The sequence below is a fragment of the Pseudoliparis swirei genome, chromosome 13 (genome assembly GCF_029220125.1).
Source record: "Pseudoliparis swirei isolate HS2019 ecotype Mariana Trench chromosome 13, NWPU_hadal_v1, whole genome shotgun sequence".
Lineage (NCBI taxonomy): Eukaryota > Metazoa > Chordata > Actinopteri > Perciformes > Liparidae > Pseudoliparis > Pseudoliparis swirei.
Genome location: NC_079400.1, coordinates 12,320,266 through 12,896,981, shown reverse-complemented (window position 1 = coordinate 12,896,981; position 576,716 = coordinate 12,320,266). Strand labels below are relative to the sequence as shown.

The 576,716-nt window shown below is 43.9% G+C and overlaps 5 protein-coding genes, 4 long non-coding RNA genes and 1 pseudogene across 16 annotated transcripts; 4 read left to right on the top strand and 6 right to left on the bottom strand.

Annotated features, from left to right (window-relative positions):
* The first annotated feature begins 146,717 nt into the window (after nucleotides 1-146,717).
* LOC130203412 (high choriolytic enzyme 1-like) lies at nucleotides 146,718-147,547 on the top strand (annotated as a pseudogene).
* A 1,705-nt stretch (nucleotides 147,548-149,252) lies between these two features.
* Nucleotides 149,253-150,488, bottom strand: LOC130203413 (uncharacterized). The gene is made up of 3 exons (XR_008833499.1): nucleotides 150,430-150,488; nucleotides 149,766-149,844; nucleotides 149,253-149,447 (listed from the first exon to the last, which is right to left on the bottom strand). It is a non-coding gene; the product is annotated as an uncharacterized LOC130203413 (long non-coding RNA).
* Nucleotides 150,489-150,718: 230 nt separating this feature from the next.
* LOC130204146 (uncharacterized) lies at nucleotides 150,719-151,721 on the bottom strand. The gene is made up of 3 exons (XR_008833560.1): nucleotides 151,688-151,721; nucleotides 151,048-151,072; nucleotides 150,719-150,807 (listed from the first exon to the last, which is right to left on the bottom strand). It is a non-coding gene; the product is annotated as an uncharacterized LOC130204146 (long non-coding RNA).
* A 104,403-nt stretch (nucleotides 151,722-256,124) lies between these two features.
* Nucleotides 256,125-465,852, top strand: ca10a (carbonic anhydrase Xa). 3 transcript variants are annotated; one of them, XM_056429097.1, is made up of 10 exons: nucleotides 256,125-256,142; nucleotides 261,151-261,714; nucleotides 283,614-283,688; nucleotides 351,233-351,375; nucleotides 437,644-437,829; nucleotides 452,943-453,038; nucleotides 459,286-459,358; nucleotides 462,089-462,243; nucleotides 462,451-462,625; nucleotides 464,750-465,852. In XM_056429097.1, the coding sequence occupies exons 2-10, from the start codon at nucleotides 261,654-261,656 to the stop codon at nucleotides 464,770-464,772; spliced, it is 987 nt and encodes a 328-aa protein (XP_056285072.1). In that variant the 5' UTR covers nucleotides 256,125-256,142; nucleotides 261,151-261,653; the 3' UTR covers nucleotides 464,773-465,852. The 3 variants fall into 3 exon arrangements, with proteins under 3 accessions (XP_056285072.1, XP_056285071.1, XP_056285070.1); XM_056429096.1 differs by lacking the exon at nucleotides 256,125-256,142 and adding an exon at nucleotides 260,220-260,501; XM_056429095.1 differs by lacking the exon at nucleotides 256,125-256,142 and adding an exon at nucleotides 261,027-261,056.
* LOC130203175 (uncharacterized) lies at nucleotides 263,021-304,957 on the bottom strand. 2 transcript variants are annotated; one of them, XR_008833455.1, is made up of 4 exons: nucleotides 304,451-304,957; nucleotides 269,410-269,476; nucleotides 268,167-269,151; nucleotides 263,021-267,983 (listed from the first exon to the last, which is right to left on the bottom strand). It is a non-coding gene; the product is annotated as an uncharacterized LOC130203175 (long non-coding RNA). The 2 variants fall into 2 exon arrangements; XR_008833454.1 differs by lacking the exon at nucleotides 304,451-304,957 and having other exon boundaries at nucleotides 269,410-271,416.
* LOC130203173 (uncharacterized) lies at nucleotides 309,739-311,273 on the bottom strand. Of its 2 annotated transcripts, XR_008833452.1 has the most exons (3): nucleotides 310,359-311,273; nucleotides 310,015-310,089; nucleotides 309,739-309,896 (listed from the first exon to the last, which is right to left on the bottom strand). XR_008833452.1 is itself a non-coding variant. In XM_056429098.1 (2 exons), exons 1-2 carry the CDS (start codon nucleotides 311,153-311,155, stop codon nucleotides 310,017-310,019), a joined length of 870 nt encoding a protein of 289 aa, XP_056285073.1. In that variant the 5' UTR covers nucleotides 311,156-311,273; the 3' UTR covers nucleotides 309,739-310,016. The 2 variants fall into 2 exon arrangements, 1 of the variants encoding a protein (XP_056285073.1); XM_056429098.1 differs by having other exon boundaries at nucleotides 309,739-310,089.
* LOC130203174 (uncharacterized) lies at nucleotides 363,773-365,513 on the bottom strand. The gene is made up of 5 exons (XR_008833453.1): nucleotides 365,268-365,513; nucleotides 364,619-364,651; nucleotides 364,384-364,515; nucleotides 364,217-364,277; nucleotides 363,773-364,047 (listed from the first exon to the last, which is right to left on the bottom strand). It is a non-coding gene; the product is annotated as an uncharacterized LOC130203174 (long non-coding RNA).
* A 77,460-nt stretch (nucleotides 465,853-543,312) lies between the features above and the next one.
* eme1 (essential meiotic structure-specific endonuclease 1) lies at nucleotides 543,313-549,411 on the bottom strand. 3 transcript variants are annotated; one of them, XM_056430286.1, is made up of 9 exons: nucleotides 549,333-549,411; nucleotides 547,860-548,443; nucleotides 547,631-547,758; nucleotides 547,127-547,219; nucleotides 546,824-546,945; nucleotides 546,598-546,739; nucleotides 546,155-546,270; nucleotides 545,868-546,057; nucleotides 543,313-544,296 (listed from the first exon to the last, which is right to left on the bottom strand). In XM_056430286.1, exons 2-9 carry the CDS (start codon nucleotides 548,410-548,412, stop codon nucleotides 544,120-544,122), a joined length of 1,521 nt encoding a protein of 506 aa, XP_056286261.1. In that variant the 5' UTR covers nucleotides 548,413-548,443; nucleotides 549,333-549,411; the 3' UTR covers nucleotides 543,313-544,119. The 3 variants fall into 3 exon arrangements, with proteins under 3 accessions (XP_056286261.1, XP_056286259.1, XP_056286260.1); XM_056430284.1 differs by lacking the exon at nucleotides 549,333-549,411 and adding an exon at nucleotides 548,902-549,143; XM_056430285.1 differs by lacking the exon at nucleotides 549,333-549,411 and adding an exon at nucleotides 548,902-549,143 and having other exon boundaries at nucleotides 547,860-548,438.
* On the top strand, nucleotides 549,396-552,181 carry mrpl27 (mitochondrial ribosomal protein L27). The gene is made up of 4 exons (XM_056430288.1): nucleotides 549,396-549,487; nucleotides 550,546-550,674; nucleotides 551,381-551,448; nucleotides 551,526-552,181. Exons 1-4 carry the CDS (start codon nucleotides 549,448-549,450, stop codon nucleotides 551,730-551,732), a joined length of 444 nt encoding a protein of 147 aa, XP_056286263.1. The 5' UTR covers nucleotides 549,396-549,447; the 3' UTR covers nucleotides 551,733-552,181.
* Nucleotides 552,182-556,639: 4,458 nt separating this feature from the next.
* LOC130204126 (ras-related protein Rab-37-like) lies at nucleotides 556,640-573,671 on the top strand. 2 transcript variants are annotated; one of them, XM_056430664.1, is made up of 9 exons: nucleotides 556,640-556,833; nucleotides 566,805-566,915; nucleotides 568,947-568,988; nucleotides 569,138-569,204; nucleotides 569,997-570,049; nucleotides 571,177-571,242; nucleotides 572,109-572,165; nucleotides 572,253-572,329; nucleotides 573,085-573,671. In XM_056430664.1, exons 1-9 carry the CDS (start codon nucleotides 556,663-556,665, stop codon nucleotides 573,188-573,190), a joined length of 750 nt encoding a protein of 249 aa, XP_056286639.1. In that variant the 5' UTR covers nucleotides 556,640-556,662; the 3' UTR covers nucleotides 573,191-573,671. The 2 variants fall into 2 exon arrangements, with proteins under 2 accessions (XP_056286639.1, XP_056286640.1); XM_056430665.1 differs by lacking the exon at nucleotides 556,640-556,833 and adding an exon at nucleotides 566,201-566,385 and having other exon boundaries at nucleotides 573,085-573,670.
* The last annotated feature ends 3,045 nt before the right edge of the window (nucleotides 573,672-576,716 follow it).

Genomic DNA, 576,716 nt, shown 5'->3' with positions numbered 1-576,716 from the left:
GCTGCCTACTCAGCTAACGTGTGTGTTACTATAGCGTATGTAGCCATGGGGTATGTTGCGCCCGTAGTCTAAACACTGGATTACTTCCACATTTGTCCACAGCAGCACATAACAGCAACATCCCTTGTGTTCTAACCTTTCACGATAAAAGACCTAGAAGTATACACCGCGTCAAGAGGAAACTGAATGTAGCCTGTAGTCACGGAGCTTACGTAAAGACATTGACGAGTTTTCACATCTTGTCTCTGCACATGTTGTTTCAGAGGTACGGAGGTCCCCGTGGACCGCCAGTAGACAGTAAACCTGTGTTATTAGGACAAATGTCCCTTTACAAAGATGTAGGATATTACACCTGCTGCCTCCCGACGGTTAAAATTGGTTCAAGGCATTTGCTCTTTGCAAACAGAAAGAATTTTACGTATTTATTTGCATATTGAGCTGGGAAGTGAGAGACGATCTCAAGTGCTCACCCGAGATGCATCGAGTTCTGTTCATCACATGATGAAGATCTCACGGAACCCTGGTGTTTATCTGGAAGACTTTGCACTTTTCCCTTCTCCCAAAGGTCGTTAATTTTAATTTCCACAGTCTTTTCTTCCTTCGTCTTCTGGTGTGTAGTCAGTCGGATAGTTTCTGCTTTCATTTGTCTGGCTTTTGAGATATCTCCCTGAGATTTCTGCCTCCAACCCGGTACAATGGAGAGGAATAGACTTGTTTTTGTCGAGCTCGCAGCATAAAATAACTCAGGGGAAAGAATCGTTCTTGTGGAGTTGCTTTGTATTATCAGCAGTCTCAGTCTGAATTGTTTGAATAGTTCCACTAAACAATTTGAAATATTTGAGTTGACAAAAATAGCAAGTTACATCTATTTTGTTGTTGTTCAAACTATTAAACGAGCAAATCAGTAGATCGGTATGTTAAATCGACTGCATTAGCACATTTAATTGGGTTTTTCAAAAGGAAACGTTAGCAACACGCAGTGACTCAGGCTCCCAAAGTAAGCTAAACAATGACTAATGTTGATACTAGCTAAGTCTACGTTAGCTGGGCTAAGTTTAAGCAATGACTTCAAGGGGTTGTTTGTATCCTCCCGGTGTTCTGGATGCTCTGTTTTGTTCAATGGGGCAATTTGGGGAAAAGCTTTCTGACAGCGAGGTAGGAAATATACTAAATACAGCGTACATTTACAAGGTGGCTGAAATGACCTTTTCTTTTTTGCCGCTCCCGTCCACAAATGCTTTATCTCGCCGCCAAGACAGCCGGTGGAGCTGCAGCTTCATGCGGCTTACTTTAAAGCACCAGACTCCTTTCACATGGAAACTGGTTCATCCCCAAAAACTGAGCTCCCACCACAATTAAAGTTTCATTCATTCACACATGGAGATAAAGGATGCACATACATGTCAATATAATCGGAAAGAGTGTCTATAGTAAATGCATGTTAAGCACATAATCAAATTAGTGCATTTCATGTAAAAAAAATAAAATAAATAGTACTGTTGTTTCCATACAACAAGTCCAGTCCAGTTCCTTCAGTTTAAAAAATCCCATAATGAAAGAGCTGTTTATCGTTGTGCATCATGTGTGTTGCACACAGCTGACGCAGCGAGAGCAGCGTGAGTGTGTTTGGCCACTCGGGGAGGCGTCTGTGGCTGGATCGTGCTTCCTCCTCTTCACTCTTTATTTAGTCGAGATGCCTGACTGAGTACACCTGCATGTCTGCCGAGCTGCACTGCTGAGAGCTGTGTTGGTCCTGTGTGTGTGTGTCCTGACTCTGCACATGCAGACAGCAGCTGCAGCGTCTCTGTCCTCGTACCGGCCCCCCTTCTTCACCATCATGACTCAAAGGGGCGCATCACAGTAGCCGACGAACAGACTTTTGACTTCGGTACGGCGTCTTTTCACTCCGGAGGGTTTCTGTTGGGGTTTTTCTTTTGGCCGCTTTGCCTGCTGCGGGAGATTTCGTAGGAAAGTTCAAATAAAGCAATAAAAAAACCTCACAAATAACTTCACCGGTTTGCCCCCCCAAAAAAATAATGGAAAAGCGTGATCTTGTCAGAGCTATTAGAGATTCATCATAGTTGGCTGAGCGTGAAATAGTTGGTGTGTCTGTGTGTTCTGGATCAGTACCAAACACAGCCTCCCAGTTGACCTTCAGGGTAATCTATGCCAGTTAACCGCACAAATAGCATAGCAACCGCTTCATTTTTAATGAGCCCCCGCACCCCTCCCTGGAGAACATATCAGCTCCGGCACCAGATGGCATTGTAAGCTGCTGAGACATCGCTTGACCACAATAGTAAATAAGCAAAGTATTCCTCCGTGTTTCTCAAAGTCCTCTCTGATCTACTGGGAGGTGGACAGGTACCCTCACGAGGGCCTGAGAGTTTCTATTTTAACACATTGTTTAACATCAAAATATATAAAATTAGGCAAAAAGCTGCACTAAACTATTTGTACATCAATAGGTCCAGATAATATGTGTGGCTCCGAAGATGCTCAGTCTCCATGCCTGCAAATAGAAGCACGTGGCGAATTATTCAGTGTTTGTACAGCGTGAAACAGAATAAACACCTACGAGGAAACTGAAAAACATTTCTTGCGCCGAAATTGTTAAATACCCAAATGCATCGACAATAAAAATAAAGCGTGTGCATTAGGAGTTAACTTAAGTTTGTGGCATGTCGATTTAAATTACGTGAATTACTTTGATGAGTGAAACCAATGCGGAAGTGAACTGGCAATCTCACTACCGACCACCAGAGGGCGACTCCTCTGGCTGTATAGAAGTCTATGCTTCATGTATTTAAGCTGCATCATCTCTCCTGACCACCAGGGGGCGACTCTTCTGGTTGTATATATGCCTATGCTTCATGTTTTTATGCTGCATTCTCTCTTCTGACCACCAGGGGGTGACTCCTCTGGTTGTATAGAAGCCTCTGCTTCATGTATTTAAGCTGCATTCTCTCTACTGACCCCCAGGGAGTGACTCCTCTGGTTGTATAGAAGTATATGCTTCATATATTTAAGCTGCTTTCTATTTCCTGCCCCCCCGCCCCCCCCTCTCTAAAAGTGATCTGTATTGCAGTTGGGGGGGAGAGTTTCTTTGTAAGTTAGATAAATAACCATAAAAATGTTTAATTGCCACGGGCAGATATTTTAGGAGACATTTCCGCCGTCACGTTCAGTAAGAACCTTTCAAACTTTGAAGACTTTCTCTAAAAATGGTGATTAAACAAACGATGGAGTTAGGTTCCTATGGACACGGCGGCTCATGCAAATGAGTGTTATACATCATGTACCGTGTGTACGCGCATGTAACGGGTGATTTATTACTTACTTTTTGGGTACGTGCACCCAGCTTTCCATGAAATGGAAATCTCTTAATGTTCCTCTGAATCCGCAGCCGTCCATGAAATAGTACTCTCAGATGTTCTGTGCGTCTTATTTGCGTCTGAGTCGGCGGTCTGGGCCCGCCCACCAACCCCCACATCCATCACGCTCGCCATGTGTCCTCTCAACCCGCTCACCATCGACAGCGTATCCCTCGCAGAGCGCCAAGCGGGACTGTCGATTGGGTGCACAGGACGCTGCTGACGCCACACACACACACACACACACACACATATGAATGCGCCCCTCCTTCCTCCATATTAGCATTGATTCGGTATGTCTTCAGGTCACATATATCAGGAAAGATGGCACCGGACCCACTTTCGGTCACCTCGCGTGTGGAACCTATTTCCAGTAAGACCCATTTAAGAGAGCCTGGAGCCTGGAGCCTCCAGAGGAATGATCACACTTGTGCTGGGTAACTGTGGTAACATGTGACTTCTGGCTCTGTCTTGGCACCGCGGCGCTATTCATACGCTTTTTCTTTCCGTCTGTAATGAAAAAGGAGACGCGTTTGTTTTTGTTTTTTTAAAGGATATTCTACCCAGCGGCATGAATCCTCAGATGTGCAGGTGGCCTCTTACTGGAAGTCATGGGGGATAAATGGTGGTGTGGAATCAACACGAATGATGTCATCATTTGATAGTCGTTGCTTAAAACGTGCATATTTACGAGATGTGATGTCACAGAAAAGAAGTCGTCCAATGGTTCATGCCGTTAAGGATTCGATGTTAAAAACTAGATTATATAGAAGTTTATATGAATAAAGAGTAATTATCAAATGAAAAGAAAACATTTGTCCCTTTAAAAAAAAAAATTTAAAAAAACATCCGAAAATTAAAAAAACGGAAACAGGCTGTAAATAGAAATGATAAGGGAGGGAGGGAGGGAGGGATGTGGGGGGAATGGACTGCGGCAAATCTTTCTTCATCCTTTATACTCTGCCGGTGTTTTCCCGGCGTGCGCCGTCGACATATTGTCTCATTGCATTGACACAGCCTTTTTGGAGTTTTCCTGAGAGGTTAACAGGGAGAGGTCAGGTGAGGTCACGCCTGTCTGTGTTTACGGTGAAGTCGGACTACGAAGCCAATCGGCCTTTAGAAAGCTGCAGTTGGGCGTTATAAAACGTGCCTATGTGTTTCCTAGTGTTAAATAACGAAGAATCCAAGAGTCCAAATCGATGGCCGGAGAGAGACGCCTCCCGTTACTTTTTGTCTTGCAGAATGCTCTGTGTTGGGGTTTTTTCACACTAAAAATGAAGTAAAAATTAACCATGCATCTGGCCACAAGGAAACACAAAAATATAAATGTTGAAGCAGGAAAATAATATAATATATATATTATAAGGATGTTCTGAAACTGGGCACTTCGCAAATGATGGAAAACAGGCTTCCGGACGTGCGTGAATTAAGTTATCAACATTTAATGACAGGAAGTGTAAAACAAACATTCAAGGTCTTTATTCCTCCGTAATTATATTCGGTAACACCGGGTATACAGCCAGGACCGCTGGACATCAACACATCTGCTAACAGACTGTCACGCTCGTGCTTCGTAGCTGAAGCGCTAGCTATGAGCTAACAAACATGTAGTTATAATGGCTAATTTATTATTTTTTGGCCTACTTTTATGAATGCAAGACTTGCAATAAACTTTACGGTACTAATCTGCTCGTCATCATCGGTCTCCACGTGTTCAGGGGGACCGGTGACGGTCTCCCCGTCGCGCCCAGCCTGATGCTCGTGTGCTCGACACGGGTTCACGCCGTCACACCCGGCGCATGCCTCCGCTGTCAAAGTTAAATGAGAGGCTCGTAACCTGCTGACAGGGCAGAGTCACCAGAGAAGTTCACAACAATAGTTTTTTTCAATTTCAATCGGCTCAGGCACCGGAAGGAAGCACTGGAATGTACGTTGCGTTAAAAATGTACATTCAAACCTGAAATCTGTGCATCCCCTGAACACCCCCAGGCTCATCCAGGATAGAGAATCCGATAGCCCCTCCTTCCTGACGTGATAGCGTCCGCCCGGCCGGGACGGCGGCGCTGACAAATGACTGGGCCAAAGTGACCCGGCGGCCTCAGATCAACGGAGATCCCAATCTCCAGCTCGACACGCTGACAAGAGCAATAAGCGCCATCTTTAAAGCACAACCTACCGTCTCCCTGGACCCGCAACATGAAAATTGATAAGGCCCCGCAGGTGGCTTCCCCTTGAATAAACCCTGCGGTTGATAAAATGACACAGAGCTCTTAAAAGGATAAATCTCCAAGCTTTCCCTCACTATGACACGTCTAAAGTGAGACGAACATCTTTCCCTTTTTTTACCTCTCCGCAGTTCAGAGAGTAATCGCTCTCTTGGAACAAAAAACCCCAAAAGCGTACAGATCTGTTTCCTGTGGCTGTCGCCGCCGTGATCGCCATGTGCGTTGTTGACAGCCAGATGATTAGACGGTTTCAGAGGAGCTCTCATTTTCAAAACCGGGGGGCCTACCGCTTTCGTAAATATTCTTGAGCCCACAGGAGGTCTTTCTTGTTCTGTCTTTGGAGATTCTGAATGTTGTCAATAAAGCGAGGGTGTGGTTTTTACGGTACAGACTTGTTCAATTCCATTATATATTCCGAGAGAGCAACGTTTTCATAGAGCCGTTGGTTTATCTTGAGAAGATAAAAAAGAACACTCGAAAACCTCGCTGCATTGTGATCCATTCTATTTTTGGGTTTTTTGAACTGTCACCTAAATTAATTGTGTTCCTTTCACCATAAAGGGATGCAGGAGAATTCAATAGAATGTGGGACATCAAGTGATTGATGCTCAGACCGTCCTCTTGACCTGCCCCTCCCTCCCCCCCCCCCCCCCACATCCCTCCTGATGATGCTCTAGAGGTAGCCTGGGGGTGACTCATTGTTTTTCTGTGTTTTATATTAACAATTATTTGTGTCATTATGTCCTTTTGAATCTTGTATGATTTTACTCCAAAATAAAGACCCAGTGAAATGAAAAGTGCACTTTTAATCCTGTGTTGCCGTGTTAAGTGTTCATTTATCTCTTGCTATATGTGAAATATATGTTAAAATAATATGTAGTTTTTCTTATTTTCTCTTCAGTTTCAAATGTGTGATGCCTCATCCTGAACTCAGGGGGGTTAACCAAAAAGAATCCAATCAAATGAGACTTTTGGGCGACTCGTCATATTAGACCATACTTCAGTGTTCCTGGATCAGAGCTGACACAGCAGGATAAACCGATAGGACGAGATGTGTGTTTTAATATCTGAGACTGAGGTCCGACTCAGAAAATAACTAGGGAAATACTCCCCGGTACACAAGACAATCACACCCATGTCAGAACCATCAGTGAGGTCCAGTCTGGTTCACGGGGGAAACAGACAAGCTTCATAGCAATTTAAATTCTGCTTCATAGTTTGATTTGGTACATTTTAATTGTTCTTTTTTTCATGCTGACAGACGCCGACAGCAGAAACAATCGATTGAAAAGTTGTTCAGAGAACATTTTCCAACCACCATTTCGAGCATGGACTCTTTATTTTGATTGAGGTAACAAACAAAAAAATCCCTCAGAAGTTTTGCCAATCGGCAGTATTTGGCAGTTCTCGGCTCAGTTGTTCAGCGTAATGACATAATTATGGTCCCAGAGGCCTCCAGGAAACAAGCGAAAACAAAGCCGGTCAATTAAAGCTTAAATAATGCAGAAGCGTTAAATGCAGCGTTGGTAATATCCTCCATCTTGTGTGTTAGTCATCCACTGGCTGCTAGCTTAGCAGTACTCAAACAACAACTATGTTTTTGTTTATGTTTGTTATGATCATGTGTTGGGGAGTGGCTTTGTCAGGAGACCTGAAGGTCAAAATCTGTGTTTCTCGACTTCTGGATCGAGTTCGTGCTGCTAGCTACTTTCATTGGAACCGAACCGGGCCGGGTTTGTTTCCCGGGACACTTTTTTTATTTTTTATCTCGGGTTTTCTTGATCGCTTTTCGAGATTTCCAAACCACCAGCTTAAAAGCCAAAGTGACTCCTCCAAGGGGGTGTTCTGCATTTCATAACTATAATAAGCGGGACCACAATCAAATCAAATAGCATTAAAAACCAGATATGATCACCTATCATGAAAAGCTAATATTCAGTCTGCATATCTGAGCGGTACCCTCATCTTACAATGGGTCTGCTGGTCTTCATGAAAAGTACTGATGGTGCTGGCCGTGGTAAATTAATTAATTCAATCACCTGCAAATTTCATAATAATAATAATAAGTGGCTTGCTCAAGGACACATAGACAAGGACACATAAACTAGGGCGGGGATTGACCCTGATTGAAAGCGGACTGCTGACCACTGACTTTTCCTCTCATTTCATTTTCTCAACCACACATACTCTAATAATTCTGCACTTTACATTCACACTCAAGTTCTTAGAGCATTTAACTGTTTTCCTGTCACAGTAGAAACTCTGGCATTAAATAAAAAAGTACCCTTGTTGCCTAATCCACTGTGGGGCAGATGGCGAGTGATATACAATTTGCACCATGTGAGGACGACAAGGTAGGAGAAACAGAAGGACGCAAGGAGTCTACTGAGGTTTGAGGAATAAAAGCGTTCTTATGCCGCTTCAGAAAGTCAAACAAAAGTTAAAGTAGTAGCGATGGGGAGTTAAAGAAATAGACATGTGTGAGGACATGCAGAGGTTGGTGAAAGGGAAGTTGAGGAGAAGGTGAAAGCAAAGCTTGAAAGAATGGAAAATAAGGGAAGAGATGGAGGTGGCGTAGCATGGCGGCGGATGACAGGATGAATTAGGTGCGGAGAGAATAGCAAGAGGTCACGTTTCAAACCTATTCACCCGCGAGACATGCGACACATGGCTGTGTCAAACTGCCTCGGCTTCCTCGCGCTAATTGCCCACTCGACTAGCTGCCGGCAAATTCGCCGGAGACTTCCTGGAGCAGGACAGAAAGAACATTCTCGATTCGCCCGGATTGGATTGGAGGTAGCATTGTGTAGGAGTCGTTGGGCATGTGACACGCGACTCGGGTGATCTAATCACAAGTTGACAGATGATTGGTAAACGGACTTATACTTGTTGAGCACTTTTCTCTCATTCTCCTTTTCACACCCATTCATACGCTGATGGAAGGGGCTCCCATGTGAGGCGCCACCTGCCCAGCAGGACTGTCTAAAAAACAGTGTGTGTGTGTGTGAGAGTATGTGTGAGTGTGTGTGTTTCAACCATAGACATAGAAGTGGATGTCATCATTTACTAAATGAACATCATTGTGCATTGAAGAAGACTTTAACCTAGAGATTCAGACTATACACCTATGTTTACAATGTTTACTGAAGGAATAAATCAAGAGGAGTCGCCCCCTGCTGGTCTGTAGAGAGAATGAAAATGTTAAGACACTTCTGCATTGGATTCAATTCAATTTTACAGCCCATTTTCACAAATTCCAAATTTGTCTCAGAGGGCTTTACAATCTATAAATATAAACATCCCTGTCCCAGAACCTCACATCGGATCAGGAAAACCTCCCAAACCACCCTTAACGGGGAAAAAAGGGAAGAAACCTTCAGGAGAGCAACAGAGGAGGATCCCTCTCCCGGATGGACAGGTGTAATAGATGTAATGTGTACAGAAGGAATCATTTTATGCAAATTAAAACACAGTAACAACACAATCAATGAATATGACAGTGTATGAGTAGTTGGTAGAAGGCCTATTCCACGATCCAGACCTCGATGATCCATCAGGCAGATAGGATCTATGACGTCATAGGGTCGCCGGTCCATCGGAGTCAAAAGGATGCCGGGGAGGAAGCAGAGTTAATAATGTGCAATAGAGAGATGAAAATACATTCATAAGGAGAGAGAGAAGAGGAGAGAGGTGCTCAGTGCATCCTAAAACGTCCCCCAGCCGCTATAAGCCTATAGCAGCATATCAAGGGGCTGGACCAGGTGAACCAGATTCAGCTCTAACTATAAGCTCTGTCAAAGAGGAAAGTCTTGAGTCTATACTCTTAAATGAGGTGACTGTCTGCCTCCCGGACTGAAAGTGAAAACTGGTTCCATAAAAGAGGAGCTTGATAACTGAAGGCTCTGGCTCCCATCCTGCTTTTAGGACTCTAGGAACCACAGTAGTCCCGCATTTAGTGGCGTAGCTCTCTGGGAACAATATGGTACTACAAGCTCCTTAAGATATGATGGTGCATCACCAATCAAGGCTTTGTAGGTTAAGAGAAGAATTTAAAAGTGATTCTTGATTTCTGAGGGAGCAGAGCAGAGCAGCTAGTGCAGGAGTGATGTGATCTCTTTTCTTAGTTTTAGTGAGAACACGAGCTGCAGCATTCTGGATCAACTGGAGGTGCTCACACTACTTTATTGCGACCAAGTCATTATGATTATGTGACAAGGCGATCAATTGACGGGGTGCTAGTGAGAGTCGTGCGAGCCGAGCGGGATTGGAAACGGGGTGCTAGTGACTTTTTTTTGTTCGCCCCAATGCGCCGCAACCGGTGTCGGGCGCCTGCAGCGCACGACGAAGCGAACGCGGACTGAGACAGCGACACGATGCTGCTGCTGTAATGTGCGCTATAGAGAGAAAGTGACAGGGCGGCCAATTTTTTTATGTCATCGATCTACCATACAACGCCGCGATCGACTGGCAGGTCGCCGCGATCGACCGGTCGATCGCGATCGACGTATTGAGCACCCCTGAACTGGAGGGACCAAAGAGATTTATTAGAGCAGCCTGATAATAAGGAGTTGCAGTAATCCAGTCTCGAAGTAACGAACGCGTGAACCGATTTCTCTGCATCTTTTCGAGACAAGATGTGCCTGATTTTTGAAATATTACGTAGATGAAAGAATGCAGTCCTTGAGATTTGCTTTACGTGGGAGTTAAAGGACAAGTCCCGATCAAAAATAATGCCGAGATTCTTTACAGTGGTGTTGGTTGCCAGGGCAATGCCGTCTACAGAAACCACATCACCAGATAATTGATCTCTGAGGTGCTCAGGGCCGAGTAAAATTACTTCGGTTTTGTCTGAGTTTAACATCAAGAAGTTGCAGGTCATCCATGTGTTTATGTCTTTAAGATAACTCAGAAGAACCGGAGGTTGTCGCCTGGTGTGAATGCACCTCGGACGCTTTGAGATCTGATAGCGCAGACCACATTCTGAAGTGGTCACATTATTTTAGCAAGGTGTAAGCTGCCTACTCAGCTAACGTGTGTGTTACTATAGCGTATGTAGCCATGGGGTATGTTGCGCCCGTAGTCTAAACACTGGATTACTTCCACATTTGTCCAGCAGCAGCACATGCAACATAACAGCAACATCCTTGTGTTCTAACCTTTCACGATAAAAGACCTAGAAGTATACAGCGTCAAGAGAAACTGAATGTAGCCTGTAGTCACGAGCTTACGTAAAGACATTGACGAGTTTTTCTTGTCTCTCTGCACATGTTGTTTCAGAGATGCGGAGGTCCCGTGGACCGCCAGTGAACAGTAAACCTGTGTTATTAGGACAAATGTCCCTTTACAAATATGTAGGATATTACACCTGCTGCCTCCCGACGGTTAAAATTGGTTCAAGGCATTTGCTCTTTGCAAACAGAAAGAATTTTACGTGTTGTTGCATATTGAGCTGGGAAGTGAGAGCGATCTCAAGTGCTCACCGAGATGCATCGAGTTCTGTTCATCACATGATGAAGATCTCACGGAACCCTGGTGTTTATCTGGAAGACTTTGCACTTTTCCCTTCTCCCAAAGGTCGTTAATTTTAATTTCCACAGTCTTTTCTTCCTTCGTCTTCTGGTGTGTAGTCAGTCGGATAGTTTCTGCTTTCATTTGTCTGGCTTTTGAGATATCTCCCTGAGATTTCTGCCTCCAACCCGGTACAATGGAGAGGAATAGACTTGTTTTTGTCGAGCTCGCAGCATAAAATAACTCTCAGGGGAAAGAATCGTTCTTGTGGAGTTGCTTTGTATTATCAGCAGTCTCAGTCTGAATTGTTTGAATAGTTCCACTAAACAATTTGAAATATTTGAGTTGACAAAAATAGCAAGTTACATCTATTTTGTTGTTGTTCAAACTATTAAACGAGCAAATCAGTAGATCGGTATGTTAAATCGACTGCATTAGCACATTTAATTGGGTTTTTCAAAAGGAAACGTTAGCAACACGCAGTGACTCAGGCTCCCAAAGTAAGCTAAACAATGACTAATGTTGATACTAGCTAAGTCTACGTTAGCTGGGCTAAGTTTAAGCAATGACTTCAAGGGGTTGTTTGTATCCTCCCAGTGTTCTGGATGCTCTGTTTTGTTCAATGGGGCAATTTGGGGAAAAGCTTTCTGACGGCGAGGTAGAAAATATACTAAATACAGCGTACATTTACAAGGTGGCTGAAATGACCTTTTCTTTTTTGCCGCTCCCGTCCACAAATGCTTTATCTCGCCGCCAAGACAGCCGGTGGAGCTGCAGCTTCATGCGGCTTACTTTAAAGCACCAGACTCCTTTCACATGGAAACTGGTTCATCCCCAAAAACTGAGCTCCCACCACAATTAAAGTTTCATTCATTCACACATGGAGATAAAGGATAAAGCACATACATGTCAATATAATCGGAAAGAGTGTCTATAGTAAATGCATGTTAAGCACATAATCAAATTAGTGCATTTCATGTAAAAAAAATAAAATAAATAGTACTGTTGTTTCCATACAACAAGTCCAGTCCAGTTCCTTCAGTTTAAAAAATCCCATAATGAAAGAGCTGTTTATCGTTGTGCATCATGTGTGTTGCACACAGCTGGCATAGCGAGAGCAATGTGAGTGTGTTTAGCCACCGGGAGGCGTCTGTGGCTGGATCGTGCTTCTCCTTCACTCTTTATTTAGTCGAGATGCCTGACTGAGTACACCTGCATGTCTGCCGAGCTGCACTGCTGAGAGCTGTGTTGGTCCTGTGTGTGTGTGTCCTGACTCTGCACATGCAGACAGCAGCTGCAGCGTCTCTGTCCTCGTACCGGCCCCCCTTCTTCACCATCATGACTCAAAGGGGCGCATCACAGTAGCCGACGAACAGACTTTTGACTTCGGTACGGCGTCTTTTCACTCCGGAGGGTTTCTGTTGGGGTTTTTCTTTTGGCCGCTCTGCCTGCTGCGGGAGATTTCGTAGGAAAGTTCAAATAAAGCAATAAAAAAACCTCACAAATAACTTCACCGGTTTGCCCCCCAAAAAAAATAATGGAAAAGCGTGATCTTGTCAGAGCTATTAGAGATTCATCATAGTTGGCTGAGCGTGAAATAGTTGGTGTGTCTGTGTGTTCTGGATCAGTACCAAACACAGCCTCCCAGTTGACCTTCAGGGTAATCTATGCCAGTTAACCGCACAAATAGCATAGCAACCGCTTCATTTTTAATGAGCCCCCGCACCCCTCCCTGGAGAACATATCAGCTCCGGCACCAGATGGCATTGTAAGCTGCTGAGACATCGCTTGACCACAATAGTAAATAAGCAAAGTATTCCTCCGTGTTTCTCAAAGTCCTCTCTGATCTACTGGGAGGTGGACAGGTACCCTCACGAGGGCCTGAGAGTTTCTATTTTAACACATTGTTTAACATCAAAATATATAAAATTAGGCAAAAAGCTGCACTAAACTATTTGTACATCAATAGGTCCAGATAATATGTGTGGCTCCGAAGATGCTCAGTCTCCATGCCTGCAAATAGAAGCACGTGGCGAATTATTCAGTGTTTGTACAGCGTGAAACAGAATAAACACCTACGAGGAAACTGAAAAACATTTCTTGCGCCGAAATTGTTAAATACCCAAATGCATCGACAATAAAAATAAAGCGTGTGCATTAGGAGGAGTTAACTTAAGTTTGTGGCATGTCGATTTAAATTACGTGAATTACTTTGATGAGTGAAACCAATGCGGAAGTGAACTGGCAATCTCACTACCGACCACCAGAGGGCGACTCCTCTGGCTGTATAGAAGTCTATGCTTCATGTATTTAAGCTGCATCATCTCTCCTGACCACCAGGGGGCGACTCTTCTGGTTGTATATATGCCTATGCTTCATGTTTTTATGCTGCATTCTCTCTTCTGACCACCAGGGGGTGACTCCTCTGGTTGTATAGAAGCCTCTGCTTCATGTATTTAAGCTGCATTCTCTCTACTGACCCCCAGGGGGTGACTCCTCTGGTTGTATAGAAGTATATGCTTCATATATTTAAGCTGCTTTCTATTTCCTGCCCCCCCGCCCCCCCCTCTCTAAAAGTGATCTGTATTGCAGTTGGGGGGGAGAGTTTCTCTTTTGTAAGTTAGATAAATAACCATAAAAATGTTTAATTGCCACGGGCAGATATTTTAGGAGACATTTCCGCCGTCACGTTCAGTAAGAACCTTTCAAACTTTGAAGACTTTCTCTAAAAATGGTGATTAAACAAACGATGGAGTTAGGTTCCTATGGACACGGCGGCTCATGCAAATGAGTGTTATACATCATGTACCGTGTGTACGCGCATGTAACGGGTGATTTATTACTTACTTTTTGGGTACGTGCACCCAGCTTTCCATGAAATGGAAATCTCTTAATGTTCCTCTGAATCCGCAGCCGTCCATGAAATAGTACTCTCAGATGTTCTGTGCGTCTTATTTGCGTCTGAGTCGGCGGTCTGGGCCCGCCCACCAACCCCCACATCCATCACGCTCGCCATGTGTCCTCTCAACCCGCTCACCATCGACAGCGTATCCCTCGCCGAGCGCCAAGCGGGACTGTCGATTGGGTGCACAGGACGCTGGCCACACACACACACACACACACACACACACATATGAATGCGCCCCTCCTTCCTCCATATTAGCATTGATTCGGTATGTCTTCAGGTCACATATATCAGGAAAGATGGCACCGGACCCACTTTCGGTCACCTCGCGTGTGGAACCTATTTCCAGTAAGACCCATTTAAGAGAGCCTGGAGCCTGGAGCCCCCCCCCCCCCAGAGGGAATGATCACACTTGTGCTGACACTGTGGTAACATGTGACTTCTGGCTCTGTCTTGGCACCGCGGCGCTATTCATACGCTTTTTCTTTCCGTCTGTAATGAAAAAGGAGACGCGTTTGTTTTTGTTTTTTTAAAGGATATTCTACCCAGCGGCATGAATCCTCAGATGTGCAGGTGGCCTCTTACTGGAAGTCATGGGGGATAAATGGTGGTGTGGAATCAACACGAATGATGTCATCATTTGATAGTCGTTGCTTAAAACGTGCATATTTACGAGATGTGATGTCACAGAAAAGAAGTCGTCCAATGGTTCATGCCGTTAAGGATTCGATGTTAAAAACTAGATTATATAGAAGTTTATATGAATAAAGAGTAATTATCAAATGAAAAGAAAACATTTGTCCCTTTAAAAAAAAAAATTTAAAAAAACATCCGAAAATTAAAAACGAAACAGGCTGTAAATAGAAATGATAAGGAGGGAGGGAGGGAGGGATGTGGGGGGAATGGACTGCGGCAAATCTTTCTTCATCCTTTATACTCTGCCGGTGTTTTCCCGGCGTGCGCCGTCGACATATTGTCTCATTGCATTGACACAGCCTTTTTGGAGTTTTCCTGAGAGGTTAACAGGGAGAGGTCAGGTGAGGTCACGCCTGTCTGTGTTTACGGTGAAGTCGGACTACGAAGCCAATCGGCCTTTAGAAAGCTGCAGTTGGGCGTTATAAAACGTGCCTATGTGTTTCCTAGTGTTAAATAACGAAGAATCCAAGAGTCCAAATCGATGGCCGGAGAGAGACGCCTCCCGTTACTTTTTGTCTTGCAGAATGCTCTGTGTTGGGGTTTTTTCACACTAAAAATGAAGTAAAAATTAACCATGCATCTGGCCACAAGGAAACACAAAAATATAAATGTTGAAGCAGGAAAATAATATAATATATATATTATAAGGATGTTCTGAAACTGGGCACTTCGCAAATGATGGAAAACAGGCTTCCGGACGTGCGTGAATTAAGTTATCAACATTTAATGACAGGAAGTGTAAAACAAACATTCAAGGCCTCACGAACGTGATCTTCATCATCCTCGGTCCTCCGCCCTCGAGGTCCCAGTGGAAGAAGTGCGCTATCTCTAATCCACAGAGTCTTAGACTCAAAATCAGCCAATCCTCACTCTCAAAGGGGAGTCCAGCCTTTAACACCTAGTGATTGGTTCAAAGTCCCGCTAGAACAATGAGGGGTCGAATGTCACTGAACCCCGGGTCAAACGTCACTTCCGGTCAAGTCGCTAAACAAGTATTTTCACAATAAAAGTCCCGTCTATTATTGTAAGTCACTTCACGGATTTTAACCGGCCTCGTCAATCTATAATACTAACATACAGTCACTCTCATGCAACATACATTAATTCTTGCCATTTACATTTACTTTGAGTAAACATTACCCCTATGCTTCATAATACATTAATAACAATATCAATATTCTCCCTAATATTTCCTATTATAATATCTTTCTATATGTATTAATTTAAAACATAAGACCTCTGCAGATGTTATTAAAATAAACTATTACAACCTAACAATATAAAGAAACAAAAAAAATCTAAACTACCATGCAACACTTCACCAACGTCGTCAGTAGATCATAAATTCGGTCCAACAAACAGATCTCTAGTAATGTATTCAAAGAGTTCTATTCACAGGGTATCTTTACCTTAGTTTTAAACTTATACATATGGGTTGCATCTTGGTGAAACAGAGCTTTTCTTTTTAAGAGATACTGAAACTCTGGGGCTCGCAAAGTCCCAAATCCTGTGAGGTTAGGGGGCGTGTCACTTGCCAACTTCCTTATTTTGACATACAGTATATTGTGTCCACAGAATGCTCTATGTCAAGGATACTTAATACTTAATACAGAAAGGAGGTTTTCTCCCCATTTCTCCTGGATCATTAACCAGTTAAGTTTTAACACATTGTATGGCGTCCATGACGTCGCCCCACATGACCAAGGTAAACATCCATCCATCCATTTTCATCCGCTTATTCCAGGTCGGGTCGCGGGGGCAGAAGACCCAGCAGGCTGACCCAGACTTCCCTCTCACCCGCAACATTTTGCAGCTCATTCTGGGGGATCCTGAGGCGTTCACAGGCCAGCCGGGAGATGTAATCCCCCTGGAAGGCCTGGAAAACCTGAGGCGTCCAGGAGGCGTCCGATCAGATGCCCGAACCACCTCAGCTGACGAGAAGGAGTAGCGGCTCGACTCCAAGCTCCCTTCTGAAGTCCGAGCTCCTTACCCTATCTCGAAGGCTGAGCCCTACGGAGGAAACTCATCTCCTTACCCTATCTCGAAGGCTGAGCCCTACGGAGGAAACTCATCTCCTTACCCTATCTCGAAGGCTGAGCCCTACAGAGGAAACTCATCTCCTTACCCTATCTCGAAGGCTGAGCCCTACGGAGGAAACTCATCTCCTTACCCTATCTCTAAGGCTGAGCCCTATAGAGGAAACTCATCTCCTTACTCTATCTCTAAGGCTGAGCCCTACAGAGGAAACTCATCTCCTTACCCTATCTCTAAGGCTGAGCCCTATAGAGGAAACTCATCTCCTTACTCTATCTCTAAGGCTGAGCCCTACAGAGGAAACTCATCTCCTTACTCTATCTCTAAGGCTGAGCCCTACAGAGGAAACTCATCTCCTTACCCTATCTCTAAGGCTGAGCCCTACAGAGGAAACTCATCTCCTTACTCTATATCTAAGGCTGAGCCCTACAGAGGAAACTCATCTCCTTACCTTATCTCTAATGGTGTGTTCGAAATTTCGACGCGCGTCGAGATTACATGCAAAGTCAATGCACAGCTGCGTCGAAGCTGCGTAGCTGCGTATTTTCCAGCGAGCAGCGCGTCAGACGCGTTTGAAGCAGCACGAACAGAGCGTTTGCCGCGGGGCGAACAGAGCGAACAGACGCAGCTCGTCGACGCGCGAGTTGAAATTTCTCAACTCCGGCAGCAAAAACGCGTGAGTCATAGTTGCGTCAGCCAATCAGCGTTGAGCAGCTCCGCTCGTCATCGTCCTGCCGGTTTAAAAAATGGAGGAAACATTATTGTCGCCGTTTGTGGGCACCCCGAACTTTATGACACGACTCTTTTTACTTACCGAAACCGTAGCTATAAAGATGAAGCGTGGAAGAAGGTCGGAGAAGCCGTTGGACTACCTGGTAAGTTTTGAATGTATGTATTTGCTTTTATTCTCGCTATTTGTTGTACTTTACTATGAACCAACCGCCGGCATATGTGTTTCATGGCAGAGGAGATCTGCCGCCGTAGGTGGAAAAGTCTCAGAGACACGTATCAAAGAGAGAAGAAGAGAGAGAGCAGCGAGAAGCGCAGTGGGAGAGCAGCTCAGTCCACTAAAAAGTGGAAGTACTCTGCGGTCCTGTCGTTCCTCGACCCATTTAGTACTCCGCCCCCGACGCGTCGCGACGCGTCTGGTCTGAACACACTTTTTTCCGACGCGCGTCGAGACTGCTGCGTCAGACGCGTCGAGAATTTTTTCAACGCGTCCGGTGTGAACGCACCATAAGGCTGAGCCCTACATAGAAACTCATCTCCTTACCTTATCTCTAAGGCTGAGCCCTACATAGAAACTCATCTCCTTACCTTATCTCTAAGGCTGAGCCCTACATAGAAACTCATCTCCTTACCTTATCTCTAAGGCTGAGCCCTACATAGAAACTCATCTCCTTACCTTATCTCTAAGGCTGAGCCCTACATAGAAACTCATCTCCTTACCTTATCTCTAAGGCTGAGCCCTACATAGAAACTCATCTCCTTTCTCTATCTCTAAGGCTGAGCCCTACGGAGGAAACTCATCTCGGCCTCTTGTATTCGCGACCTTGTTCTTTCAGTCACGACCCAAAGCTGGTGACCATCGGTGAGGGTTGGAACGTAGACCGACCAGTAAATGGTGAGCTTTGCCTTTTGGCTCCTCTTCACCAAGACGGTAAACAGTACAACGTTAATTTTCCAATGAGATGAACTTTACTGAACCCATATTTGGAGACGATGGAGTGTTTGTTCAGGTTACGGCTGTTGTTGTGTTGTTTTTGACCTCGGTGGACGTCTTGTGGCTGATACGGTCGTCTCTGGCTCCCATGGGTAAAGCTCCGCCTCCTTCCAGACTCCAGACTGGAGAGGCTCTGAGTGGAGAGTCTGGACCGTCTTCATCAAGAACACTCAATGTGAGTCCCCTATCCACAGAGTTGGAAGGTGAAATTGCACACACACACACACACACAGACACTCACACATTAAGCCGAGACTCTCCAACGCTGTCGACGGCTGAAACCTGCCAGGCCGAGCAAGCCCTGCCTGGTGCTTCACACACACTCGCTCACACACACACACACACCAGGGCGCCCGGCCATGCAGGGCTAATGCGGTCCTGCAGAGACGCCGTAATCGACGCCGTGGAGCATGTCGAAATACACCGAGGAGTGAAATCTCAATCGCAGGATGAAGACCCGGTTGCGGGGGGGGGGGGGGGGGCGGGGGGGAGAGAGAGACACAATTACAAAAGGCTGAAGCAGAGTGTGAGATTTAACTTGTTACAGCTGGGTGAAAGGGGTTCAGCCATGATATTGAACAGCAGCACCTCTTGGGACGAGAAAAGTCCTCTCTTTGGACATAAACAACAACAAAAGGAGGAGGAGGAGGAAATAGCAGCATTTACTTCAGTGACCTGGAGCCATTGTCCTGCCGTGTGCAGCCCTCCGGTCTTTGAGCATTATGTCTCCGTTTGTTTCATGTTCCACCAAACCCAGCTTGGACCGTCCTGCGGCCACCGGCTGCTATGTGTGAGGTGGGTGTCGCCCTGACCTTGATTGACCTTTGGTTGTTTTAGTCCTGGAGAGAGATCCTCCTCTGTTGCTCTCCTGAAGGGTTCTCCCCTTTTTTACCTCCTGCTTTTTTTTCTTGGGAGTTATTCCTGATCCGATGTGAGGTCAAAGATCAGCGATGTCGTATGTCTACAGACTGTAAAGCCAACTGAGGGAAGTTTGTAATTTGTGATATTTGGTATTATAAAATAAACTGAACTGTGGATTTTTGAAGCGGACCTCGCTCTGCTACAATGCTTTTCCATTGATAGGCTGATGCTGATCGGTGGTTTTCATCACAGAATGTTGAATCGATGTTATCAGGTTCTCTGAGGGCCGCATTCACGTGAGCTCATCATTGTGTCTTTAAAATCTGCATTCTCTCTCCCGACCACCAGGGGGAGAATCCTCTGGTTGTATAGAAGTCTATATAGTGACTCTACTTCTCTCTTGATGTATCCTCTCAGTAAATATTGTCAACATGAGTTTATGTCTGTCTCTAGTTTCAAGTCTTCTTCTATACAGCATGATGTCATCATTTAGTACATGATGGTCACTTAGAGTCACACAGACCATAAAGCAGGGCACTCTTTAGGGGCGGGGCTTACTGTGATTGACAGGTTGTTGTGCTACCAAAGCCATTGTCGAGGCTTCATATCAGTCCACAAACGGGCGATGTCACCATGACTACGTCCACTTCTTGTATACAGTTGGTAATTAGAGGTAAAACAAAATACACACCCGGGGCGGATGGGGATGATGAGGTGTTAGGTATCGGAACCAACTTAAATTGGACCTCATGAAAAGTTGATTACGTTTTCCAACTAATAAATACAGAGGCATCCCGAGATCTCTTTCTGTGCATTGTATGCGTGGTGTTGAGACGTCAGCGAGAATCCAATATCCGATATGTCGAAGCCTGCAGGGCCAAATATCTAATCATGCAATATCTGACATCACTGAGCCCTCAGTCTCGGTTTCCATGCGGCCGCGCATGTGCTTCGAGGACCTCAGAGGGACTCGAGCCCATTTCATTTGGCAGGAAGCAGCAGCAGCCTCCAGAGCGCGGTGGGAGGAGCTCCTCCACCCTCGCTCACCAATCAGCTGCCGGCTCATGGGCTCACGGGCTCACGGGCTCAGCTCATACGCCTGTTTCAAACGGGGTGATGGTGATATTTCCCGGGCTGGATAATATTTCTGGTCAGAGGCTTCTTGCCCTTTTGATTTTCTTGAAATAATGTATCATTTATTGTCGGTGTGCTTTTTTTTGGGGCCCGTAAAAGGAATCGGACCGGAGGCTGAACATGTTGCTGTGCGGGTAGCGGTACCGGTCGTGTTCAGGCCGGATGGGATTTAGGAATTCCAAAAGAGAGAAAAATCAAGAAATAAACTTTGGTTTCTGTGACTCCACAGAACACTGGGAAGACATCCCCCCCCCCCCTCCTTCTTCAGTTCCCTCCTTTGAATGCAGCTGTGCACCTTTGCAGGGCCCCACGTGGGCGGAGCTTCCATTTGGCCCCACCTCCTGAGAAGGAGCTTGTGTGTGTTTACAAGACATTCTGATATCAGTGTTCAATTCAATTCAATTCAATTCAGTTTATTTGTATAGTCCAATTTCACAAATTACAAATTTGTCTCGGAGTGCTTAACAATCTGTACACATAGACATCCCTGCCCCAAAACCTCACATCGGACCAGGAAAAACTCCCAAATAACCCTTCAGGGGGGAAAAAAAGGGAAGAAACCTGTAGGAGAGCAACAGAGGAGGATCCCTCTCCTAGGATGGACAGATGCAATAGATGTAATGTGTACAGAAGGACAGATTTAGAGTTAAAATACATTCAATGAATATGACAGAGTGTATGAATAGTTCATAGTAGGCATATTCCACGATGGAGACCTCCACGATCCATCAGGCAGATGGCGGTGGGGAGGAGGAGTGGGCGGAGTCTCAACAGGACAGTGGCGTAGTCATGAGCAGGAATTCCACGACCCAGACGATCCATCAGGCAGATAGGATCTATGCCGTCTCATAGGGTCCGATGACCCCATGAGACGTAAAGTCAAAAGGACTTCCGGGGAGAAAGCTGAGTGGGCACGGTGACATTCAGCGAAGGGACCGCCGCCGCCACCCGGTCCACTCCGACTGAGCGACATGTTTTCTATTTGAAGATAGAAGTTTTTTATCAGCGTAATAAACCGCAAAATGGGGACGCTGACCTTCTGACATTCATGTATTATTGGCTCAAGAAGAAAAGTAGCACATGATGGTTTTGGGGTTATTTTAGTTCTTGGAAAAAATGGCAAACATTTTGCAGCACTGTAGTTAGTCGTTAAGTTTCCATCAATATGTTTATATCCACTTCTGGTATGTTTACACGAGTGTAACGCAGAACTGATCCCACAGTGTTGATGCCAGAATAAATTACAGTGGGGTTTTTTCGTAGGGAATTTATTTGTCGAGCTGTGTTAATTTTTTCCGTCTGAATCACACATTTTTAAATCAAAGTTTTAGTCAACAAACTTATTTTGTTTGTTGTGTTGCCGATGTCCAGAAACAAACACTGAATACGATCTTCTTCTTCTCTCTCTCACTGTGGTCTGAGAGGAGACGGTTCTGCGTAGAACTATTCAGAACCCAAATGTTACATTTTACATGTCCAGCCCCTATCGCTCCGTTGGCGTGTAAAAGTCTCACGCTTCACGAACGCTCCTCATTGATTTGCAGATGCTGCGTTCAAACACCGGTGGCAACCTCGTGTTTTTGAATGCTAAATACCCGCGGTCGGGTCTCCGCCCACACGCGGGGCCCGAAGGCTCTTTGCCGACGTGAAGAAGAGACAACATGTAGGCCAAGTTTTCTGTAAATACACTTGAAGTGGGTCGAGAGGGATTATTTTTGGATCGGTCTATATCTCGCTGATTATGAAATGAACGCATGTTACGCCTCATACTCGTGTTTGATTGTGCGAAGGACGGATTAAAACCCAAATGTTCAACATGCTCACGAGGGAGACGTCATGAGTTTATTTAAAGCTTAGGAGAAGAGAGGGATGAGTTGAAAGAAATCCTTTAGATTCATCATGGAAATAACATTTAATCAATTGTTAATTAACACATTTAGGGTTCATACACATGTTGACCAATGGGTTTCCAGGACTTTAAAAAAAAATTCCATGACCAAACATTTTGTGAAATCATACATGAAAAAGTGATCAAATGTATATTATGTTAGAATCTTTTAATTTTTTATGTATAATACATTTGTATTTGAAAAAATATATATAATGGTCTTTTTTTTAAATCTGCACACACCCCGTGAAGCTTTATCTGCAGTACGAAGTCATTTCTCAGTCCCATTTTTATCATTTTTGGTTAATGATGTGACAGACCACGTCATTTCTACTCAAAAAAAGATAATAAAAAATTTGATTTCAGACATATATTTACATGTATCTAGCAATTTATTCCGATATTTCACTGCTTTTGTGAACATAGGACCTCATGGTAAACCAATTTCAAACATCAACACAGTTCGTCCACATGAGTAAAGGTGTGTTTTCACAAGAGATGAAGAATAAAAAAAAATCGAACTTACATTTTCAGCTTTAGGGACACATTATCTCTTGTGCCTGAGGACAATTGTGCCTCATTATATAGAGAGATGAGATTGTTCTGCAATTTTTGATGTAAAATACATGAGTATTTGTCATATGCAAAGTGCCTTTCTAGAAGGTGAATTTAAGAAATTGTGTAAAATCAAGAAAATGACATGTAATGTAAAAAATGACCCCGGGGGGTTAAACTCACAATGAGAATTTAAAGCATACAGTATAAACCGTGTAAATGAACATATGAATATAAGAAATTTCCATTACTTTTTCCAAAACTTTTGGGATTACATTTTTTACAATGACTTTTCCAGGCCTGGAAATAAACATTTTAAATGTCGATGACTTTTCCAGATTTTCCATGACCGTATGAACCGTGACATTACATTTAAAGATATGTCACAGACAAATTTAGCAGCTCATAAAAAGAGGCCTATTTGGGAAATAAAACAATTGTCACAATAAAGTTATGTTCTGAGTTAAAAATCTTTATTTTGTTATTTTTCTCTAAACAAATATTGGTTATTTGCCCACAAAAAAACCATTTGTGCCATTTCTGAGCATCAGTGACACCAGGAGGAAAATCTTGAAGCTAACAGTTCTTTACCAAATACTATTTTCTTGCGAGAGTTGAAATATTTAAACTTGCCTGAAGACTTTCTATAGGATTGCGCCACATTGATTTCCTATGTAATGCCACCACATGGACTTTTTAAATTAAAAAATACCCCATTTCCCCCGATGATATGTTTTCAATATTAATCTTTCTTTCAATTATTTTATTTTACGTTTTTTAAGTTACACCAGACAACAAAAAACAACAAATAAATAAAAATTACATTACAGCATAACAATACGAGCAATCAGACAAAATAAATAAATAACTCAAACATAAATCAAACATTAATTATCATCATCCTCCATATTGAACCTACCTTTGACCCCCCCCCCCCCCCCATGTTTGGATTGACGTCTGGCGGGGCTGCAGTTACTTCCCATATCTCAACAATTGTGTTATTGCTGTGGTCAACATAAAAACTCTCAGACCTTCCAAAGTGTTGTTTTCTTCCACTAAAGGTAAAGTTCTATTGATATGAATCACCAGCATCTGCACCCTTTAGCTCTCCCTCCACTCCATTACTTTCAAATTGACCTGTGACATTTTATTCGAGCGGGAGATGGATGCCTCGCGTCATTCTGTAGTACAACCGCCTTCCTCACAGCGCAGCCGGAGATGATCGGCCGTGAAGCGAGACGGCGGGGGATGGAAACCGGATCAGCCGAGGTGCACATGACAGACTGACCACTCTGACTCCGCAGCATGGTGGCTCTGCTGCTTTGTTTTGAAGCAGCCGAGCAGATCCTACATGCAGAGACTGGGATGTTGACCGTTAGGGATGCTGGGGAATTACAACAGTGCTTTTATATCCTTCCCAGATAATTAAATATACTGTATTTATATATATATATTTATATATATAAATATTCATATAAATATATGTGTATATATGTATATATATACATATTATATGTTGAGACAAAATGGTCAAATTTGATCAGCTTACTTGACTTTGGCTTCAAGACTTCAACTGCCATAATGCACCACCAGAAGGCCGGTGCAGGCTGCTAATTACTTTAAGTTGGAACACCTGCAAATGGAGGGTCTCTATCAGTGATTCTCTCATGAAACATTTCAGAGAGAGAGAGAGGATTCAACTCATGGGACAAGCAAAGAAGCCACTTGTACTGTAACAACACTTTTGTTGTGATGTGCTTTCGCGTTTGATTACACTTTTTAAAGTTTATTTGAATTTTTGTATTTTGAAGCTTTTCAACCTGATGAACCAACCAGCCCAACAACTAACACATCAATATTGAGCTGTGTTGGAAAGAGTTGTCCCGTGCGTCCTTTGGGGTTCATATACCAGGCCATTTCACGTTGGGCAGGAGTTGAAGAAAAAGCACATAGGAACTTGGCAATATACAAACATAAATACATACACACATTTGTTTTAGTAGTTTTTCACTATTTGTGGTTTGGTAAGTTAGGACTGGAGTGCATCGCTCTAGTGGCTGTACTGTGACAGAGAGACTGTACATTGAGATACATGCTAACTCCGTTACCTGACCGACAATGCTAATGTCAAAGGCTAGTGGCTGTACCGTGACAGAGCAGTACATTGAGATAAATGCTAACTATATTAGCCTACAATGACAATGCTAATGTCAAAGGAAAGACACCTATTTCCTTTCTGGCGAAAATATAGATGTGAAAATGTATCACAATCTAGTTTCTACGCTAAATATTAAGCCGGGAGACAGTGAGCTCAACTCAGAGTGGATACGGGGAAACATCTAGCCTCTGTTAAAAAACAACAACATGACTGTGGCAGCTGTCTCCAATTTGGCCTCGGCTGCTGGCTGGTTGGTAATCAGTCAGCTGCTCTGACCGATTGGCAATCAGTCAGCAGCCGATGCTGCTCATATAAAAGGGCAGCAGAGCTGGAGGTTGGGAGGCAAGTGAGCAGACCCGTTGCGGTCTGCTGTGTATTGCGTGTGGAGCACAATAAATATGTTACCGAACGGAACCTCGTTGTGGATGGCTTTTCTCCCATCAACCGTGACCAATTATCTTCAACGGTTTCTACTTCTAACACGTCTACCTGTCTCTTGGACCCCATCCCGACGAGGCTGGTTAAAGATGTTTTGCCTTTAATTGGCAGCTCTCTATTAGATATTATCAATGTGTCTCTGCTAACAGGCCACGTACCACATTCCTTTAATGTAGCTGTAATTAAACCTCTCCTGAAGAAGCCCACTCTGGATCCAGAGGTGTTGGCTAACTACAGACCGATCTCTAACCTCCCCTTCCTCTCCAAAATCCTTGAGAAAGTGGTCGCAAATCAGTTGTGTGACTTTCTACATCATAATTGTTTATTTGAGGAGTTTCAATCAGGATTTAGAAAACACCACAGCACTGAGACAGCACTGGTGAAAATTACAAATGACCTCTTAATGGCAGCAGATAAAGGACTCATCTCTGTGCTGGTCTTGTTAGACCTTAGAGCTGCATTCAACACCATTGACCATGACATCCTATGACAGAGACTGGAGCAGTCGATTGGCATTTCAGGCACAGCACTAAGTTGGTTTAAATCCTATTTATCAGATCGATCTCAGTTTGTATTTGTAAACGATGACGCCTCGATAACCACCAACGTTAGTCACGGAGTTCCACAAGGTTCTGTGCTTGGACGAATTTTATTTACCTTATACTGCCTTTGGGCAATATTATCAGGAAACACTCCATAAACTTTCATTGCTATGCAGATGATACTCAACTATATCTATCGATAAAACCAGAGGAAACCAATCAACTAAGTAAAATTCAAGCATGTCTTAAAGACATAAAAACATGGATGACCTGCAACTTCTTGATGTTAAACTCAGACAAAACCGAAGTAATTTCAATCGGCCCTGAGCACCTCAGAGATCAATTATCTGGTGATGTGGTTTCTGTAGACGGCATTACCCTGGCATCCAACACCACTGTAAAGAATCTTGGCGTTATCTTTGATCGGGACTTGTCCTTTAACTCCCACGTAAAGCAAATCTCAAGGACTGCAGTCTTTCATTTACGTAATATTTCAAAAATCAGGCACATCTTGTCTCAAAAAGATGCAGAAAAATTGGTTCACGCGTTCGTTACTTCTCGACTGGATTACTGCAACTCCTTATTATCAGGCTGCTCTAATAAGTCTCTTAGGTCCCTCCAGTTGATCAAGAATACTGCAGCTCGTATTCTCACTAAAACTAAGAAAAGAGATCACATCACTCCTGCACTAGCTGCTCTGCACTGGCTCCCAGTAAAATCAAGAATCACTTTTAAAATTCTTCTTAACGTACAAAGCCTTGATTGGTGATGCACCATCATATCTTAAGGAGCTTGTAGTACCATATTGCCCCACTAGAGAGCTACGCTCACTAAATGCGGGACTACTTGTAGTTCCTAGAGTCTTAAAAAGTAGAATGGGAGCCAGAGCCTTCAGTTATCAAGCTCCTCTTTTATGGAACCAGCTTCCAATTTCAGTCCGGGAGGCAGACACAGTCACCTTGTTTAAGAGTAGACTGAAGACTTTCCTCTTTGACAGAACTTATAGTTAGGGCTGAATCAGGTTCACCAGGTCCAGCCTTTTGATATGCTGCTATAGGCTTATAGCTGCCGGGGGACGTTTTAGGATGCACTGAGCACCTATCTCCTCTTTTCTCTCCTTAGGGATGAATTTTCATCTCTCAATCACACGTTACTAACTCTGCTTTCTCCCCGGAGTCCTTTTGACTTCACGTCTCATGGGGTCATCGGACCCTATGAGACGACATAGATCCTATCTGCCTGATGGATCATCGAGGTCTGGGTCGTGGAATTCCTGCTACTGACGACGCAACTATACTGTTGAGACTCCGCCCACTGTTGAGACTCCGCCCACTCCTCCTCCCCACCGCCATCTGCCTGATGGATCGTGGAGGTCTCCATCGTGGAATATGCCTACTATGAACTATTTATACACTCTGTCATATTCATTGAATGTATTTTAACTCTAAATCTGTCCTTCTGTACACATTACATCTATTGCACCTGTCCATCCTGGAGAGGGATCCTCCTCTGTTTGCTCTCGTAACATTAGCGAAATTACAACGAATTATGATAACAGCGTTGTTCATGGGAGCCACTGGTTGCTCATGGTGACCATGGCAAAGCCAAAGCCAAACCCAAACTGTGATGATCAAACAGATAAACTGAGTTCATGAGCGTTACACTTCTAAGAAATAATACCCGGAGGATAATACATTACATTTAGCTGACGCTTTCATCCAAAGCCACTTACAATCATGTTACATACATACAGGGAGCCATTCAGGTTAAGTGTCTTGCTCAAGGACACATCATCTAGGGCGGGGATTGGACCTCCAACCCCCTAATTGAAAGACGGACCTCCAGACATTTTTTCACACATATTTTGTCACTTGAAGGAAAGACGTGAGTTTTGAACAAAAAAAAGGACATATCATCACTTTTTATGTCTAAATGAGGAACTTGTTGGCCGACAGTTTACATATTTACACCTCCATCCGTAACAGATTCATTTGCGATGGTATTTGTGTCTACCGAGCCAAATTACCACTTATTTTGTAACCAAAACAGTCGAACAGCTAAACAATGACCTGAAAGTCACTATGAGGCTCCGTAAAGCTGCACTTTCAGGTGCTAACACTCTGAAGTTAAGCTCGAAAGTTCGTCATTGTATGCAAGCCACCTCTCAGTGTTGTATTATTTTCAAAGACACATGCAAAATGATTGATTGCAGTGTCTTATTTGGTCAGAGTTGCGAGACAAACTTTAAACTCTAAATCCCATTCCATGGTTCACATTGTAGGGACCGATATGTTTGGTTCCCAAATGTAAGGCCCCCACATTTCATTGCTGTCTGTGGTCACAAATCTATGTGGCAACATCTGTGACACTTCTTGGTTAATAAGTTAACCATGTATTTCACAAGAAAGCACAATGTAGGGCAATGAGACCTCCTCTCTGAGCAAAACTCTCTCAATATAGCCACACAATATGTTACACTCCAATATGGACTCTTCTAAATGGCCTTCTTACCCCAGTGTGAAGGAATGCATCTCCACAGCCAATAACCATGCTCACAGAGGGCCTATCGCTCAAAGCCATCTTCAAAGAGTGACAATATGAACATGCCTGGTGGATGACACAGTTTATAAAGGCTCGTTTAGCTCCATCCCCCCGTGTTGTGCTGGTATCCATATGTAAATGCCTCGCACTCCGCTTCCTCTCCATGGAAGTAAAGCTGATTAAAGTTCTTTACCAGGCTCTGGACTGAGGGATTTCCCCGGTTCAGTGCAATTTGACATGGCAGCAGACAAACGATCTCGCTCACTGCCGGAGCTCCACCGCTCTGGTTGAATTCATCACGCAGGCTGAATACAGACATGCATACCAGAAAGAGGGAGCGGCGAGGTTTACAGTTGCCGACGCACTCGATCACGTCTACTGGCGGTGCTTTCTCTTAATCACTCAGATGCAAATTAAAAGACATCCATCACGTGTGCCACCGCCCTCGCCTGGTAACTAACTGATAGCGTGAGCTTCGACACGCCAACTGCTGATTAGCCAGTTGGTCACCTCTTGCATGTTAGTGTGTACTTTATGTGTTGACCTTGTACACTTTTATTTTTCTATGTTTTTCATCAAACCTTGTTGGATTTTAGCAAAACAGGTCCCAGTGCTTAACAAGCACTTGCATTTAAACTGGTTGTTTCGGGTCATGACTTAGAAAAGGGTCCAGGGGTCTGGAAAACATATTCCAGTTCATTCGCTGCAATACATAAGTTATTAGTCATTAGTCTTTAATGGGCAAGAAATTGTCCCAGTTGAATTACTTGCAGTAAATTATATAGAATTCTCAAGACCATTTTGTGGACCAGGGGCATAAAGTGGGGTGGGCTAATCGATTCCCCACTACCTCTTCCCCCCCCCCCCCCTTACTTTAGGCCCCCTCATTTGATCTCAACTACACACGGTTTCATTTTATGCAAATACAACGACGACAATAAACCACATGTTTGTTTCTTTAAGGATTGCCACGTGTCAGACATTCACTGGAGAAAAAAGTATCAGGTCAAATTAGAGAATCAATGGAGAATCTGAAAACATCAGCACTGATATGCTCAAGAATTTTCTTTTTTAGTGATGCAAAATCTGTCCACAGGCTACTCTGAGAAAAAACCTCCTGTGTGGTAGTTATGACTGACAGTTATGGGCTGGTTAGCTAACGTTGCCAGTGCAGTCAACCCCAATCGACACTCAAAGAACTGGAAACCACCAACTAGACGTTCTTCTTTTTTACTTAAGAAAATAGATGCCCTAGATAAACAAAGAAAGTAGAGGTTGTAAAAATGCAAATGGTTATATAGCAGCGTCTCATTAGCAGCGTCTCGTTCGCAGCTTCTCGTTAGCAGCTTCTCGTTAGCAGCGTCTCGTTAGCAGCGTCCCGTTAGCACGACGCATGGAGCCATATTGGAGCTGTTTCCATGGATCTGCATAACTTACTGTGCTGTGTAGAGTGGAGTGAACAACAAGGCCATGCTGAGTGAAATGTGACATGAGCGAACGGCCCGGGGTTTCACAGAGTTCCCGTTGGTGAGTTTACACTTACAGGGACGAGTAGAGCTGCTTCTCCGTGCTCTCCATCTCCTCGGCAAACCTCCGAGGGACCAATCAGTGGATCAGTAGTCCTGCCGTCTACTGTTGGCTCCCGTCTTCTCGTAGCCATGGCATGATTCCAACTCTTCCACAAAAAATGGAAAAAAACAAACATTCAGAAGCAGATTCATGAAGCTGCTTTCCTTTTTTTCTTCACCACATTTCAAATGCTTTTTTTTTTTTTAAACGGCTGCCTGGCTCAAACAAGTAAACATTTGTTTGTTACACAACAAAGGCAATTCCAGGTGAACCAGTGAACTGAAATTACCTTCTTTGAAATGTGGAGGAGTGACGTAGAGACGCCATATACAAATCTGGTAGCAACATGTCAATCACCTTGTAACCCCGCCACTAAAGCATCCCCTGCTTCACTCTAAATGACCATCATGTACTAAATGATGACATCATGCTGTATAGAAGAAGACTTGAAACTAGAGACTGAGACATAAACAAATGTTTAAAATGTTTACTGAGGGAATACATCAAGAGAGAAGTCGAGTCATTATATAGACTTCTATAAAACCAGAGGAGTCGCTGAATGCAAGTTTGAAGACACTTCCGCATTTGCTTTTCACTTGTCCTGGATCAACCCAATAAGTATTAATTATAGTGGTAGTTTGGAGAATAGATTTAAATGCAAACAAACCAGCGTCAAAGAAACACAAGTTGGTAAAAAATCTTCCATTAAATCATAAATTCTGATTCTGACGATAAAAGTGCGCTCGTGGCGCTGTCCATCTTGCAGCAACCCAGTTTGCTAATAAACCCATCGGTGCGTGAAGCTCCAAAATTGAAAGAAGTGCTGAAACACATGCAGCGGCGGTTAAATAAGGGCGGCTAAACTTCACACAGGAGCGCCGGCGAGGCTCAGAGACCTTGGTCTGAACCCCGCAAAACGAATGTAAACAGTAACTGAAACGCACAAGCGTGCAATTGAGAAGTTTGTATCACTGCATTAGGGGCCCGCCTGGCTCCCAGCTTCTCGGGCGAGTCTATTATCCTTCGCGGGGGCCAAAGTAGATTGGAGGTTGCAGCTGGCGCAACAAAATGAGATTTATCTCTTTCGAATAGAAAAAGACAGTAATCCTTTTCCTGGGACTCAAGGGTGGGGGGGGGGGGGGGGAAGGTTACTCCGAGAGAATTTGGAGTTGTGCTGTGGACCGGAAAATAGATGAAAAAGAGAGTATTTCTCCTAATTGTGAGTCAAGACCATGTTGAACCTGTCCTTAACAGAAAGAAAAGGCCCCGGATGAACCGGAGAGGAGAGAGAACGTCTTCATGGACAGAAGACGCCGGAAAGAGAACTGGACAAACACACACAAGCTGCTGCCGGAGAGCCGCCCGGTGAAGTGAAATGATGGGCCGACTGCAGCGGTCGTCTGAGGACCACGAGAGATATTCATTTTGAGGGGAACCTCAAAGGGAATACTGGAGCTTTAGCGGGAACAAATTCACAAGGACTTAAGGTGCGTTCACACTAAAAGCAAAACTATTTTTTCGCGCGACCAAATCCCATGAAAAGTCAACGTACAGATGCCTGTGGCTGCGATAGACGCGATATTTTCCCGGGCGACGCGATGTGGCCGACGTGTTGACAGTGCCGCGTTTTCAGCGGCGCAATTTTCGCCCCTAGTTGAAATATTTCAACTTTGAGGCGGTCATCTCGCAACTCGGGGCCAATCGGCTCTTGTGTTCCGACGAGACACGTAGATAAGCCCCGCCCCTCACGGAGCGTCTCGACGCTCATGGTGAGAACACGGTGAATGGTCGAGCGAGTAAACTCACGCGTTTTGGGTGACGCGAAAAATAGTTTTGCTTTTGTTGTGAACGCACCTTTAGAATGGGAGGATAACGGGATAATTGTAAAAACCTCTTGTGATGTGATTTCAACATAGTCCTCTCCAATAAAACCCATAACTGGGTTCAGAAGTCTCCTTGGAGAACACGTGATGGCAGCTGGGGAACATCATGAACTTCAGATCAACGCTGTGAGACAGTAACCACAGAATAAGACTCTCTATTATATCTGTTTGATACTTCAGTACAGGCGGGGCGGCGTGGAGACATCAGAGAGGTTGAGCTGAATAGAAAATTGAATGATGGAAGATATTTTGTTGTCAATCTAAGAATTTCCTAAAAGAGCCACATTAAATGCTCATATATGGTGCCGACATGCTCAGCACACTTTACACCAGGGGTCGGGAACCTATGGCTCGCGAGCCATATATGGCTCTTCCGGTGACGGCATATGGCTCCCAGACAATTTTGAGTAAAAAAAAAAGAAATATCCGCCCGCCCCCCTGTAATTTTCTCTATCGCGCCAGATTACAGCAGAAGTAATTTAAGGTCATATTCTTAAAGAGCACGTCTTTGTTCTTTTATTAAGCTAAACGTCTGTTATTGATCGTATCTACACAGCTGCATGTCATTCTGTCTCTACGTGTCGCGTTAACACTTCTCGGCTCTCCGTCTCACGCACCGCAGACCTCCGGTCACCTGCACGCTGCTAACGAGACGCTGCTAACGAGACGCTGCTAACGGGTCGTGCTAATGAGACGCTGTTAACGGGTCGTGCTAATGAGACGCTGCTAACGAGACGCCAACGGGTCGTGCTAATGAGACGCTTCTAACGAGATTCTGCTAACGGGTCGTGCTAACGGGTCGTTGCTAAGGGGACTATATATTTTCTTTTCAACAATTTTGACAGTAGTTTTAATTCAGTAACTGAGCCAGTGTTAGCAAGTTAAACAGGTCATAGTTCAAAATTAATCAGAATCAGAAACTTTTTATTCCCATGAATATTTTCACATTCAAGGAATGTGTCATTCAATTCAATTCAGTTTATTTGTATAGCCCAATTTCACAAATTACAAATTTGTCTCGGAGTGCTTTACAATCTGTACACATAGACATCCCTGCCCCAAAACCTCACATCGGACCAGGAAAAACTCCCAAATAACCCTTCAGGGGGAAGAAACCTGGAGGAGAGCAACAGAGGAGGATCCCTCTCCTAGGATGGACAGATGCAATAGATGTAATGTGTACAGAAGGACAGATTTAGAGTTAAAATACATTCAATGAATATGACAGTGTATGAATAGTTCATAGTAGGCATATTCCACGATGGAGACCTCCACGATCCATCAGGCAGATGGCGGTGGGAGGAGGAGGGCGGAGTCTCAACAGGACAGTGGCGAGTCATGAGCAGGAATTCCACGACCCAGACGATCCATCAGGCAGATAGATCTATGTCTCATAGGGTCCGATGACCCCATGAGACGAAAGTCAAAAGGACTTCCGGGAGAAAGCAGAGTTAGTAACGTGATTGTGAGATGAAAATTCATCCTTAAGGAGAGAAAAAAGAGGAGATAGGTACTCAGTGCATCCTAAATCGTCCCCCGGCAGCTATAAGCCTATAGCAGCATATCAAGGGGCTGGACCAGGGCAAACCTGATTCAGCCCTAACTATAAGCTCTGTCAAAGAGGAAGGTCTTAAGTCTACTCTTAAACGAGGTGACTGTGTCTGCCTCCCGGACTGAAATTGGAAGCTGGTTCCATAAAAGAGGAGCTTGGCGAGTGGTGCAACAATAGATAATGACAATAACAAAAATAAACTGCGATAATTCAAAATATAAACATAAGTATGAGAGTGCACAGACAGGCAGGTTTCAGAAAGTGTCAGTGTATTTAAGGTGAAGAGTCATGTGCATTTAAGTATATTTAAGTGTGTTTAATTGTATTTAAATGAAGAATTAAGTGATGTGCAGGGGGGTGACTGGAAGGAAATGTTAATATTAAGAATAATATGCAAAAACATGTCCTTCAAACAAGCTTCTCCCCAAAAAACACACGTCATATTCAATTAATCATCAACCTGAGGTAGTAAAACAGACCTTGAAAGCATCACAATCACCACAACAGCGTTTCATTATCAGCGCGATGGAATGGAGTAATATAACGAGATTATTCATCATCATGAACCAACTGGAGGAAGAAGTCGTTGTGCTATTCTGTGGGCAGTTATCGTTGAGTGATGATAACGATGATGACGACATCGCCAGTTGTTGAGGACAATCTTAACAACGGTGATGAAGTCCAAGCTGCTGCTGATGAAGATCCCCCCTCTGGAGGAGTAGAGGAGGAAGAAGAGGGTGACGGCGAGCGGTTCGGGGTCATCGTCTGATGCCGTCTCTCGACGCTGAGGAGGAAGAGCTGGGGGGCGCCGGCAGCGCCCTGGGGGGAATCCAGGAAGTGGTCATGAAGGAGATTGGAGAGGCAGCAACTGAGTTCACTGACAGACATTTTGCAGGAATCTACAGTGACTACTTACAACCAATCGCTGGAGAGACGTTGTTTGAATGAGTTTGATTGGAGCAGTGTACCTACTGTGGCCTCAGGTTCTTTTAGAGTGAGCTAAATGTTACATGAAACGTGGTCTTGAGGACGTATTCGGGTCCTTTAGGAAACAAATCTTACTATGGCAATGTTATTATTTATTTTCCTGGACCCTTTAACCTGCTGAAAATGCACTTTAGTCACTGCCTTGTGTATGTACTTTGTGTATATATTTTGTTTCCACTGTATATTTAGTGTTAGTATTTAGTATTGTTATTGGGTTTTTATTTTCATCTTTTATTTTTATTAATGCTCTAATGTGCACCCGCTGCTGTGATCCTGAAATGTCCCCACTGTGGGACTAATAAAGGATTATCTTATCTTATCATATCTTATCTTAAAAGTGGTATTTTTTATTGGAAAAGTTACTTAATTAGGATAAAAATTATGAAGAAAAATAAGTAAAGTTCTCTGTGCAAATATTTCCCTTTAAAATGTTGTAGGATAGAAGTAGGATGTGGCATGAAAATAAAAGACTCCAGAATTGCACTTAGTTACGGTCCTTGAGTAAATGTCCTTAACATCGGAGCAACAATCCTACCTGTGTTCATGATACAATACTTTTATTTATTTTTTATTTAGCTCCCCTGTAAATTGATCGCCGGAGCAAACTCGTTTGAAAACGCACAACTTTTATTTTGAAGGCAAGCTTTTCTCTGTTACCCGCCTCTCACCTCTTCATCACTGAAGTCTGAGATTGGAACACAGGGATGTTTTGATGATTTGATGTGTTGAGTGCATGGTCATTCACGGGACGATACCCCCCTCAGAGTGTGAAGGCTTTGCGGCAGCAGGAAGAACAAACACACACGACCAGCGTCATTTACCTGAGCCGGTGGAATTATTCACATTATTGCTTCTTAAGATCCCCTCGGTCTCTGAACACGAGACACTGTGTTTGACCTTCGTCTGAGAGACGGACAACAGGAGGGTGTCCATTCTGTAAGGCATGGGAAATATGCTCTCTCTCTTCCTCTCTCTCCCTCTCTCTCTTCCACTCTCTCCCTCTCTCTTTCCCTCTCTCCCTCCCTATCTCTCTCTCCCTTCCTATCTCTCACACACGTGTGTTTATCTGACTCGAGTCGAGGGCGGAATGCTCATATTTGATTGGTCGAGTAGCATCACATGAGGGGATTTACAACGCGTGTAATTGGTCGCTGTGTTTCGTGGACCGCTGATCGAGTCCCGTAAAGCTTCACCGGAGTCAGAACTTTATTATTTATTTATTTATTTTCAATTATCTATTGATTTTAACGCAACGTATTAGATACAACGGCACCTGGGTCCTTGGCCTTCGCACGATGCGCGACAGCATGTTATACGTGTTTCATCCCAAAGTGAGCAAAATACTTGACTTTATAAAATGTATAAATTAAGTTCATTGTTTTTACTATGTATTATTTTTTAAATATTTAGCACTCAGTAAAAATGTATCGCCGATTGAAAACGCACAACTCTTACTTTGAAGGCGCGCTTTTCTCTCGCCTTCCTTGAATACATCGTTTCATTATTGGGGTCTGAGAATGGGCGTGTTCCTTCAATGTGACATCAACACAGTCAACGTTTGGTCCGCCCTTCTTTTTGTCAGTTACGTTAAAAAAATACATTATTATAACTATATCACTATCTACGTCGATGTGGTTGCCGTGGAAAGCAAAGCAATGTTCAAAAAGATATCATGAAGTACTTATGACTTATTTCATGGATTTGCATTTCCCAAGGATAGGTATAGAAGCCGATGAGAAAATTTCAAAATGAACTCGAGGCTTCAAAACGGCGGTCCACAAACCCCATGAGTGACATCACAACGACACCCAGAGGAGCCTGTGGAGCACCCTCAGGCCTCCAGCTTAGTCTCCATTTCATACCAGCAGACTGACTTTATTCACTAACGCTAAATTCATCATATTTGAACAATTCATCATTCAGTCAGCACTTATGCGCGATGTATGATATCACATTTCCAATAACGAGGTTCTTATATAGCAGAGCCGATCGATATATATGTCACGTGACACGCCTCAAAAGAGTCCGGTTCTGCACAGCCTGCATTGGATATGCTTTGCTACTGCAGCCGGGGGGGGGGGTTTGGGCACCGGCTTTGAAGCAACCTGTGAGGGTCTGACCACTGCGGCTGTGTGTGTGTGTGTGGGTGTCCATGTGTGTGAGTGTGTGTGTGTGAAGGCGGCTGAAAGACTTGACGTACAGATTCTAAATGGATGTCGAGTGTCCTTTTCTTTCGCCTTTTCCAAAACAGCGTGTGCGTCACATGTTCTCATCTCATGGTTTATTCTCCCCGCGAACCAAGCCACACATCTAGGCGTAGTTATGGATCCCGAGGACCTGAAATCAGCCTACGCTCTCCTGAAGAACACATCAAGGATGAGAGGACTTGAGTCTCAACAGGACTTGGAGGAACCTGTCCATGCGTTTCTCTTCAGCCGACTCGACTACTGTGACGATGCGTTCACACGTCTCTGTAAAAAGCCAATCAGAAAGCTGCAGTCCTCACTAAGTCCAGGAAAGTGGATCACATGACTCCAGTTCGGAGGTCTTTGCGCTGGCTTCCTAAAAATCCTGCTGCTGGTTCATAAAGCACTGAATGGTTCAGGGCCTAAATACATTTATGACCTGCTGCTACCTTATGAACCATCCAGACCCCCCAAGGTGGTCGGGACTAGTCTACTTCCTGGTCCAGGAGTCAGAACTAAACATGGAGAAGCAGCGTTCAGGTCTTCTGGAGCAAGGTCCCTGAAAGCAGCAGGTCTGCTGAGACCCTCAGAGACCCTCAGTTCCTTTAATTCCAGATTGAAGACTTATCTGTTTGCCGTTGACTTTAATTGAACCGGATTCAAGGGCATAAACCTCACTGCTGCATTTTATTTCTCTCACTGCACTGCAACTTCTATTCTGATTCATGCTTTTTAATGTTTTAATGAATGTTATTACGTGTTTATTAAATCTTGTGTCTTGCATTATGTTTTGATGCTTTTAACGGTTTCATGTCAAGCACTTTGAATTACCTTGTTGTTGAAATGTGCTGTACAAATACACTTGCCTTGTGAGGATGGAGGGGGGGGGGGATCTCCAGCGAGCTCAATTCTCCAGATATTGATGCTGAAGTAGCCGATGACGGTCGCCATCTTGGTCAACTTTGACCCGGAGGACACGATGTTGTCTCGTTTCTTTCATCCGTTTTTTTTTAAACCCATTTGTTTCCCCGTGATTTACTGTGATTGGCTCACGGGTGAATGGACTTGATTTGTATTGATTCACGGTGACCAGCGGGCATCCATCTCTTGTTCTGCGCTGTGCATTTCATTTAGTCAAGGAGAAAAAACAAAAGTGAATAACAGCTGGGCTAACGGGGTGGGATCCTTGGCTCTCTCCGACTGTAGACGAGATAATAAACTGAGTTCTTCTCTCCTGCAGGACATCGTGTGCTGTACCTCGTGCATCATTAATAACACTCCCGCAAACTTCCTGCTCACTGCCGAGCTTTTTGTGCTTGAACAGGAGGAATACTTTCCCTTGACTAATCGCAGTTTTTAATTGGACTATTTTGTTATGGCCCCAAACAAAAAGATCTTCTGAAAGTGCGTTCACACATCTCCTTCATCCACCAGAATAACTAACCACTAGTTCTGCTTTATATTTGTTGTGGACGTCTCACACACTAACGCCCTCGTGTTTGGGTCGATGACATCACCCGTAGGCTCACTCAGCTCGGTCACTTTCACCGATGAAGTTACTGTTACGTCTGAAAGACTTCCGCTTCCAGCGCTACGAGAGCGAAACTCAAGAGCCGATTGGCCCGAGTTGCGAGATGACCGCCTCAAAGTTGAAATATTTCAACTCGGGGCGAAAATTGTGCCGCTGGAAACGCGCCGCTGGAAACGCGTCGGCCACATCGCGTCGCCCCAAACGCGCCGCCTGGGATAATATCGTGTCTATCGCAGCCACACGCATCTGTACGTTGACTTTTCATGGGATTCGGTCGCGCGAAAAAATAGTTTCGCTTTTGGTGTGAACGCACCTTAACGATTAGGTCAAGTTTAATATCTCTCGAGACATTAAATGTCATTAATTATCACACACACACACAAAGGTTTCCACGGCAACTGGCTTAGTAGCCCATCCTTTGCTGAAACAGAGTGTTGGATTTAACCTATATTCTAGCCACTCAACTGCTTTCACACACACACACACACACTTCACAATAAATTATGACACGGGGAAGCTCTTTCCTGCAGAATTATAATTTTCGAGAAATTGAGAGTTCAAAGTGGTATAACTAGACTTCGGGGCTCTTTCCTTGCGATCTTTGCAAGAATCCATCCATCGCGGGTGAAACCTCGGGGTTAATTAGGCGATCCCTCGTCGTCTCCCGCGACCGCTTTTTAACGCCGGCTTCAAACCGCCCGCTCCATCACGAACCGCCGCTCCAAAAGGCTTTTCATATCACACGTCAACCCCGCTGTGCAGGAAATGCAAAGGAAATATAAAAAAATAGCCAAATAAAGCCATTCATAATCTCCGCGCTGGATGGCCTCGTGTTTCACGCCGCACGGCTGAATTATTAATAAGCTGCATTATTCAACAAAGCGTTATTTATCCTTTTAACTTGTTTTTTTTCTTCAAATTCTTTGCCAGCAATGACTTTGTTCCAATATTAATGAAACCTGCCCTTTAACAAAGACATCGTCTCTGTTGGGGGAATCTGGGGAATCGGGCAAACACAAGCAGAATGAGCAATGGCCGTGTCACTGTGCTGACCTGTCTGCAGGCCTCGGGGGACACGCAGGACACGTCCTACTTATTAGTGGACTGCCGCTGTCTTTCACTCATGTATTTTTGATGCCGTTTCTCTCGAATGTTGATGTTGAATAATAAATCGTCCTCTAATATAAAGTTGCATGGTTTTTTTGTGTGGTGGTTTGGGTTTCGGGTCCTGCATGTCTTTGTTCCGTCCCTGAACGCCTCCTGTCAGTTTCTGTCTGCAGCTGCAAAGAATAAACTTTACTTAAGAGGCCATGGGGGTACTCAGCTGAAAAGCTCTTATTTGTGTTGGTTTCCCCAAAAACGACTTTTCTTTGGTAATCTGACAAATAGGTGGCAGAATCACAGATTATTTGTGTGACGTTGGGCTCCTCCTTCCCCTCTTCATTCTCCTCTTTTTCCTGCTCTCTTTTCTCCTTAGACCAGGGGTGCTCACACTTTTTCAGCACGCAAGCTACTTATGAAATGATATACCTACGGGGGGGGGGGGGGGGGGCAAGTGAAATTTTTTTTGCTCCGTCCCGAGCCGAGAAGTGTTAACGCGACACGTAGAGACAGAAATGACATGCTGTTGTGTAGATACGATCAACAACAGACGTTTAGTTTAATAAAAGAACAAAGACGTGCTATAGAGAAAATTGCTGGGGGGCGGGACATTTTTTTTATTCAATTCAATTCAATTCAATTCAGTTTATTTGTATAGCCCAATTTCACAAATTACAAATTTGTCTCGGAGTGCTTTACAATCTGTACACATAGACATCCCTGCCCCAAAACCTCACATCGGACCAGGAAAAACTCCCAAATAACCCTTCAGGGGGAAAAAAAGGGAAGAAACCTGGAGGAGAGCAACAGAGGAGGATCCCTCTCCTAGGATGGACAGATGCAATAGATGTAATGTGTACAGAAGGACAGATTTAGAGTTAAAATACATTCAATGAATATGACAGAGTGTATGAATAGTTCATAGTAGGCATATTCCACGATGGAGACCTCCACGATCCATCAGGCAGATGGCGGTGGGGAGGAGGAGTGGGCGGAGTCTCAACAGGACAGTGGCGTAGTCATGAGCAGGAATTCCACGACCCAGATGATCCATCAGGCAGATAGGATCTATGCTGTCTCATAGGGTCAGATGACCCCATGAGACGAAGTCAAAAGGACTTCCGGGAGAAAGCAGAGTTAGTAACGTGATTGAGAGAGATGAAAATTCATCCTTAAGGAGAGAAAAAAGAGGAGGTACTCAGTGCATCCTAAAACCCCCGGCAGCTATAAGCCTATAGCAGCATATCAAGGGCTGGACCAGGGCAAACCTGATTCAGCCCTAACTATAAGCTCTGTCAAAGAGGAAGGTCTTAAGTCTACTCTTAAACGAGGTGACTGTGTCTGCCTCCGACTGAAATTGGAAGCTGGTTCCATAAAAGAGGAGCTTGATAACCTAAAGGCTCTGGCTCCCATTCTACTTTTAAGACTCTAGGAACTACAAGTAGTCCCGCATTTAGTGAGCGTAGCTCTAGTGGGGCAATATGCGACAAGCTCCTTAAGATATGATGGAGCATCACCAATCAAGGCTTTGTAGGTTAAGAGAAGAATTTTAAAAGTGATTCTTGATTTTACTGGGAGCCAGTGCAGAGCAGCTAGTGCAGGAGTGATGTGATCTCTTTTCTTAGTTTTAGTGAGAACACGAGCTGCAGCATTCTGGATCAACTGGAGGGACCTAAGAGATTTATTAGAGCAGCCTGCTAATAAGGAGTTGCAGTAATCCAGTCTCAAGTAACGAACGTGAACCAATTTTCTGCATCTTTTGAGACAAGATGTGCCTGATTTTTGAAATATTACGTAGATGAAAGAATGCAGTCCTTGAGATTTGCTTTACGTGGGAGTTAAAGGACAAGTCGATCAAAGATAACGCCAAGATTCTTTACAGTGGTGTTGGATGCCAGGGAATCCACATCACCAGATAATTGATCTCTGAGGTGCTCAGGGCGAAAATTACTTCGGTTTTGTCTGAGTTTAACATCAAGAAGTTGCCATCCATGTTTATGTCTTTAAGACATGCTTGAATTTTACAGAGTTGGTTGCTCTCTGTTTTATCGATAAATATAGTTGAGTGTCATCTGCAAAACAATGAAAGTTTATGGAGTGTTTCCTGACAATATTGCCCAAAGGAAGCATGTATAAGGTCAATAAAATTGGTCCAAGCACAGAACCTTGTGGAACTCCGTGATTAACGTTGGGTGGTTAGGCGTCATGCTTACAATAAATACAAACTGAGATCGATCTGATAAATAGGATTTAAACCAAATTAGCGTGCCTGAAATGCCAATACTGCTCCAGTCTCTGTAACAGGATGTCATGGTCATGGTGTCGAATGCAGCACTAAGTCTAACAAGACCAGCACAGAGGAGTCCTTTATCTGCTGCCATTAAGAGGTCATTTGTAATTTTCACCAGTGCCGCTCGGTGCTGTGGTGTTTTCTAAATCCTGATTGAAATTTCTCAAATAAACTATTATGATGTAGAAAGTCGACAACTGACCACTTTCTCAAGGATCTTGGAGAGGAAGGGAGGTTAGAGATCGGTAGTTAGCCAATACCTCTGGATCCAGAGGCTTCTTCAGGAGAGGTTTAATAACAGCCACCTTGAAGGAGTGTGGTACGTGGCCTGTTAGCAGAGACACATTGATAATATCTAATAGAGAGCCGCCAATTAAAGGCAAAACGCTTTAAGCAGCCTCGGGATGGGGTCCAAGAGACAGGTAGACGTGTTCAAGTACCGCTTGAAAATAATTGGTCACGTTGATAGGAGAAAATCCCACTTGAGAACAAATTGGCATTGAGGGCAAGAGATTATTAATCTTGTCCCTAATAGTTAAAATCTTTCATTAAAGAGTTCATAAAGTCATTACCACTAAGGTTTATAAGAGAAACCTGGGGTTGTATTTTTTCTATTGATGAGTAATAGGCTGCTCTGGCACACGGAGGGCGTTCCAAACTAAGCGGGATTCGAGATTAGTTGAACGCCATGCTTTGGACGCTTAAAGATGTCATGCGATCTACCAATACTATGCCACGATCGACTGGTAGGTCGCCGCGATCGACTGGTAGATCGCGATCGACGTATTGAGCACCCCCTGCCTTAGACTATATTTTCTGTTTCATGGATTGTGGAGGTCTGGATAGTGTCATTCTCAAGAGCCTATGGCACTGTCAACAAGATGATCAATCTCGGTTTTAAGAACCAAACTTGATATAAATTCTGAGAATTCAGATATAAACTCTGAATATGGAGAACAAGGCTTTCAAATGAGGTGTAGTGTAATTTTGGTTGAGGATTAATTAATGACTGGTAGGTCGCCGCGATCGACTGGTAGGTCGCGATCGACGTATTGAGCACCCCTGCCTTAGACTATATTTTCTGTTTCATGGATTGTGGAGGTCTGGATCGTGGTCCATGCCTACTACTCATTATTATTCATACATTCTGTCATTCATTGAATCTTTATGCAACTCTGTCCATCTGGTCACATGACATCTATTCCTCTGTCCATCCTGGAGAGGGATCCTCCTCGTTAAACTGAAACAGGTGCAATGTCGCAAGTCAACCTTCGCTTCTGAAGAGTGAAGATGATGTTGAGCTGAATAATGTTAAATAAAAACACTGATGTTGATCATATCCTGATATGATAGGCATAGGCTGCGTGCTAGCGGACAGTTCAGTGTATGCTAGCACCCATTCCAGAAGGCTCCACCTCTTCCAGAAGGCTCCACCCATTCCAGAATGCAGCGTGGAGCCCTCGGAGCTCAAGGGGGGAGAACTTGGTGCCGGTAAATCGGCGAGATGAAGAAAGCTGAGCTCCAGTTTGGTGAGAGATCATGGAGGAGCTGGTTCTTCTGTTTGGTTTGTTGAAGTTATTTTTTATTAAATATCGTTGAAAACCTGCAAACTGACCTCTGACTGCTGCCCTGCTTTTCATATTGGGGTCCTCCGTGTAGTCCCGTCACACCAGAAACACGATTTATTTGAGGCCACCGTGACCTCTGACCGCCACATTTCATCCTCCACCCTGAGTGGGTTGATTAGGAGGAAGTGAGGTCAAAGGTCAGGGATGTCGCTAGTGTACAGATTGTAAAGCCCACTGAGGCAAATGTGTAATTTTGGGCTCAACAAAATAAACTGAACTGAATGAGATGAATCCATCGGATCTCAGTTCTGATCCAGGAAGTTAACTCATGAAATGATCTTGTTGGTGTGAATAATAATAGCCGTTATGTAAGACTTTTTTATTATACAATTGACCTGTCACTACCTTGATTTATGTGTAACTAACAATAACAACATGTCATCGCTGTTAATACAACTGAGAAATGTTAAGTAGCAGGAAATGTCACATTAGTTAGCCCAACTTAAATAAATGTGTATACCCACAAAGTATATTTCACTTGACATCATTCAGTTGTTTGAATGGTGAGACCAAGTCAATAGTACATATTATGTTGTTTATATTCACATCATAGTCCAGGCTGAGAGGACCTGAGGCCTTCGCTGGTATTTGTCTCCACTTGAAGTGATGCCCTCTGTCAAAGAGCCACTCTGGACATCAGAGCTACTGCATGCACTGCTATTAAATATGCCGACTCATTATTTTTGTTTTGTATATTTTGTATTAGAAAGCCACTGAAGTGAGCTGGGCTGTTAGCGGTGCAGGTAGCTGATGGGTGAGTGTACATCACGTTGGTTATACCATGAATAATACAACACGGCTCCTGCTGCGCTCATGACACCCAGGAACAATTACTGTTTCTTCACATGAGGAATTTATCATAACAGATGAGAAGTGCTGTGGCGGTACGCTACAGTTCACCTTAAAACTCTGGAGGATATACATGTTCCTGTGGGGGGAAACCTTGTGGTCCAGAATGGATGCTACAAACCTTGTGTGTATACGTGTGTATATATATGTGTGTGTATATTGTGTGTAAATGTGTGTGTGTATATATATACAAACTTAGTCTGTATCTGGCCTTATCTTAATTTATTGTATTATTATTGTGGTCCTTTGAGCGTCGTCATTATCTTCCAAATGATTTCTTGACAGTGTTTCCAGTAACTGGTTGCGTATGACAGGAAGCTGTTGCTGTGTCGCAAGTGAAGTAAAGAAGAAGTCCCCAAAAAAGTTTCCACAACGTACAAGGCGGTCGCTGCACTTTCATGTCATCCAATTCAATGAAACAGCGCCAAGTCCACACCGTGTGCCGCTCACAACTCTGTGTTGATGTGGCTCTTTGAATGCAACATGGAGAGTAAGAAATAGGGGTCATTTCATGGCTGCCACCGAACGCATCAGAGTACAAGAGAAACTGAATTTGCTCTCATCTGAGAGCAGCACAACTCGAGCCTCTGAATACAGATTGAGAGGGAGGGCTGAGGAGAACACCGCTCCGGCTGCTCTGATTCCACCGCGATTGGATGTGCCGTATTTCCAAGTGAAGTGCTCGCCGCTGCCATTGTCTGCCCTTCCGTCCCTCTCCTGCTATCTCGCTTTCAATTATTAGTTTTTCTTCCTCTTTCCGTCCGTGTGCAGTGCGGGGGGGGGGGGGGGGGTGTAGAGGTGCCGTGACCCGATATGTATCAAATCAGCCAAACAGAGGACGGCTCATCGTAAAAGATTTCCTTTCGGATGAGAGGGGAGCGTCGCAGGGCGGCCTGATGACAGCCAATCAGCGATAGCCACAGGTCAGCGGGCACACGGGGGTAAGACGCTCACACCCAGAACTATATTGTAAAAATCAGGACAATATTTTCCGGTAATTAGATTTTGTATTCCCTGACGTTGAATCAGAAATGGGGGGAAAGACGGATATCACTCCCTCCAGGGGATAGACTACGTTACACTGCATGTTCTTTGGCTGACGCTGATATCCAAAGAGATTTACACTCATGTGACATTTACACAGTGTAGACAGCTACAGGGAGCAACTCAGGGTTAAGTGTCTTGCTCAAGGACACATCGACTAGGGCGGGGGTTGAACCGCCAACCCCCTGCCCTCAGCCACTCCTCTGTCTCCCTTGATTGGTTCATTTCCCCCTATATATTGTGCCAGTCTTTCTCTTGTCGGTTTGTTGTCTTTATCTCTGTCTCGTAGCTTCTCTGTTCTGATGATCAGTTCCCAGTCTTTGTTCGCGTTGTTGATTCCTAGTATTTTTGTAGTCGCTTGTCAGTTTTTATGTTGTGGCTTTTCCTGAAGTGTTTTTGTTTAGCTTTAAACCTGGAGTATTGCCTGTTTCTCTGCACCTGAGACTCACCCCGTGACACCAACACATTGTCACTTAAACTTCTTTAACTGGAATCTTTTAGCGGAGAACAAAACTTCAACCACTGCGCATGTCTTTAGGAGATGGTCGCAACTAAACAACCATAAGACGTAAAAAAAATTCCCATACAAACAGAATCAATATTCATGAATCTTGTACAAATAATATGTAAACAAGCCTATTAAATAATGACATAAATAATATTTATGGCAGTTAAAACTAGGGATGGGTATCGTTTGGGTTTTTTCCGATACCGGTGCTAAACCGGTACTTTTAAAACGATACCGGTGCCTTAACGGTGCCTGAACCGATATATTTTTTTTTAAACGCACAATGAGGACATTAAAAACCTCTTCGGCCATATTCCCTGTAGAAGCCGTTCTCATGGAGCACTGACAAACAACGGATATCAGACTGTTAACATACACAATATATGTTCTCCATTATCAGAATCAGAATCAGAAACAGGTTTATTGCCAAGAATGTTTTCACAAACGAGGAATTTTCTTTGGCGGAAGGTGCAAGATTCGCGCACCAAGACACCGAAGCGCCGTCCGCGGCGCCATCTTGGAAAGGGTGGATGAAAGATTACAGCATAACATGAGGGAAGAGAGGCGAGAAAAAGAAAAAGCAACCCCCCGACTACGCCCCTAGAGGGGTACAGTGTGGGAGCAGGAGAAAAAAAAAAACACCATTGCACATAAGCACATACATCTTAGACATGACTTGCAACGAGTAGGAAGGGGGGGAGGGGAGGTAAGCCAAAGACTGGGCGATAGCCCCGCCATTGGGGGCAGAAGGTAACCAGCACCGACAAGCAGCCAGCCCGGTCCGTCAGCCGTCACGGCGCCGGACACAGACCCCGTCCTGTCACCCTGGGGGGGCAAAGCAGGCGAAGGCGTGGGACGGGGGGGTGGGGTAGTGATTGCATATCAGTGTGTTGATGTTCGTGTGTGAGTGGCCTGGTGTGTCGTCCTCCCCCAGTCCACAACAGACAAAGTTCCCAGACCGCAAGATGGTCGTTGCCATGGAGATATCCTTGAAGGGTCCTGGGGAGAAAACAACCACAGGTGTCTGTGGATAGGGGGAAGGGAATGAGAGAGTCTCGCTTCAGTGATCTTGGGGGGAGTTGTTGTTCCAGTCACGGCCTTGGCCAAGGCCCGTCCTGGTAGAGGGAGCCGAAAGCAGATAAGATTGGGATTGTTTGGTCTTCCAGTAGCTGCATTTCAATTTTGCACCTACTATTCCTCCATTTTCCTCCCATTTCCCAATAGGATTTCAAATCGATCCAATTTCATTTGCAGAGCCATCAGCTTCTCCACGATGTTGTCATTCTGACGGTTTAATGCCACAGTCTGAGTGCCAACAACTCTGCCCAACGCGTCAATCATGTCGGGCAGCCTTAGGGGGCTTTTAACGGCTGTCACCGTTTCCTTAATTTTCCGATAAGCCAGGGCAGCACCAACTCCAATCAGCAGAAATCCTGTAATCAAAGTTCCGAATAGGTAGATGTCTTCTATGTCCTCCACGGAAAGGGCTGCTAGGCACAAGACACGCCACTTCCCCCACGCGTCCATCGTGTAGCCAGCAACACTCGTCCCAGCAGGACAGGCAGGTTCCCCCGAATGTGATATGTATTGTCATGTGCAGACCTTATAGGGTTAATCCTGTCACTGTGTTGATGGGCAAAGAGAACAACCAATCAGAGGTACTGAAGATGACACGTGACAAATAAAGTTTTGCTTCTGACAGCGAGAGGTCCACTGAAACAAAGTGATGCCCCACGGTCTTTATTCCTCCGTCATTATATTCCCGGTAACACCGGGTATACAGCCGGGACCGCTGGACATCAACACATCTGCTAGCAGACTGTCAGGCTACAAGTTACGAGCTAGCTTAAACATGGTTATAATGGCTAATTTATTATTTATTGGCCTATTTTTATGAATGCAAGACTTGCAATCAACGATATGGTACTAATCTGAGTTAAGGCTGCTCGTCATCATCGGTCTCCACATGTTCAGGGGACCGGTGACGGTCTCCCCGTCGCGCCCAGCCTGACGCTGGTGTGCTCCACACGGTTCACGCCGTCACACACGGCGCAGCCTCCGCTGTCAAAGTTAAATATGAGAGGCTCGTAACCTGCTGACAGGGCGGAGTCACCAGAGAAGTTCACAACAATAGTTTTTTTCAATTTCAATCGGCTCAGGCACCGGAAAGAAGCACCGAAATGTGCGTTGCGTTTCGGTCCGGGTAATACCGGTTGTATTGGAACCGGTACCACATTGGCACCGGTTTCCGGTACCCAACCCTAGTTAAAACCCATATAGTAGCCGTCTGGGGACGCCATCCACTCTTGATGTGGTTCATATTTATCCAGAGACTGGAGGAAACTACGTGCTTCAAATGTAATGTTATTTCAACTCCCTTTATTGTTTCCCCCCTCCACCATTTCTATTGTGTTTGTTGAATGGATTTGCATTTATATAGAACCTGTCCAGTCCTCTGACCACTCAAAGCACTTTACACTATGTGTCAACGTTCACCCATTCACGCATACATTCCTACACCATGCAAGGAGGCAACCTGCCTGGACGTCAATGAATACCGACTCTCGTACACACCGATGACTCTGCCTTTTTTCGGGAATAATTATCTTGCCCGAGTGGTTCTTCGACAGAGCCGAGGGATCCAACGACCCGAAGGACAGCCGAGTCACAACTCTGGTTGGGTACCGAAAATACGACTGGACCGAAACGCAACGCACATTTCGGTGCTTCCTTTCGGTGCCTGAGCCGATTGAAATTGAATTTGTTTTACTTCTCTGGTGACTCTGCCCTGTCAGCAGGTTACAATAGCCTATCATTTATATAGCTATAGTAACTAGCTAGAAACATAAACTGTCACAATTGTGGCTGTATTTCTCAAAAAAAGATTTTTACAATGTGACATGCAGCGAATGCAAACAGAATAATTGCGTGTAGAGGGAGGAACACGTCAAATTGTATTTAGCATCTGGCAACGCATGCCATCCATTTGAAAGCGGAGCCATGCACCGTGCTTGACTGCCGAGCACATCAGTGTCAGGCTGGGAGCGATGTGGAGACGGTCCCCCTGAACACGTGGAGACTGATGGTTACAAGAGCAGCCTTAACTCACATTAGTACCCTGACGTTGATTGCAAGTCTTGCAATTAGAAAAGTAGGCCAACAAATAATAAATGAGGCATTATAACTATGTTTAAGCTAGCTACGACCGCGACAGTCTGATATCCGTCTTTCAGGACGGCCATGAGAACGACCTTTACAGGGAATATGGCCGAAGAGGTTTATAATGTCGTCCCTGTCAATCAGCGTTTTGTGCTTCTTTTTTTTAAAGTATCGGTTCTGGCGCCGTTTCGGCACCGGTAACGTTTTAAAATTACCGGTTTGGCACCGGTATCGGGAAGAAAAACAAAACAATACCCATCCCTAGTCACAATCAGAAGACAGACAGGGGTTGAACCCAGGCCACTGTGGTGCAGACTCCGCCTTCACGTATACGCCTTACCCAGCGAGCGACCAGAGATGAACCGGGGCGATGTGTGGCTTGCTAGATTCATTATGGTATTTGGTTTCTCCAACAACTCCGTGACGCAAACAAAGCAGCAATCGTTATTTGGGCCATGGTGTCTCGGAATAAAACCAAGAATGTGTCGCGATTACCATGAAAGCTAAAGGTTGCAAAGTTTCATTGGCATTTTGTTCTGTACTTTGACATGAGTACCCCCCCCCCCCCCCCCCTTCCAATCTGCCACCGAGCCCCTTGAGCAATGTTGAGCAGAGATGGTTAATGCAGCCTGTGGCCTTACAAAAGTAACTCGGCTCCTTTCACACTTTCCATTCAGGATTCCGTTGAGCGACAGAAAAAAAATATCTGAGAATTACCTGTCACATATGCCTTGCAAATCTAGGTCTTCTTGAATTTTGTATTGCAGCGGGATAGCAAAAATCCTTTCCTGAGGCTTTTTAATGTTTCACACTCTACTAGGTCACCCCTGTCTCTGCCTCACAGTGAGCATCAAAGAGTTTACTATTCAAAAGCGTCAATATACTGTATATTTTGAATCTCCTCCAGTTTTAGAGCCTCCGCAGATATTGAAATAGTGGATTTCACATTTGTGAATTCAAGTGGGCATGATGATCATGTTATGCAGATCTGCTTATTTTAAGGTGGCTGGAGATGTCCTGATGTCACAGCAGTAATTTCTAAATTAGATTTTCTAATCTAAAATCTAATCTAATCTAATCACCTTTTATTGCTGACCGCTGCGCATCATCTGGGGTTCGACCACAAACCTCTACCCCGCGTTCAAGCTGCCTGTGGAGCATTCAACTAAAATAAATATGAACTACTGTACATGTAAATAGTTGGGTTGTATCAGTCTGGATCAACATGCATGACTACCAGCATTGTGGCTCAGTGGTAAAGCAGGGTCGTCCTTCAATCAGAGGATCGGCTGTTCGATCCCCTGCTTCGCTAATCCAAGTACGGTTTCTTAACCAGGCCTACAACACTAAAAGTGAAGGTTTCAATGTGCTAACGTAAAGTCATTGAGTATGCTTTTAGGGTTGCAACAACGAATCGATATAATACACATGTTGACCAATGGGTGTCCATGACCTTTCCATGACTTTAATCCAAATTTCCATGACCAAACATTTTGTGAAAACTCGGTGCATACATGACAAACTGAGAAGATGTAGTGTTTAAACTAACAAATGAGAAGTCCAAAGCATAGAGTATATACAGCATAAATGAACATATGAACACAGGGCTCTCAAGTTTTGAAGACAGGCAAGGGTGACATTTCCATCAGCACCCCCCCCCCCCGCAGAACGAAGTTTTCGGATATCATTTCATAGGTTGCTGGATTAAATCTTACCCAGATACAACAGATACAGTTTTTTTAATGATTGGCTATTGTGTAGCCCATTTCTTTTTTTTGATTGGCTGATAAGTGGCTCCTCACAGCAAAACTCCAGGGGAGCGCTTGATTCCTCCACGGTGAGGGCAGCGCGGCCAGCTCATGTTTGCGCGCTGCGGCACATTAAAACATTAAATAGCCGAGAGTTTTTTTCAGCGTGAGAAATACGATGTGTGGCGTGAGTGCGTGACGTAAGACCGAAATGCGTGAGTCTCACGCTCAATGCGTGACACTTGAGAGCCCTGTGAATATAACTGATTTTCATAACTTTTCCAAAACTTTGGTGATTTAAATTTTTTTCAATGACTTTTCCGGGCTTGGAAATAACCATTTAAAAATTCCTTGACTTTTCCAGGTTTTCCATGACCGTATGAACCCTGTTGTGAATAAAGGGTTGACAATTACAGTTTTTTGTTTTTATACCCGATTAATCGATTAATCGAATAAATAGGCAACAGATTAATCGATTATCAAAAAATAATCGTTAGTTGCAGCCCTAGATGCTTTGTCATGGTGGACAAACGAATTAAACAGTCATGTGACTATGTAACACGAGCTAGTGGCGTCTTATGAACAAATGTAAGACTTTCATTCTGGAGACCAGAGTTTGTCTTCTGTGCGTTGAGTTATTGTAAACCAGGCTAAGTGTTACGAAGTTGTGTCGCGAATTTTGTCGCGGCAGCCTTTAATTTCAAAGAGTTTGTGGTTATTTAATTTATTTCTCCCTTTTTTTGCTCATCCAGGGTACCCAAGCAAACATTTTGTGTCGATAATTATAATATGTTCTACAGCCTTTATCTGAACTGGCAGCAATTACAAAGTGTTTTACAAGGCTGAAGGGAAATAATTGTGTTTTCGCTCCTTGTGAGAAAACTAGGTTTATTGGCGCTCCTATAGCTTGTATTACAATGAGTTTACAAGTTGGAGGGTCAAGACAAATAAAAAACTCTGTATGGATTATGTGATAACAAATGAATGACACTGTGTTTCATAATTAAATGTTTCAATTAGAATTATGGGATCTATTAAGTGATTGTGGAAGGAATCCAGGAAATATCAAGCCCCCACCAAATCAGATAACGTAAGCAAGGACACAGCGTGGAACGCATTGAGGCCTTGTACTTGGCAATACATCCAATTCAGGGATGTCGTTGCAAAACGTGTTTGTTGAACACAACCTCTTTATGTAGTCTCTAATAACTTGTCGGTGGTGTTTAGATCCTGACTGGCTGTGTTTTTAGGATCTGAAAGCATTGATTTTGATCACAGATGCAATCAGACAGTTGTCAAAAGTGTCAGATGTTTAGCAAATACGGTTTAGAATATTTGAATTTGTGCCTTCAATTCTAAGAAAATGGTGGAAGGTGTCAGAAGATGTTTTATGAGCAATAGACCCTTTCAGTTTGGACACAACAACGTACAAAAGCAGGCATCTAATCAAAGTACAGCAATAGCTGAGATATGGATGATGGGAAACAAGCTACTGTGCATCTATGTTCATTCTGCTGGCCTCATTAATTATGGTGTAAATTCCTGTCTGAAAGCAGATTTGGTTGTAGTTGCACATTCATTATTTAAGTCAAGATTAGATGAGAAAATGTTATTAAATCCCCAATGGGAAACTTAATTTGTCACCAAATCAACTCAAACAATGAACCTACACACACTTGCAATGAAAACTAAAGACAATGAATGCAACCTAAAAAAAAAAAAAGGAGGCTTTCCAGAGTGCTGCTAGCTAGTGGGTAGAATACATTAGCAAATGGCCAATTTAGCATATTTAGTGGCCAAACATGGACGTGCATTTGGTGGCGAGACATAGTGTGAAACATGACAGCAGCTAGTCACCAAATGCATCCAATTGTTTTTTCTGTGGTCATGCTACAGAAAGTCAAGTGCAATGACAGAGACTCTGATGTTTGGACTTTAATGGAGTTTTAAAGTGGTTGTTACAAACTGTCCAGTGGCAATAAACATGTTTAAAAGCTCACCGCCATAGATGCTGCAGTAAATTGGTTTAACGAGTGAGTGTGTTAACTGGCGTACCCATAAAAGCCTTGAATAAAACTTTAAATACATACTAATCTGTGTTTATTATCTACGCTAGCTATTTACGCGCTTGACTATGAATGACCACGGTCAATTGTTGAACTAAAACACCTCCGACACTGTCTGGATTCCGCAGGAGTTCTGTAGAACCTGAGTCCGCTGTTGGAAAATACCAAATCTTCCAATGGAACACGCAACAAGCAGATATTTTGATGCTGGAAGCAGTTCTAATTCAGCATTTCAAGCCTGCTGGGCCCAACATGCATACGTTTGTTTTTGTAAAAATATAATCGGAATACTAATAATAATTTATAGAAAGTACTTTTCTCTTGTGTCCTTTGCAACCGACCCAGTATTATTCACCACCAGCACCCCAATGGAAAAGGTGTTGGAAAAGAGAAATGCATCGGCCGTGTTACATATAGCTAAAGATGTCTAAATTCATTACTGTGTGTGTGTGTGTGCGCTCTCTCTAAGGTGATCAGCTGGCTGATGTGATTGAGCGGGATAATTGTTCTGCCAATATGATTGATTTGGAACCGCTCCAGAGGGACTTCAATATTGGACATGTGCAGCGGTGGGATATGGATGATGGGAAACAAGCTACTGTGCATCTATGTTCATTCTGCTGGCCTCATTAATTATAGTGTAACTTCCTGTCTGAAAGCAGATTTAGTTGTCGTTGCACATTAATAATTTTTTTCTGAGACAAGTAAAGATTAGATAAACAAATTGTACTAAATCCCCATTGGGAAACTTAATTTGCCACCAAATCAACTCAGACAATGAGCCTACACACATTAAATGCAGTGCACAATAAATACAAATACAACGTACAACAAATAAATGATAGCACACAGACCTGTTTGAGACATAAGCTGGAAGAAGCGTGTTTTCTTTTGATTGGGCGGCTGCTAGAATAAAGTCCTCAGTCGCTCACTGCATAATGGATGGGGTTTGAAACAGAAGGGTTTTGTATTAGGCCTTTTTTCTACCGTGACCTCAAGTCAGCCTGGAGTAAGAAACAGAAGGACATGCCGAATATAATGCCCAATGGCTTCATCAGACCGAAAGATTTGCCCCCCTGTGGCAAAAGGCATAACCTGAGCGACTCTACCTCTGGTAGAAAATCTTACCCGAAACCGAAAAAATCTCGGCTTTCTTGCGTCAACCAAACCAACCCAGCCCACGAGCGACAAGACAGACTGTTAATTAACTGTCCAGGTGGACACAAAGATATTTGAAGGACTGGACAATTTCCCTCTGCTGACCCTGAACCCCCCTTGTGTACCTTTCTTGAGTTAATGCCATACTCCAACACCTTTTTTCCCACAAACTGACATCTCAGTCACATTACATTACATTACATGTCATTTAGCAGACGCTTTTATCCAAAGCGACTTACAATAAGTGCATTCAACCTAGAGTACAAACTAAGAACAACAAGAATACAGGAAGTAACATTTCCTCAACATAGTCGAACTACTAAAGTACCACAATAAGAGCTATTTAAGTGCTACTGAAGTGCAAATCTGTGTTTTAATCCAGATAGTCGGAAAAGGTGTGTTTTCAGTCTCCGGGGTGTACGGTGTGACCATATCCCGGATGTAGACGCGGCCTGATCCGTTTAGAGCACGGTACGCCAGAACCAGTGTTTTGAAGCGGATGCGAGCAGCCACCGGTAACCAGTGGAGAGCGCGGAGGAGCGGAGTGGTGTGGGTGAATTTCGGGAGGCTGAAGACCAGTCGAGCTGCTGCATTCTGGATGAGCTGCAGAGGTCGGATGGCCTTAGCGGGTAGACCAGCCAGGAGGGAGTTGCAGTAGTCAAGGCGCGAAATGACCAGAGCCTGGACCAGAACCTGTGCCGCCTTCTGAGTAAGAAGAGGCCGTATTCTCCTGATGTTGTGCAGCATGTACCTACAGGAACGTGTCGTCGCAGTGATGTTGGCTGTCAGGGAGAGTTGACTATCAAGTGTCACCCCGAGGTTCCTGGCAGTCAGGGTATGGGCCAACACAGAGCTGTTGAAGGTGGTAATCAGGTCATGGGTGGGGGAGCCTTTCCCTGGAAGGAATAGTAGCTGGGTCTTGTCAGGGTTGATTTTCAGGTGGTGATCAGACATCCACTGAGAGATGTCAGTCAGACAGGCAGAGATTCGCGCCGCCACCTGTGTTTCGGACGGTGGAAATGAGAAGATCAGTTGGGTGTCATCAGCATAGCTATGGTAGGAGAAGCCATGCGAACGAATGACAGAGCCGAGAGAATTTGTGTACAGAGAGAAGAGGAGGGGACCCAGGACGGAGCCTTGAGGAACCCCAGTAGTGAGAGGACAAGGATCAGACACAGATCCTCTCCAAGTTACCCGGTAAGTGCGGTCGTTAAGGTAGGAAGAGAAAAGAGTGAGTGCAGTGCCTGAGATCCCCAGGTCCTGAAGAGAAGAGATAAGGATTTGGTGGTTCACGGTGTCAAATGCTGCAGAAAGGTCTAGAAGGACAAGGACAGAGGAGAGAGAGAGGCTGCTCTAGTAGTGTGAAGCTGCTCAGAGACAGCAAGGAGGGCAGTCTCTGTCGAGTGGCCGGCCTTGAATCCAGACTGGTGAGGGTCAAGAAGGCTGTTACTGTGGAGATAGGAGGACACTTGGTTAAAGATAGCTCGCTCCAGAGTTTTGGAGAGAAAAGGAAGAAGAGAGACCGGTCTGTAGTTGCTGACTTCAGACGGGTCAAGCGTGGGTTTCTTCAGGAGAGGGTTGACTCTTGCCTCCTTCAGAGAGTTGGGGAAACAGCCAGTTGAGAGGGAGCTGTTAATAAGATGGGTGAGAAAGGTCAGAAGGTCAGGAGCAATAGCCTGGAGAATGGGAGATGGGACGGGGTCAAGGGCGCAGGTGGTCGGTCGAGCGGAGGTCACCAAGCTAAGAACTTGATTGGGAGACAAGGGGGTGAAAGAGGAAAGAGAGGGGGGTGAAGAGGTTAGTGTTGGTGAGGTGATAGAAGATGGATTAGTAAAGGAGGAGCGTATGTCGTCTATCTTGTTTGTAAAGTAGTCGACAAAGTGGCTCGGCAAAAGGGTGGAAGGAGGAGGGGGACAGGGGGGATCAAGGAGGTTGGAAAAGATAGAGACATTTTTTTGGGGTTAGAGAAGGAAGACTGCATTTTGGTCAGGTAGAAAGAGCTTTTGGCTGCAGAGATAGAGGTAGAGAATGAGGAGAGGAGAGATTGATAGAAGAGCAGGTCTTCCATTAGAAACTGTTCATTATTCATCTTACATGTTGCAAACTGTTGACCACCGCTGTAGCTCCCGAGGGCCTGTTATATTGTGTTGGCCAGTCACCCAATAAAGCTTTAAGATTGAATCGCACCGACCACCCGGGGAAATGAATCATGTCCCCATCCAGCTGACCAAGCGACGATGGCTTCCGTGTCACGGTTTTAAGTTTTTCTCCGTACTGACGTATTTATCGCTCTCACCTGCCGGTAATCCATTGATATTATTTAAATGTTATCATTAAAGTAAGAATCCTTCAAAATGTTCACGAAAACCCTGTTTTAAAGAGAGCAAAAGGGGACTTGGTCATTTTGTGACTGAAATAATGTAAACGCATGTGTGATTTACGAGCAGTGATGCGAGTATGGGGTGTGTTTAAGTATATATAAAATATGGATGTAAAAGAGAGCGAAGGACGGGAAGCGCCACAGCGAGTTTAGAGTTTACACATGTTGATGTGGGAAACTGATCAAAGATGGCCGCCTCCACTTGGAAAAATGATGGTAGGACTCGCCCAAAGTTGTCTTGCAGAATGTGAATACATTCTAGGAAGTGACTGCAAAATGAGAACTGACTTTCCAGTAAACCTGAGTGGCAATTCCACATCCAGTCAATAGGTTAGCCTGACAATAAATGATTATTTTTCTAGTATTTATTTATTTCTTGCAATCGCGATCGTCAGTGGCATTTTAATTCCAACCGTGTGAATAAATAGTTAAACTTAAGAATGAACGCATATCTTTTCAAAGACCAACTCTGACTTCAAGGTGATGACTCAAAACAAGTCAACGTGTTCACGTCACTTTACTATAACTATAACTAGACCACCGCGCTGGTAATGACCACACACATTACAGGAGTACCAGAAGACTCGTCTCCTTTAGTGCGACAGCGAGACGATGGCCGACACGTACACACCGCCGCGGTGTGATTTAGACCTGAGACCTATCCAGTGTTTCTCTGTCTGCTTCATGTCGGAGAGACTTAGGGTCCTTGGTATAGAATGAAGACAAATGTGTCAGGCTTCAGTGGCTTCTGCCGGCAGGCAGTGTGGCAGAGGGGAGGGGGGGGGGGGGAAGCATATTCGGCAACAACCTTCATTCAACACACACGCACACACACAAACACACCCTTTTGAAGGCAGTATGGAGGCAAATGAAGACATCTGTGTGTGTGTGTGTGACAGAGTGTGTTTATGCATGAAGCTTTGAAGGAGTTTGACAAACGAGCAACAGATATAAAAAAATGAAATGACATTAAGACGGAGAAATGTGCCTGCTCTCGGTTTCCAGATGTTTCGTTCAGAATAGAAGCCCCCCCCCCCCCCCCCCGCCCCGACATACACACAAACACACACTCTCCCCCAACCTCATCTCTCTCCCTCAAGCACTACAATTTAAGATGAATCGGGTCAAGGAGATAGCGGGCTATTGCTCAGCTACAATGACTAACAGCCCATCAACATCATCCACCTTGCAACACAACACCTCCTGTTAATAAAAATAAATGCTGTCCTCTTCCACATCTCTCCCTGGGCACCGCTGATAAGGGGTAATTGCCTCTTTGCTTATCTGAGGACTAAGATTAGCAGGATGGCGTGGTCCTGAGTCCGTTTCCGCCAGACTAACAGTGAAACCAGATAACGTTGCCTCAGGGACAGAAGAGACGGCGTGAGCAAATAGTCATGGAGGGCTACCATCAGATAGGACGTTTACGCTTAAGTACACAACCCAAGGAGCGGCATGTTATTGTGAGTTAATTTTTTTCGATATTGCAAATACCCATTTTTTTTTATGGGCTTAAGGTTTCAGATTTTGTATACATTGTTTCTGTAATATTACCAGTGTAATATGAGAGCTACAAATGATGGTGTGAAAAGTGTATTAACCTAAAAAGAAAAAGTTTGGTGTCTTTGTTTTGTAGTCTCTCCACACGCACACATTTCCTGAGCTGCTGTTTTTAGCGCACATGCAACACAGAGACAGCCTTTTTTATATTAAAAACTAAAATTATTTGAATTAAAATGAGGCATCTCCATACACAAATCGCTCAGAGCCTTAGGGCACAATGACACCAGACACGACTTGTAAAAGCAGCCTCTTCAAAAACGCCTTGGCAAAAACGCGCCCGGGGCACCCATGGCGCCCGTGGAGCGCCTGCGTTCGCAAGCGGGCGATAAAACTTCATTTACAAAATGGATTCAAGCAGACGTCGGGCTCTTACCCTTGCTGTGTTGTGGGATGAGGAGGAAGAAAACAGAGGTTTTGGGTTCACGATATAAAAAAAGAAGGAAAGAGTACGGCGAATACCACACAAACAGGAAGGAAGTGATAAAGTAATAAAGCCCGCCACTTGCTTGATCCGATTGGCTGCCTTGGGCCTCTTGCTTGATCCGATTGGCTGCCTTGACCTAGTGTGACATTGATGAGCTGTGCGACTCCGCGCCTCGCGCATAAAGTTGAGGATATTTTAACTTTTATGCGCGCCTAAAAAATGCTAGAAAAACGCGCCGCGCAGCATTTAAAAGGCGAGCCATAGGAAAACAATGGTTTTGCTAGCGTTGCGTCTTTGAGAGTCGCGTCTGGTGTGATGGAGCCCTTAGGCAGTATTCACATATTGACTGGTTTTACAATTTGGTCTCTCACTGCCATAGGTTGAGGTTTGGACAAATGCAATGAAGGCACAGGACCACACTCGGGCAAAGGAGTGACTTGTTGGAACAATCTCAATTTGAGTCAGATGCTGAGGGGTTTGTTAGTCGGCAGGGTTGGGAGGGGGTTATGAAGCAGAAAAGGACAAAGAGCCGCCTACAAGCAGGCCTTGTAAGACTTCATTGGTATGCAGCCGCTGGTAGCGAACCAAATTAAAAAGGAATGTATTACACAGGATTTTACACTTGGCCAACCAGGCTGAAGAAAACTCATCAATCCACAGAGTAAGAGATAGGGGAGGGCGGTGGTGTGTCAGGGTACTTGCTTTTACTTGTTTTCTGACCTTCTGAAAAACATGAAAATAAATCCAACTAAATGCAAATATTTCCCATTTCCCTTTCTCTCTGCATCGGTGTGACCCTGAAATGCCTATTATCAGGCCACACACTCCGTGTATGAGTGAACATATCAGTACTGCAGCTTTTGCAAAGTTCTCAGCCTGGTTAAAATGCTTTGTTTTGTTGGTCTTGGTCTCGATTTGGGACTTGATTTGAGACTTGTTGGTCTCAATTTAACTTGGAACTTGGGCCATAAGAATAGTATGAACTTAGTGGTTGTGACTTTGGACTGGACTAGGGATATGTTATTGAGTTTGGACTGTTGGGGAAAATCATATAACCTAGGTTGAACTCCTTAGAGTTAGTCAACATAAACAATTATGTACTTTGCTATGATACTTGGTTGTCTAACAGATGTTTCCTGAAAGCGGACTATGATCCCTGGTTGTCTAGTGCAGTTGGGACACAGTCACCTTGAGTCAACCAGAGTAAATTGTGTGCCATGTTCTCCAACAATTGATCTGATTGGTTAAAGGTCTGATGGGAGGGCTACAATTACACTATAAGGGACTTGGGACTGGACGAGGGATATGTTCTTGAGTTTGGACTGCGTTCTGGACTTGATGGTCTTGATATGGAAGTGGACTTGAGATATGTTGGTCTTGACTTGGGAATTGTTCTTGATTTAGGATTAGACTTTAACTTTTTGGTCTTGACTTGGGATTTTTCTTTCCTGACTTGGGACTTGACTCAGGACTTGTTGTTCTTGATTTATGACTATACTTGGGACCTGTTGGTGTTGACTGGAAATACATTTGGTATGTTTTGGCCTTGACTTGAGATTCGACTTTTGAACTTGTCATTCTATACGTAAGACCAGAGATTGGACTAGATTGAGTCTTGACTAAGCTCTGGACTTGTTGGTCTAGACTAGGGATCAGATGTATTGACCGTAACTTACTATTCGGTTTTCCATAATTGTATTGAAATCAGAATTGTATGTATTTTCTGTTGTAGAACAAGCACGTCCTCATGCTGCTCCATATTAAAAACGTTCAATTGGCTAATCATTGTTTCACTTTTGTTGTGAAACTGCCAGAAGGAAAGAGACTAATCACAAAAGTGTTGGCCATTGATGCTACTTTGCTTTTCACAAACAGGATACATGGAAATGTTTTCCAGTTTAGTCAGCAGTTCAGCTCACACCCAAAAAAAAAGTTAAGTGTTATTCAAGATGTTCTAGATGGAGGCAGTATAGTAGCTCGCCAGCACGATTTTGGCCAAGGCCTCTCGAGTAAAATAGTTCAATCATGGGTTGCTATCGGATCGATTGACAGACTAGAGGACGTAATTTAAAGTTAGGCTGTAACTCTCGTGGCTTGAGGTTAAATACTTGGTCTTGTAACTGCTGTAAATCAATTTCCTTCATGGGCCCTGAATTCCGCTTCCCATTAATTTAAAAGGATTTGTGAGAATTAATTGGTGTGCCTTGTAAGCCACCTTATCAAATGTAAATTGCTTATTGAGGCAAAGTAATTAAAAGGAAACTCACACCCCAAGAGCTCCATCTGTTGTGTTAAGGACCTCTACACACTCATGGGCAATGCACAATGCAAGATTTCTGATATGTTGTCGACTCAATACAGTCGGCTCACACAAATGGAAGGAGATCAGGGGGTGAAAACCCGTCTCTTTGTTGCTTCAGAGTTGTTTGTTGTTTAATTAGTTGAAGAAATCTTGTTGAGTCAATCAACCCAGAGGGACCAATGAACAAACTACTGCACACAAGCAAAACATAATTACATCACTTACTATTATTATAAAGAATACAGTTGGATATAAAAGTTACTCTATGATGGTGCAAATATACGACACATCCTCACATGATACCGCACACAGTCCCCATCTCTGCAAATGAACCCAGTCCTCAGACCCAAAGTCACAACTGACAACATGTTTTTATGGAAGAAAATATATGTTGCTTGAATTCATATATGTATATTTAAGAAAACATTTTCACTGCGGTCCAAACAGTTCACTCTGTAGCCTAGGCCTACTAACTATCTGGACAATAAAGCAAGAGTGGCATGCAGTGTTCTGGCTGGCTCAGATATTCACTTTGTTACATTTTGAACCAGCAAGCAAGTATCTAGTAAGTAAGGCTATCTACAAGTAAGCTAGCTAGTAAGTAAAGTAGCTAGTAAATAAAGTAGCAAGTAGCCTAAGTAAGGTAGCTAGTAAGTAAGGCTAGCTGGTAAGTAAGGCTAGCTAGTAAGTAAGCTAGCTAAGATATTTTCCAGTTATCGTGACTGCAGGAGCTAGATGTTCTGTTTCGTTTGAAAGACTTTGGGTTCGGGTAAATTAAAAACACTTGTCATATAGGCTAGCTGTGTCTTTGATTGCTGTGCTTGCCAGTCAGTCTTCACTCAATTTGACCAAATGTGCCATTGCTGCGTTTTGTCTTTGCTGGACATGCACTCGTCTCAGAAAATGACGCATCGTGTAAGTTCTGGCACAGCACTTAATTAGCTGTCATTACTAGATTCTCCTGATCATTACATCGCTGCCGCTGGTTGTATTTGCTTGTTCTTGCCTCACACTGCTGTTACCAGCTGTGCCGATTGATTTCCCCCTCCATCATCCCCCCACCCCTCTGGTTAGTGATGGCATCACTTACCTTCTGCATGGGGGACTTCTTCCCTTGAATGAAGTTTGCTTTCAGAAACGGAACTACATTATTTCATGGTGGCATTGTTTAATCTTTTTCTTTTGTAAAACAACTCTTGGATTTTATTTAATGAACATTTCTGATTCATCCACTGATTCAGCAGTGATATCTGTGCTGGTGCTAGTGAGCGATAACTATTCCAGAAGCACCACTTCAGAAGTGAAAGACTACAGGACATCTTTCAACGATTTCATCAGTGTCGTCTCGGAGCAGATGCCTGAACTACCAACGATCGGTGGTCGCTTCTCAAAAGCAACGCAGCTGATGTAATTATTGTTATTATTTTATCCGTAGAAAAACCAAGTTGACATCAAACAGCATTAAAGAATTTGAGACCGTCCGTCGATAGTTATAAATGACAGGCTCGTTCAAGATGAGCCAGCTCTGCCAGAAACGATCCCGATGTGTGTCCGACTTGATCTGACGTCATGTACTAATGTCTAATAATCTCACAAGATCGTGGCGGCCTGCAGTGTTAAGAAATTGTCATCATTAGCGCTTTAATTATTGTATTATGCCTAACGTATTAATTTTTTCAAGTCACAGTGACCTTTGGACTACCAACACTCTAATCAGGTCCTCAGGTGATAGTTTGTGCCAAATGTTAAGGAAATTCTCAGAGATACGGTGTTCCTGAGAAATGGATGGAAACCATAATGTCATTAAAACATTAAACAGTAAAGAAATGAGAGACACATGCTCGACCGGATCTGTGTCAAAACATCAGAGACTCCCATTGGCAGCCAAGTGCTATGTGACTAGATTAGAACAGTGGAGTATAATTTACTAGAGTAGCTTGAATATGAAATATGTCACAAATGTCATCCAAAGTAAGTGTGTGTGGGGGGGGAGCACATGAGAGATGAGATCCAGAGTGTATTTTGAAACACTGTACATGGATGGCAGCAACTGTTTGCCAATTCCATTCCAAATTGATGGTGCATCTTACATGTATATGATATGCAACATCAGATATGCAGAAACACTTACCATACCATACAGATATTGCATTTGAAGCAGTAGTTTCATAAAAGGCAGGGAGGAGTTCTTCCTATACGTTGAATGTTATGTGCATAATTAACTCCAAAGAAGCGATTACTCACCTATTTTATGATTTCCAATAATTAATACTGTAAGATTAAGAGAACGTTAAGGTCGGAGAGATGTCGTGGAATATATACGAGCACCTCCTCCACGGAATTATTCACCTATTCAAATTACTAATATCTTCCTATATTCCTTAATGTTGCAGTCTTCTATCCGTGGGGTGCGACAGAGGATATAATTTTTTTATCGTAAACAAAAAGTAGTCGGCTGCCCCCCCCCCCCAATCCCCCTCCCCCTCAGCATGTGTTAAAGAGAAGTGACCGTTTGTTTTTAACGGTGTCCACCCCACCTTGAGAAAAATAAATAAAAAATCAAACAAGATTAATGACTGCTCAAATTAAAAAGTAATTAAGCAAAGGGCACGGTGGAGGAAAGCATTAACTCTCAAGGCTAAAATGTCCCGCTGAAGGCAATATTGGAGCTGCGGAAATGTTCCCGATTCAAACCACTGAGCCGAGGATTCTCAGTAGACCCCCCCCCAGTACTAGCACAGCTCATCATGGGGGCCGTTCCCAGGGGCCAAGGGTCATTAGTTAAATTAGCTGCTGGCAACTCTGTTCCCCATCCCATGTCATGCTCCACTACCATCCACTCACTATAACAGTCTGTTTTTTTAAATTTTTTAATTCTGATTATGCAAGATGCGTGGATATTCAGAATAATATTTTATTCATAATATGTTATTTTATGTTTTTATGCTCATGTAAAACAAATGAGATGGTGATCTGTAACATTAGGTTATAATAATCATCCACTTAAAGTAGTCAATTTGATCCATGGAGTCGTGAGCACTATAATCTGTTTCCAAAGTATATCTATACTTTGTATATATGTATTTGTCTTTAACAAGAATGAATACATAATAAATCAAGAGAGAAGTAGGGTCATTTTCTCATAGTCTTCTATGCAATCTGACTTCTTTATGCAACCAAAGGAATCGCCCCCTGCTGGTCGGTGGAGAGAATGCAAGTGTTAAGTGTTGGCCTGCAGCTGGCCAATGAAGTGGAGTTTTGGGAACGGGGAAGCATGAGGTCAGGTGACTGCAGGGCTAACGAGGGCCAGGTGAAACCAATCATGGTGGGGCACACAATCCAAAAGCAGGAAGTGATGTAACCTGAAACTAAGAAAAGAAGTGAGCAACAAAAAAACAGCAGGAATAAAAAGACAGGAAGTAAAAGACAAACGTAACCTGGGAGCTGAAGGAGATTTTGAAAATAAGTGACTTTTGTACAGACGTCCTTGGCCGGGGGATTCTGTTTGATCGGCTATCCTGTCGGGAGGAAACTTCTCTTTCAGTCGCCTCGTGATGAATGAGTCAATTACCACATTTCTTTGACAGGATTCCCATTTTCGGCGAGTGGATGGCCATTTATCATCAAAGATTTTTGGAGGCACAGCTTGCTGACCTAAGAAATCAAAAATCGTTTCCGACTTTTGGCGCTTAACCCACAAAGCGTGTATATATCTGTTCATAAGAGAGTGCGAGGCGTTGCTTCCAGGAAAGTGTCGGGTTCGAAGGCCATTAATAAAACGAGCCCTTTCTCCATCGGCGTATGAATACGTCCTGCTGACTTCCCCGCTTCATCAGTCAGACTGCACTCCGCCCCCCAGCGTGACCTTCTCTCAAATATACTCCAGACTCCTTTGAGATCAAATATTATGAGCAGGTGAAGCACTGCACGACATTTTTAATTCTGACTCTTTGGTAGTCACTTTACAACTTTCATATTTGAAATCAAAAATGGTATAATTTCGCTTTGGAATAATCTTCTTCATATTGAAAAAAGAGGGCATGATTTTTAATTTCAGAACAAAAGAACATTTGTTCGTACTGCGTATGGCTTATTTTCGAGGAATGTTGTCAGGATGACTGGCAAAGTTAGGAAGTTTAATTATCTCAAAGATTTTGGTGAAGGCACAACAACATCTTTGATTGTATTAAGGATAATCATGGTTCTGGTTCAAGTCAGTACTTCATTAAGTTTTGGATTGTTTACTGTTATGGTATACATAGTTCATTGTTATGGTATACATATGTGGCAGCTGTCCCCAATCTGGCCTCGGCTGCTGGCTGGTTAACAGTCAGCTGCTCTGACTGATTGGCAATTAGTCAGCAGCCGATGCTGCTGATATAAACGGGCAGCAGAGCTGGAGGTAGAGAGGCAAGTGAGCAGAGGCGCAGTCTTGTGGTCTGCTGAGTGTGTTTGTGTATCTGAATAAATATGTCGTCTGATGAAACCTCATGGTGCCTGGCTGATCCTTGGAGCTTTTGGGGGAAACCCACGGGTAGCGGCAATAGAGCTGCTACAACATAGTTCATGGGGAAGGTGAGCCGATCACGGCACACTTTTAGGAACAGTCACAGACTTCATAGGATTGTTTCCAACTCGTGTGATCCAAACATTTATATATACTCTGTGTAAATATATATACACTATTCTATTGCTAAATTATATATATATATACACTATTCTATTGCTAAATATATATATAAATATAATGGACAGCTGTGGAGACACTGGTACAGCTGTCTTTTTATAAAGCATGTGTAGTAGTTCTTTGTTTGTGGTTTTTAAAATGTATTTTATTTGAATGTTTTGTACTATCTGGACCTTGAGTCTGTAATAAAAGTTTGATATATATAGTCCTTTAGCAATAGTATAGTCCTTTAGCAATAGTATAGTCATGGTACTAGCAGAGTGCTATATTACATTTCTTCATTGATCCTCTCAGTAAGCCGAGCGACATTCACACGGTGCTCTGGCGACATGTTGTTTTCTCTATAAATACATGAAGCCTGAATAGAAGGGGGCAAAACATGTCAAATATCTAATTATTCCATTCAGAATGTTCTTCAGAGAGACACATGTGATGCTCACACACTGTTCCCTCATCAACCCTAATCGCTCGCTTACTCTCGTTGTCCAAAGAGTTTGCCATGGGGAGAAAAAAAATCAATGTTTCCCTGGACCTGATTAAAAGCATTGATTCTATAAAGTGTATGCCTGAATGTCTTGGTGCACTGTACCTACTGGATGTCAGCATATACACACACACACCTGTAGTTTGGCACTCCAGCCTCAAAAGCCGTCCATATCTAAATTAACTGGGTACCGAGAGTTTTAAAGCCACAGTTTTAAACTGGAACCCTGTAACACATCAGAATGAACTGGCCAATGAGCGTTCTAAAGCCACAGCTGAACAGCCTAAAAAAAGCCAACCATATCTAAATAAACTGCCAACTAAGAGTTCAAAAGCCACAGCTTTAGAACTGCAATACTGGAACCTATCAGAGTGATATGGCCTCTGGGTTCTAAAGCCACAGCTTTAGAACTACAATCATGGAACCTATCGAAATAAACTGGTCACAAAGTTCTAAAGCCACAGCTTTAGAACTCTTATAAAAGCTTTAGTGTGTGTTGAATCTCATCTAGTAAAGAGGGAATACGTATTAGTACCTGGAGTGACAAGAGAAACAAATGCAAACTGTGATACAAGTAGTATGCACTCAGAGCACATATCCAAACCAAGTCTGTCGAATCCTCAACATTGGATCTTGTAATTACAGATACTAAATCTGTAGTATCTGCATTTTTGACGTATTTTCCCTAATTTCTATCAATCAGTTCCTCAGAAATTAGTCAGAACGTTCAAACGTGCCCTGTTTTGCAACGTAAGACCGGCATGAATCAACGATGAAGGGTTCCGCGCACATCCTCCAGCAGTCTGCAGCTGAATCTTGTCAGCCGATAAAAGGGGAAAGGATGTGCCAGTGTGACTTTACTGCTTCACTTTATTCTTTTGTATGACTTTGAAAACCACGCTCAGCTATCAAGTCTTTTTTTAACATCTTTGCACAAGTGTGGCAACCCCTGGGAGCCAGGGAGGTGCCTTATATTATATCTAATGGCCACCAGGGGGCAACTCCTCTGTTTGCAAGAATTAAGTCAAATTACATAGAAGTCTATGAGAAAATTACTCGACTTTTCAATTGATTTAAGACCTCAGTCTCAAATGCTAGTTTCAAGTCTTCAATACAGCATCGTGTGCATTTAGTAAATTATCAATTTCTCAATTTCTTAGCAAATTATCAATTTGAGTTAAAGACACCATATAACAGGGTATATCACACCTCTGTCAACATGTTAGTCTTCAAACTTGAACGCTTAGTGTTTTTTCAGTTTTCCAAAGCTTATTGTAACTTTTTTGGTCCCCCACAAATCTCTGTGGTTGCTTAGCCAAAATTTAAACCTCAAGGCTTCAGAACGGCCGTCCACAAACCACTGGGTGACGTCCCTTCTTCTACGCTGAGACTGAAATTTCATAATGTCTCACAGTGGTGCAGTTGATTTGGTTCTGATGCCACTATAACTACATAGTTGCATGCTGTCAAAAATGCTGAAGCTTAACCAACATAAATATAATCATCTTAAAACTGACATTTGAAGGAAACGCTTGATGCACCCATAGGCTTCTGAGTGAATACAAAATATTATCTTTATTTGTATACATACAGGTTAATACAAGACAGTTGACCTCTGCATGTAATCTATCCAATGTTTCTCAGTTCAACTGCTTTTTAAAAGTTAGGTGTGGTTTCTCAACCCTGTTGGTATCGCAGATTTTTGGCCTTTTTACATTGTTTCCTCTAAAGGAGGCATCTTCACTCAATAAAAAGTCAAAGCAGAGCGATGAATTGTTTTCCCTTCCTGTGCTGGCAGGTCTTAATTACGAGTTTGGGTACGCAGACAAATCATTTCTGGCCACCTGATTAATTTAAATCCAATATTCCTTCTCTTTATCTCTGTGTTTGGTCCCTACCAAGTCTTTTGACATGTATTTGGCTTGTTAGCAGCTAAATGTTCCCCTCTGATCACCAGTTATTCTTATATACGTCTGCTGTTTTGCTGCAGTGCAGGTAGTGCACACTGGGTTCATTGAACTGAGTTTTTTGGATGAAAACAATTTTATGACAGCAGGGGTTGTAGGGTAAAAAGGGACCGTGATCCAAAAGAGGTTTAAATCGTGGCTGCAGAGCAACGGATGTAGTCAAATCAGTGAGGAATGGCTCTAGAGGGGAGACGGGACCGGTCGAACAAAGACTTCCACCCATGAATCAACTGTTTGTGTCCCGTGTGACACTAAAAGTCAACGTTGATGTATTTTACAGGTTTCTATGGGACTTCTTCACTAACCCCAGTTGAATTGCAAGCATACTTCAATGCAAACCTTTACCTAAACATAACTTAAGTAATGTTGCTGCCTACACCTAATCAAGTAGTTGTGTTGCGTAAGTAAACCGAAAAACAAAGTAGTGCCCCAATGGATTTTTATTTAGAAAAGAGACTGGACGCATGTGCCGAGTGGCCACTGGCAGGTCTGAAACTGATGCTAGAGGGATACCATCTACGAACTGGAGTTCCACTTACCAACCGGCTGGGTTGTGAGGTATTGCGAGAGTAATTGTATGGCCCCAACGTTTTGGGGTGAACCCTCTGACCATTTTTATTTATTATAATGACCCATTAAGACTTTCCCATTGGTTGAGCCGACAGTCTATCAGCTCTTCAGTCTATCAGCCCTTCTGGTCAAATTATTATCTCTACACAAGATCCTAAGAACTAAGTTCTCGATTTTAAACGTTTCACCTGAAGCCGCCCCAGGACAAACTTTCCATTTTTTCGCCTGAATTTCTCCTAAGGCCAGTGAGAATAATCAGCACGGTGTGTTTTCTTTCCTCTCATCTCGGGACACGAACACAGTATAAATCAGGGGAAAGCATTTACTTCATGCATGTGCACCAAATGAAAGAAATAGTGTGTTAACGCCGCTTCAGCAGAGTGGTATGCAGATTTTCAGGTCCGTGCTGTCGGTTCATTAGTCTTAATACTATTCTCAGTTGTATCTATCTGCTCCTCGGACTGTGACAGTAGGACTGAGTTTGCTCCAGCGTGATCCAATTCAAAGACGTGTTGCTGAGAAAAGCAACCTCCACCGCCCCACCAGAGCCTTTAGATGGGATGGGTAACCGATAAATAATTGATCATTATTACATTTTCGATGGAGTGCTTTTATTTATTTATATCCTTTACAGCACTCTTTCAGCGGTCAAGGAAACACACCAACCAATGACATGTGTTGTAAGTCAACTCAGGTGATGCTAGTTTTTGGCTTTTTGGGGAGACACATACATGTCACCAACATTATAATAATATATGGCAACGGTATTCATTCTCTCTACTGACTCCTCTGGTTGTATAGAAGTCTATGCTTCATGTGTTAAAGCTGCATTCGCTCTCCTGACCACCAGGGGGAGACTCCTCTGGTTGTATATAAGTCTATAATGACAACTTCTCTCTTGATGTATTCCCTCAGTAAACATTGTAAACATGAGTTTGTCTCAATCTCTAGTTTCAAGTATTCTATACAGCATGATGTCATCATTTAGTACATTATGGTCATTTAGAGTCAAACAGACCAGAACGGTATAAAGTATTTGAATACTAGGTTGAAATGCACTAAATGACATGTAATGTAATGAATATCACGACTCCACATTCCAAAAATGGTCCCTTCTAGTCACAAGATGACGACTACGTCCACTTTCTACACATTTTAGAAGCCAAGTATGAATATGAATATGTTTAGATGACTTGTCTAGTGGGGCCACATCTCTTCAATAGTCTTCATGGAGTGTGACTTCTATTTGTCTTTTCTCAGTGGGGCCGTTTACTCTTTTACTCCCCAACCCATCTGTGCTAGCCCTAATTACTGTAATAAAATATTAATCTAATAATCTGAGTTAGTGAGTCTTGCAGCTTGTAGTGCCGTGATGAATCGCTGCCTGTACATTAAAGGCCTACCATCATAAATCATCATTAGCCAGTATCAACAAAGAGAAAGTGTTTGACTAAATCTGTCGGCATCGTTTATAATTCGGGTAATTATTCCACGAGCCCAGACGTCTTCAGAGCGGCCAGAGTGGCTCGGCCGGCTCTTCTGCTTTTTATGCCGAGCAAGCGTCTGCACTGGTTGGTCATGTGTTGTGTTCGATAGAGCCTGAGGAATGTGGCTTTGAACTGCTCCCACCGCGGTGCTGAAGGGTCAGCCGTGTGCAAGAGAGTCTGAGGGGGGGGGGGGCATGGAAGCTGAGGGCCACTGAGACCTGTGATTGAAAGTGCTCGTTCTTTGTAGTGCTCAGGTAAGGAGGGGGCTCAGGGTGGGAGGAACCCGACTTTGCAGTTGATATGCACCCATAGAGAATACTTCACCCCCGCCCCCCCACCACCCCTAACTGAAGTTTGAGGGCTTGTGGTTTTTTCCTGAAACTTTGTTGAGTAACGCTTTACTCAACACTGTTTGATATCGTCCATGTTTAACGTTAAGTTTGGCTGTTCTGAACAGTTCTACCTTCCGAAGACATACGTTGCATTTCTTCGGGCTGTAATCGGACGCAAACTTTCAGAAATATTATAGGTCACAATCTCTATTTTAGGACGTTAGTTCAAAGCTTCATTCAGAAAGAGAATACAGATCAATGTGATCTATTCCAGAATCCACAAGTCATGTTTATATATATAAATATGTGTGTATATAAATATATATATAAAATGTGTATTAATATATATAAGTATATATATGTCCCTTTTGTCCAATCATGTAACTTGGAGGGACGTGACTCGTGGCTTTATATTCAATTAAATGTATTTTCCAAAGCCCAAAATCATACATTATCCTCAGAGCTTTTCAATCTGTAGACATATGACACCTTCTGACCTCACAGATAGAAATCTGTAAACAGCAGTTCTTTTTTGTCTTTCTACCAAACAAGCTGCACTGTAGCATGAATAACCCCCGGATACAGAGATGTCACCACTCCAGCGTGGCAGGGTGTGTTCATGCGGCCTGTAGGAGCGACATTAAACCGTCCTGAACGAGCCACTAATCCCCCAACAGAGTTGTGTAAGTGTGGCTTTTAATGCTTAGTGTCAAATCATGATGTACTTATTAGGGTTCGGTGGGATTTTTTTTTTAAACATGAAATTATTGAGGATTTTCTTGTTGAAATTTACATTTTAGTAAACTGAAAATCTGTAGTATTGTAACATGACTAGGGATGGGTATAATTTGTTTTCTTTTTCCGATACCGGTGCTGAACCGGTACTTTAAAAACGATACCGGAGCCTGAACCGATACTTTAAACAAAAAGAGCACAAACCGACGATTGACAATGACGACATTAAAAACCTCTTCGGCCATGTTCCCTGTGAAAGCCGTTCTCATGGAGCACTGAAAGAAAACATATCAGACTGTCGTGCTCGTAGCTCGTAGCTAGCATGCGCTACCGCAAGCTAAAGGCTAGCTTAAACATGGTTATAATGGCTAATTTATTATTTGTTGGCCTACTTTTATGAATACAAGACTTTCAATCAACGTTACGGTACTAATCTGAGTTCAGGCTGCTCTTGTCAGCATCGGTCTCCACGTTTTCAGGGCCACAGTCTCCACATAGCGCCCAGCCTGACCGCTGATTTGCTCGGGGCTGATGAGAGGCTATCGTAACCTGCTGACAGGGCGGAGTCACCAGAAAAGTTCAAAATAATAGTTTTTTTTCAATTTCAATCGGCTCAGGCACCGAAAGGAAGCACCGAAATGTGCGTTGCGTTTCAGTCCGGTCGGCACCGGTCGTTAAGGAACCATATTGCCACCGTTCTTTGGTACCTGTGGCAGCTGTCTCCAATTTGGCCTCGGCTGCTGGCTGGTTGGTAATTCAATCAGTCAGCAGCCGATGCTGCTCATGTAAAAGGGCAGCAGAGCTGGAGGTGGAGAGGCAAGTGAGCAGACGCGTCGTTGTGCCGTCTGCTGTGTTGCAAATAAAATATGTTACCGAACGGAACCTCTTCGTTGGTGTCGGCTGATCCTTGGTGCTTTTGGGGGAAACCCACGGGTAGCGGCGCGAGAGCTGCTACAGTACCCAACCCTAAACATGGCACACATTCATTTTGAGTGATACTAAAAACATGTCGCTACGGTGCCCATTCAATAAATCTCTTTTCCATGTAAGTCAACGCACACGTGATTACAGACCTGAGATGACAGCCCATAATACAGCCGCCACTGGACGATGCTGGAAAGCTAATACAAAGAAAAAACGACATTTATTTATCAGAGCGATAGTCCAGCGAGTCAAATGCTGAATAAAAACGATGTTGTGATCCACGCGAAATATGTTTACCTTTTTTTATTTATTTATTGGAGTGCAGGTTTTGCAGTTGAAGAAATTCTAAGCACGAATGAAATGTGGCAGAAATAATTCAATACTCTTTGGGTCACGTATGACCCTGAACGACCCCGTGTCCTTTAAGCTCTCCTGCGCGGTCATACACGCTCTGGTTTCTAGCGTTGAGCGAACAGGAAAAGGAAATGTGCTCTTGAAAAAAAGCTGCTCATGTAGAGGGAAACAGGCTCAATATTCCCACAGCTCCCTTAATGTACTGGTTCTGCTCCGACACATGAATAGGCGTCTTCCTCTTAGTGTGTGTGTGTTTCATGTTAGCTTTGAGTGCTTTAAATATGAAGGTAAATAATGGATGAATAATTGTAATAGCTTGTGATGTAACCTTCATCCATGTGAAGAGCAGGTGTGGGGGAGGGGAGAGAAGATGTGACCATAAGGTCCTGGTTGAGAAGTACCCCAAAAAAGTCCTGTTCACTGAACAAAGCCAACATGGCCACATTCATCACTCGGATCCCCAGGAAACCAGCCAATAATCTCCTTTTCTGTTCCTTATTTAGCAAATATAGCAGAAGTCAGAATGAAAAGACACGGGTTTTAAAATGTGATTGTGAACCTAAAACATCAAAGACACTCAGTGGGCGCTGGACTTTTGGTGCCACTGGTGTTCACGCCACGTCACAAGTGTGTGACTGACCTTCCTCTAACTCTATGCTAAATTAAATTTAAAGGAATAAAATGTGCCCTTTTTAGAACTTGTGCCTGGGACGTTGCAACAGTCACTGTTGCTGTTGGTTCTGGAAGCCTCCATTGTTGCATCACATGCAGCGCTGCAATCTAAATTCATCGTGTGTGTGATGAGAAACACATGTACACAACAAATGGTACCCAGCCAATACGAGGATCACCGATATGGAGCTACATCACAGACTGAGGAGGCCTTTTTAAAATCAAATCTGAATTGAAATGTGAGCTCTAAAATGCTCTGAATGGGGAGATTGAGGGAGATCAGACAGGCTGGGTCAGTTCCCTGGATCCTGTTTCCATCAGTGAAGCGGTGCCAACTGGGCAACGCTCCAAAGCCGAAGCAGCGAAAGAAACTTTGAGGCGATCAGCTGGGATCTAACCCCTCTTCTGAGGTTCCTTCAGTGGAAGAAAGTTGCTCTATATACACAAGATGGATCTCCAGGGCGTTAACTCTCACTCTGAAGATGACAGAGTATTAGACTGCTAAGGAGTACATGGCCTTCACATTTCTTTTGTATTGTTGAGACATGTTGAAACATGTCTAGAATATTTTTCTGATATTCCTCAAAATGCAATGCAGTATCACACATTCTTGTAATCAGATAATCTGAAGAGTGAATATGCCAATACACTTCTATACAAAAACCAACAATTCCTCCAAATTAAATGAACATATATATATATATATATTTCGAAATATATTATATTTCAAAATATCTAAAAATATCTGTATTTAAATATATGTTTATACATATAATATATATGTATATGTTTATAATATACATAAATATATATATCCATATAAATATAAACTTATATAGAGCAAGTTACTTTTAAAGATTTAAATAAAAAGCTGTATATATTCGTAAAAAATTAAAAAATTAAATAATTACTAATTAATTTGAATTAATTATTATTATTAATTATCATTAAAATTAAAAAAAAGTTAAAAGTTCATTTTTTAAAGACAAAACTTCACACAGAGCTGTGTTTTCAAAGAGATATTTAATACACAGTATTTAAAAAGTATTTATAATAATGGATGAATTGATGAAAAATCAGATTATCAAAAAAAAAAAAAAAATTGATATATCATTGGCATTGGTCATCTTAATCTTAACATTGAACAGCAGAAGACAGTGGCCCACTAATGGACTGACATTACATATGCAGTCACCTAACCCTCTGAGAGGAGGCATTTTTATTTATTTTTTAAAATAAAAATAATTCACATTTGTTTTTTTTTTATGACACACCCCATACATCAAACATCATCAAACACATTCATCTCAGCTCTGCCTGAAAATGCCTCCCATTGTCTGTTGTCCTCTGGTTGTCTGACTGACTGACTGACAAATGAGCCTTGAGCCTTACCTGAGAGGAGAGGATTTTGGATTAGTGTTCACTGAGTTTTGTTTGGTTGCTGAAGGCTTTCCGTGGTGTCGCGTCGCGCCCTTTCTTACGCGACCGTCGCCGCCCTTCGTTCCTCTGTGTAAGAGAGGGGGAAGGAGGAGCAGGGAGGAGGAGGAGGATTCATCCACTGATTTTCTGATCTGATTTCTCTCGCTGAGTGTTTTGTTTTAAAAACGGAAACAGTGTCAACGTGCCACTCCGTTTTAAAAAAAAAAAAAGAAAAAAAAAAAAGTTAGTGCGTTTAAATTTTTTTAGTTGCGTTAGGCCAAATTAATCGCATAGATTAACGCGTTAACGCTGACAGCCCTAGTATAAATAAAAAAATGGACCAGTGTTTTCATAGTCCGTATCAAATGGGTTCAGATAATGTCGTTGTCTCATGTAGTTGATTTGGCCGATTTCCAGGTAGCCTTTATTTTAACCGTATGTTGAATGATCTCTTGTTGTAGCTGTGGAACATCAGCAATGCTATTAAATTACTAGTATTAGCCCAAAATCATGCATCACCAAAAGTAAACTGAGGAACATTGATAGTTGGGGCTCCCGGGGGCTCTTGAACATAAGGGGCTAGCTCTGTGATTTCTGAATCAATATCAAGCTGTCCAATCTCACACAGTGATTGGAGGAGCCACTACAGATGACTTGACGGGGAACACCGGAGATACAAATCAAGACGTGAATGGCGACCAGTCGGAGACAGCAGCGGGAGAGGAAGTTCAGAAACAATCAGACGCAACGCGATAATGGTGCCCTCGGCAGAGCACTTCACCGCAGATAAACGCTTCCCCTCTCTCCGCGGTGATGACATGTCGCCGGGTTGCCAGTGACTCGCGGCGAAGATCCCCATCTGCGCTCTTAGCACTCTAATGAAGAGAGTGACGAGACGCGGTCGAGATGACGGCTGTTTTTGAGTTTAATGAGCGACCCCTCCTTCCCTCTTGGTCTTTACGAGAGAGAAGAGACTCTCATCCACCAGACGCCGCCATACAGCTGCTTCCTAGTTAGCTCACTCGTGTCGACACAAGTTATCAATCGATTGGATCCAGTTCATTTGTGATAGTGTAACCCACTGATTGGCTCATGGAGGCAACACATTTAATTGGCCAATCCAGGATCAGAGTCCTGATAAATATCCGGGTTAAGGAAGGGCACATCCTGTTTTGATTGGCGTACCTTTACATGTTATATCCCTTGCAGACAGCGGTGAGTGCAGCCAGATTGCAACTTGCATTACTTTTAAGTGAATCTTTTGTTGTGCATGATGCAATCTGCTAGCTTAGCATACTTTGTTTGAATGCTAGACCCCCATTTTGTTTTGGCATGGGTTTTATCTTGTCCTTTGTTTTTCCCTGAGTTTGTCAGCGCTTTTGGTTGCTGCTGTAAACATTTCTTTGTGTTGAATTAACTGTTTTTTGTGACCTTCTGTATAAGTCAGGTTTTTGAGGAGGTCAGGCGCAGATGACCACCACTTTGTATCAGATGGCGAGAAGTTGGATCAACATGGATGACTGCCCACTTTGCCCAAGTTTATTTTTCATTATCAATATATGTGTGTGTTTCTTGATTTATGTTGACATTTCAGTAAAAAAAACTAAAACTGAACTATTTGATTTGGTGTTTTTTCCCACATGAATCGAGCTCCGTAGCCGAACCTGGTGACAAATCCATAGACTTTGGTTAACATTATTAAAATAGAGCCACAGGTTACAAGAGCAATGATATTTCTCTGCAATAAAAAGGGGAGGAAGTGGTTCTGTTGGGACCACAATGGATGAGCAGCGAAGTCGCTTAACCCTCCAAACAAAGACGACATCCACACTTAAAGCCTCGGTGGGGTTCTTTCAGGTAGCAGCAGGTTCGGGCTTATTTTTTCGCTCCATACACATTTTTTTGGTATTATCTCTGTAAGAATTACATCGTAAGAATTTCAAGTTCAACATTTTCTTGATCAGATATCATAAATGTAGGCTCAGTTTGCTCTTTCTGACGTATGCGTTCGATGATGTGTTCAAGGACTATCAGAAAGATGAAATTAAGTTTTCCGATTTCAAATAAAACTTTTCTTCAACTGCCGGCTATGATAAACGGTGTAGTTTTGGCGATTTTAGATTAGATTATTAATTGGACAATATCCTTTTCCATTCCTTGGGCAGTTCTCAGAGTTCAGAAAGTTAATGGAGAAACAAAAAAAATCTGTCAATCGATGAACCCAAACTATGCAAAAAGGCCAAGAAGTAGTTAGGTTTCCCTTCTGCCACATCTCACTTTGTTCACCGTAAAATGTCATCAAGTAGAGACTAATGGAAATAACATTACAAGGGGAGGCGGGGACTGGGATAACCTGCCTTGGGTGTGTTTCCTGTTTAATTTTGATCGTCTGTATCGTAAAGTGCCTTTGGCTTTCTGCTGCCTTGTTTTCTATCTCACCTGTGTTATCAGTGGATGTGTCCCTTGTGTATTTCATTATGTGTGTTTTCCTCCCGTCAGTTGTCAGGTCATCGCCTTCATTCCTACCATCTGGCTGATCCAGCGTACTTGCCCTAGTTTCCAGTGTTCAGTATTCAGAGTATCGTTTTGAGTCGTATCTTTCTGTCACATCTCACCATCTGTGTTTGGTTCTAGATCTGCTATTCTCATAACTGTCATGTAAAAACTCAAAATACCCATAACCCCAAAGTCCTCTTCAGGGTAGTTAGCTCTCTTCTTACGGTTCTTTCATTGGGATGATGGAGAGTGTTCCGTCTCAAATGTCTCCAGATCCAATACTATCTACCCTCCTTCACCAACAGTCTTGATTACCCAGTTTCAAACAATGAATGTCTCAGCAGTCAATACATTAGTTTCTCAAATCATAGCATGGACGAGTGTAATGCACTTCATGCACTAATTCCTAAGGCCATAAATACGGTACTTCACCTCCCTCAGCATCTCATTACCCGACTCATTCACACTCTCATGTTTCACCCAAACCACGATACTCTCCTCAAACCAACAGAGTGGTTTTTGGTTGAATTCACAGCTTTAACCATATATTGTTGTGGCACCGTAGTCGAGTGTCCTAGTTGGAAGTGCTGGTCTACCTAGTGTGTTACAAAGTGATGTCATGGGGTCCTGATGAAGCTCAGTTGACGCTGCTGCCCAAATTGTATCAGGTACCAAGAAATATCTTTCTCGAGTCCTGTGCGAGCTAACTCACACAGGTTGCCTGTTATGTTCAATATTAAATCAATGATGTATTGACCTCCTAAGTACATTCCCATAGATTAATGCAACTCAGCTGTTTTTCTTTTTTAGATCCTGACCAGAGGTGACCTTTACCGTTTCAGACTGTGGAACTCGCTGCCTCCTTTAATGTGTTTACATCATTAGCATCTAATGAAAACATTATGTTATAGGTTGGTGTTCATGAATATGGAATATGTTGCTAGGTTTTGGATCCCTCTCTTGCCTTTCTATTTATATGCGTTTGTCTATTTTCTGCATTATATTTTATTGTTATCCTTGTTTTTCATCAACTCTTTCTTTCTATAAAGCACTTTGTAACCTTGTTAAGAAAAATGCTCCACATAAAAATAAACATTACATCATCGCTTTCATCACCAGCGAGACACAAGTCTCATCTGCAAACGCTTCCATCCATCGACACACAAATAATGTTACTCGTACTGCCTGTAAACCACAATGTGGGAGACAGATGTTGTCCTGCAAATTGGGGCCTCAAATCAGAACTCGGTCCTAATTTGTAAGTTCAATATGAAGGACTTGTTGGTCACAGCAAAGTACACAGCATAAACATTAACAGTATGATGTTTATAACTAGGATATGTCACAGGCATAAAAAATATATATATTTTTAACTCGCTACTTCGTGTATCCATAAAAGACAGAATATCTTCATTTATTTAAGCAATGCTTTTATTCCAAAATATTTGCAGCAGTGTGTTTTTCCCTAACCCGGTTTACTTATACTAATTTCATGCTTATAGCGCCAACTTCCCACCGACCATTACCGTAGCAGAGTCTATTCGCTCCAAACCGGTTCATGGGAATGCGTCTAATTCCAACAGTGTGCTTGAAATTGGTTTGAAGATTGAATGGAAACAGGTGCTAGAGAAGGAGGAAGAATCTGAACCAACCGCAAAAGATCAGAGCAATGTTGAAAAGATATAACGAGACGCTTTCATTCTGGTGTTGATAGTGGCGTAATTAAAGCGGCAGCGGAACCCCACAGGCTGTGACAAGGTGGCCAATGAGGACGAGGCCTATAAGACGACTGAACAGGCAGAAAGCAGACGATCAATAGACGTTATTCTGGGAAGATACCAAAACAGGGTGTGGCAAACACAGAGGAGCATTTTTCTTTTTCTTGGCTCTTGGATTCTTTACCTTTGAGAAGCTTCCAGAGTAGCGGGTAGGATTAGGCCCCCATCCGGCAGTGTGTCAAGTTCCGAAGGCCGTCGGCGATCCTCATCCGGACTGAACATTTCCGATGGCTGGACATTACCCAACAGTCGCAGAGGTCACTGATGGTTGTATTTTATTGTCATCTTCACACCTGATATGTGCTCTGCATCCGCTTCACACTTTGTTTAAACATTCCCACTTCAAGAACAAATGCCGTTTCCACGTGATTTGAGTTCATGCTGTTTTCAGGAATGCTGGCGAGGGTATTTCTTCAAATCTGGATTCAAGAATGACCAAATTAGATTTTTTTTGGAAGTCGGAAGGTCATGGTCACTGTGACCTCACCTTCATCCCACGCAATAATTATGCTAGGCTGAACTAATCGTAATTTTTTGCGGCGAAGACCTCAACAAACACGTTGTCGGAATCCGTACGCTAATTATGACCCTTTCACACAAAGATCTAATACGATAAAAAATTATGAACAGATGACTTTTCGGATCGACGCGGATGTAAACTGCAACACAAATGGTGGGGGAAGGCATCCAACCTCGCAGACGGTAATTTGTGTTTAAATGTCGCACTTGAAGCTAGGGCAGGAAACTGTGGAGAAGCTAGCAGTAGTCAGATACATTTAGAAACTAGAATGGGCACTCGGTAGAGCGCATACCTTCGCATATCACAAGATTGGGCATTGAATTATGAACATGTTGGCATTAGTTGCATGCCAATTGGATAGAAATTGACCGTGCTATGGTAAAAAGAAGATTTTGACCTATCCACGACCTTGACCGTTGACCCGATTGATCCCAAAATCTAATCAAATGGTCCCCGTATAATAACCAATCATCCCACCAAATTTCATGCGATTCAAGAGGATGTTGACCTTTTCATGACTTTGACCCGATCGATCCCAAAATCGAATCAAATGCTCGCCGGATAATAACCAATCATCCCACCAAATTTCATGCGATTCGGTTTAAAACTTTTTTTGTTATGCGAATAACACGCATACAAATAAATAAATAAACTAGAACGGGCACTCGGTAGAGCGCATTCCTTCGCCGCAGGCACTTTTTTGGTACCTTTTCATGACCTTGACCGTGACCTTTGACCCGATCGATCCCAAAATCTAATCAAATGGTCCCCGGATAATAACCAATCATACAACCAAATTTCATGCGATTCGGTTTAATACTTTTTGAGTTATGCGAATAACACGCATACAAATAAATACACAGCGATCAAAACATAACCTTCCGCATTTTCAATGCGAAGGTAATGAACCAAATGGAAAAGCCAGCCCATTGTCGCCAACTCTTCCAACGAAAGTAGCACACAGCTCTAGCTAGCCAAGGGTTGCGCCTCCCTACGAAGACACTCCCCCAACATTAGAATAACCAATGTAATCAACAAATGCGGCTGTTAGCATTTCCAGCTGTCAAGCTAGCAACACATTTATTTATTTTGTGGAAAACTTTTTAAAATAACGTACTTGTTGGGCTTTTTCATACACCGTAGACACAGCTACGGGGAGCAATTCGGGGTGAAGTGTCTTGCTCGAGGACACATCGACTAGGGCGGAGATTGAACCACCGATCGTCTGATTTGAAATGAATTGATACCCCTTAAGTAAAGTTGCAAGTTTATCATCATCGAATGTGTGATGTCTTGTGAAGTCATCGGAATGGACTCCAAGCTTTAGGTCAAAAGCGGTCAAACAACTTTGCGAACTCTACTCTAATTTTTGAATGGCACAGTTAGATATGTATGTGAAGACATGTAATATAGATTTACTATAATATAGCAAGCCACACTAGCTAGCCAAAGGTTGACTCAAGAAATTAAGTGAAAGCTCATCCCTTTAGGCCTCCCTACAAAGACAATCCCACAACATTAGAATAATCCATGTAATCAACTAGAATGGGCACTCGGTAGAGCGCATACCTTCGCATATCACAAGATTGGGCATTGAATTATTAACATTTTGGCATTAGTTGCATGCCAATTGGACAAAAATTTATCGTGCTATGGTAAAAAAAGAGTTTGACCTTTCCATGACCTTGACCTTTGACCCGATTGATCCCAAAATCTCATCAACTGGTCCCCGGATAATAAACAATCATCCCACCAAATTTCATGCGATTCGGTTCAATACTTTTTGAGTTCTGCCAAAGATTTTGACCTGTTCATGACCTTTGACCTTTGACCCGATCGATCCCAAAATCTCAACTGGTCCCCGGATTATAAACAATCATCCCACCAAATTTCATGCGATTCGGTTCAATACTTTTTGAGTTTTGCGAATAACACGCATACAAATAAATAAATAAATGCACGGCGATCAAAACATAACCTTCCGGCATTTTCAATGCGAAGGTAATGAACACGGTTGTTGTTGGAGAAAATCATATAACCTAGGTTGAACTCCTTAGAGTTAGCCAGCATAAACAATGATGTACCTTGCTATTGGTATGATTACCATGGCTTGGTTATCGAACAGATGTTTCCTGGAAGCAGACAGTGATCCTTGGGTATTTAGTGCGGTTGGGTCACGGTCACCTTGATCCAACCGGAGTAAATCGTGTGCCAGATTCTCCAACAATTGATCTGATTGGTTAAAAGTTCTGACGGGAGGGGCTAAATGTACACTCCAAATATGTGCTAAATATTCTAGAAAAACAGATTTGTTGAACTCGGTGAATGTTGCCTTGTGTGTTATGGTTTTTCTTCGACCCCAAGTGCAGGAAAACAGACAGTGTTCACGTTTAGCCGAAAAAACACGGCGTAGTTTATTTAAACAACAAATGGAGCGTAAAGTTCCAAGAAACGAAAGAAAACTGCCTCCTTAAATGGCAGAGGAAAAACGCAAACAAAAAGTCACTCTCGAATAATCCACGGGAAAGAGTTCATCACCGGTAATCCACACGAACCAAAAAGCTCCGACACAAAAAACTCCAGGGGACGAGCGATCCCTCTCCTTGAGATTCTGGCACGAACTCTCAGCGAGCTACCGGCAGTCCTGCTACTTAACTCCCCGTGGAACGAGCTACGAGGCGCAGCTGTGACGTGAGCAGAGTGGCTTCAGGTGTGCGCCGGAGCGCGCCCGGCTCATCCTCGTCGCCAGGTACGCAACTCTCTGGCAGGTACCCGGTGTCTCAGTGCGATCGGGCTGGTGGGACCCCGAATGGCTGAGTCCTAACATTGTGCTCATTAAAACACTTCCCACTGGGTAGCTTTGCCAAATCAATGTCTCTCTGCTCTTCATTTTGCCACAACACTGTTAGCACTCCCAGCGTTCACGCTAGGAACACATTTATTTATTTCAAGGCCAACGTTTTAAATAACGTACTTGTTGGGCCTTTTGATTTGAACATAATCTATACCTGCCCCTTAAGTAAAGTTACAAGTCTAATGTCATCGAATGTGTGATGTCTAGCGAAGTCATTGGACTCGACTCCAAACTTTTGGTCAAACAACTTTGTGAACTCAACTCTGAACTTCAAATCACACAGTAAGATATGTATGTCGAGACATGTAATATAGACTTTCACAGAATGGGATTTTCTAGGCATGGGGCACCTGTCTGTCATCTCGTGGAAAATATAGTAATAACCAAAGTTATTTTTTGATCGGCCACATTTTATTACTAAGGTGTCAATCATTGTGTTAGCGGATATTTAGTGTGACTCAGAAATAACAGTATGTTCTGTGCCTCGTGTTCCAGGATTACAGTCGTTATTATTATCAATTCAGGGAAACTGCCTGGGCAGTCGCTGGTCAAGGACCTCGTTCTTTCAAAGCCTTTATAAAGTGAGAGAGCAGAAAAAGGAGAAACGTCCATTAGCAGACCTCAGCGGGGTAATGGGACGTTGCTCTCGCCCATTTGAAGCGCTGTGTAAGGATAACGTCCGGACTTTGCTCGTGCCGCATGCTATGAGTGAACAAATGCTACTTTAATGTTTGTGAATAGCAGTATCAAACACACTACTTCGTCACTGCCTATGTCACCCTGCTGTCTCATGGTGGTTACTCATTCGTTAAAATATCGGCCTGGTCTAATTAGTGGGCTCATCACAGTCTATTGATCTATGGATTAGTGTCTGATAAGAGCAGCGAGAGCAACAATGATGCAACGCGGGGCAACGTGAAAGCAGCCCGACCTCTATAATATACCAATCGTGGCCTGCAGGAAAAAACATTTTAATCAACAGATGTTTGTTTCCAAAGGTCGTCCTTATCTGTAAGTGTAATGTAAAAGCAGAAATCCTTACTTGATGTACTTTTCTTCACGGATGATGCCGGGTTGCATATAATTATTCATTGAAAATCACTGATAGGTCGGTGTAAGGGTGAGTTTGGATTTCCCCCCGGTAAAGGTGAACGCATATATTTATGAATATCTGGCTGCCGCATCAGCAAATAAGCATGCCTCTTTTGCATAATGAGGTCACGTATAGTCGTGTATGTGCTGCACCCTTAAAATGAACTGTTCAGGAACACGTCGTTCTTCTGTTCTGCAACTTTTATGTAAAACATTCCCGCTTAAAACAAGCATACGTTGTGTTGTTCTCAGCCTGCTTAATGCACCTTCACACACACCCCTCTCTTAAAGAGACAGTGCTCCTCTCTAAAATAAATAGCTCCCCTTTCTTAAAGAGACAGCGCCCCTCTCTCAAAGACACAGTGTTCTCTTAAAGAGACAGTGCCCCTCAATTATAGAGACAACAACCCTCTCTTAAAGAGACTGTGCCCCTCTCTTAAAGAAACAGAGCTCTGTTAAAGAAACAGTGCTCTCTTAAAGTGACAGCGCCCCTGTTAAAGAGACGGTGCCCCTATCATAAAGAGACAGCGCTCTCTTCCAAAGGGACAAGAAGCACTTTCCTCCCTTCACAGATAGTATGTGCACAGGTGATCAACACTCTCAAATATAGGAACAACTCATGAATCAACCATAAACACACATTTAAAGTAAATTATAAGAAATGGACACAGCTGTATTAAATCAGTAAGTTATATGACATAAAAAATTTCAGGGTGCTACACACGTCAGCAGAGGGGAGAAGGTTTCTTTTCTAAATGACTGATGCCTGAGCAGCTGTCATTCAGTCGGGAGGCTGAGCGGTAACGAGTAACGGATCAGCACTGAGACGAGATGACAGGCGGAGCTTATGTCACGATCATGTCCAGTTTGAGAAAGAAAGGCTCAGCCCCAACGCGCGTGGTGAGGATAACGGTGGAATAGGTTTCTAAGCTTAGTGCGCGCACTAGATTCTTTAATGGGGAAAGCTCCAAAGGGACCTCTCGGGGTAATTAATGATCCCTGCTATTGCAACACCAACACAGATGAACATTACCCATCTGCTACAGGGAGGCTGTCCAGAAAAGAAGAAATACATCTTTCTGCTGGGATCCTCTATGCATCGCTACACAGGGGATGTGGCATATTTTATCAATCGGATGAAAATGCCCAGTTTTCATCCTCGATTGCTTGACGGACACCTTTGATATTCAATCGACTGGACAAACAGAGATGGTGGTTTGTGTGACTGTGAAGGCGTCAGTCTCGGTATCCACTGATCCACACATTGACGTAGGAGCCAGAAGAGGGAACCTTCTGTTATCTGAGGGGAAAACATGAAGTCTCAGTAACTCCTTCTCTGCTGCTCCACTGACGTCATAATACTAATAATTTATGTAGTGCTTTTTAAAGGTACTCAGAGACATGTTACATTGATACACCGTAGACATGCAGCTACGGGGAGCAATTCAGGGTGAAGTGTCTTGCTCAAGGACACATCGACTTTGGCGGGGATTGAATCGCCAACCCCCTGATTGATACAGTGGGTACGGAAAGTGTTCAGACCCCTTTAAAATGTTTGCTCTTTGTTTCATTGCAGCCATTTGCTAAAATCAAAAAAGTTCATTAATGTCACTCAGCACCCCATCTTGACAGAAAAAAACAGAAATGTGGAAATGTTTGGCAAAAAAAAAAAAAAAATATCACCTGGTCAGAAGTATTCAGACCCTATTCAGAGTGAACATTTTAAAAGGGTCTGAATACTTTTCATATCCACTGTTTATATATTAAAATACTTTTGGGATGAATCAAAGAATGAATATAGAAATATTACACTTGATGCCTTTTATTATAACAGCATTTTCGCATTTGATCTATTAAGCCAACGATAAGATTTACATGAAATAATGTTGAATTACCAGCTATTATGTGATGTAATATGTATTCACTCTGATTCCATCAGCATTCAAACTTAACTCAGTCTCTGATGATCTGTTCCTTAACTTAAATTGGTTTTGTTTAACCTTTTAAAAACCATCCTATTTTTTTTCTGCTCGATATGAAATACCCAAACTAATGAGGGCGTATCTCTGCAACCACAACGGCTATTTTGAACAGTGTTGGTGTGATAATAGAGGATGTGAGCTTTACTATTAACTTGAAGAAATACTGAAATATTAAGTAATTCGTCCGCCTAACTCATTTAGAATATTTTTCTAAATCTGACAACGTATATTATTAATATTTTCCTAAACATTTATTTATTTAAATATTTATATTATATTATAAGATTATTATATTTATTATATTATATTTATTTAAATATTGTAAAAATATTTTCCGAAGTATTTGTGTTTCCTAAACCTAACTGGGTAGTTTCCTGTGAAGACAGAGGTTTACTGTGACAATACTGTATATGCCTGAAATAAGCAAATTGACAAGTGCAACTGTTTTTTTGTTGAAAAAGGAAAACAAAATAAAAATCAGGAGTTTTGGTAAAATGCATGATGAGATGTATATTTAAGGAGCTGGGAGCGAGGACTGTGTTGGCTCATCGGGCTGATGAGTCAGCATATGTTGCACGTGGCCTCGTCGCTGCTGTATTTCTTTATTCTTGCACCTTTTATGAAGTTTGACAAATTGTTTTGACAACAGTTATTTTACTGTTATAAAATATGGAACAGCTGCCCTTTAACTTCACAACCACACGTCTAGTCACCATCATGTTTCATGAATCATTGACTGAACTCGTCTCCAACCAACCACAGTTTAACTTTCAGTCAATCTTTATTATATTTCATGCAAATCCATTCATAGTGACCAAACAGCTGAAATGAGTGAAATGTGTACGTCTTAAAGTATATTGTATGCTAGAGAATACATCAAACTAACATACTGTATCCGTGGGAAACCTAAACTTGATGTTTGTTGACAGAAAAACAACAAAATGCAACACTAAAGCCCCCACAACCATGACTTTGCAAATGTTTATGACCATAAAGCGTACAGGTCTCCATTTTTGCCGAAATGAGGCCAGCTCTACTTTTTAATAACAGTCGGTGTCTTCCTTGATCCTCCCGCTCCCGGTGGACTGAGCAAAATTGGAAATTGGATTTTACTCTTGTTTTTAAAGAGTCTGATATTATCTCTTTCCGGGCGTAAAATCACGATTTAATAATTAAAATGATTTTGAAGATGACTAATTATGCTTCTTTTCAGCAGTAAATTAACGGCTGCTGCCTCCTTGGAGAGTTTAGCCTCTTAGCCATTGAAGGAAGCCCCCCTCCCGTCTCCATTCCTCTTGTCTCTCTGCACCGTTTGTCTCTGTTAAGCCGCTGAAATTATGAAGCTGTCCATTTTTTTTTGCGAGGATGAAAAGATGCTTGACTTCATTTTATGGTCCATGCACACATAAATCTAGTAGGAGCGAGGTTTCACTGCTCAGTGAACAGATCTGATGCTTTGTTGATGCATTGCTGCTGAATTGCTGTATTTTTAGACACTTTCTTGAATAATCTATTTTTATGATGCAACCCACAAGTATCTTTGGTACAATAATGTCTAACGTACTGTTGAAGTGATTTGAAAATCAACATTTAAGTGTATTTAAGCAACATATTTCTGTAGCTCTGATCAGAATGGAATTTATTTGTTTAAGACTAAAATGAAGATTATAGTTGGAACATTCTTTAATGTGCTTCCAGATCTAAGAAGATCTGGAACCGAGACATTCTCGCTCTCTAGGCCTACGTTTAACACGATGATGCAACTTTGAAGCACCAGTTACGGACGTGGCGAAAGTACAGTTTACGCTCGGTACATGCTTACAGACTCTTTTTACAATAAACCTCCAATGATTACTTGTTTTTTTGGGAGAGAAATATTGTGGTTTGGGTTACAACTTAGTTATGTGGGATTGCCTGCTGGCTTAACTTTGAGGTTTGGCGCCCCATGTACCGAGGCGGAGTCCTTACTGCAGCCTTCAGATCTGACCCAAAGCCATCAGACACTAACTATCAGGGGCACTAACCAAGCATTAGTATCTTCACGAGTTGGGAGTGAAACACATGAAGCATATACTTCTATACAACCAGAGGAGTCGTCCCCTGGTGGTCAGGAGAGAGAATGCAGCGTTAACACATGAATCATCGACTTATATACAACCAGATGAGTTGCCCCCTGGTGGTCAGGAGATAGAATTCAGCACTAACACATGATGCATAGACTTCTGTACAACCAGAGGAGTCGCCCCCAGGTGGTCAGCAGACACAATGCCAACCCACTATATGTTTCTACAAAAAGAGAACAGCAAACGTATACGTATCCTGAGCTGTTATGTGACATGGACCATGGACTCCTCTAGGTAACCTATCTTGTATGGACCTGTGTGTGTATGACTGACTATTACAGTAAAGTTTAAGTTGTGAGTATTGAAAATGTGTCTCATGTACTCTCGTGTGCAGCAAGACTATGTATACCCGGACCAACAGACGTCTTGTTGTTTTATATTGTCTATATGACAAATAAAGATCATTCATTCATTCATTTGTTTTATTGCGTGACCACCACAAAAAGGCTGTCTCGAAGATCCCACTCTATTTAAAATGAATTACATTTTCATTTGCCAATGTGGTGTACTGGAATTATATTTCTATCTGTCGCATATCCCCATCCTCCACTCGAGAATTATTACATAAGGGTATGCATATTTAAAAAGGAAAAAGTACCATGGGCTAAGGGAATATGTGAGGCAAGCTTGGCACTCTTGAGCCATTTCGGTGATGTGCTTTTCTTGTCTCTGATGGGAAGGGTTGGATGCTTGCTGTTCTGTTTATAAAGAATGAGAGCAAACAGATGGCATTTCCCCTGCCAAACCAAGTCCTAACTTGCCAGTGGTGGTGTGGTATTTGTCTGGAAGATCCACGATTGTGGCGTTGTCAGATTTGTTCCCCGTGGCTAAACCCCAAAAAGATCTGACAGCCAAAGTAACTGACAACCGTCGACCGGCTCACCAGCTCACACCGCTCCAGACTCTCATATCTCATGAACCATTGGGTGGCTTGGTATTACAGTTGGTACAGATGTTCAGGTCGCCCCGATCACCTGATCACCGGACACTTCCTCTTGTAACACCAGCAGCTCAAAGTCTTTACTGAATCCTGCTGCTGGTTCATAAAACACTGAATGGTTCAGGGCCTAAATACATTTATAATCTACCGTATGAACCATCCAGACCCCTCAGGTCCTCTGGGACTAGTCTACTAGTCAGAAGAGTCAGAACTAAACATGGAGAAGCAGCGTTCAGTTTTTCTGGAGCAAGGTCCCTGAAAGCTGTAGGTCTGCTGAGACCCTCAGCTCCTTTAAATCCAGATTGAAGACTTTTCTGTCTGCTGTGGCCTTTAATTGAACCATATTCAAGGATATCAATCGATGTCACCATCTCACTACTGTATTTTATTTCTCTAACTGCCTTGCTTTGCCTTAACCTGTGCCAAAACATCAGATCAGGATGGGTTGCCATGACGTTTGGTACAGATGTTCGTGGACCCCAGAGGAAGAACCAGTTTTATGACCCCCAGACTTTTCCTCTAGTTCCATCATATGATTGGTTTGTGGTTTTGGTCAAAATGTCGTCACTGACGGGATTTCAGTTTGTCACTTTTATGATCAAAGATCAACAAAACTAATGAAATTCCCATCAATCCCATGTTGAGTGCTAATTAGCAAGGGTTAGCATGCCAAGGTGCTAAGATTGGGAATGTTTGTCATTGTTTATATTCTTCTGTTATCCTACCATTCAATGAAGGCCATATCTACTTGGCATTGTAGGGGAACCTTAATTTCCAGTTAGAGCTGCAGAGATCATTTTGGGCATTTTGATTGAAATGCAGCAGATTTATGATCCAAACATTCCTTCTGTGAACTCTACTCCAGCATAGAATAACAAAACAATGCTTCCATATCAGTAATTCTGTTTATGCCAAATACATTTTGTACCTATATTTTTTATTTAACTTTATACAAAGCAATTTGTTGCCTCTTTTTAGGTGGCAGGAGGGAACTATAGCCATCCTCAATATGTGTTGTGTTATTAACAATTGGATGTAAAACAGGATGGAGGATCAACAGGATGATTTATTTCCTCCTATCATGTTTTGTCCTAAAGGATTTACAGATTGTGGCTCCGCCCCTGATCTGAGATGACTTTGAATCAAAAGACAGAAGCTCTGGATATTCAAATAAAAATGTTAGAAAATATGTTTTTCTCAATCCATCAATGGACGGTATGAACTTGTGAATGTGATTTAACTTTATATTCCATTGTGCCAGTATTGGCCATACAGTCACAATTAGCAGACAGCTCCACGGTCTCATATTCATAAATGTGTTTTTATTATTTATTACAATCATATTTGACAAGAACTCTGTTGTTCCTCAATTGCTTATTTATAATACTGCTTCACAGAATATAATGTTCAGTTTTGGAAATGAGATCCAGTTTTTTCAGATTTTTCTGCACATTAAGGAATAGGCCTACTGTGGTTTGTACTGCCAACGCACATTGTGTAATGAGTCTGTGCACAGGGCCCGTCCCTCTGTTTTATTAATGTGCAATGCAAAAAAAATGTCCTTAAACAAATTATGTGTGCTGGTGTGATGAATTATGAGGTTGTGTGGTTTTATTTAAAGATGCGGTCTGAGTAAATAAACACAAAGTAGCTGCTCTTTGGAGTGAATCGTGGGCTTTGAATAATAGTTGCTGCTATACCATGTTATTCATCACCTTCCTGCTCAAACTACACTCTATTTGGTAAGTCAGTTGGGTTAATTTGGTTCAAATGTTAAAAAACGTTGGTCCCTTTTTCTTTTTTGTTCACAAACAAACAAACAGGAGCAAACAGGAAGTTCTAAAAAACTCCTTGATTTGACAGTTTTGGCGAACGACCCACCGTGGGGGGAAATCACATTTTTTAAAACACCTAATGTGTACATATCAATACAGACAACACTGATTATAAGATATGTTGTTCCAATGAGACAAATCGGGCGCATGTTATGATGGAGGAAGAGACAGGACTGTACTCACTAACACACGTTTTGAGAGTCTGATGAAGTGACAGCTGTTGACGTACTAATGAGGCCAAATAGCAGGGCTGACCATACATGTTACCGTGTCTACAAAATGATTTGCCTATATATGGGAGTCATTGAGATCAATTACTAGATTGTGAAATCTACCCAGGAAGCAATCAGCAGATAGATTTATTTGTGGTTTAGCTTCTGAATTGAAGTTATAATTACTTCTCTCGTAAAGTTGGTTGGTTGGTTGAGTTGGTTTGGGTTGGTTGGTTGGGTTGGTTAGGGTTGGTTGTTTGGTTGGTTGGTTGAATTGATTGGGTTGGTTGGTTGGTTGGTTGGTTGGGTTGGTTGATTGGTTCCAGCTCACTAACGAAAAGCTCCAGATTACGCTTGTAAGAGGGCCGAGACCCACCATAGGCCTCAGGTATGTTGTTAGGTCTGTACCAGTGTTTGGGTGACAGCTTTCCTGAACCCATATGAGCGTGACTAACTGGGCAAACAGATGCTGTGTTCCTTAAACCGGTTGTGAAAGTGGCCAAAATAAGCATTTGGACTCGCGTGAAACACAAAGTGATGTCTGCGCTGTCGGAGGGCTGCGTGGGGTTAAAGGAGTCACAAGGTCTCACTCATCACCATGGAGACGAATGCGGTCTCTCAACCTCATGATAGATCCAGATTCTGGTGCAGTGGTCCCCAAACTACGGCCCTCCACATTTGGACCGGCCCCCTGAACAATACCAGAGACTCGTTCCGATTTATTATTTTTTTCACCTGGCCCGCTGCCGTTGAGATTGCAGTGAGACTTGGAAAAAATGTGAAGTGGTGCTCTTCGCAATAAAACATCTTTGATGGGACGTGTCGCGTCTCGGCCAATCAGCGTTCAGATGTCCACAGCGTTTGGGGGTTTAGGTTAGCTTGAATGTTAGTCCGCTACATCTACTGCTGTCACGCTGCAGCGATACTAACAAAGTACCCGTACGTTAAAAACGATGTGATTTAGCATATTTTTAGTATCGATACTTCATTAAAAGAGCGCACCGTTAAATGTTGTCTGCACGCGCTCACAGGCAAGCACACTCTCACCTCTCACTAGCACCCCCCGGCTGGCCCTCCAGCAGACAAGGGAAACGTTATGTGGCCCTCTCAGGAAAAAGTTTGGGGACCGCTGGTCTGGTGCTTTACGTCATGGAAACACTGCAACTTACATGTTGAAGAGCTTTTTGGGTCCCGTGTCTCATATCCGAGAGCAGAACAATCATCTCATTTAGGTCCTGAATAATGTGAATGGGAACTGTCAGTTTACGAGACTTTACACTTAAATGCTAAAAGGGGAAATTGATGTTGCACTTCACAGCAAGCAATTAGCCTCATGAATCTTTTCAGCAGGATAAAGGACATATACATTAACTGGAAAGTTTCTCTTTCCTAAACTTCCTGGCCTGGACTGGCCTCTTTCCCATTGGCCCTTCCTTACCATTGGCCCCGCCTCCTTCTTTGTGCCTCCTGTCTTAAAGGCCGACCTCATTTGCCACGCCTCTTTCGTATATGTACAGATTGTAAAGCCCTCTGGGGTAAATTTGTAATTTGTGATTTGGGGCTTCATACAAAATGAACTGAATGTAATTGATAACACAACATGAGCTTCATGAGTGCTTTTACTTTGAAAACTATGAGGTGAATCTGGGGATATTATGTGTACGTATTTGTGCTTGTGCAACACCGCCCACGCTACTGATCAATACTAATTCAGGCCGCATGATTGTAACAGGTGTGTGTGTGTGTGTGTGTTTGTGACAAGAAAACAGAACCGATTGTTGGTGTTTCCTGTATGTAGGACACGCTACATGATTTCCCCATAGATACCAGGTACTATTGACATGATGGTTTAGCTGGATCACATGACTCAGTATCCATGATACTTTTTCTTTAACACATGTTTTTGACCACATCTAAAGGTTTGGCTGATATCATTTATACATTTGCACTTGTATTTTTCCCCAGTGAAAACAGCTGGAAGTTGTAGTGCTATTACGATGAGATACAAAACATCACCAATATAACAATTAGCAGTTGATTACGACATTAAGACCATTTTTATTTTGAATGAATTGACAGTTATCAAAAACCATGGTAATCTATTTTTCGTCCTTTTGTTATAAAAAAATTTATTAATCGGAAATTAGTTCACTGCCAGTGCCTTGCTCAAGGACACTTCGACTTGCAGCTAATGGGGGTTGAGGCCTCTTACCCCACTGAGCTAAAGCCACCCCAAAACATTTTGTATGAAATGAAAGCTTTGATCACGAACGTCCCTCTGTGAACATCTTCAGACTAGAGAGAGGAATGTAAGCGATGCTCTGAAGGGAAGACTTCTGCCTCAGTCTAAGAATAAACATAAACATTATTGATAAGGATGAAGTTATTACAGGTAAGAAAGGGAGGAAAAAAATAAGATTTCCCAATAATACAAATAAACAGTAGTTTTGACATGAATGTGTTTTTTGGATATTTTCTTTCCACTTGACATGAAATTATAACTGACAATATGTTGTTGCGTGTCGTCTCGTCTTAAAGGACACGGCTTCTTTCCTGTTGTTAACGACACAATGAAGATCTATTGTTGTCCACAATAACAACATTCAACAATGAGCCACACTGCTGCACGCATTGTGTTTCCATCACCGTGAACAAACACGCACACACACACCAATGCACACACACACCCCGGCACACTGACACCTACCTACACACACACGCACCCACACACAGACACCCACACCCGTTTCCTCTGCTATATAAATATTTCTGATACTATTACAGTTTTTTTCGATTGCTAAACGACAGTGGGCACAACTGGAGTCACATGTGCAAAACTCTAACCACAGTCTGCACTACCAACAGTCACCTGAGCTAAACAGTTCACATCACCTGCAAAACTCATTCCAAGCAACACAACTCTTAACACATGATTCAAAACACGCTCAGTGCAGCCAAACAACATGCACAACCCTCACTGAGATAACACACACTGAGGTAACACACACTGAGGTAACACACACTGAGGTAACACACACTGTCACTCAGAACACACTGAGAGTAAAAACACGAGCATCAAACACCAATACAGAAAATACTAACTTTTCATCTTTACAGTTTGAACAATTTCAGTGACTTCAAACAAAGTAATATTTTCTTCAAAGAAAAGAGTGACATTCTTTCACATGATTTATTAATTTTTTAGAACATAACAATTCTTTAAGGTAAATGAAAATTAGCAGCTTGCTTCAATAGTCTGTAGTAATTTACGGAATTACAGAAATGAGCAAAAAAGGTAGAAACTAAAAGTACATAATTCAATCAAATAATTGAGGGTCTAATCCTGCCTCTAGCATTAGGCCACATGTTGTCATCAACATCACATCTAATGTTCTCTCTTGCCACCTGGGGAAGAACCTTCTGGAGGGCCTTATCCATCCCTGGCAGTCCTCTGGACTCGTGTCCTCACATCCGGCACGCATGGCTTCCAAAAGAGACATTTGGTCATGTGGGTGGTGACCAAACACTTGGTTCACGACATTACATTACATGGTCTATAAGTGTAGCCCTTATTTCATCTGGAATAACAGCTCTTTGTCTTCCTCCACGCATCCCCCTCTCCCTGCCACCTTCTCCCTCCACGAACCCGTCTTCCTTGTTCCATTTCCAAAATGAGTCTTTCTGAGCTCTACCTATATATACTGTAATATATATATATATATATGTGTGTGTGTTCACTAACAAGTCTAAAACAAGACACCTGCTTAGCCTTTCAGCTGAAATTGCAATCAGCAGTGTTTGAATGGCACAAGGCTGAAATATATTCCGTTTTGAATGTGTGTTTCACAGTTTTGACAGCAGTGTGTTAGCGTTTGAACAAAGTGCTGTAAATCCACAGTGTTGTGCAGGTTGTGGTTAAAGTCATGGGATAAGTGTTAGAGTTTTGAAAACTGTGTTCAAGCAATGAAAAACAAACTAGAGTTTGGTCCACATGAACTGCTGCTGTGCAGACTGTAGTTAGAGTTTTGCACATGTGACTCCAGTTGTGCCCGCTGTCGCTTAGCAAACGAAAAAAACTGTAATAACCGCTGACTTTAGTGAACGTTAAATATATGTGATCTGATTTGAAAGTCTTCTTTAGAGATTAATGGTGTTTGTGCATTCTCTTGTTGAACCATGTCTTACTCTATTGTTGTTTGTCCACACCTCTCTCATTCTATTGTAACTTGTGTTATTTTCTATTATATTGATTTATAAATTATTTTGCACTCTGTCGCGATGCCTTCAATGTCTTCTGTAAAGCGCTTTGAATTGCCGTGTTGCTGTATATACACTTGCCTTGCTGAACCTGTCATATACTGTAAGAGCCTCTATCCGTGCCCACAGGGGGTCCTAATGGACTTCCCCCAGCAGGTGGTCCTTACCTCACTGTTACATCAGTCTTTGGAGCTGGGTGACTGGACTTGGAGTGTATCAGGCTGCTCAAGCGGGAATATAATGTACGCCGGGTTTATTTTCCAGTGACAATTTTCAATATTTGGAGGATATTTTATGTGAGCCAAAGGAAACCGTAGGACATGCATAACAAACTCGTCACGCACCCTGCGAGTCAATTAAGTCCACAAAAAGCCTCAGGCGTGTTTAATCAATGTGTCCGGATAACGGCGTGCTACGAGCTGCCGGGTGCAACGGACAGAACCGAAGACCCTTTCATGAACTCATGGAGACGTTATCTACAGGAGCTCGACGTGGGAGCGCACATATCTGCAGAGCATCTACAAAACGTGTGTTATGTGTGAACAGAGCCGCTCATTGTCCAGAGAATCCACAGCGCGCCGGTACAAACACATCTGAGGGTGACGGAAGGGTCCATTTACATTAGTGGTTCTCAAACTCTAGTGGTGCGCCACGGTATTACAGGTGGGGTGCAAGGGGAACGATATTCAGGGCAAAACAGGTTAATTGCTGCCACAATAAGCAGCAACGAACATCTCCTTACCCTATCTCTAAGGCTGAGTCCTATAGAGGAAACTCATCTCCTTACCCTATCTCTAAGGCTGAGTCCTATAGAGGAAACTCATCTCCGTACCCTATCTCTAAGGCTGAGTCCTACAGAGGAACCTCATCTCCTTACCCTATCTCTAAGGCTGAGTCCTATAGAGGAAACTCATCTCCTTACCCTGTCTCTAAGGCTGAGTCCTACAGAGGAACCTCATCTCCTTACTCTATCTTTAAGGCTGAGCCCTACAGAGGAAACTCATCTCCTTACTCTATCTCTAAGGCTGAGTCCTACAGAGGAACCTCATCTCCTTACTCTATCTTTAAGGCTGAGCCCTACAGAGGAAACTCATCTCCTTACTCTATCTCTAAGGCTGAGTCCTATAGAGGAAACTCATCTCCTTACCCTATCTCTAAGGCTGAGCTCGGCCACCCTACAGAGGAACCTCATCTCCTTACTCTATCTCTAAGGCTGAGCTCGGCCACCCTACAGAGGAAACTCATTTCGGCCGAAATGATTGCAAAGTAATTCTATTATTTGAAAAAGCACAGATGGAGGAGTCACCAAAAGTGGTCATTTCAATAAAAATTCAGCGTGGCCCATCTTGTTAAAATTTTGTTGGGGCGGACATCTTTCTTCTTTCGAAGTGGGGCGTGACAGAAAAAGTTTGAGAACCACTGATTTACATGAAGGAGGCAACAAAAATGTCAAACGACGAGATTCGGGAACGTCCGCTCGTGAAGGCCGACAGAGAAATCGTCACGAAGATTCAAGGAATGGAGAGAGAATCAAACAGCAAACAGACAAACAGAGAATCACCTGCCGTGTGCCACATGTGTGAAAGAGGAACTCATTTGAGAAGTCGGTTAAAGATGCAGGAGAGACCCTTCAGTTGTCTCCTGGGTTTGGTCCATGTTTCATATTTCCTTCTCTTTAAAAAAGTGTCTTCATAAACTTCAGGCTGCAATCAGTTCAGGGGCAGAGGAAGTTTATTCCAGTCTTCTCTTGGCTTTTATCATGTTCTTTTGAAGTCTAGTTTGGGATCTAAGGTGACCTTATTTTATTCTGTTTTGAGACATGAATAAACCATATCATTCAATCAACCCAACTTGTATTTCAGACTCAAGGTCCAGATAGTACAAAACATAAAATAAAATAAACACAAAATCACGAGTAAAATACATAGAACTAGGAATGCTTTATAAATAGATGTACCAATTTCTCCACAGCTGGGGCTGGTAGCGTGGAGTACACAGGCACAGATAGACCCCTCGTGGTGGTCTTTTTTTCAGTATTTAAGAATAAAAACGACTCTTTGTCATCAATTCCCCCCAAATGTGTTTTGATATCCGAGGGAGCATTTATTTTAGTTCTTGTGAGAAATTCGCCCCGACATGCTCCGCGGCGCTCACAAGCGCTCCCATTGCACCAAAAATACGAAGCCCACGGCTAATTCTAACGGAGGAAGACGTCATTGACTTGTAGCACGAATGGACGCAAATCCGTATCGTCCGTCTGATGCAGAACGCAAATATGAACGACAGCCTTCAGCACTGAAATTCTCCTCCTGTCGCCACTGATGCTGTTGAATCATAAACTGAGGTCGTCTATAGTGGAAGATTTTCTCTGTAAGAGAAGGAATGAAGTCTCTGAATCAAAATGGCCTCCATCTTTTTTATTCCTTTCATTGAGGAAAAGTCCGTCACAGCTCTCAGGGAAACTCCGTGACACAAGATTCAACGAACAACAGTCACAGCGTCTTTATACAGATTCAGGTTACACCTCCTAGCCCCGGTCTAATAAACACAAGGGTTGATTCTTAAAAACATGACAACTTCAAAGAAGTCCTCTCTTCTACATCCTGAAAGGTCAGCTCCTCATCTTGATCAGGCCCCAGATAACTTGTCTCTGCTCCCCCTAACACTCTGGTTCCTATATGACGCATGTTTTGCCTGTAAAATCATGATCTGGCGCTCAGAGCCAGAGCGTTCACATGTAGTTCAGTAACAAGTGCTGAAATGAAGCAGAATGAGGCATAACAGAGTAAAACAATTATCTAAAGAGTTGTCCTGCTCTCCCTAGACATGGACTAATGAAAACATTGTGAATCAAGTGGTGTTTCCTGAGTAAAAGGCGACATAGATCTGAGTTCTTCTGGTCCGAATTGATCACCGAGTCCAAACCTTCTGGACGGCAGTCTACGATTTAGTTTGTTCAGCATCCCCATCTATTATGAACCATTGACGGACTTCTCCAATAGCCTCCTCAGCCAATAGCCTCGCCAGCCATCCTCCCGATGTCCTCCGTCTGGGACGATTCTAATGTGTTCATCAATTCCCCAATAAATACTGGTGGATAGATTATTCAACACAAGACAACCGTGAAGAATATTTGAAAACTGCTGACTGTGTTAACCTCTTAGCCTATTCATCTGCCCACTAAACTAATAAACACCATTAATCAGATTAATCTGTAGAGTCTCATTTCAAATTGCATTGGTAAAAACTCTATAATTTATGACTTCCAAGAGTTCTCTCCATCGTCCCATTTCTCCACAGAACACATTAATTTATTGGCACTTGCCGTGTGGGTCCCTGGTTTTAAAGGAAGTTTCGTCTTAGATGCAAAAGTAGATCACATTTTTGAGTTTAGGTCAGCATGAGATATTGCAAGGCATACGCTCAGAAGAGACACGCGCTCCATCAGGATGCTATCACACCTTTTCTGCTCATTGATTTATGGAGGGAGAACTGTTTGTAGACTGGGAGGAACAGTGCCGATCAGAGGTGTGTTGGTCTCGTCTTTGCTGTGTTTATTGATGAGTACAGTTGGACACACTTGTTTTTGGTAATGTTCGCTCCAGGAAAAAGGAAACAGACAACTCCCCCAGTGGTACACAACCACATCACTTAGTCCAGGCAGTGAGAGATAAACTCAACGACATCATCACCTTTACAATCAAGATTAATTATTAATTACGGTACAAGCGACTGGCGAAGTACAACAACAAATCTTGTGCGATTGAACTCTGATCCAAACTTGCTGTGTTCTGTGGGTGTTTGAATCCTGAGGTCCAGTGGGTGAGTATCCAGCAGTCAGATAGGAGAGATACAAGTTTATATGCATCAGGGTAAGAGATTCGTCCGAATGGACCAAAAAGGAAGAAATCCAGTCACAACAGTTGTTTGGGAGTTTTTCCTGATCCAATGTGAGGTTCTAGGACAGGGATGTCTATATGTACAGATTGTAAAACAGTCAGAGACAAATTTGTAATTTGTGAAAATGGGCTATACAAATAAACTGAATTGAAATTGAATTGAATCCGATCAACTAAAATCTTTTCAAAGATGATCTAAAGACCTTAAAGATGAATAATGAAAAAATATTCTCAATAAAGCGTATACACTTCAACAGAAATTGCTGTTGTTACAATCATGCTTTTTGTTTTAGTTAGTTTCCTGTTATATTTTGAAGTGTCCGGCCTCTTGTGTGACCTCCCCCATTTCTAGCCCTTTTTTAATTTAAATTTGTTCTTTTTTTCCCACTAAAATCCCGTTCATCGTAAATTAATTGGGGAGCATCAATCGCTCTTTACGATTTTCTTTGCAATTCAGCTGAGAACATTACTCAATTGATTTACTATATGTTTTCTACTTATGTCTGTCTTTTCTTTATTTATTTTTGTATTATTCTTTTTTTTCTTTTCTTTTTGTCATTTACAATGTTTTGTCGCATTCATTTTTCTTCAGTGAAACTGAAAAAAATCTATAAATAAAAAGTAAAAAATATTTGTTTTCCTCCCAGTCATCATCCTGCGACTGGGTCCTCCTCTCAGACCTCCTCCTCTTCAGGTCAATCTCCCACTGTGGACAAGGACCTCATACGACCAACCCAGCATCCAAAACCACCCGCGCTGTCCCTTTAAGACGATACGAAGGCCGACGCTCCGAGGTGCATTACGTCCACCGCTGCTGAACCAAGAGGTTTATCCATCTTGCTTGTGAGCCCCTCATCCCATCCAACTTCCTGTCAGAGGCGCTCTGAGCTGCCAGAGAAGCAACCAGCGCTGTCATGCTCTTTTTGAGCTCGACAAATTGACAAAGATTTGTGAACAACCCCAGCTGTCACATCTCACCACCAATTTGACTCCCGCTTGAATAAAACATCGGACCGCACACAAACTCCCCCTTTTTCTTCTTCCTTTTGTTTTCTCTGCATACACTTCTCTGCACCCACAGCCATTTTTTTTAGTTCACGGTCCAACTTTTGTAGTCCAGTGGAGTGTGGCCAGAGAGTGGACCCACATCAAGTCCAGATTGTGGAACGCGTAACCGGCTTTGCTGCAGTTCAGAGACGTTTGTACAGATATGCGAGGTGTAGGAAACCGAGAGGAGGAAGAGCCTCCGGGGCTCCAGGGATGCATGCTGGGAAATGGAGCGTGATGTATGTTTTTATGGTTTCATTAACCTTTTTCTCCCCCTTTGTTTGCCGTTCACCACACACAACAATTCAAAGGCAACGTTGTATTTGACCCCATGACCTTACAGCGGTGAGTGAGAACCAGCAGACCTGCTGAGTGTTCTGCTCGTTCCTTTGGTTCTATGAACATTCATGAATTGGCCAAAAAAATACAAGCGATGTGGCAAAGTGTCTCAAGGGGACAGATTCAACTCAATTACCTTAAATACAGTTAAATTACAATCTGTACACATACGACATCCCTGACTTTTGACCTCACGTCGTATCAGAAAAAAATCCCCAAAAAACATTAAAAAACCTTTCTGGGGGTAAAAAGGGAAGAACCCTTCAGGAGTGCAACAGCAGCTTCTTTCTGTTGTCGGTAAAAAATCATATCTAAAGCAAGATGAACGTTTAATTCCACTTTGTTATCTTGCCATGTTTTATGTATGTATTTTGCTTCACCTTTTTTTTTTTTTTTGCTTCTATCAAAGCTTTTATCTCAACAATGGATCCAATGATATACATGTGTATTCTGTGGATGGAGACACTCCCCCTGATGGAGCCTTTGGCCTCTTTTTTTATTCCTTTTTCTTTTCAGCCTGCAAACTGCCCTCACACAACCCGATGAATAGGGTCCATTGGACCCGGCTGGGTCTGATGTCATGCCCCGCCCACTCCTCCTCTCTACCTCCTAGGGATGAGAATTGATAAGATTTTAACGATTCCGATACCTTATCGATTCCTGCTTATCGATTCGATTCCTTATCGATTCTCTTATCGATTCTTTTGGGCAAGGGGTGAAAAAAAGAGCACAAACGGGTTTATTCACATTAATTTTCTTTTATATAATGCTGCACACACACAGTATGTATACATACACATTTACTTTTTTTAAATAAGCAAAAACATTTATACGATATTACTCTTGAACTTAAAATAAAACTTACATAACTTATATAAAATGTATTCTGTTTAATTTAAACATGTTCCTAGAAATTACAGTGCTCCTTCCTTTTTTTTAAAGGGTATATGAACTGAGCTGCCAAAAATGAAACTAGCAGTGGCAAATACCAAGTGTGCGCCATCAATTGTATGGATCATCAACAATTCTTGTGCAGAAAAATAAGCATATCTGCTTTCTCCGGGAGGATACGCGATCTCTCAGGACTTATTGTGTCTCCAGCCGTGGAGAACACTCTCTCAGATGGGCTAGAGGATGCCTGAACACAAAGATATGAGGAGGTGTACAAGACGTGCTAGCTGTAGCCTGTGACCCAGGCAGACGACCAGCCTCTGAACCGGTCTGACTCTGAACCTCATCAGCTACATTGGATGGCAATGGAGATTATTTATATAGTGAAAGCTGGTTTACACAATGAAACAAATGGCACTAACAAAATCGCTGAATTTGCTGAGCTGACATAAAGCCACATTAAGAGGGGAGGCAAACACGACCTCTGCCTCAATGTAGGGTGACAATGGAAGATTCTGTAGCTAAGCTAGCGTAGCTATATGCTAAGTTTAATAATGGATTAAAAATCGATATGCTCAGTTTAATAATGGGTTAACACGATAACGCGAACGTTTGCTGATAACACACGCCCTCCGATAATTAACACCGTTACGATCAAACATTTCTCAAAACTGGACTTCCAATCCAAACGTGAAGTGATCAATAACGGGACCAATGCCGGAGCTCAAATGTGTGCTTCAAACGACGGGACAGAAGATAACTTGATCGACTCCACACAATAAAGGCAAATGGCTTCACACAGTGAGTGGTTGTGATCACTTCTGAGGAGTTTACCTTGGACAGAAAGAGATGAAGCGCCGACGTTAGCTGAGCTGCTGCATCGAACACATGACATTCCTGTCATTTAATTCCATGCGTGTTCAAATGCTTATTCATATTAGTTGTATTTCCTCCCTTCGACGAAATAGATTTTTGACACACGTTACAAGTGGCGTAGTTGTCATTTTGTCGTGTGAAATAGAGCCAAACTTTAGAGCGCTTCTGCCTCGTTGCCATGTTTGCTGCAGTCTGAAGAAACTAAAAAAGTTTGCGCATGCGCAACGCCACAGAGGACCGTTAGCAGAACCGTTAAAGAATTTGGCTAACGATCCCAAACAATCGGTTCACTGAGAACCGGTTCTAAAACAGAACCGGTTCTCGATGCCCATCCCTACTACCTCCATCTGCCTAATGGATCATGGAGGTCTGGATCGTGGTCCATGCCGACTACCAACTATTCATACACTCTGTCATATTCATTGAATGTGTTGTAACTCTGTAATGATTCCTTCTGGTCACATGACATCTATTGTTCTGTCCATCCTGGAGAGGGATCCTCCTCTGTTGCTCTCCTGAAAGTTTTTTTTCTATTTCTTGGTCAAAGGTCAGGGATATCTGTGTACAGATTGTAAAGCCCTCTGAGGCAAATTTGTAATTAGTGATAATAGGCTATACAAAATAAACTAAATTGGATTGAATTGAATATGTTAGGATCTGTGTGTTTCCTGTTTTATGTTGAAGTCCCTGTCTCGTTTCCTGTTTCCCTGCTCTTCCCTCCCTGTGCTTGTCTGTTTCTTTCCTGATTGTTTCCAGCCACGCCTTGCTTGTTTCCACCTGTGTCTCGTTCCCCTGTATATTTAATCTGTGTCCTTCTGTTTGTCTGGTGTCGGATTGTCCTTTTTGTTCCTGTGTGGTGTTCGCCCGTGTTCCTGTCCTGGAAATAAAGCTGATTTCTCGTGAAACTCCGGCTGCGTTTGGGTCCTCCACACCGCACCATAACAGAATAGCTCCTATAAACCCGGTGTACATACACCACCTGCCCAGCACCCAGCAGCAGACCAACCCACCTCCCCATTCATCTGATACCAAGGTACGGAGGCACCGAGTGTCTGTGTGTCCATCGGGATGGGAGGATGGACTGGTTTACTATAACCGTAGTTATGTTACAGAACTTATCTTATGGGAACATGTACTCCTGATAACCCAAAACCACCATCCTGCTCACCAGGTGCTCCTGTTGAGTGGATAAGCCCACCGTCCATGAGGCGTCCAGAACCGACTCTCAGGCGGTACCGTGAGCTTCCTGGTTTAAAGCGTTGAGAACCATCAGGCGTGAGAATGTGTTACAGACACAGCTGGAGATCAGCTGGTGGACATAATGAAGCGTTTAGCAGCTCAAGACGGGTTGTTTGTTCTTCTCAAGAGCCAACACATAAAAATAAGAAAAAACATAATCAAAAATGTTAAATTAAATGGAAAAATAACCGCTGAAAGCTGGGAACACCGTTCATCCAGTAATGTGCTCACACATGTCGCAATTCCTCCAGTTATCACAGCTTTCTTTATACATTCAGCCCGTAGCATGAAGAGATCGTAATAGCCAATCATTAAAATGATTTAGACCACATGATTATTGCATTGGTGAGCAATTTAACAATTACACGTTTGATAAGAAGATAAAGGTGTGTGCACTGTGCCGCTCTTTATTAGACAGCCAGTTCTCAAATTAGTATGTTTTATTGACTTTATATGCACACACACACACACACACACACACCCATACACACACACACACACACATGCTGCACAGTTCCTCCAACTATTATTCATATTCAGTGAATGTTTAAGTAACTCTGTAATTCTTCCTTCTGGTCACATGACATCTATTTCCTGGAGAGGGATCCTCCTATGTTGCTGTCCTGAAGGGTTCTTCGCCTTTTTTCCCCCTAAAAGGGTTTTTTTCTTTTTCTTTGGGGAGTTTTTTTCCTGATCCGATGTGAGGTCAAAGGTCAGGGATGTCGTATGTGTGTAGATTGTAAAGCCCTCGGAGGGGAGTTTGTAATTTGTGATATTGGCTTCAACGAAAAAAAGTGAATTGAAATTAATGGAATAAGTGAGATAAAGAATGGGACACATTCTCACAAAGTATTCAGCATAATAGAGTTCAATGAAATATACTTTCCAGACCAGGGAGAACCCTGTTAGTGTGTGTGATGTAGGGTTTGGCGTTTCTCCCCTGCAGTGATCACAGCGGTTACATTGTAGCGGTTACATTGCAGCGGTTACGTTGCAGCGGTTACATTGCAGCGGTTACATTGCAGCGGTTACATTGTAGCGGTTACATTGCAGCGGTTACGTTGCAGCGGTTACATTGTAGCGGTTACATTGCAGCAGTTCCGTTGCAGCGGTTACGTTGTAGCGGTTACATTGCAGCGGTTACATTGCAGCGGTTACATTGTAGCGGTTACATTGCAGCGGTTACATTGTAGCGGTTACATTGCAGCGGTTACATTGTAGCGGTTACATTGTAGCGGTTACATTGCAGCGGTTCCGTTGCAGCAGTTACATTGCAGCGGTTACATTGCAGCGGTTACATTGTAGCGGTTACATTGCAGCGGTTACATTGTAGCGGTTACATTGTAGCGTTTACATTGCAGCGGTTACATTGTAGCGGTAACGTTGCAGCGGTTACATTGCAGCGGTTACATTGCAGCGGTTACATTGCCCAACAGTGTGTAGTTATTACTGTTTTTGTGTAGAAAACAGAAACCGGTGTGATCAATGTGCTGCATTTACTTATTGGAACTTTATTCTCTATTTGGCGTGCTGCTTTTGGATGAATTTATTTTCTATGACATTCCTCCAACGAGCGTGAGAGCGTGGCTTTAGTCAACGGAGACTCAACAGCACTTTGAAAAGCTGTGCGATTTGCTGTCGTGTAATAAATGCAACGTGTAGCAGTTTACAGGCGATTTCCCCTCAACCCCTCAACCCCCCAACCACCAACCCCTCAACCCCCCAACCACCAACCCCTCAACCAGTCAACACCTCAACACCCCAACCATCAACCCCTCAACCCCCCAACCAGTCAACCCCTCAACACCCCAGCCCCCAACCACCAACCCTCAACCAGTCAACCCCTCAACACCCCAACCCTCAAGCCCCCAACCACCAACCCCTCAACCAGTCAACCCCTCAACACCCCAACCATCAACCCCTCAAGCCCCCAACCACCAACTCCTCAACCAGTCAACCCCTCAACTCCTCAACCCCTCAACCTTTCAACCCCTCATCCCCTCAATCCCTCAACCTTCTCATAGACTTCTATACAACCAGACTTCTTTTTGAAAACAGAGGAGTCACACCCCCTGGTGGTCAGGAGAGAGAATGCAGGTTTAAGGCACATTGCTGCCGCTTGCCTCCTGGCTGTGGCTCCCAGTAGACTCTCGACAGTGCTGGAGATCTGGAACATGTCCGTGATGCATCAGCGAGCCTCTCGACACGTCTTTGAACAGTTCACACAAGGCGCTCAAGGTGGCGCTATTAGCCTGTGATCTGGGAGGGAAATCAGGGAAAGAAGTCATAATAAAGTTCTGATGGGGGAGGAGCTTTCTTTCCTTCAAGGTCAACTGGCTCATATTAAGGTTGTATTAAGGATGCATGAAGGTTATATTAAGGATGCATTAAGTAAGTATTACGATTGTATTAAGGATCTATTGAGGATGTATTAAGGTTGTCTTAAGGATTCATTAAGTTTGTATTAAGGATGTATTAACGATATATTATGGACACATTAAGGAAGTATTACGGATGTATTAAGGAAGTATTACGATTGTATTACGGATGTATTAAGGTTGTATTAAGGATGTATTAAGGATGTATTAAGGTTGTATTAAGAATGTATTAAGTTTGTATTAAGGATGTATTAAATTTGTATTAATTATGTATTACGTTTGTATTAAGGTTGTATTTTGGATGCATTAAGGATGTATTAAAGTTGTATTAAGGTTGTATTAAACATGTATTAAGGATGTATTAATGATGTATACAGTTTGTATTACGGATGTATTAAGGTTGTATTCAGGATGTATTAATGATGTATTACGTTTGTATTATGGTTGTATTAATGATGTATTAAGGATATATTAAGGATGTATTAATGATGTATTAAGAATATATTAAGGTTGGATTAAGGATGTATTAAAGATGTAGTTACGACATTACATATGTTAGAAGGCGACCTTTCATTCTTCCGCTGACTCGGTACAATCTGAAATTCTCGTCAACGTGAGCAATTAGCAAAGTCGATGGACCGATGCTTTTACTACGGTCTTAATCTCTCACCACGCCGAGGTTTGTGTGCGAGGGAATCAACGCAGGAACAATCAAATGGAAAAATATAAAATGCAAAGGGAAAAGAGCCAGGTGTTAATTATACGGGGGAACAAACGACACCGGTCAGCATCTTCGTCTTTAGGGATTTAAAACATTTGAATTGGGTTACACACATTTTTTAAATTGTCCACACTGCGATTTACGGTTGAACCTCGATGAGGAAAAGGATGTAGATGGTGGCATCAGCCACTCTCACACGGCTCATGGACATTCAGAGCCGGATGCACTTCTTTTGTTTTACTTCTTGCAGAAACAACAGCAACAATGCGTCTCCAGCCTCCAAACAACAAATGAATCATTCAGACGTCTACATCTGCGGCTCTGGATCTCAGAGCTGAGGAGCTTACATAATGAAGCCTCCGATTTATCTTCTCTAAACTCGGGCCTGGGTCCCTGCATCTGCTGTTTATCACACCAATGCTCACAGATCAACAACTTTCTAGAGCTGGGGCAACACGGCGTGGAGGAGTAGGGTAAGCAACCAATGAGGATGACCTCCTGCTGCAAGTACGATTCATATCAACATCATAATGCCTCAGTGGAACAGAGCCGTGCAGGAAACTGGAGAGATTTTTTTTCTTAACATTTTTGTTCTCTTTCCAATTAAATTGTTATGATTTGAAACTTCTACAGTGTGTTTTCTTAGGCTACATGCAAGTCTTGCTAAAATGGCGTCAGCATTTATTTTCCCTTTTAGACCTAAAGGCTGCAGATAAAAACATGTCCAGTACAGGCATACTGCATTTAAAGGGTGAGGCTCGTTTCTCACCCCAGAACGCTCTGCACATGTAGAAACATACATTATTATGGAAATGAAATCCAGTTTTTTTACCACTAATTCCTTCAATAACACCCCCGCGGTGAACGCACGCCGCTCTGGGCTTTGGTGTTGGGCACATGGTGTGATGTTTGTTGGGTTTTTCCTCCATCTGCACAGTCTTTGATTTCAATTGAATGAAGGAATCTTTTTGCTACGTTGTTCTTTTCAGCTCACTGCGAGGCTCCTCCCAAATGTAGTCATGGGTTTGGTCAAATGTCTCATTTAAGTCAATTAAAATGGAGCAAGTGCTTTAGAATGATGGGTGACTGACTGCGGGTCAGTGGTCAGCAGGTCTGCCTTCCAATCAGGAGGTTGGCGGTTCGATCCCCACCCTAGTCGATGTGCCCTTGAGCAAGACACTTAACCCTGAGTTGCTCCCTGTAGCCGTGTCTACGCTGTATGAATGTTACATGATTGTAAGCCACTTTGGATAAAAGTGTCACCTAAATGTCATGTAATAGGCCACAAAGATAATTAATGTATGTTTTATCAGTAGCAGCAAAACTTCCTTTTAATTTTTTTTTTATTAATACATCTTCTGAGGACGCAGTTAAAAGTTCTCGTGGTCAAATCTTTACATTTTAATCATTACTGCAGGCATTTTAAGACAATTGCTATTAATAAATGGGGCCAAGGAAATAATCAAAGGTTATTAGACATCAAAACTGGTTTCAGATGACGAACGACTCGGGAACTTGCGCACCATCATTGCCCCCGTGAGTGGATCTAAAAGGTCGTTTTACATTTACAATAAACCTGTTTGTAGCATCTTAAAGATGTCAAAAACGCAGAGACATACCCTTAAAGTAAAACATGTGTGAAATCTTCGTTTTCTGTGAAATAATAATAATCTACTTTTTACTTGGACTAGTTAAGGCTTTATGTCATGCTCCCATTGTGTTTTCCATCTTCAGCTATACTCATCTGCAGCCATAAAACACAAACACATTCAGGCGGAAATAGAAAACCTGATATTACTCAATGTCAGCAGCACTTAAAGTGATTCTGACTGTTGGAGGGGGGGGGGGGGGCGGGCGGGGGCCTTCCGAGTGTTACCTTTCAAAAGAGACCAGAACCATTTACTCCAAATGTTTTACTACAGCTTTCCATGTACTTTGGGTTTGCCTGGATCGTTGTGTTTCATACATTTTCCACGACCTCTAAGAGGGTGTGGCAGCTGTCTCCAATCTGGCCTCGGCTGCTGGCTGGTTGTCAATCAGTCAGCTGCTCTGACTGATTGACAATCAGTCAGCAGCCGATGCTGCTCATGTAAAAAGGGCAGCAGAGCTGGAGGTAGAGAGGGGAGTGAGCAGACGCGTTGTCCAACGGTCTGCTGTGTGTTGTGTGCTGACAAATAAATATGTTATCCAACGGAACCTCGCTGTTATCTGGTTATCCTTGGAGCTTTTGGGGGAAACCCACGGGTACCGGTGTTGAGACCTGCTACAGTGGAGCCCAACATGGGGCCCCTTGGAATAAAGCGCCTGGAAGGGATGCAGCCAGATCCGGCAGAGGAGCTGTCGAGCAGCTTGGGGCAGATGCTGGCCCGAATGGAGGAGATGCGGCGGGCACAGGTGGAGGAGAACCGCCTGTTCCTCAAGGCCCTCCAAAACAGCTGCCACAGAGGGTTAACCACCAGGTCGATTTATACGGGGTCAACCATGTCGCTCATGCAAAGCGACCACATAACAGTAAAAACGGTCCACGTGAGCGTTGTTTGATCTGCCGTCTCAATAGTCAAGGTTTGGTTATTTTGAATCAGAAGGCCGGTGAGGTAACGGTCGGGAACTGGTAGAACACAGGAAACGGGAAACCATCAGTTCCACATTCTCCTGTGTCCTCTTCATACACAATGCGGTATCTTGTTTACATAAACACACCATGCCATCTGGTTAACACCGGTTCAGGCAACGCACCATCATTGGTAAGGTTAGAAAATGTACCTACATGTCATAACTTTACCTGACGCTTTTTTTACCAAAGCAACTTACAATTCATACATTCATACCCTGTAGACACAGCTACAGGTTTAAGTGTCGTGCTCAAGGACACATTCTGCTTTTCTCAATATGCGTACTTGTGCGTACTTTCCTCTACTTGTGTCCTCGTGACTCGTGAAACGTCATCAGTCGCAGCCCGAGTACATGTTCGCTTCTCGCAAAGCACGGTCAAAATACCCGGATGTGACTTGATCCTCCCACTTTCTGGAGGATGCATCAGAGGAGACTTGTGCGTACTCTGGCCAGCAGATATCCCAGAATGCATTTCACCAGCAACCGGAAACAATAGCGGAGGACAAAATAAACTACTGACAGTTGACTTTTTATAAATACTACTGTTGTTGAGTCACGGAATGTCATTTTAGGATGTTTTGTTTATTTGACTGTAAAAAATAATTTACAGTGAATAATTAGAGTAAACCCAGGAGCGAGAACAGCTGATGTGGTGACGTCATCAAGTCAGCTGCTGTTCCAATCGCAGAAAGACCGTCCTCCCGTGCTCCCGTCCTCCGGAGTCTGGACTCCCAAGACCAGACTCCCAAGTCCAGACTCCAAAAGAACACAAGTCTGTAGTCGTGTACTTTGAATTGAGAAACGCCGATAGACTAGGGATTGAACCACCAACCCCCTGATTGAAATACAGACCCACTAACCTCTGACCCACAGTCGTTAGAGCGTAACATCATAAAATCGAACAACCTCTCTTACCAACAGTAAAGCATTCTGGACTTTTCCTTTCACATGAGACATGGACAGCCGTCTCCTGGGTGAAGTCCTGTGTTTGTTTTGTGCTAAAATTATAACGTAGCGTTCCATTCCATTATCCATACCGCTTCATCCTCATTAGGGTCTGGAGCACTGGAGCCGATCCCAGCTGACATAGGGCGAAGGCAGGGGACACCCTGGTAGCGTTGTGTTAAAAAAAACTAACTTTGTAAGTGTAAAACTGCTACGCAACAAGCTTGAAGTCAGCTTTGAATGTTGGTTTCTTATTGGACATTAAACTGCACTCTTTGTACTCGTTATTCTACCGCGGGACTTTCAACAACGCTCACGCTACTTCCTGTGTGTGTTGCTCGGTGTACTACGTCACTTGCTCTTGTACAGTATGTCCATTTCTTGCTGGGGTCTGTGCCCCACGAAAAAATACTAATATAGAAATGTTTAATATGAGCATTGAATATCTCTCTGCCACTGTTGGTAAAGCTTGTGAAACCAATGAGAAAAACAGAGTATAGTCAGTGTCCAGGTCACATGCTTTGTTGACTCGGCCGTCCATCGCGCCCCCCAAGAGTCTTTGAAGCTAAATGCAATGTCAGGAAAGATGCCTGGTCACATATGCACAGCCATATTAATGATACAAAACTACACAATGCTACTTATTGGCAGTGGTGTATAGTAACGAAGTAGAAGTACTTCGTTACTTTACTTAAGTCGTCTTTTTGGGTATCTGTACTTTATTTTACTACTTATATTTCTGTTTACTTTTACTTTTACTTCACTACATTTTGCAATGAAAACTTGTACTTTTACTCCGATACATTTCCCCTGAAACAGTATCGTTACTCGTTACTACGGAAAAAAATAATCATGAGAAACATCGGGGACTGTGGTGGAACACACCGCAGCGCACCTGAACGCAGCACGAACACCAGGTTGGGGGTCAGTGGTCCTTGCCGCGTGTTTTCTCTTCCCAGTGATGCCCAGGATGCTAGCGAGCGGCTACAGATACGACTCATTTCATGTGGAGCAGCAATGGAAGCTACTCGAACAACCATGAGGACCAAGATCAACGTCCGTGGCCATATTTGGGCGAACTCTTTTCTTTTGTCAGAGTGAAAGTTTCTTCCAACCGGATGAAGTGCCTCTTATGCCGACCGAAAGCTACGGAGATACTGGCCTTCAACAACTCACCAACCTCAGGAAACACATTGAGGTAAATTAAGAGTAATCCCATGAGCCGCAACGTTAATGTTTAGTTATCATAATTATCATAAACCTGTTAAGATATCTAGCAGTGTTGTCCTCAGGATTGTAGTAAGTTATATCTTTGGCAGGAGGGGGGGAGACAGGTGTCTGATTGTCCTCTGCATGTTGTATGTTAGGCTACCGTTCGCTAGCTATCGTCAATTAAATGAGACAATTAGCGTGAGTGGAGTAGACGGATCTCTGGTGAGTTAATGAGCTGAAGGAAGTGTTGTGTTGAGAAAATTGTTGATTTGAGTCGTCTTAGCTATAATATAATGCTAATCATTACAGCATAACTAAATGTATAAACCTCAAATTAAAACAAACTATTTTGTACAAAACTTTAGGTTGGGGTCATGACATGTTAGGAAGTGTTATTAATTCTATCATGTCTGTAATACTCTCACTTTATTTCAGGAATGGACTACATCAAGCAGCACATGGAAGAACCCTCCCTGCAGCTATGTGATGCCACCAGGTCCAGTTCATCTGATGAAGAGGACTTCTTCTTCGTCATCTCAAGCGCATGACAGCAGCAAACAGCTGGATGGAGACGTGGATCACGTTGACTTGCTGAAATGCTTCCCAACTGTGTGCTGCTGTCTGTGAAGCTAGACACTCTACCTGCACCAGGGCCTGTGAAGCTAGACACACTCTACCTGCATCAGGGCCTGTGAAGCTAGACACACTCTACCTGCATCAGGGCCTGTGAAGCTAGACACACTCTACCTGCATCAGGGCCTGTGAAGCTAGACACACTCTACCTGTATCAGGGGCTGTGAAGCTAGACACACTCTATCTGCATCAGGGCCTGTGAAGCTAGACACACTCTACCTGTATCAGGGGCTGTGAAGCTAGACACACTCTATCTGCATCAGGGCCTGTGAAGCTAGACACACTCTACCTGCATCAGGGCCTGTGAAGCTAGACACACTCTACCTGCATCAGGGCCTGTGAAGCTAGACACACTCTACCTGCATCAGGGGCTGTGAAGCTAGACACACTCTATCTGCATCAGGGCCTGTGAAGCTAGACACACTCTACCTGCATCAGGGGCTGTGAAGCTAGACACACTCTATCTGCATCAGGGCCTGTGAAGCTAGACACACTCTACCTGCACCAGGGCCTGTGAAGCTAGACACACTCTATCTGCATCAGGGCCTGTGAAGCTAGACACACTCTACCTGCATCAGGGCCTGTGAAGCTAGACACACTCTACCTGCATCAGAGCCTGTGAAGCTAGACACACTCTATCTGCATCAGGGCCTGTGAAGCTAGACACACTCTACCTGCACCAGGTGAACGGCTCTTCAGCATCCCAGGACTCGTCTTCAGTCCAAGAAGAGCGACACTGAAATCTGTCCATTTTGAAAATCAAACTTCTTTTGAAGATGAACAATACATTTTTCACTTTAAAGTGATGATTTTGGTTGTTACTTTTGGTTCTGCTTTTTTCTTTGTTAATCGTGTTTTTATATTTTAGTAATTTCATAGTATTCATATATTGCTAAGTTCATCCGAGCTCATACTCCTTGTTCATGGCGGCCACAGCACCCAAACAAATAAACTTCATAATTCTCAAAATTCTGACCCTTTGTTTTTTTTATTAACAGCATTTACTTTTACTTGCAATACTTAAGTACATTTAATATCAGAAAATTACTTTTGATACTTAAGCACACAAAAAAATCAGATACTTTAATACTTTTACTCAAGTAGTATTCTCATAGGTGACTTTTACTTTTACTTGAGTAATTTTCCAGTCAAGTATCTTTACTTTTACTCAAGTATGACTTTTGGGTACTTTATACACCACTGCTTATTGGTAAGCTCCACATGTCCGGCATTGATGTTATGCATGCTCGGGGAACCTGGTCTTCATTTAGAGGAACACTGGGATTAACACTACCACTGGTGTCACATACCAAGTACCACACACATCACTTATTTATTGACAGAAGGTTACTTTAAAGAAGTTTTTACACTCTGGACAAAGATCTAGATTCTTATCTTGCCAACTGGTGCCGTCTCATTCATACAGATATTCTTTTAAACTATGAGGAAAGGATCAATGCAATCCTTTCAGGGAGAGCCATAACGAGCTGGAGCCCGCAGGTGGGTACTGGTCTTCAGCTGTGGGGTCGGCGCCATAGACAGGCAGCCGTAAGCTCATTGGCTGCCTGTGTAATGTTAAACGACTACAGTACACGGTGTATTCCTGTATCTTATTGTTATATCTGTACGGCCAGTAAAGCGTTACGGCCATGCAGAGGACTTTTGAGCTTTATGTTGCGTTGTAAAAACCCTTTTAAAAAATCTGCTAACGGCGACAAATGGGTCTCTTTCCCATCCCCCCATCCCCCTCTTCTCCTCCGGAAGCCCGGATGCCGTAAAACCCATTAGCTACCGCTTTGTTTCAGATCTGAAGCGGACTTCCCCCCCGCCCTCCAGCTCCCAGCAGCCATCTCTCATGAATGATTTAGGAGCCTTTCCCCGTGAACATGTGGACTGTAACTCCGTGATGTAGCAACACGGCGTTGAAGGTGAAGACTTGACTCCATGAGTCCGACCCGTCTGCTCAGCAATCAGCTTTCCATCTTCTCGGGGGGCTTGGAACAGTTGGTGGGCAAACATCCCCGAGACCGGTTCGGCTCCTGAAGAGGGTGATGGGATGGTCCACATGCTGGAGATCTGCTGGCAGGCCGGGGGGCCACTGGGGCCACTGGGGCCAGTGCATCTGTCAGTGTTTCTGTTAAATGATGTTTGTATTGGAAGGAGAGCAGAAGGAAAGGCCTTGTGGGGCCGGTGTTTAAACACCAGCATCTAGTCCAGAGAGGCGGTAAACAGACTGAGTGTTATTCAATTCAATTTCATTCAGTTCATTTTGTATATCCCAACATCACAAATTACACACTCCCCTCAGAGGGCTTTACAATCTGTACACATAGACGCCTGGGGAGTTTATAATTTGTGATATGGAGCTACACAAAATCAAATTAATTGAAAGTGAATTTAATAAGAGTTGAAATGCCAAGAAAAACATTAGTTTTGTTGTTGTCAAAACGTATTTTTTTCATTTGCACTGTATTTAGCATATCAAATATTTTGTACACAAGTAACTATATCTGCAATGTATTATTTAGCACTTCTAATCTAATTATTGATTGATATGCAGGGGTGCACATAACTTTTTCAGTGAGTTACTCAGGTGAGTACCGGGAGATGGTGTTTGGTACTCACTCCATATGTAGCGTCAGCTTTTGTGACGGCCACCTACGGGAGGGGGGGGGGTGCTAGTGAGTGCTCAACTGTGTGCGCGCATCACGGCTGAATGATGCGCGCCGGCATCGGAGCGCTGCCGCGCGCGAGACGGAGAGCCGAGAAGTGTTAACGCGACATGTAGAGACAGAATGACATGCTGCTGTTGAGACGATCAACATCAGGTACGCAAAGGCGCGAAGAAACACAAGTGGCATTACGCATTGTTGATTATTTTTGCCCATGCGTACCTGCGTACCAGTTATGTGCACCCCTGGATATATGATGTCTATATGTACAGATTGTAAAGCCCTTTGAGGAAAGTTCGTAATTTATGTTATTGGGATGTACGAAATGAACTGAATTGAATTGATTGAATTCAGATTTTTTTATTTGCTCATCTTGTCAGGATTTTGTATATTTGTTTTGCCACTACTTGATTTTGTCATGTGTGCCCTTGCATGAGGACCCCACCCCTTCACCACCATGGAAAAAGGAAGAGGAAGAAGAAGAAAGTTTAAGACGAGACAAGAAAAATACAGCTCAGTCCATTAATATCCGGCGGTGGAATTTGTTTTCCCTCCCGTCGGGCGGGCGAGGCTGTCACTGTGACGAGTGGCATCCCGAGTGCCGAGCGCCTGTATCACTGTGACGGGAAACACCAGCGATAGAAGAGCGAGAGAGAGGAAGAGCGACGAGGAGGAGGAGGAGAGGAGAAGTGGGCCCGAGGAGAAGGGGGGAAGATGAACGACTACAAGGCCGAGAAGAGAGAGAGAGGAAGAGTGACAGCAGCTGGAGACGGAGGAGCAGGTTGCCTCTCAGCGTGAGTCAGAGTGTGTAAACACACACACACACACACACACACACACACACACACTGACAATAGGAAGTGCTCCTCACGCCGAACGCTTCTCGCTAAGGAGACACGGAGCGGCGGCGAGTCGGGCCTCTAAAGTTCTGGAAGGCGCTGCTGGTTTGGACCGTTTGTTTTCACCACGAGGACGATGATGTCATCGAGATTTGTTGTTGTCGTTTACAAGGACAACATGTCAGATGTTTATCCCACGGTGAACACAAGAGAGACGCAACAAACCAAAAGATACCGTGAAGCATATCAGGAGAGGAAGATGGCCGACTGTGATCAGTGGAGGAGGATGATGATGATGACGATGATGGTGATAATGATGGCGATGGTAAAAATGATGATGACGATGATGATGTTGATGGTGATAATGATGACGATGAAGATGATGACGACGATGATAATGATGGCGTTAATGATGGTGATAATGATGGTGATGGTGGTGATAATGCTGATGATGACGACGATGATGATAATGATGGCGTTAATGATGATGATGATGATGATGGTTATAATGATGATGACTACGATGATGATGACAACGACGATGATAATGATAATGATGATGATAATGATGGCGTTAATTATGATGATGACTACGATGATGATGATGATGATCATGACGATGATAATGATGGTGATGATGATAATGATGACGTTGATGATGGTGATGATAATGATGACGATGATGATGATGATGACTGATGTTTATTCAGTAGTTCAACAAGGACATGTGCTAGGTTTCTCATGGACTTGGTCCACATACAAATGTTTTCACTCATAACTTTTAAACTTTGAGAATTTCAAGCAACAACAAAAAATTATGATGATCATAATTTTCTTTTCTTTCTTCTGTGTGACGACCTCTGCCTCACTGTCTCTGCTGGGGTGTGGGTGGGTGTGTGTGTGCTTCTCTCTCCCTGATTGTCTCCAGGTGCAGCCTCTCCCCAAGTGCTCTCAATCCAATCAGGATCTCCATAAAGGACCTGAGGAGGGCTGCAGTCTTTCTCTCTCTGGCCGGAGGACGTAGGACGAGGAGCAGCCCGGAACAGCTGGCCTCCGGCCTATGAATTGTGTTTCCGCCGGTGTTGTTATCCTGTAGCGGTGGAATAAAACTTCTCTTTTTCCTACTCGCGCCACCGTCTCCATCGTGCGTTTGTTGTGGCTGAGAGCCAAGCCATGACAGCTGGGGGCTCGTCCGAACTGGTAAAGATAAGGTTGTGTGTTTGAGTTAGTTCGTTATTTTATACGGAGTTTCTCCTGATAGGTGGTAGCGACGGTTCCCTTGGGGTCGTTGTGCGGGGTGTAATGTTGTGGTGAAAGTGGCTGAAACTTCGGTTTGGGGGCATGGCCGTGGTCGCAGTATTTTTGCTAGCTTGCTAGTCGCTTTGCTCGGCCAGCGGTCTGTAGTGCATAAGTACCCGCCGCAAGTAACCAAATGAAGACTAGGGAGGTGATTAGTTAGCGGGGGTCGTAGTGAGTGGGGAAACTCCAATCAGTTTTTTTTCTTCTCTCAGTGTAAGCTCCTGTGTTGCGTGGTAGTATGGCGGATATAGACGTGTTTATCAGGGCTCCGTCTCAGGAAGCCCGTGGAAATTTCACAATGGAGCAGCTGCTCATTATTGCGGAACATTTCTCGGTGAAAGTCGTTGGCGATAAGTGGCTAAAAAGCACTATAAAAGCCTCTATTGTGTCGGCATTATGTGAAACGGGAGTGTTGCCGGCAGAGAAAGAGGGGGTGGTAAAACCTCTGTTGCAAGCTAGTTCACTGTCCTTTGAGCAGCAGAAGGAGATGTTATTGTTGCAGCTGAGTCATTACAAAAGGAGGTATGAGATGGAGTTTGAAAAGGAGATTGCAGTGGAGAGGATGCGGCAGGAGACTGAGAAAGCCAAAATTGATATGGAAGGACAGCGTCTTTCCATGGGTGAGTGGCACGGTGTACAGGGGCCCAAGTCGCCTCCGCGGTTCGATGCTAACAACTTGCGCTTGTTACCGCAATTTAATGAAAGTGATCCTGACACTTTTTTTTTGCTTTTTGAACGGGTGGCTAAAGCTAGGGAATGGCCGGATGCAGACTGTGCCCTGATGCTTCAGTGTGTACTCACAGGAAAAGCACAGTCCGCATATTCTGCGCTATGTTCGGAGGATAGCTCTAGTTATGTAAAAATAAAGTTGGCGGTGCTTAGAGCGTATGAACTTGTTCCTGAGGCTTATCGACAGCGGTTTAGGTCCTTGGAGAAAAAACAGGGGCAGACTTATGTGGAAATGGCGAGGGATTTGTCGGTTCATTTTAAACGTTGGTTAGCTGCTCTGGACATCACTTCTTTTGACAAATTGGGTGAACTCATGATTTTGGAACAGTTCAAAAACATCCTTCCTGACAACATTGCAACCTATATAACAGAACACAGGGTAACTTCGGCATCCGAGGCTGCAGGGGCAGCGGATGAGTTTGTGTTACTGCATAAGGGCAAGTTCGGAGGGCGCGCTGGAGATCTGCCTGGGTTTGGGGGAAGTGGAAGGGCTGTTGATGTTGGGTCATTGGGGATGGATCCAAAGAAAGTGGCTTGGGGGAAATCGGAGGATACTTGTAACTATTGTCGTGAGAAAGGCCATTGGAAACCAGATTGTCCGGTGCTTAGAGCAAAATCCAAGGGAGGAAGGTTTGTGGGTAAACCAGTTGCGTTCGCTGCTCCTGTGAGTAGCTGCTGTGTTGACAAGGTGCTTACGGACCACTTATGTGGACCTGAGGTTCTGGCATCCTATGCTCCTTTTATAAGAGAGGGGTTGGTGTCATTAGTAGGTGGCCAGGTCAAAATTCCAATTAAAATTTTGAGGGATACAGGGGCATTTGACTCCTTTATTATTGACTCTGTTCTGCCTTTGTCTGAGGAAAGTGACACTGGTGACACGGTTCGGACTCGGGGGATGGGATTAACGGTTTTTCCTGTTCATAGGATGTATCTTGACTGTGATCTTGTTAAAGGGGATGTAGCTATTGGGGTACGTCCGGCTTTTCCAATCGAGGGGATACATTTCATTCTGGGTAACGAGTTGGCAGGTGGTAGAGTCTGGGCTGATGGTTCTTCTGTGGTAGTCACTGGTGGTCTGATTGAGGCAGGAGCTGAGAGGCGCTCTACAGTGGTGCCAGACGTTACGGCCTCGTGTGTGATCACACGGGCTAGGGCCAAAAGGGATCATGACTTGCTATCAGATGGAAAGTCAACTGACACAGTGGAGGTTTCATCTTTGTCTGAGTTTTCGGTGTTACTTACACACCATGAGGTGGGAAAGGAGCAACGTCAGGATTCTTCATTGAAGGGTCTTTTTGACTGTGCTGCACCGGTGGCAGAAAGGGAAAACGCTTCAAGTGGATACATGTTGCGTAATGACTTGTTGTTTAGAAGATGGATGGCTGTGGATGGTAGGGAAACTGAGGTTTTCCAGCTGGTGGTGCCAACTAAGCTTCGTCCTCTTGTCCTGAAAGTCGCACACGATGAGTGTGGACACTTTGGGGTTCGGAAAACATATTTGAACATCCTGAGACACTACTTTTGGCCACGTCTAAAGACAGATGTGTCGCAGTATATCAGAACATGTCATGTGTGTCAGCTGACAGGGAAACCGAACCAGAAGATCAAACCAGCACCACTACAGCCGATACAAGTGGTAAGTGAACCATTTACACATCTCATTGTGGATTGTGTGGGTCCTTTACCATGTTCAAAGTCTGGTTGCAAATATCTGCTGACTGTGATGTGTCAAACCACTAGGTATCCAGCGGCTTATCCTTTGAGGTCGATTATAACTAAGGCTGTGGTTAGGGCTTTGTCGCAGTTTATTTCAATATTTGGTATTCCTAAGGTCGTTCAGAGTGATCAAGGCTCCAATTTTTCATCTCACAAATTTGCTCAGGTGTTGAAACTTTTGAAGATTAAGAAGAACCAGTCAACAGCTTACCACGCCCAAAGTCAGGGTGCTTTGGAAAGGTTTCACCAGACATTGAAATCCTTGTTACGTGCTTACTGTACTGAGCTAGATGGAGACTGGGAGGAAGGTCTTCCTTGGTTGATGTTGGCTGCAAGGGAGGCGGTACATGAAGGTACCGGGTTTAGCCCTAATGAGTTAGTTTTCGGACATGCGGTACGGGGTCCCTTGGCAGTGCTGAAAGAGGGTTGTGTGGACACTGAGCCACCACGGAGCTTGGTGGATTATGTGAATGGCTTCAGACGTCGGTTGGTTGTTGCTTTGAGTATGGCACAGGAAAAGCTGTCAGTGTCTCAAAGTAAAATGAAAAAGTTGTATGACCGTCGTTCGGCACGACAGGAGTTTAATCCAGGTGACCAGGTTCTATCACTTATGCCTATTGTTGGTTCCCCATTTCAGGCGAAGTATTCAGGTCAATACACTATCATTGAGAAAACTTCTGATTTAAATTATGTTGTGGCAACACCAGAACGAAGGAAGACTAAACGCCTCTGTCATGTAAATCTTCTGAAACCCTACCACAAGCGGGAGGTTAACACAAACACAGGGGTGGAGAAGGAGGAAGGCCAGTCGGCTGTTGCGGTGACACATGGTTTGACGCATGAGGGGGATATAGTGCCTGAACCAGATGATAGTTTGCTCTGTGGTCGTTTGAGAAATTCGGAATCGCTAGATAATTTAGACGAGTTGTTGTCTCATTTGGCAGAATCAAGACGTGAGGAACTCTCAGCAGTGGTACACAAATATCTGTGTCTGTTTGGAGACACTCCTTCGCAAACTGACTGGGCTGAGCATGATATTGATGTTGGGGATGCTCAGCCGATTAAGCAACATTTTTATCGCATGCCACCAGTCAAGCGCAATCGGCTGGATGCAGAGATTAATTACATGTTGGAGAATAAAATTGCTGTCCCATCAGCATCTAGTTGGGCGTCTCCATGTATTTTGGTGCCGAAGCAGGATGGGACACCTAGATTCTGTACTGATCTAAGAAAAGTGAATGCGGTGACAAAATCTGACTCTTTTCCTTTGCCGCGGATGGATGACTGTATAGATCAGGTGGGGTCTGCAAAGTATGTTAGCATATTTGATTTGCTTAAAGGGTATTGGCAGGTCCCCTTGTCCAAGCGAGCACAGGAAATAGCGGCATTTATCACACCATCGGGACTTTATTCATATAAGGTAATGCCGTTTGGGTTAAAAAATGCCCCTGCTACATTCCAACGTTTGATGAATCGCGTAGTGTCGGGTTTAGAGGGCTGTACGGTGTATCTGGACGATTTGGTAATTTGCAGTGATACTTGGACGGCGCATGTTCAGCGCATCGAGAGGTTGTTTGAACGGTTGGCGGAGGCACATCTGACTATTAATTTGGCCAAATGTGTCTGCAAAGGCAACAGTGACATATCTAGGCCATGTGGTAGGTCAGGGTTGTGTGGCTCCAGTTCTGGCCAAGGTCAGAGCAATATCTGAATACCCACAGCCCACAACCAAAAAGGAACTCCAGAGATTTTTGGGTATGGTGGGTTACTACAGGAGGTTCTGTGAACATTTTTCCAGTACAGTGTTTCCTTTGACTGAACTTCTTAGGGCTAAGGAAAAATATACTTGTTCGGTTGACTGTCAGAGAGCGTTTGATAGGGTTAAGGCTCTGTTGTGCTCCTCTCAGGCGTTAGCGGCTCCATGTTTTGATCGTCCTATTAGTCTCCAAGTAGATGCAAGCCAAGTGGGAGTCGGTGCGGTTCTGCTCCAGCTTGACAAGGGGGGGGGGTGGAGAGACCCGTCAGTTTCTTTTCAAAGAAACTTAACAGCTACCAAAGGAATTATTCGGTTATTGAGAAGGAAGCGTTAGCACTCATTTGCGCGTTGCAGCATTTCACTGTATATGTGGGAGCAGGAGGACCAATTTTGGTTTACACAGATCACAATCCCCTGACCTTTTTACATTCAATGAAGTGTCCCAACCAAAGACTGACGAGGTGGTCTTTGTTTCTTCAGGCTTACAACCTTGATATTAGGCACATGGCACTAAGTATTGCTTTTTGGTTTGGGATAGGGTTGGTTGCAGGTGCCGGTGGTCCTGGGGACACCGACTTTAAGGGGGGGGGGTGTGACGACCTCTGCCTCACTGTCTCTGCTGGGGTGTGGGTGGGTGTGTGTGTGCTTCTCTCTCCCTGATTGTCTCCAGGTGCAGCCTCTCCCCAGGTGCTCTCAATCCAATCAGGATCTCCATAAAGGACCTGAGGAGGGCTGCAGTCTGGCTCTCTCTGGCCGGAGGATGTAGGACGAGGAGCAGCCAGGAACAGCTGACCTCCGGCCTATGAATTGTGTTTCCGCCGGTGTTGTTATCCTGTAGCGGTGGAATAAAACTTCTCTTTTTCCTACTCGCGCCACCGTCTCCATCGTGCGTTTGTTGTGGCTGAGAGCCAAGCCATGACATCTGTGCAACAGTCAACTCTCCCTATAGCAGTAGTTTCAAAACCTTTTCTATCATGTCCCCCTATGGAGGCTGATATACATTCATCTCATTTAGTGATATAACATTAAGCACATTTATGAACATTAATAACCTTGATTAGAGACGTGTGTGTCTGTGTCTCTGTGGCTCATCTCCCATACTGCTACATCCATCCGACTTCTATTTGTTGGTGGACTGTGTCATGGGTGCCATTCAGAGACTGTGTACAAGAAGTGGGCGTAGTCACGGTGACGTCCCCCATTGGTTTGTGGACTAATTTTACGAAGCCTAGAGTTTGCCGATTTCGCCGTCGCCATCTTGGAATACGTCCGTCTGCGTTTAGTTCTTTTCGCAACCGATAAACCGAAGCCTTATTTAGAATAGGAGTGACGTAAAGACGTCACATTGGCAGCAGCAGCAGCGACCTGTCAATCACAGTAGCCCCGCCCTGAAGCATACTCCGCTTCACGGCCTATGTGACTCTAAACCAGAGGTAGCCAACACGGTCAACATTGAGCTCCGTCAAAAAACTAAATCTAAAAAAAGTTTTGAAAAAGCTGTTCAGGAACAAGCTGGTAAAAAAGAAACCCACAGATGATTTATGTATTTCTATTATAGATAAATATACCAGTATCGTATTCATGGTATTGAATTCTGGTATCGGCTATCATGATATTTATGGCAGGTGTCATATCGACGTTATGTTGGTACCATGACAACCCGCTGGAGGAAGAGCACTCAAGGAAAAGACTCAAGGCTAAGCAGCTCAGACAAGTCCTTCAAGGACTTTGTAATATACCGTGGGTCTCCGGGGCACAAAGTGGACACGCACCAGCGGGTTTGACAGGAAGAACAACGTTTTATTGAGTCTTCGGCTCCCAGGACGCTGCTGCTCTGCTGACAGGTCCTTCTCTCCCACTCCCTCGCTAGCTCTGTACATATATTGGACAGAAAACACACCTAATTTGGTGCAGCTGAGGCCACTTTGCCACTCCGGCACCGTTCCTCGAGCCACACCCCCGCTCTGCAGCTGTGCTTCCGCACCCCCCGCTGCCACATACCTCCACCGCCCGACTTAGGCCGGGGCAACATCCGGCCTAACCTACTCCCCCTCCCCCCCATGAGAGCGGGAGAGGAAGTCGGCCACAACCATCTGCGTCCCCGGCCTATGGATCACCTTGAAATTAAAAGGCTGTAAAGCCAGATACCACCGAGTGATTCGGGCGTTGGTATCTTTCATGCGGTGGAGCCATTGGAGCGGGGCGTGGTCCGACCAGAGGGTGAATGAGCGTCCCAGGAGGTAGCAGCGCAGGGAGTCGACCGCCCACCGGATGGCGAGGCACTCCTTCTCCACCGTGCTGTACCTGCCCTCCCTCTCCGACAGCTTGCGGCTGATGTACAGCATGGGGCGGTCAAACCCCTCTACCTGCTGGGACAAAACGGCCCCCAGCCCTCTGTTCGACGCATCCGTCTGCAGAGTAAAAGGGAGAGAGAAGTTAGGTGTATGGAGGAGTGGCTCCCCACAGAGAGCTTGCTTTACCTCCTCAAACACCAACTGGCACCGCCCCGTCCACTGGACCGGATCTAAGGCACCTTTCCGGGTCAGGTCAGTCAAGGGGCTGGTCAGCTCTGCGAAGTTTGGGATGAACCGCCTGTAATAGCCCGCCAGCCCCAAGAACTGCCTCACCTCTTTTTTAGTCTTGGGCCGCGGGCAGGCTGCGATGGCGGCGGTCTTGTCCACCTGAGGGCGCACCTGCCCGGCGCCCAAGTGGTACCCCAGATACCGTACCTCCCTCCGTCCAACTGCACACTTCCCCGGGTTGGCCGTAAGCCCCGCCTGCCTCAGGGACTCCAGCACCGCGCCAACCCGCTGCACATGCTCCGCCCAGGTGGTGCTGTGTATGATCACATCATCCAGGTAGGCGGCAGCATATGCAGCGTGCGGCCGCAGCACCCGGTCCATGAGGCGTTGAAAGGTGGCTGGGGCCCCGAACAACCCAAAGGGAAGCGTGGTGAATTGGTATAACCCAAACGGAGTGGAGAAGGCCGTTTTTTCCTTGGACTCTGGCGACAGAGGAATCTGCCAGTAGCCCTTGGTTAAATCCAGTGTCGTAAAGAAACACGCAGTGCCCAGTCGGTCCAGGAGTTCGTCGACCCGGGGAATTGGGTAAGCATCGAACCGTGACACATCGTTCACCCTGCGATAGTCCACGCAGAACCGAATAGACCCATCCTTCTTGACCACAAGAACAATGGGACTACACCAGGCACTGTGGGACTCTTCTATTACCCCCATCTCCAGCATGGCCGCTAATTCCCGCTGAACCACCTTTTTCTTGTGTTCAGGTAACCTGTAGGGTCGTAACCGCACTGTCACGCCTGGAGGCGTCTCAATCTGGTGCTCTATGAGGTTTGTGCGTCCTGGAAGGAGAGAGAACACATCAGCAAACTGCTTTTGCAACCGGGCAATGTCTGTTTTCTGGGTCCTGGACAGACGGTCTTCACAAAGGAGCGAGGCCGGATTAGTGGATTTTGGGACCTCAGGCCCCAGCTCCTCTCTCAGATACTGAGGACACCAGAGAAACAGACTCCGCCTCCCTCCATGCTTTTAGGAGGTTGAGGTGGTAAATCTGTGTAGCTCCGCCCCTGTCAGAACGCACCACCTCATAGTCGACATCCCCCACTCGTCGTGTGACCACGAAGGGCCCTTGCCACTTGGCGAGGAGTTTAGAGCTGGAAGAAGGAAGCAATACAAGTACCTTCTCTCCCAGTGTGAATTGTCTCAGCCTGGCACCTCTGTTGTACAGCCGCTGCTGACGCTCCTGGGCCTGGAGCAAATTCTCACGTGACAGCTGACCCAGTGTGTGGAGCTTTGCTCGCAGGTCCAGGACGTGTTGGATCTCGTTTTTACTGGTGCTCGGCCCCTCCTCCCAGTTTTCCTTAATGAGGTCGAGCACCCCCCGCGGAGTCCTACCGAACAACAGTTCAAAGGGAGAAAATCCCGTGGAGGCCTGGGGAACCTCCCGAACTGCAAACAGAGCGTCAAGCCATTTATCCCAATTACGTTCATCATCATTAATACATTTACGGATCATGGACTTCAAAGTTTTATTCAGACGCTCCACCAGACCGTCGGTCTGTGGGTGGTACACACTGGTCCGAATAGACTTGATGCCCAGTAACCCGTAAAGTTCTCTCAGTGTTCTTGACATGAACTGGGTGCCCTGGTCCGTCAGAATCTCTTTCGGGATTCCGACTCGGGAGATGACCTGAAACAGCGCCTGCGCGACACTCTTTGCGGAGATGTTGCGCAATGGCACCGCCTCCGGATAACGTGTTGCGTAATCCACGAAGACTAACACAAAGCGATATCCGCGTGCACTCCGGTGAAATGGCCCGATGAGGTCCATAGCGATATGCTCGAATGGAACCTCCATTAATGGCAGCGGCCGTAACGGTGCCCTCGGAATGGCCGGAGGGTTTACCAATTGACACTCCGTGCAGGACGCACAACCGCCCGGATGCCCGGCCAAAAAAATCGGGCCATTATCCGGTCCAGAGTTTTATCATATCCCATGTGACCAGCCATCGGGTTATAGTGAGCCGCCTGGAAAATAATTTCCCGGCGGCTTTTCGGCACCAGCAACTGGGTGCTTTCCTGCCCTGTGTGAGTGTCACGGCTCACTCTGTACAGTCTGTCCCTGATCAATGTGAAGTGCGGATATGTCTGCGCTGCGTCAGGGTGCACCAGCTGACCATCAATTTGTATCACTTGGTCAAAGGCTGAGCGTAGAGTATCGTCCCGAGACTGCTCGAGTGGAAAATCTTCCATGGAGTGAAACTCGGGAGCCGGCGGAGTCTCCAGCGGAGGCTCCGCTGGTTCCCCCTCCCCGTCTGCAGTGTCGGACAACCTCGCGTCACCGCTGAGTACGGCGCACACATCGCATGACCCTGTCTGCCGTGAACGCACCCCCGCAGCCTTCCCCATTAATTTATTAAACCCCAGCCAATCGATTCCCAAGATTAAGGGGTGCGTAAGGCGGGAGCTAACCGCGACCTTCACATTATGTTTTTTCCCCCCGTATCTAATTTACACTGCCACCATAGGATACTCGTGAATGTCCCCATGCACACACCGTATTTTCACCCACAACGCCTCCACCAATGCCCCCGGTCGAACCAGGCTTTGGTGGATCATAGACTGCGTACAGCCCGAATCCACCATTGCCTGGTGTGTACCCCCCTGGATTCTTACCGGAACGCGGTACGTCGGTCCCGGACCGGGGGAGGAGGCTGGAGAGCCGGCCACCCGGATCACCTGGCCCACCTCCATCAATGGACACTCCCTCCGGAAGTGCCCGGGCTGCCCGCATCTCCAGCACTCCTGCCCTGGCGCTTGAAAGACCCCCTGTGGGCCAGGAAGAGTACCGGGGCCGGTCGAGGACACTGGCTCGGGGACCCGAGGGAGGGTTGTCGGCCACGGCGCCGGCCGTGACGGTTGCTGCGGAGGCAGCCTCCTTCGTTGGCCGGGCACCGGCCGATCGCCATCTCCCTTCCCTGGGCCATGGACCGCCAGGTGGTCCTCCGCCAGGTTGATGGCGACCTCCATCTCCATCGGCCGATGGCAGCGGACCCAAGCCGATGTGCAGGCCGGGAGCCCGCCGACAAACTGCTCCAGGACGATCCGCTCCACCACCGCCTGTGCCGCTGCGGAGTCCCCAGGTTGCAGCCACCTGTTTGCGGCATCCATTAGCTGTTGGGCGAACGTGAACGGCCGGTCCTCGGGCCCCAGCTTGGCCTCCCGGAACCTCCGTCGGTGGTCCTCCGGGGACAGGCCGAGCCTGTCCACGACCGCCTTGCGGATATCCGCGTACGCCCGCCTGGCTGCCGGGGGTAGCCCTAGTGCCGCTGTCTGCGCCTCTCCGGTCAGCAGAGGCAAGAGACGGACCGCCCACTCGTCCGCCGGCCAGCCGCACGCCTCCGCTGTAGCCTCGAAGGTTTCGAGGTACGACTGTACGTCGTCATCTACTGTCATCTTTTGCAGGACCACCCCTGCCAGCCTCGAAGGTCCCGTCGGTACCGGAGCTGCCGATGATCGGCCGGCCAGCAACCGCTCCAGGGCCGCCGAGTGCATCTGGGCTTGGTCGTGCAGCGCCCCCAGAAATTGCCTGGTTGTCACCGCCTCCTCGCGCTGCATAGCCGTGATCCTCTCCAGCATCTGCCCTAAGGCCACGAGCGGCTGGGCCGGTGCCCCCGCCTGCTGAGCCTGCGTATCCATGCTGCCCTCCTTTGTTGGGCTCCACTGTAATAGACCGTGGGTCTCCGGGGCACAAAGTGGACACGCACCAGCGGGTTTGACAGGAAGAACAACGTTTTATTGAGTCTTCGGCTCCCAGGACGCTGCTGCTCTGCTGACAGGTCCTTCTCTCCCGCTCCCTCGCTATCTCTGTACATATATTGGACAGAAAACACACCTAATTTGGTGCAGCTGAGGCCACTTTGCCACTCCGGCACCGTTCCTCGAGCCACACCCCCGCTTCCCCCGCTCTGCAGCTGTGCTTCCGCACCCCCCGCTGCCACAGACTTGTTCATAGTTTATATCAAATTGTAGCCCTACGGATTATTTCATAGCCTTGAAGTAGCTCTCAGATAAATGACCATCATGGCCTAAACGATGACATCATGTTGTATTGAAGAAGACTTGAAACTAGAGATTGAGACATAAACTCATGTTTACATGGTAAATGGGCCTGTACTTGTAGAGCCCTGTTCTAGTCTTTAACACTACATGACATCATTCACACATTCACACACTGATGGGAGGAGCTAAGCTTCCACCTGACCATCAGCATATCTAACCTTCATACACCGTATGAACGGCTACAGGAGATATTTTGGGGTTAAGTGTCTTGTCCAAGGACATATGGACAGGGACTAGCGGAGCCGGGGATCGAACCGCCGATCCTCTGTGTCACAAGTTCACCATCATATAAGTAGTGTTCAATCTGTTTGCTGATTTAATTAACTCTAATGTCATTTGAGACCCGGCCATTCACACCTGATCATCATTCATCCCCTTCACCTGGTTCTCACGCCCGTCTCGCCTGCAGCCCATCCCTTCGTTAGTGGGTCAGAATTTAGGTCCCCTCACTTGCCCTCTGCCAGATTGTCTTGTGTGTTATTGGCAAGCTCTCCAGTGTATTCTAATATTGATTTTGATCTGCCTGTTCTGACCCGGATTGCCTGGTTACCCGACCTAAGAGTTTTGCCTGCCCCCTTTGGGATTTATTGCCCTATTGGACTGACCGCCCGGTTTTGACCCTGCCTGAAAAGACAAGTAAAGATCCTCTTCTTGCATTCCTGTTTCCGAGTTGTGCTTTTGAGTTCAAGTACCTGTAATGCTCACTCTGGTTGACGGTCAGGAGTGAGAATGCTTCGGCATCACAGGCTGCCGCCTGGTGCAGACAGCTTAAAGATGCAGATGGATTAAGACCAGCACATCTAATGACAAGCGGAAAAACAGGTTTTTGGAAAAATACGCTTACTTGCATCGACATGGGCCTTTATGGTTTGAACACATTCAATCACACATAACCAAAATGTTCATTGCAGACACACCCGGCATAGATCTGAACTCTACCGAGCTCCAGCTTCTAGTCAGTAGTAACTGGTCAACAATATACATAATAAGCATCAAATACCATAAATAGAAAATAATCTATAAAATCTGGGTGAAAAGCTACATTTTCTTGCATCAGATGAAACCAATCTGTTTGGCTCTCTGATTTACATTACGCAACATACCAAAACAAATTCTCACTCGACCTTTTTCTCCCACTTTTCACAGAGTAAACGTGTGACAAAAAACAACCCTCATTGCACATTTATTTACAGTCGGCCGTGCTGTGCGGTCGGCCATCTTTATTTACGGCTGCCTTCACGTCTGAGCGCCCGGCGCCGCACGCGGCGGGAGGCGAGCGCCGTGTTTTATTTACTGGACCGGGGCCACCTGGCTCAAAGCATGTGTTCCTTAGAAAGCCGGCTCTGCGTGAGAGGAACTGGCCGCTTGTTGCCAGGAAGATGCAAGCTGTGAAAATTGAAATGTGAGAGGAATTTACATTAAAAAAGGTGCGAGAGGATTATTTCTGTTAAGAGGGCCGAAATACTTCCTCCTTGTTTTCATTGGGTATGCTGCTAGGGACACTTCTTCTATAGATACTTTTTTTTTTAGCTTGGTGACATCTGTTGAGACCCCCGATGGATGGATGACATCCATTGTTGAGCTTGTAAAGGACGTGTTCCATTGCATAACAACATGTTGCAAGCCACAACATTCTTGTTTGTTTGTTGCTTTGCAAGATGCATCCTTGCAGAAAGCCTGAGAGCCCGTCCACTGTTGTGGCCCCGCTGCAGTCAATAAAGAGATGCTCGGTCCGGCAGCTCTCAGACACTTCCTTCACCAGTGAAAACAGTCATTTAAAAATAAATAAATCCCCCCTTTTCTCCCCCCCACCCACCCTCCCTCCCCAAACCAGAAAGTCTCTAGCCAGCGGGGGCACAGGGATGGTATTGTGCCCCCCCCTCACTTGCCAGGAGTCAGGAGGTCATAGGTAGTTGGCATGGACCATGAATGGGTCCCTGAACCCCCCCACCCCGCCATCATCGTAGACTTCAAACTCAAATGGGGCACAACACTAAAGTGCAAAGATGGAAATTGTCCAGAAGATGCAAAATGCCTGCAGAGACGTGTAAGAGCAGCACAGACACACAGATCGACTAGAATGAGACTTAAAACAACTACGAAACGTAAACGTCCGGGACAGATATTGACCGAAAAGACGAGTTGAGAAAGAAAGAAAAAAGAGCAGAAAAACCCAAACAGAGACCCTGAAACCAAAATAGACGTGAAATGACCAGAAAGAAATGCAAAAATAACACATACCCCCCCCCCCCCAAAAAAAATATGTGTTTGTGTCTCCTGTTATTCATCAGATGGACCTGTACACACCATGAAGGATAATGAATAACTACATTAAAAGCACTCTTATTGAAACATACGCTTCCAATTTCAAAATAAAATGAAAAGATCATTAATACGGTGAAACGATGGCTCAACTGTAAAAGAATAAAAAAATCAAATCACACACAGAGACACAAAGACACACAAAGAAACGCAAAGACACACAAAGACACACAAAGAGACACAAAGAAACACAAAGACATACAAAGACACACAAAGACATACAAAGAGACACAAAGAGTGCCAGAAGAGCAGAGAGGTTCTACAGACCCAGATCCTCCTCAGCGGGATTCCCTGTCTCTCTGATCCGAGACACACCACCATTGATGCCCTTGACAGTGTCCCCCCCCCTACCCCCTCTAGCCCCTGTCTCCATTGGTGTCTCTCTTACTCTACAGGAAGGGGGGTTGAGTTTGGCCCCAACACTGTGGTCCACACAGGAGGCTGGCCCACTTCCAATTCAGTCATCATTTCCTTCTCATTAGTCTCTTATCATGGCATCAAAAACACTTCCCTCCACTCTGAGTGGCCAGAGGCCACTTCTACCTCGATGGGTGGTGCTCAGGGGGGGGGGGGGAAGAAGAAAGGAAAATGTGTAGCCTTTTACTCCTCGTTTGCTTTTAATTCAACTCCCATCGAGACAAACGTTGCTTCGCCATGTTCCTCATGAATAAAAAGACTGAAATTATGATACCAAATAAAGTTGCAAATAATGATAAAACGCATGAACCTGATGGCAGTGATCCTACCAAGTAAACCTGCCTCACCTGCTCACCTGGCCAGTGGCAGACTGAAGGGACAGAACAGCAACAAGCGCTCAGGATCAGAGGCTCACAGTAGTTATGAGACAGAGATATATATATATGTATATATATATATATATATACCCTAGAGTAGGGGTGCGCAATACTCTGCCGCGATCTACCAGTCAATCGCGGCAGAGTATTGGTAGATCGCGTGACATAAAAAAGAATTGGCCCGCCCCCCTGAAATCTCCGCCCGCCCCCCTGTAATTTTCTCTATAGCGCCAAATTACAGCAGAAGTAAGGTCCTTTTCTTAAAGACGTCTTTGTTCTTTTATTAAACTAAACATCTGTTATTGATCGTATCTACACAACAGCATGTCATTTCTGTCTCTACGTGTCGCGTTAACACTTCTCGGCTCTCCGTCTCGCGCGCCGCAGAGCTTCGATGCCGGCGTGTCTGCGCGCATCGGGACGGAGCAAAAAAAAGTGTGAGCACCCCTGCCCTAGAGGTTCAATAACTTCTCAACGATGGGTTTCTTTTTTCTTTATTTCCCTTTTGGATACGCCTCATTCTTGAAGTCATGGGAAGCTATAAGCACAGTTAACTACGTTATGCAGATAGGAGCAATAACTCTCTGGCCTCCGTGCTTTATGTAACTGAGCGCCATGACACCGCTTATGAGCAAACAAATGGTACCAAATTTTCTCTGTGAATACGAATTGTAAATATTCTACAGAATATATCAAACATACTTTTTAAAGGCCAATTATTGCACAATATGATACCTGGTAGTATTTGTGTCTCCCATAGGTCAATGTTGAGTTGGTTGATTATATATTTTTATTTCATATATATTTGTATTATTATTTACATATATATGTGTTTATATGTGTGTGTGTGTATATATATATACGCACATATATATATATATACATGCATGTGTATATATCCTTCCACCATCGAAGGCGGAGCCGAGTGCTGGTTTGCAGATGGCGTCTTGTCTCCTCTGCTCGTATTAGCATCTTGTGTAATGTGCCGCTTTCATGGCCTCCGACCACCTTATTATTAATCAGCAGCTTGCGCAGTATATCAGGAGAGGCGCCGCCATATGTTGTCCCTGTGCCCCGAACGAGGGCAGTGTGCAGAATGTGTGAGTGCGTCTCAACGCTGACCTCTTAAATTGCCCCCGTCCTTCTCCGCCTACGTGACCATGAAACACCAGGACGTTCAAGCTGTAGCAATTCCCACCCTGTACGGAGCAGTCATGTGAAAGAGCCTCGGTCTGGCCTTGCAGTCCTGCACTTAAGCGTTCATGTTCCTTCACACTGAAGAGAGGAAGGTAAGTGTTGTGTGTGTGTGTGTGTGTGGGGGGGGTACTTCTGGCACATTGTTTCTCAGTGAAACAAAAAGCAAAGGGCCGCCACACGTACTGTACAGTTTTTGCTCGTAACATCCATACAGGCTTTCCAGAATACACTTCCGTCTTCACAGCAAGCTAGTGGTTTGGGAATCAAAACGTAGTTAGGTTTGAGCAACAAGCCTTGTGTGTTTTTGTAGTCTCTATACACCCTCGTTTATACCCTCACACCTTCGATTATACCCTTACACCCTCGATTATACCCTCTATTATATCCTTACATCCTCATATATACCCTCTCACCCTCGATTTTAGCCTTACACCCTTGATTATACCCTCACACCCTCGGTTATACCCTTACACCCTTATACCCTCACACCCTCGTTTATACCCTCACACCCTCGATTATACCCTTATACCCTCGATTATACCCTCGCACCCTTGATTATACCCTCACACCCTCGATTATACCCTTATACCCTCGTTTATACCCTCACACCCTTGATTATACCCTCACACCCTCGATTATACCCTCACACCCTCATTAATACTCTTACACTTTGGGTTCTCCCCTCACACCCTCATGTTTACACTAACAGTGCATAATGTTTTGTAGGTATAGTTATGACAACAGCGCTGTACAATACTACTTATGGAAATATGGAACATCTGAGTTCCCCACTGAAGTCACATTGCGACAAATCTCCATGACAACCATTCAAGCAAGCCTTGTGATGTGGTTGAAAGCTCATTAAAAAGTTTTGTAAGTGAACCTTGAGTACATTTTAAAAACAAGGTTGATTTAATTTCATAAGCAATATAAATGGTCACCAATAAGTGTAATCATAGATCTAGCAAGGTCGTGTTTTTCTTCTTTTGTGACCATGAATCATTATTATGTTCTCAGTTCATGCAGTATGAGATTGAAGGGAGACATCAGACACTTCACAAACATCAGGACATTCAAATTAAAGGAACTAAAATGTACCTTTGAGTGTTTTTGTTTTTCTCCTCATCAAATGGAAGCTTCTTTGAAGAAACATAATAAGAAGTGGTTGTATGTAGGAAGTTAACATTGGTTTCTGTTTAGCCTCTCTTTTCCAGAGAGCTGGTGCTTATGATTTCACATTTCAACCATGTGTGAATGGTAATACTTAATTTAACTGAATCTAGAAAATACTTAATAAATTCCACCTATTTGTTTCTAGGTGTTGGTTTTATTCTCTCCAGAGGAACGTATGAGAAGTTCGAGAAAGGACCTGAAATCATGTCACTTCAGTCAGCGTCGGCTGGGGCCTGAAGACTTCAGGTTCAGAGAACCTTTGAGAGCCAATCAGCTCCAAAATTACTCAGGAACTATTGAACCATCGCAGAAGTATTGTGTGGAACGAGATGACGCCTTTAAAGTAGCACCAGTTCAACCTCAAACATGATGTAAATATGACAAATGTTGTATTCATTTGAGGACGTTCTCAGCCTCCTTACTGCTACACACAGATGTTTTACTTCTGCCACTATTATTCGTCTCATCAGTTGAAGCTCAGATTGGCTAATTAGGTATGTGCCTCATCATCATCATCGCACCGTAGCTAAAACTGTTTGCATTGCACTTAATCACATCTTGTTGTTATTGACATTACAAACTTGATATGTCATGCAGTACAGTGAACTTTGTGATCCATCAAAACTTCTACCGTTGACCTCTTTCCTGTAGAGGGCATACTCAAGCTCTTCATTAACCTTCACTCTAACCAGTAAGTCCCCTACATTAGCACCTCACTACTTGACTTTGAATAAGATCTCAATTCAAACACTATTCACATAATGTTCTCATTTCAATAAGCCAATGCAGACTTGTGCAAAGACTAAAACAAAGAATAAAAGACTAAGAGACCAACCGAGTAACAGACTGTCGAATGGACAACGTGTACTAATTTCTAAATGAAAAGATTCGACATCGTTGTCAAATTAAATCTCACGGTTCCCAAAAAGAGCTCTCAACTAAATACTTTTTGCAGAGCTAAAGACGGGAAATAAGGGAGAAAATGAACAATACGATTGGATAGACGAGTGACTTTTCCATATTGTTGTTGTTTCTCATTCATGTCAAGCCCTTGAACCACAGTGCCACGGTACACCTGTGAATGATCATATTATCTTTTGGAGTCGGTGGAGCTCTGACATGTCATATCTGCTCAGTGTCAGGGTGCCACGCCGTGCCGAGATGCACCCTCAGAACTCACAGCGGGAACTTCCTGCACAGGAAATGTCAAGGGTAAGCACTGGAAATGTCTTCTGAAGAGCTTTAGGGCCCAAGGAACGGGGGGGGGGGGCTAGAATACAGAAACTGTATTTAAATTCGAGGTAATTAGTGTTTACCACCTCTAATTTGAAGTTTTCTAAAGGATAGGCTCCAATTAAGATCAGATGTACCTTAACACCTTAACACTTGTTTCCTTGCATTCCGAAGGCTGACTTTTCTAAAAGGAACCACCATAATGAGGAGGACGTTGGTGTTTTTATTAGATATGTGACACCCCTCCCATTGTCTCGGAGGCGGTCTCTCTGTCGGGGTTGATAAGCTGGCCCTTTAAAAGCTACCCTATGTATTCACCCTGCATCCACATTGATCTCACATCTATGCACTGATTTCATCGTTGTTCCACAAGCTCTAATCTTGGTTGTAAATAATTACATTGAAGGTTTATTGTTTTGTTTTAATTGCATGTTTTGTATTTAACTTATTGATTTTGATGATACCTTTTGATATTGTATTGTTTTAATACTTTAGATAGGTTTTAAGGGGCCTGGTAGTCCCATTCAGTAGTCCATCCATTCTCAAATTGATTGATCATGGGACGGCTGTAACTCAGTGGGGTAAGGGGGTCGTCCTGCAACCCCAAGGTCGTCAGTTCGATCCCAAGGTCGTCAGTTTGATCCCCGCTCTCCCCATTAGTTGCGAGTCGAAGTGTCCATGAGCAAGGCACTCAACCCCCAGTTGCTCCCTGGGAACATCACTGCAGCCCACTGCTCCTTAATAACTATGGATGGGTTAAATGCAGAGAATTCATTTAGTTGCCTGTGTACCTGTACTCTGTGCAATGACAATTGATTGAATCCAATCCCAATCCAATCATTCAGGTCTTCACTCTTTACTTCACACTAGATTTACTGAGCATTTATTTATTGTGTGTGGCACTGATTATTACAATTCATATGTTGACATTTTCCAGAGGAGTTGTTCAGGGTGGGTTGAGTTGTTCAGGGGGGGTTCAGTTGTTCAGGGTGAGTTGAGTCGTTCAGGGTGGGTTGAGTTGTTCAGGGGGGGTTGAGTTGTTCAGGGTGGGTTGAGTTGTTCAGGGGGGGGCTTCAGTTGTTCAGGGTGAGTTGAGTTATTCAGGGTGGGTTGAGTTGTTCAGGGGGGGTTCAGTTGTTCAGGGTGGGTTGAGTTGTTCAAGGTGGGTTGAGTTGTTCAGGGTGGGTTGAGTTGTTCAGGGTGGGTTGAGTTGTTCAAGGTGGGTTGAGTTGTTCAGGGTGGGTTGAGTTGTTCAGGGTGGGGTTCAGTTGTTCAGGGCGGGTTGAGTTGTTCAAGGTGGGTTGAGTTGTTCAGGGTGGGTTGAGTTGTTCAGGGTGGGCTTCAGTTGTTCAGGGTGGGGTTCAGTTGTTCAGGGGGGGGGGTTGAGTTGTTCAGGGTGGGTTGAGTTGTTAAGGGGGGGGGGTTGAGTTGTTCAGGGTGGGTTGAGTTGTTCAAGGTGGGTTGAGTTGTTCAGGGTGGGTTGAGTTGTTCAGGGTGGGTTGAGTTAAAACACACATTTGATATACGACTGCTTATCCATCTACATAAACTATTCTAACAGGTGTGTGTGTGATTGCATTGTTATGTAGCGATGAGCATCAGACGCCAACAAACAATACAATAATGCTTAATTTGATGAGGTTATTTACTGCCAATAATTCAATATTCATTGAAGCCTCGGTCTGGGTTTGAAATGAAAATTCAAATGAGGGGCGGAGACTGTATTGTTCATACAGCTCCAGAGAATATTGTCTTTCCGCTGTCAATACCACGCGCTCTGCACACGCTCTGCGTTATTGCCCTCAGGACGCCAGCCTCTACCAGCCTCTGGTCAATACGTTTTGAATACGGTAACTAAATCTGACTATTGACCTAAATATAATTTTTTTAACATTCACCATGTGTGTGAAGCCCTTTGAATTAATCTCTCTCTCTTCTCTCTCTCTCTCTGCTTCATTAACATTCCACACATGTCTCTGTTGTGCTCTCTGCAGTTTTCACCCCAAAATACCAGGGTGCTGGTTACCTTCTGCCCCCAATGGCGGGGCTATCGCCCAGTCTTTGGATTACCTCCCCTCCCCACCTTCCTACTCGTTGCAAGTCATGTCTAAGATGTATGTGCTTATGTGCAATGGTGTTTTTTGTTTCTCCTGCTCCCACACTGTACCCCTCTAGGGGCATAGTCGGGGGGTGGCTTTTTCTTTTTCTCGCCTCTCTTCCCTCATGTTATGCTGTAATCTTTCATCCACCCTTTCCAAGATGGCGCCGCGGACGGCGCCTCGGTGTCTTGGTATGCGAATCTTGCACCTTCCGCCAAAAAAAGTTCCTCGTTTGTTTGTGAAAACATTCTTGGCAATAAACCTGTTTCTGATTCTGATTCTGATTCTGAAAGGCATCCAGTCTCGGGGGGGGGGTTTAGTTCCTGCACACACCGCCGCCTCATCCTCGTTGTCACCTCGGCGAACAGAGACAACGGGTGGCTCAGGTAGAGGAGCTCCGGTTGTGTTTGTCGTGCAAAGCATTTGAATTGACAGTAAAGCGCTACTGCTGGTAGCTCCTCACACACTGGAGGTCTTTACTAAAATAATTGGTGTGTGTGGGAAGGGTGGTGGTGGGGGTGTCAAGAAGCAAGAGCCCTGCCCAGATTTCGGTATGTGTCTTTTATTCCCCTTTGATTTTAAGAACGGATCTCAGAATAATTGAACAATATGAAATTAATAAATTGTATTTCGCCATTCATAATTTCCACATAACATAAGTTGATAGTCAAATGAGCAAAATAGTGGCAAAAAGCGGTCTTATTCGATGGCCCATTGTTCTGAAAATATCATGAACTGTGTATATGAAGTGTAATTTATTCACCGTGACATCGCTTAGTGGTTTGAGGACCTGATGAATGGAAGTGACCATATTTGGAATGCAGAGGAGTGACGTAGTGATGCCGTCAATCACAGTAAGCCCCGCCCCTAAAGCATCCTCCACTTTGTGGTCTGTTTGACTCCAAATGACCATAATGCACTAAATGATGACATCATGCTGTATAGAAGACGACTTTAAACTAGAGATATAGATATGAATTCATGTTTACAATGTTTACTGAGGGAATACATCAAGAGAGAAGTAGAGTATATAGAGTGTATAGACTTCTATACAACCAGAGGAGTCGCCTCCTGCTGGTCAGCAGAAAGAATACACATGTTAAGACACTTCCACATTAGCTTCACTTGGCAGAACCGGAGGTTGCCGGCCTTCTTTCAACTGTTTTTCTCAAGAACATCGTTGCATTATGATGTATTAATCCTTTCATTACTATTCCTGATGTAACATTGGCTCATTGTCTGACGGGGCTTAAGTTCAGACATGAGGAGTGACATTGGTGAGTTTCAGAGTAACAACGTCACGGTAGCAACATAAAGTGCTGTGTATATTGTTAGGTTGTAATAGTTTATTATAATTCGGAAGTCTTGTGCTTTAAATTAATACATATAGAAAGATATAATAGGAAATATTAGGGAGAATATTATTATGAATGTATTTTGAAGCATAAGGGAAAGACTGATTTCTCTATGCAAATAACAAATGTAAATGGCAAGAGTAAATGTCGCATGGGGATGAATGTTAGTTAGTATTTCAGAAATGTCGAAGCCGGTTGAAGCCCGTGAGGTTACTCTAATCCATAAAGTGACCTACGAGACTTTTATTGTGAAGGAACTGTTTAGTTAGCTGACTGGAAGTGCCTGTGGGGTATCAGGTTGGACGCACCCGCAATCGCGAGCCTTGATTGTCTGTTTAAACTTGTTGCCATTAAATATTGTTAAACGTAATTCACCGCATCTGGAGCCTGACTTTCATCATCTGCGAAGTGCCCAGTACCAGAACCTTAATATGTATCAGCCTTGTATGTGTGGCAGACGCTCTGACGCTATTGGCTGAGGTCCGGTTTTGCACACGGCCCATTTTGGTTGTCGGCACGAGGCGATGTGTACCGAAGGAGCTCCAAATGTCACGGCGAAAGTGCGACAGACGATGAATTCCATTTAGCTTCAGCATTAATGAACCGATGGCGTCCCCAGGATGAAGCTCTCAGTCCTGTTCTCATCTATTCAGTCGAGTTTACCGACCCGGCTACGCTGTGGCAGGATGAGGTGGCAGCACTCGGATTATCTTCTCGTGTAGAATCACTGCTGCTGTGGAACTGGAACACTCTCAGTTTCCTCCCTTGATCTACCCGAGTCACCCAATGAATGAGTATGTGATCTCTCTCTATAAGTGTAACTCTGCCCACAGAGAGACCCCGAGGCTCCTCGCTGTCCTCTGCTCCGCTCAGAGCTTCTCTCTCTCCTGGCCTCCTCTCTTTGTACTCTTCTTTAAATATACAAGCCCCAAACTCAGGCAGGGGCTTTGCTCTTTGTATTTTTTATGTACTGCATGCACACTTCTCACTGAAAACTCGTCCTGAAGCCTCGTTCACACAAAAAAGCGTTGAGAATTTTTCACCAGGTAGATCCCATGCAGTCATTGAGCTGTGTGAGCCTACGGGTGATGTCATGTATAAATATAAATATATGTGATATTGTTATGAAACACAAGGGCGTTAGATATTCAGACGTGTGTGGGATGTCCTCAACAAGTATGAAGCAGAACGAGTGGTTAGTGATAACTGTTTCCACGGAGTAAAGCCACAGAGATAAGCCCCGCCCCCTCTAGGTTGCGATGGAAGTGAACATAAGAGTTCGTGCTCAGCATTCACAGATGAACTCTGATCTTTTCTGCTGCCAACTGATCCCAAAACCCTCTGGTACCATTTTAGGAATGTTAAACTTACTCGCAATTCAAAAACTGGGAGGAGAAAGAAAGCAACTTAGTTTATTTTACTTTTACTTTGGGCGAGGCTTTTGGGTTTCATTTAGAAACGTGCTTTAAAGGCAGAAGTGTCTCCAGTGTGCAAGGTGTCAACCTTTTATACGCTGACACCCTGCACCCCGGAGAGAGCCCGGTTCCACCGGGAACCGGCGTGGCTAGCTTGTGGCTCTCAGAGGTATAACGGCCAGTTCCACCAGTAGCCTACCGATGCCCGGTCTCTAACGGTCCCTCATACCCGGGCCGCTCGGTGTCCCTTTTCACTCTAACCTGGAGTCCAGCCTGTTTCTCTGCACCTGAGCTTCACCCATGACAACCCATGTTACAAATAAGGTGTACACCGGTGTCTATATATCTATAGCATATAGAGGTATAAGGTTTGGATAGTTGTCGGTTTAAAACACTCAGACTTAATAATTTAAGCCCTGCGAGAAGGTTCAACAGCTATGAATCTCTCCCCCAGGCTGAAGACCAACAGGAGTCCGGCCAGGAGCCGGGGGTCTGCCAGTAGTTTTTCTCTCCTTCTACAAAGCCAATGTGGAGTGTCAATATCAATTTGTGTAGCCGCGGGGACGTAGCTCATCTCACCTCAGGGGCTGGACGATGACCTCTCAGTCAGCAGGTGGCGTCTCGATGGAGGAGCTGATTAAGTGATGGCTTGGGAAAGGCTCGACAACGGCTTATTTAGTAAAACTGCAATGCAGTGGATATTTATTTCACACGAGAGTAGGAAAGGTTTAACGGCTAAATAGTTCGCAACACCCGTCAATGAAGTAAAACTCAAGCTGATGAGCAAAGTGTCGTGCCAAAGTGCGGTCATTTGAAAAATCGATATCGAGCTCAAAACGAAGACCCTGATCCTTGTTTTTCTGGACCTGTTATTCCGGTTGTTCACCACTGTTCTCCCCCCAGGACACTCGTGACTGTCCAGGAGAGAAGCTTATGTGCTTATGTGTTTGGGGTCATCGAGAGGACAACGTCGTAAAACACCCGACCAACAGGATCTTGTTTCTCTGGTTATAATGTACAGAACCCTCCCTTACATTGAGACCCAAAACCCTGTTTACGTTGATTTGTTTTATAGCCCTTTGGCCCTGTTAACACACAACTACATATGTGCTTGTTAATGGTCTGTTCATTCAGAGCTCTCCATCTCATGATCTACGCCAGGAGAAGTGTTCATGCTGGCCTTTGTTTTAGGATGAATTCACATTAAATTGCTAGCCTTCCAACAATACCACGTCTCAAACATCTCCTTTAGTTTTACAGGAGGCGTTTATTGTCACAAGCCTCCCACACGGCCACATTGTTACATCGTAGTAATGAAAAGTTTCGTTAAGAAATAATATTGCGACAATATTCTTGTGAAACACAGTTGAAAGAAGGCCGGCAACCTGCGGTTCTGCCAAGAGAAGCCAATGGGGAAGTGTCTTAATATGTGGATTATCTCTCCTGACCAGCAGGGGGTGACTCCTCTGGTTGTATAGAAGTCTATGCTTCATGTGTTGTAGCTGCATTCTCTCTCCTAACCAGCAGGGGCGACTCCTCTGGTTGTATAGAAGTCCATATAATGACTCTACTTCTCTCTTGATGTATTCCCTCAGTAAACATTGCAAACATGAGTTTATGTCTCAATCTCTAGTTTAAAGTCTTCTTCTAGACAGCGTGATGTATTAAACATGTGCATTCTCTCTCCTGACCAGCAGGGGCGACTCCTCCAGTTGCATAGAAGTCTATGAGAAGATGCCTATGGATGTATTCCCTCAGTAAACATTGTAAACCATTAAGTGGAATATGCTTCATGGCTTGCCGTGACTGAGCATCGCTTCATTACAACAACAAAATTACCGAACTCGAGGCTTCAAAACGTCGGTCCCCAAATCCCAACAACTACGTCCACTTATTTTATACAGTACAGTCTATGGTTGAAACCCAATCACACACCTAGTAGGTAAATAAGGTTTATTGATATTGCACTTATCACAGACTAAGGGTTACCAAGTGCAATACAAGAGGTCAATTAAAACAAATTCACAATAAGACCTTTTTCTCTGCATGGTATTTGATTAGCTCCGTCAGTTATGAGGGCGGGTGGTGCTCCTGACTGGTTTGATATAGCACCTGCTGAACATCCTCCCATTGTTGCACTGTCATTGTCTATTCCGTGGATCTTTGTCAACCGATCATGCCAGAACAAAGTCTATGCTCACTAATATCAGATTTAGCTCAGACAGACTTCGTGCCAAAGTGGACCGGCGCGCCACGAGTTTGGATCTCAGATGTGTGGGCAGCACAATCTGGACGATTCATTAAACGTAGGTCTTTATCACCCCGCCCCCCTCCCCAAACATGGGAGTTCCTCCCCCGAGGAGAGCAATGGAGCACAGCTGATACCGGCTGTATCTGAAGCCTGTTGACTTACTGCTGGATGAATACGCAACTTCTCCTGATTTTGCACTTTGCTTTTTTGAAAACGATGTGAACAAAAACACCACATCCATGTTGTTGTGCTGCTTGCTCACAAAAATGTTCACCTGTGCCAGGTGCAGCAAAGTCATTATAAAAATCTATGAAATAGGTCAAAGGTCAAGTCTCAGATCATCACTTAAATGCTCAATGCTTCCGGGCTTTGGTCTCCAATTAGGACTCGCTGAGTGAGGACTACTAGTGCATCATCATAACTTGATCTCTTGTATAGCACAATGGAGATTTCATCCAGTTTGTTTCACGTCACAATTGCCAACACCTCGTGGTCGTCATGCCAACAGCACTTGTCAAGGCCAATGAGACGGTGCGCTGAGCCGTGGGAGCCGGAGCAGACACTAGCTGCAGGGCTTATGATTAATTCACACCGATGGACACTTGAATCCCCTCCCTCTCCTCTCCTTTCACTTCTCAGCCTCCATGACCACTGATGGTTTCATCAGAACATTACCAGACTAAAGCTCCCTCTCAAACAGCCGTCTGAATCGCCACGGTCAGTTAGAAAGGGAAAAAAAGAATTGGCACAACCACCCGGAAGCAGAATTAACTAGATTCATGAACAAAGACCAAAACCCTAAAACATCCCATTTTGTACTAAAGTATTTAAGCAACGTGATTCGTCCACTTCACCTTTGACTCTGTTTTCACATCATCACTTCGTCCAAAAGCCTTTCCTTCTTTTGTTCTCTCTGCTTTCTCTTTTGTTTGAGTATTGGAACCATTGAGGGTCCTGATGAGTAGACACATCCCCCCCACGCCAACTCTCAGTGTAGATTCCCCCGGTTCCCTCGCGTCTTCCCACCTTTGATTGACACCTGGCTATCATCGCTCTCCTTTCCATCCGTCCATCCAAAACCCAGATTCAAACCTTTATCCATTCATCCCTGGAGCCTCATCCCTTTGTCACTCATCCTTCAATCCCCCCCCCCCCCCCCCACATCCTTCCTCCATCATCCAACCCCTTGCTTACTTCCATCGATCCTCATCTCTTTGCACCTCATCCCTTCATTCCTCGACGCTCATCCCTTTTACCGAGGGACATAGGCAGAAGGGCTTTTCCTCCATCTTCCATATTCAACGTATTGTAAACCCATACCTTTATTGACATTGTCTGTTTGTTCAAGATAGGTTTGAAACGGCGAGAAAGTTCTTAATGCCCCACAACACGCGCCGGTTTTCTGATCTGATAATTCCTCCTTCCCTGCTGCTCAATCCTCACATGACCTGGAGATTGATCTGCTGTGCCATCGTGGAGAATGTTCCAGTGGTCGTAATTCAGGATCCAAAAGGGAGTTGGCTTCCCGGAGGAGGCTTGAGAGAGGAAAAGCCAGACTACTACCGAAGCTTGAGCAACGAGTTGCTGGGGCCTAAAACCCAAACCTCACAACAGTTTTATTCTTCCATGGACAGATGTGTATAGCCAACTCTGATATTATTTTTCCCTGATTTACTGCGTTGGCTGTATGACCCGTCGCTACGCCAGAAGAGAAACACTCCCATATATCAAATCAACCATTGCTGCTCTTCTTACTGGACTTTGCATGTGCCCCCATGTTACCATAGGTTTTCTCACAAACCTCCAGCTTCCTCCAACAGTCTAAAGCACAGGTGTCAAACCCAAGGCTGGCGGAATCCGGTCTGCCACGTTATTTCATGTGGCCCGTGATGGCTTGAAAGACATGTGATAACCTTTTCTTAAAAGGGAATTTTTTCACTTGCTCACCAAAAGAGAAACGAACTCTCGCATTGCTGTTTAACATTGCTTTACTTGCTTGAGTTTACTATTTGTCATCATATTTTGGTTTTTAGTTAACTATAAAAGGGAATATTAATAACTACTTTTTTCATGTTGGCGTGCTGTGATATTTAAGTTCAAACTGCACCATTTTTTCATGAAATAAATTTGAGAGAAAATGTTCCTTGCGTCTTGTCATTCAGTGGTGATGGTGGGTCCCGCAGCCAGACCAGTGGAGAACCACTTCCCCAGACCAGTGGAGAATCACCGCCCCAGACCAGTGGAGAACCTTCTCCGGCGGACCCGTTCTGTTCCCTAGTTTTTCACCGTGGGTCCTTGTTCCAGAGATGCCTTGGTCTTTAGAGCAGAACACATATATACATACGGATTGAATGTTTATGTAACTCTGTTCATCTGGTCACATGACATCTATTGTTCTGTCCATCCTGGAGAGGGATCCTTCTCTGTTGCTCTTAAGGTTTCTTCTCTTTTTTTCCCTGAAAAGGTTTTTTCTATTTCTTGGGAGTTTTTCCTGATCCAATGTGAGGTCAAAGTTCAGGGATGTCTATGTGTACAAATTGTAAAGCCCTCTGAGGGGAGTTTGTAATTTGTAAAATTGGGCTACACAAAATAAACTGAATTGAATTGAAAATGGACGCTATTGGTTTTTCTTGGACGAGCATTTATTAATTTTTTTGCTTCGAATTGAAACGGCCATAACGGAAATCTAAGAAGCCACTCACGCAGTCTGTGTCAAATGACTGCCGGGGCACACAAACAGCTAAGATTTGAAGATTGAATGGAAGTCGTGCAGCAATAGGAGGTCCCACTCGTATGTCTGCTTTGTGCCACAGCGAGTGGGACTACAGTACATGTTCCTTTCTATTCACAATCACTGAGAATGTTGGTACAGCTGAGTGGAAGGATTGCTAAAGACACACCCTGCTCATGGTAGGGGACTGGGAAAACCTTGTGTTTTTTCATACTCACAGCTAGATGTCCGCCTCCACTATTCATTATACTGCCTCAGGAGAACCCACCCCAGCCCCTCCTCCAGGCTCCTTCTTTCTCCACAGTCCTTTACAATGACACAGAAGACGAAAATAAGGAAACATCTGTTAATTGAAAGCACTTGGTTACATCAAGGTGGAGAAGAAGAATTTGTTCGCTCAATAAACTGGATTTCCGAAACCTTTAGTGTGATACACTAAATTGAATACCTACCGAATAGATTTGTCATGCCATCCCAGCTTTAAAAAGTATCTTTTTAGTTGTTACAGTTGCCCGTCACACTGAGGTATGTTTGCCCCGCATGGGTTTGACCTTGGGCTGACAGAGCTTCTCTTAACAGCACTTCATTGCCAGCAGCTGGTAGGGATGGATGTCTCAGATGTCTGTGCTGACTGATGGGCAGCTCTTAGCCAAACCTCACGAGGCTCCTCAGTGCTACTCGTGGCCTGAGAGACACAGACGGGGGGTGGGGGGGTTTCTGAGGTTTGCCGATCGGCCAGTCTGCCATCGACACCCTGCAGCCCCTCCCTCTGCTCCGGCCTCAACTAGAGAGCATTTAGTGAGCTCAACTCTCTACTGGAGCAATATGGTACTACAAGCTCCTTAAAATATGATGGCGCATCACCAATCAAGGCGTTGTAGGTTAAGAGAAGAATTTTAAAAGTGAGTCTTGATTTTACGGGGAGCCAGCAGCTAATACAGGAGTAATGTGATCTCTTTTCTTAGTTTTAGTGAGAACACGAGCTGCAGCATTCTGGATCAACTGGAGGGACCTAAGAGATTTATTAGAGCAGCCTGCTAATAAGGTGTTGCAGTAATCTAGTCTAGAAGAAACAAACGCCTGAACCAGATTTTCAGCATCCATAACAGCCATTTGTGATGAAACACACATTTTTGGATGCAAGCTTTCTCTTTTTTTCCCCACTTTTTGTGATTTTAGGAGCCAATTGAATGCAGCGATGGAAAGTAACTAAGTACATTTTCCCAAGTGCTCTACTAAAATTGGCTATACTCAATGTTTTTATCATTACAATGTGAAGACAATCTCAGAGGTGTTTCCCTCAAGAGTTGGTGGGGACCAAAACCAGAGCTAAATGGTGCTAACAGCAATAACAGTGTATGCCTGTGTCAGCAAAATAGGGACAAGCTCTGATAGCACAAAGTTGTTTGCTGCTCCATTCATGCTATGGATGAATTGCACGTTGAAATGTCAAATGGAATCGACTGAAATGGAATTTCTTTGAAATTTCCTTCAGATCTTGTCCAAAAAGTGAATTGTAATAATGTTGGGGATGTTTGTATTTGTATCAAGCCCCATCATCAGGTTTATATCAAAAGGAAATATTTCAGTTTATAACCAAATACCTGCAAAATTATGAGTTCCACATCGACCATCCATAACAGAACATATGAAAGAAGAAAACTCCTTAAAAAGGGCCATTCAGTAGAATCAGTATGATTACCTATGATAGTTCAGCCCGGTATCATTCCCAGGGCGTCAGCGAGAAGGCTTTAATTATTCTAAATGCTTGCCATTAATTATGTGTGAAATCAGACAAAATCATGCAGGGTCAACAGATTCCAGTGGGGGCCTCACGACCGGCAGTCAGAGCTCCGACGTGAGCTGGAAAGCAGATTCACCTCGCAGCCCAAACAACTAAATAATGTGTGGACTGTTGAGAGGAGGACCAGGATTGAAAACATTTGTTGGTAGAAGTACATTTTTCAGCAGGTATAGTTTTCCTCAAGTTTTTCGTGGCGATGTCGGTGAATCTTTAGTTTGGCGAAAACTGACATCGCCACTGAAAACTCCTGTAAAATGTTATAATAATATGATCCAATATTCTGCTTCATCGATTCAATTCAGTTTATTTTGTACAGCCCACAATCACAAATTACAAATTTGCCTCAGTGAGCTTTACAACCTGTACACATACGACATCCCTGACCTTTGACCTCACATCGGATCAGGAAAAACAACCCCCAAAACCTTTCTGGGAAAAAAAGGAAAGAACCCTTCAGGAGAGCAACAAAGGAGGATCCCTCTCCAGGATGGACAGAAGCAATAGATGTCATGTGTACAGATAAACAGAGTTACCTAAGATGTTCCCCGGCAGTCTAGGCCTATAGCAGCATATCTATATATAGTATTACAAGCTCCTTAAGATATGATGGTGCATCACCAATCAAGGCTTTGTAGGTGAGGAGAAGAATTTTAAAAGTGATTCTTGTTTTTACAAGGAGCCAGTGCAGAGCAGCTAATACAGGAGTAATGTGATCTCTTTTCTTGGTTTTAGTGTGTACACGAGCTGCAGCATTCTGGATCAACTGGAGGGACCTAAGAGACTTATTAGAGCAGCCTGATAATAAGGAGTTGCAGTAATCCAGTCTAGAAGTAACAAACGCGTGAACCAGCTTTTCAGCATCTTTTTGAGACCAGATGTGTCTGATTTTTTTAAATATTACAAAGGTGTCTGACTAATATTGCAAATATAAACAAGATACAGAGTTTTTAACTAAATACATTCTCAAGGTTTTGTAAAGGATAAATATACCTACAATCAGATTAAATGATGCAGTTGCTTGTTGTTGAGTCAAAAATCCAGCTTTTACTTTAGTGGTCTTACCATCAGTCAATAGTATTAAAATATGATCTTGACAACTGAAGGCTGATATTTACTCAAGAGCAACATATTTGGCAAGTCATGGCAATACTTATTAACTGCAAGTGGGGTGTGTCAAAACTGTTTCTGAGAGAATAAGACATCACAAATTATATTTTTTTGTCATTTAACCGTCTCACCATAACACCATTAAGCTACAGTTGAACAGTTTGCAGACACTACAAACAATTTGGACATACGTCCATGAATTGTTCATTCTTGTTTAACTCACTTTGAGAAATAAAAAAAAGCGAATGGTCTCACAAAGTAAATTGTGAAGTCATCCTGTTTAAAGGTAATTCAAGATGTCTCGTTAAACAAGACCCACCCAGTAACCCCTCTGTGTTCATCCATCTTATCTCCAGAGATGACAGACCATGTTTGAACAGTAGGTGTTTCTGTGGAGTCCTCCCTGGAGAGGTTTATTTAGGCTGAGCAGTCTGGACCCCTACCCATAATCCTCCTGCAGACACACCTGTATAGGAGCGTATAAAGAGCCTGGAAAGAACTGAGTCAAACATCAAGCTTCAAGGAGTCTCTCCACACCAGCTCCACAGCACCAGACTCACCCTGAAGATGACTCCCTCTGCCGGCCTGCTGCTGCTGCTCGGCCTCTCTCGGGCCTCCCCTCGAGGAAGGGAGCGAAGCAGAGCCCCAAATGGAGGAAGATGACAGCGTCGACATCGGCACCAGGATTCTGACATCCAACAGGGCCTCTAATGAGATGCTGTTGGAAGGAGACCTGTTAGCTCCCAAGACCAGAAACGCCATGAAGTGCTGGTCAGAGCAGTGCCTGTGGAAGAAAGGCTCCAACGGCCTGGTCACGATTCCCTTCACCATCAGCAATCAGTTCCCCAGGGGCGAGAAGCAGAAGATTGACAACGCCATGAAGTCCTTCTCCCAAAGCACCTGCATCCGCTTTGTCCCCCGTCAGAACCAGAACGACTACATCAGCATCGAGAACAAAGGCGGATGCTACTCAGCTCTCGGCAGAACGGGAGGAAGGCAGGAGCTCTCTCTCAGCAGGCAGGGCTGCCTCTACCACGGCATCATCCAGCACGAGATCATCCACGCTCTGGCCTTCCACCACGAGCAGACCAGGAGCGACCGCGACTCCTACGTCCGGATCAACTGGGACAACATCGACCGAAAGATGGCCTACAACTTCGACAAGCGGGACACCAACAACCAGAACACTCCCTACGACTACACCTCCATCATGCACTATGGAAGAACAGCCTTCTCCATCAAGCGAGGGCGGGACTCCATCACTCCCATCCCCAACGCCAACGCCCAGATTGGCCAGAGGCAGGGCATGTCCAGCTGGGACATCAAGAGGATCAACATGCTTTATAAGTGCTAACAACAAAGCTTCCAATCCCTTCTGATCCAAAGTTATCATTCAGCAAAACAAGATAAAAGTGTTTTAGTTACATCTGTACTATAACAACAACAACCTAACAGTATTATGTCCCTTGTGTCTATAATAGTTGTAATAAAGTGAACACAAACTAAGTAAAAATAAAATTGATTAGCAGCAATTGTGTGTCTACATTCCTCTTTTGTTTCCTCCTTATCATCTGACATGCGTCCATCTGCCTTTCCCTCCAAACCTTTCGATTGATTATGACGTTATGATGTCCCACTCAGGCCCCCCTATATTATGCTTCCCCTGCCAGATGGCTGCCTGTTCCTCAATGGACTATGTACAATAAAAGGCCCTGATTGAAATGGTTATCCCTGCATGTTATGGGGCAGGCGCCTGCCTCCTGCTCTTCTATTGGTCGGAACAATCCTATCTTGGCTCACTCATTGGCTCACTTGATGCTCTGCTTCCCATACACCTTAATGCTTAATGTGAAGACAATTCTAATTAAGTGGCATTAACTTCAACATGTTCAAACAAACACCATCATTGGCTTTTCACATGAGTTGCAGGTCTGAAGTCAGTTTTTCTAGTTAATGTTGTTATAGCTAACAGTTGTTATAGCTAACATTGGTATAGCTAACAGTTATTATCGCAAACAGTTGTTATAGCGAACAGTTGTTAGAGCTAACGTTAGAAAATTCACATGTGTTTACACATCCAGTCGACACTTAGCAACGTAAACATTCATTTGGTGTCATGCTGCTGTCCACCTAACCTATTGAAGTCCACACTGTAAAATGTAATAAGTTAACTTTACTTGAAAAAGGTGAGGAAACCGATTGCCTCAAATTTTCTAAGTAAAGTAGCTCAATAATTTTAAGTTCTTAAAACTAAAAATAAATGAGTTTCGACAACTGATGTAATTGGAGTAAACATAAGTTAAGTCAACTCATAATATGTCAGTTCAGACAACTTAAAAGATACGAGTGAAGGTAACTTAAAAATCTTTAAGTATGTAATAAGTTGACTTTACTTGAAAAAGGTGAGGAAACCGATTGCCTCAACATTTCTAAGTAAAGTAGCTCAATAATTTTAAGTTCTTGAAGCTAAAAAAAACTAAGTTTAGGCAACTCATGCGATTGCAGTAAACATTAGTATAGTTAACTTAAAAATTATTAGTTACTAGGTTAACTTAAAAAAGACAACTTAAAAGATCCAACTTATATTACGTAAACAGTACTAATAAGAACTAGTTAACTTTACTAGTCAATGAGATCCCATTACTTAGAAATAGTGAGGAAACCGATTGCCTTAAAATGATCAAGTAAGCTGAACTAAAAACTGTAAGTTGTTGAAACAAAAGAAGGAGAACAGTTACAATGGAAGACAACGTTTATTTAGAAGAAAAACACGTTTTAAAACTCAAACAACGTGCTTAAAACACTGAACATGTTGCCTGATTAGGTTTTGTAACGCAGAAATATGATGAACACAGCGTTTTCGGCATTTGCTAAATTTCACGACAGAAAAACAACAAAAACAGACATTTTCTAAAAAAGAGTTCTATTGGAGATAGAAGGGTGAAGTTCTCGGGCCTGACTGCACATCGTGAACACATTCCCTTATGGCATCAGTAGATTTTTGAGTGATTGCATTTTAGGGTTTTTGGTCCAAGTGAGAAGCACTCTATGAATAAATTCAGAAGGTGTTCCTCACTCGTTGAGGGTTCTCCAAATTCAGGGGTAAATAAGTCCGAAGAGTAGCCACACGGCACGGGGAAGATTATCACGGTCACCCATCACGACTGTTCCTCCCAAAACGATGGCAGTAGTTGTAGACTCCAGGTCCAGCGAGTGAGGAGGCCACAATGTCTTCAGCACCGTCAGGGTCCCAATGGAGGTCTGGGACACGTCCAGAAGGTCATCAGAGTCCTAATAACAAGAGCAGCATAAAAAACACAATTACATGTCAAATTTCACATTGCATTTCTATGGTAGAACACACAATGGTTACTTGGATTCTGATATTATTAGATAATCAAGTGAAAGATGCTCAGGAGTGAGTGCGATGATTAATTCATTGATCATGTGATTCACTGAATGATTGCAAAAGCTAATAATAAAGAATATGAATTATCATATTTACAAATAGGGATGATATTTGAATGGAACAACAATAATAGAGCAAATGTAAACAACAGAATGTAGAAGGGCCTGAGAACAGGTTGATACAGTTGCATCACAACACACCCCGATCAGGACCCTTTGGTGGCATCTGCTGTGTTTCCATAGGGTCAAGTCGAAGCTTCACGCCATCCTAAACTCACACCTTCAATAAAGAAAGACCAACGTATAATACGTGGGCAACCAACTATATTCATGGTAAACATCCACATTTCTTTGTCACTGCTGCTTCTGGGAAATGTGCTCCTACCACAGGAGGCTGAACAGGTACCTACCATCTTCAGCCGTCACACCTGCATCATATTGGCTGCTCCTGAACCTCCTGTGGCAGTAGAGCGAGCATATTGCCCAAAAGCAACAAAGAAATAGCGATAATGTTACAAGTGAAAACCCTTTTTGGTAACAGGAGATATTAGTAGAACCCCTCTACCATCATGCAGACATGTGAAGGTGTACAGATACCCATTTAGGTGTGATATGATTTGTAATTTTTTATTTTGAAGGCCTTTGGGTTTTGAATGGGGCGACTAGAGAGCTGCAACTGGGCCTGACTGGAAAGACGGGAGATCCCACTAAAAGGGCCCCAATCAGGGATAAGTGAATCAAAAAGTATAGAAGCACTGATTGGAAGAGAAGTAGCCAATACCAAAAGATTAACAGGCAGAACACATGAGATTTATTGGGCATCCTGTGGTGTGGAATTAAATAATTTTGACTAAAGTCCACTTACAAATTCTTAAAGAAGTCTGCGTTGTCATCTCCAAGGATGACGGGAGAGCCACGGAGGACTGGTGTTCACCTTCCAGTCACATCTGTACTCTAAAAAAATATTTTAAACACACACAATTCACAAGTGTTAAAGGACAATCATTTGACAGCTCTGCATGCAATGCTGTGACACTACTTTATTAACCACATAAAGAAAAATGACTGCTTGAGAAACTTACCCCAGGTGTGACTCATTGCAGATATTCAAGTTTCTCTCCGACACTTCCCCCTTGGGCCTTGAAAATCTCCAGGAAGCGAGGAGTGTATTTGTCGAGATCTTTGAAGAACTCTGATTGCAACTCAGATTTTTGCTTGATAAGCGACAGAACTCAGCCAGAATCTAACGGAAAGAGAAATAAATTAAGATTTAGTCATATTAGACCTACAGTAAACACATTACAACATACAACATCACACTGGGCAGAAAACTAGTGGCTTCTAGATTGAACAGATTTCATCAGCTCCCCTCATCGGCCCTTCATGGTCGTCACAGGAGACACTGTGTGAAGACATGGACTCAATCTGGCAACGCTTCCATGTGTTATGCAGTAGTGTGTAGAAGAAAATAAGCAATACTTACAATTCATTGCCAGGTTTTTCAAAGCCTACAAAAGAAACAACAAAAGCAATTAGTCAAACTGCAAATATCTCCTCGTCAAGATGCATTTAAAAAGCCATCAGTTTAATGGAAGATTTCACAGACAAATATGATTAGAAATGCTTATCCTAGATATAGATAGATAGATAGATTGAAGTCATAAATAGTCTGTAGGGAGGTTGGCAGGGAGCTTAGTTTCAAACTTGCTATTGGTTATAATGGATGTCATTTCCATTAAATATCACAAAATAAGAAATGATGTATAAGTAAAAAAAAAAACATTGTACCACATTCGCTGTGGCCGAGAAGTTCTCCATCATACGGTTGTGGTTGAATTATTCCTCGTTACATTCAACCTAACATTGCATTCACTCTTAACTCAGTGACAGTAGCGTTGTGTGACTCCCGTAGTGCTGCGTTAATGCACACGAGTGAGACAGCCACGACGATGTCCGCCATTACCATTGTGACTCGTTTGTTTTGACGGTCTAGCTATCTTACATTAAACGCTTCGTAAAGTTAACATTCAACTACGAATATACTTATGAACAATATGGCGAAGATACGACGATGTTTACTAAGGACATGAACGGCAAAACGTTATTGAGATGCTGAAACTTACCTTAAAGTAACTTGCACAGTGCACTGCCTTCTCGCTGCCGACAATCCGTCTCGGGCAAAGAACGTCTTCAGTGGTCGACTGCGCATGCGTATTCGAGCCGAGTGCTGCCGAGTGCGCCCGAGTTTCTTCCGAGTCCGCCTCACTCTTTTTTTTAAAAGTAAAGCTTACTTGAGATAATAAGTTTAATAACTTTACTCACCAAAAAGTGTTCTTTACTAAGTTTCTTAAAGTAAGGTCAACAAAGTAAGCAGAAATGAGTAAAGCTCACTAATTTTTTTAACTAAACTTTACTATTACATTTTACAGTGCATGTTTCACTCGTAATAATTCCCTGTAGGTCTGTCTGGCTCTGCTGGTCGCTCAGCCACAGTGGCCTCGATGACCAGCTCACGCAGTATCTGCTGGTTTTGTAGTTCAACAGGCAGAATACAAACAACAAGATTTAATTTAGAAAGGAAATAAATCTTGCAGACAGCGTGGTGTTCTCTTAGCCACATGCTGCTCAATGTCAATAAAAACTAAGGAGCTGATTGATGATTCGGGGGGAAAAGGAGGCGAAGACTAACGCCCCTGTTTACATCAATGGAGCTAAGGGGGAGCAACTTAACAGCTTTAAGTGAATGCAAATCAGAATCACAAACAACCTGGCAGCCATCACACACCTCCACCCTGGTGAGGAGAGCTTATAAAACTGAAGGAGGTAAAATGCCTGGGCCAAATTCTTGTTAAATTTGACAAAAGGTGCAATCGAAAGCATCCTGGCTGGAAACGATACTGCTCTACAGCGTGTGATTTAATACCGCCCAGAACATCATCTACCGAACACCAGTGATATTAATAACAAGAGGTGTCTCCGAAGATCTGGAAGGATATTAAAAGACAATACCAACCCAGCCACAGCCGATTCACCCTGCTGCCATCTGGAAAGAGATTCAGAAGTATCAGCTGCCGTCCCACTGGACTTCAGGGAAGTTTCATTCTTCAGGCTGTAAGACTCTTTAATTCATCCTCCTTCATCTATCTATGAAATACTGTTTTTTAAGGGTGTTTTTTTTATGGAGCAAATTGGGAATACAAACCGCATGTTGTTGCACAACCCAGTTGTACAATGAATAACCTTGTAATCAAGTGAAACATTCCATATAACCAGTGGTGGGTTTAACTTCTAATCTACCAGGAACTGCTGGAAAGTGGGTCTATTTATGATGATAGTTTGAAGACAGTTGCGCGGGGTTCTGGCTGCCATCCCGCCACCACAGCTGATCGCAGCCACTCGTGTCTCAGCCCTGTCCCAGAATCGTCTAAGAAGTGGCGTTCCGCTCTGCCCCACAAAGACTCCATGCCGAGTCTATTTTTGATGGACTCGCAGGTCATTGCAGAGTGTCTACGTCGTCGGTTTGACTGGATGGCCTGAAAGCCCCTTCCCCAACATTGACAACACTAAAAGACAGGTAGCTTCAAACCATGAAAGTCTAGGCCTGTTTCTCACTCTCAGTGAAAAGGTTAGAATGCCCTGTGACAGCAGTCCCTACATATTCTTAAAGTATTTGTTAACAACCTGTTTGATCCTCTCACTACTCGCTGCTCGCATCCACCGGGTTTCATGACAATCAGGCCAGAAGTATTTTTTTGCCATAATCCTGCTGACAATCACCAAACACACAAACCAAAACCATAACCTCTTGGTGGAGTACAATAGAATCAATTGATGTCCCTGTTCTCATGAGAAGAAAGAGTTTATCGTCTGACATTTTCTACTGGTCCCCAGAGGCGATCAGTGTCCAGCATCTGTCGGCAGAAAGATAACACTGAGTGGCTGTCTTGATTTGGTTGAAGCCTGATGCATCGACTCATATCTTCTACTTGTCTATGAATCATACATTAATGGATGAGACGGCCCTTATCTCCATGCATGTCTGCTCTCACCCACTTCAACAGGGAAAATATGAATGTGACTATGTAATGTAATGATCTGCCTGTATCACACGCATATACCTCCAGACCTCACCAAACTCCAAACTCCTTATTTTCTTTTTCCCGCGAAATTTCTCTTACGTTGTCAGATTAATAAAGTCATGTGCAGGCATGGGGTCATGACTAGTAGGCCTGAGTTTTAATACTCAATACCTTTTTCCTATTGATCAAAATAACCGTGTACAAAGTGAATCTGAAACTTATTTCTTTATTTTTTACTTAAAGCAATTACTAATTGTGTGGATTTTCTCGTAACCATTTACTGCAAGCCTTTTTCAATTCAATATAACATGTGATTATTCCACTTCAGTGGCAGTTATAACCCATACAGCCAGAAGATAACACACACGTTTTCAAACTCTTGTGAGATGATTGAAGTTAGGCATTGACCTCAAATGGCTCAATTTGGGCAATGAACTCAAATATTTAGGGTTAGGCAATTACTTCAAATATTTAAGGTCAGGCAATGACCTCAAATATTTAGGGTTAGGCAATTACTTCAAATATTTAAGGTCAGGCAATGACCTCAAATGGTTCAGGTTGGGCAATGACCTCAAATATTAAGGGTTAGGCATTGACCTAAAATGGTTCAGGCTAGGCAATTACCTTTAATGGTTTAGGTTGGGCAATGACCTCACATGTTTAGGGTAAGGCATTAACCTCAATTGTTTAGGCTTAGGCAATTACCTCAAATATTTAGGGTTAGGCATAGACTCAGAATCAGAATAGTATTTGTCAGAATAGAACTCAAATGGTTCAGGCTAGACTTTAATTCAGCATACCTTTAATAGTTTAAGTTTGGCAATGACCTCAAATGGTTCAGGTTGGGCAATAAACTCACGTGTTTATGTTTTGGCATTGACCTCAAATGGTTCAGCTTTGGTATTGACCTACTCATTCTGCTGACCTTTTAACTGGATGTTGTTGAGTCCATGGACGTCAACAGTGAAGCGAGTTCAATATTCCTTTGGACAGATACTAAACCTCAAAATTGTCCTGAACTAAAATTAACAACCAATAATTAAACCGCGCCGCTCTCACTTTCAAGGGTGACTACGTTAACAATAATTGGATTTGAGGGTGCAAAAATGTGACTTGTGATCGGCTCCTAAAATAACTAGTGTCTAGTGTGTATGTGTGTGTGTGTGTGCATGTAGCCTTGCCATTCAGGATATCTCTTTTATAAGTGAGAAAGAAAGGATGAATTGGCCTTAACAGACGTCGATTACCCTCTGTAACCTGCCAGCTGAACGGCAGAGCAAAAAAAGACACACTAACAGACCCTGACGACATGTGATGTCAGCATATTAACTAACGAGAATTGCCATTTTCTTTTTGACATGGTCAAAAGTCCAAGTCTTCATTTCTATGGTTGCAAAGATTGATTAATTGCCCCAAGGATCATCAATCTGACTTTGGATGGACTTCTGCCATGTGTATGAATATTTTCATTTGAAGTTTTACTTCCCGGCGGTGTGGGGCCTCGATCACACTTAGCCGCTCAAAAAACGCTGCTTGGCGAAGCAAATAAATGTAAAATGGGGGAAAGAGGATCCATACAGGCAGCTCTTGCCGCTCTACTGAAAAATTCTATTGTTAATCGTTTAATATAAGCAGCTTATATTGACAGCAGATCACTTTTAAAGGTAAAAACTGATTCTGACAGAAAGGAAGGGTATAAAGCACTGGAATTGGGTTTAAGGAAGCTAGAGACAATTTGTATGCTGTAAAGTATGAATTTCTTGCATTAAAGTGTTGGCCAAGATGCCTATGGAAGCCGATATCTGTGGCTTATGATAAACTATTGGCAAGCTTACATGAAACACACTTCCATCTACTTTCTAGCTGTTGAGGTTCAAGGTCCCTGAGGATGCTTTTCTGTGGGTTCCTTTTAGCGACAACACATTGTTAAAGGAATAGAACGTCTAACACTGAAATGATAAAGTATGCGAAGGATTTGTTCATTCATCACGTCGGAGTTTTAAAAGACGACCACTTTGAAAGAAAGCTCAAGTGTCTGGTTCTGAGGTTCATTGGGGGAGGATGCTCTGGTAGTCCCATAGTGACAAGATCACGCAAAATAAAAGCACGGCTTCCTTCCTCTCACATCCGTAACCACTGGACACAAAACCTCTTCTACTTCACTGAAAAGTGACCTGGAGGTTTAATTTCCTGTCCCACCAGACTGAATATAAACTATCAACCTATGTTGTGGCTCAGTCATGGTTTGTAGCTTTGCTCATCCGATCTCAACACTTACATCCAAACCTACAAACGGCTCCTTAAAAGAGCTAAAGAACCAGAGAGGTGGAGCTGCTGAAGAACCAAAGTGGGCCCTGACTAGAAGGCTTTTTTAAACAGTTCTACTAAGGATCTTGATGAGAGGGCGGAGGTGATCTATTCTTTATCTAATAACCATAATCATCCAAAACTAAACGTGTACCGGAGTTTCCAAAGTTCAGAGCCATGGGATAATAATAGCGGTGAAGAAGGCCCTGTACAGGAAACTGAAAAAGAGACCGTATATGAAATTAAGAGGGCTAAACTCCTTTTTGACCGCATATGCTTTTCCCAGGGACTTTGAATATTTGGGGGAACTCATTTTCTTTCGACCGCAGGGGACCACAGTCTAAATTAACTTTTCGCAAAAATGCCTTGGTTAGAGGTCGTACTCTCTGAATGCTCAGGAACTTTTCATTGTGGGGTTTGATTGATTGAACATACACAGCACCGCTGCTTCTTCAACGTGTGTAATGCTTGAATCTTGCATTTCTGTACGACAGTACAGAAGAGTGAGGCGGTGCTGCGAATGAGAGAATAAAATGTATTTCTTGAATGTTTCACAGTGGTTTTGTTCTAAAGCACAGATCAATAACCATCCAAAACCCAACAGAAGAGTTGCCGTGGAGACAGACAATCTCAGTTTAATCTTCCTCCTCTGAATTTCTTTCATGACAACGTGCATCAGCAGATGCTACTCAGCAGTAAATGTCTAACTAATTTTCTAATTATAATTGGCCTAATCTTTGCAGGTCTTCAGACAGCAATAGAAACACCTACTACAATTGCCAGACAGAACATTTCCATTCATTGAAAAGTAGTCCAGGAACTAAACTGACCAGGTACCTCTTAGTGGAACATGACCTTAATAAATCCAGGAGAATAATTATCAATAATAAGAATAATCAGCCAATGGTACAAATTAATGGTTTAGATTCAAATTCACAGCTTGGAAATGCACTTCATATTTATTTTTATTTCAACCCTATAACCAATACTGGATTCATGGGGTCAATACTGATATAAGAGAGTTCAGAAATTAGAGTGAATCTACTGGTTCTTCACATGAGCTGATAAGAGTACACAAGAACATTGGATTTGGTTCCATCAAAAATTATAACAATGCCATATCTATACTTAATCTTTGACACTATTCACTTGGGTGGAACTCTACATATTATCCACTCCTTTGCACTGCAGCCTTGGCCTGTACACCTAAATGTAAATCTATGGATGGTAGATGAAACCCCCTCAGAATCAGAATCAGAATCAGAAACCGTTTATTGCCAGGAATGTTTACACAAACGAGGAATTTTTTTTGGCGGAAGGTGCAACATTAGACATGACAAACAACAATCAACGCGACAGCAACAGTGCAATGTGTGTATTAACTTAAGTATAAGATAAGATAAAGTGCTCGGACAACAAATAACGCAAAGTGTTTAGGTGTGTGTTTCAAGAGACATGTGTGTTTAAGTTAAAGTGTATGTTACATGTGACTAATTAGATTAATTCCTCCCGTCATCAAAGGAATTACCTTTTGATTAATGTCGCTGTCCATCTCTTGACCTCAGTGACCAGTTAGCACAGCCATGACAAATGGAGTGGAGCTTTCTATTTCTGTGGACTCTCCAGCGTCCCCCTGCCTCCATTACTGTCACAGTCTACTTCCTCTGCTCTGACGACGCCCATCTTTATCTTTTTCTAGGAGTTGGAGAAACGAGGGAAAGGTGGGGATAAGATAGGAGACGGTTTCCCGCCTAAAAGACAGCTTACGCTGTAATTCACTAAAGATAGCGATCTGGAGGTGTTTTCTCAGACCCTCCTTTTTTTCGGCGCGGGCTCTCATCCTCCAGCCGCTGACAGTGTTTATCTAAAATGCAATGTTTCTGAACTGTAAAGCACTACCTTTGTTGCCCCCGACTCGATGAGCAGGGCACCGTGGGTCCAAATCAATAACGACTTACAAGTTAGAGTTGGGTGGCTGAGCCTTGCGGGGACAGCTGTGGAAGTGGAAAGTCTCAGAGTGTCCACCGGTGCATGGAAAGCCGGCCCTTATCTTGTTGCTGCCGGACCCTGAAACAAAAAGATTGCGTGTCAAAAAAACTCCTCGAGTAACGTTTACGGAGCTCTATCCTTTTGTTTTCATCCATTGGCTGGACCACTTCCCACAGACCTGCCAGTGCTTTCTGCTTTTTGTACATTTTATTATTGTAACTAAAAATGAAATGCCGAAATATGCTTCTAACAAAGGGCTTCACCAGTCCTCTTGACATCTTATGAAACCCCTTTCGGACACCATGGTGACACCGTTGCAAACAGCACTTAGCACACCTACCGAGAGCACTTTTAGCACAATGGAAAGCAGACTCTCCAAAAATCAGCAAAACAAAAGAGATTATTCAAAAACTCTATAATAATCAAAGTAAAGAGCAAACACAAGGATGACATATTTATTTATCTGGAGATCTTAATATGATCTTTAATATCGACATTTCCACAAAGAATGTAGAGATGTACTATTGCCGTGTGCGCAGAAGGCAGCAATTAATTTGCCTTAACTTAACGAAATAAGGAGTCACCATCATTGACACCATTGTATTTTCTATATTCCAGCACCCGGGTCACGTTTTTCTGCCACTTTTTAGACATGCTTAAAAATTACGTTTCTCGAGCCTGTTATCAGTTATCATACAGGAAGAAGTATGCTAGCCTGTGAACAAATTCTGAAAAAAGCATGTTATGTTGGTCTGGAAGCCCATGACTCCAGACTAATAAACTCTGAGCACAGTTCCATTGTTTTCACAAATAGAAATTCTCAACCAACCAGGACTGAAATCTTAAGGGTTGCCCTCTACAGATCTTCAGATTTGTTTCTGTATATTGGGTTCAAACCGGGAGATGTAAGCGTTTTACTGATATTTCCAAACACCTAGTTGGAAACCCAACAGTTCAGGTCACTTGCTGCTTTTGACGTAAACCTGTCCTGAAGTAAGCGGACTTCAAGCTCGACAAGAAAAAGAAAACACAATTTATGTTAATCCGGTCTTTGTAACGCAACAGCCCGTCAAAAAATCCACGTCCCAGCGTCCGAAATACACCAGGGCAAAGGGAAAAACTGCCCCGAAGAAATATAAATATATATTGTGCCCCTGATATCACCAGTAGGGGGGCAAAAAATGCCCCCATAATTTCTTCTAATAATTCTGATAATTTAATGAACTTGTCAAAAACATCGTAGCCTCTACGACCCGGTCCATAAAAAAACCTAATCAATGTTAGGAAAGCAACTGCAGATTAGTTGTTTAAAAAAATGCAATAACAACAAATAAATAAGGATAACATTTAATATGATTGTCTGATTTATGTTGTCTGTGTTTTTTTGTTTAAAAATCTAAGAAAACCCTTTGAATCTACTGCCTAATAGTCTTATTACTGCCTAATAGTCTTAATATTGCCTAATAATGGGGGCGGCTGTAGCTCAGTGGGGTAAGGGGGTCGTCCTGCAACCCCAAGGTTGTCGGTTCGATCCCCGCTCTCCCCATTAGTTACAAGTCGAAGTGTCCTTGAGCAAGGCACTGAACCCCCTGTTGCTACCCAGGCGCATCACTGCAGCCCACTGCTCCTTAATAACTAAGGATGGGTTAAATGCAGAGAATACATTTCGTTGCATGTGTACCTGTACTCTGTGCAATGACAATAGATTGAATCCAATCCAATAATCTTATTACTGCCTAATAGTGTTATTATTGCCTAATCTTATTATTGTCATTTGATGACAATTGCTCATATCCTGTAAGCCTAAATAAGTATATTTATTATTTTTGAATAAAGGTTCAATGTTATTTCACAAGTTTTAAAAAGTGCCCCCAATTTATTTTAAAATCCCTCTGGGTTTCAGTCAGTGGGGGCAAAAATTACCCCCCAAAAAATATGTAAATGTCCAACCCTGGTGTGTGGCGGAGTTCCGGAGTATCAAAAGAGTGATGAATTTCAACTGGATCCAAACTTCTCTCGCTCTTTGTGTGAAAACCAGCGTAAACCAAACGAATGCCCGCGTGCTCTCTACGGCGTAGACGGACTCGACACGACACGACCTCCATCGCTCGCCGTATATATATTAAACCTTTGAGAAGAGCGATGACTTGTAAGCAACCCGGGGACAAGACAAAGACAAAGGAGAGTTTACTCGTGAACAAAGACAAATAAACGGCGCTCTTAATTCGAGCCCCTGTGGGAGCGCAGTTGGACGCACTGGCTAATGGCCTCTTCGCTCTTGTATGTCAAGTGATCCGTCAAGAATACCCGTGGGCATGTTGCCTTTTTAATCAGGAACCATCATCTCATAAATTAAGACTGATGAAGTGATCAATTTACCTTTTGTCATAGTTCTGTCATTGCCAGTTAATCGCCGACTTGGGGGAATAGATGAGGAGATAAGTGGAACTGAAAGCTGCTGGGCTCGTACCCTGTGGAATGATGGCTGCTCCTCCAGGATGATCGCCGCCTCTGATATCAAATGTGTATTGTCGCGTCTCGGCTCTTCATCGTTACAACGTGAACCAACTTTGACGGAAGCTCCGGTGACAATTTCTTTTCTAAATGGTGGCTTACCGCATTTCTACACACTAGGCGGCTTTTATCAGGGATCTGCTTTGATTTCCCGAGGCCTGCAGCGGGTACCTGCTGCTCGTACGTCTGGCTGATGCTCTCCTGAAACTGAAAGGAGTATTAATAAGAAGGAATACAATCTGTCTTAGAAAACTGGCGAAGCATTGATAAATGAAATGATTGCGCAACGGGAAAAAGGAAACTCAAGGTGAAAAAACCGACAGATAATTATGACCGAACTCTGCAGCTCTACTGATCTCTACGGGGCCTTTAACCTTTAACCCTTGTGTTGCCTTAGGGTCATTTTGACCCGAATCAATATTACACCCTCCCCCCGCCTTTGGGTCATTTTGACCCGATTCAATGTTTCACCCTCCTGTTACCTTTATATTTACTAACATATTTTACCCTTTGGGTTCAATTTGACGCCAGCAATTAAAACCTCCAGAAAATTATTAGAATTAATATTGTTTTCCAAGTTTAAGTGTGAGGCACTTTATGTTTGTTTGTTGACTACCGAAAGAACACCGACATTAAACATTGAATGGGGTCAAATTAATCCTAAGGCGGGGGGAGGGTGTAATATTGATTCGGGTCAAAATGACCCTAAGGCAACACAAGGGTTAAGCACCAAGCTTTTTTTTTGGCCGCTGCTCCGAAAATGGCATACCCAAACTAAAAAGTATTTATCTCTGCAACCACTAGGGTTATTTTAATCAGTTTTACATTTTTACCTTTTTAAACATTTTGTTCTTTTTTTCAGATGTGTAGATATCAGTCTATATGTTACTGGGTAAGAGTAAATGAAGATGGCACACAGAAAAAATATAAACATTTCAGGTCAGAATTGAAAAAAAAGCACTTCCAGGATGATTATATGTTTGGAATGAGGCAGTTGAAAGGTTTAAAACTGTCACAAATCATATTAAAATATGTTAACATTCTCCCTGTAAAGTTTGACTCTGAAAAAGTGAAGCAGAACAAAGTTAGAGAGATTTTAGTACATAAACCTCTCTAAAATGTGCCAAAATGGAATTTTTAATATATATTTGTTTATTATAGCAATAAAGACCACACTACGGTCAACAAAAGGTTAAGGCTTTGTGTGGTATCGACGGGAATGGGAGCGAGTAACTGTTTTTTTGGGGCATATTTAGCTAACATTAGGAGCATGCTATTCGTGTAACATTTAGAGTGTATTCAAAACTCTTCAAAGTGGATATATCTTTTAAAACATGTTTTTTAAAACAATATGCTATCAAATGTTTAACTGAAAATAAATTATATATAGAGCTATGTTCAATTCAATTAGTTCTGTATTTGGGTCAGTGGTTAGCAAGTACTTGTCATGATCCGGAGTTTCTGTGTCTTGTTTTGTGTCTTATTTTGAAGTCCCCGTCTCTCGCGTCCTCTGGTTCCTGCACTTCCTGTCCCTGTTATTCTCTGCCCTGGTCCTGATTGTTTCCTTCTGTGTGATTGCTAGCCCCGCCTTCATTGTGTCCACCTGTGTCTCGTTCCCCTGTGTCCAATCACCTTCCCTGTGTATTTAGACCCTGTTTGTCTAATACCCTGGTGTGGCTTTGTACTGTTTAGTTCATGTCTGACCTGTTTTCTGAAAAGGATCAAATCTTCTGTGGCAACGTTGTTGGTATTTGGGTCCAATCTCTCTCTGGCTACGACACACTGACAGTACGTCTTTCAATCAGATTGTTGGCGGTTCATTCCCCGCCCTAGTCGATGTGTCCTTGAGCAAGGCACTTAACCCTGAATAGCTTTTGTATGAATGTATCATGTAAAGTGTCTCTGAGTACCTATATAAATTAAATTGACTATTATTATTATTACAGTGCGGTCTGTCCAAAATCTGCCAGAAAATGTTTTCAATGTCCACGAGGCACATTCCGGACATCATCAGGTTTCCACTGTTGTGGCTGGTTTTCTTCCTTTTTGGTCCATTCTAACTAATCTCTTAACCTGATTCATATAAACTCGTTTCTCTCTCCTATCTGACTGCTGGTGAGACGCCACAGAACACTCACCCTCTGGACCTCAGTAATCAAACACCCACAGGACACAGAGAGTTTGGATCAGAGTTCAATTCACGAAGATGTATTTGTAACCAACAGTTTCACAAATAAACCTGGGCTGGGTCCGGTATTAAAGACAACGACCTCCCTCCACATCTGTCTTTACCAACTGCCGAACAAACATATTGACATATTATTTATATATCACACTCAATGCAGGTGCCGCCTCCGTCCACTCCCTCATTACATATTAGTTCTCGTCACTCAGTGTGACCCCTGTCCCAGTCCAAGCCGGTTACTTTAAGGAAGGTGGAGGTTTCTTGCTGACGTCTCTCCCCTCGTCTCGTCTCTTATCGTTATTGTGTCTGAGCCTCCTGGTCCTCGCTCTGCAGTCTCCTCTCTACCGGTGAAGACTGGAGCAGCACAAGGCCGCTGGGTCTATCTCTGTCTGGCGTTGTTGACCCTTGTCTGAGGGAGGGAGCTGTGTGGGCCCTCTCAGTCATCTTTGTAGATGTAATTTAAGCCTAATATAACACAATGGAACACTTTAATACACCCTATGTATATATGTTGAGGAAGCACCCAATTTGAAACATTTTAACCACCACACCAGCGAGGTAAGAACAAGGCATAAGTCTCTCTGACCTCATTATCTTGTGTTTGTCCGCCTGCTTCCTGCTCCGGTGAATCTCATTCCCAGTCACAGAGCCATTGTCAGTGAGTCAGCACCGATACACACTTACTGAACTCTAGCTACCCAGCACATCATGACAGAAACACAAGTAGCAGCTACAAAGAAAATAAATCTAATTACATACTCGTCTACACATGGGGGCCTTTTATAATATGTTTCGATATGTCTTACCATGGAAAATCATGATGGTATGACAATTGATTGATGAAAATATGTATTTATAAAGGCGTTAAAGAAAGTACCAATGATATTTCTCTGATCCATATAGCTCTTCCCCCCCACACCGTTCCCCTTTCTTTTGATAATAAGGCTGACATCTTGCTGTCAGCCCTGTGGGCTTAGGGACATCCTTTATAATGGAGGAGTCATGTTAGTGATTGTCTGGGATTAACCCTAATAATAGAGGTAAAGTCACAGGGGTTCCCACTTAACATAGAACATCGGCTCAAGAAAGGGAATCAATAAAAACCAAAGAGTAGAGGGAAGGGAGATTTGTGTCCTGCTTACCGACGTGGTGGAAAGCTATGTGCACAGAGTGAAATTAACCTTCTCCCCTTACAGGTAAGCCCCATGTTAAACTCTCTGATGGGCACTCAGGAATTCTGGGAGTCGCTTGTCTGATGAATGAAAAGGATTGGAGGATAGATATTCTGCATTACAGCTAATACCTCTGAAATGAAAATACTGTTCCCTTTTAGAAACGTAAAGGCTCTTCAAGGCTGCTGGTTAACGGAGTGAACATTTATTTTGAAGTAGGTCTCATCAAAACAGAAATATGGTTATAAATTGGCATCTGAGCAGCATTTTAGATATCAGAGGAGTAAAAAAGAAAGACGCTTTGGTTCCTTAATTAGAACGATTGTTGAGTAACCTCCCAGGGGGCACCAACAAGCCAGCCCCGAGTGACGAGCAGATGTCACCATGGCAACCCTTAGTCACAATGTTGAACCTGCAATCTGGACAAAAAAACCTTGTGAAAAGGAAATCTAATAAAAACAAATTAAAAGACAGAAAAATGTGGAAATACTGCATTGTTTGTTGCTTTAAGTTATGTGAATAAAAAAGTATCAAGAAATTATTTGAACAAAAATAGATGGTTAAGAGAACTGAAAAAGGTATTTTTTATTAACCTTTTACAAATGTTATTCAAGACTGTTCAACATCAAATTATTCTCTTCAACTTCTATTAAGTTAAGAAATATCAGTTTAGGAGTTTATAGAGGTTTCCTAAACTTACCAGCACAAGCAAACTAATACCTACAAAGCTACATGAGAACTAGTTGAGTCCAACCTCAACATTAACACTTGAAAGAATTGCTGAAACATCATTATATTCCAGACACATATCATATTCCAGAAACATCATATCATATTCCAGAAACATCATATCATATTCCTGAAACATATCATATTCCAATCAGGACTCAAAACTGTCTTCAACTCCATTACAGATGCAATCAGTGATGCTTTTAGAGTCCGAAAACCTTCCTTTGGGTCAAAAAAGGCCTTCGCTCCCTCTCGCACAGCCTTGCTCTGGTTCAGGGACATTTGGAAAAGAGTGGGAGGGGTTCGGAAACTCAAACTCAGTAATTTGTTCAGCAGATGAGAAACCTGCTTATGTCTGTCAGAGCTTCTCAATGAGCAAGTTATTCCCCAGAGAGTGGGGAACCGCACAAGGCCAACCCAACTCCAACGATCAAGTGCTGAATCACCACAAAGGTGTATAGCCGCACTGTGTGCCACTTGAAATGTTTTTGTTTTTTAAAGAAATGTCCTTGTTGAACTTTGATACAAAGTAGTCTGTGAAGGAGGAAATAGTTCAACTGAGTATTTCTTAGTCAGAAAAAAACTCCAATGACGCTGCATTATCTGTAAGGAAACGGGTCAGGATGTTGGTATCTAAAGCGTTCTGGTTCCAGTTGGTCGTCTTGATTTGTCTTGACCAATCACGTTCGAGTAGGCTGTGGTTGAATGAACGCATTTCAGCCAAAGCATTTTGCCTTTTTTCTCACCACATGGATCTGTGGAGAGAAAAAGAGAGAGAGGCAAAACGCTTTGGCTGAAATGCGATCTGACGATGATTTGGTAATGCGTTGCTTGTGTCCCAATTCTGTCGTACACATCACTTCACACATCCAGGTTCACCTGGTCCAGCTCCTAGAGATGCTGCTATAGGCTTATAGCTGCTGGGGGACGTTTTAGAATACACTGAGCACCTCTCCTCTTCTCTCTCTTATGGATGAATTTGTATATGTCCATCACACATTACTAACTCTGCTTTTTCCCCGGAGTCCTTGTGACTTCACGTCTCATAGGGTCCATTGGACCTGACTCGATCTGGTGCCATGGTGCTGCTGATGACCTGCCCACACCTCCTCTCTACCTCCATCTGTCTGATGGATCATGGAGGTCTGGGTCGTGGTCCATGCCTACTACCAACTATTCATACACTCTGTCATATTCATTGAATGTGTTGTAACTCTGTAATATTTCCTTCTGGTCACATGACATCTATTGTTCTGTCCATTCTGGAGAGGGATCCTCCTCTGTTGCTCTCCTGAAGGGTTCTTCCCTTTTTTTCCCCGTGAAAGGTTTATTTTTTATTTTTTGGGAGTTGTTCCTGATCTGATGTCAGGTCAAAGGTCAGGGTTGTCGTATGTGTACACATTATAAAGCCCACTGAGGCAAATTTGTAATTTGTGATATTTGGCTATACAAAATAAACTGAATTGAATTGATCAGATTGTAAACAATTAGCAACGCACAGAAAAGAATGTTTTGCTCGGATATCACCTGGTCACACTGGAACCACGGAAGTAAAGCCCCCTAAGGCCAGAGGCTTACCGGTAGCCATACCGACTGCAAACCTGATAGAGACAGACAACCATTCAAGCCCACATTCACACCTATTGGCAATGTAATGTCATCAATTAACTTAAGATGAACTGTGGGAGGAAGCCGGAGACGGCACATGCTGCCAGGGGGAGAACATGCAAACTCCAGAAGACAAGGGAGGAAATGTCAAACCCAGAGTCAAAGGTCCGGTCAATGCCTGAAGTTGCCGTGATTGCCGAACTAGCTGCTGGCCGACTGTTGGCCGATAGAACAACCTCTTTGCTTTGAAGCCTTAACCACCTCATCCCTTTGTCTGTCACTAGCATTGGGCTATGACATTGTGGTGATTTCCCCTGACCTTAAATGCAATTCCTTGAAGGTTTATCCACTTTAAAAACAATCTCCTTCATGATTACCGCTTGGACAAATCAATGGTATTTTTTACAAACGACGGCCGCGGCGCCCACTCAGATCCTCGGGACACGTTTCTCAGTGCTCGGTACTCTTCAATGACATTCAGCCCCGTTGTCTGAAACCATCTGTTGGGCTCTCCACTGCGGTTAATAGGTAATCAATCCGACATGTCTTTAAATGTTCAGTGGCAATGGCTAGTTGAAGACTAACTGCACACTTATTTGAACGCTGGAAACTAAAGGATATGATTATAGTGTTTTGAAACCGATCTGTTCTGGTGTCGGTCTTGACATTTATAATAAACAGAATTTCATGGTTAAAAAAAGGCTCAAAACATATCTTGAAGACCAATTCCAAGGATGAGTCAACCATTTGGGATGATTCTATGTAATGAAATAAAAGAATGTTATTGGCATCTAGCTGTTTATGTCTATCATTAGAATCGCAGCACAGCGAAAACCTGTTCTCTCCTTTCAATACAAAAAATCCACAGCAAAACACAAAAGAATAAGACAATAGAAATAAAAAAACAAATAAACAAAAAGACTATACAACAAGACAGTATATAAGAAAAAATAATATAAAAATATAATAATATATAATATATATATATATATATATAAAATAAAATAAATATATATATATATATATATATATATAAATATATATATACAAAATATATATATATATAACAATATAATAAAATATACATACAATATATATAAATATATATATATTCCAGTGTATATAATATATATATATACAGAATATATATCTCAGTACAATCAGATAATATATATAAGATGTGCAGCTCTCAGTTTGTTCTGACTAGCGTGTATCTGTTCGTGCGGTGTTTGTCCCAACGCAGCACGTGCGCCTGACTGGTAGAAGGGTATATTGTTCATCACGCCGCGCACTGCTTTATATTCATCCGCTGTATATGACAGTACCGTGAAGACGCATACTCCCAGGCTGTGCCAGGGCCTGCCACCTCCAGGCTGCCCTCGCACCTCTGGTGTGTATGTTCCCGATCTGGAGGGCCTCCCGTTCCCAACCTGGTCGCCGATGGGAATTCCCTGAGGAACACGGGGAAGTGTTGAAGAAGGCTTGTCAGTTATGTAAATGGCCAAAGGACTCGCAGGGCCAGAGGTCTTTTCTGGTGCCGTAGTGGCCACGTGGTCCATGTCGTCCTTTGCGAGATGACGAGGTGTGCAATCTGTCTCTGCTCCCTCTTGCAACCCGCAGTGGGGGTGTGCTCTCTCTCTCCTCCGCTTGAGGACGCTGTGCTCTCCTCCTTCCCAGCCTTGCCGTGACCTGCCTTGGTCTTGAGGACGGTCTGTGTGTGTGAGATCCCCCTGGCCTGTTGTGTACTTGTCTCTTCCAACCTGATCGGCTCAACCTGGGTGATCAGCCCCAACACTGCTCTCCTCTGATGACACTTGAATGTCGAGCTCCGGTGATGCAACCGTGCTGAGGTCGGAGTAAAGGAGGGGGTGACGGATCCCAGTACTGGCCGAGAGGCGCTCCTCAGAGCCCCTGAGTGGCAGTTGCACATGGTATCGGCACTCGCAGACCTCTGAGCCCAGGCTCGGAGTGCAGCGCTGAGCATCCAGGCGCCAGACCTAGCTTGGCCAGAACCAGCATTGAGAGCGGGTTCACTGAGAGTTGAGGACCAGGCCAAGTGCCAAGTTCAGCATTCGAGTGGGAAATCCTCACCTCCAAGTGGGAAGAGTCAAAGTCCAGGTCGGTGGTGTGGTTGGTGCGTCTCATATGCATTGGGTCCCAGCGTGGGCGGAGCAAGGCAATTGCTGTGAAATGAGGGCCCGTAGCAACATGGAACAAAAAAGCATATGAGGCAACCTTGGGGACAGTCATTCAGGCAGAGTCATTCAGGCAGGTTACCAGACGAGCTGGGACAGGGACATCAATGCTCATCATCACAGCCCTCAGGAGGAACAGCCTGGGACAGGAGATTGGAAGATGTGGACAGGGAGGACCTCCTGGTCTGAGGCGCCCTGGGATGCTGAGGCCGGGCCTGGCTCCCGGCCCTTCGATGTCCGGATGTCCACCGCCGGGGCGCCACCCGCTGATGATCCTGCCAGATCCAGCCTCTGAGGGTCTGCTCGGGCGGGCGCTCACGCTCGAACCGCGCAAAGAAATGAGCTTCGCTCTGAAATGTATTGGGCTCCCCTGGGAGCTGGTTCTCCCTCTGTAGAGGTCTCTTGTCTGTAGCCCTTCCACACACCTCTCAAGTGGTGGCTGACACCTCTCTCTTCTTGCCGCCCTTTCGGCCTCACTCCCGCTGCTGGACTCTTGGTCTTAGAGGAGGGTCTTTTGGTCGGACCGTGGTGCGGTATTTCGGCCATATTTCCGCGGAGTGCGGCGCCAGGGGCTACCAGGGATTCTGTCATTCGGCCCACGTGTGGGCCGAACCGACTTGGTAGGAACAACGAAATCACCCGATGGGTGAAAAATAACGTGACTGAGGCCGTTTGATGATGGACGTGCACTGATGACGCAGTCTGGTGACGTTGTCTTGTCATATGAACCCTGAACAGCTCCCAGTCTCCTGTAGCATAAACAGTCTTCAGTGGACCTGATTTTGGTCTACTTAAGCCTGCTAAGGTTGAGAGGTTAGTCGGTAGTTGGATGGAGTTGGTGCCGAGGCGGGCCGGCGGTGGGGTCCGGGAGGCCGGTATCCATCCCGATTGGAGTGTAGAGGGAAGGTCCATCCTCGGTGGTTGAGCTTTTGGGTGAAACTTGGAGTGCTTTTTTTATTCTTCAGGTTCGAGAAGTCTTCCCGCCACAATTCCTCTCGCCCTGTGTGTGCTGCTCCTGCTCGCCTCGGGCCCGCTGAGTTCCGCGCGCCGCTCGCCTGCAGAGTTCCAGCGGATGTGTCACAGAGTTGTTAGCTTGAGGATGCTGCAAACTCCCGCCGTGATCAGAATGGTTATGAGCATTAGGTACTCAGGTCCGGGGAACAGGGAATGTGGTGAGAGGATGGTATATCCTTGACTTTGAGAGTACTTTATCATATTTACTACACCACCCTCCCTCTTACTTCTTTACCAGAGAGATCTTGTTCTGTCGGTTGGTTCTGTCCGCCCCTCCGCCCCGATGGCTCCTCTCCTCCTAACTCCTGAGTCCAATCTCTCAAGGCAGATGATGCAGTTGTGGTTAGTTTGGTGGTGGAAATGAACACGAGCCTGTAGCTCGCAGCGCTTATAGCTTATTGTCCAAATACATTTGCCAGCAAATGGTGGTGGTTGGGGTTGGCTGGCGTCTCAGCCTAAAGCCAGCACGCTTGTCTACGCTTTCCTCCGTGCGGGCTCGCTTAGGGAGAGATCGCTTGAAATGGACGGAGATAGTTCCGCCTGTTCGCGGACGTCCGAGTAAAGTTGAAAAAGAGTTGTAAAAACTGGCAGCAACTGCCCATCCTCCATCCCCAAGTGTGCATCTCTCGTGACGTTAACTGGCTAACAACGCGCAAAAAAAAATAGTCGCAAGAAGAAGAATAAATAACAAAAAACTACTACAAAATCCGGGAGCTCGCAACACAGCAGCCATCACAGCAGCCATCCTTTCTGTGGGCTGGAAATTAATCGATCAAAACATCATCAGCATCTGGTGAATCAGTGCCAATGATTATCTGGGGATGGCAATGTGCTTTCTCACGCTGTGACAAAAGCCTGTAGATGAAGCATTAAGTTCTTTTACTTGTGTCGTTCAGCGACTGGCTAGTTATTGGGCTAGTCGACTAGCTAACGCAGGCTTGAAATGTCTTCTAAATATAACTGTTACTGAACCCAGAGAGCAGAGTTCAGCTCATCTTGCGAGGGACAATAACAGATCTTATTAATGTATGGCAGAGTGCTTGCTTGTCTTTCTCTTTCTCTATCACCTCGTAGGGAGGCAGCACAACATGGGCGACTGTGGGTCAGTGGGTAGCAGGTCCGTCTTTCAATCAGGGGTTGGAGGTTCAATCCCTGCCCTAGTTAATGTGTCCTTGAGCAAGACACTTAACTCTGAGTTGTTCCCTGTAGCTGCGTCTACGGTGTATGAATGTAACAGGATTGTAAGTCGCTTTGGTTAAAAGCATCAGCTAAAAGACATGTAATGTAACACCATCTGGGAACGCAGACAGAACCTGCTCCCATGGACGCTGAGGGAAGGAGGAGGAAGAAGCAACAGAATACTTATTAATTATGACTTTAAGACTATCTTTTGTGGGGTGGATCTCTGGTCGTTCAATTGAATTATTCCAAGTTTCTGTTTAATAAATATTAATGACAATTAAGTGTTTTCGACATTGAACTTTTTTTCTCTAAGGGACATTGAAAAGGTTCATTTCCATCTCAGCTAACAATACAGCGGTTACAGAACACACACAAAGCCCTGGGTCCCGTGGTACCTGGGGTCCCGGGGTACCTGGGTACCCGGGTACCTGGCTCTCTGCTTCCTGCTGACGACAGCCGGCAGAACATGGCCGATCCAGAGACGCTAGGGTTTGTGCTGGCGGCATTTGAGTTGCTACAGCCGCAACGATCCATTTTTAAAGACGATGCCCTCTCAAAGAAGTCTCCCAGCGACGGGCAGGGAATTGTGGGGAATTCAGCAAAGACAATATGTTGGATTATCTGATTTCTGACGCTAATATTTTAGCAAGCAATTCAGAAAGGTGTTTTAAGGTTTCCCATCAAGTGATTCTGTGTGGATGGCTGTCCGAACATGGTGAAAAGTTTAGTGTGGCTGCACTGGGACGTCTCTATGCTGTGCAGCAACAATAAGCACGGTCCCATCATGCACAGCAGTAAAGATCATAATCGACTAGTGTCATCGTGATTAATAGCTTTTATTAAGGCAATCGAATCTCGCACCTGCTCAGATGATTTCTGCATTGCTGGATTCATTTGATGGGTTTTTGATCCGACGCTGCATCTCTGCTGTCTTGTTATCAGAAACTCTCCAGCAGCCTCCGCCGTCACGACGAGGGTTCTCTCGCGTCGCCAACCCCCGGTCTCTTCAGAGATGAGCAAACGCATCAATCAATACTTCTCTATCACATCATCAGCTCATTTAATGCACTTTAAAAAGGTGGGCACTGTGCACGGAGGTGACGTCTTCAAGCAAGCAAAATACCACAACAAATTCAGATCTGATTTCAGTGGCACTTAAACATATTTTACAACGAGTCCAAGTTGCAGGTTCAATGCAGATATCGTCTCTGGTCCGAGTGTACTGTGATTGACAGTTAACTGCCTCTAGTCCAAACTCAATGCTTCAAGATGACAGTCCAAAAACCAATGGGTGATGCTACGAGGTCTACGCTCACTTCTTATACACAGCCTATGGTTTAATGTCATTATTTCTTAAGGACTCCAAGTTAACGCCGATCAACCTCTCTAGTAAAGACATGGGTTAAATAAAAGGTCTTCTTCCAAGAGCATGGAAAGAAGTGAACAGAAGTTTGAGGAAGGATTAATATGTCATTCATGTACCGTCACGGTGGAAAGATTAATGAGGGCTGTATAAGATCTGCTGTAGTAAATACTAATTTACCTTTGATGGATAGCAAAGCCTAGGAATATGTCTCACTCACAGAAGAAGATCTTAACAAGAGGTTGCATTGAATAAGCTGGTGGAAGAATTCTCTATGGGTGACAACTTCTGGTGTCCGAAAGAATTACGTAATTCTCGGACTCTATACCACACCGTTCATGTCCAGTCCCGTCACGCGGATATTGTAGAAAGTGGGAGCTGTAACAGTATTGCCATTGGATGTAGGGATGGGGTGATATGTCCTAAAATTAATATTATAGTATTGAAAAAGATGTAAAGGAATCCTCAACACAAAACATGATTCCACCAAGTTTGACTCTGTTGGCATGTAAAAGAACATTTGTAAGATGAGAAAATAATATTTTAAAAAACATGGACAAAAAATGTCACACCTGTACCCAAATATGGACCTTCAGTAAAAAAAAAAAGGTTGACATTTTAGTTACTTCAAACCTTTTGTGAAATTATGGACTTTTTATTGAATGAAATTGGGATCTTTTGGGCTCTGAATACTAATCAGAATGAGGTATAAACCTACGTATGTTTTGGGTGGCGGAGCCTAACCACAAATGTAAATGTTTTGTGATTTATTCAGAGTTAGCAGCCTTGGAACAGCCATGTTGTTTTGGGTTGTGATACTGAGATATTTTTATTTCTCTGTACAACCTGGATATCAGCAATGTTTCACATATCTGCTGTTTATTTATTCTTCTTTCATTTCATTAATTTCTCATCACCTCTTTACACCGTAGCAAAAAAAACAGGAATAACTATGAAGGTAGATTTGTGTCTTTATTATGCAAACAAAAACACAGTTTTGAGAGCAAATTTCTCATTTGTAAGTAAATTAATTGTTAGTTTTGCTTATGAAACTAGAATGTGTTGTTGCAAATGAAAAACTTTTGCTCTCAAATTATTTATTTTTTTAATAGTGAAGTTCTTTTTTGGGAGCGAATGTTTTATTTATTTTTGAGAGCAAATGTTATTATGAGAGCAAAGGTTTTTAGTTTTAGAGCAAAGATTTTTCATTTGCAGCAACAGATTTTCGTGTCATAAGCAAAACTAACAAATCATTTACTTAAAAACAAGAAATTTGCTCTCAAAACTTAGTTTTTGTTTGAGTAATAAAGACACAAATCTACCTTCATAAATTACATTGCACCTCAATATCCGACATAACCCTCGCGAAGAACTAGTTTGAGAATCTGCTGCGTAGGACCGTCACACTCCAGTGGACACATGAACTCATCTCGAGGTTCAGCGTGATTCTCCCGTTTCCCTTTTTCTCAGCGAAATGAATTTGTGGTGACGCATAATCATCCAGTATTGACATCCTTGTCTGATGGGACCTACGTTTTTTGTAAATCTTGCATACTCCTGCTGTTTTTCCAAGACTACTGACCCATCCATCTTTTCAGCCATGTGACAAAAAGTCCAGTAATCTAATCCCTGAGGCATTAGTAATCAATCAATCAACTCAAATTTCTTGAGGAATCGTTCTTGAGGCACCGAGTCACATGCATAAAGACAGACCTCCACCTCCTTCAGACATCTCATGTGCTTTCCTTCCAGCCCTCCCTTTAAAATGTCGCCTCTGCACACAGGACATCTCGTCACCTAATGGGCCGATTACTTTGAAACTTGCTAATGCACGCCCATGTTTTCAAGGGGTTTCACGTTAAATGAGGTCACATTTCTTTCAACCCGGAGAGACTAATTCCGAATTCAACATTAATCGGTGTAACATAAATGGAATCGTGCATCGTCTTTGGCGATTGAACTCTATCCTGAACCAGGAGACGGTGAAACTGAGTCCTGATCCGACAGAACGCCCTGGAGTCCAGACACTGCTGGCTGGAGGGTACCGGAGGGGAGGGGGAGGAGGAGGGTCGCCTTCAGGTTCAAGCTGAAACGACAACTGAAAGCAGAGTAGAACAATCCTTTAAAGTTTGACAGCAACGATCTGATTGGCTTAGAGACATCATACCACATCTAATTGGTCGCTTAAAGTTGGACGCCCCCCCAGATCAGCTGATAGCGTAATCACTGGGAGTGATAAACTGAGACACTGATGCATGATCCGCCGTGTAAAGAGTCTTCCTTCCTGAACGAGCACTTAAGCTCCATTTGTGATCCGGCCAACTCTTCTGAACGGCCCCGTGTAGTTCAAGTTCAAGCCTCCTGGGGGTAAGTTTTCTATTGTACGCCAGCACTTGAATGAGCTCCACAGCTGTGCACAAGCCACCGAGCAGGCAGCACACATATAAACGTGTTGTTTCACATCACAGTCGAGTCTTGGGAGAACATCCGGACCACTTTTATCCGCCAACGTTCAGAGGCGCCACTGTCACGAAGAGGCGGCGGCAGCAGATGGCGCCGGCTAATGCCCGTGACTCTCTCCTCCGCTCCCATTCCATTTATTTGCTCTGCGCGGTAAACAATGATTGGTGTCTCTGGCCGTCGCTGTGTGAGGCAAATCGTCTCTCATCTGCCGCGATGAAAAGTGACGTGAATAGATTTGGTCTGAAAGGTTTCCTTTAACCCGTGATTACGAGCCTCACAGGATGCGGCCAGATTCCTGATTTCCAACACATTTTGCTTTTCCATAATGCAAACCAGTCGCGAAACAAAACTCATCAATATCGCATCAGCTTTCATTTCACTTAATGGGCGGCCATTAATGAAACCAATCGTCTCTCTCCTGGCTCTCCCTCGCCCGTGTTCTTTTTTTCAGTTATCAGAGCACATGGAATCATATTGCGCGGGCAAACGTGACGACTCGACTCTACCAAGCATCTTTGTATTTGTTGAGGCACCAGATGGCGGAGATTGTTAGCAGCACTTCCTCCGGGGCGAGAATCCCGAGGAGTCTGGTTCTGTACATCTCGATGCATTTTCAATAACGTCGCGTCTCGGATATTGTGCAGCCGCCGTGAACAAATGCATGTTTTAACGCGATCTTAAAAACATGGCACTTAAGGATTGCTCTGTTCTCAATGTGCTCCTCCCTTCGCTCTCTCTAGTGTTGCGATAAAGGAAAGGGAGATTGCTGTGGATGAAGAGTAGCCGATTGCTTTATTAGTAAAAGTTGTCGGCGTTTTTTTTTTCCTTTACTAAACATTTAACGGTATGAGTGACAGGAAAATATCCACGGCACAAAGCATCCTGTCCGTCCACAAAGCAGAGGACGAGCTACAGCGGCTGAGCGTCACATGCATCTGGAAGACCCACAACCATAACTCAGGGGGGGGGAGACACATTTTAAATCCCTTTTTGCAAATGAAAAATGAAACTGTAGGAAAGCAAACAAGATAGTGAGTTGTATATTACTTCATCCAATTGTGCCACTGTCATTTGGGTCCTCTTGGTGTACAGTAAACAGCCTGTCTCTTTGAAATCACATTCATTTTTCAGCTAATATGCCAAACCAAATATGCAACAAAAATCAAATAAACAAGTGAACAGCTATAAAGAAGATGTTGACTGAAGTATGTTTGCAATGAAGCAACTGGCCAACACGTAAATGAACTGCCCGTGTATCCTGTTGGTGATGAGTCATGAGATCGAATTTTTAGAATCATGAAATATCCCTCAAATTAGGGCTGAAACATCATGCCTCCAGGCTTAGATTGGATTTTTTTTGTCACATGGCTTACAGACCTAAAGGACGGGTCTGGTCAGCAAGAATAACCAACATGAGTAGGAAAGATTTCCAAAAATTATCCAACGGGAAAAAAAACGAGCCCAGTGTCTTTTCCGATAAAAGCAGCGAGCAGCGCTATCTGGAAACGTTGTTAAAAGAAGCTAGCAGCTTGTGGAAGACCATATACTACAACACTTTCAGTTTCGCAATTTTGGTGTCGCCATCTTGAATTACGGCAGTCGCCATGTTGTGTTTTTTTGCCGCCAATAAACAGAAGTTATCATATTTTGCATGGGTAGGAGTGGCGTAGAGACGCTGAATACGACTCCTGTAGCACCATGTGCAAACGCATACCATATTTTTATTTTAAATTGACCATAATTTACTTAACGAACATCACGCTGTGTTGAAGAAGATGTTTACAATGTTCTCTGAGGGAATAAATCAAGTGAAAAGTAGAGGCATTTTCTTATAGACTTATATACAAACACTTCTTTTTGCAACCAGAGGAGTCGCCCCCTGCTGGTCAGTGGAGAAAAGGCAAGTTTTAAGACACTTCCGCATCAGCATCACTCGGCATGGTTGAGAGCGAGAGAGAGTTTTATGTCACTTGAAGCTTAACGTCCGCTGTAATTGTCGATAATCATACTGTGGCAGTGTTTCGTTTTTGTGTGTTCATTATCTCAAAAAGTGTTGCGGAACACCATGCACGAGGTTAAGGTTTATGAGGTGTGAGCAGCCAACACGATCCTCTCCCAGCAAGAGTGCTCTTATCCAAAGCATTTACTGCACCACCCACAGTTCGGCTGAGTTAGACGACGCCTCTGCTCCGCGGGGCGCTCCGAGCACCGATCTCTGCAGGGCTGACGAATTCAGATGCTGTGCACGCAAGCTCCGGAGATGAATAGTGCGACGCCTGTGCACCGGATTCCATTAAATCGCACTGTATTGCAATGCATTTATATCATTTTGTGTCTCTGGTTGCAAAACAATGAATATGCTCGCTGTGTGATGCAAAAATAATGGGGAAAAACAAATATAAGAAATAACTACAAAGCTGACTCGACCTATTTCCTTGGACAGGCTTTCAGAAGAAAGATGAACATTATGGGCTCAAAATACCTCACATCTATTACAGGCTGTTGTGTGTTCTGGTCATACTCCTAGCTGTACCATCTACCAGTGTGTCGAGTTCTGATGAGGGAAGAAGAGATGGCGGTAGTGGTGATTAAAGGTCTTGAAGTTCAGGCCGGCGCCATCTTGGTAGCGATGACGCAGCCTAACTAAGAAGAGGTGGCTTGTCGGTGGGGTCGACAATTAATAATGAATAATTGAGAAAAACTCTTTCTGATCAGGCCCTAAAGCAGCAGGATGGGTAATGTGTCGGGTGATAGGGGCCACTCGATGGCAACGCTCGACTTTTAGATGGTTGAGATCACCCGTCGGCCCACGAGGTCAAGCGTTGGCCCTGTTGGTCAGACGTTGGACCTCGAGGTCAGGCATTGGCCCTCGAGATCAGACATTGGCCCTCGAGATCAGACATTGGCCTTCGAGGTCAGGCGTTGGTAATTGAGGTCAGGCGTTGGACTTTAAGATCAGGGGTTGGCCCTCGAGATCACACATTGGCCCTCGAGGTCAGGTGTTGGCCATGGAGGTCAGGCGTTGGTAATTGAGGTCAGGCGTTGGACCTCAAGATCAGGAGTTGGCCCTCGAGGTCAGGTGTTGGCCCTGGAGGTCAGGCGTTGGTAATTGAGGTCAGGCGTTGGACCTCAAGATCAGGGGTTGGCCCTCGAGGTCAGGCATTGGCCGAAAATGGTTAAAGTTAGGAAAGGTCAATGGGCAGCAAGTTTTTTAAACGTGTTTGTCTAGTGTTCTAAGATAAACACAGAGATGTTATCGAGGACTCTGGGATCACCGCGGTGAATGTATGGGCACATTTTCTGTTTCACAACTGAGAACAATACAATAGAATAAAGCTATAATAAAGGGTACATTAAGAAAACAAACTCAGTCTCCTATTCTCCATCGATGGAGCAGCTCCAGACTTGATGTTTGATGATGTCACTGACTCTGCAAGCCTCAGCTCCTCCCTCGATGAGGGGCGTCGACCGCATATCCCTGTCACCTTTATAACCATAACCTTTATTGCCACGAAACCACTCCAGAATGTAGAGAGTGAGATCTGATTACTCAAGTGTCGACTGATTGTCGAATCGTGACTTTTTTGCTGATAACATTTGCCTCCGTTCCCCGTAGTAACCCTTTCATCTCCTCAGCCACGTTTGGTTTGATTTCAAAGAGACAGAAAAATATAATAATTGGGGCGTGCCTCTAGATGCCGACAATCAACATAAAAACAGACATTTGTGTTGGGTTATTAGACCCTTTTGACCCTAACAGCCCCACGCACTTGAAAACACGAGAGACATTCAAGCATAGGATTTTCTCCATCATATCTTATCTTTTCTCCCCCCCCCCCCCGACGTTTGAAAAGGCCAGCCGCCGCCGCCACACCTGAGGTAGGTATGTTCCCATCAGCAGTTGTTGGACGCAACACTCACATCTCACCAGGATACCTGGGGAGGGACGCCCCCCCACCCCCCACATACTTGTCAGTCAGCCAGACTCCACTGCTGCTGCTGCCTACACATGAAACCTTGAGCCTGAAAACTCAAGGAGGGGGAGGAGACAACGATGACGAGCATCCGGGTGCATTGGTTTCTCTTTTGTTCTTCACACCCTCTGATCGTGTTGGTTTTGCTGATTCGAGGATCAAAACGTAAGATGCTTTGTTGAGGCTTGTGTTGCAGATGTAAGACTCTTATGGATCTTTGCAAACAAAAGGGGATCGGAAACTGGGTGTGATGTCATCCTTCGTGTTATCGTCATGTGAATGAAAAATCAGAAAAAACACTATATTCTTACTGCAATCTCAACCTTTCCAGTCGGTTTGGTCAAGGGAGAGAAAGGCAAAGCCAGGAGGAGCACATCTCCTTTATGTGTTTCAAGATTTAACAGTTTAGGAATATCCAGATTATTGGGATTGTCACTTTGGGACAAACACAATTATTTGTAATGTACAGTTAATATTGCACAGTGGATTAAACAACTACTGCACATCAATTCTGATGCAATTACGACTGACCTATCTATGATGCCTACCTACCTATCGTCGTATATTAATGTTACCGTCTCAATGCCTCTCTATGAGCTCCATAAATAAATGATACCATCAGCGAGGAGATTGGGGATTAATAAATAGTTATTCCTAATGATAGGTCTTCGGTGCTATGAATGCAGATTATGTGTGAAATTTTGAAGGTTTGCCAGAAACTCCTTCACCTCAGACTGTCAGACCCTGACACAGTGAGAGGTTTCCGAAAGAGAATCTGGTGCTCCGAAACAATACCACTGTCGTCCACAGGGGTCGCCAAAATCAACACAAAATGTACGTTTCTTGTAGAGGCTTTAATGTTTATAAATGTGAATACATCTTTTTGCTTTTAGAATACAAAGACTATTATTAAAGAAAATTAATATCAATAAAGACAATTTATTCATTGAACTAACTTGGGAATGCGCTGTACGGTTTTCCACCACCAGGAGGTGTACATGAGAGAGTCCAAGATGAAAAGTAGACGTTGAAGAGGAAATATTGTTCATCCGTCTCTGTTACCTGGTCTTAAAAATGGAAGCCAATATTGAAGTGCTTAAAACATGCATTCTTTCTCCTCACCACAAGGGGCTAACTCCTCTGGTTGTATAGAAGTCTATTTCTCTCTTGATTTATTCCCTCAGTAAACATTGTAAACATGAGTTTATGGTCTCACCCTCTAGTTTCAAGTCTTCTTCTATACAGTGTGATGCTTATTTAGTAAATTATGGTCCATTTAGTGTCAAATAGAACATAAAGTGTGTGTCAGAAAGTGCCTCTGGGTAAAAAGCCCAGATGGCGACGGCTAATACAGTAAACTCGAGGCTTCAAACCAATGGGTTTCCATTTCCTTGGTAAGAAGAAGACGTTTTACCAGCAGCAGAAGTTAATGTGGAAGACGTGCTGGTTAGTTCTGTACATGAATAAAATGTCCTCCTGTACCTCTAAACACACAACGTAGAGCATTTAAATGCAATATTGCCTTAAGTGGCGATTACGTAAATCACACACATTGTCACAGCTGGAAGGCATATTTTGCTGTTAGCCTTTTTGTCCTTTACATTTAAAAAATAAAGGTGCACAGTTTTTTTTAATGTTTAAGGACATTATAGGAGACTCGAGTCATGAACATTTTTATAATAATAATAATTACGTCTATTTTATGGACTGTGGAAGGTTGTTATCGCCTCAAAAGAAAATCAAGACTTTACAAGATATTATAATTGTAACATATTCCAGCGTTTTGAGGAATCCTCTTTCTGCCATGTGAAAAATCTACATCGTGTTTAACGTTAAGATTTTCCATTATGGTAAAAGCACTGAATGTTGTTGTTTTAGTGGCATTATATTCACTCCAATTCAAGACAAACTTAGCTTGTTTTAAGCATTTCAACTTCCACTTAAATATCAGGACTAACCCAGTTGGTTCATAGTTTGAAAACTCATATCAAGGCATCCTTTGTCAGAGCTTTATTTTATTTTTACATTGCTATTAATTAGCATGCATATCCCTCATCGCCTGCCTTTTGAATTCGGTATTTATTCACTTCAGTCTTTTTTCATGTTGCGTTCCTCATACTTTATTCACCCCCTGTGCATCCTCTCCCGTTTCCTCATCCCTTTTGCATCCAAGTGTTTTTGTGTCGCCATCGCGTCGGAGTGAAACTGACATGATCCATTTATGGTCCTCATCTCCCTCCGTGGCGTCCCGCCCACAAGAGGAACACCGCTAATGGAGTCTGCTGGCGAGGGGAAGGGGGAGCCAAGCGGTGGGCAGCAGGGGGGCGGATGGATGCATGAATAAAAAATATAGATGTATAAAAGAAGTGGAAACAGCAGCTAAAGGATTTTAAACTGTAGTTGTAGTGAAGCTGAATTGATTTTTCTAAATAAAATGTTTTAAAGTCGGTGTCGGGGGGGAATAAGGAGAGTAAACACGGCTTTTGGAACAATAATTGAACTCAAGCTGTGCCCGGCAGTTTGAGCATGTGTTGATGAATAGAGAGGCTGTTTGTGGAAAGATAGCAAAACAGATCAATATCTGGTCTGATAGGCCAGCTGTGTGGAGGGCCGGCCAGGTTACCCCGCTACACAAAGGTCGGGATCCCACCTTGAGGGGGAGGACTCGATGGATATACAGCTGCGGACATTTCACGGTGATGAATAAACGTGGTGAATAAAGAGTGAAGCTGTGGATGCCAAAGACTACTCTTATTTATTTTATTATTATTAAAGTTTCTCTCTCTCACGTCCCAAAAGCAGATAACCTCTCAATGTAATCTCTGCATTAAATGGTCTCATCTGTATTTCTATACACATTCAATTCAGAATATTTTGTATAGCCCATTATCATAAATTACAAATTTGCCTCAGAGTGCTTTACAATCTGTACACATACGACATCCCTGACCTTTGACCTCACATCGGATCAGGAACAACTCCCAAAAAAAACAAAAAGAACCCTTCAGGAGAGAACAGAGGAGGATCCCTCTCCAGGATGGACAGAACAATAGATGTCATGTGACCAGAAGGAATCATTACAGAGTTACAACACAATCAATGAGTATGACAGAGTGTATGAATAGTTGGTAGTCGGCATGGACCACGATCCAGCATTGTAGTTCTAATCTGAGCTTCGTGGGGTCTCTAAAAGAAGAGCAGTGACCTGGTTAAGAATACCATTTGCATTATTTTATAAAGATAACATATAAAGATAACTGATTCATGTGGTCGCTCCCTCTTGAAAACCGGTCCTGACAGACACAGAATGCTCGGATTTTCCTGAACTCGGTGGTGAGGTGCAGCCATGCTGTCGTTCGAGGGTTAATAGGCTGCTTAGTTGTTTTGGAAAATCTGCTCATTTCTTGCATTTGACATAAAAACTGTGATTAAATGAATGGTTGTTGGTTATGTATTAGCTGTATGATTTCATTGCTCCCGGGCCCCATTATTCCTCCCTCAGCTCCACTCGTTCCCACATAACTGGAACCCAAAAGCTGGAAAATTGCATTTATGTCGTCTGATTTTGATATTGTTAATCTTTTCTCGTATAAAAAAAAAGCATCCGTGAAATGCCGAGAACGAAAACATGTATTTTTAACTGCAGATGATCAGCCCACTGTCTGTGAAATGTTTTGTATTATTTGGTAATCTGGCAGCTCTGGTGGGAAAATAATGCATTTATTATTTATTCACTTAATATTTTGAAAAAAACATTATTGGTTTTCCAGTTGAATCAGTTCCTTGTCACCATTTCATGGTCCAATTTAAAATATTTTCCATTGTTTCTCCAAGACAACAGAAACCTTCACTATCAGATCTTTTGCCACTTTTGAATTATTAACAGCTGAGCCCTTTTAATTAATAATATGAGGATGATTGAATTACTTATGTGACACTTGACTGTCAGACCCTGATGCAGGTAGATGAGAGGATCTCTAGAGGAACCTGGTCCCCCCCCCCCACAACATCACAGCTGTGACTTAAAGACTTCCCATTGCATTGATCACCTCACTTCCAAATATGGATATAAAGAGAAAATAAATATGAAGACAGCTTTCATTACTCACTTATATAATTAAATGTTTAACCACCAGGGTGTGTGTGTGTGTGTGAGAGAAAGTAGCAAAACAATCACTGAATTACATATTAGTTTCCTGTCCAATAAATATACGTGAATATGCTTTTCTCTGCAAAGCACATTGACACTTTTTGAATGATCTTTATGAATTCATTAACTTGACATGTGGTTAAAACAGACTGTGTTTTAAGACCCATGTGAAACGCCTTGGAAATCCTCCATGGAAACCGATCTCGGAATAGCGAAGTAAATCCCAGATGACACCTGCCCTGTGTCACGGTGAGCCTGTATACGCCTCACACCCTGTGTGTGTCCTCCCCTTGTGTACACTCCTCTCTCCTGCTTCCTTGTGTGTAAAGGTGGCAGCAGCAACAGAAGGGTAAGCTGCATTATTTATCCCTCCTGCCCAGCGGAGGCCTGCGACACCTGTGAGGGAGTGGGTGTGGCCCCGCGGAGGAGAGGGCGGTAATGGCAGACGCCCGGAGAGAAGAGCGTCGCAGGGAGGAGGCGTAAGGTCGTTAGTGTGGGCCACACACACACACACACACACACACACACACACAGCTTGTCGCAGGATCAAATGAGATTTGACATTGGACAATAGCAGCATACATGTTACTCAGCATTCATTGAAGAAAAATACACCCCAAAAAATTTGTTTATTAACAGTGTTAATCATGTTGAACGTTAACCACGTGTCACAACGTTAACCACGTGTTACAATGTTAACCACATGTTACGTTAACCACGCCTTCACAACGTTAACCACATGTTACAACATTTACCACATGTTACGTTAACCACTTGTTACAACGTTAACCACGTGTCACAACGTTAACCACGTGTCACAACGTTAACCACGTGTTACAACGTTAACCATGTGTTACAACGTTAACCACGTGTTACGTTAACCACGCCTTCACAACGTTAACCACGTGTTACAACGTTAACCACGTGTTACGTTAACCACGCCTTCACAACGTTAACCACGTGTTACAACGTTAACCACGCCTTCACAACGTTAACCACGTGTTACAACGTTAACCACGTGTTACGTGAACCACGTGTCTGGCGTTTACCACGTGTTACGTTAGACACGTGTTACGTTAACCACGCCTTCACAACGTAACCACGTGTTACGTTAACCACGTGTCACAACGTTTACCACGTGTTACGTTAACCACGCCTTCTGGCGTTCACCACGTATCACAACGTTAACCTGTACGTTAACCACCTGTTACGTTAACCACACCTTCAACGCGTTAACCACGTGTTACAATGTTAACCACGTGTCACAACTTTACCACGTGTTCGTTAACCACGCCTTCTGGCGTTAACCACGTGTCTGGCGTTAACCACGTGTTACGTTAACCACGCCTTCACAACGTTCACCACGTATCACAACGTTAACCTGTACGTTAACCACGTGTTACATTAACCACGCCTTCACAACGTTAACCACGTGTCACAACGTTAACCACGTGTTACGTTAACCACGCCTTCCCAACGTTAACAACGTGTTACAACGTTAACCACATGTTACGTTAATCGCGTGTCACAATGTTAACCACGTGTTACAATGTTAACCACGTGTCACAACGTTAACCACGTGTCACGTTAACCACGTTTATGTTAACCACGCCTTCACAACGTTAACCACGTGTCACAACGTTATCCACATGTCACAACGTTAACCACGTTTATGTTAACCACGCCTTCACAACGTTAACCACGTGTCACAACGTTTACCACGTGTTACGTTAACCACACCTTCACAACGTTAACCACGTGTCACAACGTTAACCACGTGTTACAACGTTAACCATGTGTTACAACGTTAACCACGTGTTACGTTAACCACGCCTTCACAACGTTAACCACGTGTTACAACGTTAACCACGTGTTACGTTAACCACGCCTTCACAACGTTAACCACGTGTTACAACGTTAACCACGCCTTCACAACGTTAACCACGTGTTACAACGTTAACCACGTGTTACGTGAACCACGTGTCACAACGTTTACCACGTGTTACGTTAGACACGTGTTACGTTAACCACGCCTTCACAACGTAACCACGTGTTACGTTAACCACGTGTCACAACGTTTACCACGTGTTACGTTAACCACGCCTTCACAACGTTCACCACGTATCACAACGTTAACCTGTACGTTAACCACCTGTTACGTTAACCACACCTTCACAACGTTAACCACGTGTTACAACGTTAACCACGTGTCACAACTTTTACCACGTGTTACGTTAACCACGCCTTCACAACGTTAACCACGTGTCACAACGTTAACCACGTGTTACGTTAACCACGCCTTCACAACGTTCACCACGTATCACAACGTTAACCTGTACGTTAACCACGTGTTACATTAACCACGCCTTCACAACGTTAACCACGTGTCACAACGTTAACCACGTGTTACGTTAACCACGCCTTCCCAACGTTAACAACGTGTTACAACGTTAACCACATGTTACGTTAATCGCGTGTCACAACGTTAACCACGTGTTACAATGTTAACCACGTGTCACAACGTTAACCACGTGTCACGTTAACCACGTTTATGTTAACCACGCCTTCACAACGTTAACCACGTGTCACAACGTTATCCACATGTCACAACGTTAACCACGTTTATGTTAACCACGCCTTCACAACGTTAACCACGTGTCACAACGTTTACCACGTGTTACGTTAACCACACCTTCACAACATTCACCACGTGTTACAACGTTAAACACCGCCCCTTCACAACGTTAAGGCGGTCTCCTGCCACAGCGACACTATCTGTAGGGATGAGGTCACGTTTTAGCTTCGCCGTCACTGGTTGTGTTTTCTTATCTTTTTGCTCCTGTGACTTTACCTGGAGATGATCTTTTTTTTTAACGTCTTGCCAATTTTGTTGAGGAGATTATAAAAGATGTCCTGAATGTTTTTGATAAGTGAATTTAGAAGAGAATAAAGTAAAATCTACTCATAATGACATTCAATGTGATTATTCTAACAAGGTTGTTCCTCAGTATTATCTTCACAACCAACGCTGTGGGCTTGGGCTACACTGCAGTGGTGGATGTCTGGTACCCAATTAACTTAATAGCTTACGGTCTTAATGAGACTATTTGAATAAAGCTTTAACTACCTTGCACAGACAATGTCATCTTTCACTATTAGTGTCTGGGAAAACTAGAGGAGATATGAAATAGATGGCTGGCTTTCACATTTAAAGGCCACATATCAAAAGGCCATAGTAGAGGGGAGCGTTCTTAATAATCCATATGTTGTTTGACACGGCTTTACACAGGGGAACACACACACACACACGCACACAAATACACACACTAGTTTCCTGGATGCATTCGCAGGGCCTCGTGTCCTCACCACAGCAGTGTTTTCATCCTGTCGGGATGCATCTGCTCGAGCTGCTGAATATAGTTTCTCAGTTATAGGTGCTGACAAACACTGCAGAGGGAAAGCCGGGTCTGCAGTTTGTTTGTGTGTGTGTGCAAGTGTGTGTTTGTGTGTGAGCACATGCCCAGTTGAATGAAATTCATCAGAGCTCGGGCTGCTGCTCCCACCAGTCTCAGAGTACACTATTAAAGGGAACATCTGCCACGATATGAAGCTGCTTGGCAAGAGGGAAATCCTGCCTGTGTGTGTGTGTGTGTGTGTATGTGTGTGTTGTGTTGCTCCCAAAGAGACGGTTTCCTGCCATCCCCTATCTATACAAACTTATGGATGAGGTATCATGTTGGATAGAGCCTACGCCAAGTGACATTAGGAGAACAATGGGGTGCCAGGCTTGTCCTCACGTAGTCCATCTGCTCACACACACACACACACTCAAACACATCAAAAGGATAAAAAACAGTTCACACTCGCATTAGTGCCTGCCACAGACTGCACAGTGGACGTAGTCACCGTGATGGCATTCATATTTTGTGAATGACAGTTTTGAAGCCTTGTGTTGTAATCTTGGTTTTTGGCCGACGTCGTCTTGTTTTCTTGTTTTTTTGTGACACAGGAAGTTCGAGCTTTGTCCATTTTTAGGTGAGCAACATTTTTACAGTTAAAACTTTCATGAACTGAAAACGCACTGAAAAGGAACTGAGACGAAAACACAGACAACTCCTGCAACATGTCAATCACCTTGTATCCCCACCCCCTAAAGAGTGCCCTGCTATATGGTCTGTTTGACTCTAAATGACCATAATGTACTAAATGATGACATCATGCTGTATAGAAGAAGACTTGAAACCAGAGATTGACATAAACTCATGTTTACATGTTTACTGAGGGAATACATCAAGAGATAAGTAGAGTCACTATATAGACTTCTATACAACCAGAGGAGTCGCCCCCTGATGTCCATTAAAAAGAATGCAGGTTTCAAGCACTTCTGCATCTAAATAGATATATCTACATATAGCATGCACATTCCTACCTCCTGCCGATGTAGATTTTAATTTCCATTTACTATGATTGTTCTGATTTAAGATCATTGCATGACTAATCATGTTTTCCTGCCTCCGTGGATGAAAGTTCCAGGTCGTGTTTCACTCTGCATCACTGATGCTTTCTGTAAATACTCTCGGTGTTGTCACGGTGTCCTCTGTACTCCTACTTACTAATGTTATTAAAAACAACATTGACAGTTAAATGTCAGCCGCAGTAGTGTATTGCGTTGCCAAGTGTATGCGTAAATATCTTCTAGTTATAAACATGGGAACCTTTTCATGGTTGCATAAGACGGCAAACAAAATTAAATGTGAGCGCCATCATTCTACGTACATCTCTTTCACTTGATTTCCCACACTACTTTGCACTTATGTAACGTGTGCTAATGAGCCGTACATATTCCATAGGCACCTTTGGCTTGTAAAAGATCACAAATGAAATTGTGCTGTCTTGCCTTCACAGGGGTGGAGGGGGGGGAGCGGGGGGCAGTGTCTGATCACTAAGAAAATGGTTGTAGGAATCCAAAATAACCTCAAATCCAAAATAATCTTAAATCGTGGATACACGAATTGACGCAGTCATTATTTTTGGCGAGGTGTGGAGCAGTTTTTCCGTGCACATAACTACGACGGGTAACGCGATGGATGCGCTCCATGAGTGGGAGGATGAGGAGTGAACGAGTGTTGAGGGACCATAAAGATTTCCTGGCCCATGATGATTATGACCGTGTCTAATAATCCGATTTAGGGCGACGCTCTATTCCCCGGAGCCTTGCTCATGAGGCAGGCCACCCAGACGGAACCGCAGCGTTCCCGGTACACGAGTAGCGCTCCGTTTCTGGCAACCAGCTGTTGGGTATGCGTTTGATTTGATTACTAAGATGTTTATCTTTTCGTGAATATTTTAATGTTAAATAATAACTTTATTGAGATTTCTCAGCCGTCCGATTGCTAGAATTCCTGCCGTCTCGGATGGTATAATTAATGACGCCTCCACTTTTCCTTCAATATAATGCGATGAAAACTAAATATATCCATGTTAAGTCCATTCTGTTAATGTCCAAGTCTTATGTGAGTCCAACATGGTCCTGACCAATGTGGTCGCCCGGTGGCCCGGCTCCTTTATCCTGATGCATCCAGGCTGCCTGGCCCCACACACCCCGACCCACGGCCACCTCCTGCGACACCGAGGATCCGTGGACCGTGAGGATGTGATGCGAAGACAGAAAAGTACGGTTCTTCTTTTTGATGTAGTTAAAATGCCAACTCGACACAAACCCGTATTTGTTGAAGTTCCTCTGCTGTGACATTTATAGCGACAACTTTGTTCCCATTGCGCTCGTAGGACTGCATCAGTCAGTACCGGGGGTCACTTCCAGGTACGCCACGGGCACAGAGACGCACTGGATGCACTGGATGCATTATGACTAGCGGTGAGCTTTTTGTTTTTTTATAAAAATGGGCTGCACCGGGTGTGTCCGTGGTCTCACCCCCAGCGATGTTGCTGTGTCTCTCCTTCAAAACCCACAATGCCAAACACACACACAGGCTTCTCCGAGTATTGAGGCTATGTTTTGGGTGGAGCGGTGTGTGTGCTCGGTGAGTTCTTGCCCCCCACTCCACGCGTAGAAGACGTGCTCCGGCGGTGGGATGCAGTATTCTTTTCTTTGGCCTCCACCTTCAGATTAGACCGCTTCAAAATCATAATAATAATCTACGTCTGCAACTTGTTGCCGCCCGGCGCATGTTACATAATATTTGAAGACCACCAAAATAAAACATCTGACTTCCACCTCACCCACAAGGAGCTCAGAACAGTCCTCATGGTTGTAGCCACGAGCCGTTGATCGGCAGGTTTTATTTATATGCAGCAACATTCATGAGGTGCTTTGGATTGACCATTATTGGTTGAATTAAAAAATTAAAAAACACCTCAGGTGTTTCTTAACTACAGCTTTTTGACAAGACATTTTGCAACTCGCACACTAAATAAAACATTTTTTTTTTTCAATCTCGCTTCACACTCGCGGGCATCCTGCCATTTAAAAGCAGCAGCGGTGATAAAACAATTAGTGGGCTAATTTCAATTATAGAGCCTTTCTAAGCTATTATGGGCTGTCTGCTGCTAATTATCAGCAGCAAGCAAACCCAGCGACGTAAATGATTCTATAGACTGCTCCAATTTAAAACCCAGGTATTTCACTCTCCTTTATAATTAATGGGAGCTGGGGGTGATTATATAACGTGACACTTTATTGCAGCGCTGAAGTGACCCAAAAATTGATTCGTTAATAGTCTAAATAGCATGAATGTAGTTTCTCTTCCACGCCTGGGAATCAATTTCTTCATCGTTCATAAAATGTGTAATCTGGTCAACAGCTCCTCCAGGGATCTCTCTCTCTCTCTTTTTTTTGGGGTGTGTATCAGCACGGGCGGCGGGCTAACCAGTGAGCTAGCGGTGCGCTAACTGGCGAGCTAGCGGCGAACTAACCAACGAGCTAGCGGCGTGCTAACCAGCGATCTAGCGGCGTGCTAACTGGCGAGCTAGTGGCACGCTACCCGGCGCGCTAGCGGCGAACTAACCGGCGAGCTAGCGGCGTGCTAACCAGCGAGCTAGCGGCGAACTTTCCGGCGAGCTAGCGGCATGGAGGACCTGGGTTTCCTGACGCGGGCTCACGGGGTCAAAGTCGCGCCGTGTTTCCCGTGCTCGGAGGAGGAGGAGGTTAGGCTGGCGGTGGGGGATGTTGTCGGTGACGACAGCGTGAAGTCTGCTGCCCGCATAAACGGAGCGGTGGTGCTGTTCCTAGATCGCGTGGAGAAGGTGAACGCAGTGGTGGTATCGGGGATCGTGGTGAGAGGCACGTTCGTGCCGGTGGTGCCGCTGGCTGCACCGGCGGTCAGGGTCACCATCGCCAACGTGCCTCCTTTTATTAAAGAGGAGGTTCTGATGAAGGAGCTGGTGAAGCACGGGAAGGTGGTGTCCTGGCTGAAGATGATCCTCTCGGGGTGGAAGTCCCCCCAGATGAGGCACATGTGGTCCCACCGGAGGCATCTCTTCATGATCCTGAATAACAGGAGTGGAGAGCTCTGCCTCAGGGTCTACATCAAGGTGGCCGGGCACGACTACCCCACGTATATTTCATCAGGGAACGGGAGATGTTTTATTTGTGGGCACAGAGCCTGGGACTGCCACCGGAGGAGAGCTGCTGAGCAGAACACCAGCGGGGCAGCTTCTCAGGGGCAGAACCAGGAGGGTCCAGAGGGCACGGGGGGGGGGGGGAGAGCCTCAAGCTCCCCCGCTTGAAGAGGAAGTGCAGGGAGGACGGAGAAAACCCACAGGCTAAGAAGGTGACGGCGGGCAGACGGAGGTCGAGGAGGAATCCGGAAGACAAAACAGATGTGGCACGTCAAGGTGGAGGACCACTTCTGCAAGGACAAATTCTACCTCTCTGCCACCTACCTCACGCGCAGTGACGAGAGAGGAGCCTTCACGCCTCAAGAGTTCTACAGGCTCAAGAAGATCCTGTGCGATCTCAGGAAGGTGCTGCTGCTTGAGGACGAGGAGAAGAGAGCGAGAGGCAGAATCGCGAACTCCTCTGGCCAGAGGAGCTTCAGCAGCACGGACGATTTTCTTTTTCAGGATTGGTGCTGCAGTTAGATTGATTTGTGTTGAATGTAATTTGTTATTTTGTGGTGCAAAGTTTAAAATAATGTCTCTCTCTCTCTCTCTCATTATTTATTTGGCCCCATGTTGAACATGCATGTCCAAGCAGGCTCATCCAAGGCTGGGGGGCCCGGAGGCCTCATTTGAGTCCGTTGACGGGGTCGGGGCTCCATTACCACAGCGCATGAGCATAAATCACATTTGAGCGTATCGGCGCATAACACCGGGCATTTAATGGGAGTGGAGCAGGGGCCTGTCGACACTGATGCCATTTTTTTTTCTCATGCGTCGGTGAGTAATTGGTGGAGAGCGTACAGGAAGGACTGGGGGAACCGTTTAATCAAATGTAAGCCGCTACGGCTTTAAAGCCGCTTAATTTTCCACGTGTGGATTAATGAAACAATGAGGCGGCTATGAAGAACGCCGTTTTCATTAAGTCTGGATTTCACTGTTTCAGACTCTTTGTCGTTAATTTAGTCCAGCTGGATATCAGAATAGGTGTGGTGGTCGCCGGAAATGATCAATTCAACAATTCGCGCAGTTTCACTTGAACGCCATGCGAACGCGCTACGACTATTTTAAGATCTGAACATACAAAATGTTTATAATTGTATGAAATGTCACTGATGAAGCTGTCTGCCACTCTGGTCTGGACTCGAATATGTCAATAAATACCGTATTGACATCCATAGCATGTGTTACGGACAATCTTAGTACGATGAATCTGATTGGCTTTTAATCTGCTGACCTTTCCTGAACTTTCCTGAAGAAAATGGGATGCATATTGTTTGATTTCCAATTTTTTTTATTCATTTAATTGATCTGTGTGTTTCAATAGTTCCATATTTGATCCAAAACAATTCCATAAAGACACTATGGAGGAGTTGGACGATGAGGATGATGATGATGCTCCTAGGCCTAGAATTAACAAGGTGGTTGTAAACCTACTTCCCGTGTGCTGATGTCCAATCAATTCTCTGCGGCGTGTCGCATAGCCACACTTATTTTATCTCTCTGCGAGCTTCGTACACGTTCTCTTCGCCCGGCTGCAAAAAAAACCCACACCTTCAGCTCGGTGTTCAGACGGCGGCTAATAGCAAAAAGCCGTTTTTATTTTAGATGTACACGAGGATACAGTTCAATCAGGCTACTGAAAAACTGGAGGACCCTTAAAGAGGATGTCGGCTGCAGACCTATTCAGTTATCAAGTCTTTGCATTGAATTCACTTTAATACTATAATACGGTAATTTAACACACACAGTTTCTGCTTTCAATAGTTAACAGGAAGTATCAAATCTTCTGGGAACCCAAAATCACTCTGAGTGGAAGAACGTTTCTCCTTTCCAGATGTGGCTCAGTGGTAAAGCATGGTCGGCTATCAATCAGGCGGTTCGATCAACGGCTCCGCTGGTCCATGTCGATGTATCTTTGGGTCGAGACGCTCAACCCCAAAGTGCTCCCGAGGGCTGTGCGGTGACATGTATCGTTACTGCCTCTGACAGTCCTGGTTCTGGTTCTCCCGTGCCTCCCTTCCCTCCCCCGGGTCATATCTTCAGGTGCATGTCACATCAAGCTTTGCAATATTCAGATACCGGAGAAGTATTTTGCCTCCTTTCTGGTTGATGTACAAAACGTCCCCACTCGCCAGCTGTCGGTTCATTTCCGTTGACACCGATGGTTTTAGTGTTTCGTTAGCATCCATGTCCACATTAGGCTTTTAAATGTACCACTTTGCTCCATGATATCAAGTGAAACCGTGCCAATAGCATTCAGAAACAGTCCTGTACGCGACGGAAATAATGGCTCGCCGCGACTTTTAAAAAGGCTCGATGTCTAATGCAGCCAATTAGAGTGCAGGTTGGATAGCAGCTGTGCTAACAGCGGCCAGAGAGCCGGAGAGACATCATCTGCATCAGGGCCTCATCCCGGAGCTCTAAATCTACTCACATTAGCCATTCATTACGCGCTGTGCCAGAAAAAGGCCTTTAGAGTGCTCTTCGTATCCGCAACAAGTGGAAAGATGGTCAGATGTGTGTCGAGTTGAAGGAGAACAATTACATGCATATCACGTAGGTGCGAGGCGATCAGGAGAACGGCATGAATAAAAGCAATGACCAAGTCAGAGTGATGAAGAGCCAGGTAAGAGGGACACTTCATCATGGAAGCCCTTTTATTGACACGTGTGTTTTAGAGACACATGAATGAGCCTCTTCACTTTCAGCGACAAGAAATGTAATGGTGCCCTTCCTGTGATGCTCAAACTCACGAGCATCTTTGATCCTCAAGCAATTTGAACCTGCAGAAAATGGTTGGATTTTAAATCGTCTGCCAATAAATTGCAGAGAAAGATTATTTTTTAGGGGTACATCACATTTTCGGCTGCAAAACGGCAATCACCAAACCAATGGGTGACAAAGTCCACTTCTTATACACAGTCTATGCTCACCTCTGTAATCTCTTGACAGGAAACAGTACATAAGAATAACTTTTTATTCATCTTGTTTATTTTTTTGGAAGTAGTGTAAGTGGTTATCGCTTTTTAAATATTGGTATATTGTTCCCTATCCAGTGTACACAAGAGCAACATAAGCATTAATTTGTAGTTTCATACCACTCGGCTTCATCACCGCAAGGCTCTTTTCACAATGCAAAAATCGATTTGATTTATTGGTTCTACAGGGGGGGAAAAAATCGACAAATGTAGCTTAAAACTTAAGGAAATCCATTCATGATGGGATGTAATTCAAGGAGATAAATACGCCTTGCACCACCTCAAAGGAGTTACTTGTGGTTTGCTTCAGTCTGCACGGGATACGTGAACACATTCTGAGATTTTCGTCATTCACACTGAGGTTGGGGGTGAAATTTGTATCTCTGTACAACAGGAACCATCTGTTTGAAGCAATTATACCATATACAGTTTTACATTTTGATGTTGTATTCCCAGCGTGAACACAGGAGCTTTGTGAGACATTCCTCAAGTGAACGAAAGTCTTTTTTTTTTATCCCGCATGCATGTTTTAAATCCACGACAGAAAATCATACATCACGGTGGCAATCTGAACGCTGGAAAACTATAATTAATGCAACACTATAATTAATGCAACACTATAATTAATGCAATTTCCCCCAATTGAAGGACACAATTAAAATGAACATAACAATCATACAGAATATCAAAAACATGTTCAGTTCTTACAAACGCTGGCAGACGATAGTTACTGCTCTTGGATATCAATGAGTTGCCTCCTTGTTAATTTCTGGCAAGGGGGAAATGGGCGAGAGACGTTGTTTTGACAAGGCAAATTGGAGAAAGAAAGCAATTACGACGGGATAGGTTACTGAAAGGGTCGAGGCGACAGGTGGTCGAAAGAAAAGCGGGGCAACCTCGTCAAAGGGCTGTCTTCGAAAGGCGACCGTGAGAACGCCGAGCTGGCTTTGTCGTCTGGATGAATTTAGATGTTTTTTTTTCTCCTTTTGAAGCGGCAGGCTTTGCGGAACATAGGAGCCAGTGTGACAGGCGCAACATCTTTTTCCTCCTTAATCTCCAAGCTGACACCACTGATATCTGCATGAAAGAAGCTGTTACGCAACCTTTGAAAGCCTCCACCATACAAGCTGAGCATCATGTCTTTTTAGTAAGTGCCTGTGTTACATTGACCGTATTCAAACTACACACAAAGGCAGGATGGGATGTGTGTTGCAATATACCCGCCGGGTAATAAGCATCATCCTTGGAAGGTTGGCTCAGCTAAATGTTGACCACATTTGGAGCAGGAATATTTTGCTGGAAAAATGTGCTGTTCTTAGCTTAAAGTATATACGTTTTTAATAGTGCTGTGAAAAATAACGCGTTAACTCAGTTAATTCAATTACAGGTTTAAGTAGTTTTTTTTTATTTAACGCATTTAACGCATGCGCAGAATGAGCTTCCAATCTGTCTGTTGTTGGTCGTCGGGACGAAAAAAAAGTCACTTGCAAAATGAGCTTCCAATACACCACTTCAATCTGAACTCTGTCCGCTCTTATGCAGACGGTCTGTTCATCGGTAATGATCCTTCCGCAGGTTCACCTACGGAAACCTTGTTACGACTTTTACTTCCTGTAGATCAGGGTCTCAACACGTCGATCGCGACCTGCCAGTCGATCGCGCGTAGTGTCGGTAGATCGCATGACATTAACAAGATTGGCCCGCCCCCTGACATGTTCTCTATAGCACGTCTTTGTTCTTTTATTAAACTAAACGTCTGTTGTTGATCGTATCTCCACAGCAGCATGTCATTTCTGTCTCTTCGCGTTGCGTTAACACTTATCGATCTCCGTCTCGCGCGCCACATAGCTCCGTGCGCGCATCGGGACCGAGCAAAAAAAAAGTCACTTGTCAATCTGTCCACCTTTAGATTGTATCATGGTGGAGTTAATGGTTGACAAACAAGAGCAAAATGTTCTGTTTAACCCTCCTGTTACCTTTACATTTACGAACATATTTTACCCTTGGGGTCAATTTGACCCCAGCAATTAAAACCTCCAGAAAATTATTAGAATTAATATTGCTTCCCAAGTTTAAGTGTGAGGTACTTTATGTTTGTTTGTTGACTACCTAAATAGCCCTTTAAATAAATAAAAAAGTTGATATTTCTTATATGTTTGACACAGTGAAAAACAACCTGGGGTCAAATTGACCCCAAAGAACACCGACATTAAACATTGAATGGGGTCAAATTGACCCGAAAGGTAACAGGAGGGTTAAACATTCTGTTTAGGATGAAGATGTATTAATGTTCCATATGGAAGAAAACTGCTAAATAACTGCTGAGTTGCAGCACCATTGTATAGAAGAATGTATAAATGTATATATCCGTCTTTTGTCATAAATCTCTATGTTCTCACAAAATATACCGAGAATATCGGTAATATGTGATTAATCATGATTAATCCACAAAAACCTGTGATTAATCCGATTAAAAATTTTAATCGTTTCACAGCCCTAGTTTTTAAACCTGGGCTTGCTGCATATTCCAGTTGAGTTTAACTAATCTGAACAGCGTTATGTGGCTGTACTTTGGTAAAGTAGCACTTTGAGCTCAATGCTAATGAAGCATTCCGAGTATAGACTATATACTCAAAGTGTACGTTGTCACCATGACATCACCCGTTGGTTTGTGGACTGCTGTTTTAAAGCCTCAAGTTCGGCATTTTGACTGTCGCCATCTTGGTTTTACGGATTTCTAAGTGGTCGGCTGCGAATGAGAGTGTGGAGATCGGGAGAAGCGAGGCCTGGCAGCAGTGGACCATTAAGCGCTAAGTTCCCAGCTAATGCTAGCCAGCTTGGTTAGCAAGGTGCGTCCGTAAATTATGTTAACGCTGATATAAATTGGGATACTGATTTTGACTTTTGAAAAACAAGTCTAGTTTTAATTAAATGTCTTGTAGGACAACCGAATATGGCAAAGGCAGGCGCAGGTATCCGCTAGTTAGTGCAAATAAAAATACTAGGGCTGTCAGCGTTAATGCGTTAATCTATGCGATTAATTTGACCGCGATTAACGCACTAAAATATTTTAATCCAATTAACGCAACTTTGTTTACTTCCGATGTGCGTTGAAGTTTTTGCACTCCTCTGAGTGTCAAGCATTTATGGATATATTTTCAGCCTGAACCAAAGTAGTGGTGCCCCTCACTGACCATTGCTATCCCCAAAGCCTTGCTGCTAGCATCGCCGAACATGCTTGTAACTAATGGTAAAGGTAGCATTGCTGACATTTAGTTGTACTATTCAATCTGCCCCAGAGAGACTATAATACATGTAAAGCTATCCCATTGTTTAATTGTTGAAATTGCATGGCATTGCTCTGTAATCATTCGGTAGCCAGAGATAGTAAAAATAAATCACTAATTAGAGGAAGATAGATTCATGATGATGATTCAACAAGGCCCAATCTGAGCATAAGAGTCATGAACGCTGCACTTGTCCCTGGTGATCAGACAAAAAGCGCCAACGGGTGTTCTCAGTTTGAAGTGTTTGTAATTTTCACATAGACACGGAAGTTATTTTAATTATTCTTTATCAAACACTTTGACATACAAATTATCTACATATCAGTTTTGTTACACATTGCTCTTATCCGTAACACCAGATGTGTGATAAAACACTTACACATCACTTGTATAAATATTTCATTACACATTTGATTTGGAGTCAAAGTGGACTGTAAACAATGCACCTTTGCTGATTACATTTTAAATGTTTTTTAAGATAACTATTATTACTATAACGACTTTTATACTCAACTGACAACAGTTTTTGGAGGCTCAAAAAAAAAAAAATTATATATTCGGTTTATTTTCATTCCATATAGTGAAACAAAGGATTCTTATTATCTGTGGGGTTAATATTGAGACTTAGACCCCGTTTACACCATGGGAAAACGCATATATTTTCCTGCGTTTTGGCCTTTCATTTACACAAAAAGTGAGGTTTTATCACGGAAAACGATCATTTCTAAAAACTCCGGCCAAAGTGGAGATTTCTGAAAACTCTGTTTTTGTGTTTGCGTGTGAACTAGGTCAAACAGAGTTTTAGGTTGTCAAACGTCACAGTATGTGACTAAAAATGCTTCACGTCATGTGAGCGTCCTATGTTTACAGTTAGTTTGCTTAGGTGCGCCCGAGTTATTTCCTCCTTGACATGAGGATACTCCTCGGAGGTCTCGGACGGGTACTGTTCTAAGAACAATGCCAACATATCCCTATATTTAGTTTGGCATGATTCCCAATCCACATTATCGAGTGCTTTATTTGCCTTATAATCTAAGGGGACTCGAAGCAGCAGCTCCACTTCGCTGTCTGTCCATACAAATGAACCTCGCGCCATATTTACTCTCTAAAGCAAAAGGAAGTTGATCTAGTTTTTCGTAGTTGTTGTTGGTTTTGAGAATTCTGATTGGTTTGCATGTCTTTATCCTTCTCGTTACACTGCCGACTACAGGTTTGGCATAGTTATGATGGCGCCCGGGGGGCGTATTTATGCGGGTTCATATAAACAGAAACTTTTTTGAAAACGACCTTGTGTGTTCGACGTTATTTTTGAAAACAGAGGGGCAGAAATATTCGTTTCTGTAAATACCCGGCTATGTGTAAATGTGGCCTTATTTAGCAATGAGAAACAACATTCTTCAAACTCCCCAAGCTTTGCCCCATCATGCTTCATATTTCTCTACATTATTTATTCTCCGTGACTCCATGATCTTTTAGTCTGATCTCACTGAATGATGCATCTCGCCTCCCCCCTCGAACCAACTTCAATCTGTTCTCTGACACTCGGCTGGTACGTACAGTACAATCAACATTGCTTCATGAATTCATAAACAGGCTTTCCACCCTGCCGGCCGCCCGACCGTAAAGTATTTATCCGGACACGCCGCGGCTCAGTATGTTTTTCAGTGAGAGAAATGTAACAATAAATATGCTACCATGTCCACCCCCCTGCCCTGTTGGCAGGAGGCAGACTAAGGGCTCCGGTTTCAGCCAATTAACGCCACTAGACAAAGTCCGAGGCAGTGAAGAGGTTTGTGTTGTGATCGGGGTGGGGGGGGCATAAATTGTTAAAGAGAGAGCTGACAAGTGCAACCGGCGCATCTGCCAGACGTGGCACTAATTTGGCGGGAGCTCATATTATTGCCATATCGATCCGAGTTGTGAGAGAGAGAGACGAGCACTCACGCTCGGCTTCGTCGGTCGGTCTAATGGGGAAGAGTCCTGGCAGCGGAGGAAAGTGAGGAGGACACTGATGAGACGCATTTGGATCCGACTGCACATAATAGGAGCCGTAGTCACTGATTACCGTCGGAGAAGCTGAACTGGGATGCATGTCAGAAAATATGTTACCTTTCAAATTCATGCATTTAAATAGTGGCCACCGGTTAAACAGTTCAGAGCTAACATCAGTCAAGGCTGTGTTCACAGCTGGCCGATGTACTGCTGCTTTAAGGAGCTCTTCAGACATTGCACTCGTCTTTTCTTGTGCGCTCGTTTTATAATTTGTGAACAGATGCGGTTCAACGTTTCCTTTTAGAATCTTCTTTTTTCCATCCGTGCCTTAATATTTACTCAGATTGGAAAGTACCTTTTAATGCTAATGAACTTTTTGCCTTAGAGCCTTTTTGATTGAGCTCAGGTATTTGATCATTGACAAACCTCAGTGCTGGAATGCTCATGAAAGAATCAGCAGCGGCAGTTAAGATACAAATCAAAGACAAGTCAAGTATTACTTTGCTGGCAGAGCGTTTTGTCTCGCAACACAAGGAAAGACAGAAAGACCTTTTACACGTGTAATACAGCGAAGCTCGGCATACACGCTTTAATCATTCATGTGAAACAAATCCGACGTCTTTGCACAGCCAGCCTGTTTTACACATTCGCAAATCGTCTAATCAACTCCAATGCAAAGAGCAACCAAGCCTTCAGGAGGGCAAAGTCATTGGGAACGTCTGCACCGTGAGCTAGATACTTGTGTACGATCTTCTTTTACATCCACATATTCGGAACACTTGGCCTTGGAAAACCTTCACCGAATCACTGTAACCATCAAGTCACTAACATCTCATTTACCGTCATCGACCACTTTGGTGATGAAGAGTCCGAGTGTGTAATAAGAGTTGCAGAAGGCTTAGTGCCTTAGTCCATTGAGACTTATGCTAGATCTTAAAAGGGCAACCTGAGCACTTGGCTCGACATCAAATATTTTTGAATCGTTTGTTCTTGTCCCTTATCAGTGTCGATGCCAAAATAACCACAGCTTTTCAAAAGATAAATTCTTAATACAATGCTTAAGAAGTGATACAAGGCAATGCGTATCAGTTAAACAGAATACCAATACATTTGATTTGTATAGTGCTTTAAAAAAAAGGTACTCAAGGCACTTTGCATGGTAGGCAAGAGGTTGATGTGTTTGGATGTTCCCAACCAAAAGCCAATGGGGACTGATTGTTAATCATTTCTGTATCTTAAATAATAAACCTTCAGATGTAAAGCCAAAAATGTTTTAAAAAACACAACTAAGACCGTTTCACGGTTTGTAAGTTTAGTTCCAATTAACAATCTTACTTAATGTCATTAAAACCATGATCTAAGAGAAAGTACATTTAACAAAAAAAGCTGATACAAATACAGACTAGTTGTATTTGAGCTTTTGTAGGAGACTTGATTATATAGACATTAAATGTCACTTTGTTTTTTCCAGTGTGTTCTCATAGATATGTATAAGGGGGGCATCTGCTTGTCATTAGAGGTGTATCATCTCCTGATAGAAAGAAAATACCATGCCGATGGTTATGGTTCATCGAGCAGATCTGGAAATAGTAAATAATGAATCATGATGCATACATCATAACAGCTGCAATGCATGGTATGGAAATCTGAAATGAAAACAAAGCCTGGAATGTGAAGATGTATTATTCCCTTGGTGTCTTCACCTATATTTGATGTCATCAGCTTGGCTAGATGAGTAGGATCCGCTTTTTAAAATCTTAAGGAAGTATGAGTTATATTGCTTTGTTCAACATGTAATTGGGTCCGAGAGGCAAGTGCTGTGTCCATAATAAATACTTATTACAGACAACACTATACATGTGTATACTCTTTCTTGAATAGTTTTTTTTACTGTTTGCGAATATATTAAATGTGCCATTGTTTTATGTAAAGTAATGTTAGACCATTTTAGACTTTTACTGTTGTCATGTGCAGCAAATCCTCTTTTAAAGATACATTATGGAGGGAATGGATTGAAAGAAAATGGCACCATTAAAACCATCATTAAAAGAGCTAATTTGGAAATTCAGAGCTTATCTATGTTTGAGGAGGTACATCGGAAATTGTAATTCACTGTTTTATCAGTGCCCTGAAGTATAAATCAATTGAAAATGTCCCAATGTTAATACATGACGAAACGGTTGTATTTCTTTTTCTAAATGAGGACATCATATTTTAGTTATCACAGGGCTCAAGCCATTTCCTAAATGAATTAATCAAAAATAAAGTTGTTTTTTTACAACAGCCGGCTTGTCCGGAAAACAGGGAAAGCACAGGTGGAACTATGGTAACAATGGCTAACTTCTCACTGTAATTGCATAGCAGTCATTAACAATTGTATTATTTTTAACTGGTGTGCTATGAAATAAATATCTTCAACTTTTGTTTTACTTTTACATTTTCACACTGGCCAAGTGACACAACTCCATCATGGTCAACAGACTGGCATTTTGTCTAATGTCGGATACGCTAGTAACCATCGTAGAAACGTCAACTGTGACTCCAGACGGGCCTGGGATGTTTCTCCACGTCGCCTCGAATGATTTTTATGATAACAATCCATAAAGCGCAGCAGTAACTCGTCTGTTCTCGATGCTCTCGGCCTGCTCTCCAGCCGCCATCAGCCGGCATTCTACCTGGCTGCTTGCCTGGTAATGGGAATTCAATACAGCCGGTCGATACGGCGATAATGGCGCTCTCCGGTTCTCTAATTCTGTGAGAAGTGTACAGTGTACAGAAGAGGCAGATTTGCTTTTAAAACAATTAGAAGCTACGACAAAGGGGTATGTGGTCGATGTATGAGGTATCGTTGTGCGTATTGCTTTGTGTGAAATCCCTTTAGGGAACTATAATTGTAAGAGCTGGAGAAGCCGCACAATACTCCCGTTCCTTAGACAGATCAGTTACTTCTCATCCGGCTAAAAACAAAAACTCTTTCAAACAGATGACACGCTCACTCCATTGACTTGACATCGCCGACAGACTAAGGTGCATTAATCTCGGCGACACGCATTGATGATCTTTTAATTTGCTCCAGCCTTGAATACCCATCACTCCCCCTCAGTAAATTAAATGATGGGCTTGTGCCATTTGAATTCATTATCATGTCAAAGCCCGTCGTCTCCGCGTTACACCTTCACTGTGTTTGAGCTCATTGTGTGAGGTCTGGAGGAAGAAGGCTCGCATAGTGAGAGCGAAGCCACAAGAGATCCCTGTTGCTTAGCATTGTGCCAAAACGCTGGCAAAACATTTCAACATCCTTTTTGTGTTGCCCTAGAAAAGGTGGAAAGGGAATCATCTCTCTCAGTATAATTTGGTAGCAAAGGAGTCTGGAGGATAACAGGGGCTTATTGTAACCATGGCATGAAAGAGCATCCATGTGTTTCCTTTTATTCGAAGGGGAGTGGGCAGTATTTTGTGTCACTTCTGTAAAACGCCAAGACAAGTAAAGGAGACATTGATGAAGGGTGGCCAAAACATATTCTTTGTGTGCCAAAAACGGGTTGAAGTACAATATTTCTGTATCATCCACATTGAGAGAGGATAAAACCAACGCGGTGGCCGACAGAGTAAATGGGGACTTATTTGGAGATGGAGCCAATCCATCCTTTTTGTAAAAGTGAAGGACACAATGACACTGCAACATCTGATGAGTCAGGAGCCTGATTATTGTGGTGGTGGAACTTCATCCTGTCTTCTGACGTGGCGCATATATTTCTTTTCAGTTTGGTGAAGAACAAAATACAGCCAGAACAAGAGATGAGACTTTAAGATAAGAATAAAAACAGCTACTGTGAGAGAGAATTTCTGGAGAGATTCCAATTGGGGTAAGTCATGTATTGAGGCCTGGAAAGGTTATTGGCTCGTTCTCTCAGAATAGGTGGTGCTGAAAGCGTTGTGGCTTAAGCAGATTGATTCAACAATTGGAGTTTGGCGTACACACAGACAGAACCTCAAGGTTGCAGAAAGTGTACGTTCTCGACTACTAAGACCTTTGATAGGCCCGAGGAATCACCCTCTGCTGGCCATTGGAAATACTGCAAGTTGAAGGCACTTAGTAGACTGGGAGGTTGCCGCTGGCTAATCAGAGAGGATAATTGACAACACAGGTAACAGTTGTTAAGTTAAAAAAAAGATCTGCCATGTCCTAGTGCTGGAAAAAGTTTAGGATTCAGAAAGTTATAATATAAGGTATTTAATATAAGGATCACAAAGCATATATATCTGTCCCAGCCGGGCACGAGAGCAGCTAGATGCAATTCAGTTGACTCTCTATTGTACTCATGCAAGAGGACAAATGTGACGTGCCTCACAACTCCTACGGTAGTAAAGGCATCCTCTCAATGGGCTTAGAGCCAATCATTGGTTCACTAAGGAAGACCACGCCAGCAGTGATACATGTTTACAGATAGTTTATTGTGAAATAAATGAATGAAGGGTTGATTATGCCTGGAACGAGAAGGGTCGTGAAGAGCGGGTTGGAGGGGTGCGATTGGAGACTGCTGACGTCTGGTGGTTAGAGGGAACGGCGGGGGTGGAGACTCGTGGGTGGGGGTTGTCTCTTCTGAAGCTCTGGCGGTGCAGAGTCCCCTGTTGTTCCCATAGTCCTGTAGTAGAAAAATGGGAAGACAAGAACGGGAGGGAGGGATGTCGCCGCTGAGACGGAGAGAGCCTGAATAGGTGTGACATGTTTAAGTACCGTCGGCTCGAATGATTGGCTGAATGAGGGGCGTGGTCTCCCCTCCTGAACTATGTTCTGTAAAACCTCATTTAGTATGTTGGTCACATGCATAGACCCTTCAATTTCACAGCATGCTATTGGCTAACCGCTATGGGAGGCGGGCCAATCTTATCTACTCCACAACAATGCTACTCCCACTAATATACATCATATACATTCCTTCACAATAAGAGTTTTCAAAATAAAATGTCTGCTTCCCGTTAAAACAGCTGTTATGACGATCTCTAGTAGAAACTCCCATTCTGACTCCGCCTCCCAAAGACAATACATTTCATTAATACTCACATCTTAGTTCATAAGCATAATTAGGGTGGCTGTAGCTCAGTGGGGTAAATGGGTCGTCCTGCAACCTCAATGGGTTCGATCCCCGCTCTCCCCATTAGTTGCAAGTCGAAGTGTCCTTGAGCAAGGCACTGAACCCCCAGTTGCTTCCCGGGCGCTTCACTGCAGCCCACTGCTTCTTAATAACTAAGGATAGGTAAATGCAGAGAATACATTTTGTTGCATGTGTACCTGTACTCTGTGCAATGACAATAACACATCTTACAGTCAGGACAGTTGCAATCATAATAATCATACTTTCAGTGACAGTGACTTTCTACTATGTTTTTATAATACATTCTTTTGAATATCCTTCATAATTTTCTTTATTGATTATCCTAGCTTTCTTATGTATTAATTTAAAACCATAGACTTTCTTATTTTCATGTGCAAGTATATATAAAAACCATTACAACCTTACACAGTGCAGGGCCTTTCATATCTTGGGGCGGCTGTAGCTCAGTGGGGTAAGGTTGTCGGTTCGATCCCCGCTCTCCCCATTAGTTGTTGCAAGTCGAAGTGTCCTTGAGCAAGGCACTGAACCCCCAGTTGCTTCCCGGGCGCATCACTGCAGCCCACTGCTCCTTAATAACTAAGGATGGGTTAAATGCAGAGAACTAATTTCCCCTTGGGGATTAATAAAGTATATATCTATCTATCTATCTTAGATGACAATTAAGTACAGTATGTACACACCTAACAAGTTATCAGTGGAGGTGTAATTAGGGTTCTCCCTGGTTGGGAGACAAGCCAACACATTCTCACTCCCAACTCTTCAAACACCAACACTTAGCCAGGGGGCGTATCGGTTTCTGCTCGTTACTGCATGTTGGCTTTTCAAAATAAATGTCCACGTTGACAGGAAATGTACAGTTTCCGCGTGATGCATGCATACGGTATAAATATCTACTTTTATTGAAGGTTTCCTCTGCTCCTAGATTTATTTGGTTTGGTAAAGGAAAACATCACATAAGTACACTTACAAAACTTACGTGAATGCAGTTAAGTCAACGTTGACTTGGCGTCACGCTGGGTGAAAGTCTGTCTGTTGGACCCAACCAACCATGTCTTTATACTATCTCAGTTTCTTTGATCGTCTACTACTAACGTGGATAGACTTACATTGGAGTTAGTGGATGGAGGGTTCGGTCTGTATCAGACGCTGATCAAGTGTCGTTATTTTACAAGATGGGAGTGAAAACGATTTGCATGTTAGTATCGTCATCATGTCGTAGCGAGAGCGAGGACTCAAATGCCAACAATTCTTCCAGAGAGGTATTTAATTCCGAACTAACAGGTAATACAAGACTAAACAGGAGGACAAACACGAACCAAACGGTACGCAGCCACACCGGGGAACGAGACGAACAGGGTTTGCAAACACAGGGAGGTGCAGGTGATTGGACACTAAGGAACGAGACACAGGTGGACACAATGAGGGCGGAGCTAGCAATCACACAGAAGGAAACCATCAGGACCAGGGCAGACAATCACAGGGAAACAGGTGACACAAGGACTTCAAAATAAGACACACGACAAGATAGAAGTTCCGGATCATGACATCATGAGGTTGTTTGAGTCTTTATATGATGCAATGGCTCCTGTTGTACTGGTGGCCTTCAGTTCTGTTGAAGCTTTCTTTCTTTTGCATCATTAGAACTCCCCCATTTTCTATATTTCAATAAGCTGCTAGACTCTGAAAGGCAGAGGACACATGGATTCTGTCTGTGAATAAGGTTCCCTCTCTAGTTAAGACAGTAGATATTGCTTTACAAGGACTTGTTCAGTGTAACTGGGTGTACACTTGTGTTCCTGACAGCTGAGCATTTCTGAAGCTACGCGTAACAGCTCAGGTATTCAGACGGCAGGTTTAGCATTTATTTTATCTCCGAGGCTTCTCTCTGGAGTGCATGAATGAAGAATTTTTTTCCAGGAAGTTATGCTATCATGGCCATTAAGAGAACACAAAAGGAGATCAGCCATCACCTCAATGCTTTGGAGAGAAGCTGCATGAACAGACATCACCGAGTGCAGTGGGAGGGATAATGCTATGGGAAATTGTCTTATCTGGCCTATCAGAAATGAGTGTAGTTCCAAAATGATGTCTTGACAAAAACAACATTTACATCATTCTTCAGGCTGGAATGCAGGGGGGTTTATAGGTAAACGCCGAATCCCTTTGCTTTCTCACACTAAACCACCAGGAGCGATTTGGTACTATTTGCTTTCCCTCAACTTGAGCTGTGGCTGTTCAGGCTTCACTCTCCCTCTCTCAACTCCTGTGCTGGCGCGCAATTTCCAAAACAAAATCATCACGTATTCTCCATGGTGCCAATGAGTAATGATCAAAGTGCCGTAATCACAGGCCACCGAGCCAGGGCTGGTGGGGTAACCGACTGGATTAATATGTACCAATTATACTGCCGTGCAGGCCAAGAGTCCATCGCGGTGTTAATTGATCCTGTTACCGAACCGGATGCGGGTCATGAAATGAAATTAGCATGGCAACTGCGGGGGCTGTGTTTTACATGTTTACCACATGCCTCCACATGATGTATCATTTAGCACAGTTTTACTTTCTCAAGGAAAGACAGTCTTACATGTTTAGAAGAGCAGAGGAAGACCTTTTGTTTTTATTTCATCCATCATTTTTAGGAGATATTCATACAGCTACAATCTCATATGCTGAATAGCAGTAAGATGGCTTTCGTCACAATCAAACCAGTAGGTGATGTCTGCTTGAAAAAAGCACAAATCCTGTGCATCTTGTGAGGGATTCGATGCAGAATTATTATCTCGAGTAACGAGGGCTTTTTACACTGTTTCAGAGTTCTTTGTGGGCCTCTTGTCACACCTGCATACTGGATCATAACTAAAAGCAGAACTGCATTGAGGTTAAATGTGCCACTAGCTCAGCCTCACATGTTGCCTGAAATCACACCCAGTAGGCTTTAAACATTGAACTGCAATTGTTAAGAGCATACAAATGTCCATTTGTCAGAATCGATTGTATCCCAACGGCGGACCCGAGTTCGACAGGATCATGACCTTTTCAGAGCAACAGGTGTTTCCGTTCAGCGAGTGATCGTGTTAACTTTCAGCCAAAAGCGTCATTATTTGCGAAAATGGTTGGCGTAGATATTAAAACAAAGATGAGTGTGTATTTAAAGTTAATTTAAGGCTTTTATAAGGAAACTAGTTAACACAGCATGTCTTTAAACCAATAAACCAATGTTGTCTATGGCTAAATAGATGTTGACCACTGGAATGCTTGTTTGTTTTGCCCATTTAAAAACTTAATGGACTCCAAACTCAAGTCTGTCATGGTATTTGATATTCTGTACATGACCACAGAGAACTTAGTTGTGAGCGTCTAGTGACTTGTATGCTTATAATGTCACGCTGATGTCACGTTACACGCTACATTTCTCCACCAAATTCATGTATATATATCTATATCATGGCCACTAAATATTTGTCCACTTGGTTATGGATTCTAACCACTCACTAAAACCAAACAGATCTGGGAAGTCATTTTGGTTGCATTCTTAATCTTTCGTGGTTAATGGCCATGCGTAGCTTGACATGCTATTGCCTTTGAACGTACTTCTGTTGGCGAACGTGCCTCCACATCATTGTGTACAAACCGTAAAAGGGTTGCTGTTGTTCTTGAATTTGCCTTCTTCCACACCGCATTATGCATCACAAAGAAGAACTGCAACAGCCTCAATCGATTTAAGATCATCGAAATACATGCAGTACACACAGTGCACACTGTACTATGTAGCAAAAGTGTTCGAATTGAGATGAAGCCGAGAGTCGCTACCCAGGAGGTAAAATAGTCTTGTTAAAAAGAGACACTCAGCCCCCCCCCCCCTTACCATGCCACTCATTCCTGTACAGTCGCTATTACACTCTTACTTCTTAGCATTATCCATGTTTCCTCACAGTTAAGCTCTTAATTTGACTTTGTTGCTGTACCCACAGTCACATTGTCAAGCTTTCATATTCCCCTCCCATCGGGATTTAAGATGTACCTCTAGAGAGCCGCATGGCGGGGTTTTTATTAATAATGGCAGAGCGTCAAGGAAAATTCTTGACGCTTTTCATGGCAAAGTTTCCATGATGACAGTTGCTTCACCTTAATGGGCTTCTTATAGACTGAAGTGGAGGGTGGAGAAAGTATTTACGATTTGATTTGATTTATGTGCATGACAAACCGGCCGGATCGTCCCACGGTCTGAAAGTAATGCGATGCAAGGTCTTCCCATTGCTTTCGGTGTAGTGTTTGTGTGACATTGCAACTGCCACTCTTGTTTATTAATAATGTTTTCTCAAATCATCTCAAAGTGTGCACTGGCAGTTGACGAAGTACAGGCTCGCATTTAACCAGCATGGCAGGTCCATCAACCCTTTTCCGCGGTCGGACGACCTTCACTCACATCCAACCTGCTCTGAATTACCACTAAGTGGTCAATCAACACTCGGCTGTCGGTTAATTGAATGTGTTTCGAAACTGATCCTCAGTGGAAAAACTAAAGAGTGGTCTTTTAAGGCCAATTAGCTGCAGAAAGTGGCATTGGAACCCTGCAAAAAACAAGGGAAACAGTTTCAAGGAGCACATGTGGTTTTAGTCGCAGTGGTGTGTGTTCCTCTGATAACATAACCAGGCATACATCTTTCATATAAAATGGGGGAGAAAACAACCTCAAACCTTTCAGCGGGATCTAGGAAATGATAATGCAATGTGCATTTAACAACGTTGGCCATGAAAGATTTTTTGCCAGGTTTCTCTACGCCTGGATATGTCAGTCATTAAGTTAATTCACCACTGGTCTGGATATTTGAATGAATTAGATAAGATTGCCATGAAATTTGATACAGACATCATTGTCCCCTGGGGCCCTTATATCAACAGGATTACAGCTCCTGGATTGGATTAAATTCTGATCAGATCCCAAAAACGGGTATTTCAAAGCAAATCTGATCCTGAAGATTCAGATTTGGTAATTCCATCCTGCCTTTGATCCGGATTTAAAACGGCTGTTAAGTATTTAAAAACTTTAGTGGGAAATCTGGATCAGTTTGATCCTAAAAATCAGGATTACCCTGATTCCATCTCAGAGGTGTAACTGCTCCCAAAGTTCCTTGTTTGATACAGATATACGATTCAGTGCTGTTTGATCAATATGTATTATCTTTGCACGTTCCTTTTCTTTTTTTTTTCAACACAGTGAAAAAATGAACTAAAAAAAACACAACGTCAATCAGTCAAATGTATGTATTAACATGCATTCAGCACACACTTCATTTTCATAGCCAAAGCTCAAAAGGTTGTGCCATTTAGAGCAGGTCTGTGTTAACTGGCTGTCTTCTCTTTCATCAAAGAAAAACAAATATTAAGGTTATAGGGCTGTCCCTTTTGTTGAAAACTGTTTCCTAAAAAGAAATGTACAACACATTTTAAAATCTACACACAATGCTTTGCGAGTAAATGAATAAAAATGTGGACTGTGGACACACAGACGCTAGCCTCTTTACTAGCTTGTTAGCTCCTTAACCTCTTCCACTCCACCCCCATTTTCGAGCAAAAACGCCTAAAATGATCTGACGAAATTAAAATGGCTGTAGTTTCTGAACCCCTCTGAATAAATATATCAATGAAGGCTTTCTAGAAAGATTACCCTTGTGATTACTTGTGAAAGTGTCAAAAATCCTTTAGGTCATACAGAAACAGAGCAGTGGGCCTTTGAAGTCAGTAAAAATGTAAGATTTTTGTCCGCCTAAAATAAAAAAGTAGATTTCAGTATAAATATCTCCCTGTGACTGTATCTGTACAGGAAAAGGACAGTATAGGTGTGTAACTGCACTAGTACTAAACACCTGCTTCAAATTTGAAGAGGATAGGACAAAGTATGACCATCCTACATTGTTTTTCATGAAAAGATCCAGGCGGAGCTCCAAAAAGGACATGTGCAGACTCCAAATGCACACATGGTACCCAAATGATATTATAAGACACTGAAGGTGTTTTCCTTTACATGTTGATATGTTTCAACATATACCAATGTAAAGAACTGTAATATCACTGCAAAATATAACTTTTACTCCAAGTAGAGCAGATGTATTGCTAAATAATATATACATATAAATATATACTACATATATATAGATATATATACACACATAGTGACATATATATGTAGTATATATATGTATATACTACATAATATATATATACACACACAAATATATATATGTATAAACATATATATATATATTTCTATACATGAACATATATATTCTGTAAGGAGAAGACTGGCTGCGCCCACGTATTTCAGAGGAGTTCCGTTACGTGTGACTCAATTTGCATTTGCAACACGTCGTTAGAAAGCCGTAAGTCTCCTCTAGAGGAGACGAAGGGATTGACAAGTCTAACCTAACTGTTACTAATAAAATGTAGTCAAACAAAAACGGAGCAAATCACCGTGTTCATGGCCCGGCAAAGACAGCGCGGTCTCCTGGCTTCAACACGTTACTGTCAGTGAAGACACAGCGCACCAAAAAAAAAAATTTTTTTACAAGTTTTTACCTTTTCTGATTCCTCTAGCTCTTTGCTAACTTCCGCTAGTACTTCCGCTAATACGTCCGCTAATACATCTACTTAGAAAGTGTATTCTGTACGTTTTCTCCGTCGAAATGTTGCAAGACCCGACTTGCTGCATTAGCTTGCGTTAGCGCGAACTCTGCTTTATTTGACTTTGCCGAGCTCTTCTTTCCACTTTGTGCTGATTTTCATCATTAGTTCACTCAATATAAAGATTGCCTTTCATCTAGTTTTAGGACGCATCAACACTGATTAAGATTATAGTTACATTAAAAGACCATAGTTGTGCCAGCTTCTCCTTTTTTCGGTAAAATGTTCGCTCAATTTCCTGTTACCTATCTGTGATCCAGGGTGGGGCCGGATTTGGACACCCCAATCTCTGATCCAATCCGGCAAAGTTTTGAAATACCGGGATAGATCAGGTTGGGATTTGGTTATCTGGATTACGAGTTTTGAGATACCGGCCCCAGAGGATGGAGCCTACTGATGTGAGTGATCTCCGGACATCAGGTAGATTTTTACTATTGCCTCAATCATTCGGTCAAAGTTTTACTTCGTCCATAATTATTTGGTTTAGGGCTAAATACCTGCAAAATTAATATTCCCATCAGCCTCAACTGTAATTAGTTTTTAGTAGCAATTATTAAATATTAGTATGCTAACGCCATAGATTGCAAATAAGAAGTGGACGTAGTGGACATTGGTTTGTTGACCACGGTTCTGAAGTCTCAAGTTTCTGCAGCTCATCCAGAATGCAGCTGCTCGACTGGTCTTCAGCCTAAATTCACCCACACCACTCCGCTGCGCCGCTCCCTTCACTGGTTCCCGGTGGCTGCAGCATCCGCATCAAAACATTGTTTTTTGCGTAACGTGCTGCGAACGGATCGGGCCGTCTACATCCGGGTTATGGTCAAGCCGTACACCCTGGCACGTTCACTCCGCTCGGCAACAACCAATCGACTTGTGACTCCGTCACTTTGAGCTAAACACTCGACACAATCCAGAATGTTTGGACAGCAGGAAGTCTCTACATCCTCTGCCTGAAACTAAAAACACATCAGATTAGCACTTCAGTGGCACTTACTCATGGTATTACTCATGGTATTATTCATGGTATTATTCATGGTATTACTTAAGGTATTATTTATGGTATTACTCATGGAATTACTCATGGTATTATGGTATAACCCATGGTATTACTCATGGTATTATTTATGGTATTTTTGTAGTTTGTCTTTCTTGAAGAAATGTTACTATCTGGATTCTTGTTGGTTTGAGTTTGTACTCGTGGTTGATGCATTTATTGTAGGTCTCTTTGGATGAAAGCATCTGCTAAATGACATTTCATGTAATGTAATATAAAGTTTGGTATTTTGGCCGTGTCAACTTAGTTTTCTGTTTGTAATCTCTCTTTTTGCAACGAGAAGTGGCATGAGAGGGTGGAGCTCAGTACAACAGAACGAGAACCCTTTTTTGGCAACCGAACGTTTACAATTTACTTTCATGAACAGAAAACCTGCTTCGAAAAGATCTGAGGTGCCTAGTGTTGTCCAGTCTGGGTAAGAACCTTGTTTTTCACAATCACAAGGTAGGCATGTCCTAAAGCATACCCAGCTTTATGGTCTATTTTACGTTTTTTACTGTGACCATTATTTATGAAATGCTGTACTTGAAACTACTGTATAATAAAATAATAGGGTCATTTTCTCAAAGACTTTGATACGATCTGACTTTCTTTTGCATACAGAGGAATCGCCCCCTGTAGACCATTAGGAAGAATGCAAGATTAAGGCACTTCAGCGTTGGCTTCACTTTTTAGCCCCAGCGATTGCTGCTTGGCTAACGCCCTGAAGAATGTTTACAATGATAAACAATATACCTGGTAAACACCAGCATGTTAGCATGGTGGGCCGCTGACGTTAGCATTTAGCTCAAAGCACCACTTTTCCAAAGGACAGCCTCGCTGAGCTTCTAGCATGGCTGCAGACTCTTACACCGTGTCCACACAGGAGACTAGTATAGCCTGAGTGAAATGTGAGCCGTTACATCAGTCGTGTAGAAAAAGAAATGTATCTGTTCCATCAGATGGTGTGAGATGGACAACTGGATAATGTGGTTTCCAACACCTCCTGTGGAAAAACGCCATTTTACAACAGACTGAAAGGTGTGGATGAGCAACAACTTTCTCCAGCTAAACAGCAGCAAAACTGAAGCCCTCCTTGTTGACACTCCACACCAGGTTCAGACATCATCCATAACTCATCTCACCTTTGACAGTCAGGTCATACCCCTCTCCTACACAATCACCAATCTGGGAGTTTGGTTTGACCCCCACCTGACCTTTACTGACCATATAAAACTCCTGTGCAAAACCTCCTTTTATCATCTAAAAAACATCTCCAAACTCCGCCGCACTTTAACCCTGTCAGATGCAGAGAAGCTCGTCCACGCCTTTATCTCCTCAAGACTGGACTACTGCAACTCACTCTACACTGGGATCACTGACAAGAACATCCAAAACAGCGCTGCCAGGGTCCTGAGGGGAGTCCGGAAATATGACCACATATCACCCATTCTCCAATCACTGCACTGGCTCCCTGTTTCATTCCGGATTAACTACAAGGTCCTAGTACTCACATATAAGTGCATCAACGGACATGCACCCCCCTACCTACAAGAACTTATGAGTCGCCTAACCTCCACCCGCACACTCAGATCCACAGGCCGCTCGCTCCTTCGGGTCCCCGACACCAAGCTCCGCACCGTGGGCGACCGGGCCTTTTGCTCGGCAGCGCCACGCTTGTGGAACGATCTCCCTGACCACCTGAGGGCAACTCAGACACTGAACTCTTTTAAGACTGGCCTAAAAACCTTTTTATTCAGGAAGGCATTTTTTACCTTGAGTTAATTTATTGTCAGCTATTTCATTCTTATTTTTTATTTTTTTTATGGGTTGCTTTAACTATGTTTTAATCGGTTTTATTTGTTTTTACTATATGTGTGGCACTCTGAGATTCTTTGAAGGAAGAGTGCGATAAAAATGAAATGCATTATTATTATTATTATTATTACTGTGCAATCTGAAAAGATGGGAATTCAGCCATTCAAAAGATAATGAACTACTTTATTACAAGAAATAAAGCCATATTGGGACCATACTTGAAGACAATATGGGCATTACATTTGTGAAGTGCTGTGAGACACTGCTCTGTTACAGTTCTTGCTCAACTTTCAAGGTTTTTATATTTGCCATTTGTGCCTAGACCAACAGTGAAGACACATTGGAATTGTTTTGCAGGGCTCTCCAAGTCAACAGAGGTACAAACACACTATAATAATAACAAAAAATATAAAAACACACTGTACATAAGGTAGTAAAATATACAGTATTAGGTACAGTTTAAAAAAAAACAGGTTATCAACATAAAAAAGGAGAGGACAGAGGTTAATACAAAAATAGGCTAGTGCTGAGTGCTGTTCCTAGCTTTCCAAAATGGGGTTTTGGTTCAGCTGAGAAGGCATTTCTGATGTTGCTGTAGCATTAATCCAGTGTTTTGTTTCCCCTTGTGGGGAAAGTCACAAACTGATGCAGTTTAGGCATATTTTTCCAGAGATTGCAGTGATTTAAATCTCCCAGAATGATGACAGCAGCGTCAGGATACGTATTTTCATGCTCACTGATCATGTCACGTAGCTCCTTCAGTGCAGCCTCTTCCTTAGCGGGGGGGATCACACTCACAATGATGCATTGCAGTTCCCTTATCCACTAAGTCAGATATTCCACATGTTCTCAGCTGTAATAAGATCGCCGTTGTGCCTTAACTCGTCACAAAAAAGTAATAAGTAGGAAAATTAATTAACTTGACTCGGGGAGCTCCGCGACGCCGCCCTCGAGGGAGCGCCATCTTGACAAGTCTCCTTAAGGTTTAAGATCCAAAAATCGACATCGATATGGGGGAAGTGTAATAGAACAGCAGCATATGACTGCTATGGTGGATTCCATCTGCAGTGTCAAATTGTCTTCTTTAGATAAGATATTCTGCCATACTATATTCTGTAAAGAGGATTTCTTGTGTTGATCTGGTGCAGCTCTTTATTCTGTTGCAGTGTGAGAAGTGAGAAAAGATTTCTAAGTCATTACTCCTTCCCCTGCTCCTCTGCTCTGTGGTCTGTCTACTTCAAACAGCCCGGAACATCTCATCTTTGAATCCCTTTTAAATTACCACCTCTGCATGAAAAAGAATTGAGAAGCAGTACAGGCTAAGACACCAGTCAAATCATCCTGAATCACAAAGAGAGGTTACATTGTGCATTTACTCCTGATTGATATATCCATGTAGAATAATGTAATTATTTGCCCATCCTTTCCGACTTGCTTGTCATTTCTGATTATGTAATGTAAAAATCTGGTGTTTATAGTTTGAACCTCAGCATACCTGCTCCCATTCATCTTTTTTTGTATCTGTGTCCAAATCGCTACACCAAGCAAATCTCTTATTCGTGGATGAGTCCTCTGATTTAGTTTTAAGTAGGTCATGAATCAAAGACACTTGGCCGTACTTATCCCCCCATGGTAAGAGGTGGACATAGAAGTGAGTGATGGATTTGTTTTTGTCATTTCATTTGTGTCTCTTTGTTACAACTGAGTCTAACCTTAATGTAACTCTACAAAATAAATTTATGTTGTTCATGTTACGTTTAGCCATGGTATTCACATTGTGTTATTTCATTCTAATGAAATAGCAACAATTAACGTTATTAATTTATTAATAACATTAACTTGCGAACTTAACATTATGAGTCTACTAACAGTTGACATTAGCTTGGTAGCTGGCATAATCTCAATATTGTATGAAATCAATAAATTGGGTCACTACTGGATTAGTGTTCTGCAATATGGCATTGTAATTAAATACAGAAAAAATTGTGCTATATTCCTGAGTACAATTATTGTCACGCATACCTGAGAATATTTGTAGTTGACTATCATTTGGCATTTCCTTAGTTTCAATGCTAGTTGTTCCACCTCAATGTGGTGAAGGGGGTATGTTTGATGTGATGTACTGATGTTTAAAAGCTTTGATTTTTTTTTAGCACATTGTCTGTCACTATCTTGGTTTTTTTGTCACATTTGAGGATTTCTGCAACCAGAAATAACACAAGAAGGTTGATCTGCTATCCATAGTTGGCGGGGATGTTAACCAGACATACATCAACCAGTGAATCTGATTTTCTTGAAGTCTTTACTTTTGTAAAACCAAAAACTACTCATTGAAGAAAAGAAAATCTGATGATGCATAAATCTCACCTTTGCTTGTCAAAGTTCATGTTTGGTTGTGACGAATGAGCTCATTGTTTGCCCCTTGCAGAAAAGACTTAAGTTGAAAATAACTGGTCGGTTTGGCAAATGCATGTCTCCATTATTAATGTTCTTGTCTTCCTCGAGGCTTAAATGAAATGGGTTTCCTTGTTTCATGCAGAAAAAAAAATGTAATGAATGAACTTGAATAAGGACTGCAAACAACATCAGTGTTTGGTCTCAGAAATGCTCTCGGGTCTAAACTGGTGTCTTATCAGAAGACCAGAGGCCGATATTCCAAACCCATGGGTATTAAGATAATACTGATATATGGGTGTGATATTCAGCTTCCCTCGTGCTTTGTTTGTCCTATTTACATGGCATGCAGCTCGCTTGATCACTGATTATTGGAAAAGCCCATGAGCACAATTAAAGACTGCATTGGATAATGATCACGAGACTCGTAGTGAAAAGAAAATAGAGGGATGATTGTTATTCTACCTGAAGGAGACGAAGTAACCTAATTTCTGGTGTTTGGTGTGAACTCTGGTTGGAGAACTGCCGACATTGAAGCAATCAATCAAAACTTCAAAGAAAAACAAACCCAATGGATCAGGGTTATTTGGTCCTGGGCTTGGTGAATACAGGTTTTTGTTTAGCAGAACGCTTTTGTTGTGAACTGGGGGCATGGAGACAGAAAATACAGGTTTATACCTGTATTTTTGGTTTGAAAAACTTATTATATTACCTTTAATCAAACTGCCCATCCGAATATATCTGTATTCACCCGTAAGCACCCGTGTCTTTAAAATCCCCCTCGAGAAAAATCCCAGTGTGCTGTCACTGGTGAGCGATCCCGGCCATCTTCAGTGTCACTGCAGCTGACGACTAATGCGGCCTTCACAGCAAGCGGCAAGCAAATGTACTTAGCGGTCACGATGCGATTACATATAAAGTCAATGCATGGACTCCAATGAGGCGACGACGTGAAATTCGCCTCCTTCGCGTATTCCGATCATATTTGTACATGTTGCAGTTCCCCGGGATATCTGGGGCTTCCACAACATGTACAAAGACATGGAAATCTCACTTTAGGACAATATGGCACTCCTAAAAAGACGTGGATATTTACCAAGCTGGGTGGGTCTAAAGTCAGATGCTATTGACATTATTATATTGGTTGGTTATTCTGGTTTGAGAGACACCTTTAAAGCAGAATCTCGGAACCTCTGCAGCTTTTGAGTTTGTGTTGAATGACTTTTATACGGGCCATTTTTTTAACTCCTTTGAATCTCAAACACAATAAACACCAAACCTTGACATTTTGTGGCCCCTGGTAAACCGGATTAGTGTTGCCGTCACTTTGGAAAGCTAGCCTTGTGCCCTTTACGTTTCATTCTTTTTGCATGAAGCATCACAGGCCTAAACGCCTTCAATCAAAAACCACATGGAACGTTTATCTTCGGCTGCTATTTGGAGTCAACGGAGCATAAAGTCACCAGGGGGCAGCTTTAAAACGAAAAAACCAGACTGTTGTTGCAACGACTCCCACGCAGACGTCCCGCCAGAGGTTTTCTCGGGACAGTGTAGGAGTTCCCATGAATTAGCCTCCACAGCAGTGATCCCATTTAGTTTCTCCTTTACTGTTTAATGAGATTAAGGGGAGTTTAATCACCTTTTAATCTGCTTGAGGTTTTTTTTTTCTCCAGCTGCTACGTTGCACTATATACCAGTCATCTCAGTGGGATGCCAGACCATTACCAACCCCCCCTCCTTAAAGGGCTTTCATGAGATGCCGTGAAAAATCATATGCAGGGAACGAATTCATCACAGAGCCCTTTTTATCTGGTGTAGCGAGTCTTTGCGATGCCGTTAGTTAGACGGAGCCGTGTGCATACTTCATCACATGTTCTACGTGCGGAACGGGAAATCGAGTTGAGCAGTCGTCCACCTGGAAGTCGTGTGCTCGGTACGTCTAATGAAGCTGTGTGGAGGCGGCACGGCCCGAAGGGATACATCCCCGTTGGCTACGATTGAGCCGCATGACCTCATTTAGCTCGAGGTGGCTGGTGACGCAGAGCCAGTATGTGGAAATAGAGATCTGTGTCTCAGGTTTTCTGACAACCCTGAAGGATGCATACATATTGAGTTGCAGAAAACAAATGTTGCCTTAAATGGACTCAACGGAGGTTTTGTTCGGGGGTATTTTTTCAAAAAAGTAATATGTGTAGTATGTAAAGTCATTGAGTCATCTCAAGCCTCAACTTGTAGGATACAAGTACCAAGCAAACATGAACGCGTCGGAGCAATCAAGACCGACTGAAACCCGAGACGCTCTGACCATGTGATCTTTTGTAGTACAACCCAGGTGAGTCCTTAACCCTCAATGTTCGGGAGACTGGATGGCCCCCTTAGAAAGGCATCATCCTTTGCAGTTCTTTAAAAAATAAATAAATAATCAATTCATTTAAATCTCGCTCGTGCATCTTTTTCTTCTTTGACACTTTTTGGTGGGCCGAGTGAGAATGGGCATATTACTCCTCCAAAAGGCTGAAAACATACAAGGTTTTTTTGATTTATTGTTATTTATTTATTAATTGTTCAAGAAAATTCTTCTTAGCCCTACTATTGTACATAGGGGGGGGGGAGTAATATATATATATATATATATATATATATATATATATAGAGTCTCAAAACCAGGAGAAACATCGACTGGTAATTCACAGATGTGAGAATCAAAGTTATCGTAGGTGTTTTTCGACGAGTGAATTTAAGAGTGAGATTAATGCTTTAACAGAAGTGTTTTTTTGGGGGCGTTTAACAAGTGAAAAGACTGATGAAGATGAACTGATTGGTTTTGACAAATCTGTAAATTCTCAAAAGTCTTTCTAATTTGCCCATTAGGTTTTCTTTTCTTTTCGGGCAAACACTGCCTGCATAAACTAAAAGATAACTAAAAAGTAGCCTGAGTTGTGATGAAGCTTATGAATCATATTGTCTATCTTGTGCATTTTTTATTTTATGTTTAAAATTTTGTAAAATGTTAAATATTATATAGGTGGAGGCTCCTGCACTCTGATATTCATGTATCTCTGTTGTGATTTTTATTTTGTTTTATTGTTTGAATTGTGTCATAAATAAATAAATGAATCATATTGAAGACACAAAGCTTATCAAAACACATAATCTATGGTGGCACCAAAGTGGGCAGACAATTAATAAAGCAGGATTGAGAAGATGATGTCATTCGTGTTGCCGTTGTCCAAAGTGATGGATTGGTTTTTGAACGTGATGGATAAACGGGAGAAGATTATTGTTATTAATCAAAGTGGTCCTCCATTTTGGATGATTATCAGACCGGCTGGCACACATTCCCCAACTCATCCATTGTCATCCATCTCCTTCTCTCCACCTCCTAACGCTACTTTTTAATGTACGATGCAGTTTTTATATATGTGGTTACTTTCCACAAATGCTTTCCACATTGGTTTAAAGCTGGAGCTGGTATGTGACCCTGTGGTTATTGCTTGGGGCTACAGCCATCCATGACCTTTATCCTGTGGTACTTGGATTAGGCTGATTTAATCTGTGGTAAATTGGGTCTTTTTTGCTGTTTCTGTGCTGTCTTTCTACAAGGCCAAAGGTCAAAAGGTCTTTGTTGCTCAGGACGGTTCCTAACTGGGTGAAACGAACTGGAACTATTTAAGTGGATGCCATGATGAGAGCTGTTAGAATCCTCTATATACGAAGGGAGGGTGGTTCAATGCTTCCTTTCCTAGCTCCTTTAGCAATTATACAATGGACCTTCCTTTACCTCAGGAAAGAAGATAATGCTGCTTCACAATTCCATGCACTATCCTGACATGTCACAAATAAGTAGGAAAATAATAAAATTAACAATAAATATAGCAAACTGTCAATTAACTATTAGTATTCCCAATAACAAGCAGCATCAGTAAAAATAAAAGATTATTTAACTGTTAAAGCTCAATATAACCGAACGGTTGCATCAACATTAGTGAATATTGAACAGTTCCATTAATAACAAACGTGAGTGAATAGTCAGTATCTACTGGTTCAGTGTGACAGCAGCAGGAAAGAAGGAGTTCCGGTTTATCTCCTTCACACCGACGAGTGAAGCCTCCTCTCACAGAAGAAGATCTTCATGCGTGTGATGGATGTCATGAGGCCGTATTGTAGTTGGCAGACCTTCCATAATTCCGTGACCTAGTGAAAGTGGAGTCGGAGACTTTTCTTTTTTCCTATAAATCCTCATGAATTCTCCTTCACACGTCTCCTTGACCTTGTGGCGTTATTCTTGGACCTTTTCGATCCAGGCATGCAGACCCGATGGGTGTCATCGGCATAGAAAGCATCAGCAGCAGCATTCCTTGGTCTCTCAGACCATTTGGAATGTGCTTTCATTGTTCACTTCCTTCACCGCCAGCTCTACAGACTCCCATCCATCGGTTTACTGACTTATTCCGACTTAAATGGTTAATTTGTATTCATTGTACAGCTCGACCGTTGACAGCCGATGCTGAACGATATGAGCAGAGGAGGCCAGATGTGCCTCGAATGCACAAATAAGCAGAAGAAGATTAGCTCGCTGAGCGTGGAGAGCCGTCACTTTGTGAAATGACCAGCAGGTACACAATAACGCACACACACACAACCTGTACAAAGGAAGATGATAACATAATTGCAGAGTTAATCATTTAAGCATTTATGTGAATAGGAATCGACTCACAAGCTTTGTCAACACTTTCCCTCGATCACAAGTTTGTATTTTTTAAAGCCTTGCTGCCGGAACGACGCCTTCGACTTTCAGAGGCTGAGGATGTGAGGCGCTGTGATGCAACGCCACGCCGAGGTGACGCCTTCCATTTCCTGTGAAGGAGACACGGTGTTATTCAACCTCCATACAGATGCTCTCACGATCACGGCCCCCGGGTCACGGAGACTCATACCCTGTCCACACACACACACACGTACACGCAGAGACCGCATGTCTTACTCTGAGATTATATTCTGCCATTCTGCCATCACCGTTAGCTACAATTTTGGTCTTTTGTTCGCCGCAAATCATAATTTACCTTTTTAGGAGTCGAAGACATCTAGAATAAGGTTATGATAAAGAAAAACAAAAAACTACAACGAACAATGACATAAACAAATCAGTCAGACCCCGACACAGCCACGACCATGGAGGAGAAATAAATTCCGGCCCTAAAGAGCAGTCATCGATCAAAGTCCCAGACAAGTTCAGCCTCAGGGCTCAATCAAAAGCAGCAATTATTACATTTTGGACCATTAATTTCCGTGGCTGCCGATGCAGGTCTGCTGGAGGAGGAGAGCAGGAAGTGGTCACACGCCTTCCTTCTCTGGAAGTGGTCTCAGGAAGTGGTCTCAGGCCTTCCTTCTCTGGAAGTGGTCTCAGGCCTTCCTTCTCTGGAAGTGGTCTCAGAAAGTGGTCTCAGGCCTTCCTTCTCTGGAAGTGGTCTCAGGCCTTCGTTTTCTGGAAGTGGTCTCAGGCCTTCCTTCTCTGGAAAGTGGTCTCAGGAAGTGGTCTCAGGCCTTCCTTCTCTGGAAGTGGTCTCTTACTATCCTTCTCTGGAAGTAGTCTCAGGCCTTCGTTCTCTGGAAGTGGTCTCTTACTATCCTTCTCTGGAAGTAGTCTCAGGCCTTCGTTCTCTGGAACTGGTCTCAGGCCTTCCTTCTCTGGAAGTGGTGTCAGAAAGTGGTCTCTGGCTTTCCTTCTCTAGAAGTGGTCTCAGGCCTTCCTTCTCAGGACGTGGTCTCAGGAAGTAGTCTCAAGCCTTCCCTTTCTGGAAGTGGTCTCAGGAAATGGTCTCAGGCCTTCCTTCTCTGGAAGTGGCCTGAGGAAGAGGTCTCTGGCCTTCCTTCTCTGAAAGTGGTCTCAGGAAGTGTTCTCAGGCCTTCCTTCTCTGGAAGTGGTCTCTGGAAGTGGTCTCAGGAAGTGGTCTCTGGCCTTCCTTCTCTGTAAGTAGACTCAGGAAGTGGTCTCAGGCCTTCCTTCTCTGGAAGTGGTCTAAGGAAGAGGTTTCTGGCCTTCCTTCTCTGGAAGTGGTCACAGGAAGTGGTCTCAGAAAGTGGTCTCAGAAAGTGGTCTCAGGCCTTCCTTCCCTCTCCTCTTTCTCTGGCCACCGGGTCGTCATGTCATGTCTAGCTGTTGTCCTCGGCAGCATCAGGAGCTGAACTCTATAATTCAGAGATTAAAAGATTACAAATCCTATCGTTAAAAAGATGCAGGAGTATAGAACATGAGAAGGAGCTACGGCAGCTATAAGAACACATGAATAAAAGCACCAGTGCTGTGTGAGACATTCATCTTGCGTTGATAGGACAAAAAGGTGGAGGGAAATATGTTCAGCCTCGATTTCAAAGATCTTTTGAACTCTTTTATTTGTCGACTTCACACTTCAGAGAAAAAACCAGAGGGACTCGCGGAGCCACTTTCCGGTGCGACCAGGCACTTACGCAGGTTATTATTATTATGATGATTGTCGTCTCCCGGAAAAGACCCCCCCCCCCCCCCTGCAGGTCTACATTTGGTCTCAGCTCGCAGGGCGACCTGCTTGCACTGTCGCTGGGCAACATGCTGCTTTATTTGCTCTCTTCTGGTTATTCACTGATGAGGGAACATCGGTGAGTCATTAAATTTCCAACATACGGATGTAGAGCTAAAGTTTAAGGGGGGGGGGGGGAGGCCGACACGGCCGATGGTCATGCTGTAAAGCTGTATTTAGTGAACTACAGGTGACCAATACGACTTGTTAACTAAACCTACTAAGGGGACTTGTGAAGAAGACGTTCCATCTTAATGGTTTGATGTGGTTAGTGCAAACCATTTAGTTTAGGTACCTTAAACTATTTTCTTGTGAAGACAGAGGTCTCTGAAGGTCTGGAGGGAGAGTGTTTGGTTATTAGCAAGTACGAAAATGACATTATTAAAGGATTATCAACATGTATTAACGATAATGGGGCACCAGCCTGGAATTAGGGACCAACTGTGGATTGAAAGTGTCAAAATTGGTGTTCGCTCACAATGTCAAAGTCAAAGTGACGGGTTGATTTAGAGCTATATAATGTAGCTGTTATTACAACACATGCACAAATCACAGTCAAATGTTTTTTTAAATATTGTTTATTATTATTTAACCTCCGATTCTGCCAAATGAAAACAATGTGGAAGTGTCTTAACATTTACATTCCCTCTACTGGCCACCAGGGGGCGACTCCTCTGGTTGTATAGACGTCTATATAATTAATCTACTTCTCTCTTGATTTATTCCCTCAGTAAACATTGTAAACATGAGTTTATCTCAGTCATCTTTCAAGTCTTCTTCTATACAGCATGATGTCATCATGTACATTATGGTCATTTAGAGTCAAACAGACCATAAGGCATGGGACGCTTTAGGGGTGGGGCTACTGTGATTGACAGGTCGCTAGCGCTACCAGAGACGTATACGGCAAATATTATAACATGGCGGTCGTAACCCAAGATGGCGACGGGGAAATCTGATAATCAACTCAAAACAGAAAGAAATAATAATAATACTTCGAATTTATATCGCGCTTTTCTAGTAGACACTCAAAGACACTTAAACATTAACATTAAATGTGTAAAGCTAAAGGAATTAACTCTTTATGGTCAGAGCTATCCCTTCCTGTACTACACCCCAAAAACAATAACCTTTTACTTCAAAACGTGTGTCGGCCGTCATTCACGACCAACACCGTGTCACCCCACTTTGGCAGAGTGATTTGATATCACAGCGGGCCTCATTATTTATTCATAAAATTGAAATTAAAAAGCCTTTTGACCTATGTATCAAAATGAACTGATGTGCTCTTTTTTTTCAGTGAGTGGCCGGAACAAAGCTCCAAGGCCGAGTTAAAAGTCAGCTCGCAGAACGACAGATAAAAGCAGACGAATCTAGGAAGGCGATTTAATTAAATGCATCCAAAAGAAGTGGGATATGATGTGACATTTACTTTATGTGCGTGTGTTTTTGTTGTAATTTTTTTTTATAATAGTCGGACAAAAATGTTTTTTAAATCCTTTTTTTCTTTTATTTTTACATGGATTTTTTATTGAGAATTCATGAAATTGACGACATTTGCATCTGGGGAAAACTAATAGGATTTTCAACATCAAGAACAGCTGATGTATTATTACCAGGAAATCCATTGTCAGTATAGTGCACAATCAGTCAATATGACCAGGACACTGCCAGTGTTCTGTGACAGCGGCTGAAAGCCTGCAGGAAAACACACTTTGAGCGGTTCCGAACACATGTAATTGCGTGCATCAATAATCCTCTAATGTGCACTCTTTGACTCTTTTAAAATATGACTACGTTATCGATTCATTCTTTTTTCAGTGAAGAGTGCTGTCGTTGTGGTAGAAGGAAACTACTCCATCGCATAATTATCATAACAATAAAACACTGTATTGTTTCAGTTGAGGAATAAATTCAGCCAACAGATCAGATATGCGACTACTTCCACCGTGTCACGTCTACTTCCACCGTGTCACGTCTACTTCCACCGTGTCACGTCTACTTCCTCCGTGTCACGTCCACTTCCTCCGTGTCACGTCTACTTTCACCGTGTCACGTCGTCTTTGCTGGAAAAGCAATGTAAAAGTAAAATAGAACGTCTTACTTTTTTTTAACAATTTGGGTGACTTGGAGGTTTTGGCCATCATTCTTTTCAGTAATGATAATTGGAAGGTAACTTCTCAGGTTTGTGAAAATGGGAACAGTTGGAAGAAAAAAAATGTAATATATATAAATAAACATATTGGGAAGCAAAAAAATTAAATTTAACTGTTCAGATATTATCGAAACTATCCCTGGTAAAAAAATCCAGTTTACTTTAAGTTTTACCTTCAGCTAAATGTTTCAAATATTTTTTTTTCGGGATGGGGGTTCTTAAAGAGACAGGCGCTTAAAGCGGTGTGTTTCCAGGGTGAATAAGAGAATGTATTCAAACGGGACAGCATGAAAAGTTGAAACCAATATTACAAGTGCAATAGGAAACTGAAAATGTCCCCTTTAATTCATAGACTGTGTGGTGGTCAGGTTACAATTACCTGCCATTATATGAAATGTTATACACTTTCACCTGCCAGATGCAGAAGTACGTGAGAACGCACTCGCGAGTTTTATTTTCCATTGAAAGTATTGTAAAGAATATATATTATAGCTTAGCATAGCCTAGTGTATTGTGCATAAATGTTATGTGTAAAGTGGAAAATCACTGGATGAAGGTTAGAAATCTTCAGTAGGGCACTCTGGCGCCTGACTGATCTAAAGAAGATAACAGTGTTACACTTAAGGAAGTTGTATGCACCCCCCTCCCCCGCATCACGCACATTCTAGAAGTGATCACATACAAAGAGCTCATTATATTCATAGTTCAGAAAGAGCAACTATAGACTTTAACTCACAGCGCAGGTAAGATAAGGAACGGTCCAGCTTTGGCAATTAATATCCGGATTCAACCACAGGCCTCTCTGACTCACACACACACACACACACATGCCCTTTCTCTGACCCAACTCACGCACACACGTGAAGAGGCCTTTTGATAAACGACCTTCTGGATGCAGCGCATCCCACTTCGGAAGAGATAAGACTATCTTAGAAAACTCCCGAGCTCAGTCAAAGAAAGCAACAAGTCTTTCTTTCCCACACTTTTTCACAATATATGCTCTCATTGGCGGGCCGAGAAGGACCAATGAATGAGCGACAGCGATGGTAGCAGAGAGACGAAGAACCAGTGAGAAGATACCGCCCTCTCTTCGCTGGACCAATCAGAACTGGTCATGATGACTATTTAAACCGTCGCGCCCTCTGCTAAGGCGCCTCTCTCTGGTCTGAATACAATAGGTACCAGGCTGAGGGGGATCCATGCATGATGTCTACTTGTATCCTGATTTCTGAATAAAACGCTTATAGATGTACAATAGAAGTCTACCGCTGTTTCTTTCAGTCAGTGCCGTCCGGGTGGTGTGTTTATGATCCTCCAAAATCAACAGTATTACGATGTCCAATGGAATGTCTTGTCCACCTACGATAGAGGACCGGATACATTTGTTCTCCTCTGGACGCTGCATCTTTAACCCTTGTGTTGCCTTAGGGTCATTTTGACCCGAATCAATATTACACCCTCCCTCCGCCTTTGGGTCATTTTGACCCGATTCAATGTTTCACCCTCCTGTTACCTTTATATTTACTAACATATTTTACCCTTTGGGTTAAATTTGACGCCAGCAATTAAAACCTCCAGAAAATTATTAGAATTAATATTGTTTTCCAAGTTTAGGTGTGAGGCACTTTATGTTTGTTTGTTGACTACCGAAAGAACACCGACATTAAACATTGAATGGGGTCAAATTAATCCTAAAGCGGGGGGAGGGTGTAATATTGATTCGGGTCAAAATGACCCTAAGGCAACACAAGGGTTAAACCTTTTGCTGTGATCAGTTAACCACAACTTCCCGTTAACAATTGTTCTAAGCAACAGCTAGAAAAAGAGTCAAAACTGAAACATGTCTTACAGGTAATATTGATTTGATGACTCACTGCAATACCTGTGTTGGTTTAATTCATTCACCTCCCCTACTGGCTAAATTTAGCATTTCATAAATCAACTACTATCATTGGAGCGATCAGCGAGCGGCGGCTCGAGCCACGTTATCAACCCCACGGAGCGGACGTCTGAAGTCACGATTGGCGGTTTTAAAAAGAGGGCGGTGGACACAAGACGGAGGAATTTACTTTTCTTATTAATGCTTAATTTGTTCAGCACAACCATCGTTAAGTCCACACAGAAACTGTGAAAGAACAAAAGCCACAGAGACTTCAGCTGCCAGTGTTAAAGACGTCTTGACCAAATTTAATGATCCATAATCCAGTAAACTTTAATTTATAAGTGTTCATTTTGAAGTTAACTTGATTGCTGTTGTTTGGGTGCATTTTTGCCACAGAATAGGTTTTGAGTCCGTTGCCAGGTGTTTATATGTCTGTGGACAGATTTAGTCACCGTGATGATGTCACAATGGAGGTCAAGTATGGCGACGGGCATCATCCGAGCAGGGCCCTGATAAGGCGTCACCAAAGTAATTTCTACTAATCCTCTGGGAATCATAAATCAAGTTATCCAAGCGATCCATTCAGTAGTTGAGACATAGAAGGAGGGAAGAATAGTTCAAGGTTTCAAGAATCATTTATCATCATTATGCACAAGAAACATGACAACCAAAATTAAATCAGTAGTACACTCCTGTGGTGCTTTTAAAAATGATTTGACTCATAAGGAATGTAAACGGCTGCAACAAAAATAAGTCCTTGGGCAGATAACATGGTCATCTTCACATTAAAACAATTCAATAAGGGGAAAACATTGTTACAAGTTACAAGTCTTTTATTGTCAGATGCACAGAATGACACAGGGTCAGACTGGGCACTGAAATTCTCAGGACAAGGCACCACACAACAACTACCATAGCATAACATAGCAAACATAATATAACATAACATGACATACACTCTGTCCAAGTACTCTGAACATAATTTACATGTAATAACATATAATAACCTTACTAAATATCCAAGATAAATATACAATACAATATGCGAAAACATATACCAACCTATACATATAATACTAACATATATACATATAACATATAATACACATATAGTAATATATAATAAACTAAACTACAGACAAATGGGAGTAGCAGGTAGTGCAATAATTCTGATAAATATGTATTTCTCGTGTAAGAGACAGTATGTAAGTGTAAGTACAAGCAGTGATTTGAAAGTGACAGTGTATGTAAGTGACGAGTGCAAAAGTGTCGATAGTGTGTCAATGTCCATTTAGCAGCCTGATGGCTCTCGGGAAGAAACTGTTCTCCAGTCTGTGTGTGCGAGACCGGATACTACGGTACCGCCTTCCAGAAGGCAGCGGGGTGAACAGTCTGAAGGCTGGATGATGGCAGTCCTTTAGGATCCTGCCAGTCTTCCTGAGGCATCGTGTGCGGTATGTGTCCTGCAGGGCTGGGAGCTCCCTACCGATGATGAACTCCGCAGTCCTGACCACACGACGTAGGGCCTTGCGGTCCTTGGCTGTGCAGCTCCCAGACCACACTGTGATGCACCCAGTCAGGATGCTTTCTATTGTGCATCTGTAGAAATTGGTGAGGATGACTGAATCCATGCCAAACTTCTTCAGTCTCCTCAGGAAGAAGAGGCGCTTCCGGGCCGCTTTGACCACCTTGTCTGTGTGAGCAGACCAGGTGAGGTCGTTACTGATGTTGACCCCGAGGAACCTGAAGCAGCTGACCATTTCCACTGCAGAACCGTTAATATGCAGGGGCGCGTGCTCCTCCACCTGCCGTCTCCTAAAGTCCACGATCATCTCCCTTGTCTTGCTGATGTTGAGAGAGAGGCTATTATCCTGACACCATGTAGTCAGGGTAGCAACCTCCTCTCTGTAGGCTGACTCATCATTGTCCGTAAACTTTGACGTATGTATGTTTATTGCAAAGGCAAAACATTTTGCCACACATTGCCGCTAGTGTGGACGGACTGGAATGGCCTCGGACAGAAATGTTGGGCCTGAGGCCAGATTTTTTGCCTCAGGATATCGGCGATGCCCTGTCAATCACCGGGGCACCTGTCACCAGTGTGATATTATTGCAACAGTTAACCACATGAGGTCCCATTAGGGCCAAACGAAGTCTAGTTGAATACATCTTAAGTGTTTGGTCTCAACACAAATAAAAAATCATCTAATATCGAGTCAAATATTAACCTTAAATATGATTAGTATGCGAGCCCCTTTGCAACATGTTGACCAATGAAGATGACAGCCAGCTATCACTGGCTTAACGCAGCTCATCATGTAGCTGGACAATAGTGAAGCATACTGACGTTTCCAGAATTTGTTGTATTAATGTTCAGCCATGAGCCTTGTTGATGAACATACATTAAAGAGTGTTTCTTTTTCCATTTAAGTCACCATAAGAGATACGCAACAAATAAAACAGAAATGAGCTTTAACGAGTGTAAACATTCATCATATGACATTCATATATACATGTGGACATTAATCACAACATTTTCTCTTTCTTAAAGGGGACATAAGATGCTAATGCTAAATTAAACTTGATCAGAATCCATTTTACAAGTTAATAAAAAAACAAAGTCACTAAACATGACGTCTAAGCCCAAATAAAACACAAAGTACCTTGTTACCGTTCCAGCTCGGTGCTTAGCAGCTCATAGAGTAAGAAAAATACTCAAACACCTTTTACTTCAGCATGCCAGCTAACGTACTTTTTGCGAAGTCATGTTACTAGATTTGCATCTATTTCCGGTCTCGCCAGAAGAGCTTCAAAATAAAAGGACCTAAAACATTAAAAGGCACTTACAAAATAAAGGCTCACAGGAAATAGTCAGCATATTAACAGAACCCTTTCAAAGTCAGTTACAGGTCATTTAGCTCATTTAAATCTGTATTCCCAGTTTATGAATAGTCAATTCACGCAGATTCAGATGTCTATTTGTTTTTGTCTTTAAATCACAAATACATTCCCCTCACAGGCACTGAACCTATACGAGCATGTCAACCGACGTCTTTGCTTTGCGCTGTTTGGTAACGCTTGACAGGAGACGTGTTGTGAAACAAATTATTTGATCAGGAGGTCAGTGTCTACTTCTTAGAGGTGGGCTATATGTGTCAGGACCCTGAGAAACACTGTTACAGTATGTGAGGGAACAGTCATCCCTGTGTCTGCTCAGTATTGGAAAATAGTTAAACTTTTCTCTTTATTACAGCCACATGTAATCGAAGGACCACCCACACCTTAAATGCACTTATTATGCTGTGTATCCTCCCACTCTTGGACTCTTAGATTGCAGAACTGTCCTTAAATACATTGGTGTCTCTCCCTGGTCATTAGATTATTTATTTTGTATTGTAATTTGGTTTTCATGAGTTAGCATCTTGCTTTGTTTAAATTAAGGTTTCTTCCCTTTTTTCCCTGTGAAAGGGTTTCTTCTATTCCTTGGGAGTTTTTCCTGATCCGATGTGAGGTCAAAGGTCAGGGATGTTGTATGTGTACAGATTGTAAAGCCCGCTGAGGAAAATTTGTAATTTGTGATATTGGACTGTACAAAATAAACTGAATTGATTTGATGGCTCATTGCTGATTGGCTACAAGCTGACCGCTAACGTCCAATCGAGCTGATGCAGGTGATTGCATTTGCACAACTTTTGTAAGCAATCTCCAGAGCAAAGACCAAAGGCTGTCAGCATACATGCAAGCTGTCAATAATAACTTTAGAAAGAAGTGAAGACTTTTTTTATGTTGACGTCGAAGTGAGTGAGAACTTTCATCTGTCGTAAAGTGTAAATTAAGACTAAGTCTTGATCTAATTTCTCCTATCAACCCGCTTGATTACGATAAAAGTAGTGACATACACTGACCCGTGAAACTGTCATGCCAATGTAGCATTCAAGTCTGTCATGTAGATAATAGAATCTGGACTGATATCCATTCATTATCACGATATTAAAATGACAGCATTGTGGTGTACGAGTCTCTACGTGGCCAAGAGGCTCAGGGGAGCGATACTGCACTCGATCCGTTCCTCTAGGGCTCCAAAACAATCCCTGCTTCTTCTGGAGACTTGCCAGCCTCTAATTAAACACATACACCCCCCCCCCCCACCCCTTCCAATCTTACCAAAGCAGCATGTGTAGTTATTGTGCACCCATGCAGAACCAATCAGCCAAACATGTCTTAATCAGAGAGAAAATGGGCTAAGAGTATTGTACCCGTCGCATTCTGCACAGAGCTTTGAACTAACCCCATCTGATTAAGCCCCTAATTTGGGATGGTTGAGTAAGGCAGGGTCAAAAATAGTCGAGGCAGCCGCGATCAACGTGATCGGGGGGGGGGGGGGGGGTCGAAACCTTTCATCTCACAGCGCTTTTCTTGATAAGTTGTGCAAAAACCTTTTTTTGTGCCACACATCCTTCATTCGGTTGGCTACTTGAAATATACTTACAGATGTGAACATTATTCAAATTTCAGTTTTTCTTCATTTTTTCCGCCCCCCAACATGTACAAAGCAGGTTTCTTCCTCAGCACCATGGCAACACGATTACGTCTTCAGCTCAAGCAACCACTTCCAAGGACATGGCGGCTCTCTGTTTGACGAGCCCCGGGTTGTACCTTGGATCGAATGAAAGCAACTTCCATCCACTGTTGATGCCAATAATGCCTCGGATCAGTGAACTTTTGTTCACATTATTCTGAACTCACTGTTGGATAAACATAGACACATAAAGCCAGTGCTCCTCAGAGTGAGTTGTGTCCGCTGTCGGCACTTGGCTGTACTGGTAGATGCAGCAACTACTAACATACTAAATATCTATTCATTTGGTATCTACGGCTTGAACCATGAAAACAATCTTTCTGTACTCTTTATATGCTATGTGTCTTCTTGATATGGAGGAAACAGGTTTAGGAAATGGCATACTGCTTTTTGAAGCTTTGATCGATTGGTTATAAGGGGTTATTTGTCTTCACTTACAGCAACCTACACTTCATATTGTTAAGACTTCTGTCAGGAATCGGTGACTCGGTTTTTGCAGGTTTACCCCTCTGGAATTCTAAAGAGTACAGTGAGCGCGAGAGGACAGTACCTCGTCTGTCACGTTTCTGAGGGCAGTGGCAGAGACTCAGGAGCAGAGGAATAAAGGGGATTCGAGGTGAGGTGAAGAAACCCTATTTTACTTGCAAAAAGTTGCAAGAGGACGAGGAACATACGGGAAGTACAAAAACGATCTGGCACAGAACAAGGAGTAGACACAGACTATTACACTGGGGAACGAGACACAGGTCGAGACAATGAGGGCGGGGCTTGCAGGAGACAGAGGAGTGGTTGAGAGCAGGTTAAAAAAAGCACTGAAAATGTTGTTCTTTTTTTTTTTTTCATATAGAAAGGAAATACATCTTGCAGACAGCGTGGTGTTCTCTTAGCACCATGCTGCTCAATGTCAGTCAAACCAAGGAGATGATTGATGATTTGGGGGGGGAAAAGGAGGCGAAGACGCCCCTGTCTACATCGATAGAGCTGAGGGGGAGCAACTAAACAGCTCTAAGTGCATGCAAATCAGCATCACAAACAACCTGGCAGTCATCACACACCTCCACCCTGGTGAGGAGATCTCATAAAACTGAAGGAGGTAAAATGCCTGGGCCAAATTCTTGTTCAATTTGACAAAAGGTGCAATAGAAAGCATCCTGGCTTCAAACGATACTGCTCTCCAGCGTGTGATTTAAAACCACCCAGAACATCATTTACCGAACATTTCAATTCAATTTCAATTCAGTTTATTCTATATAGCCCAATATCACAACTTACAAATTTGCCTCAGTGGGCTTTACAATCTGTACAGATACAATATCCCTGTCCCAGGATCTCACATCGGATCAGGAAAAACTCCCAAGAAATAGAAGAAACCTTCAGGGGAGGATCCCTCTCCAGGATGAACAGAAGCATAAATGTCATGTGTACAGAATTAAGTACTACAGAGTTACAGCACATTCAATGAGTATGACAGAAATGTATGAGTAATTAGTTGTAGGCATGGACCACGATCCAGATTTCCACAATCCGTGAAACAGAAGGAGAAAGCCGGGCCACGGCAGGGGGCAGGGCCACAGAGGCAGGAGGCCAGCGAACAAAGCATTGCAAAAGAGGTCAGACCAATGAGGCTAGGTCCTTGAGGCAGGAGGCACAAAGGCGGCAGGGCCATTGGGTAAGAGGCCAGGGGCTGGATGCAGGAAGTAGGGGCAAAGAGTCAGGAATAGCTTCTTTTTTTAAATGATGAAAAAATTCAGCCCTTGAGATTTGCTTGACATGGGGGTTAAAGGACAAGTCCCGATCAAAGACAACGACAAGATTCTTTACAGTGGTGTTGGATGCCAGGGCAATGCCATCTACAGAAACCACATCACCAGATAATTGATCTCTGAGGTGTTCTGGGCCGAGTAAAATAACTTCAATTTTGTCTCAGTTTAACATCGGGAAGCTACAGGTCATCCATGTTTTCTCATGCTTAGCAATCTAGTCATGGGTCAGGAGGATTAAGACCAGTGGTACACAGCCCTGAGGTGCTCCATTGATGCAAATACAATATTAGGTAATGTTAGATCAAAATAAAATGTGTTTTTCGAGTTAGTGAAAGTGCAATAATAATACATTTCTACTTGTCTCAAAAGCCCATCTGCGCACCTCCCTCTCCTCAGCTGCATCAATGCCTTCATCGCCTCACGATTCAGCCACTGCAACAGCATCCTGTAGTACACATCCACCAAAATCATCAACACGGTAAGACTCATCCAAAACTCAGCTGGCCGTCTGCTCGCTCACTCCTGCACCACCTCCTTCAAATCCTCCACTGGCTCCACATTGACCAGTTCGACATTCTAATGCACAGCCCTCCAGCACCGAGCCTTTTTCTTCCTTTCCGACCACCTGCACCCACACACTCCCACCTGCATCCTTAGATCATCCGACGCCAACCATCTCAACCCTCTCACTTGGTCCAGATACCAAACTTGTGGGCACATGGACTGCTGTTTTCTGTTTTTAAAATATAAAGTGCCTTTTTGATTAGTTTATAAAGCACTGTACAAAATCAATGCATTATTATTATTTCAATGATAAGTATTTTTTTTAAGGGTTTTAATTGTTACTTAATTCGTAATAGAGAGGTTTCAATGGCTTTCCATTTTTTCTTATTATCCTTATCATGGAAAAGACCATGAACCAAGTTCATCCTCGATTTGTGTGGCTGTTGCATAATCTCCCCAGCCTCTTTTATTCTTGCCGTTATGAAGTCCTCTGGCTGTAACTCTGCTTGCCGGTTTGGACAGTTTCTTTCAGCACAATCTATTCTTCCATTTCCAAGAGAGCTTTAACACAATTGGTTCCCCGGCTGTTAAATGCATTAAATGGTCTAAAGCTTGTCATGGAGGTCTAAATGGCTTGCTATAAATGTTAACCATGTTAACGTTACACACTATTAACAATCAAATAAAAGTCTCAGGAAAAGATCAGTGCCACATTAGATCAATTCAAAACCATATTTTACATCACTGGCACTTTTCAAAACGATTACGTGGCACAAATTAACACAGTGTCATGACGACTTCAGTAATTATGATCTCATATGTAGAGGAAGAGGCTTGACTGTCCCTGTTAATGAACGACACATACTGAGGAGACTTAAATTAACTATTTTAACTCGCTAATCAAGCATCCATTTCTTACTTAATCGGGTTTAATTAAGGAGGGGCATCAACTCATATTGCTGCCTCTTTGACTCTCTCTGCCGGTCTCCCCTACACACACATTATCAGCTGAAGGGGAGCCTGCTGGGAGCCCCTCCATGGAGGTTATAATAGGCAGTGGAGGGGGCCAGGCAGCTAGCTTTGAGTCGAATAACGTGGGAGGGCCACATGCGTCCGAAAATGGAAAAGGGGGTGAGTGAGTAAGTGAGTGAGCGAGGGCGGGCGAGGTAGTCGGATCTCCACTATCTAACGGCGCCGGTTCAACAATGTTCTCCTACGAGTTCCACTGATCAGACAGCGCTGGGTGTCAGGCTCAGTGTGAGCGCTGAGGAAGCTCTGCACTACCCAAGGCTACACAAAGAAGTCAGGGTGTCTCCTCAAGCTACCGTGCTCTGCAAATAGCCCGGTGCACATCATATTACTGAGGTAAAGGTTGTCAGCCAGTCATGTTGGAGGAGTAAACGCATGCATCCATGAAATAAATAGTTTCTTCGTAATGTCTTGCGTTTGATCACCTTTTACAAATGAACACGTCTTCTACAGCTTTTTGGTTTTGGCATCGGTAACTGTTGAGGCCTCTTTACTGGGCTGAGACTGTATTAAAAGACATCTGAGGGAGCAGCCACTTCCACTTGGAAAGTTTCCCCTCAATGTCCTGTTTCCGTTATACAGTGTTTATTATGCATTCTTGTCTGTACATTCTAAATACTACTGTTGTTGAGTCACGGAATGTAATTTAAGGATGAGAAGTTCGTAGTTTAAGCATCAAATCTGTGGTCGGTTTATCGAGATTCAGCCTAATAAGGATATGCGACAGAGATTTGAGGTTCTACTCGCTCAGTGAGCTCCACAGCTCCGGGCGGTCAGCGCGCTGTGTGGCCGCCGAGAGAAGCCTGATCTCGGCAGGACTTTTTTAAATGCTCCGTTGGCTCTGACGTCTCCGTAGCGGCTGAACATGAGATATAATTAGGTTTTGGAGGCTCTAAAGAGCACAACGAGTTTATTATTTATTAAAAGATAACGTTACGTCAATTTGACTGAGGGTTAAGATTCATAACTTCATATTGTAGCGACCCTGGGTGAAAAAGCTACGAGACGTTGTATAGTTATAACCGTTTATTCGGGAACAAGTACAAGGCTACTCTGGGCGGAGCCTCCGCCAAACAACAGTGAATACCGCAACACATTCTACTCCACTGTAAAGTATTTTACAGTGAATAATTGGAGTAAATTCATGAGCAAGAACAGTTGATGTGGTGACGTCACAAGACCAGAAAGACCGTCCTGCGTCCTCGAGAGTCTGGACTCCCAAGACCAGACCCCAAGAAAACACGAGTCTGTACTCAGTGTACTTGGAATTGATAAACGGCTGAAGTCAAAAAGCTGTCTAGCCTAACTTCTGCTAACGGTTAGCTGAGCGAGCCAACTTCAACAACATGTGCCAGGCAGAAGTAGTAGAGCACAACACACCAGGTGCACTGCTGTGACCAATCATGCTTTAGACAGAGGTTCGGACCGCCCCAGCTCATTTGAATATAAGGACACGTAAATGTCACGCATAAATAAATGAAGGAATACGTGTGGACACACAAATAGACATAAATAAATGAAGAAATACAGAAATGTAGAAATAGATTTATTTAATGATGTCTTGTTTAGGTATAACTCATATTGATTTATTCCTGTATTCATTTATTTATACATTTATTCTTGTATTTAAGCATTTATTTATTTATTCCTGTATTTATTTATTTATTCATACATTTATCCATCCATCCATCCATTCTCATCCGCTTATTCCGGGGTCGGGTCGCGGGGGCAGCAGACTCAGCCGGCTGACCCAGACTTCCCTCTCGACCGCAACATTTTCCAGCTCATTCTGGGGGATCCCGAGGCGTTCCCAGGCCAGCCGGGAGATGTAATCTCTCCAGCGTGTCCTGGGTCTTCCCCGGGGTCTCCTCCCAGTAGGACGTGCCTGGAAAACCTCTAACGGGAGGCATCCGAATCAGATGCCCGAACCACCTCAGTTGACTCCTTTCGATGCGAAGGAGTAGCGGCTCGATTCCAAGCTCCCTCCTGATGTCCGAGCTCCGTACCCTATCTCTAAGGCTGAGCCCGGCCACCCTACGGAGGAAACTCATTTCGGCCGCTTGTATTCGCGACCTCGTTCTTTTTTGTGAAAGTGGAAAATCACTGTGAAGGTCAAAAACTCCGGCAGGGCATTCCAGCGCCTGATTGAACGCCTGACCCCCGCATCACGCACACCCTAGGTTTGAATAGAACAAGAGCACTCTGGACTCACATGAACAGGAAAAGCCACAGAGACATCTTCTGAGCACAGATAAGACAAGATACAGCCCAACTGTCCTTCTGTTTTCATCCGGTTTCAACTACAAGCAGTGTCTTGGCCACACACACACATGCCCTCTCTGACCCATCACACACACACACACACACACACACATACACACTGGCTCTCTCTCTCTGCCACCCCCACACACACACACCTGCACTGGCCCTTTGTAACTATCCTGGGAACGACCTTCTAGGTACAGCACGTCCCATCCCGGAAGAGATAAGACTATCTTAGAAGACTCCCGAGCCCAGTAGAAGAATCTGCAAAAAAGCAACAAGTGAAACATGTCTCTCTTTTCCCACACTTTTTCACAACATATGCACTCATTGGCGGGCCAAGAAGGACCAATGAATGAGCGGCAGCGGTGGAGGCAGAGAGACGAAGAACCAATGAGAAGATACCGCCCTCTCTTCGCTGGACCAATCAGAACTGTTCTGATGACTATAATAAGCCGTCGGGCCCTCTGCTCAAACACCTCTCTCTGGTCTGAATACCTTAGGTAGCAGACTGATTGGGTCCATGCATGATCGTCTACTTGTATCTGTCATGATCTGGAGTTTGTGTCTCGTTTTGTGTCTTGTTTTGAAGTCCTTGTGTCGTCTGTCTCCCTGTGATTGTCTGCCCTGGCCCTGATTGTTTCCTTCTGTGTGATTGCTGGCCACGCCCTCATTGTGTCCACCTGTGTCTCGTTCCCCGTTGTCCAATCACCTCCGCCTGCCTGTGTTTGTAAACCCTGTTCGTCTCGTTCCCAGTGTGGCTTCGTACTGTTAGGTCCGCGTTTTTGTCGTTCCTGTCTGGTCTGTGGAATTTGTGGAATTAAATATTGTTTTTTGCAGTTATGTCGGCATTTGGGTCCTCTCTCGCTGCGACATCCGTGACCCCCCGTGACAGTATCCTGATTTTGAATAAAACGCTTGATGGATTTAAAGTAAAGTCTACCGCTGTTTTTTTCCAGTCAGAGCCGTCCGGTGGAAGTCCTGGTGAACCTCAACACAAATATATATATATATATATATATATTATCATCACGTCAAACATGATTTCATGGGAAAAAATATAAAAATACAAATAATTGTAAATTAATATATCAATTGGCAATGTGAGGAAGTATTTGAAATTTAAAATAAACAAAGTAATTGGCAAATTATTTTAACACCCAACAGGGGAAATGGGGGCGGAGCTAAGAAGCCACCGGACGCAACAGTGAGCTTCTTAAACAGAGGCAGCCTGTACACTCTCCTCTTGGCTACTGTTCGCACGAGCGCTAGACGCGTCACCGCAGCCTGCACAAGTGACACGGGAAATGTTTGTTGTGGTTGTTATAAGAGGTAGCTGGTTTTGTTTATGGACGGATTGTGCGGTGACTTTGTATTATTTTACTTATCTCATGTTGGTGGAGGCACAGCTGGGATAACTGTGGTGAAATATAATATAGTCAGAATGCACAGGTGATTTGTCAAATATTAAGATAAGTGTTTTTTGCTTTACAGTTAAATTGAAATGTGTTTTTCCTGTTTAAATGTGTTTTACCTCACTCATTCTAATGGTGAAGCTTGCTTTGTTATATGGATTGGCTACTAAATATAGGAGGGGGAAAAAAGAGCAAGTTTCTCAGGTGAGAAATTGCAAGAAGTCCAGAGCAGTAACTTGACACCCATCGTCACCTGTCTGCTATCAACACAACGTCTCACCTGTAAAAATATATATTTTGGATTTAATTTGCATTCATTATGAACATTGAAAGTTGGATTCAAGTTAAAGTATCGTCAGATTTCATAAATACAAACATTTTATTCAGCGTTCGTTGGGTTTAGCACCACCTTCTTGTCTCCCTTCTGGTTCTAAAAAAACTAGGTGACATCCATAATGCCCAATTTGACTTTATGCGACTACAGCCTTCCACTCCTGATCATTTTGCTTTTAACTGATATAAAATATTATTTCAAATGCATGACATATAAAAAAAGGCTCATAATAGCAGCAACCTTGTACTAGCTGGTGTTGGGGATGACTCGGGACTTCTTAGCCAAAATTGTGTCACTTGTAATAAAAAAAATAATAAAAAACGTTGTCCCATTTCGGAAAATTAGTGGTGAACCCCACTGCATGGAGGAAATGTTCCTCCAGTATTTTAATCCCGTAGAGATTGACAATAACACTGCAGCAAATTTCCTTATTACTTCCACAAGAATAAGATGTTAGAGAAGCCCAGCATTTACACATTACGCTAAAAAGAACTACTCTAAAAGAATAACTTTAAGTCCTAAAGAGTAGATGAAAAGTCCATTGTGGAACCATATTCTCTTATTCTCTTTGCAACCCCGTTATTTATTTTCCAACGTTCCCGTTTCTCAGCGTTCAACCACAGATCACTTCAGATTCCCAGAACATTCCACAATTAGTGGGGCAGATGGTAGAATAATCGTGCAACATTTTGATAAAAGCATTAGAGTAGACTTAAGACCTTCCTCTTTGACAGAGCTTATAGTTAGGGCTGAATCAGGTTTGCCCTGGTCCAGCCCCTTGATATGCTGCTATAGGCTTATAGCTGCCGGGGGACGTTTTAGGATGCACTGAGTACCTATCTCCTCTTTTTTCTCTCCTTAAGGATGAATTTTCATCTCTCAATCACACGTTACTAACTCTGCTTTCTCCCCGGAAGTCCTTTTGACTTTACGTCTCATGGGGTCATCGGACCCTATGAGACGGCATAGATCCTATCTGCCTGATGGATCGTCTGGGTCGTGGAATTCCTGCTCATGACTACGCCACTGTCCTGTTGAGACTCCGCCCACTGTTGAGACTCCGCCCTCCTCCTCCCACCGCCATCTGCCTGATGGATCGTGGAGGTCTCCATCGTGGAATATGCCTACTATGAACTATTCATACACTCTGTCATATTCATTGAATGTATTTTAACTCTAAATCTGTCCTTCTGTACACATTACATCTATTGCATCTGTCCATCCTAGGAGAGGGATCCTCCTCTGTTGCTCTCCTGCAGGTTTCTTCCCTTTTTTCCCCCTGAAGGGTTATTTGGGAGTTTTTCCTGGTCCGATGTGAGGTTTTGGGGCAGGGATGTCTATGTGTACAGATTGTAAAGCACTCCGAGACAAATTTGTAATTTGTGAAATTGGGCTATACAAATAAACTGAATTGAATTGAATTGAATTAAATTTGGTAGAGTTGTTCTCCAGAGGTATTTGGTCAAATCTGCCCGATTGGCCATTCAAAAATCCAAGATGGTGGCTATTTTTCAAGATGGCCGCCAATTGGGTCTCTAAAAATGTGTGTTCTTGTTGAAACTGTTTGTATTTCCCCGATTTGAATGGTCTTAGTGTCTATTCTTATGTTTCTAAGTAATCTGGAGCTAAACATGCTAATTTATTTGACTCGTGACCAAAATGTTGCTACATTTTCAAACATTTTTTAAATGTTGATTAAAAAATTCAAAGAATGCATTCAGAAATGAAGTTCCAGAGTTACCAGAAGCATTCACCAATGTTCTCCCAGCTTACATTAAAAAGAATCCCAACCCTCCACCAGCAGCATAAAATTCCCTCCCAACACCAGTCAATCCAGTCACACTTTACATTACATGTCATTTAGCAGACGCTTTTATCCAAAGCGACTTACAATAAGTGCATTTCAACCTAGAGTACAAACTAAGAACAACAAGAATACAGGAAGTAACATTTCCTCAACATAGTCGAACTACAAAAGTACCATAAGTAAGTGCTATTTAAGTGCCAAACAAGAATTTGCCTGATTGAAAGATGTTTAACTCACTGAAGATGTAGATAATGCTGCTTGCATAACATAGTCAGCCCATCATGGAGAGCAGAACAGAAGCCATCCATTTGAAGTTTGCATGTCAACACTGATGCCACTAATGTGAGACCAGGCTCACTCAGTTGCAACCATCAAGCATGTCCTATAGGGAAGGTTTGTGATACAGTGGCTATCCTTAACCGAGAGCAGACACCTGTTGTTTCTGCTGATCAACCGCTGTATGCTCTGGCTAAACAAATCCAATGGCAGTGGCCTGGTTATGGAGAGGACAAGTTGGTAATAATGTTTGGTGGACTTCACATTGAGATGGCTCTACTGAGATCTTAGGGAACTCTTCTACAGGACAGCGGTTGGACCAGTGCCCTTGTGGAAGCAGGAGTGGAATTAGCAAGACGCAAATAATCTTGGCTTTCGCGCATGCGCAGCGTAACCCGTTAACGCCGAAACGTAAACATGTACACGAAGGTACAGGCATTTCAACATGTATTTATTAATGACTTGGTTGTATGTATGTGTACTTTGAACTTATGTTATATGTAAAGTTCTCAATAAAGGTCTTTCTGCATTTCCTCTGGCGCGCCACCTGTATTAGCACTGCGCTCCAATAGTGCCTCACAGTTTGAGAACCACTGGTCTAGCTTCATATTGACCACATACAGACAGGAGTATCAGCAGTCACTAGATGTCTTCTCCAGGATCCGTACGGTCATGGAAAACTTGGAAAAGTCATGGAATTTTAAAATGGTAATTTCCAGGCCTGGAAAAGTCATGGAAAATACTTAAATCACAAAAGTTTTAGATGTTTTTGGAGATTTCAAACAGGATGTTGCCTGTAATAAATTAACTTTGTACAAAAAGGGTTAAAAGAAGTACAAAAATGGATACACAGTTAATACTTTTCATTGAGACCGTGGGGGTCTATCGTCTTTAGCCTGTGTATCCATTTCCTCCTTCAAGGGTTAGGGTCACCTTCTCTTTGGTGACCAGTTCTCTCTCTGCAGAGATGTCTCATATCACATGTTCCATCAGGCTGTTAACTGAATCCTGATCCAGGACAGCCTGGACTGCTTTTGAGCTCTTGATCATCCTTCTCCATAGGTTCTACTGCCCGCATATTAGCTCCATGGACCTCTCAGCTGGGCATGAAAGGCGTCTCTAAAGATGGTGGCACCGCCCTCTCTCTTGGATGCATCTTTAATTGTGTTCTTATCTCCCTCGAGTGACGGCACGAATCCCGTTAGTCAGTTTTTAGATAAGTATGTTAAAGACATCCTCAAACATCCAAATATCACTATATATGAGTAATTAGCTTAATCTTTATTTAAGCTTTTGAAGGTTTGTTGTTTTTCTCAAATCTTGAACTTTTGAAGAATTAACACCAGGTTCTGGTCATGTCTGACACTGAAAGCAATGTCTTTAACTGCTTTGACTGAAGCTTTTGTTTCAAAATGTTCCACAACATTTCAAAGCAGCAAAAATGTTGTGGAACCCACATTAAATCATTAACATTATCAGAAAACCAGTGATGGGTTTTCAGGCATCTAACTTGGAGCCTTACAGTAGGCGACTCCCCCCGTTTGCCCTGCTGAGGTAGCCGAGGGCAAAAACATAGCACTACATTCCTCCCACTCGCTCAGTGCAGCGGTACTGACAACAAATGAATGAAATGCCCTCTTTAAATGACTGTGGTGAAGCATTAGATATAAAATAAGGATGGCATCATTTTGAATGCTCAAGAGTTTATTTTTGATCGAGTCCTACATACTACTAATACTTAAAGCACCAGATGTGTATTATTATTCCGCAAATAACAATACGCGCAAACAAATACAAAACTTCCTCCAGAATGTTTTCTAAAACTACTGCCCAGCTGTTTTGGGATATTATTGAGTCTTATTAACGAATTAAACAATGGATTATTGACCCAGTTTAAAGGTTTTTGGTTGTGGGGTTCCATTTGGATCGTGATTTTGCCTTGCTAACAAGCTAGCGCCAGCCTCAGTAGCATTGTGTCTCGCCATTGTGAAATGTCTACTGTAATGTGTACTATAATTAGGCGATTAACAAATGAATCATCCCTTCTGTGGTATTCACAAAAGCCTGCTGAAAATCACTTTATATTTATAGACATAGAGTACATTGTCTCTTTCTGGGGCATTGCACCTGAGATTTGTGATTATAATTGAATTTCAGCCACCGATTGCCTTAATAAATCCCAGTGTACAGAGAGATCGTGAGTGTTTATCGGTGCGTCAAATAGCAGTGAGGCTACACCGGCTCCCTGGTCTGACCTCCAGGAATATAAACTGTGGCCTTTTTTTCCTCTTTCTCTGAGTTGTGGCGTCCTGTAGCGGGGGTCAAGAGACCAGATGCACACTGCACTCCGCTCCCCATGTAGTGCACAGCGGGGGCCACGAAACACTCGACATGGGGACTGCACTGTAAAAACGACCTCATGCCGAGCAGGTAAATGGATGCTTGGAGGTGTGTGTGTGTGTGTGTGTGTGTGTGTGTGTGTGTGTGTGTGTGTGTGTGTGTGTGTGTGTGTGTGTGTGTGTGTGTGTGTGTGTGTGTGTGTGTGTGTGTGTGTGTGTGTGTGTGTGCGATCCTTTTCTTCTTGTTACCTCCCACAGTCACTGGATGCATTCAGGGAGCCTCGGCCATCCCGAGAGAGCTGGACCGCCGTCGTTGCCGTCGCTTACGATCTGATCGATCCCGGAGGGCTAACGGGGATAAACACGCTGATTCACGTCAGCGGGATTCGCTGCTCGCCTCTCATCGCCTTTCGACCCCGATCCGACCCGCACGCCATCGGATGAAACTTGCCCTTCTCGGAGACGTTGTACTTTTATTTTGTTGTTCTCGCAGAGATCTCGGGCCTGCAACGACTAATGGGAAGAGTTGGTGACGAATGACAAATTCACTGCAGGATGGACATCCTTTTTTACCCACAAAAAAACAGTTACCATGGTGATGGCGATGGCAACCTGTTTTTTCCTAACCCAAACCCACGTGGTTCTGTTGCCTTAACCTACAACAAACTTTATTTTGTGGCCTTTTCCCGGCTTCAAAAGGTTGACATAGTTCCGGCTAACGCCGACAAGTCATTTTAACACAATCAGAGTTTGAGCTGGTTGACATGAGCTGGTTGTTTACAAATAAACTGCAATAAATGAAACTTGAAGGTCAGTCGCCTCTTATCGATCGGATCCAGTCGGCTTCATTCGTTCTTTCTCTCTCGGAGCGGAAAAAGTTACAGGACAAATATGTGACGGAGCGTGTGAGGGGCGAATGCTGCTGCTGTCAGGTTGAGACTGCAGCTCCTGTGACCTCGGGTGGCCGGGGGTGACTTGTAGTGGTCGGGGGTGACTTGGGGTGGCCGGGAGTGACCTGGGTTGACTTGGGGTAGCCGGAATTACTTGGGGTGACTTGGGGTGAGTTGGGGTGACTTTGGATGGCCGGGGTGATCTGATTGTGACCTGGGGTGTCTTGGGGTTACTGAGGTGATTGGGGTGGCTGGGATGATCTGGGGTGAACGGGGTGGCTGGGGGTGGCCGGGAAGACTTGGGGTGGCCGGGGTGATCTGATTGTGACCCGGGATGACCGGGGATGATTTGGAGAGGCTGGTGTGACTTGGGGTGACTTTGGATGGCCGGGGTGATCTGATTGTGACCTGGTGTGACTTGGGGTTACCGGGGTGACTTGAGGTTATCGGGGTGACTTGGAGTGGCCAGGGTGATCTGATTGTGACCTGGTGTGACTTGGGGTTACCGGGGTGACTTGAGGTTATCGGGGTGACTTGGAGTGGCCAGGGTGATCTACGTAATATTTCAAAAATCAGGCACATCTTGTCTCAAAAAGATGCAGAAAAATTGGTTCACGCGTTCGTTACTTCGAGACTGGATTACTGCAACTCCTTATTAGCAGGCTGCTCTAATAAATCTCTTAGGTCCCTCCAGTTGATCCAGAATGCTGCAGCTCGTGTTCTCACTAAAACTAAGAAAAGAGATCACATCACTCCTGCACTAGCTGCTCTGCACTGGCTCCCAGTAAAATCAAGAATCACTTTTAAAATTCTTCTCTTAACCTACAAAGCCTTGATTGGTGATGCTCCATCATATCTTAAGGAGCTTGTCGTACCATATTGCCCCACTAGAGAGCTACGCTCACTAAATGCGGGACTACTTGTAGTTCCTAGAGTCTTAAAAAGTAGAATGGGAGCCAGAGCCTTTAGTTATCAAGCTCCTCTTTTATGGAACCAGCTTCCAATTTCAGTCCGGGAGGCAGACACAGTCACCTCGTTTAAGAGTAGACTTAAGACCTTCCTCTTTGACAGAGCATATAGTTAGGGCTGAATCAGGTTTGCCCTGGTCCAGCCCCTTGATATGCTGCTATAGGCTTATAGCTGCCGGGGGACGTTTTAGGATGCACTGAGTACCTATCTCCTCTTTTTTTTGTTTTTTTTGTTTTTGTTTTTTTCTCTCCTTAAGGATGAATTTTCATCTCTCAATCACACGTTACTAACTCTGCTTTCTCCCCGGAAGTCCTTTTGACTTTACGTCTCATGGGGTCATCGGACCCTATGAGACGGCATAGATCCTATCTGCCTGATGGATCGTCTGGGTCGTGGAATTCCTGCTCATGACTACGCCACTGTCCTGTTGAGACTCCGCCCACTCCTCCTCCCCACCGCCATCTGCCTGATGGATCGTGGAGGTCTCCATCGTGGAATATGCCTACTATGAACTATTCATGCACTCTGTCATATTTATTGAATGTATTTTAACTCTAAATCTGTCCTTCTGTACACATTACATCTATTGCATCTGTCCATCCTAGGAGAGGGATCCTCCTCTGTTGCTCTCCTCCAGGTTTCTTCCCTTTTTTTCCCCCTGAAGGGTTATTTGGGAGTTTTTCCTGGTCCGATGTGAGGTTTTGGGGCAGGGATGTCTATGTGTACAGATTGTAAAGCACTCCGAGACAAATTTGTAATTTGTGAAATTGGGCTATACAAATAAACTGAATTGAATTGAATTGAATTGTGACCCGGGTGACTTGGTGTGACCTGGGGTGGCCAGGGTGAGCAGCTTTTCAAATGGTGTTGTGCTGTCTTATCCCACATGAGGCCTTTTGTGTTGTGAGGACGTAAGCGGTAATCTGCTGGGACTCTTTAGTCAGACTCAACGTATTGGGGTCGGTATAAGTTAGCTCCGCATCACCTTAACGGTGATCGCCGCACGCTGACGACGACCAAACCGTGGCGTGTGGACTGACGTTCTCTCAGCGCAACACAAAAAATAATCTCCGACTCGGGGATCCATGTCTGTACTTTGTCCCCACGTGACGTTGCACACGCCTCGCTGGCAGGATTAAAGCCACGATGGCTCACTTAAAGTGTGGCCTCCAACCGCCAAATGGTGAGTGGGTGGAGCTTTCAGATATGTGTTCACGGAAGAAAGAATAACACCTCTCTCGCAGAGCTTTTGTACGCCGTTTTATTTATGCAACACACACACACATTTTCTCCTCATAGAACATGCCGTGAGGCTTTGCCGGCCTGGTGGGATCACCATCTAAATGCACCTCTTGAGTAACAGGAAGTTATATAGTGCATCTCACCAAAGAGTGACATTATTGTTGAGGATTGCTTAATTAAAAGAGCGTCTTAAAATTAAATTTTTACAATTTGGTAGTTGTAGTATTATATGAATAATATATTGCAATGCAATAAGTAAAAAAGCAAATGTTATGTGCCTGAATCCGGCCCCTTTAAAATATTCTGTCGATGCATGAGGAAGCCGTTTAATTCAACCAATTTGACAAACTCCAAATTATTACGGCTTACATCTATTTTTCAAATAAAGCCAGCACATTAACTGGAGAGAACACAGCCGTCCCCGAGATCAGGAAGTGATTATGCCCTCCTGCATTTTAAGCCAGTTTCCACCTTTCCTGGCAGACAGTTATTCCCAGAATAATGCCACCGTATTAATGGTTTAGCAGAGCCGGCATACAGGCCATAGAAGATACACATGGGAAATATGGTGCATGAGGCTTTTGTTGGAGTTATTTCTGTAACGGTTTGAGTGCTGTGCGTTCATATTTGTGGCTGCTGTGTATTTCAGACTCGGCTCCACTCCTGGAACACAAGCATCACTCTCCTCTCGTGTGCTTCTCTTCTCCATTATGAATGTGCCAGTCTTCAATATGGCAGCGGGAAAGCCGGTCGGGAGCGGATTTTTTGTTTGGCTTTGGCGAGTGCCGCCGGCCATCTTTACATCCCATTCCTCTTAATCTCACCGCCGTGTGGGACGAGGTCGGCTCTCGGGTGAGACTGTGCTGTGTTGAAAAGTAGAAAAATTCCTCAAATGTATACATGGAATAAAGTATTTGCTTAGAGGGCGGCGGACAGCAGTGTGTCGTGGTTACACGGCCTGGACGTCTCGACTCACTGTCACCCTCTGGAGGTACAAAGGCCGTTAAGTACGATGGTTCTCAAATGGTGGTACGTGTACCCCCTAGGGATACATGAAGGAACTCCAGGGGGTACGTGAGATTAAAAAAAAAAAAAACATGTTTCAAATTATTTCAATTCAGTTTAATTTATATATATCACAAAATCAAAAATTACGCATCAGCAAGGCCATGACAGGAGGCATCAGACGTGAAGTCACAAAGACTCCAGGGAGGAATTCGAGTTATTTATTTCTGATGGAGAGATGAAATGCATCCATTGGGAGAGAGAGAAGAGGAGATAGGTGCTCAGTGTATCCTAAACGTCCCCCAGCAGCCTATAGAAGCATCTCTAGGTCTGGACCAGGTGAACCTGATTCAGCCCAGACTATAAGACTATCAAAGAGGAACGTATTGAGTCTACTCTACATGATGTAACTGTCCATAAATCCATTCAAAAATCCTTTAAAGTAGTAAAGTGTGAGCTCATAAACAGATTTTTATATATTCTATATTAAATCAGACACTGATGGCACAGTGTTGTGTATTACATCTTTTTTTTCAGCCAAAAATGCATTGTGCTGGATAGGGAGTGCTTGGCTGAAAAAATATTGTACATTGGGTACGTGACTGAAAAAGGTTGAGATATCTCCACAGAGGCGTCTTCAAGACTGGGACCTCTTCAGAGTCTGTGGCTCGTATTCAGGCCACATCTTACATATCGCACCTTTCTTAACCAAAGTGCTTTTTGTTACCTAAACCCTGAAACCGGACCACTGACGGGACCCACATGTGGACCCGGCTCCTGGTCTCACAGTCCTGGGCGTCGGCATCGATCCAGCATCCAATGAAAAGCCACTTCCAGCTGCTCAAGTTACGTTTGAAGAGAACCGACGGACAAATTGAGGAGGGTAAAGAACGGAGGATGCTTCTGGGGTGAATACGGTGAAGCACGGCGATGACCTCTGACCCCTGCTTCTCCCCCCGGGCCTCTTGAACTCTCATCGAAAAGGTCAAAATGACAGGTACGCCGTCGAGGATTACCCGCGGTGTGGAAGTGGGGACCTTTTATTTAAAATTCATGAGGCAAAAGAAGCACGCGCCATTAAATACAGATAAGAAATTACAATTTTGCTCAACAGAAATGCACTTTTCCATTTTTTTCCATGACAAATATTCACATTAAAACGATGGGAGCGTGATGATGGAACAATTCCCATTAGTGGGAGTAAGCTGCTAAGCATATAACCATATGTATGTGGATATATAGACGTATATATACATGTATATACAAATATACATGTGTGTATAAATACATGTATATATATACACACATGTGTATATATGTATATATGTATACATGTATATATATACATACATGTGTATATATTTATACATGTATATATGTATACATAAATACATGTGTATATATGTATACATGTGTATATATATGGATACAGATACACTACCGTTCAAAAGTTTGGGGTCATTCAGACAATTTCGTGTCTTCCATGAAAACTCACTTTTATTTATCAAATGAATTGAAAATTGAATAGAAATATAGTCAAGACATTGACAAGGTTAGAAATAATGATTAATATTTGAAGTATTAATTTTGTTCTTCAAGCTCAAAGGAAGGCCAGTTGTATAGTTTATATCACCTGCATAACTGTTTTCAGCTGTGCTAGCATAATTGCACAAGGGTTTTCTAATCAGATATTAGTCTTCTAAGGCGATTAGCAAACACAATGTACCATTAGAACACTGGAGTGATCGTTGCTGTAAATGGGCCTCCATACACCTATGGAGATATTTCATTAGAAACCAGACGTTTCCACCTAGAATAGTCATTTACCACATTAACAATGTATTGTGTGTATTTTTGATTAATGTTATCTTTATTGAAAAAACAGTGCTTTTATTTGAAAAATAAAGACATTTCTAAGTGACCCCAAACTTTTGAACGGTAGTGTATATCTACATATAGACATCAAAAACCAAACTGTGTAAGAAAAAGAAACGTTTATGCAATTAAAATGTACATTTAATTTTGAAACCGAGCTCTTTATGCGACACAGATTGGTTCCGACACGTTTATGGCAATTGGGGAAATTAATTGCCGTGGATTTTGTGTTCAACGCTTTTATGCAATGAATATTCTTTCGGTACGGATCTTGGCCACGAGTCACCTTCAACGCTCTGAGCCACCCTTTGCCTCCAAGTTGAGTAAGATCCAGTAGTTTAGGAATAAAAATACAAATAAAAGATCTAACATGCTTCAAAGAAACCCAGCTATAGCCTCGGCCTCATGACTCCATCATTTGATGTTTAATGGGAAAGTGCATTTCTGTTGACCTTAATTGTAATTTCTTATCTGTATTTAAGGGCTCGTGATTCTTTTGCCTCTTGAATTTTAAATAAAGGTCCCCGTGTCCACACCGCGGGTAATCCTCGACTGCGTATCTGTCATTGTGACCTTTTCGATTAGAGTTCAAGAGGCCCGGGTGGAAGCAGGGGTCAGAGGTCAGATACATAGCCGTGCTTCACCGTATTTATCCCATCAACATGCCCGGTGCTCCAGCAGCGTGCTGTGAAACGAATTAAATCTCTTTATGCAAATTCAAGGCGAGACCCCTCAGGCCAAAACATTGTTTTCTCATGCATCACGCGCTCAATTTGAACGTTTTCTTCTTTTTTTTTTATGTCCATTTGACTCTCATTGAATGTCTCGTTTCAGACAGGTGGGAAGAAAATATCCAGAATACACGTCACATTTTAGTTTAATATTTTATAAATTGTCCGTGTGCGTCGGTGGATTTCTTTAGATGTATGCATATTTAAACATAACTTTTCAAAAAGCTTCCCCCTCTTCACCTGTAGGGTCTTCAACATGTATGTGATATTTAAATACTTTCCTTTAAAGGCTGTTTTCTTTAAATGAGATTTTTCTCTCGGACTCTGAGCCACAGATTTCCAGGCTGTTGGCTCATGTAGCATTTATAGCCTGATTTAAACAACATTTTACAACTAATAAACGTGTAAAACAAAAATATAATTGCGTAAATTGAAGCGATCAACCGAGGAGGAGACATGGTGAATTCTATTTGTAAATTATTAATTTTCTTTCTCCTCTCAGGTAAATAAAATTACATAAAACACACGTTTCAATGTTCATGAATGTCGTGTTTTTAAAGAAAAGTTATGATACTTGAGGCTGACTTATTTAAAGCTGAAGTCGTAGTTGAAATTGAAATAATTTTTACTAATAAAGTGCGACCAGTGAATGGAATATTTTGTAAATTCTTAAAAAAGGCGGCGGGGATATTTCAAAAAGGGGGCGGGGACATTTTAAAAGGGGGCGGGGACATTTCATGCCCAGAAAACTAATGGTGTGTTCACACCGGACGCGTCGAAATTTCGACACGCGTCGAGATTACATGCAAAGTCAATGCACAGCTGCGTAGAAGCTGCGTAGAAGCTGCGTAGCTGCGTATTTTCCAGCGAGCAGCGCGTCAGACGCGTTTGAAGCAGCACGAACAGAGGGTTTGCCGCGGGGCGAACAGAGCGAACAGACGCAGCTCGTCGACGCGCGAGTTGAAATTTCCCAACTCCGGCAGCAAAAACGCGTGAGTCATAGTTGCGTCAGCCTATCAGCGTTGAGCAGCTCCGCTCGTCATCGTTCTGCCGGTTGAAAGAATGGAGGAAAAGATTATTGTCGCCGTTTGTGGGCACCCCGAACTTTATGACACGACTCTTTTGACTTACCGAAACCGGAGCTATAAAGATAAAGCGTGGAACAAGGTCGGAGAAGCCGTTGGACTACCTGGTAAGTTTTGAATGTATGTATTTGCTTTTATTCTAGCTATTTGTTGTACTTTACTATCAACCAACCGCCGTCATGAGTCACGTGACCAGCTGGACGGAGATGGCAGCATAAAGCTCAGCTCCTAGCCCAACCTTGTCAAATAGTTGTTTAATTGGTTCCAACCTCGATATTTTATACTTTTTTGTTTGAGAAAGATAGTTAAAGTAGAATGGCAGGCAAAGGCAGATCTCAACGCAACAATACTGATGCCATTGCAGAGGCAGTGCTGGAGAAACAGAAAAGCTACTTCGAGCCATGCTTTGCTCGGATCCAACAGGTGGGGATCGACAACGACGAGAAGCTAATTGCTATCCATGCACAGCTAGCATCTCTCACTGCGAGCCTTGGCTCTATCAGGTCTGAGGTGGACAGCCTAAGAACTACGGTGGAAAGTAACTCAAGCGCTCTTGACAGCCATGACCACGCTTTTGAAGAGCTGGAAGTGAAGCTAGCAGATATGGAGGACAGAAACTGAATGTGCAATATTCGTGTCATTGGTTTGAAAGAGGGGCTAGAAGGCTCTAGCGCTACCCAATATCTCTCGCGCTCCCTGTCTGAGTGGTTCCCACAACTGGCAGATCTTCAGATCGATATTATGAGAGCTCACCGAATCTACAGTGAACGGAAGAATAATGTCACAACTAATCGCACGTTGATTTTCAACGTGCTTCGCTACACAACCAGGCAGGCGATTCTTCGGGCTGCGCGGAAATCGCCTCCCACCATCGATGGTCGGAAAATTCGCTTCTCCCCGGATTACAGCAACTACACAGTCAAACGCCGCCAAGCTTTTCGTCAAGCTATGGATTCAGCTCGCACCAAGGCTCTTGACTTTTTCCTGCTCTATCCGGCAACCCTGAAGATCAAGGAAGGCACCCAGTATAGAGCATTCATCTCCGCTGAAGATGCTGAGAAGTACGTGAGTCGAGCTCCCTCTCGCCCGCATACTGCAACGGAGACGACCGACGGACCGGCTGCTAACAGGAACGACGAGAACGCATTGGAAGAAGTGCAGGATTAAACTGTCTACCTGACGAGAATGGACCCTCGGTTTGTCTCAATATCCCAGTTCTAGTGTTGTTACATTGTTGTCTGCTTTATAGAGACGGAATGCCATATTGAACTGTCTTCCTATAGCCTAGCCTGCTCGCTAGGCTTGTTAGGCTAAAATAAGTTAACTACTAGGCCATTACGCCTTCGTTTTTTCTGCTTTTTACTTTTGACGAGGAATCTGTTTATTTTACGTTAATTTAATGTGGAACCAATTAATGTTGTAAACCAGGTACATATGGGCTATGTGTTCCTTTTTACTGCCCCATATCCACTCTGGATCACAGACCTATTTTGAGTGTTAGCTTTCTAGCTATGTTTCCCCCGCCTCCCCCTTTGTTTCATTGTCATGTCCGTCCGTGTTCCCTGTCTTGCGTGATTGGTGTTGTGAGGGACCCAGCTTTGGATGCAATATTGTTCGGATTCAACGAGGTGAAGGGCGGTAGCAATATGCTTCTCCACGTGTGCCTACACTTAGAGCGCAGCCTTTTTGATAATGGGTGATCTTACATTTTTAGTTTGGAATTGTGGTGGACTGAATGCCCCTCATAAACGAACCAGCTCTTTAGGCTTACTAAAAAAGAGGAACGTTGACATTGCATTATTACAGGAGACTCATTTGCTGCAGGCTGATACCGGCCGTTTAGCCAATAGATTCTATCACACAACTGCGTCTTCCTCAGCGAGCACAAAAACGAAAGGAGTAGCCATTGTTGCAAAACGAAATCTCCCACTTAAAGTGCTGTCTTCTTGGTCAGATGATACAGGCAGGATTGTGATCTCCGTGATAGAATTCAATACTCGGAAGATTGCTCTAGTGTCAGCTTATGCGCCGAATGTTTTTGATGGAAACTTCTATAATACGCTCACCAAACAAATGCTGGAGTTAACGGACTGTTCCTTCATTGTTGGTGCGGATTTCAATGCTGTTTGGGACCCACATATTGATCGGTCGAATGCAAAGGCCACAGGGGTGCAGGCTCAGGCCACAAATGCTCTGAAGTCATGGGCCAACAGTTTAGGGCTTATAGATACCTGGCGCGCAGTGAACCCCACCTGTAAGGATTACTCCTTCTTCTCAGGTAGACATAAATCTTTTTCCAGAATAGATTTTCTTTTTGCAACCCCCCATTTATTCAACTCAATTGATAAAGTGGTGTTACTTCCAATGGCACTATCTGACCATAAAGGGGTCTTTTGCTCCACCACCCTAGGCCGACTGTCTCAACGTGCTGCTAGATGGCGTTTCAATACCTCTTTATTAAATAATGAATCCTATGTCACACAATTTATTGCAGAATTCCAGACGTTTGCAGAAATTAATGTTGGCTCTGTAGAAGACCCAAGGATTCTGTGGGACGCAATGAAAGGTTTTATTAGGAGCAATACCATTCTATTCTGCTCTAACGCACGCAAAGCTAGGACACTCCAACTGCAAAACCTTGAATCTGAATTCACCAGATTAGACTCATTGATGCAAACAAACTTTACTGACCAAATAGCTTTAAAACGATCACTAGTTAAGAAGGAAATAAACAACATTCTGAAACGCAAATCTGAATTCCTAATTCATAGAACGCGACAGCGCTATTACTTCCAGGGTGCTAGACCGAGTCATTTACTTGCCATGAGAATCAGGTCAAGTGACCATTTTTCAGATATTCCGGCTGTTAAATCTTCAGATGGCAATATCAGAACTGACCCTGTTGAAATAAATAAATCTTTTCAGACATTTTATTCTAATTTGTATCAATCAGAGGTTACTTTGGATAAAATCCACTGTGACGGATGGTTAAATCAACTTGACTTGCCCAAGTTATCAGTAGAGGAATCAGCTGACTTAGACAATTTGGTCACTAGAGACGAACTAAGAATGGCAGTACAGAATATGCAAAGGAACAAATCACCAGGTTTTGATGGGATCCCCCCTGAATTTTATGTTACTTTTTGGGAACAGTTGGGTCCATTCCTTCTTGACATGATTAACTTCTCTATTGGAAAGGGTGAATTCTCAAGGGATGTTAACACAGCTCTGATATCCTTACTCTTGAAAAAGGATAAGGATCCTACAGAGTGCTCTAGCTATTGTCCTCTTAGCCTGTTAAATTCTGATTTAAAAATATTTGCTAAACTACTAGCCCGTCGTCTGGAGTCTCATATGTCAAAATTAATAAACTCTGACCAAACAGGATTCATAAAAACGAGATTGGCAGCAGATAATGTTAGACGCCTTCTCCACATTATTGATGCTGCAGAAGACAGTAAGACACCAATGTCACTTCTCTCTCTTGACGCAATGAAAGCTTTTGATAGACTTGAGTGGCCATTCTTATGGTCAGTCTTAGAGGTGATGAGCTTTGGTAACACTTTCATTGGCATGATTAAAGTCATGTATTCTAACCCTTCAGCCCAAGTCTTAACAGGACGCACCTTCTCCTCTTTGTTCCCTGTTTCCAGACCTTCACGCCAAGGTTGCCCCCTGAGTCCTGCACTATTTGTCCTCTCCCTTGAGCCTCTGGCTCAAGCCATTCGCCAATCTGTCGTGGTGTCACCAATATGCATTCGAAATACGCAGCATCACCTCTCATTGTTTGCAGATGATGTGATGGTCTTTTTGGAAAACGCCTCTGTCTCTTCCACATCTTCTATCCTTATGCGAGGAGTATGGAAGCTTATCAGGCTTCAAAATTAACTGGTCAAAGTCTGCTTTACTCCATCTAAACGAATCTGCATGCAATTCAATCATCTCTGCCAACATCCCCATTGTTAAACAGTTTAAATACTTGGGTGTTGAGGTTTTTCCTTGTTTAAACAAGATTATTAAGCATAACTACTCTATTGCTCTGAACAACATATTGAAAGATATGGAAAAATGGATGAGTCTCCCTATGTCTATTCAAGCCCGTATCTCTGTGGTTAAAATGAACATCTTACCCAGGATTAATTTTGTGAGCTCTATGCTACCTCTTTCTCCTCCTTCTGACTACTGGCATAAATTAGAGGCAGCAGTATCGAAATTCATTTGGAAAGGCAAGCGGCCACGACTTAAAAAGTCTACTCTACAGAGGAGAAAGGAGAATGGTGGTCTTTCAGTTCCCAACTTTAAACTCTATTTTTTGTCTTTTGTCTTAAGGCCTCTTCTTACATGGTTTGACCCGGATTCCTCAGTGTGCTGGCGTGCTTTAGAAAGTGCTCTGACAGAACCATGGTGACTTCATGACGTTCTTTTTGCCAATATCTCTAACAAACAGTGCCAGCTGCGCTTTGGCCCCATTGTCTCTCATCTTATCAAAACCTGGAGATTGGTTGAAACATATTGCCATGTACCATGCAATTGGCATACACTTTCTCCACTATTCAACAATAAAGCTCTCCTGATTGGTGGGAGGCCTATAACAGCTCCGCATTGGGAACAGAGGGGGGTTCATTATCTAAAAGACATTTTTAACGAGACTGGCTTGTTATCTTTTACTGACTTACAAAATGCATTCAGTCTACCACGTTCCTCATTTTCCTTTTACCTTCAATTAAGATCAGCACTCAAGGCATATGGTGTCCCCTGGCAGAGAGCTTTGCCCATCCATCCTATCCGGAAATTATTTACAATGCAGGCAAAAACCAGCGGTATGGTATCTAAGCTCTATCAGTTTTTGGTGACACCTGGCCGCCTCAGCCTTCCTATTGAGAGGGTCTGGGAACGTGATTGCCCAGACTTGGTCACTGATTTCGACTGGCATGATGTATGGTCTAATATCTCAGAAGTATCACGCAATCCAGACCATCAGCAAATTCACTACAATTTCATTCATAGGACGTATCTCACCCCTGTGAAAATGCATCACATGAAAATAATTACCAGTCCTTTATGCACTTTCTGCCCACTAAACACTCAAGGAACATATCTTCACATGTTCTGGGATTGCTCCCCTGTTTGTCAGTTTTGGAACAATATTGCATCCAAGTTATCTGTCTTGATTAATGTCACTGTGCCTGTCACTCTCAGTGTTTTGATTCTAAATGTTTTTGATTCAGACTTTCAGCTCTCTAAAGTCCAAATGCGTGTTGCATTTGCTGGACTTACAGCTGCTAAGAGAATGATTGCAACCCGTTGGAAACCACCTCATGACTTGTCTGTTCGAACATGGATGCTTTCCTTTTTGGATGTCGTATATATGGAGATCTCTACAGCTCGCATAAATGGAGCATCAGAAAAGACTTTGGACACTTGGGGCAACATTGCTGACTCTTTGAAAAATATGCTATAGATGTGTGCTATCGCCCCTTACTTCTAATTGAACATGTCCTTGGTCCCTATCAATGTTATTTGTCTGTCTGTCTGTCTCTTGTGTTGTGTGTATATTTATGTCCCCCCCCCCCTCTTTCCTCTCTGCTTTATGGTTCTGAGAGACTCCTTTGGTCTCAGCATATTGTTGTAATTTGAAAGGGCACCATGTGTTGGTGTTCCGCCATCCTGTGTGATTATGCTAAATAAAAACATTTGATCGCAAAAAAAAACCAACCGCCGTCATGTGTTTCATGGCAGAGGAGATCTGCCGCCGTAGGTGGAAAAGTCTCAGAGACACGTATCAAAGAGAGAAGAAGAGAGAGAGCAGCGAGAAGCGCAGTGGGAGTGCAGCTCAGTCCACTAAAAAGTGGAAGTACTCTGCGGTCCTGTCGTTCCTTGACCCATTTATTACTCCGCCCCCGACGCGTCTGGTCTGAACACACTTTTTTCGACGAGCGTCGAGACTGCTGCGTCAGACGCGGCGAGAATTTTTTCGACGCGTCCGGTGTGAACGCACGATAAGAGGACGACTTTGATCCATTCTAAAAGACGCAGTGAGTAAAACAGGAGTTACGTAATCTCTCCTTTTTTTTCTTCTTTTTTTTCTCACAATTATGCCTCTTGTGGCCGAAATGTGTAATAAGCTACCAAAATGTAACATGGAAAGATGATCCCATAAAACAAGTCATAACCACAGAAGATAAACCAATACTTAGATGATGGCTTCCGTTAAAAAACAACAGCAGCCAAACAATATGAATTATTACTGACGATACAAACGCTTTCGCTCCGGTGGACATTTGGGGGGGGGGGGGGTCATGTGATGAGAGTCCTCCGTCTCCACCCTGAGACGCTGCTCCATCCCCCCGCCGCTCCAGAAGTCTCTGATGACGCTTCACTGAGCAGCCCGGAGGGCGCGACTTCGCATCCAAGAGTTTCCAGGGATCATAATATTAATCGCTCGATTCGGGGCGAGGGGGGGGGGGGGGGATGAGCGCACCTCGTCATGGCGTTGAAGCCGATCCGAACATCTGCCTTCCCCCTGATGTCTGGAACCAAGTCAAGGCGAAAGGAATTAAAGAACTTCTCAAACTTTTTTTTAAATACGAGCAAATAAATATCACTGCCATGTCTCACTGTTGGGCCCTTTTTTAAACATCCATATTTGAACTTCTTTGGTTATGTTCATCTGATATCCGGTTTCTTGGAGATCGAACTACCCATCTAGACCCAACTTTTTCAAGTCTACCATTAAGGTCAAGGTAAAGTTGTATGTCTCCTTTGGTTATGTTCATCTGATATCTGGTTGCTATATTAAGTGTTGAGTCACGATGAAGGTTAAAGAGTTAATGGACACAATCACTGTGAGCCTCAAACGGACGTGATGGGAACACAAATCGTGATTATTCAAAATAAACCTCCGTAGTGTGTTTTAATCGGATGTTTTGGGTTGGGAGGGAACATGGGAAAGTGTCTGCTCTTAGTTCCAAGTCTTGTAGTTTCTTGTAGATCTAACTACCCATCTAGACCCGACTAGTTCAAGTCTACAATTGAAGTCAAGTTCAAGTTGTATGTCTCCCATTCCTTTATCCAATCATACCTATATGTTAACCTCTGAACTCTTTTATGTCTTTGACATGCTTTAATTGGGGGCGGAGCCAGAAATTTGAAATACCTTGAACTTAGAAAATGGGAAATTGTCCGCTTTTAGTTCCAAGTCTTGTAGTTCCTTGTAGATCGAACTACCCAACTAGACCCGACTAGTTCATCTCTACCATTGAGGCCTTTTCGTGATCCGGGGGTCCAGATCTGATCACAAAGGATAAAAACATGTCATGAAATGAATGAGGCGGTTTACCTTCCATCATCACGGCCGCCGCTGAATAATCAACAGATTGTGCCTGTGTGGGGGCTCCCAGGAGGAGGTAACCTTTGATGGGTGAAAAGCATTCTGGGTCCAAAAGAGACGGGAGAGTATGTCATGGACCCCTCTGATGTGGGGAAGTGGCACTTGAAGAAAGCATGTCATCGATTGCCCGTCATTCTCTCCCTCCTGATCGGCCTTTGTTACATCATCACCAGCGGGGGAAGGGATACATCATCATACCTGCAAACTTGTCACCTTTCGGTGAAATTCACCGTTTTGAACTCAAAATAGGTCATCCACGTGAATCGTGGAGATCTGAAGAGTTTTTGTTTTGGGGGGGTCACCTGGCCCGCTGCCGTTGAGATTGCAGTGAGACGCGGAGAAAAGTGTGAAGTGTTGCTCTTCGCAATAAAACATCTTTGATGGGACGTGTCGCGTCTCGGCCAATCAGCGTTCAGATGTCCACAGCGTTTGGGGGTTCAGGTTAGCTTGAATGTTAGCCCGCTACATCTACTCCTGTCACGCTGCACGGTGTAGCGATGCTAACAAAGTACCCGTACGTTAAACACGATGTGATTTAGCATATTTTTAGTATCGATACTTCATTAAGAGAGCGATCAGAGCTCACGCGCTGCTCCGTGTCGAGCTGTCTGCGCACACTGCGCTGCGCAGCTCACAGCGAGAGAAGTGGCGGAGCTTAGAGACTTCGGCTTAAAAAATAAAAAGATGCCAGAAGTGAAATGTTTCAGTCTGTAAAGTTCTGTAACTCTCCAGCTGCTCATCCTGATGAACTGTGGATCATCTGGTCAGAGACTAACGGCCTCATAGTGTATAATCAATGCTATGATGGAACCATGTAGTTTCATTCATATCTGGCTGTATTAATACTAATATTACTGTCATTTGTTAAGTGTTGAAAAAGTTGGTAAAAAGTGAACCATACAGATGTTTTATTTATTACTATTATAGATAAATATACCAGTCTCGTAATTATGGTACCATATTGTTTGTATGGTGTATTGAATTCTGGTATCGGGTATCATGATATTTATGGCAGGTATGTAATATGTATAGAAGTTATAATATGAGTATCGTGACAAACAGGTAGAGACAGAACAGATTCAGGGAGAAGTCCATGAGGACTGTTCAGGCAACAAAAAAGGAAGTTGGTTCATGAATGACTTTAACCATATTATATATAATGACAATGTATATTTGTTATTACTATCATTATAGGGCTGAGTCAGAGCGGAGAACCTTTTGTTCTTAAACTGTTTATTATCATTATTTAGATTTGTGGTCAGAACAATAAAATGACTAGTTGTGGTTCTAAAAGCTTTGAGGCTTCAAACAACGTGGATGTGGTGTGGTGACAACAACAAAAAGTCACCTGCACCCCCCCCCCCCCCCCCGTTGTCACCTTTTTCACCCCTCATGAGTTTGCAGGTATGCATCATATCAGCCATCAATCAACTCCGTGTGACAACATTTAGGTTTCTTAGAAGATAACAGGTGAACAGGTTTTTGTATTTCCTTCCCATCTCGCGGTTTTCATTTAGATGAACAGGAAGATCCTCCAGTAAACCTCGGTATCGACGAGGTGGGATCGATGTGGCCTCCATGTGCTCGCCAGAATATACAATTACATGGTTGACTAATATCTGTATCATCCAGGACATCTAGTATCATATTTAATACTGTATGGATGTTGTTTTTGGTATTGATGAAGAATCCTGTCTCTTCAATACTCTCTTATACTACTTACTTTAAGTCCATTAATTTCTACTGAAGCTGTAGAGGTGATGCATGGCGGTGAAAGGGGCGGGTTCACATGTTCTCAAGTCTATTTAAATATTAGCCCATATATAAACATTGACAAAGGTTTGTCTTTAAATCCTCATGATGGCTGCTTGTCTGAAGCTTGGTTTAGTCAAACATCACAAACTGATCCCTGACATTAACTCGTTTTGCATCACGTGATTTGCCTAACACCGCTTAGGTTGCTTAAGAAAGATCACTTTTATTTTACATAACCTTATAATAAGTCTAAAGCTAACCAAGTAAACCTCAATACTTAGTAAAACAATGGTGCAAGTTTACTTTGGAAAGAGACTGTATGATAGTAATGAGTGAAAACTGTGAATCTGGATGTTAATTTAGTTAAAGACACTATGATTGGAACTGTTTCCTGTGAACACACAACTTTATTTTGAAAAGACACCGTGAACATGAAGGTTTATTTTGAAAAGACACTATGTGAACATGAAGGTTTATTTTGAAAAGACACTTTGAGAACATGAAAGTGTATCTGCTTTGGTGGGAAGAGGCGGCACACACACACACGCACACACACACGCACAAACACACGGCAACTTAATGCCTTTAATCTGAAAGGAGCAGATTGCTGGAGACTTCCGGTCCTCTCTGGACGTGACGCGCTCTCGTCTCTCTGCAGCGGGTTTGACTTTTTTCAACATTGCGCTCAGAATCTCGCTTTGCGTCTTTTTTTTAAATCTCCGCACCGCTGTGACGTCACCCGTGTCTTTTGTGTTCTTTCTCACGAACTGTTTCATTTCAAAACAAACCAATAATTTAAACACTGAACTCCCCCTCGTCCCCCCCCCCCCCGCCTGACAGTCCGCCGGTGCGCGCGCATCCGCTGTACTCGGCCGCGCGCGCGCCGATGCTTATCCTCGTGAATCCCTAATAGCGCGCAGAGCCAGATCCGCAGACCCGGAGCCATCTTTGGTCCCCGGTGCCAGACCCGGAGCAGCCAAGACCACATTGCCGCTGTGAGCCGCGGAGGAGGACGACGTGTCATTCCTCGCGCTAGGAGTTGTATTAGTTATATCCTCATTATTATCAGCATTTATCTGAGGACACATTTTATTCTTTTAATCTCCAAGTTGGATTACTTTGATCTCGTCCCGCTGTGGCCTTTGAGTCATCGGCGCGCGGTCCCGCTCCAGGACGCAGCGCTGGTGCGTCAAAGCTGCAGTTCGGAGTTTCCTGATCTTTTTCATTTCATTTTTTATTTAGTTCTGCTGTAAGTTTGTTTGTATTCCACTCTCATGAAACACACTCTGAACATCCGGACTAACATCCGCGCTGCCCGACGTCGAAGAATAACCCGCTCAAATTGTGTGCGCGTGTGTGTGCGCGTGTCGCATCCTGGGTGGGTGACGGGATGGAGAGCGAAGCGAACCTCGCGTCAAGCGCAACAGTCAGACGTGAGCTGACCGGAAACCAGGCGTATATGGTGTACAAATTAAAAGCCCAGATTAATAATAAAAAAAGATGACGAGTTCTGATGACGTCAATGCTTCAATGAGTCTCGAGTTTAATAAAGTCATCACATTATAAATCCAGTTACTTGAGTCCCTTTATTATGGTTCCTGATGTTTATTTGCACCTTTTTTTACATTATGTGTCATCATTCCCAGATGAGATTTTGGGCACACGGTAATCCAGAAGCTTTAATTGTGACAGTCTGGACCGGAAGTCTCGGTTTCACTGCGCGCTGCTTGACGCTCGGGTCCCTCGCGGTGACGGCGGAGAAGTGTGGATAGGAGGCTCTCCACCTGGCGACGCGAGTTTCTGAGTTGCGCGGCGTCTCTCCAGGTGTTAGTCTGATCCCACCACTGCCCCACCTCATTAAACTCTCTCTTTCTCTCTCTCTCTTTTCATCCACACAGAGATCCCCCACTGACACGATCATGTGCGGCTCGGGATGAGAACGGGATGCCCACTCTGTGAAGCGGCGGCCCGGTAGAGAGATGGACGGACGGACGTGTTGCGTTCAAAGACGCGCACTGGAATAACACGGTGCACGGACAGCAGGATCAGCTCTACCGCGCTCGGCTGTTTTTGTCTTGGAGTTCAACCGATATTTTTTCTTCTTCTTCTTCTTTTTCTTCACCCCCCCACCCCTATCCCTATCCCCCCCCCCCCCCTGCCGCCACTACCACTATCATCTCTGGATTTGTTACGTTTGGTGGTGCAACATTGTATCCCTTCATGTAGGCGTGGATCACCTGCTATGCGTCCGGGGTGGAACATACCTGGAGGAAGGTGCACATCGGGATTCAGCCGGAGACCACAGGACATCCGCTACTGAGGGAGAAGAAGAAGAAAAAAGGAAAAGACCCGTTTTCTACTTTTGAATCTGTGCGTAATGCACGTGGAATGAAAACAGAGGATGGATATAATTTGGGAAATATTGATCATTCTTCATGCCAACGTTATCGTCTGCATATCAGGTGAGTTGTGGGCGTCGTGGTGTCACCTGGGGGTGGGGGCGGCGGCAGGTGTTCTCCTCTTTTACTTTTCACTGAAATTGTGTGAGATGATTGGGGCTGAGTGTGGATTGTGTATATATATATATGTGTGTGTGTGTGGGGGGGGCATTTATAGGAAACGCTTGTCGGGGCGCGCTGTGGCAGAGAGAGAGGTACCCCCAGTTTGTGTGCAAGGGCATGGCGCATCCTGCTCCTTATAGTATTTGGTTATAGATCTTTCCGTGTGTGTGTGTGTGTGTGTGTTTGTGTGCGTGACTCAGGACTGGATGGATGCGCAAGCCTTCTGACGAACGCGTGAAATGGGTGGGCTTTAAAAAAAAAGACATTGGAAACCACAGTGAACATTATGGATTCCTTGTGCAAGTGACCCGCTGCCCCTCCTCCTCCTCCTCCTCCTCCTCCTCATGTCCTCTCCGTCCCGGTAAGGTCTCCGGGCTCTATATTCCGTCTCAGTGGTGATCAAAAACAGCAGTTGTGCGCACTGGTGTAAAGTCCTGCGCGCGTGCAGATCCAGCGCTCATCCATGAGGGGCGGGAGCGACTCCGCGGATGCGCGTGACTTTGCAACAGAGCGAAGTAACGACGCGCTCCCGTGAAGCGTTTACACTACGTGCATCGGTGTTTATTTATTTATATTTATGTATAACATTATAATACCGACTACATACTTTCTGGGAATTCACTACAGTAAAAAAAAAAACAGCTCGTGCATAATCCGCTGTATTTACGCATTACGCATGACGCATTACGCACGTCTCTTCCTGGACACCTCCAGGAGCCTCAGGGTTTAGGTGAGTGGGGTCTACAGACAACCTCCTTGCGTCAGCGGCTCCGCCCCACCCGATGATGTGTATTACTCCATGAGAGTAATGACCATGGATAGTTAAGATGAGCAGTTAGGCGTGTGGCATTCACGACTTCTGTTGATAAGAGTTTCTATGCAGTGTGTTGACTTCCTCTTCAAATACTTTGGACCATCATTTACTCGGCTTTACATTCTTTCCCTTGAGTTTTACCTTCAACACCCCCAGGGGCGTAACGTCTCCCCTGTGTCTCCTCTGTCTCCTTGATTGTTTCATTCCCTTCACCTGCCCTCAGCCACTCCTCTGTCTCCTTCGGAGGAAGAGAGAAGTTCACGCCCCATTGCCCCAATTGTATCAAAATGGTCCATTTTTTATTTGTATTTAAATAACAACTTTTTGTGACTCCTAATATTTTGCAATAACTTTCAATTAAACCAGATTGCTCCATCAGACAGAAAACTAATACATGTTCAATCAATTTATTAGAATACAAATACAGTTCTATCAGTGCAAAAAAAAATTGGGGGAAAATTGCTTATTTTTACTGCAATGAACCTGTTTTGACCTGAATATATTTTCAAGGTATTAAAAATTCAGTGCAAATATTCAAATATTTGTCAAAGAGTTAATTTATGGGCTAATTTATTACATCACGTGTCATTTAGCTCACGCTTTTATCCAAAATGACTTAACATCACTTGACATTCACACACCGTAGACTCAACTACAGGGAGCAACTCAGGGTTAAGTGTCTTGCTCCAGGACACATTGAATAGGGCGGGGGATTGAACCACCAAGCCCTTGGTTGAAAGGCAGACCTGCTAACCACTGACCCGCAGTCACTACTCATTTTACAAATGTTAAACGCATGTTTATGTTTTTTTTCTTTTCCCAATTTCTCTTCAACTAAATTCCTCAAATAGTGAAGAGGTAGAATCATACATCACGACGTAATGCCGTCTTCACAACATACATACGGTGGCGGTGGAGCGGCGGTCTTGGTTAGCCGCGTGTTTCTGAGCTGTAGAACTAAGAGTGGGAACCACGACCTGGAGGGCCCCCGCGTCGAGGCCTCAGCGCTCTGGGACGATGGCGTCTGTGGGTCATTGTTTCTGGACACAAATGCTGCTGTAGAGGGACTTTTAATAAATGTCATGTGATGCTCACATCCCTGCCATAAGGCCCAGGGGTCAGAGGTCAGGTGGTCTGGGGATCTACCCTGTCACATTTCGATTGTTTTCCCTCGCTGTGAACGACTTCGGCCGGAGGGGTCAGTCTCCTCCGGGGCCGCCTCCTCCTCCTCCTCCTCCCCAGAGCCTCCTCCTCCCCGGATTGGTCGACATCTTTTTTATTTCCCCTCATTCCGTCCCGACGATTAGCCGAGCAGATTTCCTCATCATCATCGTTAATTTCGGGCGTGAGCGTTGTTGCCGACGGTTCTCCCCCGAAAGTGAGAAATAATAACGGCGAGTAATTATCTCGACGCTGCCATTAGATCACCGATCGCTAATGACAAAACTGGGTTTCATGGTTATCTGACAACGGCGCTTTGATGTTGTTATGAAACGCTCGCAGCTGAATTCAATAAAGCCGCGATGGAGGAAGCTTCATCTCTAATGCATGAAGGGGATCTGTTCCTCTTCTTGTTCTTCCTCTTACATCCGTCGACGTGGTATTCCACCGAGGCAGCATGAACAGATGATGAATATGAATCGTGTTATTGGTGTACAGCAGGGCCGGATTGACCCAATATGGGGCCCAGGGGCTATGATAACCGGCCGGGCCCCTATTGGCCCCCCTGCTTTATATGCTCTGGTTCAGATCACGTGACCCTTGGGCCAGAATCACCAATATTACTATGGATACAGATACTTTATTTTAATATTATTGAAAGATCCTCATACAGGAGATGGAAACACAATCCTTGAATGTGAGTCGGTCAAAGTGCAAAAATAATGTTCTATGCAACACGTTTGTCAAATCCCAAAGGCGTGGTCAGTGGCCCTCAGCGCCACTCGAGCGCCAGTCCAGGGAGGGCGTGTCAAGTTTTTCAAAATAAAACTCCCCTTTTGCAGGAAGTGTACAGGTCTTTTATCTGTTTTGTTTTTAAAACATTATCCATTCCATTATCAGAGTATACTTAAAACTGCACCTTGAATTACTTTTTTTTACCCTCTGGTCGTCACATTTATTTTGTAAAACCAGAATCTAGATGTTTAATCGACTCGTTACATGCTCAGTCTCTCTCAGTAAACCTTTTAAACGTACGTTTATTTCGTTAGATTGTGGTTTGGGATTAAAATAAGGATTTTTTTTTTTAAAGTAAAGAAGGAAGCTGGTTCCGTTGGGAAGGTGAAAGAAGTCCAGGATGTCTTCACGGGACACAAACGAGGCTTAACCATCACTGGTGTGATTCTAAATGGCCCGTGGCGTTTAATTGACTCAGATGATGTTTGAAGATCAATAATCAGCGTTATTTATTGGCAGTGTTGGTTCAGGCCGCTATGGTTAGCAGCCCGAGTTATTCCGGTTTGTGTCGGGGGAGGGGGGGGGGTGAGTATATAATTATGAATGCCCGCAAGTATTGACGGAGCTGTCTGCCGTGATGAGGATGATCCGGCTGCCTCGGGCTGGGGCTGGATCTCTCATGAGCCAATCAAACGGCACCGAGTCAGAGCCCAGAAACAGAAGAGGAGGACAGATAAATAAATATGGATTTTTGGACTCCAGTTGTGGCCAGATCTATAAAAGACTTGTGTGTTTTTACTCAAGTCTATTTCCTCTCTGGCTAAAGGCCAGAGCGCCGATGCGTGTGTCGCCGTGAGCCCACACACACTCACAGGGTTCTACCTCTCCTTTCAGAGGCGTCTTCTTCCCCCTGGTTTCAGACCATGTGCCAGGTAAACAGCTCCATCTGCCGCTCTCCCATCTGCTCGGACGGAGATGCCTCTTTTATTTGCTTTTTTTCCCGTCACTCCTCCGGCGCTTATGTTCGCCGGTTGCAACAACAACAAAAATCCAAGATGGCCGACGCCGAATTCGAGGCAAAGCGACGTCCTGCCCGTGTGTGACAGATCCAACCGTTTTGGATGGCAGAGTCTTTAAACTATAGAGATGCATCATTCCCACTATTTCAGTCCCGATGGCGAAACCTGGGCTTTTGGTATCGACCAATGGCGTCGCACCGATTTAATATCAGTTTTTATGAATCCACAAACTGTCTGCTGATGTTTCTTGAGTTCATAAGATAACATCAGGCTCCACCCAGACGTTGCTTCTTTTAATACATTGATATGAATTGACTGACTTGTTCTTTATGATGATATTATTATAAAATAATAAATCACCAGCAACCTGGTGAAATGCAATCTTAAATATGAGATATAAAAATGGGATGAACATTGAATGGATGGGCCGGTTGTCTCGATATCTGAAGCAGCTTTTTGAGTCGATGTCGTCACCGTGCTCGATGTTTACGTCTCGAACATTAATCTTTACCCAGATTAGTGTTTTCATGGTAATATTGAAAGTATTTTTCTTTGATTTTAAATGTTTTAAAAGTAGATCTGCAACAAAATAGTCAAGGAATCGTTCGCCGGAAAGTTAACTGGCAACTAACAACTGTTATGATGTCACGTCTCGCGCCAATAGAGGGATTAATGTCGAGCTGTCATCGTGTTTAGTGAATTATTTATTATTATTATTATAATTATATTATTATGCATTTAGCAGCTTTTTAAGCCCTTTCCTAAATGAAAATGTCTTAAAATCTATGACATGTATTTTTATTCTGTACTGAATATCTTTGTGTTTTGTACTCGGGATAAATTCAGCAATTTAATAATCATATCACGAAAATGATGGTCGATTGCTGCTCTATTGAAGTCGTGTTTGTAGATCATAGTCAGACTTCTGAAAGTGAACGTGGATGTTGAATTTGCCCCCCCCCCCCCCACACACACACGAAAAAAAGCAACAAAAGCAGTTAGAAAAAGACTTGCTTGTCCGTGGGGTCCCAAGAGGAACGCTGACTCCGCACATTCTTCTGGAATACTGCGTCTCTTGCTGATTCATCGAGCTCCTTTCCTCTTTTCTGGATATTTGAATATTTTCGTGCCTTGCTGAAGGAGTCCGTCCCGTCTTCCTGTGAACATTTGACAACCGGTTTAGGAGCCGGGATTCGCCCCAAGACAAAGGGTTTTTCAGTTGTGGAACTCCTCCTCTTCCTCACCCTCCTCAATTCAATTCAGTTTATTTTTGTAGAGCCCATTGGCACAAATTACAAATTTGCCTCAGAGGGCTTTACAATCTGTCCACGTACGACATCCCTGTTCCAGGACCTGACATCGGATCTTCCTCTTCCTCTTCCCGGTGCCGAGGCATTTGTTATTCCGAAGCCCCGGTAGTGGGACATGTGGGATTTCGGTCCAACGAGACATTTTCTGGACCATGAACCAGACGACGCCCGTTGCTCTAAACAAACAAGCACATAAACAAACCACCACACGACCGTCACAGGTGCAATATTTCTGTGTTCCTATTATGTCATAGTTATGACCTTATGGGGTCACATCAGGCTCAATATTTGTATATTCACACAGAGAGACTCACACATGCAAACACGAGGATTCACAAATGCGCACAGAAGGATTTACAAATAAATTGGACTCACAAATACATTTCACACATGAATAACTCCTCATTTGTGGGTTTTTGAGACTCTCCCGCCGCGGCTCGATTTGCAAATGTCTTTCAACGTCGACCTGCCAGGAGCCAATCAGACGACGCCCTCATTTTTAACCAATCACACGGGCGCATCCGACCCTTCCCTCCGAGTCCAATGTATTTGTAAATCAAATATATTTGTGAATTGTTGTGTGCGCAATTATTGACACTGATGTGACCCCATGTGACCTGCCCTACTCTGCCTCCATCAGAACCCCAAAAAAACATGATGGCATCCCCACGACTTCATCCACTTCATGTATACAGGCTATTATTTGCAGATCATGTCTGCGCCAAAGTGGAGGAGGGGGGGGGGGGGCACACGTGCTTCTGTTTGTTGAGGGGGAACATGTATTTTGGGGAACAATGGTCCGTCAGAACAATGGGCCAATGGGGACATTGACTGGACTCTTGGGGTTTTGGAGAGGCCGTGGACATCACACGCCGACCTCGTCTTAGACCGAGAGAGAGAGAGAGAGAGAGAGAGAGAGAGAGAGGCCCTCGGGGAAGCTTATAAATCTCAGTGTGATGATGACACGTGGTGGAGGCCTGCGGTGTGTTGGTGACAATAACACGCATCTCCTGCAGCGTGCACCGTACGCCACCGGGCATCACTGCTCGTCCACTTCCTGCTCAAACCGTCCCGAGTCCTGCGTTCAGCTCTCGCCGGGAGCCAAAGTTCCTCCTCCTCGATGTCCACGACCTGAAAGATGACGGCAAGTATTAAAAGAGATGCCGCCATTCATCTCCTCATCATCTGGAGTGTGTGTGTGTGAAGCACGGCAGACGTCCACGACGGTTTAGGGACGGTGAACGTCGATAGGAAGTCCTCACGAGGATATAGTAGTATAAGTGTGTGTGTGTGTGTGTGTGTGTGTGTGAGCACCTTGCCTGTCCCCGAGCAGCCGTAGCTCGTCACAGCTGCTGCTCAGGAATCTGAAGTCTATCAGCCAGCCGGAGTGAGACGACCTCCACGCCAGCTGTAATTTACCACAGGGATAGATGGGATTGAGTGTGTGTGTGTTTGTGTGTGTGTGTGTGTGTGAAGCAACCACGCAGCCTGAAAGCGCAAAACGAGTGAGACGGAGTAGAGGGCGACTGCGCTGGTTACACACACACACGCACACTGTGCAGGTTGACGGTGAGTGGGCAAAACAACAGCGCCATCCATGTGCCCCAATTCACTCTCTCCGACACACACACACACACACACCGTCGGGGAACATCTCCAGCTGCTAATCTGATAATCCGGGCCAGATGTGTGTCCTGCAGCAAGAAGCAGGAGTGGTGTGTGCGTTTGCATACAAGGGAGGTGGAGGCGGGAGGGGGAGGGGCTCTAGAGTAAGTGAGCTGGGCCTATGATGCAGATGAGGAAGAGCTGGTGCTTCATCGGACCTCATGAATAATCCACACCGGTGTTCACACACAGCCGTGACGGTGTTTGGTCTGACGTTATGGAGATGAGGAAGTTGGGGGGGGGGGCATGATGGGGCAAGCCTGTCGCCTCATCAAGGAGCTGATTGGCTCACACAAAGCTGTGTAATTGTCATATTGGGCTCTTATGGAGGCCATCAGTCTCGTGCGGTGATGGATAATAATCGTAATCACAGGTTCAATCCGTTAATCTGATAATAATAACATCTCTAAAAGGTTATTTACGTAGCACTTTATAAAACAAGCAATTACAACGCAGCTTTTGCGAGGCGGACGGAAAGAAAAAAGGAAAGAGTACAAAGTCAGACACACTTTCCACTAAGGCTATAATTACACACACACACACACACACAAGATGATTCCTGTTTAATATGGAGGTTCAGACTCTGCTGTGAGTCGTCGTGAGGCCGCTGACTCGCTGCTATTCTCGGCTCCTGCTGGAGGAAAGAAAAATGACGATAACGGGAAGTGGGACAAGTTGGCAAAGCACCGGGCGTAGGTGTCTGTTTCAAGTCCGGGGGGGGGGGGGGGGGGATTTTGATCGTATTCCATTTTGAGCGTCTAAAAATACCTTAATTACATGCATGCTGTTGAATTTTTTGCTGGAGGGGAAATCACTAAATTTAGGCTCCAAGTGACAATTTTGAAATATATATATGATTTTTAACGAGGCTCTCTGTGTTGCATTCAAATACCTGTTCTCCTGCAGATCAAATGTCTTCTGCTGACGTGTAGGCGGGATGTAGTCCTCCCTTCCTCTTCCTGTGGAAGTAACGTCTTTAAATGCCTCATCAATACAGTAATATATGCACAAGCACCTGTACTTTCATAACTTTTGTGTTTTTATTACTAGACGTCCAAAACCTTCTACGCATCTGAGAACTCAAATACCATCATGTCATTATATTTAGAAAAAAATAAAAGTTTTAATATTTCGAGGGTATCCGCCTGGCCTGTAGTCTGCTGTGTGCTCCTTACAGATTCATACGGCCATGGAAAACCTGGAAAAGTCAGAGAATTTTAAAATGGATATTTCCAGGTCTGGAAAAGTCCTTTAAATCCTAAACAGTCCAAACAGGGTTTTGCACGTAAGGAACAATTGTTTTATTAAAAGAATAAACATTGATATGAAATGTTTTTTTATTTTTTATCAAACTATTGTCTCTCATTCATTTATGTCATTTAAGGTTATATACTGTATACTTTGGAATTCTCATTGTCTGTTTAAATACGACATGTTCTCACTTTTTCATGTATAAACGAGATTTCACAAACTGTTTGGTCATGGACATTTAAAACCACAGCGTGTGTATAAGTGGGCGGAGTCAGCGTGACATCACCCGTTGGTTTGTCGCCATCTTGGATTACCTCCGTCGCCATGTAGGTTTCTTTGCAACCAATGAACCGTCGTTACCAAATTTGGAGACGTAGAGACGCCGGTATCAGCCAATCACAGTAAGCCCCGCCCTAAAGCATACCCTGCTTTATGCGAGCGCCACCTAGAGGGCCACGAAAAACATTACGTTTTGCATCTGCTGAAGCTAAAATTCACCTTTATGTGATTATTATTTTGTTTGGGGCAACAACGTATTGCACAACGCCTTTCTAGATAGGAAACCAATTGGTTTAATTCAGTCATCAAGTTCCAGATCTTTTTACATTGTGACACACACACACACACACACAGCTGGGGCTATTAAAGAGAGGCACCAATAGGAGCTTGCTGGGACATAATTGTCTCATAAGTCAGTAAGCACAGCTGTTGGCAAGGTCAAGTTTAATTCAGAGACGCATGTCGTCGCTCTCAGATCCGCTTCTCATCTTTTCCAATCCATCCTTCCTTTCCTCTCTTTCTCTCTGTCCGAGCCTGTACCCGTCCCGCTTCCTGTCACAAGCCCCGCCCCCTCACCTCTCTTTCTGCATGGTCGGGCTTCAGGACTGCTTGAGTCCTTCAATGCATATTAATCAAAGTTTGGATATTATGTGAAAATGAAGTGTTTATTTACAGTCTCTCGCTCCTCTCTTCTCTCTCTCTCGGTGTGAATGCAGCATTACACCTCAAGTCATACAGTGTTTCAATTGTTTTTCATGTTAACAGAATGATATCAAAACCTCAAAATAAAGTATAATGGGCCCACCAGGTAGAATGCAACAACAAGGAATTCCCATGATAACCTGTGGATGTTGGTTCGATGTGCACAACATTTAGTTTCAAACAGGGAAAAACACTATGATCTGTTCATGCTTCAGTTAATGTCAGCAATAGTGAATATGTATATCGGACCTATACCTCTGTGTCAGCTTTCATTAGAGCCTAACACGGAGTCTCCAAATGGCCTTTGTTGGAAAACGCCTAGATATACTTTAAAGTAAAACATGTGTGAAATCTTCATTTTCTGTAAAATGTGTATCTACTTTTTACTTGGACTAGGTAAGGCTTTATGTTATGCCCCTATTGTGTTTTCCAGCTTAAAAGTCGCAGCTATAATCATCTGCAGTCATCTATTTCACAAAAACATTCAGACGGAAATAGAAAACCTTATATCACTCATTGTCAGCAGCACTTAAGGTGATTTTGACTGTTGGGGGAGGAGGGGGGGGGGGACTTCAGAGTGTTACCTTTTTAAAAGACACCAGAACCTGCATTTAATAGTATCATAGACCAGACTCTAGTGTCTAGAGACTAGACTCTAGTGTCTAGAGACCAGACTCTAGTGTCAGAGACCATACTATAGTGTCAGACACCAGACTCTAGTGTCTAGAGACCAGACTCTAGTGTCAGAGACCATACTCTAGTGTCAGACACCACCAGACTTTAGTGTCTAGAGGCCAGACTCTAGTGTCAGAGACCATACTCTAGTGTCAGACACCAGACACGAGTGTCTAGAGACAAGAATCTAGTGTCTAGAGACCAGACACTAGTGTCAGACACCAGACTCTAGTGTCAGAGACCATACTCTAGTGTCAGACACCACCAGACTCTAGTGTCAGAGACCATACTATAGTGTCAGACACCAGACTCTAGTGTCTAGAGACCAGACTCTAGTGTCAGAGACCATACTCTAGTGTCAGACACCACCAGACTCTAGTGTCTAGAGGCCAGACTCTAGTGTCAGAGACCATACTCTAGTGTCAGACACCAGACACGAGTGTCTAGAGACCATACTCTAGTGTCTAGAGACCAGACTCAAGTGTCAGAGACCAGACACTAGTGTCTAGAGACCAGAATCTAGTGTCAGAGACCATACTCTAGTGTCAGAGACCATACTCTAGTGTCTAGAGACCAGACACTAGTGTCAGAGACCATACTCTAGTGTCAGACACCATACTCTAGTGTCTAGAGACCAGACTCTAGTGTCAGAGACCATACTCTAGTGTCTAGAGACCAGACTAGTGTCAGAGACCAGACTCTAGTGTCAGACACCAGACTCTCGTGTCTAGAGACCAGACTAGTGTCAGAGACCATACTCTAGTGCAGACATGGGCAAACTACGGCCCGCGGGCCACATCCGGCCCGTTAGGCTTTTTAATCCGGCCCGCCGAACTTGTCCAAATCGCAACTTTGTTTACTTCCGGTGTGCGTTGGCGCGGAAAGTACTCGTCACACAAAACCCTTCACCATGATTTGTCAATCAGTTTGTCTGTCAACATTTTTCGAAAAAAACAACCAATCAGTAAATCACAAGGGACCCGCCCATCACACAGGTGAGACTCATTTAGAAACAGCCGCAGTGATTTTAGCAGCAGCGCGGAGCCTCGGAGGAGCTGCAGAGCCACGAGGAGGAACACGCAGCCAGAAGAGATCCACTTGGACCGGGTAAGAGTCTTTACTACATGTTACGTGTCACGGTGTCCGTCCCGGTGTCCGTAACTTGTGCGCGGTGTTGACTAGTCTTGTATTTTACAGAGAGGATTCACCAGCGCCTGCAGCGCAGCCTGCAGCTCAACCTGCAGCTCCACCTGCCCCGCCAGCAGAGAGGACTCGTGACATGATGACATGATGTTATTATAGTGAAGCCATATTGTAAATAGTCTGTCAATAGTTGTGTTCTGTTTTCTATTTCACAACATGTATATAATGTGGATTTTTTTTTTTATGTACAATACATATTTATAAAAATAAAAAATGTAATGGTCATTTTTTATTTGCACACACCCCATGAAACTTTATCTGCAATATGAAGTCATTTCTCAGTCCCATCTTTATCATTTTGGTGAATGTGTGACAAGACCACATCATTTTTACAAAAAAAAACGTTAATACAAAATTTAGTTTTCCTCATTCAATTCAGTTTATTTGTAATTACAAATTTGTCTCGGAGTGTTTTACAATCTGTACATATAGACATCCCTGACCTTTGACCTCACATCGGATCAGGAACAACTCCCAAATAACCCTTCAGGGGGAAAAGGGAAGAAACCTTCAGGAGAGAACAGAGGAGGATCCCTCTCCAGGATGGACAGGTGCAATTACATGTATCTAGCATTGTATTCAGATATTTCACTGCTTTTGTGAACCTATGACCTTTGGTAAACCAATTTCAAACACCAAAACAGTTCGTCCACATGAGTAAAGGTGTGTTTTCAGAAGAGATATGAATAATTTTTAAAAATCGAACTTCAATTGTCAGCTTTAGGGCCATATTTTCTTGAGTAAAGTGCTGTCAGTCTGTTTGTGACGGGTTCATACACATGCTGACCAGATGACGCCGCACATCGCCCTCAATTTAAAGACCCTTTTCTAGTTTCTGCTGCAGGCAGGATATTTAATACAGTCTATCTCTCAGGACAATCCGTCCATTATTTTGCGGGGTTTAAAACAATTAGAAATTATTGAGCTTGAGTATGTCATTGGGTAATAATTTGTTTTGAATGTTGAAAGTGATTCCATTGATCTCTTTCCAGTAAATGTTTTTACTTTAACTTTGCACCTTAAATTGAAATGTATAAAAAACAGACGCAATCTCCAGGTTTAATAAATTACATTGCGTGTCCAAATGCTCCTGGCCCGGCCCCTCTGTCACATTTTAGAACCGATTGTGGCCCGCAGGTCAAAAAGTTTGCCCACCCCTGCTCTAGTGTCAGACACCAGACTCTAGTGTCTAGAGACCAGACACTAGTGTCTAGAGACCAGACACTAGCGTCGGAGACCATACTCTAGTGCAGGGGTGTCAAACTCAAATACACAGTGGGCCGAAATAAAGAAATTGATACAAGTCAAGGGCCAGATGGGTTCAACGTTTATTGAAAATGTATTGAAAGAACCTTAGTGCACATATTGAACCTGGAACTAACAAGGCCTATAGAGTATTGCCTATAAAACAACATTAATTATGAAGTAAATGAAATAAAAATGATGAATAATACATAAATTAAAAAAAATAAAAGTAGTACAAATCTGTTTCATTAATTGCTTATGGCTCTATCTGCAGTTTTTCCAGTCATTTCAAGTTAAAACATTTACTACAGGCAAACAACAGCCATAAATAATTTACTTCAAAGAAAAATCAAATGTTCTGTAGTAGTAAGAGAAAAAAAATGCAAAAAATTAAACTACATTAAAAACTGAAAATGCGTCAAAGCACCGTTTGCTGCTCTGTGATGCTCACTGGTCTGAGCCGGACACTTGGCGTCTCATCTTAGATACAAGATCATCATGTCTGGGGTCAGGCTCTGAGCTGAGGACATCCTCAGGGTTGAGTAAAGGTGCTCGTCAGTAAGACGAGTCCTGTGGGAAGTTTTGTTGATCTTCATCAAAGAGAACAGTTGTTCACACAGGTATGTGCTGCCACACATAGAGAGGTGTGAGCAGCCGGGAGGCAGCTGGGGCCTTGTGTCGGGGATAAACGTGGAAACTCTGCAGCGCCCACAGACTCGTATGTTGCCTTCAGCGTGTCACTGCATTGAAGCTCCATCAGCTCCATGTGGAGGTTTGATGGTGCGTTTTCCACGTCAGCTGCAAATGGATTACTGAGCAGTTCAAACCTGCTTTTTTGGGCTTCAAAATGCCTTTTCGTTTTTCGAGCGTTTTTAGGCGCGCCTGTTTTCCCCACGAGACACTCATATTAGCAGTAAATAATTTCGAAAGGCTTTATAATTCTAAATCGAATCACGACTCCAACGCACTGTTTTTCCCGGCGTTTTTGCCGAGGCGTTTTTGGACCGTTTGCACTTTTAAAAGTGCCGTCTGGTGTGATCGCGCCCTTATGTTGTGTTCTTTCATTACAGCCACACTCTCTCCGCACAGAAGACACGCAGCTTTGACATTTACACCCGCGAACAAACACTGAGCCTCCCACCTGTCTTAAACTCCTGTTTTCAAATTCCACCTTTCGTTTAGCCATTTTCTGGGGAGAGGAACAGTTGAAAGTTGACAGAAGTGGTGTGTAACACAGAGTGTGAGGCGCGCATTCGCGGGCACGCGATTGACGTGGCGACACACGGACAGTGCATTGTGGGATTTGTAGTATTATGGTGGTGCGTGCGATATACCGGCGGGCCAGCTCTAATAGTAAATAGATTTGATCATGCGGGCCAAAGATGTGGCCCGTGAGCCGCGAGTTTGACACATGTGCTCTAGTGTCAGAAACAGACTCTAGTGTCTAGAGGCCAGACTCTAGTGTCATGAACAGACTCTCGTGTCTAGAGGCCAGACTCTAGTGTCATAAACAGACTCTAGTGTCTAGAGGCCAGATTCTACTGTCATGAACAGATTCTAGTGTCTAGAGACCAGACTCTAGACCATAGTCTGTATATCTGTAGTTAAGAAATAACCCGTTGGTTTTTGTACTGATATTTCAAAGCCATTGTTTCGGTGATTTTGCCGTCGCCATCTTGGATTACGGCCAAGGCTACCATATTTGGAAAAAAAGGAGTGACGTAAAGACGCTCCTCTTCCTGTCAATCACCGTGAGCCCGTCCCTAAAGCATGAACTGCTTCAGCTGAACTGGAGGCCGCCGCTCTAGGCGTGAGCAGAGAAAGGTACTTGTTACTTTAATGAAGTCAAAGTAGCAATATGTAAAATGTTCTGTCACGAGAAGCAATAAGTCCTGCGTGGCTGAAAAGGTTTTTTTATATGCATAATCAGTTCAGTTCAGTTTGGTGCCGAAAACCAATATCTGGATTGTGTGGGTTTTTCATGGTTTCCACAAAAAACAGAAAAAAGAAAGAAAAATCAATAGAAACGAAGGAAGGAAGTAAGGAAAATAAGACGTAAACCAATTTCAAACACCAAAACAGTTCGTCCACATGAGTAAAGGTGTGTTTTCAGAAGAGATATGAATAATTTTAAAATCGAACTTCAATTGTCAGCTTTAGGGCCATATTTTCTTGAGTAAAGTGCTGTCAGTCTGTTTGTGACGGGTTCATACACATGCTGACCAGATGACGCCGCTTTATCGCCCTCAATTTAAAGACCCTTTTCTAGTTTCTGCTGCAGGCAGGATATTTAATACAGTCTATCTCTCAGGACAATCCGTCCATTATTTTATGGGTTTAAAACAATTAGAAATTATTGAGCTTGAGTATGTCATTGGGTAATAATTTGTTTTGAATGTTGAAAGTGATTCCATTGATCTCTTTCCAGTAAATGTTTTTACTTTAACTTTGCACCTTAAATTGAAATGTATAAAAAACAGACGCAATCTCCAGGTTTAATAAATTACATTGCGTGTCCAAATGCTCCTGGCCCGGCCCCTCTGTCACATTTTAGAACCGATTGTGGCCCGCAGGTCAAAAAGTTTGCCCACCCCTGCTCTAGTGTCAGACACCAGACTCTAGTGTCTAGAGACCAGACACTAGTGTCTAGAGACCAGACACTAGCGTCGGAGACCATACTCTAGTGCAGGGGTGTCAAACTCAAATACACAGTGGGCCGAAATAAAGAAATTGATACAAGTCAAGGGCCAGATGGGTTCAACGTTTATTGAAAATGTATTGAAAGAACCTTAGTGCACATATTGAACCTGGAACTAACAAGGCCTATAGAGTATTGCCTATAAAACAACATTAATTATGAAGTAAATGAAATAAAAATGATGAATAATACATAAATTAAAAAAAATAAAAGTAGTACAAATCTGTTTCATTAATTGCTTATGGCTCTATCTGCAGTTTTTCCAGTCATTTCAAGTTAAAACATTTACTACAGGCAAACAACAGCCATAAATAATTTACTTCAAAGAAAAATCAAATGTTCTGTAGTAGTAAGAGAAAAAAATGCAAAAATTAAACTACATTAAAACTGAAAATGCGTCAAAGCACCGTTTGCTGCTCTGTGATGCTCACTGGTCTGAGCCGGACACTTGGCGTCTCATCTTAGATACAAGATCATCATGTCTGGGGTCAGGCTCTGAGCTGAGGACATCCTCAGGGTTGAGTAAAGGTGCTCGTCAGTAAGACGAGTCCTGTGGGAAGTTTTGTTGATCTTCATCAAAGAGAACAGTTGTTCACACAGGTATGTGCTGCCACACATAGAGAGGTGTGAGCAGCCGGGAGGCAGCTGGGGCCTTGTGTCGGGGATAAACGTGGAAACTCTGCAGCGCCCACAGACTCGTATGTTGCCTTCAGCGTGTCACTGCATTGAAGCTCCATCAGCTCCATGTGGAGGTTTGATGGTGCGTTTTCCACGTCAGCTGCAAATGGATTACTGAGCAGTTCAAACCTGCTTTTTTGGGCTTCAAAATGCCTTTTCGTTTTTCGAGCGTTTTTAGGCGCGCCTGTTTTCCCCACGAGACACTCATATTAGCAGTAAATAATTTCGAAAGGCTTTATAATTCTAAATCGAATCACGACTCCAACGCACTGTTTTTCCCGGCGTTTTTGCCGAGGCGTTTTTGGACCGCTTGCACTTTTAAAAGTGCCGTCTGGTGTGATCGCGCCCCTTATGTTGTGTTCTTTCATTACAGCCACACTCTCCGCACAGAAGACACGCAGCTTTGACATTTACACCCGCGAACAAACACTGAGCCTCCCACCTGTCTTAAACTCCTGTTTTCAAATTCCACCTTTCGTTTAGCCATTTTCTGGGGAGAGGAACAGTTGAAAGTTGACAGAAGTGGTGTGTAACACAGAGTGTGAGGCGCGTTCGGGCACGCGATTGACGTGGCGACACACGGACAGTGCATTGTGGGATTTGTAGTATTATGGTGGTGCGTGCGATATACCGGCGGGCCAGCTCTAATAGTAAATAGATTTGATCATGCGGGCCAAAGATGTGGCCCGTGAGCCGCGAGTTTGACACATGTGCTCTAGTGTCAGAAACAGACTCTAGTGTCTAGAGGCCAGACTCTAGTGTCATGAACAGACTCTCGTGTCTAGAGGCCAGACTCTAGTGTCATAAACAGACTCTAGTGTCTAGAGGCCAGATTCTACTGTCATGAACAGATTCTAGTGTCTAGAGACCAGACTCTAGACCATAGTCTGTATATCTGTAGTTAAGAAATAACCCGTTGGTTTTTGTACTGATATTTCAAAGCCATTGTTTCGGTGATTTTGCCGTCGCCATCTTGGATTACGGCCAAGGCTACCATATTTGGAAAAAAAGGAGTGACGTAAAGACGCTCCTCTTCCTGTCAATCACCGTGAGCCCGTCCCTAAAGCATGAACTGCTTCAGCTGAACTGGAGGCCGCCGCTCTAGGCGTGAGCAGAGAAAGGTACTTGTTACTTTAATGAAGTCAAAGTAGCAATATGTAAAATGTTCTGTCACGAGAAGCAATAAGTCCTGCGTGGCTGAAAAGGTTTTTTTATATGCATAATCAGTTCAGTTCAGTTTGGTGCCGAAAACCAATATCTGGATTGTGTGGGTTTTTCATGGTTTCCACAAAAAACAGAAAAAAGAAAGAAAAATCAATAGAAACGAAGGAAGGAAGTAAGGAAAATAAGACGTAAGCAAGAAAAGGACAAAGTTAGGAAGGAAGGAAGGAAGGAAAATAAGATGTAAGAAAGGACAAAGGTAGGAAGGAAGGAAGGAAAATAAGACGTAAGCACGAAAAGGACAACGTTAGGAAGGAAGGAAGGAAAATTAGATGTAAGAAAGGACAAAGGTAGGAAGGAAGGAAGGAAGGAAGGAAAATAAGACGTAAGCAAGAAAACACAAGGGCAAGAAAGAAGAAAGGATGGAAAGAACCAAGAAGGAAGGAAGGAAAGAAAATAAGGCGTAAGCAAGAAAAGGACAACGGGAAAAAATAAGAAAGGATGGAAGAAAAAAATTATGAAAGAAGGAAGGAAAATAAGACAAAGCAAGAAAAGGACAATGGTAAGAAAAAAAGGATGGAAGGAAACAATGAGGAAGGAAGGAAGGAGGGAAGGAAGGAAAATAAGACGTAAGCAAGAAAAGTACAATGGTAAGAAAGAAGAAAGGATGGAAGAAAATAATTATAAAAGAAGGAAGAAAGGAAGGAAGAAAAAAAAGACAAAGGTAAGAAAAGATGGAAGGAAGGAAGGAAAATAAGAGATAAGCAAGAAAGGGAGGAAAAAAATAGAAATGATGTGTGGAAGGAATAAAAAAACAATAGGAAACACAGAAAGATGATAGGACTAAGGAAGGATAGAAGAAATAAAGTAGTAGAGGAGAAGGGGGAGAGAAAAAGAGGAAAGAAAATATGAAGGGAACGAACATTAAAGGAAGTGATGGAGTGGGGGAAAAGATATTATTGAGGTCTCTAATGCAAAGTAAGGAAAGTGATGAGTGACACTGCAATAAAACAATAAGACAGAAGGAAAGAACAATGAAAGATGGAGGAATAAATGCATAGAGATGAGATGAAATGAGACCAGAAGGAAGACTGACTGTAACTGAAGCTGCCAGACAGACGGCGTCAGACTAGAATGTGTTGAGTGGAGAGAAGAAGTTTCTTTAACTTTAATGTTAAACTGAAGGAGACACGTAACTTCTAACGTTGGTTCAGCTTCCAGAGCCCATGAGCTCCCGGGACCTTTTCTGGAGTCCAGCGACATGTTTTCAACCTCGTTTTAATTGGGTTCATCCGACACTAGAGTGTGTGACACGGTGGCGAGCGGTCAGAAACACAGAGGGCACATTGGGCTCTGGTCCAGGTCTGGGTCTTGAAACGTGTCGTTATTTTCAGACGTGAACGGGTTTAAACGCCGGTTTTAAGGTCAGAATGGAGATGATTGATATTTGGTGTTTTTCTATTCTGAGTGACTCTCTTACTACACTACTCTGTTAGCTCTTAGCTCACAGCGCAACGTTTCCATGGAGGTGTAAGAAACTGCTCCATGACACTATTTACGTGTTTTGTTGTTGTTTTTTTACTGAACAACAATGCCATCTTTTCTTTCTTCTGTTAATCACAGGCTGCTGATATCAGCCGGTATCAGCATATTTATTAAACCTTTCCGCAGTAAATTAAATAAAGTGTTTGTGGGGGGGGGGGGGGGGGTCAGGCCCCTTGTGATGGACCGCCTCCTGCAGGCGAGCGGTGACTCTTCTGTGCTCCGACCCGTCTGTGACTCGTCTGCAACCGGCCCTTTAAGAAGAAAATCACTTTCCACATCCAGGGGAAAACCAACAAGCAATAAAAAAAAAAAATTAAGCATTTTGAAAGTACTTCAAATCCTTCATCAGCATGCAGCATCCTCTCATCTTCGACACACACACACACACGCACGCTCGCGCGCAACGTAATTGACAGTTTAAACGGCATGCCGTTATAGCACTGTGCCCACGCTGACTACCTAAACAGCTCCGGGGACCCAATGAAATGTTAAAATTGTGCCCCCCCACCCCCCTCCTCCTCCTCCATCATCTGCATTTAACTTCATAGATTGGAGGCATTTTCTTTTCTGCTGATGTCAGCACGTGTGTTTGGGGGCCAGACATTGTGAGACATGAGAGTGTGCTTTTATTTGTAGGTCTCTCTCTCTCTGCCCCCCCCCCTCTTCTGATGAGCCACAGGAAGTGATTATGCCTCACCTAGTGCCTCCTCAACCACCACAGGCTTCATGTTCATGTCGAATTAAACTGATACTGAAGTGACCACATAGAACTATATATATATATATATATATACGTACTTATGAATTGAAGTATTTTAGTAAAGTCTCCATGACCTCATACCATGAGATGGTGTTGGACTTTCTTTCATCTCAGGGGGGGGGGGGGGGCACTGCATCTCACTTTTTTTTTTTTTATCAATATTTTCATTTATTTAATTCTCTTGATATGCATATGACAAAGAAAAGATGTGCACACTACACATAAATGCACAGGCATATATATATATATATATATATATATAAGCACATAGAAATATACCATCATGGATTACCCCCTCATACATCGATATTCTACCGATGTGTGTATAAGTATATGTATACACATACATATATATATTAGTGCTGTGAAAAATAACGCGTTAACGCGTTATGATTAAATTACAGGATTAATTAGTTTATTTTTTAAAACTCATTTAACGCATGCGCTGAATGAGCTTCCAATCCGTCTGTTGTTGGTCGTCTCTAACCAGCAGCATGTCATTTTGTCTCTACGTGTCGCGTTAACACGGCTCTGATCTCCGTGTTGCGCGCCGCAGAGCTCGGATGCCGGCGCGCGCACTGGTGAGCAAGTTATGTGCACCCCTGTGTATAAATGTATATATGTGATTAATCATGATTAATCCACAGAAACCTGTGATTAACCTGATTAAAAATGTGAATCGTTTCACAGCCCTAATATATATATAACACAGTAGATGCTTCTCAGTGAGTGACAGGAAGTACTATTTGTCAGCATGAATCATGCATGAGTAATCCCATTACAAATAGGAAATTAAAAGGCGATTTAGAATAATAATTGCTGCGTGAAATAAGATTAATTTGTATACATTTAAAATGGTCATTTGCTAAATGAATGTACAAATATAATTAATGCATTCTGAATAGTTTTAAAATGCATTTTGTGATTCCCGTTCATAACGATGTTACTTGTTTGTGATTTGACGACGAGATAAGGAAATGAATAATAATGAATAAAAAAAGTAAATTAATGGGTCCAATTATTTCAATTAAATATATTTTGTAATGTTTGCAATGATCATGTGCAACATTGAAAGACTAATATAATTAATATATTCCTAATAGCCTTTTAAAATGTTTTTCATTATTAATCAAAATCAATTATTAATTACCAGTTAGAAAAGTCACTCCGGACAGTTGTTTTTTCTTCATTCGGCATCCTATTCTTTCTCAGACAAAAACAGATAAATCCATTATTATATATTTACACATCTTTAGCGTGGTAGTGGTTGTAATTGCCGCTCCAGTACGTCCGGGGATCACGAGAGGTCCAAAGAATTCATCCCAGAATCCCTCACTGGAGCTGATGAGGATGGAACCGCTTCACTCGCCGTCTAATTGGACTGGAATAAGAGAGAGAGAGCTTATCAATTCTAAAAAAGGGTGTTTTAGTCTTTCTTTTTTTTCCGTGTCTCGGGGACACTCAGTTATTATCGTCTCTAGCTGCACATGTACAGCAGAGAGCAACGCACATCTGAATATGTCAGATGTAAGAGGATCATGACCACGGGCCCGGAATCTCCTTTATATTATTACTTACAGCAGCTTCAATCCCAAGGGCTCTCACACACACACAGACACGCACACGCACACACACACACACACACACGGTATTCTCCTGTTCCCTCCGACTTCTCATTATTTCTCTTACCGCCGACCTCTTATCTCTTAAGACGAGATGAAAAGGATGTGCGTTTTGGACAAAGTGGTTTGTGCCATGAGTAGATGAGGCTGTGCAGGTGTGTGCAGGTGTGTACAGGTGTGTAGAGCTGTGTGCAGGTGTGTACAGGTGTGTACAAACCTCTGGCGTCTGAAGGGACAGTGTGTGTGCGGCTGTGCAAAACATATTTTAACCACTTAAATCAAAATCCCACAGCGTTAAGTGTACGTTGTTTTCTAGAATCGGTTCACCCTGCAACGAGACACGAGACGGCGGTGGAAATAACCGCGTGTCTGACAGGGACCTGAATGGATCACACTCAATGCAAATCATCAAAAAGCTATTTTGGAGGGAAATCGTAATGATCAAAGTCACCCACGACGCTGTTGAAGAAGACCGTGTAAGACAGTCACTATACAGGGGGGGGGGCTACATTTACATTCACGCTGCTGTGGCGTCTTAACGCGTCACCTCTGGGACATTTTTACATGTAACGCGATCACGTCGTTTTTCCTTTGTCCGAAAAAATGAAGAAAAAAATACAAATAAACGTCACTCTTTATCGCAATTGAAGTGGAGATACGTTTACTTCAAGTTCGTTTACATCAAGTTCATTCACCCTGAAAAAAGGGAGGCAGAGGACGCGTCGGAAAGAAACCGGATGCAATCTTTTATTCCAGCCCAAAATAATTCTTTCTTCTGGACCTTTCATTCCAGAAGAGCCCACCCCTTCTTGAATCACCCCGCTCGGCCGTTTGGCGAAACATAAACATGGGGGAGAGGAAAATGTTATGGTGTTTAAAAAAAGAAAGAAAGACAAAGCGTTATCCCAAAGGCATGATGGGTAATTCTGGTTCACAACTGGTTCCCCCAACTGAGACCTTTTACTTCGTCACCTCGTACTTAACCGCCTTTTGCTCTGATCTGGGGCTTCTTTCCTCCTTCCTCACCCAGCGTTCATGCCGAGGGAATAACCTCATCACGGTGTGTGTGTGTGTGTGTGTTTGTGTGTATGTGTGTGTGCGGCAAAGGTCTAGTTCCAATTGGAGGCCTTGTTTGCCACCGGTTTGTCACCATCTGTAGAGAAGTTTAGCGATGGTGGTAAAAAAGAAGTTCCCTCTTTTTATGTGTTGTTTCTCTGGCCTGAGTGGTCTGATGGGAGTGACTGACGTCCCTGTTCCTGTGTTTCTTCTCCTCACAGCACAGCCGAATCTGCCGAAGATTCACGAAGGATGGTGGGCGTACAAGGAAATGGTGCAGGGCAGCTTCGTTCCAGGTAAGCCCTCAGACTCGCGACACCGCGCGGCGCACTCGTTCCCAAAAGTGCGAGCACAATATACAATTAAGATGTCACCTTCGCCGGCGGCGTCATTTGCCCCTTCACCATTGAAGATCTTTGGCACCGATTGATTGGCGGCAGCTCGCCATTCCTTCCTCCACCTTTTCCCCCCGTGTTGTCGTGGCCAATTATTCCCCCGATGACGAAAACTTGACGTCATTTTTTTCTAAAGGGTGACGGGAAGTCCAAGGTAGGAGCTTTGTAGACGCAAATGTTCTCAACTAATGTTCTGCAACGTTTCATTAACTCCTTTCATTTGAAACCCGTAAGTATATAAATCCATAAACAGTGGACGAAGTCATCACAACGTCATCCGTTGGTTTGTGGGATGACGCTTTGAAGCGGTTCAGCGACTCTGCCGTCGCCGTCTTTACTTCTTTTTCAACCAATGAATGGAAGTTACCATATTTACCATGTATAGCTCTATTAGCGGAAGTGACCTGTCAATCACAGTCGCCCCGCCCTCTTACTCCCCTTTATTTATTTATGAATCAGAGAGAGAAAAAAGACGCTCTTCCTAACTAACTTAATAAAGACTTCCTACACAACAGAAGAAGGGTTCAACATTTATGATTGATAAAGGTCATTCTTATTCTTTAGCAAAACCCCATCAGGGCTGTTTTTCTCCCCTCCTCAATATTCCATCATCTGACAGTTACGGCGGGGCTCATAACGAACGCCCTTACGTGTTAGATTGGCGGGCGAGGTGATACTCGTAAAAAAAATGCTGGGAAAAGGCACGAATATGACTGCGAGGCTCCGGTACCGTAGAGCGCTCTCCTCTTCTTCCCACCCGTTAATGGAGCCATTTCTATTCCTGGAGGGGGGGGGGAAAGTCTCCAGTGAAGAAACCTGCGTTTTAAGACGTTCGCACCCCCAAACTTGGCAAAGCGATTGCGATCGCCCATGTCACTGCGAGGCCACCCCCCTTTTTTGGAATACTGAGCTCTCTCGCATTCAGTTCAATTCAAGGTCAGATATGATGACTCTTTAAGTGCCGCGTCACTTTTTTCCCCCCTCTTTGCTTTTTGACTCCTCCTCCTCCTCACGTCTTTGCCGTTTGATTCCCGTCTTGGGTCCCCTCGTCTCACCGTTAATTAATAGAGGCGGGACTAGTGTGATTTACTTAATTTTGACGCTCGTTAGTTTGTGTCTGCTTTTATGATTCAGCTGAGCTTTAATTGAACATAAGCGCAGAGCAACTTACAACTCGAACGCCTGCTGTGTCGCCCAAAAGTCAGCACGAGGCCTATCGTGATGTCACGAGGCCCCAGTGATAGAAAAAGGGCGGGCGGAGCCCCCAATCAAGCCGGCCAATAAGATGTAATTGCAACGCTCCGGAGTTATTCAAAGAACTGTGTGAGTGTGTTTTTTTGTCATCGATACGGCGGGTCAATCCGTATTTCATGACACGAGCAGGTCAACTAATGGTGAGGGACAGATATTGGTAGAAATGACGGCTGATAGAGTGTCAAAGATACCCTTCCAGAACGGTGCAAGTACAGGACAATCCCAGAACATGTGGCCAAGACTGGCCGGTCCTAAATGGCACCGGTCACAGTGTGAGTCTGTACCTGGGAATATACGAGCCAGTTTACTCTTGGACCAATGAACCCTGTGCACCAAGAAAACGTTTTTGAAAAAATTTCCATTTATCATTTGCCAAAATCAAGTTATGACCTCCTATTTTGCCTGTGATTATGACATAGCACCCATTTGTGCCCACGACATCTTTTACATAAAAATAATAATCATTTTGTGTGCACCTTTAAGTTCTCGTGTCGAGAGGAGCCGTGGAAATCCTGTCAAAATGTTCCTGCTGCATGTCGATCAGAACAAAAGTCTTTCCTAAACCAAGCGGGACACTCGGTGGAAGCAGATGTTTAAAGAAAACCTTTTGATGCATCTTTCTTTTTTTGTTGCTTCTTTAATACCAGGAAGGGAATTGAAGCCTTTCATCCCTGATTTGTAATACCAAATAGGTGTTATAATGCCAAGCTTTTTGAGTCGGTACGAAAACAAACATATTTTCTTTCGCTTTCCTGGGATTTTGATCAACCTCTCAGCAACCTCTTCAGCAACGAAATCCGGAAAGCTTTTCTAATTTTTATGCTGCAGTGTTGTACGGAGTTCGTCTGTGTGCCACTGAAACCTCTTCACGTGGACACAACGTGTTTGTTGCCTCGTTTCGTACCTCTGTACGTTTACGTGTAGTCCGAATGCAGGAACGATCGTTTCGTTTGTAGTTTTGGACCGAGACAAACAGATAGTGAGCATTTGTTGGCTATAACTTTGGAGTCGAACTCTATGCTTGATTCACAGTAACTTCATGAAGTCAGATACGACTGCAGGAAAGTAAACGGACCGTAATGTTACATCTCCAGCATGGAAACTTTGAAAACTACTTTATAGAGGCATTCACACAATAAAAATGCATGTAATGGAGATGTCCAACTAATTTCTATCTAAATGCTGTATTAAACTGCCAGGAATAAAATTATGCCGAGGTAACACTTCGTCATTTTTGTGCCCATCATTTAAATAGTTGGCAAGACCACATTTAGAGATAATGACTGCAGAAAAAACTGACTTTAATTCATTGTTCTGTTAATTTTTTTAAATATCGGATGACAAAACATTTTTAACTCACGGTCTACTTCTTCGCTCATTCCAGAGCTTTTGACCCCTGACCAGCGTCTCTTCATTATTTTTTGAACTTTTCAAACCTTTTGTCCACGTTTCACACTCAACTGAAGTCCCTCTGCTAATGTGTTCTCGGTGGTATCGTCACAGCGCCGCCCAACACAGTCAACACAACTCTGCAACTACGGCGGCAATCTTGGCCATGTCGGTTTCCCTTTGTACATCGCGTCTTTTAAAAGAAATATTTTCTTATCTTTAGGCTCTGAAGCTAGACCGTCGTCCTCGTCGTCTGCAACTGCTTCCTCTGTTGTAAACTCCGTCCTCACCATGTTTTCTAGCTTCTCTGAATGAACCTCAGTTGTGGTGGCTCGGTCCTTTGTGATTTCTTGGTTGTTGTTTTTTCACAAAATGAAGACAAACCAACAAATTGAAAAAGTCACAGTGAAAGATTTCGTGTGACGGGTACTTTCGGCACCGCGTCACTCGACACATCCACGCCCCTATCTTTCTCTGTGAATCCCGTAAGAGCTCATGAGAGAAAGGAAGAGGAAGAGGAAACCCTACTGATTCATCTAAAAGTTTAAACATATTTATGTCCCGTATTATCGCAGAGATATTACTATTTAAAAAACTTAAACTTTGTCAAACACGCCGCCGCTTCGCAAGACCCGGGTGGGTTGAAGCAACAAAACTACTTGATTTGTTTTTGTAAAACATGGTTTATGGTTCGGGTCAAAAGAAGTGAGTTGGTTTAGAGAAATAAGTACGTTTTTACCTTTGGTTAAGCAAGGTAAAAGAAGTTATCTACTAAAGACTTGGATGAGTTCCCATTGGACCCCTAGTGTGCCATCAGGATTTCGGGTAAATTCGTCCCTCCCAGGTGGGTCGATGTGATGGGTTATCACTGCAGAGCTGTGGGAGAGGGTGAGGAAGAGGAAGAGCCGGAAGACGAAAGAGTGGTAAAAGCTTACAGACCCACGTGATGAGAGTGAGAGTCCTTGGGGAGACCAACACAAGGATGCTTTAATGGAGCTAATGGTGTAACAGTGGACTCGCTCTGTCTTCCAAACACACACAGCCATTACGGCCACAGCCCTCCATTTGATACCATTTGTCTGAGTGGTCCATATTATCCGACGTGACTTTGTTGTTGTCGTTGATTCAGGACTGAAGTGCTCAACTGCCAACTCGTACTGTACGTGCGGAAATGTTCGCGATGGGTGACTTGGGTGTAATTCTGTTAGTCACTTTACACGTACAATAGCTCGTCAAGCAAGATGCATGATTCAAAGTGATTTAACAATTGGGAACCGTTTTCATGATCATTTCCTAATACATGACTTTTTTTTGTATTTACAAGGAGTTGTATCAAGGCACGTAGATTGTTGTTGTGGTTTAGTGCTCCCAACGGGATCATGCATCTGCATCCTCCACCAACACGACGGTAGTAGTTGGATTAAAACAGAATAACACAATGTACATTCTCTTCATATTGTGTTGAACTTACAATATTAAAGCAGAGTATCGTTGCTCTACTATACAGCGGACTTTCACCCATGTGACCACTGTTCATGTCCGGTGTAAAGTCACGGTGAAGATGACTTTAATTCCAGACTTTAAGTAAGGGCAATTTGGCAGTTTTTTAAAAGAGAAATCACAATATTACCCAAAACCTAACCGAGTAGTTGTATTGCCTCAAGACCACACAGGCTTTGCCAAGGGAACTGATCATTTGTGTTGCAGAAAAACTGACAATAAAAATAATCAGATATCATATGTTGGATGAGGATATGTCGGTGTACACCATCCATCTTAGTGACCGGCACGTCCCGTCTAACATTAGATCAACCCATTCCATCTTTGTTTCTGTCAGTGTTGCAGCTTATTGATATATATACATATATTATTATTTTTTTCAATATATTGCATTTCAATATAAACTTCCACATGCATTAATCCAGTTTGGTTTAGGCACCAAAAGAACATGTTTAGGAGGAAAAGATGGGGAAATACTTAGTTAGGCTGAGGCAACAACACTACTTAGTTAGCTTTAGGAAAAGATCTTGAAATACGTACTTAGATTTAGGAAAAGATCGTGAAATACATAATTAGGTTTAAGAAAAGATCGTGAAATACATAATTAGGTTTAAGAAAAGATCGTGAAATACGTAGTTGGGTTGAGGAACTGATTGAGAAAGTACGTAAGTTATGTGACAAATTAATCAATCCGTCTCGTTTTCACAAAATAGACTGGTAAAAGACCAATTTATGTACAGGACTGTCTCAGAAAATTAGAATATTGTGATGAAGTTCTTTATTTTCTGTAATGCAATTAAAAAAACAAAAATGTCATGCATTCTGGATTCATTACAAATCAACTGAAATATTGCAAGCCTTTTATTCTGATTTATTGCTGATTATGGCTTACAGCTTAAGAAAACTCAAATATCCTATCTCTAAATATTAGAATATCATGAAAAAGTATACTAGTAGGGTATTAAACAAATCACTTGAATTGTCTAATTAACTCGAAACACCTGCAAGGGTTTCCTGAGCCTTGACAAACACTCAGCTGTTATAAATCTTTTTTTACTTGGTCTGAGGAAATATTAAAATTTTATGAGATAGGATTTTAGAGTTTTCTTAAGCTGTAAGCCATAATCAGCAATATTAAAAGAATAAAAGGCTTGCAATATTTCAGTTGATTTGTAATGAATCCAGAATGCATGACATTTTTGTTTTTTTAATTGCATTACAGAAAATAAAGAACTTTATCACAATATTCTAATTTTCTGAGACAGTCCTGTATGCTTCTTTTCTTCTCCTGATTTAAGAGAGCAGGATTTAAAAGCCCTGCAAATGGAAGTGCTTCTTTTCTAAATGTTGTCCTCATACAATTAACATCAGTTTATTTTGTATAGCCCAATATCACAAATTACAAATTATCCTCAGAGGGCTTTACAATCTGCACACATACCCTGATAACTTAAAAAAAATAGAAGAAACCATTTCAGGGGGAAAAAAGGTAAGAAACCTTCAGGAGAGCAACAGAGGAGAATCCTTCTCCAGGAGGACAGAAGAATAGATGTCATGTGACCAGAAGGAATCATTACAGAGTTACATAAACACATGAATATGAATATGACAGAGTGTATAAATAATTAGTAGTGGACATGGACCACGATCCAGACCTCCACAATCAATGAAAGAGAAGGAGGAGGAGGGCCCTGGCATCATCAGTCGGCAGGAGGCACAAAGGAGGCAGGGCCATTGGGAAGGAGGCGAGACCCAGACAAGGGGTAAGGAGGCAGGAGCCAGGACCAGCTAAGAGACACAAGTAAAAAGGAACATCGATGGGACCATTAACCCCGCTCCGTATCGGTATTGCGTATATGCAACTTTCCAGAGATAAAGAAGCGAGTTGCAAACGGTTTTCCCAATTAAGATAGTTTGGCGATTACTACTTGGAAGTGGCTCCGGTGCATTCCACCAACCATTCCTGTGATTTTGCGCAAGTGTTGAGCAACGTGTGCAGCGCTCCAGTCAGGACTACTGTTGTCAACAAAGCGCGGGGGACCGCCCCTCCATCTCCGAACGCCAGCGCATACGATCTAATCTTTGAAGGATTTCAAAAATATTAAATTATTTGCGTTTGCCGGACTGGCAAAGAAACGCCATTCGCCATGAAAATGGACGTTGTTGTAATTCGGCCATACATTATGTAATCTGCTCCATATTTCTCATACGTCATGACATAGTGACCCTGAAGAGATCCATATGCCAATTTTTTATTATGGTCTTAGCGCCACCTAGTGGCAACGGGAACAACATTGTTTATTCTTTGGCTTCCTTCTCTGAGAAGGTAAATCAGATCAACATCAAATTTGTTCCACATGAAGGTTAGACTTACATGATGCCAGAAGACGAAGCATTTTATGTTTCGTCTAACACTGTTGCCGTGGCAACCCATTCTTCATGTCAAACAACTAAGGGGCTTTAGAAGGACTTAAAATGCTTGAAACGTAACTAAACTTAGCACACACATTTAAAGTCAAAGATGTAGTTACCTGATATGATTTGAAAGCTTTGAAATGCCAAAATGGCTCAATAGCACCCCCTATACTGTATTTTATGTTCAAAAGGCTACGTTATTTGCCCCTGATGACCAATTAACTTGACATTCATCATACTTGTCCGCTTAGACCTGCTCAAAAAAAATTACATTATGACCATAAGCTCCGCCCACTTAGATTTTCCGCCATTTTGAATTATGTAAAAAACACATTCTTTTCAACTCCAAAACGATAGTTGCGATTCATACACAACTTGTTGTGGTTCATTATTGTTTCAATGCAACCATATTCCTCGTATGTCATCACATACTGACCTTGAAGACATCCACATGCTAATTTTAAATTCTAGTCATAGTGCCACTGAGTGGCCAAAGCAAATTAGCCTAAAAAGCATCACATTCACATGTAATTTACATGAGAAGGTCTAGACTTCACGTGGATACACATGATGCATGTATATGTTCAAATTGTCACAGCGCCCCCTGCTGGCAACACTGGACTCTCTCGAATATGCTCCAAACTTCTCATGCTTCATAGAATTCACGGCCTGAGGATATCAACAAGCCTTTTTTCACTCAGAGTCAAAGCGCCACCCACTTGCAAAGAAAAATCAGTGTCGCGTGACAAACGGTCAAACGCCCGAACGCCGTGCATGCGTTCTCGGCCGAGGGGGGCGGCGTCCGGCCGGCACCCCCGACGTGCGAAGCAGGAACGAGGACCCGTTCATCGCTGCTTGCAGCTTTAATTCTTTTTATTTTTATTGAACACTCCAGCTAAGCCTCTCTCTGAATCAATAGAGGAGGCTAATTCGCAGGTACTTTGTATCCGACGGACGGGGAGCTAGCTCTTCTTCAAGTGACAATCACTGATCGAAAACCAATTAAAAAGGGACACACACCACCGGTCTGGGGGGGGGGGGGTACACGCAATTTGCATGGATATCCAATATTACACACGGTCAGCTTGGGTGCACCCGAGGCAGCTCCCTACACTGGAGGTGGAGATGAGACGGTGTGGCGTGGGGGGTCCGATTTGGTATCCCTCTTTGTCGTTCAGTGTTGGGGTCTCCACAAAAAGAAGACGACATTAATAAATGTGAGAAGGAAGAGAAAGCCAAAGTTTCCTTTTTTTTCCTCTGTAGTAATACATAATAATAATACAATTTTTCATGGTGAAGCATGACTTTTTTTATATCTCCATGATATTTAATGATATAGATAATATCAACAGAGACAAGAACACCGTTAAAAAAGACACTAAAATAAAAGAATAAAGTTACATTTTAGTAATACAAATAATGCTGACATGATGACAATAATGATAACTCTTGCCTCAGAGTGGGGAAAGGAAAGCAAGACAGGAGGGGAGAGGAAAGGAAAGCAGGAGATGGGGAGAGGAGAGAAGGAAAGGGAGTGTCTTAATGCAGGAAAAGGAGAACACGTGTATTTTAAGCCTCCATAACCCGAGTCGGTGGAGTTATTACTGTCACTGTGTGTTACGATCTCAGACACTTAGGAAGTAGGACCCAATTGCACGACCCGGGAGACAGAGATAAAGTATTTGTAAGTACTTTATTTTTCGGTTCTGCAGTGAACAAAAATGAAAGCGCTCACGTAGTGAGGGATCAAAAACTTTTCAAGAGCACAGCATAACCCGACCTGATCATGGCAAAAGACCAGACGAACTGACAAGGAACACTGGGAGACAGGGGAATTTAAGCACATGGTAACAAGACACAGGTGGGACCAATCAGGGCGGGCTGACACTGATGAGCATAGGAGACAGGTGTGATGACAGGTGAAAACAATCAGGAAGCCTGGAATGAGAGAAAGCGAACATAAATGACCTGAACCTCTCTAGCATATCTGTCGGTGCACAACAGTACCCCCCCCTCTAGGGCCAACTCCTGATGGCCCAGGCTGATTGTAAAAGTCGTGGATAAGAGTCTTGTCTCGATAAATGAAGCAGCTATCCAGCTTCTAGCCTCAGGACCGTAACCCTTCCAGTCTACCAGGAATTGCTTGCCCTCCCCTATTACGGACCTCCAGTAGCTTACGGACCTTGTAAACGTCACCCCTTCAAAGAACTGGGGCGGTGGAGGGGCTTGAGGCGGGAACAAGTGTGCTCTCACACACCGCTTGATTTTACTAACGTGAAACGTTGGGTGCACTCTCAAGGTCCTGGGAGTTGCAAGCGATCGACGCCGGGTTGATGACTCTGGACACTGGAAACGGACCCACAAATCTCGGAGCCAGTTTCTTTGAGGCGACATGGAGTGGTAAGTCTTTGGTAGAGAGCCAAACCTTTTGGCCTGGACTGTAGGAGGGAGCGACCCTGCGATGAACGTCCGCAACAGCCTTCATCCGAGCTGAACTGGAGAAGAGACTGGCGAGCACCAGCCCAAACTCTGCGACAACGTCTGATCATGGCATGTGCCGATGGAACCATCACCTCTTCCTCGTTGTTAGGGAAAAGTGGAGGCTGGAAACCATTGACACAATGGAATGGAGAGAGACCTGTGGCCGCCGTGGGAAGGGTATTGTGGGCAACCTCGACCCATGTGAGGTGGTCACCCAGGTGGTCTGGTTCCGGGAGACGAGACAACGTAGCGTAGTCTCTAGTTCTTGGTTCAGACGCTCCGACTGTCCATTTGACTGAGGGTGATATCCTGATGACAGGCTGACGGTGGCACCTATGAGTCGACAAAACTCTTTCCAGAAGGCGGAAATGAATTGTGGACACCTGTCGGAAACAATGTCATTAGGGAATCCATGGATCCTGAACACGTGATTCATCATGACCTCTGCGGTGACTTTGGCAGAGGGAAGCTTGGTCAATGGGATGAAGTGAGCCATCTTTGAAAATCGATCAACCACTGTTAGAACCGTAGTCTTGCCTCTGGATGAGGGAAATCCTGTCACAAAATCCATCGAAATGTGTGACCAAGGACGATGGGGAATCGGCAGCGGCTGGAGCAAGCCCATCTTAACTTGAGATGAGGTCTTATTACACGCACCCACCGGACAAGCCGCTACATACTCGGCCACATTTTTCTTCATGGATGGCCACCAGAAACGTTGTTGAATCCTGAACATTGTTCTTGCTACTCCCGGATGGCACGAAAGCACAGATGAGTGAGCCCAGTGGATGACCTTGGAGTGAAGAGCCTCAGGAACAAACAGCAGATTGTTGGGACACTCGCTAGGCGCTGGATTCATGACATTTGCCTCTTTAACGTCTGACTCCACTTGCCAGGAAAAGGCTCCGATCACCCGGTTAAGTGGAAGGATGGTCTTGGGCTCTACCGCAAGTGGTTCGGGATCGTAAAGACGAGACAAAGCATCGGGGTTTGATTCTGAGACCGGGACGAAAAGAGAGTGTGAAGTTGAATCTACTAAAGAAAAGTGTCCACCTGGCCTGACGGGAGTTGAGACGCTTAGCCTTTCTTATATATTCTAGATTCTTGTGATCTGTCCAGACTAAAAACGGTTGCTCTGCCCCCTCTAGCCAGTGTCTCCATTCCTCGAGGGCAGCTTTTACAGCTAACAATTCCTTGTTTCCCACGTCATAATTCCGCTCTGCCGTTGTCAACTTCCGCGACAGGTAAGCACATGGATGCATCTTGTTGTCTTCTGCAGAACGTTGAGACAGTACTCCTCCAATTCCCTCATTGGAAGCATCCACCTCGACCATAAACTGGCGCTGGGGATCTGGAATGGTGAGTATGGGAGCTGAGGTGAATCTATCTCTGAGAAGTTTGAAAGCAAGATCCGCCTGGGGGGTCCACTTGAAGGGAACCTTAGGAGAAGTCAGAACATGCAGAGGAGCCGCAACAGAACTGAAATTCCTAATAAACTTCCTATAGAAGTTAGCAAATCCTAGGAACTGCTGAACCTTTTTCCTGGAGTCTGGTGTGGGCCACTGGGATACTGCACTGACTTTCGCAGGATCCATTTGGATATGATTAGGTGAGACTATGTATCCTAAGAAAGACACCTCTTCTGTGTGGAACTCGCACTTCTCTGCCTTGACATATAGCTGATTATCCAGTAGTTTCTGCAAAACTTGGCGGACATGGTTAACATGAGATTTAGCGTCTGGGGAGAAAATCAGTATGTCATCCAAATACACAAACACTGAAATATTCAAGAATTCCAAAACCTCATTCACAAAAGCTTGAAAACAGCCGGTGCATTGCACAGTCCAAAAGGCATTACCAAGTACTCATAGTGACCATTCTGAGTGTTGAATCCAGTCTTCCACTCATCCCCTTGTCTTATTCTAACCAAGTGATATGCATTTCTTAAATCCAACTTGGTGAATATCTTGGCCGTTTGAAGCAGTTCAAAAGCAGATGACATGAGTGGCAGAGGATAGCGGTTCTTCACCGTAATGTCATTTAGTGGACTGTAGTCTATGCAAGGTCTCAGAGACCCGTCTTTCTTTCCCACAAAGAATCCGCTCCGGCTGGAGACGATGAAGGGCGGATAATCCCTGATTTGAGTGAAGAGGAGATGTATTCATCCATTGCTGTTCTCTCAGGTCTCGAAATCGAGTAAAGTCTCCCCTTGGGAATGGGGCTCCGGTAAGAGATCAATGGGACAGTCAAAATCTCGGTGAGGAGGTAGCGACAAGGCTTTAGACTTGTTAAACACTTCTTTAAATCATGGTAACAGGAAGGTACCTTGTGTAGATCAGGATAGTCAGGGTGATCTATAATGATCCTACTAGAGTCTGTTGGTGCATTAACAGGTTGCGAAAGTTTACACCTGCCCTTACAATCCTCTCCCCATTCCTTAACTTTCCTGAAGGCCAGTCTATGTGAGGATTGTGGATCTTCAGCCAAGGAAACCCCAAAATAATCGGGTGCTGAGTCGACTCAAAAATATGAAATTGCATGCTCTCGGTATGGTCCTTATTTATAGTAATCCGTATGGGCTCAGTGCAATGGGTAACTGTGAACAACAAGCGGCCGTCTAAGGCACTGGCACTAACAGGATGAGATAGCGGGACAGTTTTTATTTTTAGCTGTTTGACTAGGCCCCAGTCTATAAGGCTTTCGTCAGCCCCTGAGTCTATTAACACACCCTGGTCAAAGGTCTGATTGTTAATACAAATGTCTACCTGAGTAACAGGTCGAGGAGGGAAGTCTGCGGGAAACTTGCTCACCAGCGCCCTCCTTCTGACTGGTGAGCACGATCTTTTCCCGGGCATGAAGCGAGTTGATGACCCGGCTGGCCGCAGTAGAAACAGCAACCCTCCCGTAGACGGCGCTGCCTCTCCTCCAGAGAAAGCCTGGTTCTTCCAAGCTGCATGGGTTCCCCGGAGTCATTCGGAAGTGTAGTCCTCTGATGGTCCGGTAACATGAGCTGGAAATCCTCCGCTGGCGGCGCGACCCTCCGAGGCGAATTCTGGAAGCTGGGAATAACATCTCGGTTGCGTCGACGCTCCCTCTCTCTTTCCCGAAGACGGTTATCGATCCGGATGGCCACAGCGATGAGGGATTCCAGATCCCGGGGTGTCTCCAGTGGAGCCAGCTGGTCCTTTATCGGTTCCGAAAGTCCTGTCATGAAGGCGTCACGAAGAGCCGGAACATTCCATCCGCTGTCCGCTGCTGCTGTACGAAACTCGATGGCATAATCAACCACCTGACGGTTGAGCTGACGTATTTGAAACAGTCTTCTGCTGGCCTCCGTAGCAGGCGATGAGTGGTCAAAGTGCGCCTCATAGTCTCTATGAAATCGGCCAATGAGTAACATAGTTCGGTGTCTCTAGACCATTCTGCAGTAGCCCAGGCTGCAGCTGTCTCCGTTAAATGTGACACAATAAACGCCACTTTACCATGCTCAGATAAAAAAGCTGCTGGGTTGTGTTGAAAATGCAGATCACACTGTACCAGAAAGGCTCTGCAATTCGAAGAGTCTCCGGAAAATCTCTCCGGAAGAGCCAGCCGTAACGGGAGGAAACAGCCTGACCTGGGTCGTCAGCTGGAGTATTGACAGGCAAATTCTCAGCTGTGGATGACGTCACCGGAGGAGCAGTCTGTTGATGAGTGAAAAAATTATTCATTTGGGCAACCAGTTGTTGCATCTGTGTAGATAATTCCTCCTGAACCCCGGCCTGGCGTCCTCTCAGCTCTTGTATTTCCGGCTGACTTTGTCCAGTTTTTCCTCGTGATGAAAAATCGTCACGCCCTGTACCGACAGAGCGGCGTGAAGCGTTCTTGGGTCGGCTGGGTCCATAATGTGGTCAGTTCGTTCTGTTACGATCTCAGACACTTAGGAAGTAGGACCCAATTGCACGACCCGGGAGACAGAGATAAAGTATTTGTAAGTACTTTATTTTCCGGTTCTGCAGTGAACAAAATGAAAGCGCTCACGTAGTGAGGGATCAAAAACTTTTCAAGAGCACAGCATAACCCGACCTGATCATGGCAAAAGACCAGACGAACTGACAAGGAACACTGGGAGACAGGGGAATTTAAGCACATGGTAACAAGACACAGGTGGGACCAATCAGGGGCGGGGCTGACACTGATGAGCATAGGAGACAGGTGTGATGACAGGTGAAAACAATCAGGAAGCCTGGAATGAGAGAAAGCGAACATAAATGACCTGAACCTCTCTAGCATATCTGTCGGTGCACAACACTGTGCTGCTGCACCTCCTCCTGCATGTTTTCTGATGGATGACGGAGGTCACATTCAGCATGTTCACACTCAAAGAGAGTCGAGAACCAGAAGCATCAAACACACCGTGCTCGTAGTCGGAGAGGCCCGGGAGCTCTGGGGCTGCTAGGCAAGGAGGCGCACCCCCAGCATGCATCTCTTTTAGTGTCAAATATATATGAATATCTTTTAGTATCAAATAGCCACGTGGAGGCAGTACGCACTCCTATGTGTGTGTATATATATTTATATATAGAAATAGATTTTTATTAATAAATATATATATATACACATGTCTATATATATATATATATAGAAAGAGAGATTTTTATAAATAAATAAACATATATACACACTCCTATGTGTGTGTGTATATATATATGTATATATATATATATATATACAAACTCCTATATATATATAGAGAGAGATTTGTATAAATTTATATATACACACTCCTATGTGTGTCTATATATACATGTGTGTGTGTATATATATATACATTATGTGTGTATATATATACACACATATATATATACTGTATATATTAATATATATAGTGCATATGTATGAATTCCCACCCTTTTCCTATTCTTTTATCCAGATGTGATCTTCACAAAATAAATGGACAAAATAATAATAATAATTGGAGAGACTGTTACATCCTGGGTAAAACACTGTCAATTTTGAATGTGATTTTTGGAAAGTCCTACACACACAAACACACACACACACACCCCGACTCCATCTGGTTGAACAAAACCAACTCATACACACAAAGACACACACTTGTGTACACACAGTGACAGCTGTGGATATTAAGTGACAGTGTAAAGGATGGGTCTCAGACAGGATGGACCTGGATTTACCCTGCACTGACTGACAGCAGGGAGAGGAGACAAGGAAAGGAAACGGTACAAATGGAAGGCAAGAAGTGGGAGGAGAAGATGGACAGATGAAGGGTAAGAAGACGAGTGCAGGGGAGAGAAAAGATGAGAGGGACCAACCAGGAGTCACAAGCCAAGGATGTAAGTGAAGGGGGAGCAAGAGGAGACACTAAAGGAAACGAGAGAAGAAGAAATGACTGGAGAGGGGAGATGACAGAAAGGAGACGAGCAGACGGGGGAGATGCTCGAGGGTCAGGGGGAGGTTATATGAGGAGAGAAGTCCGGTCCCGGTTGGACCAAGTGAGAGTGAGGAGGATAAATAGAGTTTGAAGGTTGGAAGAAGGGGTCGGGGGATTTTCTTAAAGGGCCAGGCGAAGAAAGACATTGAAAATAAAGAAATATTCCCTGTGGTATCACCCTACGCTGATTGGTGCAAACCTCTTTCATCAAGTCCTTTTTCTTAAATCCTGTAATTCCACAGGTCGCCAATAGGTCCATCAATCCCCCGGCCACCGCGAGCACTGCCAGCCTCCAACGCACACGAGCAGAACTTCCTTTGATCTGCGCTGATAACTCGACGTGGCCGGTCGGAAGAGGCCATCTGGGTTACTCTGTCCATTCCTTTTGCTTTTCAATCTGCCCCCATTTCTCTGATCTCTTTTTTGGCCTCTATTTTTTCGGCGGTTCCTCGATGTTCTATTTTCTCCTCTTAGATTCCAGATACCAGCTCATTTTCGTTCCACTAATTAAGAGCTAGCGGATATTTTTTTCCGTTCAGCTTTTTCTCCCCTTCAGGTTCACCTTAAGTGTTTTTATATTTGTTTGCAAAGTGAACTTTAAGTGGACTTTTGGAAAGTTGGGCACGTTTTTTATCAACTGTGTGTTGTTACGGCTTAATTTGTGCAGAAGTTGGCGCTACGCATGTCTCTAATCCGCCAGTAAGCAGGAGAAGTAGAACATCCTAATTGTTCTTTCATGTCGGCTCGTATTGGCCCAGTTCTTTGCTGGTTCAACATCAGAACTCAATAAAAACTTGTCATGGCATTTTTTCCGATACTTCGAAATGCATATTCAACGAGGTCCGGGGTCGGCAACCTTTTGTATCAAAAGAGCCCTTTTAGCCCCTCCCACAGCACAAAAATTAATTTGGAGCCGCACACTTGTTCATGATGCAAAATAATAGGCTATTAAATGATAGTGTTCTCTCCTGTGAAATGTGATTTCTGTTTCTGAACATCACCGCTGAGCTTGGGCTGTAGGGCGTGACTCATCTTTACACAGGATTACAGGCTTTCATCTTTAGATTTTACATATAGTTCATGTTTGAGAAAATTTGCTCGCATAAGTATTATGGATCCAAAGATGGATTCCAAATGCATACTTCTTCATGTCCTGATAAGTTTTCGGAAATTGCATTCCACGTTTCAAACACACGTTTTTCGGGTTCGGGGAGGTTTTCTACATCGCTCCATTTGTGTTCCCGGGCGAGAATAAACTTCTGATCGGCTGTCAGGCTTTTGAACTCGGACACCCCCCATAACTCTTTATCAGCTCTGTCAACCAGTTCAATTTCAAGATCGGCTTGACTTACGAAAGTGAATGCTGACATGTTCGGCACGGATGGGTCGATGTCCAGGGGCTGTGACGGGGGAGGGTAATGTGTTTTATTCCTCCCTGAACTTACTGAATCATGACTCGACCAATCAGGCAGAGTAGGGAGCCAAAAATCAACGGAGCTTTGTCATTCACTCCCTCCCCCTCTGCCCTGACTCAGAGTCACGTTAGCGTAATTGCGGACCCTTGTTTAGTGGCCGATTAAAAAAACTAGACTATGGGTTCCTGTTTGCAAAAAGAAGACAGATTGTCTGGAAGTGAGAAAAATACGGTCACTTCCGTTCACTAGTTGCAAGAAACCAAAATGGCGACGGTCAAAACGCTGAACTCGAGGCTTCAAAAAACCACAGTCCACAAACTAACGGGTGACGTCACGACGACTACGTCCACTTCCTGTACACAGTCAGTCGGTATTTGACGAGTTGTGTGTGTGAGCGGTTTGTCCCCATTGTGTGAAAGCAAATCTCTTATCAGACTCTCAGTGATCCACATTGAGCACGGTGTCATTTTGTGATAATCAAGTACATTACATGGCACACACTTGACCTTTAGAACCCTGGACATGTGGAGGAGATTATGTAATCAGAAGGTGCGTATGAAATAACCTCCTCCAACGACTCGTACCTTCTCCTATAATCTGCGAGCATTTGTCAGTCCGACTCAGGTCGTGTGAGTCGAAGCCGTGTGATATAATAATAATATCCTCAAGACAATATCTTATGGGGGTGGGGGAGGGGAGAGAATCTGCTGATGGCCTGCTTTTATACCTGACCACGGGGGCATCTATGCCTAATAGCATTTTCCTTTTTATTGATACCGACACTGTGTACGGAGGGGATTACAAATTGCGATATAAGTCAAATAAATCTGCCGCCGTCTGAGCCTGTGTGCGGGACAAAGGAGATTACACGGGGAGAATACTCGATGCATCTGGTTATTATCTGTAAGGGAAGTATGTCGCCCCTCTGTTGGCGTGTTCCGCCTCTTCAGCACAGCAGCTGTGTTCCTGTACTGCACGTTGCTCCAGTCCTCGGTAAACGGTGTTTTCCACCTGCATGCGCCTCCCGGAGGGAAGACGAATGCTCCCACAAGCCACGAGGTGCTTTAAGATTCACCTCGATATCATTTTTTCCGACTTTGGTTTGGTTTCTTTTTTCTCTTTTTTTATACAATAACCAAAAAACAGGCCGCGCAGCTGAAGGCGGGTGAATCGAAAAGATCGGCGTGGAGCGACTCTCTGTCAATCAAAAGTTTGGCTTCCGGCGAAGTCGAGAGGAAGAGCGAAAGCTCGGAGGATGTGTACAGATTACACGTCGCGTCCTCGCTTGCCGTGTGTGCGTCCTCGCCGTCTTTTCTTTCTTTCCGCTGACAGAGGCAGAAGCGCGGCGTGCATAGCGAGCGTGAGGGGAGGGGGGGGAGGCCGGCGGAGCTAAAGAGGGTGTCCGAAGACATTCTCGCAGAGTGCTCCGGCAGACACTGACGGCTTCAAATGCAGACGGATCAATGGCGGTCATTAAAAAAAAACGCACAGGAAGCTTTAGGAAATAACTGCTTTACTGTCTCGGAGAGACGATGAGCGTAGCCGTGAAGAGTCGCGGGTCAAAAAAGAAAAGCACAGGCTCGGGTTACACATAGCTGTTGTTTAACAGGATTTAAAGGGACAGTACATATTCTTCTTACCTGTATTGATATTTGTATTTAGCAATAATGATCTTTTGGGGGTGTCTGAGTTGCCCATAGCGGTGTAACGGACCACTATCAATCCGTGACCTCCGCCTTAAGTACACAGTTCAACCATGTGTGAAATAAAGTTTGAATGACAATCGTCATCTGCCAATATTTAGTGAAATATATACGATCAGGACATTATTTCTGCTTTTTTAGTCACCGATTTCTGATCATGTTACACGGTGAACATTCACTAAAAGCTCTTTTACACTACATGTTATCATTCACCCATTCACTCCCATTCATACACTCATGGGAGGGGCTACCATGCCGAGGTTGCACCTGCTCATCAGGAGTAACTAACATTCATAGACCATATGAACAGCCTGAGGGGTAAATTGGGGTTAATTGGTGTGTTGCCCAAGGTCATCTGCATGGACTAGCCAAGCCGGGGATCGAACTTCCGATCCTTAGATTGAAGGACGACCCCGCTCGACCACTGAAGCACAGTCTCCCATATTATCCCATTAAGTATCCGTTCTGGGTTGCCATCACTGTCATTCTAATGCTTTGGAAACACAGAAAGCCCAAACCTCAGGTTGTTAAAGAGTTAAAGTGTCAGATTTAACCATGCGGTAAACACCGACATCCTTTTCTTGTCTTGGTGTCAGTGATCAACTGAGAATAGATGATCGTGGACTTCTGAACCTACGAGCTGGCCCCTTCAGACCCACATATTTGAGGCTGAAAACCGCTGATGAGGCGCATTAAATTGGCTGATAATATTTGAAGTGAGGCAATCGCAACTCGAGGTCCACTTGTTTCTGGACCTTTTTTGCCATATTACACTATTTTCAGTTGTTATGTTACTGCAGAAGTTCACACTTTCCATTCTCGCTGAGCACTTTTAGGACTTCTTACGCATTGTTAGTTAAAAAGTTGAAATTGAAAGTTAATTATTTAAGCTTGGGAGCAGCTGATTGACAAAAAAAAACTTCATTGGTAACTACGTATATTTTTAATTGGCCTGTTGCGGTCGCCAACATACAGACAGACAAAGACATTCATTGTACTGAAATGTACAGAAGTTCAAAAGTATTGTCTGTATAACCTCTAAACTGGTTCCTCTTCAACCATATTATATATATATTGTATATACTATATATATAATATAATACTATTTTTTATTAGATGTGGCACATTCATGAATATGTAGTGAAAAGACGTCATTGTGGTTCCCTTCCTGCCAATTCCCCCTTAGCGCCATCCACCTTTTCCATCCCCCTGCAGGATGATTGTATCATGCATAAAAGATAAAGGAAGTATTGACATAATTAATCACATATCTTCCCTTTTAAAAACATCCCGTTGTAACTGGTCCTCGGCCAATTTACAAATCAGCATTTCCAAGAGTTCCTGCAAACCGTCGAGGGCTGAAAGAGTCCTAGAACCTTGAAGAGAAATGTCTGTACTGGCCTTCAATGGGATTTTGGTCAAATGTCTGTGGTTATCACAAGCTTATTAAGAAATGTTAAGGTTTTGTTTTACTACATTAAGTGCATTGGTACATTTTTAAGTGTCTATCTGTCTTAGAAAAGGTGGTTGCTAAAAAGTGCCTCAATGCAACGACTCCACAACCACTCATGAACCCATTTAGCTTCGTGAACTCATAAGTTCCATTATTAGCCTAACGTTAGCCGGTAGTTCACGTGCTGGTTGTTTTTTGCTGTATCATAAACTAAAGCTTATTTCTGCATTAATCCCCCCCCAAAAAAGTCCCATCGGGCATTCAGTCGACGGAGCCACCAGTGTGAGCCTAACTTCTGGACTGTCCTACGATAAAGACGTCATCCCTGCAGCACTCTATTGCTTTCATAATCATATTTACCTCTTCTCCTTTCCACTGTTTGCCAGCTTTCTCTTGGACCCACACAAGCGCCCTTTCTCATCCTAACACATCATTTGCCTGAACCAACAGCCGAGTAAATGAGTTGTGCTCTTCACCCACATTCAGAGGTCAGATTTCTCCCAATTTCGAGTCTCACCCCCCCCCCCCCCTCCCATGCCCGTCATTGAGGCGCAGATAACACCCATTTAAATACACGAGCTGTGCCGGGGGGTGGAGTCTCCATTAAGTTGGGTAACACAGCGCGACACTGTTTAAACAAAAGATCCTCAGCGGGACTCTGCCGCAGTTCTACCCTGATGCCTGTGGACTCCTCACCGGACTGCACTGTAACGAGGAAGGAGGGCCTCAGAAGCCCCCCCATAACCAAATCTGCCCCACAGATCTGAAGCAAGGACACAAAGAGGAATGAGCCACATGGAGCTCACAGAGGGGGAAGTGAAATAGGCAGATAAGGACATACATAACTATTAATTTGCCCTCATCTTTGGCTTTTCTTTTTTCTTTTCGTGACCGGCAGTGATTTCATCTTTTTTTCCTTCCATACATGGAATGACATTTTGCTCAATCTCCTCAGGATGGCAGTAAAGATGGTGATGACAGTGTGTGTGTGTGTGTGTGTGTGTGTGTGTGTGTGAAGAGGTGTGTACAGTGATGAAGTGCGGCGGCCTTTTACTCAATATCCTCCCCCCCCACGCCGTCTCTGTCTGATTGAGCAATGACATCAACTGAACGAGACACAGAAAATCAATTCAACCTCGGGAATAATTTTCAATTTGGGAGCGTTTACCGGGGGTCTCGTCTACGCCCCATCCCGGTGAGAGATATTTCACCAGGTTGATTTCAGTGTTTTCTCTCAAAAGGTCATAAAAACAGACACACTCTGCGATTTATAACCTCAAAAAAACTTGTTGACTCGCCGGTTTTGCAAAAGCAACACATTTATAACGCGTCGACTTGAACAGAATTAATGGTGTTTTTCATGCACGGCAAGACGGATTACTCTTTTTAGCTTCAGCGCAGCCTTCACTGCAAAGTTCACACACCATCTCTCATACGCTTCGCTATTAAACTTCTAAAGTCAGCAAGCCGCCTACATCGCAATAAGCGAGGGCGAATCAATGGCCATGTGAGGCCGCATGGAGTTATGATATTATCTACAAGCGGGCGATCGTACCGATCCAAATCGATCGATCACGGAACGCGGCTTTCACGGGAAATGACTCGCCTGTCAAACTCACTGTGGTCAGACAGGAAGTAGTCGGTCCCCAGCATCTCCGAAGCCGTGTTGGATTATGAAGGATGTGTTCAGATGGTAGCATCGGTGTTCAGTCAGGAAGGAATAATGACATGACATCATCCGCCAGAACAGAAAAGATTCTTAATACTATTTGATGGAGGTGTTTCAAACCTTCCAATATTAAAGGGTTTATTCAGGTATTCATCTATTGTTGCTTCTCTTAAAGGGGCAGTATGTAGGATTTGGCAGTGTCTGGCGGTAAACACCAACTCAACACCATCTCCAATGACCCTATACTTTAGGAGACTGCTGGTTCCACGGCGGTACACCAGCGCGTCGGTAGAACCACGGAAAGGCTCTCGCTAGAGATTATGAAGGCTTGTGTTCAGACGGTGATCAATCAGGAAGGGATAATGACGTGAGATAATCCGCCAGAAAATAATTCAATATGATGGAGGTGTTTCAAGCCTTCTAATATTAAAGGCTTATCCAGGCATTCACCTATAATAGCGTCTCTTAAAGGGACAGTGTGTAGGATTTGGCGGCAGCAACGGTGGCTTTCGGCTCACGCAAATAAAAGGCTCTCGCTAGAGCCAGTGTTTGAAAATGACCCTTCTATTCACCCGTTTTAACAGCTCAGTGAACATTTTAAACACAGGTTTATGATCTTCTCCAATGCTGGTGGACTTCCAAGAGTAACGGAGGAATTGTCATTGCTTTGAGCACCAAAGGAAAACCTTCATTCCCTTCACCGTGGACCAATAAAAAGCTATGAAATGACAATCCCAGAAGCCTCTCCCTGAACGCGTTTCATTTACCACACTTGTCACTGTGTTCGGGAATCTAATTTTAGTTGCGAACCAACTCAAACTCTGAAAAAAACTAAAAGAAAGTCCCTCTAACAAGACAACACGTCCCCTGTTGTTGCCTCCGCTCCCGAGTTTCCCGTCTCTGTTATTTTAAACAAGTGACAGCCTCATAAATCAAAAAAACATAATCCGGAGTTGTCGAGAAAAAGAAAAAAAAAAGAACATTTCCAGTTTAATATAGGAGTGAATAAATGCAGCGACAGCGTGTGGAAGATGGCAAGGCGATGATTTTCGGGACCAGTCAAGATATTTCCCGCGGGCTCAGAACATTTGCAGCGTCTCATTATTTAACTCTCTTCCCAGATTCTCAAAGCCCACCCACCGTCTCAGGGTCTTTTAACCCACGGGGTGCTGCTCCTCGGCGAAAGGTTAATACCCGCTTCATTATCCCCCCCCCTACACACACACACACACACACTTCTTCCCCTCTGAGGGTTAAGGGGTCGCATGTCCAAACACCAGGGGTATGGATTTACACCCCGTTGGGTCGGCTTGATGTAAATCCAGCTGGTATTTTTATGTTCTGCGGCGAAGCTCCCTGATGGGTGGGGGGGTGGGGGGGAGGAGCAGAAAAATTGACCTGGTGTGACCGGAGTTTGCAAACAAATCACAGAGTCACGGGGGGGGGAGGACCCAATGCGATCCGTCTGTGTAGTCGTGGGATTGGGGGTTCAACGAAAGGATTGATGATTGGAACTGAAGCAAATTGAGAGGCGCAAGCTCCTCCTCTTATATCACCCTCTGCCCCGGGACACGACACCTTTTAGAAAACCATCTTCAGATCAAAAGGTCAGTACCAGAGTCAGAGGAACTGAAGGAGGCAAAACATTCGTCCATCCCTCCGTCCTCCGGAGTCACGCCACAGAGAGTCTAAAGCTAGTTTCACTTGGTTTGCTTGGTTATTTTTAAGTGATAAAACAAAATGCATTGAAAGTGACAAGGACCCCCCCCCCCCCCCCCTTGTCCAGCTTCCTCTTCACCTCCATCTGACCACCGGTGATCGTCGTCCCACGATCAACAGCGCACAAACAACTTCCCTTGCGATGGAATTCATGGCGTCACCCAGGCTCCGAAGCGTCCGCTTAGTCACACGGTTAATAATATCTGCGGCGGTGGCGGTTAGGGGAAATGACATGAGAAGCGTATCCTGCTTCCTGTCGGGTGTATGGAGCATTAAGAGATTACGGGGTGAAGTTATTAAAGACATGTGTGTTTGTAGATACAAGCGTCCCGTCATAAATACATATGATTCACATAATCTCCCCCCCCCCCCCCCTGCTCCGCTGTGACTGCTCAGCAACCATCTGTCGGCTGATGAGTCATTTCTGTGCGTCCTGTTTTGGGGAGTGTGTTTGTGTGTGTGTGTGGGGGGGGGGGGGGGGGGATGTAATTAACACTGCGGCCCGTGTGGATGTAAATGCATCCCGAGTACGCCCGCACAATTTCACACACATGTGTGCGTTTCTCGTGAGGACATATGGTGGAGGAGGGCGAGACATGAAGTAGCTGGGTAGTCTGCAGTGTAGTGGACGCCATTGGCGAGCCTCCGCAGCCCCCCCCCCCCCCCCCCTGTTTGGATTGGTTCAGTATGCCGTTGTTTACCTCCGTTGTCGGGTTTACTTCCAGCGCGTCCCAGTCTTGTTTGCCTTGCTGCCATGCTTCACCCCCCGAGTGCGATTCCTTTTTCTTTTGTTCTCACTCAGTCGTTCACTTCGACCTTCTCCCTCGATGTCTTTTCCCGTCTTGTGTCGCTGTTAACAGCTGCTGGTGCCAAAAAATACTAAATAGGCTGCCGTGCTCGTCTCACTGCAGGACTTCTGCAAACACACATCCATGTTTCTGATTAAAGAATAATATAGTCTTTTCATTTCTTTTTTATTCCAGGAATTGGTTATTTTGCTGTTTATTTAGTAAAATATGATTTTTTGTTACTTAGACAACATGGCCTTAGGTTAGTACATATGCATAGGTAACAAAACAAGTCATTGTCGACTTGCGGTCATTTATTTTCACCACAATAACCAACGTAACGTAACCTTATACCGAACCAACAAACAAGTCATCCAATGTGAGCACGTTTGCCGTGGGCAGCGGGGTTGTGCCATAAGCGGCAAAGAAAACACATGAGTGGATCCTATGGATATACACATGATTATTTGTATAATTTTCACAAATACAAATCATTTTATTACTAATATTACAGACTGTACACACAGCACCCCAAACCACATCAATCAACCAGGAAAACCCCCCAAAAAAAAAAGGGGGGGAAAAAGAAAAGGCAAGAGGAGGAGGAGGAAACCTGGAGGGAGGCTCCTAGGAGAGAATGTACCTAAGATGTGTAAAGTAGAGTTTAGGACAGATTTAGACAATGAATGGACAGATGAAGTGTAGATAGTTCAATATTGGCATATTCATATTCCACGATCCACGATCCATCAGGCAGATGGCGCAGGATGGGAGTGGGGAGGAGGGAGTGGGGGAGTCTCAACAGGACAGTGGCACAGAGCAGGAATTTGACGCCCCCAGACGATCCATCAGGCAGATAGAGATAGATTGCCTCATTCATAGGGGGTCCGTAACCCCCAATGAGAAAAGTCAAAAGGAAGGAGAAGAGATAGTAACAGCAGTAACGTGAGATGTGAATGAAAAAATTCAGAGAAAAGAAGAGATAGGTACTCAGTGCATCCTAATAAAATCTAAGCAGCTAGCTAGCCTATAGCAGCATATCAAGGGGCTGGACCAGGGCAAACCTGATTCAGCCCTAACTATAAGCTCTGTCAAAGAACATCTGGATGGGGAACACGATTTAAGATGTCTTACATTTCGTGCCGTAGGAAAATAAAAATGCATCTGAACCGTTGTGTCATCATCCAACCTGATAATTGCGGAGACGTATTCTCGTTGGGATCGGATCAGAATGTCACGGCAGAATCTATAGGTTAACCCTTGTGTTGCCTTCGGGTCATTTTGACCCGATTCAATATTTAACCCTCCTGTCGCCTTCGGGTCAATTTGATCCGATTCAATGTTTAATGTCGGTGTTCTTTCGGGAGTCAACAAACAAACATAAAGTACCTCACACTTAAACTTGGAAAACAATATTAATTCTAATAATTTTCTGGAGATTTTAATAGCTGGGGTCATATTGACCTCAAGGGTAAAATATGTTAGTAAATATAAAGGTAACAGGAGGGTGAAACATTGAATCAGGTCAAATTGACCCGAAGGCAACACAAGGGTTAAGGGCTTTATATAAACAAGCAAATCAATAACGATTGATCGGCGACACCATGAATATGTACTCAAACAAACTGCAGCGCTTTTACAACACTCAAATTCTCGGGCCCCGGAAATGGACGTAACTCCGGTGAACCGGGCAGCGCCTCCTCACTCCGGGTGAGGGGAAGGTACCCCAGAGCGAGGGGGCCTGTTGCAGTTTCAGGATGGTCATGTCAGGGTCATGCTGGAAATCAGAGGACTCTCATCTAATCCACTCAATCTGGTGCATGGGGGAGACAGCCAGAGAGAGAGAGAGAGAAAGAGGCAGAATAATCAACAGAGATGAGGGCCCCTGATATCTCTTTGAAGTGGGGCACCCAAAAACATTGATTGCTCGATAGACATCCACCGATAGACATCCACCGATAGACATCCACCGACAGACATCCACCGATAGACATCCACCGACAGACATCCACCGACAGACATCCACCGACAGACATCCACCGATAGACATCCACCGACAGACATCCACCGATAGATATCCACCGATAGACATCCACAGATAGACATCCACCGATAGACATCCACCGACAGACATCCACAGATAGACATCCACCGACAGACATCCACCGATAGACATCCACCGACAGACAGCCACCGACAGACATCCACAGATAGACATCCACCGACAGACATCCACCGATAGACATCCACCGACAGACATCCACCGATAGACATCCACCGATAGACAGTGTTGGGAAAGTTCACGTAGAAAATGAACTAGTTCAAAGTTCAGTTCACACATTTTAAAATGAACTAGTTCAGTTCATAGTTCATATTTCAAAAATATGAACTAAAGTTCATGGTTTCAAAAATGAACTATTTAGTTCTTTTTAGTTCTTTTTTTTAACATTTTGCTGGGAGCTATTATTTGTCCACATTATTGCCGCCACGGCCGTAGAGAACCACAGACAGCAATTATTGTTTATCAGTTTTAACATTGAAACTATGTGTCAGATTCATATTCGTATCCAATTTTGAATCCTTATCTAACCAGGGTTTATATTAGCATTGAAGCGACAGCCCTCAAAATACTGTCATTTCCCTAACGCTTTGTTGCCACCCATTCAGTCCACATTAATGGCACCTGCAGCTTTCAGCCCTACTGTATATTCTCAAAAACGTGAGGAAAAACTTGCTGCTTGAATGGTCTTTATTATGAAAACAAAAACAAGACTATAGTCCTTTAAGATGCAAATGTTTTTTCATTTCAAATCATTTTCCAAATTCCATTTCAGTTATACTGAAAAGTGACCTAAAGAAAGCAATGGTGGATCTGCGGTTTCTTTCTTCCTGCAAAAACAAGAAAGGCTGTTATTTGTATGCAGCTAGCCTCTGCACATCCATATACACATCTCCATTGGCAATACATTGTACTTCTATAGCCCAAAAAACAGGTCACAACAAATACCTTCAAATCTTTTTGTTAGCATTCAAGATCAGCTGCCTCTCAAAGTTTGCATCTCCCAGCCGGTTTCTCCTGGGTCTGAATGAGATTAAATAAGAATTTTTAACATCATCATTATTGTGGCAAAAATAGTAACAGTAATATGTATTAAAGGAATTGTGTACTGATGCAATCACTACAATAATTTGGCTGACATTTTATATTGAAAACCACAATTACTATTTGCTGCATAAGCTTTAGAATGATATCACCAAGACAGAACAATGACTGACTGAGGATGGATATTTACTGTTATTATTATTACTAAAGCATAGTAATTATGGAATATAATCACAGTTCATCCCTACCTGAATATTTGACCACCGATGCTGAAGAGCCGCTCTACTGGTGCACTTGAGGGCAGTGCAGTGTTGTATTTTAGGAACAGCCTTTTCAGTTTTGGAAATGTCATGTATTCGTCCAACCCATCTGTGGTTGGGGCATCCAAATAAGTGTCCACTTCAGTTTTCCGAGAAACCTGCAGAGCGTGTTTGTTAAACTTAAAGAATGAAACTGCAGGATCTTTCTTGTCACTTTCACCACTGGATGGGGATTGACCTGAGTCTCTTGCATCGGAGTCATCAGAGTGGAAGCTTTGAAATTCTCGTTTCAGCATCAATCTGTACTGTATCCTTTTCTCCTCATCTTGGACCCAGTCTCCCTTGAATCTTGGCATCAGCATAGCAGACAGTATGTGCTCCCTCTTCTCGAGAAGACCTGCCAGCCTTGTGCTCAGTGACTGCAAGATGCTCTTTATAAGGGGACGGCATGTAATGAGACCTTCTGCAGCAGTGGGTTTCATGCTCTCATCCAACAGGTCATTCATATGACATTGCAGTTGTACAATGGTTGGAGCCAGGTACCCAAGATAGATGTTCTTCTCTGCTTGGAGGATGTTCAGTGCGAGTGCCAAAGGCCTCATCACATCTACAAAATTGTGTATGAAGTTGACTTCATCTGGTGAGAATCGACGAAAGCCAAACTCATCACTCACAGTGTGCAGGATCAGCTCTTCATGTAGGGGAGTTGCATCATTTGCAGAGGTGACAGCCACATTCATTTCTGCCTTCGTAGTTAATGTTGCAATGCGAGACAGTCGCTCCATGGCCAGAAATACAGAGTTCCATCTTGTGTCATTTGGCACAACAAAGCCAATCCCAATCTTTTCCTCCACAGTATCAGAAGCCTTTGGACTCCGCTTAACCCTGTTCCACAGAGCAGATGCTTTCAAAACAGCCCTTGACATTGCTTTGTAGCGTTTTCAGTTACCTTTTCGGTATCTTTGGCCACTAGATTCAGGGTGTGAGCCATGCACCTTCTGTGAGGGGAGAGAAGGATGATTCAGATCTGAGAGAGGCTCAGGCTCCATCTGGTCATCTTCGTCTGAGCTCTCACTGGCAGCAGCAGCAGCTGACTCTGGTTCACTATCTTCACTTCCAACAGTCTCTGGCTCTTCAGTGTCATGAACAACATCCATCCCAAAACAGTTGAACGCCTTGACAAAATTTGCAGCATTGTCTGTTACTGTACACACAACCTTGTTGTGTATTTTAAATTCTTTGTTGACATCTGACAATACTTTTGCCAATACATCATGTGTATGTGCTCCTTTAATCCGCCGGCATGCCAGTACTGCAGAGTGTCTCTCAGAAACATCATATTTGTTTAACCAGTGGATAGTGATGCCCATGAATGATTTATTCACAGCTGACCAGCAATCTGCTGTTGTGCACACAACTTCGACGTCAGAGAGTTTAGCCTTAAGTTCACATATGTTTTCTTTATATTTCTTGTTCAACAGTGTCTGTACTTTTTTTCTTGATGGCACCTTTTTGGATGGCTGCAACCCCTTAATTAAGTTGATGAAAGCTGGCCGCTCAACTTTGCTCAAAGGCTGCAGGTCTCCGATAATATACTGCATCACCAAGTTGTCCAGCTGCGGTTGGGTGACACAGAAACCGGAGCCGCTACTGAATGCGGTTAATGCCATCTGTGTGGGGACATTAGAACTGCTCTGGCTCGCAGTTGCTGTTGTGTTTTTTTTATAAACACGCTGCAGTGTCTGTACTTTTTTTCTTGATGGCACCTTTTTGGATGGCTGCAACCCCTTAATTAAGTTGATGAAAGCTGGCCGCTCAACTTTGCTCAAAGGCTGCAGGTCTCCGATAATATACTGCATCACCAAGTTGTCCAGCTGCGGTTGGGTGACACAGAAACCGGAGCCGCTACTGAATGCGGTTAATGCCATCTGTGTGGGGACATTAGAACTGCTCTGGCTCGCAGTTGCTGTTGTGTTTTTTTTATAAACACGCACGTACCTTGCTAGGCTAGCCGGGTGCTTTAGCTCAATGTGCCGCTTGAGGTTTGCTGTGGGTGACGTCGATGTCCTCACTCTCTTCTGTAAACTAGGCGGGCATTGGTTACAAGCAAACGTTAAGTTTTGTTGTCTGGGTCAGTTCCGATTTTTGTATAAAAGTCTTTTAAATAGGCGTAAGCGTCAGGCGCTGTCTTCATCCATTTTCATCCGTGCTAACTCCATCTATGTGACGCGATTTGATGACGTATTTGTTAGTGCGACAGGTATGAGAGTGGGTGGCCAGTTTGGGTTGTTTTCATCCTACATTTTCAGACGTGTTTACGGTGAGTTTTAACTGGTTTTCGCCTGGGGGGTTCTGAGAAAATCTGGCAACCTCGTGAACGAATATGAACTATGAATGAGCGGCGTTCAAGAGCACCAGAACGAACGCGTTCTCTAAACGTTCATCAATCGGTAAAATGAAACGTTCAGTTCCCGTTCGGGCAAAAAAAGAGCGCGTTCATGAACGATCGTTCATTGAACGCGTTCGTGCACAACACTGCCGATAGACATCCACCGACAGACATCCACCGACAGACATCCACCGACAGACATCCACTGATAGACATCCACCGATAAATATCCACAGATAGACATCCACCGATAGACATCCACCGACAGACATCCACCGACAGACATCCACCGATAGACATCCACCGACAGAGATCCACCGACAGACATCCACCGATAGACATCCACCGACAGACATCCACCGATAGACATCCACCGACAGACATCCACCGACAGACATCCACCGATAGACATCCACCGACAGACATCCAGCGATAGACATCCACCGACAGACATCCACCGACAGACATCCACCGATAGATATCCACCGACAGACATCCACCGACAGACATCCACTGATAGACATCCACCGACAGATATCCACCGATAGATATCCACCGACAGACATCCACCGATAGACATCCACCGATAGACATCCACCGACAGACATCCACCGACAGACATCCACCGATAGACATCCACCGACAGATATCCACCGATAGATATCCACCGAAAGACATCCACCGACAGACATCCACCGATAGACATCCACCGACAGACATCCACCGACAGACAAACACCGATAGACATCCACCGACAGACATCCACCGACAGACATCCACCGATAGACATCCACCGACAGACATCCACCGATAGACATCCACCGATAGACATCCACCGATAGACATCCACCGATAGACATCCACCGATAGATATCCACCGATAGACATCCACCGATAGACATCCACCGATAGACATCCACCGACAGACATCCACCGATAGACATCCACCGATAGACATCCACCGATAGACATCCACCGATAGACATCCACCGATAGACATCCACCGATAGACATCCACCGATAGACATCCACCGATAGACATCCACCGATAGACATCCACCGACAGACATCCACCGACAGACATCCACCGACAGACATCCACCGATAGACATCCACCGACAGACATCCACCGATAGACATCCACCGATAGACATCCACCGACAGACATCCACCGATAGACATCCACCGATAGACATCCACCGATAGACATCCACCGATAGACATCCACCGACAGACATCCACCGACAGACATCCACCGATAGACATCCACCGATAGACATCCACCGACAGACATCCACCGACAGACATCCACCGATAGACATCCACCGATAGACATCCACCGATAGACATCCACCGATAGACATCCACCGACAGACATCCACCGACAGACATCCACCGATAGACATCCACCGATAGACATCCACCGACAGACATCCACCGATAGACATCCACCGATAGACATCCACTGACAGACATCCACCGACAGACATCCACCGATAGACATCCACCGATAGACATCACTGACAGACATCCACCGATAGACATCACCGATAGACATCACCGACAGACATCCACCGATAGACATCACCGACAGACATCCACCGATAGACATCACCGATAGATATCCACGACAGACATCCACCGACAGACATCCACCGATAGACATCCACCGACAGACATCCACCGATAGACATCCACCGATAGACATCCACCGACAGACATCCACCGATAGACATTCACCGATAGACATCCACCGATAGACATCCACCGACAGACATCCACCGATAGACATCCACCGAAAGACATCCACCGATAGACATCCACCGATAGACATCCACCGACAGACATTCACCGATAGACATCCACCGATAGACATCCACCGATAGACATCCACCGATAGACATCACGACAGACATCCACCGATAGACATCCACCGATAGACATCCACGAGACATCACCGATAGACATCCACCGATAGACATCCACCGATAGACATCACCGATAGACATCCACCGATAGACATCCACCGATAGACATCCACCGATAGACATCCACCGACAGACATCCACCGACAGACATCCACCGATAGACATCCACCGATAGACATCCACCGATAGACATCCACCGATAGACATCCACCGATAGACATCCACCGACAGACATCCACCGATAGACATTCACCGATAGACATCCACCGATAGACATCCACGATAGACATCCACCGATAGACATCCACCGACAGACATCCCGATAGACATCCACGATAGACATCCACGACAGACATCCACGATAGACATCACCGATAGACATCACCGACAGACATCCACCGACAGACATCCACCGATAGACATCCACCGATAGATATCACGATAGACATCCACCGATAGACATCACCGATAGACATCCACCGACAGACATCACCGATAGACATCCACCGATAGACATCACCGACAGACATCCACCGATAGACATCCCGATAGACATCCACCGACAGACATCACGATAGACATCCACGATAGACATCACGATAGACATCTACCGACAGACATCCCCGATATATAGACATCCACCGACAGACATCCCCGATAGACATCCACCGATAGACATCACCGATAGACATCCACCGATAGACATCCACCGATAGACATCCACCGATAGACATCCACCGATAGACATCCACCGACAGACATCCACCGACAGACATCCACCGATAGACATCCACCGACAGACATCCACGATAGACATCCGATAGACATCTACCGATAGATATCCACCGATAGACATCCACCGATAGACATCCACCGACAGACATCCACCGACAGACAAACACCGATAGACATCCACCGACAGACATCCACCGATAGACATCCACCGATAGACATCCACCGACAGACATCCACCGACAGACAAACACCGATAGACATCTAACAGATCCACCGATAGACATCCACCGATAGACATCCACCGACAGACATCCACCGATAGACATCCACCGACAGACATCCACCGACAGACATCCACCGATAGACATCCACCGATAGATATCCACCGATAGACATCCACCGACAGACATCCACCGATAGATATCCACCGATAGACATCCACCGATAGACATCCACCGATAGACATCCACCGACAGACATCCACCGATAGACATCCACCGATAGACATCCACCGACAGACATCCAGTGTCGACTGCCTTCATTTTCGTTGTCAGGTGCGCCCGAGTTATTTCCTCCTTGACATGAGGATACTCCTCGGATGTCTCGAGTCTTGAGAATTCTGATTGGTTTGCATGTCTTTATCCTTCTCGTTACACTGCCGACTACAGGTTTGGCATAGTTATGACGCCCGGGGCGTATTTATGCGGTTCATATAAACAGAAACTTTTTGAAAACGACCTTGTGTGTACGACGTTATTTTTGAAAACGGAGGGGCAGAAATCTTCGTTTCTGTAAATACCCGGCTATGTGTAAACGTGGCCTAAATTTTACGAGATTACATGTCATTCTAACACATCTCGATAACGGTAGAATGTACCTTTGTCGAATATTAATTTTCTCTGTAGCGAGCCTGAACGCATGATAATCATGACAGATTGGCGACAAGACATCCATAAATGTCCTGATCTCATATTTTAATAAATATTGGCGAATAAAGATTGTCATTCAAACTTTAAACATTAAACTGTGTAATCAATCTGGGAAGAGGCGATCCATACCACTCACGGATCAACCGTTACACCACTTATGAATATGGATGAGCATATTACTGTGGGGAGGGGCTTGAGGGGGAGGGGCTTAAAAGTCGCTTCTTCTTCTTCTTCAAAAGCATATCAGATGAAGCATGGAATGTAAAACCTTTTTTTTTTTTTACAAAAATCAAAATTATAATGAAGTGAGTCAGAATTCTTTTTCATTCAATGACCTTTTCTCAATGAATCCTTGTTAGTTTTTTTAAATGTCAGTGAAAATACAGTTTTTGAAAGGCCAGACGCCAACGAACTTCTGGATGATTGGTTGTGGATTTTACAAATGATTTAATCTTCTTTTCAATTACTTGTTCTACTCGTGGATTATGGAAAATGCTGTGGCCCACATTTTGTTCACACTAAAAGAAAACTGTGGTTAACCGGAACTTTAATCGGGAACCCTACATTCCAGAACACCCTCACCCCCAGAAAAGGTCTAATAGAAACAGAACTGTAATAATTAAGATTACACATGTATTATTGATATTGCCCAAAGACACACACACACAGTCCAGCTTGCTTCACCAGGGTGGTCCAGACAGACCGTAGCTCGGGAGGAAGTTAGTTCCCAGTCCGACCCCGGCCGACATGAAGCATTTAGCACACAGTTAGGACTATTATGAAGTAGCCCATCACCGCTGATCAACCAGGAAGCCCGACAGCTGGACTCATACATCATTCACAACCTCGTGAGACGACCCGTTTTCCATACTCATCTTTATTCATGGCACGTTCGCTCTGCCGATGGTCTGAACCACAGCGTATGCGTCTGCACGCATGCAGAGCTACCAACTCTCACGGTTTCGCCGTGTGACACACGCTCTCACGCCACACAACCAATTTCTCACAGCAAAAGAAATTCTGATTTTGGGCCGAGGCGCGTTGGTTTCTTTTCAAACTCCGCGACGATAGATGGCGCTCAGGAGCTTATCTATAAACCTATTCGCTGCAGAGACATCCTATTTACCCCAAAGAGTCCCGAAGTTAGCAACAGAAGAAGATTTTCAAACAGACACAATGAGCAGAGACTACGGTGTGTTAATGCAGGGCTCGCAAGTGTCACGCATTGAGCGGGACACTCACGCATTTCGGTCTTACGTCACGCACTCCCGCCACACATCGTATTTCTCACGCTGAAAAACTCTCGGCTATTTAATGTTTTAATGTGCCGCAGCGCGCAAACATGAGCTGGCCGCGCTGCCCTCACCGTGGAGGAATCAAGCGCTCCCCTGGAGTTCTGCTGTGAGGTGCCACTTATCAGCCAATCAAAAAGAAGAAATGGGCTACACAATAGCCAATCAGAAAAAAAATTATCTGTTGTATCTGGGTAAGATTTCATCCAGCAATCAATGAAAATAAAGCATCCTGGATAGATATGTCACTCTTGCCTGTCTTCAAAACTTGAGAGCCCTGTTAATGACATGTGGTTCAATTAAGTTCTCACTCTCTTAAACTTTAAATCTTGAAATAATTCGTTGTGTTTGTGCGTGTGATTTTGTGTGGTGATGTAAACTCAGCTGTCATAACAAGCAGCAGGAGAGCACCTTGTTAACCTCTTGGTATACTGCATGCTTAAAACATCAGAGCATTGTTTATTAAAGCTGCCCACAAAGCATTTATCACTTTATTTACAGGCCTAGGAAAAGGACCCTCTCAAAAATTTTCAAAACAGCACTTTGAACAAGTAGCCTAAGATGTATTATAAAGAATTTAACATAAAGACAGGACATTTGTGCAATAGAATTAGGCATGTTTTTGTAAATGAGAGTAGAGTTATTAAAAAACATTTAAATTCTTTAAGGTAGCAAAGATGCCTCGTAAAAGACCTTTGCCAGTCCAGAATGCAGGGTACAACATGGGGACAACATGGGTACAACATGGGGACAACATGGGTACAACATGGGGACAACATGGGGACAACATGGGTACAACATAGGGACAACATGGGGACAACATGGGGACAATATGGGTACAACATGGGGACAACATGGGTACAACATGGGGACAACATGGGTACAACATGGGGACAATATGGGGACAACATGGGGACAAGATGGGTACAACGCCACATTAATTCAAATTTCCTGATATTTGAGCCACCAACGTGTGTGGCTGCGTGCGCGGCAAAATGTTGGTCACCCCCGACAAAATCTCAATCCAAGGTTTTTTGAAAAGTTGGCAGCTCTGCGCATGGTATGTTTCTTTTATTAAACTTCAACTTATAGCTGCCAGTTACAGTTGGTGGCTCTTCTTTCTTCTTCAAGATTCAAGATTCAAGATGTTTTATTTGTCACATACACACACAGGGTGTGCAGTGAAATGAAAGTGGCAATGCTCAGCAGGAATGTGCAAGGGCAACAAGTACACACTATTTACAATAAAAAACAACACAATATTTACAGTAAGTGTGTGTGTGTGTGTGTGTGTGTGCCTAAGAGGGGCAGTTGTGTGGGTCTATGTGGGGGTCCTGGTGAGGTCGGAGTTCACAATCCTGATGGCCTGAGGAAAGAAACTCCGTCTCAGTCTCTCTGTTCTTGCAGCGTGACTACGGAGGCGCCTGCCTGACCACAGCAGCTGAAACAGTCTGTTGTTGGGGTGGTGAGGATCCTTCATGATCCTGCCGGCTCTGGTTCTGCACCTCCTGGTGTACAAGTCCTGCAGGGTGGGAGTGTAGTTCCAATAGTGCGTTCAGCCGAACGCACTACTCTCTGCAGAGCCTTCCTGTCCTGAGCGGAGCAGTTGCCAAACCAGGCTGTGATGCTTCCTGTCAGGACGCTCTCTACAGCTCCAGAGTAGAAGGACTGAAGGATCCTCTGGGAAACTTTACATTTCCTCAGCTGCCTGAGGTGGTAGAGGCGCTGCCTTGCCTTTCTCACCAGAGTGTCTGTGTTCGTTGACCATGTCAGATCCTCGGTGATGTGGACTCCCAGGTATTTATACCCGCTCACCCTCTCCACAGTAGTCCCGTTAATCCCCAGTGGTGAGTACGTCCTCTGTTGTTGTACCCTCCTAAAGTCCACAATCAGCTCCTTAGTTTTGGTGACATTCATGATGAGGCTGTTGTCCTGGCACCAGAGTGACAGATCAGCAACTTCCTCCAGGTAGGCCTTCTCGTCGTTGTCGGAGATCAGGCCCACCACCACTGTGTCATCCGCAAACTTGATGATGGTGTTGAGCTGAACCTGGCCACACAGTCATGTGTGTACAGGAGTACAGTAGGGGCTGAGGACGCAACCCTGGGGGATCCTGTGTTCAGGGTGAGGGATTTGGAGGTGTGTCTGCCCACCCTGACCACCTGTGGCCTGGCGGTCAGGAAGTCCAGGATCCAAGCACACAGGGGGTGTTCAGTCCCAGCTCAATCAGCTTGCCGCCAGTCTGGAGGGACTATGGTGTTGAAAGCTGAACTATAATCAATGAACAGCAGTCTCACATAGCCCCCTCTGGCTGTCCAGATGAGAGAGTGTGGTGTGCAGTACCTGGGAGACAGCATCATCTGTGGATCTGTTTGGGCGATAAGCAAACTGCAGCGGGTCCATGGAGGAAGGGAGGAAGGCGCAGATGTAGTCCTTTATCAGCCTCTCAGCATTTCATGACCACCGAGGTGAGGGCCACCGGTCGGTAGTCATTCATACATGCTGGAGAAGCATTCTTGGGCACAGGGACAATAGTGGATCTCTTGAAGCAGGCGGGGACCACGGACTCAGCCAGGAGAGGTTGAATATTGTGGTGAACACTGGAGCTAGCTGATTAGCACAGGTCTTCAGTACTCGCCCAGATATGCCATCTGGACCTGCAGCTTTCCTGGTGTTCACCTCAACAGAGCCCTCCTCACACTGTGCTCGGTCACAGAGAGTGTGTGTTCATCCCCAGCGGTAGAACTCACCGCTACGCTTAACGGTGTTGTTGTTAGCAGCGAGCTAGCGCTGTTGTTGCTAGCCTCAAACCGTGCATAAAATGAGTTCAGGTCGTCCGCTAGGGATGCGTCGGCACTCACCATAGCGCGGGTCTGCTCTGGTAGTCTGTGATAGTCCGTAGCCCCTGCCATAGGCGCCTGGTGTCGCGCTGCTCCATCTGTGATTCCACTCTGTCTCGGTACCTCCTCTTGGCCTCCTTCACCGCCTCCTCAGTCCATAGACCGCTGCCTTGTACTCGTCCATGTTGCCGGATACAAGACCGGAGTTATAGGCAGCAGTACGGGCGTTCACAGCTTCACGGATGGATCTATCAACCCACGGCTTTTGGTTAGGAAAGACCCTAACTTTACCGTGGGGACGATGGTGTCCGCTAAGCGTTGCTATGAGGCTCATTGCTACTTCCAAACTCGCTGACGTCACTGGAACTGGATTGGATCATGTCCCAGTCGGCGACACGCAGAGCGCCCTGTAGCTCAGCCTCTGATTGGTCAGACCACCGCGTACGTTCCTCGTCACTACCGCTTCCGCGCGATCTTTTGTCGGTACTCGGAAGCAGAAAAATGGCGGCATGGTCTGATTTGCGAACGGAGGGAGAGAGACAGCCTTGTAGCCTCTCTTGAATGGCGTATAGCAGTGGTCCAACGTTCTTTCCTCTGGTAGCACACGTAATGTGCTGGTGAAAGTTCGGCATGACTTTTTTAGGTTTGCCCTGTTAAAGTCCCCAGCCACCACCACAGCCGTCGGGATACTTGTTCTGATGCCGACATAACACATCATGTAGGTCCGATAGTGCTACGCCGGTGTCCGCTTGTGGTGGTATGTAGACGGCTGTGGTGATGACCGAGCTGAACTCCCGGGAAGGTAGAATGGACGGCATGAGATCGTCAGATGTTCCAGGTTCGGCGAGCAGGAACGAGAAAGAGTCTTAATGTTCTTGGGGTCGCACCACATGTTGTTAGTCATGAAGCAAACCCCTCCACCCTTAGATTTACCAGACTCTTCCGTTCTGTCTGCACGGAAAACAGAGAAGGACTCGGTTGGGCATATGACTCGATCCGGCACCAGCGGGTCCAGCCATGTTTCCGCCAGACACACGATGTCACAGACTCTCATGTCCCGTTGGAATCTGATCCTTGCCCTAACATCATCCATCTTATTTTCCAGAGACTGGACGTTAGCAAGAAGGATGCTGGGCAGAGGTGGACGGTGGGCTTGAACTCTCAGTCTGTTCCGAATTCCGCTCCGTTTCCCTCGATGTTTTCGTCGTCTCCCCGTAGTAGCGGCTCCACTGTTGTTGATGTGGTTCGCTCGTACGATCTCTGCCGGCCACGCTGGATCGATGGAAAAAGTGGACAAAAACCCTTGTTTTGCGCAAAAGTTTATGTCCAAAAGTGTGCTGTGGTCGTATGCTGTTAGTGCCGATGTGTTTGTGGCAAAGAAAACATTAAAAATAAACACAAAAACTAAAAGAGCGCACAATCTCCGCGGAGCTACCTCGACGGCGTCTGGACACAGCCGCGCCATCAGACCCTCCCTTTACGTTGGAGGGATTGATCACGATATAAAGATTTACATTGACCTCCTTCTATTTTATGGATTGAGGAGGTCTGGATCGTGGTCCATGCCTATTACCAACTATTCATACACTCTGTCATATTCATTGAATGTGTTGTAACTGTGTAATGATTCCTTCCTGTCACATGACATCTATTGGATATGTCCATCCTGGAGAGGTATCCTCCTCTGTTGCTCTCCTGAAGGGTTCTTACATTCTTTTTTCAATTTTTTGGGAGTTTTTCTTGATCCAATGTGAAGTCAAAGGTCAGGGATGTCTATGTGTACAGATTGTAAGAAACTCTGAGGCACATTCGGAATTTGTGATACTAGGCTATACAAATTAAACTGAATTGAATTTTGTGAAACCGCCCATACGACTTTATACAAAACGATTCAGGCCCGACACCATTATTAGCAATAATGAATCTTGCCTCGTAGATAGTTTTTGCTCATTGCCCGTGCCTCTGATACAGGACGAGGGAGAGCAGTACCAGGGACGTCGGCCCTTTGATCCGCCTCTTCCCGCTCCAGAGTGCCGTTGCGATGTCAGTCAATCCGCCTTTACACCACCCGTTAAACATGTACTCCTGTGTGAACCCTATGTTAAGCTCTTTCATGTATATATCCATCTCTCTACCCACTCCACTCACCCACACATGGATCATGCATGTTTATCTAATGCTATTTATTGCGATCATGTGCATGTATTTTAATATAGGATGCGGAGGGTCTTTATTCTTGTAGCTAAGCCGCATGAGCGAGGGGGATGTCTGGATGTGCCAGATGGCAATAACTCAGCCTCATCATGTAGTAATTGGTAAAATAACACAAGGATGGCAATCCACCTTGGATTGCGAAAAAGACCGTGACGAGGATTGTTTGTATTTTCATTTTATGAAGCATCGGCTGATTTTAGAAGAGAAAAACAACCAAATGCGTGAAAACCTTTTGTAACGAGAGGCACTGTTTGTTCTGATGACCGACAAGTCGTATCACACTTATCCCACTCGGATCTTTCACCTAAATCCTCCTGCCGCCCTCATTAGGCGACTGTCTTCATTTACTCACGTTTTATCTGCCTTTGTGCTGTGATCACTTTGGGTTTGAGACGAACGTCCCGGGGATCACTTGGAAACCGAGCACCGGTGCTTTTACATTTCTGACAGCAGCTCCCACACCTCCAAACAAACCAGGAGGCTCGGAGAGCTTCGGCGATACGTAGGCCTACACTGACACAGAGAGAGTCGTCCAACGTGGGCCAAATATTTAGACTTTTTCAACCCAGCATGAGGTTCATTTTTTATGTTTTGTTCCGAAGCTTTAAGGCGTGGCTACTTTGTGATTGACAGGTCGCTGCGAGGGTTTTGTCCGGTAACTTTCGTGGCCCGTTTTGAGTTATTTGTAACATTTTGGATGCCTTTTAAAAAAAATTCTTATTCAGCGTTTGGTTTTACTTAGCTCCGCCCACTCACATCACGTCCGGTTGCAAAAAGCCAAGATGGCGACAGGCAAAATACTTCAAAAGCTACATCCGCTCATTTTACTTCCTGTTCATAGTGAAGACCAAGACAGAGATAAAAGGGGCCCCTATAAAGTTTTGTTTTAGACATAAGTAAACATCATTTAAAAAGAAAATGATATTGTACATATGTTTCTGCAACTAAGACAGTTTTTATAAATATATTAACCCTCTGGAGTCGATGGATGCACCGGTGAATCCTACAATGTTTACGCGACGGTTGCGTCCATATCTCTGAGGTAAAAAGGCACAGAAATATGGTTCGGATGTCGGCGTAATCTAGACGTTCTACTTCCGAGTCACGAAGATCGGAAATGATTCACACTGCGAGTCAAGAGCTTTCACGTGCCGTGTGCTGTTTGTGTCGAGCTTCGCCCTTCAACGTAATTTGTGGAATTATGTGTCCAGCAATATTTTGTGTGAAACTAACCAATGAACACTTAGCAAATCACTAAGGACCTACCTACCTTACGCTTCGGAAAAACACGGCAGTTTTGAGTTCTTCTAAACCGACTAAAAGATATAGTAAATATTTTAATTAGCTTACATCCCATGATGCTTGATCTGTAGTTTGAAGTAATGTATCAGTCCCATTTTATCTCAGTCCTTCTAACATTTGGTGAAAGTGGAGTGACAGACAACTATTTTACGCTATATTACAAAATGTGGCTTTAGAGATTTATAACTTGTATCTATTAACAATATTAATATGTTCCACCACTTTTTTGAACCTACGGCTTTGGTAAACTAATCTCCATCACCAAAACAGTTCGTCCACATGAGATTTGAAGAACTTTAATAAATCGGACTACAATGGTGCTTCATTATATAGAGAGCTGATTGTTCTGCATGTTCTGATGTATAACACATTGGTATGTATCAAATGCAAGTGCCTTTTAAAAGGTGAATTTAAGAAATTATGTAAAATGGAATAAAAGACCTCGGTCTCCTGAGGGTTAAAACACAACCTTGTTAATTCAAGTTGTCTCTGCAGGGCTGGACATACACAGGTGGCCAAAGGCCGAGAGGAAAGACTACTAATCTGCACCGACGGTCTCCTCCCCTCGTCTTGTGAAGTCGGTGCCCGAACTCAGCGCAGTATTCCTCCTTAGCACGCTTGTCATCCCCCGACTGATTAATCTATTTTCCCTTGGATTTCATCTTCTTTGTCTATTCGAGCAGTGCGGCTCTCTCGCTGCTCACAGTCTCACTTTATTCTCCAATTTAGTGCAAACAGACTTCTCTCCGGAAACTGCAAAGTACAACCAACACAGTGTTCCTCCTATTTGAGGGGAGCTTAGAGGAGCAAATGAAAAAGTCTGACACTTCTGTGTGATGACATCTTTGTTTGTTTCTTGGTCCAATTTCACTGCTATTCGGCTCTAATTCAGGCCTGCGGTTGCGTTGCACGGCTGGCAGCTGGATTCTCACCATATCCCCGGGAGATCAATCATGGAGTGGTAGTAGAACAACAATGGCGGCTCCTGGTGAGGTTAGAGTAGTCAGTTCAGGATCAGAGAGAAACCGAAGGCTTTTCTTGATTGGAAAAGTTAGTTTTTGATTGTCTCTAGCTAAATTATGATTGATAGGTGGTTCGTCCAATCACCCGTCAACAGTTTCCATTGACGCTTTTGAGGCTATCTAATAACTAAGTGCATCTATTGATGCCCGCTAATGTGTATTTGAACACGTCACCTTCAGACTGCACTGTTCGAAAAACCATCAATGGAAAGTCACGCAAACGTGAAATGATCTCCCCCCCCTCACTCCGTAAAGCCCACTGCCAGGAGAGTGAGACGGCAGCTCCTCCAGTAAATCACAATCCTTTTTTGCTCTCTCTGATCTTCTTTGCAGCAACAAAATGAGTTTTAAGACTTGGAAAATGATTTTTGAAAACCGCCAGAATCAAGGATATAAAATAAATAAAGACAGAAAAGTAGCACTCAGAGTGTAAAAATGGTTTCTCATTGACCACAAATATCTCAGCCTTGATGCAGAGCTGGTACGGAGGCGCTGCATCACTCTTTGTTATAATTGCGGTGCTCCAAACTCACAGCAAAGCGAGCTCAGCCGTCGACAGCATTACGTCTCAAACGAGCATGAAAGCTCTGCAAGTGCAGTCACAAGGCCAACGGCAGAAACACGCACAATTACAGGCGTCTCCAAGACGCACAGTTGTACACTCATCGGTGTCCAGATGACAGATTCCAGTGTGGTAAAAACAATATAATATTATATTGTTGGTAAAAATCTTTTCTTTTTCTTGATACCAAAATATGTGTAACCCTTACATGTGTTTTTGTGTCAAAGATCACTGAACCACTAGCCCAAAGGAAGAACAAAATAATAATATGACATATGGGTAGAATAAGCCGCTGTATAGATCCAACTATAGCAGGGGTATTCAACTAAAATGTTAAGAGGTCCAGTTAGAGAAATTTTCTTGAAGCAAAGGTCCAGAAGATCATAATGTCTAACTATTTAGTGTGATATATATAGCCTGGTAGTTGTATCAACATCTGCATGTATTCAATACCTTTCAAATCAAATGAATTCAGTACGATTAAAACACTTTTTAACAATATTTATTATCATGTAACATAGAACTGGACTGCAGATATGTATAATGTTCTCATGAACTAAATAAAAATAGGGCTGCATTTTAAAATAAAATAAATACAAAATGAAAATTGTGCATGTAATAATAAATAATAATAATCAAATAAAGTGCTTAACTTCAGAAAAATTAAATAAAGGGAGGAAAAGCTTAAATTTCCCATTTGTTTCACAGTCTCAAACAATTTTACAGATAATAAATCTCAACACATCTTAACAATTGAACAGTTTTAGAGCATCACTCTTGCATCCCACTCCCCCACTTGTTTGCTCAGTGTGAGAATTGAGCTCTAGCTTGTCCTGCCAGGACTTTAAACCTGGGCTTGAATGGAGTCAGGGCCATCCTCATGCACATGTGGAGGTGCTCATTGGTGAGCCTCGAACGATATTTATTTTGATGATATTCATCGTGGAGAAAGCTGCCTCGCAGTTGTAGGTGGAGCCAAACATGGTCAAGATGTATATGGCAACTTTCCTCAGACCTGGAAAAGCTGTCTCAGGGACCGTTTGGAGCCAGAAAGTGGAAGGGTCAGTTCTTAGAAACTGCTCTTTCAGGGACACATCTGCTTGGAGATCAACCAGTTGCATCTGGAGAGGCCCAGGATTTACCCATTTAAAGTGCTGTGTGACTTCCTTTGAGAACCCCCTGACATCAGTGATGATAAATGGGTTCTGAATGAACATGGTGAGCTGCTGTCTAAAGCTGAAGCTGTCAAAACGGTTGCTGAAGTTTACGATCAGCTTATCAATGAAGTCAACAAAAGAAGACGCATCTCTGTCCCTGAACCTGTTCCTGCACTGCTGGGAAGTGTGCACAGTCTCAGGCAGGTCTTCCTTGAACAACTCAAGTTTCTTTTGAAAGGAGCGGACAGCGGTCATCAGTTCACAAATTGAATTGTCCTTGCCTTGTAGCCTCAAATTCAGTTCATTCAGATGTGCAGTGATATCAACCAAAAGGCCACATTATCCATCTGTTTATCATTTCCTAAAAAGAGAAAACTGTGTTGCTTTCTGATGTGTTAGCTCTGCCAAAAAGATGCTACTTCCTCCTGATGGACCAAAAGCGCTAAGACCCTCCCTTTGCTGAGCTGCATCTCACATTATTGTGCAGCAAAAGATCATCAGCATTGGCATCAACTTCTCTGAGGAATTCCCTCAGCATGCGATGCTGGGTGGAAGAGGATGCCCTGAGAAAATTGATCATTTTCATCATTGTATTCATCACTTCAGCATGCTCATCTGACAGGGAGGCACAGAGGACAGATTGATGAATGATGCAATGGTAAGCTATGAGCTCTGGATTGTCCTCTTTCAGTCTTGCTACAGCTCCTTTCTCTCTCCCTATCATAGCAGGGGCTCCATCTGTGGCTATTGAAACCACTTGTGTTGGTTCTATTCCTCTCTTCGTTAACATCTCCTTAACCCTTGTGTTGCCTTCGGGTCATTTTGACCCGAATCAATATTACACCCTCCCCCCGCCTATGGGTCATTTTGACCCGATTCAATGTTTCACCCTCCTGTTACCTTTATATTTACTAACATATTTTACCCTTTGGGTTCAATTTGACGCCAGCAATTAAAACCTAAAGAAAATTATTAGAATTAATATTGTTTTCCAAGTTTAAGTGTGAGGCACTTTATGTTTGTTTGTTGACTACCGAAAGAACACCGACATTAAACATTGAATGGGGTCAAATTAATCCGAAGGCGGGGGGAGGGTGTAATATTGATTCGGGTCAAAATGACCCGAAGGCAACACAAGGGTTAATGGCCAGGTAGATATCTTCTCCTCTTGTACTGGTCTGAAGGGGAGTGACACCTAACAGGTCTTCACAGAATGCTTTCTGGTCTGTGTTGAAAAACCTGACGTACACTAACAGCTGAGCATTGTCACAGATGTCAGTGGACTCATCCACAGCTAAGCCTACACATGGTGCCTTATGTATGGCTTCATTTAGCTGGGTTAGCACATCCTGAGTTAATATTTCACTTTTCTTTGTGGCAGATGATGCTGACATGGGTATTTGCTTTATCTTATCACAAAGCTCTTGTTTTGGTTTTCCGTCAAGTAATGTTTCAGCGACGACACTCATGCATTCTTTGACAAGCCCTCCATCAGTAAATGGCTTTTTGTGTTGCCCCAAAATCCAAGCAACTCTGAGGGAACACTCATGAGCACGTTGTTGGGCAGTGAACGTGTGGCTCAGGATCCTGGTGGACTGTTCATATTGGGCTGAGACCACTTATTTTCTGTGATCTCACTTCGGATTTGAGTGGGTATGTTTGTTCAAAACCTTTATGTTTTGTCTCATAATGGCGTTTCACATTGCCACTTTTAATAAGTGCCACGGTTTCTGAACATATAAGACACACTGGTTTTGTGCTCCCTGTGGGAAGTATGAACAGAAATGAGTCTGTCCATTCCGGATTAAATGCTCTATTTTCGCTGTCAACTTTTCTTTTTTTGGAGAGCGACATTTGTTCCTTATGTTTCTCTCCCTTTCTCTGTCTCACTCGCCTTTTTCTCAACTTTCTCCGGCGCAGTTGTCCGTTTCTCTCCCTTTCGCTGTCTCACTCATCTTTTCCTCAACTTTCTCCGGCGCAGTTGTCCGTTTCTCTCCCTTTCGCTGTCTCACTCGCCTTTTTCTAAACTTTCTCCGGCGCAGTCGTCCGTTTCTCTCCCTTTGTTTTCTACATGTATCGCTATCTTTCTTTTTCTTTCTACCGTCTTTTCAAGTGTAACCTGCCTCTACTTTCTCATCTGTCTGCGTAGCGCTGTCTGTTGAGACGTAATGTTTACCGCCGAGAATGCATAGATTTGATTGGCTGAGTGGTATCACGTGGGATGGCTTAACTCGCATGCAATTGGTCTGTGCGTTTCCGCATCCGCTAAACCACTACCGTAAAGACTGCAAAAGCTGCGCGCACCGGTAAAAGATTAAAACACCCCGTCAGGTTTTAAATCATAACCTTCTGTTTTGGCTGGCGGTCCGGGTCCGGATGGGATGGCCTCTGGGTCCGGACCCGGACCGTGGTCCGCCAGTTAGTGACCTGTGAACTATAGGAAGGAAATGGGCAACCTCGCTTCCTCTACCCCAACTGGTTAAATCCAGATGTTTGGCCCGTTGCCAGCTGTCTACCGGGGGACCAACCGACTCCACGGTGAATCCAATAGCGCTTTGTGGCTGATTTATTTTCTTCTGGATCGATGATGAATAATCTTTCAAAAACCTGATGCTTTATGAACTTGTATCTCCTATCTGACTGTTGCCACAGGACACTCCCTCACGGGACCTCGGTACACGACACACCCATCGACCACCAGAGGTTGGATCACATTTATTTATAGTACAACTGGATATATGTCCTGTTTATGACCTCGCTGTTTTTAATAATCATAAGCTATGAGTCCTTTAGATATAAAACATGTATTTCTAAATCATGTAATATAAAACCTTTAGATTTTCCTTCCACAAGCGTAACAGCAAATGATTTAATAGAAACAGAGAGAAAGTCTGTTTAGGAAGGAGGGTCGGAGTGGATGATACGTCCAAACAAACACAGGACTTAAACCCAGGAGATCTGAAACCAAGTATACGTTAGCTTATTCTAGGTTTGGTTACGTAACTTAGGTCATTTCCGTACTTGACGTCCGAGAAACTTTAAGTTATGTAACAACCATTCTTATTATATGCAAAGAAATTACTTATTTTAAAACAAACCACAATCTTTTTATACGACTAATCCAGTACTTTTGTTGCCTAGACTTATTAACGTTTAAACCCGAAGTAAACCAGCATCGAATGTTTATTTTGAATGACAACTGTTAATTTCCTGTTAACTGCAATGCCATCTCTGACACGGCCAAAACTTACCCGAGAGCAATATCTATCATGTTTTTGTCATATTTAGATGTGACCGACCGTCTGTATTTGACTAAATGGGAGCAAGTTTTTTTGGGATTGGTTTGCTTTGGGCCACCATGGATCGTTTTTTCCAAAAAGGTTCATTTGACGTAAAATTTAGAGCAGCAAGACTTTGTCATGCAAGTATACAAGGGAAATGTAGTTGTGATTGTTGTAGTTTTTAAAGACCAAATGCATCTTGCAGATAATTCAAGAGCAATCAGAAACGACTATGTTTTCTTTGTTATGAGGTCATGTGACAGTATTTTATCCAGGTTGAAATGGAGTTATTTTCTGCTGCCTCCTGCACAACGTCCCTTCATTTCCACACTTTCTTCTTTCCCTCTGGTCAGCAGCCCCCCACACCCCACCCCTTCCCTTGCCTCTACCATCTCCTACTCGCCTTCTGCAGTCTTGTTCACGTAGCACAACGTAAACAGCAATAAGGGTAAATACGCCGTGACTGATGGGCGAAGGCGCGGGGCTAAGTATAGCCCGGGCCCTTTGTGCTCGTACCTTTCCAGGTCAGAGGGGCTCCAGTGATTACAAAAGCAATTGGACACCTATAGCCCGACATCAAGTGATAGAGCCACGCGTGTACCGCTCCTTCACACCATTAGCCCCTGGAGCGTTGGTGGCTTTCCACTTTCCAGAGTAATAATCACAGAATATACTACATACACTCATATCACCTCAACCTCTTGCTGAAGAAGCATCGCATTGCAGCAGGTCTCAGGGCCTCCAGTTGCAATTTTAGTCTTAGGTGGTGGGTGTTTAAAAAAAATTAGTAACACTGGGGTTAGGAGGTTAGAGGTTTAGGGTTTAAGAGGTGAGATGGTTAGGAGGTTAGAGGTGGGTTAGAGAGTTAGGAGGTTAGAGGATTAGGAGGTTAGAGAGTTAGGATGTTAGAGGGTTAGGAGGTTAGAGGGTCAGGAGGCTAGAGAGTTAGGAGGTTAGGATGTTAGAGGGTTAGGAGGTTAGAGGTTTAGGGTTAGGAGGTTAGAGGGATAGCGTTTAGGGTTAGGAGGTTAGAAGTTTAGGATTAGGATGTTAGAGGGTTAGGAGGTTAGAGCTTTAGGGATAGGAGGTCCAAATATGGACATGGTCAGAACATAGACATGGAAGACATTGATCATATATGGACATGGTCAGAACATAGACATGGAAGACATTGATCATATATGGAGCTGGTCAGAACAGACATGGAAGACGTTGATCTCCGAATAGAAAGGAGTTGCCCCCACTGGTCAACCAGCTACAACTGTTCTACTAGAATGTGTCCAGTCACACAGAATTAATTTAAGAATATCAGCATGTATACAACAAAGCTGGACATATATACTAATACATTGTGTTGAGACCTCTCATAAACGGCTACAATATGACATACACTGTTATCAATCTTAACATGTATACAGGATATAAGATATCTCCACAGAGGGAACACATATTTACATGTACACATTTGTTTTTTTATCTTGAAATGTCTGCTAAAGTCACTTGGTTGGTGACGACACCATTCCTCTTGAACATAACAGTCACGATTTACGCACAACAGAGTTAGTTCGCCGCTGAAGGAACTCCAAGAGACTTTAGGCTCGAACCGCTTTCAAGACAAATAAAGCTAACTAGCTTATCTCCTGCTCAACACTTGTAACTGGCGATGATTTCGGTTCCCACTCCAGGGACTTTTTCTTCTTCTTTTTCTTTATTCCTCTGTCATGTGGTTTCTTTCTCGCCCAACATTTCCTCTCATCTCCCACTCATGCTAGGAGCGGTGGCTGCTCTCAGCAGGGTTCCCATTCTGTAAGTGCTGCAGGAGTTTGTGGAGCGGAGGAGGAGGAGGCGGCGATGAGGATGAGGGATGTAGGAGAGGAATAAATTCAATGGTCTAGAGTGGCTAGATGAAGGAGAACAGAGGATGATGCATCAAGTCAGGCAAGAACTTGGGAAAGGAGAGAATGGATTGGACGGAGTGGAAGGCATCAGCTGATCAAAGGCTTTGTCCAAAGATCAACTTCTGTTTCAGAAACCTAACGTTTTCACGCAGACCGACGGCGTCACGTTCAAGTCTCGATTCACTTAAAGTCGCCTTTCGATTTCCTTTGATATATATTTGAGTAATACAAATTCCAACATGTTTGAGCAGATCTGTATCTTCAAGTCTGAGGGCTATTGCGATGGGAGGGAGGGAGACCAGAACAGGCATGAAACGTACAGTATACCCCTTATTTGTTATTCATGCATAAGATCCAGCTCCTCTTGCCTCATTCATATCATACTTCAAATGATTTGGCAATCAAGCCTCGGGGGCTGTGCTGGAGAGGAGGGGGAGCGGAGACAGGAGAAATATTGCTCTGTGTTCTCAGCTCTTCAGTAATTATTTCTCAGGCAGTGGAGAACACGGCCAGAGGCTGATGAAAGACCGGTGGATCTTTGAGGGTCCTCTTGAGAGCCTCTGCGCTCCACGAGAAGTGCTCCATTAACTGATGCATCATGGGATTCCTTGCGCTCTGCGAGCTGGACAGTGGCCCTCTCATCGAACCGTCATGTTCTTTTCTAAAAGTGGATTTCTTTCCGCCGTCTTGTAGAGTTTGTTGCAAGGGTTGAGATTCTACATGTCGTCATTATTTGGTAACTTTAAGTTGTTGTTTTTAGGACACGCTAGTGGCTCTCGGGATCGCAATGTTAGTCCATCTAATTGGTCCAGACTGGACACGGGTAAGACGTTTAGGACACCAACATGTTAGGATTAACTTTAATGAACGGAAAACACTGTGAGATAGTTAGAGATTTAAGATAAACACATCAATAACCCACAAACAAAGCAACGTCAGGGAAGCTCGCCTTAAAGGATAATCTGCTTTATGGTTTGTCTGACTCTAAATGACCATAATGTACTAAATGATGACATCATGCTGTATAGAAGAAGACTTGAAACTAGAGACTGAGACAAAAACTCATGTTTACAATCTTTACTGAGGGAATATATCAAGAGACGTAGAGTCATTATATAGACTTCTATACAACCAGAGGAGTCGCCCCCTGGTGGTCAGGAGAGAGAATGCAGCTTTGACACATGAATCATAGACTTCTATACAACCAGAGGAGTCACCCCCTAGTGGTCAGTAGAGAGGATGCAGCTTTAATATGTGAAGCATAGACTTCTATACAACCAGAGGAGGCTATGTTTACTAAGGGAATAAATAAAGAGAGAAGTCGAGTAATTTTCTCATCGACTTCTATACAATCTGACTTATTTTTGCAACCAGAGGAGTCGAATACAGAAGTTTGAAACTGTTTCAAACAGTTTGAAACGTCCGGTTAACGGTGTCAGTTAAAAGGAAAAAAAAAAAAAAACACAACAAAGTCTCCTGGTTTGGTTTTGGTGTAAATGTACGATGGTTTGCCTTCAAACGCTGACAAAATGTTGACAAAAGAAAAGGAAAAGAACGCAACTGAAGTACTCGGACAGCGGTGTCCTGGGTGAGAGGCGTCTTGTACTTTGACCCGTACCCCTCCCCCCCTTCACGCTCATTTGGTTTCACCCTCGAGTCCTTCACAATAAAGGTTAATTGTGTGGGATTGTCATTTTTAATACACATCTGTTTTGGTTCCTTCCATTTCTTCCAAAAGTGTGGACACCCTCTCCCTTCTCTCCCACCTCCCTCCCAATGCGTCGCAATGACATCATAAACCCGAGAGCGTCAGCACAGATTACACCCATTCCCCATTTGGAGGGCCTTGACCAATCCATTCATGGACCACATGTGTGTTTCATACCTGCTAGATCGAACTTCACCGACCTACCAATTCCTTAAAACAGCCTTTTGTTGTTGTTGTTGGGGGAGGGGAAAAACAACCGGATTAGATGTGAGCAGAAAGTAAAAGATGAGGGATCCGTGTAATTAGAAAGGGATCTGGAGCGAGAGTGGTGTGCCTACTGTACAGGGCTTAGTTGAGATTAAAAGCAGTGGTAAAGAGCTCGCTGCTCTCTAGCTCTGTTCCCTGCTCTGCCACAAAGGAGCTAACACAAAATGTTCTAAAGCCACACACAAAAATTAAACAACGCTATTTTTTATCCCTCGGCCACCTGGAGAAAGTCACCTGTGCTTTTATATTTTTCTAAAGGCCCTCTCCCGCTGCCGGCATCCATCTCTTTAAGTATAGGGAGGAGAGCCCGAGCTCCTCATTGCAGCTTTAGTGTGTTTGTGGTCCGCTGTGGTCGTTTAGGAATGTTCTCGTTTCTGTCCTCCCGTCGTGGATGGAGTGATGATCGTGTGCCTCTTCGGCCTGTGACATCACAGGTTAGATAAGAAAAAGAAAAGACAAACAAGATCTGTAAGTAAAATCATGTACTGTGACGCTAATGTGAGAGGAAATAATATCGAGTACATTTAGTCAGAGCAGCTTTCTCACTGGAACCAGAGGAATTTGAAAGGAATGGCCACGATCAGAGGAGCTATGTTCATATATATATATATAAATGTATACATATTTATTTATAAATGTATACATATATATAAATGTATACATATATATATACATTTATATAAATATATAATGCTTTCACATCGAGTTCAAGAGCTGACCTGTGAGGGTCACCATCCCCATTTTTTATATTTATATGAATTTATAGATATATATAAATATAATATATATATTTCACTAAAGAAGCAGGAAGAAAGCCTCAGTCAAAGCTAGCAAGCCTCTTTTTCTATTGTGTGTTGGCATTTTTTACTGCGGTTAGTTGTTTTTCTTCTATACCCGTTATTTTGTAAGTCTCTTTTTCTTTTTGTTCATTCTTTATTTATTGAAAGTAGATATTAATTTACAGATGTCAGATGACAGTTGACATTGCATGTGCAGATTTTTAGATGATGCTCATTTTATTTTTTACATATTTAGAGCAAGAAGTGTAAAAAAAATAGGATAAACAAGAAAAAAGAGACAAAAAGGAAAAGGAAAACAAAGTATAACTGGGGAGTGTTCTATTCTCTATTGTACATTCATTAATTAATAAAATGTTTCCCGATATGACAAAAACTGTTCCAGTTTGTTGGTGACAGATGTCGTTATCTTCTCCATGTTGTAAATGTTTCATAATTATTGGCACAGGAGCTTGAATGAAGTGTGTTTTACAATGATCAGCCAGTGAAATGACAGTTTCTGTTAATGGAGGGTACATGTTCATTTTCACAACTAATTAATTAACCAATTAAAGGTTTGTGTTGACCGAACCAGAGTTTGGTGATGGTTGGATCAGAGGACAGTTTCTGATGAGTTGTTATTGAGTTTCCAGGTGAAGTGACTGGATGTCTGACTGGAGTCTTGTGGCTCGATGTTTCCAACATACATTTGAAGAACTCAGAATCTGTGGTTATTTTATGGATCATGTGTTCACCTCAATGCCAAAGAAAGGGCAAACATTTTTCCTTGTTTACTGGAATATTTGTCATTTTTATGCAAATAAACGCCGACTGTGACCTTTTCTCACGAAAGACAAAAGCCAGATGTTAGTAGATTGTATTTCAGATTTTGAGCTCTATATTGGTCCCTTACTGATCCTTTTCCAGCCTCTGTGGCCGGTTCGACCTCTCGCGGTCGATCTTTACTTCCCCCTCACTCAACAACCACTGTGCAAACGACCCCAGAGCCCACCGGAGCCCGTGGGACCTCCCTGTTCAGAGAGGAAAGGAAAAGAAGAGGAAGATACAATTCCTGCCACTCATCATGTGCCATGAGAGAGGGAGATGGAGCCCTGTTGCATTGTGGGTAGTGAATATCAGATCAGGGTTTCTATTGACGTATCTTGTTGCAGCCCCCCGGGATCACATGACACTGCGGATAATCTGCTCACGATAAATAGAACCACACACACACACACACACACAGCCTTCATTTTCTTACAGCATCCATGCCGCACACACACACTCACAGTTCCACGATGCGCCTCGGCGACGTGAGGGGCTTTGCCGAGTCAGCGGCGGTGCATTCCTTCTTTATTTTGATTGCTCGTAGTCGCTCGCGGTGCTGAGCTCTGCTCCTAGGAGAAGTTTTTTATTTCCTTCCTCACTTTTGAATCGCTTAAAAGAACCAAACAGAATGTGTTATTTGCCATGCGGGCGCTGCGGCCCTTTAAGGATCCTGGCGTTACACAAAGCCTCACAGCCCTCCTGTCGTCATCAAATACGGCTTCAATCGGGTCCGTTCCCGCCCCTGGAGCCCCGGCTGCAGCACCATGTGGTTTTCTCCTGTTGCATCATCAGCGTAATAATCAGCTCTTTGGTTATTCACAGCGAAGGAACTCGCCTCAGTTGTTTGGGGAAATACATCCAACCTTTCCCCACGAGAGACCAGAGCCAGATGTTCGTGGCTGTGTGCGGTGGATTGTTTGAGTCCAGCGGGAACGAGCCCCTCCCCCCCCCCCCCCCCTGCTGGCTACGCATCACCGTCCGTCTCTAACGGCGGCGGATTCGGGCACACACGTTACCAATCCGTTCGATGTCAGACCGAAGTAACGGTTTCTAAAAGCTTTGCTGATGCGTCAGAAGACGGCTTCGGGTCTCTCCGCTCGTCTTCCTCCAGGAAGATGCTGCGTCTGAAATCAGCCCCCACACACACACACCCCCACCCACCCACCCACCACAACAAACGCTGAGTGGGTCACTCCGTCATCATTTCCTGTCGGCTCTGACAGCCGGCGTGTTGCACGACGTTGCTGAGCTCTTAATTTCATCAGGAGGAGCGACTAGAGAGTGGAGCCACGGAGGCCCGTTATGAAGGACTGTAACTAATGGCCCATTAGGGCATTACACCCGCCATCGCTTCATCTGGGTATTGTATGTATTCTTAATAAAGCTGATTTCTGATAAGATTTCAGTGCCTAAACCGGCATTAATAAATATCTAATAGGCTAGATCTTCAACACCAGCTCGAGGTATTCCTTCTGACACCCCTCCTCATAACAGCATCAGTTCTGGTGGATGTGATGTGGACACCAGGTGAATACTCTCAGGTGTTTTTCACTCGGTTCCCTCCGGTATGTGAGGGCCGCTAGAACACTCTGAATCAAACCGCCGAGCCCTGCTTGCGCGCGAGCCCCTGGCCCCCGGGCCCCCGGCCCCCCGGCCCCCGGTGTCAGTCAGGATATTAAAGTATTAAAGTCAGGATTGCACTCTGAAGTCAAATCTGCACATCTGCTGCACCGCTCGGCATCCGGCACAGAATTGACTCTCCTCTTTTGAGCTGATTAGATCCTCCTTTCCTCCCCCCCCCCTCCCTCCCTCTCTCTCTTTCCCTCTCACTACATGCACTCAGCGTCCATCCGTGCCCCTTCTCCGTGGAGCGTACACGGAGCTATTAGCCCCTTTACCAAGCGTCTTACGGTTCACTCCTTATGTTTAATCCATATGCTCAGCTGGTAATACCGGGGGGGGGGGGGGGGGCACTCAAGTAAATAAGCACATTCTTGAATGCCATTTCGACCGGCGAGCATGTGACCCGTCGCAAAGCTGGAACATACGCTGCTACCCAGACACGGGTCACGAACAGGCGCGCTGCGTTGTGTTGTATTGCCCTACGCTGCGTTACGTTGCCCTGCTTTGCATTGCCATGTGTTGCTCTCCGTTGCCCTGCTTTGCGTTGCCATGTGTTGCTCTCCGTTGCCCTGCTTTGCGTTGCCATGTGTTGCTCTCCGTTGCCCTGCTTTGCGTTGCCATGTGTTGCTCTCCGTTGCCCTGCTTTGCGTTGCCATGTGTTGCTCTCCGTTGACCTGCTTTGCGTTGCCATGTGTTGCTCTCCGTTGCCCTGCTTTGCGTTGCCATGTGTTGCTCTCCGTTGCCCTGCTTTGCGTTGCCATGTGTTGCTCTCCGTTGCCCTGCTTTGCGTTGCCATGTGTTGCCCTGCTTTGCGCTGCACTGTGTTGTGCTGTTTTGCGTTGCCCTGCGTTGCCCTGCAATGTGCTGTGTTGCGCTGTGTTGCGTTGCGCTGCATGGAGAGCTGTTTGTGTCATGAAGTAACACGATGACATCAGCCCTCATTAGAACTTGCGAGTACGCTGGCGAGACGTGGAGAGAAGGAACCTGATTGGCTGGCGTTGGTTTTGGAGTAATCTTCATCTTGGCGTGGACCGCCGTCTGCTGCCTTTTCTTCCTTCTCTTCAACACTATCAGAGAGGAAGACCACGATGGCGTTACGCGTCTCTCGTGCCGGTCGACCACGCCGACCGGGTGAATGAGAAGTCTCCGCCCCCTCTCCTCAGAAGAGGCTCTCTCGCCTCTCTCCGTTGAGCCGGTGAATAACGGGAACGCTCTCGGCTCCACGAGGCTGTCTGGACACATTACCGGCAGAGTGCTTCAGCCAGAGATAAAACGTAAACCACGGCGAGGGCCGGTGCTATCGGTATCGAATATGAGGCATTAATTAGTTGTAAATCTCTTACAGCAGCTGGCAGCTGAGTGCAGGAAAACCAACGCTCCGAAGAAGACACAAGCTCCGTGTCGGTGTCTCGGCCCAAACCACGTCCAGATTGGGGGATTTTTAAGCGGGACACATCCCCTGAAAGCTTGAAACCTGAAGATTAATTTGAGATGCAGCTCAGCACTTGGCCTTACTTTAGTTTTTATGCCTCTGAATCTTTTTGTCATGAATTTAACACAAACATCCACTTGGAGTCAAGGATGAGCCGATTTAGAATTTGGTGGTCAAAGGTCACCTGACCTCACCGAACACGTTTCTTTGGTCGTAATAACTCGAGAATTCAGATACTAGTTATCACGATATCACACAATAAGATAAGAGGCGTTCCAGTTGGAGGTAGAAATCTGTAATAAACATTGTGTAGTGTTCATGAGCCCGTTTAATCTTTTAAGCACCGAGCTATTTTTAGGCCTCTGCTCCAAAAGTAACATACCCAAACTAAAAAGGCTGTATCTCTGCAACCACCAGGGCTATTTTAATCATTTTATATTTTTACCTTTATAAAAATATATATATATTATTCAGATGTGTACATATCAGTATATATGTTACTGGTAAGGAGTAAATTAAGTTGGCACACCGAAAAAATATCAAAATGTCAAGTCCGTATTGAAAATAATTCCAAGATGATCATCTTTATGTTGGAACATCGGTTATGTTCCATCATCGTGTTGACACCATGTAAATGTAACCATGGGTTACCACTCAGGAAGTGATGCAAACATGTAGAACTACATCCCGAGACCTTGAAGAGCTCCATAGATGAAGCCCACGCTGAGATGTGATCTGGAGGCCTCGAGGCGTTTGATGACGAGCTCGTCTGTGAAGGAAACCCCTCAGAAACCAAGGAAAAGGAAAGCCATACGTCCTCTAAACGCCCGAGATCGGGTTCTGTTCATTGGAGACGTAGACGTCCAAACACGTCGTGTTGTCCAGTGATGTCAAGTTTATGATGAACACAATCAGGTTCATTTGTGTAGCTGTGGTTGGATACATGTACTCGGCGGTGCCGGTAATACCGATGCGTGAGAGGCGGCAACGACCTGGATAGAAGACCTTGGACCCTCCGGTGGCCCAGAGCGTTAGCGCTGACCTGGGACCCGTCTGTAGGAGAAGAACCTCGCAGATCACACTCATGAGGGGGAGACGTGTCAGCCGTGGGAGAGAGGGGCGCTTCATTTACATACCAGGGACAACAGTGAGCAGCTCTAATGCTCTCTGTTCATTAAGGAGGGAGGGAGAGAGAGAGAGAGAAAGAGAGGTGATGCTGTCACTGGGCTGCCATTATATGCTCAAAACAACCCACACAGTTGATTTCCGAGTCAAAGAAGAGACATTATTAATATGCTCCTTTGAAATGAGCCTCAGAAAAAGAAGAAGCAGCATGTATATATATATATATATATATTTATATATATATATATATATATATATTTCTATTGCCGGACCTTATCCGGCGCTTAGCCAAGAGATTAGCGTTGGTTATTCTCTCTTGTTCTTTTTTTTCTCTTTTGGTGTAAAGGTCTTCTTTAAAAACAAAAAAAAGCTTTTTAGAGAGGGAGAGAGGGAGGGAGGAGAAATAGGAGATGGATTCATCCGTGTGGAAACGGGGTCCTTCGGTCAATAAGCACAATAAGCACACACACACACACACACACTTTGAGTCTACACATAAACCAGCTTGAACATGCTTTCCACGTAATCCGGCAGAGACCCACAATGAAATGTAATGACACGGACTGCACCCCCCCCCCCCCCCCCACACACACACACACACACAGCTCCCCGCTGGGGTTTCAACCGAGCCGCCGGGCGGTGGGATGGAACTGCAGCGCTCACGATGCGTTAAGCCAATGAAAACAAACTCCCTTTCTTAACCCTTGTGTTGCCTTCGGGTCATTTTGACCCGATTCAATATTTAACCCTCCTGTCGCCTTCGGGTCAATTTGACCCGATTCAATGTTTAATGTCGGTGTTCTTTCGGGAGTCAACAAACAAACATAAAGTACCTCACACTTAAACTTGGAAAACAATATTAATTCTAATAATTTTCTGGAGATTTTAATAGCTGGGGTCATATTGACCTCAAGGGTAAAATATGTTAGTAAATATAAAGGTAACAGGAGGGTTAAACATTGAATCGGGTCATATTGACCCGAAGGCGACAGGAGGGTGAAACATTGAATCGGGTCAAATTGACCCGAAGGCAACACAAGGGTTAAGAAGAACCGTTTAAGTGTCGTTACCAGACGGCCGCTGCTTTTGATTTGGGCGACTTCAGCGTCGCCGTCTGCAAACCGGCAGATCATCACACGGGGATCTTTTTTTTTTTACCTCCCAGGTTATTATTACTGCAGTCGGCTGGATCCTGTCTTTAGTCTCCACGGGGGGGGGGGGGGGGGGGGGGTGGTGTTTGTGTGTATGTGTGTGTGTGGGTGGAGCCCGACTGCTGTCGTTTGTTTTACGACATCGTTGAGCTTTTTTAGATTACATATTTTGCACATTCTATTTTTAAAGTTGGCAAAATAAAATGATAGCTAGTGGGTGTTTTATGTGAATATTCAGAGGAAGACCCTCTTTAGACCCACCTGTAACTCAAGCTGCATCCCCCCCCCCCCCCCCACCCCCACGCCCCTGAGAGCGGAGTGCTTGCCCACCATTACAACATGACAGGTGGAGTTGGCTTGACTGGCATGTTTATTGTTCTGTTGACTGGGCAGCGCTAATGGGGCCTCAGCGCTGTGCCCCCGGCGTCGCAATACAAGCACAAACACTAGCCCCCCCCACCTCCCTTGTCACTAACCATTTTCCCGGGAAGCTCACGCTCCACGCCGGCGCCACACTGGCTCCGCCCCTCGGCCGTTGACAACGCGACACTCGGCTGTCATTTCTTGATGCTTCAGAGGTCAGAGGTCGAGCGGCGGCGTCGCAAGAACAATGAAGAGGAGAGGAAGGTGGCAGACTGTTGGTCTGTTAATGATGTATTAACCTGAGGAGCGGCGACGGGGTTCTCTACCGCCTCCTGCTGCCTCCTGCTGGTCATGTGACGTGGTTCCAAGTGGAGACTGAATCGTAAACTTCCGATAGCTCAAACTAAGTCGCCGTTGCGTAACGAGCCGGCGGTCATGGAGCCCAGAGCGCCTCCGTGTGTTTATGTGTTTGGCTCGTGGCCGCGGTGAAGCCTCCAGATCGACTTTTTGCATCTAATGAACGTGAACGTATTCGGAGTGACGTAGCGACGCCATGTATACGTCTTTAGATGTTGGAGCGACCTGTCAATCACAGTAGCCCCGCCCCTAAAGCGTGCCCTGCTTTATGGTCTGTTTGACTCTAAATGACCATAATGTACGAAATGATGACATCATGCTGTATAGAAGAAGACTTGAAACTAGAGACTGAGACATGAACTCATGTTTACAATGTTTACTGAGGGAATACATCAAGAGAGAAGTAGTCATTTTCTCAAAGACGTTCTTTTCCAACCATATGAGTCGCCCCTTGGTGGTCAGTAAGAAAGAATGCAGCTTCAGGCCGCCTGGTTGTGACCTTGTTGCCTGTTTGTGACCTTGTTGCCTGTTTGTTTAGTATTTATGAATGACGAATAGTGCTTTACTTTTATTCATTTCAAGGACATTGATTATTTTTTTCTTTCAAGTAGGACCAGATAAACTGTGTAATTAAAATACTGAATAGAATAACTGGAGTGCATGATGAGTATGGCAGCAGTATTCTAATGTCTCACAGGAAGCAGCGAGACTCGGATGTTATAGTTTGGAGTTTGTAGGAAATACTCAAACAAAAGAGGGATTGCGTCATCAAAGAACAAAGGCTCCCGTCTCCCACAGGTTCTTAAAGGGACAGTGTGTAGGATCTAGTGGCATCTAGTGGCCAGGTTGCGAATCGCCTCCTCCCATTGCCAAGCAGCTATGAGAACCCCGGTGGCCCTCAGGTACCATGATGACGTAAAAGACCCACAACAGAGTTATCCATCCAAATGAAAACAGAGTTAAGGATCTTAATGAAAACATAGTTATGGATCTTATGATCCATTTTTACTCGATTCTTCAAAATGCTACACTAGCTAATTTTTTTAAGCTGCTAAAATTGCGTTTTTCTTAAAGGCCCAAAGTGCTCTGTAGTAAATTAATATATAGATCATTATAAGAGAAAATAAATTACAAATGAAACACGTGCTACAATATACAATATCTGTCAACAGCAATTTGTGAAATACATATCCAACGTCTGACGTGATTAGCGGCGCTCGTCTCGAAGTACCAACCCCCGCTAATAGCCGCATAACGGCAGTGGATGGCAACGGGCGTCTGCGTTCCTTCCTGCCCCCCTTAGACACACACACACACACAGTGCATTAACTCAACATCACTTCAGGACTGCGTGCGGCCACCGACACTCGAGTCGCCGTCTCCCGTAGCCGGTGATTTACGATCGGGCCCCGCTAATGTGTTGGCCCCATTAGCACTAATGCCCCCGCTGATACAAAAAATAATAAGAAAAGACAAGGGGGGGAGGACCGGGTGCTATTGATGAGCTGTGGTAATGAGACTGCTGTGGAACCAGGTGACCTGATAGTGCCACACCTGCAGTGCTTTATTTTCCTTTTTTAGATCCACATTTTGAAGCAATGTTCCTTTTTTTTCTTGGAGGGACTTTATCGGATCATTTAGAGAGAAGCATTGACTCCGTTTTACACTCATATAACGATAGAGAATAGACGGCACACTAGAGAAGGTCTGTCCGAGGTCCTGGTCTCTGATCTCTGAGTTATTCCTGTGAACGTGATGTGTGGAGCACTTTCTAGGGGCGTGTCTATATTACAACGTAAACATAGTCGTGTGTCACAACCTGTGCATTCTGTATATGTAGGCAGATTATAACGAATTATTTAAATAATAATAAATATATTTCATTGTGTTACAACTATAAGAATAACATCATTACATACAAAGTAGAACAAGAGAAAGGATGCCAAATTCCCTGGACGGGGATTTTAGGTCAACAGAAATGTAGTTCAATGAAAGCGGATATTTTTGAGAACACCTTTTAAGGCGAGCGTAGACGGAGATCTCCTCCGGTGCCGATGTTCCCTCCACACGGGGAGGCAGCTGCGTGTGCATCCGTGGACAGTGTGACATGTGTCTCCATGGCCTTTAAAAAAAAAAATTGTGTTTCCCCCATAAATGTCTCCCACCTGGTCCCCGACCTGCAGCTTTTACACAAAGTATTTATTCGCTTTGCAGACGTGCCAAATTGTCGGGTGAGTAAACAAGATGGAAGCTGTCGCTTCAGCCGCCCGTGTCTCAAATAGAGAGCTGGAGGAAGATGACAGCCCCTTAGTGCTGCTCTTACACATTCATTATCATTAAGATGGTGGTTCCCGGACCTGCTTAAGTAAGCATTTATCCCCGAGCTGTTTCGGCTTCCCCCGGCTCTCTCTCTCTCTCTCTCTGCAAATTTGCAACCCAGCTTTTCGTCAGCACTTACAAAAGGAAAGCACTTTTTCTTGTTATACTTTTCCTGATGCTTGTCCAAGAAATCCGTCGACAGGGGCCTTTGAAGAGAGAGAGTGAGAGAGAGTATATATGTGTGTGTGTGTGTGTGTGTGTGTGTGTGCTTTGCATTTCTCCATTTCCCGCCGGTTTCCCAAAGACTATTACTCTAACTTTTCATCCATATCCAGTTGACAGAACAAAGACATTTCATTAAGGCTATCTCTGCGCCCGGGCCTGCTTAATGAAACGCCCACTGCTCCTTGTGTGTGTGTGCGTGTGTGTGCGTGTGTCTTTTTGGCTATCATTGGGGACTTGGGGAGTCATCGCCCGTATTTTTGTTGTCGTGGTGTAGTCCGTGAAATGGAGATATTTCCCCGTCTCGCGTGCGTTCATATGAGTCGCTCTGATGCCGCCCCCCCCCGATGTCGCTCTCTCTAATGAAGGACGGCGTCCCTCCAGGCTTCGGCTTCGTGTGAGATGCCACGCCCAGGAAGTCATTAACGTCGGGGCCTAATTGTCCGGCGAGTGTCTCCTCGGACCTCGCATGGCGCCTTCGCCGCGTAACAAGTCTGCAAACACGCCGGGATGAGCTCCTCGAGCAGAAACCATAAGATCGGTGACGCCGTGAAGGACTACGGCGTCACCGCTCTTCTTTCCTGGATGTCATTCCTCTATTTACTCAAATGCGGTTCTGGTGTAAGGAGCTAGAGACGATTCAAAGTCAAATTATTCTTCTAAATATCACCTGATTGATTGATGATTTCCCTCAGAACACCAAAAACACTGGTGGGTTATAAAGGCTTTTTTTATTTTAAAAAAAGAATGACATTTTATTAAATGCCAGAAAATGTCAAATTCAGAAACAGAACTTTACATTTTCCGGCGGTCCTTGAACTGAATGTGTGATCAGAAAGAAATAAAGGAGCTAATCAAAGCTTCCCGTCAGGACCCTCATCAACATCACTTCACCAGAAAGATCTGTTTTCTACAGGCTGTACAGGAAGTGGAGCTCGGATTGGTGTCAGGCCCATGGCCGATCACCACACCAGAGACTAGACACTAGGGTTGGGTACCGGAAACCGGTGCCAATGTGGGCACCGGTTGCTATACAACAGGTGCTACCCGGACCGAAACGCAACGCACATTCTGGTGCTTCCTTCCGGTGCCTGAGCGGATTGAAATTGAAAAAAACTATTGTTGAGAACTTCTCATGGTGTCCTCATTGTGCGTTTTTAAAAAAAGTATCGGTTCAGGCACCGGTATCGTTTTAAAAGTACCGGTTTAGCACCGGTATCGGAAAAAACCCAAACGATACCCATCCCTACTAGACACTAGAAGATGTCATGGCCGTCGTCATCACGACGAGAGCAAAGGAGAAGGTGGATTTCATTGTGCGTTCCCCAACACAACCAGGAAGCCGTGGTGTGGAACTGAGTCTGAACGGCCCACGTTGGTAACACCAGTTGACCACTTGGAAGGTTGGATGTATAGATGATGTAACTCCGTTCAACTGGTCACATGACATCTATTGTCAGGGTCAGGGATGTCGTATGTGTACAGATTGTAAAGGCCGCTGAGGATAATTTGTAATTTGTTATATTGGGCTACACAAAATAAAATGCATGAAATTGAATAGATTAAAACGTTTTATACCGTATAAAATATGTTCTCTCTGCTTTTTGCCGTCGAGTCCATAGAGGTGGGGGACCTTTTCATATCGGAGTGAAAATCAAAGCCACGGAGAAAAAAACACAAAAAACACCCCGGTGCCCGCCCAGATGTCGTCTCCTGAAAGAGGAGGGAAAACTGCTGCCACTGGCTCATTGTTTTTCCAAAATGAAGTCCTAATTGCAGAGAAGCCTGCGATAAGAAAGCGTTATGAAGACCAGGCCGATGGACCAGAACCACCCCCCACCCCCCGTGTCCCCTTTCCACCCCCACATCACATCCTCTCGACGTCTACGAAAAGGCCCCGCCCTACATCCCTGTCCACTTCTACAGCTTGCCAATATAAAAAGAATAACTAAAGTGAAATATTCAGTTAAAATTCTGTGGTGCTAAAATTGAAAGAGTTTTTGAGACAAAATTCCTCGGGGTCATTATTGATCATAAAGTAACATGGAGACAACATATTGAATATATAAATGGTAAAATTTCCAAGTCAATAGCAATACTGTATAAATGTAAAGATGTACTAACTACTAAGGCTTTGTACATCATCTATTGCTCACTCATACTTCCATATCTTACTTATTGTGTGGAAGTGTGGGGTTCGACCTATAAAACCTTTTTTAATTCAACAGTTGTTACAAAAACGAGCGATACGGATCATGAATAATGTCGGCTACTATGAGCACACAAACCCTTTATTTTACAGATCCCGTGTTATAAAATTTAATGATTTGGTTTATTATAAAATAATGCAGACAATGTACAGAGCTAAAGCAAAGTCACTGCCAGACTGTACAAAGTTTATTTTCAATACATGAGTGTAAATATGATTTGAGAGATGTTTGCAAGTTCACGGTACAAAAGGCTAAAAAAGGGATTAAAAGAAGATGTATTTCTGTTGTAGGAGTCCAATTATGGAATAATGTTGAAATAGAAGTAAGAATGGTGAACTCCTTTTTGTTTTTTAAGGGAATTATTTATAAAAAAATCCTTGAGAGTTATAAATGTAATTAAAAACGGATTAATATGGAAGATGTATGTGGTAGTATATATAAATATATTTTGTTTTTTATCTTGTTTATTGTTTATTTTTTTATATATTTGTTTCTCTTTATTTTATATTAATTTTCTGATTTATTTTGATTTCAATTTAGGATAGGAATTTATAAGCATATTTTTTGCTTCTACCTATACCTTTTCAGTCTTTCTCTTTTGTATTTTTTTCTTTTTTTCTTGTTTTGTATTTGATTTGATTGACTGAATAAAAATACAAACAAATGTAGGGGTGTTTCGGAGCTCTGGGGGGGGGGGGGGGGGTTTGAATGTTATTGACAAGCGGTGCTTGTGTCCGTGTCAGCCGGCGAGCGATGTCCAACGCCCGCCGTCGTAATCTATCAACGGATAATAATTATGTGTGCGTTTACAGCGAGGAGGCCGCGGGGGTCGAGCGGGTCGATGCGCCCGCGGTTCGATTTCCCGCTCGGCTCACGGATTTCCCGTCATTTTCATGAAGACTTTTGCATCGGCGGAGGTCTTTCCCCCCCCCCTCTTGCCTAGGACCTCCCCCTCCCCCCGATGAAATGGATTACTTCGCAACTCAACGCCAGCGTTTAACGGGAACCAATCCCTTCTGTAGGGTCTCTTTTTTTTAGGCAACTGCAGGAGTCCCGGGATTGTGTTGAACATCACGCGTTGGCGGATTGAGTTTGATGCGACGTCACACTATGAAGGGTTTGTTTCCATCGGTCTGGTGCCAGATGAGTGGTTTGTTGATGGTTACCAATGTGATTCTTAGCAAATCGGCATGCGGCGGATACATTACATTACATGTCATTTAGCTGATGCTTTTATCCAAAGCGACTTCCAATCCTGTTACATTCATACACCGTCTTGCTCAAGGACACATCGACTAGGGCGGGGATTGAACCTCCAACCCCCTGATTAAAGGATGACATGCTACCCACTGACCCATAGCCGCCCGGATACGTTACGCCGAGCTCGCCCCAAAGTCCGCCGAGCCCCCGTCCGACTGGTAGGAAGGGAGATTCTTTACGAGTGGCCGGCGACCTCACATCTCAGTCCCAGGCCTCTACTGACGCGAATGAATGGTGGTGTTGTGACTCGGAAAGTCGGCCTAATGGACCGCGTGGTGCCCGAGGTGGAGTTGGAAGGCCCTTCTCGTAAAACAACAGAATTTACTCTTTCACAGCGGGTCGACACAAATGTCTTTCCACTCGGGATGAAGTCAAAGCAGTTACAGCTCCGGGGGAAAACTCACACCTCCGGCCCCATCACCAAGCAACGCTCCTTTGTTTTAAACTTTTGTTTTTGCTGTGGGACAATAAGGTATGCCATAACTTAAATCTCCTCTATTTCTATCCTGGACCCATTCGTCATCGTCCAGTCAGCGAAGGATCAAGTCTGGACGCTCATTTCCGAACATAACTGCCGTTGCCGTGACCATATGAATGAGATCATCTTCAGTTTCTTTGAATCAAGGCCTCTACTCAGCGAGTCTGGATGAATAATAATGGCGGCTTTAAGGTCTTCACACGTCTTTATGTGCCATGCAAGGCCCCCGTTGAGCCTTTTTAGTGGACAAAAGAACATGTAGAGGATTCTTTTGAGTTATTATATTTGTAATAGTTCCACATTACGTCCGTTATTCATCCCTTCAATGATGATTCATGTTTTTTATAGTTCAACATATGCGGCATGTATTTTTCCAACATTTATGAGCACAAGAAATGCAATTTACCGTTTTCTTTCTGTATTTCTTTATACCGTAGCGCGGTAACTTTGTGTCACGATGCCCGCAATTACATTTCTCTCCACTTCTAGGCTTCATTGTGCCATTTCCACAGGGCTGCAGGATACTTGTACACTTGTGTGAAGGACACAGAGAGCAAAACAATAATTATTGCAGGAAGCTTCGTGGAAAAAAATCCATCTGCTCACACCTGCAGCAGCCACCGTGGCTCGGCGGCTTCCTGACTCGGCGCTCCTGAACTGATCCCGTGACGCGGCGCTTTCTCTCCACAGAGCAAAAATGGAAAAAAATGTGGGACCCGCTGAGTCGCCAGAGGCTCGGGCTCCAAAATCCGCAAATTTGCATATGAAAAAAAAAAAAGAATAAGAAGAAATGAAATTTCAAGTCGTCTCAATATCTCGGCGGGAGCTCAATCCCAGTGGCTCATCTCTGTGTCGTGCTGTGTAGGGGGGGATGGATGCAGATAAGCTGTAGCCTCCCGGCCCTGGTTGAAGGGAATGTGATTCTCGGCGCCGGCGGCCAAGTCTTACATCAGAGAACGCGCCCGGCTGAGAAGCCCATCCCCCGTCCTCTGAGCCCATTCCTGCTGCTCTCACTTCTGTGAGGACATCCTTGGTTCAGACGGAGGGCTTTTTATTTGTTTGTTCATTCATTTTAATCAGATTCGTGCCAACTGGCACGTCGTGCCGCCGCGATTTTGGAGATGGACGGTACGGGCGTGACCGGAGCCTGCGAGGGTCAAAGTTAAACGACGCGACGCTGCCGTTACCTGATGTCTTCATGTTTTCTTCTCCTCTCCTTTAAAAAACATTTGAACAGTGTTTGTTTATACCCGTCAGTTGTGAATATGTCTCCCAGCTTGTGAACTAACCTCTCTGCAGCCAATGAAAAGGTTTCTACGGTGACGTGTCTTTGTACACTTGATTTAAATCTCAGGCTCAACTTCCATTTTTTTGGACTAATGACTATAATGTGGATTTCTTCTGTTCCTATCCTGCTGTCGCTCAGAGGGAGCTTTGTTCTTCCTGCCCCCCCCCATACAAAATAACATCTACTCGTAAAGAGGACGTTATGCAACCCAACAGCATGACCCACAGCCCTCTCAGCCGCCTCACTAACCAACAGTGGCGGGCCGTGGGCCTGGGGCCTGGGCCTTCAGTGAGGTCCTACACAGTCCCACCCGAATTAATCCACCTCTTATTACTATCATTATGATGCCATGGCTCTAGACCAGGGCTGCTCAATACGTCGATCGCGGCGTAGTATTGGTAGATCGCATGACATAAAAAAAAATTGGCCCGCCCCCGTCATTTTCTCTATAGCACGTCTTTGTTCATTTATTAAACTAAACAGCCATCTGATGTTGATCGTATCTACACAACAGCATGTCATTTCTCTCGGCTCTCCGTCTCGCGCGCTGCAGAATGCATCGGGACGGAGAAAAAGAAGAAAAAAAGTCACTTGCATTCGTTTGTTCACTAAACAGGGCATTGTCGCACCCAAAGCAGATTTCAAGTATATGCTCGACCAAATCGACATCTTCTCCTCCTTCCGCCATTGTGGGTTGAAAAAACAGCTTTGTAGTCCGCGAATTAATTCCTTTATCAAATTCAGTTTCCTAGTTCTGAGGTTTTGCATCTACCTGCCCATAGGACCCGCCTCTCAATATTGGTAATCCAATCAAAAGACCTGCAGCACTCAGCCTGCTAGCTGGCTCCTGTGCCGCTTCCGGGCCTTCTCAAGGCCTAGAGGAGCCAACTCTAAAGCTGATTGGTTGACACAACATCGTCATTCCCATTCACTTGAAGCTACCAGCGCCTTCAATGTTGATTCTGAAGGCCTAAGGGCAGATGTTAGACCCCTGGCAACACACGATGGCTGAATATGATTGGATAAAAGATCTAACATAAAGACCAGCCCTCCAAATCTCAACCTGGCGCTGGCAGCAGCGCAACCAAGAGGAACGCTATGAAATTAAGAGAATAACTCTTACTCTGGGAAATAATTGAATACATATTTGTGGGGAAATATATTTAGAAAAAAATATATATTCTGATGATGTTTAGGCCAGCAGAGAAGGCCTTGCTGGCCCTGACGGCCCGCCACTGCTAACCAATCACACTTTTCTGTGGCAGACGAAACTTTCACCAGCAGTGTAGTTCCTAAGTATCGGTGAGGAGGAGTGGGAGGAGTCCAGGGTGAAGAACCCTTCCTCGCTGGTTTTTCACGGGTCACACATCCTGAATATCTGAATTCCTTTATACTGAGCATGTGTGTGTGAGGTTTATTTTTTGTTTCTTACTGTATGGGAACGTGTGCCAAAGCAGAGCAGAACCAGGTATTCTGCCCGCCCACGTAAAAGAATAACTGCTTGTATCACACCCAAAAAAAGTAATTAGGTACAATGATGATACACCAAGGGAAGAATCCTGTGAGAAATGATTATACTTTTTAGAAATACATACTTATAGCCCCCAGAGTTATTCTACGGGCTATCAGAAGCCCACATCAGTCCTACCCGCTAATTGCATTTTTCCCTCTGAGTCCGGCACACTCTGGTATTCTGGTATTTGAAAGAAGAAAAAAAGGATAAAAAAAGAACATTTGCCGAAGCTGCACAGCTCTCTGCCCATCGCTCCGGGCGACCTCTCGGTGGGAAAGCCAGCCCCCCCCCGACACACCCACACACACCCATATCTCCTCGTGACGCACGTGATTTTGAAAGCACCCTCACACTCTCTCTCTCTCTCCCCGTCCCTCTCTGTGTGTGTTGCAGTGCCGTCGTTCTGGGGGCTGGTGAACTCGGCCTGGAACCTGTGCTCAGTGGGGAAGAGGCAGTCGCCGGTGAACATCGAGACTAGCCACATGATCTTTGACCCCTTCCTCCAACCCATACGGCTGAACACGGGCGGACGCAAGGTAGGCACGACTCAAAGAGAGCTCACTCTGAGAGCTCACTCTTCGTTGACTCTCCTGTCTGTGCTCCGGTGCCCCGGTCGCGCACAATGTCTCTTCCCTTTGCCGGTATGGTACGCCGCCGTGCGTCCACAGGTCGGTTCTCCTGGCGCTGCTGCTGTTGGTCCACAACGTGAGCCCATTCGTCCGAATGTCAGCACTCGGCTGGAGATGAAGCACTAAAAACGGTTCCCCTACTCGGAGGTTGCGTTTCCGGTCCGTAGAAGAAAAAGCCTCGGCTTCACCTGCGGAGGGGGGGGGGGGGGGCTTTGCAGCAGAAAAAGCCGACAGTGGCTTAGTCATGCGTGTTGTTTGTTATTTCCTCCCGTGCACCGAGGACGCCGCCGTGCATCAGGATTCCGCTCCGTCCCCGCGCCATATGATGGCAGTTAATTGCACAGGCCTCACAGATGGGCTGCTCCCCAAAAGTGCACAGTTGCATCGGTAAGATTCATGTTATGATTAGCTTATGTTTACGTGCCAGCAGACAGTACGGGGGGGTTATCCTCGGGCGGTCGCTCAGCACATGCATTGCAGTTAACCTCCGATCCCTAACAATAGGCCCGCGTCCCATATCTGGTCGTTTGACCCCATTTTTGTACTCGGGACTTCCTGTTGGAGGATTTTAGTCCTGTAGAATCAGCTGCTTTTCATTTCTACTTCAAATGAAAATGTGTTTCATAATTTGCTTCAGCAGCTCCCTCAAAGACTCCAGTGTGAGAGTGGCTACCCACGCAGTGTGTCCACAGAGACCGAGTCCAACACAGAGGGACGAGTCCAACGCCACAGATCTGGAAGGAAAGAGAAAATAAATGCTTCTGGATGAATCCGTGGGAGATTTGCCTCCTTGAGACAGTCCTCGCTGGAGCGTTTGGTCATCTAGGAGGACATGTGGGAGGCGGTCTCCTTAACGAGGGACGTCTAGCCGTCACTATTGTAATATCTGTCCTCTCTACAAAGCAACAGAAGTCATGCGGTGTTGTTATTCTATCATAATGCACATGCTGTGTACGAACAACCAGCATTGGCTCTAACCACGTCATCCCTGGTTTGAATCTGGCTGGGGTTATGCTGAGTGTGTTTGTGCATGTCACCCCCCCCCCCCCCCCCCCCATACTTGTCCTGTCCTTATCTATATCTATACTACAATGAATACCCAAAAAGATTGTCTTTAAGGCATGTCTTTGTTTGAGGTTGTTTGAAAGCCACCAAGCAGTTTTCTGGCACGGCAGCTAGATTCCCCCCACCCCCCACACAACTTTTCCAGGCCTCGGGTAGTGCGTTTGTGTCCAGACCACGGTGGACGGGACCAATCGGCGTCCTGCGAGGCGCTACTGGCCAACCCTGTATCACAAAAATTACGTTCCCCCAGACCTAAAATGCAATTTGCAGTTACGTTTGACTGAAACGTATTTCTCTCCAAATTACGTTTGACTGAAACGTATTTATCTCCAGATTACGTTTGTATTTGACGTATTATAATTACAAATACGTCTCTGATCAACGTATCTTTGCCGTTTGTTATCTCTCTTTTCTACAATGCTGTTATAAATTGTAAAAAGCATCCTCTAGTCTTATTTATTATTATGTTATATGTTGTTTCGCCTGCGTATTATGACAGCAATAAGCGTTGTAACGGATCATATGAATTGGCGTGAAGACTTACTGCTGGTGACGCGCCTTTATTTTCTTTCTTTAGGTGACAATACATTAATTAAAACTCGTAAACTATCACCACCTTAACAGAGTTAGTCCCATACGGGTCAAATCAACTATTAAACTTGTTATAAAATGCGCATCTGTCCGTAATCTATACCATAAAGTTCGCATTTTAACCTAAAAAAAAGTGTGCTTCCTTTTAACCTTTCAAAATAAAAGTCCGATTTGTCTGTTAAGCGGAAGTAGAATAAAACGTCTATATTTATTCAAACAATACAATATAAAAGGCATACATCAAAATCAATAAGGAAAATGCTAAACAGTCAAACAACTCAAAACAATAAACCCTTCATGGGGTTATTTACAGGCGTGTTTACTTCTCATCAAACAAAAAGAGCAGGTATCCGGAAAAATCTGGGAAATAATTTGGGAATTGTTAATAAAACATGATTTACCCTTCAACTTCCACTGATATGCATGCAAACTAATACATCGTTTCACACACACACACACACTGACAGAAACACATAGACACTCACATACGTACACACACACACAGGCAGAGACACACACATACTCACACACACAGACACACACTCTCATACGCACACACTCTTACATGCACACAGACAGACAGACACACACTCTCACACACAGACACACACTCAGACACACACATACAGACACTCACATACATAACAAAACACAGGCAGAATCACACGCACACACACACACACCCACACACACACACACAAATACACATGCACACACACGCATACTCTGCAGACTGACCCTTGACCTCCCAATTGTCTCTCAGATATAACCCTACTGCTTTATATTTAATATATTATATTTACCTAAATATAATACTTTGAGGTCATGAGGGAAATCCCCTCCAAAACCTTCACAAGAGAAAATTGTCACCGTGCCAATAACCCTTGTACGATACTTAAAACCAGTCATTTAGTACATTTTTCATACTTTAAATCAATTTAAAGATCTGGATTCTTTTCAGATTCAAAGAGAGGCATCTGAATATGAATACCCTAGAGTTTTGGACCGATAGCTCTGAGCTAAGGGCCCCAAAAACAGGTCCAAAGGGTCAAATTGGGCCTTATTCTCTTAAATTTGCATATTTTTTCACAAGTGCAAAAATGGCCATAATCTCCTAAATATTTGTCCTGGAAATGCCAAATTGAACACAGAGACTCAGGACAGGTCCTACAATAAGGTGATGGGGTGAAATTTCCTCCGAAACACCCACAAGAGTTAATTGGCTGTCTGAAATCCAGGACTTGAAGAGGGTGTGTGGTTTAACAAATCTGAGACCCTGTTGTGAGTTTGGGCTGATTTTAGCTTTTTTTCTTCTAAACATGTCAGAGCTTAGCTTTCTTTTGCAGGGTGTAGCCCCTCCCAAATGGGTCCCAACCATGTAGGCTGGCAACATATAGCACTTAGCATCCCTGCTGGGGAAGGGTTTAAAACCCCAGAAAAAACAAAATTCCTTCCTTCAAAGGTTAACAACTCCTCAAATGTTTGTAATATATGAACAATTGCAATTGTATTCTACCCCATTTGGGAGTGGCTACAACCTGGAAAAGAAAGCTAAGCTCTCACATGCTTACCCAATTTGACCCTTTGGACCTGTTGTTGGGGCCCTTAGCTCAGAGCTATTGGTCCAAAACTCTAGGGTATTCATATTCAGATGCCCCTCTTTGAATCTGAAAAGAATCCAGATCTTTACAATTGTTCTCGATTGCTTTAACACATTTTTTGAAAGCATGCCTCCTTTTCTCAAAACTCTAAACACAAATCCCAAAACCACTCACACAAAATGCAAAACCCTTTATATCTCCTGCAAAATGAAACTTTGCTTTCAAAACAGTGTTATGTCACCTCAAAAGAGTATTTTGTTTTCAAATGACAAACACAGCCCATTATATGAGTAGACATTCTAAGCATCGATTGAACACTGATGTGCTCAATGGAAAACACTACGATGAAATGGGAAAACACCAGTATGAAGGCCTTATCAGGAGCATTATGCCATTTCATGTCCAGTGGTACTGTACGCTTTCTCCTGTTGTAAAATATTGTAAATGTATAGTGTTTTAACTCAAAATATAAAACAACACACAAATATACAACAAAAATGTTTCTTTCTTTTTTATAATTGTTTCACAGAATAAACAATAGAAAATAGACCACAACAGTCAACAACAAAAAAGAAAGAAAAGTGTAAATAAAAAAGGAAGAAAAAAATGTGTCTTCGTCCTGTCGTCGGTTCCTGTCTGGCCACAGGACCTCATCAACATCCTCCTCCTCTTCCAACTCTTCCTCCTCTTCCTCGTCCTCATCCTCGTCCTCTTACCCTTACTCCTCTGCCTCTCTAGTCTCCTCTACCTTCCATGTTTTCATCCATTCTTCTTCAAATCAGGAGGTCACCTGTGGCCCTTATATTGCTAAAGCCTTGATTCCAAATTGCACAATAGCCATGGAAATGGAAGTTTTGCCAATTGAATAGCAGTGTGTTCTGTCTAAAGACAAGGAGGTTTTGGCATTGATGAAGTGTGCAAAGTAGAGAGGATGGTGTTTAGTGTTTTGAAGAAAGTGTGGTTAACAATTGAAATCTGTGTTTAAAGCAGATACTTGTGTGTTGTATTTTGAAGAAAGTGTGGCTAACAATTGAAATCTGTGTCTAAAGCAGATAATTGTGCTTATAGTTTAGCAGACTTGGTTTAGGGAGTTGGCACATGAGTTACAGGTTGTGGTCATTATGTTATAAGTTCCAGTTTTTGTGTGTAATCAATCGAGAAAAACTGTAAGTTGATTGAAAGTATGAAAAATTTACTAAAAGACTGGTTTTAAGGATCGTACAAGGGTTATTGGCACGGTGACAATCTTCTCTTGTGAAGGTTTTGGAGGGGATTCCCCCCCACGACCTCAAAGTCTTATATTTAGGTAAATATAATATATTAAATATAAAGCAGTAGGGTTATATCTGAGAGACAATTGGGAGGTCAAGGGTCAGTCTGCAGAGTATGCGTGTGTGTGCATGTGTATATGTGTGTCTGTCATTCTGTGTGTGAGTGTGTGTCTGTCTGTGTGTGTGTGCGTGTGTAAGAGTGTGTGCGTATGAGAGTGTGTGTCTGTGTGTGTGAGTATGTGTGTGTCTCTGCCTATGTGTGTGTGTACGTATGTGAGTGTCTATGTGTTTCTGTCAGTGTGTGTGTGTGTGTGTGTGTGTGTGTGAAGCGATGTATCAGTTTGCATGCATATCAGTGGAAGTTGAAGGGTAAATCATGTTTTATTAACAATTCCCAAATTATTTCCCCGATTTTTCCGGATACCTGCTCTTTGTTTGATGAGAAGTAAACACGCCTGTAAATATCCCCATGAAGGGTTTATTGTTTTGAGTTGTTTGACTGTTTAGCATTTTCCTTATTGATTTTGATGTATGCCTTTTATATTGTATTGTTTGAATAAATATAGACGTTTTATACTACTTCCGCTTAACAGACAAATCAGACTTTTATTTTGAAAGGTTAAAAGGAAGCACACTTTTTTTTAGGTTAAAATGCAAACTTTATGGTATAGATTACGGACAGATGCGCATTTTATAACAAGTTTAATAGTTGATTTGACCCGTATGGGGCTAACTCTGTTAAGGTGGTGATAGTTTACTAGTTTTAATTAATGTATTGTCACCTAAAGAAAGAAAATAAAGGAGTGTCACCAGCAGTAAGTCTTCACGCCAATTCATATGATCCGTTACAACTCTTATTGCTGTCATAATACGCAGGCGAAACAACATATAACATAATAATAAATAAGACTAGAGGACGCTTTTTACAATTCATAACAGCATTGTAGAAAAGAGAGACAACAAACGGCAAAGATACGTTGATCAGAGACGTATTTGTAATTATAATACGTCAAATACAAACGTAATCTGGAGAGAAACACATTTCAGTCAAACGTAACTGCAAATTGCATTTTAGGTCTGGGGGAACGTAATTTTTGTGATACAGGGTTGTACTGGCAGTACGATGGACCGACTGGCCGGTGATGGATGGTTGTTGACAGATGGCTCATCCAATCACCAGCCAAGCAATTTTACGAATGCGCTTTTTCTTTTTTTTCTTCTCCAAAAACGGAGGCGTCTCAGATGGTTCAGTTCCAGAGACCACCGGTCGGGTCACGTTAACCCGAGCAGGGCTTTGGAGTCCAGGTGTACAACTTGTACCCGACACAATCAAATACACGGCTCGTCCTCGTCAAAAGGTTCTTTTACGAGTTCCACGCAGCGAGGAACGCGGGTTATAAACTCAGGAAGGCGAGAGCGATGGTATGATCCATTATTGGCCGGATGGACGTATCGCAATTGGTTTAATGAGAGAAGAAGTTGGACCCGTTGGTCCCTTTCCCAGGACCTCTTCCAATAGGCAGACGTTGGTGCTCTTCAGCCACCTTAGGGACGTGTGCAAAGGAAGTTTCTTTGGGAGATGAATTACCCTCTCACCTAATGCCAAATGAGCTCCTTCACAGCCATGCTAGACCTGTTATGTATGGTACTTTTGATTGATTTAGACCCGCCCTCTGATTGGCTAGTGCTCTTCACAGAATGTACTGCTGCTGAACCGGATTGGTGGACGGCCTGTAGAATACTGATCTCCCAACATTAGGACCCGGTAGAGTGCTCTCATGTAATTACTGCTCTAAAGTCGTTATTCACACAGCCAGTAGGGGTCTCTCAGGTAAACACGTGTTCTCGTTTTGCCCATTTTCACAATTAACAACAGCAAAACAAAATTCTCTCTCTGGTCCCGAAGCCATCCAACCCCCCCCATCCCCAAAACACTACCAGCAACACAAACCCGAGTCCAACTTTCTCATTTATCTCTGAGAGAAAGTTTCCGGAACCCAAAAGCCTTTCTTTTTTTTGGGGACTCGAGCATTATCTCCCCCCTCCCCCTCCTCTCTCTCTCTCTCTCTCTCTCTCTCTCTCGCTGCAGTGGCCTAAATGTAATCTGTTGTGTCTCCATCTCTCTGAGCACCTGAGCTGTCAGCTGGGCGAACACGAAGCTCGGCTTCACCTTGTCAGTGCTGATCTGTCCTCGCTCTGTCTCTGGCTGCTTGGCAGCCACTCAGCCTTGGCCAAACATGCCACATACCCCGGTAAAGAGCCGGCGCCGCCACGGCTCAGCTCGCCACCTCAACACGGGCAGAGCTTAAGCCCACTTCCTGCCCAGGAGGAGAGGCAAAGGGAAAGATTAGCCTCGTGACGAGCTCCTCTTTTAATAGATGTGTGTCTGCCGCCCCGTCTTGTGGCTAATGAATAGTTAAAATGAATTATTTAATTGAATATTTTAATTAATGACAGGGGGAGACGTGCGCGATTGACTGAAGGAATCACAGTTATGAAAAAAGGCATCGTTAATTGAATATTTACTCTGCTCTGGATGAGCTGCAATCAATTCAAGAGATTTTAATACATTTAATCACTTAGTCTGGGAGGTTAAAAAAAGTGGGGGGGGGGAGATATTTGTGAGTTTTTCCTGCCCATTTATGAATAGTGCTTATGAAACGGGATTGGATGTATTTTATTTGTTACTTAACTTGCAGGGAATCCATTAGCACCGCAGAGTCTGCGGCGTTCCTCACATCTGTGGGTGGTCTGTATGGGGGGGGGGGGGGGGGGGGGCGGTGCTCGCTGCTTTTGTTCTCGGCTGCCTTCTGAAGTCGGGATGGGAGCGTTTACGTAAAGTGGCGATATTTAGTGCCGACGTCTCGTTAAACGGCGTTCGCGAAGTTCAGCAAAGTGTCGCGCCTTCGAAAGCTTTTAATCTTGTGTTTATTATGGTTTGCTAAACAAGCTCCAAGATGCGGTGACAATCTTTGTGATCTGTGTGTGTGTGTGTGTTTGTGTTATTGGCAGCCCTGAAACCGGCTTAATTGCAATGAGTGTTAGGTAGAACAACAAACAGCGGGCTCTTGGATGGCACCTGTACTTTCACTCTGGAGGGAACGACCACATCCTCTGGTTTGCCCAGCTGGCCAGCCAATCAGATACCAGCCAGCGGGCCAACCGGTCACTAAAGCTCTCCCTCTCTCTCTCTCTCTGCCCGTGGCTTTAATCGTGTGTGTTTAATAGCAGGTGTGTGCTATCAGGTCCTGCTGCTTAGTGTTGGGTGGTTTCCAGGTTGGCTCGCTGCAGATGTTCAGGTAGCTGAAGGGATCCACCATGCGCTCCTGGACCAATAGATAATGGTCCTTTGGGGGCAAATCACTGGAGCAGATGCAACCTGTGTCCACTAGGGGTTCCATGGTTTTTACTTTTAACCAAACAGTTTGATTAGTTTAATCCCATTTCAATGCCATGAACAATGTTATTGTCTTTTTAAGACCACTTTATGCTGCGATACAATATAATGATAATATATCATCATATTAATGCAAGTAAAACACTTTAAAAGATTAAAGAAATCATTGAAATTGCAATGTAAAAAGAAAATGCGATCCCAAAAACAATGAATGAAATGGACTCCATGCGCAATGTGCAAGTCTTATAATGGTCGCGAGGAAGCTGCTGTTTATTTTGGTATGTTTCCTAAAATGTTTTTAAAAAACAAGTTCATGTCTAATATATGAGATGATATCATAAAACGTATCGAGGTCGTGTCCCATATATTGTACGATAAGTGAATAACGTAAAAATTATCACAGTCGTGGATAACATACAAGTTAGCATTTAGTCAATATATATAGTCAGTAATACATATACATATTGACGATATATAGTCAATATATATATATATATTGACTAAATATACAAAGTCAATATACTGTATACATATATATTGACGATATAGATATAGTGAATATATATCAGGCATGAAAACGGGTCAGGGGTGAAAAAGGTGAGCGGGGGGGTGGGGGGGTGCTGGTGACTTTATTTTTAAATCCGAAAATTCCGCCACTTAACGCCACTAGCTGTGAGCGCTGCGCAGCGCGTGCAGACAGCTTGACACGGAGCAGCGCGTGCGCTCTGATCCCGCGCTCTTTTAATGAAGTATCGAAACTAAAAATATGCTAAATCCATCGCTCTTAACGTACGGGTACTTTGTTAGTATCGCTACACCGTGCAGCGTGACAGCAGCAGATGTAGCGGACTAACATTCAAGCTAACCTGAACCACCAAACGATGAAGACATCTGAACGCTGATTGGCCGAGACGCGACACGTCCCATCAAAGATGTTTTATTGCGATGAGCACCACTCCACATTTTCTCCGTGTCCCACTCCAATCTCATAAACGCCGGCCGGCCAATTGACCCCCCCCCCCCCCAAAAACAAAAACTCTTCGGATCTACACGATTCACGTAAGTCACCTATTTTGGTTTAAAAATGGCGAATTTCGCCGAAAGGTAAGGGATTCTCATGCCTGATATATACAGTATATATATTGACAATATATACTGTATATATAGTCAATATATACATATTTAGTCTATATATATATTAACTATATATATATATATCGTCTATATATATATATATATATATATATATTGACTAAATATACATATATATTTCATCGTAAAAAAATCATTATTGTAAAATAAAAAATAGATGTGAAGTCGATAACGTAAACCTTATCGTGGTCATGTCCATTCATCGTTTGATAAATGGATTATCGTAAACAAGATGCACACATATGGAATAACATGCGTCTGCAAACACACGCCGACATCGCTCTGATGAAGGTGGCGGATGCGACGCAACGTGTGAATATTCAATTATGCAAATTGCCGACTTCAAATTAATCAGACACGAGTTTTGGGGTCTGCTGGAGCTGCGAGGTCGATGCAGCGTCACGAAGAGGGAGCGGAGCCCCGCGTTCTGAAAAAATGACACAATAAAAAATGCAATTACCGTCATCTGACCGAGGCGGCACATCGCTCTTAATTGCCGCAGCGATGCAAGGGAGGGGGAGGGGGAGGGGCTTGAATCTCCATTACAAACCACTCAGCAGAGGGACGAGAAGAAAGAGGGGACGGGGGACGGGGGGGGAGTAGATGAGGCTTGGGTCACGGCGGCCCAGATGGCCTCAAAAAAAAGATTTTCTCTCGGCTCCCTTTTTATTTCATTTTAAACAAGCCAACACTGCGATTGCAAAAAGGGAAGTTGTTTTTCTATTTGCTTTCCCTCGCAGTCAGAAGCGGAGACAGAGATATCTCCACGACGATGCCACAGCCAGCAGCTGGTTGGAGACAGATGGTTGTTTAAACGCTTCCTTTTGGGAGCGTACGCGAAATGAGAAAGGTAATTACTCAGATTGATTGTACATACATCCCGTGGCCGCGTCAGAATGTCGTCCTATCTCACCGTGTACCGGAGCTTCACCGTGTACCCGAGCTTCACCGTGTACCGGAGCTTCACCGTGTACTGGAGCTTCCCCGTGTACCGGAGCTTCACCGTGTACCGGAGCTCCAGTAGACTTGTGACCTTGTTCTATCATCTCTCCCAAACCTTTGAAGGCAAATTGCTTTTCTCTTGATCTCAAAGGCTCTTTGAAAAAAATAAATATATTTTTTTTAAACTGGAGAGCGTCTGGACGGGACGCACAAATAAACTCTATTAAAAAGCACAACTATACAATGGCACAACAAGCCCGGCGGTGTCACACGGGAGTGATGTCATCGCCTGGTGAGGCCCACAGGTGTGACATTGGAAAGACGTGGTGAGTAATTTGACGTGTTCTTGAAAACATGATGCATTGGGATGTCATGATTCATGTATTTCCTCCCAACATGAGCTTTACCTATGTTTATGTCATGTGCTCTGTATGCTCTGTATGCTCTGCACCTGCTGCCTTCAGAACAGGTATTATAAACCCTCACACTGAACACATGCATATTGAAAAACACCTCACATATGTATCTATGTATAAATAACATATATATAGGATATGTATATACGTATAGAATGTATGATATATATATCATATATATATATACATATTTAATATATATGTATATATACAGCTACAGTGAGGAACTTGTGGTTAAGTGTCTTGCTCAAGGACACATCGACAATGGCGGGGATTGAACCACCAACACCCTGGTTATAAGACTGGCTAACCACTGACCCACGGTCAGTGCGTTTACATGATGGTATAATTTGAATCTTGCTTTAGTCGGACTATGCTATCTTTTGGGGGATCTGCCGTTCTCCCAATATACATGGCAGTGAGTAATTCGAATCATTGGCCGAAAGCATGTCATATCCGATACGATAGGTGGCGCTGTTTTCATTACAACTCGTGGTGATACAGCCATTTCCGCTTGACCTCTTCACCACTACCAACAACAACCAACAACAACATCAACATTTCGAGAAAGATGGCGAACAGAGAGCAAGGCGAAGCTACATCCCTCTACTATTCTTGCATGATGTTAATTGTGACATTATCGTCTCTTTCGACTCTTTCGACTTCCGGGTCACGACATGGGAGGGAGGGAGGGAGGAGATCTCAAGCATGCGCAAAGACGCAAAGTCCAGTTCCTAATCCAATTCACCGTTACATGCCGCGATAGTCGAATTATCAACCGGATCGGATCGAGTTATGCAGGGGTGTTAATCGGATCGTAGTCGGACCGCACATAGTCGAACTAAGGTGTTTACGTGAAACGGATAATTCGATTTCAGTCCGACTAAGCCAGTTATTCGAATGCATGTAAACACGGTCAATAGCAACCAGGTTCCGGAAATGGGTTTCTTGAGAGGGGGGGGGGGGGGGGGGGCACGCCCTAGCTACTACAGTGCCATTGTTACATGACTACCTTCAGTCATAATTGTGCCACATTAATTTCTGCACTTTGTGAGGCTTTTCTATGTTTTTAGATGTTAAGCTATTTGATGTCAAACGTTTGCAAATGTTTTTGTTTTTCGGAGCCATAAAGGTTTAAATCAGAGGCCTGCGGCACAAAGCTGTTACACAATTCAAGACGATTACTTCTCATGAAAGGTAGCAGATGTTTGTTTTATATATTGATGCCTTTTGCCATGAAATGTTGCCTTAAATATGAATTTGTCGTGCTTGTCGGGGGTCAGTGTTATGAGCCAAGCTTCTTCATAGCAGGAGATCAATAAACTACAGATGTCAACACATTTTAAGGAATTCATTGCACAGACATTGCAATTGTATGCGTGCATGAAGATACTTAAGTTTAAACAAACAGCAGCTTGTGTTTGTTATTAAAGAGCCTTCTGACTCAAATGTATTTATTTGCTTTGAGCTTTTCAATATCTATTACGCAAATTGAGTCTCGATGTCGAGCGCTTTCAGTTGCACTTCCTACTGAGCAGGAGTCAGTTGGAGTCGTGTTTCCATTTGGAATTATAAAGTGAAATTAAAGCTGCAAGCAGCGTCGAACGGGTCCTCGCTCACCCGCGCCGGTCGGGGGAGCCGGCGCCGAGGACCCGGGCGCGCCGGTCGGACTCGACTCGGGCCGCGACTTGTAACGAGCGCGACAATTTTGGGGCGGATTCGACAAAGTCCAGTTCAGCCACTAGGTGGCGCTTTAACTACGTGAACATATTCATGCGTCGTGTGTCCCGACGTGAAGTATAGACCGCGTCATGTAAATTCGATGTAAAATGCATAAATGCTTGTCGTCTTGAGTTGTGCACTGACGTCTCAATTCAATTCAGTTTATTTGTATAGCCCATTTTCACAATTTACAAATTTGTCTCGGAGTGCATTACAATCTGGACACATAGACATCCCTGACCTTTGACCTCACATCGGATCAGGAAAACAGAGGAGTACTCACAATCTGACCCCGACCTCTCAAGGCATCACGTGTATGATTAGTTGGGCACAGTGCATCATCCAACCTCTTGCCGCGCAGACACGTTGTCAACACCAACGGAAGACGATCCCGAAGAGCCCTCCGCACGTGGTGTTGCTACCTCCAAATTGAAAAAAAGAAAGGAGCAAAAGCATTCACTACACAAACAATAACAATGATCCTTTCTAGTGTCACAATTAAGGATTACTGCAAACAGGTCATTGCTGCTCACTCTAACTGTACAACAAACATTTCAAACAAGTCATATTGAATGATTTCAAACGACTCACCTGGTGTTTAAGCAGATTTATCTTGGAGGAAGCAGGCGTCTGGCCACGTTCCAGTCGGTTTCTATTGCAAGAAAAATAAAGTAACTATTTGGAGGCGTACGGCATTTTAATTTGAGAAAGAATCCACTTTAAGATAAGGCCTCCACCCATCAAATGTCCATGCACACCTTTGTGACTTGTGGAACAGCTGGTTTGGAGTCCTTAGGGCTAAGATGATGGGATGGAACAAGTTTCTCCATTTCAACCAAGCTGCTGAAGCAGACTGGTGTTAGCGGCATGTAACGGTTCTTCAGCGTCATCTGGAAAACAAAATTGCAGAAACAATAATGGTGTCAATTGGTCTCTTCAAAAAGCAAATACTGGTATGATTCATAAACTTCAAAGCACAATAACATAACAAACCTGCGGCTGGACAATCCTCCTTAGTGCCACGTCCTATAAAGAAACAGAATAAACAAGAAAGTTACGGATTTGCTTTAAATAAAATTCAAATATTGTCATAATATTAATAATATTTATTTTTCGCTAACTTTAAATTGAATTCATTCGAAATCCGCATGGTGATATCTCTTGAAAATAATTCTGGGCCTAGCTGAGGTCACCAATAACAAGACTGCAGTGTAATTTTTTTAAGAAAGTTACAGATTTGCTTAAAATAAAATTCAAATATTGTCATAATATTAATAATATTTATTTTTCGCTAACTTTAAATTGAATTCATTCGAAATCCGCATGGTGATATCTCATGAAAATAATTCTGGGCCTAGCTGAGGTCACCAATAACAAGACTGCAGTGTAATTTTTTTAAGAAAGTTACAGATTTGCTTAAAATAAAATTCAAATATTGTCATAATATTAATAATATTTATTTTTCGCTAACTTTAAATTGAATTCATTCGAAATCCGCATGGTGATATCTCATGAAAATAATTCTGGGCCTAGCTGAGGTCACCAATAACAAGACTGCAGTGTAATTTTTTAAAGAAAGTTACAGATTTGCTTAAAATAAAATTCAAATATTGTCATAATATTAATAATGAATACTGAGCACCATTACGATGACTGTGCAGTGGATGCACTGCTCTGGAGGAGGTCGGGCAGTCTTGGTCCTGTGCTGGTCCCAGTCCACAGGAACTGGGGGCAACCATGCTCATTATACTGCAGTCCAAACATCTCTATAGTGTCTGCACTAGAGAGATGAACAGCTGGACACGGGATGTGTCCCCAACACCTGTTCGGAGACTGGGTTGAGCTGGGCCATTGATGCAGGATCAGAGACAGTTGGAAGATGAGCACCTGTCTGTGTCAGGTTCAGTGTGTGTTCCAGTGATCATAACATGCCTGGATAACCTCCTAGTTAAAAACTTCATTACATTCTGGTGTTCTCTGATTCTAACATTGGTGATGAAAGTATACAGATCTCGTAAACAATATACAGGTTAAAAACACCAAATGGTATTAATATTCTTAAAGAGTAGTTAAAGAATATTTAACATATACTCATTAGAATTAAAATAATTGCTCAAGTTGAAGTAATTCACTTTAGCATCACTACTAGTTTTAATAAGCTGCTGGTAGTTTTATCTCTAATAACACTTCATGTATTAATTGAGTATATGTTGTATGACAGCCGTAATATGCAAAGTAAACAGTAATTATTCTTTCAAATGGTTGTGGAGCAGTTAATATAGCTACATGATTAACTGCATGCACCTTCAAGCTGCATCAGAGATGCGCACATTTATCACGTGACTTGACTTGCAAACATCGTGATGCAGCCACGTTCATATTGTACCTGATTTTTATTAGAGTCCTGCATTAAAATAAATGACTAAATAGAAGTACTTAAGCATGAAAACGAACGTGGTCGCCAAAGAGCTCCGACGCTGGTCTGCGCGCATCGGGACGGAGCAAAGAAAAAGTCACTCGTCAAAAAACCAACGAAGACATGCACTATAACGTGACGTGAATTAAAAGACACGCCGTGAATCTCTGTTCAGAGTTCACCGTTCTTTCACTGCGGTTATGTAACGTAATATCCACAGTATTTATGTGTTCATGCCGACTGGCGTACAGGAGAAACCATTCTATATTTGAATGGAGAGTCTCATTAGCTTGGAGCTCCTCGTGTAGCACAGCATTGAGTAACCTGTGACAATCACACACGGAGAAAGAGCACCGGATAAACACGCCGGATTTTACAGCGGTCACGTGAACAAGAGACTGCCATGACTAATTATCGTTGGATTGTAGTTCATTGTAATACATTTAAAATTCTTACCGTCTCAGACGGAGCAAACTGCAGACCATGCCGGCAAAGCTGCGTTCTTCTTCTTCTGCTATAAACAGCGGTTTGCATCCATATATTTGGTGCATTACCGCCACCTGCTGGCCTGGAGTATGAAACGCAGGTGAATGTCCCCTGTAGAGGAGCTACAGGGACATTGAGAGGAGCTATGCACAAACAGAGTGAAACAGAAATCAATATTGGCGACATCCGGTACAGTTTAGAGCATGGTGCCAAGAGACTTTTCTTTCCGTCTACTTGTGTTACATATACCTACCCAGCGTTATACATGTAGGTCAAACGTAGCACCGGGGCTGCCTAATTGAATATTGTAGGTGGCGCTATTTACTTTTCAATAGGTGATCAATAGGTGTTCCTGGAAGAAATGTGCTTGTTTCTTCATGTGAATGTGTTCAGGCCTTGACTGGCATCACACATGATTTTTTGGGGAAGTATTGGATGAGATTAAGCAATAGTTTTTAACATAAAGAAATCACAGAAAGTAAAAAATTATTGGCAGTAAAAAAACGTAAATTTTCTACCGACGAAAAGTCCGTTTTTTTTCACAGTGTTCATTATTCAAGTCTTGAGATTCTATGAAACTGATTTTTAGCCGATTCTGTGGGCGTTTTGTGGGAGAAATAATCGATGGGAGAAAAGTGGAAAAGGGGCAAATCAAGCGAAAAACGCCAAAAAACGCCCAAAACGGCCAAATTTGGTGAATTATTGTAGCGCCCCCTACGGTTCAAATTGCACGAAATTAGCTGTGAATGTTTCAGGCTCCCTTCTGCACATATCATGACAGTCTGTTATTTTTTTCTCCCAATAGTGTTGAAGTTATGAGCATTACAAAACAGGACACGCCCCTAAAATGTTCGTTGGGCCATAGTTCCTTAAAAAGATGATAGATCTTAGATGATATAGCTTCCATAATCATTATCTCCAATAGGTTTGGTATGAATTTGACCCCGCATTTCGGAGCAAACGCCTCTGATGTGTTTTTCACCAAAAAAAATATGGCGGAAAATTTAAGTAGGCGGAGCTTAGGGTCCTGAGAGGCTTTTTTGTAGAGCAGGTCCAAGTGGACTTGGGAAAAATAAAAGCTAGTCATTTGAACATACTGGGTGAGGGGCGTCGCCGGTCAAATTTCCAGGTGGCGCTAGAGAGCAATTTTTGAAAGCCGAATTTCGAGGTCGGTGTCATCCGTCTATTTTCACCAAGCCTGACAAGCTTGCCAAATTTGGTGAGTTTTGGGATATGATACATACCCCCAATATGCCCCCAATGTTCAAAAATAAAAATCCAGAAGAAGAATAATAAGAACTCTAACAATTTCAATAGGTTCCTCTCGGTCAGACTTCGTCTGTCGCTCGGACCCTAATTAAATACCGCTACTATGAGTGTCTCGTCGGGAAAACAGGAAGGAAAGCCCGCCTCCTGCTTGATCCGATTGGCTGCCTTGGGCCTCCTGCTTGATCCGATTGGCTGCCTTGGGCCTCCTGCTTGATCCAATTGGCTGCCTTGGGCCTCTTGCTTGCTCTGATTGGCTGCTTTGGACGAGCGGCATTGATAAGCGGTGCGCATCGCGTTTAAAGTTGATAATATTTTTACTTTTAATCGCACCTAAATAACACTAGAAAAACGTGCTGCGCTGCATTTAAAAGACATCAATGGATTAGCGAGCGACACGTTTCTTGGGAGTCACGTCTGGTGTGATCGAGCCCTTAACTGTTAAAGATGTTCTTCCCCAGACCCCATTAGAGCGCCCCACCACCTCGTAAATGCATCTTTTGCCCATATATGCACTTGTTCTGAAAGCGATCCCTGATACAGTCCATCAGGTTTGTTCTGTTATTTATCGTCCGTCTATTTCTGGAGCATCACACGGCGCGTTGCTCTTTCCTTCGGTGAAGCGCACCGCAGAGGACACTTTGGATTCTGCAGGCCGCCCTGTAACGTTCATGAGGTCCCATTCTTTTCTAATTATTACACTCCACCGATTTGACACATAAAAGTCTGCTCAGGCGTCACGGTTGGTGCAACTCTGCCTGTGAACATGGTTGCGTAATGGCTCCCGTGGCTCGGGAAGAGCTTTGGTGAAAGACTATTCCCCAGATTTGGCATTGCTCTCACATCGGACCCCCAAATTGACGGTGTGATTACATTCGATCCTTAGATCCGATATCTTTGGTGTGTCTGTAAATGGTCACTACGGCACAAACTAGGCCGTTAAATTTGGAAAGCACGGTCCCGGTAACGGGGTGCAACGGATCGTAAAGCTCTCGGATCGGATCAGTCACGGAGCAAATACAACTTTAAGAAATCCCTGATCACATTTAATAATAATTTAATTCATATAGCGCTTTTTAAGGTACTCAAAGACACCTTACATGTTACATTCATACACCGTAGACACAGCTACAGGGAGCGATTCAGTGTCTTGCTCAAGGACACATCGACTAGGGCAGGGATGAACCGTCAACCCCCTGATTGAAAGACAGACCTGCTAACCACTGACAAACAGTCACTCTGTTCGATTTACATTTCAGATTTGATCACCAAACTAATTGATGATCATTGATGATCCATATTGGCAAATACAGATCCTTTTTTTTTATTTTCTTAATTATCGCAACTCTCCAAACTCTTGAAAGAAAAAATGTAGTACCGTCCCAAAAATCATTTAAAGAGCTCTGAAGTCAGAGAAAACCGTCAAAAAACATATTCTAAATGTTATGCTTTTACTTTGTAATTGTCATCTATGGCGATTAATTTCTTCATGAAACAAGTCAAATGATCAGGAATTAAAAGATGTGCTTTTTATGGATTCAAACAATTCTTCTCAATAGTAGTTTTAATGGTGAATTATAAGCTGCTTGCTATTTGTAGTTCTCTAATATCTATTTATGTTCCATTCAAGTTCATCAGCAAAACTAAATTTTACGAGATTCCGTGTGAACACATCATGATGATAATATACCTTTAATATACTTTTGCCCTGTACTCAATTTTATTAGGAAGATAAGTAACATGTGTAGCTAAGATAACCTGGTTACATTCTGGCTCACTCCCAACGTTAGCTAGAAGCCTAAATTGTATTCTCTGTATCTCATTCTGCATCTCACTTCTATATCTCCTTTTCATAGTCATATAGTTACAGTCATCATCATTTCTGTCAGACTCCTTCGGCACGCGCTATATCAAAGGAAAAAAATAGAAGGGAAAGTATTATTTGCACATTCATTTATATAAAAGACATAATGCCATATTTTACTGAACAGTCAGATTTGATTTATGAACCTTTGAATCTGTTCCACTCATTCTTCTGGCGCCTACATTACCCACAATTCAACATTGCTATCGACAGTTCCATTGGAGAGGTGTTTTATGCGTGTAAGAGCTAACGTAGCCTCGAGCCGCTTCTCTCCAGACGACAGGAAGAGGTCTCGCAGTTTAGCATTTTCAAGTATAACTTATTCGGAAGCTGACTCAGGGGATGTTACTGAATTTAATTTATCAAATTGATTTTATTATGCGTCTCAACATTTCTTCTGGAGCTACAAAGGCCTTTTACAACCACATATGCGATTGTATATAAACAGACGTGTAGAATCAGTGGAGTTTCCCTGTAAAGCTGAGAACTACGCCAGAAATTCTGCTTCATAAACTTAATGAAGTTTAAAAGATGTTGGCGTTTACCAGGAGGGTCTCAAACTAAATTGGCTTTTTGGTTGCATGATGGGAAATGTAGTGTCTTTGGACCTCGACTCACACTGGGAACTACATCTCAGCTTGTGTTGCATCGATTTTAATCATTCTTTTTCTTTTTTTCTGCCAACTTTTTGAAAGTACGATACTAAATCACTAAATTTCCCCTTCAATCCAAGTAACCTGTCTGCATGTTTAATTCTCTCCATAACGAGCTGTTCTGCTTGTAAGATGATAAAGCCGTGTCTGCAGGAACCTCAGAAGCTTATTTTGTGCTTCTTGTCATTTTAATCACTTAACCTCTCCGTGCTTAGTAATTATTTATCGTCCTGTATATTACCTAGATGTTACAGCATCATTCAACATAGGGGCTGTGACACCTTGAGTGGGCCTCTTCCACGCTTGTAATTTCAATCTACACGTCTTCCACCACTTATCTCTCACGCATCACAGCGCACTCGTATGACCGTCAACGGGATGAGAGTTCCACCTGCTCCATCCCTACTCTCCTCCACCGGCTTGCTCCCTATTTCTCTCTTTCTCCCATAATCCTGTATTTCTCATTTCTCCATAGTTTTTGGGGTTTCCTCGGACCCCTATGGTGGCATAATAATGGTCCTGTTTGTATGGAGGTGGTGTTTCAGGAGAGATGTGGTGTGTCGGGAGGGATGCATAATGGGGCGTGATTTTTACCCAATGGCACAGTTCTGTTCCTCCGTATTTGTGAGTTGTCCTAAAAACGACGATGGGTCAGTGGGTAGCAGGTCCGTCTTTCAATCAGGGGGTTGGCGGTTCAATCCCCGCCCTAGTCGATGTGTCCTTGAGCAAGACACTTAACCCTGAGTTGCTCCCTGTAGCTGTGTTTACGATGTATGAATGTAACAGGATTGTAAGTCACTTTGGATAAAAGCGTCAGCTTAAATGACATGTAATGTAATGTAAAAAACACAGCACTTAGTCTCAGAGCCCATACGCATCACTGTTTGTGGAGAAGGTGGGATGCTGGAAAGAAGAGAAAAAAGGCTTGACTGCACAGTTTATTTGTTTCCCCCTTTCTTCTTCTTCTTCCCGAACAAGCAACAAGTAAAGCTTCTGCTCAAATCCACATTTCTAAACACACTGAAATAATAAGTTTGCCAAAACCACTTTTGACATTTCCGCTGCGCCTATCGGCTCGTATCAGCAGACGGATGGTGGCTGGTGGAAGTTAAGAAGATTATCCAGAACATTACAATTCCTATTTTTATCATTATCGTAACCCCAAAAGTCTTTTTTTTCTTGTAGCCGGCTAGAATACATTTTGTCTTTATATATATATTATAATAGATACAGATGTTTTATATATAATATATATATATAATATATATATATATATTATTATAATAGATATATATATATATTATATATATTTATAATATATACATATGTTCTGGATTAAGATCAAAGTCTTTAGCATTAATTGTAATATTGTGTAGTAATAATAATCTGAGCCAGTCTACTTGGGCATCAGCCATATTGGAAAGACGTGATGGTAAAAGTGGTTTGGGAAATAAAAAATGTTGTTAAAGTTTTCGGGAACTATTTCGTGAAAGTCCAAGTCCTATCCCCGTGAACACATTCCTCATGGCACCGCAGTGTAACCCAAAGTCTAAAAAAAATGTCTGAATCTTTCCCAGTCGCCAAATATCTCGAGCGAGGTCATCTTCTCCCGACCCAGATTCCGGGCCCCAGGAAACGGCGTATAAAGCCATAGTCTACCGATGAGGTGACGTCGCTTCTGGCAACGCCGCCGGAGCTGCAGGGGTGCACTTAAGGGAGTGGAACGTTGCCGGAAGAGTATTAAATATGAACACCGCCGTATCGCTAGAAATAATGACAAGATGAAATAGCGACGTGTCATTCGTACAGCTCTTACAGGAACGACCGGCAACGTACACGCGGTAATTGTGGTGTTCACCTCGCCTGGTGAGCAACATTTAATGGGACATTCTTGTTCCAAGCTTGAGGCTTACGTGTGGGTCTGTGTATGGATCCATAGGATTGAAAAGGTTGGCTGCTTTCACTCTAAACACTCACTCAGAAAAGCTCTTGAACCCTTCATCACCTATCGTCACTCTTTGCCTTCCGAACACTCTTTTCAGAAAAGCAATTGGAAACGAGGAAACTGTCGAACAGACCACAAGTATTTATCAAACATCCTTTTTTTCCAGTGTTCCAATCTTGTTGTAAATATTATAATATAAATATATGTATGTATGCAGGCACGTACACAGACATTTTGGGGGGCAGGTGCTCAAACCCTAAAAAAGGGCATCCATTGCCAAAAAAAAATTCTGACGAGTTGAAGCATTAGCAGCAATACACTGATGATGCTGTCCTCGACCTGCGTGAGCGCCGTGGAGCATGTCGGGGCGAAATTCTCACAAGCACTCAAATAAATGCCCCGTCGGATATCAAAACACATTTGTGGGGAGTTGATGACAGAGAGAGTAACTTTTATTCTTAAATACTGATGAATGAAAAAAAAGTGGGCTTCAGCAAAAAGGGCCCTTTTCTCATCCAGAGCAACAGGGCTGGTGCTTGAGCACCACTAGGGGTCTACCTGTGCACGTGCCTGGATCTATGGGGTGTGTAAGGCAGAAAGGAATCCACAATGCCCGCTGCGGTTGCGTCTGCCGGAGTTCTACCACGACTAAAATGCCCCTTGCCTCTACGAATGGACGTCCACTTCGTCCTTAAGTACCTTTTTTACTCTCTCGTCACCCAACCTACCTGACTACGAGCCCTTTGCCATGCGCATCTAGTTCAATATTTATTCGGCTAAACGCTGCAGGCAATGAACTCCAGCGCCCCCTGGAACGGACCCTTCCAGAGCCTGTTATGCTAAACGCTGCTGCTTTCTTATCTTTTTTTTTTTTCCTGGCCAATTTGTGGCCTTTACAGGTCGAGCAAAGCGACACCGGGCCTCGATTAGGATGTAGATAACTGCTGCACTAATCAGCTCCTCTCCGTCTCGCTCTCCCTTCCCCACCCTCTCCCTCCATCGCCTATTCGCTCTTATGATGGCCAACGTGAACTTCTCCCCCCCGCCCCTTTCATTTGAGCTCCGGCCATTATGGCGCAGAGTGAGTTAATGACCAGCAAATGGGAGAGGAGAGCGGTATTAATCATGGGCCAGGCTCGGATGATCGTCCGGCTCCCTTCGTCTAGACGTAACCTTTCTGCCTCCACCGGCTCGTCCCTGGACATTAGCCGAAGCCTGGCGGCTTCCCACCTGTCATCGAATGTATTTCTGGCCCATTAAGGAACGTTTAACAGGACGGTCGGGAAATATGTTACGCTGTCTCGGGAATATCGGGGAAACAATGAGTATCGTGAACTAGAATGTGCAGTATTTTGACCCCCAGCTGTATATGAAGTGATGTTTTACAGATAAACATGTTTATACATTCAAACCTGCTGTTGAAAGTGACAGCTGAAATATAAGCAATATATTATTTTAACACCCTTTATTATTCCACACAGTTGTCATTGGCAACCATCGGTGTTGTCAGTCAAAGCCTCGAGGTTCAGATAATACTTTTTAGTCGCAGACTTGCGGGTAAGAAGTGGACGTGGTCATCGTGACGTCACGCGAAGCCTCAATTTTTTGCGATTTTACCATCGCCATCTTGGATTGTGGCCCTCACCATGTTGTTGTGGTTTTTTTTGCAACCAATAAACCATATTTGGGTTGCGGAGGAGTAATGTAGAGACAGCTCTGGTAGCAGGAAATCCTGGCCTAAAGCATCCCCTGCTTTATGGTCTGTTTGACTCTAAATGACCATCATGTACTAAATGATGACATCATGCTGTATAGAAGAAGACTTGAAACTAGAGACTGAGACATAAACTCATGTTTACAATGTTTACTGAAGGACAGCATCAAGAGAAGTAGAGTCACTATATAGACTTCTATACAACCAGACTTCCTTTTGCGATCAGAGGCGTCGCCCTCTGCTGGTCAGTAGAGAGAATTGGCTTCACTTGACAAACCCAGAGGTTAATGGAGGTCGGCACAAACCGGTCCCAAGGCGTTACGTTAAACTTGTGAAGTTCACTTGTATGTAAGGCGTCATCACATGTGGCATTAAACCGAGGTCCAGCGGGGGGTTGGAGATGTGGGTTTCTTCATCCCACGCTTGCAGCCGAGCGTGGAGCAGACTTCCGATCGATAGCCGAGGGTCTGGCCCGTCTAGGAGGGCCGCACTCGCTCCCATCACCAAGGACCTTTAGAGCTGAATCTAATGCTCACCGCCCAGTGCGTGTGTGTGTGTGTGTGTGTGTGTTTGTGTGTGAAGGAATCCTGCACACCCCAAATGTAGCCTGCCAGCTCTCCATCTCCGGGCCGGGGAGGTGAAGGACGGGGTCGGGGGAAGGAGCGAGGGGCCTCGGGGCGGACGTGATCCCACTGCTAATGGCGGCCGGGCACAATCATGTCTGTAATCTATAGTCCTGCCCTGTGCTCCGGGCCCGCGCCCCCGTTGGCCGGCCTACACCCCCACCATCCCATAACTCCTTTTCTTTGGCACAATGACATCCTTTGTGACTTTCTGTCTCGGCTTTCTGGGGACAAAAAAAACCTCTGGACATTCATCGTGACCTTTCTTCCCCAAACTTCATGAAAGTGCAATATTAAATCACTGGATTATATCTTCAGGTTGGACCAGGGCTCCAAATAATGACGGGGAATCATTGGATACATGAAGTATGAAGTTCATCTTTTCTTTTTCTGTCAAATGTTGTATTTGATGTCTTGTTTGTCAACTGTTTGGGTTGATGTCAATTGAATGGCATCAGGGTTATAAAGTCTATTATCTAACTGTATTATTTACTGTATATAATATACAGTTGTTGATTGTACTGTATACAAGTCTTATAGATCCTTAAAATTGGGAGATGGATCCAACAAACATTAATCTATCAATTCGTGGTTTTTAATCATAGTGGGAGGGTTTCTTTCTTCCCGTTTTTGAGCATCAAAAAATTACCTTTGACCCCATTAGCGCGTAAGTTGTCAGAAAAGAAGAATGGAGGATACGAAGGTCATGTGACTTTATTGAAAGCACCAGATCAGCTAAATGCACATTTTAGCCGGTTTATTTTTGATGTTATTTTTGAAAGGTCATATATTTTATACCCACCTGCACGACGTGTAGCGCCGTGTCACCTTATCAAGAGCGCTGGTTTCCGTGTTATAATTTGAGATCATCGCCCTCCCACCAGTGTGAGTCGACTTCTTTTCATCATGAAATCTGCATTTTGTTTTTTGACAACTGTTTCGGTGACCTTCTCTTTCTTTATCGGCTGATTTTCGAGGAGAGGCAACTTTTTAAATTATTATTATTTTTATTTTTTTTAAAGCAGCAGGTGTTTCGTAAACGTTAAAAAATGAAATGTCACGAGTACGAGCCGCACTCCACCTCGCCATGTCTTTCCAAAATGGCACACGCCCGTGGTGCGTGCGCACGGTGTGTGTGTGCACGGTGCGTGTGTGTGATGCCCTGCCAGCAGAGAAGCACATGGGCAGCAGGTGATCAGGCCAGGAACACCCAGAGGAACTTGTTGGGTTCTCTCTCTCTCTTTCTCTCTCTCTCTTCCTCTCTCCCTCTCCCCCTCTCTCTCTCTCGCTCTCTCTGCACAATATCCAGAGCATATCGCCGCCTGCCGAGCTCAGAAACGTTGTCGTGCACGTACTGTATATCAGTAATGACAAATGGAGGACAGGAAGCTGTTCCATCCTTCTATCCAACTCCCCCCCCTGCCCCCCCGCCCCCCACACACACACACACCTCCTTCAGGCATCTAATCTCCTGCAACAAAATCCCTTTTTTAAGTTTCCACCTGCAGATTTCTCCCTCACACATTTGAAATCTTCTGCACTTGCAAAATCGATAACTCGTCCTCTGAGAGGTAAACAAGCTCCGAGAAGAAGAAGAAGAAGCTGTTTTTTTCTGTTCTTGCGACATCTTACATGTGAGAAAAAAGCTAAATCTATTATTGGCCCAATGCCGACATTAACCCCCGTGCACAATGCACACGTGCAGCTGCTCATGCCGAGTGTCAGAACGCATCCAGCCCCCCCACCAGGGGGCGCTCCCCCATCCTCCATGTTTGTTGAGTTCTGCCCTCAATAATAAAGACACTCTAGATCCCTTGGCCTTGGAATACGGCGAGCTCTGTCTTTGTGGGCGGGGCCAATGCAATCCTCCTACGATAGCACACGGGTGCATGCGTCTGGTTTGTCATGTGATCTTTGGTTTGACGGATGCTGCTGAGATGTCGGCCCGCTGGTCACTTCCCAGAATGCCATGGTGTCCTTTGTTCCCGGTCCAGATTCCTCCGCGTTGATCATTTATTCAGCGTGCAGCTGTCGCTCCACGAACCGAATGAGAGAGATGAGCAAACACATCATCATCATCAACGTCATCATCATCATCATCATCATCCGTCGTGGCCATTTTGGAGAAAAGAACGCGCTCGTCGTCATAACCGCCGTGTGCTCAGTTTCCCTAATAAGTGACACCGGTGCTGTGTTGGGACCGGGTATCGATCTTTTTGGACCCCGATCGAGGACGACGAACTCACTCATCATCGGGTTTTGCTCACAGCCAATCACATGTGAGCGTTGCGGCCAGGCCGGCGGCGCATTGTGACGCAGTCCGGCGTGAGGAAAACAAGTAAATGCGATGTTCCGGACTATTGATATTAATAATGCTTTGTAAAATTAAGAATCATAACAAAGTATAAAGCATTTCATGATTGCTTATGATTAGCAGTATCCGCTAACTTGCTACACAATCATGTGTTATGCTGGTTATGTTGAGGTTTAGGAGGTTTGGCTAAAGTATGCAAGTTATGTAACTAATGACTATAACTTTGGTTGTGGGTGTTATTAGTGGCTCAGTTTGCCAACAGCACCGTGTGACGATACCGGTAAAGCTCAAACTGGAGCACTGAGCTTCTGTTACGACCTGTTTATCAAATGAACACATTCCACAGTGTATTATTCATGCGTGGATTTTAATAAATCATAAAGTATAACTATAACTTTCAGTATTTATGAGTGCTCATTACTGCGATTGCACAGTGCTATAAGCAGGTTATAATGCATGTTTATAAAATATAGACCTTTCTGCTCCGGCCCTAATTAGATCAAACCGAAAGGGGCGTGTGTGTGTGTGTGTGTGTGTCAGATGAGAAGGCTGCACCTGGTGTACCGCAGGACGATGCCACGGCACCAGAAGGGGCTCTGCTCTCATGGATCTGTAATGGAAAGTTCTCGGTGATGATCAACTATGAAACTCAATAACATGCGCAGATGACTGGAGCCCTTCGGCAGTGCATCCGTCCTCGTCTTCGCTACGCCACCTCGACACTTACGAAGCGTCCACTTGGAGGTCGTGTAATTTATGAAAAGGGATAAAGCGTGTGTCGCAAGACGAGTGGTTGCATATTATAAATATTCAAAAGGGACATTTTTACAGCCACAGTTCAGTCCACCTGTGAACCAGTTGCATAATGTCTCCTCTGGCTCCGGAGGAAGCGTTTCAAAGGACAGGGCCGAGGGCAATGCAGCAGTAGAGTCGAGTTTCTTCTATCGTTTCACGGCGTTAAAAGACAAGATGGTACCAGTTTTAGTTGAAACGTACACACAAACAGGAAATGAGTCATATCAGCATGTTAAAAAAATGGGAGCAACCCGACAGCCTGAGGGTGGTCACAGTGACGCAACAGGAAATCAGGAAGTTAGGGAACGGCAAGCGGTAGAAATATTTATTTTTCATGAATGTTTGGACAATAGATTATCCTGGAACAGCCACCGAGATTATCCCGCATTATGGGAAGTGACAGCTCCAATGGTTTTCAGCGCTCAACCCATCCGTTATTTTGACCTCACGACCTCCTCAAGGTGGAAGTGAGAAACTTCACCCTGTGGATTGAGGAGCCCGTTAGAGTCCTTCATTGTTCACTCGATTCTAAATTCACTGGTCTTTTATTATTCTTTTTGGGTTGTTAAGAAGAGACGTGCAGAAAGCTCCCACAGCGAGCCAGAGTCATGTTGAGTTTGATAGTTACCAGACAAAAGGTCCGACGCGTCGGTCTTACTTCAGCTGCTGGTCCCACGCTGCTGTAGCTGCAGACTGTGGCTTCAAAATTCCAGATTTCTGCTAATTCAGCACGTAAACATCATGTGCTGCTCCGCCAAAAGGCCTCTCCGATGGCCGGCGTGGTTAGAAGCTCGCTGGGTGTTTCTTGAAGGCGAGCTTGTTCACTCCTCCCCCCTCCGCTCTGCAGCGCGGCGCTAATGAGAGAGAGAGGCGCGGTGGCGGCGGCGGCTAAGAAGGCAAATTGCGGGGAGGGGGATGGGGGAGTCTAGAGGTTAGGGGTTAAAGATGTGGGTGGGGAAAGGTGTAGAAAGGTCCTGCACAAAAGGTCACGGACACCTCCGCAGCCAATCGTAAGTACCCAGGACTTACGTAACGCGGTTCATCCAGAACACACTGTCGAGAAAACTAACGCTCGGATCGGCAACTGAAGGCTCGGGAAGAAGCACACACACGGCCTCCGATCGATACTGCGAGTGTGTGTGTGCGTGTGTGTGTGTGTGCGTGCGTACCTAGTATCCCATTAGCGCTTTGACTACCCGAGGTTCGACCTCCCGTCCCTCTGCCGCTCTCCGTCCCGTTAACCTCTTCGGCTGCTGACCTCGGCGCTAACGAGCAATCTCACGGGCGCTAACGGCGTGACGTGCGCTCCTCGCCAGAGGGCCAGAGGGCGTCCTGGCCGCGGGCAACTCCGAGTCACGTTTCAGCACTTCACTTTTTGATTTTAATAAGTTCAACCGCTCTGAAGCACTCGCACCGTCAAGTGCAGTTCGACGTGGTTGGAAGGTATTTAAGTTAAAGATATTCCGGCTTGACTGAAGGTCCCGTTGTTCCCCTCAGATCTTCATTGCTGTCATGGAGGAAACGGCTTCTGAAGATTCACGACGAGTCTTAACCCTTGTGTTGCCTTAGGGTCATTTTGACCCGAATCAATATTACACCCTCCCCCCGCTTTAGGATTAATTTGACCCCATTCAATGTTTAATGTCGGTGTTCTTTCGGTAGTCAACAAACAAACATAAAGTGCCTCACACTTAAACTTGGAAAACAATATTAATTCTAATAATTTTCTGGAGGTTTTAATTGCTGGCGTCAAATTGAACCCAAAGGGTAAAATATGTTAGTAAATATAAAGGTAACAGGAGGGTGAAACATTGAATCGGGTCAAAATGACCCAAAGGCGGGGGGAGGGTGTAATATTGATTCGGGTCATAATGACCCTAAGGCAACACAAGGGTTAAGAACCTGCGGTCTTAACCACCTGGGTTCGGTTGTAGGTTTTACAGATCAGACCCCGGAGCTCTGCCCTCTCCAGTCACCCACGTTTTCCAAAGAGAACAAGATGGCGACGACCAAAAAACGCCGAATCCGGCGCTTCAAAGCCGTCGCCCACAAACCGAAGGGTGACTGGACAACGACTTCGCCCCTTACTTCGATACCGTCTGTGGTGTAATGAGTTTTTAGTTTGTGGGATAGTGATGTAGCTACGTACATTTACATGACTTAAAAACGAACAAGACACAAACAGCGATCTCCTAGGTGAAGGTCCCGTGTGACTCAGGCACTCTGAGAGGATAACAACAGAGGAAAACCAATCTGGCATTTTAACACTCAATGTGCTGCAACGAGGACAAAATAAAATCTAAAATGAAAATAAAGCCTAAACAGTCCAATTGCCGTTTACAGTCATATCAAAAATGTCATGTTTGTGTGAAATTGTCTAAGAACTAGCGTATCAATTCTTTTGGTAAAGAAACTAAGGGCCGAGTGACCTTTGACCACCAATTTCCACCTGCAGTTTCTAATGCTAATGGCCTTTCCAAGGAGAAGAGCTCGGGAGTGAAAAGCAAACTTTCGAGCTAATTAGCATCTCGCTCACAGGTGCCTGAGCGGCGCCGGCCCCCTCTTCATTTGTCACACTTAATTCAAACCTTGAGAGGAGCTCGGTGGAAACCCTCCTCTCACTGCAGATTACAAGATTGATGACTGTAGTCAGGTCAAAATGAGCAAAACATCAGACTCCATTGGACTCCATTGGACTCCATTGGACTCCATTGGACTCCATTGGACTCCATTGGACTCCATTGGACTCCATTGGACTCCATTGGACTTTGGCCCCGCCCCCCTGGACCATCGCACCTCCGGCACCGCTGTAGTTGCGGAAGGAAGCGAGGGTTGTGAAACCTGCAATCCTTTCTGTGGTGATTATGAAACCCTCCCGAAGCCTTGGAGAATAATCTGGGGAGCAATTAATTTGGATTTACGTCTCCGTTGACCAGCGGTAGCACCACCAGTGGCTCTTTGACGGCGCGAGTACATAAACAAGGTCATTCTCCCCTCATACAGGACTGATCCTCTTTGCCTCGGCTTTCAACACTTTCCATAATAATTCACAATGTCATTAAAAAACAAAACTCTATGTGCATCCGACCTTAAATGCGTGCTCGGAGAATTTTTTTTATTTTTTAAACTCCAGATCTGATCAGGAGCCGAAATTAACAGCAACTCGTTCCTCGCTTCTTCTTCTTCTTTTTTTTTTCTCACTCGCCCTCACTCACTCTTCCTTTTCGATCATCTACTTCCACACACTGTCACTGTTAATTGCTCCCCCTCTCCCCTCACCCTCTCCCCTCTCCCGACCGCCTGCACACACTTGATTTCCACCTGATGTGATTAAAATGTAAAGCGCCGCGGTGGACGGGGGCCGGCTCGTACGCCGGGCTCCTCCATCACTCCTTATTGCGCTGGGCCTCGGCTGTTTCCAGACAGCACTCAAGGGAGAGGGGGGGGGGGGGGGGTAAGATTGAATGCTTCTGTGGCTCGGCGTGCCATTTTTTTCTAATGCACGGGCGCGAAGGCTATCGGGGAGATTAATACCGGTTTGGGCTGTTTGTAACACCGACATTTATTCTCTCAAGTCCCGGCCGGAGGGACACTCCTTCATCGTCCGCCCGCGTGCCGGGCCCCGTTCACCCATCGGCTCTCCGCCGCCTTAGTCCATGCCCCTCCTTCTCTTTTTGTGTCCATGATTGCAGTCCTCCAATCTGATCCTCTTCCATTTTTCGCCCCCTCCCTCTCAAAGTCTCGCTGCTCGCCTCCGGGACCCTCGCGCGGCCCCCGATCTCTGGGAGGCAACGGAAAATCCGACAAGGATTAAACGATGCAGGCCGCCGGTCGTTCTCTGCAGGGTCTGCTGTCGTGATTTGGAACGGGGGGGTAACTCGAGGACTCGAGTGCTGTCAGCTCCCTGAGTCACGAGAGGCGTGGGGAATGAACCTTGTAACATGAAATAAAAATGTCCACCTCCTCTGAATAGGTAAACAGCACGGAGAGTTTTAATTCAGTCTGCTGAGCTCAATAAATCCGTCTGTAGAGGTGTCGGCCACATCAGAAGCGGGGGAATCGGTTCCGCACACAAACCTCCAGACTTCTTATCGTTTCATTCCCCCCCCCCCGAGACTTATTTCTTTCTGCAGCGCAAGCATACTAAAAATTGTATTTCCCCTCCCGAAAATGAATTTGGCGAAAGTTGAACGGTACCATAGATATACAGGACTGTCTCAGAAAATTAGAATATTGTGATGAAGTTCTTTATTTTCTGTAATGCAATTAAAAAAACAAAAATGTCATGCATTCTGGATTCATTACAAATCAACTGAAATATTGCAAGCCTTTTATTCTTTTAATATTGCTGATTATGGCTTACAGCTTAAGAAAACTCAAAAATCCTATCATAAAATTTTAATATTTCCTCACACCAAGTAAAAAAAAAGATTTATAACAGCTGAGTGTTTGTCAAGGCTCAGGAAACCCTTGCAGGTGTTTCGAGTTAATTAGACAATTCAAGTGATTTGTTTAATACCCTACTAGTATACTTTTTCATGATATTCTAATATTTAGAGATAGGATATTTGAGTTTTCTTAAGCTGTAAGCCATAATCAGCAATATTAAAAGAATAAAAGGCTTGCAATATTTCAGTTGATTTGTAATGAATCCAGAATGCATGACATTTTTGTTTTTTTTATTGCATTGCAGAAAATAAAGAACTTCATCACAATATTCTAATTTTCTGAGACAGTCCTGTATATATATTTTTTATTTTATTTTTATTTTTCTTCTTCTTTCTCCCGCCTCCCATTGTTTTCAATCCGTGGGGAGGTTTCACCGTGGATAGCAGAGGCAGTAAATCGCTGGCTGTTTTCTCATCAATCAAAGTGTTTGGACCCTGCCAAGGAGGCACATGTTAACAGATTTCACAATAAACCTCACTCAATATTGCTTTGCACCCAGGGAAGGGAGTGTGTGTGTGTGTGGGGGGGGGGGGGCACTCACACTAACGCCGGAATTTGAAATGGCTTCATTCTAAAGTTAAGAGGATGCCGAGTAAAGACGAGATACACGGTACAGTGTGGAGTCAGCGTGTGGTGATGACCTCCAGGTACTGAACGTCTGTTCGGTGGATGACGGCTGTAAAGGGAACTCTTGAAGGCTTCTCCTTCTGGTTTGGATTGTTCCTCATTCGTATGACGCTTTGGACAGAACCCCCCGCCCCCCGCCGCCTTCCAGATGTCAAACAAAGGAACGATCCACTATCCTCCACCCCTTTGGATCCTTTTTTCCGATTTCGAGCAATTTCCAATGAAAGCAAAAAGAGCAACCCCGAATGGACTTGAATTGCAAGAATAACAAAGCGCCCGTGAACTGCTCACGATCGATTCTCCGGCGGAGAGCATCACAGCGAAGTGAGGGGGCGGGGTTGACGGGGTGATGAATAGAGGCTGGTGAAAAGATGCAAGGACGACACTTCAGCCCCCACCGCAAGGCTAACCAAGGTGGCGTACAGAAACATCCGCCCGATTGTTCCCCCGCCGAATCCTTGCCCGCCTCCGAGATGGCGTGCGGCTAATTGTGCGTACGGTTCGCTCAAGGGGAACGTCGTGCCGCAAGGACTTTGTTTCCATCCTCCGCCTTCGTCTCTCCAGTTTAGCTCCAACAGAGACTCCTGTTGTCCGAGCGTCTCTCCGCGGCCACTGTCTGGGCATCCTGTTATTCTCTCCGCCTTCATTTTCATGTCTGCTTCTCCTTTTCGTGTCTTCCTCTTGTGTCACAGACGCCATGTTTTTTATGAAATACTCTAATTTACTCAGACAATCGACTTCACTTTTGTCGGGAGCTCTCTGGCGAGAGAGAGAGAGAGAACATGTCTTCAGAGGGATAATAATAATTTATACAAACACAGCTGAGGTTTCAACCATTTGTATTTACCCTTCATCCGGAGTGACTCGCAGTGAGTGGAGCTCTTAATTAGGCGAGCAGCTCCTGGTTTCTTTTGAGGCGTCGACTTCCCGTGAGACAAAACAACACACTTCAACCGGTAGCCATTAGACGCAATTACATTCACAACATTTGACGATTCTCTCTGCTTTGAACAGACCCAGTGAGCAGTTGGGGGGTCATGCTCTAAAGTGGATCAAGAAATATGTACAAGAGGTCAAATTGCTATGTAAGCGATGTCATTTGTAGTGAATTATATAAATTACACTTTTTCAATGCGACCTTTGTGATTAAAAGTACTAGACCAGAACTCAGCTGCGTCCATGCTTCTACACAACCTGATCAGATAGATGGATAAACTCATTTAATTGTCTTTATATTCTTCACAATAAAAGTCCTCCATTGTGTTGTGCTGCTTACTCATCTTCCATCATAATGAAGAATAGCCCTAAGCCAATTCAGTGATACTCACATGTTTCTTTCAATTCCTCGATTATTTTGTTAAAAGTAAAAGCTTTTATTTTGAAACAGCCCCAGTTTACCTCCTAATTCATAAGTTCTAGTTAAGTAACTTAAATAATGAATCCTACGTCAGTTACTCTGAGCATCTACTATTAATGTGACAGGGCTACGTTGTATTTAAGTAAAAGTCTGCTGCACCTCATACACACATCTTTTATCAAATATATATTGCTTTGCGACGCTACAGATCAGCTAATGGCCTTATGTGAGCGACAGCGGCAGAAAAAACAAATAAAGAGAAAGGGCTCGCGGAGGTGGATGTAAAACACGTCTGTGGAGAAAGTAAGCGTAAACCACTGTGACGAAGGTAATTAGGACACGAGGCGGGCACGTCTGCTTCAAAGCACCAGGGGAACAAAGTCCGGGTTGGGTTGAAAGTAAGCAAGAGGAGGAGGATGAAGGGCGGAGGGTTGGCTCTGAGAGACGTTGTCCTTCACCTCCTCTCCACCGCCAGAGGCCATCGCTCCAGCCGCCTTTGATCTCTCCCTCTCTCTCGCCGAACTCGATGACGTCGGCAAAAGATGCTCGCCGTAAAAAAAGAAGACATTCTTCTTTTTCCGAATACCTCCCTTTCATGTGCTCCAAAGACGGCATATCAACCCCCTGCTGTTTTTAGGGTTAGGATTAACCCTCTAACCCTAAAGGTGCGTTCACTGCAAAAGCGTTGCCAATTTTTCGGCCGAGCAGATCCCATGAGAAAAGTCAACGTACGGACGCGAGTGGTTGCGATGGACACAACCCTCCTCTCGAATATGCCTCTTTAAAATATAACGATAGCTAACCTAGTAAATGTTAGTACGTATTTATTTTCCTGCCGACAATCGTAGTTGATGGTTAAGGGAGTTGATGTTGCAAGAAAGAAAGCTGAACAATTAGAGTGTCGAGGAGTAAATGGTTTTAGAGCCCAAACACACATCAAATTTCTTTTTTTTAAACTACGTGAGCACGAAAAACAAAATAATGGAAGCCGGCAACCTTGTGTGCACGTATCCAATTGTCCAAAGCAAGGAAACGCAATGGCCGCTTGACCACAATGACCGGGCTGCATCTAGCCCCGCTCTGCTCGCCTCCTGAACCAGAAGGAGTCTAGGAGGTCTGTTTTAGGAGGTCGGGTTTTGGAGGTCTATTTTTGGAGGTTGGGTTTTGGAGGTCTGGTTTAGGAGTTCTAGTTTTGGAGGTCTGGTTTTGGAGGTCTGGTTTTGGAGGTCTGATTTTGGAGGTTGAGTTTTGGAGGTCTGGTTTAGGAGTTCTAGTTTTGGAGGTCTGGTTTTGGAGGTCTGTTTTAGGAGGTCTGGTTTTGGAGGTCTGTTTTAGGAGATCGGGTTTTGGAGGTCTGGTCCGGCCCCACGGAGACCAGCGCAGGTGTTTTCACATCAACCGTGTCGGTGACCTTGCAAAGAACGCGTTGACTAAATACAACTCTTCTCCCTTTCATCCAAACGCACATCACAAGGCGAGCGCTCGCCACCGCCGCCTCGCTGGTACGAGCCAACGGATCGAAGGTAACAGATATTTATGGATATGGACCCACTACTTGGGAGCCAGCTTTTGGAAACGTGAGAGCGGCAAGCTGTTGGCCCTCTCTTGGCCCTCTCTTGGCGTATCTATTGTGTTTTGCTATTTATTGTTCTTGTTAAGTGACTTTCAGGTAACACAAGCTTGGGCCAGTCCTCTCAAACATCAGAGAGTGATGGATTGTGGGAACACGAGCTGGAGGATGCTTCCTCAGCGGTCCCTTTTAAGCTTTTTATCTCCAATATGGTACTTGTGCCGCGCTCGATAACGAAAACAAGCCGTGAAAACATGTTTTATGTTTTTCGGCAGACGCATGAGTGATATCTGGTTCCGTGGCAACGGAGGCGAGTCAGTTTATGGACCTCTTGGGCATAAGAGATCAAATCAAATGAAGGTTTGGTTATCCGGCTAACGTCATTTGGTTAAAGAAGTCCATATCGCTCGAACATCGTCTTCTCACCTTGGAATCGGCTCCCTTTAGGGCGTGAAGGTTGAGGTGTGTGTGTCTGTGTGTGTGTGTGTGTGTGTGTCTGGGCAGGGAAGGCTCCGGCTACAGATGACATTTTGAGCTCTGATTGCGGATGGGCCCCGTCATCCTCACAGGGAACTTGACAAAGATGGAGTGGCGCCCACTGTGCCACGCGGACACTACTATCGCCACCTGTGTGTATGTGTGTGTCTGTGTGTGTGTGTGTGTGTGTACACGTGCGCATGTGTGACCTAGGTGCTGCAGGCATCCATTACCAATCTCGGGTGTGATTGAAGGGAGATCACGTCTAGGCTGTTTTATCCCCGCTGCCTTACCGGCCGCCTTAACCTCCTGAACCAGCGAGCCGGCCACAGCCTGGGGAGGATTGCGACTCTCTCCGCATGGCGGCTCTAAGTAATAGAACGTACTGCAGCCGTGGGGGTCACGACAGCCTTGAAGTCAGCCGTGGAGGAAGCTCTACATAACTTAATATTGCTTTCAAAACACAACGACGAAACAGAGTTACACGTTCCTTTTGGTTACGTATGAGAGGACTTCGCGTTTGAGTTTATGGCTTTTCACTTTGGGAGAAATCTTCCGGATGAAGTCTATAGACGGACACATTTCAGTGAGGCCAACGGCAGATTTGCGTTTGACGACTCTCATTGACTGTGATTTGGCCTTTGTCTGGCTGCAAAATAAACTGAAGAACAAGGCACTTGGATATAAAATGCAGAGGCGGTGATGCCGGTCAAAGAATTCTCAATGTTCTCCAGTTGCTCTGAGATTGTTCATAGCACAGACTGTAAGGAAGACGTGGCCGTAGTTCAGCATTTCTGACTTGGCCAATGCTGGAATAAAAGATTTCTAGACCAGTGCTTCTCAAGCTTTCTTCAGTGATTACTAGTGCTGTGAAAAATAACGCGTTAACTCAGTTAATTCAATTTCAGGTTTAACTAGTTATTTTTTTTAACGCATTTAACGCATGCGCAGAATGAGCTTCCAATCCATCTGTTGTTGGTCGTCGGGACGAAAAAAAAGTCACTTGCAAAATGAGCTTCCAATACACCACTTCAATCTGAACTCTGTCCGCTCTCATGCAGACGGTCTGTTCATCGGTAATGATCCTTCCGCAGGTTCACCTACGGAAACCTTGTTTCGACTTTTACTTCCTGTAGATCAGGGGTCTCAACACGTCGATCGCGACCTGCCAGTCGATCGCGGCGTAGTGTCGGTAGATCGCATGACATTAAAAAGATTGGCCCGCCCCCTGACATGTTCTCTATAGCACGTCTTTGTTCTTTTATTAAACTAAACGTCTGTTGATCGTATCTCCACAGCAGCATGTCATTTCTGTCTCTTCGCGTTGCGTTAACACTTATCGATCTCCGTCTCGCGCGCCACAGAGCTCCGTGCGCGCATCGGGACCGAGCAAAAAAAAAGTCACTTGTCAATCTGTCCACCTGTCCGTGTCCGGGCGGTGAGGCTTCAGCTTTGCAGCGGTGTCCCGCCGTCCCTTTCATCACGGCCCAGTTCATGAAGAAAACCCACACAGTCAGTTTGCCTCAGCAGCTGCTAGAGGAAGACTAGAGGCCTTTAGATTGTATCATGGTGGAGTTAATGGTTGACAAACAAGAGAAAATGTTCTGTTTAACCCTCCTGTTACCTTTACATTTACTAACATATTTTACCCTCGGGGTCAATTTGACCCCAGCAATTAAAACCTCAGAAAATTATTAGAATTAATATTGCTTCCCAAGTTTAAGTGTGAGGTACTTTATGTTTGTTTGTTGACTACCTAAATAGCCCTTTAAATAAATAAAGAAGTTGATATTTCTTATATGTTTGACACAGTGAAAAACAGCCTGGGCTCAAATTGACCCCAAAGAACACCGACATTAAACATTGAATGGGGTCAAATTGATCCGAAAGGTAACAGGAGGGTTAAACATTCTGTTTAGGATGAAGATGTATTAATGTTACATATGGAAGAAAACTGCTAAATAACTGCTGAGTTGCAGCACCATTGTATAGAAGAATGTATAAATGTATATATCCGTCTTTTGTCATAAATCTCTATGTTCTCACAAAATATACCGAGAATATCGGTAATATGTGATTAATCATGATTAATCCACAAAAACCTGTGATTAACCCGATTAAAATTTTTAATCGTTTCACAGCCCTAGTGATTACTAAATGAACATCATGCTGTATTAAAGAAACTAGAGATTATAACCATACACTTGTGTTTACCTTGTTTGCTGAGGTAATAAATAGTAGAAATGTTCTTATAGACTTCTATACAATCTGACTTATTTTTGCAACCAGACGAGTCGCCCCCTGCTGGCCATTTACTTCACCGTATAAAAACCAGGGGTTGCTGTTTTTTTGTACATGATGTAGAGCTGATTTTATTTATAACTTGACACCTTGTGTTTCTTATTAAGATGTATATTATGGTAATGCGGCATGAATCATAACCTTTACTGCTAAATATGAAATATCACCAGTATCCTTCTGTGGGATACTGCGGCTATTATCTAAAAGCGGGTCACTTTATTTGTTTAGCAAACATTAATCAAACAGGAGCATATAGTGAACTTGTTGGGGATTATTTTCTGGGGCGTATGAATCCACATTCAATTCAATTCAGTTTATTTGTATAGCCCAATTTCACAAATTACAAATTTGTCTCGGAGTGCTTTACAATCTGTACACATAGACATCCCTGCCCCAAAACCTCACATCTGACCAGGAAAAACTCCCAAATAACCCTTCAGGGGGAAAAAAAGGGAAGAAACCTTCAGGAGAGCAACAGAGGAGGATCCCTCTCCAGGATGGACAGGTGCAATAGATGTAATGTGTACAGAAGGACAGATGTAGCGCCATTGTGAGTATTTGTGGCAGCAGGACGTTGTAAGTGGGATTGAGTCCAAATAATATATTGTGTGTGTGTTCATTGGATCATTAGGGATTTTGTTTGAAATAAGACATTATCCCTTTAGTTTATAAATCCCTATTTCATGACTTAGAATGAATACTGTGTACATAGACAAGTGGTTTATTCTTTTGGCAGGTTGTAATATATTTCTTTAATGTTAACATCTTGTACCGTGTTCATAAAGCTACACTACAGTGTATTTGTCGTTAGACATTAGACTAAATTCAGTCTCATACACACATTTATCGTCTTGCTGTGGTTCAGGTCGGTCTGCTTTCACACTGAAAATCTGTCCGTACATAAAACCCAAGTAGAGTGACTGACTTCAAAAGTACTCTAAAAGTACACCAACACAAGAAGCGGTTTACGCAACCGCAACTCCTCACTTTTGTCCTCAAGAGTGCTACATACTCCCTAATTATCGTGCACGACTGTGAAAACACGGTTACATGGTTTTTCGTTTCAATCTTTTTTTTGTTTCATCCCATGCTCTTAAGCCTCGGTGTCGCTTTTAAGCCTCGGCGTCGCCTTTTAAGCCTCGGTGTCCTGCTGGACTTCACATGCAGCCGAGTGAAGCGCGGCACGGTGAATACATGCAGACGTTGTACATCATCATCCACACCCCCCGCCAGAGAAGGCGTTAGTGGGAACCAAACTGTGTTTACACACCGCGATGAAACGACTCAAACCCAGAGAATTACACTTTTATTGACCAGCAGTCGTCAAGCGATTGAGGCCTCGCTCCGTTTCAAGGTTGTGTTTCAACGCCTCAGAACGGATGTACGATCATGGCTGAGGGGAGTGGGGGGGCGGATAAAAGATACTCATTGACGGCGAGGTTCAGCCAACCGGTCCTTAGGTCTACCTCCAGGGTCTTTGGTGTAAGAGTATCACGGTTTGGGTTCAAATAAGTTAAAATAAATCTACATCCCACCCAGGACACGCACTGCGGCCTGCTGGGTGAAAGTCCTGTGTTTGTTCCTCTACATTTCCCCTTTTCCCCCAGTTTGGATGTCCTCTTCTCTTTCAACTCATGTTGGCTTCCCATCGTCCAGCTCCTTGAACACAAACATTTAACGTTTAAATTAACAAGAAAAACACTATGCATTCTGTTAAGTTCTGCCTGGTATGAAATCCAACACTGTCCTTGGGTTTTAATGGGCTTGATAGGCCTAATATGTATGTATATACTGTATATGTGTATATATATGTAAAATATATATAATGTATAAATGTATATCCTATTTATTTGTTACAATATTTATAATGTCTAAATATATATATTTATATATAATGTATGAATGTATATCCTTTATTTATTTGTTCCTAAATATATATGTAACAATTTATGTCTAAATATGTATATATTTATATATAATGTATAAATGTATATCCTTTATTTATTTTGTCCTATCTATATATATATATATATTTAAATATAATGTATACAATGAATATTCTTTTTTTATGTTGTCCTATATATATATATATGTATGTTTAAATATATATATATTTATATAATGTATACAATGTTTATTCTTTTAGTTTGTGACTCTGATTATGTGTTCATGCCTTTGATTTATATATATATATATATATATATGTACACCCATATATATATACACATATATATATATATATACATATGTATATATACCGATTTGCTGGTACACACACACTCAAGGCTCTTGTCAGTACCGAAATGATTACTGTAATGTTGCAGAGGGATAGGGTTGATGCTCGGTGGCTGTGCAATTCAGTGCAACTCTTGTTATTCTGCAGCTCTGAAAGGAGCATCATGGCAAGAGGTAGAGATGGGAAAGTAATTAGCAGAGCATCTGCACTTAGACCTGCGAGAGGACGAGGTCTGTGTGCCTCCGCCTGCACACCCATGTGAAGTCTTTGGGTGCGCTCGCGGCACAAGGCCACCCACAACATCGGAGTATGATTGGCAGCCTGAGAGAAACAAACCCACACTCGGTACGATCAGAAACACTGTGCCTATTGACACGCTGCTCCGAGAGACGGCGGCCGCTCAGCTCGCCAAAGACAAGACTGAGAAGCAACGTGAATACAGATATCTACGCTTCACGCTTTGATCCGTGTTCCGTACTCTGATGATCTGATGAAGCTAACCCTTCGGAGAGTTCGCTTTATCGGCCACGGACCTCGAGAAAGGTGCACCGGTTGCTTAAATCCTGCCACTTCCTGCGTTGCCAGACAACCCAAACCCCCTCAAACCACCCCCCGTGTGTTTGACGGCGCCACATGATGCAACACTGAAGTCGGCGCCAGCGACGCAAAAGGTTACACAGCCAATGGATCTCGGTCAAAGACTGCCGGCAAATCGTTTCAACACTACTGGAGGGTTTGGTTCAAACCTCTGAACTCCGAATTCTTTTTTTAATATATATATATGTATATATGTATATATATACATATATATATGTATTTATATATATACATATATGTATATATATATACATACAGGACTGTCTCAGAAAATTAGAATATTGTGATGAAGTTCTTTATTTTCTGCAATGCAATTAAAAAAACAAAAATGTCATGCATTCTGGATTCATTACAAATCAACTGAAATATTGCAAGCCTTTTATTCTTTTAATATTGCTGATTATGGCTTACAGCTTAAGAAAACTCAAATATCCTATCTCTAAATATTAGAATATCATGAAAAAGTATACTAGTAGGGTATTAAACAAATCACTTGAATTGTCTAATTAACTCGAAACACCTGCAAGGGTTTCCTGAGCCTTGACAAACACTCAGCTGTTATAAATCTTTTTTTTTTACTTGGTCTGAGGAAATATTAAAATTTTATGAGATAGGATTTTAGAGTTTTCTTAAGCTGTAAGCCATAATCAGCAATATTAAAAGAATAAAAGGCTTGCAATATTTCAGTTGATTTGTAATGAATCCAGAATGCATGACATTTTTGTTTTTTTAATTGCATTGCAGAAAATAAAGAACTTCATCACAATATTCTAATTTTCTGAGACAGTCCTGTATATATATATATTTAAAAAAGAACTCGATTGAAAAGAACTTCCAATTGAACAGCACCAACCATAATGTTGTACATATTTCTGTAGATTTCTCCGCTGCGGGACCAATAAAGGATTATCTTCCCTAATCTTGTCTTAATGAGGTTGTATGTTAGTGAAGCTGCAGCCCTCTTCAATAACTCATTGGGTAAATAATGGTGTGCGATGATGAACACACTTTCCAATGTGATTTAGATCAGTGGAGTTAAAAAGTAGATGGACGCTCTGGGTTGTCCCTAGCTAACGGTTAGCTCGCTCGCTAACGTTTTGAGGGTCTTGTAGAAGTATTTACTCGTCTCTAACGGGCAAAGACAGACCGGAGTATTTCATTCTCATCCTTTGTTGGAATGGTACTAAAGCTACGACAGGGAACTTTCATTGGCGGCCCCTTGTGGACACACGCGGTAGTGTTTCCCGTGAGCATCGCCGCCACAAATTCATTTATTGCATCTTTGATGAAATACAGGATGGAAGACAGAAAAACAAACACAATATTATTATTTGCGAGGTTCCATTCAAGAGATCAGTCTTGTTCCTTTTTCTTTTCTTTATTCAAGCGCCACTCTCTCAACGCCGCCATCACTCACCGGGCGTCCCCCCACCCCCCTACCGTACTGCAGATCGTCCGGGAGGGCCAGGTGTTATTGCATGCCACGGGGGCCTCTCGCCGCTGATGGATGGGTAAACGCTGCTCATACATCTCAACTTCCATCTAGCGTGCAGGTTTGGCACAGGACCGCCGACCGCCAGTGCCACTTTACGATAATGGCGGCTGCCAAAGAGAGATAGCCATGTGAGAACAGATCAAAGTGTGTGTGGAATTGAAGGGTATCAGTCTGCACTGATGGATGGATATCTAGCCAGGTCTATTCTGTTTTTTTCTCTTTCATATATGAGAGCGGCTTCAGATCTTAAATTTTTTTTCTTTTCGCCACTCCAAACTAATTGCGCTGTTGCGTCTCGGCCCTGCTTATGAATGTTTCTTTTTTTTTCTCCAATTCCGTCTCCCTTTCTTTCTCCGTCGTCCATTTTTGTGTGTACTTAATTGTTTGGGTACGCCCTGCACTTAAACCCACAGAGCCTCTCTACCTCTCCGCCGTCTGATAATGAGGTAACTTATCACCTCTATGGAGAGGAGGCCTCTCGTCCTGGAAAAGACTGTTTTTAAAATTGCTTCTTTTTTTTTAGCCCTGATAGCATTAATCCCTCAGAACAGTCATTTTAAAACATGCTCCGTCCGCAGAGTGCAAAACCCATTAAAAAAGTTGAGTTTCCCTGAAATGACATTATGAGCCTCCCTCAGGCCGCCTCCCTTTCTCGTGTTGTCTCCGTATCACAAAGGCATATCTCTCTCCCCCCCCCCCCCCCATCCTGGTGTTGTGATCATAAAAAAAACACTTTTTTTTAATCTTCACAAATTCAAAATGCTGTGTTTTGCTTAATTTGTAAATTATATCGGTGTAATTGTCCTTTACTCTCCCCTTAAAATGAAAATACCCTCACCCCAGCCAAACACAGTGCGTTCTGCATGGAAACTTTCCTTATCTGGTGGAGCTGAATCGACTACCCGCTAAGCCCCACAGCGTCTCGTTCTGGCCGTCTCGCTTCTTAAGGCGGCGCTGCACGTCTGCAGCTCGCAGTGATAACGGTAACACGTTTACAAATTTGTTGTCGTTTCTTAGAAATACAGACACGGACGAGAGCAATCTTCTTTCTCATTTCGACGGGCTAAAGAATGTCTGCCGTCGCCAGCGAGATCTCACGGGAACAACGTGACGCGACAGCGAACACCGCGCTGCGCGTTGGGATGGCGGCGCCTCGCGATGCGGTTAAGTAGTAACGGGGAAACGCACAAATATCTTCAAAAAACTATGGACTGTTGAGCAAAACCCTGAATTCCCCAACTGGTTTTACTCGTGCTGTGATTTAAAGAATTATTATTATTATTTTAAATTGTTGTATAATGTCTGTCACTGTTTTACGTCTGAAACTTTGTTTAATGTGCTACTGCGTAAATGAGATTTTCAATATCAATGAGGCATTTCCTGGTTTAATACATTTGTATTAAATAAATTACAAAATTCAAGTGCCCCTGAATGAAAATCAAGTATAGGAAAAACAGCCCTTGAGCCCTCGGACCACTCGTAGAAACGGAGTATTAATGGAATAGGACATTTCATAATTGAGATTCGTTCAAATTTGAATTTCCTTTCGCCCTAAAATAAATAAGTAGCACCTGACAGGATGTGAACACACTTAACCATGAAGCCACATTTATGCATTGGCAGTAATTCAGAGAATTCCAGCTTTTTATGTCATTCAGAGAAAAAGACTTCTCTCCTGAGGGAGATGAATGAAAAGCATGAGGCGTCGACATTATTTGATTTACGTGTGATGAAAACTGATCATTATCCAAACCTGAGTCTGCCACTCTTCCCACAGCACTCATCACTGCTGCAAGGCAAACAGCGGTTTAGGAATAGTTGGGCAACCCCGTCAGTAACGGAGTTACGTTCCCGCGCAACGAAACAACGTTTTTTTTCCGAGGCATTTCCTCCCGAGAGAACCGTCGCAGTTTTTAACACGTTGTGTGTTCTTTAGCAACTCAATCGCTTAGCAGGTTCCGTAAGAGATGGTGGTTTAGTGCAAAATAGGACAGTGGGTAAGTCTGGAGTACCCTGTACTCACGTAGAACCCCAAAGTTACGATTTGGAATATCTCTATTTCAGTGTCTTTGGCGCCACCTATGGCGATAAGTTGTAGTTGCAGGTGTGTGTTTGATCTCCTTTCCGGTAGATCCAAACAGTGAGCGCCACTTTGCGTTGGGTCCCACCGTAGGGTTGGGTACTTTACGCCAGTTTTTACCATGGGTAATATTTTTTGCAGCCCCGGATATCCATTGTTTCCGACAGTTCATAGATCGGTTCATTCAGAAAGTGATTTCTCTCTGTAGTTTTGCTTCATTCAGTATATAACAAAATACAGAACGTCAGGGTCATAGTGATATGTTATGCTCATTTGGAAACTATCACTGAGATAAAGATGAACTTCAGTGTCAAATAAACCAATTAAATGGAGAAAAATATTATAATAATATATATTAATCCAAAGTATAGAGATATCGATAGTTATTTCTTTTATTTAGAATTCTCTCGTTGACACTCTCGCTCACTGGAGACAGTTTCCTTGTATTTGCCTCAAGTAAAGCTAAATGTAAGCAGCTAACGATCGTAAACAACTACCGACAGACACATTCTGTAACTACCTGGACTGATGATGAGGATGGTATTGTTATGTTTCTTGTGGTTGAGATGTCTATTTCTTTTTACATAAGGCCTGAACTACAAACTTGCATTTGAAATGTGGACAGAGTCTGATGAGAGAAACCACTGAGGTAGTGCATTATGGGAAGTGTAGGGTGTAACGGATCCCTGTATATGAATTGGCGTGAATACTTACTGCTGGTGAAACTTCTTTATTTTCTCTCTTTAGGTGAATACACCATGTCACCACCGTAAGAGCGTTAGCCATATACCGGTCCATTTAAACTATTACACTTTAAATAAAATGTGCATCTGTCCATCCGTAGCCGTACCGTCAAGTTTGCATTTCAACATAAAATAAAAGTGTGCTTCCTTTCAACCTATCAAAATAAAAGTCAGATTTAACTATTGAGGAAGAAGATTAAAACATTCTATAAATTATTCAAACAATCCAATAAAAGGCAGATACAAAAAAAGGCAACCAACACAATACAATATGTCTTTCATGGGGTTATTTTCATAGGGTCCATTGTATATGGCAGCTTCTGCACAAAAAAACATACAAAACTTTCAAAACTATAATTATTCCATTTCTCCGCCAGGAGATTATGCATTGTGTGTGTCCAAAGCGGAGATGGGCGCTTACTTCTCTGACACGCATACACAAACACACACACGAGTGCTCTCCGAATGACCGGAGGCCGACAAAGAGGGGTGAGACACAAAGAGTTTCACAACTCACTTCCAGACGGGCTGAGTGATGGCCAGCGGGAGGGAATCGATAGCGGGAGGGGAGGCACTATCAAAGCTGTCCGCGGACCAACATCACGTTACTGTCGACGGGTTTTAATCCATAAACGCTGGAATCGACCCGACCCCCCCCCCCCCCCTTCCGAACAAAGAGAGAGGCAGGATGCTCCATCTCTATCAGGGCTCGGCTTCTCAAAGGCCTCCTTCACTGTTAGGGGAGAGCTGCCTGGAATCAAAAAAAACAGAACGATCTATTTTGCCGACAGATTTCATATTGACTTTCATTCATGTTCTGATCTTTGGTGTCTCTTATTTTTGTTGGGGATGAATAGAAGAAATGCAGAATCATAACAGCCTCGAATAAACCGCATCGTGTGTAAACTTTAACTTCAACTTTTTTAATAGCTTCGACAACTTTATGATTGACGGGCTGATCTCCCATGGCAACACGCAGGAAGTAACGCGTGAGATTGGGTTTGATTTGACAACTGTGATTTGTCAAATAGATTCTGAACGAGTTCACAGAAAGTGGAAGTGAGGCGTCTCCGATGAAGACGTCTCCACCCAAATACAGCGGAAGTGAAATTGGGAGACACACACACAGCAATGATTAAAAAAATTGATTACGGTTTACGTTGAAGAAATATTTAGAAATAGTTCCTGAAACCGGAAATAAAAGAATAAAAAAATACTAAAATCAGCTGTCCAAAAGAATTGTTGAACATACACATTATTTCTGCATCATAGAAAAAAAGACACTCGACATAACTAGATAACTTCTAATACATGATGAATAAAGGTCATTCACATCAGGCAATAATGACATCTTCTATCCCAGTAGCTCCGCCCTGAAGCTGCTTTATAATCTTCTTCACTCTAAATGGGTCGTAAGTCACTTAATAAAAGACTTGAAACCAAATATTGAGACCATTAACCCATGTTTACAATGTTTATTCAGGGAATAAATCAAAAGAGGAGAAGAGTCATTTTCTCATCGACTTCTATACAACCAAACTTCTCTATGCAGCGTAGAGAGTCGCCCCCTGCTGGTTGAACCGGAGCGTTCATACCGAACACGTCAAATTGAAGCCATATGTTGAGTAGATCAGATGAACGGTCCTCGAAGTCTCTTGTGAGTGTGTGTGTGTGTGTGTGTGTATGTTCATCTTATTTAGACATCCACTTGTGTGCGTGTGTGTGCGCTCACAGACGGTCAGGCTCATGTAATATTCAGCAGATCGGGGCCCTTGGGTGCCATCGGTCTGCCCTGAGCTGGAAGAGAGGTGTCTGCCCTCATCTCACCTGGTGACTGCCAAATGCCACAACCACTTCTTCCTCTCTCTCTCTCTCTCTCTGCCTCCTCATTCTCCTCCGGGCACTCTCTATCATCCTGTGCTCTCCTCTCTCTCTCTCTCCCCCCACGCCACTCGACCCCATCGTCTCTTCCTTCACCCACCGGTCCTCCTCTCTTTCTTTCTTTCTTCCTCCTGTCTCCCTGTCTCTGGCATCGCCACCTTATTTCCCTAACCCTACCCCCCCTGTCAGGAATTAGCCCGTCTCTCTCATTTTCTTCACTTGATCCCGCGGGAAATGACAATGCTGCAGCCGCTGACATTATGTCACAGATCTAAGCGTGGAAATTGAACCCGGCTTGGCTGGAAGAAAAAAATAATCATAACCGGGGCTCCCGACTGCGTCGTTCACCTGTGCATCGGTCTCACTGCTCGCTGCCAAGTGTGTGTGTGTGTGTGTCCTCGTGAGTTTTTTCAGTCTCACACTCCCTCTGCTGGTGGGGACTGAAAGGGTGGGTCTCACAGGCCTCACACGTCTCACTGGTAATACATATATATATAAATATGTATGTATATTATATATATATATATACATACATATACATATATATATAAAATGTAATGGTTATTATAAGGGAAATACTATTTGCTGCCATCTTGACTGTAACGGGCGAGAGGGTCAATTGAGTAAGATTCAACTCTTTATGTGGGAAAGGAGCCCGACACGCCTCGATTGCATTTCTCTAGTTTGTCTTTATTTCATTTTGGATTACACAAAATAAGTTGTGTTCAATCCAAGTGTCCACAAACCGACCTACACAGAGAAAAAAACGCCAAGTAGTATTTTCTGAGCGGAGCGCACTCGTGTTGTGGGCTCCGGGCGTGTGGACAGATGATGAAGCGGCCATGTTTATCAGATGAATGCCCCGGTGTCCATTTTAAAGTCTCTGTACATGTACCAGGCGGAAACCTACAATTCTGAAGAGTGAAGCCAATGCCAGCCACCAGGGGCGACTCCTCTGGTTGTATAGAAGTCTATGCTTCAAGTGTTAAAGCTGCATTCCCTCTCCTGACCACCAGGGGGCGACTCCGCTGGTTGTATAGAAGTCTATATAGGGACTCTACTTCTCTCTTGATGTATTCCCTCAGTAAACATTGTAATCATGAGTTTATGTCTCAGTCTCTAGTTTCAAGTCTTCTTCTATACAGCATGATGTCATCATTTAGTACATTATGGTCATTTAGAGTCAAACAGACCATAAAGCAGGGGACGCTTTAGGGGCGGGGCTACAAGGGGATTGACAGGTCTCTACTAGGTATACACCGTCTCTATGTCACTCCCACTTCCGTTCACTGGTTGCAAAAAGTCAAGATGGCGACGGCCACAACGCCGAACTGGAGGCTTTGCAGTTTGCAGAAGCAACCAATGGGCATCCAGTCCGGTCTGGATACGAACTGGACCATTCCAACACAGGACGCTTCATGGCAGATCTGTGGGTTTTTGTTTTCTCTGATCATGCAGAATCTTAAAATTAAAGATGATAAACCATTTTGATGATCCCGCCATTATGGTCCACACATCTGGACGCTACGGTGTCCCGCGGTGCAGCGGGCGTAAAGCGTCTCTCTGCCCTCGAGGCCCCACGTTAAGCACAAACAGTTGAAATAAAAGGCTCTGGCTTGCTGCGACGTAACTCAGGGTTTTTATTATTTCCATTATTTTTGTTTTGTCTCCATGACAACGAGGAAGAGAAAGGAGCTAATGGCGTGCGATCTCGCAACAGCTGCGGTTGCCAGTTTAATATCGGAGCAGACAAGGATGGGAGGGACGTGTCAAATGCAATGGGAGTTTCAAGTCAAGTGGGTAATGTTGTGTGTTTGTGTGTGTGTGTGTGTGTGTGTAGACGTGTCGGGTTCTGGCGGCGGATGGCGTGTGCGTTGAACATCTGGGCGTCTTTTTGAAGTACCCAGGTGGGAAGTGTAGTGACAGCTGCACCGCGTCCCTCCTCGCCTCTCGGAGAGACGAAGGGAAGCTTGACAAGCAGAAAGCCCCCCATGATCTACAGCCCCTCCCCTTACACATCCCCCCCCCCCCCACACACACACACACACACTCACTCACAGGACTGTCCATGCGGACCAGCTCCTACAGGTAGATAAACGCTGACATGTTCCCAGAGGAGCTCTTCCCCGTCAACAATGGTCGGGGAGAGGGAGCAGAAGCGAACATGTCAATGATGTCACTTCCTGTACCCTGGTGCCTTTTTAACAGGTGGTCCGACAGGTGGATCTGTTTATAAAACATTTCGATCCAAATCACATATTAGAAGATACTGAAAAGCTACAGGGAGGGATGGGGTGGGGTTAGTTACGTTTCCTCTATCTTTGTTTACTTACTTTACGTACATTCACAGCCATGATGTTTATTCTGTAATCCACCCCGGTGGGTTTATTGGCTGAGCTTAACGGTCGAGGCCTCCACCGTTGTTTTCTTTGACTTGCTGATTTAGACTCAACAAATTCTTCTTTTCCCCTCCATGCAATTGCAATTTCTGTGAAATTAATTTCTTTACGGTATCTAATCAATGGGTAGAGTGGAGACGACCATCAGATCAAAGGGTCCGTGGCGTCCAATAAACTGCATTTCTTTTCCAATCCTCTCTCGGAGACCCAAGGCCGGTCGCCGGTTATCTTACCGACGTGCGTTCCGCATTAATATTCAGGCCGTGACAAAAGGCAGCAATATTAAAAAAACATTTGCTACAGTTCATGCAAAGCAATAGTCTCGAATTCACAGGTTTGAGGAGTGTGTGTGCTAGCTGGATAACAGCTTTGTGACATAGCCCTCTGATACATATACTTATAAAAGAAGAAAGAAAAACATGAGCAAACGATTCAAAGAGGAAATTGCTTCAAATCCAACACAAAGAACCCCAAGAAATCTCACAAAGTATTAAAATAAATGCGGCACCACTAACCACCAACAACGACTGAAAGAGGTTGAGGCTTTCTGGATGTTTTCATCTCCTCACGCACTTATCAGGTGCCCAGTCTTCTGTTTTTAAATACCCACATTTAAAGTTCTGAATAAGTTTCGGGCTAATTTGACACACCTGCACAGCGAGCCGCCATTATTCTCTCGGGACTTTCTGCTTTTGCTCGAAATGCAAGAAAAAAACTGAAGACCAATCGCCAGTTTGTGTTTCAAACAGTCTCGTTTAGTTTCTGGCGACCTGCCGATGGGAAATGATGAGAAATCTGAGTCTAATGCCACGTTCACACCGAAAGCGACGAGATATTTTCGCGTGACGAGATCCCATGAGCAAAGTCAACGTACAGACACTCGTCGTTGTGATTGATGCAACATTTTGGGCGACGCATTTTCGATGGCGCGTTTTCGATGGCGCGTTTCTGATGGCGCGAATTTCGCCCCTCGTTGAAATATTTTAACTTTTAGGCGAAAATTTCGCAACTCGGGCCAATCAGCTCTTGAGTTGCTCCGCGCGTCACCGCTGTTCCGCCGCTGTTGAATCAGAACAAGATGGAGGACACACTCATCGTTGCAGTTTGCGGGTACCTGGAGCTCTTGAATATTTCTCAAGAGTACCACAGAGAATAAAACAGGCCATGTTATGTAGAATGTTATGAACCCAATCACGAGGGCGTTAGATGTTCAGACGTGTGTGGGATGTCCTCAACAAGTATAAAGCAGAACTAGTGGTTAGTTCTTCATGGTGGATGAAGGAAATGATAACGTTTTTTATGAAGACAAGGACTGCGTTCTTTGAAGTATATATTTCAGACGCCATTGCTCATTCTTACTTTTTTATTTCTTTTTGTAGATGTAAGTTGGAGGCCGTTGATTAAACTTCTTCAGCTTTTTGAGATCGACCAAACCAAACTGCTCCAACTCTTGTGTGATGCACTCGCACCACAGGCGCCACCAAGAACCGGGCCTCCTCAAGCCCCTCCCCCAACGTGTTTCTTTACGACTCCTGCGCTGCGAGCACCTCGGCGCAACTAATCTAATTTACCAATCAGCGCGGCGTAATTACGCCCTAAGATCTGCTCCGGCGAGCAAAATGGCTTTTGTCTTCTGCTCGAGTGGCGCCAATGGAGAGAGAGAGGGAGAGGTTGAGAGAGAGAGAGAGAGGGAGAGGTGGAGAGAGAATAATCAGGCCATAGTTGTGTGCTTCTGCTAATTACGGGTGAGATTAACGATTATGCTGATACGCCTTGCTGCAGCTTGTGAGATACCTTCACTGGGGACAAGGAACTGGAGCGTTTCACGAGAACACAACGTGGATTCATACAATTCGCGTCCGCGAGGTCGAGCTTCTCTCCGGGGCCACCGCTCAACGCGGTACGGCCCGTGGAACCCGGAAGCGGGAAAGCTCCCGCGCTCACCGATGAAACTCTTTAATTAGCCGTCGGTCCACCGCGCCGCCCGTCTGGCTTTCACCTTCCGATCAAAAGCACAACGCACAACGGGAGACACGGCAGAACGAGACTAATGGAGGTCACATTGCGACAGTTATTCCCTTTGTGTCACACGGTTATTAAAACCGGATTTGAATATGTCCTGATTTGCCTCGTTTCCAGGACAGAAAGGTTCAGATCAATCCCGTTGACACGTTGGACACTTGAGTGTTTTGACCAAAGGGAGTTAGAGAGATCTCTTTCTTTACATATCTTTGAAACCCGACCTGTGAGATGTTGTATGAATCAAGCTGTGTGGGATGTATGGACAACCCCCCTCTGTAGAAACCTTCAGAAGACACAGAGGGAGGATTCTGGAAGGTTTATGGCTCAGTCGGCCTTGAAAGGTATGTTTAAGGAACCAATAAATATCACCATGAAAGTATATCAATGTAATGCACAAGTTATTCCCCGGTCTAATATAGGTTATTTGTGTATATCTTGACCCCTGATATGATCTGTTGGTGGTCCCGACACCCAGATTGAGAGCCACTGACAATTGTTTTCCTTAATCCACTAAATCTTCCAATGCAAATTGACAAAGTAGTAAAAAATAAACACTTAAAACGGGCATTGTGGATGTTTTCTTTCCACTCGTCTGAAAGAAGTTGTGCATGCCAGGTAGCCCCCAGTAATGCCTCGTCTCGAACATCCCAGCGCCCTGGTGTTGGATCATGACCGTATGCTCAGCCTCTGACCAATCCACAAAAGCATTGCCCTAAAGAGGGATAATCCGGTGCTGTATGCAGTCACAGGTCAACTGTTATCTGATGTCGAGGTGGGCAGCCCTCCACATGACCTTAAATGGTTAAACACGCAAGGGATTAGGATGGAGCACATACATCTTTGCCAAAGGTCACGGTGCAAGTAAGAATGAGATTACAGAACTGAGCACATAGAACCTCACTGTGAATTTATATGGGGTGTTTAGTGGAGCGACCAACGGGTATCGGTGCCATTATTTTAGGCAAAAAACAATTCAGTTTGCCTTATACGTCTCTGGTAGCAGCAGCGACCTGTCATTCACAGCTGGCCTGTCTTAAAGGATTCCCAGCTTTAAGGTCCTTTTCACTCTAAATGACCATCATGTACTAAATGATGACATCATGCTGTATTGAAGAAGACTTGAAGCTAGAACTTGAGACCATAAACTCACGTTTACAATGTTTACTGAGTAAATACATCAAGAGAGAATAAGAGTAAAAGACTTCTATATACGACCAGAGGAGTCGCCCCCTGGTGGACATTAAGAAGAACGCAGGTTTGAGGCACTTCCGCATTAACTTCCACCTGGAGTTTTCCACCTGGCTAAAATCTGAATTCAATGGAACCAACGTCCCAATAGATCTTCTTTGGAATCAGACTTATTTTTGCAACCATGAGAGTTGCCCCCTGCTGGCAAATAGAGAGAATGCATGTTTTAGGGCTATTTCGCTTCACTCGGCAGAACCGGAGGTTGCTGCCTGGAACGACTGGAGCCAATGCTATGGCGTGGCTCGATGCTATCGGAAATCCACGGATAAGTGGGAGGGATTGACAATTTGTGAAGTCTTACGAAATCTCTTTAAGCGAAAAGAGGACTTCCAGCCCAAAAGGTCACCCAAATCATCGGCTCAGTTCAACAAGCCGCGAACGTCAGCCGTCTCAGGGTTTATTTAATCTACCTGACTTCAGTAGCACATCGCGTGTTCGCCGTTTGTTTCCACCTGACAGACCAGCACCCCGTCGCCTCCCCCCCTTTCCGTCTCTTATCTCCCACAGATGGCCTCGCCTCCGTCACGTCGGCTTTGCTCTGTCATCTCCCATCCCGTGCAGATGTTTCATCCCCACTACTCCATCAGCCCCTCCTCCTCCTTTTCCACTCGACCTCCTCGTCCTCCACTAACTCATCTCTTGGTTTTTTCTCCTGAGCCCACGCTGAGGGCTTGACTGATGTGTAACATGGCTGCATGAGGAGCTCCCCACCACAGAGCACATTTACCATATACCAAAGAGCACATTTACCATATACCACAGGGCACATTTACCAAATACCACAGGGCACATTTACCATATACCAAAGAGCACATTTACCATATACCAAAGAGCACATTTGCCATATACCACAGAGCACATTTACCATATACCACAGGGCACATTTACCATATACCAAAGAGCACATTTACCATATACCACAGAGTACATTTACCATATACCAAAGAGCACATTTACCATATACCACAGAGCACATTTACCATATACCAAAGAGCACATTTACCATATACCACAGAGCGCTCGAACACCGCCAGGAAGAAGAGACGACACTCACACATTCATGCGTCTATTCATGAACTATTCATACACTCTGTCATATTCATTACCTTCGCATTGAAAATGCGGAAGGTTATGTTTTGATCGCCGTGTATTTATTTATTTATTTATTCATTTGTATGCGTGTTATTCGCATAACACAAAATGTATGAAACCGAATCGCATGAAATTCGATGGGATGATTGGTTATTATCCGGGGACCATTTGATTAGATTTTGGGATCAATCGGGTCAAAGGTCAAGGTCATGAAAAGGTCAAAATCTTATTTTTACCATAGCACGGTCAATTTGGATCCAATTGGCATGCAACTAATGCCAACATGTTCATAATTCAATGCCCAATCTTGGGATATGCGAAGGTATGCGCTCTACCGAGTGCCCGTTCTAGTTGAATGTATTTTAACTTTAAATCTGTCCTTCTGTACACATTACATCTATTGCACCTGTCCATCCTGGAGAGGGATCCTCCTCTGTTGCTCTCCTGAAGGTTTCTTCCCTTTTTTCCCCCTGAAGGGTTATTTGGGAGTTTTTCCTGATCCGATGCGAGGTTTTGGGGCAGGGATGTCTATGTGTACAGATTGTAAAGCACTCCGAGACAAATTTGTAATTTGTGAAATTGGGCTATACAAATAAACTGAATTGAATTGAATTCCAGCTCAATTGAATTCACTTTACTTTATGGAGCCCAATATCACAAATTTGCCTCAGTTACAATCTCTACACATCAGACATCTGTTCACATTTACCATTCTTCTTGCCTCTATTTACTGATAATAGTTAGAATTTATTGTTTAATGGCGGTATTACAGTGTTGGAATGACAACGTGCCCCTATTTACATTACTTGGCATTTAGCTTAATGCTTACAATCATGTTACGTTCATACACCGTAGACATAGCAACTCAGGGTTAAGTGTCTTGCTCAAGGACACATCGACTACGGCGGGGATTGAACCACGAACCCCCCGATTGAAAGACGGACCTGCTAACCACTGACCCATAGTCACCCAACAGTCAGATGTATTTGCTGGTGCGGAAGGGTACTCATGGATGTGCCCGTCTACATGGAAACAATATTTATTAATCTGGGTCACTTTGAGACATTAAGTTGTTAGATGTATGATCTAATGTTCGCTAGAAACCTGCATAAATATAAATGGTCGAGTCTGGGTTTTTTGTTTCGGGAGTGTTTACAAGACCCCCGACACACCCCCTTGCACGGAGAACACCCGTCACACTTAATCCTCGTTTTAACTACACTCATGTGAATGGCCACGCCTATATGGCTGTTGCCCAGCAACCAGGCGGCAACCTCGTTAATGTATTCTCGTTAATGGCCATCGGGGGGCGACTCCTCCGGTTGCTAAGATAAGTACGATTGTATAGAAGTCTATGAGAAAATTACTTTTTATGTCTATAGTCTCATTCTCTAGTTTTAAGTCTTCAATACAGCACGATGTTCATTTAGTAAAGAATGATTTGTTTCGAGTCACAAAGACCATAAAGCAGGGTTTGTTGAGGGCGGGGCTAACTTGTGATTGACAGCTCCACGAGACTCTGATAACGTCAATTCAATCGGCGGATTTCGTGCAAAGCGTGTGCACCAACATCACGGCATATATATCATCCAAAAACTCATCGGCATGTTTAAACCATCATTAACGAGGATATAGGAAACTAGGGCGCGCTTGTTCCTCCCGTGTTCCTCCCCTGCACACTGAAATTGACTTGAAAACCGCTCGCTTTGAATTAACGTTAGCAGCAACTTTTAATATTCGGCACTGCTGCATGATTTTGATAACAACTAATGTGTGTCTCGATCCGCTGACTCAGCTAATTTGAGATAATTAGGCAGTCGGATGCCGGGTCGGGTAATTGGCCTTGGCAAAAGGGTTTTCGGCTTGGATTTATATTCACTGGCTCCGAGTTCTCCAGCGATGGAGAGCACAACGTGTTGTGTTGTTTTGTCTGATCGCAATCACAGGCAGAGGTCAGAGATCAAGATGTCCTGCTGCACTGTGTGTCTGTGTTGTGTACAAAGTTAATCACGTCTACAGTACATCGCGTTTCTGTGTTTTCATCCAATTTCAAAACACATTTATGAAAACATATTTTAACAATATATAGATATTTTTTTTTCATATTTTTTCCACCGACTTCTTGCAAAGGAATGAACATTAGAAGTAGAGCGGTAATAGAAATATCGACAGACAGACCGAGGCTTAGACGTTAAAGCGGACTCCCCGAGGCTCGAACTTTTATCCAGTCAAATAGTAGAAAGGAACATAAAATATGAATGCGAGCACATTAGAGGTTTAACAATATAGAGGATTCAGTTTGATTAATGATACAGGGCTCAGTTTGATATGCTCATGATATCTGCATTCAAATAAATACGGCGTGATAGTAAATCATCCCTTTGTTAAAGAATGAATAAATAAAAGGTTTTCAGTTTCACCCTTTATTAAATCTGTAACTTCTCAGAGATACAGTATTGACTCCCAACAGTTTCTTGGCGCTTTGCATTGTGGGTGAATAAACTGTATTTAGCTGCTGTGTGGTTAGCCGTTAGCTGCAGACAGTCGAACAAATGCATCAGGAACAAGAGCACAAAAATCATGCATGAGCCCCAAAAACACGAGACTGTCGGGTTCAGTAGCGAGAGAGATTCGCCGTGGACAGAAGGACGGACGCACGCGCACACATACATGCACACACACACGCTAATGAACACATGATCTCTGCCCCGCTGTGTCACATGTATGGCTGAGCGTTGCTGTTACGTTACAACCCCCGGAAACTCCGAGTCACGGTGGCCGTGTGTGTCAATGGCCGAGATGCTCCGATGGCCGGCCCCTCGACCGCCGAGCGCCCCGTGCCACTAAGGACAGCATGTCGCCGTATTGAGTGCCCCATTACACTCGCTCCCGTCCTCTTGTGTCCGCGCCTCATTACTCCTCATCTATTTTTTAAAAGGGGAATATGCCTTATTACAATTAGCCTGATCATAGACGCCGGTCTGTCACACTCATTACGTCTCCCCGCACGCCCCGTTCGGCCCCGTCTTTCTACGAGTTTTCCGAAGACGTGGAGGACGGTGGCCAGGAGGGGACATTTTAGACTTAAAGACAGATAGAAAAGGGGCGGAGGGATGTCATTTGTTCTGTTTTGTTGGTGATTTAAACAATGAGGGAAGAATCTGCGGCAATCCGCCGCTAATGACGGGAGGAGACAGGAATGAGTCTCCACCTCAGATCTTACCGAGTCAGCCATTTCTCCTCTTAGTGTCCATGATCTGGTTTTCAGCTGAAACGCATTACAGCCCCCGTATTTCTTTTCTCGTTCTGGCTCTCGTCGTTTGCCCGCTACTGCGTAAACGGCATGGAGAAGAAAAAATAGCACCGCGGGGGGAACTCGTTCAGCCACTTTTAAGCCTTGCTCGGTGAACCTTGCCGCCCTTTCCCACGGCAAACGGGCTGGAGGTGCACGCCAGTGGGGAGCGTTGAGCGGAGGGGTGGGGGCGGGGGCAGTCTCCTCGAGGAAGAAAACGCATGCTCGCACTCCCTCAACGTCTGGGAAAAAAGAAAAAAAGAGGAATGATTGTTTAAAAAAAAAGTCCCTGTGTCGCTCTGCGCGGAACGACTCCTCTCGCTAATTGATCGTAAAAGCGTAATTAGCCGGGCGTCCCTCCGTCCATCCGGGCCCATGTCTCCATCACTTATTTATCACGTTCTTAATTGCAATTTCACAGCGAGCGCTCATGACATTTAGGGACCTTGCAGCAGTGGCCGAAGCAGATTGAGGAGGAAGAGGAGTTGCTAAGATTCCCTCGGCGCTCATGGTCACGCACGGCCACACACACAGAGGATGTTCAGATGAGACCCATTTGGCCAATCGGTTATATGCCAGCCAGATTATGTCTTAATGCAACTCGTCCAATAGCATTGCGCGGTGAAACAAACAGACTTTCTCCCAGGAGGCGCGTTCACGTCCAGCGGGAAGCTAACGTTACGACTTATTTAAAGTAGCGAGCGTACTTGTTGGAGCCCGAACCACCACGATCGTTTCTAAAGCCTGAGCCAGTAGTTTAGTTGTGTTCCAAGTTTATTTTGAAAAGACGTCGTAGTTTGAAGTGTAGGCCCGCTGACCGGGTGTGGGTGAGAATATTGCTCACCGGCTCCCAGGAGTTCAAACACCTGGGACCACTGAGCTGCTCCAGATGTTTAAGCAGTCAGACAGGCTGGAAAAAAATATCCAATTCACTTCAGTTTATTTTGTACAGCCGGATAACACAAATAAATAATTTGCCTCAGAGGCCCATGTCTATTTATTTAGAAGCGCAAACCAAGGTGACCTGTACGACTACAATTACAACCACTGACACAATAATAATACACTCCCGGTAAATATATCGGTGAGTAAATTGTTCGGCCGTACTTACCGGCATATCCCGGAAATTCTGTCATTGGTTTGTGACCTGCAGTTTTATATATTTTTTATTTCCAATTTGGAAGCCATTTGTCACTATTTAGTTTGTTTTGCACTGTACACATTACATCTATTGCACCTGTCCATCCTGGAGAGGGATCCTCCTCTGTTGCTCTCCTGAAGGTTTCTTCCCTTTTTTCCCCCTGAAGGGTTATTTGGGAGTTTTTCCTCATCCGATGTGAGGTTTTGGGGCAGGGATGTCTATGTGTACAGATTGTAAAGCACTCTGAGACAAATGTGTAATTTGTGAAATTGGGCTATACAAATAAACTGAATTGAATTGAATATCACTCTTTAGGCAACCGACATGTTGCTGTTGGGAGCTAAAAGTAGCAAATATAAAGTAAACCTACCAACCATACAACCTTTATGATCATATTATTCCCAGATCATCTCAAGTACTTTCGGAAGTTTGTTGTCACTAAAGTTGGAATGAGTATAGAATATTTAGTATTTAACCAAAAACATGATGCTCAGCTTAATGCAGTGTGTGTGAGTAACCACAGGAGGCAGTATTAACCCAAACCTGCTCCCCCAAACTCCTCCCAGTAGATTCTCTGTGCTCTAAGAACACTTTAAAAGAAAACAAATTCAGTTATCCAGGGAGGAATTTCATTTTCCTCCTAAATGTATTTGTCAAAGTAAATTAGAAGTACTAGTATATAAACCTACAAGCTACCGCGGGGTCCTACGGGAAATTGCTCAAGCTTTTCACACTGCACAAACCACAATCCAAACCTTTAAACTCAACCACAGGTTCACGGCCCAACAGGAGCTGAGCAAAGCTCCAGAGGATGTGACGCTCATCTGGAGACGAGTGTTGTCACAATGTCTGCGAAAAGCAACGATTTGTCATATTTCCGCGGTCCTGGACGGAGCCACGTATCTCATACATGATTACAGCTAAAGAACGAGCCGGCGGGGCATTACGGGGAGAGGGGTTTGCAGGGCGATCTCTCATTCCTCTTCTCTCTCTCCACTGCTTCGGCTCCAGAAAAGTTTCAGCTGCTTATCTCATAGCCCGAGGACACGAAGGCAGAAGGAAAGGAAAAAAAGAAAAACAAACCGCAGAGACTGAGGGGGGAAGGAGACGCAGAGCGTGAGCAATGCAGAAGTGTACATAGAAACACGGCCTTATCTAATTACACAGAGGAAACACAAGCCGTCGCTCACACACACACACACACACACAGACACTGGTAATCTCCCGCCGCCTCTCTTACGTAAGCAGATGATACTCGTCGACGGGTATAAATGATGTTTCCTTGCGTGTCTTTTAGTGTGGACAGACGGTTTGGTTGGAGGCAAAGTCGGGGAAGCTCAGAGGTTTTCATCAAAATACATCGGTGTTGGACGTGGTGAAGCTCAGTCCGTGCCTGTTTGATGGAGAGTAATTCCTGGACAGAGAGGAAAGAAGAGCACGCACAACCGTTATCTGACTATGCAGTTGGCGAGGTTGGATGGAGTCTGCAGTGCTCCCGTGTAAAGATGGCACGGTGATGCCTCCGTGCCGACAGCAGCTGCAGCGAAAGGAACAATGTGTTCTAGTTGTCTGTATGTTCGTCCGTTTTATTCTCGTGGGAACGAGGTATCTCAGGAAAGGAAGAGCGAGAATCTTCAAATTTGGCACAAATGTGCATTTGCGCTGAATGATGGACTGATTTAAAATGTGGTGGTCAAAGGTCAGGATGTCTTAGCCACTGCTGCTTTAACTTTGACCGGACCTCTTTTAAACATGTCAGGCAGCAATCTGCCGCTAATGTAAGTGTCTTAAAATGTGCATTCTCTCTAATGGCCACCAGGGGGCGAGTCGTCCGGTTGCAAAAACAAGTTGTACAGAAGTCTATGAGAAAATGACTTCTCTCTTGATGTGTTCCCTCAGTAAACATTGTAAACACAAGTTTATTTCACGATATCTCGTGTCAAGTCTTCTTCTATACAGCATGATGTCATCATTTAGTACATCATGGTCATTTAGAGTCACACAGACCATAAAGCAGGGGACGCTTTAGGGGCGGGGCTTACTGTGATTGACTGTTCACTGCCGTAACCAGAGCCTTATCTGGCGTCACTATGTGACTCCTTCACAATCCAATTCGACTAACTTCCGTTCATCAGTTGCAAAATAGCCAACATGGCGACGGCAAAATCGCCAAACTCGAGGCTTCATAACAGCTGTCCACAAACCAACGGGCGACGCCACCGTGAATGCGTCCGCTTCTTATACTACGAGTCGTTATTTGAGGGGCGTTCAAGTTCTAGGGAACTTGCTGCAAAGGAGACAAGGTTGTGCAGAGCTACTGTCCTAACATGAAACTAAAGTGCAATACATTTGCTCGAAAACATCAAAAAGATGGTTTCCAACTAAATAATGTAACCGCCCCCCCTCCCCGTATCTCGCATCCGCGGTGAACATCGTCTGACACGGCGTGCTATGTCTTTACAACGGGGCTGACGGTGACGGGACAGGGATTTTTCATAATAGTTTATTTTGATTTTGCACATGTACAGAGGAAGTCTTACGCTTTAAATTAATACATATAAAAGATATTATAATCGGAAATATTCGGGAGAATATTATTCTGACTGTATTGTGAATTTATTGAAGAGCATTAGGGAAAGACTCTGTTTACTGTATTGATTGTATGTGATGTTAAAATGTGAATGGCAAGAGGTGATGTTTATATGTATGTTTATATGTATGTTGCATGGTGATGAGTTAGTATTTCAGAAATGTCGAAGCCGGTTGAAGCCTGTGACGTTATTTTAATCCGGAGAATAACATACTGGACTTTTATTGTGAAGGGACTTTTTTAGTAGTCTGACCGGAAGTGACGTTGTGACCCGGGGTCGTGACGTTTGACCTCTCCATTTTGATAGCGAACCTTTAGCCAACGAGGAGGTGTTGCAGGACTGAATAACAAAGGACGAACTTGTGAGGACAGCTGATTGGCTGCTGACGACTAATATCTCTTTGTGCTGGGGGCAGTCGCTCTTTCGTCATGACCCGGTCAGACAGCAACACCTGCTCGCTTTAGCTCGTAGCTGTGGAGCCTGGATCACCACAAACCCACGACCGTGAGCTTTGATTGTCTAAACTTCTTGCCATTAAATATCGTAAAATTGATCCATCGCATTCCAGTCCTGATTTCCATCGAGCGCGAGGGGCCCATCATAACTTACTCTTTACTTTCCAATTCGTAATGGTACGCATCCTCATGGTTCCCTGAAAATACCCCCCGCCCCTCTCCCCCCCTCTCCCCCGCCCCTCAGGCATCGGTGTTAATCTGATCTGTTTCAAGGGCGTTACATATATCCCGAATGTCTCTCCCCCCCCCGGAGTATTGGCACCGGAGCCGCTTCCCGTCGTTCCATTAGAGGAACCATCACGTCTAAGAGCGAGGAAGGAGACGGAGGTTTCGACGCCACGTGATCCGACATGAACGCCATTTGTGCTTTTTGGAAAAAAACCACTTTGTTTTGATTTGTCGACGCCGCCGACGGCTTCGACGAGCGTGTCCGCGCGTTGGACAGCTTTACCTGAAGGGGAGCTAACGATGTACATGCATCAGGCTCACTTCCTGCGGCCCCTGCAGAACACGCTGCGTGATTCCATAATGTCATTTTTCACCTGGAAATGAGAAAGCGTGTCTTTTCTCCCCCCCAGTTAAAGCGAGAGCGTGTCGAGACGACTCACCTCGTGTCACCATGGCCTCTGATGGGTGTGAACCACTCGCTTTATAAGAGATTTGCAATATTGAATTATAAAAATACCTGATTTGGGAGATCCAGATGTAGCGCACCGCTCTTATCTGACACTCAAAGTTACGAGAGATACGCATTTGTTTGTGTTGACGACGAGAAAAACATTTATGGATCCCCAGAGGACGCGGGGTCATTTCTTTTTTAAATACAGCAAATAATGGTCGGGGCCTAAAAATATACATTTGCCCAGCACGATGTGTCATGTTCACCACTCCGATGCTCTGTGTGTCCCTTTGTGTAAAAGGTCGACTCCCTCGGCGTTCCTTTTCAGGGGGTTTTCAATAAGAAACTCTCAAAAAGGCCGTGACGCAGGCCGCCAAATTAAGCCAATCAATTAGCTTATGAATAATGCCAACGCCAGCGCTGGTCGTCCACACTTTTGGAATGACTCGATGTTTTTTAATGGTTCGATCCTTTGTCCTGTGAAGTGATATATCTGCTTCTGTCAGAGAGAGAGATATATACCCCGTGAAAGGTTTATTTTCTATTTCTTGTGAGTTGTTCCTGATCCGATGTGAGGTCAAAGGTCAGGGATGTCGTATGTGTGCAGACTGTAAAGCCCTCTGAGGCAAATTTGTAATTTGTGATTTTGGGCTTTCCAAAATGAACTGAATTGAATTGAATTAAAGGCTTCTTCAGTTCACTGTCTCCACGGCGTCCATGTTTCCTTTTGAAGCCACCGGACTCCATTGACAAAAAAAATGGTAACATTACCTTGCAGAGCACAGGAAGTTATATTATACCGTCGACTCTCGGATTGGAAGTAGAGGAGCCTCAACAGCAGAACGATATGAAAATAAATAACAACCCTTAATGGGCCCCGCCTGTTTAACTCGAGCACTGTTCCCGCGGACATTTTACATTTAACAAGTTATATCGTTATATCCATTGTTGAAGTAAAACATACTGGTTCAGACTTTATAATCAAACAATTCAAATCAGTTTAATTTATATCGCCCAATATCACAAATTACAAACTCCCCTCAGATTGCTTTATAATCTGTACACATACGTCATCCCTGACCTTTGACCTCACATCGGATCAGGAACAACTCCCAAGAAATAGAAAAAAAACCTTTCAAGGAAAAAAGGTGAAGAATCCTTCAGGAGAGCAAGAGGAGGATCCCTCTCCCCAGAAGCAATATACGTCATGTGACCAGATGAGCAGCGTTACAGAGTCACTACACATTAAATGAACGAGACAGAACGTATGAATGAACTACTTTTAGATTTCAGAGCCACTCAGTGGCCCCTCCGTGCCGTAATTGGCCATTCAATTCGAGGGCATCGTCAACAAGCCCGTTGACTTTATCAAGGTTGTTGATCTAAAGAGGCAATTTTCTTCTTCTTGGAACAAAGAGGAATGGAACGGTTGAGAGCACGTAATAAAAAAAGCTCATTCGTGGCCGCCGCCGCAGCACCGAGGTGCCGCTCGTTCAGTCATTCCGATGGTTTAATTCTTCGCGGATCGCCTCCTTCGTCTCCGTGACTCCCGTCTGCCGCTTGTCAATGGGATGTGATCGGAGCGCGGGGAATCTGCCGAGCGGCACGGGTGCGTCCGACACCGCCGTGATTACCACCGTTCTGCACCAGGCGGAGGAAGCGAGAGGCCACATTTCGGTTTTTTTTTCATGAAAGGCTCTGAAGATGCATCGTTAAAGATTATAACTGAACATGAACAATAATTGAGACTATGTGCACCTCGTCATGTTTAAATATATCTACATCGCCAGGTTTCCAACCAAATCAATAAATCCAAATCTACTGCCGTTTAGTGAATAGAGTTTGGAGATAAACGGTTGATGGCGCTAAATCTTCAGCCTTATGCTATTAACAGGTCTGGGGTAATTTTCTCGATTTTACACACTTTCTTAAATTTACCTTATAGAAAGGCACTTTGCATATGACACATACCCAGGTGTTTTACATTAAAACAATTGCAGATCAATCTCAGCTCTATATAATGAGGCATAAGTGTCCTCAGGCACACGTGTAAAGAGATAATTTGGCCCTAAAGCTGAAAATGTAAGTATTTTTTTTTATTCTTCATATCTCTTGTGAAAACACACCTTTACTCATGTGGACGAACTTGGGTTCACAAAAGCAGCGAAATACATGAATACAATGGTAAATATGGAAGTAAATGTCTAAAACCAAATTTTGGATTATCGTTTTTTGAGTAGAAATGATGTGTTCTGTCACATCATTCACCAAGATGATCAAAATGGTACGAAGAAATGACTTTGTACTGCAGATGAAGCTTCACGGGGTGTGTGCCAATTAAAAATGACCATTACAAAATGTTTGTCTTTAAATAAAAACATGTAATATACGTTAAAAAATACATATTGTACATTATTTACATGTTGAGAAATAGAAAACAGAAAAAAACCATCAGAAGAAGAAGCCACACTACATACACATGAGGAATGAAGCGGTCCTTTTCATTTCAGTAAAAGATCTGGTCCCACCCAATACCACGAGCATGTGTAGTCCAACAGGCTTGCATTGTGAAGACATGCGTGTGCTTTCCTTGTGGTAAGAGTATTTCAATAGACTAGACATAGTGTGATAATATCTTTATTTCCTCCCCTGGCCAGGCTTAGCATAATCCTCTTTCACCCAATTGAGCACGCTTCCTGCAGCAGTTCACTGTGAGCATACATCTAGCCGTCTACCCAAAGGACCTCATTGTGAGAAATAATAATAAGTCCCAAAATATGTGGTTTAATCCATTACGAGGACTTACGCCCTTATTTGGTTGAAAACAAGTGCAAAGAGAAACAGGGCTGCCAGTGCAACACAAGACAAATCCACTTTCCTGGATGCACGGCGTTTATTCCACATGGCGTTGCATCGATGGGCTCCGGTTCAAGATTTTTAAATGGGCGCCCATTCAACCCGAGACATGCAAACAGACATCAGAGAGAGAGATGTAGATAAAAAAGAAGGCAGTGACGCATTGATTGCTGAGGCACATGAGGCCTCCGTGTTCTCGGAAGTGTATGTTTACTCCCATTTTCATCGGCTCTAGCGTCCTCACAAAGAGGAATGTTTGTTGCTTGTTGGCCGAGGTGCGCAGCGACCTTTTCGCTTTCACCTTGATGGGCCGCCAAGCTTTGTTTTCTTTTTTTTACAAAGAGCAGGTTTTAATGCAATCAAAATAGAAATAATGTCCTCCACAACTGTTTGTACGTGACATGAAGAGAAAATGGAATGATGGGATTTTTTGTCATTTTGTCTGTCCTCATACGCTGGTTGTAATGCACTGTAGTTTTAAGTTACACTTAAATAGCAACACTGTTCATCATTTACTGAAGTAGTTGTGTTGCAAAAGGGACACAAGTGCACTGAACCCTCACCTTCCTAGACATGTATACATATATGTGTGTGTATATATATACATATATATATACACACATATGTATATATGTGTGTGTATATATACACATATATACACACATATGTATATATGTGTGTATATATACATATATACATACACATATATATATATTATATGTTTGTATACAGTGGGTACGGAAAGTATTCAGACCCCTTTAAATTGTTCAATCTTTGTTTCATTGCAGCCATTTGCTAAATAAAACAAAGTTAATTTTATTTCTCATTAATGTCACTGAGCACCCCATCTTGACAGAAAAAAAACAGAAATGTAGAAATTTTTGCAAATTTATTCAAAAAGAAAAACTGAAGTATCACATGGTCATAAGTATTATTAGCAAATATTTGTGCAAATGGCTGCAATGAAACAAAGAGTGAAACATTTAAAGGGGTCTGAATACTTTCCGTACCCCACTGTATACAGTATATATATATATATATATAATATATATATATTATATATATATATATATAAATATATGCATATATTATAAATTCTTTAAATGAATAAAGTTAAGAAGAAAAAAACAAGAAAGAGAGCTGGTCTTTTGTTACACGAGGATCTACATCGGCTATCCGCCCTGATTTACTCTCTCGGGCCATCGGCAGTCAACAATATGAACGAGCTGGCATTGAAATACAACCCGTCTCTCCGTGAGCTCTCTATCTCTCCGGCTCGCTTTCCCTTCCTCACCATGTGTCCCCCAAAGGCAGAATATTGGAGGAGTCTTTAATCATCTTTACTACCCACTCTATAATCCCTGTTTAGAGACTAATCCATGATCCGACACAACGGAGACCAAACAAGTCGGGGGGGGGGGGAAGTCGGCCTCGGTTGTAAACACGGATTTATATCCTCGGTGATAACTTTGATGATCCTGAATTCTCGGGAAGGGATCGAGCTCCGTATTCCTTTTGTCAAAGAGGGAGGAAACATGTGGATTAATGGAGGATTCTGGACCCCCAGTAGCAGAACATACAGATTTTAGTGGTAAACATCATTTGTATTTAGCCACAGTGTTAATGCTTTTGTCAGGGCGAAGGTTCACGCAAGACTTTTCAGTTGTGAAACACACAATGTGATACAGACGGTTACAGCAGGAGAGAGACGGTTACAGCGGGAAAGAGGCGGTTACAGCGGGAAAGAGACGGTTACAGCAGGAAAGAGATGGTTACTGCGGGAAAGAGGCGGTTACAGCGGGAAAGAGACAGTTACAGCGGGAAAGAGACGGTTACAGCGGGAAAGAGACGGCTACAGTAGGAAAGAGACGGTTACAGCAGGAAAGAGACGGTTACAGCGGGAAAGAGACGGTTACAGCGGGAAAGAGACGGTTACAGTAGGAAAGAGACGGTTACAGCAGGAAAGAGATGGTTACAGCGGGAAAGAGATGGTTACAGTAGGAAAGAGATGGTTACAGCGGGAAAGAGGCGGTTACAGCGGGAAAGAGATGGTTATAGCAGGAAAGAGATGGTTACTGCGGGAAAGAGGCGGTTACAGCGGGAAAGAGACGGTTACAGCAGGAAAGAGACGGTTACAGCGGGAAAGAGACGGTTACAGCGGGAAAGAGACGGTTACAGTAGGAAAGAGGCGGTTACAGCGGGAAAGAGATGGTTACTGCGGGAAAGAGGCGGTTACAGCAGGAAAGAGACGGTTTCAGTGGGAAAGAGGCGGTTACAGCGGGAAAGAGACGGTTACAGCAGGAAAGAGACGGTAAGAGCGGGAAAGAGACGGTTACAGTAGGAAAGAGACGGTTACAGCAGGAAAGAGATGGTTACAGCGGGAAAGAGGCGATTACAGTGGGAAAGAGGCGATTACAGTAGGAAAGAGACGGTTAAAGCAGGAAAGAGACGGTTACAGCGGGAAAGAGGCGATTACAGTGGGAAAGAGGCGGTTACAGCGGGAAAGAGGCGGTTACAGTGGGAAAGAGACGGTTACAGTAGGAAAGAGACGGTTACAGCGGGAAAGAGATAGTTACAGTTGGAAAGAGACGGTTACAGTAGGAAAGAGACGGTTACAGCGGGAAAGAGATGGTTACAGCAGGAAAGAGATGGTTACAGCGGGAAAGAGGCGGTTACAGCAGGAAAGAGATGGTTACAGCAGGAAATAGACGGTTACAGCGTGAAAGAGACGGTTACAGCAGGAAAGAGACGGTTACAGTGGGAAAGAGGCGATTACAGTGGGAAAGAGGCGATTACAGTAGGAAAGAGACGGTTACAGCGGGAAAGAGGCGATTACAGTGGGAAAGAGGCGGTTACAGCGGGAAAGAGGCGGTTACAGCGGGAAAGAGACGGTTACAGCAAGAAAGAGACGGTTACAGTGGGAAAGAGACGGTTACAGTAGGAAAGAGACGGTTACAGCGGGAAAGAGATGGTTACAGTAGGAAAGAGACGGTTACAGCAGGAAAGAGATGGTTACAGTTGGAAAGAGACGGTTACAGTAGGAAAGAGACGGTTACAGCGGGAAAGAGGCGGTTACAGCGGGAAAGAGATGGTTACAGCAGGAAATAGACGGTTACAGCTGGAAAGAGATGGTTACAGCAGGAAATAGACGGTTACAGCGGGAAAGAGGCGGTTACAGCGGGAAAGAGGCGGTTACAGCGGGAAAGAGATGGTTACAGCAGGAAATAGACGGTTACAGCGGGAAAGAGGCGGTTACAGCGGGAAAGAGGCGATTACAGCGGGAAAGAGACGGTTACAGCAAGAAAGAGACGGTTACAGCAGGAAAGAGACGGTTACAGTAGGAAAGAGACGGTTACAGGAGGAAAGAGACGGTTACAGCGGGAAAGAGGCGATTACAGTGGGAAAGAGACGGTTAAAGCAAGAAAGAGACGGTTACAGCGGGAAAGAGATGAGGCAGTTACAGCAGTTGCCCTGGAGAGCAGCGTTGCACACATCTGCTGAGCGAGAGTGTCAGTGTATGATTCTGCTGTATGTGTGTGAGTGTGAAGAGCTGACTGACAGCTTGCTGGTGGTTGGTGCGGAGGCCAACTGGTGCAGGGATAAATGCCTTGGCAGTATAACGCTGCTCCTCTCGCACACCGATAACATATACATTAAAGCTGCAAGTTTCAGGCGCTCTGGAGCCGCAGAGACCGAGGTGATAATGTGGCTGAGGAAGGGGTGTGAGAACACGCGTCTGTACACACGCCGTACGTCAAACGCACACAGGTGTAAAAACACACTCCGCCGTGTGCAAACCGTGTGCATATTTTAGGATTTGATGACACTAGTGGATAGGAGACATAAGGCACCAACTGCTAATGGTACATCGAAATAGGAGAGAGATTGTGTGTTTGTGTGTGTGTGTGAGTAAGTTAGAAAAATAAAGAAAAAAAAGTAATGATCAAATCTACAGGAGCAGAACTGTATTTCCCCAAGGCTTGTGTTTGTGTGTGTGTGTGTTACTTCAATTCACCTTTTAAAAGGCACTTGCATTTGATACATAGCGATGTGTTGTACATCAGAAAAGGCAGAACAATCTCAGCTCTCTATATAATGATGCACCATTGTCTTTAGGCACAGCGTAAAGAGGACATTTGGCCTTGAAGCAGAAAAGTTGAAGTTCGATTTAGTAAAGTTCTTCACATCTCTTGTAAAAACATAGCTTTACTCATGTGGACGAACGGTTTTGGTGATGGAGATTGTTGTACTAAAGCCTTAGGTTCACAAAAGTGAAGTGGTGAATACATTAGTAGAGACAAGTTATACTTGTCTATAACCAAATGTTGTAATATTGTTTTTTGAGTAAAAGTTCTGACTTCATACTTCAGATGAAGCTTCATGGGATGTATGCAATTTAAGAAATTGACAATACAACCATTTTTTTGTTTTTTTAAAACAAATATTTACCATATCTTTTAGTCCGTTTTTCTAGAATGTCGCGCCGGCTCCTCCATGGACTCCAGAGGGTTGAAGATCATTGACGTGTCATTGGTTCCATGTAGTTTGTTTTCCAAACAAGCATCACTTGTTTTTAATATTCAACAGCGCTGGTTGGGTCAGGGGCCTGTTGACATTTACCGGAGAGAAAGTGCTCAGGAGACGTGATGTTGAAGGTGAGGACTTGACTCAATGAGTTCCCCCACTGCCTTTTTAATTCCAGCTGGAGGTATGCTGAGCCGGCGAGGCCCCGCCCATCGCCAATGGGGCAATGACGCAACCTGGCAGATTGTCATCGGCCTCTCTAAAAGACAGCGAGTCTCTGGCTCCGACCATAGCGCTAACATATTCGACCCGTCTGATAATGACGCACCGATGGAAACCTATCGGGGTCATTCTTAGACGGTCGGTGCAACTGACTTAGTGTGGAGAGTGAGAAAGAGTGAAACGGTCCCAAGTGGGGCAGGTGGGAGGGTGAGTTGGATGGATGGGTCAAACAAACTCAGGACTTTCACCCAGGTCAACGCTGTTTCATGTGTGCAATGAAGTGAACGTTGACATTTAGTCACGTGAATCTTTTGTTAGAATCATTAGTCACGTAAGTCGTTAATATCGTAAGTCTCTTAAGTTGTTAGTCAAGTGAGTCGTTAATATCGTTACCCTCTTATGTTATGAGTCACGTGAGTCGTTAATATTGTTAATCTCTTAAATTGTTAGTCACAAGAGTGAATTACACTCGGTATTTGTGGCAGCTGTGGGGGTAGAGTCTCCAATTTGGCCCCGGCTGCTGGCTGTTTGGTAATCAGTCAGCTGCTCTGGCTGATTGACAATCAGTCAGCAGCCGACGCTGCTCTCTTAAAAAGGAGCAGTTGAGAGTGGAGAAGGAGAGTGAGTCGTGCGGTCTGCTGAGTGAAGTGCAAATTAAATAAAGCATGTTCCCGAATACCTCGTTGTTGGCGACTCCTTGGTGCTTTGGGGGGAAACCCACGGGTGACGGCCCGGAAGCCGTCACAGTATTCATGTGAGGCGTTAGTCACCTTAGTTAGCATTTTCAATATTCACTTGAGTGAATTAGTGGGCCGTTAGTCAAGTTAACGTCAACCTAACCCAAACTAATTAGTTTTACTTAACCCTTGTGTTGCCTTCGGGTCATTTTGACCCGATTCAATATTTAACCCTCCTGTCGCCTTCGGGTCAATTTGACCCGATTCAATGTTTAATGTCGGTGTTCTTTCGGGAGTCAACAAACAAACATAAAGTACCTCACACTTAAACTTGGAAAACAATATTAATTCTAATAATTTTCTGGAGATTTTAATAACTGGGGTCATATTGACCTCAAGGGTAAAATATGTTAGTAAATATAAAGGTAACAGGAGGGTTAAACATTGAATCGGGTCATATTGACCCGAAGGCGACAGGAGAGTGAAACATTGAATCGGGTCAAATTGACCCGAAGGCAACACAAGGGTTAAACCTGAACTCACAGTGAAGTTTTCTTTTAAAGACACGATGCTTAACGAGCTGAAACTGGCACGACGGTCCGTCAGGTCCACTGTTCAAACGGTGTTTGGGTCTCAGGAGCTGGACTCTGCTAATGTCCTGGTGAATCCATGCTGCTGAACTAATAGGCCGATTTGTAAGTGCGACTCATTAAGTCCCACTCTGCTTATCAAAACCAACCGGGCCCCTCTCCAGTTTACAAAGAACTAATCACGTATTGGATATTACATGTAAGTGTGTGTGTGTGTGTGTGTGTGTGTGTGCGCATGTTGTTATTCACAGGAAGGTTTTGAAGTTTTAAAAGCTTGCTCCCCAAAGACAAGACATCAATGTTTTACTTTCTAACGAGTTGTTAAGTAATGAAAGGTGAGAGAAGAACAAAAAGCAGAGATGTGCTAAAAAAGAAAGCCAATACAGTGAAGGGGGGGAGGGGGATTTGAGAGGATAGATGGAGATAGAGCTCAATATTTTCGAAGGCACACTTCTTTCCGCTTTGAATGAACACTGAAGCGCGAGCCTCGAAGAAAATCAGCTCTTCGCCGTCTCCGACCTGCCGGCGGCGTCCCGCATGATGATGTTGCCGCCGTCTAAAGAGGCGTTACGCACCGCGGCCCGGTGCAGCGGGGATGAGGAATGTGCTGTCGGATGCGTCTCAAGTCGTCTTATCTGTTTTCGGACTTACCCGGGTTGTTTCCCGCTTTGGAATCATTTAAAAATGCAGCGGGGGCGGGGCCACACCACCATCCCAGCTGCCGGTCAATGGCGGGAGATACCGGGAACATCCATCAGGCCCGCTGACCGGACCCGCCAAGTGTCGGAGGCCATTATCCTGACTCACGGCCGTCCCCATCGACCAACGCAAGTCCCCCGCCTGGTTAAGTCGGCTCGATCGCCCGCCATCGATTTTGGCGCCGCCTCTCACAACTAGCCGTCCCTTTATCTGGATCTGGTGGCGTGTAGTGGATTAGTTTGAGCTTTTTTCTCTGAGAAACAGATAGAAATGAGGTTAATGAGAGCGGTGAGGGGGAACCGAGACCACAGAGCTGCAGGCTGTAAAACCCAGACCATGAGCTGCAAGACGCAAAATCACGAAGATAAACTCCAGGGTAATCCGTGAGTCACAACGAGCCACCGCCATCAAGTTGCCATTGTCTTTGAACAGTTGTTTAATTAAAAAAACTTCCGATTATTGCAGCTTCAATAAGGCACCTGGCCCAAGATTCAGGAAGATCCTCATTGTGTGGATGATTTTGGGGAGTCGCCTCTTTAGAAAACCACTTATGTGACTACAGCAGTCCTGGTCCTGGTTCTCCGGTCCCTGCCTCTTCCATCCGGTGGGCCTCTCGGCTTTTTGAACGAGTCGTTCATACGATGCTAATTGTTGAACCCTTAAACCTGAACCCACTGGTGAGCAGGTGGAATCTAAGGAGCTGAGAGAGAGTGCGGCGCTCTGCGTGTCGGGATCAAAGCACAGCTTGAACCTGAGCTCTCCGTACATCTGACATGCCGTGTACCTCTGATCTTCGGCTGCAAGACACATAGCAATTTGGAGAGTTGTGTTTTTTACTTCCCCTAATATAACGGTTTTATCGACATCTCTTAACTTCATCGTGAGTAACTACAACAGGGGTTTAGTTTTTTTGGGACTATATTTGTGCTGCAGTCGTCAGCCTCTGACCTCTTTCACATAGGGCTGCGACAAGATACACCTACACAGCTCTATAAATCCGGGTTGTTATTATATTTTGGTGCGACTGCGGGGGTTGTCATGTAATAACTAGAAATACAAGCCTGCTGTCTATGTGGAAATCCAAAAATTCATGTGGGTGATTATTTCTATTTTCCTTTTACTATTTTTTTATATTATTTTTTCTTCTTTTTGTTGCTGCGCGGCCTCGATTCTGTTGCCATATTATTACTCATGTTGTTCTTGGCTGCAGCACAACATCCCAGGTAGCTGGGGAGGAGGTAGACTGAGGAGGTGCTAGTTTAACGCGGAGGAGGTCCGCATCGTCGGGGTTGATCCCATCATTTACTCATCTAAATCTTTGTTTGATTATGATATAATGTGTCTATCTACTGCACGTGTGTGCAGCAGGACGTGAAAATACACATTAAACATAATGTGATGATGAAACGTGGCCAACATGATGTGTTGTAAAACACACAATGTCAATTATGTGGACTTTTGTAGAAAATACATGTGTTTTATCAAAACTTGGTGACTTGTTGGTCCTGACGGACTTGACTTAGAGTCTTCTTGGTCCTAATAGACTTGACTGGGTGACTTGTTGCTCCTGACTTGGTCTTAAATGTCTGGACTTAAGACTTGATTCAGGACTAGATGCAGAACATTGACTGGTGATTGGATCGACTGATTAAGATTGACTTTGAGTGAGTGACGGACCTCCAGGAAGAGAAGGTGTGTTTTTAATGCGTTGGTCATGACCAGTGGAAGATGTGGTTTCCCGTGGTGACCGAGCCTTTTGCCCCCATTACGACTTCTAGTGTTAACGAGTCGAGGACTCTGCCACTCGGTGACAGGAAGGGAACGAGGAGGCCTCTGATTTCCACCTTCCTCTCTTCCTACCTCTTTTTTTTGCTTTTGCTGGTTCAGTTCTCAGCCTTTGATTCAGCTTTGAGATGTGCATCCAGCGAGTCGAGTAGCATCCTTCATCTCTCCTGCACTTAGTGCACACATACACACACATACACACACTTCATAGGCGGCTTTTTATCTTGTTTCTTCCCATCAGCCTGCTCGTCTTTCCCCCCGTTGTAGCCCTGAGATGTGAAACATCGGCCCGCGAATCCGATACAAATCAGGCCGGATTGCGTTTGTGCGCGGTCTCGGAGCGGTACCCCTCGCGGGGGCCTCCGCCGTCCGGGGGCTCTGCACCACTCGGATCACGAGGTTTCACAGCGATTTCTTGCTTTTTGAAACACACTCCAGCCACCGGAAAAAACAACGCTGTAGCCGGTCACGGTTCAAGCTCCCGGGAAAAAAACAGCTTTGGTGATAATGATGTGAGGAACCGGGGGTTTACATTTCGAGTTACCGCTGCCGTGGCCCTTTAAGGAGCGCCCGAGGCTCAGGCACAGGGCTTTCCCCTTATTTAATGCCCAGTGGATCGCTTCCCACCACTAACTAAATAAATAAATCAGAGCCAAGTACCCAGAAGCAGAGTGTGTGTGCGCGGGTGACCTGCCCTATTTTAGGACGCATTATGAGGCCACGTTTTTTCTCCCTTTGATTCACTCTCCCTGCCCTCGCTTTTTTTCCCCTCCAAGCCCATTCCCCCCCCCCCCCCCCCCCACACACACACACACACTTCAGCTCTTTATCTCTGAAATGATAATAATATTTCTTCCATGCACGTCATTCAGGGCTCCTCTCCTGCCGGGGTATGCTGGCGTCCACAAGTCAAGTCCCGGAAAGCATGGCGGCGACAATCTGTTTGTGGTTTTAATGTCCCTCATCTGCAAATGAGTTTAAGTCGCCAAACGAGAAGCTTCAATCGCGACGATCGCGACCCGTTTCCTACACGATTGTTTTTTCCGAACCGCTTCAGCCGTGGTTATGAATCCAGATCTTCTCGGAGAGAGCGACGAGATGCAGTACTTCATGCAGGCTGACGCCTTCATACGGCTCTGCTTTTAAAAAACCGCCGCCACACAGTGATAAGTAGGCCGCCGGTAGACCGTGTCTGAATGCTAATGAGGAGAGCGGCTTCCAAAGCCGAGTATCCTCACACTAATTTAATTTAATCCTGACCTCCTTCCCTCCTCGATCCAGTAGAGGAGGGTTCAGGACCCCTGTGTGAACGCCACACACAGACTCACTCATTACTTGCATATAATAAGTCATTATTAAAAATAAAATGAATTGAAGTTGTGGCTCAGTATCTATGCAGAGATTTAAAGAAAGAAAGAAGAAGAATTTGAAAGTGTAGGAATGTGATGAATTTCCTTCAGCAATAAACATTGTGAAATGAGGATGGGACTTATAAAAGAGATTATGTATTTATGGCGGCCATCTTGGATTTTTGCATATTTAACCTTTTTCCGCAACAGTAATTTCCCAGGACTTTTAGTATGTTATTAAGGACACTTCATAGACGACTTCTGTGCCCAAATAAATTCTGTTGCATTTATTTCCATTTTTAATGTTAAAATTGTCTAGATTGCCTGGACTATTGTCCTATCTGTCCAGTCCTGACCGAAACCAACCTTTGGTGGAAGCAGTATCAGATCCACTCCTTTTAGTCCCATGAAATCATGCAAATTCTCCAGAAACTCCGGCAACAAGCCCGCCGCAATATTTCAAGTCAATATTGTACTTAAAGCAGCACTCATTGACGCAGGTCGGGTGGATGTTGTGAACGATGGCAGCGGAAAAGAGCAACAGGAGCATATCGTCGTGTCTCAACGTCCACCGCAGCTGAGCTTAATCTGCAACGTTTCCATGAAACCAGAATAATAAAAAAGCCGTGGGTGGTGGCGGTGACTTTTGAAGTAAAAGAGACTTGGCTGCCACTCTCCCTCAGTCTTCACGAGAAAACAGATGGCATCATGGGACAGGTTCCAGAGCGCCACATCCTACCGGGGGCCTCTGTCACCTATCATTGGCATTGCCCTCGGTCTTAATCAGGGGCCCGACCGTTGCCACGGTACACCTGCACACTGTCACTCACCCAGACAGTTGACGCTCCGAGCAGAAGGCCAGGAAGGCCTCGTCTTCCTCGCCACCCTCTTCTGTTTTTTTCTTTTAGTTGGACAAGAGACGCGGAATCCAGAAGTCTGTCGAGCAGCGACAGCCAGATGGTTTCAGACAGGCTCACACAGAAGCGACGGAAATGAACGCGCTGTAATTGGTGTATAGCCCACCAGATCCGTTTGTATGTAATCCATGAATTCACAAACCATGAAGTGCGAAGGCGGCAAAGCACCCAAACAAGGCGGGAGGAGAGAGGGGGTGGATCAAAGAGCTCCGTAGTTAACACAACCCGCAACCTCTTCTAAAGATACTCAGTAGTTTAACTGCCTAAAGATGAATGAGTTTTAGAAACATCTTATCCTAAACCTAATGAGGTATTTCATGATCTTATCCTAAACCTAAGTATGTCTTGATCTTATCTTAAACCTAAACCTAACTATTTCATGATCGTATCCTAAACCTATCTAAGTATTTTATGATCTTATCTTAAACCTAACTAAGTATTTCATGATCTTATCCTAAACCTAAGTATTTCATGATCTTATCCTAAACCTAACTATTTCAAGATCGTATCCTAAACCTAACTAAGTAGTGTTGTGGCCTAAACCTGACTGAGTTTTAGAACCATGTTATCAAACCTAAATAAGTATTTCATGATCATATCCTAAACCTAACTTAGTGGTTGTAAGAGCCACAAGGACGACGTTTATAAATGACATCATGACAGCAGCAGGTGAATGTAACGAGCTGCATTTGGCACTTAGGAAACAGTTTTTTCTACCCTAAGAACGTAAGATCGTAAGAACAAGACCCTAAGATCGTATGAAAGTAGGATAGAGTTTATTTGTTTTATGTATATAATTAAGGTATCTTTGTTCACATCAAATAAAGATAAACAGAGAAAGATACGTGGTCACATTATTTTGCGGAAAGAAACAGGAACTCGGTGTGTCTACAGCTCGTTTGCGGCTTAACAAAAACCACGCCAACGGGATGCCGCAACAGTAGTGTTGTCGCCTAAACCTGACTGAGTTATTTCAACATCGTATCCTAAACCTAACTTATTAGTGTTGTGGCCTGAACATAACTAAGTATTTCATGATCATATCCTAAACCTAACTTAGTCGCGTTGTGGCCTAAACCTGACTGAGTTTTAGAACCATCTTATCCTAAACCTAACTAAGTATTTCACGATTGTATCCTAAACCTAACTCAGTAGTGTTGTGGCCTAAACCTAACTGCGTTATTTCCTGTCAAGATGGAAGTTTATTTGAAGGGACCATACGTAACCAGCGGGAGTTGACATTTGTAATAACTTTATCCAAAGATAACATACGAATCATTGAGCGAGGACAACGATGTTCCAGATGCTTTTTGGGGTCTTGATAACCACACATGTGTAATCCCTGAAGGATGAATTGTGTTTTATCTTTGTTCCATTTATTGTTGAGGAAGATACCGAGGTATTCACTTGCATCACCACAACATAGCAAATGCAAATCCCATTGTATTCCTTAAAGTGCTCTGCACTGATGTCCAGAGCTAATTGCATTTACGAGTCTCTTACCATCAGCCGACTCTGCAGGGTTTCCAAAGTATTCCCGGATCAAAGTATTGAATCAATATCAGCTCTTAGGCTTGATATCAACTGGTCCAACGATTACTGTTCACACAGTTGCAGAGTCAGTTCGGTTGCCGGAGACCGTGTTGTTTTATGTCCGGCTGTACTAGTTCCATGAAATCTCATTCTGAGCACAGCAACCCGTCAATCGCATCAAATATTTATCATCATACCTGTCTCCCATCAAAGCTGTTGGCTGCCTTTGCCTGCCTTTGCCCTGAGGTAAGCGCTACAATGTCAGGGAAGTGGGAGTGAAGAAAAAGTCTATTATTTTTCATTCACCCTCTCGATACGTGTACACTTTATATACGTTCCTGTGACCTTGCAGAGCCGAGAGAACTTTTAAACTCGAGAACAAGCTGAACTCTGTTCAACCTTTTTATTAAATGCCAAAATAGAGCCCTCGCCCAGTGTTTAGATAATCAACATCACAGATAGGAGAGCTATGACATTACGCCCAGCGTTTTCTTTTTTTTACCCCGCTTCCCTTTTCCGCCTTATCAGCTGTTATTTGATTTCCTGCAGCCGTTAGACAGCTAATCTGGAAGCCGGTGCCGTGGCTCGACTGACAAGCAGAGCAGTAAGCTCTCGAGGAGAAAAGGACCCGGCGGAGGGCAGCCAGCTTAATATTCTAATGTAGTAAGTGCTTGCATACCACAAAGAGTTGCATATCAAGAGTTCAACAGCAACGTCTCCGTCTTGAAACAGTGTCTGTGTGCTCTGGATGATCCACAGGACACACTGGCAATAGTATTCTGATATGGAAGTCACCGAGACACGTATATGAAAATATTTTACTTTGAAATAAAAGAATCCTGTACCTTGATTGTTCTGAATTCAAAGCAATATGTTGATCTGAAAAGATGAAGTACAAGTGTAGAAATTGTTTTGTTTATCAAGGCTTACAAATTCTGATCCTCCCACACCACGAAAAAGTGTTTATATTGATTCCATTCGATTGATCAAATTGAGGAACACTACATGTTGAAAAATGCCCTTGAGCAAAATCCGGGCTTCATCAAGCCAAACCAAACCAAACGAAATTCTGGCCTATCAGAGAGCGGATTTGATCCAAAAAAAGCCGCTCAACAATGTCCACCCAAAAATGACCACCGGGGAAGAGGACAGGTCTCACGTTGTTTAAACAGTTTACGAACAACCGCCTGCCCATCCTGCCCTGTTGCTGTTTGATCATGTTCAACTTACATTTTTGGATCTGAATCTGATCAATGAAATCTACGGATGCCTTATTTCAAATTATGTGGAAATTCAACTTTTTATTTTATTTTTAGGGACATTAAGATTCAAATTCAGGCCATCTGAAACTTTTTATTTTTTTGTTATTGGTTTTGGTAAAAGTGGTTGGTGAATTTTGGACGGAGCCAAACTCGATGCTAAACTAGGCTAACCTCCACAGCTAACTCACAGACTGGAAATTTATTTTTTATCCTCACGCCTTATTTTTGCAAAGAGATCTTATAAACCATGTCCAACAATGTCGACCCATTCCTTTCATATTACGGTTAACTTCTCCGAGCCTTTAAATAATGTGTAGATTCTGAACACGTTTTCTTTTTTTTCCCTGCAAATCTAAAGGAAAAACCTGTCTTGGTATCGACTGAACTTGAAGCTGTCAAGAGTTTAAAGTAATTCTTCACACCCTCAGGACTTCCGTGTCTCCGTGATGAATCTGAGGGTTTTTGCATATTTCATACGAGTATTTCCTACACCATTTATATTTTTAAGGCACCGTTGAAACTTCCTCAAATCGTGACGGAACCAGAATGCCGTCGTCGCATTCGGATGACGTCCTCAGTCCGAAACGAAGCTCCCGGCTCGGTTCAGAATGATACAGAGAAAGAACTCCTTGTCGACAAGAGCTCTGCCCAATCGATTTTGTCTGCAACCTCGTCTGTGATTGCCGTGTTCTCACAAGTAGTCCATACGGACCCGACAATGGGAGGAACTGCTCCAGGGTTCCAAGTAATGTGCCCTAAAAAATAGGGTGTGGGATTGAGATCCAGTTAAAAACAGGCTCACATAAAGAGGAGAGGAGAGAAAAAGAGACCCCTTTGTTCTTCTTTCAGAATGGGCTGATGATCCCATCACGGTTGGAACGTACTGTTTCAGGCTGGTACTCAGACTTCCTTTCGCTGCGGCCCCAGTGCTGTTTCTTATTGTACTGGTTTCGGGTGACATGATTAGTTATCTTAAAATGGCATCGTTTTGAGGGCCGGATCCGGGAGACGTGCCAACAGCTCTCTTTTCTTTTTCTTTTTTTTGTGCATATTCTGGCACATCGGACGTCTCCAGATAATGGACACAAACGACAAACATGCGCTTCCAGCCGGAGAGTAAAAAAAAAAAAAAATCCGTTAGTAGCTTTAAAGGCTTTAAAGGCTCAGAGAGGTACTCAGAATTAAAAATGTAACATAATCACTTTGTAAAAACTGCACATTTTCCCCCTGACCGCTTTCCTTCTCATGTGATTAAAAGGGGTGGTGGTGCTGTCACAATTAAGGAAGCCGGAGTCAAAGCCCGCAGCATCCGCAAGCCTCTTTTCTCTCCAATTCATTTAGAGAATTACTGCGGAGTCGAAATGTATTGTGTGGATCTTTGTGCGCACATTGATTTAAAGTGTTTGTCGGCGTAGTTTTTGCCACTTCTCATTGTGCTGCGGCGGAGGAGAACAGTCGCTCAGCTGACGTTCAGACGTTGATCTCGTGCGGAACTGAGGAATTTCTGTCCCCAAGGGGAGCTGGGATCTTCCAAAAATGTGCCCTCGCCTAGTGGAGCCTCAACGCGGCTCCACTGTTCTCGCAAGGAAGTGGGAAAAAAATACTGGTTTTGTTTTTGTGCATTTTGAGGAAAAAAAAGAGAACTAAGTACATTTTTATAAATGAGTTCCCCCAGGGTACCGACGCCTGATTGGATTCCTAATGTTTTATAGGGTGTCTAATTAATTGCAGCGCTCCAACCATTGAGTTTAACAGCCCATTTCGACAGTTCAAACCTCAGAGACTGTCAGACCAGCTCAGGTTGATGGACATTCAAAATCTAAATGCTTGCCAGACCCAATGTCAGCATTCTTCTAGCAAATACCGACGCTGTCGTTTTTCTGCTCAGGACAATCTAATCAAATCTTGGCGCAAATGCCTCGGATCAGTGTTGAATCTCTCTCATTAATGTAGCATTACATTTCTTTCCATCCGTCCCGCCCGCTGTAGATATCGCCCCCTCGCTATCTAATGAACCTCCATACCGGCGCACCTTAATGAAAGAACGCCATTTCTAATGTAATCAAACGAATTGCGCTTTCACCACGATCCGGTGCTTCTAGCTTCAGGCCTTCCTCGAGGTTAAAACCCATCTGACGGTTGCTACAAGAGTGCACTTTACAGTTGCTGTCTCACTAATGCACGTAGCTTATCACCATTTCCACCGCTCAACCAGTTCACCCCGCGTGATGCAATGTACACTACTCCTGACCTGTGAACATTCATATTTTTTAACGATTGCGAGTAGCTGAAACCCTATTTCATGGAGGTGACGGCGGATTTTATATTTAAAACGTAAGCGGAGTCTGGAGCATTATAGCTGAACATATACAGTAGTTAGTGAGGACTTCTTGTCGGGGTAATTCACTCTATTGATCTGTGTCCTTAGATAATGACCACGTTCCTCGGGTTTTCTCATTACCAGCACACCATTGATGTTGTTTTTTTATTACTGCACCTGTCCGCTACCACCAAGTCTGCCCCAGACAGTCAATAATCTCCTTTATGACTTGTTTACGTTCTCCAAGCTATTACCTCTAATGTGGCGGCGGTGCGATGCGATCATCGCTATCCGCTCAGGGATGGCCAGCACACGATTGACCTTTTCGACTCAATCGCTCCTGGAAACTTCTCGTGGAAACAAATGGAAAAGGCCCTGCTTGAACAAAATGAAGGCTGTTTAGGAGAGGGGGTTACACGCAACGCACAGCGATGACGTATCAGAGAAATGGTCCGCTGCTTTGTAATTTACACTGAAAGCTTCTTTCCCACTGGCAGAAACACAACACACTAACTTCTGGATTTTGTCTTCAGTGGGAAAAGGTTACGATCAGCCTTCATCCCATCAGTAGCTCTCCGATCAAACTCGACCGACACAAATTCACACTCATAAAAAACGAATTTTTTAGTCTTTCCACCTGTTCCAGCAATTGCCAAGTTCTGGTTCCAGAGATTGAACGAGAGACTGAATGTTAAAAAAAAGAAGAAAAGTAAGTGCTGACTGGCAGCGATCTTTTCTCACTCCTGTGCGTCTATTTATTGGGACGGTGTCGTAACAGTGTACAACGTGTGAAATGCTGTGCCAGCCGTCAGGCTCAGCGCCGATGCCGTTTGCTTGATTCCCGTGTCTGTCTAAATTGGCAGCTTGCCAAACTCTTTGACGTGTTTTTAGATACACTTCTTGAAACGAGTCGAAGCTGCTGCCAGGTAGTACGCTGTACAAGTGTGTTGGCGTGAAGATGCCCAGAAGCACAAAGTCAGGACATTTCTGTTTGTCCTCACCTTAAACTATTTAATACTATTTTGTAATAGCGTCAGAGGTGGGGTTTCAGGTCAAGGAAAAAGTTTTAAAAGGTGCTAAATTAGAAAACGGAAAAAAATCCACGCCGCTCAACTGAGACGGCATTTACAAGCTAATGGTGCCAGAAGCTAACCATGCCAAAAGCTAACAGTGCCAGAAGCTAACAGTGCTAGATGCTAACAGTGCCAGAAACTAACGGTGCTAGAAGCTACCGGTGCTAGAAGCTAACAGTGCTAGAAGCTAACAGTGCTAGATGCTAACAGTGCCAGAAGCTAACGGTGCTAAAAACTACCAGTTCCAGAAGTTAACGGTGCCATAATCTAACAGTGCTAGAAGCTTACAGTGCTAGAATCTAAAAGTGCCAGAATCTAACAGTGCCAAAAGCTAACAGTGCCAGAAGCTACCGATGCTAAGAGCTAACAGTGCTAGATGCTAACAGTGCCAGAAACTAACGGTGCTAGAAGCTACCGGTGCTAGAAGCTAACAGTGCTAGAAGCTTACAGTGCTAGAATCTAAAAGTGCCAGAAGCTAACAGTGCCAAAAGCTCAGTGCCAGAAGCTAACAGTGCTAGAAGCTACCGATGCTAAGAGCTAACCGTGCTAGAATCTAACAGTGCCAGAAGCTAACAGTGCCAGAAGCTAACAGTGCTAGGAGCTAACAGTGCCATAAGCTAACAGTGCCACAGCGCTGACAGCTAGCGGTGTTTACCTCAGGGGGAACCGCAGGGTGGGCGCTACTCTTCCACGTCGACGTTGCCGCTGTGAGGTCGACATTACTGCACTATATCTTTACATAGCAAATAGTTGTTCGCTGCGACATTGATGCTATGAATGTTAAATAGAGCTCCGTTACGGGTGGGAAAACAATGGTGAGACTTCTCCTTCATTCCATTGACTCAACGAGAAACACATTCTCAGTCAGTAGGTTACACCGACTTATTAGTTTACTTTAATGCAAATTAGCACCATTAAAAAGTGAATTAATCAAATTCGTTGCCTCAGTTTCAGGGTCCCGGCATTGCTAATGGTGGCCCACAGTCACACCATCATGGTTTACTGGGACAATATGTTCGGAGCTGCTATTGACCACTCAGAACAAGTGGAAGAAGGACCATGATAAAATGAGTTGCAACACTCACACTAAGTGCCAATCAAACCCCATCTGTACACAACCACTCCAGAGAGGCTAATTAAGTGGGAACATCTGTGTGAAGGGATTTTAAGTGGACAGGTAGGAAATAAAGTGGAAATTTCACCAGAAATAACTTCATTATTTCGGCTAAAGGGGGCAGCAGGAACAAATGAGTGTCACCTCACCATTTACTAAGTGAAGCATACCATAAGTTGCTTATTTAGCCGTTTATGTTGCTTCTTTTTTGTTGCTTCTCTTGAGAGCGACATCCGTCTTTATAGCTGTAACATAAAATATATGACGGAGTTCCTCATTGATGTGTTTTTTAATATTCTTTTGTACAACAATGGAGCCCAGTGATGCAGCTCGAAAGACCAATGCTTTTCATTTGTCAACATAAATATTCATGTGTATCATGAGTTTGTACAAGGCAGGGAGGCGTTTTCCCATGAAGCCATGAGTGTAAATGCTTCGACTGGATAATGAGTGTAATAGTTTTGATGTTGATGCATGAGACGAGTTGGACAGCTGCGTTTTTGTCGATTTTACAAGCAACGCATAATTCCTCCGCGTATCTGTGGCCGTGAACACAAGTTAGTGATTTGTCAGAAGCACTCAATGAAAATATAAACTTCCCCGATGGATAATTACTTCTCTACTACGCACAAGTGTCGAGACACTGGGAAATAATGAGAAAGAGGAGAATTGGAATATAGAGCCTCGGCTTCCTCTGCAACCTTTTCCACCGTACTGACTTTGTCTGGTACGCGTCGGAAAGTTGACGAAATGAAATAAGCAAGTTTTATTCAACTGTGCATTCATTTTATTATTCCAGCGAAGACAAAATGTGATCTCTTTCAAACCCAGAATCAGAAGAAGTCACAATTTTAATAACGCTGTCAATTCATGCACGGCGTCTTTGTCATTGCCCATCAGTATCGGCAACAGAGTTTCTGCTGTGATGTCCTCAACTTGTTTTTCGAGCACCGTAGATTAGATCGGGAGACGGAGGCGCCGCCAATTAGACAAAGGAGCCGCGTTCGGTTACACAAGCTCTCTCGCTGTGAAACCAACACGACCGTCTCCGTCGTTACGACCACACCTCGCTGCCCGCCAGCCGTTCACCCTGACAAGAGCAACCGACCTGAACAACAGATATTGGCTGGGGCAAGAAATATTAAAACAGTCACATGAAACAATGGTGTGTGTACTGTACGGCACAACCGTCCACATACCTTTGTTAACTTTTGGTTGTCGGTTTGTCTTTTTATTGCCGAACCCCTTTGGAGCTATTTATTGTCCTAACATTTTGGGGAAGGGCCTCGGAATGACTTCTCATTGGATTTATTCCCTCGGTCAACATTGTAAATGTCAGTTCATGGTTTCAAGTCTACTTCAACACACCATGATTCGGGTTGCGGGGCGCTGTAGGCGATCCCAGCTGACATTGGGCGAAGGTCACCAGTCAACCGTTCATGCTCATATTCACACTCGCGGACCATTTGAATGAACCTAAGCTGCATGTCTTTGGGGCGGAGAACCCGGATGGAACCCGACACTGACGCGGGGAGAACATGCTAACTCCAAACAGAACCGCCCACAACCGGAACAAAGCTGGGCCCCTCTTGCTGTGAGTGCTAGTCACTACACCACCATGCTGCCCCCACAATGATGGTCCATTCAGTCAAGTAGAGTATGCTTTAGGGCGGGGCTTATTGTGATTGACAGGTCGCGTATGCTACCAGAGTTGTACGCGGCGTCTCTACGTCACTCCTCCGCATGACAAATATGGTAGCTTCTGTTCATTGGCTGCATAACACAACAACATGGTGACAAAATTACCAAATTTGAGGCTTCGCACCGGTGGGCCAGAAACCAACGTCCACTTGTTATAAACAGTGTATGGTTGTTCCGCCCCAATGTGACTAGTTGATGCTTTTATTTGAAGTTCAAAAGCTTGGACAAATCAACCTTATTCATGGCGTGATATTTGAGTACTCATGATGGAAATAAATATGATACATTGTGAATTAATCGCACAAATCTGTGGCGGACTTGATTGCTGTGTGTACAAATGTGTTCACGGTCTTACAGCCGCATTGCTTTTTCCTTAAAGGTCACACAGGTCTGACATCGTATGGATTTGTAAAACTGATCATACAATCACTCATTTTCTTAAGTAACTCTTTCTTTACTCTCCTTTTTAGCTCCGTTTTTGGTCTCCAACAGCTCCATCTTTTAAATGCAAAAAAAAGACCCCGTTTTCACATTACATTTAGTTATTTAAGAAATTGACAAGTAATCTTTTGGATGGGAGAGGCATTAATGTAGCGTTGTCTCGTTCTGGACGGCACACCGTGGACCGGCACAGCAGCTTGTTCACGTTGGGGTACATACATACTTTGGGCTATGTAGTGTCATCCTATGTCTTCCCAACATTGCACATTTTGCCTTATTATCTCCCAGTGTGCTTTATTACCAGCCTGCTGGAATTTGCCTTGTTTGGGGATATTTCAGGAGAGTCCACAAACCTCTCGTCGCTCCTTCTTCCTCATGTATAATCGCCCCTGGAGGTTACTTCTTGGCCTTTTCATGGGTCTCACCTTCACTCTCATCACCTTTGCCGAGAAACCTGAAAGCCCTCCCCTCGCTTGCTCCTCTCTCTACCTTCTCTCCTCCTGCTCCCCCCTTACTTATCTTCTCTTTGTATCGCTCCCTCCTCTTCTCCTTTCTTTCTACTTTCAAATCATTGATTTTTTTTCTTCTTCTTCTTCTCCTCAGAGCTTCTTTAAAATATTTACAATGTGTGGGCAAGGTTCTTTCTCTGGGAATTTTGAGGGAGGAGGAGGATAGTTTTGAAAGCGAGTGGGAGAGGAGGGGGAAAAAAGCAAAAGGGATTGGAAAAGAAAGGCAGATATAAGCGATGGAAGTCCATGTGGCTTGAATATGAACGCTTCCCCTTTGAAACAACTCCCCGTTATAAATAAATAAGCAGAGCTATCCGATAAAGACCATTACTCGAAGCGCCGTGTTTTCTCCAAAAAACCTTGTGTGTTGTTGTTTTTTCTTCCGTCTTTTCACCTGTGCTTTCCTTTCCACCGGAGGCGCCGCTCTCTGGCTGGCGGTGTTTGTTGAAGCCTTGTTGCGGTTAACAATGTGGCCTCTCCCTCCCGCTGCCTAATTAAATAAAGCCCTCAGGACTGTTGCTGCAGAAGCTCTGCCGGTGATGATATCACGGAGAAAAAAAGGAAATAAACCCTGAGCTGTCAACAATGCAACAGCATCTCTGTTCGTTGAAACCGGAGCTCACACAGCGAGGGGGGAAATCAAGGATTCCCCCACTTGTTGTTTTTTGTGTTTTTTGTAATCATTGCTAAACAAATGATTCACCGCTCTGTCACGTCAACCAGAACTGACAGGAGCGAATACACAGATAAATAGCCTTCAGTCATTGTTCCCGACACGATTAAACCACAAATAGTCGGTTGAGTAAACTCACGCGAGGAAAGCGTCGTCCGTTCTGTTTGACAGGGTTCATACACATGCTGACCAATGGATGTCCAGGACCTTCCCATGACCTTTCCAGGACTTTAAACCAAATGTCCATGACCAAACATTATGTGAAAACTCGGTGTATATGACAAAGTAAGAAGATGTAGTATTTAAACTAACAATGAGATTTCCAAAGCATACCGTATATATATTTACACAGCGTAAATGAACATATGAATATAACACATTTTCATTACTTTTCCAAAACTTTTAGGATTACATTTTATTCAATGACTTTTCCAGGCCTGGAAATAACCATTTTAAAATTCCATGACTTTTCCAGGTTTTCCATGACCGTATGAACCCTGTTTTGAATAAAGGGTGAAAATTACAGTTTAAAAAAAACTAACTATTAATCGATTAATCGAAAAAGAATTTCAATAGATTAATCGATTATCAAAATAATCGTTACTTGCAGCTCTACTTAAAAGCTACTTGGAATCAATTATAATCAACACCATAATGAATTGAAAAGGCAGATTTGGGTTTTTTTCATCCTTCCTCACGTTTTTGTGACTTTTAGAAATTAGTGTTTCATTGAATGGACAACGCTACACAGACTGTAATGAATTGTTTTTGCCACTGACTTGATTCTTTGACAATATTTTGGATAGGACCCTGCTTTAGTTTTTTCTTTCACCGTATTTCTTCTAATAATTTTAATTGGGAATTTTTCCAACGATGGTCTGTGAGTCCCTCGGGAATCCGAGTTAGCAAATCACTGTTTTAGACCGAAGAAAAACAAAACTTTCTTTTACTCATCCTTTCTCCAGGTGGTAGGGACCATGTACAACACAGGCCGCCACGTCTCCCTGCGATTGGACAAGGAGCATCTGGTGAACATCTCCGGGGGGCCAATGACGTACAGCCACCGCCTAGAGGAGATCCGGCTACACTTCGGCAGCGAGGACGGCCAGGGCTCCGAACACCTGCTGAACGGACAGGCCTTCTCCGGAGAGGTGCGTGCACACGGAACACAGCGCCAAGGAAGATAGGCAGTTAGCACACTTTTGCCCCCATTAAATACAAAATATTTATATTTGAGCCGCTATGGTAATAAATCAGCCATGTGCAAATTGCAGGATCTAAAACATGTGACCCCCTATTAGGCGTATCAATTTATTATGATTTTTTTTTTTTTTGCACAATTCAAACAATAAAAAAACATTTAAAAAATCACAACAGAAATAAATCAATATCTCAGTGCAGGAAGAGACACAATTAATTTTAGTATGAATGTTCAGATGTATAGGAGTGATTTTTGCCTCTACGATGCAGTGGAACAATTTAGGATTACAACGTATGAAGTTACTAATGTGTGAGCACATGGCTACTTCTGTGACGCTCTAAATTATAAGAACTATCATTTATTTTTTATTTTCTTACATGACACATCAGTGCTGTTCGGCAAGATGGAGAGTTAAGCGTTAAAAACACACACACACACACACAGTGTCCCACATTTTGAACGTGTTGACGAGCAAACAATTAGCTTTCCTCGGCTTTGATTGCTCAACTACAATCGCAAGCCGCTCACATCACGCCACGCTGCTCACATCACGGCGCTCACATCACGCCGCCGCATTCACGCCACTCACATCACGTCGCTGCATTCCACCCGCCACCATTAAACGAATGCCAATTTGTGTGGGAACAAAATAATTGCAGTCTTGACAGGCAAATTTATTCTAATTAATGATAATCATTTGTGTCCGTCCCCCCCCCCCTCCCCCCCTTCAGATTTAGGGAGCTGAATCATAATAAAGCATAAAGTGTTTACTTTGTCCTTCGGGATGGTGACCCTGAAGCCTGAACGGACACACACACACACAATGGCTGCACACACCCTGATGATAGTCTTATCAGCCGGGGTTAACAACCACAGACTATGGAGAACAAGTGGACGTCATCATCGTGACGTCACCCACTGGGTTGAGGACGGACGTTTTGGTGATTTCGCCGCCGCCTCTTGTTTTTTTTTGCAACCATTGAACGGAAGTAGCCATATTTTGAATGCAGAGGAGTGACATAGAGATGCTGTGTATGTCTCTGGTAGTGTCAGCGACCCTAAATCATCCACTGTTTTATAGTCTGTTTGACTCTAAATGACCATAATTTACTAAATGAACATCATGCTGTATTGAAGAAGACTTGAACCTAAGAGATTGAGACATAAACTCATGTTTAAAATGTTTACTGAGGAAATTCATCCATAAGGAGAGAGAGGAGAGAGGTGCTCAGTGTATCCTAAAACAAGGAGAGAGGTGCTCAGTGTATCCTAAAACGTCCCTAAGAAGCTTATAAGCCTATAGCAGCATCTCTAGGGGCTGGACCAGGTGAACCTGATTCAGCCCTAACTATAAGACTATTAAAGAATAAAGTCTTCAGTCTACTCTTAAATGAGGTGACTGGGAATACATCAAGAGAGAAGTAGAGTTGTAGGTTGAAAGGTTGTCTAAGTTGGTAATTGGGGCTTTTCAGTAGACAGTTGAAGCTAAGCCATTACATTACATTTCATTTAGCCAACGCTGTTATCCAGAGCGACTTACATTCATGTTACATTCACACACCGTAGCCAGTTTAAATAAACATGTAAACTAGAAAGACTGCAGAAACCACTGATTCAATGAATACAACCAACAACTGGATGAAATATAACCTTACCCTAAATATAACCCTAACCCTAAATATAACCTAACCCTAAATATAACCCCAACCCTAAATATAACCCTAACCCTAAATATAACCCTAACCCTGAATATAACCTAACCCTAATACATGAGCTGACGTAGATGGCTGAGCGTTGCATCTTTAGTAACAACCGTCCTTCATGGTTAGATGTCTTGCTCAAGGACACATCAACTAGGGCGAGCGGAGGCAGGGATCGAACCGCCGATCCTCCGATTGAAAGACGGACCCGCTAACCACCGACTCCAGAGTTACCAAGACCCGGAAAGGGAACAAATGTGTTTCCTTTAAACAACCCTTTACCTTTGCAGTGTTCTCCTCAGTCCAAAACATCCACCTCCCCCGATAGCCCATCCCAGCCTTGTGTTCTTCTTCTTCTGAGCATCAGCAGCGGCCTCAAGGTCCAATAAGATGTTTCATAATCATAAATGCAAGAGAAAGATGTCCCTCTCTCTCTCTTTCCCAATGGCCCGTCTGCAGATGAGTGGTGGCCGTGCATGTCCTTGAAATGTGAACAAAAAGAGAAAACACCATTACAACTTTTGAAATGGCAGCCCATGGGAGGACCGTGTGTGTGTGTGTTTGTATGTGTGTGTGTGTGTGTGTCTCCAAAAGCTTTCGTCTTTAAATCACCCCTTTATGTCATCTTACTCATTTTTGTGTGTTTGAGTGTTCAATTCTGTTTTGTTTCCCATGGTAGTAAAATATCAAAATACCTACATGAAATAAAACAGCCAAAAATGTTACTCACTGCCTTATCCAATCTACACATGCATTTGCATTCTTATCATTTATTATCAAAAGTATGCTAATGAACCCAATCACATCCTCATGGCAACATGAGGTCGCCCTGAAGAAGCTTCATCCTCACAGAAAGTGTCGGATGAGCAGTTATCAGATCAGTAATCCCGAGAAAGGGGAGCATGTTGCATTTAAAAACAAGTTTTTTGCTTTAATTGGTTTGTAGAAAGATGGTTGTGCTAAGCAAACACAAGACTTTTACTTAGGAGACATCTGTTTGGGTCCCACGTGGAACCAAAGTTGACGTTGACTTATTTAACAGTAGTTTTGTTAAGTAGCTCACGTTCTTAACTGATGCCGGTTACATTACATTACATTTCATTTAGCTGACATTTTTATCCAAAGCAACTTACAGTCATGTTACATGTACACACTGTAGACACAGCTACAGGGAGAAATTCATGGTTAAATGTCTTGCTCAAAGACACATCGACTAGGGCGGGGATTGAACCGCCGATTTTCTGATTGAAAGACGGACCTGCTAACCACTGTCAATACATCAGTTGCGTAACCGGTGTACTTAGTCTACGTAACAAACATACTTATTTTAACCCGAACAGTCTTTTCCAAAACACATGAAGAGGCACATAGAGACGAAGCTGACGCAGCATCCCTTCAACGTCCAAAAGGTACAGTCAGGGAAGTTAAGGTTACCAGGATTAAAGAACAAATCTAATGTTATAACCTTTTGGAAAAAATGCCTCTTCCAAAGTTGTCCACTAGCACCTGAACTCGCTGTTCATCTGTGGGTTGTAGAATTTAAGGACCGATCCATACATCGAGGGAAACGGAGCGGAATTCGGAACAGACTGAGAGTTCAAGCCCACCGCCCACCTCTGCCCAGCATCCTTCTTGCTAACGTCCAGTCTCTGGAAAATAAGATGGATGATGTTAGGGCAAGGATCAGATTCCAACGGGACATGAGGGATTGTAATATCTTTTGTCTGACGGAAACATGGCTGAACCCGCTGGTGCCGGATCGAGTCATATGCCCAACCGAGTCCTTCTCTGTTTTCCGTGCAGACAGAACGGAAGAGTCTGGTAAATCTAAGGGTGGAGGGGTTTGCTTCATGACGAACAACATGTGGTGCGACCCCAAGAACATTAAGACTCTTTCTCGTTCCTGCTCACGAACCTGGAACACCTGACGATCTCATGCCGTCCATTCTACCTTCCCGGAGTTCAGCTCGGTCATCACCACAGCCGTCTACATACCACCACAAGCGGACACCGACGTAGCACTATCGGACCTACATGATGTGTTATGTCGGCATCAGAACAAGTATCCCGACGGCTGTGGTGGTGGCTGGGGACTTTAATAGGCTAACCTAAAAAGTCATGCGAACTTTCACCAGCACATTACGTGTGCTACCAGAGGGGAAAGAACGTTGGACCACTGCTATACGCCATTCAAGAGAGGCTACAAGGCTGTCTCTCTCCCTCCGTTCGGAAAATCAGACCATGCCGCCATTTTTCTGCTTCCGGATACCGCAAAAGATTGCGGGAAGCGGTAGTGACGAGGAACGTGAAGCGGTGGTCTGACCAATCAGAGGCTGAGCTACAGGGCGCTCTGCGTGTCGTCGACTGGGACATGATCCAATCCAGTTCCAGTGACGTCAGCGAGTTTTGAAGTAGCAATGAGCCTCATAGCAACGCTTAACGGACACCATCGTCCCCACGGTAAAAGTTAGGGTCTTTCCTAACCAAAAGCCGTGGGTTGATAGATCCATCCGTGAAGCTGTGAACGCCCATACTGCTGCCTATAACTCCGGTCTTGTATCCGGCAACATGGACGAGTACAAGGCAGCGGTCTATGGACTGAGGAGGGCGGTGAAGGAAGCCAAGAGGAAGTACCGAGACAGAGTGGAATCACAGATGGAGCAGCGCGACACCAGGCGCCTATGGCAGGGGCTACGGACTATCACAGACTACCAGAGCAGACCCCGCTATGGTGAGTGCCGCGCATCCCTAGCGGACGACCTGAACTCATTTTATGCACGGTTTGAGGCTAGCAACAACAGCGCTAGCTCGCCGCTAACAACAACACCGTTAAGCGTAGCCGAGGTGAGTTCTACCGCTGGGGATGAACACACACTCTCTGTGACCGAGCACAGTGTGAGGAGGGCTCTGTTGAGGGTGAACACCAGGAAAGCTGCAGGTCCAGATGGCATATCTGGGCGAGTACTGAAGACCTGTGCTAACCAGCTAGCTCCAGTGTTCACCACAATATTCAACCTCTCCCTGGCTGAGTCCGTGGTCCCCGCCTGCTTCAAGAGATCCACTATTGTCCCTGTGCCCAAGAATGCTTCTCCAGCATGTATGAATGACTACCGACCGTGGCCCTCACCTCGGTGGTCATGAAATGCTTTGAGAGGCTGATAAAGGACTACATCTGCGCCTTCCTCCCTTCCTCCATGGACCCGCTGCAGTTTGCTTATCGCCCAAACAGATCCACGGATGATGCTGTCTCCCAGGTACTGCACACCACACTCTCTCATCTGGACAGCCAGAGGGGGCTATGTGTGACTGCTGTTCATTGATTATAGTTCAGCTTCCAACACCATAGTCCCTCCAGACTGGCCGGCAAGCTGATTGAGCTGGGACTGAACACCCCCTGTGTGCTTGGATCCTGGACTTCCTGACCGCCAGGCCACAGGTGGTCAGGGTGGGCAGACACACCTCCAAATCCCTCACCCTGAACACAGGATCTACCCAGGGTTGCGTCCTCAGCCCCTACTGTACTCCTGTACACACATGACTGTGTGGCCAGGTTCAGCTCCAACACCATCATCAAGTTTGCGGATGACACAGTGGTGGTGGGCCTGATCTCCGACAACGACGAGAAGGCCTACCTGGAGGAAGTTGCTGATCTGTCACTCTGGTGCCAGGACAACAGCCTCATCATGAATGTCACCAAAACTAAGGAGCTGATTGTGGACTTTAGGAGGGTACAACAACAGAGGACGTATTCACCACTGGGGATTAACGGGACTACTGTGGAGAGGGTGAGCGGGTATAAATACCTGGGAGTCCACATCACCGAGGATCTGACATGGTCAACAAACACAGACACTCTGGTGAGAAAGGCAAGGCAGCGCCTACCACCTCAGGCAGCTGAGGAAATTTAAAGTTTCCCAGAGGATCCTTCAGTCCTTCTACTCTGGAGCTGTAGAGAGCGTCCTGACAGGAAGCATCACAGCCTGGTTTGGCAACTGCTCCGCTCAGGACAGGAAGGCTCTGCAGAGAGTAGTGCGTTCGGCTGAACGCACTATTGGAACTACACTCCCACCCTGCAGGACTTGTACACCAGGAGGTGCAGAACCAGAGCCGGCAGGATCATGAAGGATCCTCACCACCCCAACAACAGACTGTTTCAGCTGCTGCGGTCAGGCAGGCGCCTCCGTAGTCACGCTGCAAGAACAGAGAGACTGAGACGGAGTTTCTTTCCTCAGGCCATCAGGACTGTGAACTCCGACCTCACCAGGACCCCCACATAGACCCACACAACTGCCCCTCTTAGGCACACACACACACACACACACACACACACACTTACTGTAAATATTGTGTTGTTTTTTATTGTAAATAGTGTGTACTTGTTGCCCTTGCACATTCCTGCTGAGCATTGCCACTTTCATTTCACTGCACACCCTGTGTGTGTATGTGACAAATAAAACATCTTGAATCTTGAATCTTGAATCTTGATATCTGGATAGTTCATGTAGAGCTCAGCGAGGTGTGGACAGCGTTCGGGAACAATCCCGATAGAATGATCCAACATGGTTCTCCTTCATCGTCTCGCCACACGGGGAGTTGCTCTCCTTCATTGTCTCGCCACACGGGGAGTTGCTCTCCTTCATCGTCTCGCCACACGGGGAGTTCCTCTCCTTCATCGTCTCGCCACACGGGGAGTTGCTCTCCTTCATCGTCTCACCACACGGGGAGTTGCTCTCCTTCATCGTCTCACCACACGGGGAGTTGCTCTCCTTCATCGTCTCACCACACGGGGAGTTGCTCTCCTTCATCGTCTCACCACACGGGGAGTTGCTCTCCTTCATGGTCTCACCACACGGGGAGTTCCACTCCTTCATCGTCTCACCACACGGGGAGTTGCTCTCCTTCATCGTCTCACCACACGGGGAGTTCCTCTCCTTCATCGTCTCACCACACGGGGAGTTGCTCTCCTTCATCGTCTCACCACACGGGGAGTTCCTCTCCTTCATCGTCTCACCACACGGGGAGTTCCTCTCCTTCATCGTCTCACCACACGGGGAGTTCCTCTCCTTCATCGTCTCACCACACGGGGAGTTGCTCTCCTTCATGGTCTCACCACACGGGGAGTTCCTCGCCTTCATGGTCTCACCACACGGGGAGTTCCTCTCCTTCATCGTCTCACCACACGGGGAGTTCCTCTCCTTCATCGTCTCACCACACGGGGAGTTGCTCTCCTTCATCGTCTCACCACACGGGGAGTTGCTCTCCTTCATCGTCTCACCACACGGGGAGTTGCTCTCCTTCATCGACTCACCACACGGGGAGTTCCACTCCTTCATGGTCTCGCCACACGGGGAGTTGCTCTCCTTCATGGTCTCGCCACACGGGGAGTTGCTCTCCTTCATGGTCTCGCCACACGGGAAGTTGCTCTCCTTCCTCTCCCACTCCCCGTATTATTTAAAATATGTCGGATCACTTTCCAATGAGGAGTCAACGAGAGCGGCAGCCTCCTGGCTGAAAGTCCCGCGTACGGCCCTGGACCGAGCTGCTGATGTGTTGTGTGCTGGCTGGCTGCTACATCACAAACCATGCCATTACCTGGGGGTTAATTTATACTGTTTGTGTGTGTGTGTGCGTGTGTGTGTTCGCTCCCCTCGAGCGTCTTCACAGTCTAATCTGAAAATGAAACACCTTGGTCTTTTAATAAGTGCTAAAATATTGCAGATGGTATTCCTCTACACCGCCGAGTTGTTTTCTTCTCAAAAAGCACTCTTTAATTGATACAGTGTGATTTGAGCTATTCTTCACAACTGTACACACTCTTTAGTGCTCCGATGGATTTGACTTCTTGGCAGCTGCATCTTTTCAGTCTGGACTTGAACGCACCATGGGGAAGAATTCATTCATTCATCTTGACGTACGGTCGATGGGGAAGATACTTAAAAAAGGAAAATCAACTTCAATACGGCACTTTCAATCTTTATTTTTGATATTTTTACGAGAGTTGATCCGTCTAATTATTAAAGTGTGTTTGTACAGTAGAGCGTGAACCAACGGCACACACTGCATCATTTGTAGACAAAGCTAATTTGCAATGCCCGTCCCTAAATGTTGATGCTCTGCCCCCTCCTCTCTACCTCCATCTGCCTGATGGATCATGGAGGTCTGGATCGTGGTCCATGCCTACTACCAACTATTAATACACTGTCATACTCATTGAATGTGTTGTAACTCTGTAATGATTCCTTCTGGTCACATGACATCTATTGTTCTGTCCATCCTGGAGAGGATCCTCCTCTGTTGCTCTCATGAAGGGTTCTTCACCTTTTTCCCCCGTGAAGGTTTGTTTGGGAGTTGTTCCTGATCCGATGTGAGGTCAAAGGTCAGAATGTCAATGTGTACAGATTGTAAAGCCCTCTGAGGCAAATTTGTAATTTATGAGAATGGGCGATACAAAATAAACTGAATTTAATTAAATGGGAAAGTACAGTATAGCACATTTGTGCTCGTTAACATATAATATTTAGCAAAGGGTCTTACAAACAATAGTAGTTTGGCTTAGTTGTTCTTTTTCTTTTTTTTTAAGCGCCAAACAGCATCATATCCACCGTATCTTTATATGATTGTTTCACTTTTAACTGCATTTTTTTATTTCTTTCAGAACTGCAACAGGTTCACATTTAGTTAAAGTTAAAGTTAGGGGGAAAATCCCTAAATCCGTTCAAAAAAGCCCCATCATCTTTGAGACGAGGGAACCAGAAGAGCAAAGATTCCTCGGGTTTAGGACTCTTTTGCGCACCACCGTTCTTCTGTATTTAGACCAGGATTGAGACTAAAAAAAAAAAGTAGGGCTGTCAGCGTTAACGCGTTAATCTATGCGATTAATTTGGCCGCGTTAACGCACTAAAATATTTTAACGCAACTTTGTTTACTTCCGGTGTGCGTTGAAGTTTTTGCACTCCTGAGTGTCAAACCGCGGAAGTGCGGTTTGACACTGTTTCCGTTTTTAAAACAATTATTTCTCCGCGAAAATACGGAGCAGAAATCAGTTAAAACTCGTGGATGAATCAGTCGGGTTTCTTCCTCCGCCTCCTTCCTCCCGTCTGCTCCTCCGATCCACAGAGCAACGGAGGGGCGACGTGTCGGGTGACGCGGCGCGGAGAGAACTCGTCACACGAAACCTTCCCCATGATTTGTCAATCCGTTTGTCTGTCAACATTTTGCGAAAAAAACAACCAATGAACACTCAGTAAATCACAAAGGACCTCCCACCACACAGGTAAGGCTCATTAGCAACCTGTCAGTCAAAGAAGACAGAGAACACGGCGCGAGGACAACTGTGCCTCATTGTATAGAGCTGAGATTGTTCTGGAATGTTTGATGTATAACACGTGGGGGTGTGTCATATGCAAAAGCCTTTAAAAGGTGAATTTAATTTTTTTTGTAAAATCGAGAAAATGACCCCAGCCTCCAGAGGGTTAACGTGACATATGTGAATGTCAGTCAGTTTACCTTTGCCACTGGTTCTGCTGCTCAATGTTAAAGATGACAGGACCAATGGGGTCTCAAATATACTTCTTTTTTTTTACTAATCTGGATGTTTCACTGAAGAAACAATTTATCATCCATGATATTAAATACATCGCTGGCACTTTATATGTAGGAGCCTCTTTGAAAACACAGCTCTGTGTGAAGTTTTGTCTTTAAAAAGAAGAAGAAAAAAAATTCATTAATCGCGATTAATCGCGATTAATGAATTTCAAAATGTGCGATTAATTAGTTAATTTTTTTTAATCGATTGACAGCCCTAAAAAAAAGCTACCATCACAGACTTTCTATCCTCTCAGTTTCATCCAATTTCCACCATCATCCGCTCCAAACTATGCAGTTCTGGAAATGATTAAAAAGCATCTGTTCCCTTTAATGACCTTTTATTTACCCATTATCACCCATTATCCAGATCATCCGATGGAACGACACGATGACGGACTAAACAAACGGGATTAGCCACTGCAAACGGAAGGAGGCGCAACTCGCCGCTGAAGAGAGGATGCTGCTATATTTAATACAAATCATTAAGTGTGTGAGGGGGAGTCGCCGTAGGCAGCTGTTATGCCCCCATCAATCAAACCAATCACCTCGTCCTCACACACATCGGAAATCAGATTGAGCTAATATCGCTGCGGCGGTTTAGCGGTCACAGATCTTTTTGTTCGAGGAGTTTTATCCCTCCACACACACACATTTTATCAATCGCTATTTACACCACGTTTGGCTCGCGTCAGCACCACCGCGGTTCCTAATTGTGCTGGATTTTAGATTAAAAATCTAAATCTGCAATCGGAGGTCAACGCGCTAAAATATGAACACGAATGACGGAAACCAACTGAATGTGGGATCATGTTCATTCATGAATTATGCGTCGCATCGCTGTGTGTGTGTGTGTGTGTGTGAACACAGATGATGGAGAAGTGTGATCGGTGCCGGTGGCAGCGGTCCTTGTCCGTTTGTTAGTTTTACGGATCCACGCTCCAGTTAATCTAAAGGAGGAGGGGACGGGTGGATGGACGCCGAGATGCAGAGGGTCATTTCCAGCCCGGCACATTTAAGCCCCTCCCTCTCTTCCTCTCTGGCGGTTAGCCGAGCAGCCTCTCTTCCCTGCTATCGACTTGCTGTCTTCATATTTCCCTAACCCCAGGGCCGGCCAGCCTTCATGCCATAAAGAGTCTGTCATGACCCCCCTCCGCCCAATCCCCCCCAGACACACACACACACACACACATACCAGAAAGCACCGGCCAAGCAAGCACAAGTGACCATTTCAGACCCAGTTGGACCTGCTCTCAAAACCTCTCCGCTCAGTATGGCTTCTGTGTTTGCTTTAAAAATCCCTGAAGCTTGAAAAGTGGTGGCGGTGGCCAGCCGCGCCGCCATCCCAGTGAGCAGCCTTCAGCGGCGCTTCCAACAGGCGGTGTTGGCATGGTGACGTTGGTCTTTTCGTGTTTTGGATGCTTTTTCGAATTCTTTTCTTTTGATTCTAACAAAATGGTCCAATGAGCATAAACATAGCCGACGGTCCGTCAGTGGTGATGTCATGTTGTGGCTTCACACTGGTATATTTATTTATGTATTCAAATACAAACGTTAGAATTTTGAACGTTAAAAAAATGATATTTTCCCAAGCTTTTCTGAAAACGTGTTTTTCTGCTTGATGACACTGCTACAAAACTAATATTCATTACTTTAAAAAAATCTTACTAACATAAACAAACCAATCATCCTTGCACGATTGTATAGAAGTCTTTAAGAAAATGTATGTGAGTTTATGTCTCAATCTCTAGTTTCAATTTTGTATAGCCCATTCTCACAAATTACAAATTTGCCTCAGAGGGCTTTACAATCTGTACACATAGACATCCCTGACCTTTGAACTCACATCGGATCAGGAAAAACTCCCAAATAAACCTTTCACAGGGAAAAAGGGAAGAAACCTTAATGAGAGCAACAGAGGAGGATCCCTCTCCAGGATGGACAGAACAATAGATGTCATGTGACCAGAAGGAATCATTACAGAATTACAACACATTCAATGAGTATGACAGAGTGTATTAATAGTTAGTAGTAGGCATAGACCACGATCCAGACCTCCATGATCCATCAGGCAGATGGAGGTAGAGAGGAGGAGTGGGCGGGGCATCAACAGGGCCATGGCATCGTTGGTAGTAGGCATACAGCATGATGTTCATTTAGTAAATGATGCTTTAGGCCATGGCTACCTTGTGATTGAGAGGTCCAGAGCCATATACAGTGTCACTGTGTCACTCCTCCGCGGTACAAATATGGTCACCTCCTTTTACTGGTTGTAAAAAAAGGCAAAATGATGACGGCTGTCATCAGAGACAGTGATGGACAAAATGCCGAGCTGGAGGCTTCATAACATCAGCGGGTGCACTTCTTATACACAGTCTATGGTTTGAACCCCGATACCTGATTCGTGGAACCCTTGTAGAGAAGTATTAGCAAAGTCCAATACTATTGCAATACAGTGCAGGTTGGTTACAGCACAACACAGGATCAGGTTGGCACGACCACGGTCAAAAACTGTTTGCTTCCCACCCATCTGTTCTGTGACTGTATCCAGTAGTTCTTGTGAGAGTGATAAATGATGTCGTGCTGCAGGCTCACAGTACCCCTCCTCTCTTTCTTCAACCGTCTCTGGGTCTAATTACCACCTCTTGTTTCCACTCTCTTTTGCTTTGCATCTTTCTCATTTTTCCCCCACCGGCCGTCTCCATTTGGCAAACGCTCTCACTTTATTACGGCCCACACTCTCTGGCCGTTTATTGCCCACCAGCAGCAAACTTTTGTCCAATTTGTCATTGAGGGAGTGTGGATGAGTTCTTTTGGCCGCCTGCGTCACTTTCACCTCAAAAAATCTAATCAGATCAACGTGGGGCTCTAATCACGTCCTCCCTCCGCTTGATTGCATTTATAGACGTTCTGTCGCTCTGCGCTCCCCCCAATCGAGCTTTTCATAATTACTCTCCTCTTACATTTGTGTATTTATATTCTTCGGTACAGTATGTGTGCGGATGTGAAGTTTATGGACGTGGGGCGAGAGAGCGTAGGAGCCTTTGGGAGAGATCTGAAAAAACATTACAGCCTTTTTGTGCTTGAAATAAGTGCTTTACTGCCTTTTATATTCATAGCAGTTGATTGTGTTTATTGCTATAAAAGACATAGAAGTACCACTGCGTAAAGGCAATGCAACTCCTAGGTTGCTGTAGTTGGCTGTAAATTTAGCTGATTAAGGTAATGAGAAGTGGTTATACAGGACTGAGCAACTGTGGTCAGGACAGACCAAGAGAGCCGTGTGCACACCGGTTAACCCAGTGTTGGAATTAAACAGAACTGGACAGAACCACCACAGCACCTGCGTGTCATTGATGTTAGACGGTCATAATCAGCACAACCATAAACCATCATCTTTTCTTATTTTGTAGGAAACTCTCAAAACATGCTAATTTGGCTTGATCCAATTTATTTTGTCTATGACAACTCTCCCATTACCAATTTATATTTCCCACTTTAGTTCTGGATTCAATGCAGAGTTTAGAAAAAATCCAACGTCTGTGATCCGATGGCCACAAGGAGGCATTACATTACTGCCTATCCATGCGTTAAAATTATTGCCACTGCTCCTCTATGCACGACCCGCCCTGTGCAGCATTCAAGCGCTAGGATTGGCGTCCATGCTCGCCGAGGTACTGGTAACTTGATTGGTTTTGGTCCAATGCCCTGACCAATGGGCAATCCCGACTGTACTCAGGGCCAACGCCTAACCATAACCGATTGTCTCAACCAGCTAAGCGGGACGGGTCTCGGCAAGAAGAGCAGTTGGAGTCAGAATAATACATTGGTATTGGATTTTATTTAATTTGAAATAATGACTTCCTGTCTCCATAAAGCCGGTAATTCATAAAGTTGTGTATGCAGCATGAGTAGGTCAACTATTAGACAAACAAAAAAGAAGGCAAGAGGATACAGAGAAATGGATCGGGAACATTTCATTGGTCAAGACAGCATCTTGCTGGATGTCATCCAACAAAAGTTGAGCTTGATTTATTCCCTCAGTCTAATTTAGAGTAGAATAGGCCATAAAGTTGATGTAAGTTTTTGGATGTGGTCACTTCTGGACGCCCACAATGCAAGTCGACTGGCAATAGTCCCGCCCTCAACCCCCAGATCACAGACCACCCAGTATTGTCAATACAAGACCAATCACTCACTAAAGAAATGTTCAAATGTGTGTATACTTCAGTAGCACCCTGGTGCTTAAGGGTTAAGACACTGAGTATGAACCATGACATCTCAATACATGTCGCTCCCCATCTCTACCTCCTCCGCATTCCCTTTCAGCTTTCCACTTACTAAATAATATAGGCATGAAATATACACCTGAAAATATTCTTCAAAATATAAACGTCGGGATTCGTTTGTGCTTGTTTTGAACTTCCTATTCATGGGCTCTTTGTCAAGAAAAAAAAAGGTGGGCTCCTCTTTCAGCAGTTTCCACACTTAGGAGTTTGAAGTTGAGCCGCGCCACCTGCCCACGTCCAACCATCGTTAAAAGGCAGGAATATTGAACAGCTAGAGTGGATGAAGCATCTGCCTCAGTGAACATTAACCTCATGATGGGAGATGGTTTAGTGGCTTTCTCACTTCTGCCTGAGAAAAAATGCTGGCTTTGAATCAAATGATGACAGAACCCTCGCCTCTTTATGCCCCTCTTATTATCTCTGACCGCGTCTACGCTAAGTAAAAAAATGTTTTTAGAACACCACCTCCTTCCATTAAATTGAGTGTCTGTGAAATCATAGGAGACATCTGATCCCCAATTGATTTTTCCCTTTTAAATGGTCTGATCTGATGTAGCAGGGAGGAAAGATTTCGGTAAATGTGATACCGACTCACGAGAAGGGCTGTTCAGCTCCCATGTTCCCACTATTTTGTATTGAATGTGTAGATCAGCTTTGTGCCTCACTTTCCTGATGTTTCAAGGTGCGATGTGTCAGATCTGGCCATTAATGGGTTCATACAATCCAAATTCAACCAACAGCAGAAAGAAAATATGCAGAATTTGAGCAAACTATTGAAACTATTTTGATCGCCGTGTGAATACAAAGAGAGAAAATAGCTTTTTTCTTACAGAATGATATTTTTTAAGGATACCCAATGAATACATAATACAAAATAAATACAAAAAACACACACAAAGTGCAGATAGGTGGGTTTTCCCACTTTTCCTGGATCATTTTGCAGATCGGAGTTTTTTTTACTTTGGCTATTGATTCATTATTTGTCTTAGTTGCAAGCGCTAATTTAAGGTCTACTTTTTACTAGTTTAATAAAAGAACAAAGACGTGCTCTAGAGAACATGTCAGGGGGCGGGCCAATCTTTTTAATGTCATGCGATCTACCGACACTACGCCGCGATCGACTGGCAGGTCGCGATCGACGTGTTGAGACCCCTGATCTACAGGAAGTAAAAGTCGTAACAAGGTTTCCGTAGGTGAACCTGCGGAAGGATCATTACCGATGAACAGACCGTCTGCATGAGAGCGGACAGAGTTCAGATTGAAGTGGTGTATTGGAAGCTCATTTTGCAAGTGACTTTTTTTTCGTCCCGACGACCAACAACAGACGGATTGGAAGCTCATTCTGCGCATGCGTTAAATGCGTTAAAAAAAAAAAACTAGTTAAACCTGGAATTTAATTAACTGAGTTAACGCGTTATTTTTCACAGCACTACTTTTTACATAATGCCCTTTCAGAATGTGATTTTTTTGTGTCTTTCTCTATGTTCCAGGTTCAACTGATCCACTACAATCATGAGCTGTACACAAATTATACAGAAGCTGCTAAAAGCCCCAATGGATTGGTCATAGTGTCCATATTCATGAAGGTAAGTCTCCCCCATATGTTTAATTACCTGCTGCCTGCCAGTGTGTAGGCTGTGCTCACTCAAAAGCACTCTTTTCTGTTGCGTGTCATGACCCGGCAGCTGCGATGATATTTTGTAATTGGTTGTAGTTTGAGAATCCAACAGAATTCTAATCCTAACATTGGACAGTAGTTTTATAAATGTATTGAATTTGAGTCACCAGATAAAATCCCTGTGTAAGAAACTTTATACTGTATATACACACTCAACTAAAGGTGTTTTCTGTGCAACATCCAATATGGTCAAACATGCCAGGCCGTGAAAAAATATAAAAACAGCATTCATATTTAAATTATTAACCCTTTAAACCCAAGCAATGCATGTTTTGTGTCATAACTCGCAATCTTCTTCCGACACAAGTCAGTTAACCCTCCTGTCGCCTTCGGGTCAATTTGACCCGATTCAATGTTTAATGTCGGTGTTCTTTCGGGAGTCAACAAACAAACATGAAGTACCTCACACTTAAACTTGGAAAACAATATTAATTCTAATAATTTTCTGGAGATTTTAATAGCTGGGGTCATATTGACCTCAAGGGTAAAATATGTTAGTAAATATAAAGGTAACAGGAGGGTGAAACATTGAATCGGGTCAAATTGACCCGAAGGCAACACAAGGGTCAAATAAGAACAAACGGATGTCGTACATATCCTTCTGGTATCAACACAACCCTTGTGGTGAATTTTACAAATAATTTCCAGAGAGATCTGGCCTCGTAATTATCACATGTAGGCACGTTCATCAGTAGCAGAAATAATCCATCTGATATTGTTTGCATCAACATTCTAGAAGTAAAAAAGGAAAAATAATATATAATTAAATCAAGCAGGGCTCAGGTGGCTGACTGCATAGCAACATCACACTTCAGGTTTACGTGACCCAAAGTATAATAGCAGGCCTAGCGACACAAATTCTCTTTCATGGGCACTGAAAATGATCTGCGTACTTTCTGCCATGAAGTACAATAGGCCTTTTCGACAGCAGACATTTTGACTTGTCATAACAGCACTGCTGTTACTAAAACATTAACAATGGCTCCTGCTTATCCGGCTATGACATGTCTCCTGTGAAAAGTTCCACTGAAGAAGCTAATTAGGAATCAGATGTCATTCACTTTGTGTTTTCTTATTGTGACATGTCAAAATGTCTTTCATGAAAATGTGCACGTTTTTTACAAACAGGTACAATTACGCCGTTAAAGTTGTAGCACGGTGGTTACAGTTTGCTGTTGATGTTGTAGCATGTACGGGTAACATTGTGAAACCGTGGCGGTATATATTGGACCATGTGGATTAGTTTTGAAACCGTGAAGGTTAGCTTTAGTTTAGAAAAGTTCTTAGTTAGGGTTCATAAAAACATCGCATTTTGGGTTAAAAAGTTTGCTTGTTCAACACTTTCTCACTCCCATCTTGTCAAATATTGTTGCTTGGTCAGAGGGCCCTAGTTTTTAACCATGACGCTCAAGGTACCCCTTCTAGCATTAGCTTTGGACTGCGCGTGTGATTCCGCCAATTACTTGCGTCGTGTCTTTTTTAAATGAAGTTCCATCTTCTCGGGAACAAAATGTCAACCATTACTTTTCAGATTGGCATGGCACACAAACGGCAGTATCATGGATGAACGTCCGGTGTCTGTTTAATGTGTCTCCTGTGCCTCCTGTTCTCTTGTCAGTTTCTCTGAGCGTCTATTAAGAAGGAGGATGGCTTTACATTGGAATTTGTTGAGAGCCCGGTGTGTCTCATACAGATGCTCATTAATGCTTTGTGCAGTGTTATAAAGACGCTATGGGCTAGCCCAGCTGCCAATTTTTCTTGGAAGTGAGACTAGTCTGTGTGTGTATCTAATAGCCACATATTGGTTTAAAAGAAGGCTAAATTATCCATCATGACTTGGTGCTACCACCCCTCCTCTCCTGCTCGTGCTGTGTCTTTCGCTGAAATCTTCTACATTGTTAAGTCAAGACCTCAAAAACAATTAGCAATCCAATTATCCTGCAGGGAGAAACGATGTGCTCCTTGGCTCTGTGTCAGCAGCGGTGGCGTTACTCTCTTTGTTGTGTATGAGAGGTTGCCATCTTTAATGAGAGGCTCAGAGAACAGAGAGGCAGCCGACGTCCTCGGCACCGTGAGTACTAAGGCCGGGAAAGTTCAGCTGCTAACTGCTAATTAGCTCCCCAATATCAATGGGACCATCATTTAGACTTGAAGAGACAGAGGAAACGCGAACCTAGGTCAACCCGTCTTGATTCCACCCTCCAACTAGCAGCAGAGTGGATCAGAGGAGAAGCTGAGCTCTGGAGTGGAGTGCTGCAGGTGTGCTCGGTACACAACAGCCTGAGCAAATGGCTATGAAACCACAGCTCTGCAATCTGATCATACCAGTCACCATATATCAGTCTTTATATCATATCTTAGTCTAGTATTAAGCTTATGGAAGCACAAAAGGCCACTTGGTTAACATTGTGAAATTAATGGTTGGGTTTAGGGAACAGAGCTACTTATTTGAAGTAAAAAAGAAGGTACAAAAAAGTTCATGGTTCAAAGTGACATAAGTAAAAAACAGAATTAGAGTAAATTTCTAACAATTGTCCTTAGCAGACTTCATTACGCCCCAATGCAGAAAAATCTGCAGAAATGAGAAAAAAAATATTTTCAATTATTTATGGTTTGAATGAACGTACAATGGCAACAGCTTGGTGACTGGGCTGTTTCTAAAGCTGGCAAATTGTCAGACTCTTTGGTAGTAGTCCTGAGGAGACAAAATCCTTTTTTAGAATATAAGCTTTTTTCTCGCTTTTCAAGGCCTTGTCAGATAACAAGTCCTATTGCTGTGAGTCAGAGTGCCAGCAAGGGCCCACATTCTAGGCGTAGAGTCGTGAGGCACCATTGAAGAGAGCAGTGGGTGATTGCATCTAGGTGGGGGCACAGTTGAACATGCACAATAGAGACACGGCAGGATGGGTTTTGCCGTGAAAGCGAGGCCATTTTCCTCACTTATTCCCTCTTTTTATCATCAATTGATGTAACTGCAAGAAATATATGAATCTTCAAGCTGTATGTTGTGATTATCTTGTGTCTGTAGTTTTTTCACTCCATTTCTGGAATAGAAGAACACTGAATGACTGAATCGCCTCTGGTGGTTTTCGAAGAATAGTATGGGAATTAGAGAGACAGAAAGTAGGAAAACCTATGAGCAGCATGAGTGACTAGTAAAGGCATACTGCCTGCCTGAAGAGCACAGGGAACAGGTCAAAGACTAAGTAGTTTCAGTTACAGTGTGGGGAGGGGCGAGATGAGCACATCTCTTTCTAATCACTTCGCCCAAAGACATCTCGGCAATTAGAGTTGTAAAGTCCACCGAGCGTGAGTGAGAAAAAGTAGGGAGGAGGGAGGAAGGCAAAGAGGAGTCAAAAGAAGGCCGCTTCTTTCAGCTATTAGTAAGCATGTCTCGAAGTTGGGGGAGAAAGATACTGAACAATTAAGTTGTTCAAGTAGAGTAAGAGAGCAGTTAGGAATTAAAATTGTCTCTAACGCTTTTGTGGGCAGTTAATCGGCTGCAGTTTAAATAGATGTTCTAAAAGAGACCACAGAATCCACAGAAGGCTGGCTAGGTTTGGCAAGAAATGTTTTTATTTATTTATTTAACCTAATTCAAGTCAGTTTGTTTTATATAGCCCAATATCACAAATTACAAATTTGCCTCAGAGGACCTCACAACAGATCAGGAGAAACTCCCAAGAATTAGAAAAAACCCTTTCACAGGGAAAAAGTGAAGAAACCTTCAGGAGAGCAACAGAGGAGGATCCCTCTCCAGGATGGACAGAAGCAATATATGTCATGTGTACAGAAGGAAGAGAGTTACATAAACACATTCAATGAATATAACAGAGTGTATGAATAGATGGTAGTAGGCATGGACCACGATCCAGATCTCCACAATCCATAAGGCAGATGGAGTAAGAGAGGAGGAGTGGGCGGGGCGTATCAGCAGAGCCATGGCATCAGACCCAGCCAGGTCCAATGGACCCTATGAGACGTGAAGTCACAAAGACTCTGGGGAGGAAGCAGAGTTAATATTAGCCCAGTACCTTAGCAATTACTCCTAAATTGGAACATTGAACACATAGTGATTCACGTTCAGGGTTGTGTTTAGATGGTATCCCGTGATGTGCCAGAGTCACTACCTCTAGCCAGACAACATACCTTTAAGTTAGTGATTTGAGGTCAGGCCTAACCTGAACCATCTCGAAGACTTTCAAAAAGTGAGGGTTACCATTTAGCCAGACAGCACAACCCAAATAACCATTTAAGGTCATGCCTAACCTCAACCATTTCAAAGACTTTCACGAATCCAAAAATAGCATATAGTACCAGTAGGAGAAAGTCTAAGTGAGTCTGATTTTCATGCAGGAGAACCTGTGATTAACCTTCCCCACAGTTATCGCCATTTATAACTACAATCTTTTCATAACCATGACCATGTGTTTTAAATAAGTCTAATCAGACTCCCTCGTCATTTACTTGTCAAAGACATAATCATTTACATGCCCTAATCTTAAACTACGTTCACACCAAAAGCGTTCTTCATACAAGTAGATCCCATGCAAAGTCAATGCGCAGACTATTAAGAGTCACCGTGTGACGCAAATAAAGATAATTTTCTCCGGGTGCCGAGAATGAGTTGTGAAAGACAATCAGCGTTGAGACCCTCCGCCTGTCATCACTGACGTCGTGCCGTTGTTGTTGAAACTAACTGGCTGCTGCTCCTCTAGTAGCGCTAGAAACACTTATTCAATTCTCGTCGGTGAAAGTCACCGATGTGTGTCAGCCTATGATATGACATATATATATTATATAAGAATGTTATGCACCTGAACACAATGGTGTTAGATGTTCCGATGTTTGTGGGATTTCCACAACAAGTATAAAGCAGAACTAGTGGTTATTTATTCCATGGTGGATGAAGAAGATGATAACTGTTTCCACGGAGTAAAGCCACAGAGATAAGCCACGCCCCCTCTAAGATTGAATGCAGTTTATTTGCCTTTAACTAGACTTACTGTGTTCCTCTGGGTGAAAGCAGGCTGCAAAGTGATCAATGGCAGTCGATGTGTTTCCAGTCGATGTGTTTACCATAGAGTAGTTGGTGCACTATTCTCCTTCTATTTTCACTTCCCCTTTTTCGCCAATTTTATGCACAGTTGCAGTGCTTACTCTAACAGCCTTACAGATCCTGCTGTTCGAAAAATATATGTCATCTGAATGCATACCTACTGTTCTTTCAAGCATCCACTGTTGGGATAACTGTCAAATTGCTATACACCTGCTTAAAAGCATGCAGAACAGCCATTTGTACATCTGTGAGCCAAATAACAGATTAAGAGTCGAACGTGAATTTAGTTTAGTTATTTATATTAAGAAAAAGAAATATACCACTCCCGTGATCTTTTTTCTCTCCCAAATGAATACAATCTTCATTTCCCTAAATGTGCATTTAAAAATATTCATTCTTTACACATTGCATTTAAATGTGTCTCTTATCCAGGTTGTATCTAGATATGATATAACATTATAATATGTGTGTCTCCAGTGACACATTGAGATCCAATCTCTTAGTTCAGGAGAGACTCCAAGACTCAAGCCGTTAAAGCCAAATATATTAGTAAAAATGTTTGATTTGCAGTATGAAATTGTTTAAACATGTACACTGAATAAGAAATAGTTTATTCTTCTGGCGGTAGGAAAGAGGCAACATTTAGCTGAGAGGAGTGGACGATGACATGTTACAGAGTCCCTGGAAAGGATCTTGTCACTTTGAGCTCTGGACTCAAACTTGTTTCCAAGTTAGGACAAGAATATCACGTATATGCTAATTAAGAAGATGGATTATTTTCTTGTCACGGCAGCAGCAGTGTATGTCTGTGAGCTGATCTTAATGGTTTCTTGAAAACAGTGGGATCCTTTGTGTTCCAGAAGGCAAAGCAGCATTGCAAGAAGAGAGTAGCAACATCTGGCTGTGCAAAATGCATCAGTGGGTTCAAACATTTCATGGGCATCATATTCGTGCATTATCCTTTAAAGTACTGAACTGGGTGGATTCAATTTAGTTCCATTTGAGATGAGCTCGTAATTCATGACATGATCAGACTTTTTTAAATATTTAATTAAAACCTCACCTTTGTATTCCTCTTTTCTATCTTTTGATCCAGATTGCGGAGACAACAAACTCATTCCTGAATCGAATGCTGAACAGAGACACCATCACCAGAATAACATACAAAAGTAAGTTTGCATGTGAAGTGATTAACATCTGTATCACTTTGAAACACCAAGTGTTCCCTCAGACTTGTCTTCTTTGCTGTTGCTGGACCATTTAGCACGGAGTCGGGAGCTAACGGTGACAGATTTACCACTTGAGATTCCTCAAAATGTCTGAAACGATAGCTCTTAAATATTCAGAGAGAGGTAGACGAACGAAGCTTCCCATTTCTACCCTAGAACTTTCCATTTTGTCAGCTAAAACGTCAACGGCCACCGGAAGATTTGATTAGCTAATTGAGCTAGCCATTGTTTCACAAGTCCTTTGGAAAATGTTTTTTTTATTTTTATGTTTGTCGGCTCATTTTAGAACCAGAACCCAGCAAGTGAAATCTTAAAAATGCATTTGATGGCCGCAGAAATTAAATGAAGCAAAAAGACTTTTAGGCCGATGTTTTTGGGCTCGCTAGCTGAAATAGTGATTTTGAACAAGACTTTTTAGTGTAAACATCCCCTCATCCAAAGTTGCTAACGTTAGCCTAAACTCTAACCGGGACAAGCTCCCATATTATTTTTATTCTTCATTTTAGCTCAATATTTACCCCAACTCATTACTGTCGTACGAAACACAGCTGTCCTTGAAGTAACACTCGATTACTCGTTCGACGTTCATGTTAATGTCTCTAGTTTACGTTAGAGCACATACATACACTGTTTGAATTATTACTGCAACCCAAACTTTTATTTATGCACATATCTGTATCTTCATTTATAAGTATCAGGCAGATTTCTTCAACGTGTGGAAAAATCAAAAGTTAACGAAGCCAGCCGTGCCTCGTTAAAGTGTCGAAGCTACAATTGGAAACAACAGCTGTTGGGGGGGGGGGGGGGAAGAGGGTTAGCAAGCGGTCAACCGTTCAACAATTACATTTTATACGTTGCTGTTCCCTTATAGCATGGTTTCTTCATTTCTAAGTGCTAATTGAAGGGATGAAGCAGGATGGGAACGGTGAGATGGTTAAATGGAAGCTCTTGATAGCCGGAGGAGGCTGTCGGCGAGGCGGCATGTCAGGCAGCGGTCGACAGCTGTTCTCCAGCGTCTCTCCGGCGGTTCCCCTCGGCCACCCCGCACCGGAGAGGCTCAATTTGCACGGAGATGGCCCCGGGACTAGCCTGAATAAAAGAGACAAATAATTGGATTAATGGGGAGCGGTGAGTGGCTGGATAAACACACAGCCCCCTTGTGGCTGGTTGGAGGTCTCTGAGGTGAGGGGGGGGGGTCTTCCTTAGGGTCTGGTTGGCGGAACCGGGGAGGAACATGGATTCTGACAGCTGTCAAAACCCCCTCATATACACCGACTCACACGTGCACACATGAGGCCTGAGGCATATCCCTCGTCCAGTGCTGCTGCCAAATTTTGTATTATAATCACATATGTACACAAAGGCTTACACAAAGGCACGTATATACCATCCAAAGATAATTATATATATATTCAACCACATGATCAAACATCAGCAACGGAGCTCTACTAATTACTACTTCTCATGCGTGGAGGATCAGAGAAGACTTTTCTTTTTGTCGTGGGGATTTTCTCAAATTAAGCCTTTCGAACTTTAACATTTTATTATTTAACATTTTGATTCATACTGTTCACAAGGGGCAGTGTTAAACAGTGATGCAAAGCACAGCTGAATAAGCATTAAAGCCGCAGTGGTCCGCCACAGTGACCTCATTATAATAGGCAGTCCGTTTGTCAACCGAGGTCCAACAGATGACACGTTATTGAGAGCGTGTTACTGCAGTGTGAAGAGGGAGTTGCAGTCTGTCTCATTAGTGTCCTGACAGCAGAGACCGTTTGGATGAAAACGGTTTTGTGCTGCAACACCAACAGCCCGTCATTCACGGAGCACTAAATGATACGTGAGTTATGAAGGATGAGCTCATGAGCTTGATGAGTACTCGAGGGGTTGACTTCACAGCCCCCCAAAAAAACACATTCATCTAAAAATCTACAAAAGAATATATTAAAAGTATACACGTAAAACAATGCAACAAGAGGGAGGGGGGGAGGGGGGTTGCTTGTTGTCCAGAGTCCTGAATCTGCAGCTCTCAAATGTGAGTTTCAGCTCATTCATCTTCTGTGTGGCCCATGACTTTTAATTGTATTTCCCTCCCAAAACGGAGGTAAAAAGAGAGTAAATGTTGGTCAGAAACTGCAAAACTCCTAAATGCCGGATGTATTCGCCAACAAGTTTGCCATATGAATTTGAAAGTGAAAGTCTTGCATTTAATTTTTTCCCCAAAATGAAATCAATACCTTCCCCAGTGCTTGCTGTATTGACCCGGAGAGCTGAGTTGTCTCGCTGTACAGGCGGTGAAAACCAGGATGCATTGCCAGAGAAATCGGTCCACCATTACTTCAATGGGCCGCCCCTTAGGTATCTTCATCGCTAAGCTTAAGCTCTCTCTGCTCCGAACTCTCTCTCTCTCTCTCACTCTCTCTCACTCTACCGCACAGAGCAACCGGCAAAATCCGCGTCTGAAAAATGAAGCCATTGCGCCTCATGTAGTTACCTCAAATGGCCACCCACCTGAGGCTGGATCCAAAAGCGAGCCAGTCCTAAATCTGATAACAATCTGTTGTTGTTATTGTTTCTGTGCAACATATACAACGTTGGTACAAACTGAAACTGACCACACAGTGCTTTCTCTGATGAAACACTAAAAGTCTCGTTCTTTGTTTCCTGCAGATGACGCGTATCTAATGACCACCCTGAACATCGAGGAGATCTACCCGGAGACGAGTAGCTTCATCACGTACGATGGATCGATGACCATCCCTCCGTGCTTTGAGACCGCCACGTGGATCCTGATGAACAAACCGGTGTACCTCACGCGCATGCAGGTGAGGGGTTGACCTCCGTCTCTTCCCAGAATCCTCTCTCCCACTATTGTTCTGCCTGTGAAACATGTCACCCTAGAACCGAGGCTTTTACTCCAACACGTTTCTTTATCCTCCACACAGACTCACAAAGAGGAAAGTAGTGCAGTGGATGAAAGATGCTTTGGCCAACTTTTAACAGGCTCCCCCCCCCCCCCCCTCCTCCCTCAGATGCACTCCTTGCGGCTGCTGAGCCAGAACCAGCCGTCTCAGATCTTCCTGAGCATGAGCGACAACGTTCGCCCGGTCCAGCCGCTTAACAACCGCTGCATCCGCACCAACATCAACTTCAGCGTGCAGGGCAAGGACTGCCCCAACAACCGGGCTCAGAAGCTCCAATACCGAGGTAGGGACCCGACCTTGATTTGGCCCGTTGGCGTGTCATCGCCCGTTCCTGTTGTCATGCATTTGATGTAATAGTATGTATCCTCATGCAAGGGTTGGTATGATATTCAATCAACATTGCTGTTTGTTGGAACCATCCACTTCCCCTTCCTCCCGCCTTGAGGTCTTTCTACTTCCTGCAGTTCCTACTGCAGGATGCATGACATACACAGAAATCAGACCAATTTGTGTGATATCTGTGATATTTTAAAGGGGCCCCAATGGGAAATAAAAACGTGTTGTCAGTATTAGTTGGGAGTAGTAATGAGAACTTGAGAACTGAGTAGTGGGCAATGAGGTGTTACCATGGTAATAACCTACATTTCCCCCAGTGTATTACCCACTTATTATCTTGCTACCGTTGAGTTGCAATGCACAGGTCATCCAAAGTTTGCTTGACTGTGATTGGTCTATACTCAGAGTTCATACACATGTTGACCAATGGATTTCCATGACTTTTCCATGACTCTAAACCCCATTTTCATAACCAAACATTTTTTCTATATCTCTGTGTAGACATGAAAAAGTGAGAAAATGTTGTAATTAAACTAACAATGAGAATTCCAAAGCATATAGTCAAACTTTAAATGACACAAATGAATGAGAGACAAGTTTGATTAGTCTTTTTATTTAAGGTGCGTTCACTTCCAGCGCGAGAAAATGAAAGAGTATGAAAGAGTGTATGACGGCTTATATTTTGAGAGTCATTCTTTTAAAAGCATATTCATCATTTAAAATTCAGCGTGAATGAAAATATGAATATCCCACATTTCCATGACTTTGCCAAAAACCTAGGGATTTTTTTTCCCAGGACTTTTCCACGCCTGAAAATACCTATTTTAAAATTCCAGGACTTTTCCAGGTTTTCCATGACCGTCCGAACCCTGAATACTACTCTACAACCAGAAACTGCGATGCTTTAAAATAATCCACACACTCCAGGAGATGTATAGCTTGACCTCACTGTTCTCACCAATTAAATAAATATATCCAATTCAAGTGCAGCGCTGCGCTGACCCTCAGCTGACGGTTGACGTCAGATTGACGCGCTAAAGAGAAACAGGGACAGGACCCAGAGTCAGGTGACCCGGACCAGAACACCTGTTTGGCCCCGGCAGACCCATCTGGCTGAAAACTGTCTTATCACGGCTCACTGCAACCCGGGAGGCGTTGCCACCGTCTGTCATCTCTCCTCCTGGTTCAGCCAGTACATATCTGGGGTGCTGCCACACAGAATGATGAATACCCCCCCTCCCCTCACCCCCTGAAGCGTGAATAGGCTTCAGGCGAGCCCCGAGTCCCTGCTAGTCGTTGTGTTACTTATTTATTGATCTTGCCCCCGAAGCGTCCCGTCGCCGTTGGCCCGAACACACACACACACACACACACATGCTCGCCATGATTGCCTTTTTCTTTCTGCATCTCCCCCTCATTCTCCCCTGCCCTATTACCCCCCCCCCCCCCTCCCATCCCCCGTCCTTCAAAGAGTGACATTCTTATTCCACGGTAGATGTCATTCCTCCCTGCCTCAAACAAACCCAAATGTCCTCATAACCGGGGACCGCAGAGCAACACCCCCCCCCCCCAGAAAAAAAGCAGATATGCTTACTTAATTGATGGGAGAATTAAAGACCTTCAAGAGGAAGTTGGGGGGGGGGGGGGGGTGGGGTCTCATTAAAAGGGATGAAATACATCTCTTTGGTGATTTATATGAGGTCAACCTTTTGGAGCAAAGGCAAAAAGCCGCTACGTGCCTCCCCAGAGGTGATCTGAGAAGGGAAGCTAACCGTGCTGTGTGTGTGTGTGTGTTTCTCTTTAATTTCCAGCTGATGAAAGGCAATGTGATTAAGATAATACTCCAATAGATCTCGACCTAACGGCGAGACACATTTTTTTAATTTAAGAAAATAATAATCTTTGGAGCATATTACACTGATTACTTGTGTTGTTGTCGCTTAGGGTGTAGTTTTAAAGATGAAATATGATGTGTGTGTGTGTGGGGGGGGGGGGGGGGGCTCCACAGTAGCTGAGCCGCGCTGCATGTATAGAAGAGTATTCTCACTCCTGTCCTTCTACTCTTTTCCAGTGAACGAGTGGTTGCTAAAGTAGCCTCAACTTGGATGAGCACGGAGACGGGGGACGGAGCGACGAAGAGAGCGGGATGAGGAGGAGGAGGAGGAGAAGGGAGAGAGAGATGGGAAGTGGGGCTCGGAGGCTGCATCTCATCCCAGATTACTTCATGGCATTGTATAAAGACGACACCGGACATTGTACCAGTTAAGGAACTTTGTATCGCGAGCGAAGAGACTCTTCTTTTCATACAAGGAGAACAGTTTGATCCCCTCGACCTAGCACACGCTAACAAGCCCTGTTACCCCCCCCCACACACACACACACAACTATATCTATACCAACACTTTGATACCAAAACTTTTTGGGGGGAAGAAACCAAAAGAAACACTTGGAAACATAGTAAAAAAATATATATATATAAATTTAAAAAACAGGGAAGCTTTTATTTGATAGCCTCCTAACCAATAGGGCGACGTTGGGACTTTAAAGCCTTTGTACATACGAAATGTTGCTGACTGGGGAAAATCCAAGGACTTGAGTCCCTGCCCCCGTCCTCCCGGTGGTCACCGCGGCCCCACGCAGATGTTCCATTACCCACAAGGCATGCTATCAGCAGACGTGACAGCGAGGGAACGCCGCCTTACTGTTGCCCCGTCATGTTTTTCTATGTCGTGTCACGGGAGACGAGCGAATACTCACACAGGCTTTCCCGTGGCCTCGGAACTATCAGTGTCTTGGCCTCGTTTGTACATATTATAATGATCAATAATGCAGAAAAATGAATATGTAAAGAAAAAGTCATGAAGTAACTTTTAAAAAGATATATTAAGAGAATTAAAAAAATAAAAATAAAACACAAATGAAGAGAAGAAAAAAAAAGAACATTTAAAAAAGCTTGGTGGCGCACTTTGAAGTACGGAACGGTTCTCGAGTATGAGCTGATGCCTTTTTTCTGTTTTATTGTTTACAATGGTCATACACTGTGTTTGAGTGATGTTATCAGCCCAATAAATGTGTCTGGAAAGTTCCCTTTGGCAAAAAAAAAATGCTTCACTATATGAGGATTGTACCTGTAGCTGTTTTGTACTGTTCCATATTAAATGTGTTGGATCTTAACCTGACTTTGAAAACTGCACCGCGGCGGAGGGGGAGGAGCCTGATGTCCTACGCTGATGATGGCGCCCGTCGAAAGAATTGAGATAGGACCCCACAACTGGCTAACAGGGTTGGAGGTCATCGGGGGGGGGGGCTCATCTCAATAGATTCATGTAGATTCTGGATAGATAACCCCGGGAGTCTGTTCTGTTGGTGGAGTGGCAGCCGCCAAATTATGTCCATAACCCCAACGACAACCACATCCTGAAGGTTTTGGGGGGGACCGGAACACTGGTCTGAGTCCTAATCCTGAAGGTTTTGGGGGGGGGGACACCATAATACTGGTCTGAGTCCTAATCCTGAAGGTTTTGGGGGGGGGGCACCATAATACTGGTCTGCGTCATCCTGAAGGTTTTTTGAGGGGGAACCAGAACTCTGGTCTGATTCATAATCCTGAATGTTTTTTGGGGGGGGAGGGAGACCTGAACACTGGTGTGAGTCCTAATCCTGAAGGTTTTGGGGGGAACCAGAACACAGGTGTGAGTCCTAATCCTGAAGCTGTTGGCCTTGAACAGAGACCTGTATGATGGGGCATCCTTCAACAAACTGGTGTCGTTTTGAACTCCATGACCAGGTTGTTGTGACTGGTTTAAGGCTCAGTGATCCACTGAACCAATGAGAGCCCTCTGCTTTGTGGAGGAGGCGGAGTCTGCAGCTCACTGGTCCTCACAATATAATAACTCCACTCTGTGGCTTTGTCCCACAAGCACAGCTGTGGCTCTGTCTCTCCCTCTTTCTCTATCTGTCTGTCTGTCCCTCTGTCTCTCTCTATCTTTGACCCTGTCTCCATCTCAATACTTTTAATGATATCACTTTTAATCATTTAGAAACTGATGCGGAAAAACATCTAGACCATAAATATGAATAAAACTGGGTTCTGCTGCGCTTGAGACCGCCTTTTAAAGATAGAGTACACGGCGTTCACGCCCATCAAGGGACCTGGACTCTGGGGGGTCGGGTGTACTCACTGTGTCACACGGTGGGTGTAATAATGTTTCGGGTGCAAAAACACTGTCCACATGTACATTATATTATTGTTAGCCATAAAGTTGATCCCAAAAATGATTCTGCGCTTTTATGGTTTGAGACATGGCGCACCAGCCAAGCACTAAAACTATTACTAGCTCTAAAAATGTATAAGTGCAACTCATAAATGACATCTTGCCAGGGTTATTTTATTATCTTTTTCACAGGTCCTGACTTTACCGTTGCAATATTCAGGGATACAGGGATATTGGCTTTATGTCAAATATCTGGGAGCCTGTAAATCTGCAAAAACAGCTTCTTTAGCATGCCGTAAAGACCCTCTAAATCCCCTTAAAAACCTTCATTGGGCTGTTTTTTATTGGAGATGTTAAATAGTATCCTCAATGCCTTTTTCAGAGACCGAGTCAGGGGAAATAACTCTGGTGTGTTTATTGGATTTTGTAGATTTTTGGGCAGTTTTCTTTTAGTTTGAGATTCACCACAGCAGGGAATTAATCATAAGTAGCCAAGGTGATCCACAAAAAAAAAATTTAAAACCTGAACACAAACAACTTCCAGATCTTTGATGGATTTTTCATCACGCGGAAACAAGCAGCGCTAACAAGGCCGACCTTGTTGGCGCTGCTTGTTTCCGTCATCGGGACTCAGAATCGAATGCCGACGGCTATGGAGGCCATCGTTCTACGTGGTCTTTATGATGCAGGATGGATAATAATCGCGCCAAATGGTCCATTGTTTGCATCCAACTCACATCCACCCCCACTCCCCACTCCCCACTCGGCCAGCAAATGATCAGTTACACCCTCGTGGAAACCCTCGGTAGATCTCTCCCAACTCGGCCGTTTTCCGGCCCTGCCAAGTGGGACGAAAGATTCGAAGTCTGTATGAATAGCGGCACTCACCCACGGTCAGGAGGAGACTCACGGATATGATATTAATAAGAGCGTAGTAGGGCGACAGCACCCCGGGAGCGAGAGTGGAGCCGGAACAGCTGCCGAGTCAAATGGAGAGTGAGCAAATCTCTGCAGGCGTGTTGACTCTTGAGAGGCGGCTGTCCAGATGTGCAGCAGCGGTGGAGTCAAACTTTTCTCCCTGATTCAATTAGGAGAAAACTTGAGTCAATGCCTCTCCAAGTGCAGGGGGGGGGGGGGCTCTATTATTATTTTTTTCTAATTTATTTATTCATCTCGAGGGATTGACTTGGTATTTAGGCTCCTCACCAACAACTGTCTTCACACTCTGCATGTTACAACCTCCGGCTATCAATGCTCCTCGTATTGAGACCTGGGAGAACCGCCACTTGGCTCACTGATTTTCCGTAATGAGGTCAGTTGACTGTTTTCAGGGAGTACTCCGCCGTGTCTTCCTTCGGCTCTTGGCACATGATTGGATGAAGCATCTCTTGGTGCCGCTCTTGCCGAAGCCAGTGGGAAGAAAGGTAAAATAAACATCTATTTCATCGGGAAATCTTTAGCGCCGACATGTGCTCTTCTCTTGGGGAAGAAATCCTCAGTTGTGATAGAAGAGATGACATCGTAGCGTCCTCGGGAACCTGATTCGGTGCCGCCAGTGTTGCTGAGAACGTCTTCTCTATGATGCTCCCTTTTGTCTTGTCAAATAGAGCATAAAGCAGAGCATGATTTAGGTCCTGGGTAACTGTGATTGACAGGTCACTTCTGCTACTCGAGACGTATACGGCGTCTCCAGTCGCTCCTACGCTTTCCAAATATTCAATTCAATTCAGGTTATTTTGTATAGCCCATTTTCACAAATTACAAATTTGTCTCAGAGTGCTTTACAATCTGTACACATAGACATCCCTGTCCCAAAACCTCACATCGGATCAGGAAAAACTCCAAACAATCCTTCAAGGGGAAAAAAGGTAAGAAACCTTGAGGAGAGCAACAGAGGAGGATCCCTCTCCAGGATGGACAGGTGCAATAGATTCAAGATTCAAGATTCAAGATGTTTTATTTGTCACATACACACACAGGGTGTGCAGTGAAATGAAAGTGGCAATGCTCAGCAGGAATGTGCAAGGGCAACAAGTACACACTATTTACAAATAAAAACAACACAATATTTACAGTAAGTGTGTGTGTGTGTGTGTGTGTGTGTGTGCCTAAGAGGGGCAGTTGTGTGGGTCTATGTGGGGGTCCTGGTGAGGTCGGAGTTCACAATCCTGATGGCCTGAGGAAAGAAACTCGCACACAGTCTCTCTGTTCTTGCAGCGTGACTACGGAGGCGCCTGCCTGACCGCAGCAGCTGAAACAGTCTGTTGTTGGGGTGGTGAGGATCCTTCATGATCCTGCCGGCTCTGGTTCTGCACCTCCTGGTGTACAAGTCCTGCAGGGTGGGAGTGTAGTTCCAATAGTGCTCAGCCGAACGCACTACTCTCTGCAGAGCCTTCCTGTCCTGAGCGGAGCAGTTGCAAACCAGGCTGTGATGCTTCCTGTCAGGACGCCTCTACAGCTCCAGAGTAGAAGGACTGAAGGATCCTCTGGGAAACTTTAAATTTCAGCTGCCTGAGGTGGTAGAGGCGCTGCCTTGCCTTTCTCACCAGAGTGTCTGTGTTTGTTGACCATGTCAGATCCTCGGTGATGTGGACTCCCAGGTATTTATACCACCCTCCACAGTAGTCCTTAATCCCCAGTGGTGAGTACGCCTCTGTTGTTGTACCTTCCTGAAGTCCACAATCAGCTCCTTAGTTTTGGTGACATTCATGATGAGGGTGTTGTCGTGGCACCAGAGTGACAGATCAGGACGCTCCTCCAGGTAGGCCTTCTCGCGCTTGTCGGAGATCAGGCCCACCACCACTGTGTCATCCCAAACTTGATGATGGTATTGAGTTGAACCTGGCCACACAGTCATGTGTACAGGGAGTACAGTAGGGGCTGAGGACGCAACCCTGGGGGATCCTGTGTTCAGGGTGAGGATTTGAGGTGTCTGCCCACCCTGACCACCTGTGGCCTGGCGGTCAGGAAGTCCAGGATCCAAGCACACAGGGGTGTTCAGTCCCAGCTCAATCAGCTTGCCGGCCAGTCTGGAGGGATGGTTGAAATATGAATAAAACTGGGTTCTGCTGCGCTTGAGACCGCCTTTTAAAGATACAGTACACGGCGTTCACGCCCATCAAGGGACCTGGACTCTGGGGGGTCGGGTGTACTCACTGTGTCACACGGTGGGTGTAATAATGTTTCGGGTGCAAAAACACTGTCCACATGTACATTATATTATTGTTAGCCATAAAGTTGATCCCAAAAATGATTCTGCGCTTTTATGGTTTGAGACATGGCGCACCAGCCAAGCACTAAAACTATTACTAGCTCTAAAAATGTATAAGTGCAACTCATAAATGACATCTTGCCAGGGTTATTTTATTATCTTTTTCACAGGTCCTGACTTTACCGTTGCAATATTCAGGGATACAGGGATATTGGCTTTATGTCAAATATCTGGGAGCCTGTAAATCTGCAAAAACAGCTTCTTTAGCATGCCGTAAAGACCCTCTAAATCCCCTTAAAAACCTTCATTGGGCTGTTTTTTATTGGAGATGTTAAATAGTATCCTCAATGCCTTTTCAGAGACCGAGTCAGGGAAATAACTCTGGTGTGTTTATTGGATTTTGTAGATTTTGGGCAGTTTTCTTTTAGTTTGAGATTCACCACAGCAGGGAATTAATCATAAGTAGCCAAGGTGATCCACAAAAAAAAAATTTCAAACCTGAACACAAACAACTTCCAGATCTTTGATGGATTTTTCATCACGCGGCAACAAGCAGCGCTAACAAGGCCGACCTTGTTGGCGCTGCTTATTCCGTCATCGACTCAGAATCGAATGCCGACGGCTATGGAGGCCATCGTTCTACGTGGTCTTTATGATGCAGGATGGATAATAATCGCGCCAAATGGTCCATTGTTTGCATCCAACTCACATCCACCCCCACTCCCCACTCCCCACTCGGCCAACAAATGATCAGTTACACCCTCGTGGAAACCCTCGGTAGATCTCTCCCGACTCGGCCGTTTTCCGGCCCTGCCAAGTGGGACGAAAGATTCGAAGTCTGTATGAATAGCGGCACTCACCCACGGTCAGGAGGAGACTCACGGATATGATATTAATAAGAGCGTAGTAGGGCGACAGCACCCCGGGAGCGAGAGTGGGCGGAACAGCTGCCGAGTCAAATGGAGAGTGAGCAAATCTCTGCAGGCGTGTTGACTCTTGAGAGGCGGCTGTCCAGATGTGCAGCAGCGGTGGAGTCAAACTTTTCTCCCTGATTCAATTAGGAGAAAACTTGAGTCAATGCCTCTCCAAGTGCAGGGGGGCTCTATTATTATTTTTTTCTAATTTATTTATTCATCTCGAGGGATTGACTTGGTATTTAGGCTCCTCACCAACAACTGTCTTCACACTCTGCATGTTACAACCTCCGGCTATCAATGCTCCTCGTATTGAGACCTGGGAGAACCGCCACTTGGCTCACTGATTTTCCGTAATGAGGTCAGTTGACTGTTTTCAGGGAGTACTCCGCCGTGTCTTCCTTCGGCTCTTGGCACATGATTGGATGAAGCATCTCTTGGTGCCGCTCTTGCCGAAGCCAGTGGGAAGAAAGGTAAAATAAACATCTATTTCATCGGGAAATCTTTAGCGCCGACATGTGCTCTTCTCTTGGGGAAGAAATCCTCAGTTGTGATAGAAGAGATGACATCGTAGCGTCCTCGGGAACCTGATTCGGTGCCGCCAGTGTTGCTGAGAACGTCTTCTCTATGATGCTCCCTTTTGTCTTGTCAAATAGAGCATAAAGCAGAGCATGATTTAGGTCCTGGGTAACTGTGATTGACAGGTCACTTCTGCTACTCGAGACGTATACGGCGTCTCCAGTCGCTCCTACGCTTTCCAAATATTCAATTCAATTCAGGTTATTTTGTATAGCCCATTTTCACAAATTACAAATTTGTCTCAGAGTGCTTTACAATCTGTACACATAGACATCCCTGTCCCAAAACCTCACATCGGATCAGGAAAAACTCCAAACAATCCTTCAAGGGGAAAAAAGGTAAGAAACCTTGAGGAGAGCAACAGAGGAGGATCCCTCTCCAGGATGGACAGGTGCAATAGATGTAATGTGTACAGAAGGACAGATTAGAGTTAAAACACATTCAATGAATATGACAGTGTATGAATAGTTGGTAGTAGGCATATTCCACGATCGAGACCTCCACGATCCATCAGGCTGATGGAGGTAGAGAGGAGGAGTGGGCGCAGCATCAGCATTGCCATGGCTCATAGGGTCCATCGGACCCAGCCAGGTCCAATGGACCCTATGAGATGTGAAGTCAAAAGGACTCTGGGGAGGAAGCAGAGTTAGTAATGTGTGATGGAGAGATGCAAATTGTATCCATAAGGAGAGAGAAAAGAGGAGAGAGGTGCTCAGTGTATCCTAAAACGTGGTCGCTTCTGTTCATTGGCTGCAAAAAACACCAACATGGCGACGGCCGTAATCCAAGATGGCGACGGGAAAAATCAACAAACTCAAAGTTTTATAACGGCAGTCCACAACGGACGACGACTAATTCTACTTCTTAGATAGGATGTGGATATTTACCCGAGTTGAAGCTGATCGACAGGAAGAAATGGGGATCATGTGGTCCTATTTTTTTTAAAGATTAATAGTATTTAACGCTTAATAAAATGACAAAATAAAATGCGTTGCCCAACCACGCCAGAAAATCTAAAGTGGCCTTCCAGTGAGGCCGTCATACGGACAACAAGGAGCCTCCAAAAAACACATGGACAGGATCCACAGATGGAGAATATGAACTGATGAATTCATCATATTTAGGATTTATATAATTCAATTGCAAATGTTTCCGTGGACTTCAGGAGCAGTTCTTAAAGAATATACAGAATATACACTTTTATTAATCCCCAAGGGGAAATTAGTTCTCTGCATTTAACCCATCCTTAGTTATTAAGGAGCAGTGGGCTGCGGTGAAGCGCCCGGGAAGCAACTGGGGGTTCAGTGCCTTGCTCAAGGACACTTCGACTTGCAACTAATGGGGAGAGCGGGGATCGAACCCACAACCCTGCGGTTGCAGGACGGCCCTCTTACCCCACTGAGCTAAAGCCACCCACTGAGCTTAAACACCAAAGGAGCCACAATTAGACATTTTCCGAGGTAAAGAATACCATCGATCAACTGCCTGTTCATCAGGTTCGGTGAGATGACTTTGTGAACAATACTGCTCTTTAGAGACGATGATATATTTTTTAATCGTATGAAATTCCTCCATGAGTGAGGACTGCGAACGAGCTGTTTTATCTACTTATTCCAAAATCACCAGCCTCTTTTGAGGCCTCCAAACCGCTGAGAGCCAACTCACCCTGGACTAGCATCCTCACGCTGTCTCAGAGGATGCTAATACATTTTTTCCATTCATCTATTCTCATCCCCTCTGCAGCCCGGTGCTATTCAGATTTCTCTTTATCCTCCGAGTCATTATTATTATTACGTACTCGGTTTCTTTCATTTGTGCGTAGTCTATTGTGTTCCCTCGATGCAGCTCCTCTGGTGGTGGTGGTGGTGGTGGTGGTTTCACGCAATCTGCTGGGACCCACATTAGAGGACCACCGACGCATGGAGGATCTTTATCAAAATGAGAAAAAAATACATTAAAACAGTATATTAAAATGGGATACAACGGCATATGAATCAGTCCACATTTTAACACCCTGTTCAGCTTTTCAAGGCTGGCATTAGGATGATGGACAAACTAATCATTAAAGACTGTTACTTTAAAGCTGCACAGGGGAGTCCATTTCTCAAGATATATTACCTTGACATTGTTGTTTATTAATGCAGCATTTCAACGCAAGCTATTTCGATGGTGCATTGTTTGGGGGGTTATATTAAAGGTACAACAACCATTATATTTACAGAGTTCTGCATGGAACACTTCGGGAGCCTTTGGGACTGAACATTTCGCCATTAATTAGGTACCACTGTCATGTCTCTGTTGAGTGCAGAGCTGTAGTTGTGATGTGGCTAGCCTAGCTTAGCATAGAGCCTAGAATCAGCAGAAAACAGCTCAACTGTCTTTGTTCTTAAAGGGGACATATCGTGTACCGTACATGCTTTAATGTTTTCGTGTACACTGCAGTCATTTTTAGCTCCTTGTCTCTTTAAGGCGCCTTCCCGAAATCGAATCGGCTCACGAGGGAACATTTTGAGAAAATTCTCAAGCCGTGTGCAGAGATACTGAGATCTCAGTGGCTGGGTTAGCGGCATAGGCTGAGTTTAAGAAGTGGACGTTATCTTCATGACTTCACCCATCGGTTTGTGGAGTGATTTCGCCGCCGCCATCTTGGATAACAGTCGCTACCATGTTGGTGTTTTTTTGCCGCCAATGAACAGAAGGTACCATATTTGGAATGCGGAGAAATGACGTAGAGCATCCCCTGCTTTATGGTCTATTTGACTATCAATGACCATCATTTACTAAATGATGACATCATGCTGTATAGAAGAAGACTTGAAACTAGAGACTGAGACATAAACTCATGTTTACAATGTTTACTGAGGGAATACATCAAGAGAGATGTAGAGTCACTATATAGACTTCTATACAACCAGAGGAGTCGCCCCCTGGTGGTCGGGAGAGAGAATAACACATTTTAACATCTTCACATTTGCTACTATAACAATACAATTATGTTGTCACTTTATGTGACACAAACAATGACAATTAACAGTGACACAATCTTTAGAATAAGATATGTTGTATCTCCCTATCAACAGGTGATGGAAATAAATGCACCCACGTTGAATCTGATTTAGAGGAGGCGCTGTCACAAAGGATTTACGGGCCGCTGTAAACACATTTCATAACTTATAGCCACGCACTGTGCAGCTTCATGCAAATTGGGGTCAAAAATCCATTTAAATATCCGTTGATATTTGATCTTCTGAATAAGCACACGCAATGTGTTATGTGTATTTTATTCTAGCGCCAGGTTACCAGCTACTCGCACAACATAATACATAATGTATGTGTTATGTTGCATCATTCAGGCACAGATGTGCAGCTTCAGGGAGAGAGATACCGAGTATATCAGATCCAGACCTCGTCTTTTCTTTGCTTCCGTCTCTGCGGAGGATTCTTGATCACTTCAGCGTCGCCACATCCTCGGCCTGTAATGAAAACGCTGGATCATCTGGCCCGGGGCTTGTTGGAGTAAAACAGCCCAAGCTAATGACACAATTGCAGTTGGAAACACATGTATTGGGTAACTGGACGCCGAGTACACACTGGTGGTCATCACAGACCCGCACACTGATAACAGCCGTTACGTTTCTCAAACAAGTTCTATTGTTGCGTGTGCCATACATTTAGCTCCAGTGTTTTAAGTGTCGCTGCCCTGCTAACCGAAGTGGGGCAGTGAAACATGAAGGGCCGCCGCTGCCTTTATGATGACCTTCCTCTATCTGCCGCTCCTGCTTGCGTTAACCTGGTTTTATGAGCCAACAGATGGACTGCCTTCTCTTTGCTCTTTAAATGGCCGTGCCCTGCAGATACGCGGAAAATGCACATCTCCTGTGTGCCATTTGGTTTTTAACACCTCTGCTGAGTTCACGGAAGGCGGTTCTGCCCAGTGGGGAGACTAACCTGGTTGTATAGAAGTCTATGCTTTGTGTGTTAAAGCTGCATTCTCTCTACTGACCACCAGGGGTGGGTGACTCCTCTGGTTGTATAGAAGTCTATGATTCATGTGTTGAAGCTGCATTCTCTCTCCTGACCACCAGGGGAAGTCTAAGAGAAAATGACTACACTTCTTTTGATTTATTCCCGCAGTAAACATTAATTTAAGTCTTCTTCAATACAGCATGATGTGCATTTAGAAGATGATGGTCCCTTTAGAGTCAAAAAGACCATAAAGCTAAGTATGCTTTAGGGCGGGGCTTACTGTGATTGACACGTTGCTGCCGCCATGCTGAAATATTGTAACTTCAGTTTATCTGGTTGCTAAAAAGCCAAGATGGCAACGACCAAATTGGCGAACTCAAGGCTTTATAACGGCAGTCCACAAACCAACGGGTGTAGTCACGACGACTCCGCCCACTTCCTATCTCCAGTCTCCGACTCTACAGCTGGAGGTCAGCCAGTGGACAGCAGGTCTGTAAAGGAATGAATAATAAAGGCCATGCTGACCATGCTTTAACAGCCTTGCCAGAAGCATGGAAATAATGTCTTCACTTCTTATTTTATTACCTATTTCTCTCTTTGAAATCCAATTAACTGAAGGAAAGAGCTCCGTGGCACCACACGCATCAATTATTCATGTGGGTTTTTTTAACTTTTTTTTTACAGCGGATTCTTGGGAGTTCCTGTGAATATTAAAGACCCGCGAGCAGCCGACAGGCCAGATGTGTTGCATCGCTCTCATCTGACAGATCTTTCTGGGATTCAACCGGTACCTCCTCTACTCGACCCACGCCTCGCTGTCTGACAGTTAACCCAAAGTCATGTTGATTTGTCTTAGGCGACTGTTCATTATTATTTATGCTATTCAAAAAGCTTCTTAGGCTTTATTGTCCTCCTGTTTTACATACTAAAGGCGTTCCAGCTGTCTCATATGTTGCACGATAAAAGTGCAGTTTTACATTTTCGCCGGTCTTCAAATAAAATAAAGAAAATTGCAATACATTTCATGAAAACCAGATTTCAAAATAAAGAAAATGTGCAATTACTTTGTAAGTACAAGGCAAATAAATGTATATCTGTGTAACAAAAGATAGACAGATATTTAGCACCTAAAAAAAAGCTTATTGTGACTGCAGTTAGCCTGTTTTTGCAATGCATATCTTCTCAAGATAATATGAATAAAGTTCAACCTGTGAAAAACTAAACCAGTTCAAATATTTGGCAATAAAGAGTTTTACTGTGTTTTTACACTGTATCTTTTCAAAACAACAATAACGTGCAGACAGAGCCAGTGCAGCTATGTGAGAGCCAAGTTGTATCAGTATTAGTGGCTGCAATGAGCCGGCTTTCCACTGCAATGAGCAAGCTTTCCCTTGCAATGAGCCGGCTTTGCCTTGCAATGAGCCGGCTTTCCTCTGCAATACGCCGTCTTTCCACTGCAATGAGCCGGCTTTCCTCTGCAATAAGCCGTCTTTCCACTGCAATGAGCCGGCTTTCCACTGCAATGAACCAGCTTTCCTCTACAATAAGCCGTCTTTCCACTGCAATGAGCCGTCTTTCCACTGCAATGAGCCGGCTTTCCACTGCAATGAGCCAGATTTCCTCTACAATAAGCCATCTTTCCACTGCAATGAGCCGTCTTTCCACTGCAATGAGCCGGCTTTCCACTGCAATGAGCCAGCTTTCCTCTACAATAAGCCGTCTTTCCACTGCAATGAGCCGGCTTTCCACTGCAATGAGCCGTCTTTCCACTGCAATGAGCCGTCTTTCCACTGCAATGAGCCGGCTTTCCACTGCAATGAGCCAGCTTTCCTCTACAATAAGCCGTCTTTCCACTGCAATGAGCCGGCTTTCCACTGCAATGAGCCAGCTTTCCTCTACAATAAGCCGTCTTTCCACTGCAATGAGCCGGCTTTCCACTGCAATGAGCCGTCTTTCCACTGCAATGAGCCGGCTTTCCACTGCAATGAGCCAGCTTTCCTCTACAATAAGCCGTCTTTCCACTGCAATGAGCCGGCTTTCCACTGCAATGAGCCGTCTTTCCACTGCAATGAGCCGTCTTTCCTCTACAATAAGCCGTCTTTCCACTGCAATGAGCCGTCTTTCCACTGCAATGAGCCGGCTTTCCACTGCAATGAGTTGGCTTTATTCTATTAAGGTAATACAATTTGTTTTAATAATGAATCAGAACACTATAATAATGCAGTGGAACAATTACAAATATAAGTGTCAATTGATAATTCAACTCTTTTATTAAAATAATTACCATTATTTATGTTCAAATTGAACATTACAAGAATATGACATCCAACTGAACAAAAACAAACTGTACGACACTGGACAATTAATTCATTTAACAAGAATACATTTGATATTAAAAGGTAAATGTGTAACATTGCCAGACTAGTCTAGAAAGCATGGATGGCAAAAAAGGTGTAACACATATGACATTGCTAGACTAGTCAATCTCCAAGGAAACTTTGTATCTTACAGCCCTGGAAACTGAACTGATAAGGAAAATCAACTATTTTGCAGTTGCCATGAAATGATTATAACCAAATGTAACATGAACATTTTCTTTATTTTTTTAAATAGTCTTTCAGTTCTTTAAATGTCGTTTGACTTACAATTGCTGAGACTGAACCTCAAACTAATATGCAGCACCAAATGTTGATGCATCCATGTCAATGTCACTGTTCAGTATCATTTAGATCTGAATGTCTGCAGTAATTCCACACAAAGGTACGGTCACCGGGCGCATTTATTTTCCAACTGCTACTGCTCAAACATGCAGCTGCAGAGTGCTGTACATGAAAGTCTGAAGTAAAAGCACTTGCACCACCCATGGCAACTTTTATTACAGGAACACTGCGATGAGGGGGGGGGGGGGTAATGTCGACCAACATACCTGCCACTTCTCTCCTTTCTGTGTCCACCCCCAATTAGCAGGACTGCCGATGTCTGGCCTGGAGATAGTTGATTGGCCCTGATGATCCCAGCTTGATAAGCAGCTTAGTATGTTCTCTCAGGGCTGCCTGAGTTGGATTCCACCTTCTTGATGATATCTTCTCTGGCATATGGATCAAATGTCTTGGAGGTGCGTGGAGGTAATGTATTTCTGACTGCTGAGCCATCTATGGTGATTTCCTCTTGTAACACAACAATGAGTGCTTTCACCTTGAAAAAGAAAGATCTCTGAGCACTCTGTGTCCGCTCATGATGTCTACTCCTGTTTGTGGAATTTTCACCGGACATAGTTTCTTATTCAGCTACAAGACGACTCACTTCATGTCCAGCTACCATTCATCTGCGAAATGCTACAGGATCTTATTTTAGTCCAGTTGCTCCTCCATCTCCTTTGATACCTGCATTATTTTGCTCATGGGCTTGATAAATTGCCAGTGCAGAGAATTCTCTTCTGGATTTGTGAATGACAAATTTACCCTTGTGAAACTCCTTGGCCACTTCTGGATGTTGATGCTCCGGCGACATCATATCTCGAAGGGCAATTGAGATCCATCGTGCATAGTTGACATTATGTTTCGCAAAGAGCCTAGTTCTCAAAGAGCTTTACGATTCAAGTAGAAGTGAAAATGGTGAGCTCCATGTCCAGCACCAGACTCCGAAACTTGAACTGTGGACTTGCTAGCTTCCGTTGTTCACAGCAGTGTTCGAAGGTAAGAAGGCACAGGCTGCAGGCTGCGATCTGATGGGCATTTCTTGTCCTGGTAACACTTGATGCGGACAGAAAGGAATCTGTTGTACCAGAAGATGTGTACTTACCTAACCTTTGAATACAACACGACAATCTCAGTGGAATATCTGCTATCTCGTCTGTCCTTTCTTACAGCTGGTCTAACTTGCTTGTCTTGACAATAATTACAGTACCAGTTATGCCAAAAACCGCTACTGTCACCTATTGGCAATGAGGATCGCCCTGCAGCTACTTTAGGTGAAAGTAGGTCTGTTTAAAAGTCACACAGAGCGTTTTAAATTATAATAACCAGAGAATAATGGTGGCGGGGGGGCAAGGTAAAAACACCAACTAATACAATAACAATTCTGAAAATAATTGTAGCCATTAAAATGTCCACGGTGCCACACTGGCACATCAATAACGTAGATTGTTTTGTCCTTAAATCAGCACAATTGTTGAAAATGTAGCAACATTTTTGTCAGAGGTCTAATAAAGAAGCATATTTAGTCCCAGAGTACTTAGAAACATAGTAATAGACCACAAGATCATTCAAATTGGGGAAATACAAACAGTTTTATGAAGAAAACTAATTTTTGGAGACCCAATTGGCGGCCATCTTGAAGAATAGCCGCCATCTTGGAGTTTTGAATGGCAAATCGACCAAAACACTCTGGAGAACAACTCCATAAATAAAAAAAATGCTTTTACCTGCCCCACTATTTCACCTTATTAAGCTGTAGTGCTCTGGGTTGTTGGCCCTTTGCTTGATTTTTTAAGTTATTTAAAAATATTTTTGCCACCGTTTGGGCAATACGGGGTCTACTGTAATTTCTCAAATATAAGTTTCAAATAATAGCCCGTATAAATAATTGCTGTATAAAATAAACCAACACTGAGAATCACCCATTCTCACATAGCTCACACGTTTAAATCACACAGTACGAATCCCATCAATACAACAGAGTACTGCCTCGGCTCTCTGCTGCTCACAAGAAATATTGCTTCACTAATCCACTCCTAAATTAAAATCAGATCACATTAACGCTTCCTACATTTGTCAGAAAGCACCCCCCAACCATTTAGCGGTGCACTCTGACCCCGTGTTGAGACCGTAAGCACATCAGACACATTTTTTCATTTGCATGTCCGACTATCGTATTAATCTATGCAGCCGCCTCCAGTGGTGCAGGGTGGTGCGTCAGAGTAATAAATAAAGAATGTAGATCATATTGAGAGATAAAATCGCTCATGGAACAACTGCTGGGGAGTGATTTAACATTCAATAGTGAGGAGGACACGGAAGATTGCAAGTTTGGTTTCATCTTGGATCTGTGCTATTCTCTAAACCGGTCATTCACAGAGACTCGAGGCCCAGGGGTGGAGCCTCCGGACATTTAATTATGGTTGCCGAATAATTCTACAGGATTTAATATGTAACCTTTGAGCTATACGAGGGAGCCTGAATGTAATTGTAATGTTGAGTCATCAGGAGGAGACCTCCGGTTCTAATGAGAGAAGCGAATGCAAGTGTCTTTAAATGTGCGTTACCTCCACTGACCAGCAGAGGCGACTTCTCTGGTTGCAAAAATAAGTGAGGTTGTATAGAAAGAAGTCTATGAGAAATTGACTACTTATTCCCTCAGTAAACATCGTAAACATGAGTTTGTGTCTCAATCTCTAGTGTCAAGTCTTCTTCAATACAGCGTGATGTCATCATTTAGGACATTATGGTCATTTAGAGTCCATAGACCATAAAGCAATCTCGCCATTCCAAATATGGTCACTTCAGTCTGGTTGCAAAATGCCAAGATGGTGACGACCCAATCGGCAACCTCGAGGCTTCATAACGAAAGTCCACAAACGCCACAATGACCACGTACACTTCTTATCGACAGTCTATGATTTATAAATGAAAGGCCGGCGTACGTTCTGTTTGTTTAACTGACGGGAGGGAAATGAAAATAATGAGACACCATGTTATTTCTGCTTAAATGCATATATTTGGTCTCGACACAGAAAGGCCGGCGGGTCTAAAACACAGAACCTTCACGCCGTCAAGTGACCGCTGAGTTCTCATAGATGGTTCAATATGCGCAAGTCAGCCGTGCAAGGCATTAAATACAGTCACTGGAGCATCTCCAAGCAAGGAGGACATGGAGGAGATTTTGGGTGCACAGCTGCTGCACAGCTGGAAATGATGTTGATGGTGTATGAGATCAGTGTGACGTCTCTTCCTCCCCAACAGTCTGTGGGATGCCGTGCAGACACTTCTGTGATGGGCAGACCCAGTCGTCACCCAGTAGGTACCAACATACCATAGCTAACATAAAAGGTACCATGGACATCTATTATTGGAAAAAGCTCTGCCAACCTTCCATCAATACATAGACTGCCCAACAAGGAACAATAAAACTCTGGACTTGCTGTATGCTAATACTAAGGACGCATACAGCGCCACTGCCCTTCCCCCCCTCGGCAGGTCTGATCATGACCTGGTCCGGCTGACACCCAGGTATGTTCCTCTGGTGAAGAGGCTGCCGGTGACCACCAGGACTGTGAGGAGGTGGTCTCTGGAGGCTAACGACGCTCTACAGGACTGCTTGAGTCAACGGACTGGGATGTGCTGTGTGGACCGCACGGGAGGACATCAACAGTATGACCGACTGCATCACGGAATACATCAAGTTCTGTGAACACACCACCATCCCATCACGGACTGTGCGCTGCTTCCCCAACAACAAGCCCTGGATCACCAGGGACCTGAAGGCGCTTAACATGAAGAAAGCTGCTTTCAGGTCTGGAGACAGGGATGAGCTGAGGAAAGCCCAGCGCAACCTAAAGGTGAAGCTCAGGGAGGCAAGGACTCCTACAGGAGGAAGCTGGAGGCCAAACTCCAGCTGAACAACACAAGGGAGGTGTGGTCTGGCATGAAGCAGATAACTGGCTTCAAGGTGGAGGGAGACAGCCAGGGGCTCCTGGAGAGGGCCAACGAGCTGAACTGTTTTTTCAATAGGTTCAGTTCACAGCCCTCCCCCCTCTCCTCCCCACATCACACCTCCCAAACACCTCCTCCCCTCTGTCCCCCTGCTGAGCTGCACATCCACCGAGCCCTCAATAACAATGGGCTCCTCCACCTCCCCTCTCTCTGTGACGACTGACCAGGTGAGAAGACAGCTGGAGAAACTACACCAGCGCAGAGCTGAAGGTCCTGATGGCATCAGCCCCAGGGTCCTAAAGACCTGCGCCACCCAGCTGTCTGGTGTCCTGCAGCGCCTCTTCAACCTCAGCCTGAGGCTGGGGGAAGTCCCGGTGCTGTGGAAGACGTCGTGCCTGGTCCCTGTCCCAAAGAAGTCAGCACCATCTGGCATCAACGACTACCGACCGGTCGCCCTCACCTCCCATGTGATGAAGGTGCTGGAGAGGCTGGTCTTGGCCCACCTCCGGCCGCAGGTGAAATCATCGTTGGACCCTCTGCAATTTGCTTACCAGCCTCATGTGGGAGTGGACAACGCCATCATCTACCTGCTGCAACGAGCTCAGTCGCACCTGGATGGAACCGGTGTCTCTGTGAGAGTCACTTTCTTTGACTTCTCCAGTGCATTTAACACCATCCAGCCACTGCTGCTGTGTGAGGAGCTGCGGTGGCCGTGTGGACGTGTCCACCATCTCCTGGATCACTGACTACCTCACAGGCAGACCACAGTTTGTCAGAATGGGCCGTGTGCTGTCTGGAACGGTGGTCAGTGATGTTGGAGCCCCACAGGGAACTGTTCTGTCTCCCTTCCTCTTCACCCTGTACACCAGTGACTTCCAGTACAACACGGAGTCATGCCATCTGCAGAAGTACTCTGATGACTCTGCAGTGGTCGGGTGTATTAGGGATGGACGGGAGGAGGAGTACAGGGCAGTGGTGAGTGACTTTGTAAAGTGGGCCGATGAGAACCACCTGCGGCTGAACGTGGCCAAGACCAGAGAGATGGTGGTGGACTTCAGGAGGAAGGCGACAGCTCCTACACCTCTGAGTGTCCTGGGAGTGGACGTGGACATGGTGGAGGAGTACAAGTACCTGGGCGTCTCCATCGACAGCCGACTGAACTGGAAGGCCAACATCAACGCTGTGTACAAGAAGGGAATGAGTCGACTCTTTTGCCTGAGAAAGCTTGATCCTTCAACGTGTGCAGCAAGATGGTGGAGTTATTCTACCAGTCGGTTGTCGCCAGTGTGCTGCACTTTGCCATTGTCTGCTGGGGCAGCAGCATCGAGCAGTGACACCAGCCGTCTTAACAAACTGGTTAGGAAGGCTGGCTCCATCATCGGCTGCCAGCTGGAGCACCTGGAACAGGTGGTGGAGAGGAGGACGTTGAAGAAACTGGTGTCCATATTGGACAACCCGGACCACCCTCTCCACCACCTCCTACAGGGACAGAGGAGTACTTTCTCCAGACGTCTCCTCACGCCTGCCACAAGGAGAGATACAGGAGAACATTCCTGCCGACGGCTATGAGGCTCTACAACAGTTCACCTCTTGCCAGATCACCCTAACCCTTCTTATATTTTGTGTTTTTTTTTTTTTTTTTATTCTTGTGTGTTGCTGCTACTGACTCGACAAATTTCCCCTTGGGGATTAATAAAGTATATATCTATCTATCTATCTATCTATCTATAGAAGCCTTCCTGAACAACAACACTCAGCTCTGCATCTTGTTCTTTTTTCCATCTCAAACAGGAAACACTCAGTAGCCTTCCAATTTATCCACTTGTGAGCCGTTAAATCCTCTGAGTCACCAAATTACCCAAAAGGTTAAAAATACCAATCTGCAGGCACGGCGGGATGAAAAATACTGCCTTTCAGGAATCGTGTGAGATTCTATTGTCAATCACTCAATCATGTATGGATGTATGTATATATACACAGTATATATACTGCGTGTCAGGCACGTGCACAGACATTTTGTGGGGCAGGTGCTCAAACCAAAAAAAAGGGCACCCAATGCCAAAAAAAAATTCTGACAGAGTTGAAGCATAAGCAGCAATACACTGATGATGCTGTCCTCGACCTGCGTCTCCTCTGGGAGCATCAGACCACTAGCTTACATTTTCTTTATGAATAAAGATGAATTATTAGATAGCAACAACATTACAAGCGTTCTGATTGGCTAATGGGCGTCATTCCAGCCACCTATTGCCCTCCTCGCTGGTCTGATACGGATCCGTATTGCCCTCTTACGTCATTTTCAAAATGAGCGATATTGATAGACATCAACAGCCAAGAGCCGCGGAGCATGTCGGGGCGAAATTCTCACAAGAACTCAAATAAATGCCCCGTCAGATATTAAAACACATTTGGGGATGACAGAAAGAGTAACGTTTATTCTTAAATACGGATGAATAAAAAAAATTGTCTCCAGCAAAAAGGGCACTTTACTCATCCAGGGCAAAGGGGCTGGTGCTTGAGCACCACTAGGGCTCTATCTGTGCACGTGCCTGCTGCGTGTATATATATATATATGTATTATATTGAGACTGACTAAACTACATAGAATATTGTATTTTTCTAAGCAATAAAGAACAACTTAACTGCGGAACATTTAAAAAATTTTAGGGTGAAAATTATGCTTTAGAAATGTTCGTACAGGCCGAGTTTGGTCTCCTTCCTGGTTAACTCCTGTAAGTCTGCACTGAAGGATGCAGCTGCACATTTAGAACTGATCATCTTTCATCGGTCGCATGCAGCTCATACAACTTATCGTTCAACGCAATCTATTTCGTGGCCAAATTACTTTTTCTTGTTGTCTTTCCAGGAATTGTTCTAACTTAAAGTACTGCAATCTTTTTTTTAAAACATTTGCGTAACATAGACCAAAGTTTATACATTATAAAGCTAGCCGTGTTCTGTTTTCCACCTAAAAGGGGCTTCATCTTCTCATTTCAGACAGTGTGTTAGTCACCTGCTGTTCCTGGACGGACTGACCCCCGAGTGCTATTCTCCAACACATGTATTCAGCCGGGTAAAGTGCACGTGGGTGGAATCCTAATGGCTGGTATGCATCACGGTAGGAAACATTGAATTAACTTGACCTAAAGGACAAATGAAGCCATTATTTAAATCTGTTATCAAAGCTAATGGAGTTTTGAAGCTATGATTAATCGCAATACGAGGACAATCGTCTGATGTCCTTAGAATTAGTCGTTTGTGTGATGAGCAAACACAAAATTGATGGCGGGTTGAAATCCCGCATATTCACATAGCTTTGTAACGTTGAATGTAATCAGGCGGCGACCTCCGGTTCTAATGAGTGAACCAATGCAAGCGTCTTTAAATGTGCTTTACCTCGAGATTTTATTGTCTCGGACCGTATGAAGAGGAAATCCATCAGGCCACGGGTCCATTCTGATGAGGCTGTTTTATTAAACACAGATTCAGGTGAGACTAACATAGAAGAAGCTCACAGCTGCTGTCTGGTGAGATGTCTGGAAAATACACATCACAAGGCTGTAAGATATCTTTAAGATGTCTATGATTGTCTGATATTATCGATAAAAAATCACTTCCAAAAGTTAGGTTTTTAATTCTCTTAATTGGCTGCTTATATATATATGTTTACACATACAATATATATACATATACATATATATTTATGTATATATATTTATATATACGTGTATATATGTGTGTGTATATATATGTGTATATACAGTATATATATACACATATGTGTATATATATATATATAAAACCATACAAACCTTTTATTTATTAAAAAGTATGCTAATTCTTTAAGTCAACTGCACACTGTTCATGTCATGAGACATATCCATGCACAGTTCAAACACCGAGTCTTCAGTACAATCAGCACTTCACACACACTTTCATAGCTGGAACTTGCACTCTGATGTTTGAATCCCTTTTGCCGTTTACCAATCTACCAATCAGAGGCCAACTTTGACATACAACTTTGGCGACATAATCCAAAAGAAGGACATCTACCTCCTGAAATCCTAGCAAATAAAAAGGTCATCACAAGAAGTTGGTGGAAAAGTGACCTTCCAACCACAGGACAGTGGCTGGACATTGTAGAGCCACAAACAACAGTTTATTTGTATTCATATTACCCAAATTTACAAAATACAGTGCTTTACAATCTTTACAAACTGTACATACACATCTGTCCCCAAAAAACCTCACATCGGAAAAAACTCCAAAAAATAACCCTTCAGGGAAAAAGGGGAAGACCTGGAGAGAGGAGACAGAGAGGATCCCTCTCCTAGGATGGTATGTACAGAAGGACAGATTTAGAGTTAAATACATTGCATATTCCATCAGGCAGATGGAGGAGTGGAGGAGGAGTCAACAGTCTCAACAGCAGGACAGTGGGAGAATTCATGCACAGAATTCCACCATCCAGGCAGAGATCAGGCAGATGGCTCAGGGTCCGGCGACCCCCGATGACAAAAAAGTAAGAAGATCAGTATCCTAAAAAATCCAGCCCGGCAGCTATAAGCTCATAGCAGCATAGCAAGGCTGGAAACCTGATTCTGATTCAGCCTACAGCTAACTCAAAGAGGAAAGAGGAAGGTCTTCTCTACTCGAGGTGACTGTGACTGTGTCTGGACTGAAACTGAAGCTGTGTTGGTTAAATAAAAAAAGAGATACCATAGGCTCTGGCCTCTCCCTATTTTTTTTTTTAACTCTAGAACTACAGTAGTCCCGCATTTAGTGAGCGTAGCTCTCTAGTGGGGCAATATGGTACGACAAGGCATCACCAATCAAGGCTGTAGGTTAAGAGAAGAATTTTAAAAGGATTTTGAGCCAGTGTGCAGCAAGCTAGTGCAGGAGTGATGTATCTTTTCTTTAGTTTTTAGAGAACACACGAGCTGCAGCATCTGGATCAACTGAGGACCTAAGAGATTTATTAGCAGTAATCCGTCTCGAAGTAACGAACAACTGAACTAATTTTTCTGCATCTTTTGAGACAGATGCCTGATTGATTTTGAAATATTAGATGAAAGAAGAATGCAGTTCCTTTTTGCTTTTTACGTGGGTTAAAAGGACAAGTCCCGAAAAATAATAACAAGATTCTTTACAGTGGTGTTGGATGCAGGGCAATGCCGTCTACAGAAGATCTGAGGTGCTCAGGCCGATTAAAAATTACTCGTTTTTGTCTGAGTTACATCAAGAAGTGTTGTGCACCGACAGATATCTGATTGTTTTCACCTGTCATCACCTGTCTCCCTGTCTCCATCAGTGTCAGCCCCCCCCCCCCTGGTCACACCTGTGTTGTTTACCACTGTGCTTAAATTCCCTCTCCTCCCAGTGTTCTTGTCAGTTCGTCTGGTCTTTTGCCATGATCAGGTCGGGTTATGTTGTGCCTTGAAAGTTTTTGATCCCCTCTACGTGACTTTCATTTCATTTGTTCACTGCAGAAAAAAAAAAAGTACTACAAATACTTTCTTCTCTCTCCCCGGTCGTGCAATTGGGTCCTCAATGCAGGTCATCCATGTTTTTATTTCTTTTATCACATGCTTTTTTTTTTACAGAGTTTGCTCTCCCTCTTTTATCGATAAATATATTTGAGTGTCATCTGCATAACAATGAAAGTTTAAGGAGTGTTTCAATAAGCCCAAAGGAAAAGGGTATAAAGGAATAAAATAAAATTGGTCCAAGCACAGAACCTGTGGAACCCGCATTAACGTTAACGTGTATCGAGGCGTCATCATCATACAAATCACATCGATGAGATCTGATGGACAGGATATAAAAAAATTTGAAAAATGCCTGAATGCCAATCGATCGACACCAGTCTCTTCTGTAACTCATGGTCAATGGATGGTGTGGAAATGTGCAGCACTAAGGTCTAAGACCAGGACAGAGAGGAGTCTTATCTGCTGCCATTTAAGAGGTCATTTGTAATTTTCACCAGTGCCGTCTCGGTGCTGTGGTGTTTTCTAAATCCTGATTGAAATTTCTCAAATAAACTACACTGGGGAAATAGTCTGTATACAAGGAAAAGATGAGTAATGCTCTCAGCTGACCTGAAAAGAATTGATAAAAATGGTAAAGAGGGATTGATGACCCCCTATTAATTCACTATATATGTTCGACTTATGTCTGTATTTTCTTAATTTGTATTTAATTTGTATTTTTTTCTATTTATTTGTGTCTTTTTGTCATTTACATTATTTTGTCGCATTCAGTAAAATTTAAAAAAATCAAGAAAAAGAAAGGCCAACTTTGTAAAATTGTATTAATTGCTTTTGATATGGTTTGTTGCCATACACATGAATATTGATGCCCTTAGTGTACGCGAGGTTCTTCTACATTCTGTGACTGGAGCTTGGGGATTCGGTATTAATCACAATTAGCGAATGGTCTAATAGGGATTGGATGTGTGAGCAGGCCCTGCTGCTCACGAGAGTGTGACAATGTGCTTTGTCTGCTTGCCAACATCAACCAGCAATTCAAGTTGCTATAAGTGTGACTGTTCCCTTTGTTCAGTTTCATTTACTTGACAGTAACAGCATCATTACACTCTGGGAACATCCCGACGAGCCCGGGTCTACCAACGGGTCGGAATCTGCAAACTCTGCACGGTTTGATAAAACAAACGTTGCACTTTTTTAAGCATTTTAAAATACCTGAACTCGATCTCCTTCCGCATTACTCCAAAAGACACATTGCGCCCAAACGATAAAATAGCCGTCTGCTAGCCCAGAAGATCCATCAAAGTAATAGAATGAGTAAATGTAAATGTGAGGCTCCATTTCCCATAACAATAGCTACCGCGGCTATCGGAGGCCGGCTCGATCTGTCCCTGTCACGCCGAGGAGCGGGCTGCGATAATGTATTCAGTGAGGGAAATGGAATAAGGACGGTGTGGGAGGGTGTGTGTACAGTGACTGACACTGTGTGTGTGTGTGTGTGTGTGTGTGACTGAGACTGTAAAGCATGGATCATGCAGGTCTTTATCTGCGGGGCTAAATAACAAAGATATTGCGTGAATATACAGGCTGGTTGCAGTGATAGCTTTGGAGTAGTGGGGAGAAAGAGGCAGCGAGGATGTGTGTGTGTGTGTGTGTTTAAGTGTGTGCGCATGTGCGAGTGTGAAATTAAAGCAAAATCAAAGCAAGCCACATCAAACATTTTTTTCGCCCCAATGCCATGCTATGAAATATCCTCTGGTATGCATCATACGGAGATCGTCTCTTCATGTGCAAGCCTTTAAAGATGTCCTCTAAAAGGACAGGAGGCACACCGATGACCACCGTCACATGTTTATTCAGCATGGGGTCCGATATGTAGTTGGTTAGCCAGGGGGTGCTTCGACCTTTGACCACTCTGAACCTGAGCAGGTCTTTAAAAATTACGGAAAACTTGGAATGCAGTGTGAATTCTCGGAGGCCGACTCCAGCCGAGCGTTCGCAAATTCTGCTTTTATATCGCTCGTCTATCAATTGTTTTAAAACACAATAATTAGATTATGTTTAACTGGTATTTCACCGAGACACGGAGCTCGGAGAAATGGCTTGAAATCGACCACAAATTCGACGGTGATCGAATTCGATGACTCTGCTTCCGGTGGTCCCAAAAGTCCTGATCTAAGCGCCCTTAAACATCTATGTTGGAGCTATTTATTTTGACATTTGTGTTTAGTTTTATTGTAAAGTAATATTGATTATTCATTGCTTATCTAGGTTATATTTTGATATGTTTGAAGTGCTTTTTCTTATGATAGTTTAGTTGTTTAAATATATTTAGTTTGAGGATTGGGTCACTGATTGGGTAACACTGGGCATCTGTGGTGGTGTGGGTAGCTTCACCGGGGTGGCCTATGGTTTTTTACCAGCACACGGAAGGCAGTGTCAACATTTTGTTTTTTATTTTTGTTTGTTTAGTAAATAAATTATCATAATAATGACATACGGAGATGGACATTACTTTCTTTTGGCTGCGTCAACTCAACAACAAAAACACGGTGCGTCAGTGGCAATTTGATTTATAGTTTTATTTGATTTATTTGGACAAATGGCCACTACAATCTACTTAATCTTTCCCTTTGATCACATCTTATCTGTAATGTGCACATATTTTATAAAGCGTCCATCTCTAATAAACGTGTTATTGATCTTGTGGTGTGAAAATAGGGTTGATCTGCATGCATTTCCTGTTTCATTTTGTAAGTTCACTCTCCCTTCCTGTCTGGTTTTACGTCCTTCACTTTGTGCATTTTCCCACCTTTTTGATTGTCGGCCCCGCCTTGATTTATTCCACCTGCTCTCCTTGTACACTGGTCAGTGTGGCGTCCCTCCTCTAAGTCTCAAGGGCTCTGTTCCTCGCGTGGCTCTATGCTCAGCTGTGAGCTCATTCCCATGAAGCCATCTCCGTCCGCTGCCTCCTGATCAGTGTTTCTTACGTGTTTGGGTCGAGACCCGCTTCCCTGACACTGTGGGAGAGCGAAGGGAAGCGTCGCACCTCTTCGTTCCCAGTCGTTCCAGGCGGATTGATTCATTGGAATGTAGCTTGCAACGTCTCTGGAAATTGCCCCAATTGTACGATAGAGACAGATTGCAATTAAATCCCCCGCCCCGAGTCCGGAGGGGAAAACCATGAAAGGCCATTTACAACAGCCAATAAAAAAAAATGTTTACAGGAAGCTAAAAGCATGGAAAACCGCCTAATCTTGTAGCAGGTTCTGGCTGAGGGTAGTTATGGTGAAATTGAATTTCGGCGCATTAACCACATCCAGCCGCAGCACCCTGTGTTCATGCTTAATATTCAGTCTTTTGTTGAAGTTTCACAATCAAAGCGTCTGCCTTCCCCACATGGCGTGTAGATATGATGACCGTGTGATTGGATTAGAAAAAACTGTCCCACTGTGAGGAAACAACAGATGTGAGGACGGGTTTCCTTCAATCTAGCGCCAAACTTCGGCAGGGCAGTTAATTTTAAAACCGTTTGATGGAGGTGGAGATTAACGTAAAGCAGATCTGGAGGATCCGTACACCCCCCCCCCCCCCCTGCACATAGTTCTTGACAGCAGGGAGGTTTTTAGTGTGGAAATGTGGGCTTTGTCTCAGCTTGATCTGGGAAAAACTTCATGGTGTCCTATGGACTTCTGTATTTAAGAAAAACATATTTTGTTTTGAGAAAATAAACATGTGATTTATGTATTTTGAAGATTATAGGCGTCCTTTACAATATGTTGTGACCCCTTGAGCCTCCAGCAACTGTATTTGAAGGTTGCCGGAGCTTTTCATGAAATCATCGCAGACCTTTTTTTAAATTAAAAAGGTAGCCAAGTTTGTTATTATTATATAAATCCTTCCCGTATTTAAGTTATTGTCCTGTTATCTAACCTCCTCTTGCCTGTAGATTATTCCACCTTGCTGACTCCTCTTTATTTCCAATTGATTAATTGCAGTAATCCACCAATTTTTCCAAAACAATGCAGTCGTCCATCTTTAATCCCGGGGATGAGTCCATTAGGGTCTTAAAGCAACTTGATTAACCGTCCTGGACAGTTTGGTTCACCGAGGTTTGCTCTTACCTAAATTGTTTCTTTCCACTCAGCTGAAGTGCATTAGAATATTGCACCAACACATCCAGGTAGGGGGCTGACATGAAGAGCCAGAAATGAGGTTGGATTGTGGGACGGATAAGGTCAGTGAGGTGAGCTACTGGACCGGACTGGACCAGGTGAGACTTCAACTTCCTGTCTGTTAACTTATCCATTTGGGTCCTTAGAAGAGGAATTATCAATGGTATTGGTATTAACATATAGTAAGATGAGGGGTCAAAATATGGATATGGTCAATATTTGGTCAGTGATTGAAGTCATTAGAAATTGGTCATCAACCATGGGTTTAGTTAGGCTAAGCGTTGACATACCCAACCATCTAACTTAGGCTAAGCTTTGACATACCTAACCCTGATCATCTAACTTAGGTTTAGTTTCATCGATTTACTCCTCCCCAGAGTTGCGTGTGATCATTAATACCAGTTTTTATTTATCTTCAGAGTATCAGCAGAGATATTAGTGGATGTTGAAGTGCTTTGTAAAGTTTTCATGGTCGTAAAAAATTTGCAAAAATAAGAATTCTAGAGCTCTAAAGGGGTGAATGAGGGATGTCAGACTTGGGATTTTTTTTTTAAAGATGCCTAAATATACAAACATGAAGGCAAGAGAAAATATTTAAATACATAGATTGAATAGCACAACAAAGCATTTCTAGGGTAACCAGAGAAGCTCCTTTTTGTTGTATTATTCATTATTGCCATCCTTGGCTTCTACTTTTTGGGCTCTTGATTTGTTAAAAGCGAGTTGATGTTTTTCTTTACCCACGCAGCAGATGAGACAAAAGAACTAAAAAAATGTCAAAGTGAGGCAGCGACGTGGAGCAGAGAGGAAACGGACGGCGTGAGCGAGAAACCGCGAACACTGTTTTCCCCTTTGGTTTAACGACGTCTATTGGAGCAATATCTTCTGCACGCGTCGTTCTTCTTTCACTCCTGTGCTTCTCGGGGGTGCGCCTGAAATGACGTTAACCTCTCATTGCATGTCAGGATGACTTCAATTATATCTGCGCTTTGCCGTCTGGTGTGAGGACAAAGCATCACCGAGGTCTTCACTTCATTTCGATTACTCCCTCAGTGGGACATGCAGTGCAGGAACAAGGACGCCCTGTATTACAAAGGGGCGTGCTCCTCTTCCTCCCTCTTGTTTCCTCTTCTCTGATGTTTGCTCGCTGTGTATGCAATCTGATGTTTGTGTGTCTCAGAGAAGCCAATTAAAAGCTAGCACCTGGCTAGGCTGCACCGGATAAAAGCGCACAACGCGGCACATCCATAATGCAGTCACCCGCCCTCAACTCGTAGCTAGGGTTGGGTACCGGAAACCGGTGCCAATGTGGCACCTGTTCCAATACAACCGGTATTACCCGGACCGAAACGCAACGCACATTTCGGTGCTTCTTTCCGGTGCCTGAGCCGATTGAAATTGAAAACAACTATTGTTGTGAACTTCTCAGGTGACTCCGCCCTGTCAGCAGGTTACGAGCCTCTCATATTTAAGTTTGACAGCGGAGGCTGCGCCGTGTGTGACTGCGTGAACCCGTGTGGAGCACACCAGCATCAGGCTGGACGCGATGGGGAGACCGTCACCGGTCCCCCTGAACACGTGGAGACCGATGATGACGAGCAGCCTTAACTCAGATTAGTACCGGAACGTTGATTGCAAGTCTTGCATTCATAAAAGTAGGCCAAGAAATAATAAATGAGCCATTATAACCATGTTTAAGCTAGCTCGTAGCTAGCGCTAGCTACGAGCTAGCTACGAGCTACGAGCGTGACAGTCTGCTCGCAGATGTGTTGGTGTACAGCGATCCCGGCTGTATACCCGGTGTTACCGGGAATATAATGACGGAGGAATAAAGACCGTGGGGCATCACTTTGTTTCAGTGTAACTCGCTGTCAGAAGCAAAACTTTATTTGTCACGTGTCATCTTCAGTCCCTCTGATTGGTTGTTCTCTTTGCCCATCAACACAGTGACAGGATTAACCCTATAAAGTCTGCACATGACAATACATATCACATCATATAATGGAGAACATATATTGTGTATGTTAACAGTCTGATATCCGTTGTTTGTCAGTGCTCCATGATAACGGCTTCTACAGGGAATATGGCCAAAGAGGTTTTTAATGTCCTCATTGTGCGTAAAAAAAAAAAAAGTATCGGTTCAGGCACCGTTTAGGCACCGGTATCGTTTTAAAAGTACCGGTTTAGCACCGGTATCGGAAAAAACCCAAACGATACCCATCCCTACTCGTAGCTCACCTGTGGGCGCCATGACGCGCTGATCAGACGTTGATTAGCCCTCGCACTCGTTCGCATGTTACGGATTAAATTCGCCGGCATCATTTGAAGCTCAAGGAATAAGGGCCAGCGGTTAATCCCTGTGGCCAGAAAGGCACGTACAAATACATTCACAGCCTTGACTCACTGCACACACACACACACACACCTTTGAACATATGCATTATACTTATTGTCAGCAGTAGTACGCCTGTACAGAGGAAAACATATTTTTGCCCTCAAGGGATTACGTGGTAAATACGAGATTTTTAAGCATTTCTATTGATTCTCAACATGGCGGCCTCTTAACCGTCGGCACGCAGCTAACTAAGCTAACGGCGTGTGTTGACCGGAGGTTGGGCACTAAACTTTCCACGGTGTCAGCATCTGAATTGGTCACGATCTGTAACCGCCGTGCTAGCGCCACACTGTGCAAGCGCGACGCATGGCGGTGGCCGGGAACCCGCAACTAAATGTAATTCCACAATACTCTTTGACATTGATGATCTAAGCGTCTCTTCGACGTGAGCAGTTAATGCGCTCGTACACAAGAAGACGCAAATACTTAAAGCATCCATGTTTCCTGAAGCGGGAGCTCACTATCATAATAAAGAGCCCGCGGAGGTGCCCGGCCATCTTTTATTCATATTGTTGAAAAGCAGAAGTTTGGGCCAGGTGATGAAGTCTAAACTACTGCTCCAACCCGTTTCCTATTCTTCACTTCTGCACATTAGATATAATCGATAGTGCTCGTCTATTAAGATAAATCAAACTCCAACGATATCCTCCTCTCTCTTTTCACGCAGGACACTTTCTTTCTGCTTATGCTAGTGACGGTTTTTTTCGGTCCACTGTGTAATTAATTCAAGTCTTCGCCGTGACCCCGACTAACGAAGAGAGCCGCGAGCTCAGTGTTTGCGTCAAGGGTGGAGCCTTCAGGTGAAGCGGGACCATACGTGGTCCCTTTCTATTGCGTATATATCTCAACACTTCACATCGAGGTGTAATGGTCTATCAGCTGAGACTAATTAAATTGCTTTGGCAAACTGTTTAACCCTTGTGTTGCCTTCGGGTCATTTTGACCCGATTCAATATTTAACTCTCCTGTCGCCTTCGGGTCAATTTGACCCGATTCAATGTTTAATGTCGGTGTTCTTTCGGGAGTCAACAAACAAACATAAAGTACCTCACACTTAAACTTGGAAAACAATATTAATTCTAATAATTTTCTGGAGATTTTAATAGCTGGGGTCATATTGACCTCAAGGGTAAAATATGTTAGTAAATATAAAGGTAACAGGAGGGTTAAACATTGAATCGGGTCATATTAACCCGAAGGCGACAGGAGGGTGAAACATTGAATCGGGTCAAATTGACCCGAAGGCAACACAAGGGTTAAACCGCCTTTCTGATGAAGTGAAAAGAAAATTACGTAACACGGTGGTGACAAATGAGATCTTTATGGATATAATTTTAAATTCCAATGTTACTTATACATTTTTTCTGCCTGCCTCTGTGACTGTCGCCTCCCTACCACACAATTACTCTGTGACATGGGAAGTGAGCAATCTTTTCATCACCCCGGAAACTTATGAGTTATGCTAATGGTAGAATAATAGTCTTTCCGAGAGCACTGTGTGCAGACTGCCTGAGCTGAAAAGTTAAAGTCCGGTTTTTAAAATTCTTCAAATCTCTTATGAAACCATCCCTTTATGCATTTGGGGACGAATTGTTTTGGAGCTTGACGTGGTGTATGTGCACAAAAGTAGTGTAATATATGAATAAATGTCTAAATGGACATTTTAAAAAGTCGTCACTCTGAGATCAAATGACGGGTTGTGTGCAAATAAATAAAAGAGCAGTACCAACAAAAACTATGTTAACTGAATCTGTATTATACATTTTAAATATGAACACAGAAAAACACACAATTTCCAAAATGTCCAGGTATTGGCGAGGTGCATGGGGGAGGTGGTGAATGCTGGAGAAATGCTGGATGTGCTCCACTGGGTCATATCTGGAGAGAAAAAACATAACTACTTAGTTCATTGAAAGAAAGTCTAGATTCTCTTTTAGAAACTTTTCTTCCAGTATACAATCACACACCGACACACACACACACACAAATGAAATGCTATGAAAGACAACGTCTTATCTCCACGGAACAGAATGATAAAGTAGTCCATGGCCAAAACATAACGATTCTTCTATACTACCTGTGAGTGAAGCTCACTTGACACAGAAGGTAAACCTTTACTAGGTGACAGTTAATCTTAATCGAAGGATGTGTATGTGTTTGCGATCCAAACAAACCACCAACCGAAGGCCCTTTCTTATTGTCAGATGCACCAAGCCCTTCACCATTCGGCCCCGGTGACACAGCCTGTGCCTGTTTATTGCCTCTTCACACAAACCTCTGCTGACCTAAGGAAAAGTATTAATCCCGGTTTTAGTCCATGATAAATGGCGGGCTTTTAACACTGTATTAAAGAAGACTTGAAACTAGAGATTGAGACCATAAACTCATGTGTACAATGTTTACTGAGGGGATAAATCAAGAGAGAAGTAGTCACTTCCCCATAGACTTCTATACAACCAGATTTATTTTTGCCACTGGGAGGAGTCCCCCCTGCTGAGAATGCAATTTTTAAGACAGACTATAGAGGTTTCCGCCTGGTTCGAAACCAAAATAGCCAACTTTATTGCTTCTTTTAACATAATTTATTTTCTCGACTTCTATATAATCCGATTTATTTTTGCAACTGGAGGAGTCGTCTCCTGCTGGTCAGTAGAGAGAATGCAGGTTTTCACACACAGCACCATTATCTGGTGTTTTAGAAACATAGTTCTGGAAGGAAGGCCACACCCCTTACTCAGCCAATCATCCGAGCCCTCGGTACTTAAACACTTCGAACCTATTAACTCCCTCTTCGTCTCAGCTCCGACATCCCTCCCTCCTCGTTCTTGTCTTCCCATTTCTCTCCTACAGGACTACAGGAATAATGGGGGCCTCTGCACCGCCAGAGGTACAGAAGAGACCGCCCCCACCCACGAGTCTCCACCCCCGCCGTTCCCTCTAACCACCAGATGCCGGCAGTCTCCACCCACTCTTCACGACCATTCTACCCTTCTCGTTCTGGACAATAATCATCCTTTCATTCATTTATTTCACAATAAACCAACTGTAAACTCGTATCACTTTTGGCGTAGTCTTCATTAGTTAACTGGTTTATTGAAAACAGCAGCCTGCTGTGAGGGAGAGTGGTAAAGATGCAGCCTGTAAAACCACTCGAATGAGCTGAAAGAGTCCGAAAGCTCTGTATATTCACATCACATTTAATCATTTGACCCTTTATTAATTTCACAAATATTGTTTTGTTAAGTTAAATGTGAGGTTCAGCTCCCCCTGCTCCCCCCAAACATTTCCACACAGCCCCAACCGTGCAGCACATACTTGCTCCATACAGGCTGGTCTGCAAGTGAAGGAGGCACGGTTACTTTCTTTCATCCCGTGTCTCGGGACTCCAGGGACCAGAATTCGTCAAGAAGTTTCTTTAACCTTTACGAGAGTGAAGAGCCTTCTGTTGCACAAAGAGAATTATTCAAGCTACTCTAAAGGTATTCTCCCAAAATAGAGTCAAAGAGAGAAGGAGACTGAAAATGCTTGTGAAGAAAGTGTGTGTGTGCGCGTCTGTGTGTGTCAGACAATGCATATAGGCCTAACCAGCCAATGAATGTCAGTGCATAGGCACAGTATTTGCACATTTGAGGACACACTTGTGCCCCTCGGGTAACGGTGAGCAGAAGTAGTCGGACAGGGACAGACAAGGCCAGACAACCAGGACAAATTCCCTTTAATATGCAAGCTAGGAGCTAGCCTTACCTGCTTGTGTTTTCCTCCCCCTTGCTCTGTGGGGACCGGAGGCCGAGATGAAAACAGGAAGTACCGGCGATGAGAGAAGGCAGAGGGGTCCGTGTACGTTTTGTTAGTTCGTTTCATTCCAAATACGGAATACGGAAATCACGTGGTTTTTAAATTAGTCAGAATAAAGAATTAAACCGGGATATTTTAACGATGCAAACACATAGCAGGGTAACGTTAGAAGAATATTAATGAGTCAATATAAAGAATTAATAATTAAACCTGGATATGTTAGTGACAGTGGTGACGACGGGAAGTTTAATATTCATGTACACAGCAAGAATCACCTTCTCACTTAATCGTTGCATTGTTTGATGCAACACAGTTCCTAATATAGATTAATCAAAGTAATGTTTCTGTGCAGAGTTGTTGCTGTTATTATATTTATATTTCCACCGCAGAGTAAAACTAAATCATCATCAACATGTAACCTGTTCTGTTGTGACTCTGCTGTCAGTGTCTTACTCCTCTGACTACATCACATCATCATCATGTAGTACTTTGGTCTCCAGAAGGATGGAGCTCTGTGTTGTGTGTGTGAACATGTTTTGAGGAGTTGACTCCATGAGTTATTGTATCAGAGTGCAACATGGAGAGCACAGCTCCTCTCACATCTCTCAGATGTCTCATAGTTTATAGAAGTGATTGTTAGGCGTTGTTGCCTGTGTTTAGCCGTAAAACAAACTAACAAAACGTACACGGACCCAGAGGGTATGGAGTCACGTCCCTGGATGAATGCAGGTACAGACGGCCGAGAATACACGGAGAGATGTCTCTCCCTCTCTTATTGTTTCCATATCCCTGTTCCCATATATCTCTCAGACAGGCTCACTGGTCTTTCACTTTCTGCCCAGGTGTCAAGCTATCTTTGGTCAATATTCAAATATACCAAATTGTATAAATTTCTGTGGAATTGAAAAATGTAATTCCAGACTTAAATCATTTCCTCTGGTCATCTCAGCTAATGTCATCTGCTGGACAATATATAGACCCCTCTTATCAAATGAACAACATATTGGAATTTAAGCATAAATAAAATGACTTTTTCTCTTATCTATGAAAAAAATAACATTGCTAATTAAATAGTTTACCCATAATCATTTTCATTCAAATATTTGGATAGAAATTCCAGTGCCTTAGGTAACGGTTTAAAAATCTTTTTGTGTGTGTGAAGATTCATTCTCTGACTTAAAAGCAGTTCAATCAGGAGAGACAGGTATTTAGAGTTTAACAATCATTTATTACGATTGCGAATTGCAATAGTGCAAAGTCTTTTTGGCGATTGGACTCCATCCTGAAGTAGGATAAACCAGGGGTAGAGATGCTGATATCTGCACAGGCAGAATCCCCCCTTGGAGTCCAGACACTGGTGGTGGTGTAAAAGAAGCGTTGCCGTAATGCCGATTGGAGGAGCCTGGGGTGAAGGAGGGTCGCAATGACGCAAGCTGAAACGACAACTGACAGCAGCAGAGAACACAATTTTAAAGTGTTACCAACGACGCTGTGATAGGCTTACCCAACTGGGCTGCCTCTAAATGGTTGGTTCATTCATCGTGCCCGCCCCCAATCAGCTAATGGAGTAATCGCTGCAAGACTGAGACTGCTTGTGAATGAACCAGCTGTAACGAATGTCTTCCTGTCTGAACTTTCGCTGAGCTACATTTGATGAAAAAAAACAACAACATAGAAATGCACTTTGCCTGGAGGATGCACTGAAGTATCTAACAAGAACACACCAAATTAAAATGAAATGACATTACAAAAGTTGGACTGAAACCGTGATGTGTTGAAGAGGCTGGTGTGTTGAGAGCCAGTAGTTGTTGGAGCCGGAGACATTATTATCCTGATGGGTGCCATCAACGCCAAGATGTGACGCCGGTGCAGCATCAGCATCAGATCACCACTGAATGCCTCAGCGAAGAAGTTGAAGGATAATCCTCTCGAGGGACATGATAACAGCTGAAGATGATGGACAATACATGAGAAGTAGGAATACCTAAAAGCTGCTTGGAGCTCAACCTGCCTTGGGGAGAAAAAAGACCCAAAAGCACCAGGAGTGGATAGCACCAAAAGCACTCAGCACAATCCAACAGCGGAGATAATTCAAAGGGAAAGTGAACGTCTCAAGAACAAGAGCGGTAATGGCCCAAAAAGGAGTGAGAACATCAGGAGGACCAAGGGAACGCAGATGGAGAGGCTAGCTAAGAAGGAATGCATTGCTGCTGCTCAATGACACAAAGTACCATAATTAGAAAAAAATGTCCGAGACACCCACATAGTTAAAAAAAAAAAAAAAATTACGGACAAGAATGGCCAACTGCTTTCAACCCAGGAGACACCTTTCTAAGTCTCAAACAGGCCAACACCGGCAGAACAGTCACATATCCCCAAAGCCATTAACAGACATGCTCTGCGGCTTCTTTGGGAGAATTTCGGAAAGAGGAGCAGACATTTACACAATGTGCAGAGGGACACAGAAGGTCAATTGGGTCATCCTCAACTGTCCTCAGGAAGCTGTTGACAAGCCAGCAGAATTCAGGAAGGACTCACTCACGCACAGATCACGAGAAACCACATGACAGTCCAACACTATGGCGCTTCTCAGACCGCTAGAGAATTCAATCGACTTAACCCCACGGAATTAAAGTCAAGGCGAGCGTCAAGCAGGGATATCTACTCTTACCCCTCCTGTTCCTCCTGGCAGTCGGCTGGGTCATGACGCAAAAAGGGAAATAAATGTGATTCAGTGAACAGTGTGGGGGCAGCTAGATGTCGTTGACTTTGCGGATGACATAACCGGCTGAATACAGCGAAGACTCAGGGGAGGAAGATGGACACAAACAACCAGCGACCCTATCCTCACGCCCAGCCCTGAAGGAAGTAGAAGCATTCACAAACCTATTTAAGGACAACAACATTGTGGCAATGGAAACCGACCCAGTCGGCTTCAATGAGCTGCTGCTGCTGGCAGTCTTCATCAAACCAGCAGTTAAACGCCGCCTGTGCTTCTTCCGCTGTTCCGACACACAACGCTGCATTTAAGACACCAAATTTATTTTCCAAATGGCAAGTTTGTCAGATGATCAGCTCAGCGTATCCGCAGACATCCAGTTATAGACTGCTATATTGAATTTGTCGTCTCAGAACCGATAAATACAAGAGGGTGTGCTGATCCCGTGAGTTTGAGTCTTTCTTGTCTAGTATTTCCGATTTTTTTTTCTTTCTCCAGCCTATTTCCGTATTCATAGAGCTGTCTAGTCCTCTGTTGGCCTTTCCTTATCCTCCCTATATGTACTGTGTGCAGTGCATCCATTTATCTGCAGGCAGGATGTTCCGTACAGGGGAAAAAAAGAAAATAAAGTGGTTTTCACAGAATTGCATTAGAGACGCTGCCCTGGATTCTGGGTTGCGTTGCAATAGCAGCCCTCGCTTCGCCTTTATTTCTTTCTTTTTTAAGTCATGCAAGTTCATCGAAAACTCTCTTAGGATGCAGAGTCTGAGACTAGACTGAAGAACTGGCTTTGCAACCTAACATGTACAAAATGGTATTGCGCATTTTTTTAAATAAAGGAAATTCACGGCCTCTGTTTCGGTGCCGTAGTTGATGTTGGTATTTGGATCTGGTTGTTGTTCTGAAGCGTCGGCTCTGGAGACACATGGAGAAAAAGGTTATTTTTTTATGTCCTACCTATCAGTACAGCCTTTATGTCGTCTTCCCTGTGTGTGTGTGTGTTGGTTCGAAAAACCTTCTTCCAATTGGTGGTATATCCCTCATATAAATCTTGCTGTCAGTTAAGGCTTTTTTTTTTTTACGAGCTTCTGCTGATGGATCCGAGGATGGGGGTGGTGAAGAGTCGACGGTCAGACGTTGCTCCACTCAGTTTGAAAGTAGCAGGTGAGCAACCCAGAAACATAAAGGGCATTTCACTAATGAAGACCACGCCAGGTGATACGAGTTTACAGTTGGTTTATTGTGCAATAAATGAATGAAGGGATGATTATGTCCAGAACGAGAAGGGTAGAAGGGTCGCGAAGAGCGGGTTGGAGGGGTGCGATTGGAGACTGCCGGCGTCTGGTGGTTAGAGGGAACGGCGGGGGTGGAGACTCGTGGGTGGGGGCGGTCTCTTCTGAAGCTCTGGCGGTGCTGTCTCCCCCGTTGTTCCTGTAGGAGAGAAATGGGAAGACAAGAAAAGGGTCAGGAGGGAGGGATGTCGGAGCTGAGACGAAGAGGGCGTGAATAGGTTTGACGTGTTTAAGTACCGAGGGCTCGGATGATTGGCTGAGTAAGGGGCGTGGCCTTTCTCCCCGAACTATATTTCTAAAACACAATTTTTTTACATTCATTACTCTCAGATGCGCTTCAGTTATATTTTTTGTATCACAGTGGTTTGAAGGAGATTTCGCTTGATATTAATATGAAACATCTGACTTATGTACTTGATCAGAGGTTCTGGCCCGATTTAAGTCCTGGCTGCCCTTTAAGACACATAACATCCAACAGAATGTTTCAGTTCATTCCCCGTTGTGAGTTCTCATGGGTTTTATATCCATCTCTATTGTTTCTTTTGATCCATTGTCGGCTCAAGGTTGAACGTCGTCACAGCAACAGCAAGCGGAGTAAAGGTGCGTTCACACCAAAAGCTAAACTATTTTTTCGCGCGACTGAATCCCATGAAAAGTCAACGTACAAACGCTTGTGGCTGCGATAGACGCGATATTTTCCCGGGTGGGGCGTTTGGGGCGACGCGATGTGGGCGACTGTTTACAGCGGCACGTTTCCAGCGGCACAATTTTCGCCCCGAGTTGAAATATTTCAACTTTGAGGCGGTCATCTCGCAACTCGGGCCATCAGCTCTTGAGTTCTGCTCTCGTAGCGCTGGAAGCGGAAGTCTTTCAGACGTAACAGTCACTTCATCAGTGAAAGTGACCGAGCTGAGTGAGCCTACGGGTGATGTCATGAACCCAAACACGAGGGCGTTAGTGTGTGGGATGTCCACGACAAATATAAAGTAGAACTAATAGTGAGTTATTCTGGTGGATGAAGGAAATGATAACGGTCGTTACGGAGACGAGACACGGAGATAAGCCCCGCCCCTCGCGCAACGTCTCGACGCTCATGGCTTGAACACGGCGAATGGTCGATCGAGTAAACTCACGCGTTTTGGGCGACGCGAAAAATAGTTTCGCTTTTGGTGTGAACGCACCTTAACTGGTAAGAAATCTTGACCGTTGTAGCAAGTTTGGGCCCATTGTGCTATTCCACTTCAATGGGATCTCCTCAGCCTCCCTCCTCCCCGGGATGAGGTAACGGTGAGTTAAGCCACGGACACAGTTCCTTGTGTCGCACCTCGAATAACTTCAGTTTGGGATTGGTTTCACACTCATGCGCTCCGATTTGATTAAACTGCTGCCTCCCGAGAACAAGCGTACTCTATTCCGCATCCTTCAAATGCGACCTCTTCCGAACTCGGAGGAATTGATTTCACGAGTGTAGAGTATGCCGCGCAATATCTGACATCTGGTAATTTGGAAGCATATTGATGTCCTACTTCACACACAGATCTGTGATAGGAACGGCGACGCTTTATACGGTACGCGGAGGTTATTTGTTTTGGGGGAGGAAATCTTTTTCTTTTTTTTCTGCCAGCACTAGCAGTCCTGATCAATGCTGCCTGGTTTTTAAACCCGATGCCACCAAGACCATCCTCGTTCCCAAAAAATATGGGGAGAAAATAATACAACTTGAATATTTCTCACTTTGAAGGCAACAACTTCACCTCCAGTCGTCGGCAGGTGGAATCAAAACAGGGAGCAGAGAGTACACTGTATATTTTTACTAGGAGGAGCAGACTCTAGTCGCACATTTCTCTCTTTGTCAGCGACTTCTTTTTATGAAAGAAAGGGCACCCTGCCAGCATTCAGATGTAGAAATACAAGATCTTTTCCCAAGTCCTCTACTTCTAAAACAGCCCCCTCTCTTGCTCTCTTTCACCACTCCGCAGTGGCTCCATAATGCTTGAAGTTCCTCTCGCACAGTCTCCACTTCAGAGGAACAAGAGACGACATTATTTTTTCAGAAGGTGAAGGTCATCATCATGCAAGATAGGGGAGAACATGTATTATTTCAACTATTCAACATTGTTCCCTTTATTCCTAGAGTTATCGTTCTCCTTTTTTTGAACTCACATAACCTGACTTGTGCTGGGGAGCTTTGTTCCAGAACATTAGAGTGAAGCCAATGTGGAAGTATGTTAAAACCTGAAATCTGACCAGCAGGGGGCGACTCCTCCGGTTGTAAAGTAAATAAGTCTGATTATATTGAAGTATATTGAGAGAATGACCCTATACTTCTCACTTCTCAGTAAACATGAGTTTATGTCTCAATCTTTAGTTTCAAGTCTTCTTCAATACAGCATGATGTCATAATTTAGTACATTATGGTCATCTAGAGTCAAACACACCATGAAGCAGGGAATGCTTTAGGGCGGGGGTTACTGTGATTGACGGGTTGCGGCCGTTACGAGAGATGAATACGGGGGCTCTACTTCAATCCTCCGCATTCCAAATATAGTCACTTCAGTCTGGTGGCAAAATACCAAGATAGTGACGACCAAATCGTCGAACTCGAGGCTTCCAAGAATACCAAGATGGCTTCATGACTTCGTTCCACTTCTTATCTACAGTCTATGATTTTAATATGAAAAGCCGGCGTACATTCTGTTTGTTTAACTGATGGGAGGGAAATGAAAAGAATGAGACACCATGTTATTTCTGCTTGAATGCATTTATTTGGTCTCAACACCGCTGAGTTCTCATAGATGGTTCAATATGCGCAAGTCAATCGTGCAAAGCATTAAATACAGTCACAGGAGCCGCTCCAAGCAAGGAGGACATGGAGAAGAGATTGTGGGTGCACAGCTGCTGCACAGCTGGAAATGACGTGAATTGTGTATGAGATCAGTGTGACGTCTCTTCCTCCCCAACAGGCTCTCTGTGGGATGCCATGCAGACACTTCTGAGAGTATGAACCAACATACTAAAGCTACCATAAAAGGTACCATGGACATCTATTATAGAAGCCTTCCGAACAACAGCACTGCATCTTGTTGTGGTCTTTCTTCCATCTCAACAGTAGGAAACACTCCGTACCATTTATCCACTTGTGAGCTGTTATATCCACTGAGGTTCACCAAATAATTTAAAAGGTTAAAAATACCAATCTGCAGGCACGCCGGGATGAAAAATACTGCCTTTCAGGAATCGTGTGAGATTCACGGTGTCCATTATGATGAGGCTGTTTTATCAAAGACGTATGCAGGTGAGACCAACATAGAACAAGCTCACAGATGATGTCGGGTGAGATGTCTGGATAAAACACGTCACAAGGCTGTAAGATATCTTTAAGATGTCTGATTGCCTGATATTGTCGATACAAAAATCACTTCCAAAAGTTAGATTGTTATGTTCCTTATCTCATATTTGTATATGTCTAGACTAGAGCCATCTCCACATTACAAATATGGTCATTTCTATTCATTGGTTGCAAAAATACATGGTAACGCCCATAATCCAAGATGGCTTCATAACATCAGTCCACAAACCAATCACGATGACTACATCCACTTTTTATTTATAATCTATGTTTTCACCATAAAGAAAACTTGGACTGCTCGCACCACTGCCACAGCTACTCTGTTGACGCAACTGATTGGCGAGGTTAAATCAATGAACTGGCAGTTCAGTCTGACCAGCTCATTGAAACTGGGTGACATCGTGGCCACTAGCAGGTAGTGGGACGCAGTCGTTTTATGAACCCTAACCCTGTGAAAGATACTGTACAACCAACATTGATACGTTTCCACATTACAGGAGTTCCAAAGCTCACCAGTTGCTCGCCACATGTCCTCATCAGCCTCCTTGCTCATACCACTACCCCTAGAACATATACTGTACTCCACATGTACAGCCTCGCATTCATTATAAAAGAACATCATTGTCGGTCCACATGCAATAAAAGAGAATGCAAAAGTTGGAATAATGATTGCGGTTCAAGAAGATAACCTCTCAGCATTGCAGGCAAGTATTTCAAAGCCTTGTCTTTATGCTCTGACTTATACGCTTGACTTTGCCAAGAAGACTGGCATTCTGTCACGGGAATACGTTCAGCGGGGGAAAGAAAAAAACACAGACGTTTGACTTTGCCCACCGCTCCCAGTATGCAGTAATTACACATTGATGATCAAAACCACCGGCACGCTTACAACCTCAAACACGACAAAGTACAGAAAGGCTTGTTGGATTTCACCACATTATACCCACAAGTCTCTTGAGTGAGTTGCTTCAAAGACAAAAAATGTTGTCCGCAATTATTGTACAATAATTCTAATAAGTTTGTCCAAAATAATGAACAAGATAAAACTTTATTTTATTTTAATAGCTGTTGTATTAGTGTTATTAGTGATAACATTGCAGCCATTTGACCACCGGTTTGTTGAGACTTCTGTAGTTCTTCAAAATTGTGAAAAAGGCCCCCCCCCCCCCCCCCCCGCCCGTGACTCTTGTCGTCCTCCCTTTCTATTCGCACAGTTAGAAAATCTCTCCATTGCACCGTAGAGTCTTAACGAACTCCTTTCGGTCGAGAATGTCATATATGTCGGTAAACTCGTGCTTTCCCAGCCACGGCCTCTCTGCTTTCCCGGAACACTCTCGAAGAACTATGTAGCTACCCAATCCCACACCTCTTCCATCTCTGGCCTTGAAATAAATATAATTGTCTATTACTCCTGCTCTATGTCCTGCTTTTGGGTCCAGCCATGACATAATAATTTCTCTTTAGGGCTTGAGGGGTAAAGAATAGAACTATTGCAGCAAAATTACTCATTACTTTCTTTTAAGTGCCCTTGAATGTAAGAACAAAAGAACTGAGCATGGAAATAGTGTCAACTTTGAAACACGTTGAACTGTTTGAGGAAGGATTAGATACCGCCGCCTCGGCTGAGCCACAGAACGTATTCAGCTGATGAAACCTCAGCGGTGGAGTCGTGTCAAGGCGGCACTGCAGAATGACCTCCGCCCTGACATGTCGACCGCGGTGCCATCGGGTCAGAGGCTAGCTTAGCTTGTCCGTTCCTGATTGGCGCTCCCACTTAGTCTCCCACTCTAATCATCAGTCTGGACAGGAGACACAAAGCACCTGTCTCATCCCACACTATAACTTGAGCTGACTGGTGTGTGTGTGTGTGTGTGTGTGTGTGTGTGTGTGTGCAGGAGCAATGAATCTTTAAGTCCATACATTGAGCTCCCTGAGAATATATTACCATCTCCTCCCCGACATAAGGCAGAGTTTTTCTTCTTCTTTTATTACTATTCATAATTCTGGTGATATTGACACAGTGATAAGCTGAATTGAGTTTGAGACTTCTCCACAGAGGGATACCAGCACTCACTTCTAGTTGAGTCAGCAGAATAGCGTCAAAACTAATCACAATTTAATGGATCTCCAAGTCCCAAGGTCACAGATATGCGAGTAAAGCATAGCCTGGAGCGTACTTGGGTAGCCCCATGGACTCTACCTCCAGAACACCTCTGATAAAGCTCAACATCGGGGTTGGATTTACCTGAAATGGACACTGGCTTCCCACAGGCATTATTTAAGTGTAGTTTCTCAGCAGGCGTTGCGTCAATGTGTGAGACATTCCCAAAGCTATTCTATTCGTCCCTCGGTACTTCTGCATTCAACGTCAAGCCTTTCTGTTCCTACCGAAGACACAAATCTTTAAAAACAGCAAACATATCAATCATATGTAAATATACTTTCCAAAGTGGAATCATCGGGAAATTGCAGTTTTCAGAAAACATACATCGTAGAGATTGGATTTACGGTTTGAATTTTTTAGTTTTCTCAGTTAAAGCTAACCGTACTCACTTGTGTTAGCTAGGTAGTGGGCCGTTGAAGATGAGCTCGTAATAATCAGTTTTGAAGAGCAACAACTGTCATAAAAGATAAGAGCTTTTTGTTTTCAGTTCTATTCAATAAGCTATACGGTTTTATAGTCAAACATGAGCAGTGTACGTATTAGCTTAACATCACCTGCACTTTAACTATTCTAATCTCGCCTTTTATTTATTACGCAAATTAAGACAAGTATTTATTGTACATCTAGCCAAACTATATTATTGGGTTGGGTGGGCTGTGGTACTAAAGGAAATGGCTCATTTACCTCCACAGAATGCTCTGTGGTGGGGCGAGGGACAGTCGGAGCAAGTTAGCAAGTTAATGGCAGCTCTGTGAGCATATGACAAAAGACAACCGTGAGCCATAATGTTCCTGTAAAAGCCCCTAAGTGTTGATTAGTGTGTAGGGGGATCTGCTTTCGGCTTTAATGGGGATCCAGGATTAAAGGAGGAAAAGTTTGTATGCCGTGACGATGAGCCTCCTCTGGATTCTCACACTGAGCCAAAGCATTATCGAGCCGAAGCCTTTGTTACGTCTAACAATGAGTCCTCTGGACGCAGTAGGGATATGTGGGTGGAAGTCACATTATGGGATTTCTGACAGTCTCGTTTAAACTATAAAACATTCATAGGTCACACCCTGATGTCTGGAGGGATGGGAGCTTCAATGCATGGCTTTTATTCAAGCAGTTCACATGCCTTTAACTCACTATTCATATATACTGTATATCGTCATATACCCGTATTGGTAATATTGGAGAATTCTTTCAAGGGTAGACTAACTTTTCATTTAGTGTTAATATGAGGTCAACATGCCAAACTCATGACGTCGCCGAACATTTAGCTTAGAGCGACGCTGTGCACGAGTACTAATAAGGTGTCACCACGCTTCTAATCAAGTGCCTGTCAAATTGTTATATAGCATACACATACATGTGTAACATGGGCATTGGTAAGTCTGCAGGATTGAACCTCTCTCTCTTTTTTTATTCGAGACCACCATGTGAGCTAATGTGTCTCTCGAGTCAAAAGCCATAGACTGTATATAAGAAGTGGATGTAGTCGTCTTGACATTACCCATTGGTTTGGAAACTGCGGTTTAGATGCTTCGACTTCAGTGTTTTGGTCGTCGCCATCTTAGATTTTGGCCTTCCCATGTTGTGTTTTTGCAACCAGTGAAACGGATGTGAATGTATTTGGACTGTTGAGAAGTGATGTAGAGATGCCATGTGGAAAGCTACGCCCAAAATCATACTCTGCTATATGGTCTATTTAAACTCTTTCATTCATGTGGCCACTTGGAACAGCGTTACAACACGTTTTCTTGTTACTCTTGGTAACATGAATCTTTTTTCTCAACAGTAAATTGGAATGTTGGAAGCAGAGACGCATCAGTAACAAAATTGCAGTGTTTTGTAGATGAATACAAGTATGGGTGAGAGCCATGTTTCTCCCATTACGTCAAGCTCAGCCTCAAGAAAAATATATTAAGATTATCATGGCGACCTCGGCCAGGTCTGGAGTCAAAATAACTGCATGCTGGGTTAGACTTTCTATTTTTGATCCTTCTCTTTTGGCCGGCTCTCGCTGTTTTGTTCCATTTTAAGTGATTTTACAGAGCTTGCACAGCAGGACATTTTAGAGTTGCCCTTCCCGTCACCCTCTTGCTATCTTTGAATAATTTAAGTGTCTTGGCTCGGTGCTTTCATGCAGATGACAACCTGCTTTGATATTGCGTGTAGAGTAGGACCATTCTTCATGTACAGAGCGTGCCCATTGAGTCTAGTGACACCGGCATCAAATGATTAATTAAGAAACACTTACTTCAGAGACGGCCATTTCAGTTACTCTGTTTTTCAAACTGTTCAGTTAAGTAAGACTCACGTGGATATCTCAGAGCACGCAGCGCATCGGGATGGATTTGGGCCACTGGATGACGGTAGACTTTTCCTTCCGTCACTCGGGTACTCGATTTTTACATTTACCTTTTTTACGCACTCGTCTTCTATCTTTAGACTGACAGGAAGAAGGCGGATGCAGCAAATGCTGCAGCACAGTGTAACAGCAGCACGGGCAGAGAAGAGTCACAGCAACGTCGATAATGACGTAATCACTAACGTTAGCTCACATTAGTCACCGTTATCTATTGGTGAGACGGAGCAAAAGTGTACTGAATTGAGACAAGTGTTAAGTTGCAATAGTTTATTTTGATTTTTGCACATGTACAGAGGAAGTCTTATGCTTTAAATTAATACATATAGAAAGATATTATAATAGAAAATATTAGGGAGAACATTATTCTGACTGTATTATGACTTATTGTAGAGCATTAGGGAAAGACTGTGTTTACTGTATTGACTGTATGTGATGTTAAAATGTGAATGGCAAGAGGTACTGTTTATATGTATGTGCATGTGATCAGGCACGTGCACAGACATTTTGGGGGGCTGGTGCTCAAACCCCAAAAAAGGGCACCCATCGCCAAAATGATTTATGAAATTCCAAATAATGATAAATAAATAAATAACACAGTAGGATATTTCCATGTATTTATTTGTTAACAAACTAACTTATATTATCAAAATTAATAAATGAATAACAGGCAAAAACAGACAAAACAAGGCCATATTGTATAACCAAATGCAAGAAAAAATATTCTAACTTAAAACTTATCAAAACTCTGCTTTGGATAAATTAAAAGGATCTTCACAGGAGCATCCTCCTTGGTGCCATCTCTTGGAAGATGTGTATTATTTCACTGTGATTTATTTCAATGTCTTGCTCAATGGCAAGCAGGAGAAGGTCGGAGAGTCTTTCTTCCCCACAGAGACTCCTGAGCCGGTTCTTTATTATTTTTTGTTTTGAAAAGGATCTTTCCACTGAAGCTGTCACTGGCAGTGTCGTATAGATCCTTACCATCTTCACAAATGTTGGAAAGATGAGCTGGCCAGTGTTCTCCTCCACAATGGCAAGGATTTCTTGCAGGTTCTTTGAGGGAAAGCTGGAGTGGAACACCTTTACCTCCGTCTTCAGCTGGTCCTCATTTTCCTCATAGAAGTCGCAAAGAACATGGACAGCTTCCTCTGCCTCTGGGTTTGGGGTGCTTGTCCAGTTGGCACACACTGTTAGAGAGTGGAAGGACTGTAAGATTTTGCCAGTTGGACATCCAGTGATGCTCCCATGGAATCTCCTGTTGGGCTCCGCAGTCAATGTATCAATAAATGTGAAGTACACATTCTTTCTGTAGTATGACTCCACAGTCAATCTCATAACTCACTGCAGTTGTGCTGTGTTGGAAACGCACTGGCACTTTCCGTTTCCTCTCCTGACCAGGCACAACAGTAGGTAAAGGAATGTTGAGAGCCTCTGCCTTCTCTGACGCACTTTGAAATATCTCTGCAAACTTCTCCTCAGACTTCAATGCTTTTATTGTGTGAATTACACCCTCAATTAGCTTGTAGGCTGTGGAATGGTCCAGGCTTTCTTCTTGCAGAGCGTTTGATGCAAGAGCAGTGACTTGAAATGCCGGGGTGGTGATATCCATGCAGAGGATGAATGCGAAGTTAATCGCATTTTTGTACATTTTTGCATCCCCTAGGGCCAGGTCAGGTGGACTTCTTTCACAGATCTCATTGAGGAGCATCAATATAGCTTCCAGATTTCTCTGAAGGGCCTTCAGTGCTTGTTCCCTGCAAGCCCAACGGGTATCTGACAGCCTCTTGAGCTCCACAATGTGTCCCTCTGGATGCAGTGACTGCTGCAATCGAACTAAAGCAGCGTGTCGCTTTGAGGAGCCACTGCAAAAGGCATACAGCTTCTCCACGAGGTTGAACAAGGTCACAAAGTGCTTATTTGATTTTGAGGCTTCCACCAGGACCAAGTTCAGGCAGTGTGCTTTGCAGTGCATATAGAGGGTCTTCTCATTGAGTATGCATATTCTGGCTTGAAGACCTTTGTTCATGCCGCTCATGTTGGCTGCTCCATCGTAGCCCTGGCCATACATGTTTTTCAGGTCCAGACCATTCTTTTGAAGAAGGAAGACTACAGTGTTCTCCAGCTCCTGGCCTGTTGTTTCAATGTTGCAAACTTCGATAAATCTCTCCTTTATTTGCCATTGATCAAGATATCGCACTACAAATGACACCTGTTCTTTGTGGGAAACATCAGTGGTCTCATCCAAGAGAATGGAGTACATTTCAGCTTCCTGGATTTCTCTTTGGATCTCTCTCCTGATGTAAGTACCCAGTGCTGTGATCAGGTCATTTTGGCTTCTGTTTGACAGCAGTGACACCTGGGGCCTTTTCTTAGTTTCACTCTTCCAATATGTTCTGTATGCATCTTCAGCACACTGTCATAGCGGGAAAATAGATTCACGAGTTCTAGAAAGTTACCACGGTTGTTAGTTGAGTTACTCTCATTATCACCTCGGAATACTAGTCCCTGCCTTGCGAGATACACTGAGATCTATTAACCTGGTCAGTATCTCTCTGTTTGTTTGCCTCTCTCGCTCTCTGGCTTCCACTCCCTTTACATCTGATGCATCAAATGAAGTCTGGAGTGCCTTTTTTTTGTAATTGGTCCACCTCACCATGCTTGTCATGTGGACCTCTGTGACAGAGTGCTGCTTGATTTTTTCAAGAGCAGTATTCCACTTTCTGATCCCATTTCTCCACACCTTTCTGCTTTTATATTTATCTTCAGGTAAAACAAGCCGACAACTGAAACAATGCATTGAATCAGAACTTGGGGAATACTCCAGCCACACATTTCCAGAAAACCAATGCTTTTGGAATGACCGACCTTCAGCATTTTTGGGGAAAAGAAATTCTGGTTGACAGGGCCCGACACTGCAGCACATAGAAATGTAGCTCTCATTGCACCTGATGTGAAACGCTTCAACATGGGACGGATCTGTAGGATATGGCTTGGTGGCTGTTTTTGAAATTGCAGCCACACTTTCATCAACCGCTCTTTCCTCTACATGCCCTTGCTGTGATGTAAAGGGAGCTGCTGTCACTTCACCCTCTTCTTGACTCATCTCCTCAGGCAACATTGTTTCTGTTGCTGCCCCTGAACATAACTCAGTCATACACTCTGTTTGCCCTTCCTCATCTGTGAAGGGCTCCTCTGGACCAGGTAGGGTTACTGATTCTCCATCATTTGTTTGACTAGTTGATGGCCTGATCCAAGATAAAAGAGAGCTGCTACCCTGAGCTGCTTGCTGCAGTTCCCTGTCCTTCTGCTTTTGGAGTCTGTCTATTCTTGGCATTATGCTGCAAATTTTGTAAATGAGATAAATCAATGTTGTGCATACTAATCAAAAGTAACATCATCTCTATAAAGCTGAAAACACAGTAAACACACAATCTTTTTTGACTGTTTTCTGACAGAGTTGAAGAATAAGTAACATTAAACTAATTATGCTGTCCTCGACCTGCGTCGATGACAGGGCCTCTTGGCAGGATTAGACAGCTAGTTTACATTTTCCGTAGGTGTCTTCTCACCTGAAACACATTGTGCTGTGAGAAGACATAAGAGCTGAACAAGAATGATTTATTTACAAAATGATAGGGGCGCCTGCCTGTATATCTCTTTTCATTAAACATTACAAACAGTAAACAGCTGGACAAGGCTTTGAAATCACGGATTTCGTGAGTTTTTATTATTTTATTTTTTTTAGGAAACGTCGGAGCAGTTGTGACGTCATGTTTACAGCAGCGCTAATGTCAACGTGGTTAATTTATCACCAAACAACGTCGGGGGCACAAACTCCGTTATTACCCGTTTGTCTGATGTTGCGGGTCAGAGGAGAAGTAGGCTGACCCGTTTGGCGCGGCGCGAGGGCACTTTTCTCATCCAGGGCAAAAGGGCTGTTGCTTGAGCACCACCAGGGTTCTATCTGTGCACGTGCCTGCATGTGATGAATGTTAGTTAGTATTTCAGAAATGTCGGAGCCAGTTGAAGCCTGTGAAGTGATTTTAATGCGGAGAATTACAGACGGGACTTTACGGGAAAATACTTTTTTAGTAGATTGACCAGAAGTGACGTTTTGACCCGGGGTTCGTGACGTTTGACCTCTCCATTTTGTTAGCAGACTTTTAGCCAACGAGAAGGTGTTGCAGGATGGACTAACTGTTGAAGAGTAGGTGATTGGCTGATTGCGACTAACACTCTTTGTACTGGGGGGAAATCGCTCTTTCGTCTTAACCCGGGTTAGACAGCAACACCTGCTTGCTTCGAGTTTGTACCTGTGGAGCCTGGATCACCACGGAACCCACGATCGTGAGCTTTTGGTTGTTTGTTAAACTTTTGTTTATACTTCTTGCCATTAAATATCGTTAAATTGATCCATCGCATTCCAGTCCTGATTTCCATCGAGCGCGAGGGGCCCATCATAACTTACTCTTTAATAGTGTGCCTCGTTATTGCTTATTCCTTCAACTTTTAACCGTGTAAGATGAGGAATGTGTTGCAGCTTTCTTTGAAAAAGTTACTCTTGCTACTGCAGGAACAAGAAGTGCATCCAGTTGAGAGTTGAGACGCTTTTGAACATCACAGAGGAGGCTTGGAGGCAACGAAGCTCGCGTGTGCAGCAACAGCATTCATTTTGTTCTGTCAAATATGAAGAATATGAAGTGTGTCATGAGGCATTTTAGACTGCCTTTATATGCACATTGCCACACAGCGATAACATGCAACGTTGCAATGAGGCCAGACTTGATGCACACTGTGAGGGTCGGCGGATGAATTGACAATAAAAAAATGAAAGGAAATCAATGGGGTCGACGGGAACTCCTCCAAATTCTGTAGGGCTGGCATGTTGGAAATTGTGAACAAGGAACTGGGCTGTATAGGTAGAGAGATGTGAGCAGAGAGCGGGGTTCACTGTAGCGCTACAGATAGGGGACACAATTAGGATCCCAGCAGGGGAATGCCTCACAATAACTATTTAAATCATTGGTTGCTCTCCCAGCACTTCTTACCCACCCGCAGGCTAGAGTTATAAAAAACCCAGTGCGGAATTAGCAACAGTAAAAATCTTTCCATGTGTGTCTTGGAAAACATCCTACTAAGGCGCCAATTGATTCAACTCTAGACTTAATATTCACAAGGCGGGTTTTGGAGGCGAGGTTACATTCAGTAAGTACGACAGGGAGCATAACTTGTGTTTTCTTTATACCTCCCCCCCACCACAGAGAGAGTAGGCTTCTGTCTTTCTTTAATTTATGGTGTGTTGACAAAGCCAAATAAAAAAAAGAGCTCTGTTTTCCTGGTTTTGGTCAATAGTGCATCAAATAAAGTTTCCCTTAAAAATGTTTTTTCTAAGCATTTTAGCACCAAAGCCACCGCTGGGGTCCATTTACAACGAGTTAGCCCTCAGGTGCCCGTTGTAAAGGAAAAATTATACCAATATGTTTTCACTCTAATGGGATGTCTCCCCACGCTAACATGTTGTGCTCTCTGAAAGTGTTCTCAGCAATGTAAAGTGCTCCATAACACTTGAATTGAATGGAAAAGGTAAAGTGGTATTACAGTGGGAATAAAAGTGCTCCACATCGTTGAATTGAAGATGCTTTTTAGTCCTTTATAGAGGATTGCACTTTATTGATGTATTTTACAAAGAATCCTTACTCTTTTCTAATCAACTGCTATTTATCAATAGTTTAATACAGTTTTGTAAATAATGTATCGATTATATCGGGGCACTAATTCATCAGTGGTGGGCCGTCAGGGCCAGCAAGGCCTTCTCTGCTAGCCTAAACATCATCAGAATATTTTTTTTTTTTTAAATAAATGTTCCCACAAATATGTATTAGATTATTCCCCAGAGTAAGAGTTATACTCTTCATTTCATAGCTTTCCTCTTGGTTGCACTGCTTCCAGCCCCAGGTTGAGATTTGGAGGGCTGGTCTTTATGTTAGATCTTTTATCCAATCATATTCAGCCATCGTGTGTTGCCAGGGGGCTCAAATCTGCCCTTAGGCCTTCAGAATCAACATTGCGGGCGCTGGTAGCTTAAAGTGAATGGGAATGAACATTTTGTGTCAACCAATCAGCTTTAGAGTTGGCTCCTGTAGGCCTGCTAGCTGGCCCCGGAACCAGCTAGCAGGCGTAGTGCGTGCACGTCTTTTGATTGGATTACCAATATTGAGAGGTGGGGCCTATGGGCAGGTAGATGCAGAACCTCAGAACTAGGAAACTGAATTTGATAAACGAATTAATTCGCGTACTACTAAGCTGTTTTTTCAACCCACAATGGCGGAAGCAGGAGAAGAAGATATCGATTTGGTCGAGGATATAATTATAACGCCATTCTCAAGACGAACTTTAAGACCGACGCCGACGCTACAAAGCCCGTCACAGGCGGGGAAGGGGTTCGTTCGCCACTTTCAAAGTTCCAACTCCGAGCGCTATCAATGGCTCAGGCTCCGAGAAGCTCTGCTCCCCGGACTACTGGGAATGCCTATTATTTGCAAGTGATCGATTTGGTGTTGGGAGCCACACTGGCTTTGCAAACTTGAGTTGTCTAACCAAGGCAGCAACGAGACACCAAAGTACGGCTCGGCACTTACAAGCAATGGTGCTTTGAAAACTTTTGTGGACACCCGAGTGGATCTACAGATCAACGAACAAGCGCACAGGGCAACCGATCTGCACAATGAAAAGGTGAAGAACAAGAGGGAAAGATTGAAAAGACTCATTATTGTGTCTTGTGTTTGGGTAAACAGGAACTTTCATCTTCATCATCACGGTGAAACTGCTTTGGGTGCGACAATGCGCTGTTTAGTGAACACACTGTAAAAAAAAGTTGGACTTAAAGTTTAAAGTTTGTGGACCAGAAATGGATAGAAGACTAATATTAATATAACTCTGTTGCACTCGACTATGTTCTTGCCTATTAGTTGAACTGTACTGTATTATACTCTTCCCCTGCAATTCTCTGAATAAAAATGTCAATTTCAAGGTGAAGCAACACCTGGTTATACTGCGTCTCTGTCTAACTGTATAGTGTCTAGAGCCATGGCGTCATAATGATGGTAATAAGAGGTGGATTAATTCGGGTGGGACTGTCGGACCTTACTGAAGGCCCAGGCCCACGGCACGCCACTGTAATTCAACCTAATTTTGTCCATTCCATAAACAGCTTAAACGGTCTGAATAACACTGATACCTTATAATCTGCACGTAAGACCGGACCAACCCTCCATCGAGGACACTTGGAATGTGTTTTACAGTACGGTTCGTGTTTTTGTTTGCACTAAAAAGACGTTTGTTATACTTACCGGGCTAAAAGAAACGTAGTTCAGTTCAGCGTCAGACTTCATCTTGCCGAGATCTGCCACCGCACTTTGTACTATTGTCCTTCACCTCTTCACATCGCTTGTTTTCTTTGTCCAACAACAGGGTTTCTGACCAGGAGCGGTGGGCTAGGATGGGTCACTTACTGTGTATTATCAGTGTATTAATTAGTGGTGCCCCTGACCATGAATTGATATGGTCAATCAATCAATAAATTAAACTTGTATTTCACACTCAAGGTCCAGATAGTTAAAAACATTAAATAGAATAAAATACATACAAGATCACATTGGTTGAGTTTTTCCCATCGTCAACCGATTGTCGATCCTAAAAATAACAAATATATTAAAAAAAGAATAGCTATAAATAATTGATTGAGCTAAAACTGCACTGCGAGCGACAAACAGCTGATTCTATGCGCCTCCCTTCTTCCCTGATACTATGTTCGATGTGAACGCTCCGATTAATTAATGTTTTGTCTGATTTTGAAACAGAAAACATTTAGCCGATATGCTGCTCTAATGGCACCTCAAATCTAGATGGTGAATTATTTATGCTCACTCAGGAGATGGATAGAGTTCATTTCCAAGTGTTATTAACAATATTATTAATAGGCTGATTGTAATACCCAAATGAGCTTTATATTGAGATTTATTAGGAGCAATTCTATCTCAATTCTGACATTCAGCTGTTTAAATCCATCTGATCAATAACCGTGCTCTGCCCCTCACGCTGTGCTGTTTATAGCTGTTTTTGTAGATTTCTCCTGTTGATGAAGTGACATCAAGACTATCTGAGAATGTTGATGTTGACGGCAGAAACATGATGCTCGGGCCCACTGATCAATAAAGCTTTGAAATGGGAAACTAGCTTCTCCCGATTGTAATGTTAAGTAAACAATGTAGAGACCGTCAGTGATATTAACGGATTATTAACACATCGACTTTTGCATCAGACCGATTAGGCCGATCGGCCGCTTTGTGACAGAAAACAGGAAGAGGGCCTGGGATGCGCCACATTTATCCAAAAGTTATATTTGTTAGTTGTTCCGGACCTCTTGATTCCAACTGTTTAAGCGTAGAGGATTGGCAATCAGTCAGCAGCCGATGCTGCTTGTATAAAAGGGCAGCAGAGCTGGAGGGAGAGGAGGAGTGAGCAGAGGCACAGTGTTGCGGTCTGCTCGGTGTGTGTGTTGCCGAAATAAACATGTCTTCGAACGAAACCTCTTGGTGCCTGGCTGATCCTTGGTGCTGGTGGGGGAAACCCACGGGTAGCGGCGTTAGACTTGCTACAGTGGAGCCCAACATGGGGCCCGCTGGAACCCAGCGCCTGGAAGGGATGGAGCCAGACCAGGCAGAGGAGCTGATGAGCAGCTTGGGGCAGATGTTGGCCCGAATAGAGGAGATGCGGCGGGAACAGGCGGAGGAGAACCGCCTGTTCCTTGAGACCCTCCAAAGCCCGCCGGCGCTGCGGCCAACTCCCGTTCGCCAGTACCCGTCGGCGCTGCCGACTCCAGAGCCCCAGGACCCGTCGGAGCTGCCGACCCCCGAGGTCCAGGACCCGGCGGCGCTGCCGACGACCCCTGTTCCCCGGGACCCATCGGCGGAAGGCTAACTCTGATTCCCCGTGACCCGACGCCGCTGCCGACCCCTGATCCCCGGGGCCCGTCTCCATCCCGGTCGACCCCAGAGCCCCTCCTTCCGAGCCCGGTTCCCCAGAGCCCCCTCCTTCCGAGCCCGGTTCCCCTGAGCCCCATCCTCCGCCCAAGCTCTCATGGGGGGGAGGGGGAGTAGGTTAGGCCGGATGGAGCCCCGGCCTAAATCAAGTGGTGGGGATATGTGGCAGCTGTCCCCAATCTGGCCTCGGCTGCTTGTATAAAAGGGCAGCAGAGCTGGAGGGACGGGAGAGTGAGCAGAGGCGCAGTGTTGCGGTCTGCTCGGTGTGTGTATGTTGCCGAAATAAACATGGCGTTCAACGAAACCTCTTGGTCCCTGGCTGATCCTTGGTGCTGGTGGGGGAAACCCACGGGTAGCGGCGTGAGACCTGCTACAGTGGGCAACACACACACACCAAGCAGACCGCAAGACTGCGCCTCTGCTCACTTCCCCTGGCTGGTTGGTAATCAGTCAGAGCAGCTGACTGATTACCCAGCAGCCGAGGCCAGATTGGAGACAGCTGCCACAGTACAGAAGCTACATTAAAAATGTGTCCAACAAGCATCAAGTCAGCGGATGCTAATTGCTAAACTATCAATACGCATCTACGCTAAAAACTAGGACGCTCTAGGTTCCATCAGTTTCCACTAGATCTAGCCTCCACACACAAACACAGAGAGAGGGAGAGAGTCTCTTTCAATTAGACACTTCTTTCTCTGTGATGTTTGTCACACTACCCACTACACAACCAAAGCGGCGCGCCGGTGGTTTGGATCAGAGCTGGTGGCTGGAAAATGTCATCTTCAAAGTCATCCTAACAGCAGCTAGCTCACAAGACCGTGCCGACAAGAACTGCTTGTTGACGCACTGATCTATGAGCAAAACCCGTGCGCGGTGTCTGCTCGATATGGTTACTATAACTCAGGTACGTGAACTCCTACAACAACAAAAGGAGGTTTTCGGGGAGATTATCCAACAACAAGAGAAGAGCTTCAAATGTTTTGTTGAAATGATAATGGATTCTACGAACAAACGCATGGATAACATGTTAAAGGACTTGCAAGATCTCAAAATGAGCATTCAATACACCCAGAATGAAATGGATAACCTGAAATCTGCCAATGCAAATCATCTGACTGTTTGCGGCAGTAAACAACAGGACATTATGAGGGATAACATTAAGGCTGTGTGGCAGCTGTCTCCAATCTGGCCTCGGCTGCTGGCTGGTTGACAATCAGTCAGCTGCTCTGACTGATTGGCAATCAGTCAGCAGCCGATGCTGCCTGTATAAAAGGGCAGCAGAGCTGGAGGGAAGGAGAGTGAGCAGAGGTGCAGGTTTTGCGGTCTGCTTGGGTGTGGGTGCTGCTGAATAAAAGATGTCTCTCGACCAAACCTCGTGGTTCCGGGGGGATCCTTGGTGCTGGGGGGGGAAACCCACAGGTAACGGACACGGTCCTGTTACACTGGAGCCCAACGTGGGTCCCCCGGAAACCCAGCACCTGGAAGGGATGGAGTCTGGGAAACCAGAGGAGGAGCTGATGAGCACCTTGGGCCAGATTCTGGCCAGAATTGAGGAGATGGGGCGGGCACAGGCAGAGGAGAACCGCCGGGTCCTCAAGGCCCTCCTGGTCCCGCCGGCTCTGCGGTTGAACCCCGTTCCCCAGGACCCGTCGGAGCTGCCGACCTCCGAGGTCCAGGACTCGTCGGAGCTGCCGACTCCCGAGGTCCAGGAGCTGCCGACTCCCGAGGTCCAGGAGCCGTCGGAGCTGCCGACTCCCGAGGTCCAGGACCCGTCGGAGCTGCCGACCCCCGAGGTCCAGGACCCGTCGGAGCTGCCGACCTCCGAGGTCCAGGACCCGTCGAAGCTGCCGACTCCCGAGGTCCAGGACCCGTCGGAGCTGCCGACCCCCGAGGTCCAGGACCCGTCGGAGCTGCCGTCGAACCCCGAGCCGACCCGTCGGTGGAGGGCCGACTCCGGATCCCCGGGCCCTGTCGGAGGTGCCAGCTACCGCTGCTCCGGCTCCATCCCGCCGGTCCCGGCTCCCGTTCCCGGCCCAGCGGGCTTCAGCTCCCCGGTCCCAGAGCCCCCACGTCCCGAGCCCGGTCCCCCAGAGCCCCCACGTCCCGAGCCCGGTCCCCCAGAGCCCCCTCCTCTGCCCAAGATCTCATGGGGGGGAGGGGGAGTAGGTTAGGCCGGATGGAGCCCCGGCCTAAATCGGGTGGTGGGGATATGTGGCAGCTGTCTCCAATCTGGCCTCGGCTGCTGGCTGGTTGACAATCAGTCAGCTGCTCTGACTGATTGTCAACCAGCCAGCAGCCGATGCTGCCTGTATAAAAGGGCAGCAGAGCTGGAGGGAAGGAGAGTGAGCAGAGGTGCAGGTTTTGCGGTCTGCTTGGGTGTGGGTGCTGCTGAATAAAAGATGTCTCTCGACCAAACCTCGTGGTTCCGGGCTGATCCTTGGTGCTGGGGGGGGAAACCCACGGGTAACGGACACGGTCCTGTTACAGGCTGTCAACGAGAAAATTGACTATTTCGAGGGCCAGTCCAGGAGAAATAACGTGGTCATCGATGGGATGGCGGAAACAGAAAACGAAGGATGGGCTGAAGTGCAGGACAAGGTACGGCGGTTACTGTCGGAGAATCTGCAGCTCGGGAGCAACCGGGAGGTGGAACTGGAGCGCGCTCATCGAACGGGAAGGCCTGGCGTAAACGGCAATAGACCGCGGCCGATAGTCATCAAGTTCCTTCGATACAAGGACAAAGTAGCTGCTCTTCAGAATGCCAAACACCTAAAAGGGACTAACGTTTTTATCAACGAGGACTTTACGGATGCTGTCCGCCAGAAGAGGAGGGATCTCATGCCAGCCATGAGGGCTGCGCGTGAGAGAGGGGACATTGCCTTTCTCCGGCACGACAGACTGATAACACATCCTCCTTCAAGACAACGACGAAGCGAGAATACCATCAATCTTGTGAGTGATTCGGGTCATTAAGCCCTACTCTCGCAATGTAACTTTTTACTGCTCGGTGTCTTTTTTACTATGGGCTCAACAACTCTTAATATCCCAGGCAAAGGCATGCTGATTGCTCATGTAAACATCTGTAGCTTAAGGAATAAGATCCATGAATTAAGTTGTATGATGCTACCAAACAACATCCATATACTTGCAGTATCTGAGACACATTTAGATCCCTCATTTGAAAATGCAGAACTAGCGGTTGATGGATATACACTGTTCAGGAAAGACCGGAACAGATATGGGGGTGGTGTGGCTTTTTATGTCCAGAATAACATTCCAGTAAGTGTACGAGGGGATTTAATGATGTGTGACATTGAGGCACTGTGGTTGCAAGTTCATCTGCCACAAACTAAACCCATACTTGTTGGTTGCTGCTATAGGCCGCCTAGTGCGGACATGTTATGCTTAGATTCGATCTGTGAAATGTTGGATAAATCGAGTGATGATAACCGTGAAGTATTTTTTGTGGGTGACTTGAATACCGATTGGTTTTCAAATTGTCCGTTAAAAAAGAAGCTTCTTGCTGTAGCCAGTGCTTGCAACCTTACTCAAACTATTACATTACCAACTAGAACTAGTACTAATAAGAATGGGAAAAAAATCTAAATGTATTGATCATTTCTTCACTAACACCCCTGAACACTGCTCTAAAGCCGCGTCAGTAGTTCTTGGTTTCAGTGATCACAATTTAATAGCTCTTAAAAGGAAAACAAAAATCCCAAAAGCTGCCTGTAGGATTATACATAAAAGGTTATACAAACATTTCCAAGTGGAATCTTTCATGGAGGATGTAATGAATGTTAACTGGTCTATAGTGTGTCAAGAGGAGGACCCTGTTTTGGCCCTAAATATATTCATGAAATTATTTATGAACATTGCGGATAAACATGCACCATTAAAAAACAACAACTGTAAAGGCAAAGTGTGCCCCATGGGTCAGTAGTGATTTGAAAACACTTATGGGTCAAAGGAATGAGGCAAAACTCGTAGCTGATACATCTGGCTCACTGTCTGATAGGAAAATATATTGTAAATTAAGAAATCAAGTAACTAAATTGAAGAGAGGGAAAAAGAGAGAGTATTACCAAAGCAAAATTGACGACTCAAAGAATGATGGGAAGAAACTCTGGAGAATTATGAATGATATAATGGGGTAGGTCTTTACATCATGCAAAGCCTAATATAATAAACAATGGTTCGTTTCTCACAAAACCAGAAGAGATTGCTAATTATTTTAATAACGATTTTACGAGTAAAGTTGATAATCTGAGAACAAACTTGAGACCCACCGATGGCTCCTCCTCATGCACACTGATTGAGAACTACATGATGTTGGACAAAAACTGCCAATTTGATTTTGTGCAGGTAACTTCCCCTGAAATCGAGAGAATGTTGTCGTCTCTGCCGACCGATAAAATGGCTGGTATAGACCATTTAGATGGTAAACTGCTGCAACTTGCTTCTGTTCACTTATCTATACCAATATGTCACATCTTCAACAACTGCTTAAAGTATAGTGTATGCCCAAAGGTCTGGAAGGTGGCGAAAGTGATTCCTATACCTAAGGACAAGAAATCTGCCTTCACATGTGTAAATAGCCATCCAATTTGTATACTCCCCATTTTGAGTAAATTATTGGAGAAAATTGTTTTCAAACAAATACAGGATTATTTTATTCGGAATAACCTCATTACTAGTTCCCAACATGCATACAGACCTAATCACTCAACAGCTACTGCCCTTGCCCAGCTAACTGATTGGCTGATACAGATGGACAATAAGAAAATGGTCGGCACAGTCTTGCTTGACTTTAGTGCTGCATTTGATGTAATTGATCATGACATTATGATTACAAAACTTGAAAGTTATGGATTCAGCAGAACTGCACTCTCTTGGATGGTTAGCTATCTCTCAGAGATCTCAAAGAGTCTTTTATAATGGTAGTTTATCAGACTGTAGACATGTCAGCTGTGGGGTTCCACAGGGGAGCTGCTTGGGCCCTTTACTCTTTTCCATTTTCACAAATGACCTCCCTTTGTCAATTAAAAATTCCAACATGGTAATGTATGCTGATGACAACACTGTACAGCAATTCTTCAAACAAACTGGAACTTGCTACCATTCTGAATCAGGATCTGGAGAGAGTGTCTGATTGGGTGAAAGTGAATAAGCTAGCCCTGAACATTTCTAAAACTAAATGCATTGTGTTTGGCTCTAGGAATACACTTAACGGTGACACAAAGCTTCACCTGTCAATGTCAGGTTCAGCGATAGAACAGGTCCAGAAGGTCAAACTACTGGGTGTAGTGTTGGATGAACAGTTGTCGTGGTCTGAGCGTATCGACGGCATTGTCACGAAGATGGGAAGGGGTATAGCTATGACCAGAAAGTGCTTTGCTTATTTACCTCTCCCTATTGTTTGTCAGGTGTTACATTCCCTGGTCTTTTGTCATCTGATGTACTGGCCATTCATATGGGCAGTGGCTGCTAAGAAGGACATACATAAACTACAAATGGTTCAAAACAGAGCTGCCAGATTAGCACTCCAGTGTTCAGTTAGAACTAATACTGCATATGCACTCTCGCCTGTCATGGTTCTCAGTTGAAACTCAACTTCACTTTTGTCTTCTCATGTTTTTCAGGAAAGTAGTATTTAATCAGACACCGGTATATTTCTTCAATCAGTTACAATACACATTTAACAGACATAACCATAACACAAGGAATGCTATTTTAGGTCAATTGATACCGCCAACCCCAAGAACTAACCTCCTCAAACGTACTGTTATCTATCGTGCAATTACCGCTTGGAACTTACTACCTCCTCATTTAACTCACGAGTAATAATTTGTCATTCAAAAAACAATTAAAGGCGCACCTAAGAACATTCACCACTTGACGTATTCTGTTGCTTTTTAGTCATCTGATTTTCTTTTTCTTTGTATGAATTAAGTTGATTTGCATAACATATCTTATCCTTCAACTGTATTGAGCATCTGACTGCACTATTTTTTTACCATGTACTATTTTTAACTGTTGGTTTCACGATATGTTTTGTATGTATTGTATGTTGTCCTTTCTGTGGACCCCAGGAAGATTAGCGGTCGCTAAGGCGTCAGCTAGTGTTGTTACGACGCTTCGAAGCGTGTGTCGAGTAATGGAGGGGGCGTTTCCTCGAAGCGCATATCAAGGCGTGCTTCATTTAGGGGAGGAGCCAAAAATGATGACGTCCGAAGCCTCGCTGCCCGGCTGTACCACGTGACTGCTTCGGGAAGTGGTTCAGATTTTGCCGGGAGGTTTGACGGCAATATAAACCCCTCAGGCTCCATTCAAAATGTGGGTTGTTGGTTGAGAGTTTGGAGAGTTTAGAGAGAGAGATAGTTTGGACAGTTAGGAGAGTGAGGAGAGAAGGATAGGTGATAAGATGGAACTGTTGAGAAACTGTTATTTCTGAATACAAATGAATAAAATGTCCCTTGTCCTGTACATCACTGTCCAAGTTACACAAGCATATTCAGTCCCCTCTTCCTAGTTACACACACAAACGTTCACTTTCTTCTGCCTGCTTAAGCCCATGCCATTTTCCTAAAGTGACATAACATTATTACACAACCTGCCATATCATATGATACTACCATTTTGGGAACATTTACACAAACAGAATACATTAAAAAAATATTTTATTATGCACATGTGATAATTTATGTACAGAAATGATTTGGTCATCCATTTTTGTAATTCATAGTCATTCCCAACAGCCATAACAGACACAACAATTCAATGCATCACATTATGTGGTTCAGATACAGCTGCCTGTGATTATACACTTGGCCACTAGGTGGTTTCGTGAGCACATGAAGCTTCGAGAAATGAACCCTTTTTCGAACCAATTGGCTGAAGTGGTTCGATGCCTCATGAGGCTTCATCTCACCATCACTAGCGTCAGCTAATGGGGATCCAATAAATAAACAAATAATCAGTCAGCTGCTCTGACTGTTTGGCAATCAGTCAGCAGCCGATGCTGATTGTATAAAAGGGCATCAGAGCTGGAGGGAGAGGGGAAGTGAGCAGAGGCACAGTGTTGCGGTCTACTTGGTGTGTGTGTGTTGCCGAAATAAACATGGCGTTCAACGAAACCTCTTGGTGCCTGGCTGATCCTTGGTGCTGGTGGGGGAAACCCACGGGTAGCGGCGTGAGACCTGCTACAGTGGGCAACACACACCAAGCATAGGGATGGGAATCGAGAACCGGTTCTGTTTTAAAACCGGTTCCCAGTGAACCGATTGTTTGGGATCGTCAGCCAAATTCTTTAACGGTTCTGCTAACGGTCCTCTGTGGCGTTGCGCATGCGCAAACTTTTTTAGTTTCTTCAGACTGCAGCAAACATGGCAACGAGGCAGAAGCGTTCAAAAGTTTGGCTCTATTTCACACGACAAAATGACAACTACGCCACTTGTAACGTGTGTAAAAAGTCTATTTCGTCGAAGGGAGGAAATACAACAAATATATATACACTTGAACACAGCATGGAATTAAATACAGGAAATTAGTTCTCTGCATTTAACCCATCCTTAGTTAAGGTAAACTCCTCAAAAGTGATCACAACCACTCACTGTGTGAAGCAATTTGCCTTTGTGTGTAGTCGATCAAGTTATCTTCTGTCCCTTCGTTTGAAGCATACATTTGAGCTCCGGCATTGGCTAGTGAGAGTGTGCGCGCATCACGGGTTGAGCGATGCGCGCACCACTCGCTGTGAGCACTGCGCGTGCGCTCTGATTGCTCTTTTAATGAAGTATCGGTACTAAAAATATGCTAAATCACATCGTTTTTAACGTACGGGTACTTTGTTAGCATCGCTACACCGTGCAGCGTGACAGCAGCAGATGTAGTGGACTAACATTCAAGCTAACCCAACTTCCCAAACGCTGTGGACATCTGAACGCTGATTGGCCGAGACGCGACACGTCCCATCAAAGATGTTTTATTGCGAAGAGCACCATTTCACATTTTCTCCGCGTCTCACTGCAATCTCCAGCGGCAGGCAGGTGAAAAAAATAATGAATCGGAACGGGTCTCTGGTATTGTTCAGGGGGCCGGGCCAAATGTGGAGGTGGGCCGGATCCGGCCCGCGGACCGTAGTTTGGGGACCACTGGCCTACAGCTAGCACGTCTTGTACACCTCCTCATATCTTTGTGTTCAGGCATCCTCCACTCCATCTGAGAGAGTGTTCTCCACGGCTGGAGACACAGTAAGTCCTGAGAGATCACGTATCCTCCCGGAGAAAGCAGACATGCTTATTTTTCTGCACAAGAATTGTTGATGATCCATACAATTGATGGTTGCACACTTGGTATTTGCCACTGCTTGTTTCATTTTTGGCAGCTCAGTTCATATACCCTTTTTAAAAAAGGAAGGAGCACTGTAATTTCTAGGAACATGTTTAAATTAAACAGAATACATTTTATTTAAGTGATGTAAGTTTTATTTTAAGTTCAAGAGGAATATGTATAAATGTTTTTGGTTATTTAAAAAAATGTAAATGTGTATATACATACTGTATATGGTGTGTGCAGCATTATAGAAAATTATAGAAAAGAAAATTAATGTAAATAAACCCGTTTGTGCTCTTTTTTTCACCCCTTGCCCAATAAGAATCGATAAAACAATCGATTCGATAAGCAGGAATCGATAAGGCATCGGAATCGTTAAAATCGTATCAATTCTCATCCCTAACCAAGCAGACCGCAAGACTGCGCCTCTGCTCACTTCCCCTCTCCCTCCAGCTCTGATGCCCTTTTATACAAGCAGCATCGGCTGCTGACTGATTACCAACCAGCCAGCAGCCGAGGCCAGATTGGGGACAGCTGCCACAGTACAGAAGCTACATTAAAAGTCTGTCCAACAAGCATCAAGTCAGCGGATGCTAATTGCTAAACTAATCAATACGCATCTACGCTAAAAACTAGAACGCTCTAGGTTCCATCAGTTTCCACTTTGGCACACGTAGTGTCTGCTGGTTAAAGGAGTGGTTCAACATTTTTAGGCTAACGTGCTCATTCGGAGTCTAATGGGGAGATCAATGCCAATGTCATGTCTGTGCATTAGGTTTGGAGCTTTTCGGTTAAGCCTTGCATAAAGACATAAAGACCTGGCTTTGTCCAAAGTAATTAAACATAAAATACACCAAGCAACTCACTTATACGTGGTGTCTTGATTTGTTTAATCCACGACGCAGTTTGTGGTTTTAGAGGGTTTTCCCACAAGTCGCCATGTGTTTGGTCACCTGGGACCTCTTCCACTTTCAATTTGTTTTATATACATGTCCCGAACAAGTTTATTTTCTCCAGGTCCGAGTCATTTGATATTGAGTATCTTCTGATACAGAGTCACAATCCAATACTTCTGTTTAGCCAGCTAACAGAGCTGCGCAGCGCAAACACACCGAGAACATCATGCATCCGAGTTAGAAAGCAAGGTTTTTGATTTTTTTTTAACGCAAAATAACAAACCATTTTCCCCTCATTCATAAATTGCCCTAATTGGCTTTTAGCTCGCGGCCCTTTGGTGGCACGGCAGTGGCGTGGGGAGCGCAGTCGCCAGCTGGCTCGCTGAACGCTGAGCGGAAATGAATCGAGTGCACATAAATTTGGTGAACAACACAAATAAATGCTCTCCTGCTGCGTTTTTTTTCCTTTGCTGTAGCTCAAGGTATGTGTTGTTTGTTGGACGCGGGGCTCGGTCCCTCCTCGCACACAGGGAAGCTCACCAGAGTGGTGGAGGGGTGGGGATGTTGTTGCATGAAAAGCTTCTCGAGTACGGCTAACGTAAATCGAAGAACCGGATGGATTCAATATCGCCGATACTGCCTTGATTGGCCCCGATAGCGACCTCTGAGAGGAACGGGACCTCCCTAGTTCATCCGATATAACCGCACCTTCACAGTAAGTCCCTGAACATAGACAAACTGTTCAACATCCAGAAGTTTCAGCACATGATTTAACATTTCTTGGTGCATGTCCCTCTCTGCTCCCCGGTAGTCGTTTTTTAACTTGTCGTAGCTGGAAAGACGCAACTAAGCAACCATAATATATATATATATAAATAACTAAGCACGCACAAATACCAGGACGCTAAAACCGAAGCAGTGAAATGGAATTCAAGCGTCTTCTCATTTCGTTATTGTATTGTGAACTTCACGAAGAATCAATCTCATGTCACACGACAATGGAAGCCACGCATTTTTGTTGTCAACTAAAAGTCAAGGTTAAGTTTATTGTCCTGAATTTAATAGTAAAACCTATAGGCTAAAGGTTTTGATCGGCAGTGACAGGTGACGTCGTTGACTTTTTGCAACCAGAGGAGTCGCCCCCTGCTGGCTATTTGGGAGAATGCAAGAACTGCAGGTTGCCGCCTGGTGCATACTGCGTAACTTATTTAGAAAAGGCCAATTGTTGATTTTTAGCATGAGAGACACCTAGCTGCTAGACTTAACTGTATAGCTGTTTGGTTTGAAAGACGCAACAACTAACCATAAAATCTCTCAATATTCGTGTATATTTTGACGCATGTTCCAGAAACGTCCCCACGTGTCACCAGCTAGCTTAGCTAACGTTTCCGTGATTCATATCCTAAGAACAAAAGTGTCAGAAGACACACAGATAACATCCAGTCACAGTTATAGAAAGTTAACGGACAGTACATCTCTCAGCCGTCAATCATTATGTCACGCCCCTTTTTTTTGCATCGTAGAACTAATTGCGTAACATTCATCAGCATGAATAGAACTACCTAAAATGATACCAACCGTCTTTGAATTTAAGCGGCTCCACACAAAAAAAGCCATATAATTATTCATTTTTTGTTACGGTTTTGATCGGTAGTGACAGGTGGGACTTTCCCATCGTGCAGAGAGCCACTTAGCGGGCTTACAGTAAACCCCTCACAGAGGAGTGACGTGAGAATACCCCCGATAAGCAGTGGGAGCTGTGGTATTCAGATAAGCCCTCCGTACCGATGTTATATATGCGCTTGAGCCCAACGTCATAAACTATCCAAGGCAGGGACAGGGGGGTTAACACAGAGGCTGTGTGTGTGTGTGTGTTGGCGTAAGTTATGATAACCTTGTCATTGCTTGTCAGGTCTGTAAACTTCATCACCATTTATGTATTTCATGGCGGCGCTGGGGATGCCGGCGGTTAATAGAGATTTAGACCTTCGGTGATTCTGTATCTGCTCCGGTACATATCACAGCCAACCATTCCCCTGCTGTTCACTTGATTTGCATTTTGTTGGTCTGAGCCCTCATGATATATAATAACTGTAGCGTCTGATGGTAATCGCAGTGAAAATGATCCGCTGCATAGGATGTCCTGTTGAATTGATGTCATGGGAGTAGTATAAAGAATAATGAAGCTCGCTCCATAAATTTAGTGTTGAGAAGCCTACTTTACCACAGAGGAACATTAAGCCCTCGTTGGAATATCAGAGGCATATTAAGAGAATATTATCATGAGGTTTATTTGTTTGAGAAATCTTTAGAATAACCGCAGGGGGAAAAAAGGGATAAATGATTCAGAATCTTAATATATAATCCTAAAATAGAGCTCAAATCTTTTTTTTAAACAATTATAATCAGAGTGACGGGACGCTGATTGGCAAAACACACATCATGCATCAGCGCCAGCTCCCCTCTTGACAGGATGGCAGGATATTGGTGTTGAGGGGGTTTCCATGGCAACTGGATGTGACAGAGAACACGTCTACGGGAAGATGCACCAGATCTAAATTCAGATTTTTTATTCTGACATAAGAACACACGCAGAGCCATTTCTGCAGCTAGAGACTAAAAATAATTTAAAAAGGAAAATAACACTCACGTTGTGATGCGACTCTTGATTTTGGGTTATCCATCTGTGACTCTTTTTTTTCTCATTTTGCTAATGAATGGGGCTCATTTGCACAAGTTGGATTGTAAGCGAGCCAGTAGCACTCTCCAACTTGATTATTCGGCCTGGTAAATTAAATCTTACAGACCGACAGCTACTGGCTTAATATAAAGTCATTGACTCTACATCGTTGAATTGGAACTTGATTTATATTTGTTAAAAGGAATATACTTAATTATATAACAGCAGTATGTAAGGTACCGAAACCCGAATAGAGCTGTGAGGCCATCTTGATGTTAACTTTGTATTCCACTCAGGAAGTGAAGCTCAGCCAGCAAGGCCGGGGGGGGGGGGTAGCTACACCTTATAAAGAAAATGACATGAAGTTACGGGCTAAACAATAGAGAATGCATATTTCTCAACCGGTTTAAAATCTGTGTTTAGGAGGAAATATTCCATCAACAATAACGAAGCATCATAACTTAATAATAGTCTAACTTGACATAACGGGTTGTTTATTTTGTTTGGGCGTCATTAGGCCTATTTTAGGGAGGCTATACACAAGAAAAAACTATCGACATCTCTCTATTCTTTGCTTTAATATATATTATTATTATATTTTTCCATTGAATGGTATATTTGACACTGAACTAGTTCATATTTCAGTAATAGTGTTCAATTGAGCATAACATATCACTATGACCCTGAAATGTTGTCTCTTGTGTAATCAGATACAGATACACTCCCTAGCATGCCGCTCACCTTGGGGCTTAGCCCCCCTCCCCCCTTTCTTTGCATCCTACAAACGCCTCTGGTGCTCACATATTACAAGAAAATAATTGATGTAACTCTCTCAAAGACTTTTTGCAACCAGAGGAGTCGCCCCCTGCTGGCTAATAGAGAGACTGCATGTCTAAGACACTTGTCTTCATCGGCAGAACTGGAGCTCGAAAGCTGTTTGGTTTCGAAAGACACAACAACTAACCATAAAATCTCTATAAATATTTGTGATTAAATTGCCGCATTACGATACGTGTTCCAGAAACCTCCCCACGTGTCACCAGCTAGCTTAGCTCACGTTTACATGATTCATATCCTATGAAGAGAAAGTGTCAGCAGACACGTAGATAACATACAGTCGCGGTTATAGAAAGTTAACATTGAAGTGCATCTCTCAGCCCTCAATCATGAGGCCACGCCCCCTTTTTTTGCGTCGTAGAACTAATTGCGTAACATATATCAGCGTGAATAGAACTACCTCAAATGAACACCAACCCATCTTTGAGGGAAATGTGTTCGAGACGTAGTTTGTTTAATTTCTTTGTATTGTATTGAGAAGTGTTGACGTCTCTCTTCATATAGGGTCTCAACGGATACGATGAAAACAAGACATCACAACACTAAACCTGAAAAACATCAGAAATATAGATCCAGATTTCTTATTTAAGGTCAGTTCTTTTTATTATCCTCTCCGGCGGTCCAAACCCTTGAAGAGCCGTTGGAAAGAAACTCAATTCAGTCACACCTGAGCTGAGGTTGCTCCATCCCATCAGGGTCATTTTTAGAAAGCAGCACTGAAGCCTGAATCTTATCTGGCAGCTCGCATCCGTCTCTCTGGTTAACACATAGCAGAATAAAATGATTTCGCACTTCTTCCTTTTTTTCTCCACCCGCACACTTGAGACCGCGATCCAGCAGAAGACATCACTTTGCAAGCAAAATAATGATTGTCCCCGTTGCAGATATTTCTAATGAATGTCCTTCCTCTTCCTTTTTTTTTAAAGAGCATGAATTAGCAAATCTCGTCCAGAGGGACAGCAGCAACATTACACGGCTTAATGGCGGCGATATACAAGCCTGTATTTGGTAATCACCTCATTAGCCAGTCCACGTAAGAATGTCTCAGTTGTCTAAATGATTTGTAACAAGAGGAGTTTGTTTCTGTCGTTTTTTACTCGTGGTTATTGGCTGATGGCTGAGTGGAGCAGCCGGTTGGAGTGATGGATGTCCCTCTTCATCATGTGTAATGGCGTGGACAGGAGGGAGTCAGGTAGCGCTCATAGGAGAGCAACACCAGGGGCCAAGGTTGCATTCAATACCATTTATTCAAGTTTATATGAGGCGGAAATGTTGTGCGAAGGTACTGGACAGGAGTCATTGACTCCTTTTGGCTGTTTTCAATCACAGGAGCTCAGCAGAGACTTTGGGGGGGCGGTGGGAGAGGTGTTATAATTCAAGTAAAATATGCTTGGAGTGCCATGAGACATGATGTGCAGTCAAGACGCTGACATCCTTAAAGTTCCTCCATCAATATGTTCTTGTGTTACCAACGGATGAGGTGACGGTGCATTGTGAAGTGTTGCTCCTGGAGGTTTGCGCTCCACTCAGATCTATGGGGGCTTTCAGCCGACTAGTTCCGCTTATGGATCATCCATAACAATACCTGGGCAGCTGGGAAGCAGCCGCAGTTAGACAAACTAGGCTGGTGAACATTGAGGAACATTTAGACGCTAAAGAGTCAGATCGGTTGTTTAGAGCTCAGGGAGACCCAAAAAGAGTGTTTCACTTCGCCAAATGGCAATTCGTCAGTTCCGGAAACCCATCAGCGATCTCCACAGACGAGCCTCTGGGGCGCGGGGTGGGATGTTTCTGGGGTTCTGGTGAAGCCAAGACTTCCTTTAGGTCCAAACAGGGTTCGTTAGGTCATGGAAAAACCTGTAAAAGACATGGAATTTTAAAATGGTTATTTCCAGGCCTGGCAAAGTCCTCAAAAAACAATTAACTCCCACAAGTTTTGGAAAAGTCATGAAAATGTGTTATTCATACGTTCATTTACACAGTTTGATTTAAAAAATTAAATTTGTTTACATATTTATACTTTTAATCAAATTATTGTCTCATTCATTTGTCATTTATGGTTTTTTAATTACTCGTGTATACACCGAGATATCACACAAAGTTTGGACATGGAAATTTGGTTTAAAGTCCTGGAAATCCATGAGTCAACATTATTTTGGTCGAAATTAGAAGTTAAGAAGTATAGTTGTATAGAAGTCTATGCTTCATGTGTTAACGCTGCATTAACCTCTCCTGACCACCAGGAGGCGACTCCGCTGGTTGTATAGAAGTCTATATAGTGACTCTACATCTCTCTTGATGTATTCCCTCACTAAACATTTTAAACATGAGTTTATGTCTCAGTCTCTAGTTTCAAGTCTTCTTCTATACAGCATGATGTCATCATTTAGTACATTATGGTCATTTAGACTCACACAGACCATAAAGCAGGGCACGCTTTAGGGGCGGGGCTACTGTGATTGACAGTAGAGCTACCAGGGAGCTTTCACAGTGTCCAGCTCATGAAAGTGTCAGCGATGTATCAGACTGCCTCAGTTTGAGCTGAGAGTCAAAGCTGGCAACTGGTTGCATATTAAAATGTCCCACTCAGTACATATATTAACATAATTAACATAATAACATATTGTATGCTATTTAAGGAAGCCGGTGTATCATTATATGATTTTACTTTGAAATGCGGTTGTTGGTGTGGGCTTTGAAAATTTATAAAATCCAGTATCTAGCTTTGTAATGCAAATGTGGCTCAGAGGGGCGAAGAAAAGTCATTTAATGCAGCTTGATTTCAAAGATCTTCTCCTCAGCGTGACGAGATGATGGGAACGAGATGTGTTCACAGATTTCTGTCAACTCCCTCAAATCATATCAGATTCCACCACAGGGACGTCTCCTCATCATCCACTCGGCCCTCTGCGGACCTGTCCTCCCGTGGGGGGTGTGGTGTGTGTGTCTGTCTGTGTGTGTGTGTTTTTGTGTGTATCTGTGTGTGTGTCTTTCTGTCTGTGTGTGTGTGTGTTTCTGTGTTTGTCTGTCTATCTTTGTTTCTCTGTGTGTGTGTCTGTCTTTGTTTCTGTGTTTATATGTGTGTGTGTGTGTCTGTCTATGAGTGTCTGTGTGTGTGTGTGTTTCTGTGTGTGTGTGTGTCCATCTGTGAGTGTGTGTCTGTCTGTCTTTGTTTCTGTGTGTGTCTGTGTGTTCCTCCTCTGCTTTTCTCTCTCTCTTGGGAGGGAGGCAGACCAGCGGAAATCACACACTTTCTCCCTCCATCCCCTCTTCCCTTCATTCTCTCTCGATGATGTCCACCCTTCTTTTTCTCCGTCTTCACCCCCCACCCCCCCTCGTAGCCCCGTGAGGAAGAAGAAGAAAGAGCTTGTCTTCATCCCGTAGCGTGCAGAGAGGACACGGTCCAAACAGCGATGCTGCTAGAGAGAAGGCCTTAAACATTCAGAGAGCCTTAATGTGTGTGTGTTTGTGTGTGTGTGTCTCAGATTATCTTCCCATGTGTGTCTGCGTGCGATTAGGACGTGTTCCCGCGTGTCACGGAACTCGCGTATCGAAGGCAATTCACAATTTGTTTCTGTGGATCAAGCGACCGCGACGGCAGCCGAGAGGAATGATGATTTATTTTAAAGAGCCCCCCCCCCCCCCCCCCCCCAGTGTGGAGGGAATACTGATGGAGGTTTTGAGGTTGTCCACTTTGATTCTTCCGCTTGCGTCTTTTCTTGTGTGTGTGTGGGGGGGGGGGGGAAGAGTCACACACACATATCAAAAAAATTCTGGGCTTTGGGCGAGGAAGAGGGGGGCAGGCGGGGGGGGTCTGCGTGGAATATATATAAAAAGGAGAACCCGAGTACCTGACAGCGGGGCTTGGGGGGGGGGATGAGTCTTGATTTGCGGGACAGGAGATCAATGAGGACGTGATGTGTAGCTCCCAGGCGCTGAGGGCAGGCTCGCTTACACAGCTGCTGTTCCAAGGGCAAATATAAGTCCCCTCGCTGCTGTTAACATTATGATTTACGGAGTATAAACTGATCTCTGATAAGTGCCCGAGGGTAACTTCCATCACGGCTTCTCCGATAGTCCTGTTCCTGGATTGTTGAAACACGAAGGAGCTCGCTAGAGACCGCGTTCGACTGAGAGGAGAAACTTCCCAGAATTCCTTATTCTTTCTCCTCATCAGGCGTCGATCAACAGCTATTTCGACAATTAATAAAAGCACGAAGCCTTCAAAATAAAAGCACAGGATATTTTTTTTACATTTCTTTAAGAAAAGGTGATCATGTTGTCTTTCAAGCCATCAGGTGCCACATAAAATCATGTGGTGAGCCGAATTCGTTTGACACCTGTGCCCTAGAGGGTTAACACCAAATTTAAATTATAGTTTTAAACAAACATTATTTGTTTATGGCACATTAATTCCCAAAATAAGTGAATGTTGTTGTTGAAGTATCTAACTTTGTGGCAACTGCTTGGGGAAGGCCATTTCCTGTTTCCATCATGCTTCCATGATCATCTGGTGGTGTGTGTTTGTGGGCGTGGCCCTGTTTACACCCTCATTAGTGCGTATTTGCCAAACCCGCTAACAGGAGGCCGTGAGACTCCTTTTGCCAGTAGACAATTCTGTTTTGATCCGGACCCAAAAGCATGTTTCATAAACAGTAAAGATGTTACATCATCATAAGCTGATGAGTAAGCTGTGTTTCTGTTTGAATGATCAGCGGGGCCAAACCACTGCGGTCAGAGGGGGGTCCGGCAGCTCGGGGGAGTGCATGTTTACTCAGGAATGTGTTTGAATAACTCTCTAAATCTCTGTTGACTTTATGTATTTATTTAGCTGGAGACGATTAAAACCTGCAAGTCATCCGCCTGAGAGTGAAGGCCGACTCCACCTTTCCCACTGGAGAAATGTACTTTACTTTTCTTACAGGGGGGTTAAAAACTGGCTACAATAGAGGATTGACTCTAGAGAATAGATCACTCCCTAGCTACCCATTGTTTTCCTTCTTTTTTTTAACTCAAATGAGGATCATCTGAAAATCTGCACATGCCATGTCAACTGTCTGAAAGTCTAATTGATGCCGACTTTCAATTTAAAAAGAAAAAAAAAGATTAGGATTAGAGGAATTTAACCCCCCTTTAATTGGAATAAATGCCTAAATGGTGGAGCAGCCACACGTATGTTTAGAGGGGTTATGGTTTGGGATTAAAGAGCAAATCCACATGGAAGAAGAGATGAAACGTTCTCTTTTTTCTTTTCAGGCTCGACCTTTAGTGAGTTCCCCGATGCTCCGACACTGTATCTCACTTCATGATCACACGTTAATGGGCCAGGACACGCACGTCACTATTAAATCTTGTTTTTTAGTTTTTTAGCATGTACGAGAAATCTCCCCCCAAATTTATCTAAAGCCATTTAGCAAAAATCTTGGTCCATATCCCCCCCCCCCCCCTGTCTGTTAGAATTCAGATGAGCAGATAGAAAAACATCAGCATGTTGTCAGGATGCATTTTCTGCTTGCCTGATCATTTATCCTCTCACATCCTGACACACCTGATGTTTTTCTATCTGCTCATCTGAATTCTTTTGGGGGATGTGGCGCAAGTCTGCCCCCTAGTGGCGTAACTCCATCATGGCCGTGCAACTCACACGGAACAATTTCCCATCGCTCTAAAAACCTGATGAGTAGATGAATTTGCACCTTCATCTCATTAGTGGACGTGTATTTTATTTTGTTAAATGTTTCTCATCCACGCACAGAGCGTCAGAAAGATGTCGGGGAATAACAGAAGTTCACGATTCAGCCGACACGTAATGATGTCACGTTTAAATGTGGAGCCGTGTTCGGCTAATTACACATCGTCGACCAGGATGGCTTCTCCACAGAGTCTCCGGGCCCTCGGAGGCCCCGAAGGGCTCCAGCTCCACCGTGTACCGATGAGTTTGTGGTAATTGGGTTGATTGGAAATGTGATTATAAATACCGTGTGGGCCTGTAAAGCCTGTATCTCCTGCAAATTTAAATCTTAAATTAAAGTTTATATTGTGCTTACATTGAACACATTCTTATATGAGTATTCCCAGCAGTAGACCCCAGTAGACCCAGCATCCATCCATCCATCTGTAACTCTTTTTTAGCGGTCCAATCAGATGCAGAGGATTTGATCTGGATTATTAGGGCGCTGTCATTTCTCTCAACAACAGCATCAATGACGGATTTCTGAAACTTGTTCCGCAGTTGATGCCTTCATCATGAGCATCGGGGGGGTTGGGGGTCTCACAGTAAAGCCCCTGATAAATGTCGCCATCAATTTGATAATCTTTAACATGGGACGGGCGTCCGATTCCTCGATCATTATTCATCACTGAACTCATTCCCAGCGTTTCACAGCAGATTGAACGTAGCGGGATCGTCATTGTTTACGTGCCGTGACGGGGACCTCGACCCCCGGGTGAGTTGTGAGGCCGGCGCGCCGTCCCAGGAGACGAGGGAAACATCCTTTCCACAGTGTGGATTTTTAAAGTGTGTTTCATGCGTCTGTCTCTCATGTGTCTCATGTGTTTCATGTGCCTCATGTTTTCATGTGTCTCATGTCTCTTTTGTGTCTCATTTCTCATGTTTTAATGTGTCTCATGTCTCATGATTTCATGTGTCTCATGTGTCTCATGTGTCTCATGTTTTCATGTGTCTCATGTTTTCATGTCTCATGTCTCTCATGTGTCTCATGTTGTCATGTGTTTCATGTCTCATGTTTTCATGTGTCCCATGTCTCATGTTTTCATGTCTCTCATGTGTCTCATGTTATCATGTGTTTCATGTGTCTCATGTTTTCATGTGTCTCATGTTTTCATGTATCTTATGTGTCTCATGTCTCTCATGTGTCTCATGTGTCTCATGTTATCATGTGTTTCATGTGTCTCATGTTTTCATGTGTCTCATGTTTTCATGTATCTTATGTGTCTCATGTTTTCATGTGTCTCATGTTTTCATGTGTCTCATGTGTTTCATGTGTCTCATGTTTTCATGTGTCTTATGTGTCTCATGTGTCTCATGTTTCATGTGTCTCATGTCTCATGTTTTCATGTGTCTCATGTTTTCATGTGTCTTATGTCTCTCATGTTTTCATGTGTCTTATGTGTATCATGTGTCTCATGTGTTTCATGTTTTCATGTATCTCATGTGTCTCATGTTTTCATGTGTCATGTGTCTCATGTTTTCATGTCTCTCGTGTCTCATGTTTTCATGTGTCATGTGTTTCATGTCTCATGTGTTCATGCGTCTCATGTTTTCATGTGTCTCATGTCTCTCATGTGTCTCATGTTTTCATGTGTCATGTGTCTCATGTTTTCATGTCTCTCATGTGTCTCATGTGTTTCATGTTTTCATGTCTCTCATGTGTATCATGTGTTTTCTAATGTCTCATGTTTTCATGTGTCTCATGTCTCTCATGCGTCTCTTGTTTTCATGTGTCTAATGTCTCATGTTTTCATGTGTCTCATGTCTCTCATGTGTCTCATATTGTCATGTGTTTCATGTCTCATGTGTCTCATGTTGTCATGTGTTTCATGTCTCATGTTTTCATGTCTCTCATGTGTCTCATGTCTCTCATGTCTCATGTTTTCATGTATCTTATGTGTCTCCTGTGTCTTATGTCTCCTGTGTCTCATGTCTCATGTTTTCATGTATCTTATGTGTCTCATGTCTCTCATGTGTCTCATGTCTCTCATGTCTTTCATGTGTCTCATATTTTTATGTGTCATGTTTTCATGTCTCTCATGTGTCTCATGTTTTCATGTGTCTCATGTCTCTCATGTGTCTCATGTCTCATGTTTTCATGTGTCTCATGTTTTCATGTGTCTCATGTTCTCATGTGTCTTATGTGTCTCATGTCTTTCATGTGTCTCATGTTTTCATGTCTCATGTGTCTCATGTTTTCATGTGGTTCATCTCTCGTGTCATGTTTTCATGTGTCTCATGTTTTCATGTCTCTCATGTCTCTCATGTGTCTCATGTTTCTCATGTCTCTCATGTGTCATGTTTTCATGTCTCATGTGGTTCATGTGTCTCATGTTTTCATGTGTCTCATGTGTCTCATGTTTTCATGTGGTTCATGTGTCTCATGTTTTCATGTGTCTCATGTGTCTCATGTTTTCATGTGGTTCATGTGTCTCATGTCTCTCATGTGTCTCAGCCTCATCACTTAGCGTGGATCTGCCTCACACAGGGACGAGGCATCCACACACATCTCCCTTCTTCCTCTCCTTTGCTCTATCCTTGACGTCTCTGCCTCCATCTCAAAGCCAACGAGACGTGACGTAGAGGCCCGTCCCGAGGGGGGAGGGCGAAGAAGTCTTGTGGACCTCTTCGCTGTAAATGCCATGTTGCCTAACGACGCAGAGAAACCGCCGAGTCACGTAACGTAACGATGCAGGCAGACGCAGTCGATTTTTTTTTTTACGAGTTTTGTATTCTGGTCCAATTTAAACACGTCTTTATTGTTTTTATGCTTTTTTAAAAAAACATTATGGCTACTCGGGAGGAGGACCTCCATGACCCGCTGTGGGCCCTGAGCTGCTAAATGCTTCTCCAACTCCAGTGAACTTTGTGTTATTCAGCAGTGCAGCTTTAATGTCGTTTTTTTTAATGATTACGTTTTTTCCATTTACTTTCTATTATCTCCGCCAGGTGATTATGTATTTGGTCCTGTGTGTGAGTCTCCGTGTCCGTCCATCCACAGATGACGTCACGCGCGGCTGCAGCCCTATGAGCCTAGACCTGCTTGTGTTCTTATTTCTGATCACATGCTCAAGGGCCCCTCGTGTGTTTTTATGAAACATATTCTACAGATAACACACATAACATTGTTGGTTGTAGTTTTGGTAAAAAAACTAAATTAAAAAGGGTTCAGGAAGTCATCTTACAAAAGAGATTTGCTTTTCTAAATCTACCTTAAGGGATATCTGGGCCGAGTCCCCACCATCGGGTGGGTCCGTGTGGTAAAGCATAAACTAGGCATGGCTCCATCCTGTGTTCACCAGGTCAGGATCCACAGACACAGAAGGACGTTAGCACATCATTAAATGAGACAGCAGTTTAAATACACAGAGATGTTGTCCCACACGAGCGGTCATTCTGGCCCAGCTACCGGGGGAATCGACGTTCTATTGTTCTTAGTAACACAAACATAGCTTCAAACTTCTTCTTTTTTCGGCATATTTTTCTCAATGTTCAGTATTCAGGGCACAAAGGACGGTGCGGTGCTTCAAACCTCACTGCGCCACGATCGCAGTACAACGAGAAAACGCGCTAACAGTGGGTCAATATCGTGCAGTGTGAACGAGAAGTGGACATACAGTGCATCCGGAAAGTATTCACAGCGCTTCACTTTTTCCACATTTTGTTATGTTACAGCCTTATTCCAAAATGGATTAAATTCATTATTTTCCTCAACATTCTACACACAAATACCCATAATGACAAAGTGAAAACTGTTTTTGCAAATTTGTGCAAATCTGTTAACAATAAAGAACGAAAACATAACATGTACATAAGTATTCACAGCCTTTGCCATGACACTCAACATGTAGCTCAGGTGCATCCTGTTCCCACTGATCATCCTTGAAATGTTTGATTGGAGTCCACCTGTGCTAAATTCAGTTGATTGGACATGATTGAGAACGGCACACACCTGTCTATATAAGGTATCACAGTTGACGGTGCATATCAGAGTGTTGGGGGAAATGAGAGAGCGGACAGGATCGCTAAGAAGGCGCTTAAATTCAGGAAGGAGGAAATACTGAGTATTCCGTTTGGGAAAGGGTAAGCAAAAGCAGTTATTAGAGAGGCAGTGAGAGAATTATGGCAGAGGAAGTGGGACAACTGCAAAGGAAGGCACTATCACAATATACAAAAATCCATAAATGTAAAGTTATTCAAAGGGAAGTGTCGGAGAGAGGTCATCATATCAAGGTTAAGATTTGGGCACACAGGGCTGAATGCAATTCTGTTGGCAAAAGTGGGAACAGCTAAATGTAACTTTTGTAACGAGGATGTGGAGCATGTGATCATGAAGTGTGTGAAATACAGCTCTGAAAGAAAACGGTTGAAGGAAAAAATGTGTCAGCGGGGACGGAGGTGGAGTTTGGAGGGAGTGCTGGCAGCGGACCAGGATGGGCATGAGTGCTACAGGGCTTTGCTGCGATTTGCCAAAGATATGGGGCTAGGCCGCAGGATTTAGTGGCGAGTAGGTCTGTTGGCGGGGTCAGTAGTTGGGCAGTTAATTAGTGTTTTGTTTTATAGGTTTATTTTGTTTTTATTTTTGAGTAGTTAATAGTTATACATGAATCTGCACACTCCGGTACAGTAGGTGGCGGTATGCACCTAGGCAAGTTGGTTGCGATCCGCCATTCAAATTTGAAGAAGTGCATATCAGAGCATAAACCAAGCCATGAAGTTCAAGGAATTATCTATAGACCTCCGAGACAGAATTGTATCGAGGCACAGATCTGGTGAAGGGTACAGAAAGATTTCTGCAGCATTGAAAGTCCCAATGAGCACAGTGGCCTCCATCATCTGGAATTTGGAAGAAGTTTGGAACCACCAGGACTCTTCCTAGAGTTGGCCGCCCAGCCAGACTGAGCGATCGGGGGAGAAGGGCCTTAGTCAGGGAGGTGACCAGGAACCCGATGGTCACTCTGACAGAGCTCCAGCGTTGTTCTATGAAGAGAGGAGAACCTTCCAGAAGGACAACCATCTCTGCAGCACTCCACAAATCAGGCCTGTTTGGTAGAGTGGCCAGACAGAAGCCACTCCTCAGTGAAAAGCACATGACAGCCCGCCTAGAGTTTGCAAAAAGCACCTGAAGGACTCTCAGACCATGAGAAACAAAATTCTCTGGTCTGATGAAACAAAGATTGAACTCTTTGGCCTGAATGCCAAGTGTCATGTCTGGAGGAAACCAGACATGAGAGATCTGAAAATGGCTGTGCACCGACGCTCCCCATCCAACCTGATGGAACTTGAGAGGTTCTGCAAAGAATGGGAGAAACTGCCCAGAAATAGGTGTGCCACACTTGTGGAATCATACCCAAGAAGACTTGAGGCTGTAATTGCTGCCAAAGGTGCTTCAACAAAGTATTGAGCAAAGGCTGTGAATACTTATGTACATGTTATGTTTTTGTTCTTTATTTTTAATAAATGTGCAAAAAAGTTTTCACTTTGTCATGATGGGTTTTTGTGTGTAGAATGTTGAGGAAAATTATTAATTTAATCCATTTTGGAATAAGGCTGTAACATAACAAAATGTGGAAAAAATGAAGCGCTGTGAATACTTTCCGGATGCACTGTAGGCGAGTTCACTGTCTCCATCTTGGATTACGGCTGTCACCATGTGGTTGTTTTTTGCAAGCGATGAGCGGAGGTTACCACAAACTAAAATGTGGAAAAGTGACAGCAACCTGTCAATCACAGTAAGCCCCGCCCTAAAGCAACGCTGCCATGATTTACTAAATCAGTGGTTCTCAAACTTTTCTGTCGCGCCCAACCTCGGAGGAAGATGTCCGCGCTCACCGCGCCAACAAAATTGTAACTTAATGGTCCACACTGACTTTTATTGAAATAAACACTTTGTGAGTCCATCTGTGCTTTTTCAAATAATAAAACAAATTTGCAATCACTTTCAATTTAACCAGATTGCTACATCGGACAAAAACAACTAATGAAAGAATACAAATAGTTATAGCTGTGCAAAAATAAATAATATTTGGCAAACTGCTTATTGTGGCTGCAATGAACCTGTTTTGCACTGAATATCTCTTCATGATAATAACAAGAGTGAAACCTGTGAAAAACTAAAATCTATATACTTTTTTAAATCTGCATTTAATTACCCTTGCATAATAACCTGTAATGCCTTGGTGTCCCAGTAGAGGGGCGCGCCGCACAGTTTAAGAACCACTGTACTAAATGAACATCATGCTGTCTTGAAACTAGAGATTGAGAAATAAACTCATGTTTATGTGCCTTCAGTACATTTTAAATGTACTATTGTTATAAATTCATGTTTACTGAGGTAATAAATCAAGAGTAATCATTTCCTCATAAACTTCTAGACAATCAGTCTTCTTTTTGCAACTGGAGGAGTCGCCCCCTGCTGGTCAGGAGAGAGAACGCACGTCTTAAAGACGCTTCACCGCCGGCTTCACTTGGCCGGTTGACGTAGTTTGTGCAGAACTGCTCAGAATATTTTACCTTTTAATGATTGCAATCTTCAAAAATACAATTTGGGATAAAAACTTCACTTTATACATGAGAAGAAAATGAATTAAAAGGAATCCCAACTCCATAGTTTAAAAATTGCATGATAGTCCAAAGACGATAAACATCTTGATTAAAAGGTGGTCAGACGGTGGAGTCCAGTGTCTGCTGCGGGTCGCAGGAGTTCATCAGGAGGAAGAGGCGCTTGGAGAGCTCCGGGCCGACGCGGCGCGCCGTGGAGGTCACGCCTTCCCCTCGCCGGACCACCAGGTCGGACAGGAGGGAGATCTTCTCACGGTCGCTCTTGCAATGACTGTAAGCCTGCGGGAAGACGAGGGAGAGAAACATTTTGATAGGGATGAAGAAATGTGAGTGGTTGCAGACGTGACTTGAAATCCATGGAGTGGGATGTGTTGCCCACAGAGGGGTTCCCTTTCGGCGACACACGACCGACATAAAGATGCATTTGCACCAACAGGGAAGATTTCTCAAAGCGTAAATACAGAGTATTTAATACACGAAAAAACAGGAAGGAATCCAGGAAAATTTGAGCTTCTCCCGGGCGAAATATAGCCTGAACTTAACCTCATATTGGGTTTTTTCTTCTTTTTGATAGGCCTTTACTTTTGGTGGTTTACTAATATAATATATATATTATTAATAATAATAATAAATGAGCAATATGCCATTCCATTCAAACTTTAAATCCTGATTAAAATATATATATATAAGCTCATTATATATATATATCCTAATTATAGGGTTATCCAATATATACATATATATATAGATATGTATATATTTCTGATAACCCTATAATCAGGATTCAAAGCTCATTTATTATGAAAAAAAGATTTTCTAATGTTCACGAGCCAACAAGCAATTTACAATGTTCTAGTCATTATTACTGTTATTTTTGCAATAACTAATATTAATAATAATAATCATCAGTCATAAAAACACCAGTTTGTTTCTACGCCAGATGGCGTACGACTTACACTGTGACATATCAAAAAGACAACAACCGGCAGAAAGCCATAAACCAGCCTCAAATATCTCATCTCCTATTCACAGACTACTTTATTATCGTTGTACAAGCCCTGGAAGGAAAGAAGTCAAGTATGACATGCTCTACAAAGAAGAAAAGGGTTGTTAATATCCTGTTCTCAATTAGATTTAATCTTGTTATAAAAAACAGACTTGAAGGCTGTAACCTTTAAATAATGACCAACGCTGTACAAGCAGCCGATAATGAGATAATAGTAATAAACCCTCGGCGGTACAGCTCAGAGGGAGGAAATACATCCAGAGAGGACCACGGAGGGGATCCGCCCACACCGCTGAATCTCCAATAATATACACGACCGTATAAAAGTTTGGGGACACTTATACAAAATAAATTAAATTGAACTGTCCTTATTTTTTTAGACTAACGGAGGGGTAGAAAACCCTTGAAAACCCTTTTTATGTGAGCGCAGCTGAAAACAGTTATGCTGGTGAGAGAAGCTATAAAACTGGCCTTCCTTTGAGCCACAAGTTTAAAGAACTACATTAATATTTCAAATAAAAATCATTATTTATAACCTTGTCAATGTCTTGACTATTTTATATTCATGTTGAAATTCATCTGATAAATAAAAGTGTGAGTTTTCATGGAAAACACCAAATTGTCTCGGTGACCCCAGACTTTTGAACGGTCGTGTATATTTATATATTGTTTTACTTAACGGCCAGAAAAGTAAAAAAAGAGATTTGTTGATCGGGATCAGATCGAATGTATTCCCTCTCGTTAAGATGGAGCAACCCGGTGTGTGTGAGGAGGCCACAGAGCAGACCTCTTGTTACACATGTGTTGGTGCATGCTGGGGGATGATGAGCAAGTGGCCGCGTACCTTCCGGAGCAGCTGTGGGGAGGGATACGCGACCAGGATGGCCGAGGCCATGTCGGGACTGACCCTGTTGAACTGCTGGATCTGCCTCCTCCAGGCCTGCAGCAGGCCCCTCCCCCCTCGGTCCACCCGCTGCCCCCCCGCCCACTCGCTCTCCAGGTGGAACGAAAAGCCCGTCTGCTCCCTCTCTCGCCTGCGGAGCACACGGAGGGAACGATCGTTTTATCTGGGGGGGGGGGGGGAGAAGAGGAAGGGAGGAGTCAAGGAGTTCAACTCGGGAGGCTGCTCACTTGAAAGGCGCCTCCGCCACCGCTTTGGTCGTCATGGCGATGTGAGCCGAGAAGTCCTTCCAGGTCAACAGGAAGCGGACGGAGACGCCGGTGTGGAGCTGGAGATGCACCACCGCCTGACGGAGTTTAAAGGGACGTAGCGGCACTTTAAAAATACATATTTTCTTTCTTCCCCCCCATGTATTCAGATATTTTCCAGGTTTCACGTCAAAAAACAATAAAAACGTTTGTCCAAAAAAAAAGAAGAAGATTAAATAAAGGTTGGTATTCTTTTTTTAAATTTTTTTTAGCCTTTATTAAGCCCTCAAACCATGTGGATGATCAGATCAAATATTTTATTTTATGAAATATAATATTTTCTATCGTTTCAGAAAACACATCATCAGTGATAATCAATCAAATGTATCTAATTGGCTCTGCTTCACTGTGAATAATTGACCTACCTCCTCCACCTCCACCTGCGACACCTCGGGTCGCGCCTCCTCTCCGCCGTTCTTCCTCCTCCTCTTCGCTTTCCCTTCCCCCCCCAGCTCCTCGCCAGCGACCGCCTCTCTGAAGCGCTTCTGGCTCTGGGACTTCTGGGACCTGCAGACTTATAAACATGAACATGGCCGCTCCCTCTCGCCTCTCGGTGACGGGGGCGTCGCCGTTCGGCCGCTCCTTCCCCACCTGAAGTAGCTCTCCAGGTCGATGACCGCCAGGCTGAGCACCTTGCCGGGGTGCCGCCGCTGATGCTCCTGCACCCAGGACGTCAGAGAGGGACCGGAGCCACACGGGACACGCCCCTCTTCCTGCATTAGACACACCCACAGGACCAGGGCTGTACACTCGTATTATTTTCCCTCATTAACATAATGACTCTGTGACCCTGTTTTTCGGCGGCGTTCCTTAGGAGATCCCGATCCCGCTCCTCTTTCACCTCACCTCCATCCTCACGTCTATGTTCCTACCACCGGTCGTTTATTTTTGTACCTGAACGTATCCCTGGACCAGAGTGACGAAGTCGTCCACCGTCACCTGCATCACCACGTGGGCCTCGGGCACGCCGCCGCCGCCACCGCCTGGCTGGACACATGCAGAGGGAAACGACTCGCTGGTAAACACTTCACACACACACACTTTTAAAAAAACGTGTTTCATCAAATTGTTCTTTTAGGATTTACGGCATTGCCACTGTGTTACACTGCAAAACAGATTTGAGTTATCTTTAGTTCTAGCCATGATTGTGCTGTTTCTATAGGAGGTGCAACACACACACACACATACTTTTCTTCCTCAAAGGGTCTTTCTTCCTATTTTTTGGGAGTGTTTCTTGATCCGATGTGAGGTCAAAGGTCAGGGATGTCGTATGTGGACAGATTGTAAAGCCCTCTGAGGGGAGTTTGTAATTTGTGATATTGGGCTATACAAAATGAACTGAATTGTGTAGGATGATGAAGACACACACACACACACACACACACAAAGTGTGATCACCTGGGCGCCGGCCGCTCTCCTCATCCAGCTGACGCTGCGTGGTACGGATTGTTTCTCGACGGCGCAGCTGCAGCCCAGAGCCTGAACCGAGGACAGCAGCACGCCGCCTCCTTCCAGCTGTAGGAGAGCTGCAGATGCCAACAACAACAACAAGAAGAAGAAAAAGAAGCTTGAAAAACCCTTTCCCAGCAATAGGCTTCTGATCGCGGTATGATCGTGATCTACAGACCCGGGTCCACGGCCACCACCATGCGCTTGATGCACTCCTCGGGCCTCAAGGCCTTGGCGGCCTCGGCCAGAGCCTTCCTCTCGGCCTTCTGCCTCTCTCGTTCCTCTTTGTCTTTCTGCTGTCCTCGCCCGGCGGGTTTCCTCCTGACAGGAGAGGCACCGCGGCTCGCCGTCCTCGCCTGACGGAGGCCGAGCAGCCAGTCTGAACCCGACGGCCCGTTCGGGCGGGGGAGATTAGATGGCGGACAGCGCTCGCCGTCTTCCCCATTACCGGCGGCGGCGTAGGAGGAGGAAGAGGAAGAGGAGGAGGGGCTAATCGCTTTACGTCGTCTCTGCTCCAGCCTCTGTGCCAGAGGGACGTAAGGTGCGCAGTCATCAGAATCGCTGCTGATCATCAGCACATCCGCCGCCCCCGTGCCGCCGGCGGCCGCGTCGCCCTTTGCTGCGGACGCCTCAACACGGCTCTGGGAAGCTCGCCGTCGACCCGCCTGGAGGAAGTCAAACACGGGCAGCTCCTCATCGAGGTCACTGGTGGAGTCGCTGTAGCTGCACATGCTCCGTCACGTGCAGGCAGACGTTCCTGTGCTTTAAATAAGAGACAATAATTCATTAGAAATATATATTAATTGCATTGAGAGGAACAAGCTTAGGCCCAGAAGTGTCTTTTCATCTTCAGACACCCAAACAAGCTTCATTCAGACTTTTTATTTTGATTTTATAACTTAAGTGTATCATACTTTAAAGTATCTGTATCTCTGAGATTATAAAATGTATAATCCACAGTAACTATGCTATCAGTCAAGTGAATAAGGAGGACTAGTTACAGAGGTCACCAGTAAAGTCGCTGCTCGTGAAATGAATACTTGCACGATAAGAAATATGTTTTGATAATAAATGCGTTCTTCAGTTGAGTTTGGTGCAGCATTTATGTTTATGGAAAAGAAAAAGGTGAGTTATTAAACCAACACGGAGCAGATGACGTTAAAACAAAAAAAGACGTAAAGGTTACGTCAGCTGGAAGATCACTGCGGTGTAATACTCACCTCAGACCCCGCACACAGATGTGGGTTATTTTAAGAAGTTGGTGGCTCTTGTAATGACCAGATGCCGCATGCAAGCACGTCCAGTATGTTGTTTTGCAGAAGAGCGAGTTTGATTTCCCGGGTTGCAAGGAAATGTTGCGTTCAGGGTTTATGGAACGACCCTCAACTTCCGTTCACCGCAGTCTTTTCTCTTTTAGCGCGTGCTTTAAACGTTATACTCTATTCGTAAGAGACTCATTTTAGTTTGTGTTCTTTTTTTAAAGAAACTAAAAGGAATGTTTGTCTCTATAATTATTGTGTAATCTTGTAAATTATAAACGTAGAAAATAAAAAGTCTTTTTTTTTTACATTGTAAGTATTGTTTTTAGTTGTGTCTTAATAAAGCAAACGTAACAGTTAATTTGTATGAAATTTCATGACTGTTTGGATACCTCAGTGTCAGTATTTGTCGTCAGTTGATACCAGTCTGTCTTGGGGTTCTTGAACGCAGCAAACATAACCGGATGTGACGCAATTACGCAGACGACGTGAGTGACACCGTTAAAGATGGCGGCGCTGGCGTCCTTGATGTTAAAGTCCAGAGCAGGTATCGAGTACAAATGTATTTTACACGCTCTCCCAATGTCCACAAATGTCTCGACGTGAGAAAGACGCACATTCATCTCCGCAGCTCCGGCTTCCTGGACACTTTTAACGGCGTTTTTAACCCGTTACATGCTAGCTTAGATACCGAGCAGAGCTAGCTCGATGTTTAAATTAGCTTCGAGCGTCAAGGGGTGCGTCACAAGTCTGTTTCCCTCACGCACGGCCCAAGGAGGCGTGGAGAGGAGCAAGGAAACCATGCGAGGAGAGAGGAAACGAGGAATTATGTGTTAAGAAATAAGACTTCATTTCCGGTTGTTGATGACCGTTGGCTCTAACAGCTGGTTCTGGTTCTGGTCCGGAAAGCTTTCTAAAAACGTTCTAAAAGAAATCCACTTAAAATATTAATAGAAAAGGGTCGTAATGTTTTCTGTTGATTTAATGGCGTTAAACTACTTGTTACTTATACTAATACAGACACAGTTACCATCAGTGTCAGAGTGGATGTGTTTTCTCTGTGTTACTTGTTTAACAAACTGAGTATTTATATTTACTTTGTATTATTTATTATACACGGTGTGTGGTATTTATACCCAATGGGTGGTATTTATACACAATAGTGTGGTATCTATACACAGTGTGGTATTTATTCACAGTGTGGTATCTATACACAGTGTGTGGTATTTATACTGTGTCCTGGGTCTTGCTTATACGCGCAGTACCGATTTGTTTTCATTAATTATTTGTATCTGTATGTGAAATTCTGATTGTGACATGATTATAAAATAAATAACACATAATAGGATTTTGGTTTTCTTCACCACTGGAATCACATTTTTTGGCCCAATGTTTCATGTAAAGCCGAAATTATATAACTCTGACGATCAGAAACCATCAGCCACACGTGACTGAATGAAATAATGATAAATGATGTAAAGAGAGTTTCCTCCCTCCAGCTCTCTGTCTTTACTTGTATCCAGTGACCTGTGACGGACGCTGGTCGTGATGTCACACGGACTCTGGGTGGATGTGACCTGGCTGTCTTTGTGCTGCTGGTCTCAGGTCTGCTGGTACCTTGCCAGACCTCTCTTCTGGACTCCGTGAGGTTCGCGTCCAAGAAGGCCGGCGGCAGCTGCAAGAACACCGGCGGGAAGAGTCCCGGGCGAAGATACGGCTCCAAGAAATATGACGGTAGTAACGTGTCGTTTTTACCCCACTTCCTGTTCGTGCTGTGGGTATTCAGCCTCCACGTGACAGCCGGGTACTACCACTTATTGTTCTTTAAACTTCAGGAAAATGACGCCAACATTAGGCCAAACTAAGCACATATTATTAAAGGAGAAGGTGGACAACTATGAATAACCCTCATAGAAAAGAAGAAGAAAACGAATTAAAGATTATCCCAAACCAGCGATTTATTTATATTAAATCCACTGAGCCAATGTCATGCAGAAGCAATGCAGTAAATCCTCCGTCATCTTCTGCATGGTCCCGAAGGTCAACTGGAGGTTAAAGACGACCGAGATCAACAAGGCAAATTATCCGTGAGTGAGTGATTCAATTTAAGTTGGGGCTTTTATTGTGAAAGGTTAAACAAAAGTGGGAGGAGTGGAGCTGTTGCTCATTCCGACTGCAGTGCCTCCGTGTTTTTATTTGGATTCTGTCATGACTCCATGCCACCTGGGCTCCGCTCTGTTGTGACTGGGCGTCGTTGGCGTTTAGCGCAATGCACCCTGGGAGATGTAGACGCGGCAGAATGGAGAATATAGCATATTTAGGAATGTGTTGTTCCCACGGACTACATTTAACCTGTATTCTATTCCACAGAGAGCAGTTACTTCCTGTCGTTGTTGTCATGATGTAATCTAACATCTTTTTGTGTGTGTTTTTTTACCAGGTGATTTTGTCCATGCGGGTAACATCCTTGCAACCCAGAGGCTGATCCGGTATCACCCAGGAGCGCAAGTAAGCAACTCTTGCCCTGTAGAGTCAAACGTCCATCTGGTGTCGTGGGTGTTCACATTCTCACCCCCCCTTACCAGGTCGGCATGGGAACCAACAAGACGCTCTTCGCGATGGAGGACGGCATCGTCCGGTACACCAAGGAGGTGTACGTCCCGGCCCCGCGCAGCCCGGAGTCCACGCAGGTCATCACCAAGCTGCCCAGAGGGGCCGTGCTCTACAAGACCTTCATCTGCGTCCTGCCAGTGAAGCAGGAGGGCAAGTTTAGACTGGTGGACATGGTCTAGGACCAGAACCGGACCGGGACGACGTCGGTTCCCCTGGCAGTCTCACCGTGGACCGCGATCAAGACGGCTGAGCAGCATCAGCCAATCGGTGGAGAGCTGCAGACTCTCGGCCCCTCCTTGGCTTCCTGTCTCAGTAATCATGTGACGCACTCTACACACACAGAACTTTGTCCCCTGTTGCATTTTTTATTTATTTATCTGTTCAGTTTATTGACACCAAAAATAATGACAATCAAATGTTTAAAGGAAAAACTCTTTCCAGTGAAGATTTGACAGATTTTCTGTGTAATCGGAGTAAAAAATTTGGCAATTCCTTGAGTTTGAGAATAAACATCATCCCCACGCCGCCCATCACACGGCAGCATAACTACGTTACGGCTCCTTTGTGTTCCACGACGAGCTCAACGAGCTGAACTCTGACCTGCAATAAAGTTTATACGTGAAACATGTCATGACTCGGCTTGTGTGTCAGAGGTTATGAGTTATGTTAGAGAACAAAACGTCATGACAACGACCCGTCAATCATGTGACACATACTTGACAGAAGTTAAAGTCGGACACACATTTAAAATGACTGACTTGACATTAGATTAGAAATTATATTTGTCCGTGTTTTCTTACGTCATTCTTTGCGCCATAAGGTTGTTTGGAGACTCCACTACCAACCACATTAACCCAGCACATCCCCACAATCCTCTGTTTAAAGCACATTTTGATTTAGCGTTTAAAATTTTCAGGATAACTATTCGATTGTCTGGTATTGATTCCAAGATTTTAAAGTTACAGAGGTGAGTAATTAAGATTTGAAGCCACATTTACAAGTGTCGTGTGAAAGAAATGCATTTTTTTAAATGTTGGAACGGTGCAATACCAAACCCTGAACACAAGGTGGAGGACATCACTAATCCAGTACTGTATGTACACGGTATTGGGTCCTTCACATTGCTGGTCTGTTTCTTCACATAATGAATAATAATAAAAAGTAAACTAAAGAATGATACCTCTCTAGGATTAGTGTGACTTGGGCGAAAGGAAACTTTTACCAGCCCACGACCTTCATGTGACCCCCTCCTCCCTGTGAATGGTACGAGCGGCTCGTGGTATGCAGGTGGGAGTGAGGGTAACGCCTGGTACTCCACATGGGAGTTGGAATGCTGTCATGAAGCAGAGTGATGGATGCGAGGCGTTGGCGGACATGGCGTTCTCGTGCTGAGCTGTCGGAGGACATGAAACCCAGGAATCATTCTTCTCGACTGTTTGACATATTTTACATCCTCAAAAAAGTTTTTAAAAAATCTCATGGACTTCTGTACAATCAGACTTCTATACACCCAGAGGAGTCGCCCCCTGCTGGCCGTACGAGAGAATGCAAGTTTTAAAGAGACTTCCGACGTTGGCAGAACCGAGGGCCGACGCCTGGTTAAGCGCTGATTACAGAGTTCATTGAAAACCTGGAAAAGTCATGGAACTTTCAAAATGGTTATTTCCAGGCCTGGAAAAAGTCATTGAAAAAAAAGTTTTGGAAAAGTCATGGAAATGTCTCATTCATTTGTTCATTTACGCAGTTTATATCATGTATGATTTGGAATTCTCATTGTTAGTTTAAATATGAAATGTTCTCACTTTTTCATGTATACACCGAGATTTAACAAAATGGTGATGGAAATTTGGTTTAAAGTCCTAGAAATCCATTGGTCAACATGTGAATGACCCTATAATAAGAGAACGTTAGCATGCCGAGGTGAACATGTTAGCCTGTTAGGCCAAACAAGACCCGGTGAACACCAGCAGGCTGAGGCCCCTCTGTGTGTTCTCAGCGTGAACGCCTGATGGACGCTCAGGATTTAATTGGCCTCAAAAGTATTCAATTCAAAGATGTTGAATAAAAAGCCTCCAGTACAAACATCCACCGTGTGTCAAACATGTAAATCCATTGTTGGAAAAGCACAATGTGAAACCTGCGGGGAATTGAACGGCCGATGCAGAGAGATGCGTCACTGTCGGCCCTCGGGGAGCGTACGGTCATGAGAATACACCCAGTGATCCATCAAAGCACTCGCTTCCCGAAACGCGTCTCTTGTCCCCGATGGCGTCACCCTATTGGCTCTAACATTCATCACCCCCCCCCCCACCCTTCATCATTCTGTGACTTGGCCCCTGGACGACCCCTGGTGGTCGATCGGGGTTGTGCGTGCTTGCATCGAGGTTGCAGTCGTGGTGCCGGAGGCTCGACTGGAACGAGTCAAAAGAAAAATATTACTGTATGTGATGTATCTAAAGATGTACCTTTAAAGGGAACTCCCTAAATGTGTAAATACATTTTTTTACACGTGGAGACAGCCTCCATGTGACGGTGCTGGGCTGGTCGTTATGCTAAGCCTATACATCAAAGGGCTATTGATAGTCTTACTCTGGCTACAGGAAATGATATTTCTCCTAGAGCAGTGGTCCCCAAACTAAGGCCCGCGGGCCGGATAAGGCCCGCCTCCACATTTTGGCCCGGCCCCCTGAACAATACCAGAGACGCATTATGATTTGTTTTTCAGTCTGGCCACGCAAATCCTCGACTAGCCCCTGTCAAATAGAACAGAATAATGGCGAAAAGGTTAGGTAACAGAACAATTGAAAGGGTTGTTAATATTTGGTTATGTGTGGCTTTCTGGAAAACAATAAATGTTTACAGTTAGGCACCGCTGTGATCGTCACACTTTTTCTGTTACAAACTGACCCCGGCCCCCATCAGAGAAGGGAAAAGTTATGTGGCCCTCACAGGAAAAATGTTGGAGACCCCTGTTCTAGAGTCTTGTTTTTTCCATCGCTCATGTAATATCATTATATTCCCTTTTTATTATTATTATTAGGACTCTGCCAAAATCTCTCGAGAGGCTCCAGGAGCCCCAAAACCTCCAGGTTCCTCCATGTCAGGGGAGGTCACGTGACGGCCATTGTTGCTCATATAGAGGAGTTCTGCGTCAGTATCTGGATTTTAATTATATTAATATCGTACATAGTTGCATTAATGTTGGGTCAGATTTCTAGATAACATTTTGCTTAAAGGATCTAAATGAGAGATTCAGAGCTTTAATTCAGCAGAAAACTATTTACAATGTAAAGATATATAGTGGAATAATGTCTACCTTGAAATCCAAGCTTCTTTGTGCTTTTAAACTATTTAATTGTGCATCTTACTGCCGGCTCAACTAGAGAGTGAAGTCTCTTAAACCTGCATTCTTTCACATATGGTATATTTGGACCATATTTGAAATAACTAAGTGGGGTTATGCTGCAGCATGTGTAACAGCACCTCAAGACGACCTCATCCCAATTCAACCTGGTATGAAGGGCGCGAGTTGTGTAAATGATCTTATGGAGACGTTGACGGGACAGAAGTAAAGATCAGATTCTGAATTCTACACAAAACAAAATGTTTATAATTGTGATGTAACGAGTGTTTTTCATTGGCCATTCCCAGAGATTCATCTGGGGAAGTTTCCATGTGTTATGTTGCAGTACAGTTCACATGTTGTACATATGTTGTGTTACTTTTTAACTATTTGAGTCAAGATCAAATAAATAAATAGACGAATTGATAAATATGGCTATGAAATGAATCTTGATCATTTTTAATCATGCAATTCATTTATGAATAAGTGTTTAAATATATTAATATGAATTAATTAGTATATATTGCCTATTTTTAAATACATTATATATATATGCATATATATATGAATATATGTAGTTGTATATATATATTAATATATATATGTATTTATGCACATATATATACATATATTTATACATACAGATTTATATATAAATATATATGTATATGTAGTTGTATGTATATATTATACATACAACTTCATATATATATATATAAATAAATCTTCCCTTGTGGCTTTTAAATAAACGGATGTCAAATGTAGATGTAAAGTCAAAACAAAGAAAGAGCACTTAAGCAGAGCGACGTCACGTGACGCTTTTCCTCCTCTCACGTCACGCCAGAGAAGCGAAGTGCGCCGCGGGCTCACCGGAAGCCAGACGACGTCAGCAGCTCGGGGCTCTTACCAGCAGAACTGTTCTGCAGGGAAACTTTTGAAGAAAAGAAAACAGAAGATCTCTCGCGTGCACGCTGGAGTGGAATTTGCGGACATGCGCAATGGGCCAAGCGTTGCAAATCACCAAGATCCCTGCTAGATACAATAACACATGTACAATTATATAAAGGTGTGATTATTCTATATCTAGTTAATACGTTTTTATTATTGGTGCATTAACTTGTATGAAACGAACTTTTTCCATATTTTGATATGTTTAGTTTGCTCATCATATGATGATCATACAGATATGAGCTGGCAGCATGCAGGTGCATGGAGATGCTGCTCTCTCTCTGATGATGCAAGGTGGAGATGCTGCTCTCTCTCTGATGATGCAAGGTGGAGATGCTGCTCTCTCTCTCTGATGATGATCACCTGCTGAGAATAAATCCATTTCCCATCGTGGAGTTTCCACAGACACCTGTTTGTATATTTATAGTCTCACAGTCTCTTTATATATATATTATATATATATATATATATATATATGGTGACCAGTGTCTGCACCTTAGTATAAAATGAAAAACAGACTTGTCATTCATCCTAAACAGTTCCTCAGAAAAGACGTCATGAGGTCATGTCCTAACTAATCATCTTCATCCCCCCATCCTCCTCATCTCTTCCTCCATCCACTCTCATCTCTCCCATCCTCTCCAATAGCTGCATCCCCCCATCCCCCACCCTCCCGTCTCCCCCCACGCGTGTGAGAGAGAGAGAGAGAGAGAGAGAGAGAGAGAGAGAGAGAGAGAGAGAGAGAGAGAGAGAGAGAGAGGAGGTTTCGTGTTTCGTCCTCTCTCGTTCTCCGCTGTGAGAAGACAGAGCCCGCGCGCATGGAGGACCACAGGATGGAGCGGATGGAGTCGATGGAGCCGATCTCTGCGCACTACACCACGGCGTACCCGGAGATCCACCCCGACGGCGGGTACGAGTCCAGAGAGCCCGCGGACAGCCAGGCGAAGACCCCGCCGGCTCCGGCGTACGACGAGGACTTCGTGCACAAGGTGTGTTGCTATTCATAATCAAAAGTTAAATATGTGTAGATGAACCTCGTCGTGCTGCGCGCTGACTTTAAGACGCGTTTTACACCCAGTCTGTTTTATTATTTGCAGGCATTGTTGAAACACTCTTAAACCCACAGCAACCGGACCCGGGGTTCTGTCCGCGGTGCTGATCCACACGTGGTCGGGTTCAGGCTCGCTGCGTGTCATAACTGTCAGTGCTCCACCACCCCCCCCCCCCCCCCTCGTATGATAACACCAGTTCCATTAGTGCGATGAAAACAGTGTGATACAGGGTACATCCCAAGTCTCTTAATTGTCGTTTCCTCGCTCCTCTTTCCTCTTTCCTCACTCCTCGCTCCTCGTTTCTCTTTCCTCTTACTTCTTACCTCGTTCCTCGCTCCTCTTTCCTCAGTCCTCGCTCCTCGATCCTCATTCCTCGCTCCTCGATCCTCTTTCCTCGCTCCTCTTTCCTCGCTCCTCTTACTTCTTACCTCGTTCCTCGCTCCTCTTTCCTCAGTCCTCGATCCTCGATCCTCTTTCCTCGCTCCTCTTTCCTCGCTTCTCTTACTTCTTTCCTCGCTCCTCTTTCCTCGCTCCTCTTTCCTCGCTCCTCTTACTTCTTTCCTCGCTCCTCTTTCCTCGCTCCTCTTTCCTCGCTCCTCTTTCCTCTTTCCCCGCTCCTCTTTCCTCGCTCCTCTTACCTCTTTCCTCACTCCTTGATCCTCGCTCCTCTTTCCTCGCTCCTCTTACCTCTTATCTTATCTAATGTTTGCTAAAAACTGTGGAGAGGAAAAGACGCCGTGAGGGAAACAGGGATGAAGAGACTTGATGCACCTGAAGGCACCAGGGCGCTCAATAGAGCGTCTTTCAGGTTATCGTTTTGATTTGCAGACAATGTGAGCAACGTTGGTGGGAATAGAGGAGCATTAGGCAGCTACAATATATATTTCCCTATATTTCCCTTCCTGGAGTTGGTGGAGACCCAAACAGAGAAAGTGTTGGAGAAACACGACGACAAATGAACACTGACGTTTCTCCGTCCGCTGGATGAGAATCAGACTGTGTGCAGTTGAAAATGGAAGAGTGAAGGAAGACGAACACTCACTCAGATTATGAGGCTGGTACATGCTGAAGCATGATGACATACATCATGACCCGATCCCTTCCAGCTGGCCTGCTGTCGATGGAACAGAGGGAAAGAAGAAGAAAGCCCCTTTGGGCTTCGGGTTAAAGGTCACGGCTCATTAGGAAGCTGTACGGCAGGAACAGCTTCCAGTGGGCCGAGAAACACTCGCCGTGAGAACACGCTGCAAAAAGTGACCGTGACGTTTAGTTAATTACATCCCATTTAAGACATGGCCGATGGTGGTTGACAATCACCAGAAAGTGTGACGCTCCAGACACAATCCTGCTGTCATGTCGCTGCACCGAGGGCTAACGGTCCAATGAGACGCGGGCCGGGTTACCCCATCACCATTATTCACTCTGACATCTGCCTATAATTGCCCCGGAAGCAGTGTGTGTGTGTGTGTGTGTGTGTGTGTGTGTGTGTGTGTGTGTGTGTGTGTGTGTGTGTGTGTGTGTGTGTGTGTGTGTGTGTGTGTGTGTGTGTGTGTGTGTGTGTGTGAAGGCGTTGGGTTGTGTGGGGGGAGCAGGTGCTTTGCAAAGGCCATGTTGGAGCAATGCAAGCTGCTCTTTAAAGAAATAATTCTGTCACAGTTAGGAGGCAACCACAAGCAGATGAGCCTCAAATCTATTGTTTCTCCTGGCCGTCAACCAAAAATATGTCTGGTTGTATAGAAGTCTATATAATGACTCTACTTCTGATGTATTCCCTCAGTAAACATTGTAAACATGAGTTTATGTCTCAGTCTCTAGTTTCAAGTCTTCTTCTATACAGCATGATGTCATCATTTAGTACATTATGGTCATTTAGAGTCACACAGACCTTAAAGCAGGGGACGCTTTAGGGGCGGGGCTACAAGGTGATTGACAGGTCTGGGAGTCGTCATTTTCACTATTTGGCCTATGATGGATAGGCTGGTGTTGCATTTTTCCTATAGAAATTTGAAATATAAATGTACACTTTAATTCCTCTCTGCATTTGACCCATCCTTAGTGATTAAGGAGCAACTGGGGGTTCAGTGTGTGTGTGTGTGTTTGTGTGTGTGTGTGTGTGTGTGTGTGTGTGTGTGTGTGTGTGTGAAGGCGTTGGGTTGTGTGGGGGGAGCAGGTGCTTTGCAAAGGCCATGTTGGAGCAATGCAAGCTGCTCTTTAAAGAAATAATTCTGTCACAGTTAGGAGGCAACCACAAGCAGATGAGCCTCAAATCTATTGTTTCTCCTGGCCGTCAACCAAAAATATGTCTGGTTGTATAGAAGTCTATATAATGACTCTACTTCTGATGTATTCCCTCAGTAAACATTGTAAACATGAGTTTATGTCTCAGTCTCTAGTTTCAAGTCTTCTTCTATACAGCATGATGTCATCATTTAGTACATTATGGTCATTTAGAGTCACACAGACCTTAAAGCAGGGGCGCTTTAGGGGCGGGCTACAAGGTGATTGACAGGTCTGGGAGTCGTCATTTCACTATTTGGCCTATGATGGATAGGCTGGTGTTGCATTTTTCTATAGAAATTTGAAATATAAATGTACACTTTAATTCCTCTCTGCATTTGACCCATCCTTAGTGATTAAGGAGCAACTGGGGGTTCAGTGTGTGTGTGTGTTTGTGTGTGTGTGTGTGTGTGTGTGTGTGTGTGTGTGAAGGCGTTGGGTTGTGTGGGGAGCAGGTGCTTTGCAAGGCCATGTTGGAGCAATGCAAGCTGCTCTTTAAAAAATAATTCTGTCACAGTTAGGAGGCAACCACAAGCAGATGAGCCTCAAATCTATTGTTTCTCCTGGGCGTCAACCAAAAATATGTCTGGTTGTATAGAAGTCTATAATGACTCTACTTCTGATGTATTCCCTCAGTAAACATTGTAAACATGAGTTTATGTCTCAGTCTCTAGTTTCAAGTCTTCTTCTATACAGCATGATGTCATCATTTAGTACATTATGGTCATTTAGAGTCACAGACCTTAAAGCAGGGACGCTTTAGGGGGCTACAAGGTGATTGACAGGTCTGGGAGTCGTCATTTCACTATTTGGCCTATGATGGATAGGCTGGTGTTGCATTTTCCTAGAAATTTGAAATATAAATGTACACTTTAATTCCTCTCTGCATTTGACCCATCCTTAGTGATTAAGGAGCAACTGGGGGTTCAGTGTGTGTGTGTGTGTTTGTGTGTGTGTGTGTGTGTGTGTGTGTGTGTGTGTGTGTGTGTGTGTGTGTGAAGGCGTTGGGTTGTGTGGGGGGAGCAGGTGCTTTGCAAAGGCCATGTTGGAGCAATGCAAGCTGCTCTTTAAAGAAATAATTCTGTCACAGTTAGGAGGCAACCACAAGCAGATGAGCCTCAAATCTATTGTTTCTCCTGGCCGTCAACCAAAAATATGTCTGGTTGTATAGAAGTCTATATAATGACTCTACTTCTGATGTATTCCCTCAGTAAACATTGTAAACATGAGTTTATGTCTCAGTCTCTAGTTTCAAGTCTTCTTCTATACAGCATGATGTCATCATTTAGTACATTATGGTCATTTAGAGTCACACAGACCTTAAAGCAGGGGACGCTTTAGGGGCGGGGCTACAAGGTGATTGACAGGTCTGGGAGTCGTCATTTTCACTATTTGGCCTATGATGGATAGGCTGGTGTTGCATTTTTCCTATAGAAATTTGAAATATAAATGTACACTTTAATTCCTCTCTGCATTTGACCCATCCTTAGTGATTAAGGAGCAACTGGGGGTTCAGTGTGTGTGTGTGTGTGTGTGTTTGTGTGTGTGTGTGTGTGTGTGTGTGTGTGTGTGTGTGAAGGCGTTGGGTTGTGTGGGGGGAGCAGGTGCTTTGCAAAGGCCATGTTGGAGCAATGCAAGCTGCTCTTTAAAGAAATAATTCTGTCACAGTTAGGAGGCAACCACAAGCAGATGAGCCTCAAATCTATTGTTTCTCCTGGCCGTCAACCAAAAATATGTCTGGTTGTATAGAAGTCTATATAATGACTCTACTTGATGTATTCCCTCAGTAAACATTGTAAACATGAGTTTATGTCTCAGTCTCTAGTTTCAAGTCTTCTTCTATACAGCATGATGTCATCATTTAGTACATTATGGTCATTTAGAGTCACACAGACCTTAAAGCAGGGGACGCTTTAGGGCAGGGCGGGCTACAAGGTGATTGACAGGTCTGGGGTCGTCATTTCACTATTTGGCCTATGATGGATAGGCTGGTGTTGCATTTTCCTATAGAAATTTGAAATATAAATGTACACTTTAATTCCTCTCTGCATTTGACCCATCCTTAGTGATTAAGGAGCAACTGGGGTTCAGTGTGTGTGTGTGTGTTTGTGTGTGTGTGTGTGTGTGTGTGTGTGTGTGTGTGAAGGCGTTGGGTTGTGTGGGGAGCAGGTGCTTTGCAAGGCCATGTTGGAGCAATGCAAGCTGCTCTTTAAAGAAATAATTCTGTCACAGTTAGGAGGCAACCACAAGCAGATGAGCCTCAAATCTATTGTTTCTCCTGGCGTCAACCAAAAATATGTCTGGTTGTATAGAAGTCTATATAATGACTCTACTTCTGATGTATTCCTCAGTAAACATTGTAAACATGAGTTTATGTCTCAGTCTCTAGTTTCAAGTCTTCTTCTATACAGCATGATGTCATCATTTAGTACATTATGGTCATTTAGAGTCACACAGACCTTAAAGCAGGGACGCTTTAGGGGGCTACAAGGTGATTGACAGGTCTGGGAGTCGTCATTTTCACTATTTGGCCTATGATGGATAGGCTGGTGTTGCATTTTCCTATAGAAATTTGAAATATAAATGTACACTTTAATTCCTCTCTGCATTGACCCATCCTTAGTGATTAAGAGCAACTGGGGTTCAGTGTGTGTGTGTGTTTGTGTGTGTGTGTGTGTGTGTGTGTGTGTGTGTGTGTGTGTAGGCGTTGGGAGCAGGTGCTTTGCAAGGCCATGTTGGAGCAATGCAAGCTGCTCTTTAAAGAAATAATTCTGTCACAGTTAGGAGGCAACCACAAGCAGATGAGCCTCAAATCTATTGTTTCTCCCCGTCAACCAAAATATGTCTGGTTGTATAGAAGTCTATATAATGACTCTACTTCTGATGTATTCCCTCAGTAAACATTGTAAACATGAGTTTATGTCTCAGTCTCTAGTTTCAAGTCTTCTTCTATACAGCATGATGTCATCATTTAGTACATTATGGTCATTTAGTGTCACACAGACCTTAGAGCAGGGGACGCTTCAGGGCGGGGCTACAAGGTGATTGACAGGTCTGGGAGTCGTCATTTTCACTATTTGGCCTATGATGGATAGGCTGGTGTTGCATTTTCCTATAGAAATTTGAAATATAAATGTACACTTTAATTCCTCTCTGCATTTGACCCATCCTTAGTGATTAAGGAGCAACTGGGGGTTCAGTGTGTGTGTGTGTGTGTGTGTGTGTGTGTGTGTGTGTGTGTGTGTGTGAAGGCGTTGGGTTGTGTGGGGGCAGGTGCTTTGCAAAGGCCATGTTGGAGCAATGCAAGCTGCTCTTTAAAGAAATAATTCTGTCACAGTTAGGAGGCAACCACAAGCAGATGAGCCTCAAATCTATTGTTTCTCCTGGCCGTCAACCAAAATATGTCTGGTTGTATAGAAGTCTATATAATGACTCTACTTCTGATGTATTCCCTCAGTAAACATTGTAAACATGAGTTTATGTCTCAGTCTCTAGTTTCAAGTCTTCTTCTATACAGCATGATGTCATCATTTAGTACATTATGGTCATTTAGAGTCACACAGACCTTAAAGCAGGGGACGCTTTAGGGGCGGGGCTACAAGGTGATTGACAGGTCTGGGAGTCGTCATTTTCACTATTTGGCCTATGATGGATAGGCTGGTGTTGCATTTTTCCTATAGAAATTTGAAATATAAATGTACACTTTAATTCCTCTCTGCATTTGACCCATCCTTAGTGATTAAGGAGCAACTGGGGGTTCAGTGCTTTGCTCAGGGACACTTCGACATGCAACTATGGGGAAAGCGGGCATCGAACCGGGAACCTCGTGGTTACGGGACGACCTCCCATCCCATCTCATACGAGCTACAGCCGACCCCAATTGTCAAAGAACCAGAACTCCCAATGCATCCGTCCGTCTCTCAGTACTTGCTGACGTCCCTATCCGTCATGGCGGTGCGGGGCTGGACCCAAAAGGAAGGACACAGAGCAGGAGACAAAAGACAAGAGACAATTCTATTTATTTAAAAGGCCAGAGATGGAAGAGGTTTGGGATCCATGAAGGCGTCCTCTGTGGCTGGTTGGGTAGCTCGGTAGTTCTTCAGGTGAGTTCTGGGGGAGTGGAGAGGCTGGGACAGCACCAGTTTACCGACAAGAACATGCAAAAAAATCCAAGAGGCTCGAAACACAGAACAATAATGGTTCTTAAATGGTTCTTTAAAAGGCTTTGTGGTTCTACGTAGAACCATCATCTACTCAAGAACCATTCCTTCATTTGAGGCACCATTAAAGGTTCTTTGAAGAACTCTTTCAGGAAATAGTTCTTTAAAGAACCCTGGTTTGAAAGGTTCTGTGTGGAACCAGAAATGGTGACTTAAAGAACCATGTTTTTAAGCTTCATTGAAACACCTTCATAGGTTATTTGAAGAACTCTTTAAGGACATGGTTCTTTAAAGAACCCTGTTTTGAAAGGTTCTTTGTAGAACCAAAAATGGTTCTATGGCATCACTCTAAAGAACCATTTTCGGTTCCAGATGTCACCTCCATTGTTCTGTGTGTCGTCGTCGTTCCGGGAACGTGAAGTGACGACCGGTCGAGGAGTTGAGGGGGAACTGAGGTAGATGTGCTGTGGGGCTTGATGAGGGGATGTGTTACATGTGTGTGGGTTGATTGGCAGTTGGAGGGGGAAGGGAAGGCCACGCCCACATACACACACACGCCCACACACACACACACACAGGACAAACAGGGGACCATGACACTATCCTTTCTCAGCAAAACACAGTCATTTCTATTTGGTCTACCAGTTCACATATATATGGTCTCATGGTTTGGGATAATATACACCAGACCAAGGCGTTCCTATCCCCTACTCCCTTATGTGTACCACTAGTGTAAATTAAGACTTTTACTATTGGCAGCTACAGTAATCTGTGGCTGTTCTGTGGATTGCAGCATATCAAACGGTCTACATTAGAGGCAATATGAAAACTGACACGCTATATTACATTCTCGGGTTTCTTCCACAGATTTAATACTCTGCGAGAAGATAAAAGTGAGTTTGCCTTGGCAGAATGTCACGACTCCAAATCCTCTCCGTTCCCTTGGACCGCGTCTCAGACGTTTGTTATCATGACCGCCTCCCTGGAAGTTCTTATTTTACACCGTTCACATCATCCACGTCTGATTCCCGAACATCTGCGGTGCTATCACCTAATTGCTCCCAGTCTCCAGACAGGCCCACTTCCCAGCTGACCTCTGTTACCACGGAAACCGCGTCCTACCCTTCCACCCCCCTCCCACGACAAATGCATTCACCGTGGTCACATGGTGCACGTGTAACACCACGAGTGAGTTGCACTGCAGGCATTATGTTACATGCTTTGCAAACAGGAAACAGATGCCATTAAATCGATGACATAATAACATCGCTTCTGGTTTGTGTCGTGCTCGACATGTTTGTCTGCTCAGTGGTCGCCTTTCTAATCCGTCTTCAAGATATTCATTATGATGAGTCTCTGTTCACGGACCCGGTGACAAACGGCCGTTTCTCATAAGCACCGATAAGCAACGTGAGGCTGTAGTAAGATTGAGAAGTAAGAAGTGGAAGCTGTCATCGTGACGTCCAACCAATGTCCGTCATTGGTTACGCGGCTTTATTCGTAACCAATGGACATAAGTTAGAGTACTTGGAATGCGTAAGAATGGCGTATAGACGGCGTGTACGACTCTGGCAGCGGAGCGACAGTATTTGACTCTAAATGGAGCATCATTTACGAAATGAACATCATGCTGCAGTGAAGAAGACTTTAAACTAGAGATTGAGATATAAACTCATGTTTACCATTTTTAATGAGGGAATAAATCAAGAGAGAAGTAGAGTACATGTATATAGACTTCTATGGAATAAGACCATAAAGTATCCCCTGCGTTATGGTCTGAGTGGCTCTAAATTAAGCATAATTTAGGAAATGAACATCATGCTGAATTGAAGAAGACCATAAACTCATCTGATATATTTTTTATAGTTGGAGTCGCCCCCTGCTGGTCAGCAGAGAGAATGCACATTTTAAGACCCTTCTGCATTGGTTTACTCAGCAGAACCAGAGGTCATACCAAAGAAACAATCTCGCCACCAACCCCCCCCCCCCCCCAGGTTGAAAACAACTGGATTAAACAGTGTGGTTATCTGTTGTAACGCGGGCCGTAAACGTTAGCACGTTCGGCTAGCGTAAGCGCGTTCGGCTAACGTCTGAAGGCAAGGAGCATTTCACGAGTGCATCGTTTTGTGCGGTTAGCCGACATTTTAGAAAAAAGGACCCTGTTCACATCGAGGACATGCTTTGTATTGTCAGCTTTATATTCTCACCGCGTGTTCCAGTCCTGCTATTTGAGTCTCGGCTAACGGTAGTAGCTCTGTCCCGCTACTATACGGGGACCGGCCAATCCGGTTCTGTCCAACACTTTGTCAGTTTCAAGCTGGGTGCCATGAGTCCGGACAAATATCTGCAAAACACTATTTTCCTGGTAGCCTATTCAACAGTCACTAGCTAATGTTGTACTGACTTACTTAGCTGTTTATCGTGTTCTGCTCGACTCCTTATTCCCTAATTGGTGTTATTTTACAGTTTTTGAATGAACTCCAATACTTGGGTGGATCTTTTTCTTCTTCTGGCAGTCAGATCTATAATTCCCTCATCGTAGCTTCTTAATTATACTCAGTACTAACACTATTTTTATAGCGCTGTGCCACACGAACAATGCTGTTATTAACTGCCAAAATTTGTTTGGGAGATTGTCAGCAGGTCCATGGTATTAATCAAGCTTTCCAAACCCGCCGGAGTCCACCCACGTTTAAGTACCTGGAGTTAGCGGCGATGACTGAACACATTTGATATGAAAGTTCAGAGGATGCATTATTATGGATGGCACATTTCAGCAGTGACACATTTCTCTTAGGTTCCTAAAATCCCTCTAAACGCTGACATCAAAGGGAGGCTCGATGAAACCTGTAACTGTAAGCCGCTCCAGCTCCTCAACTCTAATCCTCTCAGCCTTTATCATTCATAAGCCTGAAGACTAAACTGAGTTACAGCTCAACCACAACTTCAGCAAAAACGACAGTGAAGACGCTCATGCTGCATGTTTAGCATCAACACGTCCAGAACCTTCTTTTGGGAAGACGGAGAACAGCCCGGCTGTGTCTCATTCACTGTATGTGTCACAGTTGGGGGGCACTAATGTGTGTGTGTGTGTGTGTTTGTGTGCGGAGGTGGTGGGTACCTCAGTGTGACATTTCTAAGTGGGCTCAAATGAAAGACGGGCCTGTGGAAGATGAAGTATATTGACTGCTGGCTCCGGTGACTAACTTGCTTCTGAACGGCGCCTTTCATTCATTTGATTGTCTCGAAGGTTATCTCCTCGGGCTCGTGACTCACGCTGTGACGGCGGTACGCTGCCAAGCTCTCGTAAAAGATCAGGTTGTTGTTTTTGGCTCGAGAGCAGAAGTGTCCCATCGTGACGCAAATGCTGACTCATCGCGCCCAAAATAACGACACGGGCCTCTGGCCAGAAAGCAAATATTCCACGATTCTTATACCGATATGTTTTTTTTGGGACTATTTTCCCTGCAGGCGATCCTGGTCGGGGACAGCGGCGTGGGGAAGACCTCACTGTTGGTGCAGTTCGATCAGGGGAAGTTCATCCCCGGATCCTTCTCTGCTACCGTGGGCATCGGATTCACGGTCGGTGTTTGTCTACATCTTTTACACACGGGGGCGTTCGCTGGTTGGAATGAAGTAGGACGTCACAGGTTTAGGTCTCAGTTCACCAAAAGTCACAAATAAAAGCCAGTTTTTAAGATATATCTGTGTGAGATTTCGGTAAATTCAATTTTTGATAACATTGCAATATCATTAAAAAAAACAAAAAAAAACAGCTACAAGGGAGAGTTTTCTGTTGCCGTGGAGAATTCACAGTAGTCTTTATTTCCTTCAGGAAACAGAAGAAATCCAAATCACCTACATTCAAGTTTCAATTCAGTTCATTTTATACAGCCCAATATCACACATTAGGAATTATCCTCAGAGGGCTTTACAATCTGTACACATACGACACCCCTGACCTTTGACCTCACATCGGATCAGGAAAAACTCCCAAGAAATAGAAAAAAAACCTTTCAGGGTAAATAAAGGTAAAAACCCTTCAGGAGAGCAACAGAGGAGGATCCCTCTCCAGGATGGACAGAACAATAGATGTCATGTGACCAGAAGAACACAATTCAGGACAGGTTGTGCACACTGTCAACAGCACATGGCAATAAACTGCTGTGTTGTGCACCAGCACAGGAATTCGTAGGAGTTAAAAGTCAGTGAGTGAACGGCATGTGGGCAGCACCAGGCACCCTTCAGTGTCCGTATGAGACGCACCGGGCTTTAACTCAGATGTAAACCCACATTATGAGTCATTATCAGACAGTCGGAGCAACAGATGTACTTCTAAAAAAGATAGAAAGTCTGACGATGGGCAGTGTTGGTGTGAAATCTAAAGTTGGGCTATTTTCTCTGCCGATGTTATGTAACATGATGCTACGCCACGTCAGTCTACACGTCGTGGTCGTATGAAGCCACATTATTATGAACAAATATTTAAAAAACCCGACCCGCCACAGTTTCGCATCTTTAAACACATCAACCAGCAAGCATTTCACAATGTTAACCCCGTGTGAACTTTAAGTGTCCAGGTAAGACAAATATGAAAACGTATCCGATGAAATATGACGAGTAGGAACGAGTCACGTCTGACAAACTGATTCTTCAAAGAGCTGCTGTTGAATTATCTGGGTTTTCTATTTTTTGTGTATCGGTGCAGAAGCAGAAATCTTAGAAGGTCGACACTAAGTTTGTTCTGTAGGGGATAAGAACACATTGGTTTGGTGTATATTATCCCATACCATGATTGTAATATATATATTGTGAACTCTGGTAGACCAAATATAATTGACCCTGTCCCCTGTTTGTCCTGTGTGTGTGTGTGTGTATGTGGGAGTGGCCTTCCCTTCCCCCTCCAGCTGCCATGTAACACATCCCCTCATCAAGCCCCACAGCACATCTTAATGTAGGGTGACCAGATTTGAGTTTGTGAAAAAGAGGACACTTCGTCTCGGGGGGTGGGGGGGGGGGGGGGCGTTATGGGAGCGGCGGCAAACAACCGATGACTGTTCTCTATTCTGTCAGCTCACGCAAGAAGGTGGAACGTAAGGGAGATACCATTTCCAAAACTTGTAAGGGGTAAATACTAGTTTGTGAAAGACCCAGAGAAACACAAATATCCGACCAAGCAAAATCCCGGACGTTTTTGGAATCCCTGCTGGACGCATTTTTTAGGTCTCAAAAACAGGACATGTCCGGGGAAAACCGGACGTCTGGTCACCCTATCTTTATGTGTGTATATGTATTAGGGTATGTGCATATATATGTAATATGTGTGCAGGTTGTTGCATGTCTACCCGCATTTATATATATATTCTTTTTAATTTTTAAATTTTTAATTGTTATGTTTTTTGTCTGAGTACCATACATCTTTTCCTTTGCATGTGCATATCTCGAAAACCAATAAAAGATTTTATCACAAAAAAAAACCCCACAGCACATCTCCCTCAGTTCTCCCTCAACTCCTCGACAGATCGTCACTTCACGTTTCATTTGTCTGTTCGATGGGGCGTCAATCTGTGTGCGCATTCAACCCCAATAAAGATCTCTCTCTTCTTCCCCAAGAATAAAGTGGTGACTGTTGACGACGTAAAGGTCCAACTCCAGGTCAGTGAATCAGTTCCAGTGAAAACTAAATGTCCTCCCACAGTGGAAACTTATTATTAGAGCACATGGTTTCCTCTGGTGTCGCAACTAAAAATGAGACTTAGGCGATCAGATCCGGGCCGAGCTCTTTGTTTCTCTTTCTCTTTCAGATTTGGGACACGGCGGGACAGGAGAGGTTCAGGAGTGTGACACATGCGTATTACAGAGATGCTCACGGTGAGGCAAACGCCGCTCACGCCTCACCCCACACCTCACCCCACGCCTCACCCCACACCTCACCCCACACCTCACCCCACGCCTCACCCCACGCCTCACCCCGCACCCCACACCTCACACCTCACCCACGCCTCACCTCACACCTCACCCACGCCTCACGCCACACCTCACCCCACGCCTCACACCTCACCCCACGCCTCACACCTCACCCACGCCTCACCCCACGCCTCACCCCACGCCTCACCCCACACCTCACCCACGCCTCACCCCACGCCTCACCCCACGCCTCACACCTCACCCCACGCCTCACCCCACGCCTCACCCCACGCCTCACCCCACGCCTCACACCTCACCCCACGCCTCACCCCACGCCTCACACCTCACCCCACGCCTCACCCCACGCCTCACCCCACGCCTCACACCTCACCCCACGCCTCACCCCACACCTCACCCCACGCCTCACCCCACGCCTCACACCTCACCCCACGCCTCACCCCACGCCTCACACCTCACCCCACGCCTCACCCCACACCTCACCCCACACCTCACCCCACGCCTCACCCCACGCCTCACCCCACACCTCACCCCACACCTCACCCCACGCCTCACCCCACGCCTCACCCCACACCTCACCCCACGCCTCACGCCTCACCCCACGCCTCACCCCACACCTCACCCCACACCTCACCCCACGCCTCACCCCACGCCTCACGCCGTGCCTCACGCCTCACCCCACGCTGACCACACACCGTAGATGTAATGATAATATGTCTGTTCATCTTTTCTCTAAAGCTTTGCTCCTCCTGTATGACATCACCAGCAAAACCTCCTTTGACAACATCAGGGTGAGTCTGTCAGTGCGTTTACATGCAATCGAATTATTGGCTTAGTCGGACTGAAATCGAATTATCCGTTTCATGTAAACACCTTAGTCGGACTATGTGCGGTCCGACTTCGGTCCGATTAACACCCCTGGATAGCTCGGTCCGATCCAGTTGATAATTCGACTCTCGCCTCTGAATTCGATTCGGAACTGGACTTTGCGTCTTTGCGCATGCTCGAGATCCCGCTGCCCTCCTCCCTCCCTCCCTCCCATGTCGTGACCCGGAAGTCGAAAGAGACGATAAATTGTCACTGCCGGCAACCTGGCCGGCAGAAAACAAACAAATAACCAGTCCCGCTGCTAACCATGTTGGTGCCCTAAGCATAACTCCTCATGATGCCCCCTGAGATAGGGTCTGTGTGCGCGGATGTGTCGGCGCGCATCACGGCAGAGCGATGCGACCCGAGAAGTGTTAACGGGGGTGCTGAGCGATTAAATATATATCTTGTTCTGCCTGTTTTGTGATATACATGCCTAAAAGGCGCCTAATATTTCTAGACTGAAATAATATCGGCATTATAATTATTATAACTATGAGGATTTTATTAGTTGCCTATTTTGTGGAGCCCCCTCAGGACTTGGTGCCCTACGCGCAGCGCGTCGTGCGCGTTATGGGAGCGGCGGCGCTGCAAACAACGCTATGGAGAACACAAGAGCCACCACACATTTCTGGACCGAAGAGCAGACAGAATTTATGCTTAATGTATTGAAGGAGTTGAACATACTAAAGTTCATGGTTCTTTCTCGAAATGTTGATGTTGGTGGTGGTGAAGAGGTCAAGCGGAAATGGCTGTATCACCACGAGTTGTAATGAAAACAGCGCCACCTATCGTATCGGATATGACATGCTTTCGGCCAATGATTCGAATTACTCACTGCCATGTATATTGGGATAACAGCAGATCCCCCAAAAGATAGCATAGTCCGACTAAAGCAAGATTCGAATTATACCATCATGTAACCGCACTGTGTGACACAGAGAGCACACAATGACCTATGTGTATGAACTGTCAATAAAGTGTGTGCATAAGTGTGTGTGTGTTATTGTAATGAACCCTGCCTTGTTTCCGTTCGTCTCTCTTGTTCCAGGCATGGCTAACAGAGATCCATGAGTATGCACAGAGCGACGTCGTCATCATGTTGCTGGGCAACAAGGTGAGGAGAAGGAATTGTTGAAAAGTCTTGAGGAAAATAGAAATGGATGTGATCTTCAGGGAGGCCGGAAACCTGTGGCTTCTAATGATCGTCCAGGGGCGTGTCCCGGGGAGTGTCATGGGGCGTGTCCAATGTGTGTCCAGGGGCGTGTCCAGGGGAGTGTCCAGGGGCGTGTACAGGGGAGTGTCATTGGGCGTGTCCAATGTGTGTCCATGGGTGTGTCCAGTATGTGTCATGGGGCGTGTGCAGGGGCCGTCAAGGGGGCATCAAGGGCGTGTCCAGGGGTGTGTCCAGGGACGTCATCAGCGTTCTTTTAACTTATAAATGTGTATTTTTGTTCAGCACAATAAACACATAAATGCTCTGAAGTGCAACAGGAACTTCAGCCGCCGGCAGACAACGACGACACCAGTGAGGAAACTGAAATTAAAATAGAAATTTAAAAAATAAATAATACATGCCATACATACAGAGATTGACTATTCGGTATCCCCCAGTTTCACGCTGTCCACAAATATTATAAGATGATATATATCATATATATCATATATATATATATATGATATATAATAATATGATATAGTCACGTAACAATGTGCGAGTAAGGGCCGAGGGAAATGTAAATATGGAAGAATGTTAACAGGTTTTACAAGAATATGCCAAAACAAGTCTGAACAAATGTCGTATAAGGAACGATAATGAATACTGTTAACAAGAACACTCCACAGGGATTACTGTTTTTTTTATCACACATGGTTTGTTAAAAAAAAAAAAAAATTTGAAACGGCAAACTATACCACAGCCACATTCTTTGCTATGGTGCTTTTATTTAGTATTTAGTGTGATGTCCCACATCTCTCCGTCAGGCTGACATGAGCAGTGCCAGAGCCATCCGGAGAGACGAGGGGGAGAGACTGGCCAGAGTGAGTACCCCCTCCTCCTCCTCCTCCTCCTCCTCCGCACAACCCTCACTGTTAACGCCGCTGTCTGCTCCTCCTCGTATTCCTCAGGAGTACTCGGTTCCTTTCATGGAGACAAGTGCCAAGACGGGGGTGAACGTGGAGCTGGCCTTCACCGCTGTTTCCAAGTATGAACCTTCATGAACCCGCTATTAAAAATACCAAAATCTATTGAGAATAACTCTAATGGGTTAAAACAATCTAAAATTAATCAACCTTTACTCTTGATGAAATAATATCTTTGTTACATTATCAGTAATTAATAATAAATGCACATGTTTAATTACAGTTAGTAAGTTAGATATTGAATAATATAATATTCAAATACAGTGAACATATGAAATATTGTGATGTATTTGGAGTATTTAACTGGGATTGTAAAGAGCTATTTATTAGAAAAGACCTTAATATTGACCAAATATCATAAGATCCATTTAATAATGTATTTCTGAAAAGACTTCAAGTATAATATATACAAAAATAATGAAGAATTCCCCCCAAAAATTATGATATGCCAAAATAGTGATGAAGAATTTCTATAAATAGCAATTTCAGAACCATTTTTATAACCGCAATTCCAATCATCACGTTCATTTCTGATAGTAAAACTATTTATTAATATGTTTAGTACACTAAAAAGGGGCCAGAATAAATCATTTATTAAGAAGAATACAAAGTTATATGATTTATGCAATTATTTTAAAAAGGGGGGTAGAATGAGTCACCAAGATGATACTATTTTAATAAAAAGAATAATATAATATCTACAGATTGCTTCACACCTCCTCATTTAAACTTTGACTGCCAAATAATCGTCAACAACACCAACGTGGATAAATTAAAGATAGTTTTGTTAGCGGTTGTGTGTGGTTCTGTTCTGCAGGGAGCTGAAGCACCGGGCCGCCCAGCAGCCCAACGAACCCAAGTTCCAGATTCACGAATACATTGAAACGCAGAAGGAGAAGTCGGGCTGCTGCAGCTTCTCCTGAAACTCCTCGCCCGAGACTTCTGAAGCTCCTCCCCCAAGCCCTCTGAAGCTCCTCCCCCTAGCCCTCTGGGAGGATGCCCTCCCAAAATATGACGCCGCCATTCACTGAAGACTAAAAGGACAAAACAAACAACGGACTCACTGAAGACACTTTTTTAAATTATTATTTAGCCGCCGACAACGTTTACACGGCAATTGTCTCACACACACACACACACACACACACGCACACAAAGCTCTCATACACACACACAAAGATCTTAAACACACACATACACACACACACACAGGTCTCTCTCACAAACACACACAGGTCTCTCTCACACACATACAGGTCTCTCACACGCACACACATACAAGTCTCACACACACACAGGTCTCTCTCTCACACACACAGGTCTCTCACACGCACACACATACAAGTCTCACACACACACAGGTCTCTCTCACACACACACACAGGTCTCTCTCACAAACACACACAGGTCTCTCTCACACACACACACAGGTCTCTCACAAACACACACAGGTCTCTCTCACACACACACACACAGGTCTCTCACACGCACACACATACAAGTCTCACACACACACACACACGCACACGGGTCTCACAAACACACAGGTCCCACACACACACATCTCACAAACACACATAGGTCATACACAAACGCACACAGGTCTTACACACATACACAGGTCCCACCCACACACACGCACACCGATCTCACAAACACACACATAGGTCATCCACAAACGCACACAGGTCTTACACACACACACAGGTCCCACCCACACACACGCACACCGATCTCACAAATACACACAGGTCATACACAAACACAAACACACACAGGAACATTTGATCAGAACGTATTCAAACTGTTGTAGAACAGACAGCCTTCTTCCAGCTGCGTTCCTTGGAGACACTCGGCTCCTGGAGCCTGTTGGGTACGAGGGTCGGGACGTGTTCGCCTCTAGGTTAGCTTACATTAAGTCATGTGTTATAAATCACATGACTTGTAAACCTTTCTAAACAATAGCAAACAAACACAAATATATATATATATATATATATATATATATATATTTGTATCCTTTATAATTAGTTTTTTTACATTGCTATATTGTTGCGCATGCTAACATGCACGATTAACACAAACAGCTGAATGTCATGTTGCGCAACTATTGGTCATAAACATGGACCAGTTGTGCCTTTTGGCATTTGGATATCTTGTTTCTAATTCAAGTTAACGTACAACTAAACACTCAATAGCACATAAGTTTAGGCGACCGACATGTTAGCATGTTAACTTACTTTCATAAACTGTAAACACACTGTGAAAGGTTTAAAGCTATGAGACTAAAGCGTGGAGTCATATTCTCATAGATTTTTGATACAACCAGGATTATTTTTGCAAACAGGAGCCCGCCCCCTGCTGGCCATGAGTTGTAATTCGAGTTCAAGACCCAGGTCACAATCCAGAGTGTGTGAATATTGAAGTTCTGACCTGATGATGGTGTTTGGATCATCAAAGTTATTTAGTTCTACCAGAGGATTTCATGGCAATCCGTCTAATAGTTTTGAAGACTTTTCACTCAAAAATATTCACATCCTGACTGACACTCCTTCCCAAATGTACGGACGCAAGCTTGATATTGATCTTCTCATCTAACCAATCATATCACTCATGCCTCTTTGAAAAATGTTTATTTTTGCTTTTTTTGTTTGCCTTATCAGACTTACACCATCTCAGACTTAAATTATTTTTTTTGCCTTTTAAATTAGCTGCTGATGGAAATACAAGGATGTGACACCAGTTTGCCAAAGTGGAAGAAAAGTTCACATTTACAACCAGAACATGGCGACAACCTCGTATGTGTGTCAACGTCCAAGAGACCCAGACAAAGGCCACACACTGTGTCGGGAGGGGATTCACAAGCCAAGAACACATGGTGTTCCTGACAGACTGCTCTCCAGAAGTGACTGCCGGCCGCTGAGAGAGAGAGAGAGAGAGAGAGAGAGAGAGAGAGAGAGAGAGAGAGAGAGAGAGAGAGAGAGAGAGAGAGAGAGAGAGAGAGAGAGAGAGAGAGAGAGAGAGAGAGAGAGAGAGAGAGAGAGAGAGAGAGAGAGAGAGAGAGAGAGAGAGAGAGAGAGAGAGAGAGAGAGAGACTCCATATCTGAACATGTGGAGGAGCTTGAAATGTGCGTCTCTGGAGGAGGACTTTTGCATAAGACCAAACATTACACATGAGCTACTGGACAATGATCTGATTTTCAATTTGGTCCTACAGGAAACATTTTATGTACATAATCTATTTGTGAGTAAGATGTTTTTTTGGTGCAAAAATAAGTATGTATATATTTATACATATATGTATTTATATATATATTTGTACATATGTTTATTTATATATGTATTTATATATATTTATTTATATATATATATTTAACTTTGACATTTTATGGCTTAATTATGGATTTTAAACTTGAGTGACTAGTCTCCAGAACATTAAATTATGTTCCATATTTGTATCAAGATAAACTATAAAAAATAGTTTTTAGAGACAATTAATTAGCTTTCTTTTCTCTTCAGATTTTAATTAAACTCTCAGGGTTAAAATTTAGTTTTTTAATAAATCCACATCACCAACACATTAAAAGCTGCATTAATGAATTAAAACAAATTCTGGGCCACTTATAATTTTTTGCCTCAACTAGTTGTTTATTGACACATCCCTCATGCAATGAGGCATAATAGCATTTATTTAGAATGAAAGTCTATCCTTTTAGCTCTGTTCTGGTCTAATTCCTGAGGAGAACGTCTGGCCCTTGAGCTGCTGAATGCGACGCTTTGTAGCTTTAGTCTTCTTTTTGGGCAGATATACAAGATGTTGGTTTTGAGAGAATATTCCACCAGCCATCCAAAACAATTACTTAAAGGATGCTGTAGAACTACGTGAGGGATCTGCAGAGTTGGGTGGTAATTCTCCCGAGGGCCATAACTTTGACATGATCTGATCTATTGGTTATATAAAATGTATCCATTAGTGCAGCTTTAAGAAACTATAATGATGTCAAAACAATGCATGTTCAGGTTTTTACTGTGACACAAGCAGGATGCAATGCTCTCCTGCAGATGTTTCTTTTTGGTCAATTAAGGATGTTCAGGTCTGACAGTATATAATCTAAAAAAAAGAAGGAAAATAAATTAGATTATTGCCTTTTGACCATTGTACACATTTAACAGTTGCTTCTTGTCCAAATGATGTCTTTAATGTGTTACATGCTGCATAATAAATAAACTATTTTTAACTTAGAACTTAATATAAGCTAATTATTCCCTCTGGTTAACGGAATAGTTACAGTGTGTGAGTGAGTGAGAGAGAGGGAGAGATATTATCATATTTTAGTTATTGTTGCATGGTTTTATACTTTCACTCATGAAGAAATCATGAAAAAACCTTCCAGGTGTGACTTCACAATAAAATAAGTAGAATGTCTCCTTTTTAAGAGTTAATTAAAA

What these genes read in the sequence shown, in the direction of transcription:
- ca10a (XM_056429097.1), top strand. Translation starts at nt 261,654, where the DNA reads ATGGATATAATTTGGGAAATATTGATCATTCTTCATGCCAACGTTATC. An exon ending in GCAGGGCAGCTTCGTTCCAG is followed by an intron (nt 283,689 to 351,232) that starts GTAAGCCCTCAG and finishes TGTGTGTTGCAG; the next exon opens with TGCCGTCGTTCTGGGGGCTG. An exon ending in TGAACACGGGCGGACGCAAG is followed by an intron (nt 351,376 to 437,643) that starts GTAGGCACGACT and finishes TCCTTTCTCCAG; the next exon opens with GTGGTAGGGACCATGTACAA.
- eme1 (XM_056430286.1), bottom strand. Translation starts at nt 548,412, where the DNA reads ATGTGCAGCTACAGCGACTCCACCAGTGACCTCGATGAGGAGCTGCCC. An exon ending in GACCTGGAGAGCTACTTCAG is followed by an intron (nt 546,740 to 546,823) that starts GTGGGGAAGGAG and finishes ATAAGTCTGCAG; the next exon opens with GTCCCAGAAGTCCCAGAGCC. An exon ending in CCCCACAGCTGCTCCGGAAG is followed by an intron (nt 544,297 to 545,867) that starts GTACGCGGCCAC and finishes GTCTTCCCGCAG; the next exon opens with GCTTACAGTCATTGCAAGAG.
- mrpl27 (XM_056430288.1), top strand. Translation starts at nt 549,448, where the DNA reads ATGGCGGCGCTGGCGTCCTTGATGTTAAAGTCCAGAGCAG. An exon ending in GATGTTAAAGTCCAGAGCAG is followed by an intron (nt 549,488 to 550,545) that starts GTATCGAGTACA and finishes TGCTGGTCTCAG; the next exon opens with GTCTGCTGGTACCTTGCCAG. An exon ending in CGGCTCCAAGAAATATGACG is followed by an intron (nt 550,675 to 551,380) that starts GTAGTAACGTGT and finishes TTTTTTTACCAG; the next exon opens with GTGATTTTGTCCATGCGGGT.
- LOC130203173 (XM_056429098.1), bottom strand. Translation starts at nt 311,155, where the DNA reads ATGGAGCGACTGTCTCGCATTGCAACATTAACTACGAAGGCAGAAATG. An exon ending in ATCGGTGGTCAAATATTCAG is followed by an intron (nt 310,090 to 310,358) that starts GTAGGGATGAAC and finishes AATCTCATTCAG; the next exon opens with ACCCAGGAGAAACCGGCTGG.
- LOC130204126 (XM_056430664.1), top strand. Translation starts at nt 556,663, where the DNA reads ATGGAGGACCACAGGATGGAGCGGATGGAGTCGATGGAGCCGATCTCT. An exon ending in ACGAGGACTTCGTGCACAAG is followed by an intron (nt 556,834 to 566,804) that starts GTGTGTTGCTAT and finishes TTTTCCCTGCAG; the next exon opens with GCGATCCTGGTCGGGGACAG. An exon ending in TCATGTTGCTGGGCAACAAG is followed by an intron (nt 571,243 to 572,108) that starts GTGAGGAGAAGG and finishes TCTCTCCGTCAG; the next exon opens with GCTGACATGAGCAGTGCCAG.